General features: G+C 30.7%; 23 protein-coding genes and 2 long non-coding RNA genes across 34 annotated transcripts; 15 read left to right on the plus strand and 10 right to left on the minus strand.

Moving 5' to 3' along the window:
• Positions 1–867: 867 nt before the first annotated feature.
• LOC109598733 (serine protease inhibitor dipetalogastin) lies at positions 868–36,765 on the plus strand. 2 transcript variants are annotated; one of them, XM_020014651.2, is made up of 9 exons: positions 868–1,206; positions 34,305–34,436; positions 34,487–34,634; positions 34,694–34,855; positions 35,380–35,523; positions 35,583–35,747; positions 35,807–36,085; positions 36,143–36,319; positions 36,385–36,765. In XM_020014651.2, exons 1-9 carry the CDS (start codon positions 1,143–1,145, stop codon positions 36,617–36,619), a joined length of 1,506 nt encoding a protein of 501 aa, XP_019870210.1. In that variant the 5' UTR covers positions 868–1,142; the 3' UTR covers positions 36,620–36,765. The 2 variants fall into 2 exon arrangements, with proteins under 2 accessions (XP_019870210.1, XP_049817370.1); XM_049961413.1 differs by lacking the exon at positions 868–1,206 and adding an exon at positions 32,612–32,639.
• Positions 36,766–38,113: 1,348 nt separating this feature from the next.
• Positions 38,114–39,087, plus strand: LOC109599049 (28S ribosomal protein S11, mitochondrial). The gene is made up of 5 exons (XM_020014986.2): positions 38,114–38,363; positions 38,418–38,548; positions 38,598–38,698; positions 38,823–38,888; positions 38,949–39,087. Exons 1-5 carry the CDS (start codon positions 38,164–38,166, stop codon positions 39,054–39,056), a joined length of 606 nt encoding a protein of 201 aa, XP_019870545.2. The 5' UTR covers positions 38,114–38,163; the 3' UTR covers positions 39,057–39,087.
• Positions 39,088–40,495: 1,408 nt separating this feature from the next.
• On the plus strand, positions 40,496–44,437 carry LOC109598715 (probable cleavage and polyadenylation specificity factor subunit 2). Of its 2 annotated transcripts, XM_049970829.1 has the most exons (9): positions 40,496–41,138; positions 41,200–41,445; positions 41,499–41,726; positions 41,785–41,968; positions 42,158–42,301; positions 42,352–42,737; positions 42,980–43,090; positions 43,146–43,568; positions 43,625–44,437. In XM_049970829.1, exons 1-9 carry the CDS (start codon positions 40,724–40,726, stop codon positions 43,897–43,899), a joined length of 2,412 nt encoding a protein of 803 aa, XP_049826786.1. In that variant the 5' UTR covers positions 40,496–40,723; the 3' UTR covers positions 43,900–44,437. The 2 variants fall into 2 exon arrangements, with proteins under 2 accessions (XP_049826786.1, XP_049826787.1); XM_049970830.1 differs by lacking the exon at positions 42,980–43,090 and having other exon boundaries at positions 40,502–41,138; positions 42,352–42,623.
• A 1,505-nt stretch (positions 44,438–45,942) lies between these two features.
• On the plus strand, positions 45,943–166,664 carry LOC109599424 (ETS-like protein pointed). 4 transcript variants are annotated; one of them, XM_020015418.2, is made up of 11 exons: positions 45,943–46,090; positions 50,313–50,432; positions 65,243–65,372; positions 135,815–135,931; positions 142,705–142,905; positions 144,309–144,491; positions 162,441–162,575; positions 162,638–162,901; positions 164,460–164,744; positions 165,026–165,302; positions 165,413–166,664. In XM_020015418.2, exons 2-11 carry the CDS (start codon positions 50,313–50,315, stop codon positions 165,474–165,476), a joined length of 1,776 nt encoding a protein of 591 aa, XP_019870977.1. In that variant the 5' UTR covers positions 45,943–46,090; the 3' UTR covers positions 165,477–166,664. The 4 variants fall into 4 exon arrangements, with proteins under 4 accessions (XP_019870977.1, XP_049818095.1, XP_019870985.1 ...); XM_049962138.1 differs by lacking the exons at positions 45,943–46,090; positions 50,313–50,432; positions 65,243–65,372 and adding an exon at positions 91,741–91,923; XM_020015426.2 differs by lacking the exons at positions 45,943–46,090; positions 50,313–50,432; positions 65,243–65,372 and adding an exon at positions 120,560–121,169.
• Positions 166,665–166,757: 93 nt separating this feature from the next.
• On the plus strand, positions 166,758–168,086 carry LOC109599027 (uncharacterized). Its single transcript, XM_020014965.2, has 2 exons — positions 166,758–167,012; positions 167,071–168,086. Exons 1-2 carry the CDS (start codon positions 166,853–166,855, stop codon positions 167,931–167,933), a joined length of 1,023 nt encoding a protein of 340 aa, XP_019870524.1. The 5' UTR covers positions 166,758–166,852; the 3' UTR covers positions 167,934–168,086.
• A 634-nt stretch (positions 168,087–168,720) lies between these two features.
• On the plus strand, positions 168,721–184,642 carry LOC109598492 (kinesin heavy chain-like). The gene is made up of 9 exons (XM_049962135.1): positions 168,721–169,097; positions 171,918–171,984; positions 172,674–172,763; positions 172,851–173,068; positions 175,804–175,919; positions 176,397–176,672; positions 181,047–181,202; positions 181,477–181,655; positions 181,749–184,642. The coding sequence occupies exons 1-9, from the start codon at positions 169,051–169,053 to the stop codon at positions 184,284–184,286; spliced, it is 3,687 nt and encodes a 1,228-aa protein (XP_049818092.1). The 5' UTR covers positions 168,721–169,050; the 3' UTR covers positions 184,287–184,642.
• Positions 184,643–187,024: 2,382 nt separating this feature from the next.
• On the minus strand, positions 187,025–189,724 carry LOC109599087 (uncharacterized). Its single transcript, XM_049962143.1, has 7 exons — positions 189,653–189,724; positions 188,808–189,002; positions 188,578–188,748; positions 188,392–188,527; positions 188,151–188,329; positions 187,552–187,569; positions 187,025–187,487 (listed from the first exon to the last, which is right to left on the minus strand). Exons 1-7 carry the CDS (start codon positions 189,690–189,692, stop codon positions 187,426–187,428), a joined length of 801 nt encoding a protein of 266 aa, XP_049818100.1. The 5' UTR covers positions 189,693–189,724; the 3' UTR covers positions 187,025–187,425.
• Positions 189,725–190,419: 695 nt separating this feature from the next.
• Positions 190,420–191,217, minus strand: LOC126264390 (uncharacterized). The gene is made up of 3 exons (XM_049962144.1): positions 190,997–191,217; positions 190,599–190,699; positions 190,420–190,541 (listed from the first exon to the last, which is right to left on the minus strand). The coding sequence occupies exons 1-3, from the start codon at positions 191,198–191,200 to the stop codon at positions 190,466–190,468; spliced, it is 381 nt and encodes a 126-aa protein (XP_049818101.1). The 5' UTR covers positions 191,201–191,217; the 3' UTR covers positions 190,420–190,465.
• A 5,677-nt stretch (positions 191,218–196,894) lies between these two features.
• LOC109599077 (testis-expressed protein 9) lies at positions 196,895–198,517 on the plus strand. The gene is made up of 4 exons (XM_020015022.2): positions 196,895–197,410; positions 197,472–198,017; positions 198,075–198,209; positions 198,267–198,517. Exons 1-4 carry the CDS (start codon positions 197,309–197,311, stop codon positions 198,357–198,359), a joined length of 876 nt encoding a protein of 291 aa, XP_019870581.1. The 5' UTR covers positions 196,895–197,308; the 3' UTR covers positions 198,360–198,517.
• LOC109599188 (piwi-like protein Siwi) lies at positions 198,503–225,249 on the minus strand. Of its 3 annotated transcripts, none has more exons than XM_020015138.2 (9): positions 225,147–225,249; positions 204,975–205,219; positions 201,359–201,533; positions 200,902–201,299; positions 200,392–200,843; positions 199,937–200,335; positions 199,518–199,849; positions 199,070–199,460; positions 198,503–198,961 (listed from the first exon to the last, which is right to left on the minus strand). In XM_020015138.2, the coding sequence occupies exons 2-9, from the start codon at positions 205,215–205,217 to the stop codon at positions 198,697–198,699; spliced, it is 2,655 nt and encodes an 884-aa protein (XP_019870697.2). In that variant the 5' UTR covers positions 205,218–205,219; positions 225,147–225,249; the 3' UTR covers positions 198,503–198,696. The 3 variants fall into 3 exon arrangements, with proteins under 3 accessions (XP_019870697.2, XP_049818093.1, XP_049818094.1); XM_049962136.1 differs by lacking the exon at positions 225,147–225,249 and adding an exon at positions 205,673–205,762; XM_049962137.1 differs by lacking the exon at positions 225,147–225,249 and adding an exon at positions 204,077–204,354 and having other exon boundaries at positions 204,975–205,117.
• Positions 213,521–214,390, plus strand: LOC109598503 (V-type proton ATPase subunit F-like). Its single transcript, XM_020014417.2, has one exon. It carries the CDS (start codon positions 213,868–213,870, stop codon positions 214,231–214,233), a length of 366 nt encoding a protein of 121 aa, XP_019869976.2. The 5' UTR covers positions 213,521–213,867; the 3' UTR covers positions 214,234–214,390.
• Positions 216,610–229,266, plus strand: LOC109599198 (uncharacterized). Of its 2 annotated transcripts, XM_020015156.2 has the most exons (8): positions 216,610–216,825; positions 216,878–217,053; positions 217,363–217,510; positions 225,244–225,399; positions 227,728–228,002; positions 228,056–228,848; positions 228,903–229,088; positions 229,143–229,266. In XM_020015156.2, the coding sequence occupies exons 2-8, from the start codon at positions 216,901–216,903 to the stop codon at positions 229,250–229,252; spliced, it is 1,821 nt and encodes a 606-aa protein (XP_019870715.2). In that variant the 5' UTR covers positions 216,610–216,825; positions 216,878–216,900; the 3' UTR covers positions 229,253–229,266. The 2 variants fall into 2 exon arrangements, with proteins under 2 accessions (XP_019870715.2, XP_019870708.2); XM_020015149.2 differs by having other exon boundaries at positions 216,610–217,053.
• A 90-nt stretch (positions 229,267–229,356) lies between these two features.
• On the minus strand, positions 229,357–232,589 carry LOC109599383 (liver carboxylesterase 1). The gene is made up of 9 exons (XM_020015377.2): positions 232,309–232,589; positions 231,970–232,123; positions 231,855–231,919; positions 231,179–231,428; positions 230,959–231,128; positions 230,682–230,904; positions 230,405–230,632; positions 230,186–230,350; positions 229,357–230,132 (listed from the first exon to the last, which is right to left on the minus strand). The coding sequence occupies exons 1-9, from the start codon at positions 232,549–232,551 to the stop codon at positions 229,441–229,443; spliced, it is 2,190 nt and encodes a 729-aa protein (XP_019870936.1). The 5' UTR covers positions 232,552–232,589; the 3' UTR covers positions 229,357–229,440.
• A 1,841-nt stretch (positions 232,590–234,430) lies between these two features.
• On the minus strand, positions 234,431–235,762 carry LOC109599413 (general transcription factor IIE subunit 2-like). Its single transcript, XM_020015407.2, has 5 exons — positions 235,608–235,762; positions 235,453–235,554; positions 235,236–235,398; positions 234,977–235,177; positions 234,431–234,920 (listed from the first exon to the last, which is right to left on the minus strand). Exons 1-5 carry the CDS (start codon positions 235,667–235,669, stop codon positions 234,573–234,575), a joined length of 876 nt encoding a protein of 291 aa, XP_019870966.1. The 5' UTR covers positions 235,670–235,762; the 3' UTR covers positions 234,431–234,572.
• Positions 235,763–236,864: 1,102 nt separating this feature from the next.
• Positions 236,865–239,117, plus strand: LOC109599404 (nuclear transcription factor Y subunit gamma). The gene is made up of 7 exons (XM_020015395.2): positions 236,865–236,980; positions 237,040–237,178; positions 237,228–237,413; positions 237,468–237,761; positions 237,966–238,112; positions 238,169–238,285; positions 238,346–239,117. Exons 1-7 carry the CDS (start codon positions 236,952–236,954, stop codon positions 238,415–238,417), a joined length of 984 nt encoding a protein of 327 aa, XP_019870954.1. The 5' UTR covers positions 236,865–236,951; the 3' UTR covers positions 238,418–239,117.
• Positions 239,111–240,711, minus strand: LOC109599395 (lanC-like protein 3 homolog). The gene is made up of 3 exons (XM_020015386.2): positions 240,009–240,711; positions 239,654–239,953; positions 239,111–239,601 (listed from the first exon to the last, which is right to left on the minus strand). Exons 1-3 carry the CDS (start codon positions 240,568–240,570, stop codon positions 239,162–239,164), a joined length of 1,302 nt encoding a protein of 433 aa, XP_019870945.1. The 5' UTR covers positions 240,571–240,711; the 3' UTR covers positions 239,111–239,161.
• Positions 240,712–240,964: 253 nt separating this feature from the next.
• LOC126264392 (uncharacterized) lies at positions 240,965–241,753 on the plus strand. The gene is made up of 2 exons (XR_007547103.1): positions 240,965–241,259; positions 241,525–241,753. It is a non-coding gene; the product is annotated as an uncharacterized LOC126264392 (long non-coding RNA).
• Positions 241,754–241,842: 89 nt separating this feature from the next.
• On the minus strand, positions 241,843–243,032 carry LOC109598950 (electron transfer flavoprotein subunit beta). Its single transcript, XM_020014861.2, has 5 exons — positions 242,875–243,032; positions 242,499–242,816; positions 242,360–242,440; positions 242,169–242,309; positions 241,843–242,114 (listed from the first exon to the last, which is right to left on the minus strand). Exons 1-5 carry the CDS (start codon positions 242,923–242,925, stop codon positions 241,944–241,946), a joined length of 762 nt encoding a protein of 253 aa, XP_019870420.1. The 5' UTR covers positions 242,926–243,032; the 3' UTR covers positions 241,843–241,943.
• A 235-nt stretch (positions 243,033–243,267) lies between these two features.
• On the plus strand, positions 243,268–244,845 carry LOC109599006 (RNA 3'-terminal phosphate cyclase). The gene is made up of 5 exons (XM_020014927.2): positions 243,268–243,470; positions 243,529–243,646; positions 243,693–244,263; positions 244,316–244,574; positions 244,630–244,845. The coding sequence occupies exons 1-5, from the start codon at positions 243,426–243,428 to the stop codon at positions 244,690–244,692; spliced, it is 1,056 nt and encodes a 351-aa protein (XP_019870486.2). The 5' UTR covers positions 243,268–243,425; the 3' UTR covers positions 244,693–244,845.
• Positions 244,846–276,381: 31,536 nt separating this feature from the next.
• LOC109598514 (V-set and immunoglobulin domain-containing protein 1) lies at positions 276,382–343,330 on the plus strand. Its single transcript, XM_049962142.1, has 6 exons — positions 276,382–276,645; positions 320,180–320,551; positions 331,255–331,457; positions 335,355–335,571; positions 341,258–341,545; positions 342,968–343,330. Exons 2-6 carry the CDS (start codon positions 320,464–320,466, stop codon positions 343,078–343,080), a joined length of 909 nt encoding a protein of 302 aa, XP_049818099.1. The 5' UTR covers positions 276,382–276,645; positions 320,180–320,463; the 3' UTR covers positions 343,081–343,330.
• LOC126264389 (uncharacterized) lies at positions 286,329–288,960 on the minus strand. 2 transcript variants are annotated; one of them, XM_049962140.1, is made up of 7 exons: positions 288,817–288,960; positions 288,487–288,764; positions 288,178–288,346; positions 288,001–288,125; positions 287,811–287,943; positions 287,220–287,759; positions 286,329–287,161 (listed from the first exon to the last, which is right to left on the minus strand). In XM_049962140.1, exons 1-7 carry the CDS (start codon positions 288,935–288,937, stop codon positions 286,956–286,958), a joined length of 1,572 nt encoding a protein of 523 aa, XP_049818097.1. In that variant the 5' UTR covers positions 288,938–288,960; the 3' UTR covers positions 286,329–286,955. The 2 variants fall into 2 exon arrangements, with proteins under 2 accessions (XP_049818097.1, XP_049818096.1); XM_049962139.1 differs by having other exon boundaries at positions 286,329–287,173.
• A 71,364-nt stretch (positions 343,331–414,694) lies between the features above and the next one.
• LOC109598523 (cyclin-dependent kinase-like 2) lies at positions 414,695–415,735 on the plus strand. Its single transcript, XM_020014439.2, has one exon. The coding sequence runs from the start codon at positions 414,695–414,697 to the stop codon at positions 415,733–415,735; it is 1,041 nt and encodes a 346-aa protein (XP_019869998.1).
• Positions 415,736–419,756: 4,021 nt separating this feature from the next.
• LOC126264391 (uncharacterized) lies at positions 419,757–420,349 on the minus strand. Its single transcript, XR_007547102.1, has 2 exons — positions 420,093–420,349; positions 419,757–420,040 (listed from the first exon to the last, which is right to left on the minus strand). It is a non-coding gene; the product is annotated as an uncharacterized LOC126264391 (long non-coding RNA).
• Positions 420,350–446,226: 25,877 nt separating this feature from the next.
• On the plus strand, positions 446,227–480,039 carry LOC109598989 (lachesin). Its single transcript, XM_020014903.2, has 6 exons — positions 446,227–446,432; positions 450,931–451,137; positions 461,231–461,442; positions 472,002–472,212; positions 475,073–475,360; positions 479,744–480,039. Exons 2-6 carry the CDS (start codon positions 451,053–451,055, stop codon positions 479,854–479,856), a joined length of 909 nt encoding a protein of 302 aa, XP_019870462.1. The 5' UTR covers positions 446,227–446,432; positions 450,931–451,052; the 3' UTR covers positions 479,857–480,039.
• Positions 453,068–453,799, minus strand: LOC109598998 (uncharacterized). Its single transcript, XM_020014916.2, has 2 exons — positions 453,557–453,799; positions 453,068–453,500 (listed from the first exon to the last, which is right to left on the minus strand). Exons 1-2 carry the CDS (start codon positions 453,744–453,746, stop codon positions 453,286–453,288), a joined length of 405 nt encoding a protein of 134 aa, XP_019870475.1. The 5' UTR covers positions 453,747–453,799; the 3' UTR covers positions 453,068–453,285.
• Positions 480,040–540,914: the final 60,875 nt, after the last annotated feature.

Raw genomic sequence — 540,914 nt, forward strand, 5'->3', positions numbered from 1 at the left:
TACTGGACAGGAATTTTAGTATGTATTTTTTCTAATTAAATGTTTTTCAATGTATTTTTATTTTGATTGTTTACTGTTCCTGTTACTTTGTTTCTTCGTATCTTTTTAACTCCAAATATTAAAAAGCAAATAAGTAAAATATCTTCTTTATAAAAATTTATCAAAAACATTCGAGCCAAATTTTATTACTTTATAAAAAAATAAATTAAAACGAAGACACGGAAGAATGTGTACCCATCTATACCACTGTAACAAAAATTCTTAAAAATAAAAAAAAAATTCAATAAATAAAGTGATGGATGGATAAAAAAACGAAACAGCAGTTTCGAACAAAATTAAACCAAATTTTTGTATATAGACATTTAGAATTTAATAATTTTTTCATAAAAAATTAATACGTTTATTTGAACACAATGTAATACATTTACTCAATAGTTTTACTCTAATTATTACTCAATGAACTATAACTATAAACTGATAATCAAGTGATCCTATTAATCAATAGTTTTTGGTTTTTATCATTTCCTGGTCATAATTTATTTTTAAGTTAAGCAGGACTTACTTTCTAATTGCTATTTATAAGAGTATAAGTGAATAATTTGGCATTTTTCTAACATCAACTTTAATCCCTGCAATTGAAATTAATGATTTCCTCGATGGTCGAGGTCGGGTGTCGGCAAAAAAGGTGGCCGAGAGGCGGTGGCAGAATCACCATTTCCCTAACCCCGTTCCGAGGTCGTCACTAGGAAGGAACCAAGTGAGACCCGATAGAGGCCGCGGAGGCACAGGAGGTGGTTGAATATAGGGCAGCGTTCGCGTTGCCACTCTCGGACTTCTTCCAGTGTCCGTGATCGGCTCAAACCTCTTCTGCGCGCGAAGAGCACCGGACACGAAACCGGCGGACTACCACCACGACGACGACGACAGTGTTTGTCATTTCTTCTCCACACCGGCCGACGTGATCTCCGCCGCTCCGTTGCTCCGCTTTACTTTACATTCGATTCCAAGACAGGCCGCGTCCGTCCCATTCAAACGGATCCAGTGTGTCCTGGCCGTCACCAGTCGCATTCGGCAAACGTAAAATAGTAAAATCAGTGATCCGCCGGCCGCGAACTTGACAGTGATATTCGTAGAGGAAGGCCATGGATCGGGGAATCGTGTGCACCGCTACCGTAATACTTGTTGCAATTATTTGTTTTTTACCAGGTAGGCACAAATAAACTCATTTATTTTTTTTATTTTAATATTATTTTTATTTTATTTGTGAATATTTAATTGTATGGGCCCTTATCGCCGGCATCATCAAATTAAAGATAAAAAATGGTACGACTATAAGATAAAAATTGAATTAAATTCGATTTAATTGGTTGAATAGCATTAAAAATTTAACATATCCGCTTTTTTAATGACAACGATTTATGAACTCGAATAACCGAAAAGCAGAGGCGTCTATATTCAATTCAACGACCTAAGGTCTGAAAATGAAAAATAAAGCACTATTCAGATATTTAAACTTTGGATCTCACATCACTAAAATAACTATGAAATTATTTTTTTGTTTTTAATTTCCTGTGTGATTTCTATGACTAAATTATTATTAATTTTTATATATTAACCATGTATGAATTTTTTACAGATTTAAAAAAAATAATAATAAAATATTTATTCACTTATTTATTTTAAACTTTTAAATTGAAATAAATTTATTGACGTAGTTCAAAAAAAAAATAATGATATTTTGTTTGAAAAACAAATTTAAAACTGTCTTGGATTAATAGTATTTACTAACTATATTTAATAAATGGATGTGAATTCATGAAGAATTAAGGAAATATTAATTCTCTACATTATTTTAGTCTTTGGAAAAATTTAAATAAATTTATTGACACACCTCAAAAAAATAATGAAATTCTGTCTGAAAATTAAATTTCAAACTTACTTGAATTATTAATATTTACTAACTAAATTTAATAAATGTGTGAAATTTCATGAAGATGTAATAAAATATTAATTCACTACATTATTTTAGTCTTTAGAAAAATTTAAATAAATTTATTGACGCATCTCAAAAAAAAAAAAACAATGAAATTTTGTCTGAAAAACAAATTTCAAACTTACTTGAATTTATAGTATTTACTATTTAAATTTAATAGATGTGTGTGAATTCATGAAGAATTAATGAAATATTAATTCTCTATATTATTTTAGTCTTTAGAAAAAATTAAATAAGCCACCTCAAAAAAATAATGAAATTTTGTCTGAAAATTAATATTATTTATTTATTAAATTTAAAATATTTTTTATATATATCTAAATAATAAATAAAATATTTATTTCAGTCTTTAGAAAAATCTAAATAAATTAATTGACGCGGTTCAAAAAATTAATTAAATAATGCCTGAAAAACAAATTACAAATTTTCGTAAATAGTATTTACTAACAAAATTTAATATATTTTTTTTATGAATTTCTAAAGAATTAATAAAATATTTGATTCACTATATTATTTCAGTTAAAAAAAATCTGTGAAAATATGTGAAAAACAAATTTATATTTAAATTTTAAGAAAACGTGTACCGTCACTGCAATTAATAGAGCATTTGAAGAGATATTGACCAAACTACTTATTGTTTTTACTCACTATAAATGAGAAATCAGCTTTTTTAATTAACAATAAAAAATTTTATAGCTGCTCTTATTCCTATTATAAACGTATAAATGAAGAGATAAATTTATGTTATCATTTTAATATCTAATGAAACAGGAAAAACATTTGTATAAAAAAATTAAGTTATTAACATATTATTACTTATTCTTTAATTTTTCTAAAAAAAATGTTTACATAGCTGTTTTTATTGGCACATTTCTTTAAAATCCTTTAATATTAATTTAATTAAAGACATTTAATTGTTTTGCCGACTTAAAACTTTGAATTTTTATATAAACAGTCGATATATGTAAAATATCTCTAAAAACTAATATTAATTAAGATAATTTGATGCAGTATAAGAAACTAGAAATATTTTTGTCCAAATTGATTTTAAATATGTATATCCTATCATATTAATTAATTTACAGGTATTTGACAATAAAATTGATAAATCTATCATACTAATTTTTTAGAATAAAATAAATTTGTTGAGATCCAACAATTTCAATGTTTTGAAATTGTGCCCATTTTATCTAAGTAGTAGTAAGTTTTAACCCCATTATACAGATTTAATCATTTTGATTTCTATAAAAACACAGTCGAGAGATGTGCAAAATGCCTCGGGAAAAGTAAAATTAATTAAGATAATTTGACGCAGTATGAGAAACTAGGAACAATTGCAATAAACACTATTCATAATTTCCTGTCCAAATTGATTTCGAAAAGCTATGTAAAAAGTAATTAATATTTTCAAATAAATAATGGAAAAACCTCACGACAAGAAAAGAGAAATGATCACTTAATAATTTAAATTTACCGTAAAATTCTTCGTCTTTACAGATAAACAGCCATAATAGGGACAATGTAGTAATAAAAGTAAAACTCGTTATATCCATAAATACTGGGAATTAGGTTTTAGTATTTGTTTACAAATGTATATGTTCCCAATATTAACACAAGTGTGTTTAGTTCCAATTCCCAAGATTGTTTACAGGCAATTAGTAGTTTAATGGTTTTAGAATAAGTAATTTGCATATTAATCGTAGAGAAAAACGCCACAAAAACAGTTCCACGTTATATGCGTAGCCAAAAAAAATATATATACGAAATAAGGAAACAAGACCGGACTTAAATTCTGCACGGGTGCGAGTGCACAAACACCATGAACTTAATAGGCCGGGCTTAAAAAGCTGCATGTTTACATGGATGATGTGAATTAGGGCCTCGGCACACATGAAACAGTCAACAAAGAGCTTCAGAACAATCAGTGTTAAATTTATGCGGGTGCCTTCCTCACTCAACCCCACATTAAAATCGAGTTGAGTCCCATTCACTTTGCATGATAATGAAGCCTCCAAACCAAACACAAATGTGTTACACAAAGGTTTGCGGCGATGATTTATCCTACTTATGTATGTATGCGCGGATGGGTTTTATGAGGAAATGCACCGGTTTTAGGCATCTACGTTTCGATTATTATTATGCTGATTTTTCTGGATTGGGTTTTAAGTATGGAAATGTAATTTCCATTCAGTTACGGTCGGAATATTTCAGGGATGATGTTTTACTTGAATAAATACAATTAAATTACGTGTTGGAGATAAAGTAGTTCAATTAATGCGGCATCAGCATAATTGCTCGTTAATCAATAACAATAAATGCCTCTAAAGTGGGACTATTTAATTAATAACCATTTTATGCAATGTATCATTTAATTTGTAATTAAGTTATTGTAGACATTAAATTAAATATATGTAAAATAAATGTATTGTATTAAATTGCTACCTATTAATTACCCTTTTTTATACGTATCGTATAAATGTCTATAAACGTTTTAATAACTGATTTGACACCGAAACATCCATATAATTTAAATTTTCAGTCCAGTCGCTGAACTAATATTATGTCAAATTAATTATTGAAAAACCGTAAGACAGGCTGTAGCAAATTATGTTTATTATTCATAATCATTGGTATTAAAGTCATTAATAGATTTTATAACATTATCAGGTTTATATTTTGTTATGCGACATTCCTAACTGGACACAACGAGTTGTTGTTTATATTATAGTTATATTAATTTTAATTTGTTCTCGTTTAAACTAACAATAAGTTTATTAAATCTCTGATTGCATCCAGTTTCACTTATTAGCTTTTCCTGTACCCAACAACTAGTAAAAATCTTCTGTTTTAAATACTGTTTATCCCTTTCATTCATTCACCTTAACAACGTTAAATAATGCCCACTTAATTTTTTTTTTTTTTTTTTGAATTAATTAACAGAAATATTTCAAAATTTAATGACCATTTTAACTGGTTCAAACACGGAAATTAATTTATTTCGACATTTACACGACAGTTATCGGCTAACAACCTAAATTACGGTCCAAATTTCATAACACTCAACTATAAAACTAAAATCCCATATCATTTATATTAACATCGTAAAATAACCAAAAGCATTACGTTTTTATCTAAGGAAATATCGTTGAACGTATTTTATTTCTGCATATTTAATACCATTGAGTGTATTATCATACCTAAAGCTCGACACTAATCTGGCCTCCATATAAGCAAACGTAAACGAATTGCCCAATTATTTTCGTTACTTTTAACAAGATGCGAATCAGGCATTCGATGCAATTATATCGGACGTTTCTCTTTGAAATTTTAAACCATTTACTGTTACTTATCATTTGCGTCACCGAAAACCGAAAAACTCGTTCTTATTTATAAATGCTTGGCACTATTTCAGCAGGCCAAACATTTCTGAGATTGAAATTAAAACGATTTGGTTGTGGCAACGTGGAAATTTTCAATCTGATTTTATGCGAAAAACGAAAAGAATGATTAAATTACCGACGGAACGAAACATCGAGCATGTTAAGAGAATATCCAATAATAAGTAGCATCTTATCTTAATCTAATGTAGTCATTTACTACTTCAGACGTGCTTTCAATAACATATTCCTTATCTTGTGGTTATGTTATTCCGCTATGAAATTCATGTATCTGATTATTATTTAATCATGCGCGTGTAATCTCTCAACACCGGTAACGATTCCCGTACATCCACCGTCCGCTCACAACACAAATATTTATACGTCGGATAGAACAAACGCCGAATTTCGCGTTTCACAAAAGTCGTACGATCCGTAACTGTACACTCGTCGACGGCAATTATTCCGTAAGACACGACATCCAACACCAGTAGGTAAACTGCTATTGGTAATAACATTTCTTGTAATCGAACTGAACTTCCTCGAGCGCAAAGTTCCGGGGTATGACGTGGAAACATGTCCATAACTCTTAAAGTGTCCGATCGCCTTCATCAACATAATGCATTAATTATTATATCAACCCGAGCCATCTGAGCTTGAAGCATGGAATCATTCAAGGCTTGTACCACATTATCGGCTCCGCGTTGCAATTAAGATGAAGTTGCATGATTAAAGGAACGAGCGAACCTTTGTGCACGGGCTTCACTCATTACGTTATTTAACTTTCAATAAATCGAGTTAAAAAAAATTTTGTATGCGCGCCGGACTAACAGGACCGAATTGGCTCCAGTGTCGGCGTAGGTAACGACGTTTTCCGGTTTCTTAAACTGGTGGAACTGACAAACAAATTGTGTTTGTTGGCTTTTGCTGGAACGATTTCAGCGTGCAACGTGCGGGGGAAATTTTGTGCTGAAAGCGGGATGATTATTCGTTAACGTAATCAAATGCGACGCGGCTCTTTGATGGCTCATCTAGTTAGAGAGGAAATGTAATTTTAGCGTAAACGGTGCAGAAAAAAAAGCGGGCGATCTTTTGCATATAATTATTTTTTCGTGTATAATTTATTTATGATTAGGTTTTGGAAGTAGGCAGTTTATTAATGTCTAGAAATGAGATTCAATTTACAAAAGCAAAACTCTTGATGTGGTGTATTATGATGATTTATAGTGAAAGCGTGAAGAGGTCAAAAATAATCGAAATGGGAATTGCAATTTTCAAATAACTACCTCTAACTAGTTCATACACATTTACTTTTTAAATCGTGGGTTATTTTACTGCCAGTGATTGAATTGTCAAAATTGATTATTACTCTATAATAAGGCTGCTGTGATTTACCCTAAAAATATTTAAAAAAAAAATGTGTACCGTCCTATTTAAGTAACTTAGAACAATCCAGTGTTTATGACTAACTACACACAATATACAAATATTAATAAACACCCGTATTTATTTAAACTTATTTTAAATATACAAAATACCTATTTTGGGTAAATAATAATCAAGTTTGTGTGTTTTTTTCTACGATTCCTCTGTTTTCCTCTGTCTCTTTTAACTTGTAAAAATTGTCAGTTTTTATCAGGAAAGTAGTATAAAAATAAATGGCTATTTTAAATTTTCATTGTACCCAGTTATTTTCGTACTTAGATTACATCATACGAATAATAATGTATATATAAATACATAACTAACTTTCTAAAATATTTACAGTTTTGTCATAATTTTAATTGTTAGATTATTAATTATATTTAATCACTCAATGTAACAGTAAATATATCTTTAAAGTTAATTAAAGCTTAGTTTTTATTATTTAGGGTTAATACCCAAATTTTTACTCTTTAATAAATTTTAAATAACATTTTTACCTAAAATAACACAATTTTTGATTATCCATGTTTAAAATTTTTATATTTCATAGCTTCAGTTTCCAGTTTTAGAAATTCTTGGGAAATAAATCTATCTATCTATTATATTTGTCTGTTTGTTTATTTATCTATTGTTGTTTATATATTGTTGGTATCTAAATTTGGTAAATATAGATACCAACACATCTACTCAACTTTATTCTTACACAATTTTTGTATATCATATCTTTCTTACAAGGATAAATGTTTCTGATAAGTAAGAAACCTTCACAGATCAATTCAATTAATCAATTTTTAGTAACCAATGAAGAAAAATATATTTCTCAGGAAATTAATTCGTTTTAATAAAGAATGTGTTCACGAACAACAAATATTCCACCAACATTTAAAAGCAATTAACCAAATTAAAGAAATTTTTATTTTGGTGCACTACAGACTCAGTTACTTACTCTTATTATTTTCCATGTTTTAGTCGGATATTACTTCAATATTCAGGTATTTATTCAATTTTGACATTCTGCGCAAGCCAGTAGTCTACTCAGTGAGTAGAAATTAGAAACAGAGATAAATACATAGAAGTCTATGTTGGAACATCAATTAATATAAAAAAAATAACTAAATTGATATTTTTATGAGATTTCCCATATTTTTGAAGATAAATTCAACGCTTCAATGCCAATTTTTTATTTTTTCCTATAGTTAATATTTATATTTACATAATTTTACATTTTGTTTTTTCAATTTCATCTTCTTTCATCGAAAAGTTGGAGTTGTCAAAATAAATTGATAAAACGACCAAGATTTCGTGAATTTTAAATGTTATGTTAATACGGTGCTGCGCGATCCTCTTCAATGATCACCTCAATGAAAAAAAAGCTGATTCCCAGTATAATGATATAACAAGTTTACCGTATCGAATCGATTCCCTCCTAAATAAATTAATTAAACAAAAACAATTGCATAGCTGGTGATATTCGAAGCTACATTTTTGCGCCGATGTAACTGGGTGTTAATAATCGATCTAATTTTTATCGGCAACAAGAAAAGTGTTGCCAATTTTAAAGTACACGTGATTACGGTACCGTCGACGTTTTATTGTTTCAAAAACGTTCGTATTTAGGTCGCATGTTCGAAAATAAAAGTAACATGGCAAGAGGTAACAAAGAAACGACGTATCGAAAGTGCACACGGCGTTATTACAGACCGAAACGTTTCAATAAACGTAATTGATGTTGCTCTTAGGTTGTCAAAAACGGCCCGCTTTGATTTATATCTATTGAAACGGACGAATATATTCGAAGATGGAATTCAAAAGGAGCAAATAAGATTTGCGTTGCACGTTGAAAAATAAAACCATCCCAGTCTGTGTCTACTGACACAGATCTTCAGTGGTACGAGTTGTACACGCACACATGTCCATATAATAAACATAACTGATATTTTCATATTTATGAGGCTCCACTACTTTCGTTTCGACGTACGATGCCAATGGAACAATTAGTTTTTATGTCCGTTTTATTTTATTCGTTTTCAATTCGGATTTGCAGAAGTATCACTTAACCTGCATTTCTTGCACGGCAATTAGGTAAACAGGAACTAACGTTTACATTGTCGTTTGCCGTTTCATTGAGGACGTTGTTGTGTTTGTTTCGTATTTAACAGGGCTTGTAAATTGGAATTAACAGGTTCCAACATACGTTTTTTTCTTCCAATGATAATATCCAATAAACGTAATAACTCCTCTAATGGCGAATTCCAGTTCCAGCCATCAATTCGCCACCATCGATTCCTTGTGTATTTGTATTAATTAAAAACGATGAGGAGTGTAGTTGTACTTAAGTACATGTGTTTTTACGATTATCACAGATAACAATCTTTCGTCGCCTTGATTTATATTGCGACTCTCTCACTTTTACCAATTTATTGCTGGCGTAAACGTATTTATTTTACAGTTGCTCCGATACCACTCTAACATTACCGTGTGTTTTTATTTCCTGCTTAAGCGAAATTTATTTCTTCCATCTGTCGCTGAATTATGCATAATTATATACATCGACAGTCCTGGTCTTCCTGCGAAACGGCAAATTAAACGATTAGCATATGCGACGAGAGATATTTCGGACCGTCGTCGATCAAAATCGATCCATTAAAATATTAAAATATCGGTTAATGGAACGGAAGATGAGCCATTAGTTTGCGAAAAATATTCCATTATGCCAATCTATATTATATATGTATTTTATGTGACAGATACCTTAATTAAATTAAGGAAGAAAAAAACAAAACTGCCGCTATATAATTCAACAGATGACTAAGTAAGAAATACCACTCAATAAACAAAAACAAATTTAATTTATATAAAATTGGTCGAAGATGTGCCGAGTGCTGCGAAGGTTCCGTTTGAATTTAAGTTTTGTGAGAACAAATGGTTCGTTCTTATTTGTTCAAATTTATATTGTTAACTGTCCGTCTATCTCTTATAAGTGATTATAACAACAAATAGAAAAATAATCAAACAACACAACGGTATATAATTGAACAATGTCATTAAGAAAAGAGGTACAATTTTATAATATCTTAACAGGAAAATCATAATAACCCAAATAATTTTGGCTAACCATAACGGTCAAAAGAGTCTGATATTTAAACAACCAACAAACTAACGGATCCAAACGTTAATTAGACCTTCTTGTGACAATTAATACATACCAGATTGTTTCAAAATGGTTCATCATTTGAACGCGACTGAGATAATTGGATAATTTGCTTTTTATGTTTGTTTTATTTAAGTTTTATTAGTTTAGTGGAGATGATTGATTATTTACAAATAGTTAAAGTCGAAACGAAGTAACTAAGTTGTATCAAATCAATTGATTTACGTGTAAATTAACTGTTTTTATTGTTATTTTTTAAGACCTGGAAACATTCCTATTACATAGTAAAAATATTCCTCCTTCTGAAGCAAAATGTGTTTTCTTAAAAGCTCTATCTAACATAAAATCAAGTCTCCAACCTCAAGTGGGACATTTGAACATAATTAAGACGTACCGAGAATAATAGTTGTATAATCTACTTTTTTGTATGTATTATTGAAGTTTTATTAGTATAGCGAAGATATATAGTTAATATCAAAACGAAGTAACTAGGATGTAATAAATCAATTGATTTACGTATCGATTAACTGTTGTTTGTTTTTATTCTTTAACATCTAAATACATTCCTTTTACTTGACAAAAACATTCCTCCTGTTCTGATATGAAAATGATTATTTAAAAACTTTATCTGGAATAAAATAAAATAAGTCTCTGATCTCGAATATCAATGGTACACGTGAAACTGGTACATCTGAACACAACTGAGACTTACTGAGTGCAACAATTATATAAATAAGTATTATTATAAAGTATTTTTCGTATGTATTATTTAAGTTCTATTAGTTTATTAAAGATGATTGATGATTTTTATAAAATTAATATATAAAAATGAAATAATTAGGATCTAATAAATTAATTGATTTAAATATCGATAAACTGCTAATTATTTTTATTCTTTGACATGTGGACACATTCTATTTACTTGACAAAAACCTTTCTTCTGTTCTGAGGCAAAAATGATTTTTTAAGAGCTTTATCTGACATAAGATCAAATAAGTCTCTTATCTCGAATATCAGTGGCACATTGGATACAGGCGACGATCACAAATCCATCTGAACGTCAGCACAAGACACGATGGGGAACGATATTTGACCATTTTGGCTTCGGAAACTTGTAAGTAAACCGCAAACGTGTTTGTTTTCGTTCTGCACTTCGGTCGAAATTGGTTCCCGAAAATAATTTGCCACGTCTGCGCTACAATAAATTATACACACTCACACACACACACACACACACGGGCCAGTGTGCCGAAAAAAAGACGAACGTATTTTATTACAGGGCGGTTTTGTCTTTCTACGAAATCCCGAGACCTGAGAATGGGGCATTTCGGTTACATAATCAATTAAAAGTAAATTATACTTTTTTTGTTCCACGGTTATTTGAGAGGGCGAATTAAAAAACCATTTTGGATGCGTTACATGCAGATTTGATCGGGTGGATCTTATTACCGATTGCTTTTTGCATTTTTTTTCTTTGAATGATCGACAAATTATACGGACCACACCTTATTATTTCGTACTCCCACAACTTACGGTGCTGCAAATTAAAATCAGATTTGTTTGGGCAGAACTTTAGTTATTTACTTTTGTAAAAATATATAAAATGTTTGTACCTTACAGCATTGCAAATAAAAATCAAATCAATTAATACTCTCAAGCTACTAAATGAAGAAAAAACATTGCATTCACAATTTAAAGTTTACAATTAAATAAATGGTACCAATTAAACGCTTTAATACTGGATAATTCAATAATATATTTTGTAATTAATTCGGTATTTAAGCAACTTTCATCAAAATAATTAAAAAGAACTGCAATTACGAAGTATCATTCATAATATTTCCAATGGCAAAACCTAATTATCGGGATGAACCAATTAACTAGTTCTGGCAAATCAATTTCAGATTGACATTAAATACTTTCTACCTGCTATTCATCTTTTTGTACGTTTTAATCGATGGTCTGCTTGAATCCATCAAACAGATACAATCGATCGGTTTAATAAATAATGAATGAATACAATTCGACGACCTTGAAGGAAATCATATTAATATCATCGATCTACTAGTCCCAATTTCGGTCTGAAACAAACACTAAACCCGATTAAATTCGAATTAATATTGTTATTGTGTAAATAATCAAGTAGGTAATATAATATTTAATTAAGGGCATCTGTTACGATAAATATTTACTGTTCATTATAATACCAAAATAGGAAATCAATTAGAGTTTATCGTTAAACCATTAAATTATAATTAACCCATAATAATTAGAACAAGTTATTTTATTATAAGTTTATGGCACCAATTTTATTCGACTGTTTTGTGTAAAACAGATTTAGTTTAATGAGACGAGTATCATTCGACGTAATAAAATTAACGAGAAACATCAATGATCGAATAGAAGGCGAACCCGAGACGTTTATTTATTGTAAATTTTTAACGTATTCCGTACCACATATCTTTCAGTATTTACATAATCGTTAACGATGCAAACGTACAGTTATTCGTCTGACGTTCCCCAAGCTAATTATTTATTGCAATCATTTGAAATCGTATGAATGCACGTCTGGATTAAGGTTTTTACCTGAATTTCGTACGTGAATTGGGACAATGGGTTAAAATATTCCGAACTGCAACCGTCTATGTGACCTATCTGTATGGAGATTTTATATACATGGGAAAACCGACCGCAGCAAGATTATAAAGTTGTTGTTGGCGTTGAGGCACAGGAATGATTGTTTTAAATGTATCAGATGAAATGCTATTTTATTGCGTATATAACTCAAATTTATTTATCACGTACATTGAATATTGATGTGGATTACGTAAAAATTTAAGTAAATTGTAGTGTGCAAAAATCCCATAAAATAATTTACAGTTTAATAATAAATTGAATTGAATTCATATAAACACACAATGATAATGTTATGTTTATGTTTTTTTAGTTTTTTTAACCTGGTCTGATGTCTGATGACAAGAACTGTAAATATGTCTAACATTCTTGTGGTTTATCCACTGACCAACATTTACGGTGTCTCTTTTTTATATGAAAATTGTAATAGAATCTAATGTAAATAATATGTGGCCACAAAAATTAAATTTATCATTTTTTATAACAAAATAATAAGTTACAAAAGTCATTTTTAGATTTGCTTTATGTTTAACAATTAAAAAATAATGATTAAATTGCTTTTCATATGTTTTTTTTGTAAAAAAAAATAATTAATAATAAATTGTGATTTAATAAAAAACCTTATTTTTTATTTGTTTTTAAGAATTTTCGTCAAGTTTAAGAATTTTAAGAATTAGATACGTGTGAAATTTAATGTGTAATAGTGTCCCAAATTTGTTTATTTTTTCTGTCACACACAAGATAGAGAAAAACTGACTGACACATTTTTTTATATTGGTTTCCACAAACCACATTTTGATATCTGCGACTGTTTCTGAAATATTGATGAAAACTTTTTTACTTACTTTTTTAAAATATGGTAAATACTTATCTCAAAAAAGTAGTTTTTTAAAATTTCGAAATACTCTCTGTATTTTTTATATAAATGGAAATAATTGAATTTAACTTCAAAATATATAAAATGTATAATTTATGATTATCCATCTCTCTTTATCGAAACTATAACGATATTTGTGGCAGAAATTTAACATTGTGTTCTATTAAACACATAAAAAATAAATAATATGTATCCATTTTTATTTAAAATAGAAGTCATAATTAAATTTGGCTTTAAAATGTTGAAAAAAATCAGTAGATATCTCGATATTTCTGATGAATTTCATTATATTTTAGAGAAAGATATTTTAATGTATAAATTTTGGAAGAGCTTGATACTTTTCTAACATTTTGAAGGCTAACTCAATTATGGATTTCATGTGAAATAAAAAATAAGCAAATAATATCTCGAAATTATAAAAAAAGATACTATTATATGATAAGGTAAGTATTTTATATGAAAATATTGTCTGTTGAAAGTTGAAAAAATAAATAAAAAAATTATTATACTTTTTAAATCTGTCAGTTTTCGTAAATACTTCAGAAAGGTTAGAAATATATAATTGAACTCTGTACACTGTGAATCTAACTCGTAAAAGCCAATTTGGTACACCGTGTACTAACTCTTCTAATACATTTTTTTATATGAGAAAATACAGCAGTAATCACTTGAAATATATTAATACCCTACATTATTTTAATAGCATATTAACATTGGCCAATTTTAGAGCATAAAATTAAATGTTCTTTTACCATTAGAGATACCTAAAATTACTCGGTGAACATTACTTTAGCACATTAAATAAAATTACACAGCCATCCCCGTTTCCCGTTTCAACACGTCTAAATCCAATTAAACACTAATGCACGACAGATGTCTCGGTAACGTCTGGAACGATCGAATTAGCACTGTTTAATAGTTTCGATAAAACAACCAGAAATTATTATACGTAATAAAATTAACGCATAAAGAAAGCCCACACAGGCAAATTAATGTAGTCTAATTACTTGGGAGGTACAGTTAAACAAATCTGTCTAGCTGCAGGCATTACTGCATCCCGACACGGTCTTTAAACCTCGCATGCATTCGTACCAGACACAATAATTGTAGACTATTTAATTCAATCGCATTAAGACATGGAAATATTTCGTCTTGATGTGCATTCGTCAACGGCATCTCCGGGCCGAAATAAACGACGGGAAGATTGTGCTAGTGCAAATAATAAATTGCGAGTAAAGAAAGAAAGAAAGAAAGGGAAAAAAAGGATTTCTGCGTAACGAACCGGCGGCTCGGAAATTCATTGAATGGTCACAGATTCCGAGTGGCTTATTTCTGGAATAGTGTAACACGAAGAGGATACGTGTCGTAATTAAATTAATTAACGTACGAATAATACCATGAATCGTGTTTGCTGGAAGTCAACGTTTAGAAAATTAAAAGACCAATATCCGCCTTTAATATCTCACACGTCTTCCACTGTTAAAAAATATACGCAAATTAATATAATAATACTAATTTCCTTAAGCATTGCACGGAGTGTGGGCAATCATTACTTAGAACTGGTTCTCATTGAAAAGCTCCAAGCCTTGCACTTGCATTGTTAAAAATTGTTATTATTAATCAATTTCGTGATCAAATGATTAGGAATCAATTTCTCCTTTGGCAGCACGCAATGGATACGCGGCCACAATGAATCTGTGGAATACGCTTCGAGCAATTAACACGTTTGGTTTATACCTATCTATTAAACGGTAGTTCTGAAGACGTTTTATGTATAAAAGAATAGATAAATATAGATTAACGACCACAATGACTCATGGAAATATCAAAGGGAAACGTTCTCGCATCTTTTATGTCTTAATTATCTCTGAATTCATGTGCAAGTTGACATGTCCATGTATTTGTGTAGCGCCGCAAGAGATGTAGTTACATATAAAGTTAAATTCTTACTATCGATTACTGATATTAAACGGCTATATTATAGCAAAAACCACTCGTCAAGACTAGTTTATATCTCCTTAACATTGATTAAGGCGATATAAATTTTCTGAATGGTTTCCACGCTTTGCGAAGCAAATAAAACGTTTATATTTGTACTGTATTGTATCTACGGCATACTTGACGTTGACCATAAATATTTTTGACGTAAGAAAAATACCAGTCGCAAGTATTTTATTACACATAGATACCTACTTATCAGTTACGGATAAAGAAAATCTTAAATAATGGTATCAAAAGTGTATCTATACTAAGAAATCATTCGACCGATAATACTTATTTGCTGCAACATCAAATGTGATAAATCTTTCCACGCGGCGATATTTAAAATGATAAACGCAGCAACAAGCAATATTTCCGGGGTTGATACTGTCTCGCACTGTCTCACGCTATTGATAACTCCTCGCTGAGTTACTGTTTTCTTTCACAGACGCCGGATATCGGTTTCAAAATGTATAAATTTGTGGGAACCGTATAATATTCGGTTATAAAACTACTTATTTTTAATTTTATTATAGTTTAAACACATTTTTTAATTATGAAAATTTGTACCAATGAAGTGAAATATTTAAAACTGATTAATAATTAAGATAAGCATAAATTGTGGTACATTATCATTATTATTAAGGTATTATGAAAAATATATTGTATATTAATAAAAAACATATTTTTGATCAACTAAACCATAGAATAAAGTTCAAAAATATATAAGAATACCAAACAGTGACTTACAACATTAGTTCCCACAATCAGATTAATGCTTGTTAAAATATTTTTAACAATATGTATCTCAGTAGTATCATTAGTGAATGAATACAGAGTGTATTAGACAAAATTTAACTTGTAATCTTGTTAGTACTAACGGTTTATGAGAACTAATGTTATTAGAAGAACCAAATTTATTAAAAGAATTTTTAATTTTGTCACAGATTTATATTTTATTTTGAAATTTTCAAATTAATTTTTTTAAACTTCAAAATTATTGTCATTCTATTTTTATCTTCAAATTTAACAAATTTATAAACAAATCTGAATATATTTCTTTTTTCATTTTAAATTTTTTAATTCGAAAAAAAAAATCAATATATGGAATTAAATATTTATTTTTATCTCTCTTCAAATTTCAAAATTTTTAATTCAATTTTTTTGAATTTCGATAAATAAATGAAACTATAATTTATTTGTATATAAATAAATAAATTATTATAATATAAATTTTATTACTGAACAGAAAAAATCAACATTAACTAATTTACATGAATTTATGTATTATTTATTTTTAAGTTTCTTGAAACTTTAATATGTTTAATTCAATTATTTTGTACTTTTTCTTAATGTTTTGAAATTTTTATCTTAGATTTTTAAAATTTTGTTTGGAAAAATATACTCAACGAAAATAATAAAAATTAATTAATTAATTTACATAAGTATATATATATATATATATATATATATATATATATATATATATATTTATCTTCAAATTTAGAAATTTTTAATTTAATTATTTTTATATTAGAAAAATATTTATTTTTACTTTTACTCAAATTTTGACATTTTTAATTCAATTTTATACTTAGAAAAATAAATTGAACCAATATTGTTTATGGGCAATCAAAATTAACGAACTTTTATACAAACTTGACATTATTTTTATTTTATTTCAAATTTTGAAACTTTCAACACAATTTTTTTCTCGAAAATTATATTCAACTCGAATAATATACATTTTCATATTCATATTTAAATAAATTGACTTAAAAGGCTGTTTATAAAAAAATGAAATTAACATGATTATGAAAATATTTATAACATTTAACAAAATTAAAATTCTCATTAAAATAATATAAGAATCTGAACCAGTCTTTTTTCTAAAGAAATCTGAGATTATATGAATTATATATATGAAAAACAACATTAAATGGATTCAAATATCCAGAAATATTTTTTCTGACGCATTTAACAACGAATAACTGAGTGCAGTCATTAATGAATACAGTATATTAGGCAAATTTTGTTGGTACTAAGAATACTAACGGTTTGTGAGTATTAATGTGACCTCACTCAAATATTTTTAACATTTAACTAGAAGAACCAAATTGATAAGAACGTGACTTTTAATTTTGTTAATTAATCACTAGTTAAATTATAAATTTATAAATACCATACTAAGAGGTTGCTAAATTCAATGTATAAAAATACCCAAATTTTCATCATTTTTTATACGTAAAAAGTGGACCTCTAAAACAATGCTAGTGGCATGCATAAAGCTTTTTATTGTCCATCCTTCGAGCCATTATTCATTTAAATCGAGTAATAAACTGAAAAGTTACGGGGGCGTTTCCATCTTATCTGGTACATAAAAGTCAAAATCTGTGTACCGCACGTAAGTTCCATGCGAAATAAATTCACGTAGTTAATTAAATTAAATGTTCATAAAATATTACTTGTTAACCATTCCCAAAAAACCGTTAGAACTTTCTACATATCTACATTATATTATACTAAACAAATGCAACTAGAATATATGGAATGTTTTTGAAGACGTTTACGTATGCAAAATAGTCGGCAGTTTAACAAGAATTCTAGTTTATACAAACCCACATGCCACGAATATTTCACTTCATATCTGAAAATCTTGTTACGTTAATTCTTTAAATTGCAAATATTTCTCAACATATTTTTTATTCCATAAAAATAGCACACGATCGCGGAATCTACAGTTGTGTTTCTGTGTCGGGATATATGTGTATATATTTTTTTATTAATAAAAATAGGCTTTAATTGCACGGTTTATAAAACACGAAGCATTAATGGTTTATAAATTATAATATAGTCTTAGTTCGTGAGCCATTAAACGAAAACCGTTTCTCAGGTATACGCAAAGAAATGCCAAATTAACTATTAGGAATGCAGTCAATGCTTAACTGAGTACGAGAAAATTTATGCGGCGTTATGAGTACCTTACAACCTTTTATTTGTAGTTTATTTAAGAATTTGCATTTAATAGAAACATAGCTCTGTTACATCAGGAAATAATAACCCCCACATTATAGCGGAGCCACATATTTACGATCGGCCCGATTAAATTACGGGTTGGTTACCGTACGGTACGGTAATCTCATAAGATCAGTAGCGTTATTTTTTTCTCTGTTTTTTTTTCTCCAAAGTCCAAACAAAAAATTCATTTCAATATAGATTATGATTAATTAATTACTTTGGAAGTTTAAATTAGATGGTGTTACTAATACGTTTTTTTTTTCTGTTCGCAGGTACGTTGGCTTAAGTGATTGTCGACATGTAAGTAATTGTATGTGAAATTCGATACGGGAGCAAAAACAATTTATCAAAATCAATTAATAAACGAATTAGGATCGCCTGTCGAAGTCATCATACATCAAATTGGGTCGTTCATTATAAAAACTTGTCTAGTTTCAGTTTATTGATGGAACACGTTATTAATAAGTCATGCCCATTATAAAATTGCAAATAATCCACAACAAATCCGTGTTTGATATGAACATCCTAGATTCTGGTTAGATAGCACTAATTAATCGTGACAGTGTTTCTGTTCATTTTTTTTTTCTATTTGCACAAAATGGTACAAGGACTTTCATTATGTTTATAATGTGGTTGCTGAGCATTAAAATTAATTATTAATTGTACAGTAACAGTCTTGCTGTCAGATAATTTGTGGTTTTAATAAGTTTTCATTCGCATATTTATGTTTTAATCTTTATTTTATACTGAAAAACATTCATTCGGCTCAAAAATATTATTTTTGAAATGGCTAAACCAATAACTTTACTTACTTATTTCTTTATTTTCTTTTAAATTTTCAGTTTATTTATTTATTTATTTATTTATTTATTTATTTATTTATTTATTTTTGTACACAAGATTGGTTACAGAAATTAAAAGTACAGGAATTAATATAAATTTCGTTATTTTTTATTCTGCTTCAAATTTTGAAATATTCGAGGCAAGTTTTTTATAATTCCTTTCAAAATATACATTCAACACAATAAATAAAAGCAAAAAATAACTAATTTATGTATATTAAAAATATTTAAAATAATATTTTTGTTATTTAAAAAACAAATTTATCTAAAATTACACAGTATGTATTTATTTTTATCTTTCTTGAAATTGAAATTTTTAATTTTCTAATTCAATTATTTTGTAATTTATTAAACTAATTAACACTCAAAATTAACGAACTTATATACAAATCTAATTATATTTTTATTTTACTTTAAATTTGAAACTTTCAACTCAAATTTTTATACTTTGTTTCAAAAAATATATATTCAGCACGAATATGCATTTATATAAATGTATTTATTATTTTCTTTCTTGAAATTTTGATTTTTCTAATTCAATCATTTTGTAATTAGAAAAATTAATTAAACTAAAATAATTTATAAACAGTCAAAAATAACGAATTTATATACAAATCTGGATATATATTTATTTTATTTCAAATTTTGGAACTTCCAACTTAAATTTTTATCCTTCGTTTCAAAAAATATATATTCAGCATGAATATACATTTTTATCTTTCTTGAAATTTTGAATTTTCTAATTCAATTATTTTGTAATTAGAAAATTCCAGTGTTTATAAACTAAAATTATTTATAAACACTAAAATTTTTATTTTATAACATTTATTTATTTTTGAACATTCAACTAAAATTTTTATAATTTGTTTCAAAAACATATATACCTATGTATTTATTCCTATCTTTCTTGAAATTTTCTATTTATAAATTTTCTAAAATTATTTATAAACAGTCAAAATTAACGAATTTATATACAAAACTGAATATCTTTATATTTTTCTATTTTGGTGTAATTTTTCACCCATTTTTTTTTTTTTTTTTTTTGAAAAATATATATTCAAGTCAATTTTAGAACAAATTTATACGAAATTTTTTTAAAATAAACTCAAGAAGGCTTTTATTAAAATATCAAAATTATAATGAACATTAAAATATTTATAAAACTTAACAAAATTTAATTTCTCGTCAAAAAGATATAAAGATCTGAATCGAGGCCTTTTTCACGAGAAATCTAGAATTATAATTAGAAAATCATCTAATTAAATGGAACCAAATATCAGAAAGTGCTTTATAAAACACTTGCAATCATCTAAAAATATTTAAATAAGTGCTTTCTGACGTTTAGTCCATTATAACATTAATAAATCCGTTTCCAGTAATAAATCCACTAATAACTAATATCATGAATCCGCAGCTGGTAATTTACTAACCTTAATCCTCGCAATTCGCCAAACCTCAATTAATCCCACACAACAAACAACCGTCATTAATAGGAAATCGCTTATTTTCTCAAAATGCGGGGATAGAATTGAGCGTGATCTCGATGTGTATTAAAATAGGCGCGTTTCACTTACCAATTCAATTGTGCAGCGTTAAGAATGTTAATCCATTGTTAACCGCGGCGTTCTCATCAAACGTTACTTTCGTTTTCTGCATCTTCCAATTATATCAAAACTCGCAGGCCATTAAATTCGAAGTAGCAATAATTAATAAGGCACACAATTAACAACAGTACTATAAATCATCTCATCCATGGCTTCATAAGCTTCCTATTCATGATCAGGCGGGCGAACAGGAACGTATCGAAGACGTTTTCTGCGAATCGTTCCTCTATTGTTTCGGTGTACGAACGAGAGAGATGAAGAAAGGAGGTACAGTTAGATTGCAAATTGCAGAAAGAAAGCACCACGATTCGAGATATGAGGCAGATTCGAACGTACGATAAACTTTAATGAAGGGTATTTTTTACTCGGCTCGTGAATCTCCGCACACATAAGCTCAATTTTTTAGCTAATTTAATTAACGGAATCATTGGTTACCTCATCGTACAATTGTTTTTAGCACATGATGGTACAAATCTACGATTTATTCCATTCCAAATCTGGCTGTGCCAATAACACACAAAATCAATTGATCGCAAAACGGTTGATTGTCACAAACGGATAATTCAGGTTGATAAACAAGCACGGCCATAAACTACACAGGCTCCTAATCTAAAACACTAAACAAAGTAAAGGGAAAGCCTGACCGCCACTAATCTAAATCAATATTTATCTGTATCCATTACCGGAAATTGACGCAGCCTCCGGCATATCATCTACTTACACATTCCGATCGTCATCGCGTTAAATCAGATATTATCTTAACACATGTACAAGATACTGTCACACCTAATATTTATTGACCTGGAACTGTGGACGGCAACAGTACCGAGCACTTCAAAGACTGCTATTAGACTTATCTCTCCGTGTAATTTGCATTTAATAGTGGTGTATGAATTGTTTTCTACAGCTATTGTTTCCGAAGGAGTGTTTGTTTTGTTCACATTTTTTCCTTCCCCGAAGATATATCTCGGCCTGGGTTTGTGCAATGAATACAAATCGATGTGTTATTTACGAAAATCCACTTCGAGATGTGATTTCCTTCGAAAACAAAATGGCACAATAATATTTTTTATAATCCGTAACACAAATTGGAACGTTAAGTGCTCACGTTTTAATTTGCCTGTCCATAAAACTTGCACTAACTTTAACACTTGCATATCAAACTAACAATTGGTCGTAACAGCTCATTAGTACTGGAAATAATCATTATTTACGCCAAACATAGTCGCGTATAAATCAAATCTATAATAAAACATTTGTGCAAGAAAATCAGTAATAAATGCACAATAATCAACAAAAAAGATCCGCAGGATGGTATGCGCAGTATATCATTCTTTGCCAGTAAACGCCATTAAATGGCATTAAGTCCATAATAAATATTGTACTATAAATGTCAAATGTATGCCCCATTATAACTTATTGTCCCATGTAACTGGAAAATTTACAGTTTTATTGCATTTTTCTTTTCTGTGTCGGCTAATCAACATTTTTATTCAGCAATAAAATAATATCAGGTGTTGGCTTTTGCTTGTGCGTTTATCTTGAATGACGAAAGGGCTTAATCGAATCGACACAGATGTAAAATCCAGCTTTTTGTGTGCCAGCACGAAAAGTTAAAATATAAAACATTTAAATGTAAATTTTAACAACTCGTCCGGTTGCTTAATTAAATTTTCTTTGCTTTAATCGTTATAAATAAAATTGTGCCGTATACACTTAATATTTATTGAAAAAATTATTTTAAGAGCGACTTTACAACTCAATTTCTACATTCCAAATGAAACAGTGAATATAAATGTTGAAATAAACAGACATTAAATTTAACGATGGCATTTCTCATTGAATCAATTTAAACAGCATAATAAAATTGTATTGCAACAATGTAGCTGGAAACGTCAGTGAATTTACGGCACAATGTAGTTTATTTAATATAATTACATGCGTATAATTCGCCTGTTGAAAACAAAATCAAAACATGGATAATATAGTCAACATTTTCTGTAATAAATATAGATCTGATTATCAGTAAACTCCTTATTTGGAAGCGGGACATTATTTTATAATATGTAGATATATTATACCTCACTATAATATTTACTACACTAATGTTATAAATTATGTGAGATAACCGTCGCATGCCGGCAACAATCTCGCAGTAGTTGTCCTATGTGCATATATATACTAATGGGATGATTAAACTGCAAAAATAAAAAGTTGATTAAAATATTCTTGAAAATTCTTCAGCAAAACTTCGTTAAGTTTTTTATGTCAATTCAAAATTTAAAGCTTTATTATTAATAAATTTTAAGATTTCAAATTAACAATTTTTAATAATAACTCAATGATATTAATAATTAACTCAATAATAATTTATAATTAATATTGTCAATATTAATACCAAATTATATTTTTATTTTTTAACTTTTTTACAAATTTGCCTCAAATTTAGTAACAAATTTATTTTATTTATATGTTAATTCTTCACTAATAAAATATAAATAAATTAAATGATTTTTTAACAAAATATTTAAACAATAAAAATGGTCATATTTATCATAATTCCTTTGAGAACATAAAATTTTTTATTTTTAAATTTAATTTTAATATTTATAATTAATATTAAAAATAATAATAATAACTAACTTTATTTTTTATTTTTACAATATTTCCAATATTTTATTCCTAACTAACACTTTTATTTCATTTTTAATTTACTAATACAAACCTAAACAGACAAAATATAAATAAATTAACTGTTCTTCAGTTTTTAATCTTTTACAACCTTTTCAAATATTTTACTTCAAGTAAGTAACAAAGTAACAAAAACACATTAAGTTAAATAGTTAATATTTACACATTTATTTTATTCCATGTGATTGTTTTATACAAGTAAAAATAAATTAAGTGATATTCAAATAGTCATATTTATCATAATTCCTTTGAGAAAATCAAATTTTTCAATTTTAAATTTAACAATTTATAATTAATATTGAAAATAATAAACTGAACTTTTATTTTTACAAATGATATATTTTACAATCATTTCAATATTTTACTTCAAATTTATTTAATAATAAAAATATAATAAATTAAATAGTTAATAATTAACACATTTATTTCATTTTTATGTCAACAGTACTAATGCAAACCTGAACAGATAAAATATAAATAAAATATATGTTCTTCAATTTTCAATATTTTACAACCTTTTCAAATATTTTACTTCAAATTTATCTAGTAACAAAAACACATTAAGTTAAAGAGTTAATATTTACACATTTACTTCCTTTTTATGTCAAATATTTACTTATACAAACCTACATAGATAAATTATAAATAAATTAAATGATGTTTAAACAATAAAAATATTTATCATAATTCCTTTGAGAACACCAAATTTTTCAATTTTAAATATAACCAATAACAAACTATATTTTTCTTTTTTATTTTTTTTTACAAATAAGATCTTTTGCAACATTTTCAATATTTTACTCCTTGTTTAATAACAAAAAGCGTTACATTAAATAAGCAACATTAAGACATTTATTTCATTTTTATGATTTTAACCTACATGTATAAACTACAAATAAATTAAATGATTTTTAAGAAGATAAAATATTTAAATAATAAAATTTATAAAATTTTATTGAGAACATTCAATTTTCTATTTTTTAATGTAACTTCCTGGAATTAATATTGAAATTATTAAGAACAAATTGTATCGTATTTTTTATAAATACTTTTCTCCAAATTTTATATAAACATAAATACATTAACACATTTCATTTTTATGTTAATTGCTTTCTACCATAAACCTACATAGATAAACTACGAATAATTTTTAATTTGATGAATTTTAAACAGACGAATTATTTAAACAATAAAAATGGTCATATTTATCGTAATTTCATTAGGAACATGAAAATTTCCAAGTTTAATTTCACGCTGTTCAATAAACAATCTATTTTTACATTTGTCATCGGCTGCAATTCAAACAAATCGTGTACGGATGGCTTCTAACTGAACACGACTTGGTCACAGTTCACAGATTCTAAGTTCGACAGCCTCATACACTTGAAATATGTATTAAAAATATCGTTAAAAAAAACTGGTACACATTTTATCGTTGCTTGCTCCAGAGTCATATTACTTTTTTCCTAGACTTGTGTATTATTACCTGTGATAACTAGATAATGGCACCACATACTACGGTTTTTTTACACGCTTGTAATAACTTAATAAGAGTATTTGAGCAAGGTCGTTGATTTACCTTTAGTTCATACACTGTTATTTCTGCGTCCACGGAAATATTTTTTCCCTACTGTGTGAATATTTTATATTAAACATTATGTTTTGCGATCTTCCCCAATTATTTATGAACCTGCAACATCGTTATTTATCGTAAATCATGCGAATTATTATGATTAAGTCTTATTTTGAGTTTATCGGGATCCTATGAAACGTTATATTGATAAATATACATGGTGAGGCTGTTGAATGGTTATCGACCTCAAACATTTATGTGAAATATTGTCATGCTGGCTCAGTTGTATCAAGTGGGGCCCAATCAACTATTTTTTGCTAAAGAAGAGTAGGGTTATTCTCTATTTAACGCTATTTACTGGCTAAAATCGAGGGAGTAGTTCGAGAATTATTCTATTGATTTGTAAAAAATTGTATAATTAGTTTATATAAAAGGAATACAGTTACAAAGTTTATTTGAATTATAATTATAATTATAAATTATAAAAACTCCAATTCATCACGTCAACCAAGTATGAAATTAATAGAAATTTCTTTTCTTTCTCCAAAATTCCAAACAATTTAAAACCTATAAATCATAATTACGGAAACAATAAACCCGACGTTAAATGAAGATTTTTAATTGAGTCTTCAGGCCATTCGCCATAATTAAAACTGTGTTACTAAGAAATGGGAACAGCGATCTTCATCTGAAAATTTGATAAATGGCGATCGTCGAGATAACAAGATATAACAAATTGGTCTTCAGATACCCATAAACTTTCAAACAATCGACATGTGGTACTGTGGTGAATAATATCATAATTTACACACCTGTTGCCAAAACAAACACCATAAATGATGGGTGTGAACTGTCCGTCCAAATATATAATTGATTAACAGCAAGTTTAATTGTCGCTTAATGACAGCTTTATTGTATTTGTAAGCCGATAAATGATGGAGTTTAAGTGGATACGTTATAATTAAATTTAATTAATTAAATATATTCATTTAATTTAGCGCTGGCTGGCGGAATAATTAACTTAATGGATGCACTAATGTAATTTAGATTTGTACCTCGAAATAGTTGTTATACAGTTACAGTAAATGTAAGTCGACGTTTATGCGTGTGTTTTTTCTTATTAGACAATTAGAAATACTTGGAATCCTTCGCCATTTTTTGAAACGGCAATGAATAGAGCTGAGCTTGAAATTAATATGGGTTTAATTGACATGTAACACACTTCGGATAATATAATCATAATAAACCAATTCAATTTAAATAACTACCACTCCGTATGAAAATTTCTCCAATACATTAAAGAAGAAGCTATCTATCGGCATAATTTGTACGATATTTAAATAACTGGCCTCAAGTGGTTCTCAAAAAACACATTAAATACGCAAGATAACGACGGCTGCTGCACACAAATTACCATACGAGGTAATTTACACTTATGATATTAAATTATCAGGCCCCATTAATTTATACATTACACTCACTCTTCAAGATGGTGAAAAAATTTCGCTACGGTATTCTGCTTAATTTATCTCAGTCCGTTGAATTAACGTCTTAATAATGTTTATTATTGTTTTGTACAGTTATTACGGATACATTTATCGAAACATTTTTGAAAATTTATACATACCAAACTTGAAATAAGGTGCCAAAAGTGGCTACATTTTTTTTGCCTGAATGTCTTCATTTAATGCATCACTGGCAGATGAGTTTCTTTCGATTCACTCACATTAAACAGTGCACATCGTTCAATTTGAAGTAATTATTGAACCGTATTCGCGAAATTATCTGCTGACTCAGACCTCCGAAGGATTCGTTGCTGCACTTCAACAAGCCTCTCTAATTAATTATATGCAAATTTGATATTATTATGTTAGCCAAGATTAAATAATGGTGTAACTTGTTAATAGCGTTCAAACTGTTAATCTTTTTTATAATCCGATTAAACTGGCTCGGTTTTATTCAAATTATGCAGAACATAATTATCGTTGACTTCAATAATTAGCTGGACGAAAGGCAAGTTTATATAAAAAAGAACTTATGCATATGAGAAAAGGTAAGTTATTTGAAATTTGATAATATATAATGAGTTTCTTTATATAGATTTAAGAAGTCAATTAATTGATTAAATATATGGTCTAACTGGATAACTCGAACCATGAGAAAAGTTCGAATCATCAAGATTAAAACTAAAACTACATTTTAAAAATATATGTTTTATATATTTTTAAAATGTTTTAATAATTTTTCTATTATATACAGTTTAAATATGAATGCAAAGTACATGATGAATTTGTAAGCAATTTCTTTGGAAATTCCTGCAATTCTTCCTACAAAATGTAACCCCATTGTGTTACAATATTATCATCCAGGTGAAAAACATGGCATATTTTTGAAAAACTTCTATTTGACTATTTTCCTCTGAGCGTTCATTTTCCTTACTGCCATTTAGAATATTCATCAAAAGTGATTACTTTAAAACAATTGGACATGGCCTCAATTCTAACGTCAGTATTCCATGTTTTGGTCACTTCAACAAGACTTTTAGAAGATTTCTAAAAATTCTGTGACGGTAATGGCATTAAACACTTTACCCAAGTGGTGTCCATTCTTGAAGTTATTGCCAAATCAATTTCAAATTCGATCTAAAGACGACTGTATTAGTAAGTATTCATCCTATCAAAGTAATCTCCAAGTTATTACGTACTAAAGCAAACACATTATTTGAAATGTTTATTGTCTAAAAAAATGTCTGCTTGGATAGTAAATAAAATATTGGATAGTAACGACTAAATATCATTTCTCATACGTACATCTATTTGTTTTACTTAGCAAAAGTTTTATTTGATCCAACGCGTTTCTTTTTGAGTTGTATATAATCCCGCAGGCCGCATAGGTGGATTTAATAGATTTCCAGCTGTTTTCGGCATCTAATCAATCGTCTTTGTTGATAAATCACACGTTAACTTAAATAAATTGCCTTATTAACTCACGTTTGCCACCAGAATCCCGCTTCGCTATCAATAACGTACAGTGAACAGACATTCAAACACTTCGGGGTATAATTGATGGGGACATTTGAATATGCGAAATTGTTTGTTGACATACCATACAAATCAAGTTTAGCCTTTTGTAACAAGACATATTTTTTTCACTTTTGTTTTTGTTCAAAATATTACCGTGTTCGGAGAAATGGTAGGTAAAAAATACCGGTTGATAATTTTTAAATTTAGCAACCAGGAATTATGATGGTGATCCGCTAATGATCGTAGTATTTAGTTCATCCGCTCGCCAAAAAGTGTAATCACAGAGCGTGGACGCCGTAGATCGTACATATCATTTGGCTGATACGTCGAGACAAATTTGAAGTCATGAGGCGCTTTTGTTTTGTGTTTTATGCAGGTGATTCGTAATTGTGTAATTTTACCGCAAACGGTCGGGCTAATTATACAACTCATTACAAATTTTAAAAGTATTTAATTGTTTTAACGACCCGACTCGCCACGATTTTAATGTTGGCGGACAGTTAGTTTGCTCTACTAAATGGTCGGACGGGATAACTGAAAACCTAGCGCGAATGCAACAGAGATTTTTAACTGCAAATCACGAAATAGTATTTATAACAATAAGGAAATTCATTCTGCTCGACAAAACGGGAATTATCTTAAATTAATTATGGCCGTATTCAACTATTATTAACCAGGGAAGGGACGTTATTCGCGGTTCAGGGATTTTACCGTTTAGGAAATGAGCTATAAGGCATGCAATCTAAATTCTAGTATATAAGTGTATCGCTTATATATTCTCATTCAAATACCCTATTAAATTCTAACAACATGTTTATATTTACATTACATTAAGTCACGCCAACTTAAACTATTGTTATTTAGTCTATTAAATATCAATAAATATTTGCTTAACCACCGCAAATTGAGACTTTATAAATTCTAAACTTGAAGGCACCGCACACAATATTCGTTGGAAAAATTCACAGTTATCCAATAAAAATATGTAGTATAATTTACTTCGTGCTTTTAACTAAACAAAAAAAATCCCGTAAACTACAAATAGGAATTTATTCCATTACTTAATTTCGATCTCACGTCATCCATCCACATAGGTACCAATTAGTGAATGATATTCCGACATGAATTTGTCTAGGAGAAAACCACACGCGTAGGTAATAAACTAGTTTCGTGTGTCGGAAGGTTAACCTCAAGAGAAAACAAAATTGATAAAGCAAACGAAGAAGCACCATAAACATAACACAGAAACACAATGAAGAAAGGTCGTCGGAAGAAACGATTACACCGAAGTAGGTGAATAGGTCAGGCAAAATTAGCGGCCAACGGAAAATGAAGGCTGCTTTCGTAACAATTACAAGACGATGGAGATGAGATAAATTGAAGTTTCGATTTATTGGTAATTATTTAAAATGATTTTACCATCGCGTTTCGACGGTGCACTTTAGAAAGTCACTGATGGAATTGCGAGCAATAAAAAAACCTCACGTATGGTAGTGGTCATTATTGTAGCAACTTTTTAAACTTTTCAGCCATAACTCTTTTATTTGGAATAATATTAATTAAGTATTGTTGTTTTATACAGTGTTATAAAAAGTACTATTCTTATTCTATAACATGTTACATATATCTTTCTGATATAATTATAGCAACTTTTTTATTATTAAATCTGTGTTATTTATCTTTGTATAATATGTTTTATAATTGGTCCAGTTCTCTGACATAGACTCGACCATTTTGCGAATATACGACAAGTCTATATTCGTTCAAGCATTCTTGAATTGTTGTGAATTGTAAAAATATTTACAATATCGGACAAAATTAAAACGACTGCCTAAAATATTTCAGAAAATGTTTAAAAACTAAATTATAAATCATTTATTTATGCCCGTTACTTTATTTCTCTTAGTTCATTTATGTCTCACACATTTGTCACGTTCAGGATGTCCGCAACTCATATTTTAAGAGATTTTGGAGATAAATCAATTAGTTCGAGGACAATTCAGCGTCGGTTAGTGAAGGCAGGGCTGCCAGGAAGTCGTCCAGCAAAAAAAAACTGTCTTTCAAAGAAGAATCGAGAAGCAAGACTTCTTTTCGCTCATTGGCATCGGAACTGGGCACCAAGAGATTGGAAAAAAGTACTATTTTCTGACGAATCAAAGTTTTATGTTTTCGGATGTGATGGCTCTTCGCCTTAAAAACGGTGGACTTTATCCAAAATATGTTAACAAGAACTATTAAACATGGGAGTCTAATAGAAAACTTGTTGGAGATTGTGGGTAAGAAAATTTGAGCAAATTACATAATAAATAAAGCAAATTTCTTTGAACAAATCAAAAATGTTTGGAAAAATATAAACAAGGAAATAATTTCCAATCTAATCTCGTCTATTCCAAAAAGATGTGAGGATGTTATAGCCAATAAAGAATATTAGACAAAATATTTACCATTTACGTTGGATTTACTTTTTGTTAATTTACTTTCTTCCTTTTTCTGGTTTTATTTTTTCTTATGTCATCGTTAACGTGAGATGTTTCGTCAATGAACAATATAATTTATATATGTATGTTTAGTTCTTAAACAAACAAGCAAACTTAAACAAAAAAAGTCGCTCTGATTTTGTTCGATAGTGTCGAATTTGGTTAAAACGTTTTCTATAGGGTTAATGCCTGAAGACTGAGACAAAACATCAATGGTGTCTTTTAACCAATTCGTCACAATTTTAGAATTATGTTTGATGTTTGTTTCATGTTAAAACACATATATAAAGAGCACTATTTCTTCAATATGTGAAAGCAAATTGTTGTTTAATTAACTAATTGAAACATCCTCACAGCATAATTGAACAGCAACCACGATTCACTGTGGACATAACAAACTTTTTGTATGGTGTTGTTCCTGATGGATGTTTAACATAAGCAGAACCATGACTTGTTTATAAAATAAACTACTTGTTCCCACTGTTCTGTGATCCAGTGGATGTGATCCTAAGTCAAAATTGGATTTTCATATGTTTAGTAGAAGCGTTCACTAATCATCTTCAAACAGTCTTTGAACTAATTTCAGCAAGTCCCATTTTCTCTAGATTGGCTTCAATTTCAGTTGACAATAAGATTGGATTATTGGACAATCGTATTATCCAGTTATTGATTTTTTGAAATCAAACAACTTTTTTCATAGCTACCACTTGGCCAGTTTCTCTAGTTTTTTTAATAAAACGGGAAACAATTGACTTATTTAGCCGTAAACTCTTCTTGTTTCTCACGGTCTTGGTAACGCTGAATTATAATTATTCTTACAGTATCACTTCGACCAATGATTAAATAATTATAATAAGCAATATATACAAATATATATAGTAAAAAATTTAAGTAATTTTTGAGAAGAGTATATTTTTTAATTATCTAAAGGAAGGCGGTTTACAAAATAGTCTTAGAATAAAGTGAATCATCACAATTTTTATTTCAAGCGAGTAAAATATTACTGTAGTTCTTAAGTATGCATAAGGTATAGTGAAAGTGTAATAAAACTATTAACATAATTGAAAGTAAAAATATACATATAAACATAACCTAAACAACAACTAAAAGCACAGTGACATTGTGTAGTAAATCCCTTCTTACCAAATCTAGATTTGTAGGTAGGATCTTCATTTTACAAAACCAACACTTTCTTCAACTGCATGTAGACAACAAAACAGAAATGTTGAGTGAAGTCTATCGCAACAGGATACAATTTTTCTATTAATTAGAAAACGTAGATTTGTAGGTAGGATCTTCATTTTACAAAACAACACTTTCTTCAACTGCATGTAGACAACAGCACAGAAATGTTGAGCAAAGTCTATTGCAACATGATACAATTTTTCTAATAATTAGAAAACGTAGATGATGACTGGACTGTCTGAAGTAAATTGCCTGTGCCCATCTCATTGAATGAAATTTGAAACGTGAGATGGTTAATTGGATATCACCTACACGGCATCTACCCGCACAAGATTTATTATTAACTCATTTATGCTGTACAGGAAATTATATAAAATAAATTAAATCCTAAACTTTAACCTAGGAAGTAATCCAGTGAATGTTGCACATGCACGATATTAATATATCTGATGTGACTTATGACTCCACGCTGGTACACGTATGAAAATAAATTGGAACAATATGTACACTAAACTGTGTTTAATAAGGATTTAATTGTTGGCGTTGGTCGTAAAGAGCATTGACCATCGCACCAACTAAGCAGTACACCGAGAACAAAATTGTTGTTTATCGGTCGTCTGTTACCCAGACAATATCAATCTGACAAGTCATCAGTGATGACTTGTTAGATACATTTTTAGCGGTGTAATTAATTCAAACAGAATCAGATTACTATCGAAATACTTGAGCTAACTGATTATAATGAATTAAGAACCTAGCTAACTGATTTTCTGTTTATGTTTATCGACGGTCAGTAATTAGAGTCATTAACTTTAACAATTAATCAGCTGCCGATTTGAACCGTAAAGCCGTCATGCAAATCTAAATGATCTAAACAGTTTTTTTTTAGTACCGTTGTAAATCGTTTGTGCAGATACACAGTGTATTGTTACCATTAATAGCAAATTCAGGTAGGCACTTTTTTATGAATACCATCGAGGCTTTTTGTAGTCGCGGCGCTGCTCATTCAATGAGCGAGAAATCCGAATTCGATTTAAAAATGTTGCCGGGCGCAATTTGTCGAATTTAATGTGGATGTGTGACAAAGCGGTTCGAGCAAAAAGTTTAATGTCTTGGGACGGTCGTGATAAAAATGAAAATTGTCACATGAGGATATTTCTATTATGGATGATTTCGAGCAACTCAACCATAAGCATAAACGACGGTTGATTTAATGAGGTGTTTTAGTTTAAGTCCGGACCATTTGATGGTTTATACGCAACAATGGTGTCCGTAATAAATTGCAGAAACCAGCTTAGAATAGTGATACTTCCTGGTATTGAGTTTGATCACTTCCAATGTTCTTCGAGTGGATGTAAAATACAATAGGTAATGTGACCGTGACAAACGATCACTTCGGGCAAGTTTCATCCTTAAATATCGCATTAAAGCACTCCATAAACTCAGAAAAAAGCCACCCGTATCTTGAAATCTAAACACAATCTACCAAATATCTGAATATTGTTACCATATATTACGTGCACGAGAATACTGCATTGAGTAAGGAAAGGAGGAAAAAAACGACAAGCAAAAATGCAAAGACGATAACACGACCACCATGTACGGAAGCGTGCTAAGTAGAAATGGTATCTGCCGTGAAATCTGGCCACCGATTCAAAGCAGATCTACTGAGCGGGATGAACGTGCAGGAAAACGAAAAAGAGGAAAAAGTTGCCGGCTTAACTGCAACCAGCACGTTCTCCGCGTCCAACGAGAATATAAAAACATACTGACTGCACGGCGCTTTTTTTGCATTGTTTTATTTTAGGAAATGTGCCTCCTAGATTCAAATAGACTGGCCAAACTGGTCTAGTACGAATTAAAAATGTGTTTAATAGGCAAATGTACGTCGTATCCTAGTTTCATGATAAAAAGAACGGAGACATGACCATGTACAGTGCGAGATAATCTTCTCAATCAAAAACAGTGTGTGCCAAAGCGGTAACGGATCGAGCCATCATTTTTCTACACTTAGAATGGAATTGGTCACATTTGGTACACGTTTCCGAAGAGATGGCGTTCCATTTAAAGCGAAAAAATGATAAGTTAATACGAAGCTTGGCTCGTTGCTTTTGAAATAGAGCTTTAACAAAGTATCGCGTATAAATTTAAAATAAATTTCTTTCGTCGTGTTATGCTACAGACGTGTCTGCTAAATCTCCTCTGACGCGATTCTCCGCAATGCCATGAACTTGGCACTAGAATTTATTTTATAGAATTAAATTCTACAAGTATAAATGAAGCGGTAACTGACTACTAACACGCCGCTCACGTGCAAAAGCCATATCGAATATGTATGTATCTATCTGGATGCGACTACATTGTGTATCTGCTTATTTATTTTTGTACGGATAATGAACGAACCAGGAAACGTTATTAAATTGATAATCACATCCATTTTCATCTTGGTTGCAGAGACTGCATCGGTCAGGAATTCCTCATGTCCCAGAATATGCACCCCTCACGGCTTCGGAGACCCAGTCTGCGGATCTGACGGCATCATTTACGCCAACATTTGCGAACTGAAGAAGAAGACCTGCGGAAAAGGTAACAATTATAAAATATCTAACGTCGAAATGCTAATTCAAACCGTCCAGGCATCTCATTGTCGTCGGACCCCAAACTATGCAAGAGGCACGGCGGCTCCAAGTGCGAGCACAAATGCGGCAGCGAGAAGGACCCAGTTTGCGGAACAGACGGAAGGACCTACCTCAATAGGTGCATGCTACAAGTGGAGATATGCAGGTAATTAATCGTCATCCCCGACATTATTCGCTTCCTAAACGTGATTTACGTCGACACAGATTAGACATTGGATTGTCGCATCTCGGTCCATGCAACAACATCAGCGCTCACCGCGAGAACTGTCCCGTCGATTGTAAGCAGGCCCCTCAAGACGGACCTGTGTGTGGAAGCGACGGAAACGTATACAAAAATACATGCCAGATGAAATTACTGACTTGCGGGTAAGTCGATTCACACATGCAAATGAATGTAATGTACACGACTGTTCACACCTATTCCAACACATGTATCGAGATTAGAAAACTTTGATAATGGGGTTAGCGTGTAGTCGGTAACAAGAGTACACTTCCCAATCAACCTTTTATGCATTTTCTAATTTCTCCTTAATAATTCTGCTATTAATATTTCTGAAATCTCATCTCTCACTGTTTTTATATCGTTTCATTCCATCCTTTAAAAAAATCGGCGGCACCAGTGATAATATTTATTGAATACACCTACGTATGACAATTATTTATATGTAATTTACATCAACGGCGTGTTTTGTAATGAGCCAACGTTGTATAAATTATAATTACTATTCGTTGAACACAGCTTTAATAGAATAATAACAATACTTACTAATAACATGGTTAATTAGGCAGATTAACTACTTAAAGTATAAAAATTGTCCATGTCATAACTTCCTATATTAGTTGTATTAATAGCCTCAGTTATTTTAATAGAATATAAAATCGAATTTTAGGCAAGGTGTCGTAAGAACTAATAAAAAGTATTGCCAGACAACAAGACATTGTAGGGAATCGTGCTGGAGAAACGCCAGACCGGCCTGCGGCTCCGATGGCAAATTGTACACCAACGTTTGCAGAATGAAGTCCAAAAACTGCGGGTGTGTAAACACTGACCCAGATGCTTTGACCGAAACTATTCAATTACATGTATTTTCAGTAAACACGTGTTTGAAGTGCCGATGGCGTATTGCGTGTCCCAGGAAAGGACCTCTCACAGTGCCGGATGTCCATCAGGATGTGCCAACGAAATTGAAAAACCTACTTGCGGTTCGGACGGGTACATTTACAAAAGCGAGTGCGAACTAAAACTGCTGAACTGTGGGTAAGCACACAGTAGCTTCGACACGCCATTCGGATGTGTTAAATTCTTTGTCGTTTCAGTTCCAACCGCCGCGTGACCAGGGTGGACTTCGAGAAATGCAGGAACAGACTGAGCAAATGTCTGAAGATCAAGTGTAACAACGACTTCGATCCCGTCTGTGGCACCGACGCCAGGACTTACACGAATAATTGCCAACTTAACTTGGCCACATGTTTCAAAGGCGTTCAATTTGCCCATGTCGGTAACTGTACCGCGCTGAAAGAACAAGAGCCGTGTCCCGAAGAGTGTAATGAAACCGAAGACGAACCCGTATGTGGATCAGATGGAAATGTATACAAGTACGTCATTTACTATGTCGAGTTGATCTCAAATAATCGTCTATTAAATGTTTACAGATCAGCGTGCCATCTAAAAAAAGAAACTTGCGGACAACTTGTAATACAAGTACCACCTCATCATTGCCGAACCACCGCGTTATGTAACGAAAAATGCTCCAACGACAGAAACTTCGTATGCGGATCGGACAACAAAATCTACAGAAGCGAGTGTGAAATGAAGAGAGATAATTGTGGGTATGTAAATTGCCACCATCCAATTATATCTCTATGACTAATTCGTTATTTATGTACTTGTTTAGAAAACACATCTATGTGGTACCGATGAAGCGCTGCATAGCTGGATTCCTGTTCAGAGGCTGCTCTAAAATATGTCCAACTTACTACGATCCCGTCTGCGGTACCGACAACAAGACATACAGTAACACCTGCTTTTTGGAAATCGAGAACTGCAGGTCAAGATCACTTGTGACCAAAAGAAACATGGGCACATGTGCAGAACCCATCAATGACATACCTAAAAATTATTTGTACTGATTAAAGTATAGTCCAATCTAAGTACTACTCTTCGTTTCGGATTGTAATTGCAAAATTGGAGCGTGATATGTATAGTTATCGACATACTAAGCTTCATAAATGTATTTCATAAGTATCTGTGAGTAAAGGATAGTTCAGTTTATAAATATTATTATGTTATGTTTACTGATTTAGAACAGTAGTAATGTGTCGTTTTCGATGTAGACAAGAAAATTGAAATTACCAAATTCGTTACTAATACTAATAATACGTATTCTTGCCTATACTAGGTGCTAAATTATTGTATTTGTCAATTTAAAATAAGTAATTACACTATTCTATTACACTCCTCCAAACTATTTAAATTTGTGCCAACTGCTGAACTAGTAGTAGTCCACTTCATATTTATTTTAGATATTTTTAAGAATTTCATCTCATATTTCATTTAATCAATTATTATAATAGATGAGCTGTGTTTTGTATTGTTAAGTTATTATATTAAACGACTTGTGTATTTATAATACGAATAAATTATTGTTTAATGTGCAATGTATTTTTATTTTATGCTCTTTTGTCACAATTCTACTTCACATTAACCTTCGGATAAATTTAAACTTTATAAGGAATATGACTTAAAAAATAACATTTTAATTGTTAGTTTGCGTAATTTTTATTCAACAAAATAATACATCACCTCTATAATCAATTTGCCAAGGTTCTACATGCTATAAAAAATCCTAGTTCTGGGAATGGAATAAAAAAAAACCTCAGTTTAGCTACATCTTAGATCAGAATTATAACGTTTATGGTGCAAAATATTGGACAATGAAAAATATAACATCAGAAATAGATATTTGGAGAAATATCAGAAATATATTGGTGAAGAGGGTAGAATTTCCCCTATAACATTTGAAGTCTACATAAATGAAGTTAAAAAAAACTCGAGTTTGAGCAAGTTTTTCATGAACATACAATGCAAAACAGTTGCACTGATAATTTGATAGTTAATATCTAAAATTTGAAGCTCTGGCTAAAGATTAAGTACTGTTCCATCAGATTTACCAACTTCAATTCATTGTAAACCAGCGAGAATTATCGTGGCAAACCAAAAGGTGTATTTGCGTTGCGTGCAAGAAAAGAATTAACAATCGTTAAACGCCAAATTTTTTATGATGAAATTCATTCGTTTCTAATGATGCATGCATTGAAACTTCTAAAACAACTTACGATTGCGACGTACCGTTAGTGCTGGTGATTTTTGAATACATAATCAAAGTCCGAATTGTAATACTTAAACACCATTATAGAATTTATAATGTAGGACAAAAATAAATAAAAATGAATACAAAATTTGAAATAATACATGTACAATTTGTTACAAATTAATACAACGTTAATATATTTCACAATTATAATTAAATATGTTCATTTTTTGGAAGTTGTGACTGCATCAAAAAATAGTACAGTGGAAGTATCTGGGTTGCATATCCAGAACATTTTACGGTTGCATATAGTAAAACATAACCTATATTGTCATAACACCTAACCTCATCTAACAAATAAAAATGTTGAGAAATAATCTATGCAGTCTATTTAGAAATTTAAACATATTAGAAACGCAACTGTCTAATGGAAGAACAATATTTACAAATGCCCCTAAATTAAGGGAAGTCACAAACAGAAAGGAAATGTTGAAGTCTCTACCATCAACTGATGAAGGAACTGCTGGAGAAAAAGCCATTGATGTAGATTCTCTAATTAGCCAGTAACAAAAAAACGAATTATGTGCTATGCAAATATGTAATTGTTCGAATTTTAGGAATTTCCAATTGTTCCCTGATGCAGACACACCTAACAGATTATTCAATGGTGTCCCATTTAAAGATATTCCCATTTTCCACATAAGGGTGTCACCAAACAACACAATCCTATCACTTACAGATGCAAATGGTAAAATCAAATATAACTTATTACTAAGATTTAAATTGTTCATTCACAGGTGTTCCAAAGATTATTAGGTCATGTGGTGTTGAGGGCTTTAAAAATACTAGGAAAGGAACAAACATTGCTGCACAAGCTACTGCCATTACAGTAGGAACAGTATGTAACATTTAAATTTTTCTTAAATCATCACACATTGGTTAAAATTATTATATAACTACAAATGTATTATTATTTTATGCATGTATAAAAACAATGTTATTACACAAATTATTTTTTTTAGAAAGCCCTAGAAAGAGGTGTAAAAACAGTAAGGGTAACTGTGAGAGGTCTTGGACCTGGAAGATTGGTAATATAAATTATTTATATTGTGAGTTGTTAACTACTATTAAAATTTGATTTATTTCAGTCTGCTATTAAAGGTTTGCAAATGTCAGGCTTAGAAATAATCTCCATTACTGATGCCACAAGAGTATCATGGAATCCACCAAGGCCAAGAAAGCAAAGGAAATTGTAAAAAATCTGTAATAAATATTTGTTAATACAAATTCGTTTATTGATTGTGCATGTCCCCTAATTATTGAGGCACTACAAAATATGTCGATTTAACTGATCAAATTTAAAATTTTAATTCAAAAAATCAGAAAACAATGACATTATATTGCAATTAATATATTATCAAAATATGTTTTATAAACAATATAATATTCCGCTTACATCAAACAAAATTAATTACCAATTATCACCAAATTTTCCAATCAGTAGTTGGTTGGCCTTCCTTGCTCTACCAACATCTTCCTCTATCCTCGACATACTCAAAATCAATGAACGAATAGATTTTTGATTTATAACTCGCCATTATTCTCTAAGAGCATTACCAAGCCCCTCCAACTTTTGAGACTGGTGATTTTGAGTGCAAAGTCACATAATGAGGTGAGGCGTTGTCATCTACAAAAACAAAATCTGACCCAAATTCTTGAGCAAATGGAATAGTAATTGATTGAATAACCAAATCGTGATTGTGGAGCATTCGTAGTTTCCCCGTTTAATATGAGCAACTGTTGTGACATATTAAACGAGTAAAAAAATTTCATCCCATACTGTTACAGGGCCACCTCCAAAGCAACAGTTGAAGCAATGTTTTGTTCATGATATTTCCCACCACACTGACCAAATCCTAATGATGTAATGTGTGCCTAGACTCATCTGTGAACAAACAATTACGTATTCAGCTGCAGTCCGTAGGCTGCCTTCACAAGAAAGTCTTCTTTGGAACCTACACAACAAATAAATTAATAATGAACCGAATAAAACGTGTTCAAAATTAAAAAATTTGTTTTTGTAAACAAAAATTTAACAAGAAATGAAATGTTGTTTATTATACGCAGTATATGTTGTATGTAAATTAATCTTATATAAAATTAGTTGTAAGAGATTTTGTTCATTATTTTGTTGTATATTAAAGAAGATGTTGTATATTATTTAATTTTTGATAAATTGTGCAACCTTCGTTATGAAAAGACGATACAGCTAATACACATTTCCCATTTCGTTTAAAATATTTTTAGTAATTTAAAATATGTGGTTATGAACTGTAAATAATTAAGACTATCATCAGGTTTTTCTCTGGCGTATGATAAACTAATTCGTAGAAAAAGACTCTTTTGTCTCTGGGCCAATTATGATATAATCAATTTAAAATGTGTTTGAAAATATATGTTTATTTATGCTATTAGATTTGTACCATCTTCGTATCAACCGAAAAATTAAAACTGTATTAAATTAGGAATCTACTTTTACTAGTTTCATTACATATTAAATGATGCAAAGTTATCTCTAAATTAGATTTTCATTTGGCCTATCAAAGGCCAACTATGATGTAATTAATTAAAAATGTTAAAACAATTTTTTTAATTATTTAAGCAGACTTTTAAATTAATACAGTCTTCGTATTAAGAAATCCACAGTTGTATGGAGTTAGGAATCTACTTTATCTAGGTACAATGCGGCTCAACAACAAGCTATTAACCTCAATCACAAAAAGTCTCATTGCAAATAAATGATTGTTAGTAAAAGGAGTCGTTGGTGGTCCGTACCGCATTTATAATGTGTGCATTAAATAAAATGCGCACGAAAAGTAACATGAGTATATAATTCGGGTGTATAAAATATACCAATCACAAAATGACCTCGATAGTAAAGTTTACGGCCCTTTCGGGGGCCCGAGACGAATCACCACCATGTTACCTTTTGGAAGTCGACGAAATGACCCTCTTGCTAGACTGTGGCTGGGATGAAAAATTTAATATGGATTTTATTGAGGAAGTTAAGAAACATATCAACGTAATCGATGCAGTTTTAATATCATTCCCAGATGTGTTTCATCTAGGGGCCCTGCCTTATCTTGTTGGCAAATGTGGCTTAAATTGTCCTATTTATGCCACAATACCTGTGTATAAGATGGGTCAAATGTTTATGTATGATTTGTACCAATCTCATCACAACATGAAGAATTTTAATGTGTTTTCGCTTGATGATGTGGATGCTACATTTGAAAAAATTATACAATTAAAGTTTAATCAGAGTGTATCAATTAAAGGTATGTATAAATTATAAACACTAGTGGACAATAAAATAATATATGTAAATATTATTTCCAGGCAAGGGATTTGGAGTGACCATTACACCATTACCAGCTGGACACATGATAGGTGGCACAATTTGGAAAATTCTAAAAGTTGGTGAGGAAGACGTTATTTATGCAAACGATTTTAATCACAAAAAAGAAAGGCATTTAAATGGTTGTGAGTTGGAGAAACTTCAGAGACCATCCCTTTTAATTACCGATGGCTTTAATGCTGGGTACCAACAAGCAAGAAGGAGGACTAGAGATGAAAAACTAATGAGTAATTTTAATTTTAAACTTCGTAGAATATGGGTTTAAATGTGTTATTTTCAGCCAACATCCTGCAAACCTTACGAAACAATGGTAATGTCTTAATCTCAGTAGACACTGCTGGTCGCGTTTTAGAATTGGCTCATATGTTGGACCAATTATGGCGAAATAAAGAATCTGGATTGCTATCATATTCACTGGCACTGTTAAACAATGTAAGTTATAATGTGGTTGAATTTGCCAAGTCACAAATTGAGTGGATGAGTGATAAACTTATGAGAAATTTTGAAGGTATGAAACAATATTTATTATTCATATTAATAACTAAATATCAATACTAATATTTTAGGTGCAAGAAATAATCCATTTCAGTTTAAACATTTACAACTTTGTCATAGTCTTCATGAATTAAGTAAAGTTTCAAGTCCAAAAGTTGTGTTAGCCAGTTCACCAGACATGGAAAGTGGATTTTCTAGGGAATTATTTTTACAATGGTGTTCAAATCCAAACAATAGTGTAATAATCACATCTAGGTATGTAATTTTTAGAAGTTTGCTGACAGTAATTAATGTCACATGCAATGCTATGTTTTTTATATCTATGACTCTATTGAATCTTTGTCATAATTTTTCATAATGTCATCTTGTAACATCAATAAGAGCAAAGACATGGAGTGAGAACATTTATATATAATTATGTAAAAATGTAATTAATTATTTTAGAACCTCCCCTGGTACACTGGCTAGAGATCTAGTTGATAATGGAGGAAACAGGACCATTGATTTGACAGTGGAAAAAAGAGTAAGATTAGAAGGGGCCGAACTGGAGGAGTACCAGAAGAAAATGAAAGATTTCAGACAAGACAAGTATGTCTACATTTACTATCAAAACAGTTAATAATCACTTTGAATTTTAGTGGTGACTCAGATTCTGATGATGACATTGAAATGAGTGTCATATCTAAAGGTCGCCATGACATTGTTATTAAAGAAGAAGGTAAAGTATCTGGTGGTTTCTTCAAAGTAACAAAGAAGCAATATCCTATGTATCCCTTCAAAGAAGACAAAATAAAATATGATGAGTATGGAGAAATTATCAGACCAGAGGATTACAAACTGTCAGATGTTGTAACTGATAGTGAAGACAATAAAGAAAATGTTGTAGTTAAAAAGGAAGAGGAGGAAATAGGTCAGTTTTTACAACTTTTTAATATAATACATGTTTTATGTAAATATTTGTCTTTTAGCTCAGTCACTCTTTACTTTGTAAAAATAACGTTAATCCAGATTTTGTACCCTAAAAGTAAGCAAACCCATTTATCCCTATTCCCATTTCCTAGCCCTATTCCCAGAATTGTTGTACACAAACTAGACCAAATAAACATTAATTGGTTTACAAAACCTGAATTATGTTATTTTTGCATTAAATGACATGTTTCAATTTATTGGTCTATATTGTGTTTCTTTTTTTATAATAGGCACGGAAATGAAAAAATATGTATTTAAGAACAGTACGAATTTAGCAAACTTTTTGGTTCTTTTTAGAATTAAGAATAAGAAAACGTAAAAAAGTGCGGAGGAAATACCGCCGCCGCCGTGTTCATTATTGTTTTAAAATAATTCCTGGTGTTGGTCTTGTGAAAGTCGCTCGAGCGCGTGAGAATCAAAACTACTTAGACCAATATCTGTTACTGACATAGTACATTTCCAGGTCTTATTCCGGAAGTACCAACTAAATGCATAGTGTTACAACGCACTGTACAGGTAAACTGTCAAGTGCAGTACATCGATTTCGAAGGAAGATCCGACGGAGAGTCTCTCGTGAAAATTCTGTCGCAACTCAAACCAAGAAGGATTATACTGGTGCGTAGTCCCGAAGAGAACAGCAAAATCATCGAGAAACATTGTCAGGACAGCGTCAGTGGCAAGATATTCACGCCCGAAAAGGGCGAAGCAATTGACGCTACCAGCGAAACGCACATCTATCAAGTGAGATTGATGGATCGTCTGTCGCATTCTCTGAAATTCATAAAAACGAAAGACGGCGATATCGCCTGGATCGATGGACAGCTTATTGCCCGCGAAGGAACGATGGATAAACAAAGAATGATTGTGGACGATTGTTTTTCAGATGGTGGGTAGTTTCTGAAAATCGTTTGCTGATGTATGCTTACGTAACTTTTTTTTTAGATGATGACGATTTTGATGAATTCACCTTGGCACCTTGCTCCACAGAAAAGACTCACGACCCAGTTTTTATTAACGAACTCAAATTGTCGGACTTCAAAATGATTCTGGCAAAGAACAACATAAACTCCGAGTTTTCGGGTGGCGTACTTTGGTGCAGCAATGCAACAATCGCCATAAGGAGGGTCGAAAATTCCAAAATCCTTCTTGAAGGTTGTGTGTCCGAAGATTATTACAGAGTCAGATCTTTGTTGTATGAACAATATGCTATGCTATAGTCCAAAATTTTCTGTTTTCCTTTCTATGCGGATTGTGATTCTAGATTCCATTTTTTTGTAATTTATAGTTCATTTTTATAGGTAGGATATTTATTACTTGTGGTACATAATCATGGTATATAAATTTTGATTTACGTAACCTTTCTTGGTTCATGTAAACATATTAAATAATCATTAATTATATTGTTATAAAATAAGTTCTATTGTAGTTTAAATGAGACATTGTACATTATAATTTTATTCATTATCTCATATTAAATGATTTTCTTAATGTACATAGTTATCAAATTATATTTTGCATGTCTGTGTATTCTTTTGAGATAAAGTAATTATATGTATGTACTGTCACAATGAATTGTATAGGTGACTAATTGTTGATATTGTAAAAAGAATACACAAACTATAATTTAAAAAGTGTTATGAGCACATTATGTATTATGAAATATACGATTTACAACAAATACCTACATATTAATTTTCATTTATGTAATTTTATTAAATGTGTATAAAAATATTAAATAAAATCATTTTAAATTTATCACTTATTTTATTAAATGTCTTGTTAAAAAGTTTAACGTTAATATTGCTGCCACATTTTTGCGCAGCAATAAATTATAACACAAGATTGTAAGAATGTAAACAGGACTTGATCCTTAAATATATAGTAAATAATTGAATAAATGTATAATAGCAGTTAAATTTGGAACTGTGCAAGTCAGTGGACATACATAAATTTTAAATTACTGATCTTTTATATCTCCAATATTTTTATTAATTCTATTTCTTACCAGGGAATTATTACAATTAATTCATTTCATAAAAGAAAAATTTGAACACTCCTTGTATAAAATCTGTTTTTAAGGTCTTAGCAAAAGCAAGTAATCTGTGAGATAAAAATTCAAAAAACTAAGTAAAGAATATGTATATGACAGAGACGTAGGCTAAATTACGTTTGTAAAAGTAATCGTATAATACAGACAGGCCCTCGTATATCAAGAACGAACACAATGGAACTATATTCGGTAGAGCGATCGCATCAGAGAACGCTTCACGTTGTTAACTATGTTTATGATAAAATTAATTTACTTATAGAATATATTTGGATCAAAGAGGCTTATTTCACTTAAAAATAATTTCTTTACTAAAGTGACTGTAAATAAATTATTAAAAATTCAATCAGTTTTGTTGATCGAATTATTCAGATCATCTTTTATTATTTTTTATGCTAAGTAGAAATAAAAAAGTAAATTTTAGTTGATATAAAATAAAATAATATTGAAAATATATTTCAAATTCAAGCTTGCCTAGTTTAAAATAATTTAAATTAAGTTATTATAGCCTTTACTGCTATGTAATGAATATTAATGAGCTTGAAATTTATGATTCGCGATTAATTTTTAATTGATTAAGTAATAAATGTAAAATAATATTTAGGAATTATAATTAAATGCACATATGTTATATTTAATATGGGATTAAATATATATTATAATGACAAAAGTGATGTATTTTTTATTTAAAAAATATTTGTGTTTTTAGTTAATAAATTTTTCACTTTGATTTAAAAGTGGGTAGTTCACAATAAAGTTTAAAAATTTGAGCTGGCCCTAAATTTTATTCGTCAAATGTGACTTTACTATACTATAACCAAATAATTTATATCCATATTATTATTATATTCTCCTTCGAAATAATATATCAGGTAATCCATAAATGCATCCACAATAAAACCGTATACAATCCGATTACCTGTAGCACATACGATAACCGGTGCGGACGGTTTAGTACAAACAAACGACAAACGCATTTTTTTTTAACTTAAAGTGCGCATAATTCAATAAAATAACAATACGTTGTCATCACGGAATAAAACTTTCACCGAATTGTAACAAAACGGCGCGTTCCCGAGCCAAATTCAAAATGTGATACAAAACTATCCATCCAGCGTGCTCCGCACCAATCGTGACGGCGGGATTCCCACTCCTCTCCCGTTTCATTCATCAGTTATCTCCGAACTGAGCAAGTGACTTAGCCATCGGCTGTCTCTTTTTAATTGTATACAGTTTGTTGGTCCGTCAGTGCGGTGAACGTGTGTTCTGTTGTTTTTCGTGTGGTTTTACGTGAATTTTTGGTGTTTTTTAAGTGAAAATATCGAATACGGTCGGCACTGACCCATCGGAATACCACAGATGTAAGTTTCGCGGAATACCGACGCTTTTGGACCCGGTTTTCATTCAAATGTTTATGTTACAATGTCCAAAACAAACCGGACGAAGTTGTACATTTTGAGGTTTCATGAAGAGAAAAAAAACTAATAGTCCGTCTGGTACTACGATAGTGACGAGCAACTGAAGAGTTTGTGATTTTTGTTCTTTACGTGTTTCATTAGCGCTGTGAGGTTATGAAAGATAAACAAGTTTATTGTACTCTGATACCTGATATGATAGGCTCGTTTTACCTATTTTTCAAGAATATGAGTTTGTCAGTGCGGAGCTATGCAAAAAGATCCGACATGAATTAACACGAGTAAAATTGTTTACTGGCTCGCAAGCAAATTAGATTTATTTTTGTTGTTTGATTAAAGTTGCACCTACTGTTTGGGTGGCCGCCAATTTTTTCCCAAATACTATTGATCTAAATGGATGAAGCAATGTCAATTAAAATATTAATCTGTTAAAGGTTAAACCAAAATATTACCTTGTAGCTGTATTAAACAATTTTTTTTGGAGCGCTCCATCCCTCTCGGTAATTGGCCACCTGTTTTTTAGTGTTTGCCAATGCAAGTGCTTAAATGCACCGAGATATGGGTGTAAGGTTCTTCCTAATATTAGGGATAATGTAGGTAGTCAGACACTTTTCGAATAATGGGCAGTTTTAGGAAATATACAGGGGTGTATTTAGCACACATTCACGTAATGTAAATTATAATAAAAAATACTGAATTAGTAAATATAATTTGAAAGACTATAAAGATTATAAATTAAAATGTGCCAAGTCCAATTATAAATGTAATTAGACTAGTTACACTATATGTAGCTAAATATATATTTAGTTTTCTCGAATGTTTTCATTATTAAAATAATAGTTTACTACAAAATATGTATTACATCGCCTTATCGATTTGTGCATGTATAAATTTTGTGAAAATAATAGATTAAGAAAAAGATTCACCAATATTTTTAACAGGCAAATATAATCCAACTTGAATAATTGCGATTTTCCAATTATTTCAACTGGAAATATGCCAAAGTTCACTGAAAAACTCTATTTATCTCGATGTTAAATCATATTTACCTTTAACATTTTTATGTAATTTAAAGGTATATCTAATTATGTGAAAATTCTACAAATTAATTTTAAATACTTAAGTATATCAACAGATCGTATTGTATATAAATATCTGTGTCAAGCTGTGTACTATAAATCTGGCTTATTAAATTAAATGTTAAAGTTTATACGTATAGTTTTCACAATTCATTTTTTGTTATAATAAAAATTAATTGTTATAAATAATTATTGTCCAAAAATTTTTAATTTCTTGGAACAGAGGAACGTTAAAATTATATTTATAAAATATTTAATAAAAATATATATTCACTACAATTATTTAAAATAATTAGAATCCAAAACGATTAATTAAGTTTGTTATTTCAGCTGGGAAACTCCCTGTAAACTTAGACAAATTTTCCCTCGGAAAATTTCCATTTATTTTGTTATTAAATCACATTTACCTCTAATACTTTTATCTAATATAAAATTGTATCTAATCATGGGAAACTCCAATAAATTGATGTCTAATTGAGTAATTTTGTGTAATTACTTGAACATCACAAACCTAACAACCAACTGTGCAAATAATCTGAGATTTTGGAACTGTCACAGACATTTATAGTTTCCTACATAAATTGTATTGTTCAATTAATTGAATTATATTTATCACTATTTTTACTTTTTCAATTACCATAATTACGTGGAAGGAATTTGTGTAATTAATTTAAGCACATTTTCACTATCAACTCATTACATATTTTAAATAATAACTACATTAAACAGGAAACATAATGTAATAAAATTGTGATAACGCTTTGTTTGAAAATATTTAATTTGGCCAAAATGTTTTATTCAATTTAAAATATAGCTCACCTATCGGGGACACATATTATAAATATGGAACCTCGTTACGAAAATGGTTACATCAGTTAAGTTCAGTTGTTAATCATTAATATTGCTTCATTTAAACATTGTGCAGTTTATTTTATAAAATTTGAACAACGCTTTTATCAGCAAAATTATTTTATGATAATTTACTAGAACAAACATGTGTTGTTCATTCATAAAATTACCATTTTACGTTAATTGAATAAAAATACGTTGGTTAAATAATTACTGTGGCTAGTTATCACCGATGCCACCCACAAAATTAAAAAAGGGGTAGCGTGAATTTAATACGAGGCCAGTTTAATTGCCACCCTGTATAAATCAGTATAGTGTGTTAACATAATGAGGGTTAATCTATTGTAATTATCTTGTAACTTAATATGTGACAATAATTATCAACATTAGGATAGGGGTGAAATAATGGGGTTGTAGCAAAGCAAATGAAATAGATCACGAACAAGCACTTCCTGTTTCAGTTATTAGGTCCAACAACCAAAATTTAATTTGTGAGGTAGGATTTTACCTTCATCAAATAATTGGGAATTAAAACGGCTTTTAGATTTTTAGAAATTCAGCACGTAAATAGAAAACGCCGTGGATAAACGTTGCAATTTTGAACAGACAAGTTGGGCGCCAAGGAATCATTTAGAAACTTTCCTTTAAACCCTCTAATAAGGTGGTAAATCATTGCTACAAAGTATTATTGAATAGAACTTTTACCTACCCATAATATTTATAAATTTTTATCCTCCGGTTTCGCAGATAACTTATCTCATTTCGTCTGTGTGATTTATTGATTTTAATAAAATTGAGTCTGGGCACTTCTTTTTATTCAAATCAGGTTGCAACATCATAATTAAAATATTGGAAAATTGTGTGCGGATTTAAGACAGAATAACTGGGACACCGGTCTATCTCTTGATCTTTGAAATATCGTTTCCAGCTGCCGGGGGTACAAGAAATCGGTGAGGGTGGATGGTCGAGGGGTTAAGGGGGCGAAGAGGATTGAACATGACGATGTCTGTCAGCCACCTGTTGACTGCATTTAGATTTCATACCCGCCCAACTGCACTGAGGGCCCATTCCATAAGTATCAAGTAACCTCACTGTACCACACTAGAGTCGTGCAGTTTTATTAAATTCACAGTTAGGACCGCACAACTTCGTCAACTAAAAATTGTAGCGGAAAAAATATCATGTAGAAAACTGTCTTAAAATTTAACGGGAGATTTGTCCATCAAATTTTGTGACGATTCAATTTTTGAGTCTTTTTTGATGTCTTATAAGAGAAAAAAATATATAATTCAAGCTTATTTCGTGAATTAATTTTTGATGTGCAAATAAATTATGGGTAAAAACAATTGTTTCTTGAGCTTTTATATGCTTCGATTGCAAATTTACTAAGCGACATTAAAAAGTGATAAAATTAAACAAATCAGCAGTCACATTAGCTGCACAAAAATGGTTTGCAAGCGGATAGCGAGGCACGTTGCATACGAATTAAAGACAAATCATCCTTGACGTATGATGAACAGCTGAACTGAAGACTGCAAACGATTAGAGGGACGAATATCGTGGCAGAAATAAAGCAAAAGAGCACGAGCAGTGGCAAGGTCAGATACGTCCGATCTGGTTACTGTCAGCGTCTCATTCTCTGAGAACGGAGCAAGTCTTTTTCAATTTCTCTAAATAAACATCGAGATTTGCGCGGCGTCCGAAAGAAAAATGTCCAACTGACGCTGCGGAATCTAAATTGCAAAGTAATTGTGACGCTTCGACTTCTTTATTTTTTCGCCGGTTTTACCGACATTAAACTTGTGCTTTGCTTCAAATTACTTTGCTTTACAACGCAGAAATACTTTTGTTAGCTGGCGTGCATAATGCACTTCAAACTTCAGTTCTTTTTAATTTTATAAATATTATTAATAAGTAGTATTATTGCGAGTGTCCACGTACTCCTGCGAGTCCGGTGCCAAAATGATTTGTGTCTTTGTTTAAATTCGGATTCAGTACTATACAGTCATAGATTCTGTAAACAATGCAAATATATATTATATCGACATATAAACAGACTCTGTTAAAAATATTCAATAAAAACTGGTAACACGTATCGTGTTATTTAATCGTGTGGTTGCTGATTAGACTAAAATCGGTATATTTTATTTAAACAATAGTAAACTACAAAATCTAATTTGATACTACGACGTTATGATTTAAGTAATATGTATGTTAACTGGTAAATTTTAATTTTTCAGATGGATCTGGATATTTTGGACAACTCCTTCGACTTCATTGAGGAGAATTTTTACGAAACGCCACCTTCCAAAGCGCCGCAGAAGCGAAAGGTCACTTTTAACACCCACGTATTCTCTCAGGTAAGTCTTCGTTTTTTAAGCATAAGAATCTTTAAAAAATATTTATGATTCATTTTTAAAACGAATTGCAATGTTAAATGGTTCCTTCGCTTTAAATTGGCACAAAACAATAGGAATATAAGCGAAAATGGACCTATGTCCAGTTGCCTAAATAAGAAGAATTAATTGTCATTGATATTTTACAAACCCAAACATCTTACTTTTATAATAATTTATTTTTAATAATTAAACTATATCTAAATATACAGTAAAATTACGAGTTGAAATGAGTATTTTATAACTGAAACACATTTTTGTTGAAAAATAAAAAAATAATTTGGTAATACATATAATTTATTTATTTTTTTTTTAGTTTAAAAGTTGTTATTTAATTATACATACAAAAGGTAAAAATTGTTATCAGACTGTGTATATTATATTTAAATATATATTTTTGTAATAGTAAAATTGACTATTTTTCAAGTTTAAAAATGGATTTCTAATTTGGACTGTTTTTTCTAAATATAATATTCTGAAAACACATAAATATTTAAATTTCTTTAATTTAAAAGTTTAATCAAGTTTATTAATCAAATTGAATATTTTAAATTATATTCTTTTAATTATTTTTATTTTAATGTCAAATGCATTTTTCAGTTTTTATAATTCATTACTTGAACTACATAAATTATATTTTAATTTCAAATTAATTTTTTTTTAATAAAATTATAAATAAATAAATTATTTTTTTTAATAAAAGTGATAAAATTATAATTTGATATTTAACGTGATCTTTTTTAATTTTAAAATTAATTAATTGTCAATTTATAACAAATATATGACGTTAACAATTAATTTGGATTGTTTTCCTTAAAAATAAAACAATATTGAAATTTCTTTTAGTTTCATAAAAAATAATTTAGTTAATATTAAAATATTAATAATATTTTATTAACCAATTTGAATTTTTAAAATTGCAATCTATTATTTTTGTATGGCAAACCTACTTTTTGCTTTTAGAATTCATTAATAACCCGCTTTTTATAGTTTTTTTATAAATAATTTAATCGTTTTTAACATAATTTAAATTTTAAATATGTTTCACTGTTATTTTAAAATATAAATTTGGTGATAATATATTTAATTGTATTGTATTGTATGTATTTAAATTAATTATAGAATATATTTTAATTTTATAGTATTTAAATATGTTTTTTAGATTTTTTCATTTTAAACTTAACGATTTTTTAATTTACAACAAATTCACGATGCTAACAATTAATTTGTATTGTTTCTTCTTAAAATCTAAAAATATTTTTAAATCAATTTGAATATTAAAGTTTATACTCTTTTAATTATTGTTTTATAACGTATTTTAATTTATTTTAACATGTATTATAATGTATATATTGTAATAACTAAAAGTTATTAAATGTAACGAAATTATTTACCAATTTTAGTATTTAAAATTATGGATTTTTAATATTTTCAATAGTAAGTCTAATTTTAAAATTCATAAAACTTATATTTTTAATGTAAACTGTGTTTTCTTAACGAGACAAGATAAAATATTGCCTCCCCAACGTACACACAATGAAGATTAAAGAACGAGAATATGTTTTATCAAACGGTGTAAGTTTTATCATAATTCCAGGATTCACTCCCGCGGTTCGTTTTAAAATATTTCGTAACACTTCAACTTTTATTTACTTTGCCCTCAATTATTTTTAATCTATCCACCAGATCAAAGAGGGTTAGCACCGCATTCACGTATCGTTTCCTGACTGAAAACTGCTCCTGAAACGTTGTAACAACATAATTTGTGTCTTTCCTACAATTGTTTGTTTTAACGTAGATTTTAATCGATGAGTCACTTGAACGAAATTTATTTATCGTAACGAAGTGAGTGGTGTGTGTGTGTGTGTCTGTGTGGCTAGGAAAATAATCGGTGCCCGTCCAGTGATCGGGTTAATTTGGTACTTACAGGAAACGGGAGACACAAAGTACGTGTGACGCAACACACTACAGGAAGTTCGCTCACTTCAGATCGTACGAGGGTATACGATCGGAAGCGGTACCTGTTCTTGTGGGGTTTCGATCCACCACGAAAAATCGTATCGATTTAAGTATCGATTGCCGCTTACACACACGTATACATGTCCGTATGCAGCTGATAAATTTATATCTGAATCACTTCAGGCGGTGTCTGTAATTAAACTACTGAAAGACCACATTTGGAATTTTTGCGATAACTAAATAACCCTGCATTAAATGTAACATATTTGCAATATCATAATCGTCGTTTTATTGCCAGTACGTACGGGTAGAGATATTACTAATGGCGTCCATTAATACTGTTGCGGATTTATTAATAAATTAGGATTTTTGTATTGGTTTTGATCTAGTTTTTACTGGTTCGTGTGATTATACTGTCCAGATAATCGGACTTTCCATTTCCAAAGTTTTCATCAACACCATGAAACACAATATTTACTCTGCACTGTGATAAATTTATCACATATGGATAAAACCAATTTGAAAATAGAATTGTATAAATATTGTTTTAAATAATAATTTTTACACTTGTTGCAATATTTGCTTATTTACACAAGCAGTTGCTAAAATATTATAACGAATCTTTTAGCGTTGGGTTCAATAAATTGCGATAAATTTTTCATCAATTTTTTTCGCTCGTGAATCTAAACAACGTGCCTTTTAAAATAAGTACGTGACTTAATCTGCGTTTCGATCAATTTTTTAGCACAAATAATTGTAAATCTAAAACCAATAATATTGAATCTATACATCCAATATGGTTGATGCAGTTCAAATAAAGAGTACCATGAAACCTGTTGACTGGAGTAGTGCCTAAAACTTGTATTTTTGCCTGTGGTTTGGCAGCTGTTTAAATATTATTTCATCCATTGACTTGTTTGTTTATAGACGTATAGTTTGAATAAATTGCACGAGGGTTTACAAAAAACACGTGTACCATAAAATTTTCAAATGTTCAGTCCGATATTCGATGTGAAGGTTGACGTATTCAAATGATGGGCACTTGTAGAAAATGCGGCGTTCGCAACTGGTGCACTAACTAATTGAAATTAAGATGTTAAAGACCTTAGCGTCACAGGGTGGAATTCCTCCGAAGAAATATGCTGACGGCAGCTGCACGTATTATAAGTGTTTTACTTTTAGCCAAAATCCAGCACATGTCTCGGTGATTTATTGGCAGAAATCGACTGGAACTTACCGCAATGTCGGCGAACATGAAAGCCGACGATGCAAGGGAGCAGTACCTTGGTGACTTTTTTTCGCGTCTTTTAAGAGCGGTTTCGTGTATTATTCACTTTTGCAATTATGATACGCCGACCCTGCTAAATTGGCGCGCAACCATATGAATCAAACGCGACTAATTGTCACCACAATCTTTATTGTTGCCTTTTTGAAATTTGGCACAGCAATTGGAAATGACGGTGGAACAATGTCCCGGGGGACGTGCAAACCATTGTTTATGCATGTAGCGAAAATGTTTTGAGTTGTGCCGAACAAGAATTACTGGTATTACAGTCGCATGTCCGTCGTGATTTCTTTTGAGCATATCGACGAGTTCATTGATGGACAAGATCGATTGTCTCTGGGTGTCCGATTGTCTTCTCGGAATACGAGAACAGGACACTCTGCCATTTCGAGCGCGCGTTCATGGATGGTGGGAACAAAACGGCAAGGAATCGTAATAACGGTGCGCAATTCCAGAAATAGACGTCGAACACGGAGTGGCTTGAACTTGAGCCAGAGACGGGCAGAGGCGAACATAAACAAAAAACTGCCAACGGTTTCGAACGCACTATAATACAGTGATCATTTTTTTTTTTGTTTTTTAAATTTGTCCTGTTGCATTTTATTATGAAACACGGCGTGCCCAAAAAAAATAATGGTTGTGTGTTGGTAGGAGACCGTTTACTGGGCCTATGATTACATTCGGAACGAACCCCATTTTATGGACGATTTAGTGAGGAAACCATACAGCGGAATTCCGGATTGAATCAGAACACTATGCAATATAAAACTTCTCCTAAATCATAATTATGTTACTACAAGAAATTTTTCTATTAAAATTATACATTTACATTTTAACTGCCCTATATTGTTTTTTTTTAAATTATTTCATGCTCATCGACTTTTCATTTTCAATTACATTATATATTCTAATCAAAATTCATAATTTTTAGTACATAGTATTAATATTATCAATTTAAAACAATCATAATTATATCTAAGGAAAAATATTTATAAAGGGAGTGTTGTCATAGATATACAGGGTGGCAATGATTACAAAATTTATATTTTTTTGTAATAACAAAATATAAGACGTTTACCACATATTTATATGGACTTTTTTATAATGAAACTATCTTTCTTTTTAAGCACCCTATATATTTACAACTAAATTATCTAATGGAACTTTTATTTTAATATATCAAATAATGTATATTCCTGAAAAATTTAGTTGTTTCACTAAAACTAAAAGATATTGATTTATTATTATTTTTTTATTATTATTATTTCTCACTAACTTATTTTTTAATTTTAATGTTATCTAATGTAATCAAAATTCATAATTTTATATTTTGATACATAGTATCAATATTACTTAATATAAAACAATTTTTAAATCATAATTATGTAGGTACATAAAATATTCTATCAAAATTATAAAGGGTGTTCCAATTGTAAGGTAAAATATTTAAAAAACATCATATGAAACACAGGGAGTGGGGATCATAGATGAACAAGGTGCTAAACTTTTCAATATTTATCCATTTTTATATTTTTTATTTTAATGTTTATATCATTCCCTGTATCTCAAAATTTAAGACAGTTACGACATACATTTATATGATTTTTTTCCTTATAATAAACCCTTACCTTTCTGTCTAAACACTATATATTTACAAATGAATTATCTAAGGGAATATGTTTTTATTTTAATATATCAAATAATTTACTGTGTATTCCTGGAAAATTTAGTTGCTTCACTAAAACTGAAATCTATTACAACTGAATGGTCTAAGAGAATATGTTTTTATGTTAATATATAAAATAATTTGCAGGATATTTCTGAGAAATTTAGTTAATTAAAACTAAAAAATACTGATTTATTATTATTATTTTTTAATTATTTCACCCAGTCTCATTTCTAATTAAAATTCATAATTTTAAATTCATATTTTTAAATATTTGATACATAGTATTAATTTAAAACAATATCTAAATCATAATTATATAGGTATATTAAATTTTCTATCAAAATTATACAGAATGTTTCAAAAGTAAGGTAAAATATTTAAAAAACATCATATGAACGTATATCCTAAATGTTTTAAATTTTGTTACAAACTTTTCAAAATTTATTCTTTTATATAATATCCATGATACCACTTCTTATATTTGAAAATTTGCGACGTTTACGACATTCATTTATATGAATTTTTTGATTATAACGATAACACCCTATATATTTACAACAATTGTCTAAGGGAATATGTGTTTATGATAATATATTTATCGTGTATTCCTAAAACATATAGTTGCTTCATTAAAATTGGAAGAAGTTATTATTTGTTTAATTATTTCACACTTCTTGACTTCAATTATGTTACTTAATTTAATCAAAACTGTTCACAACACAGTCACAATTTGATATTTTTAATGCATAATATTTCTAAAAGTTTTTCGATGACATTCAACGTCTTCAAAAATTATTATTTATATTTTTATGGGATCCTGTTCATTCTATGATTATATTTGAAATCATATTTTATGACTATTTAGAAAGACATAAACAATTAAATTCTGGATTAAATTATAAACTATTCCTAAATCATAACGGTGAAGGTATACTAAATCGTTTATCCAGATACAATTGAATTGTTCAAGAGACATGTTAATTTGTTTTTATACTGGGCTATTTAATGTTTAATGACTCCTTATATAATACGTAAAATTATTCTACTATATATGAGAAATTTTGGGTTAATATCGGAATTTTTTTCATTTAAACTTTCTTGGTTTTAATTATGTTTTTAATAAGTGCGAACATTTTATTAATTAATTGCAATGAAATTCAAAGTATTATCACATACATTTGCTATTAAAATGATTTCCAATCATTATAATAGTCAGAAATTGGCTTTTTGAAAGAAACCAAAGTACAGTTAAGAAATAAAAACAAAATATTCTTCTAAAATTACCGTGAAAAAAGTAAGTACCTGATGATCAAGTAAACATAATTTATTCTTGTCCAGGTACGTAAATGGTGCATTTCTGGTTCCTAGAGTCATAAATAAGGGACATAAACGTTTTTGTGATTTGTCATATTTCAATTGAAAAAGTCAAGTACTTGTAAACTTCTGTCTCGAATCCCAAACATTATAATATGCATTTTTTAGAGACGTCTCCGTGCCTCAAAATAAACTTTAGTGCACTTCTCTTAGATAACGGCCTAAAGCACCATTTGTAGTAAAATAATTTATATGCCCGCTTTAATTTACTTGCATGCCTACAAACGTCACTCGGCACCTAATTCCAGAGGTGAAGCGAAAAACACCCAATAAAAACGAGGTAAATCACACATAAATCACCGGGGTGACTCCCGATGGGTCGTTCCGCGCCTCTCGTTCAATTCATTAGCGAGCGTTATTTTTAAATATCGCCCCGCGAGATTGAAAAACTGCCGCTTTTTTTGTCTCTGCTTGTAACTCGACGCACCATTACCGTCGTTAATTCGGTATTTGGGCGACCGTTTTCGAAATGGAATTGGTTATTAGTTGCGTGGTGTTGCAAATAACTTACGCTTATTAAACGTACGAAGCCGGTTTAATTTAATTTAACATAATTATATACAATTATATAAGATAGACATCCTGCAATCGCTGATTTTATTGCCGAGTATCCAATTCAATCAGGTTCTCTGGATGTGGTCGAGCCGTATTAAATACTGGCAGCAAGTTAAATTTTCAGTTTTATTATGAATAGTAATTACAATGTGGCTTCTGTGATTCGTGTAAATTTTAATGCACGCGTACTCGCCTTCCATACTGAACGTTTTTAATCTTGTCCATCGTAAACTTCCATACAGACCCCTACGTTATTTTGTTAGATGTGAATAGTGTTGCGACACCAGAATATAAATAAATAAACAATTTATTCATAAAGCAAGCTGGGCCTGCATACTTAACTTGGGTAGGCTTAAACATGCAGCGTTGTCAACATCAGTCATAGTATTTTACCAATATTGCAGTGTACCCAGTTGCTTTGCAATCTGTTAATAATAATTTATGTCTTCCAAGTAAAACGTGGAACGACCACCACATTAGCATTCATCTTCCACACTCCGAGGCCATAGGGGTAGCTGTTTAATGACCAAAAAGGTCCCAGACAAAACGGGAACTGAAAACCAATGTTAAGCAACACCAAGAAGGTTTTGCTCCGATTATGTATATAAAAATGTTCCTGTGAATCATGTATTGTACGGTCAATTTGGCATCATTGTTGGGTGTCGAACTCGGTGCATGTAGTCGCTGGGCGTTCCGTAGGAAGACCCTAAGAAGTCATTAGTTTTGCGTTTGCACTCTGATATTATCACTTCAATATTCAATTCTTGTAATGACTGTTTCTCTTCCTTGTACAAGCGTGTGATTTGAATAAACGTCCCATTCAAATATGTCTGGCTACTGAATGTTCCAACCGCAAGATCAATTATGAATATTTAATTTAAAATCATTGCCGAACGACGAATTTCAATGATGGCCGTGTCACATGAAAACAAACATTGCGACGACCACGAACTGAATAAATTGTTGAGGAACGGCCAGAAGTGTATTGGGAACTTTCAGGCGGGATGGTTTACCTATTTTGATGTTGGTGTCTTTTTCAAAGCTAATTAATAAATTTCGCATCCGGTCTGTCTCAAATTGAAAGAACTGCCTCCACGTTATTTATGGCTCTACTTCTGTTACTTCTATTCAACACTTAGTAATTAGTTTCGAAAAACTAAAGAAAACACTAATTATGTTCGAATTTTAAATATAGACTGATGCGATGTTTTGTGAACTGCAGGACGCATTTGAGGAAACCCAACAAATGTTACATTTCATAACACTGAGCAGAAACGTTTGATATTGAAAATAAAATAGTTTCTCTTCCTATTATAAATCCAATTAGAAAATTATACGCCATAAATAATTGTGGCAAAACGGAAATTATGTAGATTTTTTACCAATTTATCTAATTTATGTTTGACAAATCTTTATGGTATTATTTACTGTCATAAAAATTCAGATAATTATCAATTAACCAGTTTATTTTATATAGATTTTACCTAGTTACCATAAACAACATATAACATAAAAAATAATTAAAACTCTTAAATTATCTTTATTAAAATTAGACTCATTTATAAAAAAGTATATCATTATTCTAAAATCAACCATAATAACATTATGAGATAGTTAAATAATGATATTTAGATCAAATTTTTTTATTCATGAAAACTTTCTCAGTGATTGACATTATTAAAAGTCACTAATATGAAATGTAGAAGTCTTAGTATATTTACATGCATATAAATTTTGAATCCAGACAAAATATGCTGAATAAATTTAATTTTGAAATATATTTTAGTTAATTTAATTTGTTTTTATGCTTACAATTCTATAGATTTATATAACAAATTATTAAAATATATTAATTATTACTTGTAATGTTTGCATTTTCTGTTGTTGTTATGTCTACTTTACAACTCGTCAATCTAACTTTATTCTTTAAAAAAAATGGCGTACTTTTTTATTTTTCTATGGACATAATTATAGTAACTTCTTACTTTATGGTCTTTCATTGTTCTTTGAATTAAAATCGATTTATTTATTAGCAATGTTTTGCTTATTATAATTATTTAATCGTTGGTCAAAGTGAAACTGTTAGGAAAAATTATAATTACCAAGAACGAGAAAAATAAAAAGAGATGTATAAAAATTTAGAGCTGAATATGTCAATCGTTTTACGTATTATTATGATTCAATTATTCTACTAAAAAAAATTAATTTTAAATTTGAAAAAATGTCGATTTTGCAGTTTTTGCTTGAAATTTTTTTTATACTATATGCGTATTTTTTCAAAAAGTTTATTAAACATAGCACATTTTCAAAAAAAAATCAAAAACGTAATTTTTTCTATTTTTTATAAATGTTTGTATATTTAACAATTTTTATATCATAAAATCATTATTACCAGAAAAATTAATTTTAAATTTAAGTAATACTGATTTTTGAGCTTTTTTTCTTGAAATTTTTATGAAAAAAAAATTATACTGCCTATTTTTCTATAAAAAATAGTAACTTTTAAAAATATTGATTTTTTGACGTTTTTTCTTGAAATTTAATGAATATATTTATTAATTCAAACTTTTTGTTTTTTTCCCATATTTGTTAATATTTTAAGAATAATAAAATTTTCAAATATTTATATAATAACCAAAAGATATGATATGATAAATAGAAAAAAATATTATAAATATACCTATCTGTTAATGGTAAAATAGAAATTGTTTAAAACGGAATATTAAAATTGTTTTTTCAATCAACATTTTTTGCAAATTATTATTAATTATTATTAATAACGGAGCATTAAAAAAAACATGAGAAATCACGAAAAAAAAAAACATAAATATTTTTTATAAAATTTAATAAAAGTTACAAAATCTTAAAAAACCCTTAAAAAATTGAAAAATTACGTTATTGACATTTTTTTAATTTTCTAATTTGAATGAACTTTCTAAAAAAATAGAATAGGTTAGTTTTCTATTCCTTTTTTTTATTTGAAAATATTCAATCTTTGATGAATTTTCTGAAAAAAGTCATAAAAAAAATTTCCAAAAAAATTCAAGTAAAAACGATAAAAATTAGTATTGTTCAAATTTAAAGAATTAATCATTAAAAATCCCTTTCAAAATTAAAGTTGTTATATTTATGTCCAACACAATTCAAAAAAATATGTAACATTTTATAGAACAAAAATATAATTTTAATGCTGTGTAAGACAATAATATTTGAGGGAATACGAAAATTCTTCTTCTATTTTGTTATAATTAAAAATTCATAATTATCAGTGATTACTATTTTTAACTTATTTTATTATGCAATCAAAACCTCAACTTTCATATTAGAACTTCATCAGGTGAATATCGAATAAAAAGTAAAAAATCTGTTCCCACGCATTTCTGCTTGTCATAATAAAATGAATACAATACCATTGACATGAACAATACGTTTAATAAATTAATAACGCACTCAATAACAATATGACTTCGATATTCGAATCTAATAATAATTCACGCACGATCCGAAGACGGAAATGCACCCGCATACCGGAAATTCAAATGAAGCCATTACCGAATCTCAGGTGTCAACGCGACACGAATGCACAAAGCCGAAAAAACCGTTTACACGACATCTACATACTCCAATAGATCTTTTCTCGCCCGCACGTTTTTAATAGCCAAACGAAAGGACCGATCCGGTACTTGAATTATAACGATTTGTGTCACGTGTGCCTGGAGCGGCAGCGACTTCCGGAACAAAAGATTTAGTGTCCGCGTGCACTCTCATCCAGTCACCTTAATGATGGTCTATTTTTTTTCTCTTCTTCTTATTTCTCGTCGATGTGCGATTGTTCGTTTCCGCTTGGATAATGCGCCGGGCCGTGATGAGTTGACGTTAACCCTTCTCACACTCCTTGATAGATGAGATTACGTGCTGTCAGGGGAAAATTTGGATTGGGTTTTTTTTTTGGTCTCTGTGATAAATTTGGTATGATTTTTCGGATCAGCTGCAGGATGATGAATTTAGAAATATTTTAATGATATACTACTTCAAAAACGTTTAAATAGCAAAAAAAAATTATCATTTTTCTTTGTTCATGATTTATTTGAATAAGTTTTTGTATATATTATTTGGGAGCTCTTTTATGCTCTTTCTTCCTAACTATTTTTTCCTTCATTTTATGAGTACAAGCTTAAAGCATCAGAATGCATTTGGTTGATGCTATAAATAATGAAATCGCAGGATTTTCGTTGGTCATTTCAAAAAGGGGCGCTGAAAATGAACAATTTCAAGGTCGCCCTAAAAATGACGAAGAAATAAAGCAATATCTGGAGTAAAATACTCGACCACCAATATGTATAGAAATAGGTCAGTCGTTAAACTGTGCTGAATCAATCACTACAAAGTGTTCACATACAGTAAGTGATGAGTTTATTTTTTTATTGATTGTATTGTTACTTGCGATTAAGAATGAACTGAGGTCTGGAACACTACTTAAAGACAGTCTTAATTCAAGAAAGCTTCTTATGACTGTATGGACTCTACACAGAATGATTACTTCCTAAGAGACGAGACAATAATCTATTTCTCTCAGACTGACCAAGTTAGTGAAAACTTAGAGACGAGCTTCTTTTGTTAGTAGAAAAGGTATTTTCCTTCATCACAACAACAAAGACCACACGTCACATTATAAAGTCAAAGGAAGCATCAAATTGTTAAATGGGAAGTTCTCATTTACCATATAGTTCAAATGTTTCTCCATGTGACTATATATTTATTTTTGTCATTGTCAATTTTTTTACGTAATAATAGGTTTACCATAACTATAAAGATGAGATTAAAATGAGCTTGACTTTATCTTTAGTTTCAAGATTTTTTTCTCGTACCGTGAATTTGTTTGTATAATGTTGGCTTAGGGGTGGTTACTTCTCAGAATAAAAATTATTTGAAAGAATGATGCCTAACAATTGTTCTCATTGTTTAACTAATGATTGTCTCTTTAAAGTCATAATTGATATAATACCAATTAAAATTATCAGTGATTACAATTAATAATATCCTATATTTAAACAATTAATACACTTCGGAATGTAGGTAATTCATAATTAAATAAATGGTTATAACCATAATAATGCGTCAAATTTTCTATAATCATTATGAAGGAAGTTGTTTACTTAATTATTATATTAATAATAGCTTAATCTTCAAAATACCGAATAAATTAGTCGCACTCATGAATGAACTCCATCAAAAATAAATGCAAACACGACGCATAGTTAACATTACTACATTGTTAATGCAATGGCTTAATAACTGTAAACAATGACAGTATTCATTTCTGTTTGTTAACTGTTATCGGTTCGCCTACCTAGGAGAATTCAGTGTCAATAAATAACATTTATCATTTTTTTTTTTTTCTCGATTTGCGGTTTACATGAAAAATCGACTTTATCAGATGACAATAGATTTCGTTTTTCACTTATTGTAAACCGGTACGGTGAACAAGCCTTTAAGTTCACTTGACCCCTTTTTTAATTGATTTATGCCCGCAATATATTTATTCATTCAAGTTATCAATCTCGGTGAATGTTTCTACGCATTTGTTACATATTCATTTGAATGTTTTTATTTGCCCGCATACGCAAAAGACTCGAGACCATTTACTACGCTGGGCTTGAACGTACAAATGAATAAACGCTCGAACAGAAACCGTTTCAACTCGTTATTTTTTACTTACGTTATTTATTTTAATTCGATTTTCCGATATTAACTGGCATTGAATAATAAAATAATGGTTATGCCATAAATTAATTGATACCAATTATAATTATCCGTTACATGAATTTATATAAAATTAAATGTACATGATAATTTTCTATTACAGTGAACAAATTCATTTATATTCACGAGGAACTCACGTTGTTAAAATTATAATCACTATGTAATTAACTGGTTTACACTAAATTAAAGATAAAGATTAGATAAATTGTAAATTAAACTTCTTCCTTAAATAGAAATGTCTGACTCTCCTGTAATTTTATCCGGCAGTGCATTTTTCTCATTTCACGTGGATTTTAAATACGTTTCTTGTCCGTAAATATAGGACACAAAGTACTCTTGACACGCTTTGCTGAACGAATAAAAGCACTAATTTGCACATTATCCAGAGAAAACTTTAATATGTACATATTTATGGTGTGTTAAGCTCATCTTAATTTCAATACACTTTAACAAATTTTACTTTTAGATCGAATGTATATTTTCTCATTGTCAGTCAATTGATTTTAATTTAATCCATATAACTTTAGTATGGCAACATCCTAATTTACGGAATAAGTTTTCGAAAATCAAACTTACAAAACTATACGCTTGCTCTTTCATATGGTAATTTTAAATCGAGTCTTGCAATGCAACTATTTCACATATGTAGGTTTATTTTTAAACATATGTTCGTCACTGTTTTTATTGTGGACATTAAACTAATTCATAATTGCCCATGTTAATTTGTGTACACCACAAAAATTAATTCACACATAAATTAGGCCCAATGAAGAAATTAATTTAAAATATAACGGCGATAGTGTTTGTGATTAATTGTTGACATCGAATTAGACGGAGAGAAAATGAACACACAGACATACAGTGATGATTAGTAATTTAATTTTATTACAATAATTTTTCATCAAAACACACCCTCAAAAATAATGTTGAATAATTACAGTGATAAAGTTGGAACTGGATTGATAAAACTGGTGTGACTATTAGATACAGTGGAGCAAAGAAACCAGTGGCAGTATCGCATTACTATGTTGCATATCTCGTTCTTTACGCCTCCGGTTCGCATTTTACAATAAGAATGATAAAACGTCTATTTTCAATCGTGATTTGAGCGTTTGTTCGAGCAGCAACAGACATGGTAGGCAGCAAAATCAATGTCTTCGTTCACAGGTGTCGGTCGCTAATTTCAAATCCCACAGTGGTCGACTTAATTGATTCAAATTAATTCATCATTTATTAGCTTATCGTGTCGAGACGTAAACCTTTGAAAAGTTAAACCTGATCGTTTTATCAAAGACAACCCTCGAGAAAGACGTATAAAATTTTGAAGAAGACCAAACACTTAAGATGAATAAAATCTCTTTAAGAAATGTCAAGCTTTTGTTTCACTCATTACATTTGTACAGGAAAAAATGAAGAAAGTCAAGTATGGTTAATTTATGAATCAGACGTTGTATCCCCAGTTGGTGAATTATGTTCTCGACTAGACAAACATTGAACGTAACCAAACCACGTCTGTGCCACAGTCTGCAGAAGAAAGACCTTGTGTAGTACTTTCGTCGCGTTTCATTCATGATTCTGAATGTTCACCTCCCTTTCTCGTTCCCACTCTTCTTCAATCCCGCACCAACGGAGACGAATCGTTTGCTTGAAAAATCGACTTACTTAATATTCCGTACGTTTAAAATCTGTTTGTTTGAAGCATGCCCCGTGTATTCATTCACATGCATAACTAATACGAGATCTTTTATGTGTTGTTTTCGTCTGTACGACAAATGTATGTGGCTTTGTGACAGAAAATAGTATGTTTGTACAAGGGAATTTACATGACTGTCTTCCATTACACATATCAATTTGATACGAAGATGTTTATGCGACTGACATGTTTAAATTTATTTTTGGGGTTGGGCGATTTGGGTAAATGTTTGGTAAACATTCATTCACCAAATTATTTTAATGGGGCCAGTCCTGGACCTTGAGAAGACTAAATAAAAGACTTCCTGATCACAATGTTCTTTCGATTTCTTCTCTTTTTCCTTCTAGAGGAACGTTCCAATCTTTGTCTCTTAGCTTTCGTCTTAAAATTTTAACCAAACACACCAATCGATAAATATTTCAATTATTACATATTATAAAATTAGAAACAGCTAGTTAATTGATATATTGTTTCAGAATGATGATATGATGATGAATCTCAAGCAAGAAGTGCTCGATGAAAGCGATGAAGATCCAATGCCGGCCTTCTGCTCCATCCAGAAAGTGCCCTCCATCAGTGATCTCTCGGATCCGGAAGCTTCATTAGGTATGTACAGTGTGATTATTACATTATAAGCATTTAAGCAATTAACGTAATTAAGGAGTTGCGGAATTTCAAGTGTGAGACAAAAGAAAACGGAAATTATTCTCGCCCACTGTAAGGAATCATTGCAGAAAATGGACGCGTAATTTCCATCACTTATGTTGTTACCTAAAATTTAAATAAACCATTGTCAGATATTGTCGCATAAGATATGTACGTTATACGTAATTTGGTTTTTTCTTCACTCGTTTTCGTCTTCTATCATTTATGTCTTTTTTTGTTACTTTATTATATTAAATTCGTTACAGGTAATCAAAATAATATTGTAGCTTTAAAACTAATGCTAATAGAGTTTAAGTGCCACATCCTCATTATGGATCATGGCTTTTCCCCCATATACATATAGGAGTTGTTATTATTAGGTCTCATTATCGACAATTTTTCATTGATTAATCAAAATTTAAGTCACATGATTTGCAATGTTGTGAAATACACACAAACATTTTTTGCGTATCTTTCCCAATATCATTTACATTAAGACATGTAATATTATACCCTCATTTATTTTATGTCATTAAAACAAAATTAATTTCGTAACATTACATTGAATTAAGTCTACGTAATCGATTCTTTGGGTCAATTGTATTCCCTTTAAACTAAGATATAATATGTCTGACTTTATAAAGAAATATTAATGAATTCATATATAAGTAGTTAATGTAATTAACACTAATATTTCAATGCAAATGCATGACATATGCATCGCTCCCAGACCAAATAAATATCTAAATTTATTCTTGCGTCATAATATTGAATTGTTTTGATTGTAATATGTTAGAAAACATTTAATTTAAATCGGATGTTCCGACAAATTTTACCGAATTTTAAAATTAGGCTGAATACATTGACACCAACGTTGACAGCAACTTGTTCATTCATAAATTTTATTTAATAGTATACAAATTAACTGGGAAATTACTTGCTTAATTGCTTGATTACTGCCAAAACAAAATAAAATCACCATAAACACAATCCAAACATATCATTCAGTAGGTTTTGTAACTTAAATTGTAACTCTTCAATTATCAAATTACCCGATGCTAATGTCAAAGTATAATCATTAACGACGATAACGTTTATGTTTCTTTTATTGGTTGTTTATGCATTTGTACTAATTAGAGGAACGGTCGTAAATTTATGGGATCCCAAACGTAGCTGGGACGATGTCTAAAGGTAGGCAACCCGTGTTGACCGTGTTCGTGTTGTCTTGGTTGCAGCCGTTATTATTGTAATCCCCCGAAGTCCGATTTTTAAATATCTTTCATATGCAACCCAGACTACACAAAACAGTGCTAGTTGCCTAGTGTTGATGAGTGTACAGCGTGTTACAAATTGGCCGGTACAAGCATTTCTAGACTACTGAGCAGAGAAAAGCGAAAAAGAGCATGTTTTTGTAAAAAGTTCTACAAAAATATGCTCTTTATGATTATTCAACTATTTCTAACTAAGATGTAACGCCATTTTTGATAAATTTCGAGATATTTAATATTGTCTATCAAACAAAGATAATTTACGTTATATGCACAAAAAATTACTTGATATTGATAATTTAATTTTCAAATAAATTATCAGTTTTTTCCGTCATTTGGAAAACTAATTTTATTAACGGTTTCATTGAAATAATACGTCAAATAAACAAACAAATAACTAAGTTATCACACTTTTTCAAAATCTACTAAAAGTCAGTTTTCGTAGATATTTCAAAAACGGTGAGCGATAAATCAGTTTTTCTTTATCTGGTCTGGAAACACTTGTAAACAGACAAAGATAACCGATTTGGGACAGTCTGTATAAATAATGAATGAATCAATACAACCGCATAAACAAGTAATAAAATCAGACATAAATGTTATTGTGTAACTTAATTAAATTTATTTAATTAAAATTTTATTCGAATGAGAAATACTTCTTGAATTCCATTGTTTATTTGAAAATATTGAGTTTCTCTCGTTTATAAGAGACGGTTAATGAAAATAATAACTTACTGGCGACCAACCATTTCGTATCTTGACAGTTTTTATCCATTTTATGCGGTTAAATTAACTACCGATGGCATTATTGCACTTCGAGTAAGCGTAGAGCATTAAAAATCGCTAAGAGGTGCAATATTCTGTGCAAATTCGCCCGAACAAAGACTTATGGAGTAGTTATAAATAGGCAACGCATTCATTCAAGGATGCATACTCGGCATTAATGGCGAAAATAAACCAAAAAACCCAAAGCATAACATTCAATAAATTTAAGTATTGAGTAAAATGAGTAAACTAGTTCTGATTTTAATTGGCCATAATCTTATTTTTAACCTGTCAGCGAGAGAATGCCTCGGACGGTATTGCGATATACAACCTTGGACTGGTGTGTTCGCAAGACCGATTATGTTCTAAGTTTGTGGGGAGTTCGTTCAATTTAAATTTTATATATAAATTATTTTCCCTTAATTTTTTAGCAGTTCGCCATTCGCAATTAATGAGATTGGCGTCCATTTAAAAAGTTAAATTGGTGCGGTCCGTTTTCATTTTCTCATGGTGCATCTTCTTCGAATTATGTTATTAAGTTTCAAATTGGACTTGGATATTATATGAGACTAGATTCATCATCTCGGTCTTCCTGCAATACATGGTACACGGAGTATTTAATAATAATAAATAAAATAGATTAGCGAAGCAATTGCCTGTATAGATAATTGCAATAATTTGCGAATTAATAAATTTAAACGACAATTATAAATCAGACAACATTAAAAGGGCAATTTACTCCATAAAAATGATTATAATAAATTTATAATTACAGTAAATAATAACTAGTTAGAAACGCAATCTGCATACATTTGAGCAATCCTATTGCGATCTCGGCTGCGTTATAATTGTAATAATAATTAAGGCGGCCAATTATTAGTCATAATTACATTTACATAAGTAATATTTATTGATCTGTCTGAAGGCCACCAGATCAACGATTGTTATCTGTGCTATATAAATAATTTTATTATCGATAAAAAGTACTTTGCTGTCGTTAACCTGACGACAAATTGGAATTACTTCTTTGTTCGGTTGATTGTCGCCGACATCTGGGGAACTACTCACAAACTTGTGGAATACAGGTTTCCTTCTCGAATGAAGATAACACTGTACAGTGCTGCCGCGGTTGTTCTTCTTTTGGTTTACTGAAGGTCCAATTACACTGTTAGTAATTGTTAATATCCGTTCGTGTATTTTAAAAATGTTTGTTCTACAACATTTACTTCCAATTGGATTTACATTCAGTTTATGAATGAATGTTTCATTCGAACAAACTCATGTTGTAGTGGAAAATGTTTTGAAATTGAAAACGTTTTTACTTGTACAAATTAATTAAATAATTACGTAAAAAATTGTTTAAATGAAATAAAAATTAAAGATAATTAATTGGTCGTACAAAATATTCATTAAGTAAAAAACCTAGAATTAATACATGTTGCTTGTTTTCTTATATAATATAATTATAACTACATTTATTTTCAATTACGTTTCAATTTATGAAAACATGTTTTATTAGAATAAAAAGTATATTTTAAATTTTAGAAAATGAAAATGTTTTTAATTTATTTTGCCAAATGTAATAGAAATTAAAGAAAATAATAAGTATGTAGTTGAATTGTATTCCAGTACTTATAATGTTTATTGGTCAGTCTAATTTTATTCTTAAAGAAGTGCTTACTTTCTTATTTTTTAATGGACAAAATTATAACTTTTTACTTTATGGCCTTTTATTGCCCTCTATGAATTTACATCGGTTATTTACTAGCTGTTTCTTGCTTATTGTAATTATTTAATCATTGTAAAAGTGAAACTATAAGAAAAATTATAATTCGGTGACACCAAGATCTAGAGAAACAAAAAGAGAAGGAAAATCTTGAAAGGAAATCTGATAATTGGATAACTCGAATGTCAAGAAACAATCCAAATCTATCTTGCGTCCAAACTGAACTTGCTGAAATTAGTTCAAGGACTGTGAGAAGATAGTTATTGAATGGGGGTTCCTTAAATCTCAGATTTGCAAGAAAACCAACCCTAGTTTCTACTAATAATGTGGACTGCAGAATAGAGAGAATATGTACTGTTTAGTGACCAGTCTAAGTTTAATTTATAAAAAAACATCATACAGGAACAAATCTACACTAAACGTTTGTTATACCCAGAGTGAAACAAGATGGTAGTTCAATTATGCTATTGGAATGTTTCAATTGTTTCTGGCGTAGGTTCCCTTTGACTGATTTATGTGCAGGGATATATTAAACAACAATTTGCTTTCATATTGAAGATAATATGCTTCAAAATTTTGACGGATTGTTTAAAAGACGAAAACATCAATGTTTTGTTTTGCTCATTCCAGTTTCCAGACATCAACCCTATAGAAAACATGAGGATCACGTCTATAACTAAATTCGATAAATAGTTTTACAAATTTAAATAAATTCAGCATTTCAAGAAGTTTGCAGGAATATAAATTTGTTGTATATTTGGTATAAAATGGTCGAGCCTATGCCACGGACATAAGTTAACATTCTAAAACAAAAAGGATATTATACAAGATGTTAATGTTAATTTAAATAACATAAATTCAATCAATAATATTTCTTTTCAAAATTAAAGTTGCCATATTTATGTCCACCTCAATGCAGAAAAATATACGTAACATTTTATAGAAGTTAGTTATATAATTCTTGTAATACTATATAAAACAACAATAGTAAATTAATATTGTTTTTAAAAGTTAAATAAAAAAGTTATGTCTAAAATATTTAACCTTTTAAAAAGTTTCTATAATCATTACTACTATATGTAAGTTATTCATGAAATAAAAATTTTATAATATATACAATGTTGTGGTTTTATAGTAATTTTAACATTTGTTTCCAATTAGAGTTACATTCAATCAACAAATGCATCATCTTATTCCAAGAACTCGTGTTGTAGAAAATATTCGAAATTAGAAACGTTTTAGTACTTTTTTATCTTTCTTTCGCCAAAAATAATCGATTTGACATAATAATTGCTGAAAAAAAAATAGATAAGAGGAAAAGATCTCCATGAAATAAAGATTTTATGTATAAATTAGTAGTTATTTTAAAATAAATCGGTAATAACTGAGTTAATTAATTTGATTAATGACACAATTTGCTCCAATCAAATGCACAAGTCATTAATTATGCTAAAATTATTACAAAAAAATTATTTCAAATTAATGATGTAAACATTTTTAATAGTCCGATTTTGCCTTGTGTTTAATTCCAAGATTGATTAAGGCAATAAATTTATTTGAATTTAAATATTAAATTATTTTAGTTAGTAAAAATTCATATTACTGACACAATTTATTCTGCGTTTAATTAATTAAGTCAAAAATCAAATAAAAGACCAAACAACGTTTAATTAAAAGACATGAGGAGACGAAATGTATTTCCTGTCTTTCGGTGTCGATAAAATTATGATCGGTGCACATCCAACTTCCTGTTAAAATTGTTAATATTCAAAAAGTTCGATGCGAAGTAGTCGATAACCGGCAGGAAATTGGATTGGACTAAATGCAAGTCAATTTTATTAAATGGTACACCACACGAATTTTAATTGAGTGAATTAACACGTGAGAAAAAAACATTAATAAGGCATCGAACAGATCCATGTGATAAATATCTGTTTTATAAGTATAATGCACTGGGTTCCTTCCAAGGCGGACAATATTGATATTAATAAATATCTTATAATTTATGCTTAATTAAGCCCGTATCTTTTTTACGGTTCTTCACAATGTCGTTGATTTTTTTTTTTTTCAAATTTTCAATGGTTGGAAGTATGAATGCATTACTAGATAAATCAAACCATGAATTCATACAATAATGTCTATTCCATTCATGTCCCAATCAATGACCACATCAATAAAAACTGAATATATCAGTACAACGACGGTCTTAGGCCCGAAAGCAATTATTATTCCTGTGTTGGCTCCGGGTTCAGAAAATGCTTCCGGCCGATGGAAACTTCGTCAAGATGTTACTTAGGTCATAGACATACGAATTGATTAATCAACTCAATTAACTAAGATGCAAGGAAGTGAAGTAAACAACCACCGAGTTGTTGCTTCTTCAAATATATAGCAAACCGGACAAATTGCAATTGCAATTGCGGTGGTTTTATCAAAAGATAATTATTATGAGCAAACACCTCTGACCATAATTACGCCTGTCCAATTTTATAGCGGACTACAGTACAAGTAAATATTCAAATAAGCTGTCATCGCCTTGCGTGTCTCTGACATAGCCGTCGTCGCCGGATATGACGTCAGCCAGTGCGTAAGATCGCTTCAGTTTACACATCTCGGTCTTTCCACCTTGCTTCCACCAGAAGACATCTGGTGGCTGTTGGTCCGGGGGGTTCGTGTCGGAACTTGGACACCCCCGATACGCCACTTTTATGGCCCGTATCCGGTGTCGCACCGATCTGCATCGAGTCAGTGAGTCAGTGAGTTGTCGAGGAAGTTTAAATTATGTTTGTGGGATGAACGGCGTTGCCCTTAATATTTAGGTTAAGTGGATTTATTTATAAACAACAATACCCGTGCCATCGGGCGGGAGTTGCCAATTAAAAATTTAAACATAAGGTGCTCGTTGATGGAAACTGTTGTTTCACACTCGTGGAGGAAGGTGTTTCCCTTCCTCCCTTCAGGGTTTTATGGCAGAATGGGGAGGTTGTTCCAGAGGCTTTGTGCCTCCTATAGATAATTGACTTCTTCCTTTCGCAGTTCATAGATAGATTTTGTCTAGTTCAAGTGTTTTTGAAATCATTTAGGTAGAGTAGGCAGCAACTTATTGGGCTTCAAAGTGTTGCACAATGTTGATTTACCAACACATAAAGTTGTGGGCATAAGATTGCAGTTATAGTGGATTATATTCAGTTCATTTAAATCATAGATCATGTTCCTAGATTCCAACGCACGTGAAATTAGTAGGCCGCGTAATAAAACCGTCGGTAAAACAAATGAAGCAACTAAGAGTCCGACCTTCTATTTTTCAAAACAAAAACACAGTGGCTATTAGATGAGCGCCACCTGCTCTTCAGCTCATCTAGCCATCCTCGACGCCGGCACCGCTTGTCTTTTGCTAACGCATTGGCCGTACGGCCGTGTGGAACGGGACGCAAGAACCTGGTGCAACGTAAAATCACAGTCGACTAGAACCAAATGATAGAAGACTGTGTTTTGAGGCCCGAGGCGGTAACTTTTTATTTGCGGTCAGTGACTTTTGTTCGTATGCCCGCGGGACATGTATGCTAAATGTATTTTCCGTATTTTGTGTCCTTTTATTTTTGCATTTAATCTGGCCATTATTGCTTGTTACCATGCGAGGTGTACCACGCAATTTGTTGTTGCACTGCTTTAATTGATTTGTGATGGACGTACAGTAATATCTTATCAGTGGACTCGATTCTCTTGCGGGTTTAAAATTTTATATTGCATAATTATGGACATTTCGAGAATTATTTCGAGTCCTTACTTGGCATTTGCAAATCAAATCCATTACGGATCCATCCAGCGGAAACAAAATAAAAATGTACATCGGACGGCCTGTATAAATATATTTACAAATGTCACATATCATTATAATAATGATATTATCAGACTGTAAATGTCGATTGGCAATGCTCAACGAGACACGTACGATTATTTCAACACTTGACGTAAACCTCTGCAAAACCGGACGTAATTTATAAACCTTTGATTTGTTTTAGAGTATTACCATCGATGGCTTATTACTACTCATTTTGTTCAATTAATTCTTTATAATTAAATAGATTTTTGGAAAAACTTGTTTAATGGGAGTTAAATGAAATAATTTTGTTTGTGCATCAAAATTATAAAAAAGGCACAATTTTTAACATTGTTAACAATTCTTGGAGTTTTGCTTATCTTATTGCAAATAACTGACGTTTTAAATATTTACAAAACCTCGTTGATATTTCCGTGTATTGATTTTATTGGAAATTGGAGATAAGACAAAAATTTGTAATACCTGAGACAATGGGTCTTTGCTATAAGTAAATTCATTAATTCAGAAATAAATGAGTTATTAAACCTCTATAAATTCTATAAATGTTGACCTGTAATACCTATTTTTGTAGGAATATCAATTTTTTCAATTATAAATATTGAATAGTAATTTTTGGAAACTTATTAAATGAAGACCTCTTCATCCGATTTTAGACAGCAAAATAGTACTGAATTGAGAATAAATATACCTTAGAAATAAGGTACCATCTTGTTCCGTTCAAAAGTTCATCATCATCATTGTTTATAATTTATCATATCAGAATTTTAATAAATCATGTAATGTATATTCTTTGACACCTTCTCTCCGTCCATCAACACTGTTTCAAAAGTAAAAGTAAAGTGAAAAGATTTTATATTGTTTTACTTTTGTAACTTTTATAAGTTTCTTTCATAAAATCTTGATCTATAAATGAAATAATTATCAAGCAACTTTTGTAACTTTTATAAGTTTCTTTCATTAAATCTTCATCTATAAAAGAAATAAATATCACGCTACATTGCTTCAAATGTTGCTCAGTATAAGTAAAGTGAGTTTATGTTGTTTTACTTTTGTAACTTTTATAAGTTTCTTTCATTAAATCTTCATCTATAAAAGAAATAATTATCAAGCTACATTGTTTCAAATGTTGCTCAGTATAAATAAAGTGAAAAGACTTTATGTTGTTTTACTTTTGTAACTTTTATAAGTTTCTTTCATTAAATCTTCATCTATAAAAGAAATAATTATCAAGCTACATTGCTTCAAATGTTGTTCAATATAAGTAAAGTGAAAAGACTTTATGTTGTTTTACTTTTGTAACTTTTATAAGTTTCTTTCATAAAATCTTCATCTATAAAAGAAATAATTATCAAGCTACATTGTTTCAAATGTTGCTCAGTATAAGTAAAGTGAAAAGACTTTATGTTGTTTTACTTTTGTAACTTTTATAAGTTTCTTTCATAAAATCTTCATCCATAAAAGAAATAATATCAAGCTACATTGCTTCAAATGTTGCTCAGTGTAATTTCCCCAAAAATTGAAACGTGCGCATCCGCCAAAACCTGAAGACAAATTCGCAGTAAATTGCCAAATAAAATCTGCATTTATACCTTGATGAATATACATCAAGAAAACACTTAAAGAGGTTGGTTATCTCCATGGAATACATAAACTGTTCAGCGTCCTCTCGACATGGAATACCGTCCGTACGAGCGGCTCATGGACGAGCGCGCGACCGACGGTCCGCGGCTCCCCCCCGGTTCGTCTTACCAGCGAGGGGGGAAGCGGGACCGGGTCCGCCGCTCACCAAGAACATGAATGAAGAGTCGCGTGGCGCTGACGGTGACGTCAGGCGCGGGCGCGGACCGGGGGAAACCTGTTGCGCGCCACCCCGGGCGGCCGGGCCGACCGGCTTGCCTCAAGAGAGAGTTCAATACCGGTAATTGATGGGTGTTCTTCTGGAGTTTTCGGCTGTGTGCCGCACAATCGAACGCATCCGTTGCTCTTTGGCATTAACCAGAGAAGTGGATTGAAGGCTTAGTGCTCAAAGCTGTCGTCTTAGATCTAATTATCAATTCGTAATTATTCAGTCTTTGTGAAGCACGCCAATGACCGAGAGGTAATTGTGGCCGCAACGACTACCATCGGCCGATGCTGCCAGCCTTCAATTATCCAGGAGTACAACATTGAGTAAATAATCTCCTATAATAACATGTCAACGTAATTGAAATCGCATGGCCTTCGCTCTTGCTAAACACAAAGTCGATCCGTTGGCGAAGAGGTGCACAAATCATCGGCGACATATTACCGTTTAACCCTTGGAACCAATTAAAATTGATTCGACGTAATTCGCCGGAGAGAACTTTCACCGCGTCCCAACATCCTGACACACCATTAAACAATTAGCATAACCAATAATTTCCAATCGAAAGAATAATAAAACGTCACGTTATCTTCTTCTGTCTAAAACTCCACTTCCTATGGTAATTAATTCGCGGCTTTATCTCAGCCTCGCTAGCTGGCAGTAAGGAAGCCGGCGGAGAGCTTGGGCTAACGGTGCGCAATTAAACGACTGGGCCCCAATAAATTACGTGGCCCCGGGAAAATAAGCAGGAGCACACCCACTAAACCATTTGTCATTTGGAACTAGACTGGAAATCTCCAACGTACTCGATATCACTTCTTGTGTACTTAACCCAAGGAGCAAGGATGAACCCTATTTATCGGGTTTTTTTTTAGAAACTTGTCACTCATGTAAAGTAATGGATTTAAGAACGAGACGGGCGCATCATTTAGAGAAATATGTCGGTAATTTGCTAAGTATTTTAATAAATGTGCATTATCCCGCTAATAGATTCAACGCATCCGCTCACCTCCTTTGAAATATCACACTGTTACCAAGTGCATTATTATTCTTCCGTCCATTAAAAAGTCCCACTAAATTAATACCGCCGTCACTCTATTATGTTATTTTAAGATTAGCATAAATATCGGCGATTAATATTGATTTCTGCTACTTTCTAACAAAGCCCCGTACTCCACACACTTATGTGTTTCCTGCTGAATAATAAGGTGGTCCCCCAGGCTATGTAGTAGGTATACTGACCCCGAATATACCTGTTCATTCATTGATCGTGGGAAATACACTCTACAGCAACTCGAATTGGTTCTGTCCCGCTCTTGTACAATGCGATCGGGCACCTCTGTCTCGTTCGCGGGAGGAGATTTCGGCCTTAGGTGATGCTTGTTGCATATATCGTGTACACGGTGCCCCGGGCTACCGTTCTTAATATAGATTATTGCTTCTTGTTGATTGTGTTGATTTTATATTCTCAGCGCGCCGTTTAATAACTCGGCACCGGCTTTTATTTACTAGTGGAAACAATGCATAACGTGCGATCGTTGTAAACAAATAGGTAACATTTGTTATGAGGATCGTTAACAAATTGCCGTTTTCCTGTTTGATTATTTTCCGTTAATGTACAAAAATTTATAAAAATAGTGGTTTTAAAGGTTTCAAGAATTTCTATTTTTAGAATTTTATCCTTAAATTATTCGTATATTAATTATATTATTTTTTGATGTTCATTAACATATATCCTGCAGTTTTCACTCTTTATTAAATAATAATCTAAGTGGTAAGTAAATTCGTTTAAAGTCACTATTACTTAGGGTAATTCAAAAATAAAAACCAAAAACTTAATTTAAAATCATCTAATCAATAGAAATTTTCTAAAGATATATTGCTGTTTCCCTGTTGGATTTATTTTCATAATTGTAGAAAAAAATCAAAATAAAATGGTTTTAAACGTTTCTGTAAAAATTTCTAAATAAATTTGATAATAAAATATTATTTACTTAATAATAAATGATAATTTTAATAATAATTAATTTAAATAGATAATTTATTCCTAAATTATTTTTTATTTGAAATTATTATTAAGATTTTCTTTTATAATTCACCTATATATAGATAAATATATAAATTTTTAGAAAGTTGCAAAAATAATAATATTATAATTTTTATAATAATTTTGTATGCAAATATTATTTCAATTTTTATTTCAGTTTAATTTTTGAAGATGTCTAGATTAAAAAAATCTAGATATTTTATTGATTGATAAATCAATAAACATAATATATTTCTGTAAAAATTTATTAAATATATTAACAATAAAGTATTAATTTGAGAATTTTAATAAAAATATCAATAATTCATTAATATTTTTTCTGAAATTATTATTAACATTATCTGTTATAATTTACTTTACATAACTCCTAAGAAATTTGTAAATATTGTTTTAAAATTTTATTTAAATTTAATTTTTATAATCAACATAATAATAGTAATAACTAGAAAGCAATAATTTTAGTATTTCGCAAAATTAATACAATTTAAATTCTCAGAAATAAATCTAAATATTATATTGTTTAGATGAATAAATAAACATAGTAAGTAATAGTAACAAATATAAAGATAAATTTGAGTGTTAATTTCGTAAATATGTAACCGCAATAAATATTATCTCTAAGAGTAGTAAAAATTAAAAATTAAGAATTATAAATTCAAAGCATTAATTTAATTAATCTACATAAACGATAAAAATTTTACTAAATTAAAATTAATGATACACATTTTACAAACATATTTTATAATAATACGTTTTCTATATGTAAATATTATTTAGATTTTTATTCAAATTTAGCTTTTGAAATCAAGATGTCGAAAATTGAAGAAATTACTCTTTTCCTGTCGGATTACTTTTCTTAATTATAGGAAAACATATAAAACTCAAGATAAAATAGTTTTATTTCTGTAGAAATTTGTTAAGTCATTTACTTCGATAAATTATTTTTATAGAAATATCAATAATTTATTCGTATATTATTTGCATTTGAATTTAATTTTAAGATTATCTATATGAGCAATTTAAAAAATAAATAAATAAATAAACGCTGTATTAGTTTAATTCATTACATAAATGCTAAGAAATTTGCTAAAATAATAAAAATTATTAATTTACATATATTTAAATGCACGTTATTTAATAATCCATTTATAATAATCCATTTATTTAATTTTAATTAATTTATTTTTTAAGGAGAATGTGAAAAATAATACACTGTATATATATATAGAGGACAATAGTTTTATATTTATATATATATATATATTTTATATTTAAGTATTTTGTTAAATTAATACAATTAATTAATTGGATATTTCATTATTAATGAATAATTGTAACAATAGCAATATTAAATATTCTTGTGGTAATTTTGTCTATAACTTCTGTCAAGATGGTCCATCTCTAAGGTTATTTAAAAAATAAAAATTACAAACTACAAAGTCAAATCATTAATTTGATTAACCTACATAAATGTACTAAATAAAAAATAATGATACACTTTGCTATTACATTTTATAATAGTAAGTTTTCCATATTTAAATATTATTTAGATTTTATTCAAATTTAGTTCTTTTTAATTATGATGTCGAAAACATAAGGAATTATTGTTTTCCGGTTTGTTAACTTTTCATTAATGTAGAAAATATAATGTGAAAAGATTTGAAAGGTTTTGTGGAGTTCGATAAATATTTGTAGTTAAATTTATTTAGAAGCAAATCATTTCAATAATTATTATTAATGTTTTATAGAACATAAAAAAAATAATAATTTACATTTGTTTACAAACATAAGTTGTTTCCTATTTAATTTTTGTAAATAAGAAATAAAATTAGCTTTAAAAAACTGTTAAAGAAAATTTGGTTAAATTAAAAAGTACCTAAATATTTTTGTAAAAATATTCCAAAAAATCAGTAAACAAACAAAACAACAGATGGTAACAGTAATTAAAATAATGCAGCAATAAGACGTAATAACAACAATAAAAAAGTCGATAAAAAGAAGTGGTTTCGGATAAAGCTTACAATTAGTTACATGGCGAACATCGGACCAATTATGAACTTGGCTGCCTGTCAGGAATATATCAACGATTTCTCGTTGCCGAGTTAACAGTAAACGAGAGTCGATCATGTTCATTAATCTTTCACATCTAAAAAAATCCAGCAGTTAATGGTTTTAACATCCGTTGTTAATTTATGAATGGATTAGGACGGGTATTCGCAATACGTGGTTACGCAACTTTTATAACACAATTTATGTGCTTTTTCGTATTCGCAGAGTCAGTCTGGGTCTGTTGGCTATGTTGTCACGATTTACATAATCTAATAATATATAATTAGCGTTTTACTTTTTTTTTTGTTCATTGCTTGATTTCGCAAAATTTAATGTCAAATGACTATTAGAAAACGGTATCGTTGATTCTAATGATATATTCACCTATTATATACAAAATGAATAGGTTCAGATAATTGTCTTTCACATTTTCTGTCGTTGCGGAAAACCACGACGCAAATTACGCATCACAAATATACGATTCTAATGGTCCGTTTTTTTCCGTTCGTCACAAGTCACCTTTTTTCTTCTTAAAAGTGTACGATTACGAGAATGACTTGGGTTTAGTACTTGAAATGCTTAAATACGTACGCTCATTAGCTTTTATATTATGGTAATCACATTAAAAATTTATTGCAATCACAGCGTAAGGCCAATTTGGTCTGCAACATAAACTCAAGTTATGTTCCTATTAATCTTTTTTCACTTCACCAAACAATTTTATCTTGTACAGTAAGTAATCATAATAAATGCTTGCATGCAGAGCATATAAACCTAATATAAAATACAAAGTACAATTTTCTCTTACAACCCCATAATTATCTGTCAGGTCTGGAGAATATTTAAATTACATTTATGGATAACTGTAATTATTTAATAGAGTAACAAATATCGCTGCAAAAACCAGTAACTCCATTAACACCTTGTAAAGTTAACTATCGGATGCTATAACTATCCATTTTTTACATTTAAAACGCCAGCCTCAACAAAGAGTTGCCACACTGTGAGAAATCGAAATAAACATTTGTTGAGAGGCTTCAATAATTGGAAATGTCCAATGAGATAATTCCCTAGTTTTAAATCGCTTAATTTGCGGCACTGCGTTTTTTTTTGCCTTCTTCTTCTCCATCCTGCCTTCCTCTAAATTAACCGTCCTGAAAAATGACCGGGAATCATCAATTATCCAGATTCGTATTTTATATATAAAATGCCAACGTTTCGCATGTTCGGCGTTAATTAGGCAAAAAAAGTCGAGGGTTATTTTATGTTTATAACGCAGAAATCGTATGTGCAGCTCTTAAATAAATTTCAATCTGATGGCTCGTTCAAATTCCACATGTATCCTGAGCTAATAAACTCAATTATGCATTGATTCGAGGATAAATTCTTGGGCGCTAATTATAAATGAAAAAAATGCGCGATACCGCGCAGTCATTTCGTTTATAAATGCCAGGGACGTATCCAGAAAAAAAATGCCTCTTATCCCTATTTAATAGTTGGAGAAACGAGATTTAACTTACTGTGATAGTAAATCAATCAATAATTAAATCGGACGTTAAATCGCAATTAAAATGCTTATTCCAAAGATCACGTATTTTTATTAATCCTGGAAATTCTAATTTATTTGACACAATTCTTTTAAAAGGCACTTGTTTTATCTGGTTGTTTTATACGGGGAATTTTTCGTTGGATTATTTTAAGAAATTGTTGTCCTTTAATGATTTTTACATAACTTAACTTTAAATAATAATTCCTAAATATAGGACACAAATTAAGGAGATTATTCACTCGATTATTGTGAGAATTTGTTGGTCATTCAAGATTTTATAAAAACCACCTTATTCACAGATAAAAGCAACTATATTTTTCAAAAATTTTATTAAAAATTACAAGAACTTTAAGTAATGATTCCTAAATGTAGGGGACAAATTCAGAGGTTTATTCACCCGATTATTGTAAGAATTTTTTTGACTTTTAAATATTTTAGAAAAACCACTTAGTTCCATAGATAAAGGCAACAATATTTTTCAATAATTTTATTAAAACTTACAAGAACCCTAAATAATGATTTATACATATAGGGCACAAATTTAGGAGGTTATTCACTCGATTATTGTAAGAATTTTTTGGCTTTCGAAGATTTTAGAAAAAACCCTTTATTCCACAGATAAAAGCAAACATATTTTTCAACAATTTTATTAAAAGTTGCAAGAACATTAAATGATGATTCCTAAATATAATATATAATACAGGTGGTTATTCCCTCGATTATTATAAGAATTTTTTGTCCTTTCAAGATTTTAGAAAAACCAATTAGTTCCACAGATAAAGGCAACAATATTTTTCAATAATTTTATTAAGAATTACAAAAGCTTTAAATAATGATTCATACATATAGGACACAAATTCAGGAGGTTATTCACTCGATTATTATAAGGATTTTTTGGCCTTTCAAGATTTTAGAAAAACCATTTTGTTCCACAAATAAAGGCAACAATATTTTTTAACAATTTTATTAAAAATTATCCAAATTTTAGATAGTGTTTCATAAATATAGGTCAAAAATTCAGGGATTAATTATTTATTGGATTATTTTAAGAATTATTTGTCGTTTAAAGGTTTTAGAAAAACCACTTTGTTTCATAGATTAAAGATATAATATATTGTTCAACAAAATTTATCAAAAATTAAGAAAACATCCATCTTGTATATCTTTAAGACAAAAAAAGAAAATGTATACTTTCTCTATATAATTATTTTATTTATCTTTACGATGGTAATATTTTATAAGAAAATACCAGAAAGTAGGAAAAAAAGTTATTTAAATGTCCAACTTTTGATTTTACCTGAAACCTAATGATTAAAAAGCGACAGGTCAAACCAATTAACCTTTATCCTGTTAACGATTGACCAGTTTTAGTTAATTATTTTTTTATGGTCTTGATCTCACTTTTGTGCGTCACACCTATTCCACCCGAATCTACTGAGCACAATAATTCTTGAGTTACGCCCCTGTTCAAATTTACCTTATACAATAACGAACTGAAAGTATTAAATCAAAATAAGTCCACACAGAAGCCGATAATTATATTTATATCGGAATAACCAATTAAAAGTATAGATTATCTGTTGGTCTACACGTGTTCGTTGCGTTCTGGCCAAGTAATTTTATTATTCACTGCGTGCACTGCGTTTAATTTGCCTGCGCTTCGCCTTTTTTTTTTACTTTCATCATTTTGTAAAATTTTAATTGAGCGTATATTTACGCTTTCGATGGATCATAAAGAAGCGCTGGTTAGAGAATAAATTTACAATGTAATTAAAACAAATAAAGAGCTGGCGGATTTGACGAGGAGGATTCCTAGCCAGAATTGAAGCTTCGCCGATGAATATTATGCCATAAGGCACGTCGGGACGGTTAGTCAGATGGCCATGTAGTTTTAACAATTGGCAAAATGACGTCAGACCAGAGGCAAAATGCAACCATCTATGGGAAACTGACGGTTTATCAGTACCGGCACGTCAACGGGTGGACGGTGACTCGTCACATTCATCAATTTATAATTAATAACTAATTAATAAAATTTACACACCGTGGCCGCGGAATCGAATGCGCCGGCGGATTATCTCCGAACGGCGCATAAATAAATTCGAGCGCGTGTTTTTTTCTCACGAGCAATTCGGGGTCATTAAATTCATTGATAATTAGTGGTGGACCATCGGCCGGTATCGGGTCGTAATTTATTAAGTTTCGAGAACCGGTCCGGTTGCGAGAAGGAAATCGGCGCCAAAAAGAGCCGCGAAGAGGAGAGGAAAAAAAAGACGGGTCTTCGTGTAACCTAATTTTGTAAACGGTTGCGTAACGATCTGTGGCTGCTGACTTGGATCTATGTGTCGGGCAGATCCGTAACGATCGAAATTGAGCCACGGGAATTGTACCGAAATAAAAACGTATGATTGTCCCAATTGCTCTTAAGAGAGTTGACACTCATCACCTCTTCTGGATTTCGTATATCACTAGGCACAGAGGATGATGCTATTTGTTATATTAGGTATTACAAAAAGTAATAATGGAGGTTGAAGAAGATACTGTAAATGATGAAGTCGCAGAATTGTGGTTTCCTTCTGTTTAAAAGTGAATGAATGCCTCGATGATGAACAACGTAAAGGTCATCATGAAACCTCCATCAGAGGAGAATTTCAGCAATATCAGATTTCTCGTACAGCAACTATTTGGTCATTAAACCATTGAATAGTGAATAAACCACTACAAAGATGTTCCTTGCAACAAATTTCATCAATCAAATTTGGACAAATAGAGAAATTAAGTGAGGATAAAACAATTAGGCATTTTTATTGATGTTGGTTACAACAGTTATACTAGATCTGGACACTGGGTTGAAGCTAGTAAATCTGGTGGAACTGTATTCAAAAAACTATTAACCAAGGAAAGATTTTGATGACTTTTACACATTGACGATCTCCAAGAAGATCAATGCCGCTGTCCACTGCTTAATGAAATAGAAACTCAAAGGAAGAAATGATTTAAAATACTAAATGGTTAGTTCATCCTTTGTCTAAATGTTTAATTATGAAGAGAAGATTAAAATGAACTTGTAATTTTCTCCTAGCCTGAATTTACTTGTAGAATGGTTGATTATATTGTTAATCATTTAGTTGAATAAAATGATTTTCAAGAAACAACTGTTATTTTAAAGTTAAACGTTAAAAAGGTGATTTAATTTTTCCCACACCTAATATATTTTACTTAATGAAACCCACTAATTAATCCTAACATGGCTACAAAACAAACGTTTCAATTCCACCGGTCCGGCTCTGGTCGGCTTGATGTGTGGTGAAATACGCTTTCGAAAACGTCGAATGAATGAATGAATGAACTTGCTGGTCGATATTAAGATGTTGTGAATGTAAAAGCAATCTTCGTAGTGTAAATAAATTGGGCCCTATTTATCATTAGTTCTACTTGTTTTGATAGTCACTATTCACAGCTCCTTAATGGGCTTAATACAGACTTAACGATTTCCTATTATTGAGGCTTGAAAACAGTTATTATTGGATTTACCTTTACAAGAACTCAAAAATGTTTGGCGTTAATCTGAAATTGGTTAAAATTTTTAGGCTTATTGGGTAAAATGTTACTTTTTACGACGAGTATTTTTAAGAAAATATTATTTGTAAACACTGTATTTATTATTATCCGTTGAAATTACAGAAAACTTACTTCAATTATATGGAAAAGGAGGATCTAAATAGTCAAATATTTTTTAAAGTATAGTATTTTATGGAAGTGTAACTGTAATCACTATGTTTGTTATTATACATGAAAATTACAAAAAAAAATTATTCAATTACTACTTTTTCAAGACTAAATTATCAGGCTGAAATGTTCGATGATAAAAGATTAATTAAAATGAGAATATACATCACTCTTTTCTATTCAAAATTAATAAAAATATAATATATAATTTTTAGATAAACGATAAAATAACTAACGAAATAAAAATGGAAAATTTTAAATGAGAAATTGTATTCGACTATTCGTTATTTTCCACTACTTGGTATCGTAAAATTACTCAACCCATTTGATACATAAAACTTTAATTAGTTTATTTCAAAGCACAGTTTTTTGAATATCATCTTGACGGTTATAAAATAAATTTATTTTGCTTTTAAATCTAAATGTTTTAAACCATAAAAACTTTAGTATTAATAAATATTCAAAGAGGTTGTAGCTACGTTTTAATATAAAAAAGAAAAGAATGAAATTAATTCAGTTAAACAACGAATAAAATTTAATTTCTAGGAAATAATTTCTGGTGTTACAATTTCCTTATTGTTTAATATGTACATAGTAAAAGTACTTGTTAGTTTCTTTTAGGGCGGTCACCGTTCAATCAAACTCAATATGAATTACTTCGAATTCGAGCTTGAACGCAATAAATCAACAATACGATTAACATAAATTATTGGTAATAATGAGTGTGCCATGTACTGATTTGATAAAAAAAGTCATTTGTTACACTGACATTTCAATTTTTCTTGTATTCCACTTGTATTTGATTTGTAAATAAAATTCGGTTGATTAATACAGATTTTTAATTGAAGTTCTTTTACGAAATGTGTACTCAACTGGCAATGAATTATTAAACATTAATAAATAACGTTTAATGTAAAATATCTACGTCATTACAAGGAAAGGAGCATGATTTGTCGTGACGAATTCAATTAATCAGTGTTACAACTTATAATATGCTTTGTAAATGTTAAATTTGACGTTTAAAAATTAAAAAATAAGGTTAATTACTTTTCATCTTAAATAATTTTTGTGACGCCAGTATTGATTGTTAATTTGTAATAAGCCAGGCGAAAGTGGCTCAAATAACATACAACCATTAAATGAACGTAATTTGTATTTTGAAATGATTTCAGGATGTAAAAAAACATGTTCACTCTATTTCAATAATTTTAATAACATATATTATTACCTGGATATCAGGCAAAATGATGAAAATTATTCTTTCAATATTATTTGTGCCGCCAATATTGATTGTCAATTTATACTACACAAGGTGAAAGTGAGTCATATTTATTATACACACCACTACACCATCATTTATGATTTCAGGATATGAATAAAAAAATATATTAACACTATTCAAATAATTGAAATAATGTAATTTTAACGTTTTAATAAGACGTATATCATTAATTCGAATAAAGATAATAATTTTTGTTACAACTTAAGTACCTTTAATGGTGGGTATCGACTTAAATTAATAACAATTTCATCACCGAACTTGATATTTGTTGCTTTCACCATTTTCTAGTTGTGAATTGGAGGACTTAATCGTGGATCGTTAGCTGTCAATTGGAAGATGATATCAGATCGATTTACTAAAATGGTCATCCCAATTGACCGGTCTAATATACAATATCCAATAGATAGAATTACAATTTTTTGTCTCGAGCAATATTAACAGTACTACACATTATAAATTAATCTATTTCTGATGCACCGTTAGAATACAATGAGGCAACTGAAAAAAAACTTCTTAGAGAAGTCCGTGGTGTGTAATCTCAATTCGTTAATATTATTTTCAGCTTTAATAGCCGGTTGAACCTGAAATCAAACTCCAATTATTGGGGATTTTTATAATTGTTAATTATGAATTGTAAGTTGTAACGGTAAACAAGAATAACAACATATATGATTCATTCTGATGGTGTTATTTGACTCAAACATTTCATTAAAATTGTAAATCTACTCAATAAGACAATTTATAAATGTATGCTTGCTCCGCTACAATATTACCGGCTTATTACTTCTGATTTCCATGTGATTAACAAATTCTGAAGTGTTATTTTTAAATGCCTCTAACGGTTTACTAATTGACCTACACATAATTGTGCAATTTCATAGAAATGAATATCATATTTTGCTATTTATACCGTATTATATATTATAAATCATTCTCATCATCTAACGATCATTAATCGTCTGGTTTCGTTTTAAAAATCATATTATAAAATTTATGTGTGAACATCGGAATTTTGGGTCCTGTTTTTTTTTTTATATAAAATAGAATCGGTAATATTTTATGGTGTTGGTCTAAAAATGTATTGAATTACAAATGTAAACACATTAGAAATCGAATAAAATCGAAATCGTTCAATAAATTTCCCACATTATCCCACGCTCAAATTCAATACGAATAGCGCCGTGTTAAATGTGGACGAGTATAAAAAATATGATTTCATACATCAGATAGTCGGTCAATAAAGATGTCAACATAACAAATTCGTTTTGATTTTATCACGGGCCGCGGTGTCCGAAACCAGATAAATAAATTTATTGTGAGAGATTCGATTTTTAAGAGACTTATTTAAATGCAAATAAATGAATAGAAAAAATGGCCAGATTAAAACGTGTTTTTTCGTCGGTTTATGCTGCGTTCAAAGTACTTTGAAATGGGCAAGGTTGATTTTGGTACCAAAATATTCAATTTCGAAGGTTCAAATAAGTTCTTGTTTCGAAAATACGTCATTATAATTGCAATTTTCCTAAACCAAAAAAAAAAAACTAGTCTTCGTGTCAGAATGATATACTGAAAATTTGGTTTAAGTTTTTAAGTTTAAACAAAGACAATTAAGTATTTTTTCAGTCATTTGATTTTATTCTTAGAAAATCTGGTTATAGCGATGAGCAAGGTGAAAGATTTCAACAACACATAACTGAAAGAAAAAGAAGCTTTTTAAGCTTCAGGAATGGTGGTGAAAGGATGAAACATAAAAAATATAGCAGTAAATTTAAGTAAATATTCGTCTTGGTCTATCAGGGTTTAAAATGCAATTAAAAATACCTATAATATTGGAATTATCAAAAAAATTACTCAAAAGGCGAAAACGGTTGAAAATGGTCAAAAAATTGCTTGAAATTTGCACTTTCTATACCTGTAACTTAGTTATTTTTATCCTATCGAAACGAGTTAGGCACCGTTGGATGCACAATTTACTTACCTTTCTAAAGAAACATTATTCATCTCGATCGGGTTTGCCGTTTATTCTGGAAGGCGCATTAAGTAAAGTGATAAATCAAAAAATATAAATTTGCCATTATCTAGGTTAATGGTCTAAAAGAAAAAAAAAAATGAATATGATTATCGTGTTCAGCACACCCGAATTACCCCAGAAATATATTAAAATAAATTTTTATATTTTTCTGGGGTATCAGTTACGCCCCCTTTGTTTTATAAACTACGCTATTAATTATGTTGAAATTTACAAAAAAAAGTTATATTTTTGTTAAACATAATTTATTATGTCACAAATTATTATATTTTTGGAAAGTTTAACTTCTCTTCACCAAAACATGACTGAAATAGAAAAAAGATGTTTAAATTTCTGGAATGATAGTGAAGGAGGATGTGCCAAAGGATGAAACATAAAAAATTTAGCAGTAAATTTAAATAAACATTCGCCTTGATCTATTAGAGTTTAAATGTAATTAATAATACTTGTAATATTGGAATTAATTGCTACAAAAAAAAATTACTCAAATGGCGAAAGTGGCTGAAAATAGTCAAAAAATTGCTTCAAATTTGAACTTTCAAGACCTGTAACTTGGTTATTTTTTATCCTATCGAAACGAATTAAGCACCGTTGGATGCACAATTTACTCTCCTTTCTAAAGAAACATCTCGATCATTTATTCTAGGCGCCTTAAAGTGATAAATCAAAAAATATAAATTTGCCATTATCTAGGTTAATGGTTCAAAAGAAAAGAAAATGAATATGATTATCGTGTGCAGCACACCCGAAATACCTTAAAAATATATAAAACTAAATTTTTTGTGTGATTTAAAGTATCAATAACGCCTCCTTCGTTTTATAAACTACACTATTAATTATGTCAGTATTTTCTATTAGGACTGATGATACTCAGAACAACTAATTAGAGTCACCCTGTATTACATTACCAAGTAGAATTGGTGTCCTTGTCCCGAAAATAATTTTCAAATTACTCAACCACATTTTAATTTAATGAAATCCGTCAGTCTAATTGCAAAATATTGAAAAAAATAACAAAAAAAAAAAAACTAGTCTCCATGCCGGACTGAAATCCTGAAAATTTGGTCCAAACCCTAATTACTAATGCCGAGCTTATTTTACGGTACAACGAAACACAAACAGGTTTAATAATGTTACATTATGGGCCGCATAAAAACCCCAATTAAGATCCAGAAGCGCTTTTTGCCATCGGTCGCCGTTTTTTTTTACCTCAATCTAGAAATTAATCATGCCACGTTTTAATTACCCAAACACTTATAGTTACATGCGAGCAATGTCGGTTAACGTTTAATTAGTAGCCGAAAATTTTCCTAGCGTATCGAACTGCGATTTCGGGCGCTGTTAATTTATCCATTGCAAGCCGTGAGAAGAAATTTCAAAACGAAATTTCTGACAGTTTTCGGACCCGATCGTAATTATGTTATTTTGCGGATTTATTGTGGGGGCATTTGTTTTTTTTTTTTACTTGTTGGCGTCACACGGCTAATTAAGCGTTTCTTAAAACTGTCTATGTGCGAAGATTAGGCGATGTGGCCTTTTTTATTTGCACTGCTGGCGTTAATTGCCGAAGTGCGGTGGTTCGATCTGCGCACAAAAAGTTTGTCGGTAGGTGCTACTGGTGATACGGACGGATTAAAAAAATATATAAATAGGTATTTCATTAGTAAACTTAATTAAGTTAACCATTTATTTATTTAATATCTCGAGATAAAGTGGACCATTACCGACGTTAATTCGGAGATAAATCACAAATATAATAAAACCGAAAATAAAATAGGTGTATTAAAAAGATATAAGACAATAATTTTACCGATTTTATATTGCTAGATATAAAAAGGCCGCTAATTAATTTGAGCCCGTGATTATCTTTAAACGAGTTTTACTCTCTAAAACAACTTTATTTAATTATAAAACGCTGAACTCATATGGGTTGCGTCATCGTTAAAATCATAAAACGTGAGAATATCAGGCAATAAGCGCCTCGATAATGTTAATGTGTACTTTTTTTTTCGGTGGGCATCCACGTTAACTAATCAGGGCCTTTTTTTAATGAAAAGTGCATTTCCAAATTAAAAATAGACCCGCTGATTATAAACGTAACAAGTTTTCGACAACGACGATTTAGTATGTGTTAAATCTCATCGAACAACTCCGCCATAAATTCGGTGTCACATCGAGCTGTTTTCGCGAATAAAAATTTAAATTAATTCGAAAATTGCTGGAAAGTGTGAGAAAATATAATGGCGAACAAATGTTCGTGCAACGTTATACATGATTTATCGTCGATTTTATCGGGGCATTTAACAATTTTTCTATTCGCTGGAAAGATTTATAAAGCCATGTGACCCAGATACTAATATATTTTCGTGTTATAGGCACTAATAATAAGGTGTCCGGATAGCAATGTTTAACGGTGCAAATGAGATATGGCCTGCAATCAGGCTTAATAATATTATTCAGCTTGATGATATTACTTCTTTTTCTTCCATGTTTTTTTTTGGTAGCTCCTAAGTGTCGCTTTAAACCATGATATTTTTATAATAACTAATTTAATAACAGTATTATTTTACAGTTTAATTATAAATATACAACATAATACGGTTTATATTGTAAATTATAGGGTACCAACGCATACATTATACAATATTAATATTTATTGTTCATAAAAGTGTTGTAAATCACTTAATGTGTCTTCTGAAAAACTCTCCTCCGGCACTGCACTTACGAACTGAACGTAAAGCATACACGGACAGTGGATCTTGTTTACTTTTATCTGGCGTTATTTATTCATATATAAATGTAAATTCAGCTTTAATTGATTTGTTCTCACAGAATATCATTAAAAAAATTACCATAAATAATGTGCCGTGTAATATTTCGAATTTGTTTAGCATGCGAATCGGCCGATAATATTATTAAGTATCGTCAAATCGATTTTTTTCGATGTTCAAATAATAAAATGTCAACGGAAATTGTAAAACGTGGAATTTTTCGATGACCGATTTCACTTTAATGCTTATAATTATTAATCTATTAATGCTAAACAATTACATAATACACGCCATTTAGAATGCAGTCAAATAGAAATTGAATATTAATTTATCAATGGAGCTATAGTGACAATGTATTAGTTTAGAAAAAAAAAAAACTAATTTATAAACAATTAATGACCGGAAATTTGCACAGATAGGATGTTGTTTTTGTTTTTAACATGATTTTTAAAAATCATTCGCAGGATGTAGCAAAAACCAAATTATTCAAAGAGACTTCAACCTAAATATTTTGATAATTAATGCATGCAGTTTAATCGTTTGCATATCGATTTAATTGATTCTTTTCCCCGGTTTGCCACTTTATCTATGATTTATCTCGTTTATAAGATTTTCGTGGGTGTTTGTAACGTATTTATATTATTATTTTCAGGTGAGTAAAACTTTATTTTCCAATACGACTATTGACTGGTTTCCGTCTCCAACATGCATATCAGTCCTTTGGATAAGGTAAGTCGTAAAATCTTTAACTGCGACGCATCGACAGCACAATCGAATGATTAGTCAATATAATTGATTTTTTATGCTAAACAAGGTAAAAGGGAAAGGCCATAAATCGTGGCCGGATCGAAACAGAAGCTACGGATCTACTCTGTTTAATTCTTCCTGTCCTGATTTCGTGCGATAACTCTATCGGGTCTATTTTAGATAGCAATTAAAAATTATCAAGCCAGCATACATTTTTTTTTTTGTTAATTGGAGATTTGAAGGTGGTCTCTTTCGTGGTTCGTAAAACACTGTTGCATGTATCGTGGGATATAACGTGTTATGTATTTCACAGGCAGTAAAACGATAAAATCGGGTGGTAAAGTGGTTGTACACGTTGAAAATTTGGCGGAGGAGCCGGGCGTATTAATTTTATTGTAACAATTAATCGCGAAGAGGCCGCGTTTCTTTTGTGCAACGTCTGGTTACTACGCGGTGCCACATAAAACAACGGATTATTGGAAACACTTCGACAAACAAATCCGTGAGTTTTTAAACGGCCAGACTGTCTAAATATTTGCAGAACGAAATCAGTTATTACGTTTTAAACAAAAAACCACAACATCCTTTACATATGGGCGTGTCGAAGCGGCGATAAGGATAAGGCATCGGACATTTCTGTATTTTCTTGTTATTAATGTATTCACGGTTTAATTTCCTGTTAACCGCTCCGTTGTTGTCAATCAGATTACTTACAAGATAGTTTGAAAAAGTGTAGAAATACAGAATCGTCGTCGTGTTTACACGCTAAAATTTCTGTGTTGTATCGGATTCAAAACGGGATGTCCTGTGACTGGTCGACACTGATAACAACTTCGACGATAATATATTGGATAAATGTTATTTGGGTATGTTTTTATTGATATGTTTGTTTTGTTTATGCTGCAGAGATATGTGCGTGTGCATTGAAAATTGTGTCGGGTGTGGATTGAAGGATATTTAGCTCTAATTAAACGATTGTTGTTGTTAATACCAGATAAAGCCTCTTATTTGTTTGTTTAAATTAACTTCCTTTTGCAAGAGTCGTCACAAATATACGTCTTAACTAATTATTTTATTGTTTATTCAGCTTTTTGCCACGTAGGTACCTCTGTTTGTAAAATTTTAGGATGTACCAAGATATTCGTTAAAGTTGACAACCACTTCCTTTTCTATGATTCTGATAAGGCATGTCTAATCTATACAAACGCACACATACACGCTGGTTTACTAACTATTATGTCAAAAATTATAAAATATTAGCTTGATTATTTTAAGGTTACGAAAAAATTATCGTTGATTATTTTGTAAATATTTTGCACTTAAAATGTTTTCTTAGACTACATTTAAAACATATTTTAATAAAATGTGCATCGAATTTTTAATAATTTGGTATAAATGGGATATAAATATTTTTAAGAAATATATATTTAAGTACCAATTATCAAAATTAATGAAACTAATTAAAAAATATGTATTTTATACTGAACAGAAAATTCCTGGATTTAAACTTTGATTAATCTCAATTAATAATAAAAGAAGATGTAATTATCTATAATTAATGTAATTTTTCGTAAATCTGTTTCACATAAATATTATGTTAATAATATTTTAATTAATATCTAGTAAATTTTTAAAATATTATAAGTACTAGACAATTAAATATTTTAAAAATATTGTTAGATATGTATTTTTTTGTCAACCTAAGAACAAAAATATATTTATTTATTTCATATAAATTATATTCTGATTAATAACGAAAAAATACCAATTATCAAAATTAATGAAACTAATTAAAAAATATGTATTTTATACTGAACAGAAAATTCCTGGATTTAAACTTCAATTAATCTCAATTAATAATAAAAGAGGATGTAATTATCTATAATTAATGTAATTTTTCGTAAATCTGTTTGACATAAATATTATGTTAATAATATTTTAACTAATATCTAGTAATTTTTTTAATATTATAAGTACTAGATAATTAAATATTTTAAAAATATTGTCAGATATGTATTTTTTTGTCAATCTCAGAACATTTTAGTTAAATTTAATTAGCACCGTAAATATTTTTTACATTAAATATTATATTTTTCACATGAAATATTATATCACGTTTTGAAAATAATATAATAAATATCTAGGAAATTTATTGAAATTTTACAAATACTAGACAAAATATTGGCAAAAATAATTTTTCTTAATTTTTGACAAGTATTGGTTTGATATTATTATAAAATTATTTTATTTCAATTGTACTAGTTCATCATTATAATAAATGATATAAAAATATGTTAATAAATATCTATAATATTATTTAAACATTATTAAAGATACTAGACAATTACGTTTTGAGAAATATTGGTAGAAATAATATTTTTCTTAATTCAGTAAAAATTTAACAAGAATTAAATTTTAAAACTATGTTTAATGAATATAAAAAACATTGTTTAAATGAAAATTAACGAATTGATATTGATTAGTTATATTATAATAAATAATATAAAAATATGTTAATAAATATCTATGAGATTATTTAAACATTATTAAAGATAATAGGCAGTTCCATTTTGAAAAATATTGGTAGAAATAATATTTTTCTTAACTCGGTAAAAATTTAAGAAAAAATAAATTTTAAAAAACTGAGTTAAATGAAAATAAAAATTATATATTTCTCTTATTTAAATGAAAATTCACAAATTGATATTAATCTAATAATGAAAAAAATATATATTGCTAATTAGTCTTGTTATAAAATTATTTTATTTAAATTTAATTACAGTTTTTTGCATGAAATATTATATTAAATTATATTTTAAAAACATTTCAATAAATATCTAACAAATTATTCAAAAAATATTAAAAATATTGAAGAATTACATTTTCATAGAAATGATTTTATTCTTAACTCAATAAAAAGTAATAAGAAATAAATTTAAAAAACTAGATTTAATAAACACAAAAAATATATTATTTAAAAGAAAATTCACGAATTGTATTTGATTTTGATTACTAATAAAAAAATATCAATAATTTATATAAAATTATCTCCATTATATTTTAACTGCAATTTAAAAATATAATCATTAAAGTCAAACTTTAAATTATTTTACTGAAAATATAGATATTATTTAAGAAATCTTAGTAGATATAAATTTGCTATAAAAATAATTTTTTATTATTATTTTATTAATAGCTATTAATTGCTAATTACAATTATAACCCAAAAATTATTATATACATTCTAATTTGTATTAACCGTGTGAAATAATGATAAGAAAACAACCTACATAAAGTAAATCGTAATCTACCAACCAAAATAAAAATAATTAATAGCACCATCTAACTGATAGGCTACGAAAAAAACCCTAATATTAATTCACCCTAATCCAACAATAGGTGCACTAATTGAGTTTAGATCGACACCGTAATAATTCCGCTCACATAAAACGTTACCGGACAATTAAGATAAGCAAACAGCAATATCGTATCGTTTGGGGGAGAGCGGCAATAATTGGCCGGGGAGACGGTGGGTGGTACACCTGTAAGGGTTTCCCACACTGACAACAACCACCTGTTTTCTGTGTCACGCTTCGCGAAGCCCGCTCCGTTTCTCAGAGGGGCAAATTATGCTGTGCAACTAACTACTAGGACTCGATTGTGTTTTCGAAAAGTTCCTTCTTCGATCGTAATTTATGCGCAGACAGTTAAATTAAAACGTACCTGGATTATACGTTCCGTACGGTATCGTGCGGATAATTAATTTTATTGTGTTTTTATCGGTCATTTTTGTCGAATTGATTAATTAACGACGGCCGATTGCACGTGAAAAATACAAAATTTAATAAATCCAATTAGCGATAATTGCCGCTGCGGAAAAAATACGCCAAAAAGGCAATTTTTTTTGTTTCGTTTGTGCCGTCGCAGGAACGGGCTTTCGTGCCCGTCATTATTCTTAATTAGGCGCAATTAAACAACAGAATCCCAATGGACAGCGACGTGGATCTTACGTTTTTGATTGTTCTGACCTATAAAACGCTTTCTGGACGCATTAAATTCTTGATTGGATAATGTAACTCCGCCCTGGCTTGAACTTTGACCTCGTGTATCGGCAACAGTTGGACAGAAACTAGTCGTGAATCACTACATTTAGCCCACACACTCTTCGTTCGTGTGCCTTATTGCTCTCGCTCGGGCATACCTACTTCTGGCCGTCATTGGATGACTTAACAATCGTGACTAAGCGCAATGTCGATTCGTGGGGATGATGCACGTTAATGGGTTAATTTGCCAACTTTCAATGTAATTAGTAATTAAAAGTTTCCACGTAGCGACAACAATTCATTTCGCAACAGAAAACTTTTCTGTGGGAACGATGGCGGTTTTGCTCGTCGAGGGAGTACTGTCGGATTTGACTCAGCTAACGATAACACCGCATTACTCGGCAAGGGAAAAATGTTTATCTGTTGAATTAAAGAAGTTATAAAAGCTTAACAATAGACGTACTTAAATTGTTCTTATACATAATAATAATTAAGCGACACAATAAGGAAACATTAAGAACGATTTTAGCGGCACAAACAAGGGAATTCCAAAAGTTTACAACACGTTAAGCACAAACGTGGAATATTTACGCGCCTCCCGAATTCGACACCATCAAAAAGCCTCCTTCAAACAAACCTTCTGGCTAGATCCAAATGAGTTAAGGCTGTGTCTAAATTGTCGCGTACCGACGAAGACTAAAAGGGTTGGTCCTGTATTAAAACGAGTGGGGTCCGTGTTGACACGAAAGACGAGTGATAATCGCCGAGAACCGAGTCGTAAGATTAATTTCGAGCGATTTTATGGTGTTAATTACGGGGAGATCGTTTAAATAAGAACGAGGGGATAATGTGACCAAAGGACTCAACGAGGCGCGACTTTAATCCTTTGTAAGTAAGGATTAATATCACATGACGGGATTTCCATTAATTCAGATCATAGACGTGCACCGGAGTCGTGTCAATTTTTTTGTTTGATTTATCGACTAGGTATTTTTGTGTGCGGTAAATCAAATGGCACCTAAGGAACGCGGTGATGTCGGCTCGTTTACGATGTCCAATTTGTGTGATAAATAATATTGATAAGATGTATGAGTGATTGCGTACTAATTACCCGTGACTTATTAGAGCTCAGCATCCAAAAATTATATTTTATACCGAGCGTAAATTGGATGCAACTTCATTAACTATTTTTGCCGTTGACTGTCTAATTAGGCCGGTAATAAATTATCACTGTCATTGGAGTGCCAGGGTGTGCAACAAACTATTTAAAAACCGACCAATAATAATAAAGACATAGATTGCGACTGTTCGCAGGCTGCAATTACCTCCGATGAAGCGGCTTGATCGATCCACTGCGAAATTACTGTTTTTAATTTGTTAAAAATTAATAGAGATGCTCTAATTAGCTGCCATTTCGCCGTAATCAGGGCTGGCCGGATGCTTTGTTGTTTCAAGGACAACTGACTACGTGGATTCACGAACAAGAGAAGCTCTTGACACTCATCATGATGTTGTGATATACGTATAACGATCTGGTGTGTTGAGTGTCTGATGGTGAACGTCATCTGGTTTTTATCTTTCGTTTTGGCTGTTGTACAACAAGCAAAGTGCGGTTTTCGCTATCTGGTAATGACTTGCCGTTCAAAATTTTTGGAAACTGATGACATATCGAAATTGAAAGCAATGACAACGAACGAATGTGTTGGAACAGTGGCAATGGTAAAGGTCATTGAAGGGGCCCAGCTATGACTAGGGGGGCTCTGTTCACGGTCCGATGGGCCACACACATGCTACTGAGTCTCTGCTCCTCCGCTAATGGCCATTGCATGTAAATAAAACAACAATAACACACCACGACCACTTTGTCTATCATCATCAACATCGACGTATTAAAATACAGTACAGTCGTGGAAAAGCATTAAACGATGGCGATGTGACTCATTAGTGAAGTAGAACAATATTGTGAAACGTTTTAATTTGGGGAAAATTTATGTTTAACGCTCCGTTTTAACTACTCCGTCGGTTCTTGTAAATGTGAACTATCAACGAACAATTATTTGGTTCAATAACTCTTCTTAAATTCTATATACAAATCCAGAAAAATAAAATCAAATTATTAAATGCATTTTATAAATATTCTTTTGTAGAGATTGATCAAATGAGTACTTTGTTACATTCAGATTTTTTAACTCTCTTATTAAATTAATTAATATTTTTAGTATGTATTATTACAGAGATCAACCAATAACTTGAAACTTTGAAATGAATACTTCGCCTCTTAATTTTCAAATTCTGTATGTATAGAACTTGAATTTCTTTTTGTAATTACCTCTCGAACTATCTTCCTGAACTTTAGAAGACTTTTAGATATTCCTATATACTTTTTCAATAATTTAATACTTTTAATAATCTTAGTATACAGCTTCATGTGATTAAACTGAAATAGTATTATTGTAGAAGTAACTCAATAAACTTAGAGGTGCATTTTAAAATGAATACTTAATCTCTTAATTTTCAAATTCTGAATGTATAGAAAAATTTTGGAAATTAATTTGTTTCAAAATGGGTCTTCAAGTTTACCAGTTGATCATTGCTATAGATTCTGTCCTAAAATGATTTTATTTTTGTGACTACCACTCTTTTTTCAATACTTTAATATAATACTTTAGTATTAAAAGTAAGTTTAGCTTGTTATGATTAAAACTGAAAATAGTATTATTGGAGAAGTAACTCAATAAACTTAGATGTGCTTTTTGAAATGAATACTTTGTCTCTTAATTTTCACATTCTGAATGTATAGAAGAATTTTGGAAATTAAGTAACGATATATTAATTTCAAAGTGGGTCTCCAAGGTTACAAATTGATCTTTACTATAGATTCTGTCCCAAAATAAATTTATTTTTGTGATTACCTCTTGTTCTATCTTCCTGAACTTTAGAGGAGTTTGCAGATATACCTATATTCTTTTTTCAATAATTTAATACTTTTAGTAAACATCTTGTTGTCATTAAAACTGAAAATAGTATTATTCTGGAAATCCCTTATTAAATTTACAAACTCATTTTGAAATGATTACTTCATCTTTTAATTTCTGAATTTTGAATGAAACGAAATATTTTGGATATCAAGTTTATTGGTTGTTCACTACAATAAAGTCATTCTGTATTCCTGATCTGTGCGTACATAGACTTTTTATACTATTTTAACTGTTTGAGTATGTACATCTCACCATTAAAATTGAAAATAGTTTTCAGTAATCCAACACTATTCTTACCCAGTAAAACTTGACCTGACAAACTTTCGAGATTATTGACATAGACAGACCCGACAAAAAGTGATTAGCGCTGGCGCATTCTTAGGAGTTCAATCGTGTCATTAAAATTGCTGGAGGGAAATTAATTATGATCGCTTTTCAATTACCATCCGACCATACATAGGTTCGTCCAAGTGTCTGGTATCGAATTTTTCCGAATTCCGTCGTTTACACATGCATTCCCATCGTCGAAAATAACGGTGACTGGCGGGCACTACCACCTGCTTCTGGAGCGGCATTTTCACGTTTCCCACGGAATGGTGGACACACGTGCTCCGTTCCACTCGCCCCCGTTTTTCCCGCGCGGACATTTTTCAGTTTGCGTCGCACAGACGCGGCCCTGATGGTAATGATGCATGAACGTGTAACTGCCCAATTACGTATTTCGATATGGTCGACTGTCTTAGATCGACATTTACATTTTTATTATGCGATCTGGTCTTAATTGCTCATGGGAATTCTCGCGCAAAAATCGCCGTTGCATCGGAAAGGTGTTAAGGAAGTTTTTATTTAGCTGGCTAAACGTTTTCATTGGGGATATCGGCGGTTGTAAAATGATTATAACAAGTTTAATGATGTTTGGTGATACTGCTTCGACGTTCAGTTGCGAGATCAGGTGACATAATAGATGTACCGCATTCATTTTATCTTTTGGTCGAACGACCGATACAATAATGTTTCCGTATATTGGGAAACAAGAAATTTGCAATTTACATCACTGTACTGTATAATATTTACATAAAATTTATCTATATCTAGGCATATGTTTTTCATTAACATTAATTCTGTGTTAAATTTCTTACTCCATCGCGTTCTAAAGTGTTTCAGCTTAATGGTATCAAGCATTGACTTCCAGATAATCTTGTAAGAATTTTACACTTGCACAGAAAAATCTATATTACTTTATTAAGGTAATTTCCCTTAATCATGCAATCTATGAATCGATTGTCAACAATTCCAAAGCAACACTCCCACTTTAACAACTAAATTATATATTTGTTTGGAGTTGACTGAAAATAATCAGCATTATGCAATATTCCAGAAAATATTTCCAAACAAATATTTCTTTATCTCCAAATTGTATCGCATGTTTTTCAGTGTTTAAGGCTGAACTATTTACTTTCACTACGATGCAGTAACAAAAAAGTAAAAGGTCTTACTCATCTGACAAGTTACGTGATTTTACTCAAGATTTTGTTATAACAATTTTTTGTCTATAAGTATAATAATTAGTAAATTGTTCACACAATTTATTTGACTTCAAAATTCTTCCATGGCTTTAAATGGTCAAAAAATATTTGGTCAAAATTTAAGTAAATATTTAAATAATTAAACAAGTCAATATTAAGAGTTAGGAACGTGTAATTATTTCTTTAAATCAATATTTTCTTTAAAAATAAGTTAAACAGTGAGAAAAAACGTGAAAGTATTGAAGTTCTTACTCGAAATACATTTTTTTTTAAATTTCAATTTACTTGATGATAAGGTAGAAAAAAAATATCGGCATTTCAATAAAAATCTCTTTTATGATGGTATTTTTTAAATTTATATTCAAATATATGTTACAACGAAGCATAAAAATTGTAGCTTCAACATCAAAAGAGCTTCTAGCTCACCATTAGAAATACTTACATATTTGAGAGCATACTTTATTTACCATTGCTCACTGGACATGGTCCAAAAGACAATTTTTTATTGATTAACTTCATCTATTGAAAATACTATTAACATTTTATACATCTACTTCTAATTCTAATCTGTCTCATGAAAATGGTACGAGCATATCTGCCAAATATCCTGTGAATTGTAAGATAAATCTTCATTAAACTGAAACACATTTTACTTTAGCTTTAGCTCACCAATAGGAATACTTCTTTGGACAATGTCTGATGAGCAGTGGTGAAAATTGTATACTAAAACTAAAAGCTCTCATATTTGAAAGAATATTGTACCATCATCTATTGAAGATACCATTTCTGAATAACTCTTTATACATCTACTTCTAACTCTAATCTGTCCCTTGACGACGGTGCCAGCATGTCAGCCTGTGAATTTTAAGGTACATCTTCATTAAACTGAAACACATGCGAAACTTTAATTGGCAAAGAATGTGGGATTGATTTTGAAATGATCCCAATCCAAATTTAGCGATCATTATCGCATTATGCCCAGTTGAAGGTGAACGAACATCAATTTAATAAAGTCGACCGAGCCTGTAATAAAACGCAATTGTCATAATTTATTTCGAATTTAATAAAACTGCAAACAATTCACTGGCAGTCCGACGCACACAAACAGCTGACCGTTGCTCGGAACAGGTCATAAATTAGATTTGTATATCGTTAAAAACATTTTTCTTAGGTGGTATTCAATTGTGTTAAGACAAAGCCTCGCTATCTATGGGAAAAATCTCGATCCATTTATTATTAAAACGCTGTTTTATTATAGCTATTTGCAGAGTCGTAGATACGGGGTTTGGAACACAACTGAATAATTTACCAGGCACCGGTATTTGATTACTAAGATAATTACTATATTAATATTAATAATACTTTTAAAGTATTTATGTTGCATTTTTAGCACTCATTTCCATATTAGAATATGAATTAAATCAGTCGATCTAATGACTTTTAAAAGTTGGCACGACACTGAAATTGTTCGAATTGGTCACAAGTCACCTCTAACAAAGAATCGCCCGTAAAAACTTACATGCGGGGGCAAGTTATTTGATTTGGCGACAAGAAATTTAAGAACTTGTGAACAAAAACAATTAACAGACGAATCAGTGCAATTAGAGCTGACAAAGGGACCGAAAACTTTATTGTCTGGCTCGCTTGATATCACGATATATACAATACTTAAAAGCGCATTAAAAAAAAATATATGTATAAAAGTGCAAAGATAAATTTTCCCATGGTTAATTAACTGCGTCCAACTGCGTTGATGATTTAATTGCCACTATAGAACAAATTTTTATTGCTCGCTAGGTTAATATTTGTTTTAGAGATAGTGGTGTAAAAATCATCCCGACACCAAAGCGCATCAAATAATTCAATTAAGCCCAATCTTGTTTGTTGTAATAGTGGTGGGAAATGTCCGGACAACCCTCGTTAAAGCGACGAGTCTCAATTTAAACTTTAAAACTGGCATGGCTGTGACTAGTTCTCATCGAATTAAGATACCTAGGGATTCCGATGTCCCAACACCAGCTAATTAATGAATGAAATATTGTGTGTGCACTAATGTAGCCCGCATTATATACGTAGTAAGCATATTTCCGAGTGACAAGTGGATTTCAGAAATGAGCCAGACATAAAGATCGTTGGGAAATGTTTCGGATGAACTTTATGAATGTGATCGGTAATTTAATATAATTAGTTAGATCAGTTTTGAAGAATGTTCCATCTAAAACTTCTAAAAATTGCAATACATGGTTTAATTCTGGTTAATTGGTCAAAGAAAATTCAAATTGATACATAATACAAGACCCATTCGACAAAATACTTAATGCAGAGTTTTTATTGAGTTAAGTTCATTACATTGGTACAAAATGATCAAAAATTGTTCAGAATTCAACACATATGGCATTAACAACGTCAAAAAGGAATAGTTTAATATTATCTTCATTTTTGATTATAAAACGTGAATTTTTGCATTTTGACTTCAACACTTTGGCAATTGGTATCTGAATTATAATGGGAACACACCTTTAGTCACTAGTAACCATATTATAAAGGAAGTTTTTCTCCTTTACTTCTTCTTTAATGATATTCTGTTTAACTGGTTAAACAAAATTCAAATTAATACGTACATTTGGAATAAGGCACTGAAAACGGAGCTTTTGAAGTTCCAATATGTTTGTGTCATCGGTAGAAAAATGACCCAACACTGCTCAGAATTCAAAATTCGAAGAATCATCATTGATGAAGCCAAAAAGGTTGAATTCTGAGTAATTTTCAATCAGTGCTCCAATTGTCATGAAGTTTTTGACTGAAATGATGCACCACTAGGAAAGTCCCTATTCCAAAAGCTCTGTTTATTTTGGAACGCACGCATTATTGGTAATGTAAGCAAACATTACGAAACCACATGCCATTCGTGAATAATTCGCCACAAACATATACATATGCATGTTACTAGAATAGTTATTTTTTCTGGTATTTCTCTTTTAGGAAAAAAAGTGTTTCATTTTAATTTACACATTCACATGGTTTTTTACACAACTTACAGCATGTTTTAAGGAGAGCTAGTGTGAAATAAATTAAAGTTTCCACAAGGTCGCAGTTTACAACATTTGGCACGAGTCCTACAAATTGAAACGTGTTTACGATTATCAAATATCTTATGTCTTAATACATGAACTGAAACAAAACAATAAAAAAACTGCTTCATTGAACTTTATTCGGTCAATTTGAACAGGACTTTCCTAAGTCAATTTAATAATCTAATCTAGACCAAAAAGTGTGGCGAATCGGGTCCGATGTATCCCACTGAAAAAGAATATTAAACAATTTCTTACCAAATAATTGTAATTAGCCTACCTTGAAATTGGACATTGTCTAATTTTTTCGTTTTGTCTCTTGCCACCGGGCATTTCCTTCCATTGTGCATTTGTTTTGGACGCGCGTTCTTTTCACTTTTTTAGGTCACCGGCTACTAGATGCGCGTTTAATGAAGTTCCATTCATCTTCGCAATCAAAACGATGTGTTTTAATTGCCCGCTTAAGAAACTTCCTAAGTTTAGCGCCTTTGTTGCGATCTTGCCAAACATTGCGTTGCCCAACCAGATACTTTTTTTTTTACAACGGCAATTAGATGTGTATTAAGATATAGTGGGTGAGTCACACGGATATTGTTTTCAAAACGTACAATAGATTTCCTCAGACACCATAACATCGGTTCAAAGCCCCAAAAAATGGCAAAAATAATATGAAAAGTTCCTCACCACAAGTGATTAATGGACGAGCGAAACAAAGGTAGCGAAAAAACGGTGCGCCGTCTCGCTGTAATTATGCCTTTAAAAATATATATACCAACATGTATATGTATATAGTGGACCAAGGGACAAACGGACGAAGAGAGTGTAATAACGAAGACAATGAGGGGGCCATAGGAAGTACGGTTGGATGCGCTCCCGAACAGAGACCAGGCCTAGCCTTCGGCCTCCCCGCTTTCAACCTGTGGAGACGTTCCCCATCGGAACCAGACATGCACTGACCTCTTCACCTATGCGAATCATTGCGACGTTCGGCTACGAGGGAGTCGCGTCAACACGGTTCACGTTCACAAAGTGAAAATGTGTTAACGGAATCGCCAATCGTAATTTCGAATAATTTCATCGTTCGCACAATTGTTTGTGTTCCATTTTAGCGTGTTAGCCGGAGCACCTAGCTGAGAAATTAATGATTTTAACGTAATTACATCATTAAACAAGTTTTCTTGCACGTTTAATTGAATAACATAAAACATCTAGTACGAAAAAACGCATTAGTAGGAATAGTACACATATTAAGGCAGTAATTAAACGATACAGTTACTGGCCACTAATAAACCTATTGTATCCACTTCCAATTGGCAATTTTTTTCGACGGTTCGGATGAAAACCAACGATGAACATTCCCTCGTATTCAAAAGGAACGTCTTCGCAACAACAATTAGGGTCCATGCGAAAATAAAAAGACGTTAAGTTTTCCACCCACCAGTGGATTTGCAGACGTTATTTAGGTAGTTTTTGGCCGATGAGGGGAATGGGTTGTTATTTACGGTGTCTGAACACCAATAAGTGGTTCACTAAGTTTATTTACAAACATTAATTATATATATCTTGTTTAATCATTCTGACAAATTCCCAGTAAAATACGTTACTTATACAATACGTTCAGTAATTGCTGTTTATCGTCTCAGGCATCGAGTAAATATAACAGTGCAAGCCATAATGGTCATTTAGTATGGAAGCATCAAAACTATTGGCTGGTAGATGGTTGCATTATCTGGTATGCAATCAATCGACGGACGAAGCGAAAAGTGTTTGCTACCGATTTGAAATGCGTATCATTACTCAGCGTCATTGTTGGAAGGCATTAGTCGAGATACATAAACTGTTAATAATGCAGACGGTTCCGATCGGAGCTGATAAATAATAATAATACCAGTCGTTCGCTGGATATTTCTCTGTGACGATGCTAATAAACATACGCGTAAATAACTCGTTCTCCTGTCAGGCTTACCAACCATGGGAAAAATTCAAACGCAGGTGCGCTATTTGAATTGCAAATAGCCGTAGTTTTTTAAGGCCGTCTCTTTCTAGCCACATGAGAGCCTCTCCGTCTAGTCAATTTTTAATTTTTCTATTAACACGGCTGAGCCGCGCTGTTCAACTGCAATAAACCGATTTTTACCAAACGGCGTGAACCCATGTATGATAAATTGGACTGTTTGTAATGGAGACGTATAATTTTAGCATACAATGCCTCGAGGAAACAAAGACCAGGAACGTGTCATTTTGGACGCTGTTTGTTGTGGTATTTGTTTGATCTCTTGTTAACATCCTGATTACAGCAAACTATTTCATTTGTGATTTTATTAATTGGGAATTTTATGCTCATCGAATTGATGCTTTGTTCCTTTGGTGGTTGTTGTTTTGAATAAAAACGTGGAGTAATTCAATACCGCTGGTGGAACGTAATATATTTTCATGGACCAAAATACACATTAAAGGCAAAAAAGAACGATCTACTTCAGTATGTTTCAAGCCAAAACATCCTTCAAACTACAACAAAGAAAAGTTACCAAACATTGATATTTTCTGGTCTATCTATCAATTTAAATCTATTGTTTTCTTAGTTTCTAGGATTCCACATGTTTTATTATTATTATTCATTGTCACTAATGACTCGACACATTGAAACCGACTAAAATGATGTCAAAATGAGTTCCTGATCCTTTTTCTCCTATCTTCTTTTCTGGTGCAGTACCATTTATGTTTTTGATTCAGGACATTGTAAAGTGTCATCAGTAATGATAAATATCTCAAGAAAATAACACAGAAGCATCTAGTTTTCCAACCAAGAAAAGATCGATAGAGTCTAATATTTCTTTAGTCTTTGTACGACTTTTAAAGTACTGTGTAAAAAGAAGAATTTGAGTAATAAACTATTTTCAAGAAGCATTACAAAAACATATTCTACTTTTCTAGAAATCCAAATTTTATATTATTGATTATTAAAAGCATACCAAAGAGAATGTGAAAGAGCTTCCTTCACAGTATAATGATAAAAGGCAATAAATATAGAACAAGAAAAATTTATCAGACAAATTGATACTTTCTGGTCCACCTTCAGTCTAAATCAATTGTTTTCTAAAATTTCTATAACTCATTGTTGGTAAAGACTCGTCACATTGAAAAAAAAAACATGGAAAAGTCGCCTGTTTCAAAATTTTTTCTGTAAAATTTACAACTAAATTGTACCAAGATATTCATTAAATATAAATTCAGTCTTTTATTCGAATAAAATTTTTTTTAAACTACGGAATAAAAAAATAAAAATTGTATCTGGTCTCAAATATTAAATAATAAAAAATTTTTGTTAAAATTATTTATTAAAAAATATACCAAACAGCTAGAATTTCCTGGCCCTTCTTCATTCTAAAAATTTGGAAGTCCAGTACCATTTATCAACTATAATTTCTGATTCAAGACATTGTCAACTGTCATCAGTGATAAGCACACCATTCAAGCACCAAAGAGGATAGTACAGTAGCATCTTGTTTTCCTATTAAGACAAGATAAGTAGAGTCTAATATTCCTTTAGTCGCAACACCTTTTAAACTACTGTGTACACAGATGAATACTTATTTGAGTAATAAGATACGTCAATAAAAACGTTTAAACTGGTAACAACTGAATTTTTATCATTTTTTCTCTTCAATTAATATCGATTATTTTTCTGCTTGTCCTAAAAGTTCAAGTTTTAGATCATCAATTATCGAAGGTTATAAAATATCACTTATATTTTTTCAGTTTATTTTCCAAATTGATACATCAACAACAAAATTGAGTTAATTCTGTACATATACAACGATTGAATATTTCTTTAACCAGAACATCCTCAAACTTCTGCAATAATTTATGAAAAAAATTTAACAGACAGCACTAACTTTTCTGGTTCAGCCTCAAACTATATTGTTTTCTAAAATTTCTAGAACTAATTCACCAACTGTAAATTTTTGTTTTTGATTCAAGGAATCCATTGTTGCTAATGATTCGACATATTGGAACCAAGAAAACAGGAAAAATAATCTATTTCAATTATCACCTATTAAGTTTTACAAATAAATTATATCAAGATATTCATTAGAGATAAGTTTGTTGTTAATTTTTTTTGTAAAATTTACTCTTAAATTGTATCAAGATATTCATTAATATTTATTTAGCTATGGAACTACTCTCAAAGTATGTAATAAAAAGATGGTACCTGACTACAAATATTGGATAATAAATGATTTTTGTTAAAATCATTTATTAAAAAAATTACTAAACATATATTAACTGGAATATTGTGTTTTTTTCTAGTGTTTGGATGTCCAGTATCATTAATCAATTTATGTTGTTGTTGATTCAGAACATTGTAAAGTGTCATCGGTGATAACACATCGTTCAACCACCAAAGAAGATAACACCGAAGTGTCTTGTTTTTCTAGCAAGACAAGATCAGTAGATTCCTCGGAATTCCTTCTAAACTACTGTGTACAGAGACGGATACAAACTTGTGTAATAAGATACTTCTATAAACACATCAAATTATCAAATAACAACTGAAATTTTGTGATTTTTCAAGTCCAAAAATAAGTTGATGGAAGAATGATCTTTTCCTAACATTTTGTGAGTAAAATTTTCGATTAAACTGTCGATACACCAACAACAAAATTGCGTTAATTCAGTTTATATGGATGGGGATAAGAAATATTTAAATTTGTTGTTAATGCAAATCGTGGCGTATCAACACTGGATTTACATAAGTGCGCTTAATGTCGTTTCTATTTCATTGATAAACGCATTATCGCGACGTTCTGCATAATGTTGCATCTGTGGAATAATATCCCTCATTAGGAACTGAAATAGTTTCCTTCAAAGCGGGGATAAATTATCGACAGTGGTTATTGCATTCGATGTATCACATCACCTGAGCGGATTCTTTTTAATCGATGCGCAATATTTAAATATTATTAATCTAATCGAAGCTTATATTTATGTGAAACAATTTACATGTACGCTTATATAAATAACAGCTACTTATGCATTTGCAAGAGAATTATGCAAATGGTTGGGTTAATATTTACGGTAATAATTCTCAACAAATTGTATGTACACGTTCGCAATCTAAAGTTGTTTGCCATTTTTATTTTCACTGAATCCGAATAACTTCTACCTGCAATTAGATAAGGTTAATTGGCTGAATATTTAGAGATACAGAGTGAACTATTTATTAAACACTTTAATTGCGTGGAAGTGCATCCGCTTAAAAATGCGGAGAATGTTAAGAAGAAAAAGAATTCCGGAAGAATCGAGAAAATGCACGAGTGTCTGCAGGACATATAAATAACGTTTAAAATGAACATTGTAATTAAATTTTATACCATTAATTGTTTTCCACTTTCCTAATGACGAGCTTAACTAGGTTTTTATGTGGCTTGGTGTTTTTCAAGTAAATGTTCGAACGTTTCGGATTTACCTCGTAGCACGACCGGCCGACAACAATAAATATTGTGCGTTCTGCAGAGTTACAATTGAATGTAAGGCAAAGGCGACCCGATGAAAGAAATTGAAATGAATGAGTCAGGGGCAATCAGAGGTAGATCGATGAATTAATTTGACATTGCATCCATTCTCTAAATAAAACAATTCAGCAATTTATCAATCAAACCACTCATTCACGGTTTATAATTCCGCTGCTGCAATCGCCAATGAGCGCAATGGATTGACCTAAATAAAATAAATGGTCTTTATGTACCATGATCCTTCCCAAACACAAAACACTTTTCGGCAATTAATCCGAAAGGTCATTGCGATATTCGTAAATTAGAATAATGTTTTCTAACTGTTGATTCGTACAATTGAAAAAATGTGCTCATGTTTTTTATCGGAGCTACATCGGCATCCATAAATTGGATTTTATGCCCGTTAAATCCAATAAACAAGCCAATAAACGACATACCCTCCATTCATCCGTGAAGCATCGAAAAGCTGAGAAGACAGAGAAAGACGGAGGAGGATTCTGTTCATTGATCTGGTCAAGATAAGTTAATTAATTAAATTCAACGGCTCGGCCGGATCAGCATGCAAATGCGACAGGAAGAAATCAAATACTTTTTTCGTTTGTTTGCATCGATTATCCGACATTAAAATCCATAACTACAGTTATTTCCAGCCGTTTGGTTTTATTCTTAGCATCTTCCGCCGATAGTTGTCCAGCGCACTAGACAAACCTGTACGATGTTGCAGGATGTCGCTTATTATCGTGACGCAATGTGTTTGACCATTTAATATTTTCCTTTTCCGGTCATTGCAGCCACGCGTTCATCTGTTTTTACGTCGAGTGTCGCTTTTTTGTCGGACACCGCCAACTCCATTCATTCAAATGAGATGAATGGAAGCTGAAAAAGCCCAATCCGCATGATATCTAACGCCTTCCGCGGTCATTTGTTGACGACATTCATGAATAACAAACATTTTGCTACCTGTCTTGACGGCAGGATGCCGCGTGACAATTAAAAATGGCCAATGATTAATTCGTAACTGGAGCAATTAGGATCTACGCATTGTGCGATGCGGCCCAAAAAGCTGACGTCGATCAAATCCGTGGTGCTATGAATGAAATCCGAAGAATGTAATCCAAATTTCGGTGTCCGTAACAATGAAATCTCCCACCGTACCGTTCGACATAATTAAAATGTACCAAATCATCTTAGATACCATCTTGACATCATCATTCCCGAGAATAAGAATTCGAATGAAATGACAAAAACTATTCGTTGTGGAACACTTGGCTCGTAACAATCTTCCACAATAAAAAGCCGGTAATAATGAATGTCAGGCCTTGTATATTTTGATTGTATCGTGGCGTAGTGGCTTCTGTATACTATGTGTTTTTTCTATCATAACACAGACACGCATGTTGTAATCATTCATAATTTTTATTGTTGATCGCATGCTGGACTGTGTTTAGTTTTTGTCATCTGTGTCCGTATGTGCCAAGTTGAACGCACTTTTACAGTAAATAAATTCGTCTTGTACATATAAACTGAATACGTGAAAAATCACTACATTAATAAATCATGCGATAATACTCGTCGAGATCTGGAAAAATAAACCGACGATGATGATTTCTCAGATTCCTTCAGCTTATCAAAGTCACCATTTCCAATTCCGACAATTCATAACGCACTGTCTTTATATCATCCTCCATTATTCATTGGCTTTTGTATTTGGTGTTACAATAAACTGGTGGTCTTCTTTGAACTGAAACAATGTGACGATAAAATCGTCGTCCGTTTGTTCCTTCGAATCGCGCTAATTCCTTATGCAATCTAAAGACATGTAACTACTATATTATTCTTGTTGTTTATGCTTTTTAACTAGGTATATAATAAACATAATAAACGCCATAAAGGTTTCCAAAGAACAAAAAATGCGATATTTTAAAAGCCATTGCCGATAATGTAGTACATTGTCAACAAGTGGCAGTGTTCTTATGCAAATCGACGGCAAATCTACATATAATATAGGAGTATGAATATTCAAAGGTGTATTGTTGACTTGACTCGCCCTGACCCCAACCGAATCCACGCTCTTTATCTTTTTTCTTTTCTTTCGTCTGTTGGACTGTGTTGTTCTACACGTGACAAACGAATCCGTTCGACGACCAAAGAACACAAGAATTATTTCGATGGTGTTATGAGCAACAAACGCATCATCAACATTGATTCCTGACCATTTCCATTTCCTTCCAGTGTAGTGTGGCTTTGGAATCGACAATGGAATCTATTCCTCGACCACACGCACAAAAGGAATCGTCATTAATCATTTTTGGCATTAGTTCCTATTGTGTTCAGCTGACCACCGACACCGTGGTTTTCTTTAGATTTCTGTGTCATTAAAAATAATCAAATGTAACATTAATTTGTCAACGTGCAAAATATTGCAATTCTATCGCCTGTTTATTTGTAAACTAGACATCTTTATCTCCATTACCGTTACCTATTAAATAATACATTGTTTATATATATCGTAACATTCAACTCCAGTTGAATTACTAAAAGTGATAAATCAACTATATTTATCAATTGTACTGTTATATTTTGCATTTGTAAATCATTTATCTATCTGTATGTAAATGTCCTAATAGTGCGCAATGTAAAAGTTCCACCGTAATAAATTTTAACCGATTATTTCTAACAAGTGTATAATTTATATTTATTACTTGGGCATTTATGTTTTTTTTATTTTTGAATACCTGTATTATGTTAATTTAATATAAAAATTCAATTAAAAACCAAGATCTTTAAACTGATAGGTGTATTAATTAAAGCCGTTTTTTCTTTTTCAGGTAAACACACATTTGTTTCTTTCATTTCTATTGGGGATCGGGTAAGTTTTGACCGCATAGACGGGAACATTCTGCATGAAACCGTGTAATTTCCCTAAGAATCGCGTGACGCATTCCCGAAAATCTCGGAATCTATAAAAAAAGCACATCTTTGCCTTTGCCGGCCCGTGTTGTCAGAGCAAACACCGTAAAGTGTTAACTCTCAAATATTATTAATCATTCAAGAACAATTGTTCAAAGCCTTTGATGAGTATTTGCCGTGTCAACACAACATAATGGGATGTGTTTGCCGTGTAAACAGATAATGGCGTTTGTGGATGGAATTTTATGTATGTCCACTTCATATATGTTTTACGAGTCAATGGAAATACCTATGTCATAGTTTTGACGTCCGACGTGACGACAAGTTTAACTACATGAATAATAATTGATTTTCAAAAGACAATAAAACCTTCCAAGAGTCAAAGGACGATGTAAAATGCAGGGAGTTTATGTCCATAGAAACTTATCATCAACACTAATGTTAAACATGAACATTTCTCATACGAACCGCATAAATTTACAAAAAATAAAAATAAAAATTGAATATTTCGTTACGTTTTACTTTTATTTAACGATGATGAAGACGGCTCCATTGAAAGATGTTGCAGCAAACGACTTCCTCTCCTAATTGGGAGGATGCGCACATAAGATTTTAGTATCAGACATATGATTTCTTAATGTATAATAATCTCGATCGTGTCACCACATAAAACGATTATCGGAAAGGGAAATAGCTCTCGAAGTTGTTATTAGCATTGTTGGGAAATAAATGTGTGATAATATATGTGTGTTTATTTTTATTTCGGCCATAAAAATTTAACAACTTCAAAATTAAGAGTCCAATTTAAGTCTTCCTTCACTTTAGAAACAGAAGATCACTCAATTAGTCGCAAACGCTCAGCAAACACAAGACGAATTGAGTAATTTCATCGGACATGAGTTTTGTTCTTTCGTCAACGTTTCCTCCACACCAAAAACGTGTAGCGATTGGAATCAATTGATTGTCGTCATTATTCATCGTGGTGTATCGAAATCGTCCACGTTTCATTTTAATTTCTCCCATTAGTGCGGAATAAAAGGCCGTCACTGGTACAAATTAACAATTACCAGAAAGAGGAAACAACTTTTTCTGTTGTATTTCTGGTGAACAGTGTCTGAAATCACGACAGGAGAGAGCAAATAAAAAAAACCGAAGCGGAAGAAACGTAATTAGCGTCTAAAGGAGCCCGTGGAACAATGTATCGCCTGAAAAAATCGCCTCGAACATAGCACGAGACAATGAATCGATTCGCACCAAGGGGCTGAAAATCAAGTCAAGTGACCCGTGGCACGGTTCGATAGGCGACTACGATGGTTCGGTGTAATTGGTAGCACGTTAACGCACAGAGGCTGCGACTTCCTGTTTAATGCAGATATCCCGCATCCGGTACGGGGCCACTTCTTTTAATTCCGTTAGTTCGGTGCGGCCACTTGATTTAGAGAAATTCATCAAAGACATTTTTAGTAATTATCTACTTAGTTTCGTTTAAATAGTTTGGGAGGATTCGGCTACCCGTGCTAACAATGTTTAATTTATTCGGTGATGGTTAATTAGGCATCGGCTTCCGGGTCCAATAAAAACCGACTGGTTCGTTTGTGCCTCCGAACTTGCTTCAATCGTGAGGTGTTATTGGCATAATATTACTGTTATGAGTCATTAATTTCATTGAGAAAAACTATCAATATAACTGCATCTTAGCAACATATGTAATATCAATGTTTTGCTCTTAGTTTTCATGGTAAAAAAATTGAATATGTACATTTTTTTAAAAGAAAATAATAGTTTGAATAATCCATATCATGAACTAAAAATGTTTGTGTATCTAATTGGAACCAACTCAGATTTTTATTTAGTTCCTTGAAATATTTGTTTTCTTAAATGATACTTTGTTCCATGTGGGAAACAGTGCAGCTATATATTTACCCATTTCATGGTCTTTGCCAGTCATTATCAATTCTCATATATTTCTTTTAGTTCTTGGTACAAATAAACAGGCGGTAGAAAAATTAAATGTGTATATTTTTTCAAAGACAATATTAGTTTTAATAATCAATGTCATGAACTAAAAATATTCTAGTTTTTGTGTCTAATTGGCACCAATTTAGATTTTTATTTAGTTCCTTTAAATATTTGTAATTTTAAATGATTTGTTCTATGTGTGATATTTTCCGTTCTTCAGTCATTATCAATTCTCATATATTCCTTTTGGTTCTTGCTACAAATAAACAGACAATAGAAAAATTAAATATGTACATTGTTTTCAAAGAAAATATTAGTTTGAATAATCAATCTTATGAACTAAAAAATGTTCTAGTTTTTGTGTCCAATTGGCACACACACCAACTTAGATTTTTATTTAGTTCCTTCAAATATTTGTAATCTTAAATGATAGTTTGTTCCATGTGTAAAGCTGTGCAACTTTATGAGTTAACTATTTTCTTGTCTTTGCCAGTCATGATCAATTTTCATATATTCCTTTTGGTTCTTGCTACAAATAAACAGACAATAGAAAAATTAAATATGTACATTGTTTTCAAAGAAAATATTAGTTTGAATAATCAGTCTTATGAACTAAAAAATGTTCTACTTTTTGTGTCCAATTGGCACCGACTTAGATTTTTATTTAGTTCCTTCAAATATTTGTAATCTTAAATGATAGTTTGTTCCATGTGTGAAGCTGTGCAACTTTATGATTTACCTATTTTCTGTTCTTTGCCAGTCATCACAATTCTCATATATTCCTTTTGGTTCTTGCTACAAATAAACAGACAATAGAAAAATTAAATATGTACATTGTTTTCAAAGAAAATATTAATTTGAATAATCAATCTTATGAACTAAAAATTTTCTAGTTTTTGTGTCCAATTGGCACACACACCAACTTAGATTTTTATTTAGTTCCTTCAAATATTTGTAATCTTAAATGATAGTTTATTCCATGTTTTTGCCAGTCATCATCAATTCTCATATATTTCTTTTAGTTCTTAAAAATTAAATATGTACAATTTTTCAAAGAAAATAATAGTTTTAATATCAATCTCATGAACTAAAAAATATTCTAGTTTTTGTATCTAATTTTCAGCTACTTAGATTTTTATTTAATTCCTTGAAATATTTGTAATCTTAACGATATTTTCTTCCGCGTGTGTAACTGTGCAGCTTTATGATTTTCCCATTTCCTGGTCTTTGCCAGTCATCATCAATTCTCGTATATTTCTTTTGGTTCTTGCTACAAGAAATGTTACTAAAGCTAACATTGTAGTATGTTGAATCTAGTCATTATTAACCTGCACAACTTCTTGTGCCACAGATGATGACCCAAATGAGTATAAGACCAAAAATTCTTCCACGAGACACCAGAACAGTTCTTTGTCGCATTCGTCGTTCAATTTAAAGTAATAAAACTTTTTGAGCAACAAAATAACATAACTACATAATCTTCTCGATTACTTTTTGAGCTCTTGTAATAAACCACACTCTGCCATTATAATCCTTTAAGACAAACACCGATTACCTGCATGCACATTAGCAATCAAACTCCTGGGCATGTTACAATCTATTTCAATAGGACACTGCATGTTCGCCTATTCGCATTACATTTAGAAAACAAGTAGCACTTCCTCGTGTATATTAGTAGCATACACAGAAACGGTTCATTGAATTTTTTCCAACTCTAATGATAGTTTATTGCCGATGCAATTACACTGCATGGAGTCGGAGTAATATAGAGAGTTGGTAAAAAACGGCGTGGAGAACGCTAGGCGGTCGAGCAGGTTCATTGATGATTATGTGCGTTTTGTGAATGGGTTTGGTTAGAAATAGAAAGAAGACCGTGTGCGGGAGCTTGCGCTATATGCTCGGTTCTTAATGCTTTTCTACGTGCACAGCGTCACAGAGAGCGATTCATTCAGGAAACTGTACAAAGACCGAGATCAGCTCCGATAACAAATACACCAATATATATCCACCATTATGATTAATTCGTCTCATAAAATTGTTGTTTGTTTAATTTAAATAGGCCCACAATCGGGGTTTTTTATTTATTTTATTTTAAATTATTCACTCTCCCTCCCTCTCACTCACGTAAATGGAAATTACTTGTCTTGAGGCTGGTATAATTATTAATATATAAAAGTTTTTAATCAAAATTTATTACTTCCACGTAACAAATCGACTGGAAATAATGTTCTGTTTATATCTTAAACGACTATGCTAATGTTACATTGTATAATTCGTTAACACATTCATAACTGTGAGAATATAATAAAGCCAGAAAAGAAGGTACTGGCAAAAAACCAGCTCTTGAAATATAATTTGCCATAAATATTTTACGGTCCTTACTTTTATCTAGAAGAAATTGGTTATCTAGAAGTAATTGGAATATCGTTAAAAACTTAAACCAACAGTGAATTGGTTAATTATTTCTTGATTTAAACAGGACAGTGGTCAAGGTCATTCCCAACCACCAAGATGAACCCCAAAAAATGTCAACTCAGACTTAAGAAAACAAAACTTCATTTATCTAGAACATATTGCATTATGTTCCAAAAGAAATCTGTCAGAAATCGTTCTGACTTTGTCTCTCTTAAAGTTATTGAGCAGTTTTGACCAAAAGATGATTAAATATTACATAAATTGAAAGTAACTGCGTGAAAAAATTGAAACTGATCTGTTATGGAATGGTGAGCAATTACTAGGTCTGGCAACCATGCATGATGAGGAAGAGGCTTCCAATTCGAATGCCGAAGACGCTAAACGCAATTGGTTACTCTTACAAGTTTAAATCAATTACTTTTTCGAAATTTAGAAGTCGCCACTGAATAATTTAAGTTAAATAAGTCCAGAACGTATGAAATCTATTTCCAGTTTTGACCATTTTCTCAGCATACGTGTTGGGCTGCGCTTTTTTTAGTGACACAAGGCAAATCAAGTAACACTTAAAGAATAATATAAAGTAGCAAACGGTGCAGCATTAAAGTGCCCAATCGCTGCATAATCCTCCCGGATTTTATTTACACAGCACCGCACCACGACCCCGAAGTAAACAAACTTGTCCTGTTTTACTCGAGCGTCGTAGCCTCGCCCGGGGTGTTTACTACACTTCCGGCGCGTAAGGTGAGGGTGGCTTCCCCTCGCTTCCGGCCCTGCACCGAGACCCCTGCCCACGCCGCAGACAGGGGGAAATGGGATTCCAACGCGCACTACCTGCCCACCGGTGGGTTTCAAGGTTTGTGCAATCTGTTTTTGTGTCGGCTACCTGTTCCGATATTGCACGCGGCCGTTTCGGTTGCAATTAGCAATGGGAAAATACGTCGTTTTTGACACTGCGACCAGGAATTTCGTCTCTAATGTCCACGTTGTCGCGACGTCCTATTTTTATGATAGTGGAATGTCTCGCTTTTATTCGGAATTTAGGGGAATGGCCACGATTTATTATCGACTAAATGGAATCTGTGCCGATCTACACAACAAGATTTTTTTGAATTGATATTGATTTATATTGATTCTGTTCTCAAAACAGAACAAAAATTAAAATATATTATATAAATTCTATAATAATTCAAAATACTATGACATAATTTATTATGTATAATTTTATATGGTTTTAAAATTACATTATATTAACATATTACTATTTTTAACAATCTTTTTTGTAAACTGTATAAAAATTCAAAATTTAAAAAAAATGGTAATAATAAAAATGATAATTTTAATTTACATATTTCAATAAAACCGACAGAGAAGTATTTTACTCATTAAATTTCAAAATAATAATAATAATTTTGGCTAATATTTCTTTAAAATGTTTTTGTATCCAAAATATTGCTGTATAATTTTTTAATAATTTAAATTCAAATTAAAAGGTAAATAATAAATAAATAATTTTAGTATTTTGTTAGAAATAAATTTAAAAAAGCTTTAGTACATATTTTTACTATATTAAATGCGTATTTAATCAATTTTTTAGTGATTAAATTTCATTAAAATCATTATTGTTATATCTTTTTTAGATTATTAATATTCTTTTGTCCAAAATATTGTTGTATAGTTTTTTTAATAGTTTATATTTAAACTAAATGATCGATAATAAATAAATAATTTTAGTTATTTATTGAAAATAAATCTGAAATAGCTTAAATACATATTTTTACCATATTAAAGACACATTTAATAAATTTTTTATTGATTAAATTTCATCATTATCATTATTGCCATATTTGTTTTAAGATCATTAATGTTTTTGTGTTCAAAATATCGCTGTGTAATTTGTTCAATTGTTTACATTTAAACTAAAATATTGATAATAAATAAATAATTTTAGTTTTTTGTTGAAAATAAGTTTGAAAAAGCTTTAATACATATTCTTACTATATTAAATACGTATTTAATTAATTTGTATTGGTTAAATTTTATTATTATCATTATTGCTATATTTTTTTAAAACCATTAATATTTTTGTGTCAAAAATGTTGCTGTATAATTTTTTTACTTGTTTAAATTTAAACCAAAAGAATTATAATAAATAAATAAATATAATAAATAAATAACTAGTTTTTTGTTGTAAATAAATTAGGAAAAGCATTAATACATATTTTTACTATATTAAAAACGTGTTAATCAATATTTTATTGATTAAATTTCATTATTATTATTACTATAATTTTTTAAGGTCATAAATGTCCTAAATATTGCTGTATAATTTTTTTAATCGTTTAAATTTAACTTAAAAATTGATTGATCAATTTTAGTTTTTTGTTGTATACAAATTTGAAAAATCTTTAATGCACATTTTCACTATATTAAACACGTATTTAATATTCAGCCATTGTTTCACTGCCACATGAATATTTTTAGCACTAAAAACTGCGAAATTTTTAATACATTACATTATGCAAATTTTACTAATTACGTAAATTATTTTCGTCGAGTTTGCTATACGTAACACTATTAATTTAGCCTTAATCTAAAATAATTCATAATATCAAATATGTACAGAACGGGTGTTTCAAAATTGACATATCCGGTCTACTACCATATACTATCAAAATGATAAACAGAAAATTGCTCATTCGTCCTCATTATTTTACCTCAAAATTTAAGCATATTAAACAACGTTTTATCACACCGCCGGCTTGTCACACAGATTTATTCGTCGATGTGTTTCGTTTTATTATTTTATTCTATTTATCGTCGCGTTATGTAATAAACAATTACGAAATTTACATTTACGATATTCACGGCATTTATCTAAAATATACGACAATTTTTAGTTGCGGATTATATTCTATTTTATGGATACTAAACTTGGCAATAATCGTTAATAATTAATACTTGGAGCGTGTTTAAACCAGTAAACTTTAATGCATCAAACAGGATTATATTTTAAATTAATTAACAAAATGTGTGCACGCTCGTGAACTTTGTTATAAAATACGCGGAAAGGAAGCTGCAACATTTCTTTCTAATTTTCAATAATTACCATATCTTCGGCTGGAAAGCGACGATCTGTGTGTGGTCAAAGTTTAATTGATGTTTTTAGATTACAAGAACGAATCATAAATCCAGCATTAATGTAATTAAACCGCCTTAACGACTCTAATTAAAATCTGCTAATATATTTTTAACCTTTGGTGGTCATTATGCGGTTTCCAATTTGACACGTCAATATTTCCGATAAAAGTAAAAAAATAAGTTGAGTCATTCGCTTTGGAACAGTTGTTGGGATTTGGTTAATTGTGAATGTGAAAACGACGAGATGAGAAAGGGGTAAATTGTTGCAGACGTTGATAAACAAACTTTCGTAATATGATCAATACTAAAACTCTTTATCTGTATGTCTAGTCGTCCAGACGTTGGTTATATCTCTTAATCGTAAATAAGACGTAAAACAACAGTAGCCATAAAAACGTTTCCTAAAATAGTCCCAAACAAAAACACATTTTTACAACTATTTCCATGTTGTACCATTACTACCTGACCCAACCTTGTTCGGATTACCCTAGCACTTGACGTGCATGTCCATTGATAGGATCTGCTATATCTAAATATATATTCGTACTAATCTGGTCTTACAATGAACATTTTGGAGGGTGATTCATTCAAGAACCATGAGAAAAATGAAGAGTTTTATTGGGTACTCGTACAGGTGGATATCGCATTACTTTTTGTTATCTGATCAAATTGTTCGATGTTATTACATCGATTTTTAAAAAAATAAAAAAACCCATTTTTTCAGTGTAACACGACACGACAAATTTAACGTCGATCTTTTTTCAAACCGGTAGTAATCGTTCAAGTTATTTACGTTTACATCACGTTTGAACACTTCACAGCGTTAATTAATTGTTGCGATGACGGAACTTTTATTTTGTCAGTTGTCGGCAGCGAGATATGCGAGATGAAGTGGCAAATTTGGGGAATTGTAAAAATAAAAATGGCGGTTCAATGAATTCAGTCAAAAAGATTTGGATAATCTAAATTTAATAAAAAATAAACTGTAAAAACGATTTCTGGGCACAGTTTAATTAATTAAATTAAATTGTTTGATTTTATTAATTTTTATATTTTATCAGTTAAAATTAAGAAAATGGAGAATTTTCAGTTGTGTATTTAATTGGTCAAATAAGCTTATTTTGTGGCAACGTATGCTCCATTCTTAAAATAAATAAGGTTGAAAACTAGTTAGAAGTAGTTATAGTTCCACATATATTTTTTACGATTGTTTCTTCGAAAAACAGGCAGTAGATAATAATAATTAACTTTTCATTACTTATTAATGTGTAATTAGTCACTTTAGACCAATTATTCTTTCCTCAATTCATAACTGTAATCTCATTTTCAAAGAATCATATGCATAAATTGTTGCACTAAATATACCATCTCATATTTATATGCTCTCAAGTCCATTCCACTTCCAAGAACAAATCATCTTTCGCTGCTACTATAAATTGCTCTACGAGCGTAATTTACAATTTTATAAAAAAAAAAAGTAATTTCAACCATTTTCGCTGAACGTTAAAAAAATGCCAACGAAGATAGTAGTAGGTAGTACGTGCTTGTAAACAAGTTTTATTGCCCCGTCTCAAAAAGGCAAACTGGAAGTGGTACCGTTAAAATTATTGGAAGTTGTCGGGCGCATTGTTCGGAAGTGGAGTTCTAGCCGGCCGATAATCGTAACCGGTGTCAAAATCTGGGAAACGTGGTGGTTCCACCATGTGGTAGACATTAAAAATCCATCGTGCATTTCGGCCGGTCCCCGAAATGTGACCCAGAGTCGTGTGCGAATAAGATTTCAAAATTCCCACATATCGTCGTGCAGTGCACACACACACACCAGTGCCATTTCCTCTCCGATTCGAACACAGATCTCTTCATCCGGCCGTGGAGCGAGATACACTACTACGAGCGGCGTACCTCGCGGCGAGGCTAGCGCTTCATTCATAACTTTGAAAAACATATGGTGGGAGCCTGGCAAGTTTTCAAGCCGTCCCAAACTCTATTCAACAGTCGGACTGCACAGGTGCGTTCAGCGCTTCCTTTGTATTCCGTAGGTAATTTTAACGAAATCCCATCCGAAAACGCCATTGTTCGTCTTTTACTACAATTTACTACAAGTTGGTACGGTGATACCTGCGTCGGAAGACTTCCTAACTTGACTCGGACTTAGTTTAAAGAAAGGAGAAAAAAAAAACAGTGTGCAAGTGACCATCGGTGGCGATGTGCTGAAAGTTTGAAACCGCGATTATCTGAAACAATAACGTATATACGCGCCTCGGGCCACTCCAGAAACTCTATTTCAGTGCGATTCCACAGAAATCTTTAAATAGACCAGTGACACTATGGACATAATATGAAGACGGTGCTATATGATGACTCCCATAAAAATGTTGGTGATCATGTGCTTCAGTGATGCTTATTTTAAATAACCACGTAGATCATTAATTTATTTATTTATGTGCTGTGTATATATGTGTAAAAATCCAACACTCTAGTCAATGTATATAGACATTTTAAGGCCTTACAGCGATATGGGCATAAAAACAATGAAAGCTTTCAGTAGACCAAAAGGTAGGGCACACCAACATACAATACAATATAATAGGCGTACTAATACATTTGGTATCAACACATAAACTATGTTTTACATTCGTCTTCTCAAACATTTTTCTTTTAACCTCCAATTTACCACACACATTATTTTATTCTCTGGCTGTTGCATATTTTTATTTAAAGGCATTTTTAAATTACAGTATTGTTCCATGGTACCTAGTAATTATTATTTCCTATTTAAATAATTCATTTTATTTATTTTTGACTTAAACTCTTTGAATTAAAATGGCTTTATGTAAAATTTATTTTGTACATAAGCCTTAAAATTTAAAAACTACCTCTAAATTTTTTATTTTACTCAAACCACTTACCATTAATTCAAATTGTTTTAATGTCTGTTTTGTAATTAATTAAATAAATTAGTATTAATTAAATTAGTACCTTGGTGAAATCTGCAACATTGTCAAGTAACTTAGACACATTCAAACACAACTTTTAAGTCAATTTAGTTATAACACCGATAATCAGTAAACTAAATGTCGCTTAATTGAGGAAATGAATAAATTATATGTAAATAGTAATATTAATTTTCCAACCTACTTATCGTTGACTTCCAATCAATTAGATTGTGGGATCTAGCAGTAGTACTATTAATGCACTTTCATTCACAATGTTGACTTGTTCCTTTTTTCGTTCTCTAATTGACAGAAAATACGTCGTAAACCTGATTTTAGTGGCTTATGAATGAACAACAATATTAAATATTAATTAGTATTGGGTAAGATTCGAGTTCGATAACATTTTTTACGTAATTGACACTCTCTTTTTTTGGTATTCGTCCGTTTTGTTACCCAAAACTGGTTTCCTTCATAATTTAGTCAAAATCGAAATAACGATCACTCAACTGCTGTTATACTTTGCGAATGATATGTGTATGAAATTTCCAGTCCATATTTATAACTTTCTCTGCAGATTGTGATTGTTAAATTACATATTATTTATTCGAATGCGATATTTTTGTTGGTAGCCATTTTACGTAATTCATACGTTTTAACGAAAAAAAAATTGCAACGATTAAAATATGCGGTACAAATTGAATTACTCAAATTTGAAAGGAAAATTTCCTGAGTAAATGTCTAATTAATCGACGATTCGTTAATGGTTTCAAATTAGTTACAATTCAGATCGTCATCAGACTATACGAAACGTCACGGACAGAAGGCTGCATCCAGAGAAACGGGCCCGAGATGATCTAAAACATTCGAGCCACCAACATCTGTTAAACATATGATGATACCACACATTTGTGAGATTCGAGAGTCTATTCCATTCATAAAATATGCTTTAATGGACCAACTAAATCAGGTTCTTGGTGCGAATATTCAGTGGTCCGGGTCCACAGAGAGTGAGAGGCCGTACTGTTGCGAAAGACAATCGCCGATGTAAATTCGGTGGCACACGTAATCCATTGATAAAACGACTTACTAAAATAATGAAATCGACGACCGAAGAGCATCGGCGTTGCTTCCGTGCACACGGTTTGTGGCGACGTGATAAAATAATTGATAACCCGATGGATAATGTGAGCATTAGACAATGTGGGTTTAAAATTTACGAAAAGAAAGAAAAAAAAAAACAAGACGAAAGACTGAAATGCTCATCTACAAGTGACTGCATCCGGTTGCATTAAGGCAACACAGTAGCCAAGATGGTAATTACATCGAGGCCCAGAGCCACATTAGTCGCTCGGGTCCGACAATACCTCTGCTGGCTCACGCCTAATTTGAAAATTATGGCCTTACACGGTCGGGGCCTTTTATATTCAGATACCGATTCCCAATGCGGTGCCAACAATAACGAAAAAATACACCGAAAATTAAGTCGGTGCCGTCTACAGGTGATATACCGGTGGCGGGACAGATTAATATGTCACTTCGTCTTTCTTGGTGGCCACCGAGTGTTTGCTCTTCCATTGCTTTGTTCTTAATTTTTTTTAGTGGGTTACCAGTGCTCTTTTAAATTGAATACTAAACTATATGGAATATTGGCTGTGTACACAATGTGATGTTGGTCAAATTTAAGTGGAACAACAATCATATCATATTACAATAAACACATTTCCTATTTAGATAATTGTATTAAATCTTAAATGTATATTATAAGACTTTATTGTTTTAAATTGACCACAAAAAACATGATGGGAAAGTAGACAAATCGTTTCCAAAATTATTATTTTTTTTTTTTCTAAAAGTTTTCTCCACTTTCACGATTAATTTAACATGAAGTCACACATAACTTTTAATCGGATTGTGGACCCAACTAAATCCACTAAAGATGACAAGTTAATCTTATTTTGAATGGCCATTTAATTATTTCGAATTATTTAAACCATTAAGGATTCCACTTCTACAGCAAGTAAAACTTGTTATTCTGACTAATAGCGAATGACAATCCCGACAAAGTTAATTTGTTCCTTTAACGATAATATTTCTTCCTACGTAGTTAAACAAACTTTTCGTTTTGTTCATGTAAAATATGCAAATATCTTTTTAATTATTCATTCATGGCACTTAAGTTTTGCACATTGATTGACGCCAAGTTCATAAACGTAACAAAATTATGCATTCAGTGGTGTACATATATAGAAGTAAAAATTAATTACTTGTTGGCAATTTTATGTAATCCATAATGGCAAAAAACCTGATCAAACAAATTTCGGTAGTTTTATGGCCTGATCAAGCTAGGTGTTCAGTAAAAACATCATCGACCAATGAAACATCTCTGTTCGAAACAATCAAGGTAAATGGGAGGAGTTTTAATTTACGTGTGACCTTATGCAGGATTTATTGTGCGATGGTTATAATTCAAAAGAACGACATTCAATAATGGTGTAAATAGCATTAATCACAAGAAAAGAATAAAAGACATTTAACCCTGTCAGGGGAATGTAGCATTGCCATTTGTTTTTATGTAGATTTAATTATAGTTGTGTTTGAATAAGAGGTGATTTACAATTCCACACGAATGTTTTAACAAAATACATTCATCTTCTGCTACGTTTTACGAAGCGGAAGAGCAAATTTACAATTCACTCTTGCGACCATCCATCGTTTTGTTCTTGAACTTTTGAACAATTTATCGACAACGTAAGCACCAGCATCAGTCTCATCATTTTTCGGAACGGGCTCCATTTGAACGAAAACAAACGCGGGTTTATTTTGAATCAATTACCAAAACCCAGTTAAATGTTAAACAGTTCAATTAATGAAAGCCGCAATCAGCAGAACGTACATCATGTATTTATTTTGTTCTGGTTGTTGCAATTCCCGGAACGTCTGATTGATAACTCAACTCGCATATTTGCGGTACAGATATAAGATACGGGGACGGTTTTAACGAAATTCCAGGCCGACAAAGAGGACTTATCGGACTCCGATATTTTTCCATCTTATTAGCCGCTTGCACATTCGCACAAACCGAATGTCAATAGTCCCCACGAAGGCTGGCGTCTTTGTTTGTTTAATGACTAATTGTCTAGATTTGAAATGTTAATGATTTGTGACTCTTGCACATCTGTCCATCAAAGTGTACGGCCACCACACCGCACGCTCTTCCTCCGTTTTTTAATCCGACATTGTAAACACTATCACTGCTACGATAACAAACTTTGCGTGGCTTAATCGGGCCTGAATCACACACTATAAATAGTAAATAATGTAAATGATGCCACGCACTATATTTTATTTTATTTTTAATTTTTTATTATTTTGGGAAAGTGCTTTTAATTTTTTTTTGTGCGCGGCCAACGCAATTTTGCACGTATCGTTGACAAATAAATAACCGACGAAACTCATCCGGTAATTAATATCAATTAACGTAACCGTAGCGGTTAATGAACAATTAGAATATTTACCAACTGTTTCAATTAGAGCAGTAATTACAAGGTCCCGTCGGGATTTCTTTTCGCTGTCCCGTCGAAAATTCTCGAAATTATCGATTTTCTAATGTTTAGAATTAAAATAGATAAAAAATATAATTTATTTTGTTTGTTGAATTAAAAAATTAATGTTTCACAGTTTTTTGTATTAATATTAATAAACTAAAACCAGACATTTTAAACCGAATAATAAAATTATATGGTTTTTTATAAGATTCATAAAACATCTTTAATTGACTATATTTCCCATTCGACCTTCCAAAATTAGTATCAGTTTATTTTATAAAAACAAAATTTTAAATTTCAAACAGATTTTTGCATAAATTTCAATTAATATTCAATTAATCTTCGTAAAACTAATAAATAAAATTTTGTAATATATTGGACAAATGGCAAATATAGTATATTATCATAAAATTAAAAAAATATAATATTTTCCTCTGAACTTTAAAAATTATATTTGTACTACGAGATATTAAAATGAACAAACTGAAACTAAGTAATAAAATTGGTTTAGTTTATTTTGTGGAAACAAAATTTTAAGATTCAGAAAGTCTCGAATTTTTACATTATAAATAATTTTCAATAAACTTTATTCGGAAAAAAATAAAATTTTGTAATATATTTCTTTTTCAATTGGATTATTTATCAGTTGATTTAATTAGACTGGAAATTAATGTCGTAGAAAATTTATCAATTGTAATATTTTGGATAAATGACTTGAATTAAAAAATTAATATTGTTCACTAATAAACACTAAATGATAAAATAATTTGCTTAATTTCAATAAAAAAATCTTTTTTTTTTGTACTTCGAAATATGTATATTAATAAACTAAAACTAAGTAATAAAATTTTATGGCTTTTTACAAAATTATTAAATTATTTCTAATCGAATCTCTAAAATTAATTTTAGTTATTTCGTCAAAACATAATTTTAGATTTCAAAAAGTTTATAACCTCAAATTTTTCCATAAATTAGAAATAATATTCGAGTAAACTTAATAAAAACTACAATATTTACCAACTGTTTTAATTAGAATAGTAATTACAAAGTCCTGATGGGATTTTTTTCAATGTCCGTTGAAAATTCTTATAATTATTATTTTTTTAATATTTTTTTATTCTTGGATATAACTATCATAATTTAAAATTTGCTTTAAATAAAAAAAACCAATATGGCGTAAATAATAATACAATAATAATTCTTTTATAAATTTCCATAATGTTTTTGGTACCACATATTGTAAATGTTAAAAAACTGAAAACTGAACTCCAACGTTGCAAACCAACTAATAAAATTGTTGTTTTTTATAAAATTACTAAAATATTTTTAATTCAGTGTAATTACCATTTGACCTTCCAAATTAGTTTTAGTTTATTTTATGAAATAATAAAAATAACAATACATTTCAAAATTTGGCAAGAATTACAAATGTATCCATTAAATTTAATTTGTAACAAATTAAAAAATTAAAATTTTCTAATACGCATATATTTTTCAATTACAATATTTCTCAACTGTTTTAATTAGAATTGTCGAAAATTCTGGAAATTATTAATTTTGTAATATCTTGAATAAATTTAAAAAAATATATGGTATATAAAAATATAATTAGAATTTAAATTGTTTTAAATTAAAAAGTCAATATTGTACTGTAATAAATAATAATATATTATATAATTTGTTAAATTTCTATAAAAAATTGTAGTTTTTTAACATTAGATATTAATATTAATAAACTGAAATCAAGCGTTTCAAACCAAGTAATAAAATTATATGGTTTTTATAGAACTAATCAAATATTTTTAATTGAATTAATTCCCATTCGACCTTCCAAAATTAGTTTTAGTTTATTTTAACAAAATTTTATGTTCTAAAATGTTAACAGTTAACAAATTTTTGCATAAATTACAATTAATATTCCTCTAAACAAATTGAAAAATTAAAATTTTGCAATAAATTTTTTTCTCTGATTTTTATCTAATTTAATTAGTTTCGAAACCAAAATTAGGAAAATGATTGCGTTAAACAACCAATTTTATTGACCTTCCACATTAAAAGTGGATATTTCAAATATATTTGGTAAAATTTGTGAAACCTCAGCGAATTCGTTTCATCTTATTTTAACCGCACAAAATTTAAGTGTGTAAGAGCCCCATTAACACATTTTAAACGCAGCACATTAATTACCTAAATATGAAGCGTTCGAAAACCAAAAGTAATAAAATTAGTGGAGTTATAGTGTCTTAATAATAATAAAAAAAGAAATAGAAATCAAAACAGTAAGGTTAATTTTGTGTGTGTCGACTCGGGAGACCTTTTTATACAATTAGTCGCGTAAATTTAATGAAATAATTTCGGTTTAAATGCCAACATCCGTCATTTAATAGTGTGTCATGTGAATTATCGTGCGCTACGTCATTTTTCAACTGGTCGAAATTTTTAGCAGCGCTCACAGCCGAACATAAAACTTTAATATGATGGTGACGATTTTTAAAAATAGAACGGACACAATATGCATATGCTAGGGATAAATAGACCCAACAACTTGTTTGTACGAAAGCAGATGTTTGTTAATTTGTTGTTTTGTTATTTTTTCCATGTGACGAAAACAATAAGGTATTTTTCGCATTGTTTTACTCAATTTACGCATAACGATAATTCATCATCTTGTTTTAGTTAAAAGGAAAACTGTGTCGAATGAAACGTGGCCGTTCCAAAGTTGATCTGCGACGCTAATGGAATATTTTTCCCCATTAATATTTTGTTTTTGCGTAAAAATTTTATTGGCACACTAAACTTTCTCCGGGTGGTACAGTACTATTTCGCACGTTCCAAGTGGAAGTTTTTACGGAGAGGCTTGACAAAACATAATCCACATAAAAGTCGCCATTTTTGAGCAACGATTTACAACTCGCCCAAATATTTGCCCTAATAATTTTCACCGTGGGCCATAAATTACCCGCCGCTCGCATCAAGAAAAAAAAACACTGAAGCAATAAACGCAGTAATTGAACAATACAATTAAAAACGTTCATCGCATCCGATCGTGGCCAATTCACGAGAAACCGGCAACAGATTAAAACTCAATCAGTCCCTAAGTGTGTTACGTTTAAAGCCACAATGGAAATATTAAAAAAATACAATACAATCAAGGCATTATGAACAGTGTTACAAATGAAATCACAAAGAGCCATTCACTTGCGCCGTAATTAATGGGCTTTGAGTGGTTCGAATCTTGGTGCCTCTCTAGTATACGGGCTTATTTATCGACTGTTTACAGGAATGATGCATTGTAAATGTGATTTCATCTTGATTTATCGTCGCGTCAAACAATGATTTCGATAGATCCATGGTGAATTTGTTGCAAATGTCGATCCCGTTTCTTTGAAACAGCTTTCAGTTAAATCGTACGAAACGATAAGATTATTTACGAGCCAATAATTTATAATTTGATAACTAATTCACTGACATTTCAGCGTGGAACGTGCAAGATTTACTTCTGTGCTGGATTCATTACTTCGATTTCTAAGGTGTGAACAGAAACTTACAGACGCATATCACAATTATTTGCCTCCGTGTGTGTGTGTGTGTGTGTGTGTGTGTGTGTGCGGTTACATAAAATTCTATTAACACATCAAGCAAACCAAAGAACGTAACAAGACATAAATCAAAATAATTTATCCGTTTAATCGAGTAGCCGGCTATAAATAAGGGGTTGTCTATATTACCAATGTGCAGTGTAAACATTCATCTTAATTCGATAAAAAAGCCCAGTTGGAACTGTATCATGACAACCTGAATTATTTATTAACTGAATATAGTTTACAACGATCCGGGCTTCACTCGTATCGTTCAAGTCTCGTAGTTTTATAAGCCGACTGTTCTACTTTACATAATTACATACAATTATGCGTCTTAAAAAAAAAGAATTAATAAGTTTTAGCAATTATATTTATTATAACACACCTGTGTACAGTCAGGAGTTGTAATTTGTCTCAGAAACTGTCGCTTTTATTTTATAAAGTAACGGTTTCTCATTCGGATGAGTTTAATTAATTGTTCGTAATTATTGTTTTAATGTTTTTTGAGCTTTTACCTTTCTGCCGGCATGAGTGGCTGAAAGTAAGAGTCGGTGTTAAAAATATTCTAAACCTGTACATTATAATTACGGGCAATTTACTTGTTGAATTATATCTAAACACATTTTTGCACATACCTTGTTATTATCAACTGGTTTATTGTATTTAATGTATTCCAATAAATTTGTCTAATACGTGTTATTAGTATTGATAGCCCAGAATTATTTATATAAAGTTTATATAAAATATTTTCTTATTATCAACTAATTTATGTGCTACTGCCTTTAATGTATTCCAATAAATTTGTCCAACATGTGTTGCCAGCAAGTTATTGATAGCCTTGAATTATTGTGAATTATTTAACAACCGAATCTAATTTTTATTGCCACAAAATAATATATAGGTGCAGTAATTAATTGCACAAGAGCAATAAAAAGCCGCACACACATTATTATGCTAAATTACGGTCACATAAAATTTTTGATGCAAAACAGACAAGTTTTGACGGTTTATTTGGGGATCATATTTTATTATCACTTTGAATACACATCGAAATTTAATTAACGTCTATAAATAACGCATAAGAATATCCAAAGACTACTGTGTCCATACCATTCTTGCCATCGAGAATATTGAGTGCTTAATTATAATAGAAATAAATATTTATTATTTATGATGACATCAAGGACGAACATTTTACTATAAATTTCGGTGGTATTTTCACAATGATAAAGCTCAGGTGGTTTCCAAGATGGCGCAGCAGATGGCACGTGAATATTGAGCAGGTGCTTTCGGTTTATAATTAAATAACAGTTTTTATAGGAATATGTCTGTCAAAAATCTATTGTCATTATTTAATGGGCTCCCAATTCTTTTCTCTACAAATCGTACGTGCCCAAGATAATTTCTCCGTTCCACAGTGAAATCTCCCTCGATGGTAAAAAAAGACGCCGATGCGAATTGTTGGTTTATTGTGTCGCAACGCATATTATTAAATCCCGTTCCGATTCAACCCTACGGAGTATTGAAAAGAGTTACACCATTGTCTAAAATACACATATCTTGCAGCTTATCAAATGGCATTTGTACACGTAAAATATAATAACTAAAACCCATTGCCGCAATATTGTGACAGTGTATAATTATGATGTAAGCCAATGAGAAATAATAGTAGAGGCAGGTGATGGTGTTGTATCCCATCGAAAGCGGTTAGCAGTAAACGTTGACCTGCACATTTGGTTCACCTGCTTAATTTCTGCACGTTGTTTTCAACGGGCTTTTACTTGACCCATTATCGGCACTCTTTCATTGTCACTCCTTACCGATTGACACAAAAATTCATTTCAATTCCGTTCGAGAATGTGCGTTTTTTCCATCGAAACACTTGAAACAGTTGAATAGAATTGTTATTGGGCCTTGGCGATTTCTGTGGACGTGTTAATTGCTCAAGAAAATTCCCTTTGTCTCATAAATTCGTTAAAATGTTTTCAATGTTGGGGAAAAATGCATAGTTATGTAAATAAACGGTGGAATTTAATATTAAGCAGGTGGTATCATTAGAAATGCAATACATGGCTATGGTCACGGTCCAAGTGAGAATCAGTGCCGGATACTCCCGTGTTCAATTTTAGGTCGGCCGCGCGCATGACGTCACGCGTAGAGTAACTTGCATTACGGAGATATGAATTTTATACGAATATTCTCAGAAATGTGTTTATTTTCATAGTTTACAAAAAAATCTAATATAAAAAATGCTTGTTATGCCATATTTTATAAATTAAAGATAAAAAAATTTAGCGTAACTGTGCTATAAGATGCATTACTGTTGCCGTAAAAAAATTTTTACTTAAAAGTTTATTACAATAAAGTTTATTAAAGTTTATAAGGATAACCAACCATGGTTTTAAATATAAATTTTTATTAATACATTTTGACAGGTAAACATAGAACAAAAAACATAAAAACCTAACACTTGAATCTACGAAACAATTTTTTTCCATTTTCTTTTGCCGATTGATTTGTCTCTTAAAGCCCTGTTGAGTTCCTTAATTCTGAAGAACATTCTAGTTCTAAAAAAAAGCTGTTTTGCTTGTATAGGACAATCAATTTTACTACTTTTCATTAAAAGATCATGGATAAAATTTTGTTTTTCGGTTACTATGAGTTCACCATTAACTTCGAGAAACACTTTGTTTAATTCTTCAACTTGAGACATAAAACTTAACGACGGTTTTGATAAACCACCCTCAGTGAGGTGATCAATCCATGACCATGATTGACTTGGACTTTGTAAGGTGGAATCTTTTAGCTTGTAACAAACAAACCCTGCCAAATTTTGTAAAGCGTCATTTTCACTAAAAACCCGTTTAATTGCAGCAAGTTGTTTTTTAAGTTGTTCATTTTCAAGTGCGAGGTCATCTAAGTTTTTCCATGTTTCGTTTGTTTGAACACTAAAATTTTTAATACATAAGCAAATGATATGATAAATGATTTATAGAAAAACCATTACCCTTTTCCAAAGTAATATTTGATTCCACTACCATATTATTATCTAAATTTTCCTCCACCTTACAATCATTACTAACTACAGGCTGAGCTGCCCTTTCCCCAACCCTGTTAAGCAAAAAGATAAGCTAGTCTCATACAATCAAATCAACACACCACCACAATTTGATATTTCAAAAACTTACGTGTTTTCAGCCTCAAGCATGTTCTTTATAAAACGTGCTGTTTCTCTTTTTTTGTACGCAACTTTTCTTCTTTTTCCAGCTCCAGAAGTTGAAGGTGATTGTACAACTGATTGGGGTAAATTTTGCGTAGGAACAGCATCATCTTTCAGTGCGCGAAAATTTTTAGGAGTGTAACCCAGAAGGATATGTTTTAAGATAACTTTGTAATCAGTTTCACAGAAATGTTTGGAACACATTACAGCGTTTTTTGTGTTTACTTTGTCTTTTCTCTTTGTGAGATGTAACCACGTTTTGCATAGATTATTGTCTTTAGGAAATCTAAAAAATCTAACGTTTCCGATAGGACTACGTTTAGACTGGTTGTCAGAATTACATCCTACAACAGCACACCGCATTTTTATCACTTTAATACACAAATTTAATCCAGAAATTATGTAAAAAACAATACACACAGAAACAAAACGCCGAAAAGAATACCGTACATATGTTAAATAAGTATATGTATGATAGATTAGCGACTGTTAATCTGTCTTTTTAGTTTGATTAAAACACTAAATTCACAATAATACGCTTTATTACAACAAACGTACTTTAACCCTCTACATCTAAAGCTTGACTGCCTGGTTCTTTTTTAAGAACTGCCCCGATTATTAAATGTAAACAAATACTTCAGATTTGTTTATAAAACAAAACTAGTCTAAATAGATGTGAGCACGTCGCATTGGTCCATCGGTGAAGGTGAAGACGTAAGCTAATATGTATATTCAACTATTTACTTTTAATAATGCTTATTGAAACAAAATTGCCAAAGGGCATAGTAATTCGCAGATTATAGGTCAAAATCATATTGTTCAGTTCAAAACCTACTCTACGCGTGACGTATTCGCGCTAAAGTAAGCACCGCCCACCATGCGCAATATCCTACCTTATATTCAGTGTATCATGAGTGAGAATATTAAAACTCAACCGCGCTATCCACTACATTTTATACACTTTACAGGCACTTTCCTACCTAATAAATTCTCGTTGTAGTGGAAAACGCGGAGCGTCGACGATAACTCCTCCATTGAATTTCATAAATTAAATTATAAATTGTGCAATTTACAAATTAAACACGAGACCATTAATCAGCCGCCTTATTAACGCTAAAAGATGTATTTATTTGTTAAAGTCTTAGAGGTTATTAATTTTACATTGGACGTATTGAATAATTTTACTACACACGTGAATCATACTGAATTCCAATTTCTGTCTTTGCGTATGTTTAAATTATACACTTAATCGATCACTATAAACACTTTATTAAAAGACTTTTCATTATATTATACTAATAAAATTTCTAGTTATTATATGGTATATTTTTATTTATATAAATTTGGGTTATAGTTTAAATTAAAGAGGAGGTGCCACTTATTAAATTTGTACAAGATTTAACTCAACTTTTATGTAAACAGAAAATTAAATTAAAAAAATATGAATCAAAAATATTTCCATTTCTTAAATATCTTAAATATTATACATTTATCAAACATAAATTACACAATGTTTTGTTATACTTTTTATTAAAAAGTACATAAAGTACCAAATATTAACTTTATTTTAATATGTAAATTATGATAAGTAAATTCAATGTTTTATATAAAAGTTGTAGCTCAACTTTTTTATAAATAAGTAATGATTCCGACTAAAAATAAATATATAATAAATTATGACAAAACTAAAAGTAATACATTGATAAAAAATATTTGATATGTAAATTTCTAGTTACTATCTTTGTTCACACATAAATTATACAATTTTTTGTCATAGTTTGGATTAAACAATACATTAAGTTTTAAAGAACAATGTATTAGCTTTATTAATGAGTAATTTATGGTAAATAAATTTAATATTCTATATAAAAGTCATTTTTTTATAAATAGATAAGATAGATTTCACAAAGAATAAAATAGAATATTTTATGCCAAAAACTAAAATTAATCTTCAAATTTTCTTCTCAGTTTATATTAAATAGTACAATAAGTTCTAAAAAACTATTTATTAAGTTTATTAATTGTAATCTATACCAAATAAATGTTGCATAACTTAATTTTTTATAATTAGATCATTATTTCGACTAAAAAGAATAAAATATTACATAAAAAATAGTAATATCTTGATAAAAATATTTAATTGGATAAATTTCTGGTTATTTCTTTCTTTGTACAAACAAAAATTTTTGTCATAATTTTGGATTTTATATTAATAAGTTAATTCTTACTAAAAGTGTCTGTTTTATATATTATTTTTTATTAATTAATATATATATATATATATATATATATATATATATATTACCAAGTAACATTCACTGAGTACTTTGTAATGCCAAACTAAAATTTCCAATTCCGCTTCTGTGATTAGTTATTACTGTTCATATATAAATTATACAATTTTTGCCATAGTTTGGATTGAACAGTACATTCAGTTTTAAAAAACAATCTATTATCTTTATTAATGTGTAATTTATGGTAAATAAATTTTATATTTTATATAAAAGTCATTTTTTATAAATAAATTAAATGGTTTTCACTAAGAATAAAATAAAATACTTTATGCCAAAAACTAAAATTAATTTCTGGATCAAAAATATGTCTGTAGTTATTAGTAACTTTGCTCATTTATTCCAAATAAATGTTACATAACTCAATTTTTTATAATTAGATAATTATTCCGGCTAAAAAGAATAAAATATTATATGGAAAAATTAGTAATATGTTGATAAAAAATATTTGATTGGGTAAATTTTTGGTTATTTGTATCTTTGTCCAAAAAAAAATTTTTATCATAATTTTAGATTCCAAAATTGATAAATTTGGCAAGTAATATATTTACTGAGTAACTTGTAATGCCAAACTAACATTTCCAACTTCGCTTCTGTGACTTTTCCAACGATCACCAAATGTCACTTTTCAGTTACACATAACACTTAGGTGTTATTTTTGAAGGGCCCAATGTAAATTAAAGCGTCAGATGGATAAACAACCATTTCGAAAATTGCAGAGTTAAATCCCCGAACACGAAAACCGATAAAAATTGGAATTTTCCAGTCCGCTACATTGTGAACAAAAAGTAAAAACATGAATAACACAAAGACAAAAGGAAGGAGGCCGCACGTAGTAGCTAGACCCGTGCCGACGTGTCTTCGACTCGTCGGGATCTCGAGTCTACGCCGCCGCAACATCCACTGAATTACAATGAATCATTCCGAATCACATGAATCGGATCCGTTGGCTTGAATCGACAACGAAACATTTACTCGGAGCCAGGACCGTTTTTCTTTTCCGTCCATTAGGCTGGCACGCATCTCATTGGAATTATGAGTTTTACAAGAAATAATACGGCGGATTGGACGTGGTCTATTTTCGTACGCGATTGAGGACCGTGGCTTTTCGTCGTTCGCATCTTTTTTTGGAATTCCTTCGTCTTTTTTTTTTTTCGCGGCGTCGGATTAATTGTTGCACGTGACGAATCCTCCGCAAAAACACATAATTCTCGTAATGCACCCAATTGTTGGGCCTTTGCTGGTCGCGAGCACCTCGTATAGAGGAGTCGCTGAGCCGAACCATTAATAAATTTATGGCCCCGGGCACCTGGCCGAGTTTACTGCACCATATCTTCGGAAACAACCAGCTCCGACATAAACCGAATTGATTAACTTATGGTACTATGCTAATTGCTTACTAAAATAATTTTCTGAGAACCTCGCTTTCTTTTACAGTCCTTTGTGTACTTCGCCGTTCGGTGCTACTACAGCATATGACACATTCTAATGCCTAACTGCACTAAATTCGACTCTGTAATATAATGTGTACATAAGCCAAACAGGGTTTATCAGTGGTCAAATTATATAAATTAATCCCCATGATTCGTTGTTGAATTGTTAACTAAATGTTGTGGTTTCTTTTTCAGATATCCCGACGCAGGTTCCGCCACTGACGCCGGGTACGAACAAAACGATGGCTGAGGCGCTAAAAGCGTCCTTTGCTTCGTGGGAAAAAGAACAAATAAGATTAAACATTACCAAAGGTGAGCTAAAATTGTCTCTTTAATTATGAAAGCGTTTACGTCCTTTTCACGTTTATCCTATAAATAATCTCGATTATTTTAATATCCAATTAATGACGGACTTATCATCAAAGAAATTGTGTGCGGATTTATTTATAGAGTACCGAGGACACTGTTCATTTAGTGTCATTTTTTTGTGAATTTATCAGCCGAATCATTGTAGGTTGTTTCATACATGTCTCAGAGCTACTTCATTAATAAAAACTTATTCCACCCAAACTAATAATTATAACTGACTTAAAGAGTTCTCTCCATAAATTATACATTCATGTAAAACAGCACATAACCGATGATTACGGAGTATCCACCAAGAAATCTATGCTTTTTCAGCTCGTCAACTGTTACGCAACTAAAAAAGTTAATAATTTGTTTTGGGTAATCAGATTTTAATTGGTGATCTACCAAAGCCCCACAGCCAGCAATTTAGAACAACGTATAATTATGTTGCTGCCGTAGTACATGAGATGTTAACAGATTTCGATGATATGAATGGAAATCCGGAGTGATCCCTATTAAAATTAATGATGCCTTCACAAATATCACTTTACTAAAACAGTTATTCAATTTTTCATCCATATATCATCGTAAATGAAAATAAATCTCGCATTCTAACGGCCACAATTATTATTAGTGCCATTTTTCACTGGAAACAAACGAGATAAAACGGTGGAGAGATTGCATCATATTAGGCCGCCTCTTGTGAAGTGTCGCAATTGAATTGACTCTTTATTAGGTTACGTACGACGTCAAAAGTTGGGGAATCACATCGAATGATAATTGCACTGTTCCACCGGTTTTCAATTTGCGAAAGGAAGCAATTGAAAAAGGCATCTCCAAGGTGCGAAATGCAACCGAGAAATCTGACATATTATTTCCTGTAAGAAATTCAAGAAAATATCGTCGGCACGGCGATCCAATAATGTGTTCAAGAAATCGGTTTCCGGCAATCTGTCCTTAATGGGGTTCCATAATTCACATCCCCACTTGTTGCTCCTTTCACGCACGCCGTTTTCCGTGCACTTTTCCCCCGGACCTGGAGGGAATTTCCAGCTACCGTTTTCGGCTCGGTCTGCAAACTATGTGCCGCGTAAGAATAACAATGGATCCAGTCATTTGACTGACGTCAGTAATAAAATGTTTATTTATATTTGTACACTAGAACCATAAGCGTAATAATGGATACACTTGGACGATATTATTCAATTATTTTCTATTATTTTTAATGGGACTCGTCAAATAAAAATAACCGTGTTGGCCAAGTGAAAAAACACTTCAAAGAACACTTGTCATTTACGCGAAACGATTTGATGATTAGGACGGAGTGGCCAACCATCCCGTGTAAGTTTAAGGAAAGCATGGATTGGTTGGAGGGAACTCGACGAAAATTTGACGGTCCCCGAGGGAAGTCGGCCTTTAATGTTGGTGTGGCGTTTTGTTTGTGCCTTTTGTACTGAATATGTTCGATGCGTGGTAATTATCCACTAGTGATGCGTGAATGATTGGCAGTAAAAATTGTTTATTGCCTCGATAAAGCCGTTTAATATTCATTAAACCTATTCTGCATAAAACTGACTTGTACTTTTTAATTAACATAACGTCGACATGGCCATTACAGAATCAATTAAGGGAGTCCGTAAACTTTTCGATTCGCTGAGCCAATAAAATGTTACCGATTCCAGACACGCATTTTTCAGTGAGTCAGTTATGGCAAGAAATCGCTTGTAGTTATAGGTCTATGATACGCCATAAAATTGTATTGCACTAACAGTGATTGGTCTCGTATACTATATCTCTTAATATTGTGCTTCGTTATAATTATTTAGATGGCCCATCCTTGGAACTGTACAAATAAAATAAGATAAATTTGAGTTAATTATAAGTTGATTTACATGCACACCTCCCCAGGAGACTTGTTGATGTTAAGTGCAACGCACTATTCACTTGGCCCCAATCCGATCGCATCTAAGTTAATAATGTGGACAATCTTATTAATCAACTACTTTTCCACAACCGTCTACTGGACTCGGTGAACGTCCAAGTGCAGACTCATCGTCTTGTATGTGTAGATAATTGCTTGTCGTCCATGTTATTTAATGACGACATCGTTTCATAACGACCGGTTTGCACGAAAGGCCTCATTTGAGTCCTTGTAGCCAGAAAGAAAATGATCCATCCTCATATTAATAAACAAGTGAGCATAGGTACTAATCCTAGCTGATAAAGGCCTGCAATAAAACGATTATTGATTGCCAACAGTTACCTAGCCCATCAGTACTCTCGCATCCACTGAAACAATTAAATCCATCCAATTTTTAATAGCCGGGCGGTACAGTACTTGGGAATCGCATTCATTACCGAAAAATACTAACGCAATAACGGGCCAGATGCGATTAAACTTATTCAATCCGGAAAAAAATCGTTAACAACCAACTAACGAAGCGAAACAGTTACAATTTAGTACTAAATGGTAACAATAAATCCGTCCGTAGAATCCCATTTTTCAATGAGGGACGGGACGGTCGGGTGAACAAAAAAAATTAACAATAAATCGTAATGAAGTCATATGCGGAGATCCATCAACGAAACATATTGTAACATTTTAATTGCCCAAGTGTTCTGCGAGTTGGGATTGCATTTTGCATTTACGGTCGATGGGCAGTGCGGTGACGAAATGGGAGCGTGCGGCGCATGAAATGGTTAATAAAAATTTCGCAACTACTTCCCTTAGCGAATTGTAACCTCGCTATCGCATCTCGGATCGGCTTTATTAAAAATTATGGATTCGAGAGGATGTTTCACAAATACTTTAACGTATCAGTGTAACCGTTGCGAGGAATAAAATTAAAAAAACGGGCACGACTGACCCCCTCCTCCCCCGCCGCCGAATTATTAAATGGTTAATAAATTTCGTAATCGACACAGTTCCCCGCATTAAATAAAATTCGGACACGTTGTTCGTTCGTTTTTGATTTTTTATTTTTTTTTTTTACATAAATAAAAACGAGAGCATCGCTTGTGCCATTGTTGGGTGTTCGCGTAATAAAGAGATTTTTGCTTTGATAGAAGCGTGTCTCGGTCCAGCGAGCTCCAATTGTGATGTGCCGAGTATTACGCCCACGCGTCTATTAAAAAGTTTTTTTAAAGTTGCGCTCGACTGCTCAACACCACACTGGCACTGACTCACTGCCTGTTTAGAATGAAATTGTTGCAACGTTGTAATAAATTAACCGGCCATTCTCGATACCTATATCAATCGCTGCCGCGCTACTGCTTATTTTGATTGACTACGCTTATCTTGTTTCGAATTACGATCCGGCACTCGAGCTAATGGGCCTAAGTACACTTACAGTACGCTAGTCCAATAATTCGAAGATCCACGACATTTCAAGTATAAGTTTTTTTGGTAAAAGCGACTTCAGGTGCCCTTTAGTTATTCTTTTATAAACCATAAAAAAATCTTGAGATAGTGTTCTGAAGCTAATACCATTTGGAGTTAAAATCAATATTAAGTCCAAAAGTTAATTGACAAGCGTCCCTGTCTTATTACTATATATAAATCATTGTTAATTTGTCAATTTTCTCTAAAACTTTTGATTTCATTAATATACCTCGAATGAGTGTATTTAATGAAAATCTATCTTGTTTGTATGTTTTATGTATTCAGAGACTATTTATCGTCGGTTAAATAATAATAATTAACTCCTCAGAAAGCTTATTTACTTTCAGTGTTACAACCACAACACTAGTCCAACAACAGAAGTATTCAGACATGCAGTAAAAGTTGTCTCATTTTTATATTTTCAACGATAAACTGTAAATTTTTTTGAATGTAAATGAAATTAGACTTCACTTGCACCTTTAGACGTCTTTTAGTTATCCTTTATCAAACGACAAAAAAAGGTTTTGAAATAAATCTATCTTATCAGAGTGGTGGAGCAGTATTTGTCTAATATCATTAGAGTTAAAACAAATGTTAAATTAATGTACAACTCCTACACATAAATCAGAATAAGCATTATTAATTTTCTCTAAAAATTTTCATTAAAATACCTCAAATTAATGTATTTAATGAGGGTCTACCTTGATTGTATGTTTTATGTATTCAATGAATTATTGTTTGTTAAATAACAATAATTGACTTCTCAGAAAGCTTATTTATTTTCATTATTTCAAGCACAACGCTGGTCCAATAACATATTTATATTTTCAACGATAAACTGTAAATTTTCTTCTATAAAAATTAAATCAAACGTTTTTTGCACGATCAGACGTCCTTTAGTTATTTCTTTATCAACCAACATAAAAAAGGTTTTGAGATAATTCTATTTTAACGATGTAGTTTGGAGTTAAAAGCAATGTTAAAGTAATGTACAACTCCTTCACATAAATCAGGATAATCTTGTTAATTTTCTCTAAAGCTTTTTATTTCAATAATCTTCCTCAAATGATGGGGGATTTAATGGGGGTGTATTGATAATATGTTTTATGTATTCAGAGAATCGTTGATTATCATTGGTTAAATGACAATAATTGACTCCTGAGAAAGCTTATTATGTTCATTATTTCAATCACAAAAGCTAGTCCAATAATATAAGTATTCGTATGTGCAGTAAAAGTTTCCCCATTTTTATATTTTCAATAATAAACTTTAAATTTCTTCAGTACAAATAAAACCAGACAAAGAGTCAATGTTTATTTAATACCCGAAAGTTGATGGACAGAGTTTACTCACCTATTCATAAATCGGTGACTTTCTATCAATTTTCTCTAAGAATTTTGATTTCATTAATATGCTTCATATGAATGTATTCAATGGGGGTTTAGCTTAATTGTATTGTTTTATGTGTTCATGGAATTGGTATTTATCGTTACATAATAAACAATACTCCTCCGAAAGCGTATTTACTTTCAATATTTCAACCACAACATTCGACAAATAATAGAAGTTTTCGAACATTTATTAAGGATGAATGTTAATCTTTGTTTAATAAACGTGACGACGAATTTTATTTGTTTTTGCTTATTAAACAAGTGGGGTTTTAATTTAAGACATATTTTGCTTGTTTTTGAGATTATCCTAACTTGACAGAGTGATAAAACTACCATAACTCACGGAAGTTGATGACACTCGTATCTAAATTACTTCGAACACTTCTTGATTCCATTTAATATGCTCCAAATGAATGTATTTAATGAGAGTTTATCTTGATTGTATGTTTTATGTATTCATGGAATCGGTATTAATCGTTGGTCAAAAAACAATAATTGACTTCTCAGAAAGCTTGTATTTTTGCAATCTTTCAGTCTAGTTTATAAATCCTTGCATTTTTCGAATACTTCACGTTTACCATAATGGGGTTTTGGGAATTTTAACTTAAAAAAAACCAACCGTAACTGTACATTTACGGCTTAATTTTACGCCGTGCATGTTTCTAATTTAACAGCGATCTTAATTGAAGGAATAAAATTACGGCATCGGATATAAAACAAAACAATAAAAACAATAAAATTGGCGTTTTACGATCAAAGAAGCACCAATTAGCCTTTATACTCGCCGTTAAACAACAAATAAATTACCTAACTACAACTGAAACACAATTGACTGATTCGGATCTGATATCCTTTGGAGGTACGTTCTCAACGAAAAACCTAACTGATAATCAGTTCAAACACAGATTACCGACACGCAAATTTGACTTTATCTTTGTATATTTAGTCCAGTCAAAAGGCTGTTCCTCATGCCTGATGCGTGTAATGTTACCCTTCCTTAATTACACTCTTAATCAGGATTAATGATCGAAGCTAAATTGAAAGATATATGGGAAATGCTCTCTCGCACATAAACGTGTAAATATTTTAATATCTCGTTACAACAAATCTAGCGTGAGAACAGACCAATTTTAATTTGTGCAGCGTTACAATTCCTGCACTGACAGCTGAAATTACCGAACGAAAAAATAATGAAAAAAAGTACCGTATATCGGGGGCAGTTGCGAACGCGAGAGAATCGATGACTGTGATCATCTCGTCATTATTTGTGGTGATTTCACAAATGTTTTGTTGGAACGGATGCTGCGTCGTTACACGTTGTTGCTTTTGAATGGATCGCGCCGGAAACTTTACACGGTGACCCAGCGCGCCTATCTGGCCCGCTTCCGGTCCGACATTGTCCTGTTTTGTCCCGCTCGCGGCACTTGTTAATTACCCGCGATCGCGGATTTTTCTATTATCGCCGTTTCACCTCCTCCATCCGCGCAATTTTTCCAACACGTGCCGATCGGAACGTCGATTTGGCAACGCCAGTTTTGAAAGACGTGGAAAATAAGGAAAAAATCAGTTTGTGTCAACAACAATAAACGGTTTTCGGTACATTCGACGAAAACAATACGGTGCCGAAACCAAATGGCCCGAAACTAAAGACCCGATTTATATGTAAACATTCGCGTCGGCCGGCTTTGATGCTGTTTGACGTGTCAACAAGAGATGGACGTGCTAACGTTCTTTTGTTTGAAGCGCCAATATTAGGATTGAACGCGGGACTCGAGCCGTCTCTGAAAATCGATCGCACCTACGACGAGCTTGTTGATTTACCAAAAAGGCTTTGATAAGGACGTCCAATTTCAAAGGCCAACCTGCTCTTGACACTTGTCGAAAAAATTATTCGTGTGATGTTGGACTTAACAGCAACACGACAACATGTGCTTGATTTTAATTGTTTGCTTTCGTTGTTACAGATCCTCGTCAGTGGACAGAAAACCACGTGGCCCATTGGTTGCAGTGGGCAGCCAAGGAGTTCTCCCTGGAGTGCATTCCGTTGCATCAGTTTAGGATGAAGGGAAAGGACATTTGCGCCATGGGCAAAGACACCTTTTCGGCAAGGGCACCCGCCTTCGTTGGCGACATTTTGTGGGAACACCTCGAGCTTCTCCAAAAAGGTATGACATGAATATCGAGTACGAAGAGAAGAAAAAATTGGGTAATTGGTTGGAAAAAATGGACACATTATCAAGATTGATAATTAACCCTCTAGTGGGAGAATATTCATAACTTTGAAACAATAGAACTTTTTACCTTCCCTAATGCACACTAATTTTCTCAAGACTAAACATTACAAAAACGGCACCGGACCATATGCGATATATCGTGGGACAAACTCCTGGCCACTTTTTCTCATATTTTTTTTCTACCTGAACACGGAGTCTCGACTCGGGAACGGAACAACCGCCGCTAATGCGTCTGTCTTTCTCCTTTTCTCAGTGTGTCAATGATGAAACGTAAAATGATATCTAATTACAAGAATTACACACCATGAGATCCTACCATGCATCAGTAGTAAAACCCCATCTTGGCGCATTCATGTTATAAATTGCATTAAGCATTATTTATTTGCTCAATTTCCCTTCCACAGTGGGATATGAATGAATCATGGAAAATCGGGTAAATAATGTTATTAATTTTTTTTTTTTATTTGCGTAATTATTGTAATTAACGAGTTCGAATAATAATGTGGAAACCATACAATTATACATTGAAAATTGCATTAGTTTTAATCAGCCCATTTTTATTGTTAAACATTATTAAATAAAATAATAAATTCAATCAATTATAAAATGAAATTTCTCGCGTCGGGCATAACATCGTTCACAAATCATAACAATAACCACATTATCCGCCATATTTAACGTGTTAATTCGCACTGTAATTAAATCTCTCAGCTTGTAAGGTTGAATAGCTAACAATTAAGATTTTTTACATCACCACACGTTGCTTCTACATTTGTACATAAACAATTTTAATCGGTTGTTTTTATGCAGTTTATTCATTGTTAAGGAATTGAGACCATATTAGTCATATTTAGAATTAATAGTTGTTTATGCCTTAATTTGCTCTCACTAACGGATTACTTAGAACAAATTGGAATATGACACATTATTTACAAAATATGAGTTAACCTCGTTAATTTTGAACCTGTCCCACCATCTTTAATTCGTTCACATGTGAGATAATTGTGCCATCAACAAGAGCTCCACATTTGAAAAAATGTTTTCCTTAATTGAGCAAAATTATAACTGATCAAGGTAAAGATAAACGAAATTGCCAATAATGCATGTATTTTATTTAATTCTGATACATGTGAAATATGATTAGATGTTATTGAATTAAACGACAAAATACCGTCATCAGTCTCCTCAACCATAATAAATTACCTATCAATATTGATATCGTAAATATTGTCAATTACCACGTTATGCAGTTCTTTTTCACCTTGAGAAAATTATTGGCTTTATCAAATGCACGTTATCGTTATGTGAAAATTGACACAACATATTTGTTGCAGATGTTGAAAAAGAAAGGGCATTAAGTCAAAACATAGTTCCTAATGCCATGTACGATTCTATGTGCGTGCCGGAGATGAGCTACATTGACTACAGTCAATTGCCCGAAGATCGCAAACCAGTGGTCACCCCCGTTCCCCCAACGAACACCCCTGTGCCTAACAACAACAACTTTCTTCACGAGGGTAAGTAAACAAACATTTTATCAACTACCAATCCCTGTGTCGTACAATAGGAACAATAATATACTTAGCCCTTTTGTTTATGTTGCTCCACACTTGATGGACTGGTACAATGCGTCATTTCGTAACAAATTCGCATTTACCATACATTAACAATTACAAAATAACTAGCATTGAAAAATATAGGGCATCATTCATGTATGAAAAGCAAGTAATGTATTCAAAAACAAACAAAACACATTAAATCAAATAAACCAAGAGTTAACTATATTAACCTAGATTAGGTAATAAGAAGGAAAAAAAACACTTTCAAAAATCAAGAGCATGACGGTTATTTTTAATTATGAAATTCTGCTAATAACACAATTGTCGATAGACATCTTTTTGTTTATTATTTAAAAAAACAGTGAGTTAACGCACTATGGCAAAATTTTAATAACGATTTTTACGTCTGGTTAAGTTTATAATTGCGAAAGAATTATTTTTTTTTTGTGACTCAAAATCACGAAGGCGTGCATGTGGTTTGAATCATCCGCAGACCTAAGACGAAAATGGAAATGGAGGAAATCGACTGCGAGTCTTGTTCCTTTGTTCTCTATCAAATCGAAGAAGTTCCTTATTAATTTTAGTCAAACAAGATGCGTATCTTCGAGTTTCAGACCCCCAATTAGTAAAAAGTAGCAGGTGAACAGGCAAAACATGTACATCTTCAGCATGTACCCTTACCAGTCATTGTTTACAAACTCTTGCGCAACAGCAGTATGCAAAGCGTTAAAACGGATACTTAATCTATTTCATACAAACAAAAAAAACACATAAAAGAATAAGGATGAGTCCCGATAGTGAAAGTGAGATAAGCCGTGTTGCACACCGTTTTAAAACCGTATTGCACAGTGGACATGGTTGGTTACCAACAATGCCAATGCTGCTCTCTATTCTTCGTCTTCGCGAAAAAAGAGGAGAGGTTCACTTCGGTGGCCGGCCGATTTTGATTAGGACGTGGGTGGACAAAATTGAAGTTAGTACCGCGCGAAATCAAGACGGGACCGGGTGAAGAATTAGTGGGTTCACTCTGAATGTGCAGGAAGTGTTGTGTATATGATTTGGAGATTTGGAAGCATGGCGATTGTCTTCAGAGGTGAATAAACAAATACATTTTATAATGCACTATTAAGCACTAAATTAAAACCGTGTACTGGTTGAACGGTTTATAGCCGTACTACCACCACATGTTCTTTTTTTCCTTCGTGCGAGTCTATTTAAATGCTCAATTAATAAATTTCATTTCCTCTAACGGCACAAAACAAAGGATGTCGCACGTTAGCCTCCTGACAATTAATAGCCATTTCCAATAATTAGAATTCTAAATCATGCGTATCACTGCGGTCTCAGGAAGGAAATACTCCACATACGCCGAGATGGTCAATTCCTCTTGTAAAAGCATCTCTAGCGCATCCTGTTTGTCTAATAGCTTCCACAAAAAAGCGACTCACTTCAAACGTCGCTGATTCCTTCGTCAGATGTTTTCAGTTTTTTAAAACCTATGTGCCGTGAAAAACAAATAAACAACGAGCGATTTATGGGGCACTCTTGAAGGGGGGAGCGAATTTAATTATGTAAATAATTAAACTTATTTCCAACTATTCGGATGCATGATCTGTGTCGTTATTTTTGAGTGCGACATTTTACAAAAGTTCTATTAATTTAACTAACTTATGAACACGTGTTCCGTGAACCACATATCCCAAATTACCTGTTCTATTTAGGTAAGATCAACACACCCCTCAAAGGCCACACAATATCTACGACTCTATCAAATGTATATCTCATTGTAATAATTGCTTTGAATAATAAATTTAAAAGCACTCTTGGATACTCCACTCCATGGCTCAATCCGTTTACCACACACAACATTCACCCATTCACCATTATGATGGTTTTTATTCACCGATTAGGGAGGTGCTCCCTATTTTTACGCGACGCCCTATTTACAGAACTAGATAAACTCGTCATGCACTGCCCTTTTTTCACTGCACCCCATCAAGTATTTTATTTTTTGTTGCGCACAGCAATGGCGGTCGAAATTGGTATTTTTAGAGGTCTAGAATTATGGAAAGTGCAGTATTTGGTCATGTCGATGCAGACACTTGATACTTTGATTGTTGGTACTGCCATTTGATAAGAACTGTACAGCATTCTCTGAAGTGCCGTCACGACGGAATAATAGAGGCAAACATACTTCCTCTTGGCTTGTCTATAAATCGGTCGCGTAGCCATAGAAAACTTAAAAATGAAGTACCTACGATTGTCTATGCTCACGTGCTGGGGTAACGCGAGACCTCTACCTTGTCGCCGGTTCCGCCCTGCACGATCTTTGGCTCCCTTTACCCCCTTGAATGGAGAGGAAGTGCTCGTATGACAGGGGTATCTGGCAAGGAACACGTGCGCGTCTATATCACGGCCCACTTGAATCTATGAGGTGTACGGCAAACACCGTAACGAATGCGAGCACATTGAATACCATTGGGCACGGTTAAAAATGAACGCCAATCGTCCACGTCTCTACTCCTCTTTTTTAAGGGAACGCTGAAGTTTCCAGTTTTTAGTTATCTGTCCTCTAGTTTTAATTGGACCCTTCATGTAATTCACCATTTGCCGGTTAAATGCCATTAACAATCCATAACGGTTTTCGTCCATAATCCAGTTTATCTTGTTCGTAAAAAACCTTAACGAAAAGCGCGCTATTGTGTCATTGGCAAAGATGTTCTTGCGGTACGCCCATTTCCGGAGCATGCCTCACCTTTTGTACACACTCTTCAAACATGCATACATACACTCCTGTTAGCACAAGCCAAACAAACATACTTTACACGCCTATTAACGGCTAGGAAGACGGAGCAAATGATGAAAAACGATATTTTTGTGCAAATTGCACAATTGTCGAGAGCAAAATTAAAAAAAAGATCTGGTTTCAGGAATGATGATTCATATGTTTAACAACAGATAGTGGATAAATATTACAAACGTTACATATAAAATTCTTTATTTTGCCTTTAAAGTCTTTATTGTTTTCGGATGAATGGCGAAGCATCGCCGAACAACTAATCAACAGAACAAGTCATCTTTGAAAAATGTTATCTGGTACTGCCAGTTTGTCAGTGAATCCGATAACTGCACCAACAATGTGTCTGTTCAGAAGGATAATCTGTTATCTTGATCTGACACCCGTGTAAACATTTGTGGGTCTCATTTAAACAAATTGATAATGAGCGCTTCTCACTGGTTTCTGTGTGTGTGTGACCCACTCGTAATTCAATTATCTCATCTAGCACTGAAATAATGGACTAATTGAAACAAATGCCTCCGAAATTACACCACATAGCGACAGATCTTACCCTCTCATGTCTGGCTTGGGCTTAATTACAGCAATCTCCGAAATCTCTAAATGTCACTTTAATAAAGGCGACCAGACTGAAGCCGGGTAGGAATCTTGTACCTCGTGCGTTTTTACATTTATTTATTATCTCAACACATGAGTGCCCTTGAGATTTCTTCTGCGGCAGAAGGGTTGGTTAATTTTATATGTGCAAGGGTGCAGCCTGTATTAAAAGCTCTCATTGTATTAAACATCTTAACGGTATAAGGGCCACGTGTGTACTAAAATAGATAACTTGGAGTTTAATTAATCTTTTTTTAAAGGTGGGCCCACATTCTATTATTAACTAGATAAAATTTAAAAAGACGTTCCGATCGATCCGGTGAAACGTTCGATCGATGTGAAGCCGAAATTGTTGGGTTGCCTCGTCTAATCAGTGATTCGCAATGTACGTTCCCGATAATTACCAGACATCCTCTAGATCGAACGGAATAATTTAAAAAGCTGAGGCGGAAGTGACTTTTTGCAGTTCGAGCGGATTGTTACGGGAACGGTAGTACCTTTGCACCATTCATTGACTATGTGTGTGTACGTGTAAGTCTGAACATCCTGTACTATGTCATTTATTTGTACTCGGACGCCTCCTTTAAAGGAGATCGCCACCGATCTTCTTGCACCGCTTTTTTTTTCCTCTTGCTCCTCTAAGCGAGCACTTATATGCGCCGAGGAGGAAATTGATTTCCTGATAAACAGGATTAACCGCACCCAATTATACAGCTTTTTGGCTTAATGGTTTAATTATGATAAATGCATGTTGAGTAGAAATCGGTGGATGAACGGTGGTTTTGCTGAAACGACCGGAATCGGTGATTTTGTATTGTGCCTTAAAATCCTGTCGGCGGTGGCGCAGCCTGTTTAGTTTTATTTACATAAACGTTACAAACAATTTGTACGGCTTAATTAAAATCAGGTTAAAGTGTTAAAGGCTGATATGCGAGGGGTATCAAATATTTATGCGGTCATACCCGACGCTTGTGTGGGGAAATGGTTAATCTAAAAAGCACACAGTCCGAGTTCGATTGTCATTTCCCATGGAATTTTTGTTGCGAGAAAAATGGTGACACGTTTGATCCGTGTTGAACGAATAATGTGAACCGTGTGTAATTTTCTAGAACGTAACCGTTTCGGAAACGAACGATGATGACAATCGCGGAACACATTTTAGTGTTTCATATTTAAATTTCGGCAGTGGATACAGATAACAGATGAAACGCATTAATAAAATCGCAGTCATTGTTTGGCTGACAAAGCGCCGTTCCCGGCTACAAATTAAAATTTATGGATATTTACTCGTCTAGAACAAAAACCCATGTGCAATTGAAAAAGAACTCGTTCCGTGTGTGTCCATAGAGCTGATTTCCTGTTCGACAGGAAACTAGCGACGATAAAATCAGAGGCATACTTGATCAAAATACCACTAAATAATTAATTGACCAAATAGAGGAAAAAAAAACTAGGGGCGAGAGATTTGTAATTACTTCGAGGCCTTCGCTTTACACAACAATAATTGCCGCCTTCTGTCTTTATAGGAGCGGATATTTCTCGAAATAGTTTCATGAAATGTTTCTTCCTGTGGCTTAGTTTCTAATGCGGTGGTCGATGGATCGGAAAAATGCGTGTGTATATCCGTCGACTTTATCAATGACTATTGGGCAATGCCCGCATGCGAACATTAGAGGATACAAAACTGATTCCATCAAATAGAATTACTTATAAATCACACAAATCACGGCATTATCTGTGTGTAATTAAACGTGTATGCCCATTTTGACACAAAATGAATAATTAAATAAATGAAAAAGTCATCAGGAGCCAGTAAATTCATTAATCACAGTTCTATTGTTTCGTGATAGATAAAAATTGTTTGCGACGATGGTGAAAAAATATTTGTAACGTGCTTCATTAATAATAGATTAATTTTAATAATAAATTGTCCTGTAGTTAATTGTCCCAGAAAACAGCGTTTCAAAACGATTTTTTTTCTAAACGGTTGTAATTACACGCCAATCGCACGCTATTTTTGAGTAAAATACTTTGTGTTACATTCTGGTCGCATTAGCGGACTTAAGTATTCATGTCATCCCCTGCTGATTAGCACTCGACAATAACTCCCCGAAAACTTGACACACTGTTTATGTTCGAATCTACAGCTTTGGAATAATAAACGACGATCATAAAGCACAGAGACACCCTTCTTGTGAAAACAAAAATAAAATGCATAAGTCAAGTGGTTGTTATCTGTCCATTTTATTGCGGGTGATGATTTTTTCCGAGATAATGCCGGTTAGGTCGAAACAAACGGTAGTTCTGTTTTGCATATGTACCGAGGGATGTTGATGTTATCGCCAACGGAGGTAGGAGGCTGAACCGGCTAACTGTTCATTTCAACAAAGACCTAAACTATCCTGGGATCACTGAAAACAATAATAATCACAGTTCGCTGCAAAATTTTGTTTAAAAACACTAAATATTGTTTACATCACTTGAAAAATATTTTGTGCCGTTGATAATTTGCCGCACAGTATCTTAATAAACATATAACCACTATCAAGCCATGCCGAGATAGGGACTTAATCAAGGAATTTTATTTTAAATTAATTATTTACAAGCTTTTGTTTATCAATTTTGGCTTTCTGCTTCCTGTCCGATACTGGAGGTTTGTGCTGTCCCCTTTTTTTCTCGCAATCAGTTATCTAAAATATACGTAGTTCTCTATTAACAAATATTTTTATTGAGGGGGAATAACTTTCTTCATTTTTAATACGAAATAAATCTAGGAAACTCCTGTTCTTTTAATTTATCAAAGAAATATCAAAATTACTCATATACATAAAAATAAAATAATTCATTTTTTTATCCTTTTATTTATGCCAATAAATTATATGTTATTAAATTGTATTACATAACTGGAAGAAACGCTTTTTTATTTTTTATATTGGTCCCCTAATTAAGAGAATTAATTAGTATTTTAAAATTCTATGATGCAATCCAATATCCTTAGATTATTATTGAATTAAAGACATAAAATAAAAACTTGGTTTATAGACAAGTTCCTATCTTTATTGTTTTTTATATTGAGGCTAAATAAAACCGACACATTTTATTTTAATTTTCGAAATTTATCAAACCCTGTTTAAAAATTAATATCATAAAATTTTGTTAGTCCAAAAATTCTTAGACTATTATTGAATTAAAAATACAAAAGAAAAATTTGGTTTATGAACAATTTTTTATCTTTATTATTTTTTATATTGGAGTTAAATAAGACCGACACTTTTTATTTCAATTTTCAAACTGTATCGAATCCTGTTTAAAAGGATTATTTCATGTTATAAAAATATGTGAGCTAATCTAAAAATTCATAGACTCTTATTGAATTAAAACCCAAAATAAAAACTTGGTTTATGGACAATTTTCTATCTTTATTATTTTTTATATATTGATGCCATTATAAATAAGACCGACACATTTTATTTCAATTTACAAACTGTTTCAAACTCTGTTTAAAAGAAATAATTAATATTAAATAATAATAATAATAACTTGATTTATGGATGATGTTCTATCTTTATTATTTTTTATATTGGGGATAAATAACACCGACACATTTTATTTCATGTTTCAAATAACTTAAAAAAATTAATTAATATTTATTAATTCTGTGAGCTAACCAAACATTTCTTATACTATTATTGAATTAAAAACAAAATAAAATCTTGGTTTATATGATATGATTTTTTTTATTTTTTATACTTTATATTGACGGTAAATAAGACCGGCACATTTTATTCTAAATTATATCAAACCATGTTTATGGAAATTTATTAATATTTTAAAATAAGGTAACCCAAAATTCTTAAATTATTATTGAATTAAATTTGAACAATTTTCTCTGTTCATCTAAACATGGAAACTAAATTAAGTTAAAACAATTTTAAAGCTAAGATTTTACAGATAAACTGATATTAATAACGGAACATGTGGTTGAAAATGTGAAGATAAGATTTTGTAGATAATTAGTGTTAAAAAAAAACGGAAAATGTGGTTGAAGTGTTAACCGCAGACCAACACAGTTAACTTAAAATTAACAAATTAAATTAAAATTTGTCCATAACAATTAACGTGATTTTCGTCATTGTAAATACAATTTTTGACGATAATATTGTTTTTAAAAACCAAACCATAATTTTTATGTCCGATGGTTTTTATAAATTTTTGGGTCAGTTCCTTCAAAAATTAACAATTATCAAGAAACAACACCGCAACACATGTTCCTGGTGCACCGTAAATAAAAAATAACCAAACGAAAAGGATAAAAAAAAACGGACCGAAAACAGTGTCATTTGGCTTCCGATGCGGTTCAGTCGATCGGCAATAAAACGCCGTGGCGTACACGTCGACATTCGTGGGGCATTAAGGTAGGCAAATCACGTGTGTTGGGTATCAGGTTGCTGTGCTTCCGGCCAACGGAAGTGGGCACAATAGACGAGGACCATTCATGGGGTACCGTGGAGCACTCAAAGAGCCCATTCAGGCACCATCCACGTACATTGCCTGCCGCTCCGATTGCGTTTTTATTAGTGGCGCAATCTGCAGGTAAATCCGATCTTGTCGTTACGTCCGATTCGTGCGAATCGAACGAAACAACATATGCGGTGGTTCACGCAAACTGTTTTTCGGACCACCAATTTGGCGATTCAAATGTACGCGGAATCGTACCCGAAGAAGGAATTAACTTCGGGTGCCCGCCACGTTAAGGAATGTTTACTTAGAGCGCTCCTTCCCACGCGTCTGAATGAAAAGGGTTGCATTGAAGCGAGGGCAGCCTGTAGACGGAATTAAAAATAAAACAAGCCATTACCATTTGGTGCATTTAAGTGCCCACAGTATTTGACAAGGTCATGTCTTTTCCGTTTTTGTTTTTACTAGGGCTCTATTCGGTACCAGTTTTCGGTTTTTTGTTTTCACAATTACTCCGACCGACGGACGATCCTTTCTGGAAATTCACACGAGAAAAAATTAATAATACGCTTATGACACCGGGTAGGTTTGGTTGTGGTGGTGGTGTTTTTTGTTGCTCCGTATGGCTTAAGTCACAGTTCGGAGGCTTCAATTGGCAGTACCTTCAGTACCTTAGTTCCACGAGCCAATTATTTATCTGCGTTGGATGATTTGACGGAATATTGTTGTTATTGAATAAATGGCAGACATAAATAAATAAATAAAACAATGCATTTCGATGCAAGTTGGTTCGAGACGACGGCGAAGAGAGCGCCCGTCAAAAAAGCTCATCAAAGCATGACGCGCGACTGTGGTGGGGGGTAGGGGGATTCGAAAAAGTCGCGTCCGTCCTTGTCTTTAGCACGACGCTCCGCGTTCCGAGTGCGCTGGAGGGAGGCACCGTGAGGCACCCAGCGCGACTTCAGTCCACAAGTTCTAGTCGACTCGTTCGGTGCTCATATACGTTGTGCGATAGTTCGAGAGGGCCGGAACCGGGCGCGTACTTATCCGACACCAATACAGAACGAAAACAAACACACACACACACACACGACAACACAAGAACGGAGTGACAGGCGGCGGTCGTAAACACGGAGGCGGTCAAGAGCACCATGGTGCTTCAGGTGTTGGACATTGTGTCGCCCACCGTCGAGCCCTTCTACGGGGATTGTCCGGTGCCGAGTTACACGAATTTGGATGTTAACACCACGGCACAACCGACTTGCACCGTGTTACCACAAGGTAATTATGCCACTTCATTTATTAAAAAGGCCCAATTGGTTTCGTCGTTGTGTTGTCGCGTTGAAAAACGTCCAGCTAAGTCTCGCTAAAGGGATAAATGACCTAGCAACATGAATGGACAAAATGTTATGCAAATCAATGTTGATTACATCGACCGTAAATGCTTTACAAGAAATCGTGCATACTCCAATAAAATTAATACGAGATTTATCTTAATTTTGCGTGTCAATGCTGGAACAAAGTTCCTCAGTTGATGTCTCAATGTTTTCACCGGCACCAGTGTTACTAATTCATTCTTTAGTCCGTTGGTGGAGGTGTCACCGTTTATTAATTATCCAATAGATCAATGATTCAAGTACTGGGTTTGTTTTATATTATTTTGGACACTGAAAAGTCTATTGTTGTTATTGGTGTCAAACACAATAGACTAAATTCAATGACAGTTTTATCTAACAAACGAATAGTTTTGGTGCCATTTATCCGCTTCGAATTCCTCAAATAGCAAGAAAGACATAATGTGTATTATTATGGTTAAGAACCAGTTTGAATTGAATAATTTGTATGGCCATAATGAGTTTGTGGTCCAGAATTTATTTGCCCACCGATACATTTTAGCCAACATTGATTGTTTTACGACTTCGGTACCCAGTCCAGTCGGCAGCCAATATTTTAACAGCACCAGTAGTTGGTTAATGTCACGGTGGAGCGTGAAAAAAATCAAACGTTCAATGTCACAAGTTGCATGAAAGTGTCGTCCCACCGAAATCACGGCTCATAATTAATAGACAATATCATTTATGCCATGGTCGAAGCACTTATGTTTTCATTAAACAAAAAAGTGATGTGCTTTGCTTTCAGGTTCTCCCAACTATAACAAAAACGTTACGTAACGCTGCTTTCTAACGTAACAGACGCAAAACGAATTAAATGTGAATTATACTTTGCAAAATTTCGGTCTCTCTAATTATCGGTGTTTGTCGCAACCGTTTTGTTTGTTGTATCCCGATTTGCCACACCACACACATGTAACCGACTTCACGCTACGCCGCTGTTGAATTTTCTCGAGAAGTTTTGGCAAAACGACGCGTACAATCAAACAATTACTCATCCGCATTGTCAATAAGTGTTCGGATCAACCGGAAATTGGGTACCTAACTAAAACCGTAAGACACCTCCGATGTCGAGTCATCTGTTTCGCATGTTCCGACCATAGGTAACTCGATTCGTCTTGTACTTGCCGGCCACATGTGTGGGAGTTCGGGAACTCGTAAATCTACTCGATCGAGCTGCGTTTCGATATAAACGAAACAGGCAGCATCTGCCGCAAGAGTCAGTTGGTTCGCAGCTGACGAAAGGACCTTTAGCGAAGTCGCCCGGTCGCCTTATGTCTCGATACACCTGTTGTGATCTGGCGCGTGCCCCAACAAATGAAAATCACCCCGTAGCCGGCGGCCCGGCCTGCAACGCGCTTTTTTTCCTCTTGGTGCCACCATCCTCCGGACACCTTGTCTTCTTGATTAATTAGCTGTGGACAAGAAGTCATGGCTCTTTCGTTTCACGTGTCCGGCCCAGGAGTTGTAACAACGGTTTGATTTAATTGGTTATTGTCGAGGTGGAACGCCAAATTTTGACCCGGAAAACTTGCTTGTAAACATCTTATTACCATAAATTGCTGATGTGTTATTTATAAATTGGTTTAATTATCTTAACTAGGTATTGTCTGGTGTCTGGGAAAATGTTTTTAATGGATAACATAAAATTTTATACAAGTTAACGTTTTATTAATCTGACAAGTCTCTTATTAAAATAGTTTTAGTGTAAAATCCAGAAAATTTCTCGCATTACTGTTTCAACTAATACAAAAAATAATATAAATGTTAACATTTTATTAATCCAATGAATTTATTATTAAGATCATAATCTATGGCAACAGCTAACAGTAATGCAAATATCTTCAACCAACACAAAAAGTTAACATTTATTAATCCAACATATTTCTGATTAAAATAATTTTAGTTTAAAAACTTGAAGTTTACTGATGGCATCATCAACAGCTAACAGTAATGCATGTTTCACCAATACAAAAAGTCAAACAATAAATATAATATTTTAATGAATAACATAAAAAATAACATTTATTAATCCAACTTATTTCTTATTAACATAGTTTTAGTTTTAAAAAACCATAACTTTTCTGCTGACATCATCAACAGCTAACATTAATGCAAGTATCTTCATCAATACAGAAAGTTAAAGAATACAAATAATATTTTAATGAATAACATACAAATTAACATTTATTAATCCAACATATTTCTTATTAAGATAGTTTTAGTTTAAAAGACCATAACTTTTCTGACGGCATCATCAACATCTTACAGTAATACAAGTATCTTCAACAAATACAAATAATATTTTAATGAATAACATGAAAGTTAACATTTATTAATCCAACATGTCTCTTATTAAAATATTAAAAACCATAATTTTTCTGGTAGCATCATCACAGCTGACAGTAATGAGAGTATGTTCAACCAATACAAATAATATTTTACATTAAAATATATTTCATATTAAAAAAGTTGTAGTATAAAATCTCTCTCTTGGTTCTTACAAATTATAGTTTGAATCCATCCAATCAATTATTGTGTCAGTAAACTATAATGTATTAAACATAAAAGTGAAGGAGAAACTAAACCATACAACTTGTCATATTTGATGAAACGAGTTACTTCATCATTAACATACAAAATCAACCAGTCATACGAAAACAATTAAAAGAAGATGAATAATATAACCAATTTCTATGATAATTTAATAAAAATAAAGCTGATTATAAGGTCGAAAATGAATATTCATAAATTAATTAATCGAATCATTTATCATTAAGCAAGAGAACTAGTTCTAAAATCGTTCACGAACTAAATTATATTAAAACTAAATTAATAATTATTAGTTAAGACCTATGTAATGTATGTATGTAGATAATGATATGCAATTTGAAAATCGCTTATCTGTGTATCTATTTCATACTATGGACATTGTATTTATTATATTTATGGCATAGGAACACTCACACGACACGTCGCTTTAACATATTCAACAGGCCAAAGAAAGAAATCGAATTCCGTGCGGCGACGATTCGAAAATTTCATTAAACAGTCGCACGGAACGGCGAAAGGGTAAAACAAAAAAAAATTTTTTGAAGCGACAGTGAATTGGATCAAGACCGTTGTTCTTGTATCGGTTAAGAATGAAACGCTGTTATTGTGGTGGCTCGGCTAGTAACCGAGTTCACTGCAAGTTTTCAGTTAAAAAATACAAACTGGTGTGTTGTAAGACAGGTGCTTCGATCCACGGAGCAGCCACCTGCTGAATTAACTCGTAGTGTCCGAACAAACCTGCCTTTTATCCGAGCAACTTCAACGGATACGTACTTACTTACGCACTGGTTCGTTCGTTCGTTCGGCTCTCGGGACGTAAAACTAGGACTAAAAAACGGCGAAACAAAAGGACACCGTGTTATGCTCTCTTGCCAATTTATTTATTGTTGTGTTGCCGTTCGCGTATTTCTCATTTTATTTATTATTATTTTTTTTTTCTCTCTCGTACTTCGTTGCGCCGTTGTTGTTCGATTGGGGCGCTTTAAAATGTCGATTAATTAAACGATAGAGCCTTGAGTTGTGAAAAACTGGTTCTAACTGGGGCAACAACAAAAAATAACCGAATGCCGCGTTATTAAATTTAATATAGTATATCAGCTTCGGCTCTTGACAATTCACGCGAACGACGAACGTTTTTACGTAAATCGTTTCGGTCACTTTTTGAGGCTGTCGTCTTATTTACGTGCCGATGGTACCATAAGTAAATATTGGTCGGATGTTCGGGAGTCTGTGACTGTACCGTTAGGCATCGTAGTTTTCGGTCTGCGTATTGAATGTCGAATGGTTCGATAAAACTATGAAATATAATCCATTATTTATTTATTAGTGGCTCAAGGGGAAACTGAAATTATGCTGAAATAATTCTAATATTAAATTTCTACAAATCACTTCCATCACTACTAAATATAAATATATAGGACCATAAAAATTTAAATAATATCGAAAGAAAATGTGGATAATTAATTCTTATAATATATTATTTCAATAATAAAATATTGTCTGTTCACAAATAAATATTAAACTATAACCTAATAAAAAATATGTAAAGGTAATTCCAGTAATATTGAATATTTACAAATTATTGAACTATGTATATTTTGTATTAATTTATTTTAAAGAGAGAGATTAAAATATATATAAAAATGGTTCAAATAATATTAAAATTCCACAAATTAACAAACCATTCATATTTTTAAACTAAATTAGTTTAAACTAAATATTTTTTGTTAATAAATAAATATTAAACTAAACCATAAAAACACTATGATAATAAAAAATATGTAGAGATAGTTCCAATAATATTGAATATATACAAATCGTGGAATCATACATATTTTTGAATTAATTTATTTTAAATTATTTAATTATTTAATAATCTGCTAAAAAATAAATATTAATCTAACCACAGAAAAAATTATAGAGATTTAAAAAAAAAATATGTAGAAATAGTTCAAATAATATTGAATTTACACAATTGGCTAAATCATTTATTTTTTATACTAATTTAGTTTAAACTAAATATTGTTTACTAATAAATAAATATTAAACTAAACTATAAAAATATTATGATAATATAAAATATGTAGAAGTAGTTTGAACAATATAGAATATCTACAAATCATTGAACCATACATATTTTTGTACTAATTTATTTTATTTAATAATCTGCTAAAAGTAAAATATTAATCTAACCACAAAAAAATTATAAAGATTATAAATATATGTAGAAATAGTTCAGATAATATTAAATTTTTACAATTTACCCAACCATTCATTTTTTTATACTAATTTAGTTTAAACTAAATATTAAACTAAACTATAAAAATATTATGATAATTAGAAATATGTAGAAGTAGTCCCAATAATTTTAAATATCTACAAATCATTGAACCACATATTTTTGTTCTAATTTATTTTAATTATTTAATAATTTGTTAAAAATAAAATATTAAAATTTCCCAAATTACCAAACCATACATATTTTTATAATAATTTAATAAATTAAAAAACATTATGATAATAAAATATGTAGAGGTAGTTCCAATAATATTAAATCATTGAACCAGACATAGTTTTGTGCTAATTTAAATTATTAAATAGCTAAAAATAAAATATTAATCTACCCACAAAAAAAAAAAATAGAAATTAAAAAAATATGTAGGAACAGTTCTAATAATATTTGATTTCCACAAATTACCAAATCATGCATATTTTTATACAAATTTAGTCTAAATTAAATATTATTTGTTAATAAAAAATATGTAAAGATAGTTCCAATATAAATATCTACAAATCATTGAGTGATACATATTTTTGTGCTAATTTATTTTAAATTATTTAATTATTTAATAGTCTGCTAAAATTAAAATATTAATCTATACACAAAAAAATTATAGGAATTAAAAAAATATGTAGGAATAGTTCTAATAATATTTAATTTTCACAAATTACCAAACCATGCATATTTTTATAATAGTTTATTCTAAATTAAATATTATTTGTTAATAAATAATTATTGAAATAAACAAAAAAATACTATGATAATAAAAAACATGTATAGGTAGTTCCAATAATATTCAGTGTCTATAAATCATTGAACCACACATATTTTTGTGCTAATTTATTTTAAATTATTTAATTATTTAACCGGCATCTAAAATACTGAATATTAAACGAAACCTTAAAGATATATGTTAATTAAAAATATGCAGAAATAATTATAATTAAAAAAAAATACAAATTTTGTTCAAATTAATAAAAATCTATAAATGACATAATTTCAAAGCATTTGTTTGAACAGTAATGTAACATTTTGCTGTACTTTTAATTTTATTTTTTAGTCTGTCTGTTAGTTACTTCTTAGACAAACTAAAACAAATCAAATCCAAGTCTTATCACTGGCCGTAAGCACCGGGGCAGTTCGGTTCCCATGGCTAGCTTATTAGCACATATAGATAATGCGCTAGGTATACAGATAGATGTCCATTATTTTTTTTGGATTAGCACAAGCGTACACCTGAGCCATACATAACATTTCAATGGCCGGGCTCATTATACATGCCGATGCGCAATGAGGCTTGTTTTATGTGGCTGGTAGCGAATTCCTTGCGTATCTTGCGAGGAAATAATTGGCAGCAGTTATGAGTTCAATTCGATTATGAAATATCGACGGGTTCTTGTGTATTAAAGCGCGAATTCCCCGGTATAATTAGACACATGCCTCATCCGGCCTGATCCGCTCCCGGCTACCAACTTCGCAATTTGCCTCCGCTTCTTTATCCATTGTCAACGATGAAATGTTACACGTTGCCTATGACAAATTTAATGATGCGCATTATCGGCGTCGGTTTTATTAACGCACCCGACCTGTTGTTGCTGGTTTGGATTTTATTAGACGCCCGGGCTCGATCGTATCGCTTGATAATTTACTGCGAAAACGTCCCCCAAGATAAAAAAATGCACCTTGCGTTTATATGACACGGGACGACGAAGAGACGACGGAGACCGTTTATAAAGGTGTCGATCCGAAAGATAAATGTCTCGAATGCCACTAAATAACGCAATTCCTAATCCTGTGGGTTTTCTGGTCCGATATAATCTTTATTTACTCGTGGAAAAGACTTAGAAAACGACACTTCTGAGAACCTGTGAGAGTTGCGTATATCCAGTGGCATGTTTGACAATTTCAAGTAGTACAAGATGTTAATCAATTTGCTATCGGGGTTATTAGAATTGAGCACGCACATCGGTACACGATTTAAATTCATAAAACCTGATAATTTACAAAATAAGATACCCAATAATTGTAATGTAACGTGGACTTTTTGCCCGTACGACGGGTATTAATAACAACCAGTTATGGGAAGTGTACTCAGGTCGGTTTAATAATTTTTGAAATATAATTATCCCATTCAGTTTAATACAATTCCTGACGCAAATGCCATGTTTAATGGCTAATAGCCGGCTAAGCGTTCAATTAAATCCCCTCTAATTATTTATTAAAAGACGTTTACTTGCTAGAACCGGCGAGATTATCAGCTTCGTTTCTGTGGTAAATGAAAATTAGTTTGAGTTTTTATCGGCCGCCTCGATGGAGATTAATTGGCCACGGGGAAATCTGATCCATTTTACTGAGTTCTATTAATGTTACAATAACTGTATCACAGAAAATTCGATTTTTCCCGTGATTGTGGGACTTCACATTTAAACAACCATCATTTAAAATTACAATGGAGTTGTATGAGCTACCGCAAAGCAAAATTATTATTGTGTTATGTCATCGGCAGTGTGTGTATTCATTACAACGTAATTTTATAGGCGTACAGTCAAACGTGTTGCAGTTTCGAGATTATAAATAATTAATTTAATATACCTTAATGGCATTAAACCCGGTTACATAACCAAATTCGGTGCGAGCAGATGAAAGAAAAAAATTATTAATCGACTCCAACGTACGGTACAGGTCTACGTGCGGTTGAATGTTGAAAAACTGAACTCTATAATTAATATTCAGCGAACATAATTTTTTACGCCGGACATCCGTCTTTATACTATCGAACGATTTTAAGCAGAGCCATCGTGTCTTAACACTTTATAACGCCCCGTGCATGCGGGAATTTACAAATATTACCATCCGGGGCCATTTCAATATCTGGCCTGGCCTGGCCAGTTGTTTATATTAAAGCTAGATGTATTTTGCCGTGGCGCATCGCAAAAATCCATATCCGTTCGCCTTTCAAAATATATTGGCGGTAATGGAAAAATAAACTCGACAAACGTCGAACAAAATGAAAATATCCTCTCAGTTTCCAATCGTTTTTCGCAGGAACCCCAAGTGGGAAATCACGTTCCGTTCCGTCTTGCTCTTCGGTGATCTTGTAGTTATGTATTACAGAGGTAATGTTTTTGTTTGCTCTTGTTGTTGTGTCTGATACGCCTTCCTTATCTGTAACTTCTTCCACGGTACTGCTTACAAACTGCCACTAAAACTTGTGTACGTCTTTGAACATAATATGAAACTTATACTTATGACAATCAAAGACCAGAAGAAACTCGATCTAAATCCAGAGCCATCGAGAAATCGAACGAATCGCAATAAAGAGACGAAGGTGCCGTCGACGCAGAACAAAAGATCAATTGTCAGAAGTATCACGCAGCCGGAGATAGTGATCCGGTCCGGCTCGAGGACCAACGGCGGTCCGTGGGAGTGGCCCCAGCCTCCCAATTAGTTGGCGGGATAAGGAGGGCGGATCATTGTCAGCCAATGCGGATGCGTCGCTCTCCCGTCGGTCACTCTCCGTAGATGTTCGATTGTTCGGGCATGCACGTACCTCTCGGTCTACGATGCCTAGATTTATTGTTCGATTGTCTACGGTGATCTCGTTCGGCCAAAGCCAATTCGCCAAGTGGAGCCATTTTCCGTTTAGCCTCTTGATGCCGATTGGGCTCCGGTTTTTTTTAAATAATTGACGCTTTTACTGTGTGAGAACTCGGAAATTTTGGGTCTTGGTCCGGTTCTCTCTTCAGTCAAGTGATGGGCAACATAACAATAATTCCGTATTACAACCAAAACTAGCGATGACCAACCAATAAAGCTGGCTTTCGTTTCAGGAGGTTATGGCCAGTTGAGGAGTCCAGCCTGTCCGAGTACAGACGAAATTAGAGACGAAAGCTCACCACCCCCACCGTCATCTGCATACATCAACCTCCACCACAGAAGCCCCGCATATCACCATCTGAAAGATGGTACGTACTCCGCCAAACCCTCGCAAGAACCCACAGCTAAACAACATTAATTCCCGTTTCAGGTTACAAAGGTTCGTGTCCACCAGGCAGCGAATCGTCGGGTGGCAACTTCACCGGCCTGGATAGCGGCAATATCCTACCGAACGAAGACCACCAGCCCCACATGTTCCAGACGCCGTACCACTCGCCGGAAGAGCACGAGTACCAAGCGCTGGAAGCCAACCACCAGCAACCCTATCTCGAGAGCTCCCCCGAGCTGTACGCGGCGAACAGCTTCATCGAATCCAAGTACCATCCGCAGAACTTCGTCAAGAGTTACGTGAGAAGTAAGTTTGTGGTGATTAATGTTTATGCACTTGGTGTTATAGCGGCGCATAATTTCCCCCAATAATCCCACACGGAATCGGTACTGAACAGTGTCGGCTTGCGGCGTGGCAAAAGGACACAAAAGACCTCGGAACGGCCATTCATTTCCAGCTATTTGCATGTGTTCCCACACGTTCTTTATTATTTTTCTTTGTAGACGCCACCGTGCTCGCATACATCTTGATATTTATCAACGGCTTACATATTTCCATTTTACTACATCGCTTCTTTCTTGGGCCGTCGTTATGGCTTGGTAATTTTTTACAGCTGTAGGCCAGTGTTACTTAGCGTTGGGGGCTGTCACGGCTGGTGAATGCGCAACGGAGGTGAACTTTTTTCGAAATAACACTAAATCATCGTGTACGGTTGAATATATATATATATATATACACATACATGTGTGTGTGTGTGTGTGAAACGTTACGGCAATAAAATAATTTTATTTATAACAAAGGGTTAGACGAAAAAACTTAAGATCATTAGCGTGATCACTCAGTGGGAACCGGCAAGGAAATATCAAAAGAAGATGACTCAATACCCACCTCACACATATCAAGGAAAGTTCAAAATACTTTAATAACAAACCATTTAAATGGTAATTCGTTTTTCGTATAAATAAAACCAAATATGAATATTATCACTAATTAAAACGTTTAAATATCAATATAATTTACTTACAAAAAAATCATTTACATATCATAATTTGTTGAAGTAAATGCTTTATTAGCAAAGCACAATTTTAAAAGTTAAATTAAAAGGCATAAGGTATTTGATTAAGGTTTCCTCCAGCAAAGTTTGTCAATGAAATATCATATATGAATTAAAACAACTTAAAATTTTGAAGAAAAAGAAATGTTAATAGCTGTAGAATGATAAAACCAATACCATAAAAAAATCAATATAATCCATTATCATTTATTTATTAAAATGATAAACTTTAAGAATCCGCAAAAACAAAATTAATATTTAATTTAAAAACTGGCAAGCAATTTACATTTTTCTGAGGTCGAACGTAATAATACTCTTGGAAACAACAGAATTGAGCTGGGTCTTAATGAATCAGAATGTTAATGAACTTGGACTTTTGAAAAAATGCTTAATTAAAATTCAATGTCGCGTCTTGCGTTTATTAATAAATTCTAACGTCTGTGCAGCCTATTTGGGAACAATAGTCCATCATTTGTAAGCAATATCGGTAGGTAACATGCAATTCTTGGTATTGTTATATCGGTAAAACATGGAAATATGTCCGCAACTGTTTAAACATCAATGTAGTTCTCGGAACAATTTTGAGCAAATATGACTTGGTGTTTCATTAGGAGAAATGGTTCCATCTTTAAATTGTTGGTAGTCAATGAATGAAGTCGTACCTTATAAAGGCCACGAGATTAAAATGTTATTAATTAAAATATATACAGTTATAGAAAAAGATACCGGTTCCTTCCTATGACGCAGCTGTGTCCTCAACTTGAGTGGTACTTTGTTCAATTTATATTAACAAAACGCGTCTTTTTCCAGGTACAGGAAGGTACAACGACAGCGAGACATACGGATACGGTTCGCCGTACGACGGCGCCTTCCAGACGGTGCCGAGCGCCACCAACAACGGCCAGGACCAGTGGGGCCAGAACCATGACCTGTCCTCGTTGGCGCACGCGCACGGTCACACTCATCCCGCTTTCCTGCCGACGGGAATGGGACGCGATCCCCTGACTCTGGGTCAGGACACCAAACCCATGATCACCAACGGGATGATCCAGGGCTATCCTAACAATGCGGGCGCCGGAGGACCTTGTTTCACAGGTGAATATCTCAACAAATGTCAAATACGCGTGCCGGATTGAGCCGCAATAAATATTGTGACGATAGTTTGTGTAAAAATAAGAATAATGAACTCGCCATTGTTCTATTGACCTTCGGGAAGACACATTTCTATACAAAACCTCGCAATGTCAAGAACCATTCATACATAATTTCGTTGCATTGTTTAGCATGTGCTACAAATCGAATTGTGCGTACGTTTGACTTTGATAGACCGGTAAATCAGTTCCAGTGCCATGTTTCAAGTTTCTTATTTTGTTTAGGTTCGGGTCCGATTCAACTGTGGCAGTTCCTGCTCGAGCTACTAACGGACAAGACCTGTCAAGGTTTCATTTCCTGGACCGGTGACGGGTGGGAGTTCAAACTTACAGATCCTGATGAGGTTGCGCGGCGCTGGGGCATCCGCAAGAACAAGCCCAAGATGAACTACGAGAAGCTGTCGCGCGGTCTCCGATACTATTATGATAAAAATATAATACATAAGACTGCTGGCAAACGATATGTATATAGATTTGTTTGTGATTTGCAAACATTACTTGGGTGAGTACCAGTCTCTCATTAGCCTTCTAGTAAATTAAAAAATTGCTTTAAAAAACCTATAAAATTGTATTGTAAGTTATTTTTTTAACGATAATTTTCCTTTGTTAAAGATACAGTCCAGAAGAACTACACGCAATGGTGGATCTCAAACCAGAGAAAAAAGAAGACGACTGAACAAATGTTCAAAACAAGAACTTTATGAATCTGCTGTTTTGAAATGGTGCCTAAGATATTCCAAAAAACAAAAACAAAACAAAATCAAACGTAAATAACATACAATTTTAAAATTAACAAATTGCGTATTTTTATAGACTGTAAATTCATTTGTTATGTATCAAAGTTTAAATGCTGTTTTTTGTTAAATTTGTTCAAAATTTGTCAAATAATATTTAAATGATCGACACATTTGCTGTGTGTTAAACTATTAGCAATACATGATGATTCGCAGATGAATCGCAACATATTTTCTATTTTTAAATAATTTTCATTAGTTAGGTGCCATTGTTAAAATAGTTATTTTTATACAAACTTTCAACACTCTGAATGGTTAGTCTGTGAAAAAGTTTACTATAACATTTGTATTGTTCCATGATAATTTAACACACAGTGCAATCTGGAAAGGGACGTTCATTGTAAATTTACAAAGGACCGGAGTTGTGTAAAGATTAAGTAATATAAAATGATCTGTAACAATGTTCGACTTTCCAAGTTTAATGCACAGAAATATTTTTAATAAATCAAACATACAACGTGTGTGATTTCTCAGATAATAATTAAGCAACCGTTAAAAGGCTCTCTTTCACTAGAAATTTTTCTTGAGGGTTTTTGCGTTTGTTATTTCAACCTAATTTGTAAATATCCATAAATAATTATTGTGATAAGTATAATTAAAAAATCGAAATGGTTGATCGAAATGAACACACACAAATTTAGTGTTCAACTAACACATTTATGCGGATGTTTTAGTTGAACACTAACAAATATATTCTTGTTTATTTTGACCAATCTATGTATTAAATCTCATTTTTATACACCGTCTATTCTAGTTTTAAAACTTGTTATTTAAATCAAAATTGTGTTTTTCCCAGACGGTTGTTAAAAATGTAACGATGCAAATGTTTTTCAATCAGTTTTTGCAATAACTGAATTTTTAAATGGATAACTTTTTTACTATTAATGTGGTCTCAATCGTCAAGTATGTTTCTACATATTTAAGTTATTATTAAAATAAAAAGTATACATAATGACGGCAAATGATCTCGTTTAAGGGGTCATCTTTGCCCATGATGTATTTTAATGTGTTAAATATACGTATAATGTATTAAATAAATAATGTTTCAATAAAATATGGTTTTACCATTACATATGTTGTTTTATTTACATCAGTTACAAACATTTATACAATGACATAAATTGTGTTGCTCAACTTTTTCTTGAAGTTACGGCAACACATTGATTATAATTTGTTTGCCGTCAAATATCAAAAATTTGAAAACGCGTAAAGAGATGGAAGTTATTTAAGACATTTTGAACAACAAAATTGTAGTACTATGAAGCGACTTGTGGATATATTTTGGAGGATCCTGCGTCCAATAACGTCCAGTATACGATCGAACCCGTTCTACATCGAAAGTTTCATTGCTTTTATGTCATGTGCTCTAAATCTTTTGTTGTATGCGGAAATTCGACAACAAAGGGCTCACATAGGAGGTAAGAGATTTGCGCATCAATATAAATTCCCCCCGTAATTTTTGTCTTGAAAATTTAGAAAATATCCATATGTCAACAAACCGACTCCTGTCAGAAAGACAGAACATTGAGCAGTCAGTCGTCGAGGGTAATTCGCAGGAAGTGGACGAAGCCGTGCCGGTCGTGCAGGAGCACGTGCTGCCGATTGAGCAGGAGCACGTGCACTTGGTGCCTCAAGAACATATACCGTCGACACAAGGCGATTACGTAACCGTGCCACAGGCCACCTACACCCAGGTAGTGGTGCAGGAGGAGGTGCAGACACTGCGGCAGGATAGCGGCCAGCCTCGACGTCAGATGCAGACACTGCGACGTGACCAAATCAGGACGATACGGAACGACTTCGTCAAAAATCTGAGACAGGACTACGATAGGCGCTTGGTAATGATGCATCAAACATCGAGATGCCCCTCAAATTCTTCTTCTGGACAATCATTTTTGCATGCTGCGGAGATAACTGTATTAGACACAACGGTAGAGTCCAACCTAGTGCTGCCTCCTAGAAAACAACAGATGCAGCAACTGCTCAACATGTCCGTGAACAAATACTTGAGTTCAGAATTGGCAAAAAGGAAGAGAGAAAGAGAAATGGCGCCTACGGATGAGGATTATTGGAATGAACTGAAGGAGTACGTCAAGCAGGATTTGAAGAAGCGGGATATTGATAGAGCCAAAGAGCCTAATAATGAAACTGATACTGTTAAAATAAACAAACCTGTCAAACCCATTGTAACTGAACAGGAAGCCCCCAAAGTAAGTTCGTCAGAGGACAAAGAAGAGGAACTCGTTAGTATTCAGCAAATAGATCCTGCGGTAGACGAGTACAAGAGATTGACCAATATTACTCTGAACGAGTCACGTAACTCATTGTACTCGTTGTAGTTCTTTCCAAACGTTCAAAATTGTTAAAATAATATATATACTAAATTCCAAAAAATTGATGCCGAACAAGAGATTATTAATTTTATAAAAAGGTGTATCCACGTGTATACAAAGTCGCTGTTTCATAGTACTAATAAAATAATATAAAATGCACTTTTAATTTTTATTTTCTACAATTAATTTTCTAGAATATCTAAAAAAGTAAAATAATTGAGTTTAAATATATTTGTATTCATTAGTATTCCCATCCCTTGCAGCAATCTGTAATAAGGGTTGCATACAGTCATGACTGCAAATAGTTGATCATAAATTTTGTTACTTCATAGTTTTATTTTGCTATTTTCGTATTTTTCTATTAATAAATACTCTTATAGGTTGTAAAAAATAATTGGATGGCTAATTAACAAATCTATTTCTGTTAGTTTACAATTAGGAGAACAGCAATATCATATTTAACAAAAATAATCCATGTGATTAATGGCATAAGTGTCGATGAGAATGAAATTTTTTAAGAAAAAATAATTTAATTTTGATTATATATAAAATAGTTACTATTATCTTGAGCCTTCTCTATTTTGAAATTCATTGCGTTTGATATTTTGACCCATATTTATTTGTTATTTGGCGACTTTTGATAATGGATGTGGAGGACGTTCTGTGAGTATATCCTATAAAAATAATAAATAAAAATGTATTGCTACTTTTTAATTACCTTTGGCCCCGTTTGTAAAAATTCATCCAGAGAAATGTATATTAATTATTTTTTTTTTTCAAGACTGACGGACGTTGAAAAAAATCTAAAAATATCACCCCTTTAACACCCCTGCAGGTGAACCAGTGCCGCCTCAAGAAAAAAAAAAAACATTTCCAACCAATTAGTGGGGTATGCAGTCCACAAAATTAGAACCAAGCGGCGCTGCAGCTAAGCAACATCTACATAGACTCTGGATGCTGCCCAGTGCACGACACGCTGCCTCTTGTGTGTATGAAAATATCTCGTTCTATCGTATAAATAAAACGAATGGACGAACGTTTTTAGTTTTTCACAATCGTATTTTGATGGAAATCGTTATGGAAAATAACAGTCGGACGTCCTGATACAAACTGAAGGTGCAACATGACACATCTCAAGGTTGCTGTGAGAGTTAGACCACTGTCTCAGAGGTAATTATTTGTTTTTGATTTGCATGACAATTTAATTGCTCCGTATTTTGGCTTTATTAAAATTTTTATTGACAATTTCAACCAAATTTTATGATAGTTATTGTGTAAATTTTGATGCTGTGAAAGATTTTTAATTCCCCGTTTTATTTATCAAACGCAATATTGTCAAAACCAGTGTCATTAATGTAATTTTTGTGCTAAATATTTTGATTCTGTGTGTTATTAAAAAAAATATATGTTTATATGGTGGTTGGATGGGGCAACATTTCAGAGTTGCTACAAAACAAACATGTAAAAAATATCAACAACAAATTACAGGACATGCTCCAAGGAATTTATTTAATATTTTATGTTTTTAATAACATGTTTATTGCAGTTGAAATAACAGTGAATGTTGTTTCTGCTGATAATCAACATTAGGACAAAATAGTTAAGATTATATGAATAGTTGGAACCGGGAGTAGTATGTTAAATGTTGTTCAAGGCACATAGCTTGTGTCAGCAATTAGTAAACAAACAGCTTAACATGAAATTCCCACAAGTGTACACACCCCAAAAAGAACGAAACGCTCCTGCTCCTTAAAATAACATAGAAAAGCTGAACTCTGTCTAAATGACCTTAGATAATCTTGACGAACTTAAAATGGCATAAGACTTTTATACAAGTAAATGTAAATAAAAATCATCATCAGTACTGATTTATATAGAACAAAATACTAAATTAAGAGGGCTCAACTCATATAATATAAAAAATGAATATTTTTATCCATTATTTAATTTTTTAATGAAATTATAATATTTGCAGAAATGTGCATTCATTCAACATTGATGAAACTCCCGCTTCCAGAATGTTACTCCCAGTCCTCTAATTGCCAGACTTTGAAGTAAAAAAAAACCTTTCTTTTTGCATAGTAAGAAAACAGGAGGGTCGCTATTTTTAGTCGTTTCCGTTTGACACACGTGAGACCGTATTTACTACTATCTTGTAAGTTCACCAGTGATATCTGAATTGCGCTTCTTTGTCTCCAAAGCTGCGGAACACTTTCATCTACGCCGTGTCGACGTTGATGCATGTTTTTATATCTATTTTAGCGGATCTCCGAAGCTCAAAGCACGCGGTGTCCTGTGATTTATAATCCTGCAATATTTCTTTCCACCGGTCCATAAGTCGGTTATAAGTTTTTCGAATGTTGTCAAAGAAAACAGAACAGTTTTATGATGTATAAAATAACTTCAAAAATCATATCCACCACTGATTTATGTGGCGGAATTACTTCGTCAGAAGCATTAAAGTAAATACAAATCTATTTCGAAAACAAATTAGAACCAGTCATAATAACAACCAGATGAAATTTCATCCCTTAATGCATCCAATTAATATTTTCACGTGCGTGCATATGCTGTCATCTTATAAATAACCTCGGTATGAACGTTGAATATATTCTTGGATAGGTAAGAGAAAAAAGGAGCATGGCAATGAAGGAAAGCAAGGAGCGTTGGGGAAAAGTATGCGGTCTTGAAATATAACAGTTGCTCTTTCATAATTATTCTGGAAATACGTGCGTGCATTCAAGTCGAGTTTAGAGGTAAATATGTTTAATTGGACGTACGCAATTATTGCATTTTTTACAATATGACTGAATGCTCTGAAATCTATACGCAGTGCCATTCTTGTTTGTTTTAAATTTTTGTACGGAAGCTTGAAATTCACTCGTCTTGATTTACTGAATTCACAGCACTGATGTCATGTAGTAGAATGCTCTGAATTCTTTATTGGCAAAAAGAGAATTGCTTTCTTTCATGTTCGACTGAAGAAAATACTCAACGCAGCCAATGCGTTACGTTATATATGTTCCTTGTCCATAGGATTAATTGTTTTAGACAGGAATTTTCAGAACAGGTGAAAATAAAATACCTTCTGCGTTCCACAATTCAGTGTTAACATGATTTTATGTGTATGTTCATATACTAACTGTAAAACAAACGCAACACCCAGAACGCATTCAGATATTTTCATAAAATTTCTGTTGAATAAGAAATCTAATGAAATAAGAAATGATTAAAATTTGAAGTCAATGTTGGTAGTCATGAAGTGAAGAGGGCAGAAGAAGTAAAGCCAGATATTCCAGAAGACACACTGCAATTGGTATTCGATCTGTTTACCTCTGTATAAGGTCTTTTAACCTACGGATTTATGCCCTTTTTGGACATATTTGCCCATCCACGTTTTGCCCGGAATACATACAACTTCCTAGAAACCTCCCATGTGAACTTACTGCCTTGGCCATACAGATCTTCAAACCTTTCCCCAATCGAACATGTGTGAGATATGATGGGGCGACGCTTAACGAATTTACAGTGCCCTCCACAGATCTTAATGAACTAAGACGTCAGATTGTTCGTGTACGATGAGGTAGGTACCACAAGAAAATATCAATAATCTCATTAGATCGATGCCACGTCGCGTCAGGGAGTGTTTTAAACAAAGAGGGGGTCCGACTCATCATTAGTTTCTGTCAATTTATGCTTTAAGATTTTTGTTTAATTTTTTAATCAATTATTATTCTGTAACAGGTTAATATTTTTGTAAAAAATGGAATAAATCAATTATATCTAGGTGTTGCCTTTTTTATTGTACACAATATATGTACAGTAATGTTTCAATTAATTTTCAGATTAATTAAGTAATTAATGTACTTACTTTAGTTAACTATATGTTGGGATTACAGACCTAAGCCACTGATTTTTATTGTTAAGAATAATATGTAAATAAGATAAGAAGTTTGTTGTTTACTAACACATACATAATTTATGTTACAGGGAGACCGACTCAATATCTGTGATAGATGTAGAAAATGGATGCACAATAGCCATAACTAACGTTAAGGCAAGTATGTAAATAGTAGTAGCTTGTGCTTCAAAATAAAAAACACCGATTAGATTAAATTGTTTGATAAGATGTGGTCAAGACACATTGCCATTTTATTTTTAGACCAGTACACTCATATCTGTCGACGCTTATAAGTTTACCACCAGTTCTAATTATAAAGTCAGGTTGCACACAAACGGAGTTTCCAATCTAACTGGACTTTATATAAACAATTAAGAAAACCAGGTTATCTATATTCTCTGCCATTTACATGTTCAAAATGTTCCATTCATCTTTGTCTATTTATTTCAAATAACTTATTTAATAAAGTTTAATTATTAGTATTATTATAACCAGATAATGAATGGGTAATTTAAGCAATAAATTATATTAGGTTAGATTAGGTAATGTAATATTTCGTGCAAACAGCAAATAAAAGCTTAAGTAAAGCTGCCGTTTACGAGAAAGTTAAACGCACTGCGACGCACCTTAATTATATTCCTATAAACCATAAATACTTCAAAAATGATCCACGTGCAATGAAATATTACATTAGACTTCATCATCGAGTCAAAACATAACGAAGGCCCTGCCGTGTGTTCGGGTGCCAGGACTCCTTAATTTCGCATTTTCGCCTTTCATATTAATTTGACATAATCAGCGTCGCCCGCTTTGATCTAATTTCGGTCTGTGTCTCGCTTGTTTAGGTACCTGAGCAGAACGCGGGGGACAGCCGGGAACGCACCAGGAGATTTACCTTCGACTATGCCTTCGAGGAGACGTCCACCCAAGATCAGGTGCCTCAATAAATGCAAATATTTTGTGTTCTACTAACGAAACTGGCCATTTAAAACGGGATAATTGTAACGTCCGATAATTTTTAGGTGTTCGAGGCCATCGAAAGTGTCATCGGCAAAGCAATCAAGAACAGATACCACTCTTGCGTTTTGGCCTACGGTCAGAGTTCTTCCGGAAAGACGCACACGATGATGGGATTTCCCCATGATCCCGGACTGACGCCCAAGCTGTGCGAAAAATTGTTCGACTATTTGGAAGAAACGGCCGTCGGAAATGAAGTTTCAGAAATGAAAATCTCAGTTAGGTAGAAGACATGTCCATAAATAATACTTCGAACAAACAATAATAACTGTTCTGTAACTGTTTACAGTACCAAAGTTGGTGATAAAAAATTCGATATGTTCTAAATTAAAAACGTATTAAAAACAAATTTTCCGCCTGCGGGCCGTTCCACTTTCTAGCCAGTAAAACACGTCGACGGTTCGGATAAAAATCTGCGTAAAAATTCCTAGTTAATATAAACACACACACGTACGTTATCTATAGCTGGCAGAAGTTGTTCTCATCGCCTGCACACATGCAAGGACGTTTTTGATTATTTATCGACCAGCGGTGTGCCGCCAACACTTGGGCCGCCGCGGCAAAACTTACTTTCGGAGGCGTCTTCATTTCGACGCCGACAGGACTCTTCTGAAACAATTACCTTAAATTGCCCAACTTTGATACTTTCTGGAACGATTTACTTTTGTTTATTAATCGTGACCGTGGTCTTAAAATAGATCGACACTTTCTTTGTCTGAACGTTGTTCCAACCGCATTTTTTCTACGTACTATTAGGCACGCGACAAAAAAAAATTGCTTGATAAATTGGGCTTGTAATTAGGTGTTTTTTATTAATAATTTTGTTGTACTTTTAATTATCTGGCGCGGCGTATCACTTGGGTAATTAAAATAAAGACTTGGAGATAAAAATCTGACAAATTAAGTTAATTTTATAACATTTATTAAAATTAACTTGACCCCAGTTCAGTCACCCCTTTACACCCCCAAGCTACAGTGCATTCGAAATAACATTTTTCTATATAAAAAACATAAATATTTCTATTCCATGCAACCCAACACTTTGCGATTTATCCATCGGTGCCAGACATATATAAAATATTGCGGGCGGTTGCAATTCACATTGCCATAAATCGGTCGAACCGACGAACATGAATGTGGGAGAAACAAAAACGGGAGATGAAAATTAAATGAAACGAATAAGAATTGGTTTCGTGCTGGGCAACAATGCGACCGCCAAAACACTTGTACAACTTTCAGACAACTTAACAAAGTGCAAAGCAGTTTTACAAACGTTTTCGACGGTGCCTCAGTTCGTGTACGGTTATTGCACAGAACGCTTGCCGGTCGGATGTCACGCGAAAATTGTATTTCCTCTCAGAAAAACGCCGTTGGGACTTATTAAACGGTTGGTGTTCGCGTTCGCGATCGCTTGTTTGGTGTTGCAAGTGTGACATTAATTGATTTGTTAATTGGTTAGTTTTTGGAGACCAATTTTTCTGGTAAATTTTTTTATCAAGTTATTTTTTAAATTAAATTCTAAATTTCAATTTTTTTTTTCATGTTTAAACTTAATTACACAGAACAGAAGATACTTAAAAAGATTTTAGAAGTCTTAACTATAATAAAAAATGAAAATTATTTTATTTTTTAAATTAAATTCTGAATTTCAAATTTTTTTTCATATTTAAACTTAATTACACAGAACAGAAGATACTTAAAAAGATTTTAGAAGTCTTAAATATAATAAAAAATGTAAATTATTTTATTTTTTAAATTAAATTCTGAATTTCAATTTTTTTTCATATTCAACTTACACAGAACAGAAGATACCTTAAAATAATTTAGAATACTAAACTATAATTAAAAATGTAAATTATTTAATTTTTTAAATTAAGTTCTTAATTTCACTTTTTTTTCATATTTAAACTTAGTTACTGAGAATAGAAGAAATTTAAAAAGATTGTAGAAGACTAACTGTAATTAAAAAGTAAATTATTTTATTTTTTCAATTAAATTCTGCATTTTTCACTTTTTTCGTATTTAAACTTAATTACATAGAACAGAAGATACTTTAAAAGATTTTAGAAGTCTTAACTATAATTAAAAATGTAAATAATTATTTTATTTTTTAAATTAAATTCAGTATTTCAATTTTTTTTTCATTTTAAACTTAATTATTCAGAACAGAAGATACTTTAAAATAATTTAGAATACTAAACTATAATTCAAAATGTAAATTATTTAATCTTTTAAATTAAATTCTGAATTTCACTTTTTTTCATATTTTAACTTAGTTACACAGAATAGAAGAAATTTAAAAAATATTGTAGAAGACTAACTGTAATTAAAAAGTAAATTATTTTATTTTTTCAATTAAATCCTGAATTTCTCACTTTTTTTTCATATTTAATCTTAATTACACAGAACAGAAGATACTTTAAAATATTTTAGAAATCTTAACTATAATTAAAAATGTAAAGAATTATTTTATTTTTTAAATTAAATTTTGAATTTTAGCTTTGTTTCATATTTAAACTTAATTAAGAAATTTAAAAAGATTTTAGAAAACTAAACTATAATTAAAAATATAATTATTTAATTTTTAAAATTAAATTCTGAATTTTACTTTTTTATATAATTTAAAATTATTTACACAGCACAGAAGAAACTTAAAAAGATTTTAAAAGACTAAACTGTAACTAAAAATGTAAATTAATTTAATGGAATTGACATTTATATAAATATATTGAAATTATAATAAAATTCTCAAAAAAAGTAGTAAATTTCACTAATCTCATATTACACTTTGTAAATTATGTATCATGATAAAAATAAATAATTAATGTTAGATGTTAATTATAATAAAATAAAATTTGACAAAAAAATCTTCAATATATATCAATAAAATTTAGGAGTAACTATTTAAATTAAAATGATTTAAAAGTGTATTTGCAGTGATATTATTTATTGTTACAGTTACTTGGAAATTTACAATGAAAAAGTGAGAGATCTCCTATGCCGAGACGTTGAGAAAAAAGTCCACAAACCTCTAAAAGTTAGGGAGCATCCCAAAAAAGGCCCATACGTCCAAGGTAAGAGAAAACATTTTTTAAAAAGATTTGCGAAAACTCATTTATTCCAGTAGTTCCGAGTAATGGACCTGAGAATTGGAACATTTTAGCATACAATTAAAATATTCTGATTAGTGTTCGTTTCATAATAAACAAACAATGCCGTTTCTAGATTAGTTATCTGTATTTTTTGTTATGCAATACAGTCAATGAATGAAACCGTATGGGAACAAGCATAAAACCTCTTGCCGTTAATTTATTAGTTTATAGACCCAAGAATATAACAATAGATAGTTAAGTGACAATTTTCACATTCTAATTCTAATTGTTTCCTTACTCCATTTACCCGGAGTACAGAGTGTGGGTTAATTAAGTACACAAACACCGTTAGAAATACTCATTTACAAGATGTAAACAGAATTCCCTCCCCAATTTACAAATCACCTGTGTCTGCCTGAACCACTCCACATTCCCCTCATAGTGTTTATTTTGACTTAGGATTGACGGAGCATCCAGTCGGATCATCGAACGATCTGATCGGTTGTCTGGAGATTGGGAACAATAGGCGTCGCGTCGCCGCCACCTTCAACAACCCCCGATCGAGCCGCAGTCATTCGGTTTTCAGCGTCTGTTACGGGGGTGTGAAGTTGCACCTGGTGGACCTCGCAGGCAGCGAACGAGCCGAACACGGCTGCTATGGTACATGTCGTTTTCGAGAAGGTGCCAACATCAACAAAAGTCTTGTTGCTTTGGGAAATGTCATATCCGCATTAGGTGAGTGTCTTTTGTTTAACTATATATAGTCGTTTTCGATAGGTCGAACCACGATTTATTAGTCTCGGTAAACTAATATATACATTTCATCGTAGTAACTTTTTAAAATGTTAAATATTTTTTATTTGATGTGAATTGTTAAATTGTTAAAATAATACTAATTTACTATTGTTTTTATTGAATTGAGGTGGACATAAATATAGCAACTTTAATTTTGAAAGGGATTTTTAATTATTAAATCTGTGTTATTTAATTGAACATTAACACTTTATTTAATATCCTTTCTGTTTCACAAGTTTGGATCATCTCCGTGGCATAGACCATTTTCCGTATACACAAGTCTATATTCCTTCAAGCTTCTTGAATTGCTGTGATGAGATATATTTGTAAAATTTTTATGTAGAATTTGGTTATAAACGTGATCTCCCATATTTTCTATGGAGTTGATATCTGTAGATTTAGGACGGACAAGATAAAACATCGATATTTTGGTCTTTTAACCAATCTGTCATAATTTTCAATTTGTGTTTGGAATCGTTTTCACGTTAAAACATATTTATTAAGAGTATCATTTCTCCATACATAAATCAATCTAAGAGGGGCCTACGCCAGAAGAATTGAAGCATCTTATAGTATAATTGAGCCGTCACCATATTTTACTATGGGTATATACAAACTTGTATGCATTTTTGTCTCTGTAGAACGTTTAACATTTTATAAATTGAATTTATATTCGTTACCAAAAATTGTTCCTCCCTACAGTTCTGTGGTACAGTGAATAAGTTTCTAAACAAATCAAAATTGGACTACATTTTTAGTAGAAACCAGGATTTTTTTTATAGGTTTGGGATCAAACGAGCCCTCATCCACTAACCAATTTCTTACTGTCCTTGAACTAATTTCAGTCCCATTTTCTGCAGGTTGGCTTCAATTTCAATTGTCGATAGAATTGAATTGATTTTTGACATTCGAATTATCCAATTACTGATTGTTTGTTCAAGTTTTTTTTGTAGCTACCACTTCTCACTTTCTCAATTTTTTTTTTGAATAATACGGAAATCGATTGACTTATTTAGTAGTAAACAATAAGAATTTTTCTTACAGTTTCACTTCGACCAATGATTAAATAATTATAATAAGCGTATAAATCCAACGTAAATGGCCTAATATTTAATATTTCGTCCAGTATCCTTTATTGGCTATAATATTCTCACACTTTTTGACATAGACGATTTTAGATTGAAAATTATTTCCAAACATTTTTGATTTGTTCAAACAAATTTAGTTTATTTGTTATGCAATTTCCTCTAATCTTCTTATCCACAATCTCCAATAAGTTTTCTTTTAGATTAAGATCGGGAGATTGAGCTCTGCCTACTTTAAGACATTGATTTTTTGTTGAACAAACCATTCTTTAACAAGCCTAGCAGTGTGTTTGGAGTCATTGTCATGCTGAAATATAAATTTTAACGGTATTTCCCATTTACAACAGGGTAGCAAGACATCTTCTAATATGTTACGATACACAAAACGATCAATTTTACCTTGTAGTTTGTAAATCGGGCCCATAACACTTCATATATAATAATTGTTGTAACATATTTTGGATGAAGTACTTTTTTCCAATCTTTTGCTGTCCAGTTCAGATGCCTATGAGGAAAAAGAAGTCTTGCTTCTCAATTGTTTTTTGAGAGACAGGGTTTTCTTACTGAACACCTTCCTGGCAGCCCTGCTAAATTTGAGTTGCAGACATCCATCCTTAGATTATTTCTAATAAGCATTTTTATGCGACGATCTAATGCTTCGGAGGTTTTAGGTGAGAAAAACTGCACGTCGTACTTCGCCAAAACGGCATAACAATTATATGGGAATTTCGGGCTAATCGGTCCAAAAGAAAAAATTTTGAACTCGAAAAATAACCGGTCTTTTTTTACTTTTAAAGTGCTTTACCGTAAAGCTGGGGCTATCCAGTCAAAAAATTTTATATGCAGGAATTTCTGGCACTTTATGGGCTCACGAATAGTCAAAAGAAAAAAAAAATAGCTCATAAAATAATGGATGTTAATTAAACAGTTAATTCTGTCGATTCCTAGTACTGAAATTTCAGGCTTTTTATGGGATAATTTCGGCCTAAAAATAAAAATTTTGGGCTCAAAAAATAACCGTTTTTTTTTTTTTTATTTTTTAAGTGCGGGGTGTCCTCACCTGGAGGTTTTTCTCCTTCGCTCACCTCGTTCTCCATGAATTCGAAAACTTTTAATTGTTTTTGATACCACTGGTTTTAAAACAAGAAATAATAATTTTTTTGCGATCTTCCTGAATAATTTTATTTTTTAAATCTGCCGACAAACGTTGACCATATTATACGTGTATGCAAGATATAAATACGACTGAATATTCGAGTCGCTTTAATTTTGTCGATTATATTTTTTTGATTTTTAAAAATGATTGAATAAAAACAGATTCCCCCCTACTGAACGTAAACAATAGTGGGACATAATTGAACTAAGAGAAAAAAAGTAGTGGGCTTGAATAAATGTTTTATAATTTAGTTTTTAAACATTTTATATAATATTTAAGGTAGTCACTCTTGTTTTGTCCGATACTATGTATGACACAGTTATCATTTTATCATTATCTGTTTGGTGACTATTGTATGCATTAACATTTTTATATGATATTTATAAACTAACAATAAATGTTTACAATTTATAACTATGATTTATGAGATTTAAATCTCAATTTTTATTAAAAATAAATTTTATTTGTTTTAGTGATAAGGTTTGAAACTTTGCCAAAAATTGTAAATGTTCTTTTTTCTAAACAACTAATTTAAATTTCTGTGTAATATTATTCAGTTAAACGTGCTTAGATAAAATGTATGAAGGATTTAATGTCATTGAAATACATTAATATTTCGTATTATTTATAATATTTATTAATTTGAATACAACAGCATTTACACATTAAGGTCCCCTTCCTAATAACTTTTTATTGGAAGAAGATATTGACTTCGAATAAGAACCATGCAAGATGTTAATCCAACTAAACTTGCCACAGAGTTGATGTATGCCAAATTGTCCAGTATAGTAATATAGTAAATAGATAGTATCAGTCTATTCAATTGTAATTTACTGGTTATAATCGGGTGAATATGTTGTGTTAGATAAACTTCTAATAAAACTAATCATTGTTTATTTCACACGTTTTTTTACAATCAAGATTTAATATGCAAAACCGTTTATAAAGTAATCAATAAATCAAAACATTTGCCAAAAAGTGTGAGCTGCCTTCAGATATCAAAAATACAAAAATAGATTTACCGACACTTCCAGGTACATTCAATTTAAAATTGCATCCGCCAATCACTTTCAAATACTAAAGAAACAAACGTGATGTTGACAAATAAATATTGGAACCGTGACAATAGAAACTACTGTATTTAAACCAAGACAAGAAAATTTGTTTACCATAATAAATTCTATAAGTTTATGTATTAACCATAAAATTGTACCAACTGTATGTTCCAAAATGGAAAAAATGCATGATAATTATATTTCGCATAGGTAATTGACGCACTCCAAGATTGTTTGTGTGTTAAGGCAGTGTAACCTATTTTAATAGCGCCACGAAAACCTACATCAGCGTGGACGCAGCACGGCGCTGCAACCAGAATAAACTACTGCAGTTAGCAGGGAAGGAGACGGCAGATCGTTGAAGAGATGCATTTTTCAGTCTAATTCCGCGCGGATGCGATATTTTCGTATTCCGGGCCGAGTCAAACGACAAAACGCACGGCGACAGAACTAAGTGCTTCCAATCAGAGCGACGAGACGGAAAAACCGTTTTTTGTTGTGATTATGTGACAGAAAATGCGTGCCAAAATTAATTGGACACCACATGTAAGATCAGGCTTTTTCGTTTTCCGCTAAATCCAATCGAGATGTATCGTTTTGTTTTTTGTTTGTTGATGGTGCTGTGATTCGGTCATCCCATGAATTGTCCTGCGTACTTGTTTAACAAGTTAAGTGTTTACAGTTGAAGTCCATTTGGAATAATTAAGTTCTTCGGAAAACATCCTCTTAGCCTGTAAAATGTTCTCAAAAATATTAGAAATACTATTTCTCTTCTCCTCTTCTAAACCAGATTTTTATAATATGAGGTTCTAGGATTTAAAATGGTCATATTTGCTGACTTATATTGTCTTGGCCCAAATAGACCATTCACAAATATCAAAATTATATAAAATTTAATAAAAAAAAGTTATTGGCGTTGAAAATTTCTATTTCAATCCGAGGATGCATCCATCATGCCAATTAATATCCGGAAACTTATGAATGCACGTTTCGACATAATTTATTTTAAAAATTTCAGCTGAGCAAACGACGACCAACAACAAACAGCGGCTACAACATCAAGCTCCAAGCCGGTTGAATCTAAAGAGGCGGTTCGTTCCGTACAGAGATTCAGTCCTGACATGGCTGTTAAAAGATACACTCGCAGGAAACTCAAACACGGTTATGATAGCGAGTAAGTTATTTTAATATTCTAAGTAGAATTCATACATCATTACACGTAAAAGTGTTGGTCTGCCTTTCCTATTGGAGCATCTAAACTTAATTCAATAATTATTAATTTGTAGCATTTAATTATCGTAATGTGTTCATTGTTTGAGTAACTACTTAAGTGTAATTTAAAGACCATATTAAGTACAAACTGAAATCTGATAGATTAAGTATTCAATCACCATCTTGGATTCCGCACAAAAATAGAGTTGTTTTGATAGCATTCCCGTTTGTTCCAGCGGTATCGCCATCGAGCTCCTGTTACAGTGAGTCCGTGAACACATTGAGGTTCGGGCAAAGAGCCAAACTCATCCGTTCTCAGCCCGTATTGCACGTGGAGGACCCCAATGAAGCCACTATTCGTGAATTGAGAGCAGAAATTGCCCGACTGAGAGAACTCCTCAAACTTCAAAGCCAGGTACATTAACGCCTTCCCGTCTTCAAATCCATTAACGCACCATCTTTTAAAGCATTTCAGTACCCATCTAATTTATAACATTTCTCATTTTAGTTAACTCCTGTGAATCTTAAAGACCCAATGTTTGAAGCTCCGACCACATTTTCAACAGAAGTTGACGACAAATTGCCACGTACAAACAATACAGTTTACGATAATGACAGTGGGCTTAATACGGGAATAAGTGACACTTCAAGTTGCTCCTCCGTTAATTTAGAAACTGATGACAGTGAAAGTGCGAATCATTTTCCCGAACTAAATTTAAGTGACGTAAATCTTGAAAGTTCCATAGAACTAACTGATACCTTAAGTTTAGAGAACATACCAAAAGTTACTTCCGATCTCAAGGAAAATCAGTGTCAATCAGAAACGAAATCCGAAGCTAGTAACAAAGATCAGATTACCACCGAAACCTTGGTGCCTTTAATGAACGTATCAAGTACTGTACAGAACAAAAAACAAAAGCTGCATCGAACCTTCAGTGTAGACCAGCAAATCACCATGGAAAAAGACAAACCAAAATTGTTTGGCTCCCATGAGAACATCCGAAAAGCAAGCGTATCATCTCTACCACCGCTTGTACGCAGACAATCACTAGTAAAGAATAAATCTCCAAAGCAATCGCCAAAAAGGAAGCCTCCTGAGATCAATAAAGTCGACAAAGCTAGCACGACTGAGAAAAGTGTTAAGGCAAAAGTTGATTCCATAAGGCGACTACCAACTAAGCCTCGAGCTCAAATGATAGCGGCCGTGACCAATCGGCTTTACAGTAAATCAAAGAAAAAAGAGGTTGCAACAGACACGGACGACATTAACTCCTATCAGCTTCCAAATCCAAGAGAAACGTCCATTTGCACGAATGCGAGGTTCAGATTGAGGGAGCTTACACAAAGGGCTCTGAGAGCCCACAGAAACAAGCATGTGGAAATTCAAACAGACAATTTACCTATCCTACGTGTCAAAGAAACATGTACGGACGTGGACGATCTGAAGGTGGCTTTGCTTGAGATTAAGGACAGCGAAACTTGCACCGATCAAATTTCTATGGTCGATAAATCCACCGACTGCAACCTTATGAACTATCAGACAACTGGAAACAATGGACTTACAATCAGCAGATCTTGCGGGGTTCAAGTTAAAGAGGATAATGAGAAACCGGGGACTAGCAGTGTGTCGTTTGCTAAATACTTGACGAACTTACAAGAGCCGACTTACGAAATAATATCGGAGTCGTGTCCGAACAATCCAATTTACACCAGTTCAGTGAACATAAACATATCGCACAATTACATAAATAGCAACAGAACAGGTGATACCATATCGGACGATAGTTTGGAGGATAGCACACAAAATGTTAATTTACCAACACCAGATTTAATCAGCAATCATAATTCTCTGGAACAGAATGCATTATCTGGAAACGACGTACCGGTAAACAGTAATGATCCGTTGAACGTGAAATATGCAGACATAACGGCTCTACCCATTACGGCAGATGAATGCTTGAAAGAGGACTTTTTCGTTTATCCTGACGTTTTCCAGGCCACCTGCAAGGTTAGTCCACCATTAAAAGAACAGATCACGAATATTGACATACCAAAAATATGTGCTGCTGAAATTTGTTTGCTAAAGAGATTGGATGACTATTGTCAACCCTTCATAACAGATGCCCCAACGTTGGCGAAGCCCGTTGTGATAGAACCGAAAGAAGCGAGTTGTGTAGAATGTGTGACAGTCAAGGAACCGTTGATTTTGAAGTCAATTATGCGCCAAATAAACAACTATCCCGAAATACAAGACGACATTACCTCAAACAACTCCAGCATCGAAGACTCGTGTTGCGAAATACCCGATTCTTTAGAGTATCACATGGCAAATAATAAAAAAGTCCATTTCCGAAAGGAAAGAAAACAGTCTGACAATCAGCGAATGATAAAAGCCATGTCTTCGTTCTTGGAGGAAGCCACCACTCTGATGTCTAACTTAGCAGCTGTTGCAGTAAAAACTGAACGCCCCGTCTCCAGCATTCAGGACGAATTCGATTTACAAGTAACGGTGAACGACATATCCGGACTGAAAAGGTTCGCAAACCGACCGAGGAAGGTCAAAAGACAAAAACCTTCCGACCACGCCGAAACACAAACGGATAAAATATTGCAGGGACACAATTTCACGCAAACTTATTCGGCTCAATATTCCGACAGCTTCACTCAGTACGGCAAGTCGATTCCCGTAAATAAATTCGAGGCGTTGCTCGAGGACTCGTGCAGAAGACTGGGGGAGAAAATTAATTTTATACCGGAGAGAATGACCTCTTCCGCTTGTTCGCTCCACGAGGAAGTTTCCGACAGGTTGTCGCAACCGTTCTCGTTCAATCCTTGGGACTTGAGCAGCACTTCGAATTACGTCGAGGACTCCTCGTTGGAAAGTAATCCGGTAACTTTTTCGGACTACGGCAGTTTGCCGAGGAGGAGTTACCGAAGACACAGGGCACCGAGTTGCAGTCCGAGCGCTTATTTAAAGCAGCTGACTTCGTTGCGGAAACAAGTCATTGAATCGTCCAGAGAAGAATTGGTGAACAATTCAAACTGATGGACCTCTTTAATGTGGTGTGTGAAAACTATTAATAATGTATCTTGGATAGTGTTGTAAATTTTCGATTTGTTTTTGGAAAACATACTTGTTTATAATTATATCGACATTAAGATTTGTAAATGATTTGTGAAATTAATTCTATTTTCATTTTAATGATAGACATTGCATTTTTACAACTTTTTAAATATTAAATATAGAATTTAAAACTGTTGATCAAGTTTGTTCGAAAATATGTTTTTATGGTTTACAGGTTTAAAAATGTATTTTTGACAATGTTAATATTAAGAATGGTTTTCTGTGTGTAAATGTACATATTAAAAATTGTAATATTTTTTATATTTATCGTCTTGACAATGTTGCTATTATATTAATAGTAATTTTACCAGCCTTAACTTCTAACTGTGTAACAGTTCAAATAAAGTTTGTTCATTAATTTATTCCTAATCTGTTTGTTTTATTTGATAAGATAAGTTTAAGCATTATGGAAATTTTATTTATACTGTAGTAAAACTTCCTCCAGTATATTTTCCTGTTATTAACTGGAAAAATCTTAATTAAACATCTGAGATGCACATAAAACTAGCGCATGGTGATTAGTTGGATATTTAAACGACATTTTCCACGGCGCAACTTTTCAAATAGGCAATTAAATTGTGACATAAAATCGTGCCAGGCACCATGAAAAGCTTAATTATGGCAATTTTGCATTTTACACAACAATTGTGTATTCAAATTATTATAAGGCTGTTGGTTTTTCACCGTTGGGACATACTTTGCACAGTCGTATCATATCATTAGTGCTCTGCATGTTGGCGATGATTTTACTGTTCAGTTATGAAAATGTTTCACATTTAAAATGTCAGCGCAAATATGCCCTCATAAATTTGATGCATTGTCACTGTTTCATAATTACCCTAGTTCGAGGGACTAAAAACTATTCTAGTTGATAAATGTTCTATCACACTTAAAATTCACACATACATTTCAAGAAAATTGATTCATTGAATTAATGATGTTATTGACTTTAATTTACCTTTTAATTTTTTTAGTTAAAAAAATAAAATTTATTAAGTAAAAATACAAAATTTTAGTACATTGTTTTCTTTTTTCAATGGACAAACTTTTTACTTTGTGGACTTTTATTACTCTCTGTGAATTTACATTGATTATTTACTAGCGATCTTTTGCTTACCATAATTATTTAATTATTAGTCGAACTAAAGCTGTAAGAAAACATTACCAATATCGAGAGATGGTTAAGAGTTTTCGGCTAAACATACACCATCAAAACTCTTGAACACCCTAATATTTTTGGATACTAATTGTACATAATTTGTTGCTTTATTAGAAAGGTTTTTAAGCATATTTGTTTATTTGGTTTGGTGTAACACTGATAGAAAGGAAAATAAAAAGAAATTAGAACTAAAAACGTAGTTTATTAAAATTTGTATGTCTGTTCTGAAGGAATGAATTAATCCGCCGGGGCATTGACAAAATTAAATTATTGATGTCTTCTTATGAAGTCTTGAATTGATACAGTTAGCTCCTGAGGAGTTGTCAAGGCACTCTTGATGGCCGTCTGAATCTTAAATTAGCATCAGCAAGTCGTCGTCAGATTTTAGGTGCAGAAATCAGTCTTCTAAACTGTTTTCTTACAGTTGGGACAGTAACATTACGATTGCATCGTACAAAATTAGCTTACATTTGTTACTCTTGGATGTCCACAACCTAGTCTTCTATGCACAGTTCCTCTTGAAATAATCACACTATTTTGATCACAGATGATCTACGTATGGCAAGTATCGTTGAAATTGGGGGAAATCAGAAATTTGACTTCCAGGCATTTTTCGACAAGTAGAAACAAATTATTTTGATTGTTATTTACACCAGAGTGAAAAATTGTAATTAGTGATGTGTTACAACTAGACGAAAACATTGTTGAACGATGTCAAAAATTGTTATATTGATATTAGTTTTTGTTTCTGTTTTACGAGGGGGGTCCAAGAGTTTTGATATTGTGTGTAACTCAATCGTTTCTCATATTATGAAAAAATTTAAAGAAACCAGCCAAGAGGTTGCTACGAAGAATTTGTCTGTATTCGAAAACCCAGAAGGAAAATTTATAAACATATAATTCCAATATCAAAAAAGAACACAATCTTATCGTCAACTGAAATTAACGCCAATGTAATGAGATTTGCTGAAATCACGACCCACAAGATTAACTCTGTTTTCTAAAATATGAAAGTACAATTTTAACTTGTTTGGGATCACTGACAAGTCTAATATTCACAGTGAAACATAGTGGCGATTCAATTGTACTTCAATTCGTCTGGATTTATGTACATACAAGAATATATTAAAAAACAATGTGCTCCATATATTGAAGAAATGATGCTCTTAATAAATGTGGTTCAACATGAAAAATCCCAAACAGAAATCCTGTCCCGATCTCCAAACACCAACCCTATAGAAAACTTGGGATCACTTTTATAATCTAAATAATTATTTAGACATAAAAATTGTACAAAGTTCAATGAAGTCACAGCAATTCACGAAAGAAAACAATTTCATAAAAATATAATAATTACTGCTTAGGTGTACAATCATGTATAATTAAAGTGGACATTTACTATTAATACTTTGATTTCAAATATTTTTTATAAAATTTACTCTCACAGTATTTTTTAAAGATCTAATTAAACTGGTTATGGTTATTTTTAAAATTTTATTAAATACATATAATTACGGCAATTAAGCATAAGTTAAGATATTACAAGTAAGTACAGGATATAAACAAAATTTATGAAGCTGAACAATCGTCTTCAGCCAAGTATAAAATAATAATTTACAACAATCAAAGTCCACTTCTAGATATAATATTGTGGAATGGGTTTATAAGTCGGCTCAAGCAAAAGGTGCCGCTTGCTAATTTACAAAGCCTTTTGAAGTTTATCGGCGCTTTGTGTTCGTGCGGCATTTTTTGCCAGAGGACAAATACATATATAAGTAAAAACTGTTAGCCTTATTTTTATAAATACAGCGAACATCAGTGTTAATTCAATGTTTTAAAATCATATTGCGGTGAAACAACATCAATTTCCAAACTGATTCTTTGTCTTGCTACCTCAAGTATTCACATAATCAGACAATAAAAAATTAGGGAAATAATCCACAAATCATGCTGGACCATAAAACCTGAAAATAAACTAATTTTAATAAGATTTTCTAACAAACAATAGGATTAGTTCAATTATTTTACCTTTTCCCTTTGATGGAGCTGTTGAAAATAAAAATAATTAAATAATTTTATATAAATATATTATTAATATTAATTTTAATTTACATGGCATATTTGCAAAATTAATGGCTTTTTCTAAAAGAATGGTAATAAAAAACAGTCAAATTTGGGGAACTAGAACCATGACACAGAAAAAATTGAGTTATCAAATAAACAACAAAATAAATAGGAATGTGAGGTGGCCTAATAATGAAGATCGTTGATTATATCTCATAAACTATTAGATGTAAGGAGAAAATATATTATTAATAAAAGTGACTTACAAATGTCTGAGAATTATCAGAAATATTTCAAATTCTTTCAACTTTACTCGTACATAGATACATATTTTTTTGCAAGCTCTCTTGAAATAAAGTTGTGGTAACACCATAACATTGAAAAAGTAGTTAAGCTTCAATAAATGGTATCAAGAGAAATAGTTTTCTAAACTGTGTATCTTACTCGTATGTATAGGTACCTTTACTACATCAGCCATTAGAGAAACAATAACATAAATATTGTGTTGTTAATTATTTATTGTCTTTGAAAGATTTATTATTTAACAAGTTTTGCATACTTACGTGAAGGATAATACAAAATATTTTTTATTTTCACATATCCTGTGCCCGGTATACGTAGTTCACAACTAATTATGGTGCCTGGAGTTATAAGTTCTGATGCAACTGTTGCAATTACAGATACAGAATATCGTCCGTTTTGATTTTTGTTAATGTCCCAGTGTACTATTTGTAAACGATTTCTGGAACCCATATTAGTTAGTTTTCATATTAGTTTTGGTTAAGTAAGTGTACGACTACTCACTTATTGTAAAAGTCATCCCGATTATCTTTATACAAAATTAACTTTGGAGATGGGTATACGTCAAATGCGGAACATGTGAAATTTACAATGGTATTATCTTCGCCACTTTTTTCCACTGTTAGGTACCTCTCAGGTTCTAAAACATTTATAATTTTACATCAGCCACCACGTTTAAACATTATTTACCAAAGACAATCATATTTTTTGTGCTAAAATCCTCATCGGCGAATGTTGACACGAAACATTTGTACTCTCCTGCCATTTTTTCAGTTGGATTGTTTATTTTTACTGCCCTGAACACTGTTTTTGGATCATCGGACGCTCTATATTCCAAATCAACATTGTTCTTGAGGACACCTGGAAACAACAAAATAATTGTCACATATATTCTTTAACAAACTTGTTGATTATGATACCCAAACTTTGTGGTTTTTGAGGTGGAATCCATTGGTAGACGACTTCATCATTTAGGTACCATTTAACAACGACTTCTGTGTCATCGGGTCTAATGGAATAGTTGCAATCCAAGATAACGGGATGTTGTGAGTCATTTTTAACAGCTGCAGGAACCTTGATGTAATTTATTTGTATTGAAACAACTGATTTTATCCCTAAAAAACAAAAAACTTTCAACAACAAAATAATTTACACTTTGCAATTACTCTTAAGAAATTACGTATCAGGCAAATAGATAAACATTCATCAATTTGTATACCATAGTAAATTTAATACAACAAGATAAGTATGTGAAACCCCAGATATAAATAGAAATCCGTGACTCACAGTTGATAGGACACATGGGTGAATCCCTTTGATGTGAAAATTGGCTTAAACACGCATCATGTTCGCTCAAATTGACTAATATTTTATTTAAACTTTATCAATAAAGGGATTTTCTTAGTAAAATGAATAATTCTCGGTATTCCTGGGGTTGTAGGAAAATTTAGAAATATCATTCACAGGTCGAAGAGGGTTTGATGTTACGCAGGACAAAAAAATAACTGAGAGTCCCACAATTTTCACAGAAAAGTTCTAACTGTAGATATAAATATGTAACTCGTACCTTAAGTACTTCTATTAAAGGCACTTGATAACGATAATATTAGTAAAAATTTGAGACAGGTGCCCAATAAAATCCCTACATTTGACAAAATTTGTCCACACTCACAGTCATTCAACATTTAAACAAACAGAATTATGCACGAAAAAAAAAGCTAAACAAACACATTTTATTACTAGAATTACATCAATTTAAACTTACCAAGAAAAATACTGAATACGAAATAAAGATCGATTAACATAATAAGGGTTTTGTGGATTACTCGGCCACCGAATTTCGTAAAGTTATTTGATCTGCTTGATTGAAAGTGCGCATGAACCAGCCCCCAACATGCGTGTTATTTAAAAATTTTAAATCAATTAAATTATGCGTTAATTATAATAAATTCTATATATAAACTAAAATCTATATGTGTTATAAATATTCCGCATTATATTATGCATGCAATACACAAGTATGAACAATTATGAAATATATTATTTCAAATTTAATGCTCAATTAAACAAATAATAGTCAGTTACTAAAGATGCATACAATAAATTTAAATTTGCATTAATTTTAAGTCTTATATTATCAATTTATCTCTTATATATATATATATATATATATATATATATATATATATATATATATATATATATATTATTTCATAACTGCTGTGCTCCTTACTTATTAGATTCACAGAACACGTACCAATACCAATACAAATGTATCTTTGAGCCAAACGTACGTGCTGCTTATTTCTGTGTCCCTGATCAGGAAGGTTCTTAAGAATATGCCAGAATTTTATTAGTTAAATCAATCAACATTAAAAGATAAATTTTTAATTTAGATTTTTTATTATAGAAAGAAAAAAAATACATATAAAAGTATAAAGATATTGCGACATACATTTATATGTATTAATTTTTACATATAATATATCTAATCACAAAATAAAATTATTCTAACAACAAATTAAGAAAAAAACAAGGTGAGATTAATTAATAAAATATAACTACACTAACAAAGGTCTTAAACATATATAATTACATATTCTATAAAATATTCATCTGAATGATTAGGAATAACATAATTTTGAGTTTGCGTTCTTAAAAGTGTTTGAACAACAATTAATACTTGATCGCGTCTAATTGGTGTAACAAACCTTTGAAATAGTGGTTGTTCGAGATTACAACGTTGATGGTCCAAATTAAATAATAATGCCTCATCTAAATGACGCCTGTCTATCTTGATAAATCTTCTGCCCTGAAATTAGAAAAAGGAATCATCTCCATAAATATACAATTATAAATTTTTAGTGTGGTAGTACAATAAAGATCTATACTATAAATAATTCAGATTCAGAATTTATAATCATTTTAATATAATTCACAGTGGAAAATGTTAAAAATTAACATAAGCCCTAACACATAACAAAAGAAACACTATATATAAAAACGATTTTTGAAAAATGTGAGGATAGGGTAGAAGAAAAAATTATTACCTGTCAAAAAAGAAAATAAAAACCCAATCTCATAGATAAATAAATTATTTGTTACAAACCCTGTAATGGTATAACGTTCCTCCAACCAGTTCTTTGTTTTCTTTGATTAAAAACTTATTTATGTCATAGTGATGGTAAAATCTTTTAATTCTTAAGTATTGAAAACTTGTACCCATCGCATTGTTAGCCTCATAACTCATTATTTGATACTCGTCGGTTCCCGGGGAAACCTCCACTTGTGAGCACGGACCTCGGTCTGTCATGGTCCAAGTTCGGCGACGGTTTTCCATTAATAAGTGATACATTTTTTTCTCAACTAACAAAACGGCAGTGTCTAATATATTTTTTTCTAATTCAAACTTCAATTAGACCTGGGGATTCACCATTTAAAGTGGCCCTAATTAAGTTGCCCACCCTGATGCATGGCCAAGTCTTATTGTTGTCAATGATAATTAAATAAATATATTATATAATATAAAGATACTACGAAACTTGTCATTCCGATCAGTAATGTTCACGAAGCGATAAGGGCCTCCGACCACAACAAAAATGTACAATAAATAAATTTTAACTGTTTTTATTTTTTAAATTAATTGTTTCTTTATTTAATATTAATAATATATATTAATATACTTAATTAGTATTAATAATCATACTTTAAACAATATGCATGGCCTATTACAAATTTTAATTAACATTTTTTAAAATAAAAATATTTCTTAATTCAAATATTGACAACAATCGGTCGTCATCAGGGTGGACAACTTAATTATGCCCACTTTAAATGATGAATTCCCCATCTAATTAGAAAAATATTGAAAGACTGCCGTTTGTTTTTTGTTTAAACAATATGTATCGTTTATTAATAGAAAGCAGTTGTCGAACATGGACTATGACAGATCGAGGCACCTGTTCACAAACAGAGGTTTCCCCGGGAACACTTGAGTATCAAATAATGAGTTATGAAGCGAACAATGCTATGAGTACCAATTTTCAATGCTTAAGAATTAAAAGATATTATCACCACTATGATTTAAATCAGTTTTTAGTCAAAGAACACAAAGAACTGGTGGGAGGAACATTATACCATTACAGGGTTTGTAACAAATAATTTATTTATAATTAGGCTTATAATTGGGGTTATATTCTCTTTTCTGACAAATAATATTTTCTTTTACTACACCCCCACATTTTCCAAAATTCACCTTTGTGGTACTCAAAATTTTTTTGGCGATGTAAAATAATTGATTTTAATTATAAAACAATAATTGGAGCATATAAAATTATTTAATATTAATTATTGTTTTCCTCTGTCAATGTGCCTACTTTAGAATAAAAAAAAATCTGTATATTGTATATTTATTATTGATAATAATTATATTTTCAGGGTCGACGATTTATCAAAATAGACAGACGTTATCTGGATGAGGCACTATTATTTAATTTGGACTATAAACGTTGTGGTTTGGAACAATTACTATTTCAAAAGTTTGTTACACCGATTAGACGTGATCAAATATTAATTGCTGTTCAAACACTTTTGAGAACAAGAACTCAAAATTATGTTATACCTAATCATCCAGATGAATATTTTATAGAATACGTAATTATTTATGTTTAAGGCCTTCGTTTATGTATATAGTTATATTCTCTTAATGAATGTGTATTTTAGATTTAGATTTTTAAATCTGTGATAAATTTTAGATACACAAACGTGTAAGTGCACATACACAATGTGCACAATATTTTCGTATGTATTTTCTAAAATAAAACGTGTAAATTAAAATATATTTTTTAAAATTTTGCTTGATTAATTGCGATAAGCCGTAAGGATTTTTTGTAATGAACTTTAAAAAGTTAAGCATTTTTACTAATATATTTAATTGACTTTTATTAATTAAACATGGTAAGTAGTCACAGGATCTAACTAGAAACTTTCTAACAGAAAATTTACTTTCCTATTTTTTCCAGAGAAGGTGGTACAAAATAAATAAATGCGTGTGGGCGAAGCTCGTACCTAAAACCTGGACTACCGAAGGTGTGGATTGGACCAGCTACATTAAAACAATCAAAAATTCATGACAGTGAATCATTCTTTGTTAACGTTGGAAAACCAAATTAATATTTAGTCCGAATTCAGGAATAGAAATAGATTTTTTTACTATTTATGTTAATATTATTATTATTATTTGTTGATTTTCAGATATAATTTTCAATATCATGATTACGGTTCAAACGTTTTTAAAAACAATGGACCGAAATTATTGGATCCCTAATCATTCAGGTGAATATTTTATAAAATAAATTAGAAAGTATTTTTTAATTTTCCTTAGTTTTTTTGTATCATGGGCACATTGCGTTAGTAGTATTTGTTAAAGAATGGTGAATAGAGGTAGGTCGTACATTGACTTTATTAGTATTTCTTTTCAGTTGAAATTGATTATTTTCAGTATTTTTGTTGTACAACATTTATAACATGTTTAACTTTTACAATAATTTTAATACTTCATATATATATATATATATATATATATATATATATATATATATATATATATTAATTGTAAATTGTTAACCACAAACTCTGTAATGAGATAATGTTGTTCCAGTCAGTTTTTTGGGTTCTAAAAACTTATTTTAAATTTTAATAACAATAGAAGTTGGCCATGCCTCAGGATGGGCAACTTAATTAAATTCAGTGAAAACGATGACTTCCCCATCTAATTGAAGTTTGAATTTGAAAATAATTGATAGACATTGCCGGTTTTTTTATTAAAAAAAAATGTATCATTTATTAGTTGAAAGCAGTAGCCGAACATGGACTATGACAGACCGAGGTCCTTGCTCACAAACGGAAGTTTCCCCGGGAACTCACGAGTATGAAATAATGAGTAATGAGGCAAACAATGCTATGGGTACCAATTTTGAATTATTAAGAATTAAAAGATTTTACCATCACTATGACTTAAATCAGTTTTTTGTCAAAGAACATAAAGAACTGGTTGGAGGAACGTTATACCATTACAGGGTTTGTAACAAATAAGTTATTTAAACTGAGGCAAATCTACGTTCAATAACAACAGATAATATTATTTTCTTCTACACTATACCCACATTTTTCAAAATTCGTCTTTATATGTACCTAGTATTCAGAATTTCTTTTGATGGTGTAAAACAGTTAAACTGATGTCAATGATAAATAAATACTTTTAAATTATTGGAGCTTACTATTTTTAACATTAATTACTGTTTTCACTGTGAATTATATTTATCCAACTGTACCTAATTTATAATATACTTTTTTTAGTATACTATATTTAATTCACCAAAAATTATAATCACATATTTTTTTTATAATTCCAGGGCAGAAGATTTATCAAGATAGACAGACGTTATTTGGATGAGGCATTATTATTTAATTTGGATCATCAACGTTGTGGTCTTGAACAACTACTATTTCAAAGATTTGTTACTCCAATTAGACGCGATCAAATATTAATTGCTGTCCAAACACTTTTAAGAACGAGAACGCAAAATTATGTTATTCCTAATCATTCAGATGAATATTTTATAGAATATGTAATTATATATGTTTAATAGTTTTACTTGATATCTAAAGTATTATCTAATCATATTTTATATTATTTATCCGTGATAAATTTTATATCTGAAAATTTGTACATATAGATGTGTGCATGTACAGTGTGTTTATATTTTTGTATATACTTTCTATAATAAAAAATATGAATTAAAATATTTTTTAAATATTAATTAAAATATGAATAACTTTCTCGAGAATAATTCAGAATATATCTTACACGACTTCAGAAATACAAAAGTCATGTTTAATTTCCAAAATCATAAATATTGTATTTACTATATATCTTCAAAAGCAACCAAATATTCATAAATACTAATTCAATAAATGAATATAAAATATTTAATTTAATTTTCTAGGAATGGTTTAATGTGTTAATATAAAAAATATTTCATCTTCTCAAGAGGTTTGTTTAAGTTTTTTCTAAACAATATTTATTTACTTTTATGTTCGACCTATTTAAAATACATGTTACATAAAAGAAAATTAACCCTGCTCTCCATCCTAATATTAGCTTTAAATTCATATTAATTACTCATAAATTTGTGAACGATCTCAGTCATGATCCAGTGCGACGTCTATTTTTTGCCAGTAATAAAAAAACTCAAAACAAAAGATTTGAATTCAATTGTATAGCATAAACTGTTAATTTGTTGCATTTGAAGTCTTCCAAACAATTGAAACATTAGCTTATTGAATAAATCATAATTTCACACTTATGTTATGCACGGGATTAATATATTTTTTTGTAAAAATAACCCAACAAAAAAAATAATTATTAATATGGTTAGGTTAGTTAAATTCAAATACTTGTCATTATATAAACAACATAACTAACACCGATATTATTATGAAAATGTTTAATTTATTTTATTATAATAAAATACCACTTTTATTTTTATAAATTTATTAAAGCAGGAAATTTTAAATTGTAAAATAAATGTAGTTTTGGTTAAAACTTAAAGCATGTATCTCAGATTTGTAAGTTTGATATGTAATAAAACAATTTACAACTTATTCTAATATAAAAGATTATAATCACATTTTTACAAAGTAATAATGTAATCAATGTAATATTCATCACTATATTCAGGTTGAATATTGTCTTCATTTTTTGAATGTAACAAACACTGAACAGCAATTAAAACTTCAGTGCTATCAATTTTATTTACTCTCTTCTTGAAACATAGATTGTTCAAGCCACATCTTCGGTGGTCTAGGTTGTACTTTAAAGCCTTATCCAAATAATTTCGATTTATTTTGATGAACCTTCGTCCCTGAAAAAGGAATTAAAACTTAAAGGCTATTCGACCATTATAATTACACTACAGTAAATTTATATAATTATACAAACCTTATATAGATCTGAGGTTCCTTCAACCAATGTTTTTTGTTCCTTTATAAGCATTTGACCTAGGTCATGTATGTTTTGATTTCGTTGAATATTCAAATCATGAAAGGTTGAACTCATAGCTTGATTTGCTTCAAACAAAATTTGACGGTACTCCTCGTCATATCTATCGAGTGTAATTTGCGTACTTGTCTTTGTGTATTTTCTATCCCAAGTCTCTGGTGCATTTTCTAATATTACACTATACATTTTTGCTGCTGGTGGTCGTTCTACTAAATGTGTAACAGAACAGAACTATTGCACACTGCAACACGAACGTCGAACACCCAAACATGCACTGACTGCAGGGTTATGCAAAATGGAGACGTTACATATTTGATACGTAGGGGAACCACCGGTGCATATTATCATCATTAGTTTACGTGTTTTGTCGCAATAATTATTGAATATATTTGATAAGGACCTTATATTGTATCAATAAATATAATAGCCGTTACAATTACATGAATCAAGGTGTATAAATAATGTACAAAGTTTGTCTCCGATATGAGTATTTTACTAAATGGCAACGTTGATAATTAGAAATAAAATATTCATGTTCTTAGTTGTTAAATTTTTCTTCAAATATAACAAATTATGATTTAAATCAAGGAGTTCGTAAATATTACTACATTAGTTAAATTTCATCTAGATATAGCTTATATATCATATCATATAAATATATTTATTAGCAACGTTACACGCAGAGTTGCCAGATTGGGCATTTTATGGCATAACTATTTTCTATTCCGATACCTTCTTGGCAGTTTCTACATCGTTAGATCCTCCTTCGATCTACCGATTTAAGCGCCTGAACAGACAACACCTTAAAATACTATATATTTATTCATATTTTATTAATAAAACTTTCGTGCGGATGTTGGGACTTTTAAAATCTGTTCCAGTTAATTAATCTGTACATAGATTTTAAAAATCAATATATATGGAGTTGAAATAAACACATCTTTATTATGTTGTAATTTTATAGGAATGTGTAGTTTGTTATACAGCCTTTGAAGACATTTACTGACATTGTACATTTTTGTTATTCTTGATTTAACTTCGATACCGTAGACCCTATTAATTGGTATAGAAACTGATATATAAAATATTGCCAATTGGATTGTCACTTTCAACCAAGTCAATACAAACAAAACTGACTACTTGTTGAGTTCCCCATATCATAGTTCAAATGAGTCACTATAGTAACTGTTTGTTTTCGAAACGTTTTGTTTAGTACATTCAATACAGATGTAACACATACATTTAATTTAAATTCTTGTGTAATACACATTATTAATTCGAAGAACATTTCAATATATCTAATATTCCCATTCATCTGACATACTTCATAATATTGACAACGAAATATTGACAAGTAATATGGAACCAGATCTGTTGCAGAAGGAGGAACAATATCGCAAAGAAAATCAGAAGCTTGAAATAAGAACTAAACAATTAATGCAAAGAGTGGATGAAGTAATGGTAAAAACTGACTTATTTAACTTTTAAACTTGTTTGTATACATTACTTCACTATTTTCCAGAAATTACAAGATAGTCTTTTGAAAGAAACACTTAGTTCCACCGTAATATTGGACGAATGTTCAAATGATAACAATTTTGAATCCAACCATAACGGGGATGCGATAACTTTAGAAGAGCTGAAGCTTCCTAAAACTGTAGATGAATTAGGTACGAAAGCAAAATCCAGTTTCTTTAAGGCACAAATAAAATCACTACAAAATGACTTGGATAAATTACAAAGAGATTATACTTTAAAAATTGAGGAAGTAAAACGTCTTCAAAAAGAAAACAAACAACTAAATGATCAAAGAATTAAAATGTTTGCACAAACAACAAATGGGAAAAGCACTATTAATAAACTGGAAGCCAAAGTTAATATTCTGAATTCTAAACTTTCTGGAAAGGATTCTGAGATTAATGTATTGAAAAAGGAAAATGAAGCATTAAGAAAGGAAATTAAAACTTTGAAGGGTGAAATGAGTGGTTTAGAGTTAAGATTGAACAGATCTTTCGGAGACATTGAGAAGTACAAGAATGATTTGAAAATGGCCAAAGCAAATGAAAAAGAAAGTATTTAATTTCTACATATGCATGTATTGTTCCAACTTTTTTCTTAATTTTAGGACATCATAGAATCTCATCGTAAAAAGCTGGATGAACTTGAAAATACCGCTAAAGACATTGAGAAGTACAAGACGGATCTTCTTATGGGTTTTAAAAAACAACTGCTTCTTATAGATAATCTTAAAAAACAAAAGGTTTGAATTTAATTGCATAATATAGATCGAGGTCCTAATATTCGTTTCAAATTTCAGTTGCATTTGGAGTCTTCAAAACTCGCAGAAATTTCTCAAAACAATTACATGAAACTACTTGATTGGAACATGAGCTCATTAAATAAATCATAATTTCATACTTATATGTTGTGCATGGGACTTTATGACCAAATGTTTATACCATTTATATTTTGCAATGTACAATAAAAATATGGGGAAACCATGTAAAAGTTAGAAGAAACTTTGTACAAGCTCTATTTCAAGGTAATAAAACTATTTATATATATTTACGAACATTTATTATTTATTAATATATTTTTTTATAAAAATAACAAGTTTTTTATGAAATTAAAAAAAATAATAATTCCTAATATAACTAAATCAGAAACGGAATACTCGTCACAATATAAAAAATATAAAGGTAACATTCAAATGCAGTCACTGCGCTTTTTAAAACTGTCAACATAACTTACAAATAGTATAGAACATTTGCAAGATTCCTGTGAGGCTGTCTGTGCAAAAATTTAGCTGCACAGAACGCCAACTTGTGAGCATACTGACAGGGTGCAGGTACTCTAACTGTACCTGACCAATTATAATACATATGGCACATCTTGTATGTCAGCATTTGCATTCGATCTGCTTGCAAAGATAATGTATCAGATATTACATTGTAACTGGTTGGAGAAACCGTTCCTTGGCGTACACACTGCGATACAATGAAGAAATCGTACCTGTATTACAAAATTAAAAGTAATTAGAAATCAGTTCATCAACTTATTATAAAATATAATTTGAAAATAAAACTATGGATACAATTAAATATATTAGCATTTTGTTACCTGTGTGGCAAAGTAATAACATCATCGATGACTGTTCCCGGCGGTGGATTCTCGCCTCGGTGGAAAACCCTAGTATTTATGCGTTTACTAACAACAATAAATGCTATACCAGGAGCAGGTTCATCCATATACAATTCATCAATCAACCTTTTTTTAATTGAACCCACTTCCTGTTCAATAACGTAGGGCAGTTGTCCGTCACCGACACCGTCCCGATAGATTATGAACTTTTTTGGTAAATGGCCGTTTTCATTCGCATAATACCTACATGCCAGTATCAGATTGGCTCCAAAATTATGTGATAGCTCTTCTTCAGCGGAATGTTCAGTCACGAAATTCACGTAACGCCCGGATCTATTTAAAGTTGCCACCATTGCTCCGTAACTTTTACCTGAAATAATAAAACAGATTGAATGTACGAACCTTTGACATTTGTTTAATGTAATACCTCTTTTGGTTGTGTCTCTGCACACATCATATCCTACTACCATCAAACCAGAGACAGGTATATGTACGGACCATGGTATACCACCGATTTTACAGTTCAGCTGGATAGCGACTTTAGTGGCAATGGACATGACACCTTTGTTAGTCAATGTTTTAGCTAAAATCACCTGACTAGGAACGCCTCTATCTACGTAGCACTTTTTCTTAATCGCAGAATATCTGTCAGCTGAAGCACTGGCCAAAATACAAATTATAATTGTCGGATTTTGACCTAAGACCGAGTCAATTTGCGAAAGATAACTGGTAGTATCATCCCTGGGAATCGGAAAAATCCTGAAATTAAAGAAGATTTTATTAGAAACTTCGAATCTCTCAGACTTCTTTGATAAGAACACTGAATAGTTAAAAAAAAAGACATACTTGAAATTTTTGAGATTCCACCTCATGCCCCCACCGGCACGTTGCAAACAAGTCATAAACTCCTCAGTCTTATCAAATAATCTTGACGGACAAATGACGGCCAACCTCTTCATTTCAGTGGTGCTGTACATGGGTACCGACCTCAGTTCTCTGGTCCAGTCCGCTTCCTGTCCAGCACTGTAACTCCTATTTTCGCCGGCTAGTAACGATTCTGGTGTTAGCAGACGTGCTGGAAGTTCAACCAGCTTATCGGCAATTTCCAGATCCCAACGACGGATCTCATGCATTGCCTCGTTGCAATTGCGGAGTCTTTGACAAAACCGCATTAACCTTTCAATCCGTCCTTTGGGCGGAAGACGTGTTATATTGGCCATTGATCGCATAAGTTGGAAATTTTCCCTGTAATATATAATATGCAGGTAGTTTTGGGAAAAGTTTTTATAAACGACATTTACCTTTGGCGGTCGGTCAGTCCGGTCAGACGACACAATTCCGGGACAAGCAAAACTGTTTCAGACATTCCAAGTCTAATTTCCCTTGCCTTAGCTCGTGATATGAGCAAGGGCTGATTCTTGTTGCGTATTTCGATGTTGTATCTGTCTTTATAATATTGTATGAAGGAAATCTGTTTGTTATCTTTTCCGGTAAAAGTGCTGCACGGTGTGGATTCGAAATCAATGTCGTCTATGTGGTAAGTTTTGTTGTTGTATTCTGTCAAAACTGTGGTGCCAATCACTCTACTCATGAAGTCCTCGCGACTTTTATATTCCATCATCACTTGAAGCACAGTATCAGTACGTATAACTTTAAAAGCGAGTTCCGTGTTTAACAAAATCTGTTGCTCGTGTTGCCTTATTGACGTACGATATCCGGGCCATATTTCTATATTATGATCATTTAATTGGGTCTGTAAAAAATATATATTATATATCTAAATTTGCGCAAGTTTAGAAATATGTACTTACTTTCTCATGTGGATCAAAGAAATCTCTGCCAACCATTTCAAGTTTCAAGTAGGCTGAACACTTTCTGATAATAATATTAAAAACCTGGATATAGGAATAGTCTCCCCAGCTGACTTCAGCAACTCTTCGAATGGTGACCATTTTTTTCTCACCATCCTTATTTTCAACGAATTTCTCCAAAGGATCGGGATGAATAACTTGTGGAGTGCTCATAACCGTTCCATCAAAAATGTACCCCACCACAGTGTCCTTCAAAGCCGTATATAATAGTGACCTGCGTTCCTTGGTGTTGTCAACCTCTGGATTGAAGTCGACACGATATTGGGTCAAACACCATTTACCTGTACTAAGCATTTCGAAATAATTCGCGTGGAGCTTTAGCGGTACTCCCGAAGTGCCTGAAATGTTTTCGAATAATATGAATATGATTGCCATGTGACACCCATTAGTTACATACCCTTTTTTTCAAAATTGTCTGGCTTCGTCCTAATTAGGGGATTACGAGTCGGGCGACCTCGCACTCCCTCCATACCTCCTCGTCTACAAGTGCTGGACACATCCGGATGAGCTTTGGAGTCGGCACCATCGCCTTGTTCTGTTACTCTTACAGTCCGACTACCGCGGCCACTGGCCTATAATATTATTAATTAATTACTATATTATTACTCTCATTTATGCAATTAACTGAAATAATACTACTTCTGATGTAGGTTTTATTACTTCGCCGTATGAAATTTCTAGCTTTAATTTTAATTAATTAAACTTACTTAATGCCCAGAGCTTGAAAAGTTTTTAGAATTTCATATCTAATGGGATAGTTTATTCAAGAGACTCTTACTGTAAAAATATTACAACCGACATAAAATTGATTGATAAATTACATAAAATTTGGAAATTACACCAATTAGAATTACTTAAAACTCTTATACAAGTCAGCACGCACAAAAAAAATAAGTTTAAAAAAAAAAGATTTTTTGATTCATAAACTTAAAAAATAAACGTATGACATAAACTAATAGAATTTGTTTGTATAAGATAAATGTGATCAAAACGATTTTATCATTTGGTGAAATCTAACGCTTTATTTGGTAAAACGAACTCCTCGTTTAAATATTTATTTTCAATTGACAAGTTTTAACAATTTTGTTAGGGTGTGTTGTTCAATTACGTTTAAAATGCATCTCCAAATTAAACAAGGTCATTAAATTAACTGGTGATGGAGATAATCTGATGAGTCCAGTAATCGAATACCCTGCGACCTGAATATTTCAATATTCGTATGATAATACGGTTGAATAGTTTGATTCACATTACCGGAAGCAGATTTACAATACAGAACGAGGCAGAAATTTTTAAAATTACACTTTTATTAACTCTACTGAAATTATTGATTGTATTATGTAACAATGTAACCGTGTGCTTGATATCGTTAATTACCACAAGTCATCTTTTTGTTAAATCGAGTTGTTTAATACTTTATGTATACCCTTAAAGAGCTTTAAATAAAATATAAACATAAAAAATTGTAACATTATAACATATTTACGTTATTAAAATATTACATTACTAGTTAAAGGCAGAATACACTAGTCATTAAAAATAACACGTCTACATACGTAACATTTTGAAACATAAAGTTGAGCTGAGGTTTTCGGAACCATATGAATAATGTTTCATCCAATTATTATTATGTATAATATTATAAGTTTTTATATAAATTTAAAAAGGTCAATTATTTGTGTTTAATATACGAATGCATATCGTTTAAAGAATTTTTGATAATTTGAAAGTTACAAATCATTCTCCGTAACACTTTCATAAACAAGTTCTTTTAGTTTCTTGTTCAACCAGTTTGCAGTTATTATTGACTGCCTGTTATTTAAAATCGTAAATACTATATTTGCTGCAACACCATTCTTCACAACTAGATCTTTTTTGCACGTACCACATTCTAAGTTAAAATTTTTCATCAATAAAAAATTAACAATAGCCAACAAATGAAAAAAATCAAAACGATGCTTTATTCACTGCTTCCGAATTATAAGCATTACCATGTTATAAAGAGAGCGGCGAAATACTTTTGGAAATAGAGGTTAAGCCAAAAATTCGACTTATCTAAGGTTGACAAACAAGATATTCGGGTAATCGAAGTTCAAGTAATAATTACACACAATTTTCACCCTTTGCTGATGTGCACTTTTTGAATAGAGGACTTTTTGGCGAATCTAACAATACTAATTTATTTGCGATTGGATTAAAAATAACTTCATAAATTAAATGATTCTGAGACAGAAGACAAATATTATACGTCATGGCTATTTGACAAAATAAATGAATTATTATCCAGTATTTCACTTAGTGATAATTTGATTCATTCATATTTACACCCATACTAGTGGAAATGAAATTTCGCCAAAATTCTGAAGGATAATTAATATATTTTTATGCATTAGTCTTGTCCGAATATTCTTCTTTTAGTATCAATAGTGGCTCTACATACGCTGAAATTATGACTCAATTAATTCATTTTTTATTATGCCCAAAGGCAATAAAAGGATATTATTTACTGATTCCTTCAACTTGCCTATCAATAAAAGTTGTTTTTTATTGTATTTTCAATGAGTGTTAATAAGCAAACAAAATTTTCGAACGCATATTAAGTTTTTAGCGATATCAGGAATATTTGGACATTATTCTTCGAGTTAATTATTATTACCCTTTTTTCTGAAGTGCTATGTTTATTTTTTCTCACTGAAAGTGAATTAATTTATTCAATAAAATAACGAAAATTCTTATAAACATAAATTATTACTATGTTAAATAGAGCCACAAAACTTAAATATATTTGAATGTGCTATTTCTTTGGCCAACCAAATCAAATATACACTTTTAAAATAATTTCTGCATCGTTCATAAGATGTGTGACAAAAAAGTAAAAAATAGTGTAGAATATTGAAATATATTTTTTATATTGTCTGGTACTTTTATGAAATATCTTACAAAATTTTGAAAAATGGATGACCACATTATTTCCCAACATATAACAGACAATTACAAAATACAGTTATTCAACTTACTAAATTTAAATTGAATTGAAGGAACAGTTTATATATATAAATTCTACCGGGATATTTTGACTTACGAAATGAGTCGATTGTTTTCTAGTTTAACTTACCTTTTTAATAATGACTCGATATTAGTTGGACACATTAAAATCCTCTTTTTAAAAATTGATGTTCGGATATAAAATGTTGCTGTACAGAACTCCGCATTAATAATAGCGTAGAGAATATTAGGGATTAGAGCACTCTTTATGTTTAACGTCATTCAACTTGCCTGTTGAATTTTGGGAGACTGTGTCGAAGTATTGAAGCCAGCTAATGAAGTTACAAAAATTTTATCGGGCTAAATGCGCTGTCCATAATTCCTCTAATTAACGGGATGCAGTCAACACTAAAAAAAAATCAATACCCAAATTCAAATAGGAGGTGCTTGAAAAAAAATGCTGGACGTGTAGGCTGGGAAACTAAAATAAAATAAAATTATTAAACCCAGGTTCGTGGATACCAGATTTAAAAATTTTTGATATGATCAAGAAGAAAACTAGCTTGCAGACCAGTGCAGAAAACAAGCTTGGTAAACTTAATGACGAAATTTTACTTAAAGCTACCGTTGTTGAATCGACTAAAGATCTAGAATTTTGAGCAAAATATAACAATTTGAAGCTGGAATTAGGATCAAGTGCTATCCCTTACAGAGTTGCATTTTGGCTTGCAGCGTTCGCCGTCGCGCTAGATTCGCAGAAGGGCAAGAATTGGACGGACGGTCAACGACTCTGAATTGGGTAATGCAATGAACTCAGAAAACAGGACAAAAATGAATAAACACATCCAAACTTTTTTTATTGTGTATATTCTTAATCCGAATTATCCCATCATAAATGTTAAGAAATAAAATTGATCCTGATTACTAGAAATGGCAAGTAGAAAAACTAACACCTCTAATGCTGATTATATCAATTAATAATTCTCTTGAAAACACATGTAATGAAAATAATGAAATATTATACTTACACTGGTGACAGACTCTGCACCCCACGCTCCTTGAGGCCTCATTGGTTGCTGTTGTTGATGTGATCTAGATTCACTCCAAGCCCCCTGAGGAACTGACCCAGCTGGTCTTGATCTTGATGCACCTTGGTGACCGCTCATCCCTGGTCTAGGATAATTATCGCCACCTCCATATTCTCCGGAACTTACACTCGGTGCACCAGCCCTGGCCCTGCCACGGGCTCTTCCTCTACCTCTTGGTTCCATGTCTACAGGAAATGATACAATTGAAAATGATAACGAATTAAAATCGACATTTTTTATATAATTGTTAATTATAGTAAGATGTATTTTAATGTAATTAAAAAGTAAGTAAGAAAATCTATTTTGCTCTATTTATATTTTCAAATTACTCGGCAACACCGCAGTCAATTGACATTAACAGAGATGTTGTTTTGGATGCTGCAACACGTGCAACAAAATGGCGATACACAAATGCACAATGTTTTGCACCTGCACACGCCATGCACAGGAAACACCCCCACCAAACCACCGGCAAAGATGCAACAAATAATTTCAAGTGAGTATCTCTCATTTCAACAGTTTTGTTTTCGACTATGGTTCTACAAAGGCTTTCGTATTCCACTGATGAATTAATAAAAGTATGGAGAAACATAGTCGACTTAACATTACGACACGCTTATACTTTATAAGTCACTCACTTTTTTTAAAACGTATGAACACGTGTTGTTTGAACTACCGTAGAACCACACCGACGTCCAATTTAAATCTACCGACCTAGCACAACAATGAGTGTAAACACAGTAAATTTCGAATTAAACGTCGCATGAGACATGCGCCACAAACGCCCCCTCTCACTTCTTACAATGTTGCCATTACGTCAACCCGAAACTACGGACTATTGTGATATTTGCAGTGCAATTTATAGATTGCCGTTGGCAATTGACGTTGGCCTTGTAAAGATTGACCTGTTGGATTCGGTGATGAAGTTTGTAAATGAATTTTTGCCGCTCCCGTTGACGAAACGTCCAATCGGCGCACGGCTGAAAGGCATCTCTTCTTGTCTGTGCAGTGTTGTTCCGTTTTGACTATTGTTATTTTAAACGTTGATATTCTTATATATTGTACCAATTTATTGGTCTCTCAATTGTTGGAAGGTAGACTAAGTTATCGTTTTCACCAATTTTATAATCCGTTTTGATACAACCTACTTATAAACATTGTTTGTATGTTTATGTTTGACACATTTAAATAACAGAACCTAAAAATGAACACTCACATTGGCGAAAAATTGGTATGTACAATCGGCTATAGAATGGCATTACCAGTGGTAGTAGTGGTAATTTACCACTCTAAGGTCGAGTTTCGTTTGTGACCTGAACAAGCGGGCTCGCATAAATTATCCCCAAATTTACATTTATTTGTATTTCAATAGGTAACAATTTTGTGTGACCATCTCAATGCAATAATTGTAGAATACTTTTGTAAATTTAAAAATTTTTGAGTAGAAGTATAATTATATTATTATAAAATTATTATTTATAAATTTACATCGTATGATTTATAATACATTTTGTGTATTTATATTTGATATTAATAGATGAAATAAAATAACTAAATATAAAGCAAAATTTAAAATATATAAATTTTATTAAATAAATAGCTGCTATTACGGCTTCAAATCGATGCCTCATCGAATTCACAATATTTGACCAATACTTCCCTCTCCGTAAATCTTCCCATATGTGGAGGCTGTGCCGTCCCCAGCCGTCCGTTCGTTGTGGTTCTCCCACATTTGCACCATGAGCCCCCAAAGGTTTTCAATTGGGTTAAAATTCGGTGACCTAGGGGACCATAGTATTCTATGCCTCTCTGTGGGTCGCAAACCATTCCCATACGAGCTTGATATATGGGACAATAATTACCTCCATATCATCGGCGGGGTAAAGTGTACGAACGGACGGCAACATGACGTCCAAATAATTATTTAAATTATCTCTGGATGGAAGAATAACCAGTTAGCCTGGACCTGAATCGCTCCTCCACCTCCACACATTCAGGGTAATTCTAACAGATTGCCTATTGGGAACGACGTGATTTTCGTCGTACCGCGTCCCATCTTTTCTTCATAGTTGTCTCCCATCTAAGGTGGAATGAACACATTTCTGATCAGAAAATATTGTATTTTACCAGTTGAAATTTAAATATTCCTGGAAAAATTTTTATACAACTGCAGAAAACTTGTTGTTTATAAATTATTTTGACAAACTCTTAGAAATCTTTAAAATACGAAAATCTAAGGTAAATGTTTTAGTCCGGACATGTCAGTATATGTATGAAAAGTTAAAAAATACCTTTTTTATAAAGCATTCAATTTCCTACAAGAAATGTAAATATAAATTTTCTGCATGATCAAGTAATGGCGAGATATGGATTTTGCCATATGGAACTGAAGAAAAAATAAAAAACTGTGATGAGGAGGACCTTCCAATAAAAAATAAAGTTGGAAGTTAAAAATTTTTTTTTTGGCTCATCCTAATCTACATGTTATTAAAATTTTTTTTAAACATTTTCATGAATATCATGAAGAAAAAGCTACGATCACATCTCGCAAGGACCATCCAAGAGTTGCGTGGTCGTCTCCAAGAAATTTCAAACAAATTTAATCCGGATAATTGCCAAACATTAGTTGACACTATGTTGAGACGTATCCAGCCAGTACTCAAAATATAATGATAAAATTTGTTAATATAACATACCAATGTTATATTATAAAGCTGTAAATTTACTGTAAAATTTTTACACGCGTTTACACGCATGTTGATTCTGAACATTCATAGAACACGTAATTTCTACGACACAAACTCACTGACACACTAATGTATAACTTGTTATACATTAGTGTCATTACATAAGACTCTCTTGAGTAGTGTCTTCATAAAATACATATCATCCAATGTTAAGCAAAAACGTGGCAATACTGTCATTAAATTAATGTGTAAAATCAATACATTTATACTTTTTTCTGGTTCGGGAATCGTACAGAGCAATTTTGACAATATATTTTGCAGTATGTATATGTTATATTGTACATTTAAAATGATGCTATGGAATTGATTGGGTGTGTATTAAAACTATTTATTTATATTTATGTTAGCTTACGTCATCACCTTCACCGATGGACCGATGCGACGTGCTCACATCTATTTAGACTAGTTTTGTTTTATAAGCAAATCTGAAGTATTTGTTTACATTTAATATTCGGGGCAGTTCTTAAGAAAGAACCAGGCAGTCAAGCTTTAGATGTCGAGGGTTAAACTACGTTTGTTGTAATAAAGCGTATTATTGTGAATTTAGTGTTTTAATCAAACTAAAAAGACAGATTAACAGTCGCTAATCTATCATCAGAAGTGGGATAAAGGATATCTTCTCGTGAATTATTTCCGGAAGAAAGGACCTAAAAAATTTTTTTTTTTTTGTGTTTCTTTGTGAACGAACAAACAATAGTGAAAAACACAAACGCGCAGTGAGTCCGAACGTTGTGAACATTACCGAAAGTGCATCGGAGAGAGACTAGCAGCAAGAAAGTAACAACAGATTCCAAAAACAAAACATGGAAATTTTATCGACAATGGCCAACGCCCAAACTACTCAAGCAACATTGAAGATGGCTGCGCAGAAGGTTTAAGTGTGGCTGCAGCGCAGTTTCGACTTGTAAGATTTAGAAATTGCATTTGAGGAATATGACTTGAATTTGTCAGGAATGGACGAGTGGGTTACGAAAGAAATAAAAGAACAACCGAATGCCGTTTGATCTCATAAACTCTCCATCAGATTATCAGAGCGCCATCGTTAAAGCCCTTGGACCACTTAAAGACGATATTACGTTTGTTTATGTTGATGATGTGTTGTGCCCTGCTCGACCCATTCAAGAATGTCTTAAGAATTTAAGAAAGGACATTGACGCCCTTAAATATACAAAAATGTAACTTTTTCCAAACATTTGTGAAATATTTAGGTGTGATCGAAAAAGGACTGGCTGGATATTTTAGACATCTTGTGAAAAACTTTGCAACTTTAACAGCACCGATATCTGCTCTGTTACGTGAGGAAAAATCTTTTGAATGGACATGTAAATGTGAAAATGTACGATTGACTTCTTATCCGATTTTCAACATTTTTGATCTGGAATTGTCAACCGAACTACATACAGAAGCAAGTTCGTTAGGATTAGATGTCGTTATTAGCTGTCGAATAGAGGAAAGTTGAAACCAAAGTATCACGGACCCTTTGAGGTAACGCATTGTTTACCTAATGAGAGGTACGCACTCCGAAGGATTGGTACCCGAGGTAGAACTACAACAGCAGCGCATGAACAGTTACGAACCTGGCCAGATACAGAAATTCGATAAGGTATGATGGATATAGATTTATTTAATAAGATTGATGTGTGAATGTGTGTAAAGGTCCCTGCTTAGTAGGCTACGATTAAGGTCCCTGCTCGGCAGGCTATTTTTAAGGTCCCTGCGTCGCAGGCTATGTTTAAGGTCCCTACTTTGCAGGCTATGTTTAAAGGTCCCTGCTCGGCAGGCTATTTTTAAGGTCCCTGCTCTGCAGGCTTAGATTGTTGTGTTCTGGGTCTGTGAGACAAGCGGGTAATAGACCTGGTAGTGGTTGAACCGCCTCTGAGCTCCTGGCTAGAATATGGTATCTTTTGATAGCACTTGAGAGTCATGGGTGTAACAGACCTGTTGATGGTTGAGCCGCCTCTGAGCTTCTAGTGATTGTTAACTGTGCCGCATAACAGTCTATTTTGTTAAATGAAATAAGGTTTAGACTTAGTTCTTCGAATATATTTTGAGCTTGTACTGCTGTTATAATGTTTACAGATTACCGGTGTCAGGTGAATCTTTGCAAAACTGTGGAAGGGTCGAGGACGCCCCACATGTCAGGAAGGCCGTGTTAGCTTACGTCATCACCTTCACCGATGGACCGATGCGACGTGCTCACATCTATTTAGACTAGTTTTGTTTTATAAGCAAATCTGAAGTATTTGTTTACATTTAATATTCGGGGCAGTTCTTAAGAAAGAACCAGGCAGTCAAGCTTTAGATGTCGAGGGTTAAACTACGTTTGTTGTAATAAAGCGTATTATTGTGAATTTAGTGTTTTAATCAAACTAAAAAGACAGATTAACAGTCGCTAATCTATCATTTATAATTATTGCAAACACTGCACCTTTGTTTGCCGTCGGATTTTTTGGAATAAATGGTGCCTTAGTCAATATTAAAACTATATTTTTATATTTATCATTCTTGCAGTCACCATAGTTTTGTTTTGCCGTCGTTGATGTTAAAGTTTTAAATTGAAATCAGTTAATTTATTTTAAACGGTGTAAGTATGTAATTATAAATACAGTATTAATAAATAATGACGAGTGTTTTAATAATATTATACAAGTTTGTAGCTTTATTCCAAACCTTTGGTGAATTACATTGAAAAACTTCTAAAACAACATTTCTTGTATTTAATAATAATGAAAATCTCACATGCTAGATTAGGGATGTTAGCTTACGTCATCATCTTCACCGATGGACCGTTGCGACGGGCTCTATTTAAACTATTTTGTTTTGTAAACATATCTGAAGGATTTGTTTACATTTGATAATCGGGAAAGTTTTTAAGAAAGAACTATAATAAAGCGTATTATTGTGAATTTAGTGTTTTAATCAAACTAAAAAGACAAATTAACAGTCGCTAATCTATCAGGGATATATTTTTTTGAAAAAAAAAAAAAAAAAATGATGAAACTGCAAAAAAAAAATCAAACAATTAACTCCTGACTATAATCACTAAATTGAAATAAAATTATCTTTAAAATTTAAACACTGTTTCTTATATATTTCATATTCTACCGTGGACAATAACTAACACTGTAGAATGTAATTTATACACCAAGATGCAAACTAATATTTTATATTGTTTCCTTAAATCTATAACTTAAGCTCTAATTTTTTTTAAAATAGTATTGTGTTAAGAATTATAAGTTAATGCGGTATTATTCGACATAGTGCTGACGTTTGAAATCAAAAATAAATTCTCAAAAAATGTACACTACATTTGTGAAAAGTGCTTGTTTAAATATATTTTTATAACTGATGATATACTATTTCCAATAGTGTATGTAATTAACCCTAAATAATAATTAAATTTGAAAATAATCATTGTGCATTGCTTGAATCATTTGACCCAAGAAAAGATGATAATAAGCCAAAAACTGGGTTAAAAATAACGTTTTTTTTTAAGTTTTACTATGGTGTTTCTTGCCTTGTTACTTCCTAACTTAATTACCGATTTATTTGTAAATAATTCATGACGAAGTTCACCACCACATGATTCTGGGTAATGGACGTAAACAATTTTTAGAGGCGGAACAAGGCCCATTCCTGGAAGAGGGACCAAAGTGGCTACATAATACAAAGTGATAAAGACACATTGCCCTCTAAAGGTTCTGAACCAAAATAAACCATATTGCTTCGTAACGAAGCTATCGGCCAAATCTTTCCATAATATATATTTACTCTAATTAAAGAAAAATCTGAAAACATTTTTAACAATACCCAAGTCCTGAATTTTGTGTATCGAAATGATAGTTTAATTCTTCGGACAGGTGAATTTTTGCCAGAAATAGTTACAGTGCCAACATACCAAATAAATTTAAAAACTGTCCAGTTGCTTCTGTGCCTGCCGTTATCAGATGCAACACCATGACCAGATGGCGACGGATCCAGGTCAAATTGGGTGCTGAATTCTTATAAAAGTCTCCTAGAAGGGTGGCCACATGATGTTTAGGGCACTTAAATTTAATTTGACTCTTTGGAAGAAGAAGAATCGTACTTGATGTTAAAATATCTAACACTACAGTATTTTTTATAAGTTAATGGCAGTTTTTAACTATATTTTAAGTATTTTTTATACTCATTTACTTGTATTACGCTTCATTCATTTTATATTGCGTGTAATTGGGTCTCCAAGTATGGTTTCATGGGCTTCGATATTTTCCAAAGTGTCAAGTGCTTTTAAAATATGTGACAGACAGGCATATAACAGAAAATTGTAACAGACTCCATGCGACGTGCCGTGTTGTCAAATAGCGATAACCGCCTAAAGATAAGACTACTTACTGTTCACAATTGTAACAAACTAAGCCCACTTGCTTATTAAGCGTAATAAACTGAAGCCCAGACCAACAAAACGAAATTAAATGGCAAATAATCCGCAAATATTTTGAGTTATATATTATTAAAACTGTGATATTTCATTACTATTTATTGAAGCCTAAGAATTAGTAGATTCATATGAATTTTATACATTAAAATCGAACTGAACTTTGAACTTTGCTATCTCTGCATAAACTGCTCTGAAAGCAAGCTGCAAAGGTAGAATTTGATACTGCGAATTCGATTTCGTTTGACGATGTCCGTTTATGTATTATGAGGCATTGCAGTTTTATCCCATTTTAAGCGACTTTTGTCACCAAAGTTCCTTTAGTAAATCGTAAAGGCAGGTCGTGGAAAGTTTTGTCCACAGACGTTTTTTCAATCGAGTAAGAAAAGTAATATTTCTTTTTTAGAGAAAAGTTAATTTTAAATTTGAAAAAACCCCGATTTTTGCGGTTTATTCAATTTTTTATGAATTTTTGAATATTTTAAATTTGAACAATACTTTCTTTAAATTTTTATGAATTTTTGTATACTATTTATGCCTATTTTTTTAGAAAGCACATCAAAAATATAATATTTTCAAAAAGAAAAAAAAAAATAGAAACTTAACCTAACCTAATTTTTTTCAGAAAGTTTATCACAAATAGAATATTTTCAAAAAAAAAAAAAAAATTTAACGTAATTTTTAATAAACTTTCTGAAAAAAATAGGTTAGTTTAGTTTACGTTAAGTTTATATTTTTGTTATTAATATTAAATATATTTTTTATTAAAATTTCAAGAAAAAACCTCAAAAATCAGTATTGTTCAAATTTAAAATTATTTTTTTTTAAAGAAATTTTGATTTTTTCAATTGACCAAGACTGACCAAGTTGAAAAATGTGCTATTTAAATGAACTTTTTTAAAAAAAATAGACATATAGTATAGAAAATTTGCTTCATACAAATTTCAAGCAAAAGCCGAAAAAAAAAACATTTTTTCAAATTTAAAATTAATTTTTCTCTAAGAAATCTTAATTTTCTTCCTTACTAGATGAGTCGCTATTTTAAACAATTACCTAATTTTGTTATGATTGTTTTCAACAGTGTAATTAAATTTCCAAATAAGCATACTGCGCAGTGTTTGTCTTCTTGTTTCTCTCGAAACCAGTTGCACTGTGTAAATTCACTTAACGAACGAATGGTCGACGATTCATTCAAATCAAAACACAGACATAATTTGGTTGCTGCAAATTTCTATGAAGAAATGACGTCCCATAAATAAAAATGCTCTCTACAAATTTCATGAAATTTCGCTGAAAATGTATGTTTTCCATGCCAACTCGCATCAATAGGTCTACAAAATAGACGAACAGGTTTAACTTTGTCGCATATCAAACTGAGTCGTACGACTGATTCTTACGCACGTTAAACTTTATTCACGATTCAACCGCCCCGTACGATTGACCGGAGTACAACACTACACACGTTGCATTTAACATTCAAAGGGTTGAACCAACCAAGATCCTACGACTTGTATTTAACAAACTGTATCGCCAGTGGCCCGTTTTATGAGGTGGAGATCCGGAACAATAAATCCCAACAATGATGTCGATAAGTTAATTAATTGTCAAACTATCAATACTTCATAAATCAAATTCCATAAAATCATTAGTTGTCAATTAAACTGAAAATATGATTAACAAAGGCCACCTAATCGCTATAATGGCAGATGAAGACACATGTGTCGGATTTTTACTAGGCGGAATCGGGGAGATAAACGACAGAAGGGAAGTCAATTATTTTGTCGTTGAAAAGAGCACAATAGACACGGACATTGAGGACAGCTTCAAACGTTTCATTAAACGGAAAGACATAGACCTGCTCCTGATAACGTACGAAGTTGCGGACAGAATTAAGGACTTAGTAAGGATACATCATAATTTGATTGTGCCAGCAATACTGGAGATACCGTCGAAAGTGAGACCTTACGATCCGGAAACCGATCCAATTCATCAGGCGGCACTGCAACACGGTGCTTTGAAGGAAGAAGGAAAGTAATTGGCAAGAATATTTTCCTGGGCAATTTTATTTTAAATAAATAAAGTTGGTTACTTAGAGTAATTAATTCGTTTACATCAAAATTATATCACACTTTATAAAACAGCAAACATTATTCTTATTTTTATATTATACTTTTTGTAGTATTTTGACATCATAATTAATGTTTTTTTTATATATTTTAAACTCATTGTTAATGGATTATAAAAGTATATATGTATAAAAGTATAAATTTGTGTTTATATTTTATTTTGAATAATTTTCAAATACCAATTCTTAACAGGTATTTGAAAATTTAATATAATAGCCTATTTATGTAATTTATAGATTATATTTATGTTTACTGAAGGTATGAATTGCTGCAATAAATACTACAATTTTAAGTGTTTTGATTTGGAATAACCGCAATATTTAGCCAAAACCATGATAAAGAAATGGTACAAAAACTATATAATCGGTTGTTAATATGTATAAAAGACTTCAAGGTTGTTTAATATGCATACAGTACATGAATCGAAATAGGAAAAATATGTAAATTAATCGAAACCATACCATTAAAATTAAGTATACTAATAAATTATCTTCTAGGCGGTATTATTTGAAAGAAAATGTTTAAACAATAATTAATTAATTAATTAACTTTTATATTCTAATTTTATATTTAGAAACGTATTGTAGGATTCTAAAAATGGTATAAGATAAAAATATATTTAAATAGATTTTCTTTATTGCAAATAATCAGCACTCTATTTAAAAATGTATCACTATTCTAAAATATCCAGAATATTATGAACTTGATTAATTTAGAAAATAAACATTTGAATTAATAATAATTATTACCGGCTTTTATATTCTAATTTTATATTTTGATACATATTTCAGGACTTTAAAAATGGTAACAGACAAAAAGAATTTTCTTTATTGTAAATAATCAGCAGTCTTTTTATTAAAAAAATATATGACTATTCTAAAATATTCACAATATTATGAACTTGATTAATTTAACAAATAAATTTTTTATTGAAGTAAAAACGAATTTTGTGGTATTTAAAAACACAGAAACCTCAGTAATTAGAATTATATTGGTTGGCGAAAGCAACATTTTTATTTAATAACTCGACTTCAGGCACTGCATTTAAGTGATAATTTAGAACTGTTATTGTGTTCTCCTGAAAAAATCTTTGAGAGGAGTATGAAAGATAACAGAAAAAATTAACATCAAATCTTTGTTTATATTAGTCTCTTAACTGCTGACGTAACATAAGTATAAAATATAAAATATAGATCAAAGAAAATACATTCTTTTGAAGCCGAGCTTATCGACTTCTGTCCGGTTAAATTGAAGTTATACGATTTTGTCTTTTTCAGTAAAAAATATAGTAAATGTTCTCTTTTGAATCCAATTTTAATTGGTAAATCGGAAAGAAAAAATTGATTTTTGTGATAAATCAGTGGTACCTGCCCCCCTAGTTGTCTCAGTATTAGAAATTTAAAAATATTTTCCACTTTTTTTGAGGTCCATTTTTATTGATAATAATTTTTTTCTTTCGATTAGTACTTTCTAAGATGAAGTCGACCACATACTTATGGGTTTAGTATATGTATTAAGTTTGTACTTAATAATGTCGATTATTGAGAAAAATAAACAAAAACTCATTATTTATTGTCTGTATTTAGAAATTAATAAAAATTTATCAAATGATTTTGAATATATATTATACGAAATTTTATCAAGAAGAATTTTATTAACGATTCGACTGAGAGTGTCAAAGGTATTCATACTTATTTTGTACTTTACTTGATACCTCTTGACAAACTAAATATTTTCCTGGTTAGTCATGGTTCGCGTTATCGAAGTTTTTCTGTATATTTTATTTCATTTTTATGCTTAACTTTGTATATGTTTTGTAGCAATTTGATTTACCTTTTTCCTGAACAAACCATAATCATTTTTTTGGAGGAAATCTTAAGGGCAATACAAAATTCTTGACAGATTGATGTTAAACATCAACTGATAAATGTCGAGGCATTAGTATTGGAACAATTATCACAGTAAACTCTGACACCTTTAGATAAATATGTTAATAATTTAATTAGAACCGGTTAATGAGACGATTAAACTGTGTCAGTATTAAACGTCGTTCCCTAACAATACTTAATGGAAACATTGAAAACAACAAATAGAGTGAAATAATGTAGTTAAAAAAGTTTCTTAAATAACGAAAGTACTACAATGGAAATTACCACACTTTTAAACAGATAATTATTCAATGCCGGCACTTTTAATTTGCATTACGAACTATTTACCAACAGATACCATGTCAATTAGTGCAGACGCATTATATTTATAAATAACAACTAACACATTGTAATTACTGCGAACAGTCAGTTGATGTGGATGTATTGTTTTTCCAAACGGACATTAATTTTTATCGCATATTGTTGCTGCAACAGATCACTTGTTCAATATTCACACCCATTTTACTGTTTGAATAAACAGCAGATAAGATAAGAATGTCAGATACAACGTTTCTGTGAACGGAATATACCTGGAAAGTGACAGTGAAAACGAAAAATCATCATCATCCACTGGTTCGTTCGGTGTAATGTCCTAAAACTGCGAATATTCAGTTTACATATTCAGGTGACATGTTGTGAAGTTCAACAATGGATTTGCCGCGAACATCGAATAGCAGGCGGTTAGACGTTAATGATGAACTTGTTATCGACGGTGTACTATCAACACAACCTGAATTGGGGCCAAGCATACCCGATGGAGGATATGGATGGATTATATTTATTGCCACACTATTCTTCAATGTAGGTGTACAGATCAACAACAACTAAAGCAAATTTCAAAACATATACGTGTAATTTTAAAATTATTATCAAGTATAAACTATGCATGTCATTATCGTTTTTGCATATATTTGAACAATTCTTCATTTCTATAATTATACATATAAACTACTTAGAAAATAATTAATTGTTAATTAAGTTTTTCCGAAAAAAAGTTCAGTAATAACAAAACGTTTTATTTAAAAATGATTAAAACGAAAATAGGGAAAACTTTTAGATGTGAGTAACGTTTAATTATGACATGTTTTAATGTTACCTACATTGTTCCAGATTATGATCCACAGTTTGCCCGTAAGCTTTGGAGTGTATTTGTGCTATGCAAAAATTTATTTAACTGTAGATGATAAACGACCCTATTTATGGGACGATACGTTCGTATACGTACCGTTGTTTTTCGCGTTCAGTTGGACTTTAATTGGTAAGTTCCTTGAATTCATATCATTTATGTTCGATATACAATTTATGTAAAAATAAATTTGATTGTCGTTGGATCGTATATAATTATCATTAATAATTATTGTGTTATTTTTGCTTTGATAATTGTATGAAGACAGGCCATATTCCGTCAACATTCGTCTGAAAATCCTTTAAAAATAGAAAGGAATACATAAATTAAACATAAAAGTAAGAGGATAAAATTATCCGTATCCTTAGGATATACACTGGACTCTACTTATAATGAACTAGCTTATAATATAAACTCGGTTATTGTATATTAATACAATTTTAAAGACTCTGCCTTAAACATACAGGGTTTCCTAGTATCACCGTTGTTTTTTTTAATAATTTCAATGGACCGACCATAAAATAATGGATAAAAAAACATTTATCACTCCAATATTTATTTTACAGATTTTGTTCTTCAAATAAGTTGTCGTCTTAGGAGAAAATAATCTGAACAACTAAATTAATTGCATTTTTTAAAAACCATTTGTGACATTTATTGTTATTTTTTTAATTATCCTTTTATCAATTAAATACACGTTTTCAAAATTAATTTTATTTGATATATTTTGGCTGGGTTCAGAATTTATATTTTATATTTATTAATAATCTGTTTCCAAGTTTGTACTTTATGATGTAAATAATTGAGAGAGATCAACAAAAATGTTCATTAAAAAATTTCTTTCGAATTACTTCATATCTTTGTTTAAAAATAAATTAAAGAACGAGAGATTGTATGATTGTAATTTGTAATGAAGAAAATTTAAGTGCTATTTAAATTATTGTTTCATTGTTGTTTTTGTATCTACCATAATTGTAGCAACTTATTGAAATTTTTTATATATTGAGCTGTTCCACTTGAATTTGATGCCAGGACCTAAAGTTTATTCTGTTACAGTTATTGGTCTCTTCTATTATTCAATGAACAAAATTATAGCAACTTTTTACTTTTTGGTATCATTGCTATCAATGGATTTAAATCGATTATTTACTCCTACTATTTAGTTTAAACTTAAGGAAAAATTATTGTTCAGCGTTACAAAAGACCAAGAGAAACAAGAAGAGAAGACTTTAAGACTAAATAAGTCAATCATTTCCCGTATTATTAAAAAATTTAGAGAATCTGGCCAAGTGGTTGTACAAAAAAATTCGTTTGAGTTTGAAAAACTTTAATAAAAATTGATAAATAATTCGAATATCAATAAACAATCCAATCTTATCGTCAACTGAAATCAGTCTGGAAGAAATGGGTGTTATTGAAATTAGTTTTGCCTCAGATCCAAGTCCAATTTTGACATGCTGAGGATCACGTTCATTGGACCACAGAACAATGGAGACGAGTAATTTTTTGTAACGAGTCTAACTTTAATTTATATAAAGATATAATTAGACAAATACCGACAATGAAACTGGTGGCAACTTAATTATGCAGGAATATATTAAACAACAATCTGCTCCCATTTATTGAAGAAATGATGCTCTTAATAAATGTGATCAATATAAAAACGATTCCAAGTACGAATCCAAAATAGTGAGGGATTGGTTAAAAGTCCAAAGCATCGATGTTTTGTCTTGCGCATCCATTGGGATGTATATTGATACCGACATAAACCCTATATAAAACTTGTCGATCACGTTTATTAACAAATTCGACATTAAAATTTGGCAAATTTAAATGAATTCTTCTCAGCAATTCAAGAAGTTTGAAGGAATATAGACTTATATAAACGGACGAGATGCACCAAAATTATAAAAAAGGGATATTATACAAAGTATCAATGATAAATTAAATAACACAGACTTACTTATCAAAAAAAAAAACCTTTCAAAATTAAAGTAGCTTATGCCTAGCTTAATTTAAAAAAATATATGTAATATTTTATAGAATAAGAATATAGTGGTTTTTATAATAGTGCATAAAACAATAGTAAATTAACAATATTTTAACAGTTCACGTTAAATAAAAGAATGATCGCTAAAACATTTATCATTTTCAGATGTTGCTACGCTAATGACCACTATTGTATATCCAAATCTGATAATTATATCACATTATTATTCAATTAGACTATTTTAGAACATAATTAAAAAATGTAAATAGGAAATAACAATTTTATCAATTTCCCACCGCAATATTTTCTGTCAAAGCTTTAACGGCACTTCGCTGTGTATTAAGAGGCGGCATGTTATGAACATCGTGCAAGTAAATTATACAAATAGTGACCGTTAGAATTAATACTCCCGTTGTCCAATAAAATTATCTACTGCAATCGGTCATTTAGCAAATTGGGGTTGTGTATGCGGTTCGAATATACTAGAAATTATCAATTTACATGATTTGATCTTCTGTCGTTCGGTACAATAAGGGCACAAGTCGGGCGATTAATATCCGAGTTGAAATTACTTCCTATTTATTCCTTTGTTGCCATAGTCTTGTCATGGTGCTTCGTATTTTATTTTTAATTTTCGCGTCAATGATGTTCAAATTGAAATTTCCCCGATTCCAGAGTTAATTAAGTTTAATTTTTTACCTCGAATATTGCATTTACTGGCTGACTATTGATGATAAAATAAGGGAAAAAACAAATTTTTCCAGTCAATTTATTACATTGGGACTTTTTAGCACCAACGTCTTTAATTAAAATAATTGTGTGCAAGTACTAATTAGTTAAATAAACACAACGTTGGGGATATGTCCGTGATCAATAATCGAATGCATCGCCCCTTTGATCTCAGACGCTCAGACGTAGATGTGTAACTGTCCTAACAGCTCCGATTATTTACATCATACTTTATATATTTACAATCATACTTTATACAGAGGCACGATTGTGCCCCGGACATGCTAACGTCGACCAATATAAAGAAAAAACGGTCTCTTTGGTAGACACAACACGACCAGTTTTAAAACCTTATACGATTTACAAAAAAACCGGTTTGTGAACGATTTAACATGTACGAAAGGATCAATTATTTTTACGAACATATTTAATACGTAACTGGATGTAGAGGAAATATAATGCGATAATGGGAGCCTGAGAATTCGAAAGTACACAGTATGGTCCTTTTGAAAGAGGGACAGTCCTACAAAATTTGTATGTATTTATGGCCCGATTTTGACATTTTCTTAAATTGTAAAGCATGAAAATATGTACGTACAGAAAAGATTTCACATTTTTTGGCTCAAAATTACAACATACAGCATTTTTTATAGAAAATTTGAACACACCACTGTATTAAGCACCTCTTGAAATGGGTCTTGTTAGTTTCGTCATTTTTCTGGGTAATGAGTGACCTGTATACTAAAGCTACCAAAATAAAATATATGCTTCTTACCAAAACTTTCAATTTTTGCTATCTTTTCTAACACTGAAAAGCTACTTTCAATCTAAAATTTGATACTACTACTTCAAATTGGCTGTAAATATTTCCTCGTAAACATCCATAAAACATTTTGAACAATAGCTCAAGTACTGAACATTTGTCTCCAACTGATTGATTTATTATTGGGACGGTAAGTGTTAATAAAGCTCCCAAATTTAAAAAACGGCCATTTGGGACAGTACCTAAATGCTTAGTTTTAAAACCTTATACGATTCACAAAAAAAAAACTGGTTTGTGAACGATTTAATATTTACGAAAGGATCAATTATTTTTACGAACACATTTAATACGTAATTGAACGGTATTATTATCATTCTAAGTAGAGGAAATATAATGCGATAATGGGAGCCTTTTAGTTGCCTTATCTACATGTATGTATTAAATATACAGCTGCATGTTTCGCAAACTATTTATTGAACTTGGAAATTGTATGTCATCAAGAACGAATTCGAAAGTACACTGTGTGGTTCAGTCCCACGAAATTTGTATTTATGGTCCGATTTAGACATTTATTTTATTTGTAAAACATGAAAATATGCACGTACAGAAAAGGTTTCACGTTTTTTGGCTCAAAATTAAAACATACAGGGCCCACAACAATTTTTTATAGAAAATTTAAATACACCACTGGCACCTTCTGAAATGGGTATATACCAAATTTCATAAAAAATATTTTGTGGAAAAATTAAATTTATTTTCAAGAATATTGGAATATTTAGTAATAATACTATACTAATGATCTTAAAACTCAAATTTTATTTACTTCAATCAATTCATCGTTCATTGTTCTTACTTACGAAAATTTTAAATTTGTATTACATAGATTACTTAATTAAAAAATAAATTCATAAGAATATGAATTTATTTTTTCCACAGAATTATAAATATGCATATGACGTTTTAAATATCCTGTTGGGCCTATTTCATATTGATCATTTTTTTCTTTCTCTTCTTCAAAACTTGAATGAAATCTTATTCTTTTTCGACCACAACATATATTTACAATATTTTCCTTTTCATCGTCAGTAATTGTACATTCAAACTCATTGATTGATTTATTATTGGGACGGTAAGTGTTAACAGCACCCAAATTTAAAAACGGCCCATTTGGGACAGTACCTAAATGCTTAACGTTTACAAGAGTAAAAAATATGTTCACATCTATAACATGAGAATAAATATTTTATTGGGTATTGTCTCTTTTCTAAATAGTCAGGAATATCGCAAATAAAATATGAACGCACATTATGGACAATTTAAATTTATTATTACAACAGTGGTACCGTATTTCTGTGAACCCAAATTTAAAAACCGTCCATTTGAAACAGTACCTGAATACTTAACGTTTACAAGAGTAAAAAATGTGTTCACATCTATAACATGAGAATAAATATTTTATTGGGTATTGTTTCTTTTCTAAATAGTCAGGAATATTGCAAATAAAATATGAACGCACATTATGGACAATTTAAATTTATTATTACAACAGTGGTACCGTATTTCTGTGAACCCAAATTTAAAAACCGTCCATTTGAAACAGTACCTGAATACTTAACGTTTTCAAGAGTAAAAAATGTGTTCACATCTATAACATGAGACTAAATATTTTATTGGGTATTGTCTCTTTTCTAAATAGTCAGGAATATCACAAATAAAATATGAACGCATTTTATGCACAATTCAAATTTATTATTACAGCTGTGGTACCGTATTTCGGTGTACCCAAATTTAAAAACCGTCCATTTGAAACAGTACCTGAATACTTAACGTTTACAAGAGTAAAAAATGTGTTCACATCTATAACATGAGAATAAATATTTTATTGGGTATTGTCTCTTTTCTAAATAGTCAGGATAATTGCAAATAAAATATGAACGCACATTATGGACAATTTAAATTTATTATTACAACAGTGGTACCGTATTTCTGTGAACCCAAATTTAAAAACCGTCCATTTGAAACAGTACCTGAATACTTAACGTTTACAAGAGTAAAAAATGTGTTCACATCTATAACATGAGACTAAATATTTTATTGGGTATTGTCTCTTTTCTAAATAGTCAGGAATATCACAAATAAAATATGAACGCACTTTATGCACAATTCAAATTTATTATTACAGCTGTGGTACCATATTTCTGTGCACCCAAATTTAAAAACCGTCCATTTGAAACCGTACCTAAATGTTTAACGTTTACAAGAGTAAAAAATGTGTTCACATCTATAACATGAGACTAAATATTTTATTGGGTATTGTCTCTTTTCTAAATAGTCAGGAATATCACAAATAAAATATGAACGCATTTTATGCACAATTCAAATTTATTATTACAGCTGTGGTACCGTATTTCTGTGCACCCAAATTTAAAAACCGTCCATTTGAAACAGTACCTGAATACTTAACGTTTACAAGAGTAAAAAATGTGTTCACATCTATAACATGAGAATAAATATTTTATTGGGTATTGTCTCTTTTCTAAATAGTCAGGAATATTGCAAATAAAATATGAACGCACATTATGGACAATTTAAATTTATTATTACAACAGTGGTACCGTATTTCTGTGAACCCAAATTTAAAAACCGTCCATTTGAAACAGTACCTGAATACTTAACGTTTACAAGAGTAAAAAATGTGTTCACATCTATAACATGAGACTAAATATTTTATTGGGTATTGTCTCTTTTCTAAATAGTCAGGAATATCACAAATAAAATATGAACGCACTTTATGCACAATTCAAATTTATTATTACAGCTGTGGTACCATATTTCTGTGCACCCAAATTTAAAAACCGTCCATTTGAAACCGTACCTAAATGTTTAACGTTTACAAGAGTAAAAAATGTGTTCACATCTATAACATGAGACTAAATATTTTATTGGGTATTGTCTCTTTTCTAAATAGTCAGGAATATCACAAATAAAATATGAACGCACTTTATGCACAATTCAAATTTATTATTACAGCTGTGGTACCGTATTTCTGTGCACCCAAATTTAAAAACCATCCATTTGAAACAGTACCTAAATGCTTAACGTTTACAAGAGTAAAAAATATGTTCACATCTATAACATGAGAATAAATATTTTATTGGGTATTGTCTCTTTTCTAAATAGTCAGGAATATTGCAAATAAAATATGAACGCACTTTATGCACAATTCAAATTTATTATTACAACAGTGGTACCGTATTTCTGTGCACCCAAATTTAAAAACCGTCCATTTGGAACCGTATCTAAATGCTTAACATTTACAAGAGTAAGAAATATGTTCACATCTATAACATGAGAATAAATATTTTATTGGGTATTGCTTCTTTTCTAAATAATCAACAATATCACAAATAAGAACACACATTTTACACAATTCAAATTTATTATTAAAGCAGTGGTACTGTATTTATGTGTAATTTAATTTATTTAATTTAAAAACTGCCCATTTGGAACAGTAACAGGTTTACAAGAGTAGGTTCAGATGTATAACATGACAATAAATATTCAATTGAGTATTTTCTCTTTGCTATATAATCAACAATTTTACAATTAAAATATGAACGCACATTATGCATAATTCAAATTTATTATTAAGCAAGTGGTACTGTATTTATGTGTGGTGCTGGAATTTGAATTTTGACTTATTTTAAACTTAATTCCAACATTAAGCTAACCATAAATAGTCAACAATATTTCTAGAAGTCCATAAAATAAATATCCTGTATAATATTATAAACAAACAGTTCGCATCAAATTAAAAAAAAAACATAATATACAGTATGGTGCAGCAACTCAAATGATAGACGCCATAAAATTGTATAATATGCCTTCCAAAGAAGAACTTTGTACATCGCAAAATGAGAAAAGTTAAGTAAAGTATCCTTAAGAGCGTAGAACGCGCCAAGGATTTGCGGCAACTGACGCGTTAAGTTGCTATTTGATAGCTTCGCATATTTTCACATTGTTTAGTTGCCACAAAAAACACTTGTTTTTGTTGAATTTGGGGTGCCACCATTTTGAATGACGCCAAATTTAAGTGAGAAGTGATTCCTTTTCATAAAAATATCCCATTCGAATGACACAAAAAAATATTTTTCTACGCATGCACGCAGCTTTTATGCCGACGTTGCGATGCCAAAAGTGCACTGCTCCACAATAAATTGCAACATTTTAATTTAAATAAAATTTGAAACGCGTGCGGACGTACGGAATTCAAAAATTGCACTTACCAGTTACGATTCACAGAGTGTCACTCGGATGGGACGATTGGCAGCCGTCTTCTTGGATCTCGGACTGCGAAATTTTACGGAAATGCTTCTTTTGCAGAACCCTTGTCTCGCAGCCTCGTTCAAAACAGCACTTGGCCTCGACTTGTTGCAACGGCAGCCACCTGCGTGACCTGCGCGGGATTGTTGTTCGTTTGGATCGCTAGTACGGGCAGGAAGGAAACATGGCTCTTCATTTTAGGCGGCTTTCTCGCCGGTATGTTTGCACTGCAAACTTGCAGATCGTAATCTGATGTCGGAGTGATCACTTTAACTGTGATGTGACTTTATTTTTTTCTACTTCATCTATGTCTAATATGAACTTAGAGGTTCATCAATTTAAGACGAACATTGTCAATTATTACTGCTTCCAAAATAGATTATAACCATCTCAATACAATGTTGCAACGTATAATTTATATCATTTTATGCAGTTCTAAAAAATGTTTTGAACAATTCAGTAAAACTTTAATAAATATAAAGAAAAGTACCATCAGATTCATAAATGCGTAAATGGATCTTACGAGGAACTGAAGAGGCAGTTAGGAACTTTTAGCACAGTGTAAATAACTGAGAGTTGAATATTAGAGATGTACTGGTGGTACTTTGGATAAAGTTTAGGTATCCCAATGTCACGTGTTTTTGGCCCAAAAAAAATTAAAAACCTACGGGGTAATTTTTTAGACATGAAAATCATACTAATTTTTTTACAGAAAATCTAACTACCCCCTAAAATGGGTATATACCAAACTTAAAATTCTAAAAATAATATGAATCTATTTTTTAAATCAGGTTATATGCCCAATAATCGGTCAAAAATAGTACAAATTATCTTATTTTTCCAGAATATTGAAATTTTATATTACTATACTAATTATACTATATTCATACTAATACTCATAAGTATAGTATTAATACTATAATATTCCAATATTCTTAAAATATAAGATAATTTGTGATATTTTTAAAAATTATAAGAAAATTTGTTACATTTTTAAAATTATAAAAATAATATGAATTTATTTTATAAATCAGGTAATCTGCCCAATAATCGGTCAAAAATAGTACAAATTATCGTATTTTTTCAGAATATTGAAATTTTATAATACTATAGTAATTATACTATACTCATAATAATACTCATAAGTATAGTATTAATACTATAATATTCCAATATTCTTAATATATAAGATAATTTGTGATATTTTTAAAAATTATAAAAAAATTTGTTACATTTTTAAAATTATAAAAATAATATGAATTTATTTTTTAAATCAGGTAATCTGCCCAATATTCGGTCAAAAATAGTACAAATTATCTTATTTTTCCAGAATATTGAAATTTTGTAATACTATACTCATACTAATACTCATAATTATAGTATTAATAGTATAATATTCCAATATTCTTAAAATATAAGATAATTTGTTATATTTTTAAAAATTATAAGAAAATTTGTTACATTTTTAAAAATATAAAAATAATATGAATTTATTTTTTAAGTCAAGTAATCTGCCCAATAATCAGTCAAAAATAATACAAATTATCTTATTTTTCCAGAATATTGAAATTTTATAATACTATGCTAATTATACTATGCTCATATTAATACTCATAAGTATAGTATTAATTCTATAATATTCCAATATAAAATATAAGATAATTTATGATATTTTTATAAATTATAAGAAAATTTGTTACATATTTAAAATTATAAAATAATATGAATTTATTTTTTAAATCAGGTAATCTGCCCAATAATCGGTCAAAAATAGTACAAATTATCTTATTTTTCCAGAATATTGAAATTTTATATTACTATACTAATTATACTATATTCATACTAATACTCATAAGTATAGTATTAATACTATAATATTCCAATATTCTTAAAATATAAGATAATTTGTGATATTTTTAAAAATTATAAGAAAATTTGTTACATTTTTAAAATTATAAAAATAATATGAATTTATTTTATAAATCAGGTAATCTGCCCAATAATCGATCAAAAATAGTATAAATTATCTTATCTTTCCAGAATATTGAAATTTTATAATACTATACTAATTATACTATACTCATACCAATACTCATAAGTATAGTATTAATATTATAATATTCCAATATTCTTAAAATATAAGATAATTTGATATTTTGATTTTGATGAAGAAGAAAAGAATTTGTTTTCAATATTTCCAAAAATTTTTGTTGAAAATTTTTGGAACCCTCATATAAGCATTCAAAAACAATTCTTTAACTTAAATAACCTTGGGACTGTTCTTAACATTGTATTTAATGTTAATATAAAAATTAAAATGTTAGCAATTTTAAATCAACAAAAGTTTTTAGATTTTCAGTTAATATAGATAATGGATTAATGTATGCGTATATAATTAAGTTAAAAATAATAACTTAACCACACTGCATTTTAGTCACATCTCTGTAACAGTTAAAACTGAATGACCAACATTCAATGAACGTATCGCTTAAATTTTACAGTCGTTGGACATTTTTAATTCATTATTTTAACTTTGGTTTTCAGGTGCAGGGGCTTCATTACAACTAGCCCAGTGCGAAATCCTAGTAGCTCAATATTTTAGACTGAAACTCACTTTATTAGTACATATAACAAATTCCATTGTCGTTATTGGATACATACTTACCCCAATAATTTTAAGAGACCATCTACTAGATATGAGTCTTGGTCGCGTAATCCTGTGGTACCAGACTATATTATTGCAAGGTCTTATTGTCTCCCTATGTTTCAAAAAGCCTTTGTATCTGAAATCCAAAAAAACTCACTACAATTACTTACAGGTATATATACTTCAATGCAGTTTGCCGTTACTTGTAAACTGAAACGATTTTAGGCCAATCCGGATGATGAGGAGGACATTTACTCAAAAGACGCCAAGGAGTTGCAAAGTAAACAAGAGAACGAGGCTGCAACAGATTCTTCAAAAACTGATGCAATCCCAAGTACCAGTGGTCGCGTCAACACTAACGAAGGTTACATGCAAAATTGGGAAAAGTTCGATGATGATAACGACGATGATGAAGAGGAAGTAAAATACGATCCCTTACGTAATCCCTTTGCAACTGATAATCACTCAGATAAAGAAGCTGACCAGAAACCAAAATCAAATTGGAAAACTTTCAAAAACGAAGAAAATAAAGGTCAGCACAATACTGTAAATCTGCATGACGAACTTCACTACGCTAATGCAAACAGCAATATGTATTCGTCGAACGTGCCAGTGCCTTTATTTTCCGACCTGCCATTAAATAATAATATAACATACGCCTTCGATGATGGTGGTGCCAACGAGCACCCTGTTTCGAATGTGTTTTCTCCAAATGTAAAAGCAAATCAAAGTTTTTTTTCGAAGATGCATCTAGAGTTGTTGAAACAACCTACGTTTTACAAGTCTCTGTTGATGATTACCACCACGAAATTTTCACAATTTGCATTTTACACCATGTTTCCGTCTTATATGTATCAGGAATTGAACATGCATTTTAGAACGTGCATTGGCGTATTAAGTTTCATATCAGTTTGTCCATTAGTGTTCTCTTTTTTCACATATTGGATAAACATCGACAAGCAAAGACGACCTCTGTGTCTATGTGTTCTTTGCTGGTTAGGTGCTTTTGGATATATCTGTTAGTATAATTTGGCTAAAGGTTATGATGTTTATTTATTATTTAAATTTTTAGTAATAACAGAATCTGTAAATAAATATACGTTCGAGGCAGCAGCTGCATGTGTTGCACTGAGTATTGCAGCTTTAAATTTCGTGGGAAAACCATTGATGGGTTTGACCCAAAGGGGTGAACAAAGTAAGGAATTATTCTTAATCAGTTTACTCGCCGGATCTGCTTTCCTAATCTTCCTTGTTTTTGGTAAGCATATGTACCAGTTAAATACTGTTGCTCAAAAATAATTTAAAATTTCAGATATACGTCTTAGAGTGTTCTTCCGGTTCATGGCGTTGCTTCATTTTGCCAATGGATCAATATGGTTATCTAATTTTGTATTTAAAAAAATTAAATTAATTTTATTTTAAACAGTTAAGTTGTATTTCAGTTTTTTAATACGCAAATCCTTTGTTTAAAACTTAGTTAAAGGATATAACAAAATAAATAAATGAAAAAAATAAAAGCAAAACAATAAATTATAAAAGTATTATATTATTATTATAAAATATTTTATTATAAACGCGTATGTTGTTATAACTTTAAATTACAAATAATTTTACAATAAACCACCCATGGAATTAGAATTATGTTTTTTTGCACCAAATATACCAAAAATGCTTCGACCACTTGGATTCTCAGAAGTGTTACCAATTGTATTCTTGTGCTTAAAAATATTCACCACATTTTCCATTTTATGTTCAATTCCTCCTTCGATTGCTTTAATAATATTTTTTCGTGTGCTTACTTCTACATTTTCCAAGTTTTGCTTGGGATTTTGATTCCGTTGCATGATATTAAGACCTCCAAGTGCTCTATCTATGTTTTCGTGAGCTTTATCTATACCCAATTTTTGATGTGTTACATTAATCGTGTCAAACAAACTTTTTTCTATGCCTTTAATTGTCGTATCTAGAGCGTTTAAAAATTGACAAGTCTTACTTTGCAATCTCTCTGCAATATTACACCACAAAGCCATCTCACAAAATTTAAAATTACTTGATACTTCTGGTTTGGGTTTGATTTGTATAAAATGATTATTTGAACTGGTGAAAGAAGGAACCTCCCTATTATTTACTAAAACTTTTCCATGTCTGGCAAAATCTGCTATCATCTGAGTAAACATTTCACGAACTTTAATATCATCTTCAGTTAGTTCCTCCGTCTCTTCGAGAGGGTTTCCATGGATGTCATGTGGATCAAACAGATAGGCCAAATCATCTCCATGTCCTATAGTATCATTCTGCTCCGCTACAAATTTTTAAATCAACCACAATAAAATTGATATAGGTAAACTAAGTTACTTGTGACATCTTCAGTTGTGTTTCCTATTAAAGGAATTCCCTTTAAGAAACAACTGCCCTTCCTCCGCTTACCCAAATGTTCAAAACTGTAAAGATACGTTGGTGCCCCTTTCTGTGACCACAAACCAGCTGTAAGGAAGGCTGGTACATTGAACAATGCATCACCTGAAAACTAAGTTAGTTATAACAAATTCAAAATAATATTAACCAACAATTAACTCGTAGCTTCAGATACTTTATGCAGTCCTTCTTTTATATTGTTTCTCTTGATTTCAATATATTTTCTGAAGTTTAATATGTCACCACCCAAATGTTGAAAAATGCCTGCTTTGCGGTCAGTGTTATTTCTTCGACGAGCAATGAATCCGTGTAGATTCTGAATTAAAACCTTATCTAAGAAATTTGGTATACTTTGTAATTTTTTAATGATTTCTTCCTTATAATGTCCTATAAAAATATTTATTATTAGTTATTTTCTTTAGTAGTGATATTTTACCATGTATTGCTCTTTTTGTTTCATGTTTTGTGATTCCTGTTAGTAAAGGTATTTGAGGAGTCTTTTGATTATACAAATCGTTTATGGGTTCATCCTGTACCATTGGTGGCAAAGATCTGCCATCGTAGTAACCCTCAGCTACGGGTGCCGCAGTCAGCTGCCCATTTAGACCAGATACAAAACCTCTTTGTGCCAATCTTGTAAATTCTATCTTTGAATCAGCCTAACAATTAAATTAAAGTAAAGGGTGAAGTTAGGGTGAAGGTTTAGTTCTCACTTTTATTATTGTTTCCGGAGGGAGATTCTGCAAACACTTTACCATGATCAGGATAGAGGTGGTTGGACAACCATTCTGATTTGCCACTTCCAGAGCTGTATTTTGTGGAGCGTTGTCGGTGGCCCATTGTGAAACAGCAGTGCCCGACATTGCCACTACACCCGAGATGCCTTAAATAATACCCAGTAAACATCCCACACAAACAATAAATTACCCTTACCTTTGGCTATATTAGATAGCGCAATAAGTAGAGTGCTGCTGGCACCCGTTCCATGACCCATAACAACGATTCTATTAGGATTACCACCAAAAAACCCGATATAATTACGAACCCATTGGGTAGCAAGCGCCATGTCCCAGAGGGCAACATTGCCAGGAAATTCTTTTGTACCGGAACTAAGAAAACCTAAAGAGCCCAGACGGTACTGGATGGTCACAACCACCAACTGTTTACCAACTAAATGTTGGACCTTTGGATAAATTAAAGTTATAGTCGCCTTACTTGGTAACAAAATTTGTAATGATTGAAAAAATTATGAATATATCCCATGTGATCATAGATATTATATTATAGTATATTATTATATTATAACTAATTCGTATTATATTAAATTGTTAATTGTAATTATGTACTTTAGTATAAGAAATAAATATATCTCTTTTATGTTGGTTCATATATCTGTTTTCAAGTGGTATGATAAATTATAATTTAGTACCTGTTAAAATAATGACAGCCGTCTACAATTAATAAATTTGACTAGAGTGAGTGCTTATTATGAGTGAAAAAACGTTTAGTTTATTTGGTCCTAATGTGTATATACGGTAAGTTGTTTATATTTATCATTTTCATAACTATATTAATATTTATAAGTAACACAATAGTTAAGTAAACTCACCCCATACTGTGAAGCAGATCCATACCTAAACCCTCCTCCATGCACCCATATAACGACGGGTAAACCTAAAAAAACATTAAACTGGACAATACTGTTACTTTTTAAATTATCTTACCTTCTGTGCCCGTTGGTAAATTTGGCGTAAATATGTTTAAAAATAAACAATCTTCACTTCCCACTAGCGTGTTGCGACCAGGCACAGGCTGCAAGCAAGGTGGAGGCACCAATGTGGCGTTAATCTCCCCTTGTAGAAATCTTTCTCGGGGCCTCTGATACCAATACAAAATAATTGGAAAACATTCACCGCATACGCGAGCTGATCGAATGATTTTGAGTTGCAGGTCTAATTTTATAACTAATTTACACACAAAACAATTGAATTTGACTTTTAACATTAAACACTAAATACGCATGGCTTAAGTAGCTTGCAATATTTATGGTGTGTTCTACTTACAACAAATCTATATGGCCCCAATGGGGGTTCCGCATATCGAATTCCTCGGAAAACGTAATGCGGAAATTGTCGAATTCCAGTCACTTTGGCGTTTTTCCCCGCGAATCTGGTGAATAACACAGGATCATCTTCAGGTGGCACATCGGCTGGCGCTCCACCAACTATTCTGCGCACCCTGTTACTCCTTTTATCACAAAAAGATGCTCTGACGATGAACAGCAATAAAATTGTTCTTATTAACATTTTCGAAGTACAACTGCCACTTTATAGGATTGACTGTTCGAAAGTTGATCTACAAAAATATGTGTAGCAATAACAGGAAGAGTCTTACTTTTTATCATTTTTATCCTCATGACTCCCACAAACTATATTCATTTCAAAGATAATTTTAAATACCTACATTAAAACAATTTCAATTTAATATTATTACATATACTAAAATTGTAACACAACGAAGAATGTTTATTATTGGTCTCTTTTCATTCTTCTTAGTCCATCTGGACCTTTGTATACAAATATATCACAAATTAAAATTGTACAGTCACATAAACATTTTAATATTAATATAAATATGTATTGAAATATTAAGACTATACACAGACATTTATATAAGACATTTAATTTATTAAGATTTATAATTACTTCATTGATATAATAAATAAGGCTATACACAGTGCATAATTAACAGACGCGTTTATTTAAAATATTATTTATTTATAACTATTGTATGTTTTTGCAGTCATCTTATAATTTATAAGTTTCATTAATTCATACTTATTTGGTTCATTCAACCTCACGGTTCTCATAACACAAATTTCTCATGTAACCGTCCACTTTCTTATCATTTTTTCAGAAATTAGTCATTCTGGAAAAGCCTGATTACTAGCTATAATCGTTAACGGCTAAAGGGTCAATTATATTTAAGCCATAAAAAATATTCAACAAAGTAAAATACCATAAAAAATCAGTTTGTTTCACAGATGGAAAAGATTTTATTCTAAACATTTGAAGTTTTATTAGGTATAATAATAATTTCCATCTGGACACAGGCCATTTTTTCGTACCCTTTAAACCCATCAACTGGTACAGGTCAAATTATACCAGTGTCTAGACAAAAATAATATTTTATTATACCTATTATTTCATTGTTCATATTTATAAATAAATATTTAATTATATGTACAATAAGTAATATTAATATTAAACAAAAATGTTGGATATTTGAGCCAGTGCTTTAATATTCAATATTCTTACGATGCAACGGAAAATACCTTCCGTGAGAATAATAATAAGAAAATTCGTCTCCTGATGTGATGATGTTATTAAGAAAGTAATATTTATTTAAAAGAATTTTAAATATATTTTGTATAATAATTAAACTTATATAATTAATAATTGTTTATCCTTATGACCTTTACATCACATAATTATAACATCACAACAGTTAGTAAACCATACTAAGACGCTGCCAGGTAATATTGACCTGAAAACAAGTTTCATGAAAATATTGTTTTCCTTTCCAATATTGTAATATATTAACGCTTCAAAAAATTTGCACTTTGGTTTGAATATTTTACCAGAAGTTTATGATTAATTTTTTCATGTTGTTTGTTTTGATTATTATATGAACTAAAACAGAATAAGCAACTGTCGAAAGTGATTACATAGGAAGAATTGACGTCATCATTCATTAAGAATCCATTGGCTAGTATTCAATTTTAAAACTAAATTTACTAGATAACTAAATCAATTACGCACTAGTCATGATATATCTAAAAGTAAAAATTAAACTCAATTATTATTTTTGTTCAATCTGATTTAGTTCAACATTACAAAAGTTATAAATATAAATAAGAATTTAACACAATTATTTAATTCATGTTGGTATACAATACATGTCATATAATTTGACTAAAAAGTGTATTTACATTTTTATAATATATAATTTAAATTCATCATATGTATATTACAGGCAAAATTAATATTTGATATAAACAAAAGTTTATTTACATTTCTGTTGATGCGTTAAATTTTAATAAATAAATTATTAAAATGTCGTTTCTCAATAAATTACATAAAAAAAAATAAAAAACTGCCCCATAAATTAAATTATAACAACAAATTCAAGTAGCATTTCAAAAATTGTATAGATTTAATACCAATAAAGAAAAGTACAGTATAATAAAATTTTATAGTAAATTTAAGTTTTTTAACTTAAAATAAAATTACTTAAAAATATAGTGTTTTAAAATATGTTGGTAAAGTTAAACAGTGTTCTTTAGAGTTAATGTGTTGTCTTCATAAGTTTCTAATACATCTGCCAAATGCTCATTATCCCTTGGTTTCTTAAATTGTCGTTTCCTTTGGCTAGCCTTTTTTCTTTTGGGTGCAGCCGGCTTTTTAGGACCATGATCCTGCATTGATCTGATGCCTTGTTTTTCTAAATATTCATCGATTTTCTCGTCGTCCATTGCGTCCACAGCAACAGAACGCCAGAGTTTTTGAAATTCTTCATCAATTGGTAAATTTGCTGTTCGATCATTGTAAAATAAAATTTTTTTCTTATCAATTGGTCTATTTATAAAGATTATTTCATTTTGGTTTTGCAGGATCTAAAAATACATCAATATCAAAATTCAGAAAACAATTCATCAGTAATACTACTAACCTTCAGTGCTTTCTCACAATGAGGCAATGACTCTTGAACATCATCTAAAAGAATACCTCCTAAGCCTTTCAAATCTTGTTGTTTCAATAATTTCAACAAACTCTTTCGATCTTTGAGTCTATATAATGCCTTAAATATGAACTTTCCATCGGGTGTTACCTCAATTTTATGGTTATCTATTAATGCCTCTGTTGCTAACCACTGTGTAAAATGTTCATTAGGAAAATATATGCTTTGTTTAAAATAAACGATTTTATACCTGTTTCACTTTATTTCCGACATCCAATTGATTTGTTTCATCTAATATTTCTTCTAACGATAAAGGATGAGTCTCTCCTTCTTGATGCCTCGTTTTCATATGCTTTACGATTTTCGTGAGAACACCGAATCTATATTGTGAACTTCCAGTTGCAGTCTTATATCTGCAAAATAAGGCAGGGTATATTATAGAAGGACAAAAAGTAAACATACATTACGTATTTATATCTAGTTTTGGGGCACTATTTACACTGGTTTTCTTTGGTTTTTTATCTTCTTTTACAGGCTCCGACTTCACTTCTGTTTTCTTCTTTTCTACACTAAAATAAAAAAAGATTTAACAATGTTAAAATATCGTATTTATTTAACTTACGTAGGCGTTGTCAAAGCTTTTCGTTTGAAAAGTTCACGTTCCCGCAATAGTGCCGGATCCATTGTTATTGAAATTTTTATTAAATAATATATAAACAAAATCGACTAAAACTTAACAGATTAAAATGGGATGAGCGTATGGTGGTTATGGTTTATTTACAAGCTTACATGTTGGCAGTACTGAACAGTGTGTCCATTCGGCCAAGCGAATAGGGACGAAGGGGCAACAGCCGATCATAGACGTTGGCCGAAAAAGCACGACCTTTAGTCTCGTTCCGAAACAGACCCGAAGGTGCCAAACATGTCTAACGAAAGTAATCAAACCACAGGAAGTTGGTTTGCTGAATGGCTATGCTTGTACTGAACACAGGGAACGTAGCTAATCCAGCAGTAACAAAATATTCATGTTACCCTAAGAGTATATACAGAGTGATCCAAAAAATAGACAAACTTGTCATATATGCACTAACGTTGAAATTTTGAGATATTGGAGTAAAAAAAATAATTACTAAATTGTTTTTACTTTGTACTAGTTTGTGTACAATTCGAAAATCTTGAAATCGGTAATACCCGGATTTTTACGCTCGAAAATCCCATGATTAAAACATAATTATATTCATAATATAAAATATAACGTTCAAAAGTTAAAATTTTGTGAATGTGTTGGTTCGTTTTAATTGTACTAACATATATTATTTTGATCAACAATAAAAATTGCTAATTTATGTTAAATTCATTAAGTCTAAATAAAATGTTTTTATTTTTTTACGGGAACTTATTTTTAATTAAAAAATCTAAGCTATTAAATAACAAAAGTTAATAAAAACCTCTTTCAAAATCCCTAAATTTTGAATATGATTTTAATTTATTGATCTGATTATGATGTCATTTATCTGCTTTTTATGATATTAAGCAGTTACATCCTCCTATTTATAACGTATATTTTTGTGTATACTAAATTTAACATTTAAACATTAATTAAATCTAACGGTGGAAACGACTATAATAAATCACTTTTAATAATATAATAATATCACACGATTTACCATGTTTAATGTATAAAAAAGGACAAGCCATTTTAATAACATAATTTTTCTATTAGTACACTTTTTGTTCATCGTACTGTATATTCATTCAAATATTGGTGGATAAACATGTTGAGTATCACTGATCTGTGAAAACAAAATCTGTAATGTAGGGACTTTTGTTTTTCGCTCGCTAACGTCACTATAACTAATTTCATAGTAGTTATGTTGATGAAAAATATTGGATTGGGCAAGACTTTGAGAAGTAACGAGTGATTGGTTGTTAATTAAAGGCGGTGGAAAAGTGTTAAATTCAAAGAATGTCTGGTCCCTTCTTTTTTGTTAACACGTAATATAACTGTTTCTGTTGTGTACATCCTGAATATAGACTTAATGATTGAATTTTAGTTCTGACACAACAACAGTTGAGGAGAAACCAGAAACACAATGTGTGGACGACTTTCAATCGCAGACTCAAAGCGAGGCGCAACAAGCCCTAAATACATTTTGGCCCAAGGTTTTGGAAGAAATAAAATCTATAAAAAATGTAAAAATTTTTATTACATTAGAACTTGTTTTTAAATGTGATATTTTAGATGGATTTAAAACAACAAGTACTACCTTTGGCCAGGATAAAAAAAATTATGAAACTTGATGAAGATGTTAAAATGATCTCAGCGGAAGCCCCATTATTGTTTGCAAAGGCTGCTGAAATATTTATACATGAACTAACATTAAGGGCCTGGATTCACACTGAAGATAATAAACGCCGGACGTTACAGGTTGATCTACCCTTCACTTTCTTTTGTTTTGTGACTCAAACATAATTTTTGTAGAGGAATGACATAGCAATGGCTATTACCAAATATGACCAATTTGATTTTCTGATTGATATTGTTCCAAGGGATGATATTAAACCAAAAGTAAGAGAGGAAAATCCAAGGGCTACAAGTGCAGATAGTTCAGTTCAGTATTACTTCCAATTGGCACAACAGCACCATGCAAATCTTCAACAAAATAGTACTTCACCGACAACCTCTCCTGCCACTACTACAACTGTACCTCAGGGAGCAATTCAGATTGTACAGCCCCAACAAGTTCAAACTGTCCAAGTTAATGCATTAGAACAGGTATTTGGGTAGTGTTGATACTAAGAAATTAAGTATTATTTCTTGAGGACACAGTAAACAAATGATAGAAAATGCAAATTAACACAGTTACAATCAAGTTTCATTGTTATTTATTAACATTTTTATATACAATCAAAGAAACCATATTTGTGAATTTTATTGGTTTTATGATTGATCTCATATTGATATATTATGTGTTTATAGACACCACAAACAAGTAGTTCACCTTCCAACACCACCACAGCTCAAACACCAGTAATTTTACAGGGGCAAAGTATTGCCCAAACACCAGGCAATGTACAACTTGTCCAACAAATTATTACTCCTACTGGAGAAGTACAACAAATACCAGTGAGTACTACTCCTGTAAGGCTGATTTGATTTGGGTTTAATTATATAATTTTTAGATAAATTTATCACCACAACAATTGCAAATGATTAAGATGCAACTTCAAGGCAATACTTCACAACCTGTGATCATACAAACAGCACCAATAACAGGTGCTCAACCACAACTCATTCAGGTAGCATAAATAAAATATAAAAGTAACGAGGGTTTTCTTAAAATCACGCATAATTTTTAGGTCGCTCAGCCCAATACAACGACACAACAACTATTTTTAACGCAAGCAAATGGCACCACTGAAAATGAATAAGTCTAATATTAAGTTGTGATGTACATATTTGATCTTTTTATACAGTTTTAAGACGAATCTGTTTATTCAACGATGCGACGGAGGATTATGTAAATTGTGTTTTCACATTGATTGGATTCTTAAACTGACTAATAATTTTTTATTAAATCATGCAGTTTTTTTCCATTTGAATGATGTTTCACATAGGGCCAAAAGTCACAAATTAATGATCCAGGGTAAAATCTTAGTATATTAAATTAATAATAACTTTCAAGTTTGTTACACATATGAATACTTTATCAAAATCAATTGATTGATATATATGAGTATTTATATTTTATAATGGGATCATGTTATGATGAAGTAGGCTTTTTTAAGCTTTTTTTTTAAATAAGTGTTATAAATGTATGCAAGTCGCTTAAAAATTGAAATTATGCGATTTGTATGCTATTAATGTAAAATTATAAAACATTTCCAAATTAAATTGTCAAAAATTGTGGACAAAAGCGAAACTTTGGCGAATTGGATTGTACATAGTCATTCGTAATTTATCATAGATAAAACCAATAATTAAATAAAAATATAGTTTAGATAATTCTAAGCTATATATACTTGTGTGTAAGTACAAAACTAAAATAATTATTTAAGCCACTACATAAATGGAATCATGTAATTGAATAATGGTAATATTTTTCTAAAATAATAAAGCCATAATATCACACAGCCGAATTTTATTTAATTTCAATAGTATAAATAGAATATCATTCATTCAAAAACATCAGAAAATGGAAACGCAGCAGTAATAGGAGCAGTTAAATCGGCCAAAAAGCAAGCAGTGCCTGCGATACCTTCGTACAGACTGAATGGATAATCTGGAACTCTTGATTGAAGCTTGAATTCATCTGTTTCCATAAATTGGAAGAAGCATATTGCTCTATAGAGATACATAGGATTCATAGTTAATCTGTACATTAACAAAAATACATATCCATTTCCTGCAACGCCGTGACACAACCCCGGTCCTTTCTTCAGTAAACCTTTGTTCCATATTAATTCTGCCATTTTTTTGCATGACTCCAGGTATTTTGAAGATTTGAATACCAAGTATGCACGTGCCATCATGTAAACAATACCACCAGCGCCGTGACACCAGTGCACTAATTCCGCTCCTAGTCCTATCTCGTCAGTGGCGGCAGGGAAATTTCCTGGGAAATTATAAGGAGTGTACTAATGTTTAATTTTATCGCATCATATTACCTTCTATATTTTGAAGGTGTAATATATAATCCACACACGCTTGAACATCAGTCTTCACATCAGGATGCGCGTCCAAGTACCCAGGTACCGACATTAAAGATTGTAAAATAGACGACAAACCATGAGCCGCGCCTAAATACTCAATCTGGTAGTATGAGTACATAAGGGGACAAGGGCTCTTCAGGTGTTTTGCGTACTCTCTGCCTGAACTAACCATCACAGAACATATTTCCGAAATATCTCCCAATTTCAAGTCAGTTTTCGTTTCTTTAGCCAACCATAATGCACCCAAAATATATCCTGTTATAAAATATAAGATTGATGTAACTAATAGCATGAATTATGAATAACTCACCTGCTCGACCAACAAACAATTCATCAGAGCCGCAGTTTAGGAACTTAGGTTCCTTGCAGATCCTTCCGGCTTCTTGATACAATTGAACATACAACTTACTTTGACTCTTGTCACCTAAGGCATTGTGAACAGCAGCTGCCACAGCATATATTCCACAATTCCCCAATATAAATGATGGGAGATCTGATGGGTGTCTGGTGTTGTACGTTGCCACGTTAAGTGCCGGCTTCAGATAGCGAATCGCCTCGTTCAGTAATTTGTGTTTCTGATCTTCGAAGATCAAATTTTTGGTTACATGATAGTACATGTACGAGATACCTGCTGTGCCCAAGTAGATACCGTCCGTAGCGTTTTTCTCTATAGGTTGAAGTTTGTCTGCGATTTTGGTGAATATTTCCTGAACTGCCTGATACAGGTCGTCTCGCGGTATGTGGGGCTCAGCCCCGGAAAATGTTGTGTCCAAGTACGGGTTTATGAAGTATCGCAAGTTTGGCATTGTGATTCTCGGTGCACCTGTGCTATAATATCTAAATATGTGCCGGAAATATCCTATTTTAAGCATTTAAATTGATTCTGCACGACATATTTTTACGGAGAAAATTTTGTTTGTAAACAGTGTAAGTCAAATTTGGCATTTGTGTCCTTGACAATGAAAAACTTTGTTATGAAATATTTAAATGGTGTTTTTTGAATACATGTTACTTACACACATGCTTTATTTAGTCAGAATGTTTATTTATTTTCATAAGGTCCGAGTGGAAACAACATGTAATATTTAAACAAACAATTTTCCAAATAAATTAAATTTTGACTCCATTTGAGGATTATACATATTCGTTATAAACATATTATATAATTTTAGAATAAATAATATTGATTATCCAAATAGAAGTAGATACATATTTTGGGCTATACAAATTCGGAACATTTTTAGTAAACACATCATCTATTTGTATTTTAAACTGTTTGTCTATGGTACCAATCAAAGCTGAAAATCTATTGGTGTACAAAATAAAGAACTCTGTCAGTAACGTGTTGCTGCAGTTAATTTTTGATAAACAGACGTGACTCATTTTATGTGCAGGTGTTAACAGAGATTCTTTATATATATTCTACGTTACATATTTAATCTTTGCTGTGAAATTAGTTTTGTGAGTGGAAATAATATGAAAACTTTTCATATTATTGGAATTACTTCTGGAATTTTTACGATTGTCCTTATGATAACAGTATACTTTTTAAGCAAATACCGTAAGTTTTTCAGATTTAATCAATAACAACAGTACTAAAATTTTAAGTTTAATATTAATTACGGGCTTTATTTTTACCTCCGAATTAATATCATCATCTCAGTTCTTTGTACAACTGAGTTAACATTCACATTCAGCCCTTTTAGTTCAACTTGATATGCTGCGTTTGTTTTGTTAGCTAAAAGTCAGTTAAAATGTGAAGATATTTTGTAATATAAGTGGTTAAAATGGAAAAATATTTTATCATTGTTTATTTACTTTTGTAGGATTGATATGTTTCAAACCGAGAGAGCCAGAACTGGTAAAAGTTTCAGTTATGCAAGATAATAAATCATTCATACAGCAGGAACAAAGTGTCTACAGAGTCTGATATGTTTAATAATTTTATATTTGATTAATTTTTATATGTAATGATTTTTTAAATAATTTATTAATAACTTTTACTTTTATAGATTGTACTTATGCACACAGTATTATAAAATTAGTAAAAAATAAGCAATTGTTTTTCTATTAAATGTTACCCTTTCATATTAATATTTTTTATACATAGAAATATAATTGAAACTGTAAAATTGAAACAAGTATTAATAGTGTAAAAATATATTGACAGTAGAAAGTTTTCTTAAAAATTATAGATAAACCTTTATAGAAAACAGATAACAACTAAAACTTGTAAAATTACATTTTAAACATGTCCCCCCTCCTTGAGTTTAGCAACAAGAGCGTCAACGTCAGGTAAAATTGCGCCTGCTTGGCGAGTTGGTGGGTCTTCAACACTGACCACTTGGATTCTAGCTGTTGTGTCCACACCCAAATCCTTGGGCGTCATTTTTGCAATTGGCTTCTTTTTTGCTTTCTGTAAATCATCATATGGTTAGTACAAGACAAAATGTGAAGGTGTTATATATACCATTATGTTTGGTAATGTGGCATAACGTGGTTCATTAAGGCGAAGGTCTGCACTGATAACTGCAGGCAGTTTGCATTTAATAGTTTCCAGCCCACCATCAACTTCTCTGGTTACTGTAATATCCTTATCTCCCTTTTCAATCTGGAATTTTAAACATTTAAGAAGAGTACAAGTGATAAATGAATTGTCACCTTGGAAGCAAATGTGGCTTGGGGCCAATCAAGGAAGGCAGCAGTCATTTGTGCTGTTTGATTTGAATCATCATCAATGGCCTGAAATTATGAAACATTAAATGTGATCGGTGAAACTTTAATTATAAGTTATTATTACTTGTTTGCCCACAATAACAATATCTGCTTTCTCCTTCTCAGCCAATTTGGCTAAAATCTTTGACACATGGATGGGCTGAAGAGTTTCATAATCAGGACCTGTCACTTCAACATGAATACCCTTATCAACACCCATGGCCAGAGCTGTGCGAAGGACTTCTTGGGATTGGGCCGGTCCACATGATACTGCAATAATTTCAGATGCGATTTTCTTCTCCTTTAGCCGGACAGCTTCTTCTACTGCGATCTCGTCGAAGGGGTTCATGGAGTGTTTAACACCATCAGTAACCACTCCAGTTTTGTCAGGTTTAACTCTAATCTGCAAATCCACATATATAAATAGAAAATATCTTATTAGTTAAAGGTTTGTTTCTTACTTTAACTGCATAATCGATAACTCTTTTAACTCCAACAAGAACGCGGGCCATGGTTGCTAATTAAAAGACTAGAAATTAAAATAAGCCTAATAACAAAGTTTGATAAGTGGACTTTGGTTTTCCACTTGCTGTACCCTCGTTGCCAAGTCGCTTTGAAAAATAATAAAACAGCGACATCTCTCGGTTTACAACCACTTTTTTTACGAAGAACTCTTAGTTCCCATTGGCTTATTAAAATAAATATTCTTAATTTATTATATAATTTTATATGCATAAGGCATTAAAACAAGATAAACAATTTATTAATAATTTATAATCTATTTCACGTTGCCCTACATGTTATTTAGTATATAGATATCTTCCTTGTTTGTAATAATAAACAAATACAACATTTTATTGTAAAGTAAATACATTTCAGTTCAATATATGTGTTATTAAATATGTCAGTATGTTAGTAATAAAAATAAAAATAAAAATTATTTAATTTGTGTTGGTGGACATCCCGAATGAAAATTGACATTTCGAGTCGTGCTGTATTTTGAAAAGCCGGCATGAGTTCAGATTTAATTGAAATAGACGGATCTGTTTTGGAAGGAGTTAGTTCCTTAGTTAAAAATTTACTATCAAAATGTTAACGCTTATCTGATTTTTCAGGGTGGCCAAATTCTGAGGGTGGCTCTTTCATTAAGTGCAATAAGATGTATTCCTATAAGAATATCAAAAATAAGGGCGGGCAGAGGCAAACCAGGCCTAATGGAACAACATTTAAAAGGTAAAATTGAAAACTTTGTCGTGCATATACTTATTTATGTTATTAGGAGTGGAACTAGTCAGAGATATTTGCAATGCGAAAGTCAAGGGAGCTGAATTAAATTCTACAGAGTTAGAATTTCGACCAAATAAAATAAGAGGTGGATCCTTCCAGGCCCATGTAAGAACTGCGGGGAGTATAAGTTTGTTATTGCAAGCTAGTTTGCCCTGTACTTTATTTTCTCAAGCTAGTACTACATTAACATTGCATGGTGGGACTAATGCTGAGATGGCACCCCAAATTGACTACACTACTGAAGTATTTAGACCCATTCTGGAAAAGTTTGGAGCCACATTTGACTTTGACTTAGTTCGAAGGGGATATTTTCCTAAAGGAGGAGGTGAAGTTGTGATAAATGTAAAGCCTGTGAATTGTTTAAATGGGATTGAAATGACAGAGTTTGGAAATGTATCATCAATATATGGGTGGAGCTTTACAGCTGGTTCACTGCCTCTAAAGTTGTCCCATCTTATGGCTGATTCTGCTTGTAATGTTTTATCTAGTATATTTAGCAATACACAAATTGAACGATACAAAGAGGACAGAAATATAGCACCAGACAATGCTTCAGGAATAATGTAAGGTGTAATTAATTTTTAGTTTTATTCCTAATCTTTGTCATCATTGCAGTTTAGTTGCAGAAACTTCAACAGGTTGTATATTGGGAGCATCTGCATTGGGCAAACGAAGTGAGTCACCTGAAGAGACTGGTAAAAGGGCAGCATCTGAACTCTTGCATACTATAAAAATGGGAGCTTGTGTTGATAATTACAGTCAAGACCAAATTGTAATATTAATGGCATTAGCAAAAGGTCCATCAAAAGTCAGAGTAGGAGAATTAACTATGCATACAAAAACAGCAATGTTTGTAATTGAAAAGTTGATGAATGTATGGCAACTGTGTAAATTTGTTATTTAGCAAAAATTCAGTGTCATTGTTTTAGGTACATTTTGATGTTATTCCTTCTGGATCCACCAATATTATTCAATGTGCTGGACAAATCTGATTTTTGGATATGTGTTATTTATTGACGTCTTATCATCAATTAATTTTGAAATGTTGTGAAAAATCTAATTTATTCAATTAATGTTGTAAATATCTTATTAAAACTAAATGAGCATAATAAAGTTTGAAGATGTTAATTTCATACATTACATAAGTATTGTATTACTTATATATGTATACACTGTATTTTTTGGACAATAAGACGTACCAGACGATAAAACACACCCAAAATTTGAGATTCTAGGTAAAAATATAGTCTTAAAATACAATGTATACTAGTGTTCCATTTCTTGAATTTTTCTTAGATATTGGTCAGTTAGAAATACTGATTGTAAAACATACTTGGTCTTGAGTTTTATATTGAATGCTCATAAAATGGACCTGACGATATCTAGTATCTATCTAGTTTGATAAGTTTTTATAAATATATAGTCGATCTTAATAAATAAAACAAAATATATGTACAACAATTTATATTAATTATATCAATGTTTGTATAATATCGGATAATACCAATTTACAATTTACAATACATTATTAAGTCTAATATTCATGTTCGCCTATATCAGGTTCCTTTAGAGGCCAGCATTCATGGTTCTCTTTTTGTTTCTTGTCATCATCGTCAAAGGACCATCTTTCAGAGCCTCATCCAAAATATTAAGAGCCTCACGTGTTTCTTCTCGCATCTCTTGAGCAACGTGGACAGGGTCGACATCGTTTCTATCTGTAAGAGTATTGAAGATATTCATGGTCTCCGTTCTGAACTCTGCAGTGTTGCGGATGGTTCCATTTATCAATTGTTGTTTTATGACATTCAAACCTTCGGAATATGCAGGTGCATACCGACAGGACAAAATTTTGTCAAACACGATCATCGCACATTTTTTCCAGATTTCAGGCTCAGGCTGGTTTTCGATTAAGGGATCCTGAGCAGCAATTCCAAACAAATATCCGATTCTGTATACGATCATCAGCAGAAAATCTAGAATGTTATAGAAAAATCCTGCGAACGGCATTTTTACTTTTAGATAATTTAACTCGAAAAATTGAAATTTATTTGAGACGTGAAATATTTGAGACACCGATAAACTTATGTCATTTCAGAATTATGACATTTTAATATCTATCAAGTAAGCTACGATTTTTATTGGTATTCTATTGGTAAGTGTTAGGGTCTTTGATAATTCCCTTATTCCTATTATTTGGTAACTTCCTTAAAAATGACATTAAAACCATTAAAGATGTTACATTTAAATAAATCAATTTAAAAACTCTTAATTTATTTGAAAAACTTTCTACTTTATGTTTTTCAAAAAAATTAAGAATTTTTAAATATATTTTATTATAAAAAGAAATAGGATAAGATATTTTAATAATTCTTAATAACAGTAACATGTGCCCAACGGAACGGTCTGTATTTGTTTACAAGGTTCGATACAGGTAACTAAGTATCGTTTTCTTGGACCATGTCCAACACAATAAGTGTGTACAAAGGAAGTCGAGATAGAGCTATACTTCAGGAACTTTCTCAAGCATAAATTTCCGGTCCGCAGGAACACTAAAATAAAAATTATGATTACATTGTTTGGACCCTATTTCATTATACACAAGATTGTATATATCAAATTAAGTTGTTATTTTATACATTTCAGTGCGTTATTTCTTATTCATGCGTTTTTGTTCACAACAAAAACCAAAAAGTTAATTATTTGAAATGTAACTTAAATAAATTCGATTTTCAGAAAACATATAAGACTTTTGACTTGGATTTCACATTTAATTTTGGTTTTCTCTTGAAGGATCGTATTGATTTGTCGCATGACAGGAAAACCGTCCGAATGGGGACTGTCCGATTAAGGATTTTATGTTGATGAGCGATCGCCGAAGTTGTAACAGATGTCAAAATATAGGAACGTAATCCTGACAGCTGCAGGCGTTTTCAGTTCCACGCCCTATTGGTCATACCCAAGCGATATCCTTGTAGAATCCTTTATTAGATTTGTCGAAACATTTTACTCAAATATAAAATTTTCAGTGTTCTATCTCATGTTGATGCTTATGCGAGATTGCACTTCTGCATGCCTCGGCTGATATAACAACAGGGATTATTACTCTTTAAATTTTTTATTAAAATCTTACCGATTATTATAGGTGCGGGTATTTTTAATATTAAAAATTAAAAAATAAAAAAAAATAAGTCGACTATTTCGGTGGAAATTTTCTGCAGCAATTTCATTGCGCATATACGTAACCCAGATAAAATGTAAAAATTCCGGTTTTCCGAAATAATTGAAGCGTCATCAAATTTTATTACTATAACTGCGTCAGGTTCACTTTTTATTGCCGCTAATAAAAATTTACTGTAACTATTCGATTGACTATATATTTAACGGTTTTTATATCCGTAGGGATATAGATCAGTTACAAATTAAATTAATTAAACGTGGATAATTTGCACTTTATGCTATTTCCTCATTTTCTTCTGGTTCTAAGCGATACGAAAATTTACCGATTTATCACTAGACAATTTAAACTAATATAACAAAATACATATAAATAAAAATTATATTAATTTACCATTGATCTGAATTAATTTAAAGTAAACCAATTTCGATTTTGGGCAAATCTATTAACGTTCGAATGCGGATATCGTTTTGGTTAGACCATTGGGATTGACATTCTCTTACGTTACTTTTCCTGTGAGACATTGGGGGTTTTTACAATCCCCAGCCATTTTGAATATTGAAGCACATTTCGAATTCTGCTTGAAACCTGGTGACGATAAGAACCTACTGAACTTCCAAAATGGGCTTGTGAGAGAATAATTTTACTTTAAATACTTATATGTTTATTAATTAGCATAATGCAGTTAACTTCATTCTCATTGACAACTTAAAAGTAATGTGCCTGCTACAGTTTTCTTAATTTGAAATTTAATGGTAATAAATAGTCAATAGTTGGAAATCCTGTGTGAGGTAGAAGTATATTTACAATTTATAACTAAAATATAAGTAAAAAATACTATTTTAAAGACGTGTTTTGATATTAAAGCAAAATAAAATTGAAATTTATATTTTTCGTTAGATACTGAATAATAATTAATTAATTAAATGTTTTTCTAAATTCTGACCACTGATATAGTAAAGATATAGATATTAGTAATGAATAAATTTGCATTTTAAAATTAATTTGGATTAATTTACTTTTATGCTGTGTTTAATTTTTTTTTCTAAAATTTACCTTAGGCAAATGTGTAAAACTAAGATTTTTTGTTTTAATTAGCTGCAACATATTAGCACTGTCGAAAATGAGTTCGAGATAATTCTTTATTCACAGTAATAATGGTGCATTTGCCTTTGGCATGTCAATTAGCGTCAACTACCACGATCGAAGTGTAGAACAAAATTCTCTTCGTTGTAGCATTATCAACAGTTCCTTGGAATATTTAGATATGCGCACTGCACTCCGTATTACAACGACAGAATGCATCCATCAATCACAGCTTAGATGCACATACAGATTTTATTAATAAAAATGCACTATGGCCATATATGCAGTTTTGAATGCAGTATGCTTATAATATTAAATGTGATTCGCAAATCGTGTACATTTAAATCAATGTAGTCAGGTTGCGTGTCGCCTTTATTACAATATTTATTCAAATAGTGACCAAGATAAACTTTTGTTCTTGAACGTGGATGTAATAACAGGTATTAGGTATTTTGTGTAGCTCGTAATTTACATCAAAGGCCGTAACTGAATTCTAATTATTTTAATAATCAGTTGGTTTTGATTCAGGTACTCAAGAAACTAATAATTAACGTTCCTTTGCTTGGGTATTTAAAGGGTTTAGTTTTGGAATTGTGCCTTTTAATTTAAATTACATTTCTATTTAATCAATCTCAAGTTACAAAAAAAAGACTGTGAAGTTTGTTTTCATTTTAATAACCATTATTGAGTTACATAATAAATAGGTAGCTTTATATTTACCATTCATTTGTGGTTTGGTTTTGTAGTATATTTATTGAAAAAAAAAAAAAATTGGCAGTTATAGAGACTGCTAATAGAAGTAAAAACTTAGAATTATTAGTATTAAAATTTGAAATTTCATAATATTTGAATTAAAATTATTAACATCAATCTGGTTTTCACATTTATTGATACTTCGAGCAACAATTATATGCATGTTTATGTGGTTTTTCATTATTCAAATATATTCTATATATATATATATATATATAGAAACATCATAAAAAGATGAGAAAATTAGTTATTTTTTTAAAATAATTAAATCATTATTAAATAAATTTTGACACTTATATACTTATGTCATTTAGTTGTGTCAGTCAAGTCGAAAGCCAACGCAACATATCGAATCAATTTTACACACTAGGGACGATGAAAATGACTATCGATTATGAAGACACCATACTGAAAGCTCTGCTAGGTTGTCCCAAAAGAAGGGGAACTCTTACCGATATATGCATCTGGATGTTCAGTCATGTAAGTTATTGCCGAAGAACGCCGATTAATGCATGGAAAAAAAATGTTGAATATTGTTTGGAAACATCTCTTTATTTTATAATGTGTGAAGGCGATAGTGGTAATTACTACGAAGAAGTCATGTGGACGATCACCCATGTCCGAAGAGATAGTGACTCGGATGATGACGTTTACGAACTTGTGATGTGAAATTTTTCCTTTTATTTTTGTATGATGATTTTTCAATAAACAACTGTTTTGAAATAATTTATATGTTTATATTTATTATTCGCACTGAATAAATGGTGGGCCAAAACAAAAAATTGAATCAACAATAAGGTGTTGATCTGTCTAAACTTTAGCTAACCTTTAAAAATTATTTTGTCAGAAAACATTTCAACAATGCATTATGCATATGATCACTAAAACTGATCCAGAGAAGAATGTGGAATGTTTCTATGACGCCATTAGAGGGCTTAACACCACTGACTTATTAGGAAAGTTATTTTTTCCTTGTAATTTATCAATTAAAGGTGAATTTAAGATATTTAATTATTTATGAAGATAACGTTTGCTATATTTTTGTGATAATCTTTTTGCCGTATCTCTTTAAATAAAGTGGTGCTTAAAAAGGTACAACTATATAACAATCTGGATGAACAGAAGTTGATAAACTTAGTCTCAAAAGAAAGTGTTCTTTGATCTATTTTCTATATTTTTTATCCTTTATACATCAGCCGTTTGAGAGGTTAATATAACCACTCCATAAAATTGACATAATTTGGGATAATAATTCATTTGTTGTCTTTCCAAAGATTTTTTCAAGAGGATATAAGCTGATCTAAATTATCAATTAAATGCACTGGGTGATTTTTTGACGAACAATACATGCCGTTTTGTATTCCTTTTATTTTTGTATTATGATTTTTCAATTAATGTTTTCAAAATAATTTATATGTTTATATTTATTATTTGCACTGAATAAATGGTGGGCCAGTCACACAGCGCGTGCGCCAGTCTGGGCATGTCGGTGACGCGAACCCATAAGATTTTCCCCTACCAAAAAGTGCCCAACGCGGCTAAAGAGGTTTTCACTTCAAAAAAAATTATGTAGAGAAATGAATTGTAGGTAAATTTTGTGAGTGGAATTTCTTTTTCATTAAGATATAATGAACTAATTTGAATGCTAAATTAACAAAACAGGGTTTAAATAAGGAGAGATTTTAAGGCGTGAATGGCAATCATTCCATTTTAAATTTGCGGGGCCTCTATCGATCTGATTCGAAATCTGGTAAAGTGAACTTATAAGGAGGGAAATCGCCGCGGAAAAAAAGAAACACTCTTTTAAAGAATTACTATTGATTTTATTTTAAATGAGTTTTAGTTTACAGAGTTTTATCTCGCCCAGATTTGCCGGTGTGAATTCCTTTGAAATCTTATGGCAATATAAGATGAAAGACATTTCGCTACTTGAACGCATTCCCCACGACTTTTAGTTTTATTAATTCATTTCCCCCTTCCAGCTTGTTCATAAATGAAAAGCCTAATCACGTGCGAAATTGATCCTCTGTTGCTGATACACATTTTAAATTTTAAATAATGCGTTTTATATATGTTTGTGCCAAGTTTTTTATGAAGCTAAATTTAATTTTTCTGGTGAAATCGGCACGTAAACATGTTGTATATCATTTTGAAAATAAAAATCTTAAGTATGTGCTGTTGTGTATAAAATTACTTTTTCGATAAGGCAAAGTTTTATATTTGTTCTACTTTTTTCTTTTATTAATATAAGTTCTTATGAAAGTTCGAATATCTTCTACGAATGTGAGGTTTAGGTAAAAGGGTGCTAACTTTTCTAATAAAATTAATTTGCACAAGATTTGTATCATTTTGATTGTGTGTGTGTGTGATTGTAGTATTACTAAAAATATATAAAGTATAGTAAGTTTTCATCGTTTAATTTTTAAAAAAAATGTTGGTTACACTTTTGCTAAACATCCTGCAGCGATAAAACTATACAGAAAGTTTGTTATACCTACAATGAAACATGGTGGTGGCTCTATGATGCTAGAGGGATGCTTCAATTCTTCTGGCCCTCTTAGATTGATTTATGTTCAGGTATATATACTAACTGTAAAAAAGACACACAGAACGCATTAAATACATTAAACTTCGTAGATGCCTCCCACTTGAATCTACTGCCTTGGCCACCCAGATCTTCAGACCTTTCCCCAATCGAATACGTGTGGGATATGATGGGGCGACGCTTAAGGAATTTACAGCGCCATCCATGGGCTCTTAATGATCTAAGACATCAGATTCATTTCATGTGGAATAAGATACCACAAGAAAATGTCGATAATCTCATTAGATCGATGCCACGACGCGTCAATGTCTTAATTAAAGAGGGGGTCCGACACGTTATTAGCTTCTAACAATTTATGCTTTAAAATGTTTGTTCCATAATTGTGACGGATTGGTTAAAAGGCAAAAACATCGACGTTTTGTCTTGCTCCTTCCCAATCTTCAGACATTAGCTTTATAGAAAACATAAGAGATCACGTTTATAACCAAATTACAAATTTAAACTCGTCGGAGCAATTTCAGAAGCTTGAAGGAATGTAGACTTGTCGTATATTCGGAAAATGGTTCAGTCTATGCCACGAAGATTGCCCAAAATTTTGAACTAAGAAAAACATTATACAAAGTGTTAATATTTAATTAAATAACGATCATTAACAATTCTTTTCAAAGTTAAAGTTGCTACATGCTACAGAATAAACTAGTTTTATGAAACAACAATAACAAATTAATATCTTTTTAACAGATGATATTAGATAATTAGCTAAAATATTATATAAATTATATGAAAACACTTTAAAATGTTGCTATAGTAATGACAATTGATATAAAAGTGTTGAAATATAACATAAAACTTGTTCAAATGAATGGTGAACCAAAAATACACATTACATTTTTCAGAATCTAATACATACGGATATAATATGGGTTTGGTTGATTGTGATATTGTTTTTTTATTGCAGGTTGCAAATAAAATTTTCATCTGTCTATAATCAAAGATACTTCGCATTGAGAGTTCCCAAGTTTCATTATGCGAAAGCTGGCGGAATCCACTTGTGTATCTTTGGATGATCTTTTAGAATTCTCGCATAATTCGGCTATAAAGAAAACGACCAAAAAGTTGGAAAGGGAAGGAGGTATTAAATACTATTCAGGACTTTGCCTTTTTAACGGAAATGCGTAATTAAAACTAATGTTGCAATAAACGTAATAAACAAAGGAACAATTCAAATTATGACCCGTTTTATTTTTATGTCGGCGATTCGGAAGCTAAACGTTGTCCTGTTAAATCGTAATTACAAATTGCTCCGTGAAATTTTTAAAGATTAATTTTATACGGTTTTCGTTTTAAAATAAACGAAAATTTCAATCGATGACTTCACCTGTTGAACGAGTGCATGCGTGCATTTTATGTAAAATACTATTTTTGAATAAATTTGTTAGTTTAATTTATTGTTGGCATAACTGATTAACAGTTGCGAAGGTTAAAGGTATCAGTTTAAGCAAATGTCCGAAGGCTTCATCGATTTCATTTGTACGAAACCCTTTGCAAAATAATTCTGGGGTAAAATTTGTGTAATACATATCAATATGACAATGGAAACAAGAGTGATTGGATTACACGCTTGAAAGTTGTATTGTTTTTGTTAAAACTCTTTCAGACGAATAATATGTTACAATTCAGTGGGTGTGTTATATTTCAAATGTTCACTCGTTTGAGCGAATAAATTTGAGTGTAATGTGAATCATGTAAATTAAATAATTTTGTTCAAAATTATATCGAACGTATTTAGAATGTAAATAAACATTGTATCATATTAGAAAATAGAATCAACCAAATGTTAAAATTAAAAATAACGTGTAAAATTTGAATCGATGAATTATCGGCATTATTAATTCGTCGGTAATTTGCATTGAGAGATGGAGAATAGAATGTGTTTGGCAAGTTTGAGTCTGGTTGTACTACATCTAATAATTTACATGGAAGGAACTTCATACTAGACTACAAATCCGACGTCAAACTTGAAATTAACAAACTATTACTACTAGCTTTCAGTGAGATTACAAAGTTTAAACCATGCTCAAGATGGCATAGTAAAACACGTTTTCTATATAGGTGTCTGTATCAGGTAGGATTACCCAATATACATTTTTAAAGGTTCGAGTGCGATATGTTGTACTGTACAACAAATACTGAATTCCTGGGAGTCTCCTGAGAATTACGATCGATGCTGCCGCTTTAATATATTGGCTGACATTTGCCAAAATAGTATTGATGATTTATACATGGGATGGGTATTAATCATATGATATTATATTGCATCTCACAATACTGAAATGTAACATACAATTTTAGTAATATATTATTTTATTCTAAATGTTTCTTTAACAAAACTATTGTGCACTCTTTTACAAAATATTGTTATATACGGAGTGTAAAGAGGTTTAAAAACATTTTTAATTTATGTACTCCGTATTGGTATTAGTTTATACTTTTTGCTTTAAACTTTTATGAAAAAATTTGTTTATAATATGTTTAATCAATAACAGGATATTTCCAGAAAAATTTGTCGATAATTTTTCAGTTTTTTTTTGAATTTTTGAGAATGTAACAATTTTTATTAAACTAAGGTTCACGTTTTATATCATAAAAAATAAAACAAATCATTATTTTTCTCATATATATTTTTAAATGTTCTATTTTTTTGCGTGGTCAATTGAATAAAATCAAATTTTTTTAGAGAAAAATTAATTTTAAATTTGAACAATACTGATTTTCGACGTTATTCCTTCAAATTTTTGTGAACAAATTTTTTTATACTGCATGTCTATTATTTTTCAAAAAGTTCATCAAAAATAGAATATTTAAAAAAAATATATCAATAATAGTAATATTTCAATTTTCTATGAATTTTTGAAATATTTGTAATTTTTAATAAATTTAGTAAAAAAATATTTATATATTTTTATTTTTTTTTTCTTGTGTTTTTTTAAATATTTTTAAAATGTTCTATTACACTATTATCAATAATAATTAATAATAATTTATGAAAAATTTTATTTGAAAAAAATTTCAAATTTTTAATATTTTATTTTAAACAATTTCTATTTTACCATCAACAGATAAACTTATATTTATTATCGTCTGAATAGTTTTTTCTATTTATGTCATGTTATTATATTATATTATGTTATTATATAAATATTTGAAAATCTTATTATTGTTAAAATATTTACAAATTTGGAAAAAAAATAAAAAGTTTGAATTAATAAACGTGCTCATAAAAATTTAAATAAAAAATCAGAATTTTTAAAATTTAAAATTACATTTTGACAATTTTTTTTTTGAAAATATTCTATTTTTGATGAACGTTTTAAAAAAGAGACATGCAGTATAAAAAAATTCATAAAAATTTCAAGTTTAAATTTAAAATTAATTTTTCTCTAAGAATTTTGATTTTTTTCAATTGATCAAGACAGTTCTTCATCACGCCTAAAAATAAAATATTAATTAAGAGAAAACCATAAAAATCTCTAAGAAATCATACTCTTTAATGCGATGCTCGATTTTTTATAGCCCAAAATAGGTGGACCCGCAATTCTAAACAATGACTGTATATTTAAATAAATTCAAATTATTCACTTCAAAGGAGGCGCATTGTACGTTACTGTTTGACTGTACAAGCTTTCTCACTGTTTCTGGAAACGTTCCAATTTGATTTGTGTCCACAATTATCAATAAAGAAGAACGCATATATCAGAGAACCTGAAATGTCACCCACAAACATTGTTTATGTTACCGAGAAGTCAATTTTTAGTAAAATCAAACGGCCATTAATTAACTTGTCCCTTTTGGGACGGAGTTCATCCGAATAAAATTTGTCCATGTTTCCCACTGGCTTTGTTTATCCGTGTAATAATGAATAATGAGCAGAAAAACATATGACCCTCTTAGTGGTAATCATTTTGTTTGAATTTTAATTCGCACTTAATTGTGACTAACGTTTGGAAAGTGTTTAGAAATAACGCTTCAGCTTTCATGCGATCATTTGTACTTGACGACGGCGACGCCGTCGTAACCCTCTTGCTTTTTCCCATTTTCTTTAACGAACAACTATTTGTGTATTTAGCGTTAAATCCGGAGTATATCCTAGAGGTGTACCTGCAAACTCCAGTTGTGTCTCTCGAGAACTTCTTATTTGCCTATGTCGTCGTTTGTTTTACTTTTTTTTTTCCTTTTGCCTCAACTGATCAGATCTTTGAATCATTTGTGCCGAATTAAATTTGAGTTGCGTTATCAACGGTATTACGTTTCCCTTAATTAAATTGTGTTCAACTCAATTAAGAGAAAAAAAAAAACAGTTATTTATCTGAAAGTTAAATCAGTCAGGACAATTGTAATTCTAGTCAAAAGTTAATGCAAGTAACAACTTAAAATATTACTTCACGGTATTAAAACAATCGCTTAAAATGGAACTGACTTCGCTCGTGTCCCGAAGAAATTTCATTATGCTTTTAGATAATTACATTTCCAGTAATTGCGGTTTTCAGGTATTAAAACCGGGAATAAAGAATCGAAATGAATTAAATCTGAACTTTACTTATGCAACTTCTAAATATTTGTCAGTGACGGATCATATTTCCTTTCATTTTGTTTGGGCTGAATCGTTCCGAAATCCATTCACTCAAATCCCATTTTAATTTTCCCCTTTTGTCTCTCGGTTCAAAGCATTTTAAAAATGAATTTTTAATTGTGGGCGATTCTGTTTAAGAGTATTTCTGAAAATTACTTGCAATTAAATTTTTGATCCATGTACCGCGTCCATTGTTCCATCGGAAAATATCGGGACGGATGGAGAGCTTCCGTCGAAATTGCCGACAATTGTTTTGCTCATTTGGTTAATTGTTAAGTTGTTTTGTAATGATTTGCAAGTCTGATAATTATGCCCAGTTTTCGGTTTAGGTGGGGAAGTTTCTGGTGGCAAACCTATAGTTTCACAATCCATTAGATGGTAATCATTAGAATAATGCGAATTATATTCCCGTTGACAGCAAATTGCCTCTATGGCGGAACCCTGCGCCCTAAACGTCAAGATAATTCACCGAAAGCAAGTTATGATTTAATACATATATGTCAAACGGGAGCGTCAGGATTGTGGATTCCGCTTAAAATCAATGAGTTAATGGGGCCTTTAGTATATAACTGTCTGTGAACTAGAACAGCTTTACAGACGGAATTAGTTTGGTAATACACTATATGGAATTTATGTGGATATATTTAGTGGAGTGTGAGGGTGATGGATATGCGGCTTGAACAGATGTTCGTCAAACGTCAGTTTCGATGACAGCGTATTTCAAGAAAAGCATTTAGTGAAAAAATGTCTTACATAGATTTTAAACTACAGCAGCCATTTAAAAATATCACGACTTTATTTGAAAATTTTTGGACAGATTCGCTCATCAATCTTATTTATTTCAATAATTCTTTTATTGGGGATTTATTATCGATAAAATTGCTAGTTGTACACACGTTCGTCAAGCATAAGTTTCGATGACAGGGTGTTTCAAGAAAAGCAATTAGTGAAAAAATGTCTTAGATCGATTTTAAACTATACTAAATGTAAAAAATAATACACCCATGACGCATTCAGATATTTTCGTAAAATTTGGTATATTAGTGGTACCAATTGAAATAAGTAATTAATAAAGTTGAAGTCAATCGAAATCGTATCGTGCTTAGTTTTTGTCACAGTTGTTTTATTTAGCAATTTATACTAAATGTTTAACATGCCCAGAGTACGAAGGAAAAATAATTTTAGCCAATTAAATGAGTTTGTAATACGATGTTGGCAGTCATGGAGTGAAGAGGACAGAAGAGGTAGAGCAAGAGGTTTCGGAAGACCAAGAGCTACCACAGAGCCACAAAATAGTCGTCTTAAAGTATTGGTCCTAAGGAACAGGATGAGTTCAACGAAATTTTTGCCGATGAAGGTAGGCCAATTGATATTTGATCTGTTTACCTCCGTGTAAGGTCTTTTGGCTTACAGATTTATCACCCTTTTTTGGGCTTACTTCTACCAGTAAAACAGAGACGCCAACGTAGTGACTGGTGTATGAAACGTCAGCAGTGGGATGAGGAATGGAATAACATAGTGTTTAGTGATGAATCACGCTTTTGCTTGGATATGCATAATGGTCATGATCTAGTGAAACGGCGTCGTGGAGAAAGACTTGTTCCTCGCTTTGCTGTGGAGAGTCATATCCATTTAATGGTATGGGGTACTATTGCTTATGGTACCAGGTTACCTTCAGTTTTCATTGATGGCAACATGATGTCCCAGCGATATGTGGATAACGTTTTGGTGCCTTACTTTCATCCCTACATAAGAAGAGATTCCTGACTAATTTTTCAGTAAGATAATGTTCGTCCACATATTACCCAAGAACACATTAAACTTCCTAGAAGCCTCACATGTGAATATACTGCCTTGACCACCCAGATCTTCAAACCTTTCCCCAATCCAACATGTGTGGGATATGATGGGGCGACATTTAAGGAATTTGTAGCGCCCTCCATGTCGATAATCTCATTAGATGAATGCCACGACGCTTCAATGAGTGTCTTAATGAAAGAGGTGGTCCGACCCATTATTAGCTTCTGACAATTTATGCTTTAAGATTTTTGTTTAATTTTTAATAATAGGTTAACATTTTTCTATAAAAAAATGGAATAAATCTTAGCAATTTAATGCAATGACTAAATTTGAAAATTTTTGGGCAGATTGATTAATCAATCATATTTATTTTAATATTTTTTGTTGAGACTCCATTAACAATAAGATTGCTGCTTATTTATTGCTTTGTCCGAAGTTTTTTTTTCAATCAAACTTTGCACAGACATCCATTATTTCCATACAGTTTATGCATAGCAATTTGGTTGCAAACAAAAAATCGTCTCCTGAATACAACGTAAGTTTATGGTTATGGAATACAAATGGAAAGAAATAATATTTTATAAGAGTTCAGCAGTGATTTGTTGTACGAACAGCAACACATTGATTTAATTTTGAATACCAAGTCGGCCGTGGTAATAAACCCAACAAAACTTTACTAATGCTGGTCTGCGTTACCGACGAAACAGCTTGACTGTAAGAAGTTAGACCTCCAGTTTCCTAATGTGTTTACGTAGTTCTGAGCGCCGTGAATATTATATACAAAAACATAATAAATTAGCCCCTTAAACACTAAGTACTAAATAGAATGAACCCTGTTAACAGTACAAAAGATACGGCGTTTATTTGAGACAGCTTCAAATATTTCAACAAAGGCTTACAGATGTATTGTAATTCTAAAGACTCTTGATACATTGTTATCTGCGTTTCGTATAAACCGGGGGGGCTTAGCCTCTGTATGATTCGGCCGTAATGATATGCAGATTGTCTGCATGTATTAATCAAAATCCTAGATTTAGTCGAGTCTATCTGAAAATCTGAAGTTGTTGAATTTTTTATGAACATCTGTCTGCAGATACAGGCTCAATCCTTGATTAATGGTGAGTATTTTACGGCTGAAAGTTAATTGTGATTTGTATGTATTTATGATGATTGGGTTTGAAAGGGGTAAGCTTCTAAGTAATGTTATTTTAAAATTTCAACAAATATACAATAATGACCATAATTATCAACCCCAGAAAATTAGGCTTAAAAATGTTACAAATTTAAATAAACTAAATTACAAAAATTCAAGAAGCTTGAAGGAATATAGATTTGTCATATATTATATGCTCTGCATCTACGACCACAGCATAACCGATGAAATTTATGTAACAGACATTATCGTTAACATTGTTGAATATTATCGACGGAATTTGGAACCATATTTTCGATTTTTAGTAATAGGAAGCAGAGGAGGAATTACTCGATACTCAAAAAAATTGTGTATTTTTAATATTATGTGGGAACAAAATTTCTTGTTTATTTTGTAAACTAAACCAAAGTTGCCTTTGGTTTAATTTCTTATTGATATTTATTTCTTTTATTACAATATTAATATTAATAATAATATTAATATTTATTTAGTTCTAACTTTTTGCGATCAGTTTATTTAACATTGATATGATAATATTGACTACTTTTGTACATAATGGTTAGGTTTTAAAAATTGATTAACAATATACATTTTTTAAAAACCCCTAATTCTAGTTGCTGATATAAAATGTTCAATTTTATAATGGTATACAATTACTGAACAAGTTTTTTTAAAGGAATTAATTTAATTATTCCTCGAGAAGGGATAAACCGGAAACTATTTGATCAATTCCCAAACTTCGACTTTAAATAGAAACCACTGCAACTTTCTTTGGTTAAGTTTTAATTAAATTTGGATCGTCGTTTACAGTTTTGCCGGACTGAAATTATAAAATGTGGTTGTATTAATATAAATAAAAGGATATTTTTAATAAAGGCACCTGCAAAGTTATGTGAATCGTGCTTGGAAAAATGAGATGGTAAGAAGAATATTCATTAAAACCACCAGTAAATAGGATTTGCCATTAAACCAAATAATAATGAGATGTTTACAACGATCTCTAAATATAGTAAGTATATTGTATTCATTAAATACTCTGCTGCAACAAATAGAATATACAAGTACACTCTATATTGTCGTATTTGATACTGCGGGTTTAATCTAACAATAAGCCCGTTTAATTATACTTATGGAATAAGCTGTCTAAAAGCAAAATTAAATACACTGCAAATAATAAATAAACGGCTTAATAAAGTACGTGATACTTAATTGCGCATCGTATTTGAGTGTTGCAAATAAAATCTATTGTTTTTTTTTTTAATTAATAATTCCAAACACGGAAAGATGTCTTTTTATAAATATATCTCAATAAGACAAGTTTCCGCACAAATTGATTTATATAAAAGACAAATTACTAAAACCGGAGATAAAATTCAGTTGACGATTAACGGTGACTTCTTTCTGATACAAAAATGTGGATTTAAATCGTCAACAAAAATGAAGTTCCTCATTATTTGAACACAATTGAGTTAACGGTAATCTGCTTTAAACTTGGACGAATTGTGCTTTTAATCAACGTCGATCGATACCAATCGCTCTGGTTTTTTAAGTCCACGGATAAAAGCGTACCGCAGAGTTTTTCGACAAGAAAAACAAACCGAGCGAAGTTTTAAGCTACATGTAATCTATCTGCAAAGTTCTCGCTCTATTAAAAATAATTTAATAAAATCGACAGAACGAAACAACATAAATCCTCTTGCAACGTGGTTTCGCTAAAATGGAATCTCATATCATATGTGATTGGATTTGTTCTTTTGTGTCTGCGCGAATATCAAGCAGAAATAAACCGCTACCTGTGTTTTTCGCCATGTTACGATGTTTTAATACGTTTTTTTTTTATTTTTTTTTTTGGCGACATCCGCATATATTCCAGAGACAAATTATTTGTTTATAAATTGTAATTGTAATTAATTGATTCTTTTTAAAATTGAAATGTTCAGATATTTATAGATTAAAGAGCTTTATTTAAATAAATAAACTTATGCTCAAAAGGGATAATGAAAAAAGTGTATAGAAGTCACTAACTTTTTGTTATTTTTTATAATGTTTTAATAAAATTAAATTATAGTGAATAAATAGTAGCAATTTTTATTTTCGATAAAATTTATACAATGTACCTCTATAGGTATCGATGACTGCTTGACACCTTCTCTTATAAAGCCCAATTTTACTTTGTTGTTTGAAAAGCATATATTTCCATTCTTCCGTCCTGTGAACACGAGACTTTGCCCATTTCAATTGTTGTTCTAGACGACCAGCTAGTTGCCAGGAGGATGCTGTCTGATTCTCAATTGGTCTTCATTTACGATATTTTTTCTTAGTCCTCCAACTTTGTGATCTTTCTGAAATAGAGCCAGTTTGATAAAATCGAATACATAAGCGAAGAATAACATTTTGTTTGACGATTTCGATATGACTGAACCCAGATTCCAACATTCCAGTTGCTCTGTCCTTCTCATCTGAAGTTAGTTTACGTCTAGGCATAATTATTAGAACAAATATAGACATATACCTTAAATTATAAATTAAATGCTCATTGTATCTATTAACTACCTTCAAAACTTATGTAGAATTTCATAAAAATTACAAGTGCAGTTAATTAATTACAGTCAAAGTGTCTAGGAAACCCTCAGAAAAATCGAATTAAATTAAACTAAAGAATAATTTAACTTATAAATTATTATATTATGTTATAAAATAATATAACTAAATATAAAAGAACATTGTATAACAGATTTTTTAATGCAAAAAATGTTTTTTTACTAATTATCACATTTTTGAGTGACAAACAAAAATTAAGACCAATGGGGAAGAGGGTGGATCATCACAACGTGACGTGACTCAAATAATTATTATAAAGATATGAAATATAGAAAATAGGTCAAAGAAAGCTCTTTCTTTTGATGCTAAGTTTATCGACTTATATCCAGGCAAATTAAATTTTTATAGTTTTATCTTTTTTAATGTTTAACATGTTTAACTCCATTAACAAAAACAAAAAGAAGTATATAATAAAAAATGCAGCTTTAGTTAATAAATTTGAAAGAACAATTATTTTTTTGATTAGGCAGATGTGTTAAGCCCCCTAGCCGTTTTTATCAGTGCTTCTTTTATTAATAATATTTTTTCTACACCTATTAGATTAGTTTTTTTGAGGTATGGATAAAAATTTCCACTATTTGGCCATACAATTATTTGTGATATATTTTGTAATTAAGTTATCGAAGTTCGACTCAATTTAAATAAATTATAAGACATTACACATTTTATTCCATTTAATGGTTTCCACAACATTTATTTTCAGGCAATAAATGTTAAAAATATTAATGATGGCAATAACAAATTTTTAAAATATTTATTTATTACCTCATTTATTTTAAATTTTAAATTAACTAATAGTTTAAGAGTAATAGTTTTTTAATGTTCCTCTGAGAAAAAAAATCAGACAGACAGAAAATAAACCAGTAAACCACGAGTACTAATACTTCCTGTGGTGGAAACACCGAAATGCTGGTTGAATAGCAAGGATATTTATGTAAATGAACCGCCACGCAAAGGAAATTCAAACGCCATTTGCTTTAAAGGGCAATATATGAAGTAATTGGGGTGAAATCCCGACACGTTTGATATATTCCGATGAAATATGAGCATGTTGTGGCTAAACCATTTGTGGGCACACATATGCGACAATAAAATCTACAAATTACATGGCAATATGAATATGAGATGGATAAAATAATGTAGTCGATATATTTGATGCCTACACTTCCCTTTTTATAAATATACGTATATGCGGAGACGTTATGATAAGCACAGGTTTTATTTCCGTTGTTCCGCTGAAATAATATTTCAGAATATATTCCCGCAAGACATGTTGTAATTTTAAATGTAATAAAATTTTAGGGACAATATTTTCATCAAATCCTTAATAATTTCGTGTGACAAACAAGGAATTTCTCAATTCCGAGTATCTTATGGATATTAAATTTACGAAATACGTTTTGTTCTGTTAAATTGAACCATTATCACAGGCAACTTCCTGGCATATATTGAACATCGCAATATTAGATTCAAAATAAGGTAATGTACAATGTAATTTTATTTAAATTTATATTAATATCTATTGTCTATCCTTTTTATTTATTAATTTTATTGAAAAAAAATTGTAATTTAAAATACTTATTTATTATACAATATTGTATGTTGTTTAGGTACTGGAAAAAGTAATTTAAGTTTATTTTTAATTTTCATTCATTATTTATTTGAATACATTTTTATAATAATTTTCTGTTAAACAGTGTATATTATTTGAAAGCTTTTTATGTCTTTTCTAATTATATTGTTTGTTCTTTTTCTACATTGTATTTATAACATGTTTTAGGTTAAAAATGGTGTATTTAGTTAGTGCTTTTGGATAAGATAATGTAAGTGATCAAGTCGCACGATTTTGGTCCTGTCGGTTTAAAAATGACAATGAATATGTGAGATGAACAACATCAATGTCCTCCTGAAACTTTTACCAACGAAGAAAATTAGAAACACGTCATTAAACTGTAATGTATCAATCATTAGAAAGGGGACTCATCCAATGAGTTTCATTAAAAAGTTGGACAGATGGATTTTATATAAGTTAAGTGAGGATGATAAAATTACGCGTTTGACAATTATCAATTCTTTCCTTGCAAGCAACGTAAATAAGCTTTTATTGATCACATTGACACAATAGTGGCCATAATTATGGCAAGTTATTAAAATATATTACACTTGTCAAGTGGTAGTTACGAAAAACGATGCTTGTGTTTGAAAAACTTGGAAGAATGTTGACATGATAATTCGAATGTCAAAAAATAATCCAATCTTTCTGAAATTTGTTTCAGGACTGTGAGAAGATGGGTAGTCGATGAGGGTTCGTTTGACCTTAGACGTACAAGAAAAAGCCTGTTTCTGTTAAAACTAAAGTCCAATTTTGACTTGCTTAGGGTCCCATTCACTGGATCACAGAGGAGTTTAGTGAGGAACCTAAATTTAATTTATAAAAAATGATGGTTCTGTCTACAGAGACACATTATTATTCAAGATTAACTTATCCTTATAAATTTAACAATTACATAGTTAAATAATTATTTTTTAATTTTACTAATGATTATTTGTTTTAGGTTGGTAAAAACTAAATCAACTTATGGTATATATAGTTTTATTAGTACAAATAATTTGTAATTAGTATTTTAATTAATTCTATACCAATATTTTGTAAAATATGCGTTATTATGAATAATTTCCAAACACCTTTTCTTCAAGAAAAGCAACACTTTTTGTTGTTCTCTACCTCCTATAAATTTTCAATAGAGTTTAGATTGGGAAATTGAGATGGCCAATTCATAACATTAATTTTTTTCCTTAAAAACCACTGCTTCAAATATTTTGAAGTGTGATTCGGATTATTATCCTCTTGAAAATTATGTTTTAGTGGCATATTTTCTTCTGAGTACGGTACCATGTTGTTATTTCTATTCTTTTCTTTTTTTTTTCTTTAAACGATCTATGTTTATCCTGAAACCCATTTGTTTTTCTTAGTCCAGTTTTTTTTTCCTTTCACATTACCAAATCTTGAAAAATGTTGTAAAACACACGTTACAATCGATTAATTTAGACTCAATCCTCGAAAGATATTTATTTTTCTCTCCCCGGATTGAAAGAATGAAACAATCCGCGATTTTAATTCAGAAGATAATTTCTTTCCGCGAGGCTTTATATTATCTCAGATTACTTAGATTTATACTGAAAAATTAAATATTATTGTCGAGTTGCTTTACTTTCTGTCACTATTGTATTTCTCTATATGACTATTATTTATTTGTGACATTGTCCAACTACGGCCGATTAATTTTTAATCACATGAATCAGTTTATTGAAAATTGATAAACGTTATTCACTATAATGGTGGATATTTTGATGAATAAAATTTATTTTAAAGTGAGGTGTTATTTTAAACGAAAACGTTAAAAACTAGTTACTTTTTCTGATGCTTATATTGATAAATTATAATCTTCATTGTAACGCAATTATTGAACAAAGAATTTGTTCGAAGATCTGATTTGCAGTTTGTAAATAGACACGTCAAACAGTATATACAGTAACGGTTTTACCAATTTCCGCAAAACTTTCATCGAACGAAAGTAGTTTCTCTTCACCAATGTCACTGTTAGCAAACAAATAAACTTTATATATTTATATCGTCGCTTCAAAATTCATCTGGCACAGTTCAAAAGTCGAAAACATTTTGAACTACCGACATTTATGAGCCGGAATTAAGCGGGGAAATGAAAATCCATTAGCAATATGAACGGGGTCCGAAATTTGATCTCATGATTCATTTATTAACTGTTCGTAATTTCGTTTTTGTTAATAAGCATTACTGAACTGGTTTCACCTCGAAAAGTTTACGCCACTTGACGAAACAACAAAATAAATCGCTACGGGAACGGAATACTTCCAAAACTCCAAAATTTACGATGAAACGAAACAAAAGGACTATAATCGTATCCAGTTCGTTGTGTTTTAAATATTCAGAGGTCCGACGGACGGAAGATTTTTTTTTTAAATAAATTTCCAATAATTATCACCGAACCGTGCGCCGCAATAGCCGATAAATTCATCATAAATACGTTGTGCGCATCGAAACGAATTTTCTCATTATTCCGGGCGCATAATTAGATGATTATAATTACGGTTCTGCACTACATCTTTCACTGCGTCCCGCCGGTTCCGCCTCCGAAATTTCGTGGAGCTGCTACAAAAACGCACATGTTTCTGAAGTACTAATGATGCTTTCACGGTAAACATATTACTATCTTGTAAATATTCCGAGTGTTTATTTTGAGCGGGCTAGCGACCTTACGGCATATCCAGTTCCATGGAAGTTAATATTAACCACTTACGTTTTGTTTTCACAACGGGATGCGTGGAATACGTAAAAATATTAAGCGTGGTCTTAATTTATTTCGGTCGGAGGGCTTGTAAAGTGGATTATAATTTAGTTGATGGGTCGGAATGATGTTGTAATATATCAAATACATAAATGTATTTTGTTTTTGGTCTGTTGCCTATGTGTATTTTTGCTCCTTGACGTCGGACAGGAGCAAACTTCGGGTATTGTTTGGGAATTCAAATTTCGCCTTTAAATATTTTATATGCATAATTTACGACTGTTCATTACGGCCGAACAACTAAAGCGTTTGGATATTGCAATTTTAGAATTTTATGATCTCATTTCAGATAACTTGGCGGCCCCAAACATTTTTTCATTTCGGGACGATAGTTAATAAAGACAAGACCCAAATTCATCTTTAAAAGTACGGTTTCGTTTATATTCCGACGGTGGATTTTTTCGACACAGCGCAGAAAAAAACGACAGAGGTGTATAATTACGTAAAAAAAGGTTGGCCGTGTTCTAAATGATACTGAAGTAATTAAATTTAAACAAAAAATTGCAAACACAAAAGGAATACAACGGGGGGTGGCTGAAAATTTTTCTTGCTGACCTTCACGTACGTACAAAAAATTGACTGTTTAAACAACATCCATAATTGCAAAATTCAATTCGAACATAAAAAGCTGTGTAAACATTTTACATTTCTAATATGGTTCGAATCGACTGTAATGTTTGCTATTACGTCTCATCTTATTTCTTTCATTTTCCTCAGTCCTATTGAATTTACCAAGAATATATATTACAAAGTATCGGGGATGGTACGTGAACGTCGACTTATCTTCTTGGCAACACTTCTATTTGTGTGACTGTAACTTAATAAATAATAGGAAAGAAAATCTGAAATATGCCAAGGTGTCTCACGGACTTTTAATATCAATTTCGGTGATGCATTAGCTCTTAGATACAAAATCGAAAGACGAAACAACTTGTGAATTATTAAGTGTGGATGTTGAACTTTCTCCCTTCTTGTTTTCATTTACATTATGCCATGTTTTGCCCGAAATTAACACGGATAAATTTGAGGGTCCTATCAATTCTAAGCAGTTCATAAAAAATTCAGTGGAATTTGTTTGGAAATTAGTTAAGTTGTTGGTTTAAAATAATTACATACACATTATTATTATTAATTAATTTGACAATTTATCGTCCACGTAATTTTCTCTTAGAATAGTGGTGTGTAAAATTCTTAAAATAATTTATTTTATTATAGACTTTTATTTACAAACTACTATCTCAGCAAATTAAAATTTGAAAATTATTATTATAAATGAATGGAGCAAGAAGTACTGGTTATTTTGGAAATGAAAATACTAAAGAGACAATAACCAATTAGAACGTACTTTTAACCTAAAAAACTAAAATAATTTTGAAAAATATTGCGATAATAAAGACTTTTAATTACAAACGAGTATAAAAAATTAAGAACTTTAAGATTATTATTAGTATTATTAATAAATGGACCAGGAAGTATGTAATAGTTTCGAAAGAAAATACCCCAGAGACAATAACTAATTACAACGTATTTTTAACGAGATTAAAAAAAAATTAAATTAATTCCAATATTATTATTATTATTATTAATGAACGGTGTAGAAATTATTGATTATTTTGTGACCAATAAGGAAATACTTTTATTTGAAGACGCTAAGAATAAATTAGAAATAAATAAGATATTTAATTATAGACCAATGTCACAAAAGATTAAAAATTATATTATTATTATTATTATTATTATTATTATTATTATTATTATTAATGAGTGGAGTATGAAGTATTGATTATTTTGGAAAGAACATACTCCAGAGAAAATAATCAGATGGGAAGCACATTTAAACAGAAGAAGTTAAAAATAAATTAGAGACATATTCAGATAATAAAGACTTGTACTTAAAGACCATTATATCAAAAAATTAAGATTTCCAAGATTATTATTAGTAATATTAAAGAATGGAGCAGAAATACTGATTATTTTGGAAAGAAAGTACTCCAAAGATAATAATCAATTAGTAAATACTTTTAACCTGAAGAACTAAATTAGACAAATATTCAAATACTTTTACTTATAAACCACTATCCCAAAAAATTAATTTCATTAATATTATTATTAATAATGAGTGGTGTAGGAAATAATGATTATTTTGGAAAGGAAATATTCTAGAGGCAATAACCAGTAAGGAAATACTTTTAACCTGAATATACTAAGAATAAATTAGAAATAAATTAGACATTTAATTATAGATTAATATCCCAAAAGATTAAAAATTCTAATATTATTAATAATGAGTGGAGCAGGAAGTATTGATTGTTTTGGAAAGGAAATACCTCAGAGACAATAACCAATTACCAAGTACCTTCAATCTAAAGATATTAAGAATAAAATAGACAAAAATTGAGATAAATAGAACATTTTGTTACAGACCACTATCCCAAAAAATTAACAATTCCAATATTATTATTATTATTAATGAATGGAGCAGGAAGTATTGATTATTTTAGAAAGGAAATACTCCAGAGGCAATAACCAATTAGGATATATTTTTAAATAAAAAAAAAACAACGGCCACATAATTTCTTTACAAAAACAATTGGGAAATGGGAAAATGTCACTCTAATTAAAAAGCATGTTAACGTCACATTCAATCTCAACCCCTTCGATATTCATATCGACGTAGAAAACCAATTAACTCTCGGCACAAAAAAAAATGTAGAATAATAACAGCTGTCATGAAAGAAACAAAGCAGACATTTGCCCTTTGCAAAAATTAAACTTTTTGTTTGAATACTCTCGCCTTTCCGTTCGGCTACTAATTACGAGGTAAACGATTGATTTAAGGAGATCGGTGGTGGGTGGTGGTGTTGTTGAAAACGTTAACTTCTGCTAATAATACGAGTAACAAATAAAACGATCGACGTCCAAAATTAGAATTGATATATTCCGTACGTTAAACGCGGCCGTTAATTTCACCGGCCCGCAATTAGCCGAGGTGACAAAATATCTAAATATACGTATAAAATGGTAGTTCTGGAACATAATTTCCTTCCACTCCTCCGTAATTCAGAATTATGAAATCTATTTATAGACGATGTTCTTAACGCCGCATACGAATTCAGGCGGCGAAACTTAAAACCAATTATATGTTACAAACACACCGGGGTAATTTACGGTAGGGGAGTGACACTTTGTCTCATCTACTTTAAGTGAATTAGGCGCGAATTTACATTTTAAATCACACAATACATACCGGTGCATTTCATTTAGTCGAACATGCTAATCAGTACGGTTTTTATTGTGCATTTTTACACCCCCGTTGCCGTGATTTTAACGACGCAACTGGGAGTGTTGTTTCCACTTTCGAACAATGAAAGACTCTATTCGACGATTTTATTGCGGAAAAAAATCAAACCGCACCAGTTAACTTTAGCTTTGCTAATTGCGATGTCACGTAGTTTTATTTCATACGAATACGGTGTACATTTTATTTCAGAAATGTTCCGTGTTCTGTGCAAAATTAATTGCCTGTCGTGTGTTGGTTACTTTATTCACGGTATCCTGAGATTCGAATAAATGTTTAAGTAGACATACGACGAACAAACTTATTTTATGCTTGTTGCTCCTTCATTCAATTATTAATACATTTATATTAATATTGTATTATTTGAGTAAGGCTCCTTTTTACTTGAGAACTTGAATGTCTTGATTATTCGATAGGTCGAATTTGTGGAAGATGTGATGACTGTCTCTATATTTTTCTGAATTGACCTGAAGGGATTATTAATGATTAAATTAAAATTAAACACTTTGTATAATATTTTTTCTTTTATAACTGTGGCTCATCTCTGTAGCACTGACTCGACCACTTTTTAAATATTTGACAAGTCTTTCAAGTTTCTTGAATTGCTGTTATGTGGAATTTGGTTATAAATGTGATCTTTCATGTTTTCTATAGGGTTGATGCCTGGAAATGGGGACGGGCAAGACAAATCATGGATGCTTTTGTCTTTTAACCAATCCGTTACAATTTTGGAGTTGTGTTTGGAATCATTTCCATGTTGAAATACATTTATTAAAAATATTATTTCTTCAAGAAACATCTGTATATTTTTAAATTATTGCAATAAAATAAAAAAAAACGTAAGTGAAAATATGATGAATTAATAAAAACAAGTGTTTTTTACTAACTAAATAAATAATATATCGTAAAATGATGTTACAATAAAAATAATAACATCCACCAAATATCAAAATATTTATTAGGCCATATATATTTTTTTTTATTAAAAACTAATATCCGGACGGAGTTTCTTGGTTGTTTACGACCGCTTTACATCGATTTGGCTTAGACAATATCAGCCTGTCAGGTAGATTTTGGTCCAGATTTCGTCACACCTTCTGTACCACTAAAATTAGCTGCTGGTGGTCTCCACAATTATTTTGGAGATTCAAAAGTTTTCTTTTCATAACATCCCATACTTTTTCTATTGGATTAAAGTCTTGGGAGTTTTCTGCCCAAGATAAAACGCTGCTATTCTCTTCGAATGCTGTTCGAAGTATCCTCGCAATATGCGGTCTAGCGTTATCCTTCAGGAAAATGGAATTTGGGCTCATATTGGTTAAATAGGGGAACACAATGGGTAACCTATGTTGTCGCGATATCGAACTGCATCCAAAGTGGTTTCCATTAAAAAGAACCCGATTCTTCCTCCCCAAAACACCAATAAACCTCCTCCAAAATTACACACCTCATGAGCATGTTGTAGCCTTCCAGAATCTTTAGTGTTAGTTTTATTTCCACACTGCCCGAACCCGAAAAACTTTCGGCATTTCCTCCAGGTTGGCTTTGCTTATCGATTTTCTTTCAATTTTTTCGAGCTCGGACAAATTTTTTCGTAGCTTCCACTTGGCCGGTTTCTCTGAATTTTATAATAATACGGGAAACGATTGTTTCATTTTGTTTTAGCCATCTCATCTCGTTTCTCTCGGTCTTAGTAACGGTGAAATAAATATAATTTTTCGTACAGTTTCACTTCGACCATTGACTAAAGCAATGGAAGAATATAAAGCAAAAAGTAATCATAATTTTGTCCATTGAAAAATACTATAGTTTTAAAAGTTTACAAAAACAATAGCAATATTTTTTGTTTAAATGTTTGAAATATTTCAGTTTTTCAGTATATTTTTAACACCATTCCGAATTCATTTACATATCCATTTTCAATTTATTTATTAACAAATAACAAGCCAGAATTTTAGGATTTTGCTTTGTCATTTCATTGTATATAAAATATTTATTTTAAATAAAAAACATATCTGCTTTGTAATTGAAATAAACTATTTGTAATTAATATGTAAATTCACAAAATTTTTGAAATATTGCTACCCTCTATAATTATAAGCATATAAATTAGGTCAGAAATGTAGTTCGTGTATTAAAACGTTGCAAAAAAAAATTATAACATGTGTTAATTTTCACTAAAATAATAAAAAATTTTATTAAGAATAATGGTCGTTTTCCTACTTATAAAGATTACTTTTGTTTATGTAGTTGGTTCACGTCAAGCTTATATTGAAATGTATTTTTTTTTCAATCATATCGCCATTTACCATCTTTATAAATTACATGAAATAATTCAGTATAAAACAGAACGTTTACATATATTTACATATTTTGCTGCCACAAAAGGTGCACATAAAGGATGTTATTACAAAATTATGTAATATTATTGTTTTCTCCAATTGTTATAAAAATAGAATTATTTTATTTTAATTACGAATAAAAACTGTTAAAATTAATTTACTATCGAATTTACTTAAAATAATGGGAGTAGCCGTGCATTGTTTTATTTGAATTATAAAGTCAATTTTGCGTGTGTGGCACTCTGGGGTGAAATACACACTGGTGTAGGGTGAATTTCAGGTTTCAACTTCAACTACGACATTATATATGTATGATATTTTAGATAAACAAATTGTATTTTATATCACACGTCTGGTTTGTTCTCTGGATACAAAGTGTGTGACATATCTATGTATGATTCAGTGGGTTACTTTTATAATAAAGCGTCAAAGTTTCATCCGTCACATGAACACATTTACATAATTCACAACGTCAGAAACGCATAGAAAGTATTGATACGTGTAATATTGCTTCAGACATGGAGAAAGTCTGACGAGAAGTGTCAATTAAATTAAACATGCTGTTGGTTTTTTTTATTATTATATTTCAGTACGTGGCAAGTGACAAAAATTAAGATTCAGTCAAAGGATGGAAGCCAAACGTGAATGAAAAATAATAAAACATATTTTCACTTTATTTCAATTTACGCAACAATGTAAAATGTTACACGCTCAAATTTTCTTTGAAGCCATAAATCCACGTTCAATGCCTTTGAAACATCAGCCTTGATTGGTGCGACACTTTTAATTTTATTTACAAAAAGTCCGGGAAATCCTTTGTGGCAAGATAAAGGCTCACCCATACCATTAAGAATGCCGTTAATAACATCCTTTATTGATGGAAAACACAATTACCCTCTTGTAATTTCATAATGAGTGTGGTAGAAATATCCACTTTATTATACTTAAATTTTTTCCGTTTATTCAAGAGGTTAATTTTTTAAATTACAAAGTGATGTAGATTGTCATCTTTGCGGTTGATAACGACCGGGAAACATTATAAAGATTTTTAAACACTTGTCATTAAGATACTAATGATAAAACATGTATTTTGTGAGAAAATTACGAATGAATTTGTTTTTGTTTATCGTAGTTATTATATAAAATATTCATTTGAAAACTGTCCGTTTTCTCACATCAATTATTCAGAAAATTTCTAAAATAGTAAGATTAAATAAAACAATTTATAAAACTGAAATTTTGTTGAATAAATATTTCAAGATTTATTTGATTAATTGATTGAAAAACAGTTATTAACAATCTGTCATTAACACACATTCGCGCTTAATAGGAATGAAATTTATGGAACTGAATTAAAGTTACTTGTTAAAAAGCTTCGAGATTAATAAATAGAAAATGTTCAAATTATAATTCTAAAAGATTATGGAATGTAACGGATGCTAAAGTTATTAGAACCTGCGTTCCGAGAACTCTTTATCGACAAGAAGGCTATATGCTCAACAGAGTTATGCTTTATTTAGTAACTAGTTTGAGTTGAAGTACTCTTATCGGATTATTGATGTGTTCTGGGAAACATTAGTTAGCATATGAATCCTGTTGCAGAATTTTCTAATTTAAATACGTAAATTAAAATTACTTATTATTACTGTTAATAATCTACTGTTCAAACTGATTTATAATTTATTCAATAAATTTGTGTTTAATGCAACGTATGTATAATCATAATTCAGTACAGTATCATAGAGCTGGTTTCTAATTTAAATACAGCTTCGTAAATTAAAATATCAATTTTCTTTAAAATGTATTCAATAATTTTGTATTGAAAGTATTTTTCAATTCAAAAAATGAATAACAGTATTAGAATATAGAATTGGTGGAGGAAATAATATAAATAAATATCATTTATTTGCATTATATGCAAATGTGCATTTGGTTGCACAATTATCTAGTTTAAATATACGGCAGTGGACATAATTATCGTAACTTATTATAATATATTTAAAATATGAGGTGATCTATTTAAATTTGATGTCCGTACTTATATTGTTTATTGTTTTTTCCCTTATTGTTGTACCTACTTATATATTCCTTTTTATTTCTCAATGGATAGAATTATAGCAACTTTTTACTTTAATGTCTTTTATTTATCTCTGTAAATTTGAATAAATTATTTATTAGCGGTTTTTTTTCTTATTATATCTATTTAATCATTGGTTGAAGTGAAACTACAAGCGTTATCAAGAGTCAGAGAAACAAGATGGCTAAGAGTTTACGAATAAATAAATCAACTGTTTCTCGAATTATTGAAAAAATTAAGTGGTAAACACAAAAAATTTTTATAGTTGGATGTTGATGCCCGTACTTATATTGTTTATTGTTTTTTCCCTTATTGTTTTACCTACTTATATATTCCTTTTTATTTCTCAATGGATAGAATTATAGCAACTTTTTACTTTATTGTCTTTTATTTATCTCTGTGAATTTGAATAAATTATTTATTAGCGGTTTTTTTCTTATTATATCTATTTAATCATTGGTTGAAGTGAAACTACAAGCGTTATCAAGAGTCAGAGAAACAAGGTGGCTAAGAGTTTACGAATAAATAAATCAACTGTTTCTCGTATTATTGAAAAAATTAAGTGGTAAACACAAAAAAATTTTATAGTTGGAAAAACTCGATGATCTGATAATTCAAATGTCAAAAAAATCCAATTTTATCGTCAACTGAAATTATAACCAACTTGGAGGACTTACTGAAGTATGTAAAAATGGTTTGTCCAATTTTAACTTGCCTAGGATCACATTCACTGGATGATACATTTCTCAGTTCGTCAAAAATTTTCAAAAAAAAAGTCTGCAATTTTTTATGAATTTTTGAAAATTTTGCAATTTTTATATTGTAAAAAATCGAAAAATCAATATTTTTTCATATATTTTTTTAAATGTTCTATTTTTAGGCATGATGAATTTGTCTTAGTCAATTAAAAAAATCAAAATTTCTAATTAATAATAATTAAAAGAAATGTCTATTGCCAACGGATATCTTGTAAACTTGAGTAAATTCAGTCGATAATAAATATAACTTTATCTGTTGATGGTTAAAACGGAATATTAAAAACTTTTTTTGTCAATCAAAAATTTTCATAAATTATTGAAAATTAATAATAAAGTATTTTGAAAACAGAGTATTAAAAAAATATGAGCAATTATGAAAAAATATATAAATATTTTTTTATTAAATCAAAAAATTCATATAAAATTGAAAAATTACGTTATTGACATTTTTTTTCAAAATTAGGTTAGGTTTCTATTTATTTATTTTTGAAAATATTCTATTTGTGATGAACTTTCTGAAAAAAACAGGCATACAGTATAAAAAAAAAATTCATAAAAATTTCAAGGAAAAACATCAAAAATCAGTATTGTTCAAATTTAAAATTAATTTTCCTATAAAAAATTTAGATTTTTTTCTATTGACACGCCTAAAAATAGAACATTTTTAAAAAAATATTAAAAAAACTTCAATTAAATATATATTTCATAAAAAATTGAAAAATTGTGTTTTTATTTTTTTTTTTTTTTGAAAATATGCTATTTTTGATGAACTTTTATTTTTTCTCTCTGAAAAATATTTTGATTTTGATATTTTTAAGAAAAAAATTGTTGAAAACTCGATTTTTCGACTTTTTTTCCTATAAAAAATTTAGTTTTTTTTTTCTATTGACACGCCTAAAAATAGAACATTTTTAAAAAAATATTAAAAAAACTTCAATTAAATACATATTTCATAAAAAATTGAAAAATTGTGTTTTTATTATTTTTTTTTTTTTTGAAAATATGCTATTTTTGATGAAATTCTCTCTGAAAAATATTTTGATTTTGATATTTTGAAGAAAAAAATTGTTGAAAACTTGATTTTTCGACTTTTTTTTTCGATTTTTTATGACTGAAAATAGGTGGATATATGAATCTAAACAATTACCGTATTTTTTATATTACTATATAAAACAGGAATAGTAAATTAATAATACTTCAAGAGTGCACATTAAATAAAAGTTATGACTAATATATTTAACATTTTAATATGTTACTATAATAATTTATAGTTTAAATTGTTTTAAAATGTTTAACAATATTAATTATGGAGTTGTTAGAGAGATTAATATATATATATATATATATATATATATATATATATATATATATAAAGCAAATAAATATTAGTGCCTTTGGTTGCACGATTTTCTAGTTTCGTAAATTAAAATTAATAAATCTGACTGTCAATAATTTATTGCTCAAAATTGTTTCATAATTTATTCAATAATTTTGGATTGAACACAAAGCGTGAGTAGTTACAATTCAAAAATGATTAACGATATTAGATTAAAGAGCTGGTAGAGAAATGAATATAAAACGAATAAATATTAGTGGATATTTATATCTGCACAATTTTTTCATTCAAATGTAGCTTTGTAATAATTGTTTGTTCGAATTGTTTTAAAATTTATTCAATAATTTTGAATCGAACTCAAAGCGTGAGTAGTTACAAGCAATTCAAAAATTGATTAACAGTACTGGAAATAGACCTGGTAGAGGAATGAATATAAAGCAAATAATAAATAATAGTGCATTCGATATATCCTGATTTACGCTTGATGTTTTGGACGGAGCGGCGGCGGCCGGGATTCCCGGAAATTCTTTTAATCGTAAATTCCATTTACAATCCACAAATCTGCCAGTATCCGTTTGATCGGGCAATCATTTACGGAGAATAAAAGCAACTAGTGCCACCCCAAAAACATAGCAACTGGCGCGGCATCGGTTCCGGCAACCGGCTACGGCTGCGGCAGCGACAAACACACTCACACACAGTTACCGTAAGGGTGGCGGGTGCGAAGCTTGGCACGCCAGGATCGCTCGGACCGAAAACGCGACGTCGGTTAGTTTTGGTTGTACCGTCGCGGCGCGGACTCGGCCTCCGTTTTTCCCGCCTTACGCACTCAAGAATCGGGGGGCGCACAAACCACAATCAGCAAAAATTATAATGACTCCGGCCGGCGGCGTGATATACGTGACTCCGGACTAATTTATCGCTATTGCCATCGCGGAGTGTGAGTTTATGACTTCTGTGACCTTCCCGGACTTTGGATTCGGCGGGACGGAGGCAAATTGACAGCGTGAGTAAAAACTGTTTCCCTAATTAATGGCGCAACTAATGGGTTTTTTTTTTCGGGGGGGTCCTGCACGGCCAAGGCCGGCTCTAGATTGCTTTTTTCGACATGTTTTCAATCTCGTTGCGGTTTTTTGTGTCTCAAATACGAACAGTTTTACGGGTGATTATTTTGAATTTTTTATGATTTTTTTTCATACACATATGTAGGTTTGAAGCGAACAAAAGTGGGTTATATTTGTTTATAAAAAAAAACGGGGCAAAAAATTAATCTTAAGGTTTTTTGCTGTATCTCAAATAAAATTTCCTGCAAATAAAATAGTAGGCTGAGTATACGTCTCCAGTAGTTCATTATTTTTTGTTAACATCAAAAAAATCTTCAATATTATTAATTATCATTGGTTTGCCGTTTATATCTTATTTGAGAAGTCAATCAAAATAATTACTAATTATGTTTATTGAGTTCTAATTATTAATCAGATTTAATAAATTGATTCTATTAATATGATCTTTTAAATTTGTAATTTAGTCTACGATATTCTTATTGATTTTTATTATACTCCTCCTAGAATCCAATATTATCCAATAATATATGTAAATTGTAAATATTAAAATTATTTATACAAAAGTACATAAAGGATTTAAATATTTTTTCTCAAAGATACACAAAGATTTCAAATATTTTTTCTCAAAATACACAAGGTGATTAAATTTTTTTTTCAAACAACTTTTTATTATTTATTTAGGGAAAGAAAATGTTGTCTTCTTATTTATTTGCATCTTTTAAATTATCTGTTTCTGATCATTTTTTCATCTTTTATAAACTCTAAATAAAATTAATAATTAATTTAATTAATAATAATTAATAATTTCTTTATTTTATTAGAAAAATAATAATAAATCTAAATTAACAATTTAATTAATAAATTAAGAAACATGTCAAAATATTTTACTGACTTGAAAATAAACTTAAACTTAAATTAGGAATGTATGTTATGTTATTAAAAAATGTTAGTTAACAACTTAATTCATAAGTTAAGAAACTTATGTATTATATAATGACTTAAAAATAAACTCTAAAATGGCTAGTATAAATCTCATTATTAATTAAAATTTAATTATATTTGAAACTATTAAAGTAAGTAATAAAACTGAATAAATTATTTATAGCTCCATTAAACCCTAAATTAAGAACGATTAATTATTCACCTCATACATACACATAAATAATATAACAATAAATGTGTCTATAAATTTATCTCATTTAATAAATATTATAAACATTAATATAATTTATTTTACATTAAATAAATGAGGTGTGCTTTAAACTGCTTTACACTCTGCTCCCAATAAACACCTATAATAAATCGAATTATAATTAACGCTTTCCTAATTGTTCAAAGGTGTGTTCAAACCATCAATTAATTAGTGCTGAATCTGAATTATATGTGGAACATTAAATTACAGAAGAACGTTTAAAGTTTATTGGACAGAAATGAATAGGAAATATGCATTTTTAAATCAAATATTTGTACACATTTAATACTATTTATCTTCAATTTAAATTTAAATTTTCGCTCCATATGTTTAATAAATTGGAAATTTAAAATCGTACCTAAATTTATTGTGGCTACATAAAATCGGTGTGTGTTTTGATAATGTTGATTAATTGCTTTTCTTCGTGTCCTATAGTTTTAATATTCAATATATTTATGTTTGTTTTTTTTTTCTGTAAAATTAGCTATTAATTTTCTTACCCACTTTATGAATTGTCTTTTTATGGTCGGAGTACATAAAAGTTTTTTTGCACTTCGTTCAAAAAAGACGTAAACTCCCTGAATTACATTTACACTTTCTATGCAATCAATTTTGATTTGAACTATTTAATGTAATGTACAGCTATAATTAAGGATTGTAGCCAAAAATAAATACTGAAGGATTTATAAAAATGCTGTGCTTGAAACGTCGAGAAATATCTTGAGCACAGTTTTTATTCAGATGTTTATATGTTAAGGATTCTTGCATTTTTCAACCATCAGAGTTTTGAAAAATAATACAAAACGTGTACTTCCGTTATTCTTATACACACAACAAAGTTAAGTAATTTACAAAGTATTAAAATTGACCTAGTTCAAATTTAATTTAATTAGTCTGTGAAAGTTTGTTGAGTAGCAACAATAAATAAAATTATCTCACTGAAACGAGACACGTTGGCACTTTATGTTTATTTCATAATACATGCTTTTGCCTTTTATGTTCTTTAAAGTTTTTAATTTATGGTTTTATAAATGGTTGGGGGTATTATACATACACTTTCTTGTTACAATTAAAACAAGAATCATATAGATAGATACAGTCGATATAAATACATAAACGTATTTTCAATAAAACACTCCCACGCACTCGTTTACGTACATATAAATTACGGCGTTGTAATTGAAAGCTTTCCAATAAAATATATGTATTTTTTAAGTGGTAACTGTCTATAGCTTTTATACAATAATGGGTATTAAATGTCTTTTAAATCATACATGACGAGTTATTACTATCAAAATGTTCTCATTTATAATTCACCTTACTATAATAAAATAAAAATGTGGACTGTGCACCGTATTGCATAATTTTCAAATCATTTACATAGCCAAGTCCTTCGACAAATAAGATATAAAGCAAAACTGTTGTCCTTTGGCCTAGTATTTTATTGTCGTGCTTTATTTTTTGCGTTATGTTCGAGCTTTACGTGCTTCTAAATATTCCACAATATGTTACCCAGGGACATATTGCCTGCATGAGATACATACGGAATTCTTAATAATATTCCATGATATAGGGCTTGGAGGACTCATTTATAAGAAATGAGGGCGATGCATTAAAGTCTAAAGCGAATACGAATTTTGCTTTTCAATTGCAGCCGGAAGTGTGCGACGCGTGAAAACTAACGAATAATTTTTAATAAATAAATAATTATCAATAAAAAAAATAAATAACGGAATTCTAATTTATTATTAAGCTGCGAAATATACTTAATGGTGTCATTTAAAGTTTAAAATCCGAGAAATGTAAATTCGCACCAGACATTCGATAATAATTACACATTACCCAGAAAGTTACGAGGCACGAGACGTCGGAAATGTATTAACCTTAATGAAATTTCATATTCTCTCTACTCTGCCACAGTTTTTCCGTTTCCACTGTTCCCAATTCGAATGTGTCGCATTACCAAAAATTACTATTTCGTAATACATATTTTATTCATAAAAATTGGATTTTTTTGTTGTTATTACTTGAAACTTTACTACTCGACTAACTGTATTTTACGGGAAATACCTAAACCATTACTCTTCAAACCTTGACATAAAAAAGTGTGGAATAAAAGATTTATTTTTAAAACAAACTTATATTATGAGTTTTTAAACTTCCTCGCAAGCATGTACTTACATGTTACGTACGTACTTGCGTCTACCTGTTATTTTAAATATATTTCGCTCTTTATACAAATCTGTTTGAGGCTTTTGCCAGCTCGTTAAATGTAAAAACTTCTTAAAGCTGCCTTATTTAAAATTTTTCACACATTCTAAATAAATTCAGGAAGTTCAGAAGTTTGCCGCAACTACAACAACGAAGGAAAAAAACGAAAAAAAAAAAGAAAACAAGAGAAGCACACTCATCAAAATTCCGAACAGCTGTCAGCGAAAAAACTTTGGATATAATAAAGGGGCTTTTAATGAAATTAATTTAATAACTCGTGACAAACGAGTTTACGTTTTACGGCCTTTAAATATTAAAAATGCGTTTATAAACAACAAAAGCCCAATTCCAAGACCAATTATAGCTTGTCATAATCAGTGTTTTTGTATTATTATTTATTTAAGTATACGTATCCTTTTTATAACAAAACGAATGTTTCGGGGGTACACCGGTTGTTTTTTTGTCGCCACCGACCGTGCGAAATTAATTTACCCAGTCATGGATTATCAAAAAGCCCTCTAATACAGATAACATTTTCATCATAGCGTTGAGTTGCCCGTCTCTCAGAAAAACAAACAGCCGACACAAAAAATATTTGATATCCGCCAAAAAAATGTTTCACGTAGAAAATGTGTGTCGCTTTTTGTGCCCCACCTCTCGTTCAGATTATTCTTACGGAACGGCTTTGGGATATTTACAAAAGTGTGGAGGTTTTTTAAATAAACACTCCAACAATGCTTGGCCTCGGAAAAGTTAAAAGCAATAAAATGGCAACGAAAGTTTTTAAACACTTTATAAAGCACTCTGATCCCGATACTTTGGACATTTCTTACAATTGCTTTGATGTTAATAGAGCTAATGAAGTGTTATTTATGTCTAGTTCAGTTTTTAGCGTCTCAAAGCCCCGACAACCCGACACGCCCGCTTTTATATGGGACACAGCGAAAATGTATTTATTGAATTTACATTTGCGCTTTTAGATAAATGCGAAAATCCGCATAAAGTCGTCTAAACGTCGTTTAGCGGTGGTACAATAAAAAATGGGCGTCGTGGACTAAATTGGCAGGGGCACATCAAACGAATATTTCTCATTTCGGGCACTTTCTATTATATTTGCCATCCCCTAACTGGTCCTTTTCCTTGAGAGACAGGTTAATGTATGAGCTAATCTGTGAAAAGACACACGGATTTTTTCAAAAGGCCCTTGCATGCTATCAGACAGGGAGCAATTTATTACAAAATTCCCGTAAAAAAGGAACGGATATGTGGTATTTTATACAGACAGATTTGAGCTAATTTATCAAATCGCTTTTGTAAACATTTCTATTTCGCACGGGCTTTTTGTCCTTAAATACTCTTTACGGTTATCACAGGAATCGACATCTGTTGGAGTGATTAATAAAATAATAAATGATCCGGACATTTAAAAATGCGAAAATATATCTTTGTTAAACTTTTAACAATGATAATTATATTTTAGAATATGTATGTTCAAGATTTTGGACAAGAATTCTATCCGACTGCATTTTTGAATCAAGTTTTGGGAACTTTAGCAATTAATTAATAGCTATTAAGCAATTTTCCACAGAAATTGAATATTCGGCGGGTTGTTTCCAAAGTTTGTTGATTAAATACTGTGTTTATAGTGTTTAATATTGTCAAAAACTTATTAAAGTTGCCTTGTCAATAAATTCCAGCTCAGCTAACTGATTTTAAGTTAAAAGTTATGTGACTAATATTTGCTATTATTTATTCATTTATTTATTTTAATAATTTTTTTTTTGCTCACATTTTGTGTAATTGTTGGTGTGTCGTTCTTCAAATTATAATAAGAAACTTTCCTGCTTGAGATTTATTTAGATTAGGGAGTATTCTGGTAGATATAGGCCGACGAAATGGAGATTTCCTAAAAATAAGAAAAAATATTAATCTGGAGTACTGCTGTTATCGTATTAAGTAAAAATATGTTGAAAAAAAAATGTTTATTTCTAAATTACGATTGATGAAAAAATGATAAATTTCTGTACCATTATTTTTACTTTTCCGAATATTTTAAAAATATTGGAAACTGAAAATTGGTGCTAAACTAAAGTTAGTTCGACAGAAGAACGTATAAAGAATAATTACACCAAATTTCAAGTTAATCGGTTCAGTAAAACTTGAGAAATCATGACAAGAATTTAAAAAAAAACATAGTTTCCAGAAAAACGCGTTTAAAGTTATACGCAGTCTAAGTCACAAAGTGATATTTTATACTTACATTTATTCAATTTGACATTCCTGCTTAATGTATGGGACCTTCCTTGACTTCGAAAAAAGCAAAAGAAGGCAACATGACCACAGGTAGACGGGGACGATCCCTAATGTCTTTTGTTAGCTATAGCTAGATCTCTCAAATTAATTTGAATTTTGAAAAATCCTCTTGAGGACATATTCTTAAATGCTTTGATAATAAGGAAAAAATAATCAAATTTCTAGACCACAATATTTACACCCTTAAATAAGGACTGACATACCGAGATTGTCATTTGCAATACCTACTTATAAATAGTAGGGTTAATATTTGTTTAAGTTCTTATTGTAATACCACTCTTGAAGTGTGTGTAAAAAATAAAGATTAATAATTTATATATTAACTAGACCGAGTTTAATTTTTTTTTTTGTGGATAAGTGACATCTGCTTCGATCTATGGGAAAAAAATTGCCATGGGTCGAGCCCTAACTAACAATGAATAATTTAATTGTAATAAATTGATTCATCATTATATTTAAGTGGAACTTCATTTGACATATTTTTTATAATTAAGCGACGTTTCGATTAGTTTAGTTTAATGATTGGAGATCATTAAAAAATACATAGCTACGTAATGAAATTAGAACACCGTCAGAAATTTCTGTAATTAATTGACATTTTACACTTTTTTTAACATAAAATATACAAATTGATCATCTAAAAGTAGTAAATGTCGTGGCTAAATTAATTTTAATCGAAATTATTTACAATTCGACACGCAACAGTTTATATTATTAAATTAATAAACGAGGTAAAAATTTATTACTTTAGCCAAGAGTTTAATTAATGTACATATATTGTGGTATATTTATGGACTGAAAACAATTGTAAATCTCGACTACTAAAGCTCGTATCAATATAGTATGTAATTCTCGTATTAGAATAAATTAATTAACATTCCATTTACTGTTTTGCATTTTTAAACAATAATGTTTGTCGTACATCTGTCCAATAACTGTTAACATAAATTAATGGTTAATTTTTAAACCGAATATAATTATTAAAACATTATTTGTATTACGTCCAAGATACCCGAAAACATTTTAAAACATTTAAACGTTTATTAAAGTATGTTCTTTAACAATTAAACCTGTTATTTTTAAAAACAATTGTCCGGAAATAACAGTCTTACAATTAGAGTATAGAGTACAAGTATTTACTTACCTGTTAAGCAGTAAAATCCTTTCGGCTCCTATTCCTTTGTACATAGAGACCTCTCGTCGTTTGAGTCGGTTCACTTCCTAACGAGATACTTCTCGTGTACAGTTCTATGCAGTGCACAATATGTATTACTTTGGTGCTCACCTATTGATCGAAAATGGCACAATATTTCATTGGTCCTTGACATATTTGCATATGCCGGGGTGTTAATCAAAATTATCTAATAATAAATCTATAAATATAGCCCATCGTTGGTCCCTGGGTACTCTTTTTCATTATTGATCAAAAATATAATTAATGGCGAATGTATTTTTACATCAATGGAATTACAAATTCGAACAACACATTCATCAAGTCCTAAAGGACTACGAAATTAAATTATTATTCGGATACATAGAATAAAACTGAAGGTTTATATTAATAATCCAATATAGCTTGACTTGAGAAAAAAAGTTCATAATGAATGATTTCGAAGGCGGAGTGTGGTTTTTGATTGGAACATCTGCCCTATTATGTTTGTATATGTATGGTTAAAAACGTGAGAATGTTAAACTTATTTACACAAGGTGGCGCGTTTATTTTTGTGTTTGAAATTGTTAATAATAAACAAATTTCATGTTAATGAATATGTTTGTTTTATCTACCTACAATTAAGGTTCTTGATAGGGTATTTACAAAATAGAACGATGAACTTTAAGAGCCGATTAAAATATTATTTCGGAAAATAGCTTTATTTCTTCCATTATTTACGTGAAGTCTGGAAAGGTGTGTGTACATGTGTGTATTACCTACAAATAGATCTATTAGCTGATTCTCAGAAAGGAAGTGTAGCTATTTTAAGTGCAACATATTTTATAGATCCGTCCAAGATTAAAGGAACTAAAAAGCGTGTTTTAAGATTTGCCTTACTACTTGGTAAATTACGCTTGTTTACGTCCGTGTACTATAATTTACAAAAACTGAAAACTTGCCTAAAGCAATCATATTATACGGATTATCTTTAGAGTAAACCTAAATCTAAAGAAGATAATCTGCAAATCGGTATATATTGCAAGCATCATCCTATTTATTTGTTCATTCTTTATTCAATTTATATGTTAAAGGAGGTCTTTCCTCAATGCAAATTAAATTTACGTGTTATCTTGTCTCCAATGTCAAGTGTTTGTAACACAAAAGCTATAATGAGAGGCGAAACCAAACGTCGACATGCATGCTGACAATAACGGCAAGGGGTGTTGAAGTAACTACACAATTATTATCCCCTACACTCTCATTAAACATGTACCGGATACAAAAACAACAGTAGCAATTTAAATGATACTCGTGAAAGATTATTTCGCACTGATATATTAACACATACGGTACATATATACCAAACATTAAGTACATATGTTTGATTAGGTGGTTTATCGATATAAACTTTTATCAATGAAAATTGTATATAGGGTATTTCATAACTTATCCGAAATTTTTTAACCAAAATAATAAGTCAATTTCTAAAAAAAAATTCTAATAAAAGTCCAACAGAATACGAGATAAAAATGTAAGTTATGAAACACCCTGTATACACGCGGTGATTATCTATTAAGTTTTATGAAATTCGACATAAAAAGATAAAGAAAAGAAAACTTTACATCTTTTTAAAGAAGTCAGTACAATTTACTTTTAATATTTGATTGGTTTCTGTAGTGTTTACACGGTTATTTACCAAAATTTGTTTGGATAATTATGCGTAGATGTAAATTAACTCCAAATGAGGTGGTAGGCCAACTGGAACGTTGAAATCTGAGGTCAATCAGATCAAACTCGCTACTCTACTAAAGATCAAAGAGAAGTAGACCAAGGAAAGCTACCGCAAATGTTAGTTATGGTGTGAAAACACAAGGAAGACTCAGGTTTTCATTCACAAAGACCATTCCGACGCTTGTATTTGACCCACAACCATGAGCAACAACGATTAGAATGAGCAAGATCTCAAATTCAGATAGGAAGAATGAAAATCTGTTCTCTTCATAGATGAAAATATAATTGTTCAACAATAATCGTCGAGTTCTTCCACGAAATCGTTTACCTATTTCACTAGATATTGTTTTTGGTATACTAGCTAAATTTCAAGTTGATATTGGTGGAAACTACGTTTTTATTTAGGTATCATGCTGTCCACATAACTTAGGAATTATGTTTAAACAGCTCACTGGGTATCAGGTATGTACGAGATATGCTAAGACCTTTTATTTCGCTCATATGGGCCAATATACCCCAAGAAGAATTAAATAACCTCACAGAAGGTACTCTGAGGAGGTGTTAAGGAGTCTTCAATGTCCATAGAAGACATATAATGACTGAATGATTTTATTTCTGAATAGATTTGATAAAAATCTTAAATTTCCTTAATAATTTTTTTATTTTTCAGAACTTACTTTTAATTAAAAAGTTCTAAAAGATAAAATAACAACAATTCTATGATAATAATTTATTTTACTACGTGTTTCATCATCTATTATTCGTTTGAAAATCGTTAAATATTAGTTAAAACGTGAATTTAAAAATGACAATATACGAGTAAATGTCAGTTACTCATAGAATTGTACCATATTCTATACATAATTATATTATTTATCTTGCGTCATTAATATTGTAATCAATTGGAAAATATTATATATGTATTATGTAATTGGAGCTTGTGGTTTACTCGAATGATTATGTTTAACCAAATTGTGTGAGATACTCGAATGATTAAATTCATGGAACGATTAATAGAGTATCTGTATAACGTGATTAATTTATTTAAATTAATGTAATAAACTGCATAATAATAGAATCAAAACTTCCATAGGTAAACAGATTAAAATTTACCACTTACCCTCTAAAATTTCACAGAACAGTTCGTTCAATTTAAATATACAGAGTATCCAACTTACGGTAACATTGTTATTCTCATTCATTACAATCTTCCCTTCTATGAAGTAAAGCGGTGACGCCTAAGAAATTTACAATGCATCACAAATATGCGCTTACCAAATCATCGCTTTGCACTTTCCGGAAAAGTTTCGCGAGAACAACTAGAATAATGTATATGGCAGCGTCTGTTCATTTACAACTTCAAGATCAATTCAGAACCCAAAACTTTTAAGGATTCCAACAGCAGAGGACCAAGTAGTACATTAACTTGCCGGAAGCATTGTGTTAAAACTTTTTGAATCAAAATTTGCTATTTCTGGCGAGTTTTCCTCTTAAATGTAGGAAAAAGCTCTGAATTACTTAACGAAATATCGTGTGCGTTTAATGTTTTTCTTTAGGCGATCAACTCTGTTTTCCAACACGAAATGTAATTCGGATACGAAATGAGATCTACAATCTAAAAAATCTTATTTGTTTAAATAATACAAATTAAGTTATGAGTTGTGACGTAAACAATCATACTGATAATTATGTCTAATACTATTGGGCACCAAGTATCCATCTTCATCCTCCTCTAATTGGGGACGTGGCGGTTCTATTTGTAAAGCGGGAATCTCTTCGTAAATATGTGTTAAAATATCTGTTTGTTCCTGGTTTATTTCATTTAATTGTATTTCTTCAGGTCCTCTATATGGTGAATCTAAAATATTGTCTGGAGTTTATTTTGGAATATGTAAATTGTAAATTGATAAACTCACCTTTATGTTGTTTATAATATATATAACACTTCCGAAAGGAGTACTTGATCGAGAAGCTAGCTACAATTCCTATTACTATGTATATTGCTGGAATTATGAATTCTTTTCTTATCTTTTCATGTGATTTAACTGGACTTGTGTAATTCGGAGGTAGTGTAAAATTAGTATCTTGGATGGAACTACTGATAGTAGTAGTATAACGATTATCTTCGCTACTACTACTAATATGACTAGTATGGTAGTAAGGTACTTTTGTAGAAGTTGACGTTGGTGATTTTGTACTGAATTGTGAAGAAATAGGTTTCCTTGTTCGGGTGTATCCTCTGTTCAACGTGACTGAATGAGTGTAACATGTGGTATTACAACATACGATACAATCATCTTCACAATATTCGTTTGGATTTATATTTCCACAGTTATCTTTATAAACATCAAAAATTTTGCCCCGATTTTTTTTTACACTTTCTTGGGTTTCTATATTAGTGCACGGTATATAGGCGTCTTCTGGATCTGATGAGTTTAACTCCAATACTCGTTTATCTGAAAAATGCAACTATGACAAATAAATGTCTACTTTACTGTGCTACTTGCCATTTTTATTGTAATAAAAGGCACTTAGAATGTAAAAAACTACATTTTTTTTGGACCTCAATTTAATTATTCTGTCAGTGTTAACACTATCAGAGCAATAACGTAAATGTCGTATTTCATCTGGATCCTTAAACTAGAAAAATGTCCCAGTTACAATGCAAGTGTTACTTGGTTATTTCAAAACACATACATTTATTGGATGATCGGAGTCATTAATGTACAATGACTCATTACTGCTAACAGCCAGAGCAATGCATTGGGGATCGTGTGACGTTAATTTGAATTCCACTGCTTCATTTTCAAACTTGTGTACGTCTACAAAAAATAAATTTTTTTATATCAAAATGTCATTTTAGCATCGCCTTACTTAAAGTCTTATATTTCCAAATGTTTAAGTCATTGTTTCCCTCCAAAATTGTAAATTTGTTAAAAAATCCCATATTTTTGTTAACTCGACATATGCGTTTGTCACTAACCAAAAAGAAAGTTTCGTTGCTGAACATGGAAAAATGTACCCACTTGCGATTTGTGCTGTTCTGAAATGTATTGCTGATGTGGCATTATAAATAATTAGTTTTGGCCACTTACTGTGACGAACAAAAATGTGGAAACGTATTTAGACAATTAATGAAAGATTTTCCAAACTTTTCTTCGTCACCGAGTGTTATATACTCACAATAAAACAGTCGGCATTTTTACTTCCTGTGTGGCCGATTTTAATATTGATTTCGGAATGTGGTGACTGAACTTTCAATACAGTTTCTGTATTATTCAATAATTTTACCGAAATGAACATTTTATCACCAGTAGGATGTACTTCATTAAAAATTGTACTGTAATTGTGCACAGAATTGGAAAATTGTTCCCACTGAGGTGACAAAAATGGTTTGAGTATTTGTTCATTGTCGGCATTTTTTAAGACGATTTCTTTTGGAAGTGGATACGAAGGACGCACTACAAACAACAAGATTTTAGATAACATTTGAGTATTTATTTACATATTTACCGTATTTATTTAATTTTTCCTGAGGGGAATCCCATTCTATTGGGCCACTATCCATGTTAACTATGCATTTCATTTTAATATTCGAAGCTGCATTGGAATCAGATTCATAAATCACAGTCATTTCACTAAAAGTATATTGAAAAATTAAAATTAAATTGAAAACTATCAGCAACATGATATCTCTCCATTTGTACTGTTTTATGAAAATTGTACTAAATTATTATATCTAAATGTTGATATCTTATCTTATTAAATAAAATAAATAATGTGAAATTGTAAAGTGAATAAGTGTTCAAATTTAATATTGTTTTAGTAAAACATAGATGTTAAAATATCAAAGATTTTAGAATTCTTTTTAATAATTTTGTTAATAATGTGTTGGTTGTATCTAAACACTCCCCAACATATCTTGGCAATGATTCAATGAGGTGGTCTATTTCCTCTTGAGGTATTGTATCTGAAGCTACCTGTACTTCATATCTTAGAGTTCGTGGGGGCTGGACCTCACATCGCAAACATGCTCTATGGGTGAATGGTCGGGAGATCTGGCTGGTTATAGCACCATATTCACATAGGTCTCTTCTAAAAAGATTAAACTAACCCTGGCAACATAGGGCCGAGCATCATCTTGGTGAAATATTCGATCCCTGAGCCGGTTAAGATAAGGAACAACATACGAGTCCACTACTTCCAGAAGATAACGTTCCGCTGTCAAGTTGTCTATAATAAAGATTAAACACCTACTTCGATACCCATAACGCCCATTGTTTGACGTACATGTTCCCCTCTCCGACGTCACCTGACTCTTTTTCACCCGTCATATCCACCCAAGCAGAATAAGGATTCATCGGAGAAGACGACTTAATGCCATTCCCTATTCCACTGTTTAGAACACTACTGTAGTTTTTGTCTTCGATGACCATCGGTCAGAGGTAGCACAAGATGGGGCTGATAATGCTGCAGTCCAAATGACGACGCTGAACCATTCGGACGCTTACAACATGTCCTTGTTTTCTAGTTATATAAAATCGGTTTTTGAAGGCCATAAGCTTTGAAAGTCATTTGTGCCTCTCCTCCGATTTTGGGCATTATCAATCCATGCTTGACATCTTATAACAGTAATTGCATTTCTGTTAGTTCGACTACCGATCTCCTTAAATGAAAAACACCCCTCCCGTAGGCCAATAATTCGACCTCTTTCAAATTCACTTAGCTGACGATAGATTTCACGTACTTGTGATGTTGGCATTAAACATCGATATTGAATCCAACCAACGAATGACACAATTTCTATGAATTGTTTAAAAGTTTACGTGGGAAAACCTATACCAAATTAAAAATTTAATCGTTTCCTCTTTGCTATGACATCTATGTTAAATCAAAACTATATTAAATTTGACATGAACTGTTTATTAGAACAGTATTTCATTGACGGTGGACTTAACGATGTTATTTATAGTCTATTTAAATATTTAGGAGCCACAATAAGGTGGAAAACGAACGGTTTTTGTGGGCGTCTTTCCCTCACCCTAATTAAGTCGTGTTTTACTGCTCAGAAAAATGCGTTCGTGTGATTTTCCGGACACTCCATAAAAGCCACATACCTCTAACGAATCGTTAGCAAGCCAAATATATATCATCATTGGAATGGAATGGGTGTTATGTGTCTGCATCACGCATCGAATAATTTAGGGCCTCAATAAACTAATTGCTTGGAACCTTCAGCAGTGGCCAACGGCTTGCGCAAATAGTTCGTAGGAACGGGAACGCACGAGAGTTATAAAGCCCATTGAGAATAACAAAACACACATCCATTTCACCGGCATTATATTTTCGCTCCGGCAATATATCTCGAAACAATTCCGACATTACACAACTTGGTTCTCAATTTCCCGACTAATGATTCATCCCTTAAGAATTTATTTAATCATATTGGGACATTATATTACGTAGCCTTCGAGCCGACTGTTCCAACTTGGGAACGGCACGTAAAATATTAATACATAAGATTATTATTTCGCAACCTTTTTAATAATTTACCCAGTCTGAGGTCGGCAAAGTCCAATATCCATAATTGCTATTCCTGGATTGCGTTTGGTGGAAACAAAGCGCCATGATGGACGGGTGAATATTAACAGGCGTGATAACATATCTTGTTGCAATTATTTGCTCGTGTACAGGTTCATTGGACCAGTTTATCATTTATTTATTTCACCCCGGCCGCTCCACCACTTCATAAGAAACGTAACAGAGGAATATTTTCCAGTTTCAATTATTCAGAAAAAGTAAACATAAAACGGGAATATCGAGCACTAAGAAAGCGTCATTTAAAATTTAGACCCGAGCAGCGGCAGATAACGTGGAAACGGGAGAAAGAAAAGGGGCCAGTTTTCCTCGCTCACAATGTAACGAAGTGTTCAATGGGCCCTGCATTATTCACCCAGGTCCAAGGTCTGCAATTGCAAATCCAGGTTGGCGAGTGACCGGCGCCGGTGTGGTTCCCGCGGTGAAGGAAAACAACGCGAAATAAATCCCCCCTGCAATTGCGTTCGATGCGGACTGGATTCTATCGGGGAATACCCGTGCAAGATTTATTGTTCGTGGGCGGATAATGAGAAATAAATTTCTCGGTGAATTATTACTATTTGGAAAATTATGATAATCGTTCATTCAAAAATTGCATCTATTCTATCTATGTTAAGCAATTTCTATCACAATATTTGAGCTGGAAATTGTCTGCAGGATGTTGAAGCAAGGGTCAATTGAGCAATTGAGTTCTGATTTACACTTCAAATAATCTGCGTTACTGTGGACCGGTATAATTAAAGTATCATGTTGTATGTCGATTCAGGGGTAGTAAAATTTAGTTTAATTCAATTTACACGATTAAATTAAAGGAAGAAACGGGTGTATAGTAAAATGATACGATTATTAATTTTAAATTACCTGTAGGTACTTAACCAAATAATTAATTAGGCAGAATAATTTTGCATAATTGAAATATTATGTAACTTGTGATTTTATTGATAGCTATTATATTTATGAAATCAACAATAATTAATCTTTTAGTATTATAGAGTTTTAAATTATAATCAACGTATTTATTAGTGTCACAATTTTATGTGAATAAAGCATAACTTTATAACTATATTATAATTTTAATCATTAAACTCATTTTATATTTTGACGTGTTATCTTCAACATCAAATACACTGCGTCATAAAATTATGGGATACTTTTTAAAATTAACAAAAATGAAAGAAGTATGTTACTTTTCTTATATTATTTTTTATATAAATTAAGGATACAATTTATGAATGTTTATTGAAAAAGAAAAAAAATATATAATGCTACTAGAGAAATAATGAAATATAACAAAATGTTAACATTTAACAGTTATGTTTATTTACACCAAAATGATGTATTTCTATCTAGTGCGTTAATGACCTTTTGACAACCTCGCCTTATATCTAAAATTAATGTTCTTATGACATCCTGATCAATGCCCTCCCTATGATCTTTTCCTTTCTTTGGTTTTAAGTGTTCGGTGGTAGTTGTGTTCTTATTTATCTTTCTATATGATCTCATAGATGTTCAATCGATTTTAAGTCCGGACTTCTAGCTGGCCAGTTCATTATCCGAATATTTACCTCGTCAACGTAGTCTCTGACAATTCTTGCAGTCTGAGGTTGAGCATTATCATACATAAAAATAAATTCTTTGCCAATATATGGAGCAAAGGGTACAACATGAGGATCTAGGATTTCCTTTATATACCTATCAGGCGTTAAACTTTCTCTAGCAATGAGATGTGCCTGCAAACTAATTCGTTCACAAACCATTCCCGATCCTTCACCAAAAATAAAAGTTTCAGCTATATTACATTCAGCATAACGTTCTCCTGGTTGTCTATATACTCTTCTACGACGATCGTCGTATTTAAAGGACACCTAGACTCATCACTAAACAATACATGACTCCACTCAGCTTTTACCCAATGAAAGTACTATTGACCATAATCCAGTCTAACCCTATAATGTGTTGCCATCACTAAGGTACCTGTTACAGTACGATGTGGGATTATAGTGTCTTCCTTTAGTCTTCTCCTTGTGGATTCCTGGTTTATTCTTACATTATAAGTCAATTAAAATTATTGCTGCAGTAAAGTACTGGTTAAAAACCTTGTCTATGGGCTTGGAGTCTTAAATATCGGTCTTGTTGTGGTTATTCTTTTTCACCCCTGTACAGATCTTCTTTCGTTGGTATCCGTTTCGTAAAATCGTTTAATCATTTTTGAAATCGCCGATTGTGTCACATTTTAGTCGATTTGTTATCTCATTTTGAAATGTTGCGATTATTTGCTCTGTTGTTCATTTTAAAGATTTTAAAATATAATCGTACACCATAAAATACTGTTACAAAATTCACTATTTTGAAATTACAAAAAATGACTACGTTTAGTTTTTTTTTTGTTGTTTTTTAGGATTCCGTATTCTAAGTATGAAAGTTAATAATTTAATATATGTCCAAAATTTTATGTTAAAAAAATATATATAGATAACTTTTGTAAATATTCCATAATTTGGAACGCAATGTAATTCTAAACATCCACAGTTTAAAAAAAAAGGTGATTAAGTTTCCAACCCAATGGAAAGGTTTAATTATTAATTATAGAACATATTGTTTTAACGTGTAGGTATTTTCAATTGGATGGATTTAAGTAGAAATTTGCTTTACAAGATGGAATATTTGATTAGGGTTTTGCTGACTTAAAGACGGAATTCAATTATGGATTTGCTAAACTGAAGGTCAGTTTTCCCCAAGACACAATTGTATGTTTGCAAGTTGATTTCAATTTAATTTAATTGTGCTTAAAAACAAACTAATGGTCTATTGTTCAGTAAATTATTAAATAATTAAAGCTTTATTAAAATTGTGACTCATCTATTTATGATACCACTATAAATAATATTGTATTTGCCAAGTGATGCATACAGAGTTTGCCGCATTAAATATTTAGTACGCTTCCTTCCTGCAAAGCTTGTTTTAATATTCGCCTGTGTAACTTGAAATTCACAATATGCACATGCATATCCCCATATACATTTTATCCGGTTGGACTGTTTAATAAGTTTTCGTGTCGCTCGAATTTTGGTAACGACAAAGTACCATCTGACATTGTTGATATTATTGTACTTTGGAACGTTTCATTTTACAAAACAGAATATAAGATTATACACATTTAATTTAATTAATTTTGATTGGTCGTTTACTTTAGTTAACTACATATTACCTAATTATATCTCAATGAATATATAAAACTAATAAGTGTAATTTTGTAAAATTATATTGCCATTGTGTAAATCCCCTAATTCTGTGAACAAAGTAATTCATATGTATACACTAGATAAAATGTAAATTATGATTAGTAATATGTGAGGTTGTTATAGAATTTTATTAATACTTTAATGGTGAATCATATTGATTCTTGTGTGTTGTTGTGGCCACAACAACTTTAAAATAGATAAATTTTATGGGACGAATAAAGAATGTGCCTGGAGAAAGTCACACAAACGTAATTACAAGAATAAATCTACTTGTTCTATATAAGAAATCTTATCTGACAACTTGCAACTAAATCTCCTCAAGTCATTGATCAATGTCTCGGATCGGGCCAGTTTTATCACAATGACAAAAAGTGTAAAAGGTATCATCTGTACAAATGTGACGACATCTAAATTTTGTTTTTACGAGATATTGCATTTCTTTAATAACGATTGCTTCGCATTCGCCAATTTCGTTTTATTGTTGCTTTTAAACGGTGCGAGGTAAAGAGAATATGCATTTTGTATTTTAAAAGTAACCCTTTGTGACACGGTTTTCAGACAATATAGGGATCAGTACGTTTGTGCAACTCTTCAAATATTTACACCAGTTGTGCTCTAAAGAACACCCGCAGACATATACATACTAAGTTTATATTGATTTCGCGGTGTTCTCTTGTAAAAAATAGACAAACCTGTATTCTTAGACCTTTCTGAATGTTTAAGAATATTTTTATGCGTATCTAGTACACACATGTATCTGTGTATATATATGTGTAGTACGTTAATTTATTTATAACTTAGCAAATGTTATCCATTACATTTGTATGAATGTAATGATAACATTGTGTTCGGGTATATACCGGTTTCGTTGTTGTTAGTCAAACTACAAAATGTTCTAATTTTATTTAACAGTACAAAATTCTACTTTTGACTACTTTTTATTAAATACATTTGTGATATATAACCAGAATAAAAAACCTAAAATACGGTCGAACTCGAAACATAACTTGACAGTGGTTGTTGTCAGTCACATCTAATCCAATATGTATATAAATAAAATATTATTAATAAAAAATTTATCAGGATTTTCCAGTTTAAGATTCCTTTGAGACTTTTGATTATTTATCTTGATTATTTGCCAAAATATTTTTATGATAATTTTGTAATATAACAACTTAAATATTAAAAAGATAAAAAACTTTTATTATACATCTTCTATATTTTATATCATTTTTGTATCAACTGTTATAGAAACTAATGTGACTACTATTTAAAATTAACAAATTCTGTGATATTAATTTTGTTCCCTTTCAAAGTCCTTTCGAAGATTTTTTTAAAACAAACATTTGTGCCTAAACTCAGATTGTTATTTTATATCATTTTTATATCAACTGTTATAGAAACTAATGTGACTACTATTTAAAATTGACAAATTCTGTGATATTAATTTTGTTCCCTTTCAAAGTCCTTTCGAAGATTTTTTTAAAACAAACGTTAGTGCCTAAACTCAGATTGTTATTAAGATCTATCGAAAATCTCTTATCGAATTTAGTGCTAAAATATTCTGTTCGAATTATGAAGACATTAGAAAATGGAGTTATCAAATAAAATTTACTAGAAATGTACCCGAATTCCCAGATACCAGGGGGTCTACCACGAACCCGAGTGAGATATCTCACCCGGTGAGTTAACTCACTTCTGAAATCAACGTGGCAACAGCGCATTTCGTGTTTATATTTGGTAAATTTTAGAGGAATTCAAATTTTAGGTTAATTTATATTTACAAATTTAAAATTTGACATCCAAACAAAATTCATACAAGTGCAAAAATTAATGTTTAATTAACTTGGAATGGTTAAAGAAAGGTTTGTGTATATTTTAATCATTAAAATACAATTTGTGAACTAGCAATTTATTTATTAGGTGTGCAAGTTTGAAATGTTTTTCTATCAAGAGTCCGTACATAAAACATATTGAAGCAAAAGATAATCGCAAACAACTGCTTTGTTGGTAGGACACCCCGCTACAATACAACATATTCATTTAGTTGTTTATGAGTTAATAAGATATTTTTTTTCGTGGTCAACATGACGAATGTTGAGCCAAATAAACAGTATTTGTGGTCTGTGATATTTTTTTTGTTTAATCAAAGAAAAAGGCATAGGAAAGTGATTAAATTCTTGTCGAGACTTACGGCAATCGTGCTGTAACCATCAAGTGGCGATTTCAATGTTATTGTCAAAGAATACGAAAATCGACCAAAGAAGTTTGAAGATGAATTACAAGTATTATTGGACAAACATGATATACAAACACAAACAATGGTAGCGGAGGAGTTGAATGTTACTCGGTAAACCATTTCCGATCGCCTGAAAGCCAAAGGAAAGCTTCAAAATGTTGGAAAATGGATTTCACACAAACTGAAGGAATAACAGATGGAAAAACGAGAAACTACGTGACATGATGCTTTTACGCTATAACGAAAGGATATCACAATCAAAAATTAATATATTTTGTAATTTTCAAAGACAAAAAAATAATGGGTAATGGGTAACGCCATCAACATTGAGTGCGAGATCGGATAGGTTTGGGTAGATGAAGATGTAATGTGTGCGGTGGGATCCGAAAGTACTAGTGAACTACGTCCGTCCCCGATAACAAATGATCAATGGAGTTCAATGGAAGATGAAGTTCTTGTTTGGAATGGTACCCACAAATTTCTTGAGAGATGAGCAAAATATATAGAACGAGAGCGCCGATACTTTAATTTGTCATTGCTCTCTCATTCCAATCCAATGTATGTGCCCAAATACATTTTCAATGTTACAATTTAATTTTCCAGGATATATGGAGCAAACAATACGTCTTGTGATTTCTGGGAAATTATATTTTTCAGAAAAACAAGAATATAAACATTATAATGTTGTACTTACAATTAAGTTTTACTATTTATCTTTTTTCTATAAATGTTTAACCCTTCAACATTTTGAAGATATCCTTCTTATCTTGAGTGTTAATAACTTAAGTTGATTCAATGTATTTTTTACTTTTTGAAGCAATTACTAATGGGAGACTTATAAACTAGTTACATATGATATCTGCTTGAAAACTAACTGAGGTATAAAAACACAAAGCTGCAAGTAGCTACAATTTTCAAATTATATATTAACAAATGAAGCATAAAATTAAATTTATCTTACACAGGTAAACCTTTGGTGTTGAGCTAAGGATTTATAAATAGATGGAATATTTCAACAATATATGAAAGATATCTATTAGTACCCCACACAACTTAATAAACTCTACCTCACTTAATTATATGATACATTGTACAGTATAAATTAAATTTTCTTCGTTAAGGTTTGACAATTCTTCAATCTTAATTGAAAACAGAATCAAATCATTTGTTTTATTAATACCTAATAAACAACGGAATTATTTTATATCATAAATATTTTTTATTGCTACTGACGTAACATGTTCATAATAGATTTAAAAAATATATAATATCAACAAAACATTCAACTTGAACTCATGACAAATTAACCTAAATTTAAAACTTGTGTAAAGTCACCGGTTTTGGGTGAGATATCTCACCTGTAATACAAGTCACCGGCATTGTAAAAGGCGTTTGGACACCCCTACAAGAATAACGTCATTCGAACCGAATAAAATATCTCATAGATTTTCATAGAAGTTCTCCTGGACTTTTTTTTATAATTTAATTTAAATAATAACTTATTAATACGATGCTCAATTATTTTTATTATTTTGTACTTTATAGTGGAGAAAATATTGTAAACAATGACGAAATGCGCTGTTGCCACATTGATGTCATAAGTGAGTTAACTCACCGGGTGAGATATCTCACTCGGGTTTGTGGTAGACCCCCAGATACCAGATAAGAAGAAACAATTTAAAAATTATTTATATAAAAGCTTTTTATGATTGATTCTGATATTTTAATATATAATTACCTAAATTATTTATTATAATTATAACATAATACCAATTTTTAAGCTATCTGAAGAAAATTTTAAGGAAAAATAATTTTAAAATACTAATTGACCTTTTTGGGTTAGTTATAAGTTCATTTAAAAAATTATTTATATAAAAGTTTTTCCTTTTTGTTTATTGTAATATATAATTACTTAAATTATTTATTTAAAACATTACAAATTACACCTAATGAAAATTTTAAGGAGAAATAATGTAAAAATTCTAATTTCTAAAAGATTTTCCTATTTGATAATTTTAGTATATAATTACTTAAATTATTAATTATTATTAAAACACAATTACAAAAATTTGTAAGTTACCTAGTGAAAATTTCGAGGAAAAATAATTTAAAAATTGTTTATATAAAAGCTCTTCCTGTTTGATTATTTTATTGTAATATTTAATTACTTTAATTTTTATTTGTAATAAAATCATTAAAAATTACACCAATTTTTAAGCTATTTAAACAAAATTTTAATGAAAATTAATTTAAAAATTCTAATTGTGCTTTTTTATGAATTTATTAAAAATTTAGATTAAAGAAGGATAAATAATTTTAAAATTTCTAAAATTTAAGTTAGTTTAAAAGTTTATTTAAAAAATTGTTTTTATAAAGCTTTTCCTGTTTGATAATTTTAATATATAATTACTTAAATTATTTATTATAATTAAAATATTAAAATTTTTGAGCTAATTAAAAAAAGTTTAGGCTATTATAAATTTTTTTCCTGTTTGATCATTTTAATATACAATTAATTATTAATCCAAATATCTTAGTAACGCAGTCCTTAAATTCCATCTACGACAATCTTTTATTATTCCATCAATTACTTTCTTTCACAGCTGCAACGCCAACTAATTGTTGGAAATATTGTACGTATGAAATACGTATTTTGAATAGGATTAGTTTTCGTGAAATATGAATTTTATATTTTGAACAGACATTGTAAAATACCATGGGGTCCCGATCCGGCTGAAATTCCAGTGATCCGGTGTGACTGGTGCGTTGTATATTTAGTTCCGGTTAAATACCAGATAGGGTATAACTCCAGAGTTATAAGAATCCTAAACGTTTAATAATTAGGGTTTTTAACGAACAACAAGGAAGTTGTTTGCGGTGTTGATAATTTTATTTGACTTGAAAACAAAGTATGATACATTAAATTTATGCACCAGTCCTATCCAAAATTACTATTTAATTCTGTCAAAATCATAACTATTTTATTCAGTTTAACAGTATCGCTTTATTTAATTAATTACTAATTTATTAATATTAAACATGGTAATTCCATTTATTAATGATTGAAGGTAGAAAATTACAATTATTGTACCGTTAATAATGATTGAAATCCGGGGATATAAGCGTTCTGTGCCAGTTTATTGAACAATATTGTTTAATAAAAAATACAGTTTACATATTAGCTTCTAAATACAAAACCACACAAGTCCACTAGAACGAAATGTAGAGCGAACATCCCATTGAAGAGTTATTGTGGTTTGATGTAGTGTTGTTGACTGTAATCAAAATAAATGTTGATTAGAGCCAGAGGTGGAGGACGGGGTACAACTGAAGTGCAAATAAAAAAATTAAATGAAACAACGTCGTTTTTATCCGTTTGTTTGTTTTAACAAATTCAATGTATAAACCATTTTTCATAATATTTATTTTCACGGTAATTGGATGCGATACGTATATTATTCCGCCGTTACCATTAACATGCTCATATTCATGTTGATTCGAACATTATTACATCGGCACGTAACTGTTTTTGTAAAGCGAACGGGAAACACCAATAAATTGCGACTTTCCAACGTAATTCAATATATAAATCCTCTTTGAAACTGAGAATTGGGCCCGGTAATTAGGGCCACGTCGTCAAATAGGTTTTTCTTTGCCGTTCGCGCCGATTCAGCGGCTTTTAAATTAAATTCTACGGCGATTGCAGAGCCACACTAATAAGCGTAACTTAAGTAAGAAAGGCCAACATTGAATTTTATTTTATATTTAATATTATTGATAACTTTGTATAAAACTTTGTGACGTCCGGTGGTGTAATAACGAATATAAATCTATTGTTTTATTAAATGTGTGTTGAGCAAAGTTCGTTCGTCGTTAGTAAAAGTGCTTTGATGGGTTGGATTAGTTAGTGTGGCGAGCCCGTATGTTTCACCTCCCGGGATTTCGTATGTTTAATTTGAAGGCATGTATGAAATTTAAGTATTATTATTACAATATGTAAATTAATTACAAGTACACGTATGTACAATGCCAGTTGAATTATTGGTGTTCGCGAACATTAATTGCCTATGGTGGGTTTGCGTGTTCCGACCTAGACTGAAATACATAAGTATATTTCGTATTTATATGTACGTAAACTTTATTACCCATAAATTAAGATGAAAACACGGTAACTTCAATACAGAAATATTTCAGTAGCGTTTCGAATAAAATAAACAAATGGATTTTCCTGATTAAATAAACAGACTCCCGATATCAAGGTTCCAATTTAATTTATCGGGCGCAAATACAAGATTGATATTGTAATTATAACGCATCGGACGAAGAGTTACGGAACCACAGACCCCGGCCATGTATTTATTTTATTAGAATTGTACATTTATGCGCATAAACAATTTAATTAGTGTTTGCAAGAACCGAATTAACGTCCGCGCAAATTTAAATATGTAATCGTGTTTTTAAATTGATGAAAGCTCGCGCCGGTTGTGTTTGGCCGAAAAGCGCTCTTGGTCGCCGGGTCCTTTGTCATTTTAATTAGAAATGTCCAATTAAAAATGGAAAATCCGAAAACAATAGATTACGGAATAAAGGAAATTGACGTGTGGGTCTTTGCACTTTGGCCGAAAGCACTTTCGACATTGACATAATCTATTTTCGTCTTTCACGTTTGCGGTTCGGTTCTAGTCGTGCATGAACCCAGTAATTAAAAAATATGCTTCCATTAAAAGGTATTAATTTTAAATGATTTTTAAGCTGATGCGTAAAGATTTGTTTAATGGCTTTTAGTGCAATTTCAGTTAATTGTTCAGTGGATGGATTAAAATTTTATTCCCCTTAAAGTGTCTTTGCTCAAAAGATTTACTTGCTGAACGGAAAACTGCATGGGAACGATTTTAAAGTACATCTTTTTTTTTTTTTTTTTGGGGGGGGGGGGGGGGTTGAATAAAATTATTTTACAAATAAATTGAATTACTAATTAATCCAGAACATATTCTTTAATTACATTGAATTTATTGATTTCATTTTGCCTGTTTGTCCAACAATGTAGTTAAAAATAAAAAGAAATATAATTCAAATAAATTGAAAGTTACTTATTACAATTGGAGAGAACAATTATTTATATTAAAGTAAGGATAGTTTTTACACATTGTTGAAAGAGGGAGTTTAATGCATAGTTTGGTCTCGCCGAATTGGTATAAAACATAAGGTTATGTCTACTATTCTGGCGAACAACTAAAAAATTAAGCTGTTCTAATAAATTGGGACAATGCACCATGTTGTGTAAAAGTTTGTAAGGGAAAACTAAACCCATTATTATTCTCCTTGTTGTACTAACATTGTTCACAGCTACCTTCTATAAATTATGCATCCACGGATCTTAATGTTAATTAATGATTCCAAACAAAAGAAGGAGTCGTTCATAAAAAAATTGTAAGATATTTTAAATTTTTTCATAGCTTTTGCCGTTTAAAAGATATCGTCAAAATTTAAAAAAAAAAATTAATATTTCTGTTATACTTTTAATTTTTATAATTCATAGATAAATAAATATTATAAAATGCCATATATTTTTATAGGACATTTAACGCTCTACAAAAAAGGTCTTTTGTGGTTAATCGATTACTCTAACCATTTAGAAGATACTTGCATTCAAATCCTAATGTGTACTGATTTTAATAGTTTTTCAATAAATATTTTAAATTTATCCATTTAAGTCCATAAATCTATGAATTTTGAGATAATTCATTATCTATTTCAGAAATATCATTAAATATATGTAAAACAAAAAAAGTAAATATATTGAAACTCAGCTGTTAATTCTTTGGTTATAGTTATACAAGAAGACACAACTAAGGAGATGCACTATGTATGTAATGTAGAGCCGTAGATGGCGCTAGTATGATAAGTTATGAAAAACAGAACTACCAACATTTGCAACTAAATTCAAATATCAAATCAAATTCCCCAAACAAAAAATATTCAATTATAAACATTGTGAAAGAAAATGAGATTCATTTTATATAAACCCGTTGAAAAATATTATATCACGATACTAAATTGTGACATGAGCAAGATTATGAAAGGAAAATATTGTTAAAAAATTGTTATTATAACAAAATAAATTCAAATTTTTATGAATATTTTCAAAATTCATGATTTAATTGCATTAATTTAAAATATTTGTTACAATTTGGATTTGTAAATCTTCACAATCGACGACAGAATTGACAGAACAAAAAATCTTGAAATCATCAGCAAATAACAGATTATTATAATTAATGGATAATAGTAAATTATTAATGAATGCAGGAATGTTAAGTAAAATTTATAAGAGAAATCACGCGAAAATTTTTCTATAGTAAGATTTTAATTAATTTTATTTTGAAAACTGTTTTTTTAAAAAAATAAAATATCATATTTTTGAAATATTATGTCTAATGACAATATTTTTTATGGTAATTTAGTTTTTTTAATTGACCATTTTACTGAAATTCTGTCTTGTATCACATTTTATACATTTTCCTTATTTTGTGCTGTAACAAAAATTAATTCAAATATCCATTTTTCCTGTTTTTTTTGCATACATTCGTACAATAATTACTAATTTGCAAGGTGGGTATAACTAATTCTCCTTCTGTTGGAGATTACCATCCCAATGAGTAAGATCAGAATATAATAAGGGTTTAGTTCGGCCTGTAGAAAAAGGGTTCGAAGTAAATTCATGAATGTTGAATATCCAGTTCTTATGTAGCAAGTAGAGTTACGTCATTCTTTTCTATATGAATCTGGCCCATAATAAAAAATTGAAGATTTAGATGTTATTGCATTTTAATATTTTATCACCTTTCCTGCTAAACAGTTTTTTTTTTTGAAGTTTTATAAAATATTTAACCCTCACAGTTGTAAGTAGGCGCAGAAAAATACGAATTTATGAGAAAATAAAATAAAAATGACTCACGATATTGGTTATAATTTAAGGCTATTGTACTATCGCGTTCATAAGTGGTCTGCCACTTCAATGACGTCAGGCCGTAAACGGTCACATTCTGTATCTGCCGTCTCGGCAGTGCCGACTCCCCACCACATCGAGTCGGCAGTGCACGGTAATACTGAATGTGACCGTTTACGGCCTGACGTCATTGAAGTGGCAGACCACTTATGAACGCGATAGTACACGATTTTCTTGAAAAACGAGAGAGCCGATAATTATGTATATAATGTTAAGATTTACTAGTTTTAAGACTACTACGCATTACGTGTCTTCAAAAATATATCTACTTTTAATATAGGATCTGAAAATAATGAACAAGGAGAACATTTTCACCGAAATTTAATTACTGTAGAAATAAGGTATCAGGATATTGGAAAGACTGTATGCAGTTTCAGCATAAAATCTACAAAACGTAGTGTAATACACTTTGGTGGTTAAATTACTGTATTTATCGAATAGCTGATACTAGATTTATATTTATGGGCTCAAAATGTTCGTCAAAGAGTCCTCTATACCATCAAGTTATGGAAGATTTGTTTTGAAAAAAAAAAAAAAAATAATGGTATTTTTCTGTTCAATTTCCTTGTTACCTCTGTAATTAAAAAAAATAGAGCAATTACCCATAAAAAAGTCGGTTTTAGAGACCAATATGTGGCTTAATGAGGTGCAATTTGCATAAACATTACTTTTTTTGCGGATACCACAAAAACTTTTAATGACCCTTAACATTTTCGAATTCTATGGAAAATTTTACCACTGAAAATTTATTCAGAGAAAACCTATGAAATTGACTAGATAATAATAAATTAACGAATCGGACACTGGAATTGAGCCGACATATAATTAAATAAGTATTTATCATTATACAAACGCACGTATTATCATTAAAATAATATGACGGTGGATAATACTAATTACTCTCGACGTTCGCTTCATTAATAATATTGTTTATTATAATTAGCGTCGCCGCATTAACTGGAAATCGTGGCGAAATTTACGGGTGATTTTGTGTTTACAAATCGTATTTATAAAAAAAGAAAAGTTCCGCCGGTTTCATTAATACCACTGGATGTCGGTGGGTCGGCGTGGAGAAGAAAAAACCTAATTTTTACGTTATCCATCCCATTCCCGGTTTTTATGGGTGGCCACGGAACGCCGAGAAAGATTAAGGCGAAAAAACATAATTAAACACTAAGAAACCCGCAGACAAATAAGATATTCAAATTAAATTCGGTGGCTGAAAAGTTGAACTCCATGTGCAACCGGTGTAATGGAAAAGCCACCAGAAAATGTTCGCAAACGAGAGAGGTGGAAACGACCGCAATCATTTATTACTGTCTGTGTTTTCTTACCGATCCACGTCCACGCATAGTATAATTAAGACAAACAGGCGATTAATTATTTTTTTTAACGGCCACGTTCGGCACAGGCGTTTGGGAATTAGTTCGTAATCTTGGCCTCCAAAGATACGGTATGAATAATATATGTATAATATATATATATATATATATATATATATATATATATATATATATATACATATATACGGTATGAATAATATATGTATAATATATATATATATATATATATATATATATATATATATATATATATATATATATATAAACATTTACATAAATTAAGTAAATGCTACATTTATTATTATTATTATTTTTTTAACTTAAGTACATTGTAATTGTGTTTCTTTTGTAAACCACTGCGTAATTTGCAAGTCATTCAACATTTCACACTTTAATTACAAAAGTTGCAATTGACAGTGATTGATTTAACATTATTTCAAATTGCAAACGACAAAGCTTTTAACTGGAGTAGACTGTGTAATCAATGTAATTAAAACTGGCACTTACAACATGATAAAACCGAATTTAATAACCCTACGTGTAGAATAGAACACACCCTCTCAATTCATTCCGAGTAATTTATGAGGAGATATTTTTAATCGCACTTAATAACTGCACACACACACACACTATAGTGCCCAGTGTCTACTGTAGTTCTAACGACTGAGATAAATTGAAAATTGATTGTGATTGATGGAAATTAGTGATGTTGTCACGAATTAATTTCATTACGTTGACGTTAAAATGGCTTTCCACAAAGTCTGTCGCATTGATTGAGACACAGACACTCACAGCCGAATGGCAAAATGTTAATATTTGCACTAGTTTTTGTTTATGGATATCCGAGCTGTAGGCTATAAACATGCTTTTTGCATGGTTTTCGAAATGAACGTCATAAATCATAGATGCTAACAAAGAAAACATTAAACGAAATTTATTGTTCAGAAATCAGAGGTTTCTGTTATTGGGGAACGTTACTCAAGTCTGATGAATGCGCTGTTTGAGAAAGTAATAGAAACATTGTATGCATAATAAAATAATTTAAGCCGGTGCTGTCCAATGGTACTGGAACATTTTATGGACGAACGTAAATTACGTAAGGGGAAATCGATAAATTTTGCTGGAAAACTTCTGCGAACTGTGTATTCCTTGCGGTTTGATTAATTGTTCGACGGTATGCACACAACTTCAAAAATCTTGGAACGCCCTATTAATTTCGCTCGGCAGTATTTAAGTTTTGTTTTTGTTTGGAGTTCATATTTGGGTTATAATTCGTATCTTGTTAGTTATTTGTTTTAGAATTTTTTAAAATTATTGCTTAATAAAACTTTTGGGAGTTATAAAATTTAAAATATTATTCTACTATAATCACGGTTATTAGATATTATTTTGAAATTTTTATAATTCCTTAACAAAATATAGATACAGAAATATGTAAAGAGCTAGATTTAGATGAATAATATTTCGTTAGAAATGTCAATTGTAGATCCAATTATACGATGATACTTCATATAACTGTAGAAAATTCAAATTTTGTATAATGTTTGACGATTTGGCGAAATTAAAAAAGAAGGAATATAAATAATATAATTTTTGTATTCGCCACTTCAAGTTATCCTAAAAAATTTGTTTGTCTTTCCATAAAATCCAGATAATTAAATCGATGATCAAGATTAATAGAAAACGGAAATGTTGAAGCATGGTACACAGTAATAAATATATTACTACATTTTATTTCTTATGTAATCTTGATTTACCAGAATTAGACATGTTTGTAATTAAATAAACTAACGATTTCAAATGTAAAATTTGGGATGTGGGAATTATTTGTTGTTGAAAAAATTACTGAAAGCACATAAAATTTGAACAGATGTAATTTAATAACTTCGTAAAATGGAGAAATGAAAGAAAAAAGAAATTGTAATAATAATAATAATAATAATAATAATAATATGATTTTTGTATTCACCACACTGAACCTAAAAAATATTTAATTTTAATTTTCAGGTTCAAATAGCACAATTACAATAGAATTCATTTGATCTTCAGTCATTTGATTGTCTTCCCATAAAATCTAGATATTAACCGATGATCAAATTGAAAGATTTCATAAATACATGATTAACAGAAAAAGTAAAAGTTCATGTCGAAACTCTTTCCACAGTAGTAAATCTAAATATTCGTTTATTATTCTTTCAATCATAACATTTTTATTTATTATTATTAAACTTGGGATGCGGGATTTATTCGTTGTTGAAAAAATTACTGAAAGCACAAGAAATTTAAACTTTTACATATGTAATTTAATATCTAGGTGAAATGGAGAAATTAAAAAAAAAAATAATTATAATAATATGATTTTTGCATTTACTATACTCAAATTACCTTAAAAAATGTTTAATTTTAATTTCCAAGTACAATTAGGATTCATTTGATCTTCAGTCATTTGTTTGTTTTCCCATTAAAACTAGATAATTATCTGATCTGATAAATACGTGATCAACAAACAGAAAACATAAAAGTTTATGTCAAAACTCTTTAAATAGTAGTAAAATTAAATATTCGTTTATTCTTCTATGGTAATATTTTTATTTCTTATCTAATCTTGATTTACCAAGGTATTCGTAATTCAATAAACTAACGATGTAGATTGTAATACTTGGGATGTGGGAATTATTTGTTGTTGAAAATATTAATGAAATAAATAAAAAAAAAATTGAATTTTTTACAGCTGGAATTTATCATCTAGATGAAATGGCGAAATAAAAAAGACAATAATAATAGACATTTTTACCATATTCAAATTACCTATTAGTTACTCCAATTTAACGATATCCATTAATTATTTATTATAATGACATTTTTTTAATCATAGCTATTGTAATAAACTATGTATAGTAATTATTTAAATAGAAATCTCATTTTTCATATGTTATATTTAGTAGCGTTGTGTCTAATTATTATTTACTAAGGTTTAAACTATATTTAAACTAGATATAACTTACTAATTATCGTTTAAGTCCTAATAGGCAAAACAATTATTTTATTGAAAGTTACAGTAAATAAGTGAATTTGAATTCACATTCAATTATTCAAATTAAATAAAATAACAATAAATTTATTTATTTAGCAATATCACTTACTTCGATATTTCTGTTACTAACGAAATTCAACGAATAAAACCCATGAAATTGCGAATACGCGACTACAAAAACATATTTTACTGATGAAACTGATCCACTCAATCATAAATTTTTTGCTAGCATATAAATAAAAATTTGCACCGGAACAGTAACGGCAGAACATCAGCGTATGCACGTATATTTTAAAAAAAAATCAAGTTGATTAACTGTTGAGGGCAAATTAACGTGATTAGTGGAAATGGGTATGCCGATGTGATTTACAGTTTCAATCAAAACACACTCAACCTTTTGGTCATTAATTTAACGTATGGCAAATACTGAATTTAAATTTTGAAATATTTTTTATTAAAAGAATTCATCGAATTTGTACCTCTTAAACTGCACCCAATTTAGGGTAATTATAATGGGTAGTGTATGTATACAATAATTTGAACGTATGGAATACAATAATTGTTAAACTGTCGTTTTTACAATGCATTTAGCACATCCGCACCATAAAACTTCCTATTCCACATTTAATGGCGGATTTTATGAAGTTTACCTACAATTTACAGTCTGTGTATAGAGCCCTGACAAATATGCACAATTTAATTCTGGCGTGAAATTTGCAAAAGCCCGGTTATAAAATAATATAGCGCATAAACAAGAGCCTTGTATATTTCGGACATAATGGATAAAGCATCAAACGTCACGTTCCCAACTACTTTTGATGATGGACAAATAATTTAATCAGCGAAGTTATTAACGATTGAAAACAATTTTATACTTCCGACTGGCAAATAATTAAAATATGTCATATATTTTCCAGTCTAGAGATATTTAATTAAGCCGAATCGATAGTGCATCATTTCTATATGTATATCCGTATCAAATGAGCTATGAATCGTTGCTGGATGTTAGCATTATGATTTTTTATCAGTTGCTCTTTGATGTTTACACATTTTGGTGCACGGAATTTCATCAGAGTCGATTATTTAGTGAAACAAAAATTTATACGTCAAAACTATGCGTTTAAAGCATTGTTTCACATTATTATCAACGGTTGGTGTTTTCGAAATTGAAAATTTTCCACCAAAAGCGTACAAATTGCTCATTCATCGAATCATTTAGAATTAAAAGAAAAAAAGAATTAACACTAAATTGCATTCTTAATAGATTTTGTCCTGTCAAACGGGAACGTGTATTTGTTTTGTTAACTGGGCTTAAGCAAAATCATGGGGCGAATCTCGTTTGTGTTGTGCGACGTCGCTCTATTTTATTTGTCTTCAAGTTTTATGATTGGTTGACAGAACAAACGGGAATTTACTCTTGATTAAGAACAGCACTGAAGACAGTTCCGTGCAATTTGCTGAGACACATGTAACATTATAATCTTTCCTAGATTAATCAAGTATTATCTCGTGGTGACAACTTGTTCAAAAGCCAAAGTTCGTTATATTAAATATTATTTAAATTTGAGGAGTATTTCCATTAGGGACTTTCGTTGTCTTAATTACTTTAGATTGTGACGTTTATGCTGGCTTAAAATCTCCAAACATTTACAAGCCAAATTATTTAAATGTTGTTTCGTTCCGTCGAGACATATTTGCAAAATTAATGATTATTTATTCATGTTAAGCAGATCGATCAACATAATGAAATTATTAACAAAATAAAAATCAAAAGTGGGCCCCTGTCAATAAGTCATTTAATTATACTATATAAATTTGAATTGACACGTATTGGTATTTATTACTGAAGATAAACAATTTTAAATCCAATAAAAATTACGGCTTCGTTAAAAACCAGTAAATTCTATTTAATGGAATTGAATTTTCATCTTTATATCCGAAAACAAATTTGTCATCATTCAATTTTAATGAACCATTACACAAAATTTATCTGACCTTATGTACATGTTGCAATTATAATCGTTAATAATTTGTGTTGCAAATAAAATTAATTACATGTTCCCAAATTATTTAAAGCTGATTGTGGAAATTATTGTTTGTATACAATAATCTATATCATATTATTAAAAACACATTTCTCATTAAGTTTTGTATGCAAATCAGATATTAAAAGGGCTCACACAAAAAGAATGTTCATATAACTGCTACTTCGTATATGATTAAATAAATGAAGACTTCGCAGAAAATTAAAATAAAATTCGTTACAAAAATTGCGACTGGAAAGTTAAAACTCTCGTTAACTACTGCTTAGTTGTAGGTATTAAGTATAAAATTGAAATACACGTTAAAGTGGAAGCAAAATCAATTATTTTTTTGTGTGTTGGTTATTTCCAACAAAGAGTTTGCACAAATGGAATTGTGAATGTATAAAAAAAACCTATTATTTCACAAATCTCCCTACAATTTAAATTTATTATTGCATAAATAATTGCATTTGAATAGTCCTCGACTAACAAAGCAATTGAAACTTAAGTCTTGACCATTTGCAGGCTTCAGTGAAATAAACCGATTCAAGTTCAATTGTTGACCGCGGTCCATTCTGAGCAGTTCATTTCACCATTATATTTAGAAATTGATGCATCTCTGATTCGACGGCGCATTGTTGTTGACCAATCGAATTGGTTCTGGAAGGATTTTCGGTTTCGGTTTGTTTTATTATCGACGTATTAGTGCCTCGCATTAACATTTATTTAATTGCTCGCGTAATTATCATTCCGGCTTTGGCGAGAAGTTGTTACGTGCTGAACAATTTATCAAACGGACAGGGGATGAAAACCGTCAGACATAGCTTTATACTCCGCCGAAAACGTAATTATATGCTAAAAACTCGATTAAACTAATCCATTAGTTTTGTTATTCCATATATTGTTCGGGAAGACAGGCAAACTTTGCTTGATTGGCACATATTGTTCGCTTTAATAGTAAAGAATTCCTTTTTATCGGAAGAAACGGCGAATTCAAAGGATAACTTACTGTGACACAGACATGCAAAGGATATTAATTCAACCCAAATTGTTTCTGAAAACAAGATCGAATTACGATAATTTATCCGATTTCAATTTGAAATAGACTGCACGCTGAATTTTATATCATAGTTTCCTTCGTGCCCGCCCTTTGAATAGAAAATACTTCCGTGATATCATCCGAATCTATAAATTAATGAGCCATCGATTTTGATTATAGTTATTTTTGGAACTTTCCATTTATATAAATAAATGTTAAATCCCCGACCTAACCTAACCCGAGTTATCTATATTTAGCCTATCATAAATATTAAGTCAACTGTAATGTCCTTTAATCAAAATTTATGTACAGTTAATTTTTACAAAGTGCATTATTAATATCAGTATATACATATTAATTTAGTTTATACCGGTAATGTTGTCAGAATATATATTATATTAAAACAATACAGTGAGACTATTTTCATTAACTCAATAATAAATAAATACTATAAATTAATATTATAATTTACTTAAAAATAAAATGTTTTTTTAAACATTTAATAATTCCTAATCTACACACATATATTTGCAGTCATTAAATTATTATTAATTGAATGGCAGAATAATGGTCGATGTACTGATATTATGTATTGAATGAAAACTGAATTGTTTTTAATCATTTTTACAATATTATTACAAATAAATTAGTGGCAAAATTAATTAATTGAGTGGTAGACTGCATATATATTTTGTAAATTAAAACAAGCATTATGTTATTTATTCATATTAATAATTTTTAAATTATTTATCGGAAATGTAAAATATAAATATGTTTACAAATAAAATACTAAGAATTTTGTTTATCACCAATATATCCGTGTAATATAAAATGTAAATATAAAATGTAAACATATATTTAAACAGTATTTGATTCTAGAGATCAAGTTTCAATTTAAATAAAAGGAAAAATTTAATTAATAACTGTAAATATTAAATATACATTATCACTTATATATACAGCAACTTTAGCAATATTAATTTGTCTTGATAAAAATGTTAATTAAGTTATTAATATCTGGAAATTTTTTTTTTTTGATAAAATGATTGTTTTTTTAATTTGTTGCTCTACATATGAGCGACAGTTTATTATAATTAAAATTTTTATACATAACTTATTTTTTAGCGATACTACGACATTGAAAGTAATGATTTAAAATCTAATATATCAAATGCATTGAAACTTCCCAGACTTTTTCTATTACTTAATCTAGCTTTCTAAAAATCAAATAAACCACTACTACCAAAGTTTCAAACACAAAAGTGTACATATATATACATTTTCAGAAAAATTATTCGTTGTTGAATTTTCCTTTTAATTTATATGTGCAGTGTTAAAACAATTCATTAAAATAATTACTGATAATGGTTGATTTATTTTTTTTATAATAAATTCAAGTACAAACTATGTGTTACATTTTATGGTTATATTGTGTAATACATGCGTTAACATGCATGTTAACTACAAACATAGATATATTTAAAATATATCTATACATAACTATCTACAATAATAATTTATAGTTTACAAGAAATCAATTTCCACAAAACCACACCAAATTCGATATACATACACATTAATCACTCAATTTAATCGCTTTTTGTTTAATAACACAACACGTTTGTAATTATAAATTTTAAATATTGGGTGTAATAAAATAAATTTTGTTTAAAACAGGAGCAATTAAAATTTTATTAATGACCCACTACCTGGACATTAAAGACATTTATATATGTTTCACACTTAAACGTCTAAAATTAAATGGGACCCCTGCATATATTTCAGAATTAAAAGTTACAATCAACAGCTGTGTGAAATTATTAATTCCCGAATGTAAAGCCATTCGATGGCAGCTAACGTTTAAAATCGTTTCATCTCCACTTACTGGAATAGACGATAAATTGGTTATTTTTGTAAAGCGAAACTTTTATCTGACAGCGCCGTAATCACTTAGATTATAAAAGCCACAAGTCAGAGTATGTGTGTGGCAAAGCTCTTGATCATCGTAACTAATTTTGTGGGTATGTTACACCCAGATATTTTCAGTAATTTCATCGATCAAATAATCATGATTGCTGTCTAACGTTTTGTTAGCAACACTGGAGGTTACGGTTTTACATTAAATATTTACCGAAGACAAAACGGAACTTTCAAACCCGTTGTTGTTTTTAATATTTAATGTGTAAGCAATAATCAAACGACTCGGTACATTACTGGCATTTTTATACGTTTTCAAATATAATTAAAAAGTAATTTTGTAAATTTACATACTTAATATAATATTACCAATACAAAGTACCACGACTAAATTTAATATAACAGAACATTACCCACATAAAAACCTCTTTTGAAAAAACATTAAATATTTTAATGAAATTTAAGCTCTTAAACCGCCATAAAATAGAAGAGTGACGAAACCGTAAAAATATCGTTAACGGGTATTAATATGTTGAGAAGCAACTCGAATTCTTAAACAATTTCATATTTTTTTATTACTTATTTAGTTACATCAGAATCTCCGGGCACATAATATGCATTAATGCTGCTTAAATTTCAATTAAAAAGTCATTAAAACGCCACTTCTGAGATTGTAATGAATTTTTTATAATTAATAAAAGTGGTAACAGCAAAAGCGTATCTCTTTCATAACCCACAAACATTAAAATTTGATGTCTTCATTTTAAAAGTCTTAGTAAAGTTTTTGTACGGACAATAACTCTGATTGGACATTTTTAAGCAGTTTTGTCAAAGCAATGTCTGTTCGTTCTTTTACGTTTTATAAGTAATGTCGATTTGAATTTGGCTCTGTCGGAATAAGGAGTTGCCCGAATCAATTTACCAACAATTTCAAACGTTATACATCCGATTCTCATTAAGCTCGATTTAGCTGTAACAAATAGTTTTCAACTTCAATTTTCTATCATGTTCGTTCCTAAGACAATTAACAGGATTGGAAGGCGGATTTATGGCGTCGAGTTGAAGGTACTAAAAACTACTTTGTAAATTGTATTGTGTTGTAACCGGCTTCTAAACAACTACAAAATATTTTGACAAATCAGTCCATTTCAAGGTAAAAGTAGTTTAAAATTATAACCTGTCTATACTTCATCATTGATTTTTTTTCATGTTATCTGTAAAAGAAAGAAGTGTTTTATATAGTAGTGGGACTGCTTTCTTTATGACAAAAAATGTAAATGTGATAATTTACCAAAAACTAATGAACGAAAATCTTTGTCTATCTCGTGAATGTTTTAAAAATAAATTATAAAATTAATTAGTACCTGAACCTCATCAAAAATATAATGAAATCATAAAATAATTATGTTTCATAAGGAACTACGTTTACAAAAAATAATTATTATAGCTCATTATTTTGGAGAATTATGTTTACCCTTGTGTACATTTCTGATTTATAATAGCCATATTTTCTTGTAATTTGCACTCCTTGTTTTTGAATGCGCGACGCAATTTAATTTAAGTGTTTGTGGCAACAATTACTGAAAAAATAAAGTACCAAAACCCACCAAAAAATAGATAAAAAATACATATAAAAATCTGCAGTTTATTGTCCAATTAAAATATTGTTTTCTCTACAGTGCATTGCAGTGATTGATTTATAAAGTTAATTAAATTTTATTGAAGACCTCCGAAACGGTTCAACATTTTTGTGTTTCGGTTGATATATGAGGATGGCGTGCGAAACAATAGTTAGATAAATAAATAAAAAAAATATAACAAACAATTTAAACACAACAAAAAATAAATTTAAATTTAAACAACAGAAACAATTAGCTAATTATTTTAAATAAGCTGCCGTATAAATGGTAATTTAAAAGAGTCAATTAAAATCCGAAAAAGGAGTACAAGAAGGTAGAAGTCTGATAATAAAATGTACATAATTTAATTCGCAGCGGGGAAACTCCCGATTCAGCATTAAACCTCATCTTTCTCAGTTCTTGTACATTAAATAATATTCCGTATTGGCTACGGAGACTCGGAAAAACTTGGTTTCTTAATAAAAATCACGCTTTTAACCTCAACCGTGCGATTTAAGATTTATAACCGAGTTTCGAAGTTTCAAAGTCATCAAATTAAATATCTGAAACAGTCACGGCCTTTTTTATTAAAAATGGCACAAGTTTAAAATATCAGATGGAGATAATTTCGGTGTTTCGTAATTTTTAACGTGACATAAAATGATTTAGTGCGTTAATGCCTTTCATTTTATGGCATTTATGTCATTTGGTCTTGTCCCTGTTTCGCTGTTTGCAGAAAGGGACGTTGAACACTCTATTTCTTTGGTTGCATGTGTAAAAATAATTAGATGTAACTTGCTTCATGATGAATATTTTTTTAATGAGAAATTATTATACACCATTTTTGTAATTAACTGCTTTTGTAACTTAGATGTTCTTGGTGGATACAGTTAAAATAAATGTAACGACACAATTTATAATTTTATATTACTTAAAAAAATAAATGGACAACCAGAAACAAAATTCATAATAGTAAAAGAATTTAACATAAAATTAGGAATAAATATTCTAAGAGTAATATATACCGAGTGGTATAGGTAAATGGTATGGAGAGACGGAGTTTTGGAATATCTTTCCCTTTTCGGTCACATCCGGTTTCACCGGAAATGGTTCCATTTTAGAATTTTTAAATGGAATACTCCGCATATTTTTACATTTTTGGATTTCTGAGACAATTCTCGATCAGACTGTGACATTTAAAAAGTCGCAATATTTGTTAGAATTCCTGCATATTTGGAAAACTGGGCTTTTTAGTAGAACATTGGTTCTATGTCTTGGTAGAGATACTCTGCTTCTGGAATTAAGTTGTGGCACGTTAAATCGAATGTTAGCTAGTATGTATATATGAATAATCAATTTTGCCATGTAATATATTGACAAGTAACTTTGCTGACATATTTTCTCTTCTTACTAGCAATGAGTTCATAGAATGTTCTTGCAGCAATTGTGATCGGTGTTACGAGCAGGCTAATTTGATGGCAGTGTAAATGGGATTTCAGATAATTCTGTAATACTTCAATTTGCTTCGTACTAGTGCAGAAAACATAATCTGTAATGCAATTTGAGAATTTAGCGATTTGCAGTGTTGTAAGACAAATCCCAAGATCAGGAAGCTGATGCTTATTTGCGGCGCAAAAGATAATTCATTGTCAAATAAAACGCTCAGATCTTTACAACAATCCTTCCTTACCAGTACACATCCATTTATGTTGTATGAAAATTTGACTGGCAATTTACGTTCGTTGTAACTTACAATAAAGCATTTCTTTACATTTAGCTGGAGGTTGTTACTCTGACACCATGCCACCAAAGTGTCAATATCACTTTGTTGAGTAAGGGCTTGTCCAATACTATCGATTTGATAATATAGAATCTGAAATTCTGATTAGTTTTAAAAAATATTCAGCAGCGTACAAAATAGGACAAGAAAAATAGGAGAACCGTTCAAAATTTACACCACTATAGCAATATGGAAGAAATTTATTACATTGAATTGTGGGTATGTATCTTAAGATATTGGACCAAAGGTGAAGAAATATGAAAAAGAAACAATTTTTGAAATTTTAATTTGAGACGCTGTATTTTCTTCAGGATAAACTTTAGAAAAAAATTATTATAACAGCTCCTAAGTTGTTGGCAATACATTTTTCATACATGTGTTTAATGTAACTGGTGGTGCTAAAATCTGAACATCAATTAAGCCACCAGGAGCTGTTAACACAAAAGAACACATATTGACAAGTGAAGTTGGTTAAATCTAGCGGTACTGTCAACTAGCCAGATTAACGATTTAAAAACCGCTTCATCTATTATTGAAACGAGTTTAGGATGAAAAAGATTGGCGAGACCACCCTTTAAATTTTATCAGCAATAACATCGAGGGGGTGATATCTGACGCTTCATCTCGCTACTCAATATTTTACGACGTCATGCAGAGGGGTTGGCTACTTTCGTGATAATAGTGTTCATTAGTGCGAACTACTTATGGCAAAGAATGACATCAGGGATAGCGGTTTATCAGATATGAGGCAGCGAAAGCAAATTTTGCCGCTAACCCCACTCAGAATATATTAAAATTAAAATCAGTTTTCGTCCGTCGAATCTGGCACACGGTGCCCCCGTTCCGCCACAATCACGAAATATTTACGTTTCGTCTAGTTGTTTTGCTAACTTGTTTCGGTTATGATTATTTGCATAATTTAATGCGATATTTGAAATGTACTATGTGCAGTGCGTGAGTAAACATCGAAATGGGAATTTGCAAAGTCCTAATGCGGTGGTTATTGGAATATGTTTCTAATAGATTATCGGATGTTTCTTTAATAAAAACCGGATTATTGCCGTTTCTGTAGTTCGTTATTACAAAATATATCCGGTGGTTATATTAGGCAACGGGCTGTAAAGTTGAAACTTTGCTAATGCTCATTACTGAACTAACAATAAGTAGTTTTGTTTTAGAATTATCAAACAAATTTATAAAATAAACCCCACACACCCACACTAAATCTTAATATAATATTTGTATATTTAAACATTAATTGTAAGTTGCACCAATTAATACTAAAATTTAAAGTTATCAATTAGGAAAGTTTGCACATAATTTACACAGGGTGTTAAAAAATATCATAAACTTAAGGGGGTGTAGTATGGGCTAAAATATATTATATACTGTAACATAGTTATATACATTTTATTGCCAAAACTACTCTAGTAAAATTTGTTTAAATTGCACATTTACTTTAGTACCTCCATAAACTTTTAGCGGAGATTATCTCTCTGTGTGTAATGAATCTAAAGTATCCAACTTGGATGCACGTAAAATATAAATTTATATTTAACATGTTAATGTCGTGCGCCTGGATTTTTTTCAGGATCACTGTTAATGTGTCTTAATAACCTGGAGGTTAAAGAAATTAGGCTTTTGAGCAAATTCCCACCATCAGTCACCAGAACGCAGCGTCTAGGAATTGATTTTTCCAGTTTTAATTTATATAACACGCATACGTAGCACGAGTATAGGCATAATGTGCAATGTGAGGTTGGTTACGAATTTTTCGTATTACGTGACCCGTATGAAATGGGTCATTTCTCTACATACAAGAGATCCATTATATTACATTATCTCAGTAAAATTTATGAGCTAGTTAAAGCAAATGAATTATTAATAATAAGGAAGCTACACCTCAATTTTCAGCGAGTTGCATGACTGCATTATATTTAATAGCGCCAATAAACACGTAGATACAAGCCAATATTACCCTGGACTAGTTACTGGGGGGTTTGATTCAGTGTAACCAATTTATTTGGTACAAACAGTTGTTGGTTAAAATAAACATAACTGGCAAAAATGCAGTGTCGACCGGTTTACATTATAAATACGGACATTACATGCCATGTTGTTTAAATCTGATTAAATCATTTCACGAACTGTGACATGTCACAGTTTATACCGTACGTATGTAGATAACGATTGTCAAACAGTATTAAATGCATACCGACAATTAGTTATTATTAATTAATAAATATTTTTGTATTAACTTAATTACTTCGTTTGTTTCCAAATAATTTATGATAATCCAAGCTGAACTCGCCGATAACTTCGCCCGCTTCTTTTGATGAATTCAATGCGGGCGTCCAGGAAGAATATTAGTTACACTCTCTACACCACCGTTACTGCTTCCTAATTGACTTATAACATAAAAGGAAAAAGAATTTCTCAGCCTTTTTACACCAAATAGACCCTAATAATAAGATTTCAACCTCCGTGAGGCCTAATAAATGGAATTCGTTGGATGGGAATGGGTAAAACAAGAATAAAGCGGCTATTTGGATCTGGAGGTTATTTACTTTTTCGTTATTAATTCAATTGTTCAATTTTTTTCAGAGTTTTTTTTATTTTTATTCCCGTAATTATACTTCTAAGCTAAATGATATTGTAATAGGTGAAAGAGTATTTTCTGTGGAAGACGTAAAATGTGGTGATCTGAAAAAATAATAATAAAACCAATTTTATGTTATGGTAGTGACAGAATACATGATGGCCACAATCGACTATTTTCTTTTTAACTTCCCACACTAAAAAATTGGTTTCTAGACACCTTTAAAAATGGTATCCAAAGATGTACTCTTAATTTTAATAGGCCCTCCTCATTTCAGTTTCCATTTTTTCTTCAGTTCCATATGGCAAAATCCATATCTCGCCATTACTTGATCGTACACAAAATTTCTATTTACATTTTTTGTAGGAAATTGAACGCTGTATAAAAAAGATGTCTTACAATTTTTTCATAACTATTATCGTTTAAAAGATGTCGGACGTCAAAGTTTGAAAAATTTAACAAAAATTTATTTTTTTCTTCTAAATTTCGTAGATAAATAAATATATAAAATGTCCAACTATTAAAATCAGTACGCATTGGCATTCGAGTGCGAATATCTTCTAAATGATTAGAGTAATCGATTAATCATAAGAGATTAATTTGTAGAGCCTACAAAAATATATATTGCACATTTTATAATGTTTATATATCTACGATTTATAAAAATTAGAAGTAAAATAACTTTTGTTAAATTCTTCAAACTTTGGCTTCCGGTGTCTTCTAAACGGTAAGAGATATCAAGAAATTGTAAGATACCTTTTTTGTAGAGTGTTCAATTTCCTACAAGAAATGTAAATAGAAATTTTCTGTACTACAAATAATGATGACATATGGATTTGCCATATGGGACTGAAGAACAAATAGACTCACCAGCCCAGTGTTTATACTTTCAATGAATTAAGACAACTTCTTCCAGAATTATAGGATACTTTGGATGAAAATCATCTGGATAGTAAGCAGAGCCGGAATAACACGATATTAAAAAATGATTTATTTTTCATTTTATACGTGGGAACAAAATTACTTATTTATTTTGTGAAACAAATTTTAAGCCTTTGGTTTAATTTCTTACTGATATTTATTTCTTCTATTACAATTTTACTATTACATTTTTAATATTTAATACTCATTTGCTTAATTTTTTGGGATATCAGGAATCTGTGGTGGTGCCTGAATATCCTTGCATCATGTATTTGTCATCAGAATAATTATTAAATACTAGAATATTTTTTCATTTGGATAAACTATGAAAAATGTGTATCAAAAGGTGCGTCTGGTTAGTATTAATACGAATTGTATCGCCAACTTTTTATACCACCACATCTTAGATGACACGAAAAGTACCAAAATCTGTATTGTGTAACTGTGCGTGAGTCATAGTGCAATCCACCATTACACACGATTTGTTTCTAATTAGCCTCTGTTTGTTTCAGACTGCCTAATGGAAAATCATTTCACGGAGATGCCACAACAATGAATGACGTTTGTTAACAACCCCGCAGTATTCGGTGTCCATCCACGTGGAGAATTTCGAATTACGCAACATTGATTGTCTCTGTAACATGCAAATGAAAAAGATGTTCGCAAGCCGCGTTAATGGGGCCCCATTCAATTAGAGACCGGCCCTCGTTCGCAGAACTGTAATCGGACGCTTGCAGTGTTGTGCTCTTATTGAATTATGTGTCAAAGTGTAAGTTTGATTACTTAGTGGCGTACGATGGCGTTCTGCTTCCGAAACTTTTCCGTGCTTAAACTTTTAGCGGTCGTGTTTTTACTGGACAGTGTAGTTTTCAGCGTTGCTCGGGGTTAGTATGAATCTTTTCCTTTGCCTTTTCTTCTGTTTTGTGTTCGGGGTCCGTGAAAGGCGACCAGATTTATACTAACGGTGTATGCTCTATAGTTCTATGGTTGTTGTATAAATATTGGTCCCAGAAATAACCCATTAATGTGAAGCGTAAGTAATAGACGCACACAAAGTGTTATGGAGCACTCACAGTTACGACACCTTAACATTTTAATAGCGTATTATGAGTGCTTTATAATAAACTTAGAAACAAAAAGAGCAACCGCTCATAAAGCTATATCTGAAGGCATAAATTATCGCACAAGTGTTATCACAAAGCTGTAATTATGTTAATATGGCACATATCTGAGCAATAAAGGATACATTGTCTCTATCATCTATTTTATGTGATTATTGACTTTAATTTCTGCAGTGTGGTTATGTTGATTACATAGAATATGTTCATCATTCTCATATATACGAATTTTAATATCGGTTGTGGTGAAATTGAATGAAATACTGGTTGGTTCGAATTTACATATAACAGTAGGAATTTTGTTTACAGGAGTGGCTAATTGAAATTTTATCAATAATTTAGTTTACGATAATTTATTGTTGCGATATATGTAGGTATATGCATAGTTTAACGCGTTTAATAAAATTTAAGTATTTATTTCATGGGAAACGAATTTCGATTTATGACTTAAAATAATTTAATATTTTATAAAAAACTGTGTGTGCAATAGTGGAAAAAAGTATGGAAACTTTTTGATGTTATGATTTAACATAACTTAACAGCTGTATTTCTTTATTTTATATTTTATTTAAAAATATACTTTTGGGTCAGGGAAACTTTATTTTGTGAAAAATATAAACACAATTATTTAATGTAATATTTCGTCGTATATCAATGGACATCCAACATTGCTTGGCATCTTCTTGGCATGGAATCAACCAGTTTTTGTAGAGGTTCTTGTTGAATTTGATCGCATTCCGTATCGGCGATATCAAACGGTTCTTTGATATTTTTTATATTAGTGTGGGTCCTTAAACGGCGATCCAAAATGTTTCATAGTTTAGGTTATATTGGGATTCAAATCTGGAAACTGTCAAGGCCACTTGAGTACCGATATGTTTTGACCATGAAATCATGTTTTCATTCATCTTCATAGTCGTACATATTCTCTACCATCAAAATCAAAACTAGAATTTTGAACCATCCAGAATGGTATTCCATACTATAAATTGTTCCATTAAGATGTTTTCTTACAAAACTTTTTCGGGTTTTTCTATGATAGGTGATTTTTCCTACATTCATTACACGATTTCTGACACTTCTATCCGTTACATCAAGGTCAAATTATTTCGAAATTTCCACATTTATTATTTTCATCACTTTTACAGATTTTTAAAACAGCTCTGTCTAGTGATGGGTTAATTTTTCGGAGATTATCTGTTTTTGGAGCATTTTTAACGTTACTACGAGTACTAATTTTAGTGGTCGGCTTTAGTTTTCCCTGATTGCGATAAATCCACCACATTTTGTCTAAAGCCGGATAAAAAATAGTGATAACTTGGCATAATAAAGTTTCCATACTTATTCCTACTATTATACATTGAGATAAGTATATTTCTTTTTCCATTAATATTACATAAATAGATATACGGATAGAATAGATTTTTTTAATATAAAATATATAAAAAATTGTTTTATTGACCATTAAAATTCATGAATTTGACTAAAATTTGAGAGGGATCTTAAAATGCATAATATTAGTTTACAGTAAATGTTCTTTTTTTAATATCTCTAAAACAATTGGTATCAAATACAAAAGAAATGAGAAAAGAGATTATTTCAAAAACAGACAAAAAATAGGAAAAACACAGATAAACAATTATTTCATAAAAATAAAAAAATATAAATTATTAGTCCATTGTAAAATATGTTGTTGAACCATGGATTAATTAACGTTGTTCATTTGATAGTTAAAGCAAACATTTTTGTTTAAATTCAAGTTTTATTTAAGTGATATATAATATTTAATTAAAATTGAATTACTGTTATATAACAAAATAATTAATCATCAAAAAATTACTCGATGCGCGACAGATATGATTGAAAAAAATCTGAAATAGTGATTAATGGATACTGTTCTGCAGCAGAAAAGGATATAAACTACGACAAGAATGATAAATGTAAATATTTATCTTGGTTGTTTACATTTTATGGTCCAGATGTTTTATTTACAATTAAAAGTAAAAAGTAAATATAAATATTATGAATATTATTATTGTTATGTTGAATTTTACCCCTCTTATCATAATTGACAATAATTCATGGGCTTACTCCTTGAATAAGGAACATTTTGATCCTCTGGAATGTATTGTAATGTAATGAGTTTACCGGTACTAATTTTATTATTATTCTCATCCAAGTATTGATGGTATTATTGAGCAGTTATCAAAATAATGCTTACTCGCTGCTGTAAATTGTTCCTGAAAATAATGGAACTGATACTAATCAGTAAGTTAACGAATCAGAATTTAAATCGGACCACAAATTATTGTTTTAATTAATGACCTGTTTTTATGACTGTTATATTACACAACATTAGAACAAAATTACTTTAAAATGCAGCACTGCAATGAAACACATTTACACGTGGACAATACTATCGAAAATTATTATTTCACGACGAGAAACAAAAACGCTTTGTTACTTGCCACTTTCCCTTTATATCAAATGTCAACCACAGCGTTTTATATAAATTTACTGCGTTATTATTTGGGATATTGAAATTTGAAGAGCATTTAGGTGGTATAGACTCGGAGTCGTGCATATGAACATGCTCATTTAAAAAGGCACGGTCAGCGTGTTTGTAGTTTTCGGAGCAATTGAATAATTTTCCTTTCGCCCATCCAAAGATATAAATATACGTCTTTGTTTGTGTTAAAAATTTACATATTTCACGGCGCATCGCGATACCGTGGCGTTATTAATAACGTCCCTAATTTGTATGCAAGACGTTAAATTAAATACATACGATAGATTAAGTAAGTCGGTTACGTGCAGACGACATTATTCTATCTGCGACGAGACCATAAATTTACTTCAATTGCCAGAAAATCATTTGCAATTAATAGGGGCTATGCGAATATTGTGTTCGTCGTTCTAGATTACACGGTTCTCGGTCCATAAACTGCTCAGATCGTCGCGCAACCAAATGAATCACAACCGTTTTCTGGGGGGGTGGGGGTGCAACCCCCAGATCAACCAGATGTCTTGTGACAAACGATTTCATGGTTCCTATTCATAAGCCGGGTCGCGATATTATAACCGTGCTTCTTTTTTTTTCTTACCCCACAGACGCGACTAAAACTGGGGACGAAATATTGGTAATAATTTTCGGGGCAATTTTTATTTATTAGACCGTCTGGCTTCTCCTTCAAAGTTGTACTTTATGGCGGCGGCATCAGTTTATGTTTTATGTCATCTGGTCTGTTATTAAATTTCTATTGTATTATTTTATATACATATTCAAATGTCACACAAACTCGATGTAATGTATTAGGTATGTAGTTAAACAATAGAAATTTTATTGATACGTTGCGTATCGTGTAATAAATCTAAATATTTACTAAAGATAATTTTATGAATAAATAAGCACTACATGGTTTTTTGGAACTTGTTCCGATAATTGTAAATAAATTACTATTATTATCAGTAGTAATACAATACATCACGAAAATCGTAAATTAGCATTTTAATTGGGAAATTAAATACTTTTCAGTTGGCTAATTTTATACAAAATAAGCCCAAACATATTTGTTTATTAATAAATTACAAATTATATTTTTTATGAAAATATTGGTTGCGTTGATTTTTTCTGAATGTCGTGTCTATTTTGCTCCAATTAAACAAACAAACCTTCGTTTCATTTAATTTTTATCACTAACTAAAAATTATGAATAAATAACTGCTCATTATTTATTTAATTAATTCAAATCATCACATTGTATCTGCGTGCCCTAAATTAATAATTAAATATAAATAATAAACGGATAAAAACGTTTTGATATTTACAGGAATTGTTTGTTGTACCTGTATCTATTTGGAATTTACATAAAATTGGTTTTCGGTTCAATGCATATCGGTTTAGCCCAGATTTCAATATATTATCCACTTACTGGGGAAAATACATTTTATTGCTCCGTTTGGTATATATTTAGGGTTTTTGTGTGAGGCGCAACTTTATAATGCAATAACATTGGATAATACGGTCTAAAAACTTGAGACATGAAGTGGCTCTGGAGAGCGCTTGGAGAAGACAAACAGCATTAAACAAGAATTTAAGAAGCGTAGATAAATATAAATAGAAGTTTCAGCAAGTTTTAGCAAGTAAGCGTTCTAATTTCTTAATAAATATATGTTTTTTTTTCGGGCAGTCTGTTAGGTGAAATGAAATCAAGTTAATTAAATGAAAGATTTTACGACGCAATTTACAAAATCTCTTTATCTGTAGTTTGGTCTTCTGTTTTCTATATATGATTTTCTTTTGTTCGATAAACTTTGTGTGGAAATTTAATGTTCAATGCAGGAGTGCACATATAAAAGGAAATAAAACTAAATTGATTTTACATTGCCGGATACTTTTATATTACGAATTTAAACAGTTCTTGTAGATTGTCAAAGCTAAATGTTCCTCGTGCAAACGTAATTCTATCTAATAAAAATTTACGATTATATTATTTGTTTTCCAGTACATTTTTAAAAAACATAAAATTTGCCATAAAAACCTATGTTTGGCTCAAGCAAACTGAAAACTGTTGTCAATTTATAATACGTTTTGCATTGAACTGCGCATGGTTTGTCAGACAGGACAATATATATATATATTCCAGTTTATTATTTTTATTTGGATCAAAGAGAATATTATTTGAAAAGTTTATAAACAACATCAGGATCATAAAGTCGTCCTGAAAAACATCAGGATCATAAAGTTCTCCTGGGGCTAAATAAAAAATATGGATAACTCGTTTTATAAATTTTTTATAACAGAGAAGACCTTATTCTTTATTAAGAAAGTAATTTATAAAAAAATTAATATTGAATCAAATACAGAAGCATATGAGCCTTAAATGTACTTTGTTAATTCTATTTAATTCTTTAAGCATCGGACTAAAATTGATAAATGCTGCAGTGAGTAATACATATGGAAATGTTAAATTGGACCGTGGATATTACATTCTTCCACAAGATATTGTTTTCAGTGTTTGTGCTATGGCTTTAATGTAAAGGACATTCGGTCGACGTAATAATACGAAATTAATATTTGGAAAATTGGTTATTACATTCCCAAGCTCATATAATTAGGTAAAATTTCTATCCAAATGAAGTGCCTGTTTGTCAATTATTTATTTACCTAATTGATGTTTATTGCTGTTTTGCAAAATATATTGGCCTGACAAAATTTTGGCGTATATAAATCTATCAACAATTTCTAGTAAGTTGTCACAGTTTTAGTCAAGGATAATTACGGTTTATAAAGTATCACAGCAATTCATAAATCTTCTTCAGTCATGCCCAGTAATACATCATATCAAATTAACACGGTTTGATACGTGTCAATATACCTAATAAATTATGGGAGATGCTATTTCTCCTGCATATCGAAATTGTCAACCTGTATAGTTTTAATTATTATTATTGATTGTGCAGCATTAATTGTAAAATAAGACAAATGTAAATTTATTAAAAAATAATAGTTGAATTGATTACTTTGTTTTAATGTTTATACGTGGATTTCAAAATTTTAAACAAATTTTAATTTAAAAAATATTTTTGTCACTATTAAATTACCATAATATTAATAATAATAATTAAACTTATGTTAATATCTATTATCCATCCTTTATAAAATTTTATTGAAAACATTCTTTTGAAATTTAAAAATCTTATTTGATACAAAGTATATTTGTCGTTGTTTTATATTAGGTACCGGAAAAGGTAAGTTTAATTTTAATTTTGATTCATTGTTTATTTGAATAAATTTTTATATTACATTTTAACAAGTAATTATTTGGAAGATTTGTTATATTCATTCTAATTACAATGTTTATTTTTTTCCTTCATTATATTTAAAACATTTTTGGGTTAAAACTTTTGGTTTTGTCTGAATAAAAGTGGCAATAAATGAACTGAAGTTGATCATGTCAAGGTCATCCTGAAACCCATACCAAAGAAGAAGTTAATATCTCGTACAAAATCCTCGTATTTGGAAATAGACCAGACATTAAACTTTGATACATTAACCATTAGAAAAAAAGCTTCATGCCATGAATTTCATGAAAAAGTTGGACAAATGGATTCCACATAAATTAAGAGAGGATAAGAAAATTAAGCTTCTGATAATTGCCTCTCTCCTTGCACTCAACGCAAATGAGCCTTTTATGGATCGTATTGTTACATGCGACGAAAAATGGTTTGATTACGATCATAATCACAGGTATTGACAATGGGTTGATGTTGGTAAATCTGGTAGATAGTCTTAACCCAAGACTGAAGACCTGACATACCAAGAGGCCAAACAATAAAAGCAAAAAGATTCTTTAGTCTATAGGAAATAAGTTCTGAGTCTTCAGAATGTTCAGATATTTCTCCATGTGGCTATTATTTATGTTTCCTATTGCTCAAATTTTACATACATAATAAATGATTTAATTCTGAAAAAGAACTGTCTCTTTTCTTCAGTTCAATAAAAGTTATTTTAAGGAAAGTTGTTATTTTAATGTTAAACGTAAAAAAGGAAAATTACTTTTTCTAATACCTTCATAATATTTGTAGAAACACAGAATAGACAGAAACCGGATTGTGTAAACAGATCAAAATTAAATTTCTTTGAGAAACACTGACAATTTATATGGGGAATTATTCAAGATAACAATGTTACTACGATCACTCAATATAAATACAAAGTGCGGATTTCTTAAAGAAATGCTTTTCAATAAAGTGCTCGTAAAATGGGAGTGTAAAAGCACTTCACAGATATTTAAACATAATTTATTTCTTTTAAGAAAACACACTGAATCGAGGTAACTAAGTGGTTGACATTTGAATGTATATTTTCCGCTGCAATAAGTGGATTAAATTTCTGAAGTTCAACTTTCCTACCGAATGCACGAACTAAGTAGCGCCGTGACATATCTTAACTAAAATTGGCCGGATTCGTGGAATAATAAAACACGTCACGAAACAGCATCCTTTCGTCAAGGATTATAAAGCAATACGCCGCAAACGTCAAACACAAATATCTGCCGGCATATTGGAAATTTATTACCGACGATATTCGCTTTCATGCGTGCCCAATACAAAAGTTTTTATGTAGATATAAAAATGTTTGCAACATATGTTTCTCATAGCCGTTTGCTTCCATAAGGTAGCTAAATAATTTATGCCTTCAAACTTTTACACTACATAAATATTTCCTGGGCTCTATACTACTAAATTCATTTCGTTTGGAATAACGTAGGAGTGTGTATAAATTTTCCTTTTTGTTTGGGGAGCTTTATGAAAATTTTTAAAAAATATTCGGACATAAAGTGAATTTTGGAGACAAAGCATGTACGAACCGTTCCATGAACAGCTTGAGTGTGAAGTTTACGGGAGGAGCATGCTTTAAAGCATTTAAATTCAATATAAAATAGTAAAATGAATTTAAAACTCGGCCTGTTTGGTTAAATTTTACACACATGAATTTATACCGTCATCCGAGCTGTTTGTTCTATTTTTCCCTTCGCAGCCAAAATTCAGCGCTTTTATCGCTTTGTTCATTTGGAACGCCTGTAAAATTAATAAACTTCCAATTTTGTTCAATTATTAACTAGCCAGTGAACTTGCAAAATTAACAGTTCTATGAGTTGAAAATAGTGAGAAGCATAAAACTTTAATTGTATGAACTCGTGAAATTGACTGAGTTTCGACGGGGCTCCTGATTTTTCCGCCAACATTAAAATTGGTTTAACAATAACGTAAATAATGTCGGTTTAACGTTTCCAAATTGTTTTCCCTCTAAACGTCATTAATTTTAATTCCGGGGTTCGGGCGGAACCAAAATTAAAAATCCATTTCGACCGTTCAAAAACCAAGCCTATTTATTAAAATATTCGCTCGTAATGGAATTCATATTCGCGAACAATTCCGCATCATGAGTAGAATCGATTCTCTTCTATTAAATATAAGTGGGATCATTTTACGAAAGAAAGATTCGGGTCAAGTGTTATCTCCAGAATAAAAATACTACATTCGCAGTACTTTTAATTTCATGAATATCCCTCGCAGGCCATCGGATTTACTTAAATGTTGTTCGCTGTCCGCGAGATGATTAAATCTTTTTGATCCGAAGTTTAATTGCGTTACCTTTAACAAACGGTTTACGAGGTATTTAAGCTAAACGAAATTAATTAGATAATTGAAGTGGAACGGTTTTTTAGGACATTTTTAATTTAAATTTAATATTTGACTCATTGTTCAAATTTAAAGTTTTTTAAGTCTGGATTTCATAATTCCAGTAATGGAAATATAGTATAATTTCGATAGTCCTGGCAATTATCGTTTCGGACTTTTGAGGATCTCAATTACAGAACTTTAATGTTTTTATTTTGTAAATAACTAAGAATTTGTAAAAATTGTTATATATACTATTAAATTAAAATGAATTATCATAAAATAAAATGGAAATAAACTGTACAATATCTCAAACATAAAAGGACATATTAATTCATCCCAGTTGTTCAAATATGTCTTTGAAGTTTAGTTTGAACCATTTTTGGTTCACCTTCATTGGTTTTTTTAAAGGAAATACGTCTCCTGTGGGGAGATTATTCTTTTCAGTACATTGGATAGTTGACGAGATGTATGAAAGAAATAAACTGTACAATATCTCAAACATAAAAGAACATACTAATTCAGCCCATAAATCTACATTTTGTTGAAATATGTCTTTGAAATTTAGTTTAAACCATCTTATGTGCAGCTTCATCAGCTTTCTTGGAGGCAATACGGGTATTTATTCTTTTCAGTACATTGGATAGTTGATAAGACATATGAGAATTCATTGGCAGCATCTGCATGTTTAACTGACTCTACACTTACATTCTCTGACTCTGAAGATTCTTGTACATATTTAATGTTTTAATATTTTTTATACTTCAATGAGAAAATATTTTTCTCCCAAACGATTGAAGTAATACCATCCCTGTTAATTTATTATTTGAGTCAATATATGTCAATAATTTGGAGATTATTTTTTAATGTTTTTTACTTATTACATTTAATTTTTTAGGAGTGGAATATCTTAGACGCCTGACAACTTTTTCTATTATTTTTTCAAGTTTGTTGAAATTGTGAATTCAAGCAAAACAAAAACGTAGGAGTATGTAATATCTGAGGTTAAATCCTTAAAATCCTGGAGTGTCCGGGCTAACGCCTGTTAAAAAAATATTAATATTGGTCCAAATAATTGCCAATTAGTGGGTATATGATTTGATATAAAGTTTGTAATTATTGGGTGCCACATTGTTTCTATATTATAAAACTTACAAACTAACCCGGAATTCGAACGGAAAATTATTTTCAAAGAGTTTTCTTATTTCACCAACCCACATTTCATTTATATTAAATTGCCGCTCCCGTTAAAGCTTAAAAAACTCGTCAGAGACCTTAAAACTAAGTCGATAAAATTTTAATTTTAAATTGCAGTGGAATATATTATTTTTTAGGATTCTAATTCCAAACAACCTCCATTAGAAATAATTTAGGGTCATAAGGTCTATAAACTTAAGTAACCGCTTAGGACCTAAAGTAAATTTACATTTAACTAATCTCTAAAAGATTTTGAGTAGCAATTTTTAAGCCAAATTAATGGCTCAATTTACCGTCAGTACGTAGCATAAATCTATTCATAAACGTGTCTTTTAACTTTCTAAAAGATCGTCCGAAATAAAGTTGCCGCATAATTTTTATAATTGTAATTTAAATTGCAATTCTCGTAAAATTAATTAAGGGGGTTAAATGGACACAAGAACCAATTAAACTTGAGTTGTACAACTAAAGCAGAAGAGGTGGAATAGAATGCGTTTCACACGTGTAATTTAGTCGTCGATCTGGTTATACCCATAGCTCGAGTTTCCACAATAGACAATTAGAATATTTGACTGAGTCTGAACAGAAGGGCTTTTGCAAATAGAGTGACTTAAGGGGATCATTTAGTAATGCGAATGAGTGGCTAGAAGGAGGACCGGCAGACTGTATTGTAATTCCAATTAAGTTTCAACAAGAAAAACGTTTTATTTATTGTAACGTTCACATTTAATGCCAGTTAGATACGTAATTCTTCTAAAATGAACATTTTAATTGCTGGTCCATAAAACTGATTGTAAACTCATTGTAACACTAAGCTTTTAAATCCATTTATAATAAAAAAAATATAATAATTTTGTTTTTAAGAACTTAATTCAGTGTTAATGAATATTTAATTGTTTGACTCTTATGTTATTTATCTATTCAAAACACTCATAATGAAAATACAGCCTTTGAAATTATGTCTTTGTATTGTACTTAACCCTCTTCCGCTATTTCAAAAATTATTAAATCAGCGTTATTAAGGCATCACAAACAACCCCCTAAAATATTTAAAGGTAACAACCAAATTAATTATCTGCTTTTAGCTGAGGACGTCCCTCGTGACGGGGATCGTTACAAAAGAAGTTACGACACAAGAAGGAACAAGGACCAGACGGGAAACTCGTTGAAGTCGTCGCTTTCGGGACAAGGTGCCATATTCGTTACGGAAAACTCAACAACGGTGGCTGCTCAAATAGGCGGAACTGCAAAGCTACCCTGCGTTGTTAGAAAATTCAGCAATGGGGTGGTAAGTTCCATTACTTATGATTGATTTTCTCATTCAGTCGCGCCCATTCTGTCTCGACAGCAACAATTTAGAGTTTTGAGTTAAACTCTCTTTGACGATCGACAAAAAAATTAATCAATTGAAAATCATTATACATACATATAGAGAGTACAAGTCGGGTTTTTTTTTGGGGAGCAAGGGAACTGATTATGTTTTCTTAAAGTGATTTGAAATTCTATGGAGCCTTGGAACGGTTTAGTATTTTGTGCTCCCGATGTTGCTTTGTCCTCGGGCGTTTCTATAAGTATCCGTTTGCCTGAATATTATTGCGTTCCTTGATAGTGTGACAAATATTCGAGTAATATAAATGTATCGTTAAAAATAACATTGTTATTTGTTCCTTTCTCGTCACTGTTTGATAATGTTCCTCTTGTGGCATATGCCCCGTCAAACTACCATCACAACAACATTTTACGCAAGGAAAATCGTGTTTATTACCAAAGAAAAAGGACTAAAAAATATATTTAAGTTTCACTGTTTATTTTTACATGGAGTCGAGAACATTGAGTATATTTTTAGGCGTATCGGCAAAATATGTAAATAAGTGTATACATTATAATGTAATACATAATCATAAACTCATTTGTTACCTATGACATTTATTGTCTCATTTTGTTACATAAATTGACTTACATTATAAAAACATTTTCTTTACATTCACTGCCATGAATTATAAATATATTTTTCGCCAATAGGATTATACTAACAAATATTTGAATATTTATCTTTGATAAAACTTGGACGTTGATTAGCTCAAAGGATATTTTTCTTGTTAATCATGGAATGACTAATTACCATCTTAATATTCGTAAAATGTAAATAGAAAATGGCAGTTCTACCTTTGAAACTTTCGAGTTGAAGCTCGCAAATTATCATCCGGTTTTCATTAGGAATAACGTTAATTATTTTGTGTATTTAAATATACAAACAGTCGGAAAAAGGCGTACTGAGTCAATTTGTTTAAAGTAAATAATTTGTCCTCTTATTTAGATTAATATTTACCCCCGATCTGTTTATTCAATTATCTTATTAAATTTAAATTAAAAATTACGTGAAAACAGTAATCACATTAAAAAAAAAACAAACACATCATACACATAATTAGCAACATGAGTTTTAAATAGAGGAAAATCCATCAACGTATACCCACACAATCAGTGGATTTTCTCTTTCCTCCAGCCACTCAAAACCTTAGTAAATGGTATTTGAAAACTTTGAAGAGACTCCTCCGTTGTTTTGAATCAGGCAAATACTGGAAATAGAAGCTACTTCTCGCTTTATTAGCTTTCAAAAAGTTTTGTTTCCAGACTTGCATTGAAATATTGATTGCAAATGACTTTTCCAGTTCGTATCACTGATTAAAGTTATAAAATAGAATTTAGTTGAAGACGGTTAATACTTGGCGAACTTTCTCGCAAATTAATTAGTAAATTTTATTACATTGTAATTTAAATAGTTTCTCTTCACTTCACTTAATTTGTTTTATTAAAAAAAAAAATAATTAAATGAAATCAAATTAATGCAGTTTAAACCTGTCAAGTTTAAATTATGCTACAGTTGCAGCGTGTACGATGATTAAATTAAATTAAATTTGGTTTTTAAAACACATCAAAATTGTCAAATATTTATAATAAAGTCGGTGAATTTAATTGAGCAATGAGTTAATAATTTGGTCGGAAAATCGTGGATCAAATTTAAATTTCGAGTTTGACTAATTGCATAATATATTATAAACTGAAGTGTGTGGTAATTTAATCAGGGACTTTTTGCATTTAACGTTAATGCATAATACATTTAAATTAACATATAAATTACATATACGTATATTTTATTTATTATACCTTTTTTCTAAATTACATACAACTTGGTCACGAGCCCATTTATTATAAATCAAAAATTACAACTCGTAGAAACATTCTACTTATTGATTAGGACTCGACAGCTAATAATATGATAAAAATGTATTAAGACCTTTTGTACTTATTTTTTAATTTTATGGCCCATTTTTGTACATGGTAAATTGCCTTGGCTCACGCTATCATAGAATGGATTTCCCTTTGAAGAAATAAATTGAATGCGAAATTGGTAATTTATCTCGTAATAGACCCTTGTACATCTAAAATCAAATATTCTGTGATTTATTTATTTGTATATATTCTCGACTGCCGGAAATATCCGCACAGAATTTAATTAAATGCTTTTTTACACAAATTAATTATTTTTAATTTTCAGTATTTCATCATTCCACGTTCACTTTACTTTTTGACCTGTTTTAATATTTGAAATTTGCGTGCAAAACCATACGATAAAATTTTTATTAGGCATGATAAAAAATAAACGGGGATACAAGTATTGTGCAGGCAGTGAAATTATGTTGTAAATGGGGGGTGTTCTTTATTTTAAGAGTAGGTACGTATTTAATCCTGAGTCATTTACTTCGTTATGATTCAGCAAACGAATATTTCATGCACTGCAACGCTAAACCAAGTTCATTAGAGCGACTTTTGTAATGCTCTGCTCTAATGCAACAATGAAACTCTTTTTAATTTATGTTTTGCACTTTTCCGATTTTAAATAATTTCAAGCTCAGTGAGCGCACAATGTAATTGTTGTTTTACTATCTTTTCTGTTAATAATAAACTTGACAGTGCAGTAAATAAATAAGATTAAACTGCAAGCTGGATAGTTTTAGGAAGTTGTAAATATTCTGGTTTTATTTGACCCTGCTAGCTAGGAAATTAACTTTTGTTAACGGGAAACTATTTGGCTGTTCAGTCGACTAGTTTTTAATTTGCAATTTCATTATTCCATTTTGACGAATCAAATTTTACATATTATGATTGTAGTGCTTGTAAATTTGATTAAATTCCAAACAATGGACACGGATTTAATTAAACTACCAAGTAAATTTCAAAACATCTTGCACCGACTCATTTATTACACACTTTGCCGTGTATTTTTCGTAAAGCTACTTGGAATAACTAAAGAAACGATGGTATATTCTGAAGTACACTTATCACAAAGTTGTTCAATCCGTGGCTGTTAGTTAGCGGTCAAGTTTCCATATTAAGGGTCTTTACAATTCTTGGGTCTGACCGCCAATTTAGTGTGGAAGAAAGCTTGGCGAAGATTAATTACCAAAATAAGTTTTGGAGTGCTGACATCGTGAGTTAAACTATCCTGATACACGAGCTAACTTCAAAACTTGACCTTCTTGCCACTTAGAAATAATACCGAATAAACATCAAACAATTATTTCACAGTCCGGTGATATCAACGGAATATAGGGGAAATTTTACCTGAACGAATTTTTATTTCAATTATACGAGTGCATCATTAGTAACTTTAGCTTTCGGACTGATCTTTTATTGCCTTCTTTTTTTCGTTTTAATCTGAAAAGTGCAGCTGACGAAAAAGTAATATAAAATTCCGATGATGCAGTAAATATTGAAACTGAGTTCATTTAATTCGAGAGTTTGGTAAAAAATCCAATTTCTTGTACAAAATTACTTAATTAAAAGACTGATTTGAAAGTTGAAATTGACTTTTTACATTGTTTCATTAATATCTGATGTTTGCCTACACGTTTAATATTGCTTAGTGTGCCGATACAGGGAACAAAAATTGCGTGTGCTCAATTTAAATCACCAAAAAAAAAAAAACTAGATATGGAACAGTTCTCCGATGTATCGAACAATTTTTTTCGTTGTTTTTTTTTGCCGTTTTCAGCGGATGTAACAAGGTGACAGTAATAATTCGTGTTTCGACTAATTGCCAACACATCGTCGAGATAGTATAAATAGAGTGCCGTTAAAATAACCACCGCCATTAATCACGCCGCTCTGCGGTTTGTTCCAGGTGTCCTGGATTAAGAAGGAGAATCTGCCCCCGACTATTCTCACCGTGGGTCTGGCGACATACATCGCGGACGACCGCTTCCTGGTCGAGCATGCCCGCCACCTCCAAAACTGGGGGCTGGTCATAAAACATGTCAGGCCTTCGGACGCCGGCCGCTACGAGTGCCAAGTGTCGACGCATCCCACCACCAGCATATTTATCCAATTAAAAGTTACAGGTTGGCAATAATGCGGATTTTATTCTAGTTAATGTTAAAACAAAAGTGATTTACGGTTCCCTGGGGTGAGAAAAGTAGCTACAACTTGACTGCTGAAATTCCGAAATACGGTTTATACGCTGCTGTTAACTTGTGTAATCCTCTACTAAATTTTAGTACTTTCTTAGTATAAATAGATAATTTAATACTGTAATATTACAATTACAGTTTACATTAGTTTGGAAGCTTAAAATTAAAATTTAAGGTACAATGTTATTGGTTATATTTTGACCACCCTTTTGTCCATTTTAGAAAATTCTGCTTGGGATATATTGGCTCATGTAGACGAAATTATAGTTCGAAGTGGAAGTGAATTAGGGCGTAGTTGAAGGTATCAAAGTCCGTTTTAGCATATCTCTTGAATGCTAGATAGGATTTAGGTCAGGAGACCTCCGGGGAAATTGTCTCAATATCCAGACTTTAGAGCCGTTCGACCACAATTTCTGACCATTATCGTCATCAAAAACGACGAGAACAGCTTGAAATGTATCATTAACAGTGTCCCTTGCTGGTCATTGGACATATGTACAATTCTGTGCGGTCATTACAACAAATTTTCTCCCTATACCACAATTAAATCACTTTGAAATAGGTAAAATTCTTCGACGATTTCGTAGAAAACCTCGATCATCATTGCACAGCCCAATTCTACTTTCGTCTGTGAAAAGTACAGATTACATTCCTCCCTCCAGTGAACATCAGACTTTGACGGTTCTAATCGTTGTTGCTTATGGTTTCCTAACTGTTTCGACTGAAACATCTGTAGTTTGTATAAGCCTTTGAAACTCGGGATGAGATGTTGTAGAATTTATTTTTGCTAGCTGAGCTAGAAAACGATCCTGGACTTCTGTGGTGAGTTTTACACGACTTCTCCTGGGCTTATTTTTTCCCAACTCCCGAAAACTTGAATAGGGTGTGTGACCCCTGCCGTTTGTGGAATTTCCCCCCTGCTACATGCCCTGTTCTGACAGAGCAATAATTCTTCCTCTCTGGACTTCTGATAACCCCACATGATAATAAAATTGGCGAAAATAAGTAAGTTTACTTCACTATTACTATACATGGGAACTGTGAAATTGATACTGTCGGAACAAATCTTACCATACATTTATTTTTATAAAAAAAAACATTTGCTGTTTATTCACGACTAATTTCTTTTCATGAAAAATAATTCCTGAAATTGGTGATACAATTGACTAGAGAATAAAAATACCTTTCAAAAAAAAATGTGATGATCTCCATATGGTTTTGGGCAATTTAGCATATGTCATCTTTATGGCAAAATTTAGATAGATTTAAGTTTTTTCAGAGGTCGATATCTTGTTCCATTTAAGATTTATTGGGAGGGGGACGTCATTATATATATGTATGAACCTCATTGGATATTATAAGCATGTTTCACACACATTCATATAATTTTGTACGAATTTTATTTATTTATTTATTTTATCTCATATAATGGAGTAAATAATAGGAGTCAAAATATGATCAAAAGCCCTAGACAATTAGTACTATCATATTCACAAAGGATATTAAAAAAATGAACAATATTCAGTTCCGTTAACACAATTTCATGTAGTTATAAAACGTTTTTGTAAACTCAAACACTACATTAAATATAAATTAAATCAATTTAATACATGGAACACATGTATCTCGAATATTCAGTGAATAAACCATGGTTTTATTCCCAGAATATCCGATTAGTCTATTGACACGTAAAATTGAAGGTGAAATGTAATAGAATGCTCTTAAAACTATTATTGTTAGTAATTCTGCTTATATGATAATGGTACAATTATTTTAAATACAATAACACAATCATTTTAATTAAACTAATTGTTAACAAAAACCGTAAAACTTATTTATTGCACAGCTAACAGATAAAACCATCATGTTGGGTTCAAAACATATCATACATAACAATTAAAATAACATAAAACACAGGGTTTTAATCACAATTGTTTTGTTTTACTTGTTACCTGCTTTAATTAAAACGCGTCCTTCTGTTTGGATCTGATTTGAACAAAAGTCCCAATTCTGAAAGCAGATAAATGAACCCTGGAAGCTTTCATTTATTAAATATTATTTTGGGACCCGGATTAAATTAGTCGAATCAAGTTAATTAATTATCGATGCATGTTCGTTTTAAAGTCGCCGGATTAAGTCTAAAATTGGCACGAATTAATTTTATATTTTCTTGCCGATGTGTGATTTATGCGGGACCAATTAACCTCCAACACAAACTAATCGATTAACTCAACGTAACTTAATAAAGGGACTGTCGAGATGCGAAAATTAAATTGATTCGACCATTATATTAAACGCCCCACTTCCGGTCGTAGTACGTAAAAAAAACTTCGGCGAAGTGTTTCCCCACGAAAGAAAATTAAAAGTGTTTTTGTTATGCGATGAAGTTTTGGTTTATGTATTAAGTTTGGCCATAAAGCATTATTTTGGTTATTTTCCCGGATATAAGGGAATATCATTGTCATTAAAGTTAACAGTTCGCATCATCAACACAGTACGTATGTTTTAACTGCAATAAAACACGTATTACATTTAAAAACGTAATTTATAGAAAGTTTACGTTTCAGTCGGAATTACAGAAGCGTGCTTGTTCCTTTTAAACTAAACTTTCAAGGCGACTTGTCACTGCAGACGAATTTATCGTTGTTTCTTTTAAAACTAGATATTCGAAATCCCTTTTTCCAAATCGTTTGGCTTGACAAATGAATAGTTAGAATGTGATGGGGCTGAGATGGATCAAATGACTCGGCCAACCTAAGTCCGGGATAACTTGTTTCGTACATTTCCTCTTCCGGTACTAAATACGGTAAATTAATTTATAAAATGAGCTTTAAGAAGTTTTGTACATTTCCCGATTTTGCTTAAGAATTTCATTAATTTTACGAAAACAAATTTATCTTGTACTAATTTTCTTGTGAATACACCGAGAATAGGCATTAATGGTCTCGTATATTACAAATACCCACTTAAATATAGTGCGTTTTAAAATTTAATGGTGGACAAGCGTCACTGTTAAATTACAATTAGCCAAATTATGTAAAAATTTTTTTGCAAAAGCTTTTAATAATATTTATATTTAATCGTGTTTATTTTATATTCGAGGTACATTTTGTTCGACGTATCAAGACTACGGCAAAATTTTGTATGTTTGAATATTAATTACAAATGGTTTATTTCAATTACAAAACAGACATGTTTTTTATTTAAAATAAATATTTTATATTCAGTGAAATGGCAAAGTAATATTCTAAAATTCTACCATGTTATTTATTTATAAATAAATTGAAAATATGTATGTAAATGAATTCAGGATGGCGTTAAAAATACACTGAAAAATTGAAATATTTAAATCATATGAATACAAAAAATATTTAATGTTAATATTAGTTTTGCTATTGTTATTGTAAACATGTAATATTTTATAAAGTATGGGATCAAATGCAGAATTGGTTTATAAAATTGCCTTATCCCATATAAATATTGATTTTTTAACTAATATATTACATTATTCAGAGATGATATCCAAACACACTTAATCGGTTGTTAACTAAATTATCTTTTTTTTTTTAATATTAAAGCAACTATCATTAAGTAGATAATAACATACACTCAGGTGCTAAAAAAGTATTAGTAGCAGTATTATTAATTATATTGACAAGGAATATTAGGAATATAGGAAATTGAACAATTTTTTCATAACACTTACCATGTACAAGATATCGGAGGTTAAAGATTGATGAATATAACAAAAAATTTTTTTTTACTTTTATATTTTATAAATCGTAGATAAATAAATATTATAAAATGTACAACATATATATTTATATATTAATTTATTATTTATGTTGTCCATATAAAATTTATATATAAAAAATTTTTTGTTAAATTCTTCAATCTTTCACCACCGATATCTTCTAAATGGAAAGAGTTATAAGATAAATTTTTTGTAGAACGTTTAGACAAGAAATGTAAATATAAATTTACTGTGTGAGTAATGACGACATATGGATTTTGTCATTTGGAATTGAAGAAAAATGGAAAACTAAGACGAGAAGTCTATTAAAATTAAGAGCTCATCTTTGGAGAACATGTTTTAAAGGTGCCTAAAAACTAATTTGTCAGTGTCAGAAGTTAAAAAAATAGTTCATTTTTTTGACCCACACTAATATATATATACAGTGGTGAGAAATTTTATGAAATATTCCTTAAGGGATTTATTTCAAAATTTGTCTAGTAAATATATAAAACATATTTCAATATTCTAGGTTTTTATATTGTTTTATTGAATAATTCACATTCAATGGGAAAAAAGAAACAGTGTGAGAAAAGTGAAATGATAATTAATATGAAAAGCCTAGTTCTAAATATTGCTGACGTTGCTAGAAGCTTAACGTGCTTCTCAGTAAGGGTTTTTTATAATCTCATTAACAAATGTGAAACAAAACATTGATTTATCAGTCCTCGATCCTTTGTTAATTTTAATCAATACTGATTTTATTGAATATTATACGACCGAACGTATAGAGTCAGAAAACAGATAAAGAAAAAATATCTTGTTTAAGTAGACAATCATTTTATATGCAATCCCTGGTATAAAAAGAAAAGATAATAACGGTCAAGCAGATGCCATTTTTGCTGACTTTCTGAAAAGTGTTCAATAGTGCGTGATATAAAATATAAAGTAAAAGTCTTTTTCTACGGTTTCAGCTACTTTTCATATATTTTTCTGATTTGATATTCTCCGTCAAAGTGTCCCTGGTAATTCGTTTAACAATAAAGATAGCCACTCTAAAAATATATTGGAAAAAAATATTATGTTGAATATCCCACCGAAAATGTGGATATTATAAAATAATAACACAATAGTGTCTTGAAAAAATTCCATTGTTAAATTGTACAAGTTGTCTCGCATTTAAATCTCATTTAACTAAATTGTTACAGCAGTCAGCGAAATAGTTGTACACATCCTGCACACGCTAAAGCGGGAATCAATTGGGTTGCGAGCTCAGAGATAATTATATTGAAATTTAGGTAAAACACAGATTTCACCCGGTTTCATCCATAATGAAACATATGCGGATTTGAATATGAAACGTCAGTAAATAAATTATTGCGAACGCTTTTGTAATTGTTGATTTTAGCCGGAATGAAACGTTTTTCGGTTCATATTAATATATTCATAAATACATATGGATATGCGGTTATATTCAGAAAGGACATATTTGAATACGTTTGTTTATATATTTGTCTACAAATTTGAAAAATCCCGGAAATAAACAGTTTAATGGCGATTCTAATCCAGATTAGTGACATTAATGAACAGAAAACATGCTTTTAATCAAGTCCGTGCATGCAAGTCGTATTGACATATTCATCTCACGAAAGCTCTGGTTCCTAACCGAAGGCAACTTCAACGTTGCCGTCGAAATTGATTCCGGTAAATGAGGAAAATATGGAAATCAACATTGATTAAAAGAATAATGAAAAACACAATTTTAATTTACAAGGACCATCATTCATTTTATGCAGTCCCTTCCGTTCTTTTTTTTTGCAACGATTTCAGGAGGATGAAAGCAACAAAATTTATCAATTATATAACACAGTTTGGCAATTCCAGAGGCTACAGCGGCAATTGTGGGGGCGCCGGACTTGCACATCCGGGCGGGATCACTCCTGCGACTGGTGTGCACGTTGCAGCAGTCCACCGAGGCACCCGACTACGTGTTTTGGTACCACGACCAGCGTATGATAAACCACGATCCCGGCGTTTCGGTAACGGCCGATAGGAGCTACAGCGTGTTGCAGCTCGAGGAGGCCGACACGAGCCACAACGGCAATTACACGTGCTACCCCTCGAACGCCATACCTGCCTACATTAATGTGCACGTTTTAAATTCTACCGAAGGTAAATCCACGATTTTTATCTGTGCACACTCACCTCTCCCCGTTATCTTCGTTTAGTTATCTATGTTTGCTCTCTGCTTTAGTGCTCCGCTGTTTGATTTGATCATCATTTTTGGATTTGTTTCATGAAACGCTTTTAATTGGTTTCATTACGTGGTTTAACTTTATCACTGCTACATCAACATACTCTTTTTTATTTTTTATTTCAGTTTCAGGTTTATCGAAAACGTGAATGAATGCCCATTTTTTGTAAGAGGATTTATTTTAGCTTCGTTTCTCATTTAATTTTATTCACTATGTAATTCAAATGGTAATTTTTTGTGCAGCTCTAAACCAATGCAAACTGATTAATTCGGAGCAATTACAGTTTCTTAGGCTCACAATTACTATTCGGTTTTACATATTTTTAATATTAATTGCGAACAATTAAATAAAACGGCACCAAACCTAACCAACCCTTTTGTGCCAGTGTTATTAGATTAAACGGTGCAGTTACAGCATGGCGAGAGTCTGGGAAGGGTCTTTGCTGAATTCCAAATATGTTGAGAATTAATTACTAAATTGAGGGCAGGGATTTCTGCATACCTTGGACCATTAAATCGTTCAGAAACTGTGTCGACATAGTATTTATTTATTTTGGACGGTTTATGTGAAAATCACGTTCACTGGTAATGTCGTTTTGTGGTTTTTATCTAAACTAACTAAATAGTCGAAAAAAATTACAAGGAATAAAATGAATGTGCCCAAGTGAAATCAATATGTGCGTTACCAGGTAAATTTTAAAATCGTTTGTTTCATGTAACATATAATTAAGTTTTTCAATTTTTGCCTCATTAATTTTAACGAGGTTTTAAACTACAAATTGAATTTTTTATAATTGCGTTTGGTGCTTCCATATCATAAATCATTATGGATTACCAATTTTATTTTACATTATGCTTAATCACATTGTCCATTTCTCTGTCTACATTTCTGCCGTATCTAGCCTTCCAGCTCCACTATAAAATTTAATTCCTAACCCCATAGTTAATTTAATTAGAAGATTACAACCTAGATTATACATGGCAAGTTGAAATTTCACGTCCAAACTGGCATTTGAATTTCCAAATGTTAATAGGATTTTCCAATTATGATTTTAAACGGCTCTCATGCACTTACGTTCACGTGAAGACCGGACGAAAAAACAGGGAGACAGTCATAGTTCATTTTTATTTTACTGATTTTCTCAACTTCGATGTGTCTTTTTTTGTTTGGTTTAAGGTATGTCGTGCTGGTTGACATCGTTAATGCGCAAGCGAAAAGCAAAGAGCATTCTGTGCCGCGAATAAACTAGAGCCGTTTTGAAAATTGTTTCGCATGTTATTTGCATTTCTCCATAAAAACGTTACATTTCTCACTAATTAAGGTTTTACTTATTCAACAGAGGAAAATCCAGCGGCAATGCTCCATGCAAACTCCAGCGACGTTTCAACAGGCCTATTTTACAGTATTCTCGTTGCCGTTTTCATTAACATGTTCGTCATATTGAATAGATGAAATTATTCTCATTGTTAGATAGACAATATTGTAAAAATAAAAACGAAATGTAAATATTTTTGTATATATTCATAAACTATAATAAATTCTGTAAAAAATCGTTCACGATTTAGATCTTGAATGCTTCAGTAATTTCAGTATCGGGTAATCTAAATGGTGAACGGTGTATGTTTAACTGAGTATAACCATTTTGTGTAAAAAACTAACAAAGAATTTATTGATGTATTGTCCCAATAAATCGTGTATATAATATTTATGAGTTTTAATTTCCTAAATAAGGTTACAATAACATTTTCAGTTGTGGCACTATAAATAGAAGCACACTAAGTAACAGGTAAGTAAGTATAATCATTTTCTGGTTTCGAATTTTTTAAAAGTTACCGATATAATTAATTTAGAGCTTTCGCAATTAATTAACTTCCCACATTGCATCGACGATTTATTATAACTTGTTAAAAGGTAATTTAATTCATCTAGAAGTTTCGCCATAATAAAGATAAATTATTTAGTTAACTACAAGCGAAACAATTTTTCAAAATAAATTAAAATTTTCGCTTAACTTTTTTTTATTAATTTGTAACTATCAATCAAATTAGTAGACACTTCTAACTTTAGATTTACAAGGGTTGGGCTTTTGTTGTTCATGAAAAGAATGAATAGTGAAAAAACATTTTTACCTTCAATGGGGTAGTAGTGACCTCGTTTTAAGTATGATTATTAAAAAATTAAAATTATTATTATTCTTTTAATAATTTTATTAATATCAAGTAAGTTTATCAGAATAATTAAAGGCTAATTTCTAATTATTGCTACTGACATTTACAGGTGTCATATTTATGACATCAACATTTTTGTCTCTGTAAAGTTTTGTAAGTTTCGTAAATTTCTGAAATTATTATTGAAGATGGCACGTACCAAATCAAAGAAGAGCAATAAACGACCATCAAGAAAATCCGTGATCAAGAAAACGACTAAAAATGATGTGGCGAAGTATAAGAAGAATTTGAAAATTGTGTTTAAACCTGTAGTAACAAGACCGCAGTCTCACAACCAGCAAGGTGGTCCGATTATGATAACTGATGTAAAAAGGGATGCAATTGAATTTTCATTGAGACACATCTTAAATGTTGTTCACAAAACTGCATGTGAATGTCTTGATAAATTTAAAATGAAAAAAAATAAAGGTAAAATTAATAAGAATGAAATGATGGTGTTCAAGAATTCGTTCAAAGGAGGTAAATTCAAGGAGTAGAATGATATATGTGTCGACACTGTTACACAAAATTTATGTATAAACCTCAAATTTAATAAAAAATATTTTAGTTTAACTTCTCAATTTTTTTTTCTAAAATAGCATATACATTTGTTGTGTGGTATCACATAGTTATAATTCTAAAAGACAAAGTGTGCCACCCTATTGGACATATTTGATTATCCTTTGTCCTTTATTGATTCCATTTTTTCCTATATCATAATATATTCAAATCATATATTCTCTTTTGAATTTTTACTTAAACTTTATTGACAGAATTAAAAATGTGTTAGTTACTTATCTTCAGATTGCTCATGTTCCCTTCTTAAGTGAATATTTTCACTAAGTTAATGGAATATTTATAAAAAAAACACTTTTAAGAAGACTTATAAACCATTTGTCACAAAGTGACGTTACTTAAATGGTAACATATGAACCTTATCATACTTAATTAAACGAAACTACAAGGATATTTAAAAAAACTATTTGTAAAAAACTCAATTTATTGAATTCAAAATTTTACAATTGTCTGCGTGGCTTCGTGACTTTAGTGACCTTCTGTATGTGGACATCTATTTCAATAATTTCTTCAAAAATTACTTCCACTTCTTCATCGGACGACGTTCCGTTGTCGATTATTTTGCTCCTCAAAACAATTTTATTCTTTCTTATGACGAACTTACTACTCTCAGTAATTATGTCGTCAATCAAGCCACGAGAAACAACCTCGTCGGTACCATCAAAGAGCTCTTCCATATCAAAATCGGTTGAACCCATAGACAAGTTAGATATCTCCGGGGTCACCAAATTGTCTTGAGACTGTACATTTTTCATTACCGGTTGTCGTTTCAGTATTTTTTTTAAGTTTTTCTTAATGTTGCTCATCAGACTTGTGCGATTCTTCTTGATGGTTTTTATGTCGCCCGATTGTTTGGAAGACTGCGATTTATCCTTAGAAGAGTTAGAAGGTGCCATTTTTATACTCTAATTCCCAAATTTTAAGAAGACAAAAATTAGTGTGTCGAAAAATTGACATTAAAATTAAATGACATTTATTAACAAAGGATCTGTTTACTTTAAACAAAGATGCCAACATTGAATTTTATGCATTATAAAAACGAGGTCAGGTTTAATTAAAACACAAAAGGGTATATTGATTGCAGAAAAATATCTACCTCATTTCCAAAATAACTGCTACAAACCTTTTTTTTTTAAATAGATAATGAAGTATCTCAAAATGCATCACTTACTGGATAAATTAAATATCTTCTAAATGGTCTAAGGGTTATGAAAAAATTGTAAGATGTCTTTTTTGTACAGCATTGAATTTTCTACAAGAAATGTAAATATAAATTTTCTGTATTATCTCATTTTTGGAAACAATCTTTTAAAAGAGTCTAGGAGTGTTCCTATAAATAAATCGACTATTTTTTTTTAACTTCCGACACTGTAAAATGGGTATTTTATAGTATCGGAAGTTAATAAAAATAGTCGATTTCTTTGGTCCACAATAATGTCTAATGAAGATTTAACAAATAAATTAATATGGGAGGAACTTCCAATATTGTGTTACACACGACTAAATATTTTGGTCAACTGTAGGAATATTCAAATTACATCCTACTACTATATTAATATTAAATTTAATAAATTTAATATTTGAAATTCTTAATCCGACCTGAAGAATTATTAAAAGCAAGTACAAGAGTCTTAAGTTAATTAAAATCGTTCTATTTATATATTACATTCAGCCAATATTTGAATTCAATTAAAATTTTCTTACTACATTGCTTTTATTTATCAATTTAGTTTTAGTCATAAATCAAAATCAATCTTTATTCAAAATTCAAATCTCAATAGGGAATCTTTTTAAAGATATTGCGAATTGAAAATGCTTACCCCGCATCTATTTAAACCCTCCTTGTACATCTGTTTATTAGCAAATCTAATGATCAAGGGATCCTTGTAGGTTCCCAAGAGTTCAGCGAAAAGGGATTCGATAGTTGTAAATCTCGGCGACCCTTATCACAATGTCAAGGCCTTGTTTTGAATATTCCTGCTTAGTTTAACATGTCAGTTGGAATCTTTGGTGAAAGTAAGGCGTGTTTTCAATAAGTGCTTTCGAAAGAATTGTGAACGGTTCACTTTTTCTCAAATTAAAATCAAATTTACAATGTGTGAAGAACGCTTCACCGAACGGGAACGTAAAATGATAATGGAAATGGTAATATCATTAAGACGTCTCCAAAAATATATTTTTGACGAGTTCAAGGGTTGTTGAATTCATGGATTCTTGGAGCATTAGTTAAATTTCTAAATTTAGATGTTTGTTACATAATGAATAAAATTCAATATTGGACTGCGTTAATAACGGCAACGTTCCGAGAGTTTAAGCAGGATTAAGGACCAATAAAAACTTGAGCGTTCCTGAAAAATGCGAATTGATAATATTAAAAACAAACCGGGGGGAGCCTGCGTGTGGGTTTATCTGGGCACGTCTTTTTTTACCGCTAGACTAATTTAAGTGGTGTCATTTATATCCTTTAAAACGTGCGGGGCTTTAATTGTTATTTAACAGTTAAGATAAATGAATGCATGATTCGTTTCTAAAAATAAAGTTTCTATGAAAACAACAGGTGTCGAGGAAGGGGTAAAATGTAAGTGCTATTCGTCTTAAGAAGTAAATGGCAGTTTCATATACATATCATTGTTGCAGAACACCATTCAATTTAAATCTCTTAGAAATAGAGGTAAATGAGCAGTCGTGGTTCTCGTTTTAGTTCTTATCGTTAGGTTTCAGTTCATTTATTCCGGAACTTTAGCTTACAATATTAAAGAGAAGTGCCAAGAATTTATTCAAAATCTATCGCGTTTTCGTGTTTGCGTGTTCGTCACAATTGAATTTCAATTTTATTATAACAATTCAGGCCTGTGTAGTTATTTACGTACGATGGCAGCGCAATTTTGTTTTAGTTATTTATTTTAGGCCTACGCCGGCAAATATAAACATGACCCGGTAACATAGTTTTGCTATTTACTTTTGTTGGGATAACCAGGAAAATAACGGAAAGGGTTGTAACCCAACGGGCACACTTGCCGAGCATAACTAGAAACTTAAACAACATCTTGGTCCTGCGGTCTATTAGAATTATTGTAAACGATGTGCTGTTCGTACTTTTACGGTTATGAAGTGGAGCTACGAAAATTGTTTCTACCTGCGCTAACCAGACTAAAAATATCCAACTTCTAGAGTTAAATTGACTATAAAATATTTTACGTGTGCGGGAGCTGTTTGTACACGATATAGGTATTAAAATTAATTAACGTCGTGTGCATCATGTTAAACGACAGTGCCCTGTTGGCAGGCGAACGGTTGTATACTGTAGTTAACATTGATCAGCGACGTTAAATCATTTTGCCCGAATCCCATTCGAAATGTGTAACGAAATTAATTTGAAATCGTTATGTCGACTCTAATATTACACCTCGTTAAATCGCTCAGTATCCGTTACTAAGTACATTTTGTGCGCGCGGTTTGCGGCATCTCTGAATGCAAACAAATAATTAAAATTATAAGCGGAATTGAAAAATGTGGCCGGTCGTTCAGTTTTATTTTTTCTCTAAAATCGGTTGAATCATCGGCCGTAAATCACCCCAGTCCGGCGTCGCGGCGACTTGAAACCCGAAACCCGGATTGTCTAGTCGCATTTAAAGGACTATTATGTGCTAATAGTGCACAAGCGGGGTGAACTAAATGGCTTACCATGTCCCGAACATGCATTTTAAACAACACTTATGGTCGGACTGCATGAAATAATGCGGTTTCAAACACCCTAATGTCAATTGGCAGACTGTAACCGCGCCGGATGGCAGGTCTTATTGTTCCAAAGTAAATTTGTAAGCTCTAATGTAGTGTACTGTTACAATATGGGGTGAGTCATGCGCACGAATGGGCATGCAGATAACGGCAGTTTAAATATATGTTTTATTAAAGATCAACAGCGATTGCATTAAACGAGCACACCATTATAATTTATTTTTACATTTAACGGCACATTTATTTGTTTAACATCCTTTAACAATTAATACCCGCAGTTTACATAAAACAAGACGGAATCGTTTTCCTTTTTTTACAAAGACAACCGCACACTTTTAAATATCATTAACTTCCGTCTGACTCGGGACATTTCTGGGCTTTGTAAGTGAATTAAGAAAATATTTCATTATTTACATTTGTCCCGACATAAAACCAACTTTTAAATACAACACTTAAAAGCAGTGCGCGATCATGGTCGTAAACCGCAAACAAGACGTCTTTGTCACGAACACTCGTTAGTGGAAATTAATGAATTTATGATGCAGAAAATTCACCATCCAGTGCAGGCATTGGCGAAAGAAAAATGGAAAGTTAAATAATAAAAGTCGGTCCCGATCGCGCTTACAGTGTCCGGTTACGCCCATCGTCATAAATAACTGAGTACGCCATGGTTGTCACAGCCAAGTTGAAATCGGACACTCGCCTACGTCACTTTGTGTTAAAAAAAAGGTCCTCTTTACTCCTCAGAAAATTACAGGGTAATTTAATGCTTGTCAAATAATTGCTTTGGAGGAAAGCAAATACATTGGAATTGTTAGGGTGGAAAGAGATAAGTAAAATGGTAAATTTGATGACAGGATGTAAACAATTTTAAGAAGCATTGTATTAAATTAAAATAACCTAATATTAGAATTGCATTCGAAGAAATATTCTATACAAAGCAATTACGTAATTAGAGGGGAATTTCAATATTGTAATCGATTGATAAAATCATGGAAAAATAAGTTTAAACTATTCGAAGAACGTCAGTTCGTTTAGAAAAGGAAAATGTATATCATAATTAATAGAAAACATAAACGATTTTGTCAATAATGGTCTCACTCACAACATAATTTGTGAAGTGTTTGTAAATTTCACGAAATCCTAATGGATATTTTACACAATATTGATCTGAGAGCATGTATTTGATTGGATAATGGAATATCAAAGACACCGGATAATTAAAATCCATTTTACCATATTAAACTACTCACAATGAAATAGGTATGTATCACTTCAAAATGTGTTGGTAACTTTTTATTCATTCATTTATAGCTAACACTCGTATAAAAACAACTGAATAATAAATTTAATCATAGTAGAGAACGCGTAACAAAAATGAAAATATGCGCAAATATCCAAATTAATGTAATATTATAAAATGTTGAAAAATTAAAGATGTCTCTATATTTAATATTGAATATGTCCTTCTCTAATTCTTCTAATTCGGCACAACGTTGAGGCATTGATTATATTAACCGATGGATCAAGTCTTGGGGTACATTGTCCCATTCTTTCTAAAGCTGTTGAGCTAATTCTTGAAGGTTTTTGCGAGTTCCAAGTTTATTATGCGTCGTCCTAGAACCACAAAGATGTTCTATCGAATTCATTTCGAGACTATTCACTGCCTACTCCATAACTCCCAAATTATGTTCTTCAAAGAAAATTTGAACAACTCTGGCATGGTCTTGCATTATCTTATTGTAAAGTGAAGAATTAAGGAATTTGATGATAATTCAAAGAAATGCAGATACAAAAAGAATAATAATTAAGTTAGAAAATAAATAAATAGTTATATTAAATGACAGACAAATCCAACCAGATTCGGGTGTTAAATTTAATTAAAACACATCTTGTAGTCACCAGGATGGATCCACCTTGTCGTGGTCCTGGGGCTCAGTACCGCTCCACAAGCCAGTGGTGGTGGGAAGTCAACGGATCTAACTGCAAGTCCAATCCATACCCAGGATGATCTCGGATCTTCCTCGGATTGGACTTGTTTTTCCGAACCCAGTTGACAGGGGCTGGCATCTTTGTCAGTCTTCTGGTTCAGTAAACCCGTATATGCAAATATACGCCCTGTTTTCCCCATATGTGAGTAATTGCATATGAGAAGCATTTTGGTTATGATCTCCGGATCGGTACCCGGAGAGGGGTTTTTACATTTTCCCCTCTCTTTCCAGCAACAAAAAAAAAAAAAAAACATCTTGTAGTGTAAGCACGAACACCTATTATTATTATTATTACAATGTTTAAAAATATAATATACAGCATCGGACAAAATTAGGACGACACTTAAAAATAAAAAAAGTAAATTCAACGTAATTGGCCTTGTATATTTTGGCTATACATCCTCACATCTTTTTGGTATAAATGAGATTAAATTGGAAATTATGTCCTCGTCTATATTGTTCCTATTTGACATTTTTGATTCACAAATTTGCTTTATTTGTGATGCAAATTGCTCTAATCTTCTTATCTACAATCTCTCACAAGTTTTAAGATAGAGGGATTGAGCTGGTCACACAAAACATTGCTTTTTTGTTGAACAAATCATTCTTTAACAAGTTTAGCAGTGAGTTTAGGGTCATTGTCACACTGAAATATAAATTTTAACGACGTTTCCCATTCACAATAGGGTAACATGATATCTTCTAATATGTTACGATACACAAAACGATCCATTTTACCTTCTATTTTCTGAATTAGGCACACACCGTAAGCGGAAAAACAACTCCTAACCATAAGACTGCCATTTCCATGTTTTATAGATGCCTTAACATATTTTGGATGAAGTCTATCGTTTTTAGGGCGATGAACAACCTGTCCACAATCACTTCCGCAAATATTAAACTTTGATTCGTCTGAAAATAGTACTTTTTTACAATCTGAGGAAGATACGAGATTTTCTTGGGGAAGGATTGGACTTGCTGGGTTGGATCCGTTAGCTTCCCACTGCCACTGGTTTGTGGAGCGGTACTGAGCCCCAGGACCACGACAAGGTAGATCCATCCTGGGGACAGTTTCTGTCATACTGAACGTGAAAAATGTAAGAAATAGGTACTTGAGTCACTCGGTGACTTTTTGATTAGATTGCCATCTAGATGATTCGTAATCAATTGTTTAAAATTATTTTCTACCCGCCATCTAGAAATGTTAATATTAATTACGTCTAGATTATCTAGTTACCATAAGAATAATCTTCTTGTGAACGTACCTAACCTTAAACTGTCCTTTTGTATTCGTGACGTTTCCGCGGAGCCGGTGAATTTTTGTTGGCCGACAGTAACTAAGGTAAGTTGCAAAAATTAATATTAATTTATGGTAACTAGGTTATCAACAAGAATATATTAAGTATTATTGAGTTATTACAACAAAACTTAAGCCCCGAAATAGTTTCCGCGTTCGAGTATGATGAAACGGATAACCACAAACTTCAACAGATTTATGCTAAACCTGTCGTTGATTGTAAGCTTTTTCTAGTTTGATTAAAAAACAATACGGACACAGCCGAAAGAGCAAAGTGAATAATCAAATTCTCGACTCACAAATGCAGTCTGAATTTCGTTGATTTGCGCGTGAACTAACATTTAATTTTATTCGCAAAAATTAATCAAATCGTCAATTACGTCGGGGCTTTGACAAACTCGTTACTTCATTTAACAGACACAGGGTGAGCCAGATGGCTAGAATTACGGCCCCGCAAAGAATTAGCATTTAGTTTATCGGGTCGATGATTAATGCCAACAATTCACGCATTGCTCTGAGGTTTTAATATTGGAAAATTTACGATTTCATATTCAGCATGAGTTAAGTTATTATCCCAAAATTTCGAACAACAATATCTGAATTAATTCGGGATTTTGTTCATTTTGAAAATGGTTATCCTATGTATGCGGAATTTATGTTTATTAAATAGTAAAATTTAAATTATTGCTTGGGAACTCGTTTGTCTTCATTTGAGGTTATGTTATATCCAAAGTTTTATCCCTGCGAACGTGTTTGTTTTATGGTATACGCAGAGAATAGTTTAATTAATATTAATCACTCGAATAAAAATTTGCGTTATCAGAAATGTATTAACCAGTGGCGGTTCTTTTGTTGGGGTTTACAATTATTATATTTTTATACATGTTATCAATCATATGTTTTTATGGTTGTATGCTCATGAGCTAGGTTTGCAGTGTATTATATTAAAAAATGTTTATTAAATATTATTATTATAATTATACAGTGTGGCTCATTTAAAATGAAAATTTTTTATTTTTCATTCAATTTTAATGAATAATATTAAATTATAGACCATAAAAATTGTGTCGTAAAAACTCTTTTTTCCACTACCCGACACAAAATACTACATTATTTTTTCCACAAAGACAAAAAAATACTGGAGCCTTTTTATGAAAAAATAAGTCTTATTTTTCTAATGATATTATGTTTTAACTATTTGTATTAACTAAATCATGGAATAAAATTGAACAATTTCTTTCCAACATTTTTTTGACAATTGTTTTATAGTATTTTCTTATATACCGGATGTTAACGATTTCATTAAACAAAGCATAACTTCTAGGACACTCGATGTATCAAAATGAGATCTGGTAAATGGTACGGAATGAGGAGAGTTTTCGCAGATTTTTCACTTTCAGATTGTGATATTTGTAAGAATTAACAAAGGTTATTTTTAATTCAATCCCAAATAACCTTTGCCAATTATATATATATATATATATATATATATATATATATATATATATATATATATATATATATATGCGTTCAATCACAGCTACCTAGGGGCAATGTTAAAAATGGCTCTAAAGTAATTAAGTAGGCAGATTTTGAAAATGTCACAGTCTGATCGAGAATTGTCTGAAAAATACAAAAATGTAGAAATATGCAGAGTATTCGATTTAAAAATTCGAAACTAGAAATGACCGAAAAGTGAAAAATATGTGAAAACTCAAAGATCTGATTTTGATATATCAAATGTCCTAGAAGTTAAGCCTTGTCTAATGGATTTGTTGACACCCGGTATATTCTTAGAATTTCGTACTGACAATCTCTAAATATTGTTTGTCATTGGTGACAAACTCTCACACCTGCCTGCTACGAATAATAAATAATTTAATCTTTAATAAAATTGTTAGTACAACAAAGTCAGAAAGAAAAACGACTCTTGAACTCAAGATGGTAAAAAAACTGAATAAAAAAAACTTAATTAAATTTCTCTAAATCTGAAACACTCTTTATTGAGATCCATTAGACTTGTCTCTGGCTGTAGTGAAAAAGTAATGAAATTACACGGAATATCAGTATCAGATCAGGACTAATTGGAAATATCTTGTTATCCTCCGTTAAAACGATAATTGATGGTGACGGCCTAATTCAGAATTGGATACACAAAACTCCACAAAAAAAATATTGGTTTTACAGTTGTATTGTCATTCGAAAATAAAGGATAATTGTATTGTAAAGCTTTAATTCTCTCTTTAAATGTTACGTTACGATAGTATGCAAAACCATTGTAAAAATACTGGTTCCCATTCAGTGATATTTATCCCATTGGTGGAGCAACTATCATGCAGACATTGCCAATGTTATTATTGCGTTTAAACAGTATCTAACAAATGAGTTGGTTTCAATAATACAGTATAATTGATTATGTTCGATACTCGAATATTGAACATGTAATCTGTTGAATAGAAGTTAAACGATTGAGTGGTTTCATGATTATGAAATTTTGTTTATTATAAAATGGAAATGGAAATATACTTTTTATGACGAAGTCCTTTAGCAAACTATGAATATCATACACGATTATAATACTTTTGAGTAGTAATCAGCTTACCTCTATTTCAACAAAGAGCTTTTAAACATTAAAGTTTTAGTACAAAGTTTAATGTCAAATATGATTATTTTTTTTTAAATAGGCGAAAAGTGAATTGAAAAAACCTTGTGTTCGCGTGTGGCCTTTCTCAACGCGTCGCCAAAAAAATATTTTTTGTGCCACTAAGTTATTAACGAAATAAAAAATAAGTTCGGACGGGACGTTCGTAACTGGTAAGAAGAAATATCAGTAGCCGACATTTGCGGGCAATTAACCAGCGGCAAGGCAAACAGGACGTTAATGTAAAACGTGGGGGTAGCGAGTGCAGTGATTTTGCTTTGGTCATTAAGTAATATTTTTTCGGGCGTGTCAGCGACCAACCATCCCCCCGTTACGTTTGTCACCCTATTTGTCGTTCTATTAGATGTACAATGAGGCACTAATGTGTATCTGTGGTGAACATCGCCTCTCGATCTAGCTAGGGGGGTTGATTCACGCGTACCCGTCCCCACCCATACGGCATATACTCTCCCTTTTATTTTACACTGAATTATTGGCCGATGACGAATGTCCTTATTGAATAATCGACCGAATAAAATGCCCTTATGTTAGACTTTTCACATGCATAATTCGATATTGTAATGCAATTGTGCCGGGTTGGGGTTTGATTTTTATTTGAGGTTATTCCATTAAATACGTTTCGTTTTATTATTTAATATTTAATTTAATTGCGTTAAACAAAACATTTTTGCGAATTTAAGTAAAACACAATATAAATGTTAAACAATTTAAACGGTGAGTGCTTCATAACAAACTTTCTAAAACTGGCAGCTTAAAAGTGGCTTTTCATTATTAGCAAAGTTATTTAATAGTTCTAACTTTTTAAACGAATTTACAGAATGACAAGGCGCTACATGTTACAAAGTCAAGAACATCTGTAACTGTAATTTTATCATAATAAACCCGAAAACTTCTTTGTCTGCAACACATTAAAGTTGAACGTTGCTACCTTAATTAAAAACGTAGAAATATTATACCAATAACAATATTATTAGATTATTTTTGTACAATTAAAATATTATAATATTATTAGCAACTAAATAATGCAAATATACACTGCGCTGCCAAATTATGGAATACTTTTAACAACAACAAAAATGAAATTAATATGTTACTTTTCTTACATTATTTTTTTTAATAAATTAAGGATACAGTTTCAAGGAAAATATATGAATATTTATTGAAAAAGAAAAAAATATTCTATTAGATAAATAATTAAATATAACAAAATTTTAACATTTGTTAAGTTAATTTTTTTCACTAATATAGAGTATTGCCATCACGTGCGTCAATAAGCTTTTGACAACGTCACCTCATACTTAAAATTAATGTTCTTCTATGATATTTCCCTTTAATTGGTTTAAAGTGTTTAGTGATAATTGTTTATATACGAATAAAAATATTATTATACAGGGTGTTCAAGTATTAGCATATATTTTTTAAGCAAAAGTCTTTGGACTATGTACAGTTGTTAATGATAAAGTAAACTTGGTGTTTTCAAATGTGAGATTTTTGAAGTCCATGTAAAACTGCCAGGTAATTAATTTATTTTGATGTATCCTCTAATTTGTCAGTAAAATGTTAACGACAATTTATTTTACTTAAAAAAATTGTCATTTGAAAACAAGTCGCACTTGAAAACTTTAAAACATACACTATGTATTTACTTATGTTCAAACACCCTGTATAAATATAATAATATATAAAATATAAAAAACAGTTTATATTTTATTATTATTTTTTTAATATAAAAAATTAGATGGTTAATCTAAATTAAAACAGTCAAATATTTTGAAAGTAAATATTTTAATATAAATAAAAGTGTATGTTAAAATCGCGTTGTCAGTGACTTTTTGTTATTTTAACTTTTAGAATTTTTTACTTAAAAGTAAGTTCTCGTGAAAAAATAAAAAAATAAAATTTATTTAGTAAAATATACATAAATCAGAAAATTTTTGATCAAATTTATACATAAAATTTAATACATTGTAAGACCTCCATGGAATAGATGGGATTTAGGTCTGGTAATCTCGCGGGAAGTTGTAAGGTCTTAATGTCCACTGTTTCACCACAATTTTTGAGTGATTTGGACGAGCACTGTGTTTAACAAAAAAGAAGTTCTTGCCGACAGTAGCTTGATTGCTAACCTAACCTTAAAAATTTGGTACTATACGATTATTTATGTCTCTTGGAACCTTGACATGTGAAAATCCTTGACCTCTTTAGACCAATTACACATTCATCTGTGAAAAGTATAGATTTCCATTCTTCTGTCCAATGAAAATCAGATCTTACTCGTTTAAATTATTGTTGCTTATGGTTGTGGGTCAAATTCAAGCGACGCAATGGTGGTCGTGAATGAAAACCTCTATTTATCAAGTATCTCCGTACCGTAATTGGAGCGATGCGAGCTCCAGTAGTGGTTTTCTAGTTGACCATCCAGTTGTGAGGACACTGTAGGGTCCCTGCTGGCTCTCAGTCGCAAGTATCGATATTCATTTGCAACAGTTTTCCTTGGTCTACCACTCCTTAGTCTTTCTGAAGTAGTGCCAGTTTGATAAAATCGTGTACACAAGCGGGAAATAACACTATGTACAGCATTGAGTCTATCTGCGATTTCAATCTGATTGACCCCAAATTCCAACATTCCAGTTGCTCAAACCCTCTCATCTGGAGTCTAGACATAATTATCCAAACAAATATCGACCACTACCTGAGCAAACTGTACTGTAATTAATTGTAAACTGAATGCACATTGTACTGACTTCTTTAAAAACGTATTGCTTTATCTTTTTGCGACGAATTTCATAAAAATTAAGAAAATGACCTCTGTAGTATATATACGAATAAGCATATCGGAGATTTAATTAATAATTTAATTATTTTGGTATGTTAATGTAAGGAAAAATAAGATTAGCATTTGTGAAAATAAAAAACAGCGAAAAACATCAGCGGAAAACTATTTTTGTTCACGGTGACATGGCGAATGAGAGACAAGAGCACAGATATATTATACCGTTGTGGCGTTTGTTAATTACCGCAGCAGAGAACTCGATAAAACAGAATGGAATCTGAAATGCCTGCTGATAAAAAGTATTGACATTGTGTCTGAAAACTTCGAAAATTGGAGCGACAGCGTTATATTGCGCTCGCTGAAACACACTGACTGCTCAATTTGCTTGAAGGGACTTTTGTTGAAGTGAAGTTTTAAATGCAACATTTAAGAGTTAAAAACATTCGGCTTTGTTTGTTCTGTCTACGTATTTTTTTCTCGTCAGTTTTTTTTTTGGTACGGCTGATGCCGATGGTGTCCCTAAACATTTCGCCGAGTGCAACACAATATGAAATATTAATTTGAATTATGGGTCCCACGTGTTCATTACGAATCGATTAACATGTATCTAAATTAAATGGGCCGGCGGCAGTTCCACATCAATTGGCCACATTTCGCGGTTCGCATGGACGTAAATGATTAAAGTAAAGGTCTATTTAATTTCTTCGTGCATGGCACCATAAATCGTGAAAAACTTGAAAAGTGTGCCCGGAATGCAATTAGGCAGAAGGTAATGATAGGGCTGTGCGGGAGAAACTTATCATTCTCGACACGAGAAGAGCCACAATGAATTTCCCGCCACAAGTGACAGGGGAGCACTGGCTTATGCCAGTGGGAAATGGCAAAAAAATGTAGAGTACACCGTTTCCGTGTTTGTTAATTGCCGTGCTGGATACACAATATACCATATCAACCCTGGGCTAACGGTAAAAAGTGTGAGAGCGTTTCGACCCTAAAACTGATAAATTGCGTGCGAACTGAATAATCTTTAGGAAATGTGCGCATCAAACCAAAAATTTAATAATTACCTTGTTGTACGTTTCGTTTGGCTGGTCTGATTTTTTTCTCAAATAAAATTTTAATTATATAATTTAATTTCATCAACGGAATGCAATTTATTAAATAACTAATTAATTATTAATTAATTACAAAACTAAAATATCAGTGTTATCCGATATTACCAGGGAGTCGAACTGTATAATATTTTATACTAATAAAATTGGTATGTAATTTAAAATATTAATTGAATACAAATAAGTTAAAACCAATTTATTTTTCATTAATTGCAGTAAATTCTATTTATTATGCTCGATATATGTTTGCTTTCATAGGATATACCATCTACATTTAATTTATTCAAATTTATACTGTAAAAGCAATGTGAGATTATAAACATTAAAATTACAATCATTGACATCAGTAAACAGCAAAATATTTGTTTTAATATTTAAGGCAATAATTAACTAAATTAAATTAAATTATTTAACTGTTATTGATGTTATTACAATACAATATTCTACTCACTGAATTTTACTGATTAGTCAAAAAATTTTCAATTTATTGAATATAGCAATTATTTAATTATATATTTACTAATTGGCTTCAAATTCTTTAGTAAAATGTAGCCAACAAAATATGGTAAAATTAATATTTATTTTAATATATTGATTTGAACGATGAAACCATTTTTACTAAAATGGATTAAATAAAATAATTTTGTCACTCAGGGTCTTATTATATACAGTACTGATGAGAGAAATAGCACAATATTGATATTTAAATATTTTTTTACATATTTTTGTTTTTTGTGTCACACAAAAAGATGGAGATATTACTTCCCTCATACTGATTGAAAAGTGTTTATACCGTCTGAATCTTGAATTATGCACGACAGAGATAGTAAAGGCCTGTTTGCCTTGTAGTGGGAAATAGTCTCTAGCGTGCACGATGTCTCCTTCAAGATTCAGACGGTTAGTATAGTCTGATTTGGTTCACCAAAAAACTAGTACATTTATTTACGTTCTGTGACTCTACTTAACAATACTCTTAATAGTAAGAATTTATTGTTAGCAGAATTTATCATTTTATTGAAATTCACTTTCAGCGGGAAGAAAGAAACATTGCATTCCAGACGATAAGGGAAATAATAATTAACATGAAAAATCAAGGTCTAAATATTTCTATTTTTTTCTGATTTCTCTAATTTTTTTGCTTTATCAAATTTTTAAGATGATGTTTCCTTCAAGATTCAGACGGAAGAATCGCTTTTCAATTGGTATAGTCTGATTTGGTTGACCAAAAAATAGTACATTTATTTACGTTCTGTGGATTTATTTAACAATACTCTTAATAGTAAGAATTTATTTTTAGCAGAATTTATCATTTTATTGAAATTCACTTTCAGAGGGGGGAAAGAAACATTGCATTCTAAACGAAAAAGGAAATAATAATTAACATGAAAAGTCAAGGCCTAAATATTTCTATTTTTTCTGATTTCTTTAATTTTTCTACTTTATCAAATTTTTAAAATTATTATTATTTTTTTTATTTTTAAAATCTTTTTAAATTTTTTAAAACCTTTTTTAAAATTTTTAAAATTTCTAAAATTTCTAAAATTTCTAAAATTTTTAAAATTTTTAGAATTTTTAAAATTTTTAGAATTTTTAAATTTTTTAAAAATATCTTATCTTAACCGATGGGCCAATGCCAAACCCTGAAAAATAACCCCAGATCATAACTCCTCCTCCACCATGCTTCACAGTAAGTCTAGTATACTTGGAATTATACTTTTCATTAATTGGTCTTCTCACCTATGAAATGCCATCAGATTTGAATAATTGGAATCGACTTTCATTGGAAAACAAAATTGTTTCCCATTTGCACCTCCGTCCATTTCACATGATCTCTGGCAAAAAGTAGTTTGGTTGCTTTTGCAGAAATGAAGAGCTTTGCTGATCATATAGACCAGCCTCTTTTAGTCTTCGTTTTATGGTACTCGCTGACACATAGACTTTCTCGATTTATGCGGGATGCGCTTCCACTTGTGGGAACTCCTTCCAGTGTATTCCTTGTGTTAAAATTGGAAATCGTCCTCGATATGATTGTTTTAATTTAAATCAGCTCCAATTTTATTTTGTTTTCCACCATTGCGGAACTTTTCTATAATTTGTTGTTTAATTTGTATCGATAAATTGACACCTCTAGGCATTTTTAGCTTTAAGGATGTCAAACACAGAAATAAATTATAAAATCAACTGTATTGAATATACGGTTTGGTTGTTTTAATTAATAAAAAATTATACAAACACAATATAAATAAAGATATTCGTATATAAAGAGAAGTACAAAATAAATAATTTTAATAAAATGATTATGTTTTTTAATTTTCTACATGTAAGCGATAGTACATATTTTATAAATTTATTTTTTTTCTGTGACTAGCCACATTGTGTATTTTATTTGCTTAAGATTTATTTTAGTTGAAATTAATTTGATGAGTATAAAATGAATATTTGTAAACAGAATATAGAGTAATTATTTTAAATAAAATATAAAATAGTAACGTGTTCTATATCTCCGGTCACCACCGAACATTCTTTAATTTATAACAAAATACGTTGTCAAATTAAGATTCAAGATTGGAAAACTAACGTATCTATACGTAAGATTTTAAAAATAAACTAATAAATACAGATGCAATTTAAATAAACGGAAAATCGAAGAAGCGCTTTGGACTAAAGCCATTTTCGACGGTACCCTGCTGCAAGTGTTTAAACTTATTTGACAGAAAACGGATTCTACTCGTAGTTTACATTCCACATATTGCCGCAACACCGAACTTCATGAAATATTGCTCTGCAACATGTCGGGTTTCGCCGCTAAACGAATAAATTTCTTACATGACGCAAACTAAAAATATTTAACCATTTTCGTTCCGTTATCATTTAAATGCAAAATGCAACTCAATCATTCACACACTCAGATGTGGCTCCGTTTATGTGCTTTTGAACAACGCCGTTTCATAATATTTTACATTTTGTTACACGCCGAAACTTTCGGTGTACAAAAATATTTCCCGTACAAGTCGTTTCGGCCGTGCTTTATTTAACTCCGCTCCGATCCTGTCAGTCAGATTTGTTACTAACCTTTAATACCAGATTGTTTTTTTTTTGTTCGCAACAATTCCAAGTCGGCGTTCACAGTGTAAAAATTCCCTGGATTGCTGTCAATATTTATAACCAATAAAGTAGAGATGCCCACATGGAGATACAGATTTTTTTGCCCATTATCCGAAACGGCAAAAAGAAACAAAGCAAAAACTAAAATAATCTTAAAGGTCGCTCGAAGGACTGTATTTTACTGACCCACTAACTTTCAGTGGTAGCTCGTTATAATAAATGGTTAGGGTGGATCCTCTCATTTAAATTCCAGTATATTTCACGTTGAAACATTTATTTATTATTGCTGTAGTTCCTTTGAATAATTTTTGTTGGAGAAAGTCATAAATAATTTCGGGAGGCTAGAGTGATATAGTGAGACAAGTTACAAATTACCGCAATTTTATAATTTAAGAGCAAACATAATAAATTGATGCAAATCTGTAAGCTGCGAAGTGATTTATTTAAGCGGGGACAATGTTTTATCATACTTTGATTTTTAAATTAATAAATGCGTGCGGTTTCGGTTTCGTGAAACATTCAAAAGGGATGGAAGTTTGTAATTTATATGTGTGATTTTTAATAAATGGCAGCTTGGAATATTCCACTAATTATGAGAAACTTTGTCGACGTCATGTTGTAAATTGTTAAAGTACAGAGGAAATTATATTAATTAATTATTGAGATGCTCCAACTCTTTTCAAAACACTGGAATTATTTCAGTGTCTTGATGTGTTTGTTTATAGAAATAAGCGAACTTTGTATCTAACAATACGTCATGGGCTTCAGTGTAGAAGTTATAATTTAATATCAAGTTGAGCTATTGTGTGTTATTAAATGATTTAAACCATACAACAATAAACTATGTACTTTATTATTTGATAGTGACGTTAAAAATGTAATGAAAATTCAATTAACATCTGAGAAGAATCAATGTTCTCGTGCTGTCGTTATCATTGTGGAAAAAGTGGGCTATAAACCAAGCAATATAATATTAAAATGAGTCCATATTTTTAAAGAGACAAGGGTTACCGTTAACGGTTACAACGTCTATAAATGTTGGCTTCTGATGCCTCAAGTATCAAGTTTTATCTACTGTAACGAAATAGGATGTCCAACATATTCCGGGAAATAAAATTAAGCCTTTATGAAATATGAGGTACTTTTATGTCCACGTCATTACTCTTGTGTCAGTTTGCGGACTCATGTTTAACTAAAAGTTTAATAATTGCAAATTGGGATACGTATCTTTTTTATGTCTTATGAATTTGTTTCATCTATTGATATGCAAACAAATACAAAAATACATAAATGAAAAAATAAACCTTGTTTTATAAATTGTATGAAAGGAAATCGTAAATAATTAAAAACAAAAGTCGATATGTTTATAAACTACAGGATGTACTTTTCAATAAAACATTAAACTGCCCATTAAAAATACAAAGAAATTAATTTTTAAATAACAAAATAATTATTAAATCGAACACAGTTCTTACTTTTATTTAAAACGTCGACTGTGCATGTCGAACACGAAATAAAGGGAAAACAAAGTAAGTGAACTACGACACATTGAAAGAAGCTTTTATTGAGTATCATCCAGTAAGTGAAGATAATTATACATAAGAGAGAGAGATGGTGAAATCTCTGGGAGCTTCAAACGTCAAGCCGAACATAAACAGTGTAAATTCTCGTCCAAATTCTTAAGGGATTCAACGTGAACACTGTCGAGTCCTCGGGAAGCTATTTATTCGCAAACTAGCTCTCAGTACATCACACCCAAACTTTTACATCACACAATAAGCAAAATATCCCCCGCTAAAACTTTAAATGGCCTTTTAAATTTATATACTTTTTGTAACGACATTCATTTCTTAAGCGCAAACTTTACATAAAATTTACAAACTAAGTTAAAATGTATGTTACTCGACACGGAGAAAACAAGTATTTCTGCCTCTTAGGATGTCGAGATTAAAAAATTTATTGCGATACTTTCCCGCGAAATATTGTTCACTTTCGAGAACTTTAAAGGGGGATTTCCACACTGCTTGGGTTTTATACTCATATTTCAGTATTATGTCACATTTGAAGGACAATAAACACACACACACAACAATGACGACCAAATATAAAATTTTAATCGCATAATCTAATTCGCCTAGTTTCAGGTAATACTGTTCCAAAATTACGGCGGCACCACACCATTTAATTAATATAAAAAAAGTCGATGATGCTGCTTAAAACGAAAGTAATTAAGTTTATGTTAAAAGACTTGGCAATTTTTACTTTAATGTTGAAGTTTTTAAGTTCCGCAATAAAAGATATTCTCAGTCATAATTTCTAGTTTGGAAGTTTCGGTGCAGCCGAATTTAACCCCCCCCCGTTGATGTTCATAAAAAAATATTATGTCAAATATATAAAAAATATTAATATAGGAATTCTCATTGATTTAATATTCAGGTTCATCATGTTCCAAAAAATGCGGCGCAGCACTATTTAATTAATATAAAAAAGTCGACGATACCGCTTAAAGCAAAAGTAATTAAATTTATTTTAAAAAACTAGGTAATTTTTACTTTAATGTTGAAGTGTTTAAGTTCAGCAGTAAAAAATAATCTAGGTCATAATTTCTTGTTTAGAGTTTCTGGATTATATAATGTAACCTTTTCTGTTGACGACCGTACAAAATATATGAAATATCTACAAAATATTTTTTATTTATTTTATTTTATTAAAATTTTTATTGATTTAATTAATATTCAGGTCAACTTATTTCAAAATTGTGGCGACTTATAGTTTAATTATTATAAAAAAATCGATGATATTACTTTAATGAAAATAATCAAGTTTACGTTATAATAGGTAAATAATGGTAATTTTTAGTTTAGGATTGAAGTTTTCAATTTTCGCAATTGGTACAACTTCAACTGAACTTTTCTATTGGTGACTACAAAAAATTATTAAGTGAAATTTCTAAAAAATATTTTATTGATTTCATTTAAGGTAATCATATTCCAAAATAGTCTTGACATACAAGGTGTTTCACAACTTGGTTTTTTGTTGTTTCAACCGAAGTACGGAAGTTCAAAATATCGGTAAATTGCGTCAACAACGGCTGTATATAATCTGCGTCTTCTGGAACAGCAGCAAAGAGGAACGTTGGAACTAGTGCCAAGAAATTGGATAAAACGGGCCCAACTTTACTTCCACGTCAGTGGAGAAAACTTTGAACAGCATACGTAGAGTAAGGTTTGTTACAAATTTTAACATTTTTTATCTCGTTTTCTGTTGGACTATTATTAGAATTTTTTAAGAAATCGACTTATTTAGAAGTCTGGTTAAAACATTTCGGATAAGTTATGAAACACCCTGTATAATCTAACAATAAAGCAACTTCTATGAGATTTTGGTTTAAGCTCATTTAAGCATTTACTGTTGATGATTATAAAAAATTATTATATGACATATCTAAAAATATTTAATTGATTTAATATCAAGGTAAATATTCCAAAATTGTCGAGACATTATTTTAAAGAAGTCATTGGTAATAATTAAAGCGAAAGTAATTAAGATTACGTTAGAAAAATTGACAATTTTTAAATTATGGATGAAGTTTTCAAGTTCCGCAATAAAATATATTCAAAGTCACTATTTTTTTGGTGTAAGCTTATTTGAACCTTTTCTGTTGATGTGTGTAAAAATTATGATGTGACATCTAAAAAATATCTTATTGATTTAATATTTTGGCAAACATATTTCAAAATTGCCGTGACATATAATTTAATTATTATAAAGAAGTCACTGCTACGAATTAAAGCAATAGAAATCAAGTTTATGTTAGAAGAATTGACCATTTTTAATTGAAGGTTGAATTTTTCAAGTTCTACAAAAATATATTATAGTTAGTTATAGTTATAATTTCTTCTTTAAAGTTTTGGTGCAAGCTTATTTAAACTTTTTCTTTTGAAGAGTATAAAATATTTTATGTGACATCTAAACAATATTTTATTGATTTAATAATAAAATTGGTTGAAGTTCCTCAATAAAATATATTCCAAGTTCTAATTTCTTCTTTAAAGTTTTGGTGCAAGCTTATTTAAACTTTTTCTGTTGATGACTATAAAAAATTATGTGAAAAATATTTTAATGATTTAATATTTAGGTAATCATATTCCAAAATTGTAGTGATATATAATTTAATTATTCTAAATCAGCTAATTTAATCAAGTTTACTTGACTGAGAATTGAAAATTTTTAATTGAAGGTTCAAGTTTCGCAATAAAATATTATATTCCAAGTCACAATTTTTGGTACAAGTTCATTTTACTTTTTCTCTTGAAGGCTATACAAAATTATCCTGTGAAATATCCAAAATTATTTTACTGCAATTTTTATTGATTTAATATATTTTAAGTTGTGCGACTTCTATGGATAACTTATCTATAACACGTTAACCATTATTGGTATTTCTCAACGGGCTGGAAAACAGACGTAAATAAACAATGTCTATTATATTGTGCTGTCAAATAAATTGAATGGGTGTATCTTTTTATTGCGTGCATTGTCAGTAAAATACAAAACGGGGCGACCATAAGTCTGTGTTATCTAAATATATCCTTTTACATGAATGAACGTCACAATATTCTCTTTGACCCAAAAGGAACATTAAACCTTTAAGTCATCCAGCGGTGATTTACAGACAATGTGTGCCAGAGAGATCAACATCCGGTACATTTGGCGTCGACATCTTAGCGCAATTGGCCGAATTCGTTATACCATACTTTGGCATTGATTTTTTCAACCCGATTTTGTTTTTAATTTCATTGCCAACGACATACGTACGTTCCGGTCTTTAATTGAAATAAATTTTGCGCCGGTACAACAGTGGAGTAAATGGATCGCTAAATTAATGAACAGTTATCGGTGCAGTGAAAATATATAATGCAAACTAATCGTAGGAAATGTCTTGTTATGTCAATAATTCTAATTTGTTCGATAAAATTAGATTTAACCCCCACAGAATCAGTAGTAATTTGATTGTTGCGAGACATGTGACTCGTTTTGTCAATTCACAACACCGTCCATGGAAATATATCATGTGACGTTGCATGTAAACAACATTTGTTTTATCTGGCTTGTCGTTGCATGTGATATTGCCATTAAAATGAAGAGATGCACATCGGGCACGACTTTATCAATGGTCAATAAAATGGCTTAGTAATTTCATACGTTTCCCGGTTACCGCTCGTGTTTGATTTAAGTTTTCCAACAGACATTACACCTCATATTTCCTTCACATTTTTGTAACCGAACGTAATTGGATGTTTAATATTTTACCGTCGCAGCGATATGCTGTTTAAACAACATGAATATTTTATAAGAGTTTCATACACACAATGAATTATTATTATTTACCAATTACCAGCGACCCGCAAATTGAAAAGGTAAAAATAGAATCGTTTACAACATTTATCGAAACCAATTACTGGCATTAAAAATTGAAAACTGCGGGTATCAATACAATTTATTTCGGGAAATCGGAGCCATTTAACTTTTTCTCGTTAATTCGGCCTATTTTAAACGTACACCACAGAAAATATCACATGCAATACGGACATTATCATTAGTGGTTTTAATTCAATCTCGTCAAGCCAATTAAATATTTGAAAATAAAAAAAAAACGAAAAAAAAAAATTGCGCATTTTGCTACACCATTTACATACGTTTTACATTCGTGCGTCTAAATATAGATTCCCCGAGGAAATGCTTTGGTTTTTTTTCTCGCTTATTGAATTAAATTTGTCGATGCGTTGGCAAACAAGGTGGAAGGCGTTCTTCTTTCGGTTGTTTCCGTTTTTTACATCTAAAATTCATCTTATAACATTAAGTGTTTGACAAAAGATATTTTACAAGAAAATTTGAACTTTTTTAATTAAATAAACTGATCGCAAAAAGTTAAGCATGTTGGCTTATTTTAGAACTAAATGATTATTTATTAAAAATTAAAATTGTAATGGTAGAATTATAATAAAAGAAACAAACAGCAATAAGAAATTAAACCAAAAACAACTTTCAAGCATACATCACAGCATTCCACTCTACATACCACAATTCTCTTTCTTGACAAGCTAATCTCGCTGCACGATGAGCAGGCTGTAGAGGTAGTCACCTTATGGGTCCCCTGCATCATTTAACCGCTTTAAAACTGTCCTTGGACTTGGGCGTCCAGAAGCCAAAATTAGGTTTTGTCTGAGAAGTGTGCAGTGTCTTGTTGGGTCTGCTCGTGCCCTTCTGATGTCTTCCCGGTCAGATGTAACTCTCGGAGGACTTTCTCTAGGCCGATCTCGCACATGTCCAATCGCTAGAAACCGTTGGTAGACTCTATGTCTTCAGCCAGCCTGAAGCACTCTTACAGATTGACATCTATTTTATTCTATTTTATTGATTTCATTTCTGTTTTTGTTCACAAATAATCAGGGCGTATTGAAATGTATGGTTGAACTTTTTTAGATCATTTTATTGATTCATAAAATAATTAAATAAATTAAAACTTCGAATACATATCCTTATTCAAGTACAGTTTTAAATATAATATGTTAGAAAATTGCGGAGCAATAATTGTTCAAACTAAAATATAATTTAGGGTAAGCATAAAAATGTACTTAAATATTTGAATATTCATTCATTTAAATGGAATGAATATATGGAATTCGAATAAGTTTCTTTAAAAATATCATGCTTTAGTTTTATCCAAACAAAATAATTTATAAAAGAAAATTCATGCTAGACATTAATTTAATCATATAAATGAAGCTTTAATTTTCCACAACCCATCAAATAACGGCACTGAGTGTGGTGTGGAATGACCGTACGGATATTTGAAAGAGAAAAATATGCATGATCTGACCGATGACGGAGTATCCAAAGGTGATACGTTTTACAAGAAACTGATTGAGGATTTTATTAAAAACTTTTTGCTTTAGTGTTGTAGACATGCAGTGAACAAGAAAGTGGAAAATTCTTGTGTAGTCACACGTGCGTATAATATGTCGCACAGTCATAAGAGTTTGACGAGCACAAGTGTCCGGCTTAATATCGCTTCCATATAAGAAATGACTTTCCTTTTGTAGCATAAAATGCTCTTTCCTTTATACTTCTTCATAATAAAAATATCTTGTGTTACGTAAGCGGCTATTTATTGTGGTCCCGTCCTGATAAATAGTCGCGTCAGCTCAGGTTCCGGCTAATAAAATTAGTCAATGTGATGTGACACCCGCATATTTTATATCTTATAAGTTTATCGAAATAAATTGGTGCGCCGTGGAAATAAATACACGTAACGACAAACCTTTTCTATGGCATTGTCCCGTTCACAGCACCCGCCCCCCTGTTGGACGAAATATTGTTCAAATATACATAAATTCGTGTCAGGTCTGTATGCCATGCGGCAATTTACATAGTGAATCCAAATTTTCCAGACACCGCACCACAAAAAATACTTAGCAAGCCTTATATATTATGTTATTTGTCCATTGTGTAGAGATCGTCATTGATCCCGGACCCGTCTGAACGCAAGATTTGCTGCTACAGACCGACTTGGCAAATTTCGAGGCCGTCTCATTGTTAAAATTATGGACGAATTTTCACCGTCCTCCGCCGCACGGCCACGCAGAACGTGTTTCACGCAATATGTTGCGGAATATGATGGGTATTTTGCGAAGTTGACCCTTGAGATTTTATGGACAGACACATAAAAAACTCAACGGGATTTGAAAAAGTCAAATAAATAACATTTGCTGGTCGTGCGCAAAAAATTATTCAAAATGTTTTCGTTTTTGCCGAGTTAACATTATACCGTCGATAAAGTCGAGTGCTTTGAATTAGTCGCCGAGTGTGTGTCACCTATATTATTTATTTTATTGTGGAGTTTTAAATAAGATTTGTGAGATTTTTCTTAATTTTTTTTTAAACATACTTAGCTTAGCTTCAGTGTGGTTCAGACTACTGAATTTATTTGAATATCTAATATTTAACATTTCAAAAATCATAAAAAATAAGTATATGTAATATTATATGGTTGTAATATTAGAAATAAGATCTATTAAAAAAATACTTATTATTTTATTTAAAAAAATATACAATGGAGTTGTAATAATCCTTCCTCTCAATAACTTGAATACAACAACATATCGAGCTCGATTAAAAAACCTACTGTCAATCTAACTAAATTTTGCCATAAAGGCATTATATGCCAAATTGAAATTATTCTTGAAAGGATTAGAATTTTGTTGGGATCCGTTAGCTTCCCACCGCCACTGGCATGTGAAGTGGTACTGAGCCCTAGGACCACATCAAGGTGGATCTATCCTGAGGACAGTATTTATCAGAGAGTTTTAGTATCTTATTGAATTATGAATTGTATGTATGTATGTATCTGGTGATATATAATTTAGTGGCCATAATTATCGTCAATTTTAATTTATAAAAATGAGCTGCCACTCTGGAGGAAATGGGACTAAAATTAGTTCAAGAACTGTGAGAAAATGGCTAGTGGATGGGTTTGATTCTAGACCGATAAAAAAGGCAGATTTCTACTAAAATATGAAAGTCCAATTCTGAATTGCTCAGAATCACATTCTCTGGACAACAGTGGGGACGAGAGTAGTTATTAGCGACGACTCTAAATTTAATTAATATATCATCATAATCTGCGTATGTTAAACATTCAGCAGGGACAAAACTACACAAAAAGTTGGATATACCCACAGTGAAACATGGTGACGGTTTAATTATGCTATGGGGATGCTAAAATTCTGACGCAGACCTCTTTAGACTGATTTATGTATAGGGATATATTAAACAACAATTTGCTTCTGTATATGAAGAAATGCTTCTTTAATATGTGTTTCAAGAGGGAAACGATCCCAAACAAATCCAAAATTGTGACGAATTGGTTAAAAGAATTTGCCAGCCTTGTCGACAGACATCAATCCTATAGAAAACATGGGCAAACCAAATCAAACCAAATAACCGGCATAAAAATTTCATAAATTTAATTGAATTTAAAAAGCATGGGTGTGTCAAAAAATTCGACTATTTTTTTATCTTCCGACACTAAAAAATTGGTTCCTAGGCACCTTGAAAAAATGTTCTCCAAAGATGAGCTTTTAATTTGAATAGAAAGGTCCTCCTCATTTCAATTTTCCATTCTTTCTTCAGTTCCATATGGCAAAATCCATATTTCGCTATTACTTGATAATATAGAAAATTTCTATTTACATTTCTTATGGGAAATTGAATGCTCTACAAAAAAATATCTTATAATTTTTTCATAACTCTTTTCGTTTAGAAGATATCGGAGGTCAAAATTTGAAGAATTTAACAAAAATTTCAATTTTACTTCTAAATTTTATAACTCGTAGATAAATAAATATTATAAAATGCCCAACATATATTTTTGTAGGAAAATAAACACGAAAAGGTCTCTTGTGGTTAATCGGTTAATATAACCATTTAGAAGATATTCCCATTCGAATCCCAATGTGTACTGATTTTAATAGTTTTTTAATAAATATTTCAAATTTATTGATTTAAGTCATTAATTTTTAAAAAAATATTCATGAACATTTGAATTTATTTTGATAGTATAAGAGCTTATAAGTTATGTATTATCTTTTGTTTCGAAATATACTTCTTTCTAATAAATTTTTTAACACTATTTTCTTTTCATAATTTTGTTCTTATCACAATTTATTTAAACTGTAATATAGACTTGTGAATCAATTTAGACTAACTTAAACAAAATTAAAGTCACTATATTTATGGCCAACTCAGTTCAAAAAAATATTGTAACCCAATAAAATATATAATAATAATAATAGTAATATATAAAATACTCTTACAAATTTTATTTAAAACTTGTCCTTTCTACTTTTTATAATATAATTAAATATACATATATTTACCACATATACTCCATACAAACTGAAAAGTGTTAAATTGTTTTAGAACGCATTCACCATATTTTGAATTGTATATCTGTACAAAGGTTTCTTCTTATTTATTTGTAATTTTCGCTCCCTCTTTGTGAAAATAATTACTGAAATAATGATAACTGTTTGTTCAACATATATTGTAGCAGATGTAATTATATTTTACAGAACGATATTGATACAATGCTTTATTAAATACGTGACCGTGGCGTCAATCATTGCAACGCATAATCCGTTAATTTAGAATAAATTTTAATTATTTCATTCAACTTCGTTTCGAATAAAACATCAAAATGACTAATTATTATTGTTTCAATACAGTCTCGTCGAAATAAAACAGGCATTTCATATTCAGTTGTACATTATTACCATAATTTATAACAGACCGTCCTAATGTTTACGATAATTGATAAATATAAAATATTCAAAGGCAGTGATTATCGGAAATAATTGATATGTTGATTAAACATCGGTCGAAAAGATATTAGTTTATGGGACAATTCGTTACGCATAGTAAACATGCATTGCTAATTAAAATTCATTGATGACATACATTATTTTACTGCATTTTCACTATTTGCAAACAATTCGAATAGCAAGTGGCTGCGGTAAAATTGAAAACCATCCGATTAATTCCTTTTTTTATATTCCATTATATATATTTATATTTCATTCTACTGCGAGAATGCCGCATATACTGTTATACTATAAATACGGCGTGTGTGTCGTAAAATATACAAAAAAAAAACACGCATAAAAGGGTCTTTAAAATTTTACTTTTTATTGCGGCTCTTCAACATACCTGGTAAAAAAAAACTCGAATTGAAAATAGAAATGTTCCCATATAAAGTTTCAATAAACTCCATAATGCAGGTCCTTTTTGTATTCGATTAGTTTTATAGTCTCGCGGGAGCAAAACTCATAAAGATACTTTTACCTAGTTGTATGAAAGTTTTCGGTGGCAAAGTGACGCATGTAAAGTCAAACAACCGCTAAGAGATTGAGTTAACTTCATGTTTAACAGTTCCCCCGTCCCAGCTACCTGAAACTAAATCACTAAAGCTGTGCACTTTTAACACGACAAAATATTTGCACAAAATTTGCACAATTAATCCCGACACTAAATGCTGTGGTTTGTGAAATTTCCCGACACACTTGTCCGGATTGAAGAATCCGAATTTTACGACAAATGTTGGATTGGAAAAGGAAAAATATATTCCCTTGCTAATAAGAAAAAAAACTGACAGCGGTGCAACGTGCAAACGTCAAAACGATATTCACCCCTCGTCTATAAAATAAATATAAGGCATTTGCACTGAGCCCCCCATATCCACTACAAACACCACCCCTCACTACTTCATAAAATTATTGTGAATGGTGCAGTAAAAAGCAAAATCTCAAATTGGATTTATTAAAAATCCTTTATAAATCCCTAATTTTATTTCTGCGATTTTATATTTGTCGCTTAGACATGTTTTATTTTCTTCATGATTTGCCACTACAGAATTAAATTATATTGTAATTTTAAAATTTGTTCGCCTCCAGGTCGTTCACTTCGAATTTACGAATCAGTATTCAGTCTGGGATTATATTTTCGCGGCGACTAACCTCTTCGAGTTTGCAGCGGAGTGCCGGACAATAAAACCATTTCCATTCAGAATTAAAGATGATTTAAGCAAAATTTTATGTTGTAAACTGACAAGCAGTGTTTCGAATTTTATTTTTACGATTCTAAATTGTGCGTTAAATGATCCAATAAACTGCACTGGCTATAGTTTATGATCGCGAATTACTGTTAAACGTACACATTTTATGGCACCTATAAAATGAACTAAAATACGATCATTAAAAATATTACTTGTTGATGCTGTATAAAGTGCAAAGAAATTCAGTTTTTTTTTGGTTTAAGAATATTAAAACGGTAAAAAGTAATTTATAGAGATATATCCGTGACGTGATAGTTTATCTTGCGTTAATTTTATTTTACGATAGAATATTGTATAAAACTTAAACGTCCCACGTCAGGTGTTTACAAAAATTGTGTCTCTTATCGTTATAGGTATATAAATTTTATGACAGGAAACACCCAAAATAACTACACAGTTTAATTTACATAATTACCGAAGACTTTCCTTGCCGCCATCTGCTTAGGATACTTTACATAATAAGGTCCATAACTATTAACAAAAATTGTGCCCCATTCAAGATTAAAGCTGTTACAGATAAAAACTTTCTTATTCCTGTTTTCCACGCAGCATTAATATTTCACTATAACGCTGAAAATATCAAGAAATATTGGATAAAGCTAAGCTTAAGTCCATTGTGAATTCTTTAAACTGTTAAATAATTTAAGGGAGCATCCCACACGGCACACCGTAATCGGAGTTAGTCCTAAGCTAATCCCAATCAATTTTTTATGTTCGCTGAATTATAGATGCTATCACTCAGAAAGCATGCATGAAACTTTAGTCAAATAAAACGACCTGGTAACAAGCCCGCAAGGCCCGTTTTGCCATCGCGAAATTCCAAATTGTCAATCTCGCCGCAATTGCACTAAATTAAAGTTCTGAGTTCCCAGGGTTATTCTTGTTAAAGTACGAGGTTCAGAGATTCTTTCATCGGAAGAGAATCAGACAAGACGTAAGACGATTATCGTAAAAGTGCCTCTCATTTGGAGCTGTTTGATTCAATGGGACTGGGAAGCATATAAATTATATTACGGATGTGGATAAATTGTTTTTTATTTGGCTCACCAGATTTCAAAGGGAAATTTTCAATCTTTCTAATATCCGCGTCTATAACCCGTTTTTTATAATTCCATTTTTATTACATTTACCGATTAAATTGCACGCGAGATATTTTCCTTTTATTTTTTTTTTTCTCGTTTTCGTAACGTCACGAAAACATATTAAGATAAATTTTCCCCAATCCATGCGCCGGCATTTTGCTGTTGCTCTAACTGTTGGCGGAAATCTATGCATCTCGTGAAAAAGCGCCGTTGCATTTTAAAGTTATTACTATTCACACTTTAGATATTGGGAAAAGCCCGTTTTCCCTCGATAAGCCGCCAACTTCACCCCAATCTCGCGGCAACCACTACGAGGCCTTATCAATAGGAAATCCGTCGAATCGTTTCATTCATCATATCCCTTCATACTATCTACGCACCTAATACGTATCACATCATTGTAGATTGGCTCATCATGTCTATCTATCTTTATTCAGGGGATTTCGACGACAATATAAATAGCTTTACACATTATTCCCATTCTTGGATTTAGTAATAATAAAATTTGATGTCCTGTAGTGGTTAATTTACATCCAATTGTATCACTTTTTACCTAGTTATAATTTGTTTCCATACTCTGAAAACTTTAAATTATTTTGTTTAATTGTTTTGTCCATTATATTATCTCTTCTATCATAGTTACTGAGAACTACTATTAAAGACATAAAGAAAATGATATTTTGATAAATGAATTACATTTTATTGATTTTACATCTACATATTATCACTTTAAGTCATTATTTATCATTTTAAACTTCAAAAGTTTGTTACAACAAAATAGTTGTGTAAATTATCTATAAAGTTAAAGAAAGAATAATTTTTCAAAAGTAAACGATTTTACATGTCTTTGTAAAAACGATTTTTTTTCCATTGAAGTAAATAATTAAAAATTTATTAATTCTAATAATATAATTCTTTAAGATTGTGACTCAGTTTTCTTATTTGTTATTAACATAAAAAAATAGGAAAAAGTTGACATAAAAAGTTATGTTAAGTTTTATTAAATGATGCTGCTAATAAAATTTATATTTAGCTGCTTCATTTATAATTTAATACATGTTAAAAATATATTAACATAAACCTTATATAAAAATGTTTATTAAAACCTTTTAAAATTTATTTAAAAATAGTTAATCGTTCAAGCTTTTTTACAGTTTTTAAGCACATTAATTATGGATATGGCAAACTAAATATACATAGTAGATTTTACAAAACTTTTTTGTCATTCATATTTTAGGTTTCCAGTTTCAACAGAGTTAATTTTTAACTCAACGTATGACTGCCATGTAAATTTACAATAGCAAAATTTGGCAGTCGTTGTTCATCCAAACAATTCGAATCATAACATGCTATAAAAACAGTTATTAGTCTATATATTGAGGGTTTGTTAAATTTTTTGTTTCAATTATCAAGTAACTTTTACTCTTGACGTATTATCAACCATTTTAAATTAATGATACCGTAATAAGAATCCACACTATGGCTTATATGTAGAGAAATTTTAGAAATTTTCATTTGTCTTGATAAAAGTGTCCATATTATTGTCAGTTATATTTGATAACAACCATTCGGCAATATAATTGTTTATTAGTGAATTTAGTTAGGTACTTATTAATATTTGAAAAAAATTGAAGGGTCAAAAGTAGAGCAACTATAAAATAAAACAATCTTACGTACATTTAGATTTCCTTTATTTAGTATCTAGTACCTTATCCATTATTTTTAATAACTTCCAAACAGATTTTTTCATTGATTTCAGTAGCTTTTCAATATAATTATACGATATTCTTTTCGTAGTGATTTTAAACTTCTTCGTAGAATTTATTCAAATTTGATAGTTTTTTTGTATGGATCTTCTGATCAATTTCATCCCAAAAGTTTTCAATTGGATTGAGGTTTGGGCTTTGTGCTAGCCAAGACATTAATCCTTGAGAAGAGAACCATTCTTTAGCTAATTTAGATGTGTCTTTCGGATCGTTATCGTGCTGGAAGGTCCACCTTAAATTCATGTTATCTTCGGTGAATGGAAGCATATGATTTTCCTGAATGTTATGGTCCACAATGCTTCACAGTAGGTCGGGTGTACTTTGAAAAAAAATTGTTTTCCATTGCCCATCTGTCCAGTTCACAAAATCTCTTGCAAAAAGTAGACTCACTGCATTATTTTTTGCAGAAATGAAGCGCATCTTTGTCTTTTATTTCTTGATATATGCGAACAGCAAACATTTTTATTTTCCTGTCCACAATTTTTTTAATTTGTATCGATAAATGGACACCTCTAGGCATTTTTAATTTTAAGAAACGATGTCGGACACACAAATAATTTATAAAATCAACTGTATTGAATATATGGTTTGGTTGCTTTACTTATGAACTCTCTTCGAAATAAAAAGAAAACATGAAAACTATATAACTAAAGATATAATTGGAGATATGAAATGTTTAGACACTTAATAATTATAAAATTAATTTAAATTAAAAAGAATCGTTCTTTTTAAAAAAAGATTATGCTTTTAATTGGTTGCTCTACATATGAGCCATAGTATATATAATCCATGTCGTAACAACTTTGAATGTTTGCTGTGGCATAATAAAAAAAAAGTACAAAGAGTCGAACAATAAATAACCAAAAGCAGAGCCATTAAATACCGTTCTCATTTCTATTTAAGAATGCAGGTCGGTCCGTTTCCGCCAGAGAAACCTGAAATGTCTGACTCCACAAATCACAAGGACTACAATTAACTACTCCAAGATAGTGGAGACAGTTAGAGTTGGGTCTAGGAATGCGGTGGCCGGTAAATACATAAAAATTCCCTCACATTAAACCTCACGGCACCGCCCCGAACACGTTCCGACTTTTTACCCGTTGCGGTCAGAATGTCTTTCAATTTTGTCGACTAATTGACCCGGAGAAATTTTAAGGAATTTCACGTGGACGGCAGGGAAACGTATCGGTTTGCTTTGTTGTAAAACCGGGCCGCGTAAATTATATAGTTCGTGGTTAATTTTTGTATTAAACTTTTAATGTACGATAATATCGAAATTGTGCAATTCCCTTCATTCATTATTACATACATTGCTAAATAATTATGCAAAGTATTTTGATTGGGCGTGCGCCCCCAATATTCAAAAGTCCCCGGGTAAATTTATTATGGAAATTTATACCAGATATTTTCTTTGTACATATTTTCGACCGCTCCAAAGGCAACTAAATAATTCATGCGGGTTCAAGGCCTCTATTATCGCATTAAAATTTATAGATGTGTTTTTTTTTCGAGTGGCTCCAATCTGATTACTCAAAAATTGCATTACACCCCCCGGATCATTATTATTCTGCATATACCCCGCTGCCGGTACGTGACAACAGGTTATGTATTCCAATCTTAAGGCGTGAAGGAAGAATGGCACTTAAATTGAAACATTTGCTTTGAAGACATTTCTGTGCAGGGACGACGGGCACGATTAATTAAATTATTACATGAGAATAACACGAGGCCAGAATATTAACGTCCAGAACATGTTATCTACTTGATTAAATGTCACAAGCTTACAGTGGCAGATTATTCATTTCTTGAGAAAGAAAATCGATGGGGAAGACTTAAATTATATAAAAATGAGGGAGGAAGTCGTTAGTTTTAGTCGACGGAAGGAACAATACAAATTGCGCAATTTAACTGAATTTATTTGTTCTGGTCGTCCCTCTAATGTGATGCTTGATTTTATTTAAACAATGCTCACGTTTTGACGAGCCTCAGGGTTAATTACTAAATGTTTAATTTGTATGAAAGTTGGCACAATACAAAACACAGCTAGCGGCTTTTTATTGATTCGTCTAATTGTTCGGAACGTTCGTACATATAAGGAAAATGAGAATAATGAAAGGTATTAAAACGGTGATCGATCGATCAAATGCTGGCTCGTTTTGACGTCAGACAAACAGCAACAGGGATATTTTTTATCCATTTATTATTTAAATGTCACCTGGAGTATCGAACATAGAGATACAAAATGATTGTGGCAGATTCTACGTAAAATTCAATTTGTTAATTTCCAGCGATTTAAAGTAATTATTACACAAATTTTATTTAAGAGTATTTTTTTAATATTATCAATATTTTTAGATAGAATTAATTCAATGTACTGCACTTAAAACATTAAAATTCACTATTACATCAAAGGATTATCCCCGAATCAATAGTTTGTAATAGTTTCACAAGAAGGTATTTGTGGAAGGCGCATCATATTAATGAAATTGCTTATTGCATGTAGTAATTTCCCAAGGCAACTACTTTAATCATTTATACAATCTATTCTAATGTCACATCTTTTGGGAATTATAGTAAGTTACTGATAATGAGCAGATAATCATTTTGTTAATAAGTTAGTTTATGGTAAAATTTTGCCTGCGGCGGTAGATGTTAAAAAATGTATAATTTATTTAATAAAAGCCCCATAATAAATTTCCAGTAATTGTATTAATCACAGCTGAAGAGTTTTGCGTTTATCGATGCATTTATTTAGGGTAATAAAATTTAAACGAACACTTTTATAACGAACTTATTTCATGTTGAAAATTGCACATGACAGTGATATTTTTCAAATTCCGCGCAATGTTTAAAATCCTACCAGGAAATGTAATATTTGAATGTGTTTTTATCTATATGCATGTGTTCAATTAACCCAGCCAAATTAAAATATACATTCATGTGAACTTTTTAAAAATTTTAAAATCCGATCAGCAATATGCCAAATGTAAAACGGGCAAAAAAAATGTTTGTTAAAAATTGTGCAACTGATATATGTACAACATTGATTACTGCTAGTGGGGCGCCGGTTAAAATTTAAAAATTACTACCGGGGCGAATTATATGCGCTAAATATTGTGCAGGCGTACAAATCAAAAATTATTAGCACCTGTCATTTTCTCCGTCGAAATCCTCGACATTGGTTTCTAACACGTTTTACGAAACAGTACCGAAAATATTCATTATCGCCGAAGTTATTAACGAAGTTTCTTTTCGATGTGCACCTCCCTGCCCCCGCCGATGAGTAAAAAAAAAGAACACCCCTGATTTTCATACATAATTCATACGTCGGCAAACTTTGCCGCTTCTAAGATTGCCTCTCTGAATTTTTTAAACTTGTTAGTTTAACTGGGCACGGGAATAACACAACCAGTACCACTTGTTCTTGTGACAGACAACTTCTTTCCACCGGGCGAAACGGAACGGGCGCTTAATGTTGTTTTAATTTAAATTAAATTGTAATCTGTGCTTATTGCGCAAATTTATTTTGCTTGGTTTCACTTTATTTATTATTGGATATTTATGAATATGGAAGTATTAATTTCGTGAAATTCCGTTTTAATGTAAATTTCAAAAATTATAATAGTAACATTAATTAGGACTGAAATTAATGTTGTTAATTAAGAAATTTATTGTGTAAACATATAAATGATGAAGTTTGATTTTACATGATCCTGTGAACATTATTCGCAATTTTCCATTTAGAAATTTAATTCGTTTATGTAGTAGTTTAAATATTATTTTAATTGTTTGATAAAGTTAATTATTTAAATAAAATTTTTCACATTTAGTCGGTTGAAACGTTATTCATCAAAATACATGTAATATTTTATTGAAATTTTAATCACTTAAAACTTAATTAATTGCCTTTATTTCTATAGAAATTTATAATATTTATTATTCGTTTGTTATGTTTAAAAATACAAGCCTATGTTTATTCATTTAAATTTTACAATAAATAAATATTTTCTTAATTGGCGCATCCACCAAAAATGTATGCTTTAATTAAATTGTTTTGTGTCTATTATCCCAAAATATTTATCTCATTAACCCTGTTTATTGGATATTAGAGAATACAATACCCGCATTTAATGTAGTAAATTTCCAAAATCAATATAGTACTTGTAAGGTTTTAATTAGGTTTGAAATAATATTAATTAAGAACATTAATGGAGAATATAAAAATATATAGTGTACATGATTTTATGAAGATTGTTTGTAAGTTTGCCTATTTAAATTCAATTTGTTTATTTTGTATTTTAAATACTATTTTAATTACTATTATTATTATTACTTGGTATTCACCAAAGTCAACCTTTTACTAAATAAGCCAAGTCGACCTTATTTTATCTAAGGATTTTTTTATTGATCAATTACTCGATCACAATTTTTGTAACGAATGGAAAGATGAAACTATAAATGCATACGCAATGCGGCTCTTATCATAGGATGGAACTGTTTCTTTAAATTCTCGCTTTTACTGTATTGGACTGGTTGCACATTCGTCAAATAGTGGAAACGAGACAAAAAACTTAATTAAAGTATTCAAATGAATTAGGATAAGATATTTGAAAACATAAAATTAATTACCTTTTGGATGTAGTTGTAATTATACAATTTGTTTGCGCATTCACGATATTTAAACATTTATTAAACATCAAAATTATATTTTTTATAGTATTTTAAAGGTTATTTTACTGATTAATTTAAAAAATTTAAATAGTACCTGTTAAAAATGGATCTAACAGCAGATAAAATAAATTACTTTTAATATAAACAACTTATTTTTAGAATTTGTTTAATTGTAAATAATTATGGGATTGATTGCGCATTCGCCATTTTAACAACAGTTGTAAAAATGGTGGATGCGAAATAAAAAACTTAATTAAAATATTCAATTGAATTAGGATAATATATTTGAAAGCAAAGTAATTAATTGCCTTTTGGATGTAGTTGTAATTATATAATTTGTTTGCGCATTCACCATGTTTAAACATTTATTAAACATCAAAATTATATATTTTATAGTATTTTAAAGGTTACTTTACTGATTAATTTAAAAAATTTAAATAGTACCTGTTAAAAATGGATCTAACAGCAGATAAAATAAATTACTTTTAATATAAACAACTTATTTTTAGAATTTGTTTAATTGTAAATAATTATGGGATTGATTGCGCATTCGCCATTTTAACAACAGTTGTAAAAATGGTGGATGCGAAATAAAAAACTTAATTAAAATATTCAATTGAATTAGGATAATATATTTGAAAGCAAAGTAATTAATTGCCTTTTGGATGTAGTTGTAATTATATAATTTGTTTGCGCATTCACCATGTTTAAACATTTATTAAACATCAAAATTATATTTTTTATAGTATTTTAAAGGTTACTTTACTGATTAATTAAAAAAAAATAAATAGTACCTGTTAAAAATGGATCTAGCAGCGAATAAAATAAATTACTTTTAATATAAAAAACTTATTCTTAGAATTTGTTTAATAGTAATTAATTATTGGATTTGTTGCGCATTCGCCATTTTTAACAACAGTTGTAAAAATGGTGGATGCGAAATAAAAAACTTAATTAAATTATTCAAATGAATTAGGATAAGATATTTGAAAACATAAAATTAATTGCCTTTTGGATGTATTTGTAATTATACAATTTGTTGGCGTATTCCCATGTTGAAACATTTATTAAACATCAAAATCATATTTTTTATAATATTTTAAAGGTTACTTTACTGATTAATTAAAAAAATTTAAATAATACCTGTTGAAAATAGTGAAAACACGAGTGTAGGAAATAGTAAATTAAATAAGAAAATTATTGGATGAATATATAAATTTGAATTTATATCCTTCGATAAATATTTTTAATTTTATATAGCCGTACTATTAGTAAATTATTCTTAACCATTAATTATTTAATAAAATTTTTCATATTTATTTAGAAAATTTGAACATTTGCAAATTCACCAAAGTCATAATATTGGAAGATCTAATCTATTAAAGTTGTTGACTTTATGTCAATTAATTACTTTAGTTTGTCTAGAAAGTAATAATATTAATCACCGGTTCGTCAAATGCAGTGTTCAAATTAATTTGTAATTTGTACTTTATAGATATTGAGAACTATAGAAATATTAATTTCACGAAATACTCACGTTTAATACAGTAATTTTCCAAAATTATAATAGTAATTAATTTAGCTTGTAACGTATTAATTAGGATTGAAATTAATGTTGTTAATTAAGATAATTATTGGATAAACATATAAATTATGAAGTTTGAATTTATATGATCCTGTGAACATTATTTGTAATTTTCCCTTTTGAAATTGGATTCTAATATATAGTAGTATTTGTTGTATCTATGTAATTATTTGAAAAAATTCATTTTTAACTAAATTTTTTATATTTTTAAACATTTGCGCATGCACTTAAGTCAATATTTTGCAAGAAATATTTTACAAGAAATATATTATTAACATTTTAATCAATTTAAACTTAATTGTTTTTATTTTAATATAAGGTTGTAATATTTAACATTAGTTTGTAATGTGTATATAATTTTTAAGTTTACTTATTATAATTTTATGTTCTATATGTCTTAATTATACGCGTCCATCAAAATTTATGTTAATGTTTTAATTATGCTTGTGCTTATTGCACAAAAAATGTTTAGCTTGTTACAACTATATGTATTGGATTTTGAGGAATTTAGAAGTATTAATCTTACGAAATAGCCTCGTTTAATGTGGTAAAGTTTCATAATTATAATGATAATTAATTTAGCTTGTAAGGTTTTAATTAGGTTTTAAATTAATGTTGTTACTTAAGAACATTATTGGAGAAACATATTATTCAAATTATGAAGTCTGAAATTATATCATCCAGTTAACGACATTTATAATTTTGCCTGACCGAGAATTGTTTCAGAAATCCGAAAATTCAAAAATATAGGGTGTATTCCATTTAAAAATTCGAAAACGGAACCATTTCCGGTGAAACCGGAAGTGGTGGACAAGTGAAAAATATGCGAAAACTCTCCTCTCTCCATACAATTTATTTACCCCTCATCTCATATTAATATACCGAGTGTCCTAGAAATTATGTGTTGCCTAATGGATTACTTAAAACTTAATTATTAATTTTATGTCACATAACATGTAATAATTTTATGTATTTATCAATCACTATAATATCATATTATGATTGATAATTGTGCGCATCCACCAACATTTTAATAAATGTAAAAAATAACGCTATTAAAATATTATATTTTATATCAACTTATTTTCTTTGTCCATTGACATTATTAGGTTATGTTGCTGATGTAAAGAATAGCGTAATTTTAAACTAATTAAACTTGAAAATAAATCCAATTTACGCATCCACCATTTTCGTTGTTAACATAAATATATTTGGCTATAAAGAGAAACATAGCATAAATAATAATAATTTAAAAATTAGCAAAACAACCGTGTAGCGTATTCGGTGAGCGTACAATTGTACAGATAGGTCGGGTTTAAGTGACAATTTTTTGGGCCCTTCTTTCCATTGCAGCATTCCCTTTATCTTCCTTAGAGTTATCTCCTACATAAATCGCAAATTCTATTTTGGGGCGCTGAAAATGCGGTTAACATTGCACGTCGTGGATACGTGTAAGCTCGCGGGACAAATTGGGAATTTAACTAGTTAGTCATGTGTTATTTATGAGGCAATGAATTATATTTTGGGTGTAAATTTGCAACGTATTGTTTCGCGAAATTTGAAGACACCCGCTTAAAACTTGATCGGGTGCTGAATTACTGATTGCGGCTAAAGTAAGCATTTCAATAGAATTGAGTCATTAACTAAACATTAAAGCCAACATTTAGATGTGGCACCACTCAAATGTGTGGAAAGTGCGCTCCTTAATGGGTATTTAAGTGGATGCGTCGCACGGCGGTTGACACGATTCTCCCTGTATTTTGTGCACGGTTATCGAACAAATAACAAATGCGAACATTTATCACTGGTTTAATACGCCAACAAATCTCTTTTTACTCCGAAGATTTCTGTTTTATTGTGTTAAATTCAATGTTTTATTCGGAATTGCTTTCCGGAAGAATTATGCGCCCTATAAATATTCGCGATTCAATCCTATAAAACTAAGTGTTTCTTAACCTTAATCGAAACTTTTATACTTCTAGTCATTATAGTAATTTAAATATAAACACACATAATAATTAGCGGATAAGAATATGCCATTGTAGTATTGATAAAAAAGCACATTTTTGAATGTTGGTGTACATGGCAGCAGACACTAGTCTGTGAAAGCGGAATTTTGATGGTAATACAGTCAAAGAAATATTTGTTTTTATTCACGTCAGTATCTTCTATTTTTTATATGTTTATATAAAATATTAATAATTATAATTAATTATAATAATTACTGGTTTTCAAGGTAGATTTACCAAATTCTCCTTCTTTTTTGTCATTGAAATTAGTATTCCAATAAGCACGATAAGATTTTAATTTGGCTAGTAAGAAAGGAGTTCGAAGTCAGTTCATGATTATTGATTAACGTTAAAGCCTCTCCACACATTTTTTGACCAAATAAAAAACTACAAAGAAAATGTACGTATGGACAATATAGCAACTTTTTAAAATTTTAAATTTTTTAGTCAAAACTCTTTTATTTAATATGAACTGTTAAAATATTATTAAATTACTATTGTTGTTTCATACAGTATTATAAAATCTGCTATATTATTATTTTATAATATTTTATATATATTTTTGTGAATTGAATTAAAATTAATTCTAAAAGAGCTTTTTAATGATTAAATATGAATTATTTATTTATCCGTATAGTCTACATATGATAAATGTACATTCTTGAATTGCTGTGATGAGTTCATTTAAATTTGAAAAATGTTTATGTCGAATTTGATTATAAACGTATTCATGTTGAAACAGATTTATTAAGAGCATTATTTCTTCAATATACATAAACAATTTGTTGTTTAATATATCACTCTACATAAATCAGTCTATGGAGGCCTATGCTAGAAGGATTGAAGAATTCCAATAGCGTAATTGAACCGTCACCAAAAAAATCGACTATTTTTTTAACTTCCTAGATTGAAAAATTGGTTTCTAGACACCTTTAAAAATGCTCTCCAAAAATGAGCTCTTTATTTTAATATCCTCCTTATCACAGTTTTCTATTTTTTCTTCAGTTCCGTATGGCAAAATCCATATCTCGCCATTACTTGATCGTATATAAAATTTCTATTTACATTTCCTGTAGGAAATTGAACGTTCTACAAAAAAGGTATTTTACAATTGTTTCATAACTGTTTCGAAGATATTGGAGGTCAAAGTTTGAAGAATTTAACAAAAATTTCTTTTTTACTTATCAATCTTTTAACTCGTAGATATATACTAATTAATGAAAAAACGATTTTTTTGGCCTACCCTCATCACCATCACTCACAAATTTTGTATTGTCCCTTTTTGGGTGTTTGACATAGCACAACCATCATCTTTTTATAAACTAAATTTAGACTTGTCACTAAAAACTATTCGTTCTAAAATTCTTTTCACATTTTTAGCAGAAAATAGGGTTTTTCTTGTAGGTCTCGGGTCAAACGAACCCACATCCACTAATCATCTTCTTACAGTCCGTGAAGTAATTTCAGTAATGTATCATTTCCTCCAGGTTGGGTTTGATATCAGTTGATGATAAGTGTGGATTGTTATCTATTTTCTTTCAAGATTTTCAAATTTAGACAAATATGTTCATAGCTGCCACTTATTTAATTTTGGATTACGTAGTTCACTTTCTAAAGCTAAGCTTAACCTCGTAGTTAAGTTCTATATTTAAAATTCAATAAATATATTTTTTTGGTATTTCCAGAAATAAAACACATTTTTATGATAATCAGAAATAATCCTCACATCAAGGAAATATTCGTAAACATAGATTCAATAATTAATATCCGCAGAACGAAACGAACTCGACCCAAGTGAACCGTAGATATTCGAATCAAACAGCATTTCTATTCAAATATACACCGCATCTGTAACGCAACTAAGTAGAGCTAAGATATTACCAACTTGGCTGTATAAACCACAAATTTGAATGGTCGGATTATTTAGTCGAAACCCTGGTTCCAAACCCCTGCGAGGATTTTAGTTAAAACTCCATAATTCAGTTACTTCCCACTTCATATTGTTACCTCTATCATGTGCTCATGACAGTTTCTAATATGATGAAGGTCCAATCGGCCCCAACAAAAAACGATAATTAGTAAAAACTGCGGGACTATTAATAAAGCCTGGTCTTGATGTGACACAACAACAGCTTCTAAGCTGACATGTGTTAGGGGTTGCGTTAGATATTAGGTTAGATGATAAAATTTTACTCGCCCTTAACCCCGTTACGCTTCCTTCACTTTTTTTCTAAAACTAAAATGACCAAAAAATACAAATCAAAGAATTAATATTTCCGAGATGAGTCGTTTGACACGTTTTTAATATAGCCGCGTTTTGCAAAGACAAATAGATGGGTTTTTATTTGACATCAACATAAAACATGCATCTTTCATTTAAAACTGCACCGCTTCATTCTCTTTTCATCCTGACCTTGTTCCGTTCCATTTTATTTCGCCTACACTATTTATAGTAGTGGACTTTTGACATAATTCACCGAGCAATACAATAACTTGTGACGGAGTCGCTTATAAGGAGAAGTTATCAGTATTGCTGACTGAAAACTCATTTTATCAGATGCAATCTTCTTCGAACGAACAACGGTGTAAGATGCGCTATAGAGTTCACGAGATATTCGATACACTTTTAAAGGATTCCTTTTGTCTATATGAGATTACTTATTTAACCAATGGATTTATATAAGTGGCACAATTTATTTATTTACTATTTTTTTTTTGTTTAGTTTTGAGCACATCATTTTCCTACAAAAAAGTTTATTCACTGAATATTTATTTTATTATTATTTTTACTAATAAAACTAGAGAAAAGGAAGTATTGAATTAGTATATTTATTTAATATAATAATTACAATAATCATAGAAACAACATTATAAATAATGTATGTTTGATAGAAGGTTTTTGTAATATTGTTTTCTTTTTTATACAATAAATTATACAGTAGGCAATAATTTACAAGTATTTTTTTTGAAACTTGATAAGTTGCCTGTAAGGTTAAAAATAAAAACACCATTATATACAAAATCTTATGAATGTTTCGAAATTACATTTATATGAGAAAGAAAGTTGGCTCCAATAATAATAAAATAGCTTTTATTACTACTACATACTTTACAAAATATCCTGTTAATAAATTATATATCTTTTATATTTATTTAAGGTAATTCAGGTGTGCTGAATACGAAAAACATTCATTTTTTGTTCATTTGATTCAAATTAGTGTTTAACAATTTATCATTTTACTTAATGCGGCCTCCGGAATAAGCGGTAAGCCCGAGAAAGATGAGTAAATTATGCTCCAACTAATTCGTAATTCGTTCCGATAGAAAGAAAAATAGCTGAATTAAAGCTGTAAAAAGTTTTAATTTCATGTAATTTTTGACGATTTCCAGTCACTTTCGCCAATTGAATATTGACCACTATTAAAGTTTTGATCCACTTATTTAAAGTTTTGATCCAATTATTTAATTAAAAACATTTTAGCCTTGCCGAGATCACATATACAATAGATATGTCAAGAAGGAAATAAAAATACAATAAAATTTCTTTGTGCTTCTGAATTTTGTGGAGCTTCAAATTGAATTTTAACGTTTTCTATTGGACAGATATTCTCACACAAATCAGCGATAGTCATTTATTATTTGTTCGTCTTTGAAACCTTGATTTCTTCTTTCTATTTTGATCACGTGTGGATGAAATTTTTCATCTTATTTATCTCTTTGGTCAGCTAGATTTTCTAGGAAGAAATCTAAATAACTGAAGAGAAAATAATTCCTAATTGTGTTATATAATCGGGAAATTTGAAATTGAATATTTTAGTTTGAATATGTCTGTAGTTTTGAAGAAAACTTTTGATAGGTATATATGGAAAATCATAGACCTTTCTCAACCCTTTGCTTCACTTATTGTTGAAGAATTTATTTTTATACATGACAATATTCGACCTGCGAGAATTATTAGAGACTATCTTGACTAGGTAAATATTCCACTGATGAACAGGCCAGCTAGAAATCCGGACTTAAATCAGATTGAACATCTATGGGACCATATGGGAAGAGAAATAAGAGCACTTCAACCACAAAATACATTAAACCAACGAAAGGAGAAGATTATAGAAATTTGGGGTATTGATCAGGATAAGATCATAAGAATATTAACTTTAAGTATGAGTCAACATTGCCAAAAGGTCATTAATGCACATGGTGGGAATACTTCATATTAGCTTAAATAAACTTAATATGAAAAAAGTTAAAATTTTGTTATATTTAATATTTTTTTTAATAAATATTTATAAATTTTCCTTAAAACTGTGTCCATAATTTATTTTAAAAAATAATATAAGAAAAGTAACATACTTATTTCATTTTTGTTAATTTTTAAAAGTATTTCATAATTTTGGGGTGTATAACTGAAATTACAGGAACATTTAATCATCAATTTTTAATCGGTTTAAATAGTTTACATTAATGTAAAAAATATCGAGGTTTATTTTCGATTATATACTTCGGCTCTTTCATAATATTTTCATATTTCATAAGATGTTCTATTAAAGCTTAAAATCTTCGTAATTGAATAAACTACAGATTTAAAATGCACTATTTCGTATATTGGAATTATTTGCTATTCAAAATTATACTGAAGGAACGAAACTGGTTGCAAATCGTTGAAAAAGTTTCATCAAATAAATAAGACTATTTTCCATTAAATTGAAACGAATAATGTATCATTGAAGTAATTTAATCGTCTTTCTACCGGAATATTGTAGGAGACATTTTCTGTACTTCAGAAAATGACACTTGTATTATAAATCAGTACACGACGAACATTAAAACACGATTAAAAATAAATGTAAAATAAAATTTATGATAAATTTCGTTCACCTAAAGAAGCTTTTACGTGCATATTTCCCACAGTTATAATGTGTAAAGCTCAATTTGCAGCGACTAAATTTCCATTTCCGAGACCCACCTACCAACCCACCTATGTATATAAACTTCGACCAGCCTTTCCACTAATAAGAAAAGCGGTCATTTCCCGGTCACAGGAGTGCTGTTTCGTTTTGTATACACGAGTCACGCATACCTTTCTTTCTTGCCGGTGTCTCCAGACGGTTGCTTCCGAAGGTACGCGGATACATTCTATGCCGGTCCCATGCGGTGTACGGGAGTCCCAGATTTTCGTCGGGGGTTTTTATCCCTGGCACCCCGTTCATACCGCCTTGTAAACAACTTGTTCCGCTAAAGCCTTTTGTATCTAATCAGATTTTCGGACCCTTCGCCGGCAATCCTTTTTCCATTAACATCACTAATTGCACCGTTTCACCCGGTCATTTCTCCTTCTGTATCTCGAAATTGATACGGTCCGGGTAATTATTTATTTATTGCTTCTTACATTTTTATGGTTTTATCCATTTTGTACCTATTTATTTATATGATGATAAATGCCTCAACCGGTATTTCATTTTAGTTTCATTTTGATTTGACTGGTTTATAAATTCCAATGGGAAAAATATGATTAACTACATATTAATTTAAAGCCACAATTTAATTATTTATATTAAATATTCTATAAACATTTTTAATTATTGTAAAGTAATTATTTTCATTATATAATATGAATTTATAATATATATATAATTAGAATTATTATATGAAATAATAAATTCAATAATCCAATATTTTAATAGAATGAAATATGCAATTTACGTTAATTACTATTTAAATATTAACTACAATATTGTTTTAGATTATGTTCGTATTTGGGTTTTACATTTTTAAAATTACAACAATTTCATTAAATTTCTTTCAATGTGTCATATTTGTTGGTATTGTTTAATTAAAATTGTCATTATTAAATTATGGTCAAAAGTTATATAATATATAAATGAATTATTTTATAGTATTAAAACGTGTCAAACCTTTGGTGCTTTTAGTTTCGGTGAACGTGAAATATATATTAAGTTATTTTAACGATCACACATTCTGTTGATCACATATGTCATTTTCCGCACGTACCGTGATACGATGTTTGAAAAGAATGTGCATAAATGTTGAATATCAAAATGGGGATTTCTCTTATCTCGATCGAAACAAGCGAAAATCTTTTTGGATGTAGTATATTCCCCTTTTCTGTGGTGTGCTATCTCCATTTTCAATTATATGATCTGATACATTATTCATAATGTATTGTCAAATGCTTCGCAGTCGTATATTATGTGTAGTATAATGCAATGTAACCAAACTCAGATTAAAATAATTTTATTTACGTGAACCAAATTATTATTTAACGAAAAGTACGTCCGCTTAAAACAAGTAGGAGCAAACAAAAAGTTATAGATTTAATTATAAAATGTAACGCTGATTCACTCAATGTTTAGAAATCGTTAAATCTTGTTGAAATAGTTTAAGCATAGTTATGTGGCGGCATTTAATGAAATACATATTCATAAGGTTATTTAATATTCAGTTAAGAGTTTCAGGTTTACTTACTTCGGAGCGAGAAAATTGTCAGTTTCGTAATTTTAATTAACAAATAGTGCATTAGATGTGTTTCAGAAATGACTAAATCTTAATTGCTTTCAGTTACAGCAAATTGCTAAATATTGTTGTCCGGATAAATGCTTAGGTAATTTAAATTTTTATAAATTTATTTCTGGGAAAGGTCATAATCTAAAATGAACATCTTTTTACGGCAAAGTTATCGGGGCAGATAAAAAGTAAAAACAACAACAAAAATTAAAGTCTCTTTTGTGCGAGCTTTGTCTTAATTGTTGATGTAGATTATTTTCTGTAATTTATCACGGAATTTATCAGTTCATTATACAAGGTGTCCCAAATTGGCTGGTTTTGACTTTTATGAGTATTTTCAAACTAGATAAAACTTTCTGAAATATTTAATAAAACTCACATTTAGTAGATATCGAATAAGCGACTTCAAAAAATATATATTTCTAAAATTTCGAGGTATTTTAAGCAACTGTTTTATTTTATATGTAAACCATAATTGCATTTGAAATTAAAAGTCTGAAAAAAGTTAAGATTTTCAAACATTTATATTCTGAGATATATTCAACTATCTCTCATTATCTCTATCTAAGATATAACGATATATTTGGTAATTTTCGAGATTGTCGTCTATGAAACATATGGAAAATAGTGTTTTCATAGATTATTATGTTAATAAATATGATATTTGACAAAAGTTTTATTCACAAATCTGACTTATAACTTGCTTAAAACTTAATAATTATGTCAAAATTAATCAAAATATTCCTGACCGTATCCCTGAAATATTAAAATTTTCGAGATATAAGAAAGATTTAACTTTAAACCGTCTGAAAAATACAAAAATATATTAAATTTACCAAATATGATATTTGACAGTGTTACTAAACATTCTGTCGAATAATTTGTTTAATAATTATCTCGAAATTTACCGAAATATCGTGATATCTTAACCATACATTTATTATATCACAAATTGTAATTTTTAAAATCTCTGTTCCGACATTTTTAAGGAAATATCATTACATCTTAACCATTTTTTCAATACGTTGATTGCCGTAAACTTCATTTTGAAATTTTTGCTAGTTTCTGAAATATTAAAATTTCCGAGTTAATTTAAGTAACTATTGCAAATGGAAACCATAATTGAATTTATCTTTAAAACGACTGAAAAAGTCAAGATTGTTAAAAATATATTATTGGAGACATATTTCATTATTATATAATGATATATCTGGTAAATTTCGAGCTAATCAATATTGACGCCTATAAAACATATAGAAAATATTATTTTTTATAGGTGATTTTGTTAAATTTATCAAATATGATAGAATGATAGAAATGATAGAAATCTTATTGACGAATGTGTTTAATAATTTGTTTACTAATGAAATTTTACTCGTTATATATTAACCATAAATTTATCATATCACAAAGTCAAGATTGTCAAAAATATATAATTTGATATATATATTTAATTATCTTTGGGATTTAATGATATATCTGATAAAGGTCTCTATGAAACATATAGATAATAGGAATTTTCATAGGTTCTTATTACCAAATTTACCAAATATGGTGTTTGGCAGAAGAGTTATTGATGAATACGTCTAATAATTTGTTTAATAATTATCTCGAAATTTACCAGAAATATAGTTATATCTTAACTATATATTTATTATGTCACAAAATGTATATCAAAAGGCGTTTTTTTCTAAATAAGCTCAAGAGACTTAAGTCAGTCTGTTCCATCTTGTTCCAAAATGCAATTAATAATCAAAATCAAGTAATTTACAAATCTCTATAAAAATATTAACATAATTTAGAACAAACCTCGTTAGTGGTTCCTTCTGTGTAATTCACCAAATAAAATTAAAAAAAAAAAATAATATTTTTATCTTCGTAAACGTTTCGGTTATAATATACATAAAAGGCAGAATTAACTTATTTCTCTTTCCATAAACTTAACAACTTAATCCCGGGAATGAAATGATCAGCACGGAAACGCTGTCACGGCGCTTTTTTTCTTCCTTTAAAACTGAACGATGTAAATTCTGAACTAATTAAAAGTACAACATTTCACACAATCTAAATGAAATTAAGTAGTCAAATTTTCTGGAGTAATTTGCAAAAGTCACGTCCGGTCATTCCCAGCGGAATTTCCCGCATTATAATGCGTAACGAGAACGTCACCGACACCAGAGCTCCAACCGGTTCTAAGGCAAGGAATGCTTTCAGTTTTTTTCTTTTGTCGCGCCTTTTTCGTTTCGCTCTCTATTAGGTTTAAAAAGTGGCTTTTGACTCTGGACGTATTCTGAATTATTTTTTTTTTTTTTGCGTCGTTCTACACTTTTCTATGTAGTGTTTTTCTGTTGTCGGCCGTTAGTTGGAAAACTAACGTTTTCCGAGAAATTTCAAATGTCCCCGCCGTGGGAGTTTTTTAACCGCCGCGTAAACGAAAATTGAGAAATGCACTGATACGTAATCTACATATTATTAAGCATGTTCCCATTAGACTATGTAGCATACATGCTTACTAAATAATTTGTCAAGGTGTCAGAAGTAAATTGAGTTCAGAATTCGCGATCATTATGGTGTATTTATGCTAACATGCAATTACCGGCTTTATAAACAATTACAATAAATTATGCCGCTACATCGTACATTACATCACCTACAGAATGCTGTTTGGTTGTTTTGATAGTCTTAAGTTTACAGTGTATAATTAATGTTGAACATAATATATACAGAGACTAGTGAAACATGTACATTTTCCCAGGCCAAAAGCTTCAACGGGCCACGCCATGGGTCTCTCCCCCTGGTTAAAATGCATTTAACCATCTGTAAATATCATCCGGTGCCGTTCATTTAAATCGTCAATTTAGGAAAAAGTAAATTATTTATAAATTCACCTCGGTTTCCAACTTAATGTTTCTTCCTGAAAGCACTACACGAAGACAAGAAACTTTGTTAAGAAGTATGTCCCCCTCAAAATTATTTGAGACACCCCAGGACGCCTTTAATCGACCCTCTTTACGTTATAATTTATTTATTTAAAGCCGTTTAGAAATTAAACCATATTTTATTTACAGTTATAAAAATATAAGCAATAAGCAAACATTGTCTACAAGCATTCGTGCATTCCCTAAACTTGTAAGTTTTATGATCCGGCAGCACCTTTTGCACCAAATTTATTATTTCTCGTTCCGATGTTGTAATAAAAGATGAACAATACATATGCATGAATCTTATATTAAATTTATACTTTACTGGCATGCTACCGGTTTTCGTACTTTTTCGTATGTACGTTTTTATTTGATTATTATGTCTAATATCATATCAAGTACGTGGACGTAAAAATTATATTACATTTTTGCTGAAATTCCTCTAAACCTACATTTTGACCAACATTAAGCACAACTCAATAATTTAGTTAACTGGCACAATTTGCATAATTGAAAAGGCCCGCTCCAATTAGTAATTATCACTGCGCTCCGTTATATTTCAAAGGTTTTAATAAATATACATAGTCAAAGTGTTTAGGGATCACTCAGAAAAATCAAATTATATTAAATTAAACAATAATTTAACTTATAACTTAAAATAACATAACTAAATATAAAATAACACACTGTATAACACATTTTTTAATGCAAAAAATGATATTTTTTTACTGTTTACCGTATTCATAATTATTATAAATAACATAATAAATATTGGGATATTCCGTGGGTTATTTTAATTTTTGAAGGGGTTGTAACATCATTTTACAATATATTTTTTATTTAATTAATAAGAAACATTTGTTTTTATTAATTCATTGTATTTTCTTATTAGTTTTTTTTGTTGGTTTTATTGAAACAATTTAAAAATATTTAGGTGTTCCTTAACCGCTTTGACTGTGTTTATATTATACAAAAGTTGCAAATTTTTAGTTTATACATTGTACCCTATTTAGACGAGGAAAATTTCTTAGGACCCTAATTCGCTAGAAATTTTATAACATTCACGAGTGACTACGAGTAAACATAACATTTAAAATTGTACTAAAAGGGGATTGTTAAAGTTATCGCCATATAACAATAATTTGAAAAGACCTCCCAACGTTTAACGTTGTAGGAATTAAACTTGCTTTTAGCTTACATTTCTTTCTTACAATAATATAAATTGCAAGACACATTGTCTTACACTGGTATTCGTTTCGTTTTATGATCCAGTGTCACCTTTTCGAGTGCATAAATTTCTTATATCCGGACCTGTGCTAAAAGCTGAACGTTATACATGTGAATAAATCTAAATTTATCAAGTTTTATTCTTTTATTTGTACTTGTGCATAAATTGATGGTATTGACGGAAGTGGCTAAAAATAAAAAGACAATTAAAAAGTGTATTTTTAAAATAAACATCTTCAAGGGAAAAAGGAATTTTACCTTAAAAATGCCTTATTAAAATTAGTCACCGCATTCAAGTTATTTTGACGAATATACTTTTGACAAGGTACAATTTATAATTGGTATAATAATTAAATTTAAATTTGTATACAATTATTCCGGTTCTTTTTTCTCGTTTTCTTTTCAAAAAGTTTGACAATAAGAAAGAATGGAATTAAAATTAGCATCCTTGACAATTTGTCTTAAATTACTTCTTTCAATCAGGAATTTTGTACAAGTGGATATTTAAAGTTTATTGTGATTAAACAGATTTTACTTTAATTGTAGTTCCTAAAGGAAAAGTATTCATAAAACGAAAGGAACCAGAAAGCTTTAATCATAACTTGAACTTTTACATTCAGCATAAAACTAGATACCCAGACAGTATGGAAAGAGTTTTTTGTAAGGACTTGAATTTCTTAAAGAGATTGCACCCGTTTTTACTCATTTCAAACAGATATTGAAACGAGAATGGTATTTTCAGTCGGATAAATCCGAAATAGTATGAGAGTTTTGCATCAGCGAGCGCCCGTACGACTGCAATGCAGGCATGGCAAATACGAATATTCACTTAATACAATTACCACAACCCTATGATTGTTTACCACTGTTAACTAGTAGCAATATCTGGAGATTAGTTATTAGTCAGTTCGGTCTGAAGGCTACGCGAAGAGGGTTAAACTCTCAGGCCGGTGCCCATTTGATTATAATCAGGGAAGGCGCATCGCTCTGCGTCTTAGCTTTTGTGGATTCCGCACCCCATTTTTATATGCTAAAATTGGACTGCTTTAAAAAAAAAATAAATAAAAAAACATAAAAACAGGACATTTACTTTCACGGTGGCGTAGATTAGAAATTGTTTACTCCATGAGTGGTTCGACCTCCAAAACAAAAATCTCATGAGGCCAGACTGATTTCCCGACAGTCCAGTTCATCACGGAATACTAAGGAGCAAGAAAACGGGGAATACGGAAACACGCAAGACACAATTTAATAGGAAAAAGTTGAAACCTAAATTAAATTATAATAAATGTTATTTTTGTTGTACTACATTTTTATGCAGAGTTTTTATTAAAATTGTAGCACGTTTTAATATTTATGTTCAGTATGCTCTACTTTATACTTTTGATTTTTTTTTTGAAAGTAAATAAATATTTATTACCAAATGACGTTATTAAATGACGTCTTATTTAACAGAAAAAATAGTAATAAGGGTTCCACGTTCTGCTTATATAATTAGTGTTGTTGGATATAATTAGAATCTATGACATTAAAGTGTATCTCAAAAAGTCTATTTTTAGAAAACTTTGTCACGAAACTGATTAACTATTAAACAATTGAACTACTAAAAATAGTTAAAATTAAATACACTAGCGAATATTTAAAAATGTTTGTGACTTTATTATTATTAGATGCAGGAAAAAGTAGTTTAAGGTTTTGGTTCATAATTTATTTGTATGAATGAATTTTTATATTATATATTAATATTTTTAATTAAACTGTATATATTATTTGAAAGCTCATTCTAATCATGTCATTTTTTTCTCACATTGTTTTTAAAATATATTTTTTTTTTTTTTGGTTAAAAATGGCGTATTCAAGTGAGGGAGCAAAAAAAGGAATGTCTGTTTGGAAATATGCTAGTCATTAGACTAGAAAGATTAATGAATCTCATGAAAAAGTTGTATAAGTAACAAAATTAAGTGTTTGACAATTGCTAATTTTCTCTTGGTTGTGTTAAGTGACAACGGGTTGAATCTTATTAAGCTGGTGAAATAGTACTTTAAGGAAGACTTAATCCAAAAATTGGATGGTTGTATGGACTTTCACCACCTTCAAACGATGAATGCAACTTTCTACTGCTCGCAAATTGACCAGTTTATGAAAAACTTTTTGAAAGACTAGATCTCTAGGCAATAGATAAAGCTTCTGCTTATTCATGATAATGCAATACCATATATTGCATTAAAGACTCAAAGAAAGCTTCAAAATGTTAAATGGAGGTCCTACTTCATCCACCACATAGTCTAGATATTTCTCCATTGTCAATGTCCAATTTGCTTAATAAGTGGTTTAATTGAGAACCTGTAATTAGTTTTTCACCAACTTTTACTTTTAGAACAGACCAATATTAATTTTGGTTTAATATTTTATCTATAAGTTTTACTGAAGAGTATTTTAGTATAAATTATTACAATGTTTATTCATTGATATGGTTTAAAATAACTGTTCGAACATTGTTTTGGCAGAAACCCCATATGTCGATTTAAGTAGCTTATTTTACCAGCCAGTGCATATCTTGTTTTAGTTTAGAACAACATGCATTTGTTACTAACAACAATAATTGAATATTCCCCTAAGCTACGGAGCTTTCATATTTATGAATTCGTGTATAGTACGAGGAGCTCGCGAATATGTCTCTTGAATATTGTAATAGCTAATTTCAACAGAGGATCCGTCTCTCTCTCTCTATCCCTCTCTGTATTTGACGGCATTATAATAGTTTTCGGCTCATGAATTATGTTTCGAATAATTCTATTCTGAAACTATTTGACTGCGACACGTAAATTATTAAAATTATTAGAATTATTGATTCACTTGATGAAGTATAAATGCGAACTAAAACTAGTTGTTAACAATATTACATCTCCTATTTGAATAATTTATTTAAATTATAGAATTCATGTAAGCAACATAAAATACAAAAATATATTTTTACGGAGATAACAATAAAAATTTTTATATGTAACAATAAAACAGCAATCAATAACTAGGAAACGATTTGTTTGACTCTCGTCGTTTTACTGTGTTGATATACATAAAAGCAAGGGGCGGTGTTCAGCAATATTATTCAACCCACCTTGCGCTGAAATTTGAGTTTTTAACGTAAAAATATAAAATACCTTAAGAAATTAATTATTCAAGGCGGCAACGCCCGAAGAATATTACGATTAAAAAGTACACACCGCAAGTTGGCGTTCATTGATATACCGTATATTAATTTTATTTTAATATTAGAGATAAATTTATAAATATTTGAGTTATTAATGAAGCATAATTTGCTCGGATGAAAAAGGCGTTCAGGAGCAGGTGTAATTAAGGATTCTTACGCTTTCAATTCTTATCTCTTATGAACAGCCAGCTTGTGACAACATTTACGTGCCACCGAACAATGACTCCGAAAATATGAAAAATTTAATCTTCTTAGCACGAATGCGCAAAAAAGTTTGAATAAATGGACTCATTTTTTATAAACACAATTTAAATTTTAGAAGGCTTAAAAAACTGATTTATATTTGTCGTTATCCATTGGCGTGTTAAATATTCAGATTAGAATAAGTATGGGATTATTCATTTCAATTGTACCTCTGTGATCCTACAAAGACACATCTATAGATCCCCTAAAATTGCTTTAGTTCCGTATACCATTGTTCGGTGACTTCGGTATGATAAACCTGCGATTCAAATACTGGATAATTCTATATTATAGTCGTTCAGAAGGTACAACCTTGATTAAAGGTGCTAATTAACAACCTAATTTTACCTAGTTGGAAAAGGAGTCCAATCTAGTCACCATAAACTTTGATCAAATGGTTTATTTGAGCTAAACGAGCGACTTTTACAACCGCAGTAATTAGTAATTGGACATGTGTAATATGACAAACAGGCAATTAACAGTGTCATTAAAATGGTGGGCCGTTATGTACCCGACGAAATAATTTCTATCCGTATCGGCCTTTCACTGCCATCATCGATAATAATTGCGGCGGTCATATTATGGACATTGTTTGCATATTTATACAATAAACTAGTACAATAAATTAAGCGACCCATCAAAGGAAACTCGTCGATATGGAAACGGAAAAACTGATAATTAATCTAGTGCGATCGATGGGATCCACCGCGTTTCCAGTTAATGCTGAAAACTGGAACTAAAACTCACCTTTATTATTAAACTTGTTTAATTTTTTAAGTTCATCAACAGATTTCAGTCAAAAGAAATAAATTCATTATTTTACTTGTTCGTCATAATTATATAAAGATCTATAAATTATGAAATGATGTGTTTTGAAATGAACAAATTTGTGTTCATGTTACACCAACTTTCAAATTTTAAATGGGACAGAAGTCAGGGAGTCATGATTTAGAAATTCTCTTCAATATATATTTTATATTTATATATATATATATATATATATATATATATATATATATATATATATATATATATAAATATAAAATTATATTCTAACAACTAAATTAAAATTGTTATAATTAATTATTACTTTCATTTTTAATATTATTTCTTTGTTTTTAAATTAATTTTGAAAACAAGTAAGATTTTATTTCATGTTTAATGTTAATTTTTCCAATAAAATCAGCATAAATTTTAAATAGAAAATGAAGAGACATTTTAATTGATTTCCTCACTTCTAATTAAAAATCACCCGAGGGACGTTTAATCTAGGGATAAATTTTTTTCATTGCAGAAGGTTACAATCTAAAATTTACATGTTTTAGAATTTTTTTGGAAATGTGTTCAATAATTAAAATAATGGATTAATGATTCAATCAGTCAATATTCTGAATCCATGTTTTTAAAATTTTAACAGTGAATCGTAAACCCTGCAATAAAAAACTAAGCAATAAAACATTTATCAAACATTGCAAAAACAATAACTCATGTATAAAAAAAAACAGTATAAACATTTACGGTGATTTTTTCTCTGGTGAATAAAACATATGACCTACATGGTAAGAGACGATAAAATTATATTTATTTCCCTCCAACCCTTGAAGGGAAATATAAAAACCTGACCCATTTACTAAATTTAAGCTGGAACTACATCCTATATGTTGGATACAACAATGTTTTTTCCGTTTAATCCAAGTATAGTCTTTCGTAACTCAATGATTTCTGGTTCGGTAATAATCGTAACATAGATAAAGATCTTTACTGCTGTGCCTTGACGTTTTTTTAGGCCCCGGTCTTGAGCCTCTCCGACCTGCGTAATTTTTTTTACCGTGTGTGCTTGATTAAATTGCTTTCAATGTTCCTAAATTCCGGGTATAATAACCATTTAAGAAATGTTTATGATAAAAAAATGAGTTTGCCAAAACGAAAGTAAATTAACAACTGTTGACTCGAGCCCCATTCGTTTTTGATATCGTTCCGGTCTTCGTTAACAATACGTGCACATAAATTATTAATGTTGGGCGCATTTCTAGACATTTTAATAACAGATTTCATAATTATTATACCCTTAAATTATTCATTATTTTTTAATAAATATTAAATGTTAGTAATTATGTGTTATAATTATTTAATAAAGAGTGCCAAACTTTTTCCAATAAAAAGCTAATTTAATCTTATCAAGTTCAGGACACCTGAATTTTATGTCCAATATTTGAAAAGGATTGACGCCACGGTCCGAATTCGAAATTCCCTTTCTACCCGTGGCCTAATAGAGAAATCGTTTTATATTCTACAAGGATTTTCTCATCTCGATAGTAGTTTTAGGACGGATATTTTTGTTTGTCTTTTTGTGATCTTGTTGTTTTAGTGGATTTTAGCTGATATATTTGGAAAAACACGATCATGTCATGCGATATACAGAAACATAGAAAACACCATCAATATATTCCGATTTCAAGAATGAGTTCAAACTCGAGATACACAACAAAACCAATTACATCAAACAAAAATATTGACGTAGTAGTTTTTCCACAAAGAAATGTTTATCCAGACATATTCGATTAACCAAACCGCCTGCAGGTTTAAAAGCTGGCTCGTTAAGGACAAGTATTTTATGAAATGGGATGGGCTCTGTATTCTCCAGGAAAACCCTCATTAGAATCCTTATCTCCTTTTTCACGGAAATCCTGCCCCAGATATGTCATATGAGGGCAAAAATGCCTGACCATTCCTTGGATCGATGTTACAAATTATTTTTATTCATGCCTCACATTTGTACGGACAAATCCAAAGTTTTAATTGGCGCATCGCACGTCACAAATTATATCTTTTCATGAAACCGTAAAAATCTGGGCGAAGTTGTGTGACGGCGTTACGTAAAACCGTAACAATAGTCCGGAAAAAAGTTTTTTACATATTTAATTCGGACGGTAACATCCAAAATTTATGCATGTTTACGAAGGAAATTTTTCGACGTGCACCTTTAGAAGGATATTGTATAAGCCCCACAACAATATATTCTGAACTAATCTTGTGGCGGTTTGCAGTAAATATTCGGGGTTCCATATTTAACTAAATTCCAGGCGTATTTAATATTTCATGCATCACTCCCCTGAAATGCAACCGGCTGCCTTATAAATTTCTTTCTACAATGCGTTTGCGGACGACGTGGCCCCAGAATACATGCACATAAAATATTCTAATAGAAAACCAATATTTATAGACGTTTCGCATTCTGCGACAGTGTTACGGAAAAATTCAGACCCAGTATATATCACGTTATCGTGTATCGCGCTTCCCCATTTTTTGGTTACCCGTGTTTAAATCTTCGTTTTCCAAACGGCAACATTAACCTTACTTTATGTCTTTAAGGCCTTAGCAGTCGATAAATTGTGCCACCGGCTGCGATGAATTCCCTTCCTCCCTTTAAACAAATTAATTCAGTATTTAATGGATTAAGGCATGTAATTATTAACTGAAATGGTGTTTTGCTGTTTTGTTTATATCGAGATCCTTCCTTCTGCATTTAGCAGTGTCGAAAACAGTGACGATCGATACCTTTTATGATCAAAAACAATAACACATTTTAATTAGTTCCTTGCTTGTACAACATCGTTGGAAAATATTATAATGTTAATCAGGAAATATGAGGTAGTAACGATCTTTTTAAATTACCCTGGGGTTTATGTCTGGTAATTTGAAATGTTGTTTATCGCAGCTCCAACAATAGATGTTCTATAAAATAATAAAATTTATATTAAATAATTAATAAAAAATGAATAAGTAGTAGTAAAACGAAGCAATTATTGCAATAATTGAGTACATATTCAAGCTAATTTAGTAACAAAAAAATGAGTTTTGTGCACGGGATAATTAGTACACGTTGTCTGCCTGCTTTTATCATAAACGTTGATTAGGTCATGTTTGATCAATTGTAATAGCACGAACAATGCAAGTGAATGTACACAAATTAAAAATAATTTATATCAAACCATAATGTGAAATTTATCTTGCCACTGAATTATTCATAAATGGAAAAATTGAATTGTAAGCGTTCCACCTAATATTAAATAATCATTACGTTTTCTATTAGTTAAAAATTTAATTTGACAAATGGACAATAATGGGTATACAAATATTGTTATTTATAATATTTTATTTTCTTCTACACTATCGCTCATATGTAAAGCAATTCTAAATATTTTCATTTGTATTGATAAAAGTGTACGATTAAATATTCATATTATTGTCAGTTATGCAGTACGTTTGACAATAATAATACTGCAATATAATTATTTATTAGTGAGTTTAATTAGGTATTTGTTAATATTTGAAAAAAATTCAGTGGTCAAAAGTAGAACAACTATAAAATTTTTTTAATAACACCTTTTTTCATTGATTTCAGTAGCTTTTCCATATAATTGATCTATATTTCTTCTCACTGATTTTGAACTTCGTCGTAGAGTTCATTCAAATTTGACAGTCTCATACGGATTTTCCGATCAACGTCATCCCAAAGGTTTTCAATTGGATTGTGGTCTTTTTTGAGAGGAACCATTTTTAACTAACTTAGACGTGTGTTTCGGATCATTATCTCTCTGGAAGGTCCACCTTAAACTCATGTTACCTTCGGCAAGTGGAAGCATATGATCCACCAGAATGTCACGATAAACGAAACGAAACGCCTCCTCCACCATGCTTCGTAATAGGTCTATATATATATATATATATATATATATATATACAAACAAGATAGTAAGTATATAAAGTATATATTTAGACACTTAATAATTATTAAATTAAAAAGAATTTTTCTTTTAATAAAATGATTATGTTTTTTAATTTGTTGCTGTACATATGAACGATAGCGTAAATTGTGCCATAACAAATCGAAAGTCCCGTGAGTATATAAAATGCTAGTCATCCCGCCAATTTTCCAAAGTCAAAGGAACGTAAAGCACGTACCACCCTCCAATTACACAAAGGTACTTTATTGATTGGGAACGAGTATGTTTAGGGTGTATTGTCGAAGTGGTGATACTTCCAAGTCATCTATTAATGTGGATGGTATGCAACGGCAGAGAATCTCCTAATAATGGCTACAATTACACAGTAATTGCAAATTAAAGTTTCAGCGATTAAATCGCGCCATTCATTTGGAATGTCATTATCATAGTCGCTTATTGAAGGTTCTAATGAACGTTTTCACGATCAAGAATTCCGACTGATTTAATTAAACCAGGATTATCTTATTTTTGAGATCGTTTATCTTTTACGGATCGTGGATTTTAAGGCCTCATTTAAAAGTTTACGAGTCAGAAATTCACTTTGGGAAGTACATTTAATGTCAGTTATATCTGAATTGTTGAGAATATTCATTTCCAATCGGAATTATGCTTTCGCCTTGTTTTATTAGCTACCCAATACATTTCGTTGCTGACTTATATCTATTTAATTTGCTTATATACCTCTGTCGTCTGCTTGATTATTTAATTTTATTATTTTTACTTAATCGTTTCTAATACGTGGATTTGGGGAGTGAATTGTATAACAGCTGTGCCTGCCACTTATGCAAATCAGAAACCCAAAAGCATGGGAGAAATAAAATTTCGAACTTGGTACTTTGCTGTTACTAAAACAATCAGTCAGTTAAGTGCACTTAGACAATAATTTTGGAAGTTTCCTGCATTAATCTGATAAGACAAATTAACAAAACTGTTTACAGCTTGGCGAGAATTATGCTAAGCTGTAAAACAAATAATTGATTGCTGAGGAATCTTTAGTTAATATTAGCATACATTGGCTTTGTGTAAGCAAAGTGCAGTGGCCACTAACAAACTTGTTGATCACAGTTTTGAAGTAAACTGCTGACCGTTTCCCTAGTATTATCACTTAGTCACAGCGTACAACAAAACGTATTAAATGCAGTACCAACTAATAAATTAATGTTTTAATCAGACCTATCGTAATAAAATCTACACACATGAAAAAGAAATTACGTTTACACCGGGTATTTGTTTAAGGCCAGGACTATAGACTTTAGTTCACAAACAAATACTCAAATATTGTCCATTAAGTCAGTAAATGACCTAATTAAACCAGGAATCCAACTTTATATACAACTTAATTACAAATTTAATTATATACTTTTACAGCATAATATTGTTTCGGACGCGAACTCAAAGCAACTATTACGCCTAGTCGTTAAACTAATTTCAAGATGACTTTGTATAATTATAAATGTTTTATCATACTTAAAAGGCCTTCTTTACGAGTCCACTTTACGAGAGAAATATAAAACCAAAAATAATTACAACATACCCTCCTTCTTATTTAATACTACATAAAACTGAAGTTGTCGCATGGATCTTATTTTGACTTTAGTTCTTAGGATTTAATTACTAATTCAATTAAACTGTTTTACTTTGATTTAACGACGACTCTCAGAGCAAATGTCTTCAGCCAGGCATAAAATAGCATGCCGTTTAATCAAATTAAATCGTAAGAGTGTAAATAATTTGGAAAATATTTATAGATTGAAGCACTTGTAAATGTGTATATTTAGCAATAATGGACAATTTAATTTAATTCTTTTTTTGCAATTAAATCCTCATTTGACTTTTGAATGGACGCTTAATATTGTCTGCAACTTATTAAAATAAGTTAAAAATGTGAATTAAAGTTGCTAGGTCCAGATCAATTCAGAAAAATGTAATAAAGATTTAGCAGTTTTTTGAGTGAAGTATAAAACAACAATAGCAAATTAATATTTATTAAAGTTGCTATAATAATGACCACTACTGTAATTATAGTATACTTACGTTGATTAAATTAATTATATTCCAATTGTACAAAATTAGCATTTGAAAAATTCATAAATAAAAAGGTTTAAAATTTGAATTATCTAAACGATTTTCATTATTTCTTTTTAATTATCATTCCCGACGCAATTAAGATAAAAAATGTTTTAGAATACACAACAACTGCGTTTAGCTTCTAATTAAATTTTGTTTTAATTATGAAACAAAAACTATTAATTAATGAATTTACTCTCTAGAGAAACAAAGGCCATCATAATTAAAAATTCGCAATTAAACTGAAGTTGTTACATTGTATTACAGTACACAATTCCGTAGAGATGATTTAAATAAGAAACGCATGCTTTCAACTGAGCTTTCCCCAGGTGTTTTAGGATTCCACAATAATTATGTTTGAATGTAACATCAAAAATTAAAAAGATATGTATATACGTACGTATTATTACGTGTGTTTTTATGTTTGGATTAAAACTGGAAAATACAAAAGATTATTGCAATTTACGTCGATGTATGAGATTAATTGAAATACTCGTTATTACGCTGCTGTAATACCTTTAATACTCATTGTTAAAGTTTCAAACGTTGTTGTAGAAAATAGTTATACGAGTTACGAAAATACAAAGTTACTTTAGATATTAATTTCTCTCGTGATGCTTTTATAATAAAGATTGGCGGTGAACCTCCAATTATAACCATAATTAAATTAAATTGGTAGTAATGCAAATTTCCTCATTTCGACTAGCACTTAATATTAAAAAAAAACTATTTGTTGGTACTTACCTTTTTGTTCCCATTATTATTTCTAGAGTAGTAAAGACATAAAAACTTATTGATCTATTTTCAAAAAAGTGGGAATGTTCGGCTATTAGAGGAATTTTTATTTGCTCATCAAAAGTTGAAGTAGATATCAATATCAATTAAAATTTTATTTGCCTAACTAAACCACGCAATAAAATTTAATATACTTTATTCTCATAATAAAAACTTTTGCAACTTTCACATTTATTCGGCTATTTTCAGCTGACCTGGCATCATTCTCGCAATATAAGCAAAAGTAGAACGGAATTTATGCTATTTAATGAGGGTGTAAAATGTAGGCTCATTACTTACCTTAAAGTTTTAGTTGAGATTCTACATAAACAGAAATTTTACTATCCACAAAATTGCCGGTCTCAGTTAAAGGACAGAATATAAAGGGATCTGATAAACTTGGATTTGGTAAAGGGCTTTCCTATAAAGCATGTCGGTATAATATTTATAGCCGGTTTTGACGCACGGAACCCTCCTTACTATTTTATCATTAGAGTCAAATTAAACAGTGGAACCAAGCTTTTTGAGGAAGGGCGTTTAAAAATGAAAATTATAATAAAGGTTTTTTATTCATGCACAGAAACATTAACTCCAACAAATTTCTGCTCACATCACGTAATAATACAATCAGGGTAGCGACGCGCAATTTTACTTTGGGACCAGACAAAACCACAATTTGTTGGGGATCGCATAATTTTGCGGTCTCGTGCTGTCATTGTAAAATGAAAAGAGAGTAAACTGAAGAATATGGGATAGGTTAGATGGTAATGCTAATTTAGACCCTTACGTGATAGTTATCTTATCTCGCCAACCTTAGTCAGCACTCTCCTTTATTACTCACCTTAAGTTAACAAAATGACTTACTTGGAATGCATCTGGCGGCGCTGAGTTCGATAGAGCCGCGAGAAATCACAATTAATTTATTTCTAAGACATGTTTGTTTAATGGCGTTTATATTTTTCAATTTCGAGTTTGTACATTCGTTAATTTGTTTTTACGAGTCTGTTTTTAATTTATCGAATGCATTAAATGGAAAAAAATTCTGGAATATTTAATAATTCAAATTTAATTTAATATGCTTTTTGAATAAAACAATAATTATAAATATAATTATTAATTAATAATGTTGTGCATGTGTATGTTGTATCTGTAAATATTTGCGGTGGCGTTAAAAGTGATAATGAATTACGATGTGTTGATATTGAAATTTAATCTTGACATACAGAAATGCCTCGCTAAATTTAACTCGTTATACCGCCCCATTAGAACGGCCGGACCTTCTGCATAATAATATTTGGAAATCTTACCCCCGTTGCTTTTACGCCCAAGTTAATGTAAACCATAGTAAATTTAAATTCATAAACAAACACGATTCAATATTGATTTAGGTATGAAAATTATCATTAGTTGTTTAAGTATGTCCCCACGTATTGACACAACAAATTTACGTCATTCGTCGTTTTAGCCTGGACAACTATTAGGGCCTGGGTCAACCAAGCCGCAGCTTGTCCATTAAATGTAAAGTTGAGTAGCGGCCTCAAAGGATTATCGCAAATGGATTTCGCTAAAACCGGTTAGCCAATGCATATTCAATAGTTTGCGTTTCTCCTTTCCAATTTTGCTGGTACCCCTTTCCACGTTCAATTTAATGTAGGTTAGTTGGAAGTAGACGAGTCACCGCTATCAAATTTCAGATTATTATGTATCATAAGTGGTTTGTTGTATGTTTCCTAAGTAACTTATCCTTACATTATGCAAGGCTCAATTAATACTCGAGAGTCCTTTAAGAGGCAATTATATTGCACAAACATCTCGACCGCTTTTACCAAACTAACAAGCATGTGGCTGATTGATCGGCTCTGATATATGGATATATTGCAAATAATTTGCTAATATCCAAAATCGGTTAATGCATTTTGATAACATTTTTAACACAATACCTATGCCTATGCCGTAATAAAAAAGGTTACTAGACAAAATATATTGGGTTTAATGATTTCTCACCGTTATTCATAAAAGTTGATGTGAAAATATATATTTTTACAATTTATTAATTAACAAATTTTTACTTAAATGACTTTGTTTATTCAAAGATTGAAAAATTGACTCAATTCTTTTTAGAATTGATGCAAACTTTCGTATTTTTATACTATTTCTGAAATATTTATGACATTTTATAATTTTAATAAAATGATTTTTATATAGTATTGGAAGGTTTTTAATTTGTGCCATGAGGAAGAGAGAGGCGAATGCATTCCCCCATTGCAGTTCGGGTGGGGGAATTAATTGTGATTGCTGTGCTGTGCTAAGGTCTTTCTTGTTAGCCTATATGTAATTAAAAATTTTTTCCAGGCATTATATTTTGTAGACGAATATAAAATCCTTCTACGGGTACTATTAGCAGAAATATATATTTTTTATTTCTAGAAATGTAATAACTTTTTTGTTTTTGTTTTTGTTTTTTACTGATATAATATGTGTATATAATAAATCGAGATAATAAGTGGAACCTTTTTTCTAAATGGAAACTCATTTAATTTGGCTTTTAAAAAATATAATCCATCTTTATACAACCTATCTTCTGTTGTTTAAATACTGACCTATGATACCTATCTTTTGTAGTAATATCGTTTTTATAGAATAATAAACACTGAGTTTTTTTTATCTAACATTAAATAATGATAATTTTGTAATTACTCCTTCTATTTTATCCTACGAAAAATCGTTAAATAAGTAGCAAAAATATTGTATTTTCCATCCTATTTCACCAGAAAAATATGGTTGAACTCACATGAAACTGGACAATTTGGCAGATGCTAGCTTTCACCCCTTCATTGCATGCATAATAACAATATTTATGGTAAATTTCAAGATATTTAATACTGTTATCTATGAAATTGTTCATAACATGACTATGTTAAAGTTACCCAGTATTATATTTGACAAAAGTATTATTAATTATTCTTACCACTGATAATTTCTTTGAAAATCAGTTATTAAAATGTTTTTATGGATATTAATTATAATTTTCTTTTTAATTTTATTATATTTGTGATTTAGTGAATATAAAATAAAGTTAATTATCAATTACTCTATGTTTCATATACAACAATATTATTTATTTCGAAATTTTCCACAAAAAAAATATTATATCTTAGATAAAGATAATTTAAGTTGTCACAAGCGATAAATTTTTGGAAAGTTTAATTTTCTTCCAATATTTCGAAGACGTGGAACGTTCGAAATAAAATAGTTGCATAAAATATCGCATCACTTTTAATATTATTTATTGATAAAAATATTTATTTTAGATCTCATGTTAAATATTAAACAAAAAAATATTATATTCGTTTATCATTTGCATATATTTTATATAAATGTTTAATGTATTTATCTTATAAGACAAATAAATAAACAAGATGTTTTTATATATTTTTTTCAAGTGATCTTACATAAAAATTACCTGTAGAAAGAATTTACTACACCTTTTTAAATAATTGTAAATATTTCAAAAAAAGATATGGGATGTCAGAATGCAATTTAAGGCAATCAAGGTTTACAAAAATAAAGCTCTAGAAACTACAGTAACAGACAAAATCAATGAATTTGGGACACAAATATGGTATAGTTAAATATTAACCATTTTTTTTGCACGTCCCTGTTTTAACTAAGTAATTTATCGATAATACAATTTATAAAAACTGTCTACATTGTAATATGACACATACATTTTTTGCATTATAAGTTGATATTTTTGCAGAAGTACATACACACGATTGTATATAAATATAGAAACATCAATAGAAAATCCACAAAAGATAATCTCCGCCTTCCCTATTATACGTTATAAATATCACAAACAATTCTTTTGTTGGCTGCAGACTGAGAGTGAATCTGACGTTAACATGCATAAGGCCGCAACTTCACGCAAGTCTCAATGAATATTTAATAGCTGTACCATGTTTACAAATATTCTATCAATCTCTATCTTTATCTAGCGTTAGTTTAATTATTTTTACCTACGGAATTTGATTAAAACGGACATGCACATTTTATCGAATATGGTTAATAACCTAGGGCAGAATGCTCTGAATAAAATTACTTTTATTATTTCAATATTTCTGTTTGTTTAACCACCTGGAAATTTGCTTTTTGAAATCGGGTTCCGCGAACCGAAAATTCGTACCGTGTAGATCGGGCTTATCATGTCTGTCATGTTATTCAGGTGAGTCGAATGTAAATTTTATGCAAATATTAATTAAAATTATTGTTCCAGAGAATTATCAAGTGTGTCGCACACAATGTCGGGTAACTTAGTTGGCACAATCCTCACTCGTAGAGATATGCTAAGAATATTTATAAAATTGGGACACAGAAAAAAGATATTTTTCACCTCGTTATTGTGCATATTTTCTGCAGATGTAACTAACGATGCTGGCGAAGTTATTTGGAGAGACGTTGCTTGAGTGAAATCAAAATACGTTATTTTCAGTACTGTCGCATTTGGTACGAATTAAGTGCCAAAAATCTGCCAACCGTTATTTAATTCAATATGTTTGATAACAACAATACGGTAATATAATTGTTTATTGTGAATTCAGTTAGGTATTTAGTAATATTTGAAAAAATCAAGGGTCAAAATTAGAGCAAATATAAAATAAAACAATCTTACGTACATTTAGCCTTCATTATTTAGTATCCAGTATCAAATCCATTATTTTTAATAACTTCTAACACTGTTTTTTCATTGACTTCAGTAGTTTTTCAATATAATCGTTAGATATTTCTTTCCATTAATTTTGAACTTCTTCGTAGAGTTCATTCAAATTTGACAATCTTTTTGGAGGGATTTGTCGATCAACTTTATTCCAAAGGATTTCAATTGGATTGAGGTCTGGGCTTGGTGCTAGCCAGGATGTTACACGTACTTCTTGAGAAGCGAACCATTCTAGGCTTAGAGGTGTGTTTCGGATCGCTATTGTGCTGGAAGGTCCACCTTAAATTCATGTTATCTTCTGCAAATGAAAGCATATTGTATCCATTATCCATTATCCCGTCTATTTTAACCGTTCTTCACAACAATTGTGTTCCATTGTCATCTGTCCAGTTTACATGTTCTTTTGCAAAAAATAGTCTCGCCGGTCTATTTTTCGGGGTTTCTTTGTTGATTTTCTACTATAGAGTTTCTGCCAGCCTCTTTTAGTCTTCGTATCATGGTACTGACTGACATTTATTTCTTGATTTATGTAGGATAGACTGATCAGCAAGTATTTTTATTTTCCTGTCCACGACTCCGTTAGCCCTGCGTTTTCTACCACTTTTGAAAATTCCTTCCAGTGTATTCTTTCTATTAAAATTGGAAATCGTTCTCGAAATGATCGACTTATCTAAATTTAAATGGAATTCTGGAACTTTTATACAATTTGTTTAATTTGTATCGGTAAATGGACACCTTTAGGTATTTTTAGCTTTAAGGAACGATGTCGGACACATAAATAAATTATAAAGTCAACTGTATTGAATATACGGTTTGGTTTCTTTACTTATGAACCTTGGTTGAAGTAAATGTTATATAAAAACTATGTAAATAAAGATATCCGTATATAAAGGGTACCTCCCTGTGTTTAGACACTTACAATAATATAAAATTAATTTAAATTAAAAATAGTCTTTCTTTTAATAAAATGATTGTTTTTTAATTTGTTGCTTTACTTATGATCGTGTATATTTTTAAAAACATTACATACATATATTATAGTCTGCGCAGTACGAGATAATTTTTATGCTAGATGGACGTACTGCTTATGCAAACTACATGAAATTAACTGTTTTTGCTCTACGAATATTAAATACAATTAAATCCAAATTTTTATCACTTCAATAGTTTAACCGAAAACAATAGCAATTTATCTATTCAATGGAACCGAATATATGACTGATTTTAATTCTAATTGTTAAACATTTTAATAAAAGATAAATAATGCATTTCCAAATGCATATGCTATATATTAAATATTCGGAGCTTTATTATTAATTTACAGCATTATATTACACAGATACTAATTAAATACACAAAATCATTCAAGTCAAATATTTATTGTTTACTTTAAAAAGCATTAACATTTATTTTGTTAAAGCGTTAATCAAAAATACTCTCATTGTGTGTCATATTTATTTTAATATATTGTTTCGCATGAATTATTACTGAACAAAATTAAAATTTCAATTGAAAATTTTTACATTAAATTAAATAATTTGTTTGCCGCAGACAATTAAATGTACACTGCAAAACACGCTTATGTCGTTCACAGTTTAAGAACATATTTCGGTACTCTAATTATTTACCTTAAATTTCCCCAGGTTCCTATTTGCGTTTAAATTGCGTGTTTTATCGGTCATGTTTTTTTGTGCGCCTATCCATTTAAATTCCACCTGTCCGGTATTGTTTTTGGTGTGTTAGATTGCAAAATAAAAGACAAGGGGGCGGGAAGCGAAGGCGCTAATGCAAAATTTTTTTTTTCGCTTTCTGGTTGACATTGGAATAGTGAAATTTAGGTTATTTAAATTTCTAATGTTACTGCTGGATTACAATCCAATTTTGGCGGTCAGAATTTAATGTTCGCGTAAGGTATGCAAACCTCCGGATTTAAATTGGATCGCTTCAATTCAATTATTTGCACTCGATCATTTGCGTCCGCGTGTGTCCGTGTGTGGGATTCCATCGCGCAAAAATGTTTCGATAAATATTTAAATGTGGCAATATCTGATCAAGGCCTCCACATTTGGTTCATATTTTGTATAAATATCTTACGTTTAATCACGCGTTGTGAGGGCATTTTATCTTTCTTGGGATACGTGCAGAGGGATGATAACAAGTTTAATCAATCACCGTCTCAAAATGCTGTCGGATATTAACTTTTTATACGGAAAAATAAAACGCCTCGGGCTATTATTTAATGGTAGTTCATCGAACAAATAATCGCAAAGATTGTTTTATACATGAATGAAAGAGCAAATAGAGATTGTTAAGAAGAAGGAGATATTTCCAGACAATAGTAATCAATCATATGATATAAAGTGTACATTAACTGCTGAGTTTATTCAATTATAGATATGAATTAGTTTTAGTTGGTCGAATATGGTTCAAAATCTGTTGATTTCGCGAACAGTAGACGGTTTCATGAACCCAATATACAGGGTATTTCAAAAAACCTGAATCTATGTCCTAAATGTCTTAAATTCTGAATTATTTATAATTATATATATATATATATATATATATATATAATATATATATATATATATATATATAATATATATATATATATATATATATATATATGTGTCCAGAAGTTACAAAATAATAAATAAAAAAATGTTGTGTATTGTTATAGAAAATGCCTTTTGTTGCATATTTAAACTGGTATTTAGGTATTAAAAAAAGAGAATATTTTTTGAAAATTTTACCACCCTGTATTTCAGAATTTAAGACTTTTAGGACATATGTTCATATGAAGTTTTTTCTTAAAATGAACCCATGAATCCCCCACTTAAATATTCTATACATGTCTATATACAAATGTAAAACACATTTTATAAAATTAATTATTTAAAAATTGTATATAAAATTATATATTAAATTTAATTTGTTACATATTATTATATTAATTCTAAGTATATTTTTAGGTACAAAAATAAATTAGTGAGTTGAGTAGAAGACAGTTTCATCTTCAGGACTGGACAAGAACATAATTCTGGTATGTATTGTTTCATCAGACATTCTGTCATATGAAAAAAAAAAATACATTAAGTGCTCAGTTAATTCAACTACAGATTTCGCAAAATAATTAATTAAAAATATATTGTTGTATTATTAAATTAATACTAAGTTTATTTTTTTAGGTATACACACAAAAACACCAAAATCAAACACTATCACAACTTAGGAACATCAAGTGATTAGAAGAAGGTTTCAGCTTCAGGGTTGGACAAAAACATAATTCTGGTATGTGTTGTTTCATCACACTTTTCATCAAAAGATATATACTAGGGTGGTCAAAAAACATCGGAAACTGAAAAATTGTTTTCTAGACCTTTAAAAAATGATCTCTCAACATGAGCTCTTAATTTTAATAGACAGGTCCTCCTCATCTCAGTTTACAATTTTTTCTTCAGTCCCACGTGAAAAAATACATATCTCGCTTTATATTTTTTGTAGGAAATTGAATACTTTTTAAAAAAGGTATCTTACAATGTTTTCATAATAATTTATCAAACATTACTTTTTTACTTCTAAATTGTAGCTCTACAAAAAAGGTATCTTGTGGTTAATCGATTACTTTAACCATTTAGAATTCGAATCCCAATGTGTACTGATTTTAATAGTTTTTTTAATAATACTAAATTGTGACAAGAGCAATATTATAAAAAGAAAATATTGTTAAAAAATTGATTAGAAAAAAATATATTCCGAAACAAAAGACGTAGACTGTTATTCTATCAAAATAAATAAATCAAATTTTTATGAATATTTTCAAAATTCATGTCTTAAATGGATATATTTAAAATATTTATTAAAAAGTTACTAAAATCAGTAGTCATTGAGCATATCTTCTAAATGGTTCAAGCAATCGATTAAGTGTAAGATACAATTTTCTATAAAACTCAACTCAACTCAATTTTGGATAGTATCTTGAGTGTCGGAAATTAAATATATATATATATATATATATATATATATATATATATATATATTTATGTTTATCAAAAAATGTTCGATCCCACTGAATTTTGAGAGAGACATTTTATATGACAGAGACAGTAAAAGTCTCTCACTATGTGGCAACCTTGTTATATTACTAGTAGTTTATGTTTTAGGTACAAACACAAAAACACCAGATATAAACCATAATCGTAGGTTAGGAACATCAAGTGATCAGGTTCCACCTTCAGGATTCGACAGGTTGTTGCTCTGGTAAGTGTTGTAAATAAATTAAATAATTGAGTATATACTTTATTAATCATAAGAGTTTCAGGATCCCAAGAGAATAAGAGAGCATTAAAATGGACCAATACGAAGAATTATCAGTTATTGCTAGCGGCACCTACGGAACTGTGATAAGATGCAGGCATCAAAATACAAATCAAATTGTGGCAATGAAACGATTTAAACATTCTGACGAGATGACTTTGGCAAGGAATATGGCCATGAGTGAGATCCAAACGTTACAAAAGATACGTCATGAGAACGTGGTTACGATTTTAGATGATTTCAGGCACGATAGAGTCGTGTACTTAGTTCTAGAGCTACTTGATTGTTCACTGTATGATGAGATGATACAAAACAATGGCGGATTGGGCTATGATAAATGTCGAGATAGGATTTTCCAAGTCATGAGGGGCATCCTTTATTGTCATAGCATTGGCATAATGCATTTGGATATAAAGCCGGACAACGTGTTGGTGTCTTCGTTGGGAGTAGTAAAACTGTGTGACTTTGGTTTGTCACATACTGTATCTAGAATAAGATTTTCGACGGATTATATAGGCACCCGGTGGTACAGGGCACCAGAATTGCTAGTCGGTGACTTTACTTATGGAACTGCTGTTGATATTTGGGCAATCGGCTGTGTCTTTGCTGAGATAATGACTGGCACTCCCTTTCTTCCCGGCAAAGATAGTTTACACCAACTCAAGCTTATTGGCCTTAAGCTTGGACAATTTTGTATGCGTCACAGACTGTTGATGGTAAAGGATACAAATATGGGCCCAATAATCAAGAACTTAACGGGTGAAAATAAAATAGCACAGATCTTTTCGTGGTGGCCTGAGATCACCGTGGAATTTTTGAACGATTGTGTAAATGTGGATCCTGCCCAAAGACTACCAGCGCGGAAGATGATTCATCATCCGTATTTCACGCACGATAATTTTGCACAAAAATTTCTGCCAACTCTCAGAACCAAAGTGGTAGCCGAATTTGACCAAAATCCGTTGATGAAACCTTATAAGGGACAAATTTTGCTATCTACAGATTTTAATGATGAAGATTACTTGATCCTACCTCATAACAACTCACACGGAGATCCTACTCTTGAAACTTAAACTAACATAATTTATTTATTGTTTAATTTCGTTCCTGTTAAACCATGTTTAGTTCTTTCGTTAAAAAAAAGAATTTTGTTCAAGTTTTTATAGTTCTAAAATAATGTATATAAGTTATAATTGAAATAAAGTTTATTTTTCCTAATTTTAATTTTTTTCTTGTTTTCTATTAAGCATATAATATTCTTAACAGTTTTACGACATCAATGATTTGTAAGCTAGAAACCATATCTTATATTTTATGATTTAAAAAAGAAGGGGGAAATTAAATATAATAAATTTTAAATAACATAATAATTCTAACCGAACCTTTTTTTCCGTAGAAAGAAAACAAAATGAGAAATTACATTTAACGATAACCAGTCATCAAACAAAGTAAAAGTGGGACGAACGCACATTCCAAAGGCTACGGAGACGTTTTTGTTCGAAATGTACCCTTGGTTCAAGCAACATGATTAATAAGACTTCCCTATGAGCGAGAAGCTGTGATTTTTTATGTTCATCATACAAAACCCCGAGTTTTCCTTTTTCGCGTTTTTAAATCGAGGGAGAATTATTGTGACGTTCAAACTCTTTTCGGTGCAATTCACTCGGCTCAAGTGTGCTGAAAAATGATCCTTATAATTGGATTTAAAATAGAAGAAGTTTATTTCCTTGTTAAACGTAAGCGAGCACGAGAATATGTTAAACCGTGGGGCATATTTCAACATCTCAAAATATTCGCTTACACACAAGAATTATCATTTTCGGTTCATTTCTGCAGCTAATTTTCATAAACGCGTTGAATTCGTCTGAATGAAGACATTTAAGGGCAATAAACATCAACGCTAATGAAAGTTATACATTTTACTGACAAATCTCATTTACCTATTTTACCTTGAACTCCCGGAATGACTTAATTTTCATTCCGTGTCTGGCGTGTTTGAATAAATTGACATCTATGTGTGTCCTCACAGCTTGAACCATTGTAATTAATTTATTTTGTATTTCGCAATTACTTTAATGTACATACCCAAGTCGTATTTTAGTTTGATTTATGTATTTTTTAATGACAGTAAGTGATTATGATTTTATTTATTTCGAGGATAAACGTTACAATGACTAAAATTAATTCAAATAAGCAATGAAACATTGATCACATTTCTATTAATTAGTTTGGTACTGGTCAGTAATTAATTTTGATGTCAGCACCTACTGACAATAACCTGCAGACAGTCACCATTTAATACCATTCATTGATGCAATATGGTATAGTTCGTCGAATGCATAAATGGTGAATTGAAAATAACTACAGCTCGTGCAACTATCATGAATATTCTACACATCGCAGTTATTTGAATCAGTGAGACGTAGACGCGGATACCAATTAAAGCCTTAATGTCACATCGGAGCGGTAGCTACGCGTAGTGGCGAAGTTTCCCAAGACTGGATGTGTTGACAGATGTTCCCTTGAGTAAAATCCACTCTGATCGATATATAGGCAGTAAATTTAACTTTAAATGTTACAGCAGTAGGTTCGGCTATCCGTGATAACATATCGTAGCCGGAGTTCGATGAAGTGTCCAAGTTTTGTATAAACTTTAAATATAACTTTGTGAACATAAATTTTTACATGGTGTGAACATGTTTTAGGAATGCAATAACACGGTAAGTATTCATTTAAACATTTCCGTTCATTTGTGTATTTCTACAACGAAATTGTGAAGAACTTCGGACGAAAAAACTTTCACTTCAATTTGTCAAAAGCGAAAAAATTCCGACCAACAATTGATTGCTCGTGAATGTAACGACTAGTTGATGGTTACAAATCAATACGTTGCCGCGAAAGATAATACATTATTAATAAGTAAAGCATGTAAGATGCTTTTTGGGTCATATTTTCACTTCAAAATGAGCCTCTCCTCTAAATAACGAATCGTTATCGATTTATAAGTTCCACGAATATGATTATCGGTTCGAAGAAAAATTGAATTTACAACTTTAATACTCAGTATATAAATAGCTTCGTTACATTCTTTAACACAGGCATAGAAGAGAAATAGTACATTGTGTTTTAAATTTTATTATTTGCACATAGCATGTTCCTTATCAGGTGGTCAGAGCTTTTAACAATAGAAAATATGATACAGTTATATTGTTGGCACTTTTTAATATATGGAACAATAAATTGAAGATTTAATCACAACATGTTTGTTACGTTTTCAAATAAATAGCTTATTTTAGAGAATATTAAGGTCACTATTGAACAATCAATTTTTGACATTGCGTGCGACCTGCCTTACATAAACCATCATTGATAAGTTGTTATATCGATTTTTTAAGTGAGTTGAGTTTGAGGAGGCGGAAAAACTGGTCCATTTCGTGCTTATAAATAACAATTTAAAAATAGGTACTTGAATGGTGAAATACTGACAAAGTTTACGATTTTACAAATAACTTTGGGCTCCGACAACTTTACTTTGGGAACATATAAAACAATTTTATGATGCCGGATCCCCGGAGTCATACGCATGGTCCTTTAAATCTAGCTATTTTGCGGTCGCAGCACATGTGGTGGGTAGAGCAAGATTCGTAAATATCAACGTGCGATATGTCGTCCCATAACTGCGGTTTAATAATTACACAAAGGAAGCCGATTGCTTTCAAGTGTGAGACCTGACTTATCTCAAACATCTCAGAAATTTAGGGGCTTTGTGTGCCGAGTGTAGAGTTTACACAGACGTGACATTTCGCCTCCCCTTTCTACTTGCTTGTCCCAGTTATTAAAGTTGTAAAAGTTTTATAAGATGTTGTTTTCTGTATGTATGTGTGCCGGCTTCCCGTGTAGTGGTATGCAACATTACGTACTATTAGCTAATAAAAACTGTTTTATTGTGCTATTTTACAATGTAAAAGCCGCGTCGGGAATAATAAAATAAAAAAAATATAAATAAAAATAATTTAAAGAGCAATAATGCTAATAGCTACACTGTTTGTATGAGAACATGTGAAATGTTGCACATGTACTGTTCTCGTTTTTACTTCCTACTTTTATTATCATCATTCACACATAAGAATATTGCTGCTTCAAATGGGCAGACAGACGGTAAATAAAAAAGAATATTCTGCAGAGTTTTTAATTAAAAATCCCTTTGTAATTTATTTCATTTTATTGCATAAAAGTTAATTAGTATATTAGAATTGAAAAATGTTTTTTTTTTTATTTGAAAAACAAATCAACGTTTCAATTCTCTCCCCATTAAAAATTATAAAATTGAGGCAATTATTTTAAAATATTCTTTTGAAAGATCTGTCATATAACGTTCCTTTCTTTCATTGGACATATATTATATTATAATGGACTTATTTTATATTATAATTTATAACTTTTTATTTTAAGGTATTTCACTCACATTCAAGAGTTTACAGCTAAATAAGTCATTTCCCATATTATTAAAAAAAAAAAATTAGAAAAGCTGGCCAAGTGATAGCTACGAAAAAGTTTGTCTGAGTTAAAAAAGCTTGAAAGAAAATCGATAACTGGATAATTAGCATGATAAAAAACAATCCAATCATATCCAACCTGAAATTAAACCCAACCTGGAGGATATGAAACTTATTGAAATTAACTCAAGGACTGTGAGAAGTTGGTTGAGATGAGGTTTCGTTTGTTCCCAGAGCTACATGAAAAACCCCTGTTTCTACTAAAAATGTAATAAGTTCAATTTTAACTTTAAGATCACATACATTCTATCACTGAACAATGAGGACGAGTGATTTTTAGTAAGTCGATGTTTAGTTTTTTTCTGTTTTATGTTAAAAAAAATATTCAACGACCACTACTGTATATATAAAAAAAATATTCTCATTTTAATTTTAACAAACAAGAGGTTTTAAACACTTTAAGAATATTTGTTAACTAAAATATTATTTTGATCAGGAAAGTAACTTACTTTTTTAATTGATTATTAGGTTCACCAATCTAAAAATAAGCTTCCATAACCTTAAATACTACTAGAATACTAAAATATATAACAATAACATTTTTTTACATACCACTTTTATTACAATATATGTACTATACATAAATTTAAATCGAGTCAATACAGATTAATATCAAATTTTTACAAACCAAATTATTACAACAATTAATTTAAGACATTGTGGTAGATTTGTACAATCCGTGAAGATCTAGCGCCTTTTCCCGGAAATTATTGAATACTTCTTATTCGCAGCCTGAACGGTCTTGATGAATTCGAGCAACTGGTTAAGTTTAACCAAGCAGTTGTTGCATATTTGTTTAGGTAATTGCTCATGTTCGTTAACCTGTTAAAATTGCCAAAATTTGACAAGTGTATATTATGAAAATAAGTCTCACCTGAAGGTTGACACAGATAAGTATTATCTCCTTGATGGTTGGTCCAGGGACGTCAGATTTGAAAATGTTATGGCAAACTTCCGAAAGTTGGCCACACGTACGGCACAAGTTGTGGGTGTAAGCCATTATGTTAATTAAAAAAAAAATATGCTGGAATATTCAACGGACACCATAATTTGTTTGAGCATCAATTGAAAAATAGCAACCGTTGTTATGGAGTTTTCAAACAAAATTCAAAATACATTTGATTTATAACGTGAACGATGAAATAATCAACAAAAGCCACCCAAAAAATTTATTTACAAAAATTGTTTTATTAGTTACAAACATTATCAATTGTTTTTTAACAATATGAATAATATCAATTGCTGGTAACGTGCGTGATTAAATATTTCATAAGCCGCAAAACATTTTTATTAACAATCTGTACTGCCATTGTAAAATTTCTGATAAAATCATAAAAAATGCTTTTTTATATAGTGCAATTATTGAAAAATATCGTATTTATATTTATATAGGATTCAAATATATTAACTAGGAATATACAGGGTGTCTACTATAGGAGGGTCACTTCTTTATCTTTTGATGTTGAATTGCTGAGAACAATTTGTTGTGCTATTTACAACTGGTACCTTTATTGCAAAATTAAGTAACATGAAATTTTGTTGCATGTGAGCAAATTCAGACTCACATTGAAAATAAAGTTTTTTTGCTAAAAGGTAAGATTCAGTAAAATTTACAATATTATTAAAAGCTTGGAACACGATCATATGATTCTTAAAATTAATTATTTTTATTTAATTATTAATGAGATATAACGAACAAAGTTGATTATATATATAAAATTTGATTTAACCATCAAAAACAAATCAGAAAGTTTCGTCCGTAACAGTTCAGTAACTCATATCTATTAAAGTGCACCCTGTATTTATATGCTGATTTTGTTGTTTTATACAAAAATATTTTTTTTCTATATAAAAGACAATTCGAGTTGTGCACGTAAATCAATTAACCAGCAGTATTAAAGTAAAACTTTGTAAGTAATGATAATGTCCCTGCCGGGCTATAATTAAACTAATAAATAAGAATAACTTTATTAATTAAACTGAGTAGTTCGGTGCACTTCGATGCGGCATCTAAATGTATAAGTGTAATGGCCCAGTTTAAAGTACAAATTGGAGCAAAACATGTGCTATACGAAACCGCAAACAAATTCTACGCTAAAGTTTATTAAAACACGAACTGTTCCATAATCTATTACAATTGTTATTGCAGGAGCCGTGAGGAACGATACGACTAATTTGACTACAAGACCAACCGATTAGGATGATGAACAACTTTAATAAGTCTAAAACTAGTTCGGGAGTTAATAATTGACGTGCCTGCACTTCGGATTCGGGATGAATAAACTTTGGCGGAGATCTAAAGAATTTATGCAACATATTGTTTGATTGTTTAAAACTAGTTCAGCAATTAATTATTGACGATTTGCACTTTGCTATTTGGCACATGATATAAAAAATGTATACAGTATATTGTTAATTATCTTCGGTTATTGGCCTTTTAAATATTACAAAGCAACGTTTCATTTCTTGTAAAATATTTATTTCCATAAAATGCATTTTGTGAATTTAAGCACATTTGATTCAATTCATTCTTAATTTATCTGTTATTTAATAGCATCGTAAAATACCTCAAGGAAAGCTTTCTTCTGAATATTTTGATGTAATAATTGCAATTTTGGAACTCAATTTGAGTGGATAACAATAGCTCAGCCTCAAAATTTGGAGGATTTGCTAATGCTGGTAGAGAAGAATGGCGAACTGTGAATGAAGAATTTATTCTTTTACTACCAAATACTTATTGGAAACTGTTAGCAGTTAATATTCTGTTTTTTATAATTTTAATTAATTTTGTTTTACTAATTTGATGACATTAGTTTTATTACTGGTTTATTGAGATTAAAACTTATTTTAATAATATCCAATTGTGATTGTATTGAAATAACTCAAATTATCCACTTCAAAAGATTTATTTATAGAGAAATTTGGAATTCCAAATGTTTATTTATAAACAGAAAATTTGAAAATATAAGTTTTATTTTAAGGCAACGTTCTGAACCATAAAATTTCATATTATGAAAATAACTAACCAACGAGATTTGTCTATAAAAGTTATACAAAAGAATTTTGAGAGCGTTATTATGGCACAATAAAAGTTGAAAGATAATCAAATTAGTGGAATTTACGAAATACATGTTTCACTGCTTTACCCAGAAATGTAATGATTAACTTATCGTTGTACAAAATGTACACTACCAAGATAGAAATCTAGAAAATCAAATCAATTAATTAAATAGAGAGGTAGAAATCCAAGTTATCTGTGTGTGTTAAGTTTACAGACGAAATGTTTTCAGTCATCAGATCCTGATGGGCGACAAAGATATGTCTCGGTTCATTCGGTCGTCAGGAGTGATAAGCCTTTGTCTCCTGTCCCGGTCCACCGTCTCCGGCTGTAAAGTTCAACCTTCCGGACCCAATCAACCCCTTCTTTGTCCGTAAAATGCTTTCAGAATTTTAGAATGCTCAAATTTGCAATTTGCTCCTACAACGTCCGCACCCATTCGTTTGTTCACCAAGCTGTGGGATTTAATGTCATGTGTGGTATTTATTTTGAACTGGAAGCGCGACAGTCCGGCGTTTCAAGTATTCAAGTACAAACAAACCCGACTCTTAAACACCAAAGAGAAATTCCAAATATGCAGATCGGCACGGTTTTAAAGGATATTAAAAGTTTGCTTCCATTGACGGTAATCGAGTCGTTGTTGCAGTCACATTTCGACTGACTTGAAACTTACAATTGTATTACATACATTACAGGAAGCACCTTTGAAAGTTTACGTTAAGCTTTATTTTAATTAATTTGTCTTTTAATAACGTTATGAAATTTGATATAAATTGTTTAAAATGGCTTAATGGATATTCCCGTTTGTTGTGCATCTGACATAATTAATGAGTTATGTAATTAGCTAATTGAAACTTTATTTAACATAATTAACTTTTTGTCAGTTCAACTGGAAGTTGAACTTCATGTAACGCAGTCGAAAATTGTGAATACGTAAACATATGTATAGCTTGCATTAAAATTAACACAATACGATAACCTTCATTCAATCCAAAAAAGGTTTTAATTAATTATCACGATTCAGGTACACATGATACGAAACATTAGTTGGAGTTGCACGCTCGTCCCTTGCAGAAAATTATATTTCGACGGATGATTTTATGTTATCCTCTTCATACGTCCATCCTATGTACTGTTCGTTATTAATTTCCTGAAATTAATTGACGCTTCGACTTGCCCTGAAGGTGTCACGAGTACACATTCGCTGGCAGCTTACATTCCCTAACACATTTTGACGGTGTCTATTTCTCCGGAGGATATCATATTAAAGTGAATACTGTCGGTGGCTCGGAAACCGCAACTTTCAAATCCATTGAGAAATCATATTCGAAACTTCGCGATATTTGCAAATCGTTCATGAAAATTTAAGAACCCGCCAACAATATTTTATTATGTGGACTGACATTTCAATTTTATTGCGCCCCCTGAATTTTTTCATAAATGAATTATGTTCGTCTCAGCCGCACATTCTTCCAGAAGGCGGCGAAATTTTGATTGATGTGCCTTAATAAGAAAAAAAATAAGACAATAATGCATTTGTCTCGCACGTTCGTCGACACATAACATTCTTTCGCGTTATGTCGCACTCGTTCGCGATCGGTTGAATGGTGATTTGTAGTTTAATTATTGAAATTGCTTTATAATTACTTGAATAAAATATGTTTGAGACAAAATAATTGCTTCGTTGCATGACTTAAGTTCGAAACATTCATCTGATTGCATTTGCTCTACATTAACTAAATTGTATGTGAAATAAGGCTTTAATGTTTAAATTAGAAGATGATTGATGTTAATTAGGGCAATCATTTTTTACTGTGTAATTTAAGGCCTAAATATCAAAAATCGGGGTCGTAAGGGGTTTAATAAATGAACACGAATTGTCTACTTAAAATTTTAATGCCATTTTTATTGCGCCATTGAAATAAGAGTAATTGCCTACTTAAATAAACTTTTTATCCCCTTTTAGCACTGCAATATAAAAAAAAATTGGGATTACAAAAGAAATTAAGTAATATTTACGCATTAATAAAATATACATTGCGTTTGAAATGATTAATTTTCATTTTTATCAGAGCTGGGAAAGTGTCAAAGATCCTTATCGACAGGGAAGTTCATGTTTCAATTGCTATCTAATATTAATAGAGATGATGATAACATGGCATATTTGTCAATTAAGATTAGACAGAGTGAATTATTATAGGGATATGCATCAGGTTAATTGCATTCTAATCTTATTAAGTTAATGCGGAGTTAAATGCCCAATTTGCATATTTGAATTCCGCAAATAATACGTATATTTACCCTAATGTCAAATATCGTGAAGTTGTCGAGGCGTTCTTAAGACTGCTAATGTTGTTCGTTATTGTAAACGGTTAGTCGGGGGTAGTCAGATTACTCTGTTAACATTAAAAGGGGCCAAGTTTGCTGCTAAATTAATTAAGCCCAAATTAAAATGTTAACAGTAATTTAGTAAACTTGTAAACTTTTAATATACTTCTACGATGTTGGGGAAAAATATTTTATTTTGAAATTGTGTTCCGGACATACGATACCAACAAATACTTCAGTTTGTTTTTCATCTTACAATCTTGATTTTCGATCAAATATTTTGATAATAGTTAAGCTCTTATAAGCTGATCTAAAAAAGTTAAGCATATTGGCTTATTTTAAAACTACATGATTATTTATTAAAAATTAAAATTGGAATAAAAGAAATAAATATCAATAAGAAATTAAACCGAATTTATTTTACATAATAAATAAGAAATTTTAAATACACCATTTTTTAATATCGATATTACAGCTTGTACCCTACGTAGCATACTTCTTATCAGGTTATCCATGTAATTTTGATCCAAAGCGTCCCATAATTCTGTAAGAAGTAATTAATGATATTCCAAGCATATTCCAGGCATTTTCTATGCAATTTAGATCAAGCCACAAGGCTAGTAAGGGCACATTTTCAATTTGGACATTTAGAAAAATACCACCCCAAACCATTATGTATCCACCATGGTATGTAACTTCTTGCACATAATGTGAATTTATTTTTTGTCTTGAAGGTCTCCCGTCTCGTACTGACCTTCTATCACTAAATACTCCAAATCTGCTTTCATCTGTAAACATCACAGTATGCCATTCTTCATGCCACCATTCTCTTTCCTGATACCAAGTTAATTTCGCTGCACGATGGACAGGCTGGAGGCGTAGTCGCCTTACGGGTCTCCTGCAACGGAGTCCTGCAACATTTAACTGATTTAAAACTGTCCATGGACTTGGATTATGTCCAATAGCCAAAACCGGATCTTGTCTAAGTAGTGTTCAGTTTCTTATTGGGTCCGCTGGTGCTTCTCTGATTAATAATTTGTCTTCCTCGTCAGATGTAACTCTTGGTCGACCTTCTCTAGGCTGATCTCGCACATGTCCGGTCTCTAGAAACCGTTGATAGAGTCTACAGACTACGTATTGGTCAACATTAAATGCAACGGCCATAACAACTTGTCTTGAGCCAGCTTCTGACAAATCACGTCTCTGCATGATTTTAAGAAAAGGCAGTAAAAATTTATTTTTAAATCTTGAACAGGCTTAAAATTAAACTGAATATTAATTATTATATTATTATATTATTTTATTATTGTTATATTTTCAACTGAAACCCATGATTAGTTTTTCGACCTTGTTATTTTTTGACTAAGGTTTTATAGGTTTCATTTTAACGTTTCTTTTCTCAAATAATCAACGTATACAGGGCATATAAAATATATTATTAAATTTATATTAAATGTATGTAAAAATGTATTAATAAAATTTATTTTCGACAAATGATTAAAAAATTATATAAACACAGCACACATAGTAAATAATCGATTTAAATTCACAGAGGACAATCAAAACTATAAAAAAGTTGCTATAACTTTGTCCAATAAAAAATAAAAGTGCACAATTTTTTAAGAATAAAATTAAATTGATCAGTTGCATAGTAGGAAAAATAATAATAGAAAAGCAATAAACATTATATGTAGATCAATTCAAATATATTTTAATAAGTTGCTATAATTATGGTCACTAGTGTATATTTGTATAAGTTTTGATGACGATATTGAAGGTAGTTGGGTATTTTTAAAGGTAAAAGTTTTAGCTCGTTGCTCTACAAATAGAATACTCGAATTAGAAAAACTAGGACGTTGATGTTCTTACTGTTAGAAGTAGTTTTAGATCGGGATTACAGGATCAAGCCGCAAAACTTATTTACTTATTTGAAACAGGTACAAATAATTTAATGTAGTGAAGTAGTTAACGAAAAATAAAATAAATGAACAGCACCAGTTTACAGTTTAAAACGAACCGGCCAAGTAATTACGCTGTAAGCGAGGAAGTTAATAAACAAACAAATAAAACACTATTATTAATAATAATTACCTAAAAATCATCAAACAAAGTTAATTTAATGAATTTGATCCCACTTTTGTTGTTAAAACGTTCATTAAAAGTTTTAATTATTCAAACGAGCTTTTTGACAAAACAACGGCCTTTAATATGCGAGATCACTTTATTCACTTAGTTTTCTAAATCAGTCGGTTTACATATTGAATCCCTTTCGGATCTGTAATCTGGCCTCTAATTTAACAAAGTTGGTGTTTTTCAATGGCATATTGAATAAACATCCCTTTATGGCGGTGATTTTAATTTAAAACTTTTGTATTTTTACGTGCATAATAAATGTTTGTTATTTTTTTGGAAAGCTTTTATATTTAAAAATTGTTAGTGCAAATAACAAATACACAGTACTGTCAATAGGTGATTAAATAAATATTGCTGTGCCGGAATTAGATTGTATTAGCAGTGCATGTCGTGAATTGCAATTATTAAATAGGAAGCTGTAATCCCGCGGTTACGTTCAGTATACTGAATATTGACAAAACGAGGATGATACAATAACAATAACACGATATAAATCCCAGGGTTTTCCCATAAACGCGTAATTGGAAGCAATATTGAGCTATATTTAATATTAAATCATTTGCAATTGGGATTGTCTGCTTTGCCAGTATGTGAATTAGAGGAGCTTTACAAACAGACTGTGATTTACAATTTAACATCTGGCGGAGTGGAGCCCAGATGTATCTACCTGGTGTAATTTAAGCAGCTAAAGCGTTGGTTGTTGATTTAATCGTTACCTGTTCCGCATTTTTGGCTGATGCGGCAAATGCCGGTACCCCCATTTCCGCATTCAGTCCTGGTGTTTAATTAAAAAATTATTATGGCATAGCGAAACTTTTCCACAATTTTCTGTTTTTGAGAGACCTTCATTTAGTCTTAATTCCGTTTTATTGGCTAGTTTTGTTCGAAATTGCGGAACGGCAAATTTTAAGTAATTGTTTTTTTTGTCTGTTATATCTAGTACCCACAATGTACAACCGCACAATGTAATTGTTTCGGGTGCTTCATTCGTCAACGATTGTCGAGTTATGCGGACGTGGACTGTTTATAAATTTTTAATAACACAGAAAAACGTTAAAGGCTTCGAAAAAGTTGGGTAATTAATCATTTGATCTTAATTATAAATAATGTAATTAGTTGCAAAAATGTTATGGTGTCACTGTCAAGTTTTGTTAGACACTGTGATATATTGCCAGTATTAAAAATAATTGACAATAACCTATTTGCCTAGAGGATAACGGATTAATTGTATAATCCAATATTCAGATAATCGGTTGACTAAATATGCCAATGACAGGATAATTGAATAGTTCGATTAAACCTTCTAATGATGATTTTTAATTAAATTAGAACATAACATTGCACTTTATGGTAGTCACACGTTGTTCATTATGTCGGATTTAAATCCTGCAGAAAATTATTCACTCGAAATCGATAAATGTCTACAAATTGAAATATATGTTTGGTGCAAGATCTACAATAGGAAGTCTGCGATTTGATGTGGCAGAAGTTTTCTTATCATTCAAACACACGTATCAGCACACGTATATATTAATAATTTACTGCGGATGGAATGGATGTAACAGCAAGAGTTTCCATATAACACAACAAGATAAACATGCGACAAAATAATTACAAGTTACCAGGCGACTGTGACTTAAAACTTGTTCATTTATTAAATAGCAAACACAAAGTGAAACCTCTGATATGTAGCCGACAAAAACTTCGTTAAAATTTTCCTTATCTGGCCCGAAGCAGGCGAAGAGCACGGTGTAATATTTGCGCAGTTTCCATAGCTGTAACAAATCCATTTTCAACATCTATGTAAAATTACACTTGTTGCAAACTTATCCTTATATATTACTGTTAATGTCCTGTAATATGGGTTAGTAATGTAAACCGCGGGAATAGAATTCCGCCAAGATGTAATACGCTTTTCCTCCAGTAAACTGGCCAATGATTCCGTTAGGATTTAGGTGGAACACCGCACTGTACATTAGTCGCTGCATTCTCATCCGGAAACTGGCACATATTAAGATAAACTTTCGCGGACCACTCTTTAATTGTGATTTATGTGGGACGTCTCATTATTTGGGAAATGGCTAAATTGCCGCAAGACACTTTGGACAGTGGTAATTCTGTTTGGGAACTTATGTCTCGTGCTATACATGCATGAGTTGCCCGTTTTATGGTGTTGCAACAATGTGGACGAAAAATGCATTTTTACATTTTAGAAACCATTAATATGGTTATAGAGTATGAGTATTTTCGAGGTGAAGGATTATATTAGGTACTGAAAAAAGTAATAATATTTTATATCATATTTTAACATTTTTGTATTACTGTGTATATATTATTTGAATTTTTTTTATTTTATGCTGTTTTATTTTTTCTACATTGTATTTAAGAGGTTTGAGATAAAAATGTAAACCATTGATATAATACATACAAATTTGAGTTAAAGTAAATTACTTTATTTTCCTTGTTGGTATAAAAGAGGCAATGTGTGCACTGAAGATGAACAACGTCAATCTGTACCAAGGAGAAAATTTGAAAATAAGTCAGTCACCTAACTGTGACGAATTAACCATTCAAAAGAGCGTTCATGAGATGAAATCATGCAGAAACGTGATTTGTCAGAAGCTGACCGACATCGTGCTGTAGGAATGCTTCAGGCTGGCTCAAGACGAGTGGCTGCTGCGAGATCGGCCTAGAAAAGGTCGACCAAGAGTTACATCTGACTGGGAAGACAGATTATTAATCAAAGGAATACGAGAGGACTCAACAAGAAACTCCACAGTTCTCAGACAGACCTGATTTTGGCTACTGGGCGTCATATAAGCCCAAGGACAGTTTTAAATCGGTTAAATGATGTAGGACTCCGTTGCAGGAGATCTATAAGCCTGTCTATCAAGTAGTGAGATTAGCTTGGTGTCCGGAAAAATAATTGTGGTATGAAGAGTGGATTACTGTGATGTTTACAGATGAAATCAGATGTATTAGTATTTAGTTATAGAAAGTCAGTAAGAGTCTGGAGACCTCCAAGCCAAAGAATAAATCTACATTATGTGCAAGAAGATTTCGCATGCCAAGATGGGTCCATAATGGTATCGGGTGGTATTCTTCTAGGACATCATCGATAACATTATCGGTATAATTTGGAACCAAATTTTCAAGTTTTTGACGACAATGTTAGACCATATAGAGCTAGGGTTGTCCTCAGCCATTTAGAAAATGTCCCAATTGAGCGTCTGCCCCTACCAGCCTTGTCGCCTGATCTGAATTGCATAAAACATGCCTGGGATACGCTTGGAATATCATCAATACCTTATCAGCCTCGTGCGCATACTACCAGAGAATTAAGACAACTTTTTCCAGAATTATGGGACGCTTAGGGTACAAGCTGTAATAGGAAGCGGAGACGGAATTACTCGATATTAAAAAAAAATGTGTAATTTATATGTGGTAACAATATTTATTTTGTAAAATAAACATTAAGTTGTCCTTAATTTTAATGTCTTAGTGATATTTGTATCTCTTATTACAATTCTACCATTACAATTTTAATTTTTAATAAATAATCATTTAGTTCTAAGATAAAAAATGAGAAAAATAAAATTGGGCGTTTGACAATTGACAATTTTCAAATAAAAAATATTTTAGACAAGTTAAACGTTAAGTATAAATTACAGCATTAGTAAACAATTCAAATAACTAAAATAGGACACTCGTCATTTGAAAGAAAATTATCTTCCAGATAATCTTTATATATTTATCTTTACTAAATATAATATGAAACTACTTTTTGCTACACCAATTTTTCATATTCAATTGTACGAAGGGATCGACAAATTAATTAGAAGTGTTACATATTAAATTAAAAGTTTCGCCAGCGTTTAAATTAAAGGTATTAAAAGTTGGATAGCACTGCTGGAAGAATTAGGTCAGCAGAAATTAACCTAATTTTTTTTTTGCTTGCACTTTATGTTATTTAGTTTGCGGCTGTGGTATTTGCACGTCATACTTCAAAGTGATATTTGATTTACATTATTTGTATAGGTGAAAGATTAATACGAGAAACGCAAAATTGAAATTGGGTTAAAGTTTTTTTTTCGCCTTCATCCCATATCCGTGTAACAAAAAACCACCTTTGATCAGTCGTCTATTTCCAATGGTAAAAGTAATGGCATTGAAGATTTCCCGATGCGGTGCGTGACTGATTCAGTTTTTGTCCGAGGTCCCAACTTTTTCTACATTTACCTCATTGATTTGATATGTATTTATTTTGATGTTATACACGCCTCGCTCGATGTTCACCCTTTTATGTATAATTTATTTTTTGTCATTGTCTGTCACTCCATACTTGATCAATGATCATTAATCTTAACAAATATAAAAACGTCTTTTATGTTGTCACACTTTATTAGACACATAAATTCAGATGCGTTCCTCCATAAAAAATAGCTAATTACAGGCATTCGAATAAAATATTTATCTGATATCAATCCACGAGAATGTGAAGCGAACGAAATTGACAAATTTTCTGAAAAATTTACTTTAAATAATGGCAATTCGAATGCAAGAAGTAGTCAAAAAAGGAATTCCAATGAAATTCCGAATAGACTCGAATGCTGAATACATCGAAATAAGTACATTCGAAACCGCAGTAATAAAATGCAATTCGCCAAAGCTGTATCGAGTCTACAATTTGTAAATTTGCCCGAGAAGCCATTTACTTACCAACATTATAGAATATTGTAAGAGCAAACCGATAATCTAACCTCGTACAACGAAAATGCCGCAATAACGACGTTATAAACAATCCATTAACAAATCTCTTTGATATCCAATAATATTAACAATATTGCGGCTATTCCGGTATTGATTTTTCAAAAGACCCTTACGAAATTATTAGGATTACGCTTATTTGGCCCAGATTTAATTTTACAAATGGGATTTTGTCACTTATTTATTTTCGTAAGCTTGTTTTGTGTCAGAGCATATACATAATTTTTTATAATTTTTTTTAAGTAACAAAAATGTTATAAGAAATGTCTCACATTAGTATAATACATAACTATTATGTACATACACATTATACATTCGTGATTTTAGTTCGACGGTAGCATATAGCAGTACATTTCCGATAAATATTGACAGTCAGGTTAATGGACATGCACCAAATTAGTTTGTCTAGTCCTACACAGAAGCCGAACCAACACGAAATTACAACTCAAATGAAATAAATCTATTTGTAAACCAATGAATTTATGTGTGTGTATAATACGTTTTGAAAGTAGCTGAAAAATTCACAAAAGCTTGCGCAACCGAAAAAGTTGTTGTGTAACCTAAGGAAGAAGGAACTTTTAAAATGTTGCGATTGTGTAGACACGTAAATGTTTTCCTTGATTTTTCCAGTCACTTTATTAGCTTGTCCTTACACAAATTGCAGTCTCCTGGGTAAACAGCGCCCCTAAGCAAAGTTTGCTTCAGGACGAAGAAAAGCTCATCTGTTGTTATAATAAACACCGCGGTATTAATCGAATAAAGTTTATTTGTCGTTAAAGTGGTATAACAGAGAGCCAAAGATCAAGTAGACTTTGGGCTAGAGATAAAACTTAAAAGTGGTTGAGGCTTTAATTAGGCGCCTTGGGGGGATCCCCGGAAATCCAACGAGAAACAGACAAATCGCAGCCAGCCTTCGAGAGATTTATAGAGGCTTTCCGCAATTTCATTATAATTAAGAAAAGTCAATTAAGCCATCCATTAAAAAGTATTACTAGAATATTTGGTTGAAGGCAAAACCACTTAACGTTGGAACACAGGTTCAAAGAATAACTACGGAGTCCTTTCATTGCGATTATCGCATTTCAACGGGGATAACTGGAAACCAGGTATTTACACCTAAAATTATTTTTTGAACCCGGCTATCTATCACTGTTAACGGGGTTTAATGACGAGCCTCATTTTTGTGCAAACGACATCACATTTTATTCGTGTTTTGCCCTAATTGAGTGTTAAATATTCGAACAAATGTTTTTCTACACTCTTCTTAAATCGCAGTTTGAAATACTAGACCGTTATTCGGCGTAAATGGCGCATTCAAGTTTATTAATTATATATTCTCCACACATTTATCTACGCCCGAAGCAACCACGAACAATGTAGACTATCAAAATGTACTATTAATCATTTAAAATTATTACGTCCGATTTGACACTGGGTATGATTCGTGAACTGTGAATAACGGTGCAATATTCACTTTAGCAACTAATGCAGCCCACACAAGTAATAATCCGGGACGAGTAGGACAATCGAATGGGGTGGTGTAATAAAGTAAACCCTCTCAATGTTGCCAAGTACGTGACCAAATCGCATCTAGGATTTATGCATTTTCAACGATACCGAGATAATTTATTTTACGATAATACGATGACAATATATTGGATTTCGGCCCGAATAACTTTCATGCAACTGATAATTCAGGGGTCGGAAAATGTATAAAAGAGAACTGGGAGCGGACATAAACTTGGGCGAAGCTGCACACAAAACTGCATTGTAAGCTAGTTAATTTGTAATATTTCACACAGCTTGTTATTAATTCAACAGTTTCTAAACTGTGAATGGAAATCCTTGTGCCTTGCAGCGTGAAACATATTTATTTTATTTTTATATATGCATAGAGATAAATCATATACATCGATGTGACTTTGATTTATATCTAAGCTTTCTTTTAGTGTTTAATGCGCATATAAATATTAATAAATCTTTGAAGGCTGCAACAAAAACTCCTCTGTCACGATTCATTCTTTATACGAGACTTTTTTAGTACGTTTGGGATGTGGAAACTATTGATACTGATGCTGCTACTGATTTTTCAACCTTCTGTTCAATGATTCAAAAATTGATTTTCAAATCACATAAAGATACCAAAAGATGATGCCCCTAAAGCTCTCCGAACCTCTGGAAGTAGTTTTTTATATTTGAAATTGATCCTTTTCTAGTATCCTTTCACAGAGTGAATAAAATACCTGGGAATAATACCTTTATCCCTAAAGTTTTAGCAAATCGAATGCGGTTTAAAATAATTAACTCATGAATCCTTGCCGGAATAAATAAACCAACAAATTATAATTATTAATATATAATTAAATAAAATTAATAATCATCTGTGACAATTTCGAGATACAACAGACTTGTTAACTCATTTGACAATCATTATAAATAATGTTATTTAATCAAAAACGATTGTCGAAATTCTACACACTCCACGTTCATATTTGTACGTTTTCCACAATTAAAGTGAACTGAACTATTGTGTATAAAACCAATAGAAATTGCAGTTTAATTTGGGCATATCTGGCTCTGTTTTGTAAAACAACAGTAACATTATCATAATAATAACATGCATAATTGGTGTTTTTCTCGCATAACTGGTCAAAGTCAAAACAAACATTGCAAACGACATTTATTCAAGCGAAAAGAATAAAACTAAAAGCAAGGCGTAAGAGACATCGGAGTCTGGTAAAATCGCTTAAAGGCAAACGAAGCAAACAGGGAGTGATTGTTTGGTTTACCTTAATTGTTTATACAGTATAAAAAAGCATTTTAACTTTTGAATTGTCTGTATTGTGTGTGTGTTTATGTTCCTCTCTGGAAAATATCATATTTTAGAGGCAATAAGCGGTAATCGGAGTCGCACAAAAATTTAATCGAGTCCGTTCATTGTTTAGTTTTTAGGAAAAAAAAAAAATGTGGACCCTAAGGCTATCAGTATTCATCCTGTTCTGCATAAACACAGTGACTGACTGGTTGAAGTTTGTGTTGTTCTTATTAGGCATCCCTCAAGGGATAATTACATTGCCGGCCTATTCCAAGGCAAATTTATTAGATAATAAATTCGTGGACCCCTTGTCAGATCGATGTGAGTGTTCTAGTAACCCATGTCTATCGATATGTTGGTATGAAATTTGTTAAATCATTGTATTTGCCTCCAGGGATAATTTTCAACGAAATGAATTTCGGTACCTGGGGGTGTCAAAGTTTTGCTAATTTAGTTAATGGAATACATTAATCTGTACAATATCATTTTATGATTATCATTGTGAGTGGTTTATCTATTTTACTCTCTAGAAGATCCTTCGTAAAAAGCTTCGTAAAGATATTCCTGATGTGACTCTTAAAATTTACAGTCAATATTATTTTTCATAGCAGCTAACTAATACTGCCTGAGATAACAACATACAGTAGTGGTCATAAATGTAATAAGTCATTAAAATATATTATACAGGGTGTTTCATAACTTATCTGAAATTTTTTCACCAGGTACGAACTTCTAAATCAGTCAATTTCTTAAAAAAAATCTAATAAAAGTCCAACAAATTCTATAAAAACTGTTCAAAGTTTTATCCATTGACCTGCAAGCAAACTTGGGGTCGTTTTATCCAATTTCATCGCACTAGTTCCAATCCAAAATTGTTTGGGTTACAATAACTGAAAATATTAAGAAGTAAACAGTAAAAAGTTCAAAAACAAGGTTTGTTACAAACTTTAACATTTTTTATCTCGTTTTCTGTTGGACTTGTATTAGAATTTTTTTAAGAAATCAACTTATTATTTAGAAGTGCATATCTTCTATGAAACACCCCGTATACAGGTTGTGTCTTGCGTACTTTTTTATTTTTCAATGAACAAAATTATAGTAACTTTTTCCTTTATGATCTCTCATTGCTCTCTGTGAATTTAAATCTACCATTTTCTGACAGTTTTTTTTATTAAAAAAACTTGAAGAAACTGGCTGATACTCCCGACAAAATTTGTCTGATTTCGAAAAACTGAATAATTCTAATCTCAAAAAATAATCCAATCTTATTGTCAACTGAAATTAAAGCTAGGAAATGAGACTTACTGAAATTAGTTTAAGGCGGGTGAGGAGGTGTCCAATTTTGACTTGCTAGGATCACAGAACAGTGTGGAGAAGTTGTTTTAGAGTCTACATTTAATTTGTTGGCAGTTCCTCTTAGAGTGATTTATACAGAGAGACATATTAAACAACAATTTGCTTTCACATGGGAATGATGTTCTTATTAAAAATGTATTTCAACATGAAAACGATTCTGAACATTCACCGTTAAGAATCCCTTTCAAAATTAAAATTGCATTAGGTGCAAAAAATCACAGTATTGTCCAAATATTGTCTCAATCTCACGATTTTTTTCGTCCTTGTAAGTTCGCATCTCCAAATTCATTTTATGTATTAGAAACCGGATGCATATATTTTCCGCAGCTGGGGATAGTTGGCAAGTTTAGTGACAAACTGACAAAACTTTCTATTTAAAAACGTATATTCCAGTAATACTTTATATTCATAAAGTTTAGAGACCCAAATTTATATTTTGCCTTTCAGAATTCTGATGACTTTGCATATGATAAACCCGTTGCATTCTTCTTATTTCCATATATTAAAACTACTTCACTGTCTTGTTATTGACATGCATTCCAAAACTTTTACTTCCTTCCTGAGAATTTAGATTTTTATTTATTTGAACCTTTGGAAAATAAAACCGTAATAAATTGAGCTTTGAAATTTTTTGCCTTAAGTAAATCGACCATCACTTTATACACTAGTAGATGAAGGGGCAACTTTATCGATTTTTAATTTAATTTCATGTCGACGAAGAAATTATCACCATGATCCGATTTATCGCCAGATTATCAAGTAGGTTTGTACGTAATTAATTTTGCACCGGTCTCTAAAATATTGATTGTGCCATGTATCACACCAATTAACCTTTCAGAGGAGCTAACCTTTGATAAACTTTTCTATCTTAGAGCTGGTTGCTTGGCTGACTTAAATACCTGCATCGTTCAGTAAACAAACGACAAAACCAGATAGGTTTTTGTGATACACCAAAGGCATAACAAAATATTAAAGAACACGTCTTTTAAAATTTAAATACGTTTGGAGTTTTCATTATTTTGATAAAGAGCATTCCTAAAATAAATATAATTATTCTTTCATCATTTATTTTCCTTTGCTACTAATCCCTGTAATTTTTTGCTTATTTTTAATTAGGTAAATTAGGTCGCTTGTTATTATATTGTTGAAACTACACATGTAAATGAGGTTGAAACTGGTGGTGGTTTTATTGAAAACAGGTTCAGGGCCGGGTGGAGACAATTATAATTATTTTATGGTGGTATTTGAAAGGATTTCACGGATTAGTCGTAGAAAGGACAGGAATTATTAACTTCGATGGGATCAAAGAGATTATATCACTTCTATCAACGACAGTACTACGTGTAGTTTAATTCTATACATCCTATTACAATAGAGAGTTCATCTAATTGCTTTAAACCTTAATTGAGTGATTATGGGGTAAAGGATATTAACAGTTAAATGCTCATCTTATATTTGAAATGTAACCTGTTATCTTTTTTATCTTAACTATTGCTCTATTTTATTAAATTGTGATCGTGTTAGGTTTAAATAAAAACGTTTTGCAAAACACTTCGAAACACCTTTTAGCAAAGCAATAAATTTGGTATCGACACAATTACTGAAATTGATAAGGGCCCATTATTGGATAACGACGTGTCGTTTATTTTAATAAAATAATCCGCAAAACTCTCACACACGCACAATTTGAAACAGATAACGGCGAAACGTTTGCGCGTAGCAGGAACGGGAAATAGGATGTAGAAAGGACTTCAGGTCCAATCACTTTAAGCTTAGTATGCCTTCAACGTACGGAATTTGAAATTTGCGAGGGTAGCTTATCACGGTTAAATCATTACAACTATCACTAGGAACAATAGTCGAAACGTTTAATTCAATACTGGTAATGTATCAAAGCGGTCTAATCTGATTCAATTGAAGAGACCAGGATTGTCAGATGAGATCGTTTAAATTGTGCAGTTTTATTCGGCTGCGGTTATAATCTGTCTAGATAATTATTGCTAGTTAAGTTACAGCTCACATAATTACTGTTAAACCATATACAATTTATCAGTAGATTAGAAATGAAAGTAGAACCGAAAAAAACTTAAAAATACACTGCGCCACAAAATTATGGAATACTATGAAATAGGAATGTTACTTTTCTTGTATTATTTTTTTTAATAAATTAAGGATATAAAAAATATTTATTGAAAAAGAAAAAAAATATTAATATTAGAGAAATAATTAAATATCACAACATTTTTCAAGTTTAGTTTATTTACACCAACATGGAGTATTTTCACAACGTGCGTTATTTCTCTGATTTTTTCCTTTAGTTGGTTTAAAGGGTTTGGTAGTGGTTGAAGTACTCTTATTTGTCTTCCCTTATGGTCCCATAGATGTTCAATTGGATATAAGTCCGGAGTTCTAGTTGGCCACACATATGGAACAAAGGGTACAACATGAGGTTCTAAGATTTCAGCTATTAAACTTCTTCCAGCAATGACAACCAGTTCTGTATGTGGCTGCAAACTAATGCCTCCCCAAATCATTACAGATCCTTCACCAAAAGTAACAATTTCAACTATATTACATTGAGCATAACGTTCTCTTGGTTCTCTAGGCTCGACGACTAAACAATACATGACATCACACAGCTTCTCCCCAATGAAAGTACTCTAAAGCGAAATTCAGTCGATCCCTATTATGTGTTGCAGTCAAGATAGAACCTGTTACAGCACGGTACGGGGTTCCTTCAGTCTTCCACTTATGGTATCCTGGTTTATTCTTATATTATAAGTCAATGAAAATTGCTGGTGCTGTAAATTAGTGGTTACAAACCTTTGTCTAAGGGCTTAAATATCAGTCTTTTCGTGGTAAAATTTTTTGAAATCGTCGATTGTGTCACATTTACTCGATTTGATATCTCAATAAGTGTCAAAGCTAATAATTTAATTCACAGACAGTTTAAAATTTTATGTTAAAAAAGGATATTCAAACTTGAATAAATATTCCCTAATTTTGCGGCGCATAAATATTAATATTCCATAACATTGAAAACAAATAAAATCTGGAGGTCGATTAATTTTTATGTAGAATATGGGGTAACAGAGAGTATAATAATAATAATAATAATAATAATAATAATAATATTCAAATATTATTACTGGTTAAAATGAAACATGTTGAGAATATTTAAATCTATTTCTAGGAAATTCAAATTATCCACTTCAAGAGACGCGCAATGTAGAATAAAATGTTACTAATTTATTTAACAATAAATCTAAAATATCAGATTTAAAAAGATTAATTTACCTTAATGCTTATTTTAAATAACAAATACACATATGTGCATTTTTTATTAATAAAGGAAAAATGAGAAGAATTAAAATATTAAAATGTAATATAATAAAATAAATAGCATTTCAAAATAACATAAAGGTTTTCATTTATTTAAGATATTACTGGATAATTTGTGAAATATTTTTTATATATTTTATAAAATGGAACACCACTACGTATTTATTGTTAGAGTTAAAATTTATGCCAAAAGTTATGATAATAATTAATGCAATGAAAATTTATTTGGTGGGTCGTTAAATTTTCATATGAGCAACTAATTAAATGATAGCAAAGTTGAACTTCACAGTTGAACGGATAAAGTATTTTAATCTTAATTTTATCGTCAGTCCTGGAAAAGACGTTAAAGCTTAAAAACTCATTAAATTCTCAATTTTTCATATTATACTATCGTTTATCACTGAATGCACGAAAAATTCCAATATCGCGGTGATTTAATATGATTTATGTGAAGTCGATTACAGGCATGTCATTGGTTTTCGCCTTTGATGTACGTGCTTGGCCCGTTATTACGTTTCCGCGATTTCACCTGTACCACGAAAATTTAATACAACTATTATTCAAGACAATAATTAAATGCCGCATGAAAATATGAATAAAACAATACAATATTATAATTGATAATTTCTAGAGCTTGATCGATAACCGCTTAATTCGGCACACAATTAATCCACCAAAAATAGAAATCTATTAATTACGCTTGACAATTGGAGCTCGAGTTCAATTTAACTTCCTTAATCATAGTCAAGTTTTTCGCAAACACCTCCGCTAAGTGGTTAACATAATCTCATAGTTTTAGCAGTCACCAAAACACATTAAGCACACTCGTTAATTATAATTTGGTAAACATTAAATGCCGCGAAGTAATTGGAAATAGGCCAAGTTTACAGTATGACTCTAAATCAAATGCGGTTCGACGGTTTACGAAGTTTTCGGGGGTGATAACACTCTTCACACCATTAAGCAGACACTATCGTTAGCGCTATAAACGTAACGTTATATCTAGGCCCGTTTTTTTTATCCAGATATGGCATTAACATGTCAAATCAAACGGCTGTATATATACTTTTTTTCGGAAGAATTAAATTAACTTTTATCGCGAGAAAAAAAAATTGGCTCTGTCCGAACGGACTGTGCCCGAAACTTTGGTGAAACACACACTCTTCTTGATAAACTAAGCTGTGAGTCTGTTATTGGCAGGGATTGTACTTGTCTTGTTTTAAACAAAAGACGTTAATGATTTAAATTAATTGAAGCCATTTAAAACAGTTATTGAGTAACATTGATGTTACAATATGATCTGTCAGTGCCACGCAGTTATAACGTATAAGTGATGAATGATAACATAATAAAACAATATTTTTTATTGCTTTAATTAGGTACACACAATTGGTCCATTTAAGGTGGGGACGCCCCGTAACATTTTTTATTAATGATTCGATTTTAATGAACAACAGCTCAAAAGGCAGACAATAAAAAACTTTTAGCACGACTTTTTTTGTTTTTTTTTTGTTTACCATGTCACACAGGTAATAAGTATAAACTTCTTTGTGGTCAAAAATGAGAAAAATTGGCATTACCATATTTCACAAAAAATTATTGAATATAATAATAATAATATAGTAATGATCAAAATATAATAACATATCTCAGAGTGTCTTAACACATCGGTTTCCTCACCTAATTTAAATGTACTTATTCAACGTAGTTTGTGTTTTAACAATCAACAAAAAATTCTATTGAGTGACAATTTATGGCATGTATATTTTGAGTTATCGTTCATTAAAATGAAGTGATAAAGTTATCATCAGTGATAAAATTATGAGGGTGATCCCACTTTAAATGAGCTGTTCTATCTACAGAGAAACTCCATAAATTCCTGACACTTGTAAATATGTAATTCGTTAGTGTTATTTTTTTTCGTTCCTAATATAGATAAATCAATACATGTGTCACGAAATTTGAAAATTATAACTCTGAAATTAATATGTTTTCCTTTAAATGGTACTTTAGAAATTATTGTTAAAAGTAAATATTATTTGTTTGTGTAAAGCAAATATTTTATAATATTTAAGTGTGCAATTAATCAGTTTGGTTAAAAACAGCTTATTTTTGTTTTGGAAATAATATCGAAGAAGTTAACTCAGTTCCTCTCAAAACTTTCTATTAACATGAAGTAATGATATGGAAAATTTATTTTGAAAAGTCAGTACTTCAGAAAATTGTTATAAAATAAGAATTTATTAATATATTTTTAAACATGGCTCTAAAATTTATCTATATCCCTTTAAAGGTTTCCACACTTTTAAAACTCTTGATAATACAAGCAAATATTTTTTTATAGGTTATTCCAAAAATAGGTCAAACATTTTATAGTATTTTAATTAATAAAAATGAATTAGTTTAATATTTAATAAGAAATTCATTCTTCCTTTTAAAACTTTTTATAAATATGAAATAAGTAATAATTTGGTAAATATATTATCTTAAAAAATAAAACCAGTTATAATAATATGAAAATTTCTTAAAATGCAAATATTTTTCTGTATCCAAAATTAGGATAAAAATATATTAATTAGCAGAAGTGAGTTTAACTTTACTCAATTTGATAAAAAATCACTTTTAAATAAATAAATTTAACCCATCTTTCCCACAATTTCACAGTAATTTGGTTATTAAAAATGGAAGTATTTTACTCGATTTGATTAAAAATTGTTCACTTTTAGTTTGAATCTAATATCGAATAAATAAATACAAGTCATCGTAAAATGTTCTCTTAACAGGTATTTACTAATATGGAAAATTTATATTAAAAAATAAGTGCTTGTTATGTACAACATATAATTTCTTAAAATATTTTAAAACATAGCACTAAATTTAATTTGTTTTTGAAATTATCATACATTTGAAACTTTTGTTAATAAGAGCAAACACTATTTATAGATTATTTTTAAAATAAAGCAAACTTTTTATACTATTTTAGAGAACAAAAATAAATTCAACTTTACACGATAATTCTAATGATAATTTGAAAAATATATCTTTTCTCTCAAAAAGCTTATCATAAAATAAGAATTTCTTAAAATATTTTAAGAAATTCAATTTGAAAAATTACCATGCTTGTAAAACTCTTATTAATAAAAGAAAATATTTTTTGTACGTTATTCCAAAAATAAGCAAAAAATTTTATAATATTATAGTAATAATGTAGAAAAATTATCTTAAAAAATAAATATATAAGAAGGTAAGCTAATTTTAAAAATGTTTTGAAACAAAAAATATAATGTGTATAAGAGAGGATGGTAAATAACCATTAAAAAACACGTGTTTAGTGCAAAAATGTTCAGTTAACGTTTATTAATATTTGCAGTGTGCAAAAAAAATAAACATGCACAGAAATCCATCAATTGATTTGTTGTTCGTGATGTAATGATTTCATGTATTTTAGAGCGCAAATATTACAAACCGGAGAAAGCCGCAATGCATACATTCATAACAAATGTATTTTCGGAATAAAGAGAGCCGAGAGTCTTTGTGTCATTTCCGAGTCCCATGTAGAAAACACACGATTTGTTTTCGCTCCCACAGAATGTAATAGACGGTCTTATTATTCCCAATAATATAGGTTGGATAGCTTGTCAGAGCCAAGTTTTTTTTTTTTATTTTTTTTGCTCGTGCGAATGATGAAAAAGGGAATATTTTAATGCAAAGGAGAGAGATATTTGCGGCTCGCGTGCGGAAATGAATCCTCGTCTACATTGTGAGAATTCCCACTTTTGGGTCCGCTCTATTTTCACTATGGTGTTACTGACTGTGAATTTGTTTGGTTTGTTATTACGTTTTAAATGCGACTTCAATTGCTCACAGAGGGAATTCCAAATGATGCTTTCTCCGCTCCGCGTTACATGCGATACACTGTAATTTTTAATGGTACTGACACGCCAAGAATTAAACACGGATTCCTCTCAGGATGTTAGCCGGTTGCGGTGCGGGACGCTTAAACAAACATAAAAAGTTCCTGGTTAAATACATACAGTATCGGACAAAATTAGACCGACTACCTTAAATATTAAATAAAATGTTTGAAAACTAAGTTATAAAACACTCATTTACGTCCGTTACTTTATGTCTCATCGTTCATTTATGACCCATGCATTTTTTACGTAAGTAAGAGAGAAACTGTTTTTATTCAATTATTTCTAAAAACCAACAAAATAAAACGACTAGGGACTTCAGACGAATCAAAGTTTAATATTTTCAGAAGTGACGGTGGACAGTTTGTTCATCGCCCTAAAAACAGTAGACTTCATTGAAAATATGTTACAACAACTATTAAACATGGAGGTGGGCAGTGTTATGGTTTGTGGTTGTTTTTCCACTTATGGTATGAGTCGAATTCATAAAATAGAAGGTAAATTGGATCATCGTTTTGTGAATAGTAACATATTGGAAGATGTTATGCTACCCTATTATGAATGGGAAGTGCCATTAAAAATTATATTTCAGCATGACATGAAACTATCCGGCTTGTTAAAGAATGGTTTGTTTAACAAAAAATCAATGTTATAAAGTGGCCCACTCAACCTCCTGATCTTAATCCAACAGGAAACTTAGAGTAAATTGCATCACAAACAAAGCAAATTTGTTTGAATAAATTAAAAATGTTTAAACAAGCAAATAATTTTCAATGTAATATTGTTTATGCCAAAAAGATGTGAAGATGTTATAGCCAATAAGGGATACTGAACGAAATAATAAATATTAGGCCATCTACGTTGGATTTACATGTTATATTTTTAATTTTTATGAAGACTCGGTCTAATTTTATCGCGATAAACACAGTTAATTTTTTGGTTTTATTTTTTTTAATATTATAATTGACGTGACATGTTTCGTCAATAACATAATTTATATATGTGGGTTTTATTATTTAATGAAACAAAAATCAGTCTCTAATTTTGTTCGATACTGTACATAATACGCGGTGGCATAATTTTCCGCTTATTGGCGCATAAACCGGCACGATGAGTTTCAAAAGTTTTTATGATTAACGTAACGTGTCCCTGCACCGGAATTTCGATCGGAAGAACGCACATTTTTTGATACGAAAAGTAATTGGAATTTTTATAAATAAAAAAAAAAACATAAAATAACTCGACGTGTTTCACCGACAAAATATTAAATAATTAATAAGGCATTACATGGGGTTAAATAAATTTTTAAACAAAGGACGTGACGTCGTTCATAATTCGTAGCGAGTAAAATATGATTAGCGATCCTTCAGAAAATACATAGTTTAAATGTGGGAAATAACTAACAGGATAACGGCGACGAAGATGAACATATAAGCGCAGAGAAGATTTAATAAAATATGTAATAAGGAAAGTGGCTACAGGCAATTCCATTTGATAGAATAACCAGTACAAGGGTATCTTTAGATATAAAGAGATGTCTTTTATTTTTTACAAAATTCAATTTATATCAACTGCCTTACATCCTGCTAAATGTATTTCATAAAGGAAAGCATTTACTTAAATACCTAAAAAGTTAATTTTGTAAAATCTATTTTTTGATGCGTTCGCATTTTTATTAAAAAATCGGTCATGAATAATTTAACGTCAACTCTTCCGAGCGAAAATACGTTCTTGAACAAAGTACTCGTCCAAATCAATTTTTCCGTATCGAATTTAAACAAGTGCGGTTTTTAGTTCTACATGTCACAGAAATTCACTCGCAGTAAGCAACAATGGGGCGATATGGATTTGATGTACAGTACCGAGCAAAAGAAACACGTACAAAGTATTAAAGAAATTCCCAAATTTTTCAACCCTTTCATAATTTTATTCTTATTACGCACTCTATACCTACATGAAAAATAGATGCTTAGAGGTTATAAAAAATAAGGGATATGCCACCAAATATTAACATATTTTAATATAAAAATAAAAAAATAAATTTGTTTCTTTAAATATTTGATGATGGATGAAATTACTAATATATGTTTAAAACATTTTACTTTGTGTGTTTTATTGTTGACGTAACATGAAATGACGTAACATAAAATGAATCAATTTCTTTTGCTTTTATAAACGAAAAATTAGAAAATAAAAATGTTTTTCTACTTTTGCTCGGTACTGTAGGAAACATAACTGGACATCAACATGTAAATCGTGCATTAATTTGACAGAAATATGATACAATTATTTTATTTTATGACATGAAACCACGATATTAACTAATAAAACGTAAAACTAACGCATTTCAATGTCCTGTAATGATAGAAATTATTGGTCGGATGACTGATGGCAATGCGAAATGCGCACCGGATTTATTACAGCAGGGACTTTTATTAAAATTCGCACAATTAAGATAAACAATCTATTAATACCCGTCTGAAAACGCCCCCATTTCGCAACGTATCCGATAACAACGGCATTCGCTCGCCATGGTATGAAGATAAATGATAGGTTATTTGTTGTAGGGGCATAATTGAATTGGGAAGTGACCGTCTTGGGATCATATGAAATTAACCTGCAGTAACCGTCAGGTATTATGAATGTGCGCCAAACCTGACCGCATTTGACCTCTCATTAAGAGCTCAACTTCCTGCCGCCCAAATTTCCATCGGATAATCGAAAATAATTATTAACACAACATTACGGCGTGCCGAGCGGGAATGACGGCAGTTTCGGAAGAATTTATTGTAACGAAATTCGGGTGGCTTATTGATTTTTTTTTAGGTTTAAATGGGAATTTCCAGGTGACGACTAATTGGAGGAACCGGAACAAAACGGTTCACCCCAATTAGACTTTCTAATAAGACCTTCACTAGGGGAGGTGAATATTTTAAAATAGGAAGTATATTATTGCTGTGCAGATTTGAATAATCAAATTTCACGGCAGGAATACATTAAAGAGTGCGAAACTGAAAAAACTATGCCGCTCAGTCTTCGTCGAAACACGCAAAATGAAAAATGAAAGAAAAAACCAATCCGTGTTTATTGTTAAATGACCACTCCACTCATCGAAAACCTCATCTCGAGATTTGAATGTTCGAGATTTGATGTTCGGGATATGGCCATATATTCCTGCAAATTTTATCATTCCCACGAATTGCAGCAGCAGAACTGTTGCGCATGGATACTGCGCCCCGGTTCAAATGTTGACTCAAAGAAGGAAAGTTCAGTGTGGTTTCCGTCGCCGCGAAGTTTGACGATAACGGACAACGAAACGTGTTCCGCGTTTCAGCACCTCTCATCTCTTTTTGAACACCGCACCACAGTTTTAACGAATAATAAAATAAAAAAAATATTTATATCTTGTGAAGTTTTGAGGAATTTTTCCTGGATATTATTTGTGGTATTTTATGACTGTGTGACATAATTGTTAAGTTGGCATTGGATTAAATTAATAAGGTAATTTATTTTCTTTTAATTTATTATTTTATTTTTTGTTAGACTTAATTTTTGTGACCAGATTTATAATAAATAATCATTTTGTAAAACATATTAAAATCGTACAAATGATTATTTTTGTATTTAATTTATATTTAATTAAATAGTTAATTTAATAATATTTAAAACTTAATTTTATTACCTTAATCATTAATTTATTTTTTGTATATTTAAATATTATTTTATGTATATGTAAGACCACTAATTAATGTTTAAATGTAAGGTTTATTTATTATTTTATTAATTTAAGCTTGAAAATATTTTCCTGAATGTAACAAATCATAGTAGAGGGCGGCACAGTACAGAAAAGCAAAATCAAACTAAGTTGCTAATACTTTGATATTATGAAAATTACTTTAAAAAATTGTACAAATTATACATTGCTAGCTCTATTAAATCTAACGTTATGGAAGCCATTAACATTTTTATTGCTCTATTAACTTTATTATGTGCAAAAAATGTATTTTATATTTAACAACGGTTACTTAACTTTTTAAAACATATTAAGTTCTTTAAAATATTATTTAAAATATTTAAAAATGTATAATAAATATTTTATTATATATTATTTTTTTTAATATTCCTCATCACATATGCATTTATGAATGGATAAATTAAAAAAAATATTTTATCACTTTTACCAGAATTTTATTTGAAACAAAAAGGATAAAAATTGGTTTTGATAATTGATTATTTACCCTTAATGAAGATTATTGTTAATGAAATTATATCTGTAAGAATATTAAGATATTACTTAGTATATATAAATTATCAGTTTAATTAAAAAATAAATTTAACTCTTTCTTTTTCAATATTTTTCTTAAATAAAACCAATATCTTCATTTTTTAATGAAATCGATAATAAAATTTTAACAATAGGAGCTGAATTATATTTTTTAAATTATTAAATGAATTAAAATATTAATTCACTCTTCCAACTCTTTGCTTTTCAGTATTTTAGCATCTTAAATAAAATCGATAACAAAATTTTAATATATATAACTATAGGGGCGTGACTGGATTTTTTTTAATTAACAAATGAATTAACAAATTAATTTATCCTTTCAACTCTTTGCTTTTGTATATATTTAATTAAAACCATTATCTTCACTTTTTAATAAAATCGATAACAACATTTTAACACATAGAACAATAGGGGCTTGATTATATATTTTTAACTTATCAAATGAATTAAAAAATAAATTTACCCTTTCAACTCTTTGCTTTTCAGTATTATAGTATTTTAAATAAAACCAGTATCTTTACTTCTTAACGAAATTTTAATATAAATATATGTAACCATAGGGGCTTTACTTTTATATATATTTTAGTATTTTCGTTTTTTAATGAAATCGATAATAATTAATTAAAAAATATATTTCCTCTCCTTCCTTTTCAGTATTTTAGTATCTTAAATAAAACCAGTATCTTTTCTTTTTAAGGATATCGATAGCAAAATTTTAGGAGGGGCTTGATTGGATTTTTTAAAATAACAAATGAATTAAAAGATTAATTTATACTGTCAATCAATAACAAAATATTATAACATATAATCATGGGGATGTGATTATAGATTTAAATTAACAAATTAATTAAAAAAATATTTTACTTTTTCCTGTTCTTCATGTTCAGTATATTAGTGTCTTAAATAAAACCCATATCTTCACTTTTTAATGAAATCGATAACAAAATAAGCCCATATTTCTGATTATTATGATTATATATTTTTAAATTATCAAATGAATTAAAAAATAGATTTACACTTTCAACTCTTTAAGTGTTTTGGTATCTTAAATAAAACGTCGTCAAATTTTAATGAATCGATAAATTTTAATACATATAATCATGGGGGCGTGAAAATGTTTGAAATTTATCAGCAGACGCTTACCTAAAGTACGTAAAGATGACTAGCTTAAAATACACCTTGAATAGCTTTATTACAACCATGCATAATTTAAAATTGCTTTTTCGAATGGTAAGTAAAATTTACGGAATATAATTGGATTAATTACTACGAAATTTTAGATTAATTTGTGAGTTATGGCCCGTGTTGTGCGATTTAAAGAAACTTTTGTTTCGCCGTCACTCACAGTCGGACGTTTTGAGTGATGTTAATTTTCGATTTTGATTGAGCCAAATTTTTACTTAAATTATTGGATTGCGATTTGTCATTGTGGTGTTGTTTTAGTGACAGACGTTTGCTTGTGGGATTTGTTTGTGTCACGGGTTAACCTTTAAATTATCTCTGCTTAAAAATTCACACAAGAGCACGTCAAAGGTGATTAATTCCCTGGAGACACCGTAAAATACCATACATGGCAAAAGGCAAATATCTGTTTGGGGAGAGGAATTATCTGATAGGCCTTTTGGTGGTTCCTAAATTAGTAATTGCGATTAGATATGCTAACGCAGGAAAATTTAAGTTGCAATTTAATAAAATTTAATGTTTTGATAATTCAGTGGTGTTTTGCACAAATGAAATTGTATTACACTATTAGGGCTTCAATTTATCTGAATATTAGAAAGGACAGAGGATGAAGACAATTAAATAATTTTTGATTGTTTCGGTCTCCATGGTTAAATATAATTACTCAAATTTGAAAGCAATAATTACCACACGAAATGTCCGAGGACTGTCAGGAGTCTGATGAGGAACTGATACGCCAGTTCTCATGGACATCATTACACGACAAAATTGAAGAAAAAGAGGAAACAGTTAAATCTTTAAAAGAAGTTACACAAACTTTAACAGAATCGATGAAGGATATGTTGAACACTACCGTGAAACTGGGAGAAAGAATCAAAGAATTGGCCGAGAAAATGTGAACGGTATTTTTAAGATGTGTAATTAGTTTACTAAATAAATTACAGTGATAAACCTTAGTTGATTTATTGTCTACATTACGAATTATTTGTCTGATTATGGATGAGCATATTAGTGAGTGCATGAAATAGTTAAAAAATTAATTAATTAATACTGTCACACTGACATTTTTTAAACTCTACACGAATTAGCTCTAAAAATTTTAATTAATTAGGGTCTTTAGGAATTTTAATTTGTATGTACACGGTTAGAGAAAAAATATTTTCCAATGGCAGTATAAATAAATTAAATCATGCTAAACCGTTGTCAATCGTTACTGAAAATATCCAATTTAAATGATGTAAACATTTTATTTAAATGGAAACATTGACAATTCCAAAAAATGTTCGTTACATTAACACATGCAGAGATAATAAAGTCATATTGCTGCGTCAAAACTCTGACTATATTAATAACTCTTGCAAAACCCGGCCATTATTTAATTTGTGCACACAAACAAAGTTAAATTATGATGATTTTAAAACATTGCCCTTTTCGGTACAACTTGACAAATGTTATGTACTGTGAGGTTTATATTTTATGCTGCTCGCGATGAATGTGACCTGAGCATTTTCGCCATGTTTGACGTTCTAAAATGTGCAAAATTTCTAATATAATTTCGTTTTCGTACTTGGTAAGGAAGTATTTGCAATACAAATATTTAACATTCTAAGTAAGTAACTTTGTGCTCCATGATATTCCGTAAATAATTGTCTCCTGATTTTAGAAATTAAAAAATGTACTCATACGGTTTTTTTTTTTTTGAAAAACTGCATAACTTGTTGAACTACAGTTAAAATAAAAGTTTCAAACATCTGCAAGAAGTGTATAATAAAAAGTTAGACATCCCATATTTCAAATATGATTTGTCTTGGATATACTTTCAAAAGATGTCTAGTTTTATTATGTATCGATAGACGTTAACATTCAGATGGATATCTTGAAAGTTAAAAATAAGTTTGGTAAATTTTTCCTTTTTCAAAACGTATACGTACACTCACACGGAGTTCGACTATGTGAATCAGGTCATGTTACATATATTTATAATAAAAACCCAAAGGTAACGCCAACTAAAACTGTAGCCGGCTGATAAAATGTTCAAAAGCGTAAAAGATCTAGGTCGCTTCAAGACATTTTAGAATCTCTTCGCGCAATACTAGTTTTGCTATTATTTTCTTTTAGACAATAAATATTAACTAAATTTTGACGTAAATCTGAGAAAATGTATAAGATCGTATATTATGTGAGAATAGAACATAACTGAGCGCAAGATAAAGCAAATGTATTATACTTTTGACTGTGAAGTATTACGTTTGCCGCAACCCCATTTAAGCTCTAACATTTTTAACATGAAGATTTTAATATATAATTCTGGACTGACGCTTCACGTCGGATTTGGTTTGGCAGAGAAACTTTTAGCAGTTTATATTATTCATATGGCATTACTGGCCAAATTATTAATAAATATTTCTATGTGGAACCTGTGTGCACTATTTGGTTTTGAATATTTTATTGTACGTGCCTTAATAAACGAACGTTTTTAATTACAGCCAAATAGTCATGTGATTGCTTAACGATTATATTTATTTGTTTCAGAATTGTGCAAATTTGAAAATCATTTCGGTCGGCTGCCGTATGAAAATGGTTGGACTTCAAACAAAAACGCACAGATATTGTGCGATGGTCATGATTTAAATTCGTTTCCCAAACTCTTTATAATGGCTCACAGTGCGGGACATCTCGTCGTCTATTTCGTGATACTGCTGTATTTAATCCAAGTTTTAAATTGCATGTCGCCTGCAAGTAAGTATAACTCAACTGTTTTATTTAAAAAACAAATCATTTTTTATGTATTAATTCTGATATTAATTGCTGAAATATTAATGTTGCTCATATTTATGTACACACAATTATTTATGGCAAAAACACACATCAACAATGTATGTAAATAAATTATTAAAATGTGTAAAATTTGTTGTTCATTTTAACGACTGATTTATTTGAAAAACTGAATTTAATATTTATTTGATATACTGTATAAATGTTATTTTGAATATTTTACATTATTTATGTGCTGAATAAAACAATTTTTAATTATTATTGCTGTTATTAAAATAAAAAAAAATTTAGTACAAATGTGAACACTAACCATAGAGAAGCTTATTTCCCCATAATTCTTCATAGTTCAAACGACACTAAAGGTGAATTTAGGAAGTGATGTTGAGCATTTTTTCCATTCAAAAATTTAGCAACCAAATCGTAGAAAACCAAAATGATTTCTTTTGTTTATTCTAGAATAGAGAACGATGTGCGGCTTTACATATTCCATAAAAAGACCATTATTATTGTTTTCCCCAATGTGTGTGTAACACAGTTGAGATAAGGATATATTGTAACGAATTCTCACAATTTCTCTTGCTCGCAGCCATAACGCGGATCTGTTATGTTCAGCTGCATTTTTTCATATTTCATTTGCCTCTCAAATTTCGAAACAAGTTTTTTCGTCGCCGCTTACATTTTATTTTATAAAATATAAGGATACCCCATAAGAAATTTCGGTGGGCCCAGGAGTCCTCACATGTGGGTAGTGTTACATATGTAACATATATGTCGTATTTTTCTTTTTCGTCAAGGATTATGAACATTTTGAAAATAATTTACAGGGATAACAATTCTCATGTTTACTTTACCAAAACTTTGGCTTTTAATAATACCTTTTTATAGTATAAATTAACCCTTGCGATAAACTTTGCCAAATTTAATTGCTATAATACACCATTAATACCCAGATATCATTATCAATTTACATATTAAAACAATAACACACCTTATAAATTAATATGCAAAATGCTGTTCATACCTCTATAAATTTACAGGTTGCTGAACACATGTTACCTGCTCACACAACACATATTTTTACAATTTAATTAGTATCCTCTGAAAATTTAATATAAACAAGTTTTGATAATGTAACAAAACATATTTCACTTTTAATTAAAAGGCGGAATGGTTTCTTCTTCTAATTAAAATTCTTATAAGCTTTTCATTGCATCTATATAAAGAACAACTAATTTAATCAAAGTGAATTAAGTGCGAGGTTAAGGAACTAATAATGGAATCATCAATTTGGGTCACAAAATGATTTAGTCATTTCGTACCATTATAAAAACCTAATTTGTGTAGTATGTTATTGTTTAGCATATATACAAAATTCGCAGGATACTGCGCACAAATTGCCGGGATAAAATTGTGTAAGTCACGCCATACGGCACTGAACTACCGACATTATTGGAATAGGTTATATATACATTAACTTGACACCGAAAAATAATTTGGTAATTATCAATTAGATTAGTTGCACGCATGCTTTTTAGCATGCATAACTAATAACGTGCAGAATATTAATAAAAAAGCTATTATTGACAGTAAAATAAACGTGTTCATTTTTCTATAATAGATCGTTGATAAATATATTAATAATTCAAATGACTAACTGCCACTTTAATGCTTTTTATTTTGAATTTACGTCTCATACGTAAAAATAATGAAATGGTATGTATGAGTGTAAATTTACATAATACATAAAGTAATTTGCTTTACGGGTTAAGTTTGTTTTGCCACTTAGGCTTCTATTATAAAGCAGTTACCTGTTTACTGAAATGTCTCAGGTTATCATTTTTAATCCATGATGACTTGTTAATGATTTTAAAAACGGTAGTTTCTTTGTATTCACGTGTTTATTTAATCAAATGTAAATGACCTACAATATAAAATCCTTATAAACTTGCCCTCGAATCAGTAAATTTCAGAAAATTTGCACTTATAAAGCATCATAATTTATTCATCAGTTTCTTCTATTCAAATATTTAAAAATCGGAAAGTGTATCAACAAAAATTTACAACGTCAGAATCTCAGTCTTCAAAATAAAACTGAAATTCACAGCGAAATCATCATTCGTCATTCGAAGGATTCGGAATCACGGCGCCGCTTTGTAGTTCCTTGTATTGCGAAGCGGACATGGTTATGAGATGGCAAAAATTTTCGGTGATTTCGGGATCGTCAACCGGCACAGCGGATATATTCGAAGTGCCACTCGGCACGTGATCCAGAATGGGCTGCACCGCTGCATTCAACCTTTCCCGTTCTCTCTGGTACTTTGCCAGGTCTGTAAATGTGTGTGGAAATTTATATTTCACCGTGGCCCATAATACAGTTTCTTACCTTCGGCCTCCACCTTCCACATAATGAAATGCACGACCAGAAAGAACTGAACCAACGCGTGCAAAACTATGACCACGGATTCTAGTAGAAACTGGTCCATGGTTATGTCGATGACCAGCGGTGTGCTGTACTTGCAGTACTTTATGCATATTTGGCCGAAGAAGACGCACAAGCCCGATATATACTCCATTTTACATTAAATTTTGACCGGAGTATGCGAATGCATTTAATTTTAGTGTCATTTACATGTGTTGTCATATTTTAGGAAAATTGTCAAACGTTTATTAAATAAATGTCAACAATGGAATTTAAGTCAATAAATATATTGCCATACCTTTGTTATAAATTACAAAAAAGTAGTGTTTGTTTGGTCGCCTATAACTAATAAAAATGTGCCGTACACATATTTCAGTGATTAAAATTCAACATGTCATTATTTGAAATTCCACACTAACAAATAAAAGAGGTGAAAATTATAGCAAAAAAATTCGGTAAAAAACACTGTGAAAATTATTGTTTGGATACGTTCAAAATCCAGATTAAATTTTAATTGACTAAAATGATCCCATTTAAAACATATAGGCATGTGCGTAATTAAAATAACCTCTACAATTTTATTGTGATTACTCTTGTTGAATGGAATGTTTTCCATATTTCTTTCATGGGTATAAACAATTTTATCCGGTTACTGCAAATATAATTGGCTTTAAATGAACTAAATCGATATAATCGATTCGTAACAATTGTAAAATGAGATTCAACGAAACAATTTTATGATAACATACAAATCATGCTTGCTGTATATTCAAATAGTTTTTTATTTAAGCGATGTGATTGAAAGCACTACATTTTGTTTAACCGTAAAATAAGGTCCAATGACACGATTTTATGATCACATTAATTAGGAATAAACTCGGATTTGTTAAAAAATAATGATCATTATTTATTTAAATAGGTTTTTTGTTTGATTGAATGCCACAATTTCCGATCGATTAAACTTCCTGAATTGATGTCCTACCTCCAGCAAAAAAAAAGGGTTTATATGCCGGCTGAAGGATTTTTGGACAAGAAACCATATTTAAATATTTATTCAGCCTTACCCTTCCCAGGGAAAGGTTTTATTGTCAGGGATGACTCTGACTGATGAATAATGGTCGCAGAAAATGAATGAGAATATAATATAATTAAATGAAAATAAATCTGGGTCGGACTGTTTTAGACGTTTTTGTAGGTAGAAATTTATGAGGAATGTGCATAAGTGAGTAACACATGTGTTTTATTAATATTACATGTGTGCCCGTTACCCTAATTTGCATAAACAAATAATAGTTAAATTTGCACAAAACGTCAGTTAGTTTTTTTCCTGTTCAACTCTAATCGATAAATTGAAATGTTAGTTTATGTAAATGCCATGTTATCGGATGTTAAATTGCTAATTACATTGGCATTATGGCAACATAAACTAAAGCTGTTATAATTATATCATAATAAAATTGATTAAGAACTTGTCATCGCTTGTATTTAATACGGGGTCTTTGTCGTAAAATTCGGCCGTTCAGTTTTGATTTTAGTGATTCATTAATCGCCACTTTGGGTTGGCCGAAGCATAGAAACCCAAAAATTTTACGGTCTTAGAAAATTAGAAAGCCATTTATCACCCGTAAAATTATAAAAGGTCTCGCCGTTTCGTATATCGAAATTGATCCCAGCGCATCAACTTTAAAATATGGACTTTTAAAAGTATCATCGGTCCAATCTCAATCCAATCTTCCGTGGATGTGGAATCCTCGAAGCCACACGCCGATGTTTCAGATCCTCCGTTTTTCCGTGCCTGCATTTATATCGAATTTTAGTAGGTATTTGTTCGAGTATATGGCACTTACAACAAGTTCTGACATATTACCGTGTGCTTTAGATACTCCCATTCGAACAGTATTACGAAATGTAATTGGAATATAACATTGCAAGAATTTACTTTATTGCTCAACGTTTTAATATGTATTTGAGATGAAATATGGCCGGAGTGTTTTACTGAACGAAACTTTTTTTATTTTCGGCTTAATTCAATGTTCGTGACTGTAACACATCAATCTATTACGAAAGGTTTATTGGATTTTTAAATAAGATTATTGTATACTTTGTATCGCGCAGAAGTTGTACCTTGCAAAGTTCATTCATACTTAATACTTTCATTTAATATATTTAAATAATATTCAGTTTTATGCTGCTTCAAGCTTGATACGTGTATACAATAAATTATTTGTACAAAGTATTGACTTTATCGTAATATCAACGATGAATATTTTTAGTGACCTTAGTTAACTTAATGATCACATCAAGTTGAATTTTACACTTTTCAAAATTACAAAAAAATTTTTTATTGTAGAGTTGTCTTAATTTGATTCATTTTGGTTATCAGATAAACTAACAAATTTAATTATAATTTAAATAAAATTATACTAATTTCATTAAAAATATTGTCTTTCAAATTCATTGAAATATTTAAATAATTAACGCTTAAATTCCACATTTTTTATAACAATTCGTCTTTAAAATATGATCCATAGAAATATAAATTTATTTTATAATAAATAGAGTCAATTTAAAAGTTTAATTTGTAATTTGTGAATAAAATTATACTGATATTCATTGAAAATATAGTTAATAAACAAAATATTCATATATTATAATAATTGACATTTATAAAATTCGATTTAATTTATATAAATAATTAAGTTTTATAAAATTCAAACACTCCTGGTGAAAATTAAAATAATATTTGTTGAAAATATTATTAATAAATAAATTATTTAAATATTTGAAGAATTGAATTTTATAAAATTAGTAATTTGAATAAAATTAATATTTATTAGAAATATTTTTAATACACAAAATATTCAAATATTCGAAATTAATTAACTTGATTTATATTTTATATTAATTAACTTTTATATAACTCTAGTAAGAAGTTGTTATATTATTATATTTCATATTAAATTACTAATATGACTTAAATTATACCAATATTCATAGAAAATATTGTTAATAAATAAAATATTCAAATATTTGAATAATTGTATTTTATAAAATTCGAATTTTATCAGAAATTTGAATAAAATGATAATAATATACATAGAAATATTTTTAATACACAAAATATTCAAATATTCGAATGAGTAAGTAACTTCGAATAAAATTCCAATATTGGTGAGGTCACCATGATATTAAATTCTATATTTTTTATAACATATATAACAATATAATTTATAATATGAATAAAATTATACTAATATTATATTAATATTATTTTTAATAAAATTAACTTATTCGTAGAATTTGTTTAATAGTAATTAATTATTGGATTGGTTGCGCATTCGCCATTTTTAACAACAGTTGTAAAAATGGTGGATGCGAGACAAAAAACTTAATTGAAACATTCAAATGAATTAGGATAAGATATTTGAAAACATAAAATAAATTTCCTTTTGAATGTAGTTGTAATTATACAATTTGTTTGCGCATTCACGATATTTAAACATTTATTAAACATCAAAATCATATTTTTTATAATATTTTAGAGGTTACTTTACTGATTAATTAAAAGAAAATTAAATAGCACCTGTTAAAAATGGATCTAACAGTGGATAAAATAAATTACTTTTAATATAATCAACTTATTCGTAGAATTTGTTTAATAGTAATTAATTATTGGATTGGTTGCGCATTCGCCATTTTTAACAACAGTCGTAAAAATGGTGAATGCGAAACAAAAAACTTAATTAAAATATTCAAATGAATTAGGATAAGATATTTGAAAACATAAACTTAATTGCCTTTTGGATGTAGTTGTAATTATACAATTTGTTTGCGCATTCACGATATTTAATCATTTATTAAACATCAAAATCATATTTTTTATAATATTTTAAAGGTTACTTTACTGATTAATTAAAAGAAAATTAAATAGTACCTGTTAAAATGGATCTAACAGTGGATAAAATAAATTAGTTTTAATATAATCAACTTATTCTTAGAATTTGTTTAATAGTAACTAATTATTGGATTGGTTGCGCATTCGCCATTTTTAACAACAGTTGTAAAAATGGTGAATGCGAAACAAAAAACTTAATTAAAATATTCAAATGAATTAGGATAAGATATTTGAAAACAAAAAAATAATTTCCTTTTGGATGTAGTTGTAATTATACAATTTGTTTGTGCATTCACGATATTTAAATGTTTATTAAACATCAAAATCATATTTTTTATAATATTTTAAAGGTTACATTACTGATTAATTAAAAAAATTTAAATAGTACCTGTTAAATATGGTTCTAACAGTGGATATTAGAAATATTTTTATCGCTAGTAAGAAGCCACTACAATAATTTAAGAATTTATTTTGTAATTAGAATATAATACATATAATATTACTAGTAATAACAATTACTTATCCAAAATATAATTTACAGAAAAATAAATTTATTTTATAACAAATAATATTAATTTAGGAATTCCAATATTCGAATAAGTTACTTTTATAAAATTTAAATCAGTTCAATTAAAAATGTAAACTATTATATTAAATTCTATATTTTTTTATAACAATAACCTGTCCAATATATATTCCAGATAAATAAAAATTTATTTTATCACAGAAAATTAATTGAAGAAACAGCCAAAAAATAAAAACACGATAAATATTTATCAAACGTGTCAATCTTATGAACGTTAAAGAAATCAAATCGCAAACGTAACCGTGGTTGCCAAGAAATAAAAATATATCAGACTTTTTACGACCCGAAAAAGATATTTATTCCCGAAAATGACAAGACAGCAGTGTCTATTAAACACATCCCTTCCGTGCCCCCGGCGTTTTATTTACTTTTGTTACCATCATGAATATAAATGCATTTAATAAAAAAAAAACTTTACAGCCCTAATATGACCTCACCAATACATTATTTATTATGGTATTCGCAATATTTACGTTTACGTTCCGGAATTTTTAATACCCGTTCCCTGAGTTTTTCCCGGTTTTACTGCCATTTTATGCGTGTGTCACGCGAACAAAAATAGTTATTTCTCCATACAGCACTTTGAGTTCAACCGCACTCTAAACTTTTATGGGGCTTATAACTCGAATATTCACAGGAGGACTCCGCAACGATTATAATTTTATGCGAGATTAGTTACTTTAACACGACCGAAGAAGTATATTTGCGGTATCATGTTTGTACGCAATAAACTTGACGGGGGAAAAATATGAATCTTAGAATTCACACTGGGTCATTTTATTTGCATATTTATTAAGAATACTGCCGTAAAATTTTATTTAATATATTTACTACACATTACGACCACGACTTTATTGCCTAACTTTGCTTTTAATTAATATAATGAGGGGTGTTCTTACGGGTCGATTTAGCTTAATCAATAATTAGCAAAGCATAGTGAACATGCAATTTAATATGCGACAACTGTGTATTTTTCTTAAACTAAATTTAAACTGGACCGGGAGATGCAAACGTCTATTCAAAAGATAAAATTAGAAAGAAACTGGAGAGCCAACAAAGAAAAACAAAGAACTCATTCACATGATGAGCAGAATAAAAGTAAATACCCCTACTCTAAATTTTTCCGGTAAGAATAGTCTCGGTGACAGTTCAAAGAGAAGAAAACTAAATAAGGAAATGTGGACAATTTCACATAAGGTGTAATTTGCCCTCACACTGCTCAAGATGTATTCGTATTTTATTTTATAATACGGGTATATTTTGGCAGATCATTAAGTATATTGTGTCTCTTATGTCAGTAGTAAAAATGTAAGTATTATGTTTTTTGCTTATCAGATATGTAATTAATTTAGTCTAATAATCATGTCTGCTTCTATGGAAACCATAATTAAGCTGTAACTTTCTTAAGCTTTGATATTAGCATTTTATCAGACCATTTACCGAATTTTATTAAAGAATACATAAATGCCTAAAAAAGAAATCGTTAATTAATATTCCCATCGAGTCTATACGAATCAATACATGCAAAGAGACCGCAATATTTACTTAATTAAAATTGTTCTTAAGTAAGCAGTCTTTTTTTTATTAAAATACCAAATCCAATATTATTTTTAGTATCAGGAATTTTACATTTTGTTATTTTTCTGAGAAAGTTGCAGGGCTGGATGCATTATTCAGTTGGTGCGCCCGAAATGTAGTTTTAAAGTTTTTTCACGAAACATTTTAAATTCTTAAAAACATTCCGGTTAATTCTACACAGACTTTCCTTTGTCAATATTTTTGTTTGACACGCAAGACAAACAATACAATTTTAATGTTGCTCTGCCTGTGTGACGGTGAAAACCGTACGTTTTGATTTATTCTCGTTGGTTTATTTATTTAAAATATTGAATGTTTCTTTGTCCCGTTCGTATGAATAAAGGATGGGATGTACATAATAGAATTTAGTTTTTGACCATTTCTAAAAGAAAGAAACTGTGAACTTGAAGTACCCTTATCGTCTACAAGATCCTTTTTCGTGTCAAAAATAAAACAATATATATTACATCTAGTAGTTTGCTTTTCAGTATATTTATGGCCACATTTATTTATCATATACTGTGTACAATGGACTACATATAAACGAGAAAAGTATTAATAAAACTGTATGCATTCAAAAACTTCAATTAGAGGATGTTAATTAAACAGAAGTATCTGCGGATGGTTTTTTTTCGTTGCATAAAGGGGATCATTACCAATTTGTATCAATCATTGCGTCATTTATTCAATGAAATAGAATATTTTCAAAAGAGGATAATTATTATATAAAGATAGCTTGTTTATAGTTGGAGTGATTTCAGTATAAAATCCTTTTCATACATTTACATGGATACATTCGCTCCTCATTCCCTTAATTAGTATAAGCCTTTTTCAGTACATAAAAGCTGCTTTATGAATTCAAGTCGTGTGATAAACACAACGGAAATAAGCTGAAAAGGGCAAAATTCCATTTTAAAAAATTAATATCAGCGATAAAACAAGTTGTTCACATACAGTAGTGGTCATTATAACAACTTATTAAAATATATATTATATGATTAAATATGAGCTGCGGTACTAAAATACAACTAAGTCCCACACATTTTTCAAGATCAGTTTATCGGTGGTTTTAAAAAATAAAATTGTCATATGTAATATTTTATGGAATAATAATATGGTAGTTTTTATAATACTGTATAAAACAACAATAGAAAATTTATATTATTTTAACAGTTCTCATTAAATAAAAAAGTTATGGCTAAAATATTTATCATTATAAAAACTTGCTATAATAATGGCCACCACTGAATAAACTGAATAAATAAGTTTAATGAATTTTTTGTGTACTTAAATACTAAAAACAATATAATTTACACATATAAATAGGAGATATTTGCAATATGTAGATGGATAAATTGAATGTTTGTTTGCATTAAAACATATCTAGGCAATTCGTACATATACATAAACGAACAGTACATGTGCCTGTACTTATTTGCAATAAACTGTAAACGTACATTGTACAATGTACACAGGGATCATGGATTTCTATATTTACAAACAAGATCGGAGCTCAAATAAAATCTAGTGGCGCATATTTACTATCGAACTTCTGACTGATGCATACGTTTTGTTCCAGTGAACACTGAAAACTCAATGTTCCGACACCGTAGGAGCTACGAACAGAGACGCAAAAGCAAGGACGGCGCATTAGGCAACACGGTTAAGGGAACCGCAGCCGGTGGCGGCAAGCCGGGGGTATTTGCCACCGAAAATTGCACAGTGGTGGTGGCACAAATGGGAGGCACGGCCACATTGCCATGTGTAGTTCGCAAATTCAGCAATGGAGTGGTGAGTTTAAACAATCATATCTACTTAGTTTGGTGCTTGATGATACTCTTGTTGGTCGATGGGATTAAGTTACGATCGCTTGCCGGACGCCTTAAATCCCAATTAAAGCTCATTAAAATTTAATTCGGTTTCGTCGAGCCTCTTTGTGCGCATCCACGCTTTGCGCCTCATCTTTTAAATCGCAAAATCATTTTAATTTTCAAGGATGCCCATTCGAAATTAGTAGTTTGAAACAAGTTTTAATGCTACAAAGTGCCTATTTTCAGTCTGCATGCAACATTTCAGGTTTCCCAAATGCAGCTTCTTCCTCTCAACTAAACCATTTATGTTAATATATTTCATACATTTAGATTAAATTCTTGTATAACTATATTCCGGCAAACTTCCGCTTTACTTAATTTTATATTAGTTTATTTTTGCCTATATGCACTGAGCTTTTATGGAAATTTGTTAGATAATTTATTGAAAATTAATTTAATATTCATGACTCTTTTACTAATATTAATCAAGTTCTTTACAAGAACTTTGTATCCTAATTTTCTCCATGACTTTAATGTAGGCATTTTCATATCGAGGAACATCGCATAATTTACATAACTAGGGAAATAAGAAATATAAGGAAATGTTTAATGTTAAATTTTTACAATTGCACTTTTAGAGTTTATATACTTAGTAACATAGAAAATAAAACACAGATTGAGAGTGATTACAATTCAGATAAAAAACCTGGACACTCGTAGACATGGGTGTAAAGAGATGAGCAATTTCGTTCTGAAGTATTTCATTCGATGGCATCTCTACTTGACACTGAACGTTTACCTAAAGTCTTCAAAGTATTCAGTCGGTGATATGTCCGAGACTGTTCCTGATCAAACTGAATTTTGAAGGTTCATAAAGTATGGCAGCAAGTGGGACCATCATACGCAATGATGGCCCCATAACTGTACAGAGCTCTGCTTTTTTTCACGTCCCAAAGTTATCGATCTCTACACTACTCCAATTTTGGCGACGATGTTGCAATGTGAGAAGAAGCATCAACTAAGGACGTTGAAGTCTTCAAAGTATTCAGTGATAAATCTAAGATCTTACTGGTCAAACAAAATTTTGAAGGTAAGGTAAGCCAGCAAGTGAGACTCCACTTCACATCCCAAAGTTATCAGCCTCTACACTATTCCAACTGGTAACGGTAAGAAAAAGGTCCTAATGACCGGATTCTACGATAAATATGTAAAAAGTAAGACGCCTATCTTCCTCTGCAAACCACTGGTTGGTAATTACACGAGTGGTCATAAATCGATCTCATAAAGTTAAAGTTTTAAGGCGGCAGCCTCGACGTTCATTTGTTGCCCGACATCTTTCTGAACCTCTCACAGTTTACGACCTTCTTAGAACCACACTCTCCAACAATTCCAAACCCTGATTTGAGTCTGGTCCATCAGATTGTCAACCCACAAATTAAAGTTCTACCTCTTTCAAGGCAGTAATCCACATTCTACCAAACATACTAGAGGACTAAAATTTGTACGCCTTCGTACTAACGTACAAAAACTCTTCTACTCTGTGTTTTCCTAAATATAATTATGTCTTAAAAGTTATTAGATGTAATACGTGTGCTATAGAATGTTGCAATTATGCAAAATTTCGTAAATTAAATTATAAATCATATTTATAATTTACTTCCCCATTTGACTTTATAATTGCTCCAGTAGTAGCGTAATAGTGTTACTTTTAGCAGTTAAATATTTTATAGCATATAATTCACAAAGATAAGGTCGAGCTCGCATCTATTCAACATTTATTAAAGCCGAAAAGGCTACAAATTGTTAAACCCAGATGTATTTCATTTTTCAATCCCCCAAGAATATTACGCTCAACAAGTTTTAATATCGATCACCATTCCAATATCTGCCCATGTCCATATAAATGGCTCTTGAGGGATATTTTGAATGAATACATCTATCAAATATCGAATAGGTTTTGTCCGTTCTATATACATTTATACTTCGAGTTAGAGCTGTCTGTCCCAACTCTTTCGGGTATTAAAAAATTTAATGCTATCAACGTGTATCCGTACCTAGTTTCTGGGACGAAATGGCTACAACGTGGAAATTCTGAAGGACGCTTCTTTATTCATGTATGCGACAGCGGCTGATTCAATTATTCGAACTTATTTACAAATGAACTGCCTAAGTTGCTAAATTATTGTTATTTGGTTCGTTTGAAGTAGTAGAAGACGCCAGTCTCAAATGCAAATGAGGTTATGAAATTATGTAAAACAAGTGTCAAATTTGCAAGTGGAGATATATACATGGCGGTTTGCCTCGAAGCTGGCTGGTTTAATGCGAAGCGAGACATTTTAAATTGCAGCGAAATTTAAAATAAAGTTATTTTCGGAGTGGGCACTTAAAACGAAACATTTTTCACAGGCCGAAACTACATACTTCGTCTTTGATGGTTTTATATATTTAAAAGCCACAGAATTTTTAAAAATAATTGATAAAAATTAATGGTGTTAAAGTTGAATTTTTAATTGGCTTTTTCTCCATGTTTAATTTAAATTTATCGACTCAGTTAATTATGAAACCGAAAATTAATTAGTGGTTTTAAATTCAATATATACGAGAGTATTGAATTGTTAAACCAAATATTAAATTTTGAATTCAAAAGTTATGTTTTGTAGTGGTATTTACCTGCGGTAATGCGTAATATATTTATCTATTTTTAGTGTTCCATCACAACGAAATTAATGGAAATGAAGCTGTTGCGGGTAACCCAATCGATATAATAACAATGAAAACAACTTTACAAATTTCATAATTAGCACGTGAAATACCATCCAGCCGCACGTTTAATCATCTTATATAATTAAAAGAGTAAGTTTCCGGTTGAGGCGCCGGAGCCGGCGAAGTTTACAAAGTAAACTACTTTGATTTTCGAGACGGTGCACATGGGAAGCTGCATCACATGAGAAATCAGGAAATGCATAGACCGCATCTCCCGTTACATAAATGATGCAAACACGGGGGGTCTTAAACCCGCCGCCGGAATGATAAATGGTTCATAATTTCTGGATGAGACGCAAAACGAAAGAATGCAAATAATATACAAGTTAGGTTGGCGGGCGAATCCCTGGCGAGTTCAACTTCGTACCTAACTTCGCCTAAATGGTTAATGTTACATGCAACTATTATCAACTTCGCGCTAAATGAAAACCAAATTTGTGTTTAAAGGGTATGAATACAAACTGAAAACTGCTACCACGGTTTGCGACTACATCCATCACGGTCTATTACGAAATAAAAAGACGGCTGGGTGTTACTAAAGAAAATTTAACTTGTTTGTGACAACTTTAAGGTGGAAACATCCACGTCACTTTATTTAATATTCGATTTTAATGAATAATAGCTCGAAATATAGAGAAAAAACTCAGTAATTCATATCACTAGACTGAGATTTTTTTATTGTTTATTTGTTCAACTACTACTCAGTAAAATAGAATTATATCCACTGTGTATTATTCAACAAAATGTAAGAGGAGTTTCTTTTTTATAGAAAAAAACTAGTAAATACTTTGACGATAAAAATAAATTCCCTTAAGATAACCTGAGAAGGTGCCTAATATCGTTTAAGTTTTATACCTATTTGATAGTCCATATATTTTCAAATAAACAGCTTAACTTAACTTAACCCTACATTGTTTAAAGTTGAGTTTGTTGAGTTTACAAAAGTGCAGTATGTTACTTTTGCCATACTCTCATAAAACGCGGTAACCATGCTTTTTTGTTTTTCAAATTTTATTATTAATATATTAATAAATGATATTTAATATCCGTTTTTAGCGTATTAAACTAGTGATCCACTGATTAAAATACAATAATAATAGTAATGGATTCAGTACAGCGAAACAAAATTTTGATAAACATTGAATGCGATATTTACAGTATTAAATATAAAATTTAAAATTATTTTATTATGTTAATTTTACAAAAAGGAAGCAAAATGAAATTAATAAATGAATATACGTTTTATGTGGAAAATTATGTGATAAATGTGTACGTTTAAATATCCATAATATTGTCAGTTATGCAGTATGACAATACGGCAGTTTAATTTTTTATTAGTGGGTTTTTTATTACTTGAAACAAGGTCAAGGATCGAAAGTAGAGCAACTATAAAATAAAACAACCTTACGTACATTTAGCCTTCTTTTATTTAGTACCTAGTAGCATATCCATTATTGATAACTTATAACCTTTTTTTATTGATAACTTATAACCTTTTTTTATTGATAACTTATAACCTTTTTTCAGTAGTTTTTCAATATAATCGTTCGATATTTCTTTCCATTGATTTTAAATTTCTTCGTAGCGTCTTTTTACTAAGATTTTCCGATGAATTTCAGCCCAATGATTTTCAATTGGATTATGATCTGGGCTTTGGGCTGGCCAAGACATTACACGTACTCCTTGAGAAGCGACCTATTCTTTAACTAACTTAGACGTGTGTTTAGGATCGTTATAGTGCTGGAATGTCCATGTTAAACTTATCTTATCTTCGGAAAATGGAAGCATATGATTCTCCAGAATGTCACGATAAACGAAACGATCCATTATCCTGTCTTTTTTAACCAGTGGGCCTATACCCAATCGAGAAACACATCTCCAAACCATAAAGCCTCCTCCATCATGCTTCACAATAGGCCTAGTGTATTTGAGATTATACCTTTCGTTAATTGGTTTTCTAACCCATGAAATACCATCAGATTTGGATAATTGGAACCGACTTTCATCAGAAAACAAACTTATTTTCCATTGCCCATCTGTCCAGTTCACATGTTCCCTTGCAAAATGTAGACTCACTGTTTTATTTTTTGCAGAAATGAAAGGCTTCTTTGCTGAATTTCTACTATAGAGACCAGCATCCTTTAATCTTCGTTTTATGGTACTCACCGATACACAGATTTGGACATGGGCATAATTATATATATATATATATAATGGTGATATATATATGGTGATATTTTTCTGCCCGGTGTTTCCACAGACGCTCAAATTGAAGTACGAACTCAGGGCCAAACGAATTGTCAATCTTGCTTTATTAACAAAAATAATTAATTTTTTAATATTATTAATATTAATAATTATATAAATCAATTATAGTAATTAGCATTTTGAATTGAAGGTAAATATAATGTAAATACAAATTCTACCACCTTAGAAGTTGGAAAGTTAAGCCTAAATTTATCGAAAAACTGTTGAGGATAAAAATAAATCCTTGTAACCAAAGGTGGTATCTAATATCGCTTAAGTTTTATGCCTATTTCATGGTCCATAAATTTTCAAATAAATAACGTTACTCAGTTACATTGTTAAAAGGCAATATGTATAGAGAGATTTTATACTGTACAGATATAAAGACGCAAGCACTGTGTGTGAAAAAGATATTTCATTTCTAAGTTGATACGTATTCAGAAGTCAGTGATTTTTAATTATTACTTTATGAATTTTATATAAATTTATAACGTTAAATTAATGATTAGGATTTATGTTTGTGCCCAAGGAGCATTACCATAAAACTCGGAAACTTCAACCTAATTAACACAAAAACAAAATGAAAGCCATTAAAATCCATTTTAATTTTGGTAAGGCGATAAATTCTTTTTAAAATAACAGGAATGGCGACGATAAAAGTAGAACATGTCCTTCAAGTCTCATCCGCCGTTCCCATTATCATTATCTCTACCCATTTGAAATTTACTCCCGGACTAAATGAGCATCTAAAATACACAACACAATTTTAGTTTCCACGTTATATGTGCTATGTTCCAGTCAAATTCGTATAAGTATTCCTCTTACTGTAAAATCCCCTCATAAAATAGCCCGTCGGAATTTGATAGGGCTTCAGAAAATTACTAACCAACATCCGCTTTGTCTGGTCAACCTCATTTTCTCCGCTATATTACAGAAAATGATTTCGCGGGGAACGAAATAATTTATGTTTGCCGAGTTTATAGAATACATAATGGGTTTCGAAACTAGTTTATCCGCAAGATTAAAAGTATACCAGCCCGATACTTTCGAAAGTAATTAGAAACGGTATGCGTTTTAAACATTGACTTGACATCCATCTGTTTGTGCACGTTAATATGGGAATTTGTTTTTGTAATTTAGGAAAACAATAAAACGGATACTGCAGGTGACTTGCACACCACCGTCTGTTTGCACTGAAATTCCAGCAGCAGCTCGGTTAATTGCATACATTTTCATGGCAAAAACACCCATTACCTCACATATTTTCTGCTAGACATGAAGTCATTTCCTTGTCGACACGCGCGATCAAATTATGACATGTAAAAATGGCATCAACATAAAAACCATTTGCATTTTCCTCAATGAATATACAACACAAACTCACGTGGAGAACACGCCGCAAACGTGAACCATTTATTTTGTTCTTTTAGTCGTAAAATGGAAACGGTGTTGGGGCAAGACTACAAATAAATTATGCATGAAATAAAATATTATGAGGTTGTAAAACAAACCTTGTTTAAATTGCATACAAGCGGGTAGTGTAAAGAAGGATGAATCGATACACAAAAATTTGAATACAAAATTCGGCTTCACACATAAATATTGCATGATCTGGCTTTGTTACAAAGCATGGGATTTGGCTCAACGTTTTATCCTAAACGGCTTCATACAAACAATAGTCCAGGATACAATGGACTGTTTTTTTCCCACTAAATGTTTAATAATCACCGTAAATGTGCACGACAATTATACCAAATTAAAATGAAACTCGTTGAAAAACATAAATTTTCCGAAAGAGATGAGTTTCGTTTTTAAACTGTGAGAAACAAAGTTTTTTATTTAATATCAAGCATTTTTATTTTACTTTAACGACTACTAGAGTGTATACACTTTATTGCAACTCGATTTAAATATTTAATATATCATTTTAATACCATTAAAAATACAAATACACATTTAAATTGTATATTCAATATATGTTTGACTATGAGATGAAGTAGAAGAGTTCTTGTAAGATGTAGCACAGTGAAAATCTAAATAAAATAATAATCATATTGTTTATAATCACAGAAATAAAATTATGGTGGATGCGCAACAGTATAAATTATGGTGGATGCGCGACATTATAAATTAGAGTGGATGCGCAACTGTTTAAATTATGGTGGATGCGAACAATATAAATTATGGTGAATGCGCAGCAGTATAAATTATTATTTAACAATATTTACGAATAAATTCAGCACCAGCAGCAGTAACCATGAATTAACGATAAACAAATTTTTAAATCTGTTTTAAAATATAATAGTTCTCTTAGGAGAAAAAAACGAAAAAGCTTTTCTTTTACGCAAATAGGATTTCGCTTTTAAAAGAAGGAAAACATGGAAAACATTTCTTATGTAATAAAAGAAAAATGATGCAAAATGTGGTGGTTTCTTAAGTGAATAAAAAAAATTTCGGTTAAAAGTTCAGTTTCAGAATTACTTCTTATTGTTCTCCGAACAAATTTCCCTTAATAAAATCAATCAGGCCTCGTAATTATCTAAAACATCAAAATACTTTGCTAAGATTATTTTCTAACAACAAAGTAAATAAATTCAGGAGCAGAAGCCATAAAGTTTTCCTTATGCAAATCATGGAATTTGGTCGTAAATTTTGCGGAAGTTATTAAGAGTACAAAAAGGATTTTCTATTTATTTTTCATTATAACATAAAGCAAATTATACTTTTAAATTATGAGTAAATTTATGTATTGTTTTGTGTTCTGTTTTAAGAGCTTTACATAAAGATTTATTCTGTAGACAACAATTTTCGAAAAGCTTTCTAATTTATTGATATTTACTTAGCACAAACAAAATTCAAACTTCATTATAATGTTCGATAAATCATAAACGTGAATAGGCAGCCACTCTATCAAACATTTCAATGGTTGCAAAACTGTACGTAAATATTTGTGTTTAATTAATGCTATTTTTAAATGAAATCTAGTTGAAATTTAATTGAATGGCCCTGATAACATTTACTGAAGAAATTTAACGGTCCATATTTAAATATTTACTAGCTTGTAAATTTACGAATTTATTATTTGAACGTTGCCGAGAAAAATGTTCAGAGATTAGAATACATTAGCACATTAATAATTTTAGTGCCTTTCTCAAACGTGAACATATTTTTATCGATTTAATACAAATTTTTTATTTCAATATTTATGTGATTGTATTTAACGGCTGTCATTTCGTTTATTTTTTATGTGTTCGCCAATGCAATTTTCAATTGTGAGGCTTTCATTGTTTCCATATTTCATTTTATTTTATTGTAAATATTTAAATACGAAATCCGAGCACATATGTTTCAATAGGATTAATAAATTTAACTTTTAAAATAATAAATACCGACTTTACAACACGAGTTAACAAACAGTGAAATTGTTCAAACAGCTAAATGTGTCAAATATATCATTGACAAAATGAATATATGAACTATTTAAACTGTTTATATTAATACTGGGTATTAAATAAATTACACGTGAATATCTACTTCTTAATAGGATTGACATAATTTTAATATGATTTATGTAATAGTTTTGTAAAAAATGCTTACAAATTATTTGTTATTATTTATTTCAATATATTATTCAATTTAATGTTGCGGTTGGTGTCACACAGTCAAAGTGATCATCCACGAATGTCCAGAGTAAGAAGACCTCGAGGGTCAATTAACTCCATTTAAACATGGACGAATGATCTGGCTTAGAGAAACTACTGGAAGAGTTAATTAGTTTGTGTCTGCTGTGGTTAAATGTTGGCACAGTCTACAGATGCGAGAAGGTCGCCTCAAAGTCTGCATGACCAAGAGGTACTATAGATAAGGTAAGATCAATACTAGGATAGAAGCCCCCATGTGTCGACAAATCAAGTAACAGCTGCTTCGTCAATATACCGTCTTCTGAGATTCTTTAATCTGCTTCCGTTCACTCCAAACATCACTATTAGAGTAATCGAACGAATTGGGAATGAATTGAGATAGGATATGGGACAGAATTACAGTTTTTGACAAATCTTGGTTTTTCTTAGAGATGAAAGAACGAAGATTTAATTCAACATATTCTGAAGAACAAATGCGGCTCAAACAGTGGTAGTAATGATTTGGGGGGTATTTGTTATGGAAGCACGTCCTCATTTATGTGACGGTCATACCTAAGTTTATGTTATCCCAGGAGGTAAGTTTCAGCTAAATCTCATATTGCCCGTGTTTCAGAGGGTTGTCGGAACAAGCTCACGTTACGGTTTGGCCTTGACCATTCTGTTCTCCCGATTTATCCCCGATTGAACATGTGTGGGTTGTCATAGAAAGAAGACTAATCTTCCCAAACGAACAGAGATCCCGTGGAACAATTGAGGCACGAAATTCGAGTAATATGAGACTCTTTCAGAACTAAACTAACAACATGATCCGCAGCATGCCGAGGCGTATAGCTGGGTGTGTAAATTCGCACACTATTGATCACGTTATAGTGCTCAATTTTTAATAACACATTATTATTGTCACTACTAACATGCATGATTGGATTTAATTGATGAGTGGTATACATAATGAAAAATATATAAACACTAAAAATATTTTGACATATTTATTGTGTTTGAGAGACATTACCACGATGGTATTACCATTTTATAAGCGTTGAACGAATTTTAAAAATAATTTATTGAGCCATTGTTTGGTGCAACCATTCAGAAGTGACATTTAGTGTAAAAGATTTTCTGCAACTGGATCTAGAAAAAAGTTTAGTTTATTACGAAAAGCTTTAATTGCTGTTGGAATTAGAAAGTTTTATAGCAGAAACTGTAAAAGGTGTAATTGAGTGTAATTATATGTTAGGTGTACTTTTAACTTGCAAACAAATTAACATTAAACATTTAATTTACTTCTCTTGTCGCAATAAATGAACAAACTCCCAAAAGAGTACACGTCTTTTTACAAAACTCATCTGAGCGTCTAATTGTCTTGGAACCTGAAAATCTAGGCATCGATTATTGAAAACAATAAAAAACTATTGTTTTCCAAGACAGTTTTATTTACGTCATGTTTTATAAAAGTTTTAATATTCACTTCATACGCTTTTTATTTGTAATTGTGACTATCTAATTTAAACTTATTGATTGTGTCATTTTTAGAACTTAAAACTTACTTGGACGGTTAACGGTGTTTACTCGAAAATATCATTTTATTTCAATCCGTTAACAGATTAAAACTGACGTCTCGAAATGAAATGAACGTATCTGAATTACACTAGAGAAATGCTGAAATTCAATTACTAATCTGAAATATGAATGGCATTTTCTGAAATAAAATTAACAAATTCGGATTGCGATTGTTCTGTGTCCCACTATAATTAGCGTTTTAATTGTTGTTGTAATTAAGTAATTTTTGACGGGCCGATAAAATGTATTATTGGTGAAATTTATATCCAAGATCATCTGTCAGCACATTCTAATCATTCTCATTTAATTAAATAAATCGTATTTTTTGCAGGTTTCTTGGATAAGAAAACGGGACTATCACTTACTGACAGTGGGTTTGACTACGTACAACACGGACGATCGTTTCATGGTGGAACATGTTCGACATCTTCAGAATTGGGGACTCCTTATCAAGCATGTTCAGCCCTCCGATGCGGGACTGTACGAGTGCCAAATGTCGACCCATCCCCCAACTAGCATCTTTATCGAACTCAAGGTCACAAGTAAGTCGTATCAGCCGTTTCCCGTCCCTGGAAAACGCTATTGTTATTGTCCACGTTTAAAGTCACGTATATTCCACAGTCGTAAATGTCGCATCGGCAAACATTCGAAAATTTAACACTATCGAATCCGGTGATTTTATTGAATTAAGCGGGACAAAATGCAATTTATTCGATTTGGGAAATAAATTGATTTTTTTTATACAGATAAAGTTTGTCTCTATTGAAGTTTAATGTTCTGGAATTATCAAGTTAACTATTGAATCTTTAGTGTACTTGTTGTAATATAATTAACATAAATGTAATTAATTAATTATAAAAAATAATTGGCAATGCTCAAGCAGTTTGCCCTGCTGGTCTTTTGAAGTGGATATTTTGAATTGAAAAATGGATTTGAAAATATTTATTTTGACCATTAATATTATTTGAATATTTGCAGCTCCCATTTTAAGTTTATTTTTCTTTATGTATTTAATAAACAGTACTCAATTTCTTATAAATATTTGGAAGTATTTATACTGGTTAATATGTCAACTTTAGAAATAAAACTAACAATGAATATTTAAGTCTAACTTCAATATTAATAAGGCATTTTTTGACAAATACCTAAATACAATTAACCTTAAGTAATTTAAATGGTAAATGCTGCGGTGTTTTTATAGACTTTGAATATAGATAAGTTTTCATAGGGCAACAATAATACGGGAGCCTGAAAAGGTGTTTGGCTCAAAATATCATTTCCATAATGTAAATATTTTCGCTTCAATGTTTATTATAATTTCAGCTCTGCAGTGGAAATTCATATAAAATTATCTAGTTAAGTTCGGTAAAACCTGTATAGTAATAAGAATATGACCACAATTCATTCATAGATTTAGCGGCTTTGTAATTTTGAGACTTTGATTAGCTTTCATAAATTTAAATTTATATTTTTTATGTAAGAACATAAAACACGGTATATCACTAAGCTAGACGTTTATCAAAATTATAACTTGTTTATGATCGCCTTATAAAGTGGTAACTATTTTATAACTTCTATTTGTACAAGAACTGTTCGTCTGCTTTATTACCGTTATTAAAATATTCCTTGTTTTCAGATCTCGTAAAATTCTACAGACGGATAATTTAAGGCGAAGAAATTAAATACCACCCGAATAACTTTTAGTGTAAATAGTAAATAAAAAAGCAACAGGTTCTTTTATTTGACTGCGATTTCGATTTTAAAAAAGCACAAACTATTTCCGTATAAATTATGAATTTCGAATTGACTTATATCTAGTGTGTACTTAAGTGCTTTCTTAACGATAATTTGTTAAGGGGGATTGCTTTATCATTTCTTTAGTTCCCACCTCTTTATGTTCCCATTAATCCTATTAAGGCGAGTGAGCACATTTGCAGCAGGAGATTTACAGGCTTAGCACGCTGTTAACCCAAACATTTTCATAATCTTGCTATATGTTTATGTAACGCAGAGGAATTTAAAGTGCTTTTAATGCAAGCTTTTGTAACGTGTTTGTTTTTGATGCAATTCCGATTAAATAACTCTTTAATAGTTTTGTGTAGGAGGACACTGGAACAGTGACAATGTCACTTAAATCGTTTTGATTTAATAAAAATAATATTTACTGGTAACACATTAAAAAGACGAACTAGAATTTAATGAATGGATGTCAGTTTAAATGCTATTTTGTAGAAGGGAAAAAAGCAAGGAAGAAATGAAAATAAGATAGTGAATTAAGTTTTTTTTTTGTCAGTCTGATCGAGAATTGTTTCAGAAATCCATGTAAAAATATTAAATTTCATTTAAAAATTCGAAAACGAAACCATTTCCGACAAAACCGTAAGTGATCAAAAAGTGAAAAATGCGCAAAAACTCTCCTCGCAGATCAGATTTTGATATACAGAGTATCCTAGAAGTTATGCTTTGTCTAATGGATTCATTGACACCCGTTATTATTAGGATGTGTCAAAAAATTCTTGGTTCTTAGATACTTTTAAAAAATGTTCTCCAAAGATGAGCTCTTAATTTTAATAGGAAGGTCCTCCTCATCTCAGTTTTCCATTTTTTCTTCAGTTCCATGTGGTAAAATCTATATGTCGTCAGTACTTGATTGTACAGACAATTTATATTTACATTTTTTGTAGAAACTTGAATGCTCTACAAAAAAGGTATCTTACAATTTTTTCACAACTTTACTGTTTAACAAAATTTCATTTTTTACATCTAATGAAACAAAAATAAAGTATATTATTTAAGAAATAAGATTTAATATATCAATAGAAAAGAAAAAAGTAAATATATCAAAACTCAGTAAAATTATGAAAAGAAAATATTGTAAAAAAATTGATTAGAAAGAAATATATTCCGAAATAAACGGTAAGGCGTAATTTCGAAACTGTTATTCTATCTATTTATGACTATTTTCAAAATTCATGACTTAAATGTGTGTGAGAGATAATAAATATTCATGAAATTAAAATGGCCAAATTTTGATATAAGTGAATGATACGATTTCAATTAGCAAATTACGTTAAAATTATCACATAGTGTTGCTGAAAGCTGAAAATGATAAAATTATTTTATATATTCTGTGCGAAGTAAACGTGGAACGAGATATGCAAATGGGCTGCAGATGCATGCAGGCGTTTGCATATGAAATTAAGAAACAAGCCGCTTATTTAAACTTCATCAACTATTAAATTTACGAACAAATATTATACCACATACTAAGCTAAAGCTTAATAAATAGGGCAGGTTTATTATTCGGCAGTATATCCCACGTCAACACAGCAATTTATTTATGAACTTCATAATGATACGTGCAACGCAATCAAACCATATTATTTATTTGTTCTATTGCAGAGGCACTGGCCGAAATACAAGGTGCTCCGGATCTCCACATAAGGTCCGGATCGTTCTTAAGACTGGTCTGCACGTTGCAAAACTCCACCGAAACGCCGGCATACGTATTCTGGTATCACGAAATGCGAATGATCAACTATGATCCGGGAGTGTCCGTGCTCGAGGGTCGTGCCTCCAGCATACTTCAACTGGAGGAGGCGGACAAAAGCAACGACGGAAACTACACATGCAGTCCGTCTAACGCTGTGCCGGCTTCCATCATTGTGCACGTCATAAACGCGACAACAGGTAAGAAATTTATGTGCCTCAATTAAATTTTGACGTAAACGAAATCGATCGTCACGCGGCCGCCGATCAAGTAAATAAATAATTATTCAAAATGGAAAATTTTAACAATAACAATTCGAGTCCTTTATAAATATGAGCGGCCGCAAGCGCTAATTTGAACAAATGCATAATTAAGTGAAATATGTTTACGTGCGATGGCAAATTGAAAATCAAACTGCACTAGGAATTGGCGGGCAAATGAAAAACTCCGGATTTCCAACCGTCCAAATTAACGGAACGCTCTTTGATAAATGAATTTTTCATGCACTTTTAATGGCGGTGGTCGTCAAAAAAATATATAAATTTAAGGCCTATAATAAATTCCAGTTAGTAAAACTTTTAGCAGTTTAGTGGCTTGGAAAAAAAAAACTAGCCCCATTTTTTATATTAATAACTGTATAATTACTCTCAATCAAATATTAATGTTTAATTGACAAATATAAATAATATTATTATAGATAATAATATTGATGTTAAACATATTAATAATCAAAATATTAATACAACATATTTTTGATAAATTCGCTTACGGGAGTTGTAAACGACTCATTTTAATTAAATTAATTTTGTAAAATTTTGATTAATGCCATAGTTATCTGTAATTGAAGTCAAATATTAACCCATTAAATTAGTACTCGCATTGAAAATGATTAAATTATAATTTAAATTGCTACCATAGATCGAATCAGAAAAAATGTTGTTTAAACGAGTAGACCTGAAATTTTAATGAGTCAACTTTGATGGTCTCTACTATAATGAATTCAATTTATGAACAGTGTGGTCATGTTTCTACAATCAATATTTTGTGTACATATTATTGTTATTATCTAAGACAATATAAGTGTAACAAAAATTATATTAACTAATTAATTTTATTTTTTAATCATTTTACACATTTTTAACGTAGATATAAATATTATATTAATAATAATATAGTGTTCTAAATTGGTCGATTTTTGCTATTTCGAATATTTCCAAAAAACGAGACAGAGAAAAACTGACTCCAATATCCTCAGCAGCAAAAAAACAAAAATTAATAAATTAATAAATTAATAAATTAATAAATTAATAAATTAATAAATTAATAAATTAATAAATTAATAAATTAATAAATTAATAAATTAATAAATTAATAAATTAATAAATTAATAAATTAATAAATTAATAAATTAATAAATTAATAAATTAATAAATTAATAAATTAATAAATTAATAAATTAATAAATTAATAAATTAATAAATTAATAAATTAATAAATTAATAAATTAATAAATTAATAAATTAATAAATTAATAAATTAATAAATTAATAAATTAATAAATTAATAAATTAATAAATTAATAAATTAATAAATTAATAAATTAATAAATTAATAAATTAATAAATTAATAAATTAATAAATTAATAAATTAATAAATTAATAAATTAATAAATTAATAAATTAATAAATTAATAAATTAATAAATTAATAAATTAATAAATTAATAAATTAATAAATTAATAAATTAATAAATTAATAAATTAATAAATTAATAAATTAATAAATTAATAAATTAATAAATTAATAAATTAATAAATTAATAAATTAATAAATTAATAAATTAATAAATTAATAAATTAATAAATTAATAAATTAATAAATTAGTTCTCAGTTTTTGGAGTTTTTCAGAAACGGCTGAGGCGATCAATGCTTTAAAAATATTGTGCCCGTTGTTCTCTGTCTGGTCCAGAAATACTTGTAACAGCCAAAATCGACCAATTTGGGACAAAACAATAAGATTCTATTTATAAACTTATTATATTAAAATTAGAAAGTCGAATAATTCGTCTAAACAAACAAACACAGTCTAAAAAAAAACAATTGTTTTGTGGAAAGCTTTCTTATTATGTGGAAATTCCCCGCTTATTGTTCGTGTTTTCCAAACATTTGACGATATTTTGTTTCCAAGAAAAATCAAGCAAATTAAAACAGGACGTTGTGTATTGTTGATGGTGGGGCTTTGCATCGAAGAATTTAATTGTTATATGGCGTTTCAATGCCGTCAATTTTCTAACTCGCACAAAGCTGTATAGAAATGTGCATTTGCCAAATGAAAAATATTGTGCCAGATAAGAAATCTACTAGAGGATCAGAAGCCCATATATTTCTTATTCGTTCTTTATGTGCCACGTTGCGTTCTTTCAGTTGAAAATTGCGTAATGCCCTTCCGGAAAACTCCGAAAAGTAAGTTTATTAAAATGAATGCACGGCCTCGAACCAATTCTTCTCCTTTAAAATGTAAATTTTCAACTTCGGCATTATAAAAATGTGGTCGCGCTGTTGAAACTGAGGGACCCGTCCTAATTGGTCGCGCAACCCAAAAATTGACAAGTATGTGAAATACAGCGAATCAACTGGTTGGAAGCTTATGCTCGAGTTGAGAATCTGACTTGACATTTATTCATCTTATTTGCATTAATGGGTTTTTCACATGCCGTCAACCGTGTAATAAAATGAGTATTGGTTCAGTCACATACATATTTGGTCCTCCGTCCGCACTGGAGGGAAAACGGCTGGCATGATGTAAATTCATTAGACATGCTGATGTCGACGGCGAGTGGGTATTTCGGGCTGTAACTATCGATTGGTAGTTATTTTTCAGGTTTCTGATAAGTGAACCTGGCGATTTTACATCTTTGTGGAAACTTTTTGTATGCTATACACGGAATTTATCGTTTTAGAATTCATACTAGACCAGGCGGGAGACGGAAAATGAATTTAAAATGGTTCGCGAGGACTTTAAGCATGACTTTTAAAAAACTAATGATGCAATAAAAATAAAAATACGAGCGAAACTATTTCTAGCATACAAATAATTATGTTCAATCACACTGTTGAGCGCGTATAATTTTTAATATTTCGCTTTATTAAATTTTTCTTTAGTCCAATAAATGTGCATAATATTACTATGAATTGGTTTCATATTTTCTTTAATTTGTGTGACTTGAAATTTATATTATTACTAATAATATGAACTTTATGGTATGGCAAATGTCAAGGGACTAAACATATTGGTAAAATACAATAATTATTACCATAAAATATTATTAACATCTATTTATATATAACACATATTACGACAAAACAATAATTATTAAAGTAGTAAATTTTCGATTTAAAATATATACAGTAGTTGCCATAATTATAGCAAATTATTAAAATTTATTAAAAATATGAGTTTTACTATTTGAATTAGTTGGTAGTAATTATTTATTGACTTATTCTTACATTACAAGTCAATGAAAACTGTTGCTGAAGTAAAGTACTGGTTACAAACCTTTGCCTAAGGGCTTGAATTTTTAAATATCGGTCTTGTTATGGTGATGCTATTCTTTTTCGCCCCTGTCCAGGTTTCCTTTCATTGGTATCCGTTTCGTAAAATCGTTTAAAATCTCACAATTTTCTTTTGAAATGTTGCGATTATTTGCTCTGCTGTTCATTTCAAAAATTTTAAAATCATAAACCGTAAAATACTGTTATAGGTGCAAAACTAATTGTTCTAAAATTAAAAGAAATGTTGATGTTTAGTTTTGTTCTGTTTATCGAACAAAAAAAAAATATTTTGGCGAAGATTTTAGGCCGTTTAAAATATATTCAAACTTAAATAAATATTCTATTATTTTGCGGCGCAGTTTATTTAACATTTTAAAAAGCTATAATAATGACCACTACTGTAAGTAATATTTTTGGAAGCGTGTGACAATTTGTTTTCGTGCCATAAATGTAATATTAGTTTTAAACTTTATCCTCAAAACTGTCATGTATCTTTGACCTCCCTTATATAGTTCTGTTCAGTTTAAAGGATTGTCTCACTTTTAAGATAGACGGAACATTTTATTGATTGACACATTGACAACTCTATTACTTCTAAAATAAATATCCGTAAATTGAAATTGATTTTTATGAAATTCGATAGTGGACGTCAGCATGTAATTTTTTATTTATAAATTTAAATTATAAATTATAAAAGATGACGGACCTACGTCTGTATTTAATTACAAATTATGAAAATAATTAATATTCAAAAATAATAAAAAAATTACATGATATTTTAACTATTCGTCCTATTTTGTCATGAACAACTGTCCTATTTTATTATCATCATTATTGTTATTATGTTTGTGACAAATTTCGTTTTCATCGCAATCGATAAAACTCTGTGTGTGACAGCGTAGATATAATATAAATATAAAAATATCACAATTGGAACGCATAAAATATGAAATTTTTTTATTCGTATATATTTGTACGACAAGTTGAATACAAACAAAAGATTATTTCACATAAAACATTTCCTGTTTCAGAGGAGAAACCAGCGGCTATGCAACACGCCAATACATCATCATCGTCGACCTACTCGTTCATGAAGTGCAGTTTGCTCATTGTGATACTCATACCGGTGTTACCAACTACGTGATCGTTACTAAACTAAATATTGACAGACACTTAAATGTGACATACGAACCAAAGTGATAAACTGAGACATACTTGCATTAATAAAATCGATTTTGTAAATTTGTAAATAATACTCGTTAAATTATACTATAAGGACTATTGTCGAATGCCAAATACTTCCATGTAACATGTATTATATATTTTTTTTTTTGAATAAATGAGTGGAATTAATAGGTGGTTTTATTTTTCATTTTACCCCCCAATAACATAGCATATAATAAATTTAGTGAGTAAGAAAGTTATATTAAAGGTAAGTAGGAAACCATTAAGTATTAATTAAGCCCATAGCATATATTCATTGCTAATTGCTAAACGTTGCATTTTTGCGCTGTACAAAAACCAAACAAAAACCATTCAATTTGCTTACGAATACACTGAATCCGCTTTGAGTTTTCAATTGTAAATATCGGCTTAGATTGTTTTTGTCCATTGTTTTGCTTTCATCCGGATGCTAGTTTTCGATGGGAACCATTTAGGTTTAATTGTTTCGAAAATTAACAATTACACTTACCGCACGACTAGAGCGAAGATCAATAGACTGCTAATGGACATAATGAAAAATCTCTTGCCATGTATCAATCATTGTGTGTACACAAACACGTGGAATGACAAACATGTGCAAATATTAAGGTAAATTCGGTTTGGAATTACAGCCTCAGTAAATTTAGTTCAGGTATTGATTTAGTTACGTTCCAATTAGTTTACATTATAAATATGCATGTGTGTCATAAAAAATATATACATATAAAATTGAAATCATTTATGTATATATTTTTACAAAATAAATAATTTCTAATTGTTGCGGCATTTAAAATTTTATGCACATATACAAATAATTTTCATTTTAGAGCGGTTTTATTTGAATTTCCATCCATTAAAAAATATTTTTATGATTTATAGACTAAAAATTCATAGTACTAAGTGAAAAGAAATAGACATACACATAAAATTCAGCGTATAACAAAAATTTTATTTAAAATTTGAAAAAAATTTTTGTTAAATTTTTTAAATTTGACGTCAGATATCTTCTAAACGGTAAGAGTTATGATAAAATTATTAGATACCTTTTGTAGAACGTTCAATTTCTTTTCAAAATGTAAATTGAAATTTTCTGTACAATCATGTAATGGCGAGATATAGATTTTGCCATATGGGACTGAAGAAAAAATGGAAAACTGAGATGATATGGACCTTCACACTAAAATTATAAATTCATCTTTGGAGAGCTAGGGACTATTTTTTCTATGTCCAGAGCACTAGATCATCGCAGTAAAATGCCAATTTTAATAGATTTAGGAGCAAGACTTCTTTTTGCTCATAGGAATAGAAACTGGACAGCAAGAGATTGGAAAAAAATACTATTTTCGGACGAATCACAACTTAATATTTTGTGATGGTGGATAGTTTGTTTATCAAGTTGTTTTTCCGCTTACCGTATGGGCCAATTCACAATTAGATGTCATGCTACCTTATTATGAATGAGAAATGAAGAAAAAATTTATATTTCAGCATGACAATGACCCCAAGCATATCAAGACTTTTTAAAGAATGGCTTGTTCAACAAAAAAATAATGTATTAAAGTGGTCTGCTATATCTGCAGATCTTAATCCCATAGAAAATTTGGTGGGAGATTGTGGCTAAGAATATTAGAATAAATAAAGCAAATTTGTTTGAACAAATCAGAAATGTTTGGAACAATATAGAAGAAGAAATAATTATAGTTATAGACATTAAGGTATACTGGACGAAATATTAGGCCATTTACGTTGGATTTACTTTTTTTAATTTTTATATAGAGTCGTTCTAACTTCTAATGATAAAAATTGTTAATTTCTGGTTTTATTTTTTATACGTTATCGCTAACGTGACATGTTTTATCAATAAATAACATATATATGTGTTTCGTCTCGTAAGTATATATTGTTTAGTGTTTAGAGAAAAAGAAAGTGGCTCTAATTTTGTTTTATATACAAAAATATTAAATTGTAATATAAAAATATATTTAAATAAATCATAAACCAGCATAAATTAGTACTTCCAGTTTCTAATATTTCTTAGTTTTATGAAGACTATATAAGTTGTTCACAAATATGACGACGAATATATTAAACAATAATTTTTAACCACTACCATAAACATAATAACAATTTGATTAAAGATATAAAGGAATACATTTAAACTAGTAATATTGCTTCGCATATTTGGTTCATAAAATAAAATAAAGACATTCATTTTTATTTTAAAAAATAATACAAAAATGTTTGTTGAGTAAATAGTTCATTAAAACTGAATTATAATTGAAATGGAAAATTAAAAATTTGTATGTTGGCATTTGCAATCAATCTAATTGTAAATCATAAATCACGGTTAAATGAAATTCTTTCAATTTGTCGAATTTGTTCCGGGTCGACCCAAAATTGAAAAAAAAAAGACAACAACGCATACATGTTTTTATATTCAAGTGTCACAGCTTCAAAACCAAATTCACGAAATATAAAAGTATTGAATAATGTTCCGGATACTGGAGCACGCTGATTTTTCAGGTCCGTACATGTGATATGCGAATTTCAGCGTTTAAATGTAAAGTTGGTCAGTGTGAGCGAAAAGTTTGGAAATATGTACACTCGGTTCCATGTTTGCCATACCGTGACAATTTTCGCCGGGCGGTCGCTATAACCACTCAGAATATTCAACAAGCGCATTCATGAATATTCATTTAATTAAGTGAAGGCAACGATAACGGCACTGCGAACGTCCACGTCCTCAGATTGCGGTTCTGATTGTCCGAATGAGAATTGCCCCAAAAAAACACTTCGTCCTTTTAAAGACACCGGGATACAATCACGTTGTCGACACTAATTTTATGAGCCAGTTGACGAAATGGCCTACGGTGCATACGTGGATCCCTTTCAGGTCAGCTTCCACGTTTATATCCGTGTTACGCGAAACATAGCCACTTTGCAAATTGCACTAATAAACCAATTAAAGTGTGGGCGCAAGTTTGAACGTTTAAAATGCCCACTCACGTGTTATTAATATACATAAAAATATAAGCCAATAAAATTGAGTGCTCAAGTCACGAATAAAAGTTTTCTTAGGGATCATTGATGTTATTAAACCCTCTAATCAATCACTTTGAACTAGACGTGACTTGCACCAAAGCAGATCAATCATCATAAAAAACAGCAGCAACGTATCTAATCAATAAATAATTATGTACTCCCTGTAAACACTGGATACGCCATTATGGGTCCTCGTCGGAAAAAATCCAGGCATCATGCTTCGAGGAAAATTTGAGACGGCTCGGTTGGAGTGGGGTACTTTTTGCGTCTGTCATTGACTTCAGCCAATCCGGTGTCATAATTTTAATTGAGCTCTCCAAACAAAAAAAAAACTAATTAAAATGTTTCAATCAATTTTATTCTTAAATTATACACAGGACGTAAATTAAATAAGTTGTAAAAAATGGCAAAAAAAACACGGCCCCGGATGTCCATGCATATAGACACTTTAAAATACTTCTGAACAGTTACCAGCATGATAAGGAGTCTCTTCCGGAAACATACTGAAATAAATTATATATTTCTTTTATTTCTTGTTCTTTTATGTTCTTTAAATTTAGGGAAAGCAATATGTGGCAATTTCCATTTAGATGAAGTTTAGCGGCAGTAGATATTCTTTCCATTTCTTTCATCTAACATCTGTGCTGTTCGGAAACTGTTTTAGCCTTCTCAAATTTACGGGAGCGTGAAGTTTTTCTGCCCTTGAGTATGTTTTATGTACTTGCCACATAAACTTTTTTAAGGGCTCATGAGCAATAGAATTTATTATTTTAAAATAAATTGTACTACTCACTACTTTTACGGTTATTTTATACATTTATTATTGCTCACATTTTAATATCATTAGAATTATTTTTTATTTTTAATTTCAAACAAAAATGTCAACATAAAATTGTTATTTTAACAAAAGTAAATAATATATTTAAATTGGGGTTCACTTTGAAAAAACATTTTTCCACCCACTAAAACTTCCATTAAATATTGAGCTTTCGATACATATTTTAGCAGGTATATAATCTGGAAATTTATTCATTACACCATTTCCAAAGTATACCTCTGCTAAACAAAATTTACACCTTTTGTTCCGAAAATTCGTGTTCAATGCCTGAAAATTATTTTAGCATTTAATTACACAATTTATATTCATAAGCATAAGTAGATAGATTAACCTGGATAAAAAAGGATTTTAGACAATTAAAGTGTAATTTTCGTCGTTACTTTATAATTTTTCGTGGAAATTTAAAATTTATCACGCTTCTGCTGGTTTGTATAATACGGTCATTTATTATTATCATCCAATTTAGGAGGATGTTTTGTTTTATTCTTTGACGTTTCTAAATTCCAATTATTGTAGGACATAGTTCGGTCCATTTAATACATTTAAAATGCACGTTCGGACAAATTTAAAACAAATACGTAATAATTTTCGTTAATGTTTCGTAACTACGTGATAAACGTAGCTAAAGTAAATTGAATATCGTATGCAGTCTAGGTTTAACCTTTGAAGTCGCAAGCCATTAAGACGACTTTAATTGTTCACCGGGTCCTAATTTATTGTTTAAAGTTTCGTACATAGCTTACATGTTAAAACTCGTATATAGGCCAGACATACTGGCCCTGCAAAATAATTATGAGATATGTTTTATAATTTCCACTAAAGTTTCGGGTAAATAATGGTCGTTGACAAACAATTTTATTGTGTTTTAGAACTCCACTGCGGCCTTATGGTCTTTAAAAACGTTCAACGTACATAATATTCCTATCTTGATTATTTTAAAATATTCAGTGTTAACATGCCACAATAATTTATCATGTTACATGTACGAAACGCTTGAATTATTAAACCACTCAACTATTAACATTAAAATGAGTAAGGGTAAATTACAAGACGCCATTGTAATATTACGATTTTGAGGTCATTTCACTTTCACAACTTTATTTATTGGTCCATCCGTAACATTTAAAAGCTCCAATTAGTAGCGACTCGGCTACAACTAATTAAAATTATATTTAATACACGTATTCAACAAAGTTCTCGCTGTACGTGAGTTATTTATCAAAAAATCCACCACTCACACAAAATAAAAGTGATACAGCATCCAAATGATGTAATTAGCACATCAATACCGTGGGCGGTAAGAGCTTATTTTTTTTTTCACCGCGAGGTAAATTTTAAAAACCAATGTATTGTTCGGAAAGAGAGCAGAACCCAATTAAGCGAAAACAATAGAAATAAATACGGCATGGGTCCCGTGTTTGTCTACGAACATGTTTTATTGTTGCACAAAAAGTATAAAAAATAGTAATCTGATATTGTACACTTCAGCCTCAGCAAACATATTTCATATTACAAAAAAACAACGACTTCCTAATTGGGGCGCAGATTTGAGGTCAAGTTTTGAATTCGCAATTTACGCATGCAAATAGTTCATTAGTCTTGTTTGCAAGGTCGATGAATTTTTAAAAAACGCTCGAAGTGCAAATATTAATTAACACATCAAAGTAACAAACGAGATACTAATTTTAATTTAATTATGGACTTGACTTCCCTTTCATTTATGTGTTTCTGTGTATTTCGACTTGGAACCTCTAGTATTCTTGGGCAATTGTTGGGTGTAAATTTCAAAATAGCCTTTAGATTTCCTCTGACAGATTTAATTTCTGAGATGAGGTACAGTGGTGGCTATCATAAAATTTGAAATTAAACATTTTGTTAAGTATTTCATAGAAGGATTTATTTCAAAATTTGTCCAGTAAGTAATAATAAATATTTTAGTATCCTATAGGTTTATTATATTATATCATTTTTTAAAAATAAATTAAGGATACAGTTTAAAGAAAATCTATGAATAAAGAGAAATAATTAAATATAACAAACTTTTAACATTTTTCAAGTTAAGTTTATATATACTAATATGGAGTATTTTCATCAAATGTGCTAATGACCTTTTGACAACGTACCTAAAATTAATGTTTTCTGACATCCTCCTAAATTTATTTTCCTTTAGTTGGTTTCTGTGTGGTGGTGGACGAAATGCTTTTATTTCTTTTCCCATATAGTCCCATAGATGTTCAATTGGATTTAAGTGAGGACTTACAGCTTACCATCAGCGAATATTTACCTCGTCAAGGTAGTGTCTGACAATTCTCACAGAGTGATGTCGACCATTGTCATGCATAAAAATAAACTCTTCACTAACAAATGGAACAAAGGGTACAACATGAGGTTCTACGATTTCCCTGTGTCAGCAAAGTAACACGTTCCCAAACTATTACCGATCTTCGACCAAAAGGAAGAATTTGAGGTATATTACAATAATCGTAACGTTCTCTTGGTCGTCTATATACTCTTCTTTGACAATCATCGCTCATTATGGTATCCTGGCCTATTCTTACATTATAATTCTTTTTCTCTTTCGCTCCTGTTCAGGTCTTCTTTCGGTGATACCTGTTTCGTAAAATCGTTTAATCACTTTTGAAATCGCCGATTGTCTCACATTTAGTCGATTTGATATCTCATTCTGACTTTTTTCTTCTTCGTTAAAAGAAAGGGCCATTAAAAAATATATATTCAAACAACACTTTGCTCAAAACTACATTAATTATTATTAATAAGTATTCAAATAATGATACAAAACGAATAATTTTAAATTAATTTAAATAAAATATAAATTATTTTGACTGCGTTTAATTAGAAGTGTATATTTTCTAACATCAAATGATAGTAGGTGTTATTTTTCTGGCTACCACTATATTTTTATCGGTTTATTAAGATTTTTTTTAGTAGATTTCTCTGCTAGGTTCCTGTCTCTTAGGAAATCGTTTAATTCTTGCTCATTATGACGTTGAAAAATTGTTTCTGTAGCATTTTCGGGGAGACTAGGAATATCGATGAACGATGGAATGGGTATATATTCTATAACGCATAGATCTTATTGCTGAATGGATTAGGATATGTGTATTTATGTCTATTGTTCCTATGATGTTCTTTGATATTTACGAAACAGAAATAACAGTTATTATGGTTCCTTACAAATCATTAGTACATCAAACATTGTCCCTTTCCCGTGATCTAATGTGCCAAATATTCAACAAGTTTTACAATATAAAGTTCAAGCTTTATCCTGGTCACTCCAAATAAACGTAAAAATATACTGATAAGCTCTTCACAAAATCAGAAATAGGTTTCCTGCTTTCTTTTATACATTGGATGATTTATATCCCTTCATCTGCTTATGGATGGCAAGATTTTAGTTGAATGTTTTAATATTAAACAATACCAGAAATCTAAATCGAAATAATAGCATAATTTTGTTCATAAAAGCTCAATAACATATTGAGGCGGGTCAGGTGGAGATAGACAGAATGTAATATGGGCCTACGGGGGGATTAAGTGGATATAAAAAGGTCCATCGAATCATGGTCAATTAGAGATATGTCCTGCTAATTGGATTTTCATTTTAGGTGTGATATTTCCATTTTGATATCAAAAGATATCTTTATTTCTTTACATTCTAGACTTTCATCACTAAATTAATTAGTTTTCCGTCAGCAAAAAAAAAAAAAATAAATATAAATTTTTATGTATTTTTGGTCACAGTTTAATTTGTAATAAATAATGATTTATGTTTTTGTGCAACTTATTTACCAGGAAAACGGGGTCGTTTCGTCTTACGCAATAGATCACCTGTAAATATTATTAATATAAATAACCCATAACACCCTCCACTAGTAAATCATGTTTAAGAAGGGGTTCCGTGTGAATATTATTCATTGAATAAATTCGAAGATTAATTGTATATACAAGTATACGCGTTATTTAAACGTTAACGCAAGACGGGCATGGTGAAATTCCAATTTCCCAGGATTTGGAGTTGACTCGCTTGATAACAAGGCGTCGCATTCGGCTGCTCGGAAGATTTGTGTGAATCTCCTTGTTTTCCTCGATTCCGGGGGAACGTAACATTCTACGGGGTAATCTCCCTTTTGATAGTTCTACTATACTGGCATGTAACATTATCTGACGCTAAACGGTCCACAGATTTTCGTCTTACGTACAATTGTTGTGGTTTACTACCTCTCCAGCCGTCATTCACCTAAACGTATTGTTTATATTTCCTTGAAAGCTGCGGAAAGATAAAGTCAATTATTTCCTGGCTTACATCGCCGTATAAAACTACTACTGCCTAACATGAATTGGATTTGTTTTGGGGGCGGAATAGTCGTACGTGTAATTCCTTTCAGATTCACTAATTAAAGGGATCGTTTTGATTGCTCTCTTTATATCTCGGCTTTAATCGGATAATTCAATCTTAAATCGTTTTATGCAATATATTAGCGAATTTAACATTTAAAATCGAAAACGACGTTGAATTTAACAAATTATAATGCAATTCTTTTAAAATGGAGTACTTGAATTAGATGCTAAGGTAATCTTATGGCCCAGAGAAAATAGAGCTTGATTTTTATTAAAAATGTGAAAGTCTAATTTTAACTTTCTTTGGACATCATACATTGGACCCGCTTGACGCTCTTAATAAATGTGTTTCAACATGAAAACGACCCCAAACACAATTCCAAAGCTGTTATGGGTTGGTTTAAAACCAAAGCCCGTCTTGCCCGTCTCAATCTTCAGACATCAACCTTATAGAAAACATGGGGTATTATGTTTATAACGAAATTAGTCATATTAGGGTGGGCCTAAAAAATCGACTATTTTTATTAACTTCTGACAATGAAAATTTGGTTTCTAGACATCTTAAAAATTGCTCGATGAGCTCTTAATTTTAGTAGGAAGATCTTCCTCATCTTATTTCTTCTTCAGTCCCATATAGGAAACTTCATATCTCACCATTACTTGATTGTACAGAAAATATCTATTTACATTTTTTGTAAGAAATTGAACATTTTACAAAAAAGGTATCTTACAATTTTTTCATAACTCTTACAGTTTAGAAGACATCGGTGATCAAAGTTTGAAGAATTTAATCAAAATTTTCGTTTTTACATCTAAATTTTAAAACTAGTAGATAAGTAAATGTTATGAAATGCTCAATATATATTTTTGTAGGAAATTAAGCGCTTTACAAATGATCTCATGTGGTTAATCGATTACTCTAACCATTTAGAAGATATTCGCATTCACATCCCAATACATACTGATATTAATAGTTTTCTAATAAATATTTTAAATTTATCCATTTAAATGAATGAATTCTGAAATAATTCATTGTCTATTTCAGAAAAAATAAAGTTTTTTATTTAAAAAATATGATTAAATATATCAATAATTATTTGGTTATAGTTATATACAAGAAGATACAACTTAGGATCTCCCAAAATTATATATGCAGGACCCAAAAAATATTCAATTGTAAATTTTGTGTATAAAAATTCAGTTACATTTTAAATAATCCTGTTGAAAAATATTAAATCACAGTACCTACTAGATTGTGATAAGAGAAAAACTATTAAAAAATTGATTAGAAAGAAGTATATTCCCAAACAAAAGTTAAGACATAACTTTAATTTGGGATTTAAATGGATAAATTTAAAATATTTATTAATAAACTATTAAAATGTTTAGAATATTCGATCAATCCCAGGAGACCTTTATGGTAAACCGTTTAATTTTCTACAAAAATATATATTGGACATTTTATAATATTTACTTACCTATATTTAGAAGTGTAAATGAAATTTTTATTAAATTCTTCAAACTTTAACCTCCCATGTCTTTTCAACGGTAAAAGTTATGAAAGATATCTTTTTTGTAGAGTATTTAATTTTCTACAAAAAGTGTAAAAAGAAACTTTGTGGACGATCAAGTAATGGCGGGATATGGATTTTGCCGTATGGGACTGAAGAAAAAATGTAAAACTGAGATAAAGAGGACCTTCTTATTAAGCTCATATTTGCAGAGAATTTTTTAAGAGTGTCTAAAAATCAATTTTTCAGTATCGGTGTTTTTCAGTTCAAGGTATGAAATATTTTATAAAATAAGAATATACTATGATTTTTTATAATAACGCATAAAACAACAAGAGCAAATTAATATTATTTTAACAGTTCGCATTAAATAAAAGAGTAAAGGATAAAATATTTAACATTTTAAAAATTTGCTGTAATAATGACCATTAGTGCATATTAATTTAATAAATCCAGCAAAAGAAAATATTTTTCTGTCAGTCGAAAAATTTTAATTGTATTTTAACTAGGTTCAAATAATTTTAATATTTTCCGAATTACTTAAATTAAAATGACATAATTTAATTATATTTCAAATGTAAATTCTATAAACCAATATAAACGATCCGAATCATTATTTTTTGAAATATGCGTTAATATTTATTTTAGGCATAACCAATTGACCCAAATTTTATAAAAATAATTTTATTTTAAAATAATTTCAACCAAAAAATTTATACAAAAACTGTATTTTATATAATAGATAAAGGACAGATTAATTCATGTTTGGCCTTATTTTATACATATGTATTATAAAATTGTTTCTGGATCAAAAATTTTAAACAACTTTAAATCACACCGTTTTCACCACTGGAAAATTAAATATTCAATTGAACCTTAATAATTTAAAAACATAATTATTTTATTTATAACTTTTATATGTTAAATTGTAATATTTCAAAAATAAATCCACAACGTTATCGAGTATCGCAAAGTATTTACTTGCATCTCAGATTACTCAAAAGAGACGATTGATTTCGTAAAACGTATGATTTTAAATTTAATCCAAATATTTACACGCATCTTCTTGTTCCCGTTAAACCACGATTTACGTAAACAAACTGTTTATAAGTCCTCGGAAGCAGAGGAAAGATTAAGTAATTACTTTCTCGCTTAAACTACCCCCATAAAATTGTTGTCTTACATGAATGACTGTGGTGGAGCACTTGTAGGGGAAATACGCCTACGTGTAATTCATTTAGAATGTACTAATTAAAGAGGCCGGCTTCCATGTTTGTGCAGAACCAGTCAATTGAACTGGATTTACATTACCATTTCTGCCGTTGTTAAATTTAAATCAAATATACATAAATTTGTAAAAACACTACGGGGCAAAATTATTTTTTTTCTACTTTTTATGTTCTTTCCAAATACACCTATAACATAAATCAAATTCGTATGAGTGATTAAAAATAATTTATGCGATTTAAATTAACAATAAAAATCTAGTTAACATGTATGGAAATGACAAAGTTAATATTTATTATATCATAAAAATAAATAACAATTTTATGTGTTAAAATGTGCTCAGCATATAAAACTAAAATATGTTTTTATAATGAAATCTTTAATAATTAAAACATCACGTTGTGTCACAACGATTGTGGCACGCATATTCCTGCGATAAATCCTCGAGCCTCTCATAACTTCTTCACAGGGATTCATTCAAGTTTAATTCCCCATTTTTCCCCAAACACACAACCACAAAAAATGCATGGCATTTAGATCTATTTAAAATAGGCGACGTTTAATTAAATAAAAAAAACCGGTAACGTCAAACAAAGTTCTAATAAAACATGAACCGTAGCGGACTTGAAATGATAAATTTTCGCCGCAGCTGTTGCAAACAGAAAAAGTCGAGTAGATAAAAGTTTACCTCGGAGCAACTATTTTCTAATTCAGCAACAGTGAATAATGTGTCTTCGGGATTTTGAAACCGCACCGGATCCGAAAACGGAGGACCGGACTTTTAAACGGCAGATGTCGACTGAGATAAGTCACCGGGAATCGATATCACGACGAAAACGAAGTGGTCGGATCTAAATGCTTGACTTACGTGCAGCGATGTCAAATTTAAATTGTAAAGGCTTCGACGGAAGTGAAATTCTTACCGAATATTTCTAAACCCGGAGGAAACGCTCCGGGAATACAAGTATTTATCGCCGAAACGCTTCCCGTGTATGTTTCCCACGATGTTAAATTAATTAAATAGTTTTGTTGATTAAATATTTCGCGAATTTTTCTAAATCATCATTTTACGGATGCACATAAAATTATATTAGATTTTCACCCTTCGCTTCTTACGGGCAAAGTCAAATACTTGCCACCTTGGCCGGATTATAGAAAGACCGTGATACGAAGTTATGATATACTTTCCCGCCGACATAATAAAATAAATATGAAACTCACTAAAACCCAACATTAAATTTGCTGTTCTCCTACTGGTGAACAAACAAGGCTTCGTTTTATCGAAATTGGTTACCACAAATCCGTTGCCTACAAACTTGGATAATCAAATTTTATGTCGGCCGAACTTTTTGGCAATATTATTTTCACCTCTTTTAACAACATCCATGCTATACTTGAGGAGAAAAACATTTTACAAGAATTGTGGTAGATCTTTTGGGATTTATTTAATCAATTAAATCATAATTATTTTTCTAAGGTACTTGTTCATTCATTCGTATAATTTATTTGCTTTATATGTGACTCTTTTTTTAGTAGATTTTGCCCTTCAGCATAGTTTCATTGGGCCACATTGAATATAGTGAGGTCGTAAAAAGTCTGATAACTTTTGAATGGAACAATACGTCGGCCTCAAATAAAAACCATGTAAAATGTTGTTAATGCAACTAAATTTTACCATAAACCATAAAATATTTTTTATAGAAAGACTGGTCTGATGTTGTGTCATTTAAACTGTATTTTTATTCTTTATTCAGTATTATTTTGCAGGTGAGTAATTATAGAGTTATAAACTTTTTAATGTATCAGATAAATATTTCAGTGGTTATTGCTAAAAATTTCGACATTACTACAAAATATAAATATTACTGGTCCATATTTATACATCAGAAGATAGTTTCGATATTTCGTTTATTTCCTATTTGTTGACTCTGCTCATAAACTCATAAAAACATGTTCAATAAAAATGTGAGTCCTATTTTGACTTGCTTAGAAATACATTCAATGAATCAAGTGTTAATATTAAATTAAACAATCCAGATTAAATCATTAAAAATCCCTTTCAAATTTGAAATTGTTCACAGTAAATAAAAGAATTATTGATAAAATATTTAATATTTTAAAAAAGTTGCTTAATATTCACCACTTTATTCGATCATATATATATATAGAATATAAATATTCTAAATAAATTTTAGTGAAGTGAAAACTTCGTTAGCTACGTTGGTCACTTTTTGGTAGGGGAAAATCTTATAGGTTCGAGTTACCGACATGCTCATGACTGGCACACGCGCATTTTCATTTTCTACTTTAGTTACCATAAGCCTATTGTATCTTTTTTAGATCAAAATGCAGTACAAAAAGTCTAAGTATTGTTGAAATTAATGATGACAATGATACAAACAATTAAAATAATGTTCAAAAAACATTGAAGTACATTGAAATTTAAGTGAAAACAAATACTATCCATAAATAATATGATTATATATTAATTGTTATTTCAATTGAATTGTATTTATATTTTGTCATGATCTTGTACAGCCCGTAATATATTTGAATAATAGAAAACCACATAAACATACATATAATTGTTGCTCGGAGTGTCAATAGATGTGAAAACCAGATTGATGTTGATAATTTTAATTTAAACATTATGAAATATCAAATTTTAATACTAAAAGTTCTAAGTTTTTACTTCTATCGGCAGTCTCTATAACTGCCAATTTTAATTTTTTTTTTATTTTTCACGATTATCAATTAGAAAAATCTACCATATTAAATAACAAAAAGCCAATCATGTGAGATTCACATCGTTAGTGTATTTTTAACATTGACAGCAGCATTAGTGAACAAAAATGGACTGTAAAATATTCCTACAAATTTGTATATCACTTGTACTTTTTTATTAATATGTAAAAGATACATTTAACATAGGACCTTAAGAGGGACTCAAGAAAAGGCAAATATAGAATTGCATTTTAGGTTCTTGTAAAATGAATACATAATAAATGCAAATTACTCCTGCTACATTTTGAGACCAGCCTCTGTGATTTAATATGACCTATTTCTATATACACATACATTTTTCGTCCATGTCAATGAATATGTAAAATAATTTGACAACGAAATATGTTATAAATATTAAATTTTCGCTTAATATTTTAGTGATGCATGTCTGAGTTCATTTTCTATTAAAATTGTCTCATATACATATGGGAGCTAAAACACAATCTCAAACTTGATTGTTTGACATTACAAGTCTATCACCTGAATTGTAAATAGACATTTAGTTCTTGATCAGTAGCTGATTAGATGTAATATAACTAATTATCGCAACAGTCAATATACAATTACGATCGTATGAAAGCTGCGCAAACAATGTTAATTGTACGTAGCTGTCATCCACCTGTAACTAACTGTTTGATGTTGGCCGAGACTCTAGTTAATTTTTAATTACATCCACAATAAAGTTTAGAACTTCCGAATTACAATTCTACTAAATGTACACGCCGTGCAGACTAATTACTTCTGCTTTTCTTCTCATGTCCCTGTTTCGGTAAAATATGACATTGAGATTCAATGCAAACGGGAGTAGATAGGAGAATGGCATTGTTTGGTTTTGCAGGATAATTGCATTACTGACCCGTTAACTGTAAAAACCGCAACCCACTTGCTCTCGTGACGTGACCCGTAACCGGGAAAGTGCGTCAGTAAAACAGCGTGTTATCTTAATGCATGTACAAATGTGACATGCCACATGGAACCGATTTTTATGGTTTATTTAATTATGTGATTAAAGCGCCCTCCCTCCAACGTTGAACCGAAAATAGTTCGCCACTGTAAACATTTTAAATTAATGTCGCGCTGTTAATATGCGATGTGACCACTTCAGACAACGTATTATGTAACTACGTATTGATTTTGGTTTCGTGAGAGAAAAGGTCTCTTAGGTCAATCAGTTTATATTTCAACGATCCTTTAAACGAAGTATGTATTTTATTTCCAAAGGATAAACAGACATTAAAGACACATGCCAATCTTTTGTGCGTTATATCACTTCAAGTTTGCTTGTTTAAAGGAAAAACCTTTGTACCCGGCGTGAACTTAATGGAAACTACACCTTAAAATGAAGTCGTTTAAACGGATCGGAAAGCTTTCCCTTCCCGCTAGGATGATAATGACTAGAAGTAACATAGTAAACAATTGCTCTATGTCACCAGTCGAGACTAGACGAGTGGAGGCTTATTGATCAAAGCAAAAGTTTTGCCGAGCGGAGCATCCTATTCATTACTGCGACGTATACGCATCAGCTTCTGACTTTACTTCCAACAATGGACCGGAAGTTAATTACTCAACTTGCGTGCCAACATTTTCATACTATCACAATCATACGACGGAGGAGCTGTTACATAAATCTTAGACGGCGGCGCAGCGAGCGATTGCGGAAAAATTAATGATGTGGGAGTGCGTCGGGTGACTTTCCAAATCACTCTTCACTCTTCCTTCCTCGAGTCTTTAATTTTTAAATTTATATTAGGTTGTAACCGCTTGAATATTTTATCTAGTTTAATTGAAACATTTCCGTTCTTATCTATGTTAAATTAATTGTATGCACGAAATTTTATTGAAAGGAGGTTTTTCTTTGTACTATTAATTAATTTTTCTGACAAATTGTTAAAACGATACAAAATATTTTACAGTCATTAAAGTATACTATATCCAAATTACTGTTCACACTTGAGTCTGTAATTTATAAATTTACATTAAGATGTAACTGCATGAATAATTAATCAAGTTTAATTGAAACATTTCTATTCTTATCTATGTTAAATGAATTTAATGTACAAAGTTTTATTAAAGCTACTCTGAGGACTATTGTTACGATGTATCGTATTATTATTTTTCTGGTAAAACGTGGGAAGTAGCAACAGAAAATATTATATAGTCACTTCAAAATATTATATTCTAATCTCTCTTCATCCACTCTTTCGTGAGCTTTAAATTTCTAAATTTATATTAGGACTATTCCTAATATACATCATGTTTTATTGAAGGAAGATTTTCATTGTGTATTATTCTTAAGATATATTGAACCTAATCTTTCATTTTACAGAATATTCAAATCATTCTTCGCTGTTCACTCCTTGAGACCTTAATTTCAAAATTTTATATTAATTGAAATAATTCTATTCTTATTAACTTTGTATTGATATTTTTTGGAAATAACACAACAGATTTTCAACGTTATATCCAAATTACTCTTCGCTGCTCCTTCCTTGAGTCCTTAATTTTTAAATTTATATTGGGACGTGACGACATGAATATTTAATTTATTTTAATTGAAATATTTCTATTTTTATTATTTATGTTAAATTAAATTTATATATCAAGTTTTATTAAATGAAAATCTTTTCTGTTAAGAAATATAAAAAATATTTTATAGTCATTACGGAATATTATATCTTCGCTGTTCCTTTTTGAGTTTTTTTAATTTAATTTTTAAATTTATATTAGGACGCAATAACATGAATATTTAATTTATTTTAACTGAATTATTTCTATTCTTATTTATGTTAAATTAATTGTATGTATCAAGTTTCATTGAAGGAAAGTTTTCTCTGTGAGCTACTGTTCAGATTTTTCTGAAAAATGTAGGAAATAACAGAAAATATTTATATATTTTATTATATCCAAATTACTTTTCATCCATTTTTCCTCGAGTCTTCAATTTTTACTATATATTAGAATGGTTACCGCTTGATTAAATTAATATAAATATAATAAATTAATAAAGATGTATTATACTGCATTTCTCTGCCAAATATAGAAAATAAAGAAAAATGCTTTCTTCTCATTACAGGATATTATATCCAAATGACTCTTAACTCTTTCTTCTTTGAGTTTTTAATTGTAAAATTTATATTTATATTTGCATAAATATTTAGTGTAATTTAATTTTTTTATACTTATTTACGATAAATTAATTGTTTGTGCCAAGTTTTATTGAATACTATTAGTGTAGTAATTGTTCTGGCACATGTAGAAAATAATAGAACATATTTTATAGTAATTATACAATATTCATCATTTTCATACACTAACGAATAAAAAAGTAAATGGAGAACATTTTCAATTTATAGCAGAAGCCAATTATACATACTGTATTCATAAAACATATTTGGAGATATTGAAAAATAATTAGTGATACATAGAAGAACTCATTTTAACTAGCGTGCCAGTAATTCAAAAGGAATGCTGTGTAAATATGAATTTTACAATCTGGATTTTAGATGAACAGAATATTAAAACGTAGATATATTCATGGAAAAATGGAAGTCTCATAATAGGTTGTGTTCAAATTAAGAATGAGTTTAACGGGCGATAATATGTAGCAAATTATATTTCTAAATATAAAATAAATAATTCGCAGTATGGTAAGTAGTAAAAAATAATACACATCAAAAGATATTGAACACAAATCTAAATAGGGCTTAAGTAAATAATCACTAGCCAATCTTTGCGCAGGAGATAAGGGTAATAATTCGAAATGAATTAATTAAATGGTGCATGCATATCAAGGGTGCGGGTGAGCACAAAACAATTTTGGTACTGAAATGAAGGCATTTAATCAAAATGGCGCTGAGCATTCGTGATCATTTGTTGTCGTATCGGCGTAATTATGAATTAAATTTAAATGTCGCCATAGCAGTTATAATGCCAGCTATTATTTGTTAATTTACGCATCAAAGCGTAAGGGTACACAATACATGCATATTAATTTAACTTCATCCCATGATATGATGCTAATACATATATACTCGTTGCTTTATGCAAATGAAATACAATTACCACAAAATGTTACACCGATAGCGGCAAATTTACCCACTTCATGAAATAGAACAAAACGGTTAATTTAACCAACATGCAAGCTACGGAACTAGAAATACGCCAATTTTCAAATAAATTCGCAGCCGCTCCGTATAGAGCTACAATTTACGAAGTTTACAGAAATTAATGAGAAAAGTAGCTTTAATGAATTTTGGTAGTACGATACTGTAAATAAGAAACTGGGCATAGTTAAATGAAACGACAACGGCTGCTTAAGTGTCATCCAACCTCTACTGCTGCGACCCTTACAAATAATATTCCCGCTTTATCATAGAAACGACAACAAGCTGTTTTAAACAATTTAACCACTAAACTATTATTATTTGAATATAAAGGGTTATTTGGTTCATCTGACCCGAGTATTTATTTCGTATTATTCCGAGAAGCTTTTTGTGAAAAAGCAACGTTACGACTTGTATCTTTAGCCTTTAATGTTTCCTTTAAAAAAACCCTTCCATTCAGATCATTGTAACGTTATCTAAGGAACACCCTTTTGTGTATCTAAAAAAAGAGAAAACGGCTTAAAGTGTTATTGCTTCGATTGTTGTTTTCAACGATGTGTCGAATTTTAAAATCGAGTCTCCAACAATTACAATAGTTTTATTTGAGTTTTTTTATCTCGAATTATTTGAATTAAAAAATACTTCTACTAAACGGATTAATTTTTTATTATTTTAAATTTTCATTATTTTAAAATTCACAACTCAAACAGAAGGGCTCGATATCGACTTTCTATTTTAATTTTAGCGGAGTTTCGTAGCCTTCCATTAAAAATTTCACGATGAATTCCTTTCAATTTGGTTTAGTTCCTGTTAACATTTGTTAATAAGGACAAATAATAATTACAGCTAAGGCAAAACAAGTTTTCGACTCCTCCTAAATTGTTTGAGTTACAACATGTTCCTTCCAAACTAACAAACTATTTGTGTATCTAAATTTGTAATAAGTTATTGCACAACTCTAAATAGTACGCTTTAAAATTTCTTATTATAATATAAAATAAAATATTATGTTATTTGGTATGTCAAAAATATGATTATTTTTTGAATTTTACTCGGTTCATTTTTAATTTATGTGTTGTTTGGCACCGTAAAATGTTAAATTAATTGTATATAACAAGTTTGTTTTATTCCTTCCTTGAGTTTTTAATTTTTAAATTTAGATTAGTACGTAACGACATGAATATTTAATTTATTTTAATTAATTAATTAATTAATTTCTGTGCTTATTTACGTTAAATTAATTAAATGTTCCAAATCTTATTAAGGGAGGTGATGAGAAGTCTGTGGACCACTGTTAAGATTAATTATTTTTTTCCTGTAAATATAGGAAATAATTGAAAATATTTTAGTCAGTACAAAGTTTTATATCCAAATAACTCCCGTTGTTCCTTCTTTCAGTTCTTAATTTCTAAATTTTCATTAGGACGTAACGACATGAATATTTCATTTATTTTTCATTGAATTATTTCTATTTTTATTCATGTTAAATTAAGTTTAAATATCAAGTTTTATTAAATGAAAATATTTTATGTTAAGATATGTTCTATTGCTTTTTTTCTAAAAAATGTTGAAAATCACAGAAAATATTTTAGTGATTACAGAATATATATCCAAATCACTCTTCGTTGTTCCTCTTTCATTTTAATGTAATTTTAAATTTATATTAGGACGTAACCACGTAAATATTTATTTTGTTTTGATGAATAGTATTATTGGAATATTTGCAGCTATAGAAGGTCAGTATGTCAAATTTATTTTTCTTTTTATAAATTTAATAGACAAAAAAATAAACAAGATTCTTGTAAAATTTTTCTTTAAAAATCCGAATTTTGTGGATATGAACACATTTTTTTTCAGGTCATTCTTAATTTAGCTGTTGTTTGGCACCTTAAAATGACTAAAGACTTTATGAAGATTTTGCAAAATAGTGATATTATTCGGATGCAGTGGCCCCCACGTTCACCAGACTGCAATACAACTGAATACGTATGGGACGGTCTTCAAAGACAAATTTACACCAGAGACCACTAGCTTAAAAAATTGGTGGAGCTTCCTAATCTTCCTAGAGAAGAATGGCGAACTGTCGATCAAGAAGTTATTCGTGGATCATAGAAGGGGGAACAAGTACTGATTGGTATCAGCTAATATTTTGCTATTTTTAATTCATTTGGTAATACAAGTTTTATTATTGGTTCAAAGTTTTGTTAATTATCTAATTTGATCCAATTTATGCAGTTGCAGTTGCAGTTGCAGTTTTACGTTGTTTATGAAAATGTATTTTAATAATACATTTTGAAATATAATGCCATTGTATTCTAATTTTGAAATATTAAATTAATTAAATTAAAATCATTCACTTCAAAAGATATGCAGCGCATATTTGTGAGTAGCTGGGAAGCTTCCTCAGTGGATTGTAATAGTATGCGTCTTGCATAAAATAAATGTTTCCTCATTCAAGACATCAATGATAACAATATTGATTAAAATTGGACTAAATGTCCAAGTCACATTGAAGATTTCTGTGGCACACTGGTTATAGTTTTGCCTGTTTAAAACTTTCAATTTTATTATTTTTATTGTTAAATTGTTTCTAGTGCAACAATTCTTGTAGGATTATTTAAAATATTTTGGAAACTCCGATGCTTTCTAATTTTTCATATGACTTCTGACGGGCTGTTTTTTTCTGGTAACAGTTCTTTATGATAAAATAACTTCAAATTCAGATTGAATTTGAATTTTTAATTGCTAATTATATTACATCATTTGAGTATGATGTGGAAATCAAACCACTCGATGCACACGTAAGTACGCAACATGTCGCACCATTATTTATCGTATACAATCAACATTCTATTCTGCACTGTTTGTTACCCGTAACATTTGAGATTTGCGATATTTTGATGAAAAAATCATGGAACCGACAAAACGAAAAATAAAAAACAAACCAAACCATGAATTGCGAAAGTATTAAATCGAGAATTTCGCGTGCACGTTGTAAACAAAATTTCTGCCGTCGAGTTCCACATCAAATGGAATTGTGAAGTCGCATCTCGTGCCACAATACGTCCCCGTTTAATAAATGAGTATTCCCAATTGTCGCTCTAATAAATTGATTGTGTCTTATCGGTCGAGATACGTTATGTAAGCCGTAATCGCATGTTTTATTTGTTTTATTTAGCGCCGCTCCAGTATGAGGTGGCCTCGTGAAAAATGAACTCTATATTTCACGGTTGAGCTCAAGTCTGACAACAGTAGCTCTGTTATTAGGATTTACAGCACGCGTTTAAAATCACTGAATACGTAGGTTGCAACACAGATATATTTCTTTGTTATAATCCCGGATATCATTTAGATTGCTCCATTCTGACTTGATGAATGGCTGGCCCACGTATAATTACTTAATTCGGGAACAGGGTGAACATTTCTGGCGCCGTATATTTGTACTTATGTAAGTTTTTTTTTTTTTTTGCGGCCACAAGTATATCGCACCACGCGTACTGAGGCACCTAAACCTTGACCTGCAAATCCTGAGACTATTTTAGTTGGTTTTTAATAGATCATATTTCATTTGCAGCAATTTCCGTAGGCAATAAACTAGAATTCACAATATTTATTCGGTAAACGTGTTCCGCAGCGATACGTGATTTTTCATTAGCAACTGGTTATTTATCGCTGAAAATTGGAACTCTGTGGTTCCTGGAAATTATCATAGAATTGATCTTTTGAATTTTGCAACGCATCGAAATTAAACGGAAATACACTAAAAGTTACCTGCAAACCCGGTTAAATTTTTTTGTTGCAACAATGTTTTCCAAACATTGTGTTGTGGAAATTGCATTTTTGATATTATCTTTAATATTTATAGAATTTTTTATAAATTTAAAACGTTTACGCACATGGTACTTGAATTGTTCATATGTTTTAATAACGCAAACACTAAAAGGTGTTTACATATTTATTATATATACGTTATTGCGGTACAAATTTTACCTTATATCATAATGGAGTGGTTGCCTAGTGATTCTGGCCGCAATTATTTAACAAATGCAACAGAAAAGATTAATGGAACCTATTTATCACGCAGGATAATTCAAATCGCAACACAAACGGCAATTTTCAGCCTGCATTAACTTTATGCATCTAACTTTCTAATTAGTTATCTATTATCTTTGGGTTGTCACCACAGTTGACCGCAATATCCTGGCCGATAATTTCTGATGTAAATTTACATAAATTTAACCACCGTTGAATGATACCATCTATGAATTTAAATGAAATACCGGGCGAACAAAACGCATTTATCTCTGCGTTTTATTTTATTAACTGACTTTTTATCTCCGTAAATAAATTCCAACTTTCAGATACTTTTTTCAGGGTATCTGAAGCTAAAGGTAAAATTAGGCAGGTAATTAAGATGGATTAAACTACGGAATAAATCTTTCTTTCCACTGACGGTAAGGTTATATTACATCTGCTTCAATGGGCGCCATTCTTTTTCAAAGCCTCTGCAGATTCTTAGTAATTAATGCGATATTAAAGCTTTCCTGCTTTTGGCAACTGCAACATATTTCATTCGATTTAACATTTTGCAGGGGCGCCCCGGAAAAGACATATTTCTCTACTAACGATTACTTAATTGCGATTATTAATTTACGTTGCTTCGGTTGTTTCGTTTTCAATCTGAAACTTTTTTTAACTCGTTATCGGGTATCGGAATTTTCAACAGTCTTTTCAATATTTCACACGCGTTTGAACGGCCATTAATATTTGACGTTTCTATTTTCGATTCTTATTGAATAGTTCTCGCTGAAATTATAATAATGCGAGGGCGCGCACAAAGTTTCTCTGAACTTTATTTTCGGTGCGCCGCCTCTGCAGTTCGCACTGATTTAGCAGTTTGTCGCAATTTTAAATATAACAAAAGCACAGCACAAAAACCGGGAAACTCTCTTTTGTTCGGGATACATTATTTCATTTTAATACACCCCCACGTCGTCAGCATTCCTGAGCATTAACCACTTCTGAAACTAATTATTTCATTAACTTCATAAGACGTCGCTTTTTGGGGCGCCCGATAGGGCTGTGTTATGTCCTAATCGCGGAAATTGCTTTTTTATTATGAGGGGAAGTTGAAGAATGTGATAATATTCGATTAATAATTCTCGGTTTTTAACATTATCAATTTTATTGGAGATTTTCACTTTAGCATTAAATAATTACATTAATTAAACAATTGGTTACGAGAAAACCAATAATACTGCTTTATACCATAAATTTCAACTTTTGATATACAGTGGTGTCTAAAGAAATAATACACATTACAATCAAAATATTTTATATTATATTTAAAACAATTACTCTATATTCTTTCTACATTTATTCATTTTGTACATAAATCAAAACAATTTCTACATAAATAAATGTACAATGTGCCTGGTTGGAATTAAATTTCACGACTGTTCGATTAATAACCACAGTTCATCTAAATTTGATTTGGTTTTTGATGATGAAACTTATGTCGTTCCATAAATTTTTAATTGGACTTATATCCAGACTTTGCGCTGGCCAATCGAAAAGCCCGACATAATTATATTTTAACCAATTTTGAACAACTTTGCATGATGTATAAAAATTCATGTAACTGGTATTTACGTTGGTAACTGCTTCCATTACATCCCTCATGATGTCCTCATATACGAAGTGGTCCATTTTACCAACAATTTTCTGTAGTGGTCCTATACTATGCCAAAAAAGCTACTCCAAACCATAACGTGCCTTTTATGACGTTTCAAAATTTTTATAGTGTATCTAGGATCCAAACGTATTTGTATTAAATTGTGTACACTTTTGTCTTGATACCAATGGTTTCGTTACTGAAATACATCCTTGCTAGTTTTGTTCATTCAGTCGACGTGTGATTGTTCAACTAGACATACTGATATTATATGACTCAATTCGTTTGCTGATATTTCCAATTTGTCTGTCTATAGAAGGAATTCTTTTCTAGGAATAACGTTTTCTTATTGTATTTTCAACTGAGTGGGTTGTTTTATATTAGTTAATAACATTGTAAACCATATTTTATTAATATCTTAAATTTTTAGCGACGTCAGCAATAATTAGATGCTGCCTAATGTTTCATGTTAATTATTATTTCCTTTTTCTCTGTAGTGTTTCTTTCTTCGAGCTGAGTTTTTCAGTAAAATAATATAAATTCTTCATACACTTTTATTATTAAGAATATTGTTAATTAGTGACACAAAACGTAAACATTGTATATTTGAAATCAGACCAATATGTGTATTTAAAGTAACATGTCTGACGTGTTTAAGTTATGTGACAAAAAGAGAAAAAATAAACGAATAAAATACAGAAATATATTATCAATATCAATTGATTGGATAAATACTGAATTAAATCCTTTTATGAAGTTTTAATTTTAAATTTTGTCCCATTTCTCTGGTCACCACTATACAATTTCCAACTAGTAATTTAAGCGACTGAAATAGATAATCGTAAATTTTTATTTTTCACTTCATTTCGCTTAAAAAGCGGCGTCCAGTAACGGTAAACCCGATTGAGATGAATAATATTTCGTTTTAAAAGCGTCCAACGGTATCTAATTCGTTTCAATCGGAAAGGAAATAGTTGAGTTACAGCTGATGAAAGTTCAAACTTTAGTTCAAACACTAGTTTCAGCCATTTTCGTTATTTTCGTAATTTTTTCAACAACAAATAATTCCAATATTACATATCAAGCTCTGGTAACTAAAGAAAATGTTGTGATAGAAAATAAGTGTTAAATCACGATATTTTGCACTCATGTAAACTGTGTACCAGTGATAAATGGATAATTGTAATTTTAATTGTTTAGATAATATGACTGAAATAGAAAAAATATATCAAACTTTCAGGGACGAGCAAATGTTACCTTCTACTAGAGATCGGAGAGATGGATGACGTAAAAGTAAATTTAAATATTCGTTTATTTTTCTTTTTATTTTAACATTTATTATGTATTTTGGTCTGAAATGATTTGAAAAGTGTATAATTAAGTAAAAATGTAAAACTTTAAATGCTGGAATTATTTGTTGATTAAAAAAATGCGAATGTGTCTGAAAATTATATTTTCTACAACAGTAGTATTTTCCTTCTGACAGAAACGAATTAAATATCATTGGATACATAATTTAATTTAATCGCCTTTCTAGCGAACTATTATTCATTTCAAGTGGACTTCCTGTTGTTGATTCTGGACACCGCTTGTAAATTTTATCATGCCATTATCAGCATATCCGAAGTGCCCTAAATAAAAGTTTCTATATTTTTATACTATATCCAGTAAAACTAAACTAGAAAACCAATTTGACCTACAAAATGGTAGATAATCCTCAAAGTATTATCGCCCATTTACATAATATTTACCTCATCCCCGCTCTTAACATTTAATTTATAAAGTTGCGTGAGGCAAAAAAGAAGCCGCTTAAGATAAAATCGGGGTAGTTAATATAAATGAAAATATAATGCTTCATTAGGTGTCTGATTTTAATTATACTAACGGGCATTCCTTACAATGCACAAATTGAATTAAGCAGCATAATTTATTTGATACAGCGCTAATTAAAATGAATGTTCAAATTTTGAAAATTTATTCGTCAAGCACAGACTTACGAAAGGTCAACAATTTAAATTTATGAAATTTAAATTTAAAGCACAAAAAAATGTTTACTATCAAATTAGATGAACGTCATAATTGCGACCACTCGAAACTTCCAAGTCGCAAAATGTTCGAAATTACAAACGGTATAAAATTCGGATTTCAATCCGAAAGGGGAATATTCATGAGCGTATTCGTCAAATCAACTACAATTTTTTACTACAATAGGTAGAAAGTATCAGAGGATGATGGATTATCTTTTTTTTTTTTTTTTCTCATTTTAATACATCCAACGTCGTCTGCCTGCATTATAGTAATAAAAAAGGCAGCCAGAAGTACGACAGAAGAAAAAATATAAATAAATAAGGAAACTCCATTTCTGCGGGAATGATCATTTGGCAAGTCGTTTTATACATGTGGTGTGGAGGAGTAATAGACTTCACAAGAGGCGATTTCATTTTGCTTCGCTGGATTATGTCTAAAAATTGCTTACCACTAGAAAGTATTTTCACAGAAAAATTGCTGTTTGAATGTGCCACCATGAAATGAAAACTATGTTTATTCTTATTCAACTGCACTGGGCCTGTTAATTAAAAATTTTGTTGGAAAAAAAACAGCTGCTCATTAATTTAAATATAAACACTGTTTTCAAACCCACCCATTCGCGTAGTGCCAATTTGTGTAAGGCATCGCCGTCATCGTAATTAATAAAATATTAATTTATTTATAGGATAAAAACTGTTTTTAATTAAAATAAACATTTACAGTATGACCTTTATGAATGTTATACTAATTAAAAAACTGCATCTATTAATTCAAAAATATCTATTGTTAATTAATTAGTCAGTACAATTCCCATTATAAGAAAATTTGCTCAGACATACTAAATTAACACGCATATATACATACATATGTATATGTATGCTTAATTATACATAATTATTTACATAGCATGTTTGAGGTGGTGTGAATATGAAATCACATTTAATGCTGTGCACAAATTATTTAATTAAATGCATAATTTCTAGTGTTGCACTATATTAGCTATATTAAACACACCAACATTGGTGTACCATTGTTAATTACAGCGTATTACAAAATACAGTCGGATAGTACATCAAATTAATTATTTTTATTGATTTTATTATATTATTTTAAAATTGTTCACTTTTTTAACACCATTGACGAATAGTATAGATATTAAAGCATAAGAACATTAAAAAATTAAAGCATTATCTAACCACAAAAAAGTATTTTAATACGTTAAAAATATAAAGCAATCTAAAACTTTGGACAAGTTTTTAAGTAAAATCCTAGAGAATCCTTTAGGAAAATTTTAAAAACGCTGAGGAGAAAATTGTTAATTATTTTTAGTAAGTGGGTTTTTCTGTAGGTTTTTTCCATTACATTTATAACATCTTAAAAACAATAAGCCACAAAAATGAGAAAATGATTAAGCAACATTAAAAAGTAACTAATTACCAGTCGAGACGGAACGTGGCCATTGAAAGGGTAAATAAGTAAATGAGGTAAAAACTGAATGTGTCACTCCACAGTATACTTACCTAGCTTCTTTTTACTTAGATGCATTATCCACTTCAGCTTTTAACGGCAACAATAATACTTTTTACAGTCCTTTCATCTAATCATGGTGAAATGTTGAACCAAGATTAGGACGGTTAAAAAACTCAGACAACATTACCTTTCAGATGGGTACTTAGCGGCAGACGGCCGTAAAAATATGCATAGAAAAATAGGTAAACTGCGGTGCGCCGTAACCGCTTTAGTGCAAATTTATGTCGGTGTTCGGGTGGTTGGGTAGTTTGTTTCCCCTTTAAGCGGCCCCGTGTATAGGCATCAGCGTAATTTGTCAGTCGGTGAGTGATGAGAAGAGCTCGTTCATCACAGCGACTAGAAATCCCAACAGGCTCAGCCGTCCATCTTAGTGACGACTGTTCGCATACGCTTCCAGATCTACCCGAAAACTGATTTGTCTTGATTCTTGACTCCCATGAATTTGAATATTCCATTCAATTTTAACTACATGAGCGCGGGAGCCCGCGGCTTTGACATTGTCAAAGAATAATGCACAAAATATGCGCACATTACATATGTATTTATACTGTTCATCAAAATTAGGGTAGCTCTTTGAATCATCTTCACGTCTGTTCCGGGTTTACAAAATATTTTCGCGTTTATTCATTCTCACTTAATCATTTTCACATTTATGTTTTCGGGGTATAATGTGGGTGAAAATTTGAATGTTTATTTAGACAGCATCATGTAAAGTGATTTTAAATTAACAATAATTTTGATTTTAATGTTAACATTGTTGATTTGTTTGTGTAAATCAAATTAAATTGGTATCAATTTACTAAAAATTAATTAATACTTTAGTTACCGTAATAAATTATTTTCTGTTCAATAATATTTTGAACATAACAATATCGGTTAAAATTAGAGCGACTATCTTAAATATTAAATAAAATGTTTAAAAACTAATTTATAAAACATTTATATTCGCTACTTTGTTTCCCTTAGTTATGACCCTCACATTTTTTTACGTTCAGTAGGAAAGAAACTGTTTTTATTCAATTATTTCTAAAAACCAAAAAAATGTACGCGACAAAATTAAAGCGAATCGAGTATTTTTCAGTCCTATTTATATCTTTCATACATGAATATTGTGTTAACATTAAGAACAATGCCTCGTGGTCAACATTTGTCGGCGGATAAATAAAATTATTTTGAACTATAATTCAAGAAGGTCGCTAAACGTTATATGTGAACAGTTTCTTGTATCAAAACAAGTGGTAACACCACTGATGAATATTATACATATTAAAGAATAAGAACATTAAAAAATTATAGCATTATGTAACCACAAAAAAGTATTAAAAATATAAAAAGTAATCTAAGACTTTGGACAAGTTTTTAATAAAATCCTAGAGCATCCTTTAGGAAAATTTTAAAAACGCTAAGGAGAAAATTGTTAATTATTTTTAGTAAGTGTTTTTTTCTGTACAATTAAAAAGTTTCAAGTTCATAGAACTTCCAGAACATTAGATCTTCGCATAAAAATGCTTATTAGGAATAATCCAAGGATGTCCGCATCTTAAATTCTAAGAGAATTAGAAGAACAATTAGTCGAGGGCAATTTAGTGTCTGTTCGAGGAATCAGGGCTGCTGGGAAACATTTTTTCGGAAGTGATGGTGGACTGTCTGTTCATCGCCCTAAGAACAGTAGACTTGATTCAAAATATGTAACAAGAACTATTAAACATGGAGCAGTGTTATGGTTTGGGGATTATTTTTCCGCTGGATCGTTTTGTATATTGTAAGTGACCAGCTCAATCTCCCGAATTTAATCCAATAGAAATTTTGTGGGAAATTGTGGATAAGAAGATTAGAGGAAATTGCATCACAAATAAAGCAAATTTGTTTGAACAAATCAAAAATGTTTGAAACTATATAGACGAGGAAATCAGTTCTAATCTAATCTCGTCTATGCCAAAAAGATGTGAGAATATTATAGTCAATAAAGAATACTGGTTGAAATACTAAAAATTACGCCATTTACGTTAGATATACTATTTATGAAGAGTCGCTCTAATTTTCTAACAATAAAAAATTGTTAATTTTATGATTTTATTTTTTTACATGTTCTCATTAAAATGACATGTATCGTCAATAAATAACATAATTTATATATATATATATATATGTGCTTTCGTATTAGTAGTATAGTACTGTTTAGTATTTAAACAAAAAGAAAGTCACTCTAATTTTGTTCGATACTGTATGCACTCGGTTTATAAATAAAATGTTTTATAACCAAAAAAAGAATGTTATCGAATAAAATTTAAAATTCAACTCTCTATGAAAACAACAAAATATATCATTTCTCATATTAACCGTAACAAGCCCTTTCCTACGTTATTGTCAAAATTTATCACCAACGTTTAACTGGCCATAACAAACTGTGTGAGAGTCGTTGTATAAATTGTTTAATCTTTTGTTACGATCTTTATAAAATAAAAATACATCACCGAGATTAGCTGACATGCTCTCGCCCGAAGACAAATTGGTCAATAAAGTCCTCAATGCTTTAAGTTGTCAAAGACAATATTGTTTTCAATCTCCGAGTTGACCGATGACTCACATATATTTTTAGAACCGAACCATAAATCGTTAATTCAAAATATTTGATTGTTTTAAAGTTTAATTGATTAAAATAAATTAATTAAACTTAGTTCTGTTTAACGTTGTTTTTACAACTAAATACTAATCAAAAATTCTCACATTATTTCACGGATATGGATTATTAAATGAAATTGAACATGACATTTACTGTATACTATAATATTTATGGTTTTATTAAATCCGAAATTACTTAAGGTTTTATCTCTTTATGATCAACAATAAAATGCATTTTCTACAGTTTCCATACTTATTTATGACACTCCTTCGCCGGAAATAAAATAAATAGTCCCACACTAACAAGCAAAAAAGATCCCTTTTTCCAGCATATTGCAATGCCAATAGTCAATATCGAATCCGTAGTAAAAGCTTAGCCATATTATCTGAGATAAGCGTTATGGAGCGTGACTTGTTATCAGAACTCCAGTTTACGTAACTTATTTGAGAGCTTATGGCTTATATAGAGGGATTATTCATTTCCTTTTAATATAATGAGTAGGGAGATTAGTAAACATCAATTTTTAATTAATCTCTTTAGATAAGTGATGTCTTATAAGTAAGTACTTTAAGATAAACAGGTTTTTAAACGTATACAACTTTTATTAACTATGGATTTTCTTGAGATTAAAGGGCATTACAGGAAAGTTGATTTTAGCATAAAATTCAGAAAATTAAATTTTATAATAATAACAAAATATGAAACGAATAATTCCATGCTCATATATAAGTATACATATATATAGGTATAGAAAGATACTGAAAAGTAAAATTAATGCAAAACTCTTAGAAAGTTTACAAAAGCTTTCTGCAACATAGTTAGTAGGTTTTCCGACTTCAAATTATTTAGGTATTTTAATAAAGGTGTTCCTGCAAGTATTTATTTAATTTTAATTCAAATCGAGTTTTTCCATTTTTATCCGGGAACTTTATTCAGCCGCAGAAATTCTGGAGTCGTGCACAATTATAAAACTTTTCTATTTAAATATTGTAACATCTTACCGTTTAAAATTCTACCAGTGCACACCTATATAATTTTACCCGCAATTAAATAAGTTTCCAAGTTTGAAGTACATTATCACCCTAATGCCTTTATGCTTATATGAGTTTCGTTAGTAGAATTTTAACAAGACCGTTGATAATCTTATTTTGAAACCGTTCAAAACTTTACAATATATAAATCTTCTGTTCGCAATTTATTTCTCCTTTAGGCCTTGTATCTTTTGACAAATCTGTTTTCGGTGGCAATGTTCACGCAAATAATGTAAAATTTAAAAACGTCGCACCCGCGGGACTTGCGCCTCTTGTAGGAATAATCACCACGGATGCATAGAAAAACAGTGGGAAATGTGTTTTATGTGTCCTCCACTATTAATATTTCCAATGGGTTTCGAACCTAAATAAAACCACTTTTATTAATTTATAATCTAAATAAGCATTCCGTAGAGCTTGTAAAATATGTACATATGTAAATGTCATGAATACGGGGACTTTGAAAAACATATTTAATTCTTGCCTTTCTTACAATCTGTTACATTAAAAATTGACGACTGTTCTTTTGGCTCGGAGTTATTTTAGTACAAAATTTTCAAATGAAATACGATTTTCCGTGAAAATGTTAAATAGAACACAATTTTACTGAGTGCTTTGACTTTGTATAGGAATTTTATACTGCCGCCTTTACTGAAACTTAAAAATGCACAATAAACATGCTGCAGCAAGAATTCACAGGTAAGTTATACAAATAGTTAATTTCTAGCTAATTTCAAAAATTAAAAAAAATAAATCGGTTTCAAGCCAGCGTTTGTCCAACATTGTCCAATAAATACTTTTCATTATGCTTTGGTAAACGTATTTAATTGCATTGATTTATCTTATTTTTCTGTGTTTATAAAAGTATTTGGTTATAATGTAAGATTTAATCCTGGTAATCCGACAAAAAGTAGCGTCGGAAGATAAATCACCTTAATGGTATCCACCTTTCCAGACACAATAAATTATATCGGCGAAATGTAATGGCTCACAGATAAGTTGCCGTTTTGCGCGATTATGGTGGTTGATATAATTAAACGATTGTCTTCTTATTGCAGAGATAAAATATATATCATTTGGTTGAGTCATCTGGTAGTAAATAAGCTTGAGGGTGTCTGGGTTACCGCAGCATGAAGGGAAAGCTTTAAAAGATACCAACTTAATTTTCCCTGTGACCGAACGCCAGAAAACTAATCTGATAAGTCTACTGTGAACCCTCTGACGGAATAGCCTTATATGTCCCGGGTCTATACCCATAGAAATAGTTATTTTCCTTTTCGCTCCCATCACGGAAAGTTTTGCGCTACATATTACATTTTGACAGATGCTTTAGTGCGTTATTGGGCTCCTAACGGTCAGTCGGTAGTTTTATACTAGGGCCATCTAATTAGTTCATCTTTCTCAAGTAGACTTGGCCTTAAGTCCATCTCTGATTGTCTCTGATAAAACTTTACTATGTATGAGGTTAATTAATTCTTTATTTACTTAGTTTTTTCAATATTCAAACTGGATTTTTTAGCTAATAATAAAAATATTTTAATAAAATGGTAAAGGATTAATTTATGTAATATCTGTTTTGCCAATGTCATTGAGCTATTGCATATTTTTGCCTGATGATAAATATAAAATATGCCTGATATAAATATACAACTTATCAATAAAATCCAGACAAAAATAATATTTATCAATGAAATTTGGTATACATGTTATTAGTAACTAAAATAACATTTTAATAAAAATTATGTTCTAGAGGATTTATGTAGCATGCAGGATGTATATTCACTTCACAAATTTACACTAAGGTTACTAATTTGTTACTGAGACAGAATCCCGTATTATTCAAATTATATGTCTTACTTTTTCTAGGATTTTTGGTCTGGAAAGACGGTTTTTCTATTATATCACAGACATGTACCAAAAGTCGGGAAAACGGCTAGAATGTCTTGAACATGAGGTATGAATGGTTATGGTACATATAAACACATTGGAATCTACTCCCAATGTTTGAGCCACACGCCGTTCTACTAAATATGTTGGATTAAACCTTTCTCCTCAAACTCTTTTGACTCTGACGACAATCATTCATCTCTAAAAAGCAGAATGCCCAGAAAGAACAACTATCCATTATTTTAAGACATTCGATCACTACACCATTCCAATCTATAATGACGAAAACTTCGATAACTGTGGACAACAAAAGACCTCAGAAGGCAGTAAATTGACTCTACAGAAGCTGTAGTATTATGCGAAGCAGTTGCCACATATATCCTCTAAACACTAATACTTGTTCCTGTCTCAGTAGTACCTTGTGGTCGTTCAGAGCCTCTGTAATGACCTTGCGTTTCTATAAACCGTGGACATCATCACTTGACCACAACAAACACAAACCAATTAAATCTGGTTTCTTTGATGGAAATACCATCTTCCCTAAGCTCGATAATTGGTCCTCGTTCAAAATGGGGTTAATTGACAATAGCCTCGAGTCTCCTTACCCGGGACATTATTGAATGATCACTTTGACTGCATAAAACCAACTGAAGTGCAATATTAAATCAAACAATAAATCGAAATAAATAAAAAGAAGACTGAAAATACTAAACAATGACCTTTAGTTCCAATACAATTTCTTTCAAAGTTTAATAGAATAATGTACAATGATGATAACGAGATATAGCAACATAAGTTCCTTATTTCTTGGTAAATAATATAATTATATTCATCCCATTCCTCGTGTCATTCTGTATCCCCGACAAGAAAGAAAATTAACAAATTTACGCGTCCCATAACTTGACCTAATATAAAAATAACAATTACAAAGGAAAAATACACGTTCTGAAACAATGTAAAACTTTACAATTTTGAAAGATAAATTTCTCAGGGAAAGCTTTATTCAAATATATGGCGTCATTTAAGCCCGCAATCTAAACAATAATGCTCCACTTTCTCCTCTTATTGTGCCTTTCCCGACAAAGCTATTTAAGGAAAGAGCGTGCGAACTTTTAAACAAATATTTGAAGTATTCTTTAATGTAAATTTTGATGTTGTACACGGCGAATTTGTCGGAATTTATGTTTACTAAGTACACGCTTTTTTCTTATCAATAGAGTGCAAATTGCGTTATTCAACCGTGAAGTATTCCGTATAACCGTAATCAGCATACTATTAATAATTTTATTAATACTTCGACTAATCTACTTACTGTTATTTCACTAATAAAAAATTAATAATCTGGTGTAGAATTCGTTTAAAGAGATTTTTTTTATTTGACAATTTTAAATTTTATTTTATACTGGATGTTGTGCATAATGTAATCTGATTGTAAAATAAATTTCATAAAAAGGATAATGTGATTCGTCCAATTTTAAAATTCACCTAAATTTCGAAATATTCTAATTTAATTTGGGTGCGTCGAACCAAACTAACCGAATTTGGTTGATAATGAAATTGTGAAGCCGATATCAAAACTTATTTTCGTCAATTATGTTAAACTATAAGCGGCGCATATAAATATGTAAACTAAATTAGGGCATGGAGCAAATTCTATGAACGGAACGTTACAAGAAATCTTTATTTCTAAAGAATTGGGGGACGAATCTGCATATCTGAATCCCAGAGCCATTTGTCACCAGCAGAATTGTGTCGCTGTCGGAACTTGAAATGTGGCTGAAGAAGAAAAGAAAAGAGTCAGCAATATCCGTAGCTACAAGACTCCATTTAAATGGAAATGATGGCCTACATCCGCAACTATTTACATCCTGTTGTTACGTTTGCGTTCGAATTAATGGCGAATTATTGATTAGGTGTGTGTTCTGCGGCAATTTATGATGTTTTGCATTGTTACGACGTACGCGACTGACTCTTCGATTCAGCATAGTCCGGTTCAATGATGGAATCCAATTGCGGTGTTGAAAAGATATATGCCGAATATGATTTTGAATTAGTTTTTCCGTTTAAGTTTGTTTGTCGAGCTGGTGCGGCGCTATCTTTCGAAAAGCAACAATTTTTCACTGTTGGAATGCATCATTGCAGACGCAAATTTATCACGGCCAAAAACGGGAAACATTCAGCGCAAAATAATGGTTAAGCTCTCAAATAAATCAAACGTAAACATTAAAAAATGACTGGTTTTCAATAGTGAACGCGATAAATCCTTCACGTGGATATAAAAGTAAAACAATCTAATTTGGACCACGTCAGTATCGCATCCTTTTACTATCCAACGCAGATTTCTTTCATATTTGGAACGGCAGTGTGATTATCAAGCTGCTTTTTCAATCGGAATAGGATTTAATTTGAATCGTGTTCGCCGGATTTATTTTATTTAAGCTGGTCAACCTAAATTACTGATAATTTTTCAATGATGGAAGGTTTGCCTAGGCTTTTATATTTGTTGGATTCCGCACCCACTTTGATTCCCGTTCCACGTAGATTCGTGCATGTTTACGTTTCGGAGATTTTTCACAATGCACTTCGTCACGTAAAATTTCATCGCGCCATGGAAAACTTATTTAAACTTTTTTGGGTAAAGTAAAAAGTAACGCACAAATAAAAATTACCAAGCAAATCCTGTGACTGGCTATAAATTGCACGACCAATTTAATAGAGTCAAAAAGTAAATGTTTGTACACACTCTTAGCTATTGCATTTAGTTTGGTCTGGTAATAAAACCTTCGTCTCAGCGATTTGGTACCTTGGTAAAGTGTAAACTATTTGTTTTTACCAGAGTGTGTCGGGACAATGACAAATCGTGTCAGCATATTTTTTCTAAAACAATCAATTTAGAAACGTCTCCGCACACGTCCAACGGTAAACATTACAAATTTATCCATTTAGAAAGTATGAATGGCAGCAGACAGATTGATAAGATTTTTTTCTTTAAACTATTTACACTATCCCACGTTATCGGTTTAGCAGCCCGCAAAAAAGAAACTTGAACACAAACACAAAACGAGTGAACCAAAGGAAGAAAAATAATTTATACGATTTCCATTTCACGTAAGAAATTTTCTCCGCGATTTTTTCATAGTTCCTCGTTTCGACCCAAATGAAATTATAAATCGCGAACGTTTTCCAATATAATGCAATAAATGGAGCCGCGTCGTATCCATAATCAATCACGCATTATTGATTTAGTTCATCAGCGGTTGATATTGGGTTTTTTAAACCGTGTTTATGAGTTTTCCTCTTTTCGTGGGCCCGGTTCAATAATTCATTTGCACGGCACTCTCCCCCACTTTTGTGATTTATGTCACACCGTTGCCTTATTGACGTTTACCTTAAATCATGGAAAATCCGAATATTAAAAAAGTTTTGCAAAATAAACATGTCCGACTTCCGTTAAATGAAACAATCGCTAATATATGGCTGAATTCTACGCAATTGGCAGATGAAATGTTTCGCTGGGTGGTGTTTGCACGACGTTCTTCTTACTCTTTATCTATCAGTCATGGAAAGGGCAATTAAAGTATCTATAACATATTCAGTTGTAAAAATAGTGAATAATTTGAATAATTTATAAAATCAGAACACATTGAGAGAAATATATTATCAAAATAATTTTTAATAAACAATTTGAGAATTAGCTGCTCCAAATGTTGAGGTTGGTGGTTTTGAGTGTAAATTTGCCTTTGAAGACCCCATACGAGTTCAATTGGATTATAGTGTGATGAACGGGATGGCCATTGCATCTGAATAATGTCATTACTTTGCAATGACAAGTTTATAAATCTCGCATGGTGAGGTCGGATATTGTCGACTACAAAAACGAAACCTAGCCCAAATTCTTGATCAAATGAAATTATAATTGGTTGAATAACCAAGTTGAGGCATAGTATAGCATTCATATTTTCTCCGTTTAAAATGAGCATTTCCATGCGTCTCTCTAAAAAACTGTTAGAGAACCATTTCCAAAAGAAACAGTTGGAGCTATGTTTTGCTCAAGATATCTCTTACTATGTTCACGCCACGTCCAAATACAATCTTCAAGTGATATAATGACTCTTTTATGAACAAAAAATTGCTCCTTGTTGGCTATAGTTCATTGGTGATGATCTTTGGCCCATTCTCTTCGGGCAATCCGATGATCCCGAGGGAGGGTGTCTTCTGGTTCTAAGACCAAATTTATGTAAACTTCTTCTACTGATTAACAGAATTACAGTTAATCTCACGTCAGCACTAATCCTGGAGGTAGAGAATGTATTATTTCGTCTAGTAGAAATAATCAATCTTCTGATCGTGGCCGACCACCCTCCTGTCGTCTATTGGCATTATCAGTTTGCCGATAACGATTCCAAGCGCTATTTATTACACTTTGTGAGACATTATACATTTGGGGTACTGTTTATTGATTCAAATCCCTACTTTCCAAATTTGATGCTGGAGTGTTATTTATAAATTGATCGAATAATGTTAAGCATCGACCAAAATATAAATTTAGCCATACATTTTTATAAGCCCTTCATACCTTGATAATTTGTGAATAAAAATATAAAAATGAACAATAAAACCTTAGACAGAAAAACAACGAGATCAGAAAAACCCATCGTAGGTTTTTAGTCTATATTGAAATATTCAGTTTGATTTTAACTATATTTTACAATTAACCAATTTCTACTGCTTTTTCTTAAAATCATGCAGAGACGTCATTTATCAGAAGCTGACCGACATCGTACTGTAGAAATGCTTCAGGCTGTCTGAAGACAAGTTGATGTGGTCGCTGCATTTAATGTTGACCAATCCGTAATGTGTAGAATCTATTAGCGGTTTCTAGAAACTGAAAATGAAATACGCAAATTGAGCATCTGCCCTTACCAGCCTTGTCACCTGATCTGAATTGCATAGAACATGACTGAAGTATGTTCGGAAGATCATTAATTGCTCACCTGCCCCGTTCTCATACTGTCAGAGAATTAAGACAATTTCTTCCATAATTATGGAACTCTTTGGGTCAAAATCATCTGGATGACCTGATAAAAAATATGCCACGTAAGGTACAATCTATAATAGGAAACAGAGGAGGAAATACTCAATTAAAAAAATATATGTATTTTTCATTTTATATGTGGGAATAAAATTTCTTATTTATTTTGTAAAATAAATTTTAAGTTGCCTTTGATTTAATTTCGTATTAATATTTATTTCTTTTATTACAATAAATTATCATTCATTCTAAATGCTCTTTGTTATCAGTTTATTTATGTATTATTAAATATATATAAAGTAAAATAAATTTAATACACTAATCGTCTACAGCTGTAAATATTCAAATAACAACAAATATTATTGATCATATTGAAACTATTTTTCAAAGTATAATTTTAAACATTATTTTTCCCTCTAAAAATGGACATCGTTTCCTCCAACAACAAATATTTACTGATAATTAAAATAATGACACAAACAAAAAACGGTTAGGAAAACAATTTAAAATATCTTATTGTGTTTAAACGTCACGAAACAACCAGTAATTAAAGTGGCAAAGTCATATGTTTTAATTATTGCACATGAAAAGAAATAAAAGTGGTACTGTGAACGGGCCACGGCAAAATTAATTAAACCCTAAAAGCAAATTTTAAAATGTATTCGGCTATGTTTTCAAACATAAATTGTGGAAAGAATTTCGAGTTTTTTCTGGTACAATTTTAATTAAAAGTTGCATACAGGGAATTAGTAGACTAATCATAAAAGCAGATTTACATGGGGCATTGTAATAAATCAAAAGTATCACTTGGAATCTAGGAAAACAGCCAAAAAAACTATAGGACATGGAATAATTTGCAATGTAAATTCGGTAGTTAATTACGTGGATTTTTGTTCCTGTTTGGAATGTTAAAAGATTAAGACTACAATAACCGTAATGTCCCTGTGAATTGAAGGTACCGCAGATAATTCCGACGAAAAGCTGAAATAATTGAGATAACGCCACTATTATTAAAATGAGTTTTAAATTTAAACGATCAAAGTTTTAACAGTCTTCAAGTTTCAAAATGTCGGCCGAAGGAAAGGGAAAAAAAATCGACAATTATCCACTTTCTGTAGTTATAGTTGGATGAATTCACGTCATTTTTCAGCGAGAAAGTTTCATTTTACGGGTTATTAATTTTAAAGTTGTTGTTTGCACACTTAGGTTTTCCGTCTAGACGGCAATCTGTAAAAAAATAATGAGCCACCCTTCCCCGATCGTATTAAATCTGACCACACAGATTGTGGCGATGGCAGCAGTAAATGGAGTTTCAATATCAATTTGGAATAATCGAAGAATCTGTTGAAAATTTTAATTCTACGGGTTTAAATTGCCGCCTGGCTGCGACAGACTCGTTTTTATTCCGAAAGAATTGAAAATAATTTGTCCTTATAACTTTCGGCGTAAGGTCGAATTATGCCGTAAAGTGAAATTCGTAAATTACTTTTATTACAAGCACACACACGTAAGGGCACTGAAGATATTGTTGGTTCATTTTTAAAATTTGAAATCTTTGTCCAATAGAACCGCATTGTTTCATTTTTAAAATTCTGATAAACCTATTACCGCAACCTTTGATGATTTAACTTTTATTTTTGGTTTATAAGCGGTTTATTAAAGCCGACATACTTTAATAAAAAATGTTAAGCTTTAAGTCAATCATCGTGCATGTAATTAAAGAATAATGGATGTTAATTAAAATTCGCTTTTGTTTATATGTCGTGTGTTTTATTTTACCCATAATACAATTTCGCAGACGAAAAAGTACATGTACATTTTCTGAGAAGGCTCTATAGAGCCGCGCAATTTTTTATTACCATGTGCATCACAAAAGATCCATTGTAAAGAAAGTTCATTAATAAAGTCCAAAAGCATAGAACAATACATCCATTTTCGAGATCTACGGTATTACTTTAGAGGCATTCATCTTTAGTTTAATGTTGTAGACGTGGCCATAGATTATCAATTCTAAATTATTATATTCACACATAAATAGTAGTTTGGAGGTGTAACAAATATTTTAAAGTAGTGGTTATTTCTAGTGTAAAGTGTAACAGTGTTATAAATTATAAGTGCAGGACGTGACGCTCTTGGTAATATTGTAAAATGCATTATTACTAGTTTAGTGGGCGAAAGAAATTATGGGATGTGAGAAATAACGGCAATTGCCTGTCACCTTGAACTTTATGGCTTGAGAATAAACTATCGGATAATTTACTTTGCTTTTGGTAATAACAATGTCAACTATTACTGCATTTTTAATGTTTTTTTGTTATAATTTTTATGGGGCAGCGTTATTATGTATGAAAAATTGTTTATTACTCACCCATTAATAATTCTGTACAAGTAGGCACTAAAGGACAAAATGTTACAATTGCTTAATTAGTAATTTTGTCCCAAGTTATTAAAAATTACAGAATTTCCTATAATTTATGTTTAATGAATAATAAATAATAATGATAGAATAATATGATTTTCACATGTACTAAATCACCTTTTATAACCAATGTTGACATTTGATAATTGAAACTTGAAAAATCCAATTAATCTACATAATTAATATCTCATATGAACTGACCGAATTATTTCAGCGTTTTTAATTAACATTCATATAACAATTAACTGAAAACAATAAATAGAAATAAAATTTCTGCATAATTAACATATTAAACCACAATATATTTTCTGCTGATTAATTAACCACAATGAAACAGAACCTCTTCAGTTTTGTATACAGTTATTAGTCCGCTTCACTCATTTTAAATTCTCGAAATGCATTTTTGCAAATTAATTTTTGCGCAATTACCCGCCGTGGATCCTTGGCACTTCTGTTAACTTTGCCACCCTAATTAAATCGAAAATAAACCTAACAAAAAATTAAGAGTTGGCGGACATGCTAGAAGCTAATCTCCCCATCAAATTAAAAATTAAATCAATTTGCTTCCCTTTTATCTTCAATTATTTCATGGCATTACGCACCTGGCTGAATATTATTTATGTCTGAACTTTCCTATGGTTTTTAATTTACCCGAGGCCTTTCAAGATTATCGTCAGCATCAAAGCTTTATTTGCCTTCAGAATTATCTTAATAAAACAGTAAATTAAAAAGATGGTTTCAACCTTCAGTCTTGTTTTCTATTATATTTTATACACAATCTAAGTTATGGTATAAACAGCAAAAAAGGATAAACGCACGCAGTCATTTTTTTGGAAAATGTAATGCACATCAAGTGAGATTAAGCGACGTACTACAGATATTAAAATTTCTGTGGTACAGAAACATCCAATTTATTTAATATCACTGAAAGTGATGCATGAAAAAGATTACAATAATTTTATTAAATTTTAACACTAAATGCGACGTCAAAATTGAGATTAGTAATTCGCCTAGCTTTCTGACGAAGACAGGGATACATATCCAAGTGTCAGTTAATATAAATGTAAATTTTAAATAATTTACTAGACAATTGGCTTTGTTCTTCATTTGCAACAATGAATTTAAAACGATAGTTATATGTTTGATTGTGTGACGTGCGAGAGCATCATGCAAACCCGGATGAGCTCGGCAAATATTAATGTGGAAAATAAATTAGATCCGACGAAACATCTTGACGAGACTGTAATCTAGTAACCCTTAGTCCCGGGTGGCTACTTGCACGATGTCACCATGTAATTTGTTCCTTGTTTGGTCGACTAAGCTATGGAAATTAACTGTGTAAATCTGCCCGGTCCGCCCCGATTTTTCACCCAGGACATGGCCATTTTGTCCGGTCCGCGGTGCGGTTGAATAAAATTAATTTTATGGTTGCAATTTGCCGTTGCCAAATCAAATAAAGGATATAGAAAATTAGAGGTCCGATGGAATGGCTTGTAGGACCATTGAGCGCGTCTGTACTGGTACAAACCATTACATTCATTCGATACAAATGAAAGAGAGATTTGTACAGTTGGTCGAACTAATGACTAAGTTTCTAGATCGGCGATACGGGCCGATTAAAGGGGATGATTTGATAAATTATGTATTAGTCAGCCACACGCACTTCTTTTATTAGTTTATTCGCCATTAAATGCATTTCATGCATTTTTCATCTCGCTAAGCCTACAATAAAAGAAGCAAATGATGTTGACAGTCGTCTATAAAATCAATTTACTTAGATTAGCTTTACTTCGCTCGTTATTTCATGAAATAAAATAATTTAAAAAAGTTCTTCAAGCACTAGATTATTTTGAATTAAACCAGCAATTGCTAAAATATTAAGAGAAGCAACAATTATCTTCTCCATTAGTTATATCTAATAATTATACAGTGCAATTGTATTTGATCAATGAGAAGTTGTCAACTGTACGTCGATTCCAAACATTCCTGTCTAATACTAGTGTATGCTTTAATTGTAGTGAGTCCAGGCGTTATGTTGCACGCATGACATAATGTCATTTTCAATTACAAAATTGCTTTGTTACGGAATTACTATTTTCCATTCACGATTCTTGCTAAATGCGGATTTATCGAAACTAGTTGATAGATTTTCTAAAAATTTTCCGTGATGCGCCACATTTTTCCCTCGATTATACTAATAGGAGTTAATTGATGTTAATTAATTCTAATAAAAGTATTGAATATAGATATCAGCCATGCGCAGGCGGTGTACAATAATACTTACCGACTAAACAACAGTGTGCAGCTTAAAGGGATTTGTGCATTCACTTTAACAGAGGACTAAGCTGCAGTGGTGCTAGTTAGGTTGTATATATCTCGTTTAGTGAAATGTCTTTATCTGGTTGAGAACAAATTTCAGCTGCACTAATTTCTCTGGATCAAGTGCAGAACAAACTAAACCGGGAGGGTTCTTATATTAATACCGGCAATATCCCGAAGAAACTTGGTTCGTTTAATAAATTGAATTTTGCCTGGATAATTGATTAGATGACCATTCAGGAAACGTATAAAAGTAGAATTTAACATTGGAATTGTAAACAGAAGAAAACTCATTAAACGCACATCAATCTTATTTAATCCGTTCTGTAATAAACCTATTCTTATTATTGTTTACCTCCGGCAAACTTTACCAGCAAAAATATTGTTAAAACTGAATAAAAGGACCCTAGAGTATAATAAATCAAAGGTTAGTGATACTTTCTTGAAGATATTGGAGCCTAATTGACTACAAGCTGTTGCCGCTGGTTTTGTTGTCTGTTTTTACTAAGACTTTATTATCTAGTATAAATGATTTTCGTATAATGTGGTGTTTAATAAAATACCGCACTTCTCAGCTTTACTTAGAATAGATTATTCAACCGAAAGATCAGATTAATTACACGAGCCAACAAGTCCAGTCAAGGCAGTCCTTGAACCAATTTCTGCAAGTCCCATTTCCTTCAGGTTGGCTTTAATTTCAGCTGACTATAACATTGGATTGTTTTTTGACATTCCAATCGTTATCGATTTTCTTTCACGTTTTTCGAACTCGAACTACTTTTTTATTAATCCGGGATCTCTTAGCCAACTTTTCTTGTTTCTCTCAGTATTGTTAACATTTTTGCCAAAATATTTGTTTTTGTCCGTTAAACAAAAAAAAAACTAAACATAATTTCTTACAATTTTAAAACAATTAGTAATAATGTTTTACTGTTTACGATTACTTTTTAAAGTTTTTAAAATGAACAACACAGCAAATAAGCGCAACATTTCAAAAGAAAATTATGCGGTGACCGTTGCTCTTAATGAAGAAGGAAAAAGTCAAGTAAGATATCAAATCGACTAAAAATGACATAATCGGTGATTAAACGTAAAAATATAATAAGCATATAATAACAATCCCCTCGGAGTTATCGACACAACATCTAATGAACAATGTCAAAAAAGTATACACACCGTATATATACATCAACGTTCAACGTCCATTAAAACATAAGAAACAATATAATTCTGAACAGCGGATCTCACATAATAACTTTAAAATAATGAAACCAAATTATGCAACGATTCCTTAACAAATTGTCCGAAAATACTGTTCTCATTGAAAACAACTATTTTACGAGATCATATTGTTTCTAAATAAACAAGAATAACAATAAAATGATTGCAAATTTCGAAATGCTGAAAACAGAATCTGACAGTGAATTGAAATAAAAAGCGGTGATCACATACACGTTTTACACATTACACCGATAATGAGTCGAAAGATTTAAACTAAGAAAATATACTCTACATTAAATCAAATGAGAAAACACAGATATTAGTACAAAATGAGGCATTATCAATAAAAAACTGTTTGAACACTCGAACGGAAGAGAACAAATCCTACCACTAGTCTTTTTTGCAAACTTATTACAGTCTTGAACAAAATTGGTTGAAACAGTGACAGACAAAAATAATATTACATTAATTAACTCGAATCCCTAAACAATAAATAACAATGTCAATCATATACATAATATAATAATACATATTTAAGTATATCTAACAATGACAATATTCATTGGTTTTAATACAATATTTATTCGAATGGTCACCCCGGTGGCTCTCGAGTATTTGCCGAATTGAGCAAAGATGACGTCAAAGACAGCGGGAACTTAAATTCAAACACAAGTATTCTATAATTTTGCGGTGCAGTGTAATTTTGACCATTGGGAAATAAAAAAGTTCACAATTTTTTAAATAATAAAATGTAATTGAGACATGACGTAAATGCATAATAACAGAAAAAATAATAAATATTATAAGTATATATGGCCACGACTGTATATTACGTATGTACGTAACTGGATGTATGTAGGAATTTACCAGATACATTATCAAAGATATATCGGTCGATGTTTTGCAGCCAATATTCAAGTCTATCGGTATCAGCATCGCATAATCTTGCAATGCAGATGCTATCCAATTCAAGGGCAACAGGGTTCCAAAACATTAACGTTCACTTTCACGCTATCAACCTCGCTAGCATTCAACGGAATGAATGAAAATTAACTTCATGAAATATCCATGCAGATTTTCACAGTCTCTGAAAATTTGTCGGGCATTCACGAATCACATTTGCAAGTAGTCTTGCTTTGCATTTAGAAAGGTTGTCGTGAAAATTGTATCGCATATGTACAGACGTTATAATACATTACAGGATATTCAAATTTCAAGCTACGGCTTTTAGGGGATTCTATTTAGACGGCTATATTTATGCAAGTTTTAATAGCCGAAAACCACATAAGTACTGACGTATTTCAGTAACGTTGCACAAATTAGCAGCAATTACCGACTGACTGAAAGCACAAAATTACAAAATTATATAAAATTTGTTACGGGCAAATTCTGCTGGAAAGTCACGTTTATTGAAATTCCGCTTTTAATTAAGTCTTTCATTCAGAAAATATTTTTAATGGCAAATATAGGATTAATTCAAATTTTGCAATATTGTTCTTTTAACGTTTTAATTAAAGTCGACATAATTATTTATCCTGCTGCTGTAGTCTGGTACGTTAATCCATTGCCATTGAAATAAATCGACTCATTACCGCGTTATCATTCAATGTGAATTCATTATAATTTCCGAAAATTTTCCACACTTCCGCAGTTGTTTATTTTTCAATTTGCAAGCCTTTATCCGTGCATTACGGTCGTATTAGTTAAGCCTAGGCCCACTTCACCGTTAATGGAGCCGAAGGGACTTCTAATTTGTTTTGCTGGCTAATGCTCTTACTCTAATAATAACTGATTGGCAACGGTGAATCTCCGGAATTAAAAGGGACGATCAAAATTTATAGGATTTCATATTACCAAATGATTGCGGTCGGTGATCCTTATTTGATTACTTTGATGGGCTATCAATTATGTACGCCGACTCGGTTTAGATTAATTGATCAGTAAACAACAGCGTCCGTTGTAATATGCTTATTATACATTAATTCCTATATAATTCATTCAGTAACGGTTTTTAAACTTTTTGAAAAAACCTTAAAATTATTAATTTTTATTTTATTTAATTAATTTTCTTTATCTTAGTTGAATTTTAATACAACAGTTCTAAAAATTTCCGAAGATTAATTTAAACTTTGACACATATTTATTTTTTGCTTATGTTCAATCTCCTACAAGGATAAAACTACACAGAAAGTTTGTTATACCCACAGTGAAACATGATTCAATTATATTATGGGGATGTTTCAATTCTTGTGGCGTAGACTCCCTTAGACTGATTTATGTACCGGGGATATGTAAACAATAATTTGCTTCCATATATTGAAGAAATTATGCTCCTAATAAATTTATTTCAACATGAAAACGATCCCAAATACAAATCCAAAATAGTGACAGTTTAGTTAAACTGGTCACATCAAAGCATCGATGTTTTGTCTTGTCCTTCCTATTTTAATATGTCATTCGACATAAAAATTTAATATATATTGAAAATTTTATAGAATAAGAAATATAGTAGTTTTCATATTAAATAAAAGAGATTTGAAATATTTAACAACAAAGTATCTATAATAATTTCCATTATTGTACATACACTAAATAATTCTATTTTGTTAAATTAATGTAATAATTTTTATTTTATTATTAAATTACATACAATCCATACAAAATAAAAGTAATTAAAATCCCTGAAATTGTTATAATTATTTTAAAATGACATCTTAAATAAATATTTATTTACGTAATAACCTTTCAGAGAAGTTTGTATTGTTGTTATATCATAAAATTTCTTTCTTTTAATAGCTTTAATATTATATTCAATATTATTATACTTCACAATCCAAATGAAAAATGCCTCCAGTGTCAGAGAAAAATGTATATTCTATTATTTTAGAAAACGAGAAGAGTATTGAAAAATCTGACACAGAAATGGCATTTCCTATTAATTCAGTACAAACAAAAAGATTGACTCCAATAAGTCTTTTACAGAACGTAAACACAAATTTAATGAGCAAAAGGTTTAATATATTTACTTTAATGCTTTCTAAAAAATTAATTTTTTTAATGTAAAGGTAACTTAGATAAGAGAAATGAAAATCATTTCATAAGTTCGTCCTTTAAAAACTTTCTAGACGTTTTTAAAACAATTTATATTTCATCTTTTTTTGTTTCTTTGATTCAGCATTACTTTCGTATCTGCCATATTCGCAAGGGACAATATCCATTTTGGTAAAAAAAAAGAACAAGTATATGACAGTAAATCATATTTGATAAAAAGAAAGTATTTATTTACAAATATTTACGATTTAAATTTATAAAGGACTTTAAATTAAGCTCTAATGTGAATGAATATAAATATACGTTCTGAATTTAACTGATATTAAATATTACAGCTTTGAATAACAACATTTGTGTAATATATAACGTAATCTCTTTTAATAAGACGAGCCAATTTTGAATTGTTCTATGTAACACAGTTATAAAGCAGAACCAGAGAACTATTTATTCTAATTAAGTAAACTGTTTTAATAGGTAGAATATAATAATTTGTTATACTTGTGAAAACAATAGTTTATACACTACGGTTTACAGTTTATCAGGATAGTGTTTGTAACAAAATTTCTCTGCCATAAACATATTATATTTTGAACTACTAGAAATACAAGAAAACATTATGTATGTGTTTATTAGTTACGCATACTAGAAACCATAACATAACTGGACCCCAAAAATGCTTCTGGCTTACAAAATTGTATTTTAATAACAAAATTTAATTTACTAAACATAAACATTTCGTGTATAAATCCAGTATATTAAGCAACATTAAGTTTCAAAATATTGTACAGCATGTAATTAAAAACGATGCTTTTAACAGTGTAACATAAATATTTTAATAATCAAGTTTTCTTACTATTTTCTAAAATTATAATTGCGAAAGTTTCACTCAGAAAAGAATTCATAAACTTGGAAATTGTGAGACTCCACGGCAAAGACGATTGAGTGTGTGGAGATATGTTATTCATTTAAATCAGTAAATTTTTGTCTCCTGTGTCAAATTAAAAGTTATAATGATGAATTTTTCAATGCACGGTATTTTTCTTAAGTTATATTAAACTAGGAAATCTGAATCATTGATTAAGTTTCAGTCGTATTACGAGTGTTCGGTGGCAAACTTTTGAGAACTTTTAAACGAATATTTTCGAGAGAGTCGACAAATAAGTTTATCCAAATAATTTTAGTGTCAGCTGTTTACGTGGCAAATTTAAATAATTAAAATTCCCATAATAATTTAAAGGTAATTAAAAACTACATAATTCTCCAAGAAATTTCATTTGTGAATGCAAAAAATAATTAAGAATATTTTAAGTTGGATATTCTAAAGGAAAACCTAATGATTTTGTGAGAAATAACCTAGTAGTGCCATCTGTTCGAATTAGTGGTTATTATGTTTGAACACGATCATTTTAATTAAAGTTTATTTATGTATATTATGTGGAACAATTGCATCTGAATATAGTACATTAAATGCATAATTTTACTTGCCTCTAAATAACATAAGCATTTCATTTTATCCGGACGTCATGAATAAAAATAAATCGCCACTAAATAATTTACTCGTCTACCAATTAAAATAATTTAGATCGTCTATCATATTCCAGCAAATTTCATCTTTAATTTTATTCGCGCGAATTATCCGAGAATCGAATTTCATATAACCTTCACGTCAATTACATATTCTTTTTAGAGCGTGAAATAAGTTTGGCGACTTCTGATAAACCGGATGCATCTGAGCGGACACAGAAATGTCCCTGGAAGGGTGTTAGTTAATTTTCTTGGTGGTTGAACAAGGCCGCTTGCCCAGTTCGTTGATTTGACAATGTTTGAGCTGCGACCAAGCATGAAGTATTCCCTCAAAAGCAGCGATTTTTCTTTGACTTTTTATACCGCTGAATTATGTTCTCGTGAATGTTCTTTTAAATGTGTATTTTATGCTAGCAATTAAATTTTACAAATGCATGTGGCCCATCGACTTAACTAATATCTAATTTTGGCTCAAAATTCATAAATAGAATGTTGTTAAATCAGTTTGTCAATATTTATAATAATAATCACAAATATTAATGCGTATTACGATAACATCTGTCTATAATGAACTTATTACAATGATTTGTGTTAAATTATTAAGTCGTATATATTATAAAAAAATAAAATAAATATTATTTTAACTTTTATACGAGGAGTTTAACGAATTCTAAAATATAAAATAATAAAACTTCAATGACAACTCCATTTTCAATATCCTTAACTTTTGAACATGAGTTTGTTATACTTGGCTTATAATGAGCTTATAATGAGCTTTAGGAGTTCATTATAAGCGGGTTCTACTGTATATAAATCTTATGTTTATTACTACTCCTCCCCTTGTGTGAACGTATGCAAGTAAATTATACTTTACACAACTTTAATTAAATATGTTAAAACATAAATCAAACAGGGATATTATATATACGAAGTTGGAAATTAAATAAAAGTTTAGAGGAAGTGGCCAAGTGATAGCTAATCCCTTTCCTAGCTATGTTTATGTCCAACTCAAATTCGGAAAAATATATAACACTTTATTCAAACCAAATTCACTATAAACTAACAAAATCATTAAAACAAATTTTACATAGAGCAAATAAAAAAATGTGAAATTTTTAGAAAATAAATTTTATAGTAAATTAGATTTTAAGAAAAAATAATAGGTTTTTGCTAATCTAATAATCGGTGTTGCCATTCCTAGAAGTAACGCAAGTACGAATTCGACGTGGCATGCTCTTAGTTAAATTATTAATGTCTTCTTCGGGAACATTTCACCATTCTTCTAAAGCTGCGGGTTGTTCTTTGTTGCTAGGGATATTTTGACGAGCTCTTCTTTTAACATTATCCTACAAGTGCTGAAGGGGATTAAGATCCAGCAAACAAGAAGCCCAATCTAATTTGGTCACACCTTCCATTTCCAAACAATTTTTGGCACTTCTGCTGGTATGTGGAGGAGCATTGTCCTTCATAAATAGGAAATAATCCCCAAAAGTACCTTTGCAGAGGCTTACTACAGGTTGTAGCACTAAATCCACATACCTTTGACCGGTTAGTGACTGCCTAAAGGTAGTCAAAGGTGTCTTCCACAAATCGTAATGCCACTCTAAAACATTACACTTCCTCCCTTATATATGTGGACTGATCAGCAGTACGGATCCTAGCTTGTCTTCCACGACCTCATAAAACATTGATCCGCCGATAGATTGTAGGACAATTAACACCTTTCACCAATCTTCAGTTGTCCAGTTTTCATGCTTCAAACACCAACTTAAGCGGCCAACTCAATTTTGCGTTGTGGAACTCTTAACTATCGTCTGCTAAATAATTCTCGATCGCGAAGTCTTTTCCTAATGGTTTCGACCGTAACATTACCTGCACAAGTTGCCTTTGAAACTCGGGATGGGATGTTGATTGTGATGATATGTGATTTCTTTTTGCTATTTGAGTTATTATTTTTATGGTTTGTAACTCTAGAAACCTTAAATAGGTTTTTGAAACTGATCTGTGAGACCTCTACCCTTTCTGCAAATTCCCTCTTTGGTATGCCTTGTTCTGATAGAACAATATTTCTTCTCCCCTGGATTTCTGATAAACCCAAATAAGGCATTTTAAATAAAATTTGCGAAAATAAGTTCACTTCATTGCTACTGTACCAAATCTTACACATTTATATTTTTTATAACAATAGTAAATTTATATTATTTTAACAGTGCATATTAAATAAAAGAATTATGGCTAAAATTAGTAACATGTTAAAAAGTTGTTGTAATAATGTAATAATGTTGTATATGGGGAAATCCTTAATTTAAAATAATTTTAACAAATTTATTTTAACAGAGGCTCACACATTTTTTCATACAAGATTTAATTTATTTGTGTGGTTTAATTAGGAATACATTCTGCCACAATTTAAATAATCGAGTTATCGAATGTTATCAAGATATTTTCAAGAATAAAGCCATATAAAAGCAGTTTCTATATAATAAAAAGTACATCGCATATGCTGCTGCATAATATTGAGTACAAATACCTCTCAAACAATGTTATAATTAATATGAAACAACACTAAACATAACAACTATTTAAGCCGATCTACAGAGATTTCTGTTCAGCAGCAACTTCGTACAAGAATTCAAGTGAGCGTTCACCACTGGTCACGGAAAGTTTATCAACATAGTTGGTTGATGTTCACTTGCTCACGTTATATATCTTAAGTTCCGCAATTCGTCTTTAGTATGTTTCGTACGAATCGCTTAATTGTTTTGGTTATTAAATTAATTATTAAAGTTTACCGAGTGCGAAATTTCACACAATATTATAAACTAGAGCGCCGCCAATTAAAGCAATATAACTCGGTCATGACAGCATTTCAAAAACAATTAGACTCATGTTTGTGGGCATACAGTTAATATAAAATTTCACACCCCGATCAATCTGACACGATTACGATTAATTTTGTCTAAATCGTCTTTTCCCGACCCATTTGGGCAAAAACGTTATCGGTAAATTGTTTAATTAATCGATTTCATCGTTTCCCCAAACTCTAATTGACATTGTGTTAGCATTAGACGTTTCATTTGTAAATTTGCATAGGATAAGGGAGGTTCAATACGCCCAGAACGGTCACATAATCTATTGTGACCAATGATTGAAAGGATGTCCGTATATCTAGATTATGTCTTCTTTGTCAATTCCCTAAGCCGGATTAAAGCCCATCTAAAAGGTTGTTCATTGACTGATGTAATAAACGCTATTTGCATTATTCCATCGATTGCAAATTGCTTCGCAATAAATGGGATTTCCATGTTTTTTGCATGACACTAGTTTTTAAGGCAATTTGTACTAATGTATAATAATATCAATTCATAAGATTTAATTGACTTACTTCGAAACGAAGCAAATTTTATCGTCGAAAGCCGAGATATTACTAATAAATTGTGGGCTTTTACAACTACTTCATTTTATTGCATTAATAAGTCAATCGTTAATTCATCTACTTGTTGTTATTGGAAATTTATTTGCTTCGATTGAGCTCTACTTAAATTTTAATGTCCTTAATGCCTTAATACACTTTAACATTCATCGAAAATTTATTTTAATCTATAAAACTTTTTATCCTCTACAACACGATAACGAAACAAGTTCCCTAGGGAAAAGAATCGAGAAATGTAAATTTACAGTTATCGACTTGTCCTTTGTTATCAGTCTTGTTTAAATCTCTTTCAAACATTGGACCTTAAGCTTATCAGCCCTAGTCGGTAACATTACTAAATCTTGTAATATTTTAATCAATTTCTACAATCACCGTAACGCAGTTGCTTTTTAGGATATTGTTGGGACATAGTTGAAAAAAAGTTCAATCTCTTCCGTGGTGCATACTTAATAAAGTCTGTGTCGACCTTATTTTTTATAGCCAAATATAGCCACATGTAAAAATATTTTAACTACTTTAAACTACTTAATGTACACCTTTTTTTTATTTTTAACCACCAGTAAAATTAATATACCAACACTGTTCCCTTTTTTTTTAAATTCGTCGACCAAAATCCGTTTCAGGAATGTAAATGAGAAATTAAATGTGCGACCAATTTATCAAGCAACTTTTTTAATTCTATCAATCGACCAGTAATTAATAAACCTGATTGATGAAAATACCAGAGCTTACAGCAAACCCTACTCGGTATTGAGGAATTAATCAAAAGGGGAAAATAAATAAGATTAATTAAGAGTAGCCATATTGATCTTATTGAAAACTGCTGAGCTGTACATATTATTGACTTCAACCTTAACGAACTAATTAAAATGAGAAAGAAAAAGTCTAGTTCCATTAAAGAAAAGCATTATTAAATAATGCAGAGAAAATTTTCAAAAATAGTAAATGATAAGTAAAATTAATAGCACAATAAATACGGATTATTTTACAATAAAACATGGATAATCTTATAATAGAAACGTTAAACCAACTTCTTTAATTAATTCATTATGACAACCACCGTGTAAGTATATTCTGCACGAACCATTTATCTGCAGGGGTTCGCCATTATCGCGTTTTTTTATCGAATTTACTAAACAGGGTGAAAGCGATAACAATATGTTAACGTCAACATTCGATCGAATTGAGGTGTGTGTGACGCAAATACAATTAACAATGAGAAAACTCTTGTCCTCAATGAATATCTGAGGTAGTATATATCAAACAAATTTGATGAAAAATAAATAAAAACGAACATAAACATATATTCAATTAAATGTAAAATTCAGGCACGGAGTATATTGAAATTCCATCCTGTATCCGTAAATTCGATTTCCATACGATACAGTGACTCTTCAAAGGTATTTAATCCATTTAAGTTGCTAACATTTTATTCCTTTACTATGATTTATGAAGCATTCACACATAAAGCCAGTTGAAGTGAATATCTCAATATGAATGCTCAATATATGTAATTTAATGCGGTGTGTGGGGACGAACTTCCTCAATCATCTCTAAACGTCTTTCTATTTAATGTATTATCTTTAACACGCTTTGATATTAAATAAGGTGTGAAGCCATTATTCATTTCACGCATATACATATACAGGGAGATACACTTTTTATATAAATTTATATAATTGATTATCTTTTATGTGAATGATAATTTTGATAAACTGTCTGAGATTCATTAATAATAATAAACAAGTATTCCCAAAATAGATGTTTTTCTGCAGTCATAATATAAAATAATGCCCCTCTGAAGTAGGGAGAATGTTTGATATCAGTAAAAAATCAATAAATCAATAAAAACAGATTTAAATTGTATGTAGTTCAGTTTTCATTTAATTAAAACAATTAGTACATCTTTAAAATATAATAATAAATTAAATGTATTGTTCTGCTGATTTGTGTATAATAATTAGGTAGTATACATTTACTTCATTTATTCCAGAGACTTCACAAGCTGTGCATAATTAAAAAGACATAATTAAAGTCGAAAATAAAATCTGATACAACTCCAAAGAACTGTGTGAACATTGAAAAGAAAACGAGCACACAAAAGCACAAAAAAATAAAGCTGTCAACTGCCAATAACTGTGGCCGGTTTTAAAAGACCTCTCTTAGATCGTTCGCTGCAGGAATAACAAATCAAGCTATAAGTAATTCAGAACGTATTGATTAGAGGAAAAGTTAAGGGATAATAAAAACACAACCAAAAACAAATTGCAATCACCAGAGACAAAACTTTATCGATTGGTCAATGTATATAGAACTTTATGCATCAACTGAAACAACTTCTTTAACCACGGCCAATAAATCAAAGTTATTTCCTTACTGCGTTTCCTTTATTGCTAACAACTAAATTTATGCGACCCTAATAAAGTTTTTGCATATTCAATTAAGAATATTAAAACTTTGGCCGAATATTGGCAACCTGTTTCCAATTAAGTAGTTCCAATTATCCGAAATTAATTATCACATGACTTGGTTTGTTTATTCAAGTTTCACACAAATATGCAACATTTTATTAAGTCTTCCATTATTAACTGAATAATTATTCAATAAGTAGAACGTTTAGTTCAAATTTAAAATTAATAAATTCGCTCCGATTCAATTGAATTAACTTTAAACGCAAAACATACAAATTAATTATAAAATATAATTATAAACTAGCGACTAGAAACTTTTGAGTCGTTAACTTTTCTATAATTAATATGAATAGTTAAATCCCAGTAAATTTATAGTTTCATAATCACTTTTGACATTATTTCCTAAAATTTACACGACGGCCGAAATGCCTTTGATAAATGAACAGCATATTTCATACGTGAGTTCCCTTCTCGACAGTTAATCTCTGATATTAAGATTTATGCCAACAAAATTTTAAATAAATAGTGTTATGTACATACGAATTACAATCGGATTGTACATATTATTAAGATTTTATCACGCCCTCAGCTAGAATTAACAATAATTTAAAAATTTTTACAGTAACAACATAAAAACGATTTAATATTTGTGGTGACCACTGATGATTTATGGTTAAATCGGTTGACTGACGTCAATATATCACAATAAAAATAGGAAGAATATATTTTGTGTTCAAATTCCAGATTCCAGATTGCTATTGACCCCAAAAATGTATCGTCCCTTTAATAAATCTTGGGACCAGAAATAATGGAATTTAAAAAATTGTTCAAGCAGAAACCCATCGGAAAACGAAACTTCACTTTTGCGTGTCCAATTAACTAAAGGAATGACATCTTAACCCTCTTTAGGACTCGAAAAAATCTGACAGATTCCTTTAATTTTAATGTGCGCTCAGGGAAAATCAATCAGTCACCGGGGAGTAGTTACACTCAATATTAGGAGAAGTATTAGCCTTTTTTTACTCATCTTAATCGATTTTTAACGACAGAGCACGCAGCCAAAGCAATTATATTTGCGAGTTTTGTTGCAACATCTGTTTTCGCCAATTTTCTCTTGCGTAAATGAGAGAAAGAAACTAATTATCTTGATAACGTTGTATATAATAGATGACAGAAAACGGTAAGAAAAATAGTGGTTATTAAGATTGATGTTTCTTTTTCTCTTCATTTAACTTCAGTGGCGATTCGTTTAAAAACAACAACCATATGCTGCTTTTCAGAATGATTCCGTTATTCTTTGCAGCTGGAAATAATTCGCAGTAATTTGTTAAGGAGTTTAACTTAAACGAATTTCTGTGAAAAAGAATTTTATGAAGTTTTAAGCTAGCATAAAATATGAAATGCATAGGTAAGTAGCGTGTTATTAAGCTTATTAAGATGATAGTTGTTGAAATATATTTAAAGTGCACTTCCGGTCTTAAGTGAACGTTTGACAGCAAACATTATTTATTATTTAAAATAAGAGTTTGTCACTGTTCGAAAAAAACGTCTTAAGTAATTTTAATGGCCACCCATTGACTCGATTAATGATAATGGATTTCACTTCACCATGTTATAATACAGCTTAAGCATTGAAGGCTTCATTATGTTCCCCCAACAATTTCATCGTCGGGATTACTGCATTAGGGACAATGTAACGCACACGCACCAGAAAATTGCACAATATTTATTCTTAACACGTATTGTTAATTGTATACGCTGGATTTCTTAGTTCGCTGTCTACCGTGGGGGATTATTGGATTACTTTCTAAATGTGCTTCAGTGGATTTTTAATGAAAAATCCCAACTCGAAAATTACATTAGGGTCAAACTTGAATAACTCCCGTTTCAGCTGAATGTAATGTAAAAATACCCGGTTGGATTAGAGGTGCAATACAACATGTCTTTGTCGAAGGAAAACAGCATTTAAAAGTTGAAAATTAGTAAAAAGCAAAATAAAACCCTTAAGTACAATGAATGGGAAATAAGTTAAACTAAAACTCAAACAAAGAAAATGTAAAGTTAAACGTAAATAAAACACAAAGCGTTGCAAAGCATTGTTGTATTAAAATTTAAGGGAATTTTGATAATTATAAGCAGAAACTTCTAATTACATTGCTGGATGCTTTTGTAAGGTTGAAATTAACATTCCCGAAAATGCAACGATATGTAGAGCGGTAATGATTAAAATTACTCGGATATTGTAATTACAAAATTTTATATACTTCCGGTCACACTGTCAGAATATAAATCACTGCAGCCAGCACATAACTCCCTAACTCAGTTTTGGCTCGCCCAAAACTTTAAATTAAACTGAAGTAATTCAAGAATTAATGGAACATGATCAATTTGTAAGCAAAACAATTCATAAATATTTAACTAGGTAAACAACCATAAAAACCGAAAAAAGAACTATGAAAAATTCTCCAAAAAAAAGACATATTCTTGGAATAAATAACAAAGTTTTGTCTGGGCCTCACAATTTGTATTTTTTTGAATGGTGTGTATTTTATTTATGGTAGATTCCCGAACATAACGTTGTGTTACTCTAGCCGGAGAATTATTCGATCAGTTCGAGCTTTTACCCCACCGTGTTGATAAAAAGTTAGATACCTGTGTCCCGAGAAACTGGGCAAATAAATTCTTAAAACTTTTTTCTCAGCCAGTGCAAAAAGTTCACGCTTTAGATTAACAAGTTTCGTGTAGTACAAGTTTTTTTTCCTTTAAAAAATTACACACATCTAGACATCGATTTTATTATGGAACAGAGTCTAATCACTTTAAATGTTACCATATACTAAAATTCTTTTATGTTTTATATTAGAACATTTTAGCGTTTATGGTAACAGATTTATTTATCATGTAACTAATTTAATTTTCGCGTGCAGACACAAATGAAGCAGAAAACGTTGTCTGGAGCTGCGTATCAATCTCCATTACGCAGATTTTTTCCACCGAACGTGCGAATTAGTTTTTGATGTTGGACTAATTTTTTCAAAAATACGATTTTAGTCTACGTTTACGTTGTAATTATTCGAATTTCGAGATAAAGAATTTTACGTGTGAGCAAATCTACCGTAGTTTTTTAGGGTCGCCGACGAAATTGTAATTCAGTTCAAATATGAAAAACGTGTCCCACGTGGTTAAGCGTAAGAGTGTATTATACGGCCCACTAAATTGGTTTTAAAATGCAATTTAAAAGTATATATTGGGTAGAATATGAAAAATACCATCTCTCTCATCATACTTGACGAAACTGCGGGATCCCGTTTCTACGCACGACTTCTCGAAATGAACTTGTACTTTTATTGTTGCAAAAGACCGTTCTAAAAATTAATTATTAGACTATCTATAATTGGATTTAAGTCTTATTTAAAGAATAAAGTCTTGTTTATTTAATCCGGAAAGTCAAGAAATTAGGTCGTACAGTCTATTAAAACACAGTACATTAACTGGTAAATAGATAACGTAAATTAACTCTACGGAAACAGCAATATATTTTTCTAGTTACAACTTTTATATTGTGCAGCACGTATACGTATAATATTTTTGTAGTGAGATGGTTTATCATCGCATATAACAAATATTAACGTATTACACAATATTAATTGATTAAAAAATTAAACAAACATAATGGGCTGGACCCCCTTTTGATTAAGACTCATTGACACGTCGTGGCATCGATCTAATGTTCGTGGAGGCGCTGTAAATTCCTTAGGCGTCACCCCATCATGTCACATACATTTTTGATTGGGGAAAAGTCTAAAGATCTGGGTGGCCAATGCAGTAAATTAATAAGGGAGGCTTCTAGTCTAGTCTAGTTTAGTGTATTCCTGGCAATATGTGGATGGTATTGTCTTGCTGAAAAATTAGTCGGAGATCTCTTCTTATGTAGGAATGAAAATAAGGCTCCAAAACGTCCTTCACATATCGCTGAGACATCATACTGCCACTAATGAAAACTGAAGGTTACCTGTTACCATTTGCAACAGCATTAACTACCATTAAACTCATAGTGTTATGAATATGACTCTCCACAGCACAGCAATGATCACTTCTTTCTCAGCGTGACCATGCGCATTTTCAAGCAAAAGCGAGTCATTACTAAACACAGTATGATTCCATTCCTCATACTCTGTTGACGTTCCATACATCAGTCACTGCGTTGGCGCCTACGGTTTGCTGGAAGAAGTAAGTCAGAAAAAGGGCGATAAATCCGTAGACCAAAAGACCTTATACGGAGGTAAATAGATCGAATACCAGTTGTCCTACCCTTATTGGAAAAAAATTCATCATCAATAATCCTTGAATTCATCCTGTCCCTTAGGGCCCATAATCTAAGACGACGGTTTTGTGGCTCTTAGGTAGCTTCTGGTCTACCGGAACCTTTTGCTTTACCTCTTCTGTTCTATTATCTATCGAACTCCCTTAATTGGCTAAAATTATTTCTTCTTCGTACTCTAGACATGTGAATCTTTTAATATAAATTACTAAATAAAAGACATTATGATAAAAACTAAGTACACGCTTGTTTAAAATACGATAGATATAGATATGAAGAAAAAACTAGAAAAAACGGACAATCGGTTTCCGATTTGATTCCGAATTTCAATCATTTTTTATTTCAATAGGTACCTACTTGTATACCAAATTTTATGAAACTATCTGAAATCGTTCTGGATGATGCGGTTTTTTTACAGTTAGTATAGACAAGCTTTTTACCATTTTAAGCAGAACCGTGGTGAATATGTTTAATCTTATTATGTTGTCATTTAAAATGGCGAAAATAGATTTAAATAAATAATTTAGTTGGGAAGTCCATTTAAAATACTTAATTTATTTATGAACATATATATAATATTTCAGCTTATAATAAATTTACGTTTTGAAATCCACGAACTGGTAGTCGAAGCTATAATATTTTACGGTGACTTGCATTAAAAATACATTTGACGATGAGCAAGAGATATTTACGGAATAATTCATTTTGCAATCATTTGAAACGATGAAATATTTAATATGTCAAATTAACTGAAAATATAAGGTTTGTTTGGAAACTGCGTCGTCGGAAATGTAAAACTTATTTTCACGAATTATATTTCTGGAAGTTCTCTTTTTTGTTGACTGAACCATCTAATATGATTATTGCAGTACAGTGTTTCTGGCTTGTTATAGCGTTAAGTTTTAATCGTAATCCGTTTATAATTATAATAACCAAATCTGGAACTAACTCAAAGTTTGTTATGAAACTTTTGCCAACGATCTAATTATAACTAGAGAAGATTCTCGGTCTAAGTTAAACAAATGTTTTTTTTGGGCCAATATTGTTTTTTATTACCTGGTCCAGATTGTAATTATCAGTTTACAATTATAATTAGTGTAATAATATTACGAATAATATGTCATGAAGCAAAACGTAATCAATATTTATTGCACGTGTTTATTTGTTTTGAAAACTAGTGTATCTGTAATTTACCTAACACAACTGTTAAACCTCCTGTATAATCCTTGATTGTCATAATGCAATACCGGTAATATATCATTATCTGTTATTGGGAACGTAAATAACGAGGTTCATGGGTTAATGCAAACCAACTGATAAAATTAACAGTGTTGACTGCTTAAACCCCAATGAACATATTGATTATTTATTATTATTGTAGTGTGTTCCAGATATAATAGTTGAGATATAGAGGCGGCTAGAAACCAGAATTAATTTCAGGTAAATAATATTTTGTTGAATATATTCACATGTAAGGAGTGTCCAAATAAATATTGTAAATATTATCAATATATAAATCAAAAATGATATATATAAATATTAAACCATTCCTTTTCATATTTTTTTTTCTTAAAAATATTATTGACAAATCAATTATAAAATATAAAAAATTACGAAAAGTTTTTAAGAATTGTAAGATCCTTGAAAAGTTTCAAATTAAAATAGAATTTAAAGTTTTAAATCCTAAAAAGATTAATTTATTTTCTTTGGTATTTTAGTAGTTTAAGTTCATGTCTATCTTTAACATTGGTTAATTTTAAATGATGGCCATAATTAATTCTAATATTAAAGCAAGTCCTGATTCTGAAATAAAAAACATTAACTGTATAATTTTCGTTTCTAAAAATAGATGATCAATTAAAAATTTATATATTCATGAACAGTTTATTTCGTACTAATGGTTATAAAATATTGATGCAAATATACATAAATTATTGATTCATATTTATTCACTACTTCAAACTAAAATCTATGTCAAAATAATAATTCATCTGGCCTGGCTCCGGAACGAGTGACTAATTAAATGGATTTTCTTAACTGCGGCCTAAAACAAGCCCCCAAGTAACGCACACTTCTTACAAAGACAAGTAAAAATAATTAATCAATATTTAATCAAGTGTTTTATACGCAAAAGTGTGTTTGAACAATTTAAATTTTGTTTATGTTGATAATTACCCGGCCAGTCCGCCCTTTACGTATAGATACATAAATACGACTGTAATAAACCTTTAATGCGATTTCGGTCGGTAAACGGACTTTGGTTTATTTTGCATCCCACGATGCTACTGTTCTTCTGCGGGATGCAAGTCTCCTCCTCGGGGAGTTTAATGTTTCAAACTTCTGACAAAACCGCCTTGTTCGGATGTCTGTTAGTCACAAGGTGTTGGGAATTCAAGTCCAAGAATGAACTGTTTAATTCGATATTTGTATCCATCATCGATTTAATAATTTATTGATACAAACAGCGAAACATTGTAGCATAATATTCAATGGGGATAGATATTACATGTATATTATATGTATATTGTTGAATTAATCATTCGGAATATCTACGCGGAGCAACAATATCCATTATATTATTATTAATTTCATCGGAATTTAGACGTAGCACGTATCGAATAAGATCGTTTA

Source organism: Aethina tumida, chromosome 1, assembly GCF_024364675.1.
Source record: "Aethina tumida isolate Nest 87 chromosome 1, icAetTumi1.1, whole genome shotgun sequence".
Classification (NCBI taxonomy): Eukaryota; Metazoa; Arthropoda; class Insecta; order Coleoptera; family Nitidulidae; genus Aethina; species Aethina tumida.

Coding starts and splice junctions, on each gene's coding strand:
- LOC109598733 (XM_020014651.2), top strand. CDS start 1,143: ATGGATCGGGGAATCGTGTGCACCGCTACCGTAATACTTGTTGCAATT. Junction 34,437..34,486: donor GAAGAAGACCTGCGGAAAAG/GTAACAATTATA, acceptor CAAACCGTCCAG/GCATCTCATTGTCGTCGGAC. Junction 36,086..36,142: donor TCAGATGGAAATGTATACAA/GTACGTCATTTA, acceptor AAATGTTTACAG/ATCAGCGTGCCATCTAAAAA.
- LOC109599049 (XM_020014986.2), top strand. CDS start 38,164: ATGTTGAGAAATAATCTATGCAGTCTATTTAGAAATTTAAACATATTA. Junction 38,549..38,597: donor ATCACTTACAGATGCAAATG/GTAAAATCAAAT, acceptor GTTCATTCACAG/GTGTTCCAAAGATTATTAGG. Junction 38,699..38,822: donor CTGCCATTACAGTAGGAACA/GTATGTAACATT, acceptor TATTTTTTTTAG/AAAGCCCTAGAAAGAGGTGT.
- LOC109598715 (XM_049970829.1), top strand. CDS start 40,724: ATGACCTCGATAGTAAAGTTTACGGCCCTTTCGGGGGCCCGAGACGAA. Junction 41,727..41,784: donor ACTTATGAGAAATTTTGAAG/GTATGAAACAAT, acceptor CTAATATTTTAG/GTGCAAGAAATAATCCATTT. Junction 43,569..43,624: donor GGACGATTGTTTTTCAGATG/GTGGGTAGTTTC, acceptor CTTTTTTTTTAG/ATGATGACGATTTTGATGAA.
- LOC109599424 (XM_020015418.2), top strand. CDS start 50,313: ATGGATCTGGATATTTTGGACAACTCCTTCGACTTCATTGAGGAGAAT. Junction 65,373..135,814: donor GGATCCGGAAGCTTCATTAG/GTATGTACAGTG, acceptor TTTCTTTTTCAG/ATATCCCGACGCAGGTTCCG. Junction 162,902..164,459: donor CGTCAAGAGTTACGTGAGAA/GTAAGTTTGTGG, acceptor GTCTTTTTCCAG/GTACAGGAAGGTACAACGAC.
- LOC109599027 (XM_020014965.2), top strand. CDS start 166,853: ATGAAGCGACTTGTGGATATATTTTGGAGGATCCTGCGTCCAATAACG. Junction 167,013..167,070: donor ACAAAGGGCTCACATAGGAG/GTAAGAGATTTG, acceptor TTGAAAATTTAG/AAAATATCCATATGTCAACA.
- LOC109598492 (XM_049962135.1), top strand. CDS start 169,051: ATGACACATCTCAAGGTTGCTGTGAGAGTTAGACCACTGTCTCAGAG. Junction 175,920..176,396: donor AAAAGGCCCATACGTCCAAG/GTAAGAGAAAAC, acceptor ATTTTGACTTAG/GATTGACGGAGCATCCAGTC. Junction 181,656..181,748: donor TCCTCAAACTTCAAAGCCAG/GTACATTAACGC, acceptor TTCTCATTTTAG/TTAACTCCTGTGAATCTTAA.
- LOC109599087 (XM_049962143.1), bottom strand. CDS start 189,692: ATGTTAATCGATCTTTATTTCGTATTCAGTATTTTTCTTG. Junction 188,749..188,807: donor TCAAAAACCACAAAGTTTGG/GTATCATAATCA, acceptor TGTTGTTTCCAG/GTGTCCTCAAGAACAATGTT. Junction 188,330..188,391: donor CGGGATGACTTTTACAATAA/GTGAGTAGTCGT, acceptor TATGGGTTCCAG/AAATCGTTTACAAATAGTAC.
- LOC126264390 (XM_049962144.1), bottom strand. CDS start 191,200: ATGACAGACCGAGGTCCGTGCTCACAAGTGGAGGTTTCCCCGGGAACC. Junction 190,700..190,996: donor GAACGTTATACCATTACAGG/GTTTGTAACAAA, acceptor TTCTAATTTCAG/GGCAGAAGATTTATCAAGAT. Junction 190,542..190,598: donor GAACAACCACTATTTCAAAG/GTTTGTTACACC, acceptor AACACTTTTAAG/AACGCAAACTCAAAATTATG.
- LOC109599077 (XM_020015022.2), top strand. CDS start 197,309: ATGGAACCAGATCTGTTGCAGAAGGAGGAACAATATCGCAAAGAAAAT. Junction 197,411..197,471: donor AAAGAGTGGATGAAGTAATG/GTAAAAACTGAC, acceptor ACTATTTTCCAG/AAATTACAAGATAGTCTTTT. Junction 198,018..198,074: donor TGGCCAAAGCAAATGAAAAA/GAAAGTATTTAA, acceptor TCTTAATTTTAG/GACATCATAGAATCTCATCG.
- LOC109599188 (XM_020015138.2), bottom strand. CDS start 205,217: ATGGAACCAAGAGGTAGAGGAAGAGCCCGTGGCAGGGCCAGGGCTGGT. Junction 201,534..204,974: donor GTGCAGAGTCTGTCACCAGT/GTAAGTATAATA, acceptor ATAATATTATAG/GCCAGTGGCCGCGGTAGTCG. Junction 198,962..199,069: donor GTTATTACTTTGCCACACAG/GTAACAAAATGC, acceptor TTTGTAATACAG/GTACGATTTCTTCATTGTAT.
- LOC109598503 (XM_020014417.2), top strand. CDS start 213,868: ATGATTAACAAAGGCCACCTAATCGCTATAATGGCAGATGAAGACACA.
- LOC109599198 (XM_020015149.2), top strand. CDS start 216,901: ATGGATTTGCCGCGAACATCGAATAGCAGGCGGTTAGACGTTAATGAT. Junction 217,511..225,243: donor GTTCAGTTGGACTTTAATTG/GTAAGTTCCTTG, acceptor CTTCTTTTGCAG/AACCCTTGTCTCGCAGCCTC. Junction 225,400..227,727: donor TTTAGGCGGCTTTCTCGCCG/GTATGTTTGCAC, acceptor TTTGGTTTTCAG/GTGCAGGGGCTTCATTACAA.
- LOC109599383 (XM_020015377.2), bottom strand. CDS start 232,551: ATGTTAATAAGAACAATTTTATTGCTGTTCATCGTCAGAGCATCTTTT. Junction 232,124..232,308: donor TGGGGCCATATAGATTTGTT/GTAAGTAGAACA, acceptor TATTGGTATCAG/AGGCCCCGAGAAAGATTTCT. Junction 230,905..230,958: donor CTCCGGAAACAATAATAAAA/GTGAGAACTAAA, acceptor TTTAATTGTTAG/GCTGATTCAAAGATAGAATT.
- LOC109599413 (XM_020015407.2), bottom strand. CDS start 235,669: ATGGATCCGGCACTATTGCGGGAACGTGAACTTTTCAAACGAAAAGCT. Junction 235,555..235,607: donor AAAGCTTTGACAACGCCTAC/GTAAGTTAAATA, acceptor TTTTTATTTTAG/TGTAGAAAAGAAGAAAACAG. Junction 235,399..235,452: donor CCAAAACTAGATATAAATAC/GTAATGTATGTT, acceptor CTTATTTTGCAG/ATATAAGACTGCAACTGGAA.
- LOC109599404 (XM_020015395.2), top strand. CDS start 236,952: ATGTCTGGTCCCTTCTTTTTTGTTAACAC. Junction 237,762..237,965: donor AAGTTAATGCATTAGAACAG/GTATTTGGGTAG, acceptor ATGTGTTTATAG/ACACCACAAACAAGTAGTTC. Junction 238,113..238,168: donor GAGAAGTACAACAAATACCA/GTGAGTACTACT, acceptor TATAATTTTTAG/ATAAATTTATCACCACAACA.
- LOC109599395 (XM_020015386.2), bottom strand. CDS start 240,570: ATGCTTAAAATAGGATATTTCCGGCACATATTTAGATATTATAGCACA. Junction 239,954..240,008: donor ATTGTTTGTTGGTCGAGCAG/GTGAGTTATTCA, acceptor ATTTTATAACAG/GATATATTTTGGGTGCATTA. Junction 239,602..239,653: donor ACACCTTCAAAATATAGAAG/GTAATATGATGC, acceptor ATAATTTCCCAG/GAAATTTCCCTGCCGCCACT.
- LOC109598950 (XM_020014861.2), bottom strand. CDS start 242,925: ATGGCCCGCGTTCTTGTTGGAGTTAAAAGAGTTATCGATTATGCAGTT. Junction 242,817..242,874: donor TTATCGATTATGCAGTTAAA/GTAAGAAACAAA, acceptor GTGGATTTGCAG/ATTAGAGTTAAACCTGACAA. Junction 242,115..242,168: donor CCACATTACCAAACATAATG/GTATATATAACA, acceptor GATGATTTACAG/AAAGCAAAAAAGAAGCCAAT.
- LOC109599006 (XM_020014927.2), top strand. CDS start 243,426: ATGAGTTCAGATTTAATTGAAATAGACGGATCTGTTTTGGAAGGA. Junction 243,471..243,528: donor ACGGATCTGTTTTGGAAGGA/GTTAGTTCCTTA, acceptor CTGATTTTTCAG/GGTGGCCAAATTCTGAGGGT. Junction 244,264..244,315: donor GACAATGCTTCAGGAATAAT/GTAAGGTGTAAT, acceptor TCATCATTGCAG/TTTAGTTGCAGAAACTTCAA.
- LOC126264389 (XM_049962139.1), bottom strand. CDS start 288,937: ATGACTGTGATTTATGAATCTGATTCCAATGCAGCTTCGAATATTAAA. Junction 288,765..288,816: donor GGAAAAATTAAATAAATACG/GTAAATATGTAA, acceptor TGTTGTTTGTAG/TGCGTCCTTCGTATCCACTT. Junction 287,944..288,000: donor ACTCCGATCATCCAATAAAT/GTATGTGTTTTG, acceptor ACATTTTTCTAG/TTTAAGGATCCAGATGAAAT.
- LOC109598514 (XM_049962142.1), top strand. CDS start 320,464: ATGGCGTTCTGCTTCCGAAACTTTTCCGTGCTTAAACTTTTAGCGGTC. Junction 331,458..335,354: donor GAAAATTCAGCAATGGGGTG/GTAAGTTCCATT, acceptor GGTTTGTTCCAG/GTGTCCTGGATTAAGAAGGA. Junction 341,546..342,967: donor CGTTTTAAATTCTACCGAAG/GTAAATCCACGA, acceptor CTTATTCAACAG/AGGAAAATCCAGCGGCAATG.
- LOC109598523 (XM_020014439.2), top strand. CDS start 414,695: ATGGACCAATACGAAGAATTATCAGTTATTGCTAGCGGCACCTACGGA.
- LOC109598989 (XM_020014903.2), top strand. CDS start 451,053: ATGGCTCACAGTGCGGGACATCTCGTCGTCTATTTCGTGATACTGCTG. Junction 472,213..475,072: donor TATCGAACTCAAGGTCACAA/GTAAGTCGTATC, acceptor GTTCTATTGCAG/AGGCACTGGCCGAAATACAA. Junction 475,361..479,743: donor CGTCATAAACGCGACAACAG/GTAAGAAATTTA, acceptor TTCCTGTTTCAG/AGGAGAAACCAGCGGCTATG.
- LOC109598998 (XM_020014916.2), bottom strand. CDS start 453,746: ATGGAGTATATATCGGGCTTGTGCGTCTTCTTCGGCCAAATATGCATA. Junction 453,501..453,556: donor GTGGAAGGTGGAGGCCGAAG/GTAAGAAACTGT, acceptor ACACATTTACAG/ACCTGGCAAAGTACCAGAGA.